Here is a 518,025-nt window from a genome sequence, read left to right as displayed (position 1 = left end):
GTCATTTTTCTGCTCTTGGAAAAAAAGAGCAATTTTGAAGTACCCAGTTGTGACAAATCTGAAAGTACAGAGACTAATGCGAAATAATTGTGCCACCTTAGGCTCATTATATGAAACAGATGCCTTTTGCAGCTTGAAAATGTGAATTATAAGGCACATTTTTAAACATTCTATCGGACAAAAAAAGGTAATAAATTGCATAGTGTTCAAAGCAGTCAAACTACAAGTTTCTGACATTTCTACAGTACATTTATCCACTTTTCAAATGGTTAGGTCATTACTATTAAAAAAAAAGTTATTACTTTAAAAAGGGGGAAATAACAGGTTGTCATCAGCTATTCATTGTTAAAGTTGTAACAGACACACTTTTTGAGGACATAAAGCAAGTTGTGGATGTCCAGGAGCACCAGAAGCATTTTATTGTTTCATTGCCTATACTGAAAACACCCAGTAGATTACACAGCTTAAGGCGTATGACCTGTAGACAGATGTTAGGCATAAAAGCTTCCTCATTCATCAGTGTAAGAGGTTTCTCCCTTTTCTTTCTATTCCTCCCTGGTTGAGGGTGTAATTCACTCCTCTACAGCTAGTGAAACTGTAAATTGATCCTGATTGTTTACTACACACAAGGAAAGGGGATGAACATTTTGTAAAGTAGTCTACATTATTACACTGGTTACAGCAGTGAAACGACATGCTAGCACTTTTCATATGGTGCAAATTGTACATTGCTCTTGCTGTAGCTGGATAATTTATTTAGCTTCGCTGATAGGCCTCACTCAGGTCATTAGAAAGCTATTTCCATTTTGCTTTTTGGCCCATTAGTGGCCAGTGGAACACAAGGCCAGTGTAATAGCCTGTACGCAATGCAAAATGATCTACATTACATTTACACTGATATACCAGTACAATAAGAGTGCTAATGTCCGATTAAAATTATATATAATAGTGTGGGGCGTGATATACTGAAAACAGTTGTCTGCCAAGTTCACCTCCTAGTCTCGCCTATTTCCAGTTGAACTCTTGACATTGCTGTGATTTGCTGTCATTACGGTGTTTATTGGACTTTGTGTGCCCTTCTCCTCACATCTTAATAGATGGAAATAGGAGTGTGCACGCTCCACTGAGCTTCTACCAAGTGACTTTCAGCTACCTTGCAGAAGGTGGGCAAACCAGTGGGGAGTGGGCCATTATGGCAATGTTGTGGTTCATTTAAGTGGCGCGCACTGAGAGAAAAACATGATCTCTCTAAGTAGCCAGGGAATTCTGAGTAGTGGGGTCACCGGGGAGGAGTCGCCCGTAAATTACAACTAATTACTGCTTCTTTTGAGTCTAGTTCGGCACAACCCTGCCATCACCACACAGACGTGGGAGTGACATTGCACTCCAGCTTCCCTGTGTTGCCTCTCTACAGGCGTGCTGGGAGAATGCAATGGGTACTAGATACTGTGATATTCTCGTTCACCTTCAGAGCCAAGATGTGAGAGAAAGGTGCAATAACATATGGACTAGTGTTCTAAGAATAAAGTGGTGACAAAATGGAGAAGGTGATCCATTGCACTCATATAACAGAATATATGTTTGGAAATGATGCGAAGCCGACGGGATAGCAGGTGTGGTATTATAATGCTATACAATTAGTAGCTTCAATAGGCAATTCACAGTATACACTACACGTTTTTATTTTTTTATTTTTTACATGATCAGAAAGAGGAATGAATGTTTGCCTCATACCTAGGTACATCACAACCCGCAAAGCACATGCAACTCATTTGTTTCTCTAGTAGAACCAGTATGCAGTTTAAAAAAAATACAAAAATTGAATATTTTAGTAACTCCTGATCAAACTCTGACAGTTATTTGCATATATTCCAGTGGCAACTGAATTTACACACACAGTTTACTGTCAAAAAATTGCCTCACAAAGTCAATTCAGTTTCCCAGCATTATGTACACATTAAATAAAATAACTTGTATAAATTAAGTAATTATTTTGTCTTGTGGAACATATATATTCATACAAAATCAATACTTAATTTAAAATATGATATGCATGATATGCATCTTACAGATATATTCTACTGTATAACTGCAGTGTGTATAATTAATCCCAATATAAATGATAAACTTTCATGGCAGTATTGATTTTCTAAAGTCAGCTCATTTTTTATAAAAAAAACTGCCACATATCCTTATTGAGGTAAAGGTCATTTCTTGAATGATTAACCACAATTTTCTGTAACGTGTGTAAGAAATGCCGTCCAGTTATGCCGTCAATGTTGTAGCCACAGTGTTTTATCTTACAAAAAAGTAGAACAGTGTTGCATTGACCAGCATGAAATGAAAGTAAACACAGCCATGGACACCCACCAAAGTGTCTCTGGTGTTATGTTGTAAGTCTGCTGCAACTCCCCTATCCCCACTTTCAACTATGAAAACCAAAAAAAAACAAAAAAACAAAAAAATCAGCGTCCATAAAGGGCAGAAGCATCAAAATAAAAGAGAAACCACAAAATAGAAACATCCTGTACAAAAGCCTGTGCATCTTCCTAGAGCAGAAAATCCCTCTCCTCCTTGTGTTCCTCATGGATGATTCCCAGCTTCACATTTCTACAAAATAATGTATCATACTCGAAAGACAACTGCATAAGGGGAGGGAACTTTTGAGAAGTGTTTACATGCTGCAGAAAAGAGAAAACCCACAAGCTATAGGCAGCGGATCAGAGAGCAAAGAGGGAGCTGTGAAAACACTGAGAGAGACTGAGAGTGAGGACACGAAGTTCAGGAAAAATAGCCGGTGCGTTTGAATGTGTGACAGCTTTGTAGGTGTCACAGTAAATATATATGAACGATGGTGGAAAAGGAAACATCAAAATTTGCACCAGCAGCCTAGTCTGAAGCATATTGTGATTTTCCAACAGTGTTGAGGAAGCTTGAAACTGTAGCTTGCCAAGTTACAAGCTAATAACAATTTAACAACAGTCAAACTATCTTTTTGAAAATGTTGTTAGCTACCAACAAGTAGCAGGTAATTAAACTCATGCCATTTAATGAGACACAATTGCATTTATCTAAATATTTCGATTTAACAAAAGAAAAAACAGGGACTTAAGGGAAACCTACTGTATAATGCAATTTTTCTTTTTTTTTCTTCTTTTTTTTTAACCTCTAGTGTGTAATATAGGTGTTTGTGCATATAAACGATCAGCATAGTTATAAAGCAGACGTCAAAGGGAGTTAAGTTCTCCAACAGAAAACAGTTATTTGTAGTCCTGCCATTATTTACGTGACTTTGCTTACCATGTTTCAAATTTGCATAATGCCCGTCTACTGGTGGCTTTGGCCCATCATCAAAGAACAGTTGGGTGATTCCGCTATGTCAAGGAAACACGGGCATAGACACAGTTACCATAGATATAACACTGTTTACAGCTGTTCATGAAGCCTGATTATGGTAAGGCCTGTTACATTTCGGACACATGTTCTAAGCGGCTGACCAGTCACAATAGAATGGGCCAGCTGACCAGTCAGAGCAGACTGGGCTTTTTGGAATGGCAGACCTTAAAGAGACAAGAACTAAACAGAACTAAACTCACTTGAAAATGAGCATTATATATTTCATGAATTAATTGAATCATTAACAAGAACTATCCGAAAGAACCGATTCACTAAGACAAATCCCTAATGCTACATATGAGAGAATGAACTGTTTAGAGCGAATTAGATTACTGCCTCAGCTTGCTTTGCTGTAAAGCTGCGGGTGCAATGAAATGTGTAAATAAAGTGATTATTTAGCATTATTAAGGAGCATTTTGTAACAAAAGTAGTAGGTTGTTATTGGAAAAGCTACACTATTTTTTAAAATGGCTGAAAAACTAAATGTAATTAAGGTCTTAGCTTCATGCCAATACTGCTCTCCGCCAGTTTCTTCTGTCTGAGCACGTCTCTGTATAGCACTTCACAAAGCCATTTTCAACTGAGCCCAGCGCTGCCCTGTTCTCCAGCAGAGGTCAACAGCCACACCCACCTGTATCTCAGCATCACATCTCAGCCTGCAGCTCTGTCCTTCTCTAAAATACACAGCAGCCCTCAGGCTTTCGCTCTCTGTCCGTCTCTATTTTCTTACTCTTTGCATTTCCCTCAGAGAGATGCTAAATGTGTCAGGAAACATCCAGTATACAAATAAAGCAGAGACTGAAATATAGAAACAGGACAACATGGTAACAGAAAATGCAGGAGATCAAGAGAAACAGGGGTGGGGAAGATTGAATGAGAAATGGGACTGATGTGCAGGTGGAAAAGAGGGATAATAGAAGAGAGATGGGCATGGGGGAGTGGAGGCCAGAGCTGATATCCTCCAGCGCAGTCAGCAAGCAAACAGACAGGACAGACATTAACACCTGGTAGGCTGCAGCTTTACTAAAGCCTCTTAGCAGAGCGTGTGTTTAGCTTCCAGAGAATTTCAACGAAAAACTGCTGCAAACCCACCCTGCCAAGGTGAGGCAGGCCTGCAGCCAGGCTGTGTCATTACAGTCTGCTAAGTGTTAGTTTGGTGGAGAAAGCGGGTAATTATCTCATTGCCACACTACCGCTGCCTAGAACAAAGAAAACACACACTGTGGTCTATATATTGTAGACCACAGTGTTTGGTAGTGAGCCAGTGAGCCAGTGTTTCATACACAGCAGGCAACACATGAAAAACACATAGACTGTTGGGACTAAGTTTTGAGGAGGTTTTTGACTGGGATGTAGAGGTTTAAAGTCAGCTAATATTGGAGTAATTGGCATTCAATTTCTCGGTAAACTATTAGCAAGATTTTTGAAGGTTTGACTTTCACTGTTCCCTTCAGTCAAAAATATTGTGTTTGCATTACTTTTCCCAGCTGTGTGGCATAAGTGACATCATCTGAAAAGAAAAATATGTCTTTAAAATTCTGTAAAATACATTTTAGAATTCTGTAAATTATTAGATTTTAATGAAAGATAACAAAGTCTTTGCAAATGTTCTTATATTGAATAAGTAAGGGATAATGTACGTCCAGCCGGTTGTTATAGCAGAATAAACCCCGACAGTGTGATCAGGATCAGCCTGAAGTGGTTTATTCTGCGATAACAGCCGGCTGGATGGACATTATCCCGCTTATTACACGGCTACTTGCCTTATAAGTAATTAATTGGACATGAAATATTGATCTGAGTCAAAATATTTTATTAGCTCTTTAAACGCAAAGCTTCCGCGGAGAGAGCAGTTGCTGGCAAGTTGCAAGTTCAAACATACTGTAGACGGACATTTAAGAGATATGGAACAGTCATACCACGTACTACACAGTATTTCACCACATAAATAATTATGGGTATAAGAGATATTGAGAGATCTGAGAGGAAACTGTTTTAAAATAGTGCTACTTTGTTGGTTATCTTCTAATCCATTACAGTGTACAAAACAATGGTCGCAAAATGGCAGCAGCTGCGTTTGAATGAAACAAGAGATTAGCTCACCAAACGCAAAACTTCCACAAGGAAAAAAACATTCCTATCAAGCGTGTTATGTGTTTTTAGCAATTGTTCGGGGAATAACATACCGCTGGATGGCGTGATTGACCAATCAGAATCAAGCATTCCACAGAGCCGTGTAATAATAAGCTATAATATACATGGTGCACAATGAGACCATGTTTTAAGAAAGCAAGCAGGGTCCATTTTGATTTCCTGCAGAAAAACATGCTCACATCTCAGAGGAAAAAAAAATCAAGAAGGCCACATCAAATCAGTATGCAAACCGGAGGAAATCTTGTTTTAACTATTAAAAAGCCTAAAAGGTCAAAATTAAAATTAAACTCAAGATAAAAAAAAGGAAGTTATTCTTTAAAAAAAAAGAATCTGTAATATAGTTTCCTTATCAACTCAATTTGTAAACTGCTTTCACAACACAACAATAAGACCATGAATGTATATTAAGATAATAAACATTTTGATTTCAAGTTGACTTTTTAGCTTTTCAAACAAACAAACAAACAAATATGTATGCATGTAAAATACAAATCCTCACATAAGAAGGGCCAGAGGTGAAATATCTAGAGGGCCACAAGTTTTCTTGCACATCAAAAGGGGGTAGATAAACCCTACCTGCCATCCGTGGAGAAATTCATCTCTGACATCAAATCAGTATGCAAAACAGAAGAAGATAAATTCAAAACAAACTTCTAAGTTAATCTAAATGTCTGATAAAGAGATTAGCTCCAATAAACCATGTACTAGGTTGTAATTTCATCACTGAATAATAAAAGTTTCACTCACTTACAAAAACTTTACAATACATACACACACACACACACACACACACAGATGCACGTGCACACACACACACACACACACACACACACACACACACACACACACACACACACACACACACACACACACACACACACACACACACACACACACACACACACACATTATTCATACTGTGACAAATAGCTCTGTGTATTTCTTCACAAGTCTTTGGTCTGTTTTTCTCCCTCCCTTTTTTAAAGAAAAGAGAAAGGCATCAAAGGACAGCAAGCAGTCGACTCCAGCATGGAGGAGCTCAGACTGGCGGCCACAGATACAGCCAAGGTTGATAGATTGTGGATTTACCAAAATGAAAAGAATATCATATTTACAGGCTACAGCTGTTTGCCCAGCGCTCAACAAAGGTCTAAATGGTCATGTCGCCGCTGTGCCAACAGTGTTCAAAACACAGTGTGTGTGCGAGAGGTAGGGGGTGATGAGGCAGACACATCTGTGAATGGGTGACCGTGCAGAGCGGGGCACATAAATAGCCTATATTAAAGACTCCAGAGGGAGAGGCTTTCCCGGTCTTCAGCAGAAAGCTAAAAATGATCATTACAATCATTAAAGTGAATTGACAGGCAGCCACAGAGAGAGGCAGGCTCTGAATTCCATCCAGCATCTCTGGGATTAGACTGGCACAGAGTCCTTGTCAGTAATTCTTCAAGACAAATAGCATGGCTCCCCAGACACCGCCCCCTGCAAGTCGCCAGGCAGGCAGCACTAATTAGCAGGGGAGGTGTGAAGGAGAAATCATTACTTTATCCACACAGAGCTCACCCCGCAGTCCCTCCTTCAACACAGCAGCAGGGGAACGAACGGACAAGCACGAGGGAGCGGAGAAGGTGAGAGCGGGAAGTCAAAATGGGGGTAAATTGCACTACAAGACACTCAACGGAAGGGTGGGGCAAGAGGAAGGCTGGTGGAGCATGACAGAAAATGGTGCAGCTTAGCACCTAGTAATTGCAGATTGATGCTTAATTGCTTGAAGACTGCAGGATGTGCCAAAACTGGCATTCAATTTCTGGGGTTAACGGTTAGCAAGACTTTTTGAAGGATAGACATTACCATAACCTTCAGTCACCTAAAATAATATCCAAACAGCTATTTGCTCATTGATTACTTTGCCCAGCTATGTAGCCTAAGTGACATCATCCGAACCGGAAAATCATCTTATTAGATTTTAATGAAATATTACAAAGACTTTAAATATATATATATATTATCTTGAATACTGGGCACTAATGAATCGTGCACAATAAGACCAGAAGTGTACATTATGAAAGCAATGAAAGCATGAAATCAAAATAGACCCTTTTTGATTTCACGCTGGCTTTAAGATCTTCATAAAACACCCCCAAAACTCAGAGGGATCAGAGGGGGGGAAATTAAGAAGGCCACATTAAATCAGCTTGCAAAGCGGAGGAAATCTCGTTTTGTTAGGGTAGTTTCACTACAGTGGTTCAGGCTGCAGGACTGCCAATGACTAAAGAAACATTATCAGCATGATGGTGTAAAACTGAACATTTCTTGTCTATTAACACCCACCGCTACTTATTCCAATGACAGAAATAAGCACAGTTAGAATAGCAAAATATGTGGGAGAGCATTGCTACAATGTAACAATTCTGTACCGCAGTAGGTAGCACTTCAACATTAATACTGAATCAAAACTAGTTAGCACAACATTTACAATTGAAAGGGTTAAATAACAGTATTTCGTAAAACATGATAAACCAGCATGTATGAAGAATGTTACTTGAGAGAGTTACTAGAGAGAGAGAGAGAGAGAGATGTCGTTGAGGCCTTAAGTCTGGCCTATGGCTTTTAACCCAGTTGTCCAGGAGTGCAGGTAGAGAGCAAAGCCCCAAGAAAAAGAGCCAAATAAAAGAGCCAGAGCAACAGTTATAATCTTCTTTTATCCTTTCCTTGACCATCAGACTAAAAACAAAATGTAAGACATTCAAACTGACCAATCAGCAGAATACAGCTTCCCCCACTGTACTAAAGGTGCGGGGTTGTATTAGTAAAGCACATGTTTATTTTTATTTTCATCCCTGTTTTAACTATTAAAAAGTCAGCTAATAAATATATGAATGAATGTCAAGAGTACTCTATTAAAAAATCTTTTATTTTCAAAATGGAGAAGTCAAAATGGAGGGTAAAAGCTCCTAGAAGACGCTTGGCTGAAGGGCAGGGCGAGAGAAAGGCTGGTGGAGGGCGAGAGAATGGCTGGTGGAGGGTGACCGAAGATGGTGTAGCAGCTTAGTGCCTAGTAATTGTAGATTGATGGCGGAAGCCTGCAGGACGTGCCAGGCACTTTTTTGCATAACTGAGTCCTCTCTCTCTCTCTCTCTCTCCCCCAGAGGCTTTGTCCCCAGCAGTGTGATTCATGAGACTGTTGCTTTTCTCCTGACCCTGGCAGCCCTGCAGCACAAGGTACATCAGGTATAACTCAAAACAGTTGCACCCTTCAAGATTAATGAGCGAACCCAGTACAGGGCGGAGATGTGGTGCTCTGGCTCTCTCTCCTCCGCTATCACATACAAACACACTCCCTCCCTCTCTCTTCAAAGCCCGCTTTCATCTTTAAGTGAGAGAGGCCAACCATGCAACCCACACAAGCTCATCAGGGTCATAGCTTTATGCAGCAAGACACTGATCAACAAGAAAGAGACAAAAAAGAGGAGGTGGAGGAGAGCGGGGAAAAATGTGTTGGTGTTGATTTACCTAAAAACTTGCCATTCATGTCTGGACACAAATCCCTGCAGGCATACATGGAGATCCTACATGCAAACCAAACAGGATTTAGCCTCGATGCTCTCGCTGAGTAGAGACGATCTCCGGGCTTCGTGCACCTCAACTGCCACAGCTCTCAGAGTGTGCTAAATATTTCAGTGAAGCTCAGATTGCGTGCAGGGTTTTAAATGTGTGATCTTTATTTCATGGGGACAGAATGCCTTAAAACCCCTACCAGCAGCCCTGTTGCATTCCCGCCATTTCTGTACTGCACTTTGGCTAAGCGGCACTTAAGAACACAACACGTTTGAGCTGCATGGCCCTGCAGCTGTGCCATCTACCTTTACTTATCTCGAAAAGCTACACAGGACGACAACAAAATGAGGATTGCAGAATGGAGAGGTTAACCTCATAATTAGTCTTGAGAACAGCTGGTCTTAAAGAGCGATATGATACATAAACACAAAACCACAGGTGAACAACAACATATTACACCTTGTCATTATTTATTAAACAAAAATAAAGCCAAAATGGAAAAGCCATCTGTGACAAACGAAGTACACCCTTACTGCTTCCATAGGAATTAGGGGGCAAGTAGCAGTCAGGGACTGCTAATCAAATACCTTTGATTAATTGATCATCAGCAAGTGTGATCTCCTAAAAGCAAAAGTTTTGGCAGTTGGCTGGTTTGGAGCTTTCAGATGTGTGTTAACACAATGCCAAGCAGGAAAGACATCAGCAATGATCTTAGAGAAGCAATTGTTGCTTCCTGTAATGTAGGAAGGGTTACAAGGCCATTTCCAAACACCATTTCTACAGTGAGGAAGATTATTCACAAGTGGAAAACATTCAAGATAGTTGCCAATCTTCCCCAGGAGTGGACATCCCAGGAAATTTACCCCAAGGTCAGACCATGCAATGCTCAGAGAAACTGCAAAAAACCCCAAGAACTACATATCAGACTCTACAGACCTAAGTTAGCAGAACTTTCCACTCTCCCACACTCTAAAAAGTTGAACTATGATTTACTAAATTTTTTTGGTGAAACATTTTTACACGCCAAAAAAAATTGTAAATTTTAAAGTTGTGAAATCAATGAAATATACTGTATGAATTGAGTAAATGCAAGAAAAAAAAGTAAATCTGAGTAATTGCATCTGGTACATTAACAAATACAATTGAGCAGAAATAATTTAACATTTAAACATTTAAAAAAAAACAATATTTATGAGTAATATTAACTTTTTTTTATTATTTCCTTTAAACCTTTGTAAAATAGTATTCCATACAACCACCAGTATAAATGACATTGGCCTTTATTGTTGATGAGAACAGCAATACAGCATTTTTTACACTGTTTTAACATGTATACAATATTGCCTGCACTTAAACTCATTTAACAAACATTTTAGAAGTAAAAATGAAACATTCAGGTAGCCTAATTCAAGTGTAGTCAACCAGTCTGTTATCCAATATCCACCGGATCAGCGCTGGTTCTCGTGCCAGAGAAGGACTCGTGCTCTGCGGGTGAACTTCTAACTTCAGACCGCCGTTCTGTGTTTCACTCATAGTCAAAAGATACTGCGAGCGACTGACTCCATAACCTGTCAATAAACAAACAGTGCACAGTTCTGATGACATTTTATCATCCAAATTAATTATATTCATTATCATTAGGAATAAAGTTGTGTGTTTTATGCAAGGCGTTTCAATCATGAAAAGACATAAACATCTCGTTTAGGTGTCACATTACGCCTCTGTATGTTGTTTTGCATTAAATAAAATTATTTAAAGCACAGTAATGATTTTATAGATAAAATAAAACATACACAAACCTGAATTTCACAGAGGAAATGCACCAATTCTGCGACGCTGAGAAGAGAGAACTGTTCTGGACTGGAGAGAATTCAAACAGCCTGCACTCACTCAACCGTAGAGTTGTCGTCACGTCAGAGGGCAGGGGAGGGGTGCATTGTTTTAATTGAGTAAACTTACTCAATTTCTTAAGAGTGTGTTAAATATACTAATAATATTAATACTACTAATAATAATATTAAAACAAGTTTCTTGAAACAGGTCAGTTTAATTCTCCATTCTCAAATATTTTGATAGAAATTTCACAAATATATTAAGTGTATTATAAATAAATAATTAGTGAAAAAAAACTTAAATATAACTGTACATTTTAGATAAAATTAACTGTTGGATTTTTAGTCAATTATTTTGGTATGTTTAACTCAAACAATCAAGTAAATGATATTCAGAGATTTTATTAAGTTAATACAATTAAATATTACTGTAATATTTACTAAGCCACAGAATTATTTTTTAGAGTGCATCAGCGTTTTTTTTTTTTTTTTTTTTGGAATTGCGTTCTCACACTAATTTGCCCTGTTTAGTAAATCTGGCCCTTAGTTTGTCACACAGGGCTTCTCCATTTTGGCTTTATTTTTTGATAAATAAATAATGACATGGTGTAATATGTCATGTGTCGATGTTCATCTGAGGTTGTATTTACCTCATTTTAAGACCTGCTAAAGACCAGGGGCCCTATCTTGCACCCAGCGCAATTGACTTTGTACACCGACGCATGTATCATTCCTATTTTGCACCCGCGCACAGCGGACTTTTCCCTCCACAGACGCACGTCGGTAAACTAGCAAATGCATTTGCGCTCCCGGGGGCGGTTCAGCGCAAAGAGGAGGCGTGTTCCGGTGCAAACGTTCCCTGGTGCTATTTTGCAGGTTTAGAAAACAATTCCGCCACTGACCAGGAAAAACCTAGTCTAAAGTCAGTGGCGCGTTGCGCATGTTATTCATATGGTATTTTAAGGGCGCATGCTTGGCCATAATCAATGTAGCGTGTGCACAACGCGCATACACTTTGCTTATCTCATCTACACACAGACGCAGCAGTTAATATTTTTCCTTGTAATAATGTATAGTTTTCTAAAAATGGGAACTGCTGTGTCTGTGTGTAGATGAGATAAGCAAAGTGTATGCGCGTTGTGCACACGCTACATTGATCAGTGGCGGAATTGTTTTCTAAACCTGCAAAATAGCACCAGGGAACGTTTGCGCCGGAACGCGCCGGAGCTTCATTATTCATAGGTGTGGTTTGGGCATAAATCTAGCTTACACATTTACCCATATTATTATACACCTGTTTAACCGAAGCTAATTTGGGTGGGTTTCTCCATCCCCAATGTCACTTCTCTGTCTTTTACGTCTCTGAAGAGAACGTCAGTCTCCTCGGCTGTGAACCGCTCCTGGCGTGCGCCTGGCAAATCCGCAGTTATAATGGCAATCCGCCATAGAACAAGCACGCCTGCTCTTAAAGGGAATGTGAGATGTCGCTCTGATTGGTTTATTTCACGTTACGCCCAAACCACACCTATGAATAATGAAGCTACTTCAGACCAACCCATTTTAGATTTGCGTCAGGCGCAAGAGTCATTTATCCCGCCGGTATAATAGCAACAGCGACAAAGTTACTTGCGTTTCGCACTTGATACTTGCGTTTCAGATCGTTAAAATACTGTAGGGCCCCAGATGTTTTTTTTTTTTTTTTATAATATCCTGATATGTAAAATTATAGAATTCAAAAGGGTGTACTTTCTTTTTCACATGATTTTTCACACACTGATAGCAGCATGGACCACACACAGAACTCCACCATACTGGCCTGAGTTTGGCAGCTGTATGCACAGGAGAGCACAGTGTGTTATCTGTCCAAAAAGAGGCCTTTCAACATGTATTCATAAAGGTTCTGTAATGGCATCCTCTGGGAGAACTATTCTCTCCATAGAGTCAGAGAATGAAAAGAGAGGAAAGAAGAGAGGGAAGAGGGAGCGATGACTTCATCATGAGCAGAATAGAAATGATGCCCCATTGGGGTCTATTAGGGAGTCTTTACATACAATAGAGGACACTGGGACTGTGAGGTAGGAGATGCAGTAAAGCCCAGACTTAGTGTTACTAGGGGATCAGTAATGAGAAGCATCCCACATGCAAGTCTGATATCTGGATCTATCTATTGTTACAGCAGTAATCACCTAAAACAAAAACAGTAAACATTTGGTTTCCCCTAATTTGGCTTTAAAAAGACTCCTAGCACAATGAATGCAAGGAAAATAATAAAATGATGCAAAACATACCAAAGTGATGCAATGTAAACTAAGTGTAACTCAACTGTGAGTGTTTAAGGAGGAGGTCCTGAACTATTAAAAAGCTACTAAAAACTATTAACAAGTAAGCTTGAAAGAGAAGAAAGTCCATTGCAGTGATCAGGGGTGTTTTCTATGAAGAGGTAAGAGAGGCAAAAAAATGTATTAGTAAGGTATACTGTAATATAAATCATACATTTTCATGCTCACCGGCCATTTTATTAGCTACACCTTGCTAGTACAGAGTTAGACCACCTTTTGCCATCAGACCTGCCTTAATTCTCCATGGCATAGATTCAACAAGGTGCTGGAAACATTTCTCAGAGATTTTGGTTCATATTGACATGACAACATCACGCAGTTGCTGCAGATTTGTCGGCTGCACATCCATGATGCGAATCTCTCGTTCCACCACATCCAAAAGGTGCTCTATTGGGTTGAGATCTGGTGACTTTGGAGGCCATTTGGGTATAGTGAACTCATTGTCATGTTCAAGAAACCAGTTTGAGATGATTTGAGCTTTGTGACATGGTGTGTTATCCTGCTGAAAGCCGTCATCAGAAGATGGGTAAATTGTAATCATAAAGGGATGGACAGGGTCAGCAAAAAAAAAAAGAAAAAAAAAAAAAAAAAAAAAAAAATCAGCTGTGGTGTTTAAACGATGCTCAATTGGTACAAAGGGGCCCAAAGTGTGCCAAGAAAATATCCCCACACCATTACACCACCACCAAAAGCCTGAACTGTTGATACAAGGCAGAATGGATCGCAGCAGAAACTGAGACTCATCAGACCAGGCACCGTTTTTCCAATCCAATTTTAGCGAGCCCGTGTTAATTGTAGCCTCAGTTGTTCTGTTCTTAGCTGAGGAGAAGAGACTCCACCAAACACCACTGAAGGCATGGCATTTAACACACTCACAATCTTCATTAAACATTCACACCTTACACTCGCTCCAGATTCAGTCATCATCATCTTTGAGGTGAAGGAAATCTCTTATCTCCATGCTGCTCATTAAAACTAGATTGAAATGGTGCCAATTTCACTTATTGGCTTAATTGTCTGCTTATGTAGCTGGGCCAGATGACAGCGAGGGTGTCAGAGCCAAAGGACATATTCTGTCCATTCAGACTATTGCCAGATCTCATCACTTATCCTACGTGATTCATATACAGCATGCTGAGCTGGCCTACAGACAGCTTCAATGAGCTTTCTCATCAGTTATGAGGAGTGAGGTCATAAATCAGTGCCACATTAATCATCAATCAGTGCCTGCACCCTGAACGGAACTTGAGGAACACTGGTCTGTCTTTTATGTTTAGTCATGTGCTCAACCACGCTCATTCGTGTCTCATGAGAGAGAGACGAGGACAAGATAACTCCAGATACCTGCCTCTGGGCCCTCAAAGAGATAAAACAGCTTCAGATCATCTGGAGTGCCGTCAAGGGCATCATGCACCCCCTGCTTTGAGTGGCGGTCCTGACTCGCTTGGTGTCCTAGTGGAGATAAAACAATAGTACTTAGTGACTTTGTCCATCTTTATATAGGTGTAAAAAAGGACAGTCAAGTGGTACATTTCTTATTTAGCCTGAAAGGAGATAATAATATCTACTACAATAATACCGAAAACTTTACCTGCAGTATTTGTGAGACTTAATTTTCATAGATACAAAATGATCTGTTCTGGAAATTGCATTTAGATTCTACTTGACTCACACCATTCAGTTTGAATAGTCATGATACTTCTGATTACCATGTGTGAGTACATTCACTCCCTTGTGGTAAATGTTTGCGTATGTGTTGCTGTTTGTGTACATGTTTGTCGGCGAGAGATAGACTGCCTGGGTGTCAGTGCCTTCACGAGTAGGTGTTCTGGTTGTCCCTGGTCCAACTCACTGCATGGTGTTTATATTTGCCTGTGTGGTCGGCATCTGTGTGTTCCATTTTGTATGTGTTACTAAAAGATACATACCAGAGCATGTGTCCTTTTCTGTGGATCACTGTCTTCTTCATCTCAAGGTCTGTTTGATTCGAGCACTACGTGTAGGAGTTCCCATTCATTCTTCATTTATTTCTGCCAGAGAAAAATGGTTTATTCAGTTCATCACCTAACATTTTTTTGGTACAGAAAACTACCCATTAAAACATTTTCCTTTTAGTACATTCTCCATATTTGCTGCAATATTTGCATTGATTTATTTTTTAAGAGAAAGATACTATAAGCTAGGTCTGACTAAATGAAAGCAGTTAAGCAAACAACCACTCTAATGCCTCCATGAATAGAATGAGCACAAGTCTAAATATGAAATATACATATAAATCAATTCAAGTGCTTGCCAGTGCAAACTGATTATAAAACAAACATGTGGATTATACAGCTATCACTCTGATCTAGAAATATATATATATATATTAACAGAATAAACATAAAATGACCTTTAACAGGTAGGCTACCTTTGAAAATAAAGATGCTTAATGAATTTTTTGAGTATATTTGGTCTTAAACACTTAGCATAGTCTAAGAGATTGGAATAATACATATTATCTAAGGTAGGATTGTAACATTTTAAAAACACTGTCACTTGAAATTAAACTAACTTTAAATTAAATTAAATATATAAACTACATAGACTTGTTAAAAACGATCTAAACTGACAAAAACACACAACAAAATGACTAAATATGATTACATTTTACAGTACCTAATGATCATAAAATAACACTTATGAACCACAGACCTACAGTGAGAACATTCCCAATGATTGTGTCTTTGAGTGTTTTTATAAATGTTTTACTCCCTAAAAAATGCAAACAAATATACATATATATAAAAGAGTATAACATTTGTTCAAAACAAATAAAAAATAAAACTTTCACGCAATCACTGGACATTATTCTCACTGTGGGTCTGTGGTTTATAAATAGAAAATCATATACTTCAATAGAAAGCAAATACTCATCAATGTAATAATTTATTCAAATAGTCACCTGCCCACAACTTTCCACCATGTACCTTCAGACCAGCACTGTAGGAATAAAACAGCTAGCTGGGCATCCCTTGTCGGGATCAGTTGAACAGCTGGACTGTGGAGTGTTTGGCTGGCAGAGAGAAGGGCACAGCTGGCTTTTAAGAGGAAGAGCTCCTCTTGAGCCTGTGGGAGGTCACAGCCTGCTAGGCCGCAAAGCGCTGCGGTGCAGGAGACGTGTGTTAATGCAGAAGGCCTGCACACTGTGTGCAGATGTTGTTCTTCCTCAGTGGCTGCCTCCTTGCACCTCTCTCTCTCCCCCCTCATTTTTGTCCTGTATAGAGTTCTACTAAAGATGTACCCCTAGCCTGCATCCTCATGGCAACAGCAATCGTATAATACCGGCTTCACGGTTTGGCTTAAATAGGTATAGACCACTGAAAACTCTACAAGGTCACAGCGTCCTTAGTAATGCTTGTTTGCTACCTTTTTGAATGTGCCAAACAGAGCCTTTTCAAAACCATCAATTTAGTGGCGCTCTAATGACAAATAGCTTTTGACCTTTACTGCTAAGCAAATTATGTGCAGTCACTCAATCTATTTCATTTCACAGAATTTAAAACAAACTTTGATTCAAATGGCACAAAAAACGTCCTTGAGGTCACCCTTACATCCACTCATTTATCGACCGTGGCATGCCACACGAGTATGGCACTGGCGGGTCTCCATTGTGGTGATGAGTCTCTGGAGTAATGAGAATAATGAGACCGTATACAGACCCTTGTGCTTGTGACGTGACACCTGAGGAGCCAACAGAAGTCATCAAACAGCGTTGTCAGCAGTGACCTGACAGAGATGAATTGCATGAGTGAGAGTTGAGTGACAGGCCACGCAGTGGGGAAGAGGAGGTGGTTCTGAAATCTCCCACTGTTGGGTGCCAGCGAGTGTGCCACACGACAACCTCCACAGCTCTGCTTGATGTGCCACAGCTGCCAGAGGAGAAGACACCTTTCATTGACAGATTAACAAAGTAGGTTAGATATGAGAAACATTATTAAAGCAAGTCGAACAGGTAACTGAACTATTTTAGCATCTCTTCTTAAAGGGATAGATCACCCAAAAATGAAATGATGTCATAATTTGCCCTTCTAAACCTGTAGAACCTACTTTCTGCTGTGGAACATAAAAGCTGTTTTGAAGAATGCACTATTTTTTTCAGATTCATTATATATCAAAATAAATTAATTTATTAATTAATTAAAGCACAAAGAAGGCAGGATAAGTCATGCCAACATGGTTGGGAGCATCAGACCAACAGCAAAATTGAGCAATTAAAGACATAATAAGGTCATTTTAGGAAAAAAGGCTGAAAAATCATAAAAACAGTAATTTGCAAAGTTTGGTGTCAATATGCCAAAGCATTGCAGAGATACAGCCTCAGTCATTTTGGCATCATGCAATCAAATTTGTTGATGCGGTACACGGATATGGTTTCATCTATTGAGACGAAATATATAATATTTTGCCAGCATGGTCTAAAGATGTTCTGACTCGAATTTGGTGAAAATCGGACAAACAGTCTAGGAAGAGTTTCGAAAAAGTAGGTTCTTAAAGAAAATCAAAATGGCGGACAGGAAGTTTGGCCAACTATGGCAAAATTGGTATATATGTTCTCGACATGACCCAAGGAATCCGTTAGGACCATTACAATAGGTTAATTTAATCAAACCAAATTAACCAATTTCTTTGGGAGATTTCATTATAACTTTTGACCACAAGATGGCGAAACTATTGCGAAACTATTTGAGCTCTATCACAACATGGTGCTGAAGACACATACCGAGTTTCATAATGATACGCCAATGCATTCATAAAATTTGACAAAATTCAAAATGTCTGACGCCCAAAATGGCCGACATGGGAAAATTTGGTATCGTTCAACTCGGCATGCTGCACAGAGTCTAAAGAGACCAGTTTTCAGATTTTTGGCCCAAATCGTTGAACCTGTGCAGGTAGCCTCAGGTCATGGTTGTCATCATACACACCAAGTTTGGTCAGAATATGCTAAAGCATTGTGGAGATATAGCCTCACGTACATTTTGGCGTACTCTTCGTCAAAGAGCACTTAGATTCCATAACTTTTTTTTCTTGCCATGCTCTGAAGATGATCTAGTTCGATTTTCGTGAAAATCGGAGCAATGGCCTATAGGAGTTCGAAAAAGTAGGTTTTTCTGAAAAATTTAAAATGCCAGAAAATGATGATACAATCTAATCGTCTTGAGACAAGAAATCAAAGGACAAAAATAAATTTGTATCTAGCCCTTACAGCTCAAAAGTTATAAACATGAGTGCAAATTTGGACAGTTGGTGGCGCTAAAGGGATTGAGTTAGATACTCAAAAATTGCTGTGGTTAAAGTTCTCTATCTGTGTGCCAAATTACATAACTTTCCAGCATGTGGTTCTAAGGGCTGCCATAGACTTCCAGAGCGGAATAATAATAATAAGAAGAACACCAAAGATTACAATATATTAGGTTGCTTGGCCCCTAATTATGCTGTATGCAGCAAAATCCTCAGAGATCACAACATTCACATGATTCGCTGAGCAGAACAGAGGTCCACGCATGGTTTTCTGATTAAGATGAGGTTGTGTTCCATATAGCTGGACTTTATTCACTGCGTGAAGTGATTTATAAAGCAAACTGCTCATTATTTTTGACACTCATTGAGCCAAACAATTCCCGGATATTGCAAACAATCAAAATCGACCCGAGAGGTAGGCTACGCTTTCCTTGTAAGCTTCTCTTTCTATTTGTCAGTCACAAATATGTTTTGTTTGCAAAACAATTTTTGCTTAAATAATTAATCAAAAGCAAGAAATATGATCATTCAGGATCTACAACACTTTTTGACACTTTGAGGCAGGGATCAGGTCCTCATTCTGACAATACATGTAGACCTCTGGCCTTTCAGATGCATTATTTAAACATATTCTATTGAGCTTCCTTAACATGGACACAGGAGCTAATACATAACACTGATGGCACTGACCCCAGACGCTCTGGCACTGAGAATAAACAGAAGCAGATGACTTTGAGTGATGGTCATCCTCAGACGTGAGTAAGCACACATTCAGCTCAGTCCTCTTTTAACCTTCAAAGTCGCAGACTAAGAACGTGAAAACAATAAAACAGCAAGGCTGACGATAAATCACCTCAGCGTTTCGTTACACAGGTTCATTGAGCATCTTACGAGATATCATCTATAATTCAGAGTAAAAAGGTTTCAATTGTGTTTGGTGATGAAGTTAGAGTTACATGTGAAAACAGAATAAAACTGAACGACAGATCTGACATAGAAACAAAGAGGTACTAAACAAATGAAAGCATGGAAGTGTCTGAAGTTCACGTAGCGCAGCACAGAGTCTACAAAAGCACCCTTTTATCTGTGTGATTTTCAACAATTCTTAAATCCCCAGGAGGCTTTGACAACTAGGGGATCACTTGTCCCAAAGCCTGCTACTGTTAAATGGCATTAGAGGAGGTGCGTCAAACACATGGCCAGAGGATGAGGAACTGAGGTTCAAGGATGATTTGAGGGAGAACAATTTTTTTTCTAAAAACATATGCATTTATTCTGTCTATCCATCCATCCATCCATTCTCTAAACCGCTCATTCTCTGTAAGGAAGCTTGGATGCTGGAGTCTATTATGATATAGCTTGTTCATTCATAATATTCTATTTTTAGCTACAACACAACAGATAAACATTATAATATAATATAGGTATAATATAATATAATATATCTGAAGGCCTCTAAATTCAAACTATTAAAATGAATCTATTCTTCTACCCCAATACTGGTTATTAAAGCTTTATTAATTCTAGGAGAGTATGAAATATGCAGGTGCTTATATGGTATAGCCAATATTTGAAAAAGCTGTGTTTCCACAAACACATAATAATAATCTGTCTATAATCAGATTTATGAAAAATCTTCATGTAGCCTACCTGTAAACACCTCAATCGATCCAAGTAAGCTTGATTTCAATTTCAATTTCAATTTCAATCAGAATGAAAGGGATGTTTTAGACATGGAATAACAGGGAAAAAAATAAGCATGTAAACTATTTTCTAAATCAGATTCAAAGATACTTGGCGAACATGTGCAGTGCGGTGATGTGCGTATTTACATACTTTTGACGTCTCTCGTCTTCCAAACTGATCAGCGGAGGAGCACGTATTTGCAACAACATTTTTTAAATAATAATATTAATTCTCTTGAAAAACTCAGAAAACTGTCCCTTTTTTAGGATACTGTAATTAAATATAATGTTGTAAAATGAAAATCCAAATTAGTTTAACAGATCTTTATCGGAAAGGGTTTAAACAATGTAGGCTATAGCCTACATGCTTGTTCGATTAATCATAAACAATCTGAAATCCTATGCTGTGAGACTCATTGAAGTCTCTGCTGTGAAACTTCAATGTAAATGCCCACTGCTATGATTGGATAACATCTTTGCAAATGAAATAAGTATTACATGTGAAACTCACTTAAAATATTTTACTACCTTTTTACTATTACAGCTGTCGAGATTAACCTTTTAAACACATACCTTAAGTCTAGTAACCCAGGACGTCATTCACTACCCTTCTCCTCATTCATTTTTTAAAGTTAGACATCAACATTCTTACTATTCCTGCATTAGACAATTAAGGTCATAGTTTTTTGTTCAAACAAATGTTCATTATTTGCTGAAAAAAAAAAAAAAAAGTTGAAAGTGAGAGGATATTTCTTTTTTTTTTTTCACGTTCACGCCATGTTATAATTACCGCAATTAAGTGATTTCAACTTGTAAAAAGCATTCATGTCCTCGTAGAGCTCGTAATACAGCTTGTAAGATGGGAATTGTCTGAGAGCTCCTACTTGAACCACGTGACTGCTGTACCACCTGACCACTGCAGATTAATTTAGGCGTTCATAGTGATGCCATAGAAATGCATAATTCCCAGTCCGAGGACGTGAACAGCTCCGAATACAGCGTCAAGTGTTGTCATCTCGAGACTGCGGTAATTACACCATGGCATGAATTCAGCATTACTTTCAGCTTTCTCCAAAACTCTCCAGTTTTGAACGCGGTGACTGGGCACTGCGAATGTGCATACATAAACACATGCAGTGAACATGTAAACAGATGGAAATCGGATTGGAACGTTTAGGGTTCTTATAAACTGAAATGTCTAAATCTGAAATAGGATTGGATTCATTCTGACTGACAAAAATTAATGCCTGCAAACATACCTCATGTCTCATAGCAAATAGTGGTCCTTGCCAGTGTTGTGACTTTATAATTCAACCCGTCTCCAACCCAGAAAAGCTAAATTATTCCATGTTTGTTGTTAGAAGCAACAAGGGCACAGACAGGGTGGCCGCGACCTCAACCAGACGGAACATCCCAGCCTTATTGACTACTCTGTCACCCGTTCAGCCCGCTTCTGATTTGACATTCCATTAACGGCTCCCGTGGGCTGCAGGTTGACGGCAGAGGAGAAAGCTGGGGGCGTCGGGACAGGATTTACGAAGGTGCCGAGATCACCTCGCTGCTGACCGCACAAACGCACAGGTCATATCCGCATACTGATGTGCGACGTGCCCTGGTGACTACGGTGGAGGCTGAGTGAGGGTCATATTTCATTCTATACAAATACCCATAAACAGAGAACTGAAAGGATTTGAAGAGTGAAAACAATAGGCTAAATTTTGTGATACGTACAGTCAGCTGGTCAAGACCACAAGATATAGGCTACTGGCTTGGCTTTTCGGAGATGGAGAGAACTGGGGGCATCTTCAGCTAGTCAGCATGATATCCTTCCCATGTAAACTGGTTATATTTGTGTAGCTGTGTAGTAGTGAATGTTTTATGAGCTGTAGAATTATCGTTCTCTCTTTAGCTATGAGAAAGAGCGTTTCGGTCATGCAGAGCCGAAACACAACCAAAACAATATTGTTTTTAAATGTTGTTTGGAAGTGCCAGTTTTTTCTTCATTATTACAGTCAAATCTGGACACAGATCAAGCATTTTGTTACTCACACTAGCTACATATAATAGCTTACACAAAAGTAATCATTAACTCAATAGCATATAATATTCTATAATTGAGTGTTAACCTACCATGAACAGAGACGTGGCCTGTGGTCGAGCCGTGTCTGTCCTGTTTGAAAAACTGAGATTTAAGTATAGATTTATGTAATAATATGTACATAAATATACTAACATTAATAATGAACAATGCATTTGTAACAATATTTATACATTTTTATCAAATTTAGTAGAATACAACTTGTAATTGATTGTTGATGTTAGCAGGTTTATTGCATAATATTAACATATTTTGATTTTAATAATGTATGAGTATAATACATATTTTTCATTTAGAAGTTCTTGTTGACTAATGAAGTTAAATAATTTAGTTAAAGGAGAAGTTCACTTTTAAAATGAAAATTCTGTCATCATATACTCACCCTCATGTTGTTTCAAAGCTGTATGAATTTCTTTCTTCTGCTGAACAGAAAGGAAGATATTTAGAAGAATATCAGTAACCAGACAGTTTTTGGGTCCCAATGACTTCCATAGTAGGAAAAAAATATACTATGGAAGTCATTGGGACCCAAAAACTGTCTGGTTACTGATATTCTTCTAAATATCTTCCTTTCTGTTCAGCAGAAGAAAGAAATTCATACAGCTTTGAAACAACATGAGGGTGAGTATATGATGACAGAATTTTCATTTTAAAAGTGAACTTCTCCTTTAACTAATGTTAACAAATGGTACCTTATTATTAAGCGTTACAGATGTTTTTACTACAGTCGCCCATGTCAACTATTCTAACTTGTGTTGATATTAAAAAAGAGAAACTGCAGAGAAACTTGATACAAGTGACATGAAAGTAGCATCTGTTGCCACAGAGAAATATAATATAAAAATCAAGTATAAATATACAAAAATAAATTAAAATAAAGTTTTATATGTATAATAATAATTATAATAAAATATAAAAAAGTAAAATCAAATATCTATGTCAAAACTGACCAATTAGGATAAAGTATTCAGGAAAGCAATGCAATAATAATAGTACTAACGGGAGTAGGAAGAACCTTCATCCTCTTTTCTATTAGAAGTAGATGCTATTTCAACAAAACGGTGAATTAGGGTTTGACAGACTGTAGAGCCAGCAGGCATTAGCTTATCCTGCCCAGTGTACCATACTGCCACATGAATAGAGCATTCTGGAAACACACTACAGGGATGGTGCAGCCATCATGATATAAATGTGTTTTATTACAACACAGCTGGTGGGAAAGCTGGAGAGACTTTTTTTTAACATTTCTTTGGCCAGAGTATCTTGGCCATCTGGCCTTTGCGAACACGCGGTGGCTGGTTTCTTTACACGCCTTCCTTCATACTGTTAAGGCTAGCGTTTGCATAGGAAGCCCTCAAACACACACACACACAAATAACTTCTTCTCACATTGCTCTCTGAGGAGACCCATCTACCTCAAACAGATCTCTGGTTTTTGTGGCGACAAAGCAGTGGGAAGCTAAGCTGCCTGGTTTACGTAGCCACGGACGGCTCTCCCTCCATCTCGCTGCCTTTCCCCCTCACTTCCTCCCATAATGGGCCTGTGTCATCCCTTGACATCTTTGTTTGCCTAAGCTCCAGGATGCCGGTCGTTTACCACACTTACACACACACACCACCAGCTGTGTTCTAACAGTCATGCCACATCACCTGTCCAGATTGGCTGAGGCTGCCATGCATGTAAAAACGTACGAGTGAATGTGGAGCAGCGTGTCCCCAGACATTCCTGCTTCTGATCGATAGAAGTGTGTAACAGTGTGTTTTAGGAGCATGGATGGTGTTTATGGGGAGGGAGTTTAGCTCTGTTTGACTCTCCACTGGAAACAACAAGGCACAATCACATTGGGCGGCTGAATAATAAGCGGGTTTATGGAACGTGGCGAAAACAGTCTACAGCTCTACATGAAACAGCCATCAGGGCGCCGGCCTGCAGTCACCTTGTGATGCTTGAAACTAGAGAAGGGCAGAGAAAGAGTGAAAGTCAGATACAGTTGCCCAAAAAGTATCTACATTTTGGTCATATTTAATGCATGAATGTCATTGCATTTGATCAAAACATTTCAAAATCAATGAAATCAGGGTATGTCCAAATCACCCAACATCCTCTGAACGGACTTCAGAGGATATTCAAGAATTTTAAGCATACACTCATATATATATATCATACAGAGTTCATACAGCAGTTGTGATTAACTGGATAAAGATTAAGGATAAGGAAATACTTGAATTTTTATTTGTATTAGCTTATTTTAACGGTTTTTATGTTAAATGAATTTAAAGGAACACGCAACTTTTTGGGACTTTAGCTTATTCACCGCATCCCCCAGAGTCAGATAAGTCCATACATACCTTTTTCATCTCTGTGCGTGCTGTAACTGTCTGACGCACCCACCGCTAGCCTAGCTTAGCACAAAGACTGGAGGTAAATGGCTCCAGCTAGCATACTGCTCCCAATAAGTGACAAAATAATGCCAACATTTTCCTATTTACATGTTGTGATTTGTATAGTCTCAGCGTGTACAAATAACAAGTTCACATGAGACACAGCCGTCTTCTAACCGTATACATACTGGGAACTATATTCTCAGAAGGCGAAGCACTGCTACTTGAGACTTTATAAAAAGAGCAGAGAAAAATCATAAGTGTGGTTCACAGTTCTGCACTTTATGCAGTCTAATTCACCTCAGGTGTGGTTTCTTTGGAGTTGTTTATAAATATGAATTGCACAAAATCATCATCACAATATCATTATCATGAGCACATTCAACCTGATCTCACGGGAAAACGTACATATTTTACGAATTGCCCAATTCGTATGAATTCATACGAATGACCTACCCCTGACCCCGCCCCTAAACCTACACATCACGTGGGTTTAGACAAATCGTACAAATTCGTACGAGTGAGGTCGTACGAATTAGCCACCTTTTTAGCATTCGTACAAATTCGTATGAATTGGTCGTGAGATAGTGTTGGCACATCGGTCACAAAATTTAAGACACATACATACTATAAAATAGCCAAATCACAATTATTTCATATTAAATATCACAACTTTTTTCATATTATAGGTTTAATTGTAACATTTAGACACACAAATATATTACTTCATCATACCCGATACTGCTAATATGAATCTGTAGAATCAACTGGTGTGCAGCTTCTGTTCCACTCACGTTCACGGAGGCGTGTAGCAGAGTAACCACAGATGTAGTTCACCGCAATAACAATGAACATTAGTATATTAAAGTATTTTATTGTTAAAATAGCTTTTGTACTTATAAACTGTGTTTGTTACATCATATTTTAAATAAATGCATTCAAACAAAGGTATATTACAATTATAAATGAAAATATCAAGTTAAATCAAATTAAATAAAAAATGATTAACAAAGGCAATAACATTCGCTTGAATGTCCAAATACATTTAAAGCTCACTGCATGCCTGCCTGTTACATCATGATGTCTGTTTTCAAAGCCCCACAATGCCTCTACAGGACAGCAGCGAGTGGTCAGAGCTTGTCACCACACATTGGCTGTATGCAGGGGGATCAGGCCTGGCATTTACACCAGTAATGTTGACATGCTTGAGCGTGTGTTTGCCAAAGCACAGGCAGTCTCGTGGTGAGTCAATCAGACAGTCTGTGACTCATCTGTTCCTCACTTCCATGGCTGACTCCACAGATTTTAAGCCATTTGCAATCCTCACATTCATAACATCCTTGTAAATCCATCCATCGCTGGGTCCCATCCAAAGACATCTGTCCATCAGGACATGCAAAGTCCTTCTTTGATCTGAATTTATACCGATGTTATGGGGCTATTTTTGAGTCAATGACAGCAATATTGACAGCAATATTTAAAGTTTGTTTTAAAGAAAAAGGAGCCATGTAAAATAAAATGTGCTTAGACTTTTATGCATTTAAAAAAAAAAAACTCTGGCCAACTGCTTTACAGGTCAGGCTTTGCTTAACGACTACAAGATAAAACGCTTCTTTGGCTGCGCTGTTTGTTTGTATGCTTGCACGCTCTGATCTCGTAAGTGCAAACTAAGTTTTGTTTCCTCGCAGCTGAAGCATTATTAATGACCCAGGGTTTAGGTGAAGGGTTTTAGAGTGATAGCAAGTCGGCCTGAATGGAACACCTGCGTTATTTTTTCATGAACGCAGATGTGAATGCGTATGTGTTTGTGTTTTTCGGGGTGAAAAAGAGTACAGACAGAGTGTGCGTCCCCGCTTGAGTGGTCAACACTTTTATTCTAGTAGGTTAGCGCTGTGTGTGTCTGTGTTTGTGATCCATTGGGAGTACTTCAGCTGAGGGCAAGAGAAGCGAGAAACTTTGAGGAGGCTTTTATGTACTTTTGAGTGAAACGATCCACAGAAAAGCTTTTATAAAAAGTCATTTTATTCTGGTATCCACTTCCAGGGGAGCACTAACTCAATTATGAGAGTCTTTCCTTTTTCATTTTTGCCTATATCGGTGTGGCTTAACCATTTAGCTTAAATGGAAGATGAGTTGAGTCGAGCTAAACTTTTCATATACCGTTATCTTAAAGGAATGTTTCAGGTTCAAGTTTAGCTCTATCGACAGACCTTGGAGATTAATGGTGATTACCACAGAAAATTATTTGGACTAAACTCTTCTAGATAAAAAAAAAAAAAAAAGAAAACTTGCAGTTGCAGCAATGGAAGTTCACTGGGCAAAGCGAGTGTTAAAGGTCCCGTTTTTCGTGTGTTTTTGAAGCTTTGATTGTGTTTACAGTGTGCAATATAACATGTGTTCATGTTTCGCGTGTAAAAAAAAACAGTATTTTTCACACAATTTACTTATCTGTATACCGCTGTTTTCACTGTCCTAAGAACAGGCTGATGACTTCCTTGTTCTATGAAGTCCCTCCTTCAGAAATACGTAACGAGTTCTGATTGTGCCAGCGGTTCCTGTGTTGTGATTCGACAGCAGCTTAGCGCACGCAGAGCCGTTGAAAAACTCTCTATGGCTCTGAGCGCACGTTGCCCGGAAAGGTCACGCCTCTTACCATAACGTGGAGATGCATGCGCTCAGTGTTATTGTAAACATGTCTTTAATATTACCCTATCAATTTGAAGGCCAAACAAAGGTGATTGGACTCCGGGATGAAAATAACAGCGTCTCGACGACATGGCAACAAACACACTCTACAAACGCAACTCTTCCTCTTCTCCGTGGGAACGCAACAAGACCACGCCCCCTTTTTTTGTGTATTCCTGTGGGTGGAGGTTAGTCAAAAAACTGTTCTAGTGACGTCATTAAAGAAGGAAGTAGAGGGATGTAGTCCAAACCGGCCGTTCGATGTATAGGCGACTTCTGTTAAATAAAATATCTCGCTTGGCATTGGACTTTGAGCTTTATAATTTTACAGATATTATTTATACTCTTACAACAACATTACACACTAACTAAAGTTTGAAACATGGGATCACGAAGAACGGGACCTTTAAAATACACTTTTAAAAGTAGATTTATACATTGTGGCCAGGATTCACAGACAGGGCTTAGATTAAGCCAGGATTAGGCCTTAGTTTGATTAGGACATGTTAGTAGCGTTTATTAATGTGCCTTAGAAAAAAAAACTGGTGCGCATATTGAGAAAAAAACAAAACAATGACACTGACATGTTTTAAGATTTGTCAGTGCAAGTTGCTTTCAGTTAAAACAGCTCAAAAAGGCATTTTAGTCTGGGACTAGGCTTAAGCCTGTCTGTGAAACCGGGGGTGAGTGTGATCATTAGACTAGTGTGACAGAATCATTTGTCTTATAGTTATATACAATCTTTTAACTAAAAAAATCTGAAAAGCTAGTAACTCTTCAGGGATACCAGTGACAGATGCAAAACTCATTAGCAATAAAATATTATTGCTAATGCATAACTTAGAAAAGTATTTCTATCTCAAAAAGAACGGTTTAGATCACTTTAACACTGAAATAATAAACAGATTTTAACTGAAAAAAAAAAATTATTAGCTGCTTCAACAAAAAAGCAAGCTCCACATTTTGGCTTTTAAAACCACCTGAATGCTTTACTTCCATTGTAAAATTAGTTACATGAATGACTTCTTTAAAATAACAAATTATTTCAATTAGCGAACTGAAATTATTTTTAAAGGTCATCAAAATTATGCAAAAAAAATTCTGTTGCATATACTGAACCTGGAATATTTCTTCAAAAATTGATTTAAATAAGGTCTCTTCAAGCCGCACTAACTTATATGAGAACACACTATTCTTATATCATATAATCAATGAACTAAAGCTATAGGAGATAGCTCTGTATCGTGTCTGTGACAAAGTCACTTCTGTCCGCCTCCACATGCAGGTCAGTGATGCTGTGGCCTTGCCGAGAACGATGCAGGGGGTCTAACACAGAAAACAGTGATCGCACTGACAGATAGCTCTTCTTTATAAAGACCTGTCCACACACAGGATGAGCCCTCCGGCCTTGAAATGCTCTCTGGGTGACCAGCTTGCCTCTGGGAAAGCCTCAGAACACAGACAGGATGTCACAGAGCTCTGAATCACATTGAACGAGAATGATGGCTTCAAAAGGAAAGGAGCGACTGGATGGACAGACGACAGAGAACGGACAGGAGGCAGCAGCACTTTCAGATTGGTGGATGTTACACACACAAACGCACGCACGCAGTTTTCATGTTGTAAAGGGACTTTCCATAGACATAATGCTTTTTATACTGTACAAACTGTATATTCAATCCCCTAAACCTACCCATCACAGAAAACTTGTTATATTTTTTGATTTTTAACAATATAAGTCTGTCCCACAAAAATTTCCCCACTTGGACATTTTGTCCCCATAATGTAGGATTTACCAGGACCACACACCCTCACTCACACACACACACACACACACACACACACGCACACACGCACACACGCACACACACACACACTGTGTTGCCATGTTCTATGGGGACTTTCCATATGACATAATGGTTTTTATACTGTACAATACTGTATATTCTATCCCCTTACACTAACCCTACCTCTAAACCTATCACTGAAAACTTGCATTTTTACATTTTCAAAAACATCACTTAGTATGATTTATAAGCTGCTTCCCTCATGGAGACCAAAACATTTCCCCACAAGGACAAAGATTTCCGATATTGCAATCTTTGTGGGGTTTCTAATGTAGTTTTTCTTTTTTCTTTTTACTTTTCTCAATTCAATAAAAAAATGTTTACAGTGCAGAGCACAAAAATAGGCTAGGGCACTCAAGAGTGCACTCTCACACAGATACACACAATGACAGACAGACGCTTGCACAGGGCTGGGGAGATGGATGTATCAGCAATATGATTATGAAATGATTCAGATCTAGAACACTTGTGCTTCAAGCCAACATGGTGCACTGCAACGATTCATAAAAATGAACACACACACCCACACACACACACACACACACACAAAGTTAAGAGCAGTGGCAGACAGAATGGGCACAGACAACCAACTCTGTATTTCATCTTAGTTTCCGTACTTCAGGATGCAAAATTCATCATTATTATGTTGTATTCCCGTTGAAGGCCAATCCATCAGAGTGTAAATTGGTGTGGGTGGCTGTACACACGCCCTGGGTTTACAGAGAAATGGAGCACGGTGTGAGAGCGAAAACACATGAAGTGTGTGTATGTGTGTGTGGTCTCGGTTCATCTTTCAGATCTCCGACAGGGCTACTTATGTGAGTGGGAAATAATAAGGAGGATATATTACGCACACAAAAAATTAAATAAATAAAAAATAATCAGCCCGTGCTCTCATTATGTTCCATGATTCCAATATACAGCCCTCTCTTTCAACACAAAGCCTTCCAAGCTTCAGGTCAGGCCCCCATCCTTCACCTCGAGGAATTAGGGAATGAGCATTTGCGCCAGAAAACGCAACAGGACAACTGATAATTTGACTTCAACAGGGCCCTGGCATCTAATGAGCTTTCAAAGCCGAGGAGACTGAGAAACGAGCCCGGCGCCTTGTAAAATTAGCCTCTCTTCAGTGACCGGCTCACTACAAATGCATCAGTGCTCAAAACAGGAAACACTACTGTGCCAGACCACTTGTCGGCCAATGCATCTTATTTTAGTTTTTTTTTTTTTTTTTAAGCCTCCATCTGTGTCAGTGATTTAGCGAGCAGACACTGAACAGAAGCATCCATGATCACTTACTCGAACAAACAAAATGCGCACGGCGTGGTCTGCCAGTAAGAATGTGGCTGTGTCCTAACGTATCTCCCTGCAAATGCACAGATGTAAAGATGAACGGACAGAAACATGCATGCACGCCTGCACACGTGCCACGCACTCAGGGGGCTGCAGGGTAGAAAGGACAGCAAGAGAGAGGTAAGGACAGGAACATTTCAACCATTCCATTTCAGTGGACGGCTCCCCAGTGGCAGACGTACACTCAGAACACGGCCAGAGACGCTCACAGTTCAGAATATGAAAAAACAAAAGTGTCTTTCTATTCTTTAAAAGACAGACTGACAGAGAGACAGTGAGGATTGGTGACAGAGAGATGGAGATATAACAAAGGGGAATCATTGCCTTCTCCATCTCTAACCACAGTGGAACCAAATGTCAGCCGTCAAAAGAACAATGAAAATAATGCAGCAGATTGTAAAGCAGTTTATATTTAGCTTTGTAAACGATGATTTTCAGCATAATTCAGTCAGATTCAAGCGGCAAAATAACATGCGTGCGCTTACTGTGAAGAGAAGGAAAGACAGAGAGCAAACAATACAATAGAGAACTTCAAACAAACGACACAGTGCTGTTATCTCCTTCTGACAGTAGTTTTACTTCACAAAACCCATCAATTCAGTAACTGAATAAATGCTATTCATATGACAAAAAGAAAATAAAACAAGTTCCTGTTTGTGTCCTGAGTGTAATTTACATCAAAGTACCACTGAATTATTACAGAATAATAGAGATAACGCAGAGCTGGTGTTTTTTTTTACAGGTATTTCTAATGTTATTTGTAACCAAACCTGCTGGAGATCAGTCTAGTCTACACTAGCGAATAGCGTCAAAATAGTTAACGTTACAAAATGAATATGCTGCACGGTGTGATCACAGTTGGTCAGGACATATTTATGTTTAATATACATGTATACATTGACACATTTTGCACAGAATCAATTATTGATAAAATGTCAAAATCCATGTAAAGGCGGCTACAGTTTTCACCTGAGTTAATAGACTAAAATGTTAGTGCAGTACCTCTAATGTCATTTTAATGTATATGAATAATGTGTGAATGGCCAAAAACTCAATATGATCTATTTATAGAGCATATGATTTTAATACATCTTTGAAATCATTTATTCAACAAAAAAAAAAAAATGGATGGAAACCGATGTGGAAGGAAACGGTAGGTACATTGTATTACTGTCTAGTTTAATATTAATCTTTATGCTAAAGCAGCTACATTTCAAATGCATGCACTTCACTGGCAACGAAGAATACCCACTTGCTTAAGTATTTTTTTATTCCACTATGAGAAGTGAAAATTACTCCTTACTGACTCCTCATCTGACTGCAGTTGCCCACTCTCCTCTACAAGAGCACAGAAATCATCTGACTGACTGAATGAATGTCCTGATGTTTGCCATGGTGAGTTCAGTTAGGTCAAAGCCATTCAGATTTCCATGGAGGAGAAGGCATTTAGTGCTTTAGGGGCTGGTTAGGACACAGCGTGAGTCTGCATCAGGAGAAGACATAATTCATAAGTCATTATGGAAATAACACTCAAAAAAAGAGACACTTAATTCTTTTCTTTTTTTTGAGAAAGTGGTTATTATTTAGTATGATATTCTGTTACATACTTGGGTACAGTGTACATAACCATTTTCACCTTTTTTTTTGTCACAGATAAAAATAAACTTAAAGATGTTACAAATATAAATTGTTTATAAGACAATAAAACAATATCAAGGAAAAAAAAGGCGGCAGGGCTATGGAGTCTTATAATACCTAAAAGATAAAACAATGTCCTGAGACAGTTGCAGTTGTTCTTACCCATTTAACTTTGATCTTGTTCCAAGTGCCAATTACAATGAGCGGGAATGAGAGAGAACTGGGGGAAACTTCTGAGAGAATGGAGATTGAATCACTTGTCAGGAATAGTTACCACGCATGCAAGCAGTCTACTTTGGCAATGATATGTAAAGAAATCACAAATTAAAAGATCGCTCCAGGTCTATATTTAACAAGTTAAAGTGCACCATCATACAGTCTGAGCTGAGAATATCGAACAAATGTGGATAAATGAGACAGCAGAGTACCCAAATTGGCAGTAGTGACTTCATATTTTCTTGCTTCTTTCTGGTCTCTGCCTAACATCCAATTAAAGTATTGGATCTGACTTAAAATGTTACACTGTCAGTCACTTGCAGACTCTAACCTGCATTAGGATATATTCTCTATCAAATACACATGACACATTTATATCAGCCTATAGAAAAGCACAAGTCTAACACCAATATCACAGACGGAGGGGAAGATCACTGGTATAAAACAACATTTTCTTAAGAAAGAGACAAAAAAACCAAAGCAAAAAATCTATAAATTACACATAATTTTGAAGTATCTTTCATAGACATAGACATTTGACATTAGCGTTGTGGAATTATGACATCCCTAAGCCCTAACTGAATGGCTGCATTGCTGCTAGATTCGGTCTTGTATAAGATGACACTTTACTGTCATCATACAGAAAACATTAATGTGATGTGAACAAAATCATCTTCCATTAATTATCATAATCATAGGATCAAATCTCAGTCTAGTAACTTTTACGTCGTGAAAGTTTGGCACATTTATCAAAACTAAAAAATGTTTTTGCCCGGAAAGATTAAGAATGATCTGGTGCCAGTGACATAACATATGTAACTGGAGTCTGACTGGGAAATAACAATGTATGTCGGAGGTGTCTGAACTGACAGTGTGTGGATGCTGTAATTACCAGGAACATGAGTTTAAAATAACCAACAGTGAGAGTCATGAGAGCTGAGTGCAGCTGTTCTTGCGTGGTGCTGGAAACCATTCAAAGGGCAGTTTTAATTAGAAAAGCAAATCAATGGATTGCGATTTGCTGCATCTCAACCTTTCCCCTCTCATAAAGAGAGTTTATGACAAACAGTGTGAGGAGAAAGCTTGACTAACAGTGGTTTGTCTAACTGTAAGATGTTCTTCACCACACTACAGTTGTACTGTATATACTTGCATTGGGTGTGCAAACTCAACACGTTGCCTTAATTTACAAAAGCAGATGATTTCTGTGTGGCATGTACCAGTATGTGAGTCAGCATGGCTCCAGTCACCCATAAGATACTGTTTAACATACCGTTGCCTGCGGTGTCATGGACATGGGGGGCAGAAAACATTATAGAAAATGACTACTCAACAAGCAACGAGGGGAGGTGGTGGAGAGATTTCACTAATGGTTTTCATATGACAACAAGCCACCATGTTGTGAACATCACCTCACTGTCACTGTGTACAGCTGTACATCCTCATATCCAAGAGAACTCCTCACTGGAATCGGGTTAATGTTCACATATCAAAGGCTTCGGGCAAAATCTGGCAAACTGTGAATAAATACATATTTTACAAATTATAAAAGACGAACTTTGAGTACTAAATCTGATAAACACTCCTCCTGTTTCGGACAGTTTTCAAACATCAGATAGAGCTTAGTTGGCGAGGTAAATGTGGTAGGTCAGTAAGGGAAAGCTCTTAAAGATGACCACTGGATCTTAAAAAACCTAAGCTACAGTTCACTAAAATACTCTTCTACAAGAGGGCTAAAAGCTAAAAGCACAGTGACTTAGAAAGAAATCACGAAGAAAACCTGTGACATGTTTGAAAACTGAAATGAATGGCATCTCTTTGATTTGTATTTGCTTCGCATACCTGCAGATTCACTTAAAACCTTTGACTCTGCAAGAGAAACATCTATGAACGTTTGAAGTGTTTACTGTAGATAAAGAGCAATATCTTTCAACCACCTAGGTTACCTTGTGGCACTGGCAGCTCTTAAACAGCACAAGTATGTACAGACGGTAGCACTGAAGCCAATTTCAGCAGCTTTCTCATGTCTCTACATACATAGGATTTGTAATATATGAAACAAGGTGGTGATCAGAGATTATACGACTGATGGTGGGTATTACAGACTGGAAATCTAAATTGATCTGTCAAGAAAAACAAAAGGGGCAGGCAGAATCAGTCAATTCAAGGTTTTGTTCAACCAATACAGCAAATAAAGTCCCTTTGCTGATATGCATACAGAATCATGCAGTCCTTTCTGGTGCTTTTGGCCTTTTGTCAACAAGAGCGTGTTGGTGTGTTGAAAAATCCAATAGCGAGAGATCAAACAGTAGCCAATCATTGATTGTTTGCAGAAAGCGAGGTGGAAATGAGATAGATCGGGGAGTTAGCATCGAAAGATATAAACAGAGCAGGCGTAATCGTGGAAATAACAAACAAACACAGCCACATTGAACAGACCCAATACACCAAGAATAAGGCTTCAGAGAGAAATGAGTGTTGTGTGATCCTGCATTGCCGTGTCTGGAGCTGTGGAGCACATCTTGAAGTTTGTTCTGTGTTCTGTATGCAAGTGTGTGTGTATGTATGTGAATGTCGAGGGGCTCTCTCTCCATCCTTGTTCAGCCCTCCTCAGCATTGTCCCCACTCTTGGGTCTTTGGCACTTGGCAAACGTCCTTAGCCGGCAAGCAATCATCGGACCATAGGGTTTGCATTGTGGCGTGAACGAGATCTTTCCAAACCAGTGCGACGGTTGTCTGTTCAAAGAGAGAACAAGGAAGAGGGATAGTCAGGTGTATTCACAACAGCAGCAGACAAATATAAGACAGTATGCAGGGGAGAAACAGGAATGAAAGCTAATAGTTAAAAAGAAAACAGGAAACAATATCAGACACAATACAATCTAACTGATAAAGAAGAAAGCAACATAAGATGGTCTGGAGTCAGGTACTTCTTGTCTGGTGTCATAGTAACACCATTGAGTTTCTGATCCAGTCTCATGGTTGAGAGATTCTCCACCTTTAACAATAAAGCCTGGAGAAGAAACACTTAATAGCACTCATACACAAGTACAAAACAGTGCATACACACACTTATCTAAAAACCCAAAGCTTTGGGTGACGTTTAAATGCATAGTTCACTCAAAAACTAAATTCTGTCTTCATTTACTCACTCTCATGTTGTTCAACAAAGTCAATGAGGTCAAGTGTTTTCAAACCTTAATTTTCATCATATTACAGGTTTGGAATAAGGGATGATAAATGATAACAGAATTTAAATTTTTTTGTGAACTATCCCTTTCAATGTAAAAAAAAAAAAACTCAGTTAAAAGCTGATTTTTGTAAAAACAGGCCAGTAGGGATATGATGGAGGCAAGTACTAAATGTGCTAGCTGAACTTGGCAATCAAGACCAGCCCATTATGGGATCACACAAAGGCTCTCTCCACTCCAAACATGGTGTAGTGAGGGGCTGGTTGGGGGCCATGTGGCAGGTGGAGTGGACAACCTTCCTCTTTCCCCTGCAGATTCGAGAGCCAACTTGCTTAAGCCACCATACCTTTCCTACCTAGCCTGGCAGGTCTGCCCATGCAACTGCCATTACTCAGTGCCAGGTGTCCATGCCACCATGGGCTGGGCATAGTTTTATGGAACAGGCCCCATTCATCATGTCAGGTAATGAGTTAGGAGCAAGTGGGCACCACAGTAAAGGTTGATTCATACTTCAAACGAAGTTGAAGTCCAGCTCGTTTGCCAAGGTCAGTGGCGGGGGCCAATGAGAAAACAAGCTAGAAATCATTTCGAAAAGGCTGTTTTATGGCTTTGTCTGGGCAAAGCATTTTTTATTTATTTTTTGCAACAAGACAAAGGTGAAATAAAACAGTCACAGTGACCAGTTTTTTATTTATTTATTTATTTATTACAACCCTTACAGTGCAGTTGAAAGCTCAGTGTTGGTAGATTATAAGAGCATGTGCTTTGTGCTAACAAATCCACTTTTTGAGTTTGCCTAGAGCCTTTTAATTCAAGCTTCAGTAGATATATAAATCTGTCCTAACAAGGATACTCACCACAGGGGAGGGACAATGATAATAACAAGAGGGTAATACAAAGAGATGGAAGAGATGTGGTTAAGGTAGAGGGAGGAACAGATACATGAAAAACTAAGAGCACAAATAGAGAGAGGAATCCACATTTCTCTGCAGGAGAACTTCATCTGGCATAGGTGAAAGTTGAGGATGCTGAACTTTAAACTCTGCATGAGAACCACAATGTGAGTTGAAATGACGGCGGAGTCTTTCATCCACTTCCACTTCAAAAAGCCAAGCGCCTGAAGGCCTCCAGTTTCTTTCTCTCTGAACTGAATGGGCATTGCACAATGACAACAGTGATAAAAACAAAGAACTTTCTAGAACTTGTCAGAGCACAGGCTGTTCGGATTTTATTTACAATTTCTTCAAAGAGGTCTATTTAGCAGGGCTCAACAATAAGCATCGTCACATATTGATAAATGAACTAATAGCATGAGTAAAAAAAAAAAAGCCTCATTGTTGAGCCGCCATTCATTCAATTAAAAAATATTGTTTAGATAATATTGTTCCTTATGTCATGACTATACACTCAATGTGACACTATGTAGGATGAAGAAGGGGAAAAACAATATTAAACAGAAGAAGAACCCACATTAACAGCGAGGGAGTGGATGACAGAATAGATGTTAAACAAAGGCCTAGTCCAAACTCTACTATTGTTTTGCCAATTGCTTCCAAGATGCCCGTTTTGTCTTGTCGGGATCTGGGAGGACTAGCGGCACTTCCTCAAGTTTGTGGTCCAAATTGAAAATGGACGAAAGCATCATTGCTTGTTTGAGAGGGAAACATATATGGTTTGGAGCATTTGGCAAGACAGGGAAAATAATGTCTAGAGAGCAATACATGAGATAATTGCTTGAGCTCAACAGATTGAAGATAAGATTTAGGTGGGGGAAAAAAGTTTCAACCAAATGGGCAGAAAATACAAACCAACCAACAAAACAGACCTTCCTACTTCTCTTAATTTGGACTGAAAATCTCTCAAAGTTTCTGATCACAGGCGCTTCAGTCTAAAATACAGCAACAATCACAACAACTAGAAGCAATTTCTATTTGGGCACACACAATGAAGCTATTCTCCGAAGGGTGAGCATTCACTTCCACAATAAAAATACACCACTAGACAATTTCAGGAGAACTGTGCCACTGATCACAAATCTGTCAAGTGCTTTCGGGTTTGATGGCTTTTTTACCTGCTTTTCCCGGAGGCAGCGTCTTTAGGTTGGATGCACAAAGAAAAAGGATGGGAGTGAAAAAGATTGACGAAAAAATAAGAACATTTGGTTTTACACTAGAGAAAAGTCTGTATTCCAGGACTTAATTAAATTATGCTATTGTTCCTCTGCATTTAGAGAGGGTTGATGGGGGAGGGGGAATCAAACGTGATCAAAACGTCATAATGCGTTGCAGAGGGGGATCATGGGATTAGTCTAGGGTCGTAGATTGGATAAAAGCACATTACTAAAAAGCGAATAAGCACACAAACACTCACAAAGGACTAAGAGGGATTCACAGGCTTGAATGCGACACTTTCACTGTATGATTGAGTGATAGGCCCCAGATGGCCCCTAGTGCATTCTTCTAAAGAGATTAAACGACATAATGGATTTTGCATTACTGTCATCTGCCTGTAATTACATGAAGTTACATCATCAGGAGAGTCCTTTGGCACAAGTTTTTCTCCATGAATAACAAATTAGCTTCAATCAACAGTTGAGTAGTAACTGTGAATAAACACAGGTAATTACAAGAGTAAACAATTTACATGTTTGATGCAATTCAAATATTCAATATGTATGCAATAATATTAAATGTGCAGAGGCAAATATTTTCAAATAAACACTTTTTGGTTATGTATTTTTGGATAGACCTTCACACCAAGAAAATAAGCACACGCACACAAGCACATAACGTAATGTGCAAACTTGTATCACTTCATTTTTTTTTTCTTCTCAGGGACAAAATGTAATAAAGGTGATTAAATCTGTGAGGGCCATATGTCAACACACAATGTTTACCGCTTATGGGCTGTAGAGGGAGGTGAGGCAGAGAGAGAGAGAGAGAGAGAGAGAGAGAGAGAGAGAGAGAGAGAGAGAGAGAGAGAGAGAGAGAGAGAGAGAGAGAGAGAGAGAGAGAGAGAGAGAGAGAGAGAGAGAGAGTGTGTGTGTAAGCTGCAGCAGTAGCAGCTATCTGTTCTTCTCATCTTCAGCATGCCTCTGCCAGACTCAAGCTCCATGGGTAATGGAGCACCAGAAACAGGAAATATTAAGAGGATGTGATGGTGTAGGAGAGAGTTATTTCTTCAGCTGTAAGTTAAGAGGTCAAAGAGGTGCCTAACTCTGAGACAGCTGAAAAGTGTAATTTCAAGCCTTGCGACCTTGATTTGTGTCAAGAAGGTAAAAACTAAAACATAAGTGGGCATATGTGTTATGGCAAAAATAAAAAAAGTGAGGTAGGACATATGGATTTGTTTCAAATCATCTGGATGAAACATTTTTTACAAACCTCTAAATAACCAGCAGAATAAATATGGCACATAACTGGGTCTAATATGAGGTTGTTTGTCACATCAAGCTATGTTAAAATAGTGTGTTTGAAAAAAGCAGCTGTATCTCAATCAAATGCAGAACTCTGGGCATGAGTCATTCCAGTGAGAAAATAAAAATGCAGGAAATAGCAGGAAAGTATAATTAATTGACACTGAAAAATGGTTTGTAAAAAAGGGTAAAAGAAAAAAAAAGATCTTTGTAGTGCAAGAGTGAGTAACCCTTTGAAAAGCTACTAATCTCCAAAGTAACAACAATATGAGACCAAACCCTTATGACCTTCTTTCTGAAGAGTCCCTAGCTTTTTTCATATATAATAAAAGCAAATGAGGACTGGGACAGTCAGTCTTTAATAAATCAAAAAAGCATAAATATGGTTCAAAGGATTTGTGCACTATATTTCCTCTTCTGAAGTACTACAGTAGCTTTGTGAGAAGAAAACACTGACAATTTAAATCAATGCTCACTGATAATCTTGACAAACTTGGCATGTTCATAAGAGAAGTCATGATGCCTGATTTGCAAATAAATCATTCTTGAGTGTTATCTTTTTAATAAATTGGTTGATTCAGTAAAAAAAAAAAAACAATCTGAACAATTTATTGCAATTTATAACAAGTTGGACTGATCCGATTCTCCAGTTTAACTCACAGATTCTGTCGCACAATGGATGTATCACTATCAGTAATTATTAACATAAATTTTGTGTTATTTACACAAAGCTATTGTAGACATGAAAAACAACAACCAACTCAGTGGCGCAAAAAGTGGATATGCGCTTTATGTGGCGCACAGGGGCGGCAAAGTGATGGTAAAAAAAACAAAAAACTATATATATATATATATATATATTTTTGTATTTTCTATATGTAGCTGCTGTTGTACGTTTCTAAATAATTTCTGCATTTTCCTCAGTGTTATATAACATTTTAGAGGACTAACAGGCGAGAGTAGGCGCCCTCATAAGATTCCATCATAAAAAAAATTGACATGGGGGGGGGGGGGGGGGGTCGAATCAAAAAAGATGGATAAAGCAAAAAAGCTGTCGGGGGCTAAAAATAGAAAAAGAAAGAGGGAAAAGGAGATGGCATGTCAAGGGATGCGACAGCAGCTAAAATAAGTGGATGGTGAAAGGCAACAGGTAGGATTTAAAGTGTGACGTCTGTGTGTGCTTGGAGGCTTGCAAATATTCATGTTAACAGACTAGCTAGTGTTAGCTAACACTGGGAATGTAGCAGCCAAATGGGGGTTTAAATTACGGCTAGCTTAGAATATGCAAAACCGAGGTTGCTGAGCCGGAAACTGGAAAATATTTGCTTGTTTTTTTATAAAATATTTGCCAAAATTGTTGCTGCATACCCCTCTGACACTGGGTAGTTGCGCCCCTGGACCAACTGCATTGTTCAAAAAATGACAATGCTGAGAGAATTTTCATTTTGGGATGAACTAATCCTTTAAGTACTGGCTGATATCCTGGTTCGTTTTCCACATTGAGATGTGAGCTCTTAAGTGCATTCTCTGCCCTAACTAAAGCAAGAGAGATACCAGAAACACAAGCGAGACAAGACTCTGAAATCCTGCTTTAAGTAACCATGCTCTGCTGAAATTACGGATGTTTAGAGTGAGTGTGGGGCATTTGTCAAACACACAAGCCACCGCAGATCCACTAAAGGAGAGCTCAAACATGAGCTTTCCTCATCAAACTAAGATGGATGAGAGCTCAGATAAGCTGGAGGTCTGGTCTGCATTCTCCCTAAATCTCTCTCGGAGCCATTTCTAAACAAAGATGGGAGATGTGTAACGTCTAATCTGACAGTTTGTTAAGACCCAGACTAATGAAAATAATGAAGTAAGGCAGCAATTAAAATGTGTCAAAACTGGTCAGCCTTTCATCAAATACGGCTTTCAATCAAAGCCAGGCTCCATTTAGATACTCGCTGTACCTTGAATAGGTGACCCAGATAGTCGATATCCGCACTGCCCTTCACTTTCCACAGTTTCTACTTTAAAGAATGCATTAAAGTTTCAAGCTCTCGATAAAGGAGGTGGTTCACAGACGTAGTAAAAAGGCAACATCTTAGCAGATTTCTGCGAAGGCTCGCTAGCCTGTTGCCCCCCAGCACTCTGCATTGTCCTGCTCGGCTGCACTCTCTCTGAGCTCCTCAGAGCTGAAAGGAGAGCCAGGCCTTAGAGTAATGTTTCTTGACAGCTCGGCACACAATACGGCACAGGAGAGCTGGAAATCACTACACATGTCGATAAACAAATGCTTATTTTTAGAGGAGAGAGCGAGGCACTAGTTTATCTCTGCACCAGGAAGGCCCTGACAGATCTGTTCCCGGGACAAACAAGGGAAGGGATGAGAAACTACGGCTGGCGTCCAGTGCCGGGAGGCCCAGTGTCTTTCCTTTTTACCCGCACACAGTAGGACCCTGTTTGATGGGATATCAAAATGGCTGTCGGTCACATTTGCCAAGATTTTTCATTGGGATCCTCAAGACGGACAAGATAGTCTCTGAGTTGTGAACCAGGATGGTTTTCAAAAGAGATGGCAGAATATAAGATCTGAAACAAAAAGAAACTCAAAAGAAGGGAACAGAGAAGCAAAGGCACACACATGCATCAAACCGTCAGATGAAAAATATTTTCCAATAGATCGCAGCCCGAGGCTAATCTACAGTGTTAATCATCACCACTGCAGCTACATAGAGAGGCAAACTTCAGTAGTAATACAGGAATGTGCCTGTGCAGTAACAGAAATACGGATTGCGCTCTCAAGCACTGCAGGCGAGAACTAGCCTATCATCCTTTTACAAAAAAACAAACAAACAAACAAAAAAACACTTGGATTGTATACTTTATGTAGAAGATATTGGTGTCTATTAGCTCTTATTCAAGCTATTAAAAGAAGGTCAAGTGAGAACTTACATAAATTTGTTGTTTCCAATTTCTTTGCTGAATTTGTGGGATTCTTAATCTGTGGGATTGACTGGAATTGATTTTCGAAATGAAAACCCAATGCTAATTAAAATACTAAACCTAAATGAACACACACACATTTTTTTAGGAGGGACAATGCATAGATGCAATGGTTTTTATAATGTTCAACAAACTGTATATACTAACCCTACCCTAAACCTACCCATCACAGAAAACTGTCTGCATCTTAGATTTTCAAAAAAGATCATTCTGTATGATTTTTAAGCTTGTTTCCTATTGGGGACCAAAAAAATAAATGTCCCAATAAGATCAAAATTTACTGGTATTACTATACTTCTGTGGACCTTTCGTAGATTTAATCCTGAATGTGCATCTTTGCAGACCATCTTACAACATCTAGTTTTACTATGCATCTCCTCATCTGCATATAATTTCCATATGCATATTCCCATCCATGTGATACCATGTTTAATGGTACAAGACATTAGGAAAATATGAAATACAGACTATAAATGATTTGTGCAGTCACATTACATTGCTAAAAGTCATTTAGTATCCTTGTCTTGTTTCAGAATAAATATATAAAAATATCCGTAAAAGTAATATTGTATAAAATACTCCTAGTCTCCTACTTTTCAGAGAAAGTTGTCAGAGAAGAGTTATTCTCATTCTTTTTCACTGACCAAATAGTATTTTTTTTAAACAAATAAAATGTATGCAATTTTGCCAATAAGGTAAACATATGTTTTAGAATGTTTATATATTTTTATTGGAAACAGATTTATATATTTTATATTTATATTTTATTTTGCAGTGTAAATACAATTGTCTGACTCAGCATGTCATTGACAAAACATTTTAAAAATACAACTTAGTTTCCTTCAAATTCTATCCTTCAAATGCAATTGCCATTTTCATAATGTTGGGAAGATCACAAGAGTTATCATTACTGTCTGCCTGCACACAACATCAACAGCACACCTTGCAGCAGTGGTTGTACAGTATTGTCATCGGACCTATTCAAACCGGCCAATGGACCGTTCTACCACTGAACGAAAGTGTGCATCATTGATCATTATTCTCGAGAGAAATATTTTCTTGAACATGAGTTCAGATAGCACAAGGCCTAGCACTCCTCACTGTCGTTAAACGTAGCATGCCACCTTAGCATGCCACATGTGTACAAATGTGTACAAATTCATATAGTTTTAGTTTAACATCAGGATAATGACTTTTAAGTAATCTGAGTTTTAATCTAAATGTGTATCAAAATGAAAACAGTTTAAAATAATTATGTTTACTTCATTACTTGCATAAACACATTTACACTGTTTCATTTTTACAAATCCCGATATGTGCGTGGAAAATTGTGTACACACATATCAACGCCTTTTTTGAGCGATATTTTTACATTAAGCCACAGGGCTGAACAGTTGAATTTCACATATCGCACATGCTATGAAAAAATCGGGTCTGTGCTATGAATAAATGTATCACAATATCACATGTGCGATACAGTTTTGCATGTGTGCAAGACAGAGCCGCTTGTTTATGTGAAGTGAGAGTTTGTTGTGCGCATGTGGTTTATCTAGGGCCGCACTATTAACCGAAATTTAGTCCCATAAGTTTTCAACCAATTTTGTCTCCACAATGTAGGGAATAGCTGAACACCGCACACGCACACGCACACACACACACACACACACACACACACACACACACACACACACACACACACACACACACACACACACACACACACTGTGTGCGTATATATATGAAAAAGTGTATAAGTTATGATAAATAAATTAATGCACATCTAATTAGGGCCCGAGCACCGATGGTGTGAGGACCCTCTTGGAATTGCTCTGTTTATTATTATTATTATTATTATTATTCTTCTTCTCCGCATTGAATTGCATTTTTGAGGGCCTAAACATGCGCGAAAACTCACGAAACTTTGCACACGCGTCAGAACTGGCGAAAATTTACATCTGATATAGGTTTCAGAATTGGACGGGGCAAAACGGCTCGATAGCGCCACCTATAAAAGTTCAACGGAGTGCGCCTCCCGCAACGTTCCACGTACGTGCACGAAATTCGGTACATACATGTAATGACCTAATACCTACAAAAAAGTCTCTTGGAGCATAGCCCTAAACACAACAGGAAGTCAGCCATTTTGAACTTCCTCTCAGATTTTTGTGCAGTTTTTGCCATTTTCAGGCCTCGTACTTTAACGAACTCCTCCTACAGTTTTAATCTGATCATCTTCAAATTTGGTGAGTGTAATCTTAAGGCCTTTGCGACGTTAAATTGCGAAGATCTTGAGTTTTCGTCAAAGGGCGGGTCCTCGGCGGCCTGACAAATTTCGATGTTTCGCCATGAAACAGGAAGTTGCTGTAACTCAGGCATGGAATGTCCAATCTGCCCCAAACTTCACACTTTTGATAAGCGTTCTGTCCTGAACACATGACCATGCTCATATTCAGTTACAGTCATAGCGCCACCTGCTGGCAACAGGAAGTGACATGTTTAACACTGTTATGGACTCCTAATAACATATAAAAAAGTGCCAGCAAGTGCTAAACATGCTAACAACATAATAGAAGCATGCTAAAACATGCTTGCAAACTCTTAGCTAAGTGCTAAAGCATGCTATTATTGCAATTAAATAGGAATTTGCTGTAACTCAGGCATGGAATGTCCAATCTGCCCCAAACTTCACACTTTTGATAAGCGTTCTGTCCTGAACACATCTACATGAGAAAATTCAGGTATAGTAATAGCGCCACCTACTGGTAACAGGAAGTGTCATGTTTAACACGTTGATGCCATTCTAGCAACATGTTAAAAATGCCATTGACTTCTAAACATGCTAGAAACATGTTAAAACATGCTAGCAATACTTAGCTAAGTGCTAAAGCATGCTAATTCAATGAAACAGGATGTTGTTGTTACTCAAGAAGGCAATGTCCAATCTGCGCCAAACTTCACACATTTGATAAGAGTTATCTCTTGAACACATGTCCATGCTCATATTTAGTTATAGTCATAGCGCCACCTGCTGGCAACAGGAAGTGACGTTTAACACTGTTATGGACTCCTAATAACATATAAAAAAGTGCCAGCAAGTGTTAAACATGCTAACAACATACTAGAAACATGTTAAAACATGCTAGCAAACACTTAGCTAAGTGCTAAAGCATGCTATTGCTGCAATTAAATAGGAATTTGCTGTAACACAGGCATGGAATGTCCAATCTGCCTCAAACTTCACACGTTTGATAAGAGTCATGGCCTGAACACATCTACATGAGAATATTCAGTTATAGTAATAGCGCCACCTGCTGTCAACAGGAAGTGACATGTTTAACACTGTTGTGGTCTCCTAATAACATATAAAAAAGAGCCAGCAAGTGCTAAACAGGTTAGCAACATACTAGAAACATGCTAGCAAACACTTAGCTAAGTGCTAAAGCATGCTATCACTGCAATTAAATAGGAATTTGCTGTAACCCAGGCATGGAATGTCCAATCTGCCCCAAACTTCACACGTTTGATAAGAATCATGGCCTGAACACATGTCTATGCTCAAATTCAGTTATAGTAATAGCACCACCTACTGGCAACAGGAAGTGACATGTTTAACACGTTGATGCCGTTCTAGCAACATGTTAAAAATGCCATTGACTTCTAAACATGCTAGAAACATGTTAAAACATGCTAGCAATACTTAGCTAAGTGCTAAAGCATGCTAATTCAATGAAACAGGACTTTGTTGTTACTCAAGAAGGCAATGTACAATCTACCCCAAACTTCACACGTTTGATAAGAGTTATCTCTTGAACACATGTCCATGCTCATATTTAGTTATAGTCATAGCGCCACCTGCTGGCAACAGGAAGTGACGTTTAACACTGTTCTTGACTCCTAATAACATATAAAAAAAAAGGCCAGTAGGTGCTAAACATCCTACCAACATACTAGAGACATGCTAAAACATACTAGCAAACACTTAGCTAAGTGCTAAAGAATTATATTACTGCAATTAAATATGAATTTGCTGTAACTCAGGCATGGAATGTCCAATCTGCCCCAAACTTCACACTTTTGATAAGCGTTCTGTCCTGAACACATGACCATGCTCATATTCAGTTACAGTCATAGCGCCACCTGCTGGCAACAGGAAGTGACATGTTTAACACTGTTATGGACTCTAATAACATATAAAAAAGTGCCAGCAAGTGCTAAACATGCTAACAACATACTAGAAGCATGCTAAAACATGCTAGCAAACTCTTAGCTAAGTGCTAAAGCATGCTATTATTGCAATTAAATAGGAATTTGCTGTAACTCAGGCATGGAATGTCCAATCTGCCCCAAACTTCACACTTTTGATAAGCGTTCTGTCCTGAACACATCTACATGAGAACATTCAGTTATAGTAATAGCGCCACCTACTGGTAACAGGAAGTGTCATGTTTAACACGTTGATGCCATTCTAGCAACATGTTAAAAATGCCATTGACTTCTAAACATGCTAGAAACATGTTAAAACATGCTAGCAATACTTAGCTAAGTGCTAAAGCATGCTAATTCAATGAAACAGGATGTTGTTGTTACTCAAGAAGGCAATGTCCAATCTGCGCCAAACTTCACACTTTTAATAAACGTTCTGTCCTGAACACATGACCATGCTCATATTCAGTTACAGTCATAGTGCCACCTGCTGGCAACAGGAAGTGACATGTTAAACACTGTTGTGGACATAAAAACATATAAAAAAGTGCCAGCAAGTGCTAAACATGCTAACAACATACTAGAAAAATGCTAAAACATGCTAGCAAACACTTAGCTAAGTGCTAAAGCATGCTATTGCTGCAATTAAATAGGAATTTGCTGTAACACAGGCATGGAATGTCCAATCTGCCTCAAACTTCACACGTTTGATAAGAGTCATGGCCTGAACACATCTACATGAGAATATTCAGTTATAGTAATAGCGCCACCTGCTGTCAACAGGAAGTGACATGTTTAACACTGTTGTGGTCTCCTAATAACATATAAAAAAGAGCCAGCAAGTGCTAAACAGGTTAGCAACATACTAGAAACATGCTAGCAAACACTTAGCTAAGTGCTAAAGCATGCTATCACTGCAATTAAATAGGAATTTGCTGTAACCCAGGCATGGAATGTCCAATCTGCCCCAAACTTCACACGTTTGATAAGAATCATGGCCTGAACACATGTCTATGCTCAAATTCAGTTATAGTAATAGCGCCACCTACTGGCAACAGGAAGTGACATGTTTAACACGTTGATGCCGTTCTAGCAACATGTTAAAAATGCCATTGAGTTCTAAACATGTTAGAAACATATTAAAACATGCTAGCAATACTTAGCTAAGTGCTAAAGCATGCTAATTCAATGAAACAGGACTTTGTTGTTACTCAAGAAGGCAATGTACAATCTACCCCAAACTTCACACGTTTGATAAGAGTTATCTCTTGAACACATGTCCATGCTCATATTTAGTTATAGTCATAGCGCCACCTGCTGGCAACAGGAAGTGATGTTTAACACTGTTCTTGACTCCTAATAACATATAAAAAAAATGCCAGTAGGTGCTAAACATCCTACCAACATACTAGAGACATGCTAAAACATACTAGCAAACACTTAGCTAAGTGCTAAAGAATGATATTACTGCAATTAAATATGAATTTGCTGTAACTCAGGCATGGAATGTCCAATCTGCCCCAAACTTCACACTTTTGATAAGCGTTCTGTCCTGAACACATGACCATGCTTATATTCAGTTACAGACATAGCGCCACCTGCTGGCAACAGGAAGTGACATGTTTAACACTGTTATGGACTCCTAATAACATATAAAAAAGTGCCAGCAAGTGTTAAACATGCTAACAACATATTATAAACATGCTAAAACATGCTAGCAAACTCTTAGCTAAGTGCTAAAGCATGCTATTATTGCAATTAAATAGGAATTTGCTGTAACTCTGGCATGGAATGTCCAATCTGCCCCAAACTTCACACTTTTGATAAGAGTCATGGCCTGAATACATCTACATGAGAATGTTCATTTATAGTAATAGCGCCACCTACTGGCAACAGGAAGTGACATGTTTAACACGTTGATGCCGTTCTAGCAACATGTTAAAAATGCCATTGAGTTCTAAACATGCTAGAAACATGTTAAAACATGCTAACAATGCTTAGCTAAGTGCTAAAGAATGCTAATTCAATGAAACATGACTTTTTTGTTACTCAAGAAGGCAATTTCCAATTTGCACCAAACTTCACACGTTTGATAAGAGTTCTGTCCTGAACACACATCCATGCTCATATTCAGCAATAGTCATAACGCCACCTACTGGCAACAGAAACTGACATGGTTAACACAGTAATACAGTACTAACCACATAATTATTGTGTACTAAGCATGCTAGAAACAGACTAAACATGCTAGCAACACTTAGCTGAGTCATGAAGCATGCTATTATCACCATTATACAAAACATTTTGTTACTAACTTTGACATACTCTTACTATATATACCTCCTTAAATGTACATTTCCCAACCATGCTCTGTCTTCCTAAAGCCACCGAGTGTTGATGGCACGGGTGCGAGGGCCCTGTCATCGCTGCTTGCAGCTTTAATTATATTAGTTATTGAATAATAATAATAATAAAAAAAAAAAACATGAACCATCTGCACCAAATCTGTGACCCAAAGAACTATTTGGAATTTTTTACTTCAAAACAAATACAATATTTTTACTATAAAAACAAACAAACAAATGAATGACTGTCTCCAGCATTATCCACTATTAACAAGCAGACTAAATATCAAATATAAATCAATACAATACAAAATATAAAATCAACAGATCACTATTATCTTGAAATTGGAAGTGCATGTAACGCATTAATAAATTGTGACATAAAAACTGTCGCTCTTGATGCATTGTGTTATCATCATGGCTAAAAACACAGGGTGCAGATGGGGCCTCTGGCAGGGACAGTGCCCCCTAAGTTCAACTCAGGAAAGGTGAGTGGCTAATCCATTAGGATCATGTGCGCTAGGCCCCAAATCACCATACTGATCCTTCAAGACTGATAGTGACCCAGCAGAGATCTGGCTTGCCAGTGGAATAAGCATTTGGATGGGCTCCTATTAAAGGCAGGCAGGGCTGGGTTTCCTGAACAGCGACCCATGTCTCCACATACATTTTATGCACAAAGGAAAATATCACATATCCATAACACGCAAATATGAACAACAATGAAGTATCAGCTATGATTATGCATGTACTTGGAAGTGGCCGGATAAATCAGGAGTCTGCTAAGACAAGTTTAAGCAGACCAATGCTATTTCCAAGCTGAAGAAAACGGCATAGTTAGGGAGAAGCTTAGATTGACAGTGGGGTGAGTAGACAGTGAAGAGTTAGACAAATAGATACCACAATATTGTTTGACAGACAGATGGAAGCGTAAATGGATGGTTTGGCAGCATGATAAGGTAAATAGACTGATGGATAACTAAACAAATAAAGGAAGAAAATGGCTGGTTCTATGATGGGGGAACCAGATAGTAAGATAAACAGATGGATAGTGTTGATATGACATAGATCGATAGATTCTTCAATCCTATTGCTTCGTTCAAATGTAATTGTATTTTGGATGAATCAGGAATAGGTGAGTGAGAAAAGGCATGTTGACCGGAGGGGACATGAGTGAACAGACATTCCTCTGTCTTCTTGTCCAATAAATCTGATGTCACATCAGCACAGAGGGGGGAGAGCTCTATAAATTCACATGATAAATATCACACTGAATATATGCTGAGCAAACAAACAGACACACGCACACATAAGTAAACACAAGATGGAGGCTGTGCAGTAAATAAGATGTGGGTAAGATTGTCATGGAATGTGAAATGAGGGTGATGGAGTAGTGATGGGTGGTGAGGTGGAAGGATGTGAAAATGAATGGATGGAAATGATAAAGCTGCTTTCTGGCAACAAGGTCTCAAGATGACATTTGTACAACTTAATTACTCTTGGTGGAGTGGCAACAGCAGAATTGTTAGATAGTGGAATCTGTGTCAAACACTAAATCAGAAAAAAAAAAAAAAAAAATTTAATTGACATTACCTTTAAGGGTTATTTAATTAAAAAATGAAAATTCTGTTATAATTTACACTCAAGTTGTTGCAAACCTTTTTGACTTTGTTGCCTTAAAAGGAACACAAAAGAAGAAACAGACAATGAATGCGGACAGATGCTTTCAAGTTTCAAAAAATAAGCAAAACACTATAAAGTATCATACAACTCATGCACTATACTTCAAATCTTCTGAAACAATGAACTTAAGTTATTCTCCTTGGCGTGTTCATAAGAGTTTATCAGTGAAGTATCAATGTTAATTCATGAGCAAATGATTCTTTTGAGTCAGATCTTTCAAATGAATCAGTTAAATCAGTCATATTCAAAATGACTTTTTCTTTTGGGTCGGTAGATAACAACTCTCATTTGCATGATAAAAGTCATATGGTCTAATTCTATTCTATTTTTTATAAGGATTTTGACTGATTTTTGAAACTTGAAATCCTCAGTCCTCAGGGGGACTAAGGAGCAATCAGAACAATTCTTTAATGTCTTCTACAAAAGATAAAGTCTGACAGGTTTGGAACAACATCAGTGTGAGTATGATGATAGAATCATAATTTGTGGAAATGGTGACAGAATCTTAATTTGGGGGTAAACTATCCCTCCAATGGCAAACTGACTGAGGTGAGAAAGCGTATCACCTGGAGCTCTCATGAGGTCACGCTGAAACTGTGGTCTGTTTACTAATCCCATCCTCACGTCGTTGAGATAAAAAAGAAAGCATGTGCAAGCAAACAATCAGAATTTCAAATCACACTCATACAGGTGACCCATCAACCCAAGTAGGCACACACTAAAAACAGTTACAGCGAATCCATTAGAGTAAAATCTTTCCAAGCAACCAAACATAAGTCGCCCTCTCTTAATCCTGTGCCTAGGATTGCTCATGCCTCACTCCGTCTGAGAATACACAATGCAGACCTTCACTTAAATAAAACATGCTGCTCGCTCTATCTTTATTTACTTACTTATCTTTCTGTAGATGTCTTCGCTCACAAAGAGCGTAAAGATCATGGAGGGCCATTTTCACAGAGAAGCCCTGACCCATTTGGCGAAGAGTCTGGACTGAGTAATGTTTTAGGAATGGAATTTACTTGAAATATTCATCTGGAAGAACTTGCTTGTGTAGAGCAAATTCATCCACTGATGGTCAGTGTTCTTCGCTTTCCTCTCCTATTCTTGTCTTGTATAGCTTGTCTACGCCTCAGTTGCCATCTTGAGCACCCTAACATACTTCTTGACTTCTAATCTGGTCACTTCCTTCCACTTCCTTTTTTGACTCTCCTCCGTTTGCGTTTCCTCGTTTCACCTCTCTGTCTCTTGTTGCATTTCTTGCTATTTATTGCTCCCTTCCCCAAAAGGCATAAAAGTACACGCTCTTTACTCACTAACCAGAGGGTTTAAACTTTTCTTGTGTGTTAGTCTCCTAGCCATAAGTTATTGCACATGAAATGTGACAAGTGCGGCACTAAATCGGTTTGATTGCTCTTCTGATGGAATTGTGAAGGTAAAATAAAACTCAGTAAGATGTCATATGACTACAAGTCTTTTTACAATTTTGGCCATACTATTCGTCAGAACCATAGATGCGAGCGCTGAGCTAATTATGGGGATTGCAACAGCGTTTCTTTCAGAATGCCAACGAAGAGGGATTGGTTGACCTGGGGGGGAGGTTGTTTTGCTGTGTGCGTGGAGCGACGACACATCCCCGTAGACCTGCGGGCGACAATGGATTTCATGTGAATGAAATATTCATCAATGCTGACTTATTTATCGGGAAGAAGATTTCTGCAGGGGGCCCTCAAGAGATCACACTCACATGCCATCCTGTCGCCACTTTACCCGCAAGCTTTTCAATAAAACAAGCAAACAACACGATTCCAACACCTATAAATAAGTCAGCATTTCAGAATAAAGTGCGGTACACAGGGTCTCTCAAAGGCTCTACATCACTCTTTTATTGAGCTGCATGGGCCTGAGCATGCTCAAACAGGACAACAACTGCGCTAGCATGAATACGGCCATGATGCTATGGAAGATGCAACATAGCTCTGTGCTGTAGCTATTCTGTACATATGTGGCATCTTAACAGCATAGTTCACCAAAAAAAAGAAAACCCTGTCATTATTTACTCACCCTAATGTTCGTCCAAACCCTAATAACTTACTTTCTGCCATGGAACACAACATTAGACATTTTCAAAAATGTAGTTGGCCCATCTTATCCATGCAAATACAGTGAACTGTAGCTTTTAAACTTCAAAAACTATACATAAGCACCATAAGAAGACCATACAAGTGGTTCACACACCTCATGTTATACTCAAGTCATATTATAGCTTTGTGCAATAAACTGACCAAAATTTAAGTTGTTATTCTATACAACCAGATCTTTTGAGACTGATCTCTAGATCGGATTGATTCGTGAATAAATCATTCAGAGTAGTTTTGTGAATTGAATCATCCGATTCATTAAAAAAAGATCTGACTCAAAAGCATTGGACATAGTTACTTCTCTCATGGACGGGCCAAGGATGGGCCTAATTCACTTTCATACAAAAATTCTGTGAAATTAAATAAGGGTGAGTAAATAATCCAACATTTTCATTCATATTTCTTCAAGCACTAAAATAGACCCTATAGTGTTATCCCCAGTGTCTTCCTGTCCCTATTTTTCCTCAGTGAATGGCACTAGTTCCAACGAGCAGTGCCATCACACTCCACCTTTTTGCTTTCCTGTTCCCCGGGTGACCGAGAGAACTTGATTAAGCGGGCAGACGGGGTTGCTGGGGCACTGTGAATATTTGCAGAGCATTATGCACCAGCTGCCTGGACGTCTGTCAGTGTGAGCTATTGTTAGTGAGTTTGATTAAGTCTCCTGGTAATAACGTTGTTACATGAAATGTGCTGCAGGAAGCGGGTAAGATAAAACATGAGACTCACACCTGCCAGCAATAAGCGCATAAGTCCCGTCAGCTCAAAACACGTGTACCTACAGAAAAAAAATCTGCTGGCCACATTCAAATCCTGCAATGTCCGTTTTTTTTTTTTTTTTTGCCATTTGATTTCAAAGCAAAATGACCTGTTTGTTACAAAATATTTTTTTGCGGGAACCACTGGTGCCTATTAAGGGTCTACAATTCAATCGTTTCGACATAAAAACAGATCTTCTGATCTTGCTGCTTGCCCCATCTCCCCTGCCTTCTTGCGCAGCCATGCCTTGCGGCTACACACCTGTGTCAATAAGCCTTCCATGGGATCAGTTAGTTTTCAAGTTTTACCAACAGTCATCCCTCCATCTTTGCCCACAATAAAAACTGACATTATACGATGCAGCCATCTTGAATCATCATATTTGACTCACCAATGGAAATTCCTCAAGATCAAATTCTGCCAACTAGACAATCCATTTGAGACTTGATCACATTGGGATTGGCCTTCACAAGAGGACTCTGCAGTGAACAGATCTTTCCTGTCAGCTTAGGACACGAGGGTGCTTCATTCCCCCTTCTCACCATTCCACAAGGCTATCACAGCCAGTTCCAGCCTGAGGACAGTGCATGTACTGGGCGTACCTGTGTTGGCTCTTCCCCATCTCCTGACAGTACCCTTCGCATCACAGCATGGGTCGAGTCATGAGATCTGACAGATGCCCTCCATACAACATCTCCCCTTCCCCTACTTTCACAGCCCCCTTTCCCCGCTGCCTGGCAACACCGCCTGACAGCTATCAATATGGATTCCAGCAGAGCTGCAGAGGGACGGCTGAATAAACAGAGGGAAGGAGACAAAAATAAAGAAAATCAAAGGCTGCACAAGGTAGCCTATTATCCACAAGAACAGGAAATAATTTACCGGCAATTCGTACCTCATTTTGGTTTCTATTGTGGAGGGGAGCTATTTGTGTTCCAAAAAGACTGGGGAGAGGGCTCTTCACATATATTATAAAAGTCATACGAATGTGTCAAAATGCTCTGAACTGGTTTGATAATCAACACCTTTTCCCCCCTCCTGATGTCTTCTTTGTCTGTTCAAACATTTCAGATTCTTTATTATGCTGTACAAAAAGAATTGGTTTACTTTTTACATATGTCTGAACGATTGATGGCCCATGAAGAGAATTTTTTGTTCCGAATAAACTGCGGTAACTGCGTGTTATAAATAAAAAAACTATTTACAAAAATAAAGGAAATTCTCTCTCCTTATAGTGAACAAGCTGTAATTTGGATTATTTATTAGGAATAGAAAAAAAAAAAAACTGAGCCAGAATATTTTAGCATTGTAAGATGAAAGTTATTATTTTTTACTACAATATGCAGCATTATAATTGCTTTAAATCTTCACAACCTCATTGCAATTGTCGCACTCTGATTCCCATGTTAATCATACAATTTTTTTCCAGCAATTTGCATGATATTTAGTCTTTTCTCATGCTTGCCTCATAAATCAATCAGGGATCAGTGAAGCTTACCCTCAGTTACATGTTAGAATGGGCATCAACAAATTCTCACATAATCATAGGTGTTTTTTTTATGTTTAAAAGAGATAAAAAAGATAAATTAATAAAACAAAATAAAAAAAAAACTTCCAAGACAGTTATACTGTGACTGTGTACAAATATTATTCACTCTCTTTGTCTATGAGCTTGTTTTTGCATTGCAATGTCAGGTTGATAATGACTTTAATGACAAAGTCATCAAATAATAATAATATTACTGTAGGAAAAATGAACTCTTCACAAAAGTTTGCAAAGATTAAGAAACACCCCTGTTGCCATTCACAACATGTCAAAAATGTATCTGAAAAGAAAATGTGACCCTTTGGAGAGGTAGATACAGTAAAACAATAGCTGGACAGTGATCATTCAGATCTGAGAGGTTCAGGACTGAAAAGAGGACAAAGCAAACCTCCAGTGCAGAAGGTCTAGAGCAGAGAGCAGGTAAGAGACCAAAGGTCCCTCTGTGACAAGTCCACCGAGGGAGGGAACATCTGGTGGACCGGCTGCTCCTCTGGTTAACACGCTACCCCAAGCGGCCAATACACACACACACACCCACACAACAATGCATCTAGGTAGAAGGGTTTCTTTGTATTATAGAAAGCTACTCGTGCCAGTGCATTGTTGCTTTTAAGGATCCAAGTTTGACTCAAAAAAATTGTGACACATAATACTATAACACTGTCTTCTATGTGGTATAAAATAAGATACGAAAGTGCAACCTCATCCAATGTGAAACAGATGCTCTATATAGAGACAAAGGAAAATGCCAATGTTGTCAGAGATTGCTGCTTCTCCACTTCCTCCACCGGTCTCTCATGCGGGATAATTCCCATGCCTTTCCTGCCATTGGTTGCAGAGATGGAGAAAGTAGATCTGAATCCACCTCACGGCCCTAATGAATAAGTTGAGAATGTGAGCCATGTTCGCCCTGTCAACACGAAAGTAATTTACTGCTTTAGCAAGGCTGATCCTTAACAACCTGCATGTTCGGCTGATAAAACACTAGCGATGGGTCTCTCGGCTCAAAGCTAAAGACACAAACAAACGCATGGTCTGATATAGCTGTGCAGGAACCCTGAGTGAACTCTGAGACACAAGAGCTTCATTAATGTTGATGTCTTGCCAACGGAAGGCATGCAAGTGAGAGGGAGAAAAAAAAACAAAAAAAAAAACGAGACACAGGCTGTGAGAAGGTGGAAGGGTCAGTACAACAAGCCTGTTGCCCAGCACCACAAACTCACTCATCACATGCTGTCGACCTGGGCTGACCTTGTGAGCCAGGGTGAGAGCCTGGCCGTGGTTGTGTTAAGCAAGGCTCATCCTCCCTTAGCATCTGTAAAGATGGAGCTAATGATCGCTGCCGCTGCTGTAGGCGCAGCCTGGACCAAGTTAGTGTAATCGCAGGGGATCTGCACAAGACCTGCCGATGATGTCACGGCCGCCAGGCTCAGTCCAGTAAGAGCACGGTAACATTTCTGTAAGTTTCAGTAGGCACTCTCGTAGCAAGAGAAGAAGAAAAAAAACAACATTGATCTTCTTTATCAGAGAATAAAAATGAAAGAAAAAAAAACACCAATAAGAGTGGTTGTCTCAATGAATACAATGAGAGGTGCAGGTGAACATGGAAAGCCTTTCATGTTCCTGAAAGAACAGGCTGAAAAGGGAGGGAAAAAAACTGCTGGAAACGCATTGATTTTTCTCATCTTGAAGCGCTAAACTAGCGGCTAAGTGCCAGCGAAGTGAGCTGCTCACCAAGTGAGCACACCAGCTGCACTCCAATCTAAATTGATAAATTTCATGATGCTTTTTCACACTTTATCCTTACTTTATCAATAATTTCCTTCTTGCTATAGGCCCCTGAAGAGTGTTTTTAGCATATAGGAGCACACATGAGGAAAAAAAATGGGAGGAGAGAGAGAGAGAGAGAGAGAGAGAGAGCTGTGGTGTGATTAAAAATAGAAATTGCACACCAGATTAAATGAAAAATAAATAAATGAATAAAACCTATACCCATCCAAGTGACTGTAGCTAATGTGATAGGGATCCTCTCTGACAGAAATCAACTTTTAATGAAGAGCCATGTGCTGGGAGAAATTAGCCATTACCCACAGGAGCTAATATTAAAAGTTTATAAATGACAGTAGTGTTGCCCGTGATTGCTGAGGAAGGGGTGAGTCAGGGGAGCATGGCAGAGGAATACTGCTTTATGGCCCACGCTCTGATCTGTTTACACACTGGTGTGCCAGCGGGCTGTACAGCAGGCACCCACACGCTCCTGACGAGTTAAATTGTGAGCGTCTGCCCAGCGAAGGCATGCCACGGGAGCGTGCGACAAACATGGCAGAACAAACACACTGTGACGCCTGGACCCCTTCATCACTGCTCTGATCAAATACACCAGGACGTTCAGCCATATGGGACCTGGAGATTATTCATACAATCACAGGCCTACATATGGGCTGGAGGGAGGCTGGACTCCTGAGGTTTACTCGTGTCACTAGAAATGACAGTGGAAGGAATGAGTCGTGTAGAAACATGGCCGGAAATGAGCTTTCCTCTAAAGAGCCCAGCAATAAGGCTGAGTAGGCCATAAATATGAAGCATTTTAGCAGGAAAGCAGGTACTCAAAAGAGGAGACTCCAATAAGGCAAACCGCATTAAATAGAAAATATGAAGGCCACATGATTTTAAATATCTTTAAACATTTTCTTCACAGATAAGCCATTTTCCAAGAGGAAACAAATACTGACAAATGCACCTTTGAACATTTACCCTAAGCCCAAAATGATTAAACAAGTCAAATGTTTCTATCATTTCACAATAATGTGCCTCTTTATTAACAGCATACCTTTGTCTATTCTCCAGCTGCCACATGGAAAATGCTATAATAAAAGAATTAAATAAAGGCTTGAAAATCTAAAAATGGTGATCAGCCTCTCTGCTGGCCTCTAGTTAAATGAAGATTAAGGCTAAGCTGCAGAGGTGAAGGGCCTGGCGAATTGAGCCCCTGCAAATGGAACATTGCACAGAAATAGACGTAATCTCACAAAGCCATATTTTCCATGAGAACGGAATGTGTCAACCACGAGGCACTGTAAACTCTTTTTGAGCTATCCACTTGGCCCTGAGCAGAACCAATTAGCTTTATTTTGGCAACACACATTCTTAAAAAGCTAGGCTCTTGACGAATGGCGCAGGAAGGAGCTGTTAAGTTTTCATGTAACTTGATTTTTTTCTCTTTCTCTTTTGATCTCTGCTCGAGAGATCAACCCGTCAACATCATGTAAATTAGTACTTTAGGATTATATATTTTTAATCAAACAGAGATGTCATTCAAAAGATAGGCAACTAATACCATTTTTTTTAACATGAGTCCACCCCTTGATGCTACTGTATGATAGGTAGTTGATACACAATTTGGGTATGCGTGTACGAACAATTTCAAACTAAAGCAAAGCAATCTTGTTCTTATTTATTTTTAGCTGGCATCTTACCCATGAAAAAAAGATGTCCCCCCCCTTAAGCAGTGAAAATGGCATATTTAGTCAGCAGACTGCACATATATATATTTATTCATATCATTATTTAGGGTCTGTTAGACATGGAGGGGAGGCACAGGGAAAGCGATTTTTCTGAACGGCTTCATCTTTCAGACAAAGATTAATATATGCCGAAATTATCCACTGTAACCAGGGCCGAGGGAGAAAGAATAAACATTATGGCATCGTATAATATATCATCATTTATACGATACCCGACTCCTCCATATCTGGGTGTTGAGCTACTCGACTGAATAAGGAGGTGAGACTGTGGACACCAGCCTGCTGTAAACTTTACAGGGCATTATAAATTCCTGTCGAGATGAAATCAGAAACCATGAGGGACTAGAGAGAGTGAGAAAACAGACATTACCTGCGAGAACACAACAGCCTCTCCCCAGAGCTTTCTATTAGCATTTAATTGACAAGGCTTCTTATTCAAACACTCCAGTTGCTCTCCTCCTCCTCCCCTTCCTGCCCTCTGCCACAGGCTCTGCTCTATTCTTAGCTCTCTGTGAAAAACTGCTCCACTCATTTATACACACCAAATTCCTTACATTCACAGTAGGATGCTGATTATCACAAATGCTGTGACATTTAAAGGAAAGACTAAACACACAGGAAAGACCTATAATACTGGAAGTAAGGCTCAATGAAGAAGATGCCAGGATCATATGGATGGATTTCAGTGGCTGTCAGATAAACTCATCGGCTTACGATGAGGCTCAAGAGTATGTTTAACTCAGGGTTGTCTTAAGAGGGGGATAGCCTACCCATTGGGCCAGGTTGACGGTGCCCACTCATCATTTTTAGCATTTAACATTCAAGCAATGTGATCTTTATTTATTTATTTGGGCAGCATTCAAATTGAACTGGGATTGCCTTTTATATTCTAATCCAAGTTGAATTGAATTTGAATTGAGGTAGCAAATGATGTATAAATGCAATTTATTTAAAATTTAAATGCAAAATTCCAATGTAAGGAAGTCAACTAAATTGCATTTATTAAATGTTTCTTAACTATAGGAAATCAATATATCTTTCTTTGAATTGCATCCAGTAAATGATTCGTCTGCACAGTGTCAACATTGCTACCAACACAAAGGTTGCAGGTTCCGTTTTAAGTGGACGACATCACAAGCCTGTGCGCTTGAAAAGGTACTATATCCCAGGCTGCTTCATCTTAGATGAGGGGGCGACTAAAACAGAGGGTAAATCTTCTCAACCTTGCTTGGCTAAAAGCCTCACAAATATCCTTATAAAAGATGTGAGTGTGGATAAAAATCAACTTAAACGATGCCCATTATTAAGAACGGATTGCTTCGCCATTGGCAGAAACTTCACTTTCTGTTTACTCTTGAGTGACAACTGTACCTAATAATTGTGTGCTCTCTGGGTTGAGGTTAGAGGAAGTGACAACCACATGACAGGAAGGAGTGACCTTGCATTGCCACACTATCTAATTGAGAGAGGGTCAGGACATCATCAAGTTGCGCTGGGGTTTCTTTGATTAATGCTGGCATTAATAAAAGACTATCCCTGTCCAATAAAATGGCTTCAGATAATATATGTTGCCATTCTAAGCCAATAATAGTGTCTATAATGGAATCAGCCGAGCTGAAAAAGGCGGACTTTCATTTCCTCTTGTGGGCCGTATGTTTTGAACACCCTATTGTTCATCAGCTCCTGCAGCAGATAACCACTGAATTTGCATGTGAATCATGAATGCTTCATAACCTGTCCTAAACACTGGCTATGCAAATGAAATGACCCAGAAAAGGACAAGCATCTTCAATAAGTCAAAGTTTCTCACATTTTCAGATGCACCAAAGGTGCAACACGGTAGGAACAGTGTCATGCTGAGCCATTGCAGTCGCCTTATCAGCTTTTGCCAAAAACAACAGGCTGTCAGCCATGAAAAAAAAAAAAAAAAAAAAAAAAAAACCTAGTATCAACAGTTTGTTCTCTCCAGGGCTGAAAAAAAGGGTTGGCTGGTATGCCCAATTTGTGTAACACAGGCTTCAAGGTGAATGTGAGGAAGAACTATAGATACTAGAGCTATATTTCGAGTCATGATGACAGTTTGAACGCCACCTCACAGACAGTGCTAAAATATAATGCTGGAGGACCCGGTGTCTGTCAGCTGTGTTCGAAAATGCCCCAATGTAACTGGTGGTGGGTGATATTTATCATATAGCCAAAGAAACATTTGCTGATTCAAAGTGAAACAAATACAAGAAGGTTAATGTTGAAGATGGATCCCCCTCTGGTTGAAAGTGGTCCAATCCACATGCTGGAGTTTAATCAGTGAACATGAGGCACGCATGTGTGAAATCACTCATTTGAGGTGTTACAACAAAACAAAACAAAATAAAGAAAAAAGACATGAATAAATAAATACAGGAGATGTATCCACCTAGGGCTTGTGCCACAAAATAACCTACAAAAACAGCAGCAGCATGAGGTGTAGAAAGGGAGGTCCATCTCTCTCCTTGGTCTCTCTAAACCTCAGCCATGGGCAGTAAATAAGCTTGCAGTGAAGAGAGAAGGTGCGATGACAATGATGTATGGTCTCGAGTACTCTACAGCCATTCAGCTCGCTCGCTCACTCTCTCTATCTTGGTCTCTCTCACTTTCTCTGAATCATGGACAACATCCTACATTAGCAAGGCCAGGTTAAGTCTGCTCTAATTCCAATTTATTCCATTCACTGCTCAACAGAGGCAGGCATTAAAACTCTTCTGGGCTGGACACATTAGGAAGCTCTGACCTTCATCACATGACACATACACAAAAAAATGAATTTATTAATTCCTCACAGCCCTCAGGCTCTACGCTATAAAAAAAGGTTAGTTATAAAAAAATAAAAAGAATATTGGAGTATGTTTTACAATAAAATCCTATTTCATCTTTCTACTTCAAAATTTCACATTTAATTTGATGGCTGCATCTGAGATCAGATACTTCCACATATTATGAGACAAAAGAAGTATGTCTGAATTCACAGTACTCATAAATAGGCAAAAAGTTCCCGAATGACTTACAACTTTTGTCAAGATTCTGAAGTGTGCATATGATGGACACTTTACAATCCCATTAGGCCACAGGAGATGATTTATAAATGGCAATGCAACTGACGCTGGTAGATCACATGATAATGACAACATGGCGAATGTAGTACGTCCAGATTACATTCATACTACAAACATTCATAATATGAAAGAACATACTTTTTCAGTGGTTGCGAAGTAATTACTTATTCAATAAAGTACCTACTCAAGAGAGTATTTCAGAAGCATTCTTTGTAAATGTGAAATTTATTAGCAATTTCTGAGTGAAAATTGTTTCTACACCTACTTTTATTTCTTAGTGTATTACGGTGCAACCCGAAGAAGGCAAAGTAACACAATTCTCCTTTGAGATTACGGTTATGAGACGACCACAATGCCGTACAGAAGCGGCAAAATAAATCATGCGAGACAACAACAGATGTGGTTTTGTTTTAACCCCATAACGCTCCTCACTCTCACTCCGGTCGTGGGACTGGAACAGTCAGTCCAGGAGAAGTGTGTCAGCGGGATGTCATGGGGATCGTCTGCTCAGCTAACTAGCATGGAGTGATGTCGTATCACAGGAAAGAGGAGAAAAGGGCTGAATTATGGAGGAGAAAGTTAATTATAAATGGAGAGAGGCAAAGGCTCCGACGCTTACCTGAGACACATGGCTGCTTCAGCGTCTGGAGACACAGCTTGTCCTTTGCCTGGAGTTGCGGAGCTGCCTTAATTGAGCATCTGCATGCTAAATCAGATTTTTTTTGGAAAGCTGCGACATGGCTACACTTGTTAGCTGTTTTCTTAACAAAGAATGACAGTGCAAACTAAGTCTGTATACAAGATGAGACAGAATTATGATGCAAAAAGATATGATCACACCTCACCCTTAAGGGCGTATCTGTAATTGACAGCTGAGACAGATGCTGCACCGATTAGTCAAAAGAGGAAATGAGCCTTGTGTACTGATGAAGAAGGGCCCTGAGAGTGATAAAGCTCTTCATAAGTGTTTTAACATTTCTTTGGTGGCAATCGATAATGATGTGGACATGGTTTTTATTACCGATGTCAGTGTTATAGAATAACTTTCTCAAAAATAAAAGAAAAAATGAGTGCAACAATTGACCCTTCGCAGGGAGCTTGATTGACAGGCGATCTAACCAATCATAATCCGCCATCCGCCATTTTGTCTGACAAAGCAGTCAGGAGAGATAGCAGATTAACATGGGAGGATTTGAACTTGAAAAACGGAATGTACTGATGCCTTTCCGCGGTTTAAAACAACATTCCTTCTTATGTTCATTCATGTATATTTGATGTTATAAATGAACTAGAAGGAAGAGATGATAGGTTCACGAGCAGCTTTAACTGATGCTCTACAGCAATCTGTCAGACACATTTAAGAGCCACAAAACGGTGGGGGGCTAAGGGGGGCGGGTCTTTGCGAAGGGTCAATTGGGATCTAAAAATACAAATCGCATTAATTTTCTCCATAGGGGAATTGATTTTGAATAATAATCTATAAATCATTATACATTATACCGAAATCATCAGACCCACTTCTACGTCTAAATAATTATGTTCAACAGTGGAATTCCTGGTGAAAATCTAGCAAAGAATACCCATGATTCTGCAGAGAAATCTCCACCAATCAGAAAATTGCGGCAAGCAAATAACACCAAAAAATATCAATTTACAACCTACCTACTCCCATGAAGCACTGACTCATGACTCCTACACTCTCAACTACTTAAATATTTGTATGTATAATATGCATATTTTGTAAGAAACATAGTTTCTATACGTGTAATCAACATCTTTGAATCGATAGTTTTAAATTTTGTACTGTCTTGTACCTTTGTGTTTTCTGAATTTCTGAATGCATTTCCCCCCCAATTCGTCACGTTGGAATGATGGAGAGAAAAAAACAAAAAAAACAAAAAAAAAAAAAACACTGACAAATGTATTTAGATGAAAAAACAAGACTAAAAGATGTCTGAAAAATGACAAAATGTATACAAAATTATATTAAGATAAGATTTTTATAAGATAAAAAACCCTGAAAAATGTAAAGATGTAATTTTTTTTTAAAGAATAATAAAATCATAATTAAAGAATAATGATAGATGCAAATTGGCATTTGTCATAAGTTAATGAGTGAAGAGAAAAATCAAAAATACCTCTCATTTAGCTTGCTTATGACGAAATAGACTTGTGCCAACTTCCAATTCCCTATCATTTTCTGTGGCAGCATGGGAATGATAAAATGCATACAGTAAAACAATTACACACTTTGTGCGCATCATTTGCTTTTTATAATGCTGTATTAGTGGTAAAGAAACTACCTGTCTTTGCCAGGAAGAGAAAAACAGAAAAGAAAAAGAAAAACAGCTGAATGTGTTATTGTTAGTGCTATAAAGAAAATTGGTGCACAACTTGCAATATAAACAATGCATGTAAACAATGTCAAAGGGATAAATACTATTCAACAGCAAACACAACACTTACTTAACCGAAAGTTGACATTACTTTTACATAGAAACTATAATATGTTACTTTTTATTTTTAGTAACACAAACGCAAAGTAACACACTCCAGCACTATTATACATTTCCTACAGTCAGTTTCACTTCAATTAACTGACTTTTTTACATTTGTATGACCTGTTGATTTCATTTCCTCTCAAAAAGGCTGGACACAGACAGCATCTGCACTTTCAAAGAATTGTAACAGACTGTCAGTTGGCCTGGGGGAGGGGGGAGTAAAAAAGTAAAACAGTCAGCATTGGAGTGGGGGCTGGAACTAAAGAGAGGCGTGCCTGTCATCATCCCAGATCTTGGGAAACAATTCTGCCCATGGGAAGTCAAGTCATTCTGGATGACATTTGCACGCTGTGCCGGAGGCTGAGGGAGGCGGCATTGTGTGGTGCTGTGGATTGATGATGCCATGCACACTGAACCCAGCAGCTGTAATTAAGAGGTCATGTGTGAAACCTTTATAGAGTTTGCCCTATGCACCGGCATCCCGCCACAATGTGAAAACACCTCCGCCTACTTTGAACAAAGCCCCTCAGTTCCCTAAATCTCTAAACTAATACTATTCTTAGATGCAACACTATTTGATTATGGTCCAATGTGATAGTTTTACATTTTCACAAGAACACTGTAAATTGTTCATGCCCATGCATATCTCACTGCCACAAAATTAGGTTGTAGTATAAAAAATATTAAATACGCATTAAAATATAAAATGGAATAGGTATTACATAAACATAAAATATTACTTTTTATATACTAGAAAAAAACTGTTTTGGATGAGAATACAGGGTTATTGTTAAATGCACAATTTACGCAGTGTCCTTTGTGACAACCCCTTTCACTTGAGATTGGGCACTGAAGTTACAAAATGGACATCAGCATCAATCCATCTTAGTCCTATCCCAGGGGTATCTTAATGGCCCAGGCCTAATCCTGGACTAAGGCCTAGCAGCAGGGCCTTTGGCAAAGTTTAGACTGAAACATTCACTAGTCCCCCTTTCACAAGCCTAAAAACATTCAAAGCCTTCTATTTAGAGAGAGCAACTTTTGTTAGCGCACAAAGAGCCAACCAGAGGTTCTTCTATAAAGCGAGCCCGTTCAAAATCAGATTATTTCCACTCAAATCCCCCTTTCTTCATCTGTCAGTTAACTATGTAGTGTCTTTTGTCTCTTTGTGAATAACCCATTTCACTACGATGGCCGGTGGATGTGTATTGCTGCATTTATTGCTACATTTATTCCTAAAGCAAAGAAAGAAGCATATTTCCCCCCTACTCTATTTTTTTTTTTTTTTCTTTGAAGAAATCTGGGACACATGCCCCTAAGGAACGCAAAGTGCTTTAATTTATTCCCACCTTTTCTCTCTGGCTGCCATCTCCAAGGCCTCTTTCTATGCCCAGAAGTGATTTGTTCAGGCTGGACCATCAAAGCAATTATTGTAGAGGCCCGCTTTCCTATTATGAGGGGAGATGACTGACAACAGCGGGACGGTTGAGGGTGGAGGGCACTTGGCTCCAATTTATTAGATCTGAAAGCTCTTTCCTCATTGGCAGCTCTGCAAATAGTGATATATAAACAAAACGCATGCAGTAAAACACCGGTGCTTTTCAATTACGATATCAGTCATTGTCAGCTCCTTGTTCGTCCATGGTCTGGGTGACTGATTGGGCCATTTAAATAGGTCAGGGCACGGCAGACATGCTAAGTGAACGTTTGGGTCAGATGTCAGATCTTGATATAATTAATGTAACACACAAGAGAGATGGAGCAGATCCTTCTCTAATAAGGATCTGCTCCATTGCACAGCCAGAAAGTGTGGCGATAGATAGAGTGAACCACAAAAATCTTCTCTCTTTAAAGAGACAAAGGCCAACAGCCAACTTAAGGAATGATGTAAGTGTACGAACATGGGACCGGACGAAAGACAAATTAGTGTGAGTGTCGAGAGTGAACTTGAATGAACACAGGAAGCGCCACTGGGCTGAAAGGCATGGCATGAAGCTATACCTCTCATGGCTTTGTGCTCCAATGGCATCGGATTCAATAAAAGCCCTCTTCCACCGACTGTTTCCTTTCTTCAATTATTTAGGATTTATAAGCACAAACCATCTATTCGGTTACTAAAAGATCCCGTAAAAAATGAATAACCGCCCCATCAGCCTTATCGACAGTCATAAAAGTTTTACAATAGGCATAAGAAAAATCCATCCTTCCGACAGCAAGTTAGTACCACTGTAAACATATTAATGAAAATATCTAAGGAGGAATAAGATATGCCTGTAAAACTCAACATGCAGCTACAGAGATTTTTTACACGCTTTTAAGCTAATCAAAACGTATGCGAAGTGCAAATGAGTATTACTGTGAGTGTCAGTATGCGTGTTTATACCTGTCACAGAATAAACGGAGGCCATGAGTTCAATTAATAGCATTTTTCCTAAGTGCAGCCACCTCCAGGTTGCCACGTCACATACAGAGATGGTTATGCCCTATTAAACAGCACGCACACATGCCTCATTCCTCAGCCATTGTGCAGTACTGTGGGGAAAAAGGTGACCTGACCCAATGAAGAAAGTGCATCTGCTGGGAAAAGAGCTCTGTAGTTGAGGTAATGTAGTGCATCGCTTCATCCTGCAGTTATTTTTCCCACCGGGGCAGAGAGGTTACTTAGCCACACCGATTCTGACTGATTCACTGTCCGCGAACCCCCTGCCTTGTGTTTCTGCTGCACAAAGGCCTCACGCTCGCATCCATGCTGCCTTTTCCAAATCCGTCGTTTCATGAGAATGGGTTTGTTCAAGCCCACTGTCTATTTTTAAACCCACACATTAGTCATCTCTTATGGGGGAGCCACACAACATTGTAATTTATGGAATTCATGAATACCAAAGGTGTCTCTTGGAGGTTTGCTGCATTTGTTATTTTTCTTGTTTATGCCCCTTTGAATTTTAGAACAAACGAGACAGCGTTCTGTTCATGGTTTATGCTGTTCAAAAGCCTGGATATCAAACCATCGGATTGGTTTAATGTAGTGCCTATATTCTATTTAATACAAACAAATAGTAGTTTGGTACTCCAAACATTCAACTAGTCATTTATCAAGTACTCTACATCAAGTCATTGAGTTCAGCGAGCCAAAAAAACAAGGCACAACGATAAACACTGGCTGAAACATGTAACCTTTGATTACTGAGAATATTCACCCATAGCTATGTATTTAGCACATGTCCAGCTCAGGGCTCTGAGATCACTTACCGGGGTGGGGGGGGGGGGGGGGGGGGGGTTGAAACGATGCCAGCTTGTATCCTCTTACTAACCTCCGTGGCCTGTTAAACAAATTCAGACTACTTAGTGGGAACCTCTTGACCTACTTGAAAACGTCATGGTCTGCAAGAACATTAATAAAATTGAATTTGAATAAAATAAAAGCTCATTTGCAATTCCAGAGAGCACTTGGACGCCCCCGTTAGAGTGGAACTTCTCTTGATCAATTACCGTGTCTGCAGTTCACTGATACTTATGCTCTTAAACATTTACTCTCAAACAGAATATGGCAGATAAACGGTACATGTGCATTTATCCCTTGCTGGGGAGTAATCTGAATCTGTTTTCTTTGCTCTCAACTAGGGGCAAATGTAGCTGAAACATTTCTCCATTATAATTTTGCATAGTGTTTATGCATGAGTTTCACTTTAGAGCAAACCCGGTGTAAACACAGTTAATGTCAACACTGCTTGGGTCGGGAAACACATCACAATATAACCCTTAGCATCGCACTATAGATTCAAGCAAGGAAAACACAACAACCTGCACACAGCTTTTGGAACAGATTATATAATAATAATAAAAAGGTTAAGAAATATATAAAGCCTGGACTACTCTATAACAAGACTGGGGACATTGTCATAAAAGTCAGCATATTTAGACTATCTCATTTGTTTATGTCTGTATTTGACAGACTTATGCACAGAAAAATATTCCCTATTTAGTGGTATTTTGAACTTACACCCGAATAACATAAGTAACTTCAGGTTAATTGCCACTGAACATCGAGTATAAATGCGTCTAATGTGTCTAGAAAAAACGCTCAAGATACATTTCACAGGCTCTTGGTGCTTGGTAAAAAGCGTGGAGGTGTCATTTCATTTGCTCTTTAAGCGCTCCAGTACGATTGCCTGAAGACTAATATAGCGTGGGTGAGCTTTCTTTCTAAGGAGAGTAAATCTGGATGATGTGAAAATGAAAAACAATTACAATGTGACACATGTTGCACACACATTGCATCACTGTAGAGATGAGGAAAACCTAGATATGAGTAGCTCTAGGGAGGTAATAGAGAGCATAAGATATCTCCATGATCATTGACTCTGGTTTGATGTACTTTTAAGCACATATTAAACTTTTAAAGGTGATGTGTGTGATTTTTCAATGTTAAAATACCCTTCTATTCCAAATTTGTATGCATAGATTGTAAGTGAGCCATTTGTACGTTGATTCCCCTGCACTTTGCAGCACTATCAAAAAACTGTTGTATTTGTTTGAGCAACAATGGCTCAACCAATGCTGTGAATTTAGGGCGGGACTATGTGGTTGACCAACCAATGAGCTGGGTGATGCAAAATTACACACTTCACCTGTAAGAGCATGTTAAACAAAAATGTTACAATTTTTTTATTTTTTTTTAGCTATTCAGGTAAAGATGACAAGAACACACAGTGAAATATCTCAAATTCCTTGAGCCAGAATATCAGGAAAGAGAAGAGCACTGGAGCAATTAAACCAGTGGGATTAGAGCTAAGTAACTAAATGGGCCATATCACTTCTCCATTACCAGAGAGGAATAGATATTTGGTTGGCTGAAATCTAAATGAAAAGGTGGAGCACGGCTTAAGCGAGGCTGTCCATTCAAGTGTAAATGTTGCACACTGTTCATTTTCTTTTTTAGCAAATGGAAATTTGCCGTCACATCTTTGAGCTCCATCAATAAATAAACCAGACGCAAATAAACAGATAAATAAATAAATATGAGACGAGTCGCAAATGGGCATCCGTCAGCATTAGTGATAGAGCGATGTCAGCCAGGATCACGCTTCACTTGATGGGGAGTGCCAGTGCGAGGGAAGATTCCTGCTGATTGCATACACACACGCATACGCACGCACAATTCCCCCTGAGATCAGCTTTTGACCAGACACACAAGCCTCTTCTGCTTTATTCAAGCTCTGTCTGTATCTATCTTTCTCTCTCTCTCCATTTCTTACATGTCTCCTCCCTCTCACTAGGCATCCAGATTTTGCCCTCTCAGTGCTCTTGGCTGTGGTCTGCCACTCTCCTTACATTATCTTTTGTCTTTCACAGACTCTCTCCCTCTTTCTTTCTTTCTCTCTCTCTCTCTATTTCTCTCTCTCTCAACAGTGGTGGTGTTAGTGGAGCTGTGTGTCTTTGTGCTGTGTCAGTGCTTTAAAAGCCACCAGTCTGATGGAATTTCTGGTGTGTCCCCACAGTTATGTACCATCATCAGCTTCTGCCCCATTCAGCACATCTCTGAACCGTCTAGTCCCTCAGGCAACACAAGCAAAAACAACTAAAGCTAACACTAGCATTACCTATTAGCAACATTAGTAAAAAAATCTAGAAACATTGTTTGTGGTAGTTTATATGATGCTATTTGCATTTGATTATGTTCAAAATTGGGAAAACTCAAAACGTAATACAAAACAAAATGGAATAAAAAGGCAGTGACGTGCCCAGGAAGGAGGTTAAAACACACTGGGATTAAACTGAATGACCCTACTATGATATGGTCATCCTACTAATAATAACAGTACCAACCCTGTTTTAAAGTCATTCATATGATATTAAATCACTTCAAAATAAGGCTAATGATACACTCTAAAAAAATATGGTTCTTTAAAGGTTCTTTACACGTAGTAACAGTGCTATTCAGTACCGTATCGTCCTAAAGAACCCTTTATATGCTGAAATGGTTCTTTGTGTTAGAGTTTAGGGTTCTTTATTCCCACCTTTTTGTTTTTCAAATCTGTAACTGTGAACGAGCCAGAAAGAAATGCACATTTCTTACGGATTACATTGAGTAGTCTGTTTTCTTTCATTTTGAATTGTTTGTTTAAAAGTACACATTTCAATATAGATATATTTTTCAGGTCTGTGAGGCAAGTAGACTACCTTATACGCTGAGTTTCGGTTAATTTATGAGACGAGCTCCAGTTCATGCGCCGGCGCCTCTCTCTCTTATTTATTAAATCCAGGCAATTGGTTGATGAAACATTTATTAAAATTAAAATACAAATTAATGCAAAACGAAATTCACTTTAAAGAAAGGCTTTGTGCTTTCTGTTTGAAGTCTCTGTGTCTCTGCTCCGATCAATTTAAATGCGGGTTTGTTACACTTCAGGAGTAATTACTCACCTATCATACATGCAATAATCCACTGTTTTCGTCCGGTAGTATAATATTGACGACCAGCGGCGACCCAAGCCATCAGACGCCTCTTTGTGATTTCAGCCACCAAGACTCCTTGTGTTTTTTCCAAGTAGGAAAATGGTGAAAACTAATATGATTTATGAGGCGTTTGCCCTGTCGATCGTGAGACCGATTACAGCAGTTCACAAAACAGCAAAACTGAACCATTTTCCTTAAAATAACCTAAATTAAACCTAATATTATCAAATGACCAACGTTACAATTTTAATTACCTACTACAATACATCTACTTCCATATCGTGATTCCCACAATGCATTGCGACGTGACGTAACGATCCCGAACTCTATACAACTACAGTTACTACACAGACTGTCAACAGGAAAATTATTTCTTTCTTAAAATGTCTATAAATTATAACTTTCAAAATTGTAACAATCATTTCCAAACAATCATGTCATTTTCTCGTTTAGTTTAACAGAACATTTAGTGTGAGCAGCTCTGTTCAGTTAAGGATACTTAACTTCTCTTCACCACAAAGTAAGTGACAAATCTTCTCTTCTCCACAAAGTAAGTAACAGAGATATGGAAGTTATGTTCCATATTGTTTTTTTTGTTGTTTTTTTTTACTATGACTTTATGCCTTAATATACCCATTCACAAATAAAACATTAAAGCTATAGCATACCATGATGTTATATCACTTTTTCCTTTTAACATGGTCTACAATCTGCCATGTCAATAAAAATAAAAGTACATGAACAAGAACATGCTGTTTTTAAAAAAAAAAAGTAAAACCCAAATAGAGGCAACAAGATATAAGACCAGGCAGATAGAGGGCTAAAAACTATAAATATATAATATATTTATATATATAATATATAAATAATATGAAGATAATATACTAATACTGTAGTAATGAAAATAAATATTGTTGAAAAGGTTATTTATAACACCATTAAGGTTCTATATAGCACTTTAAAAATATTTAAATATGGCTGGGGAGGATGCAGAATCTCAATAAATCCATCACTGCTCGTTCTCAAATAACTGCAGCACACTAATGTCTCAAATAATAGTGCAATACACACTAGAAGTCATCAGAGGCAGCATGGAGCTCAGACAGTGCTTTAACTATGCAAGACTGCAGTGTAAATGCACAAGGCCTTTCCAGCAGGACAGTTACCAGAGTTTTACTCTACACTCAGCTGTGACAGGTCACATTCGATCAGATGAGACAAAGTCTCGGGAATATCTTCATATGTAGTGTTTCACAGTGCTGAGCTGTTTAAGTTAATGATCTATTTCCATGATACTGTGTCTCCCCAACATTTGAGCTTCAGAAAGTATATTTTACCCTCCATTAGGCTACATCATCTTGAATAAATATATTCCTCACACAAAGCAAAATAGAAATGTTTCTATACTTCAGTGAGAGGGAAAATAAAGCACACTGTTCAGTGCTTTGACTATTTGACAGTAATTCAGTCAAATTGGAATTGGAATTCTCTGCCTGTGGCATGTACATGCTATTGAATTCATCAAACACAAACTTGTGTGTTCTGGTAGCATGTTTCAGTCAAACCCCATAGAGACATGGGGACATGAAATGAGACTAGCTGCACTACCTGCTCCCACAATTCTCCATACCTACTTATTACATGCATCCACATCTGCAAATGGAGAGGTAAAATATTCATTTCTATTGCAGAGCCTAACAGATCCCAGAGAGTAAGGACACACAAATGCAGACACTCTTCATCTGCTATTTGTCTGTGGTAATAGACAGCTCACACTGGGAAATTGTGGGGTGTGCCACCAAAAATGGCATTAAAAGCAAGCATTGTCCTTTATTATCCTCTAGCAGAAACAAATTCCTGCTGAACGCTGCTTTATTTAGGCCTACGCTGATCGTTATTGGAACGCTCCCTCTCCAATTCATCACGACCATGGCTTAATTCACTTTGCTGGGGTTTTCGACTGTGGATGTCCCTTCAGAGTATAATCAAACCAATATTTTAAGAATGGGAGAAGTGGGGGCTGTGTTTAAAAAGCTCATTGGGTCTGATCTGAGAGATACATCCTTCACTTTTTCCCGATGTGAGTTATGGCTATATTAAGAACGTCTCATGCTGGGAGTGAAATCAATTCCGCAGTGAAAATATGCAGGGCTAAAATCAGATCAAACTCTCAATTATGCACTCCTGAGGAATATTTGCCCTGGCAAATTGATCCAGTATTGACAATTAGCACTTAAGGTGACCTTTCATAGGGGCCATTTGTTTACGCTTTATGTAAGTGACTGAGCAAAAAAAAAAAACGAAAAAACACCAAGTAACACCAGAATACTTTTTCTGGCCTTGGTTTCAGTATTCGGACTCTACACACATCAATTGGAGCTCCCCTCATGCTGTTGGAGAAGGCAGTGGACAAAAGCAGCTGAGTCTGAGGATCTTTATGGTGCTGTGCAATTGACTTCCTCCTGAAAGGGCTGTCGCCGGGAGCCGACCTGGCCTTCTCGGCACACATCCACAGACGGTGCTGTGCGCTCAGTGTGAGGGTAAAAAGCAGTCGCCTGTTTCTTTTTAGCAGACTTTAGAGGTCGAAAGGCTCTTGCTGGAAATCAAATGGCTCAGGCCGTCGCGCATCGACAAACGGTGAAAGGAGCCACTCAGGACCATAGAGTTTTACCAAGATCTGATTTATTCTTTAAAAATGGATGTGTCACACGGTCAGCTTGTTTAAGTGCCTCGATAAAACCTCCAAACAGATATACACACTGTGGCCGTTCAAACACTACATAAAATCCTCATCTTTATCTCTATCATGGTTCCTCACCTGTACCGATAGATGACCATCACATGGTCCTCCGATCCTCTCTATCCATCTAAACTTCGACATAACACATCTTTACTTTTGGATTTAAACTTTTTTTCATCATTTCTCCATGGCCTCTCAGCCTCTCATCCCCGTTCCATGCGACTCCACCCTTTCTTCTGAAGAAAAATATCCTTATCTATCCCGAGCAGGTGATAAGTCTCGAGAAAGCGTCACTGTGCAGCACTTCTCCTTATTGATATCTGGGATCTACCAAGTCATCCACGCCATTACCGAGTGCACTACCCTCTGGTCCCTTCAGCCCTGAGCAAATCACGTTAGCCCTTCTTCCTGCAGGAGTGCCCTAAGGTGAGCTACATGAATAACATCTATCAACACCCTGAAGTGGAATGCTTGAGGTTTGGGGAAGTGGGGATCTTAGCTGTCAGGCGAAAAGTGTTACAGGCAACACTAATATCTAACGGATGTGGGTGTGAGAGTGAAGATAAAGTGTGTAGGTGGCTGGTTTGGTGCATGTAAAAAGGAAGTGGAGGGATCAGGGTTTAATTGCTAAGGGATTTGCAATCACAATTTTGGGTTTGTAACATGATAGCACTGATTAATAATTGCGGTAACAAAGGATGTGTTTCTGTCAATATTGCAAGAGAGCAAAATGAAAAGCAAAAACAATGGGGAAAAAGAAAAGGATGAAGTACAAAAATGGTCTTGCTTCATTAAGAGGCAGAGGTAGGGAACAAATTATGGAGAGATCATTTACTATGTGACAGGGGAAGGGAAGAAGGAAGAAAAAAAACCTTAATCTTTGTCCGGCTTTCGTATTCTCTACCGTCTTCCTCCTGTCTTTCTCATTTGCTACTTCACAGATTCATCCCTTTTCTGCTTTTAAAATTTCATGACTGAAAATAGGTAATTTAATCTTCATTAAACATACAAGGCTCACTTTCTCCTCTGCCTGGGTGAATTAACTAGTAGACCAGGGGCAGAATAGACACTGGGGTTCAAATTCCATAAACCTGGCATGCATTATATTGCCGCATCTGTTTTTAATAAACCATTTCTCCACAAATCAAAGTCGAACAGGAATCCCTCAACCCAAGGAAACTTTTGATGGACGAAAGAATGAAGGTGAAAGCTCAAGAAGGGAAGGTTAGATGTTTTAATGACTTGGAAAGGCAGTAAATAAATAAAATTGTCTTCCTCAAAAATCTGATTGATGTCCCTTTTGGGATGCCCCATATGAAAGAGCTACTCAGCCTGTGGCTTTCATCTGCGACCAGAGAAATCGATGCCAAGGATGTATGAGCAGCTACCTGTCTCTATCCAACAATCTCCTAGAGTACCCTTGGCATTCAAACAGAAGATTTTTAGTGCAGAGTGGCCCAGGCTTCATCACAAAATGCCACTTTCAAGGTTACCTCTGAGATCAGTGCAAAGCTTTAACACAAGCAAAAATACTAATATAAAAATCCACCATCAAAAGTTGCTAAATATACTAGTGACTAGGAAAATCAGATAAATATATTTGCCATCTTAATACATAAAGAATTGCATCAAACGTGTTTCTTGGAACAAACCAAGAAGATAAACCAGCTTGAGTTTCCAACAAGAAAACATGCACTCGAAGACATCAATCAAAGCACATCCACATCAAAGCAACAACTGAAGACCATTAAACTGCAGAAAAGTCAGCGAGAAACAGTGTGATATGAGTCAATTCATGCTTTTGTGTAAGCACTGCATCTTTGTTATACTATTGGTGAGCAGAGCTAAGAATACTGACAGTATTTACAAAACTCAACACCAAAATATAGGTCAGATCTGACCAGGTATCCTGCATTAAATCGGTCTTGCAGACATCTTTTTCTTCCCCTGAGTTTTGAATTCACAACACTATTTAAAATGAATTACCCATTTACCATATCTGTACTGACACAGTGCTTGCCTTGGGTCTAAGATTGAACTGAAATGGCTGCATGCTCATGGTTGTTACTATGTTACCTAAGTAAAAAGGCAGTCTGCTGCCCTAAGGCTGTAGCACATTGACCTACATCAATGCACCATTGCTTTAGAGTCTAATTAGTAGAACTTGAATGCCTAGTGTTTGCCATGTTTGGCTGGTTTCTTTACTGTTACATGAATGATTAATGCAACTGTACTTTAAATGCTAAATGACTAAACCATTTGACTGGAGATGATGATCATCCTATTTCGTTTAAGGATTTTGCTTATCTAAAGCAGGATTTTAAAGTAAAATTCTGTCATCATTTACTCACACTCATGTTGTGTCAAACCTGTATTTTCTTCTGCGGAAACAACATTGTACCCCCTTAACTGTTATTGTATGAGCAAAAAAAAAAACATTGAGACATTTCTCTGAATATCTTCGATATTCCACAGAAGAAAGTCATACAGGTCTTGGATGACATGAGGGTGATTAAGTAATTAGAAAGTTTTCACTTTTGGGTGAAGTATTAATTTAACTTCAAATCATGAGTAGCTTCTAAATTGCCAAGCTACAGTTTCAAAGTAGCTTCAACACAGCTTTACACAAAGGAGATAACTGTCCTCAAACAGATACTTTTTTAGAAAGGCACATCCAAAAATGCCCTAAAGTAAAGGTGTCTCAGATCATTAACCCCCAGTTTCACAGACAAGGATTAAGCCTGGTCCCAGACTAAAATGCATGTTTGAGCTGTCTTAACTGAAAGCAACTTGCACTGGCATATCTTAAAATATGTGTCAGTGCCAATTGTCTCAAGATGCATACCAATAATGTTTTTTGTTTTTTTTTCTAAGGAACATTTATAAAATCTACTTAAATGCCTTGATTGAACTAAGGCCTAATTCCTGGCTTAATCTGAGCCCTGTCTGTGAAACTGGTCTTAAATATACTCTTGCAAAAACACTTAATTGTGACATTCATAATTTTAATGTCACTCTCTACTCACACAGTGCCTAAAGGTTCAACCCTGTACACTGTAAATCACTCACATAGCAGAAAGCAGAAGCCACTGCCAGATGGTTCCTTTAATAGTGAGAGTGAAACAAATGCACAAGTGGTAATTAAATCCGTTAGCACTTACCCATCACATCCAGCGTGAGTAGCTTGATTGACTAATGTTTATTAAAAGATTGGTTAACCTTTTAAATGACATCACATATGAACGTATAAAGCTGTGTATCTTCGTAAAAAATTTAGTGAGGAGGATAGTCTGGCGAGTAAACAAAAAAAAAGTACTAGCCAAGGTCTAATGCCAATGTGTGTGTATGAGGGTTGAGGTTATAGGCCTCTTAAAAGCTTAGACAAATTCTGATTCTTACAAAAGGCCTTCAAGCTCCGCTCAGGATCAGGTCACTGAATCTGGAGCCCAAGAGCATAATAACATGCATGAACCCTGCTGATCCAGACATTGAATTCATACTGATATATTCTGAATGGTTCATGCAGCATATCAGTAATACAGCAGAAAGCTACAAGATAAAACATATTCACTGACATCATAAATAATGTACATATTCACCAATGGGTTCAGTGTGGTACTGTTTTTCACAGGCATTTCTGTAGCGGTGCCATTCACAGGCGTGCAAAGCATAAAAGTGAGGGGATTCGGTGTCGTGCACACATTAACAAATCATTTCAGGCAAATAGAATACACCCCCCCCCCCACACACACACACGTACACTATTGCATGAGACTGTGTGCAATAAAGCTCTGTCATAGCGGTTCTAAAGTAGGCCAAGGCAGAAAAAGACTAGAATCTAAGAAGTGAGCATTTTTGGTGCTCTGTGCATGGGATGGCACTCAAAAAGAATGGCAAGCTTTACAGGAAAAAAAAAAAAAAAAAACCATCAATGGGAATTAAGGAAAGCAATGACCCTTCAGACAGATCATTTCTATTCGCCTTCCACAGGCGTGGACGTGCTGCCATGCTTCATCACTGTAAGGGTGCATAGTTAGGTAATCTACTATAGGATGGCTAGAAAGAGGAAATACTAGCCTGAGCTCCAACTACTGGAGAGGATACAAAGCAGCCAGCACTCCTAGATCAGAAGATTATTTACACTAAATTAATCTTACCTAATAAATATGAACCAATCACAATCTCTTAGATAATATTCAGTGAATGAACTGATGAAATCATGTTGAGAGTCAAATATTTCAAGGGCTTTGTTCACACTACACTCAAATATACCCCCTCTAGTTTTCTAGTTATATATTTTGTCACAAAGAAATTGAGAGTTAAAAAAAAAAACCTTATCCTTCATCTTTATCCATTAAATCACAAACAACTGGAAAAGTCATGGGCCTTTGAATATTGTTGTGGAAAATGGGGGGCCTTGGATTCAAAAAGGTTGAGAATCAGTAATCTATACACTATTATGTAATTTGTACTGTGATAGTTACAGTACATGCTATTTGTACCTGTTTTAATGTACACTGCACCTTCTCTATTTATATTATTTATTCACATTTAGTGGTCCATCTGCACCACTTAAGACTCGCACTATGACCCTCACTTTTTGAAATATTATTATATTACTTTTTACAAATTTGGTTTTATGATAACTGTGTTTCATTGGTACTGTGCTGAGAGTCACTGACTAAAATTAATTTAAACCAAATCTATATCTGCCTTAGTTCCTCTGTCTGAATCATTTTAAGATTTTTCATATTAATATTTTGGATCGAGTTTGTAAAAATCTGATTTTGATATTCAGTTACAAGCAATTAAATTATATTTGAGCTGAAAATGATAAAAAAAAAAATAAAAAAAATAAAAAAAAGATTTCTGGCAGCCTGTCTGAACAAAGCCCAAGAGAGAAGCTATTTTCTACCCTACACATCCAGTTTTAGAGCTCAGTATAGATTGTTTAGAGTTCAACCCATTTTTTTTAGTCTGGGCAATAAGCAAGTGTTATTGGGAGAAGAGCAGGGCAAGGGGGTAAACATAGGTTCATTTTGTTACCATGGTTAGCACCCGGCCACCGAGGTGCAGAACAGGAAGGGCTTTGATCACCTGCAACAATGACGAAGTAGAAATTGACAGACAGAAAAGAGAGAGAGAGAGAGAGAGAGAGAGCGAGAGAGAGAGAGAGAGAGAGAGAGAGAGAGAGAGTGAGAGTGAGAGAGAGTGAGAGTGAGAGAGAGAGAGAGAGAGAGAGAGAGAGAGAGAGAGAGAGAGAGAGAGAGAGAGAGAAAGAGGGAGACACGTCAAACAAGAGGTATTTCAGGAGTTCGTAACCAATTATCCACTCTGAAACTCTCAGTGTTGTCAAACCTCAGCCCACACACTCATCAGAAAAAGAAAGGGAAAGGCTGAAAGAGAAAGAGAGAGAGGACGAGCGACACCGAGCACAAGAAAGCAAGCGATGAGAAAGAAACGGAGTATGAGACAGAAGAGAGAGAAAGAGCACTGGTGAGGTTTAATCTACACACTCTCTTCTCTCCTAAATGTCAGTCTTATTCAAACAGATGTCAGGGAGACTGGGCCACAGCGCTGGATGGAGTAGGTGAGCTCTGAGCATGGATGGCTGGCAGGCTCTGTCAGGGGGCAGCACTTGGGGGCTGAGTGGGAGACAGGTTTGATACAGCATGACACCTTACTTATTCATGCCCTCTTATTAGACCTCAACACTGACACAAGGGATCATGGGAAGAACTTTTTTTGTGAGACAAGATAAAGTAAAGCCAGAAAAATAGTGCAGGGACAAATCAGTGCTGCTGAGCATGCTGATATATACTGTATGGAGATTAGGTACATTTGATATGGCGATCTAAAGTTCCCCCTCATGCATTTCCTCCTCAGAGTAGTGATGTCTTTTGGCATGTTTTTCTTATCTGGCTTTTCTAATGATGCTGAGTTTTTTTTTTTTTTTTTTTTGTCAGTCTGTTCACAACATATATCTCACTACATCCCAGGAGAATTTCTAATGACACAAGCGGGTTTATGCACCGTAAGCATGCATGGACAAGGACTTTGGGAAAAGAGTGACTGATTGGGGTCATCATACGAGGCTGTTCTGGAAAGCTACAGCAGTTATAGACACTTGTCTGCCCGTCCTTGGCATTTCAATTCAATGTAGCACCTACAGCAGGTGGTCCGCTTCTCCTCCCCTGGGTCAGTGCTATTCATCATGGCAGGATGGAATATGTTAACATTAAGATTATGTTAAACCATCCTCTAAGGACTCAGAGGCTACAATCAATTTCAGTAATCAGTGACTTATAAATGGTAATGTGGCAATGAATCCATTATAAAAACAGTTTCGGAGTGGAGACCTACAATTTTACATCGTTAAAAGGATACAGTATAGTTCACCCAAAAACAGAACATTTCCTCTTCCTCACTCTGAAGAATGTACACTGCTGTTCGAAAATATATATATATATATTTTTATTAATACTTTTATTCAGCAAGGATGCATTAAATTAATAATAATAAAAAAAAAAAGTGTTTCTTGAGCAGCAAATAAGCATATTAGAATGATTTCTGAAGGATCGTGTGACTTTTATGTTGTTGTGCCCTTTTTAAAGCAAAACAGCTCTAGTGCACATTCAAAATGTCTCCTTTTGCATTCCATGCCAGAAAGGTTATACAGGTTTTGTAACAATATGAGGGTGAGTAAATGACAGAAATTTCATTTGTGGGTGAACTTTACATTTAAAGGCATCAAATGTAAGGCATAAGAAGGTGGAGCAGTCTTACCGTTGCGTGGGGTTCGTTTCCTGCGGTCACGGAAGGCTGCTCCAGACTGCAAGGCCTCCATCAGGCTGTCCATCACACCCGTCTCGTCACCTTCTGTAGAGAGGACAGAGTTGCCTGTCAGAGCTCAATTTCATGTAGAACACATTCACATACAGTATACTCCAACTCGCACATACCACGCAGTGTTGTCAGGCTACAAAAAAACGAGTATGGGAGTAAAAGGAAAAGCAAAAACAGAACAGCAAAAAAGTAAGGCAAATGGGGCAGAGGGCAAAGAGAACCAAAGAGAACAACGTGTCTCCCTAAATGCACAGACGCTTCGAGGCGGTGGCTAACATATGGAGAGGAGCCAGAGGATGGAAGTGTTCACTGATGGCCATTGACAGGTATTAGCTCTGCGGCTTGCACAGGGGAGCTAAGTGCTCTTTACCAAGATTTAGTGTGGAGCCGGTCAATACTGGGGCTTTTTATCATTGTTCGATGACAGTGGGATGTGCCTCGAAAACGGTCATGCCACCAGAGTGCAACGCATCTCCCGTCAAATGGGCCTTGACTTCTAAAAGACAATGAGATGAGCGGCTCACTCAGTGAAAGGATAAATCCCGAAATCAAATTTTGGATTTATTACATTTTTTGTAGAATATGGAGAAATAAGAGACCTCTTAACTGTCTAACATTTTAATGACGACATCCCTGGAATAAGATGATCCTCTTTCTTAAAATATAAAGGCTGATTTATACAGTTTGAGAAAAATAGCAAGTGTGATATTATAAAGACAAAATGTAATTAGGATGCTATATCAATTAACAAAGTAAAAAAAAAATTAAGATAATTTCTAAAATATTTAACATATTATCATATTATCATAATTAATACTACATTAATACATATTTTCTATGAAATTAATGACACAATTTAATACATACACTTTCAGAAAATAAGGTACAAAAGCTATGTACCCTTTCAAAAGGCACTAATATGCACCCTTAGGGTACTGGTACTGCCCCACTGACAGCTTTTGTACCTTCTGATAGTGTACTGTATTTCTTTTACTTCCACTTGCAAAGTTTTAATGCATTTTCTTTTTTCTTTGCATGGGCATATGGCACAGAACATCCAAAGCATCGGTCAACGGTGGGGTTCAGAAATAATCTTTTGGTCTTTTATCTGGGTCATCTATCTTTACCCAGCATTAATGAGACCGAGGGTCCCCACTATATCATAGTGGTCCAGCAGAGGCATTATTTTAAACTAGAATCATTACTGTGACTTATTGTTGCGTGTGGGATCGTTTCATCAATTCTTTTGTGTACATGATCGAGTCGTTCTCTGGAAATATTTAGTGAATGGGTTGGGATTTCAACGTCTGCCTTGGCAGAGAGAAAGCGTCTGTGGCAGAGATGCCGGTAGCTTTAGGCAGCAGTTTCAGGCGTGTTAATCAATCTTTTGTTTCCTCGCACAGTCAAAGTAGATGACAGTCAGCAAATTGAATTTATAAAGAGGAAGAAAGTTGACACGGCTACATAATTAATTTCAGAAAATGCCACACACTCGCTACACTGAGGCAGAACTGCACGAGTGCATTTTCCATTGGAAGCAGCAGGAGCACAAGCACTTATACATGATACAACTGTACACATTAGACAAAGCCAAAACGTGGTGAAAATGAAGAAACAAACAGCAGCAGTGGGATAAAATAAAATAAATAATACTGGAAAATCAAAGAAGAGGTTCACTGTGTTTAAGAGCCACTCAGATTAAATCAAGCTAATTAAACTAACTGTTCCAGAACAAACCAGAGCAGAACAAGCATGGCTTATCTCTAATTGCTCTTCAACACCTTGGCTGATAGCTTTGCTCATTGGTTTAAACCAGGACATGCATCTCGCTGGCTCTTTCCACCGAGTGTGCCATCGTCCTCTGGAAGCAATGACAGTTCCTAAAGTAGCTGCATCCCAAAGTTTGCGTCCCCAAAACACGTCTACATCCATCTGATGTCCAATCTGGGTGTTCAGGGGGCAGGTAAACATTTATTAGAGGCACCGTGATTCCGGAAACTTCTCGACAGCTCCCTCATTTCCTTCGTTTTGGAGACCTAGACATCACAAGGGGCACCTGACACTTTGATCAATTTGTCCTACTTCTTGCTTGCTTAACTGTAACACAATTCATCATCTGCAATGGCCAGGACAGGAGAGCTGGGAAGGCTGGGTTCAGAGGATCTCAGACACAAGAAAGCAAAATTACTAAAATGGGAAACACACTCCCAAGCGACCCCTGGCTGCTCCATTAACAATGTCCTTTTGGGCCATGCTTCTACGAGAACCAGCTGGGCTCATGATCTCTCCACATGGACCTGTGAGGAATTGCCAGAGCATGTGGTCTACATTATTTTTCGGTCTCATCAGTACGGGATGTATTAAAGATGTATTATGCATGAAACAGAAGTTTTTCTTCCATATTACGTTTTCCGAGTGAAACGACTTCTCAAACAAGAAAACAAATTATGGCTGGACTTGATTTTGTCCATCAGGAATTGACTGGATGGTTGTTGTTCGCTATTGCTGTGATCTCTTGTGAGTGACAGGTTGTCTCGCCCTCGCGCTACTAAACAGAGAAGAGAAGAGAAGAGAAGAGAAGAGAAGAGAAGAGAAGAGAAGAGAAGAGAAGAGAAGAGAAGAGAAGAGAAGTGAAGTTGTTGCAAGACGCAGGGGAAGTTATTTTGATTAAAGACTGAGGGCACATGAGTAAAAATAAATAAATAAATAAATAAATAGATAAATTAAAAATGATGTGCACGTAGAAATCATTTACAAAAAAAAAACAAGAATATTTCATAAAAAAAATTGACAATTTTGATTTCATGGTAATTTTAAAAGCAGAGAATCTATTAAAAGATCCAAACCACTGGAAAAGCGAAGATGTCTAATGCAATATTTTTCAAGTAACACATATTTAATATTAGATAATTCAACATCATTGTGCCCAATTTAGTTTTGTGTCATTTTCAGAGCAAACAGTCTTGAAGTAAACAAAACAAACAAACATATAAATAAATGAATACACACCCTTTATATACAGACGATACATCATGACTGAAAAAGTGATATTGCTTTCAAAACAACTGTTCAATAAACAGGAAGTTAATAATGAGACCATATTTTTACAATATTTCCAGTTATTTTTTGTATTTTACCACAACATAAACTTCTGCTGTGCATCTCTGAGCAACACAGTGTTGTTTAGTTTCTGAATGAATCAGTGTTTATGAACAAATTGAAAGAGAATGATTCAACAATTCACTCATAAAAAAAAAAAAAAAGTTACTTTTGAATGAATCAGTGTGTTAGCACGAATATATAAAATACATGTAGTTAAGTATTTCTGCTTATTGTCTTGAGACGTTTACGGGAAAGTTATGAAATTTGGCACACATATAGAGGACAAACCCTCTAGCGCCACCAACTGTCCAAATTTGCACTCACATTTCTGTTAATAACTTTTGAACTAAGGGCTAGAAACAAAATTCTATTTTCCTTGATTCAGTGGCTCGTGAACATTTTCAGAAAAAATTAAAAACATACTTTTTCAAACACCATTACTCACATTTTCACGAAAATTTAACCAGATATTTAAGGAATTCGAGTCGATTCGTCAAATCGTTCTCGAATAACGCGCAAACAAATTTGACAAAGAGCACATCAAAATGGACGTGAGGCTATATCTTAGCAACGCTTTACCGTATTCAGACCAAACTTGGTTTGTGTTATGATATCCATGATCTGAGGGTACATGCACAGTTTCAGCACAGTGCCACTTAGTGGCCAGGAGATATGAAAAAAATATCTCTTATTATAAGATTATAACTTCTGAACAGTTTGGCCAAAAAACACAAACCACTGGTCTCTTTAGATTCGGTGCAGCATTCCCAACCAAATGATAACCAATTAGGAATTTTGTCGTAAAGTGCTATATTTTACAAACGCATTGGCGTATCTTTATGACCTCGGTAAGTGTCATCGGCACCTTGCAAAAAGTTTAGAGACAGTACCACCTTGTGGTCAAAAGTTATAATGAAATTTCTAAAAATGCTGATAGCACGTGATTAGTTTTGACTTTTTTCCTGAGACTCTTAATAGATTCCTTAGGTAATGCTGAGATTTAGAAAACCTACTTTTTCAAAATCCTCCTAGACATTTTGTCCGGTTTTCACCTAATTTGAGCCATGTCGGCAAAAAGTTATATATTTCGTGTCGATAGATGAAACCATTTTGGTATACTGCATCAATTAATTTTGATGGCATAATGCCAAACTGCATCTGATGCTGTATCTCTGCAAAGCTTTGATATATTGACCCCAAACTTTATGTGTGTCATTTTTACCTTACATTGACCACACCGCATCAATTTGGTAACAGCGCCACTTATTGATAAAAAAAATAACAAACCATTAAATTGTATTACTAGTGATTGTATTTATGATTTTTTAGCCATTTTGGGTAAAATCATCTTAAAATGTCTTTAATTACTCATTGTTGCAGTTGGTCTGACACTTCCAGCCATGCTGGCATGACTTAAAGGGATGGTTCGGAGTAAAATCAACCTAGGGTCCTTTGCACCATGACCTCAAGCCAAACACCCCCCCAGAAGCCTTTTTTCCCTTGGTCGAACATTATTAAAGTTAGAGCTTATTTAGAGAAATCAGTCGGATGGCTTAGTGCAGTCGCTAATGGATCCTACGATGTATCTCGTAAATTACCCCACTAATAATGCCCAGAATGGTACAAAACTTATACAGTAGTACAAATAGGTTCTGTACTCATAAAACGAGGCATTGGAAAGTTTGTAAGTACATCAAGAGTTTAATTAAAAAACCCTTGCCTGACGGCTCATTCTACTGCTAACCCGGTTATCAAGATCACTTCAGTGATTTGGGAAAAGCACGTAAAAGTCCTGGCAGAAAGCGATGCATAAGGATGTAGTGTAATGACAAATTATTATTTTTTCCGAAGTGTTGACAACTTAGTGTTAACTAATAATTGTTGCAAACTGGTACTACCAACAAAATATTAGTGCATTCCTGGAACTGGGCATCATTACACTACATCCTTATGCATCGCTTTCTGAAAGGACTTTTACATGCTTTTCCCAAACCACTGAAGTGACGTCGACGTCCGGGTTAGCGGTAGCATGAGCCGTCAGGCAAGTGTTATTTAAATAAACTCCTGATGTACTTACAAACTTTCCAATGCCTCGTTTTATGAGTACAGAACCTATTTGTACTACTGTATAAGTTTGGTACCATTCTGGGCATTATTAGTGGGGTAATTTACGAGATACATTGTAGGATCCATTAGCGACTGCACTAAGCCATCCGACTGATTTCTCTAAATAAGCTCTAACTTTAATAATGTTCAACCAAGGAAAAAAAGGCTTCTGGGGGGTGTTTGGCTCGAGGTCATGGTGTAAAGGACCCTAGGTTGATTTTACTCCGAACCATCCCTTTAATGTGCCTTCTTTGTGCTTGGCCCCTTAATTGCTGCTTGCAGCTATATTTAATATTTATTGCTGCATTGGTGCATATACAATATTACATATAATTTTTCCTTGAGTGAAAAAAAAAAAAAAAAAAAACCTTTGGAAAACACGTTTTGATTATTTAACTAGATTTTGCTTCTGGATAAAGTTATGCTAAATCTCACTCTTAAGGCTATATCAGAGAAAATATATAATTATTGAGAAATACACTATTACTATGAGATTTAAAAATGTTCAGCCATATCAGCCAGCTTTATTTTGCAAAGAAATGTTTCAGACAACGAACTTCAGGAGCATAAAGTGAAACTCTTCAAACAGCTAGTCTTGTATCTGTATCTCCTCTGTTGTCTGTCTTTTTCTGCCACCTGTCTCTTTACTGTCAGGGTATCAGGTGGTTCTTTGCCCCCTCAGGCTCCTGCCAAATGAACCAGAATGCCCTGAGGCCTTCTTCAGTCTCTCCAATATATTTATGGGTGCACTATCACATTTTTAATTAGGGGATAACAAGTACAGCCCTCTGCCGGATTTGTGAACTTCACACATCAGATTAGCTTCCCAAACAAGCACCCTGGCAGAGGGTAGGAGCTTATCTTCCACGGCACAGGGGAGAGAAATGGGGGAGGAGAGAAACAAAGTGAAGTGTCACAACGACTAAGTAGAAGCAGTGGGGGAGATGGGTTAGTGTGTTAATGCCCAGGCTTGTGTAGCTCGCAGTGTGTGCGAGTGTGGCATCACAACATCTGGAGGACTGAGTCATGGAGAAGGACTGCCGAAGTGAGACTGTGCAGGTCGTAAAACCCCGTGAGACACTCAACAGAGCGGACGGGCTGACATTTAATTATTTCTACAATGTATGCACGTGCACGCTTGGACTCGCACTCTCGCTCCCTTCCTTTCTCATGGCTGATATTGACACCAAGCATCTAATACTGCCTGTGTGCCACTGTATATGCAACTGAGCTTTGCTAGAACACTGACTTTGCAGCAAATCACCAGGATTAAGAGATTATGGTGTATATGAAATCGCCCCGCACACCACAGTGTTAAAAGAAGCAGAAACAGTTTTTTTTCTGCAGTGTCACATCGGCAAAACCTGAGATCAGTCTGTTCAAGACAGAGGTGGGCTGAGGATAAAAGGTTACGGTGATGTATTCATCATACATTAACACCAGTTAAACAGAGGCACTTGAAAAGCCAGATGTCTTTCGTGTCACTAAACTGCCTATCAAATGCCAAAACATGCTTTGAAAAAACATACATTCCTATAAATAAACAAAATGTAGCAATTTAACTACAGAAATACTGCATTAGCTATGCAATATAAATAGAAATACATAGATTAGCTATGTTTTCATTCAAGACGCTAATTTTATTTTATAAGAAAATTCTGAATAAAGCAAAACAACAAAATAGAAATAAGTATATAATAATAATAATAATAATAATTAAAGCAGAACTCGGCAACTCTAGTCACTTCTTCGCTGATTTTCCCTTTTGTTGTCGCATGTTTTCCCCACGAGCTCCCCCTACAGCTGTGGGGCGTATATTTCACAACACTCACTGTCGTAATAAAACTCACTTGCGGCAGCCTCCTCCCCCTCTCTATCGCTGCTCATGTGCGTTTGTTATGATCGGAGCAAGCCAACTGTATCGTGTGGAGCTATGTCTACCGAGGTGGGTAATACATCATACATGCGTGTGGTGTGTGTTTATGTCGAATTGCCGTAAAGCAATTCGTGTTTCGCGCTCGCTCTCGCTCTCGTTCTCGCTTCTCACGAGACTTCCAATTTCTATCTTGCCGGGATGGTAGTCCCTAAGTTGCAAGGTTGGTTTTCCGCCTGGGAACGCTGGGGGGAGCGGGGAAAGTCACCAATATCACCAGAACAGGTTGTTTAACCATCCAAATGATTTCTAGATAGTTTTATTAAGTTAAAAAAGTTACCAAGTTCTGCTTTAAATAACAAACAAACAAAACTAAATAAATAAAGCATGCAGTGTGTCCAACCCATGTATTCAATAAATCAAAATAATCGTTTCTGGGGAAAATGGAAAAAGTTGTTGCCGCTGTGAAAAAAAAAAAAAAGTCATGTTTGAAAGTGATTGTTGGCAGACCATTTGAGAGAAATAGTCATATGACTTGAGGCAAAGTTGATTTTTATGCACAATGTGGAATTTATTCTGTAAATGTTTCCATGATAGTTTAAGTGCATGTCTTGTGGAATTTTCTTTAAGCAACTACCTCAATTGAGCATATTTTGCGCATATTTTGTTTGCATCTAATTTAATGCCCTAACATTTTTATGAAAATATGTGGATGAAACCCAGCTAGTGACACCAAGAATCCACAAGATCTATATACTGTGTGAATACATCTTTACATATATGTATATAGAACTACTGATACACAAGAAATATATTCTCAAAATTGTACTACATCTGTATTGTACACCATACCTCATTTCTACATTTCAAACTGAGCCATTACAACAATAATGCAGCAGCTCATAAATTCAAGCCCGGTTCATAAATTCAACCTGCTATCGGTCCACGGTGATGAAAAACAAAAACTAAAAACAAAGAGGATTGACTGAGAACTCAATTTATGTTGGTGCTCCTGAAGACGATTGCTCCAGGGAGGCTAAAACACACACAACTTTTGCCTCTAAAATCCAAACAACAAAGATCCGTCCAGAGGACATTATATCTATTACTGTGTCCTCCCAGTGACCGGCCTACAGCCACAGACCCCCAGCTCTCATTTCCACATTAATAGAAGCTAAAAAGCATCTTGCAGCTCCCTGCTTGAGTATACGAGTAGCATCCACCGTCTTTGTCCCTTCTTGTCCTTCAATTTTTTGTGAAAAACATGTTAATCTATCTGTCACCCTGGAGAAAGGCACCTGTGCAATTAACCTTGCGCATATGTGGCGAACAAAGCCCTGCGTCGAGGAGCCAGGTGCATTTTGGACTTGTTTCCCGCCTGCCACTCTTTGTCTGAGAGATTCCTTTTCACCGCAGCTGCAGAAAGTGCATTAGCAGTAAGAGTTCAACAGTCCTGCCGGTTCCAGCCTCGCACCTGTTATGAGGTGCTGTCTCTCTGGAGGATCTGACACGAGATATGACACTGTGACCTGTCAGCTGGCCTGCTGGAGTGAGAGCTCCAAAGCACTCTGAGAGAATGAGCCCGGACTCAGGAGTAATGAAGAAGATGGATGTGGCACCAGACCGGCATTTTGGAGCATTTTGCTGGAACAGCTTGATGTGAAAACCCACTTATGTCTGTGTGTAATTTAATTAGGGATGCTCACACATCCCCTCCTTGAGCGGGGCACTCCCTCTTTGAGTTCACATAGGCGCCAGGGGGTCTAGGCCTTAGACAATGAGAAGCAGAATAGGGGACCAATGAGACTGGCGTTTAGAGATGGCCAGAGCAGATAATTACTCCACCCAGGTTAGGTCTGTCCCTCGTTCATGCCGTTTGATTGGTCGGCTGGGAGGAGATGGAAGTGGATTAGAGGGTGATGCTATTTCACAACCAGCAAAGAGACAGAAACTCCTGCGTCCATGAACCGGATAGCTGTATGCATGAATAATTAAAGAAACAAAAACAAAGAGTGGACGGATGCTGTACGGCTCTGCATTAGAGGATGTCAGAGATGTTTGGTTTGGAAGGAGGAAAATTACAGAGCAGAAGGAAAAGGTAAAGTGAAAACTCCAGGAATAGGTCTGGCTTTTAAGAGGCCGAGCCATTTGCATATTCAGCTCACAAGGAGAAATAAAAGATAGCTGAGATCTGTTGTACGTGCTACACATTTTTCTTGCCATCTTTCTGTATGCTAATGAATCACCACAGTGGTTTATCAGGTTGGTGATGCTTAGCGATTGTTCCCTGCTCTCCCTGCCATCTGCTTGCCGAGATCACAGACCACATGAGCCAGGCTTATCTGAGAATACACTTCATAAATCATTGCACGAGTCCGACACTTACTGTATCTCATAAGGAATTAGACAAAGAGATCACTGTCTTTCTCGCTATAATGTAATCCCTATGTATGACAAACAAAACACCTGTGTTTGAAGAACTGTTGTTGTCCTGTCAAAAACCATCATTCATTTTCTTCTCTGAAGATTTAGGCTTTGAAAATGCGATGCCCGGGCTCTGAGCAGCGAGCTTAATTATTTTTGAGTGACTGCAGAGTGGCTCTCCAGGTCCGAACTCTTGACGAGAAATTATCAGAATGTAGAACACCCATGGCTGTAAATTAATGACACGCAACAGCGCGAATGCGTGCTCGGAGAGCGGGAGGGTACTGGCGGTGGAGGGATTCTCAGATGTATCCTCTCATTTCTGCTATGACCTGAGGGAGAGTGGGCTAAATTAAGTTAAAGAGGCTTAAAGTGATTAGGACATTTAGTGCTACCCTAATTAGGGTTGGCTGCACAAAACAGCATTACAAAAAGGAAAAAAAGTTTCTTATTTAAGGGGAAAAAATGACATATATTTGAAGATGGAAATATTCTCTAAAGGAAAATCGGGGAGATGAAAATGAACATTATCATGGGATAATCACAGCCTCTATATCTCTTCATTTCAGAATGTGGAGTGGGACGGGTGATATTAATGGAAACATGTTGGGTTTTCTGGATGTCACCATGACTTATACAGATGCTTATCTTGATAAATCAGTGACTTTGCTACTCGCACGTTAGATATTTAGAGACGGCTAACGCATCTCTGGCAAGACTGATGGCGAAATTCGCCATGCTATCATCGCCTTAAGGCACAGGGGCATCCGGCTGCTGATACGGCACAAGCTAATATGCAGTTATTTATTAGAATTGATGCACTACAGCAGATAAGCTTGGCGCCCTTGTTGGCGTATTTCAAGGTAATGACAAAAAAATTCACAATGCCAGCAGTCGCACACTCCAAGATTTCCTGAGTGGAATTTGCTTATGCTTGGGATCCAGCGGGCTTTGGAATTTAACGTGGCATTCTTCAAAGGAGGATTGAGCTCCCTGACAGTGGGTGTAAATAACACTGAAGAGCTGATGGGGAACGCTGATATGCATATAGGACAGACACTCATTTCTCGGCACCGACACTGAATCCTGCAGACAGCCCAGATTTAATATGATAGTTAAAATACAGATAATGACATGCCATAGTCGGCTCAGCATTATGCAACGGTACTTATCTGGTTGACTTATTCATAATGACCAATGAGGTAGATGGAATATCTCAATGACTAATTAAAAATGGGAATGATAATTAGAGGAGAGACAGTGGAGTGTGTGGCTTCTCGTGGTTTTCTGTTTGCACCACAAAGATTAACATATTCTAAAGTCACGACCTTTAGCAGAATTACCTTTGCCAGGAGATCTGCACACAGTCACCTGCTGGACTGACGCATGTGTGTGTTGTCATATATGTGTGTATGTGTGCTTTTTATAACTATCTTCATTTGAGAGGGTTTTTTTTTTCAGCATACACTACGTTTGGAGTCAATAGTTTTTTGTTTTTGTTTTCCTTTAAAAAAGTCTGCATTTATTCGATTTAATGTGTTTGTGCTGAAAAATAATATATTTCTAAACAACAATAACAACAAAACTTACCAACCTCAATATATACAGTCCACTTAAATAAATGACTGCTTTGTATCAGTTTGGTTCAATGAATAATTGTGACTCACTTATAAAAATAGTCACTTGTTTCATTCCTGAATGAATCAGCATTTTAGAACAAATCAATCTATTTGAGTATATGATTAAACTAACTAGAGACAGTCACTTGCATGAATCAGTGTTTTTGAACGAATTGATCAAATGTATTAGTTAATGACTCGTCAATGTAACCTGCAGAAAGTCTCACTGAAACATCTCCACCCCAATTGCACAGACTAATAAATATTTTTAGAAATTGTTTGCGTGACCCAACTGGCGCAACATTGCCTGAACCAATGGCGTGAGATTGTGGCAAGGCTATAATAGCCTGATCTTTTGTGACGTGTTTGAGTGTTTCAAATGTCTGAAAACCTTCTTACAATTCTGTCCGGTGCCATTGTTGTTGGAGAAATTACACTTCACATTTAAAGACTACATAAAGATGCTTAAAAAAAATGTAAGTGCACACAAATCGCTCTACACACAGAATGAATTACACTGGACCTATTGACTGCCTGTCTGGGACTGAGGGTGCCGAATGAATGGTAATGGGTTATAGAAATTATTCAGACATAAAGAGCAGTATTCATTCTAAAACGCACTGGCAGACAGACCTTAAAAAACTTAGCTCAACCACACTGATAATGACAGCTATCATCACATAAAAAAAATAAAATAAATAAATAAATAAATATATATATATATATATATATATATATATATATATATATATATATATATATATATATATTCTGAAGACTACACTAATCTTCCTTTTAGCCCTTTAATTCTAAACCTTTAAAGGGATCATTTGCACTGTCAGACAGGAAAGTGAAGCTACTTTCTTCCTGACTATGGCAGATGTGTGCCAGTCTTATTTAATTTATTGTACCATCTGGTTTTTATATGCCACATGAAAGATGTTATTCACTATGACTCAGCAAGTGACCACAAACAAGAACAATATTCTCAGTTTTCTAACTGACCTATAGATTAGAAACACCAGCAATGGAAAAAAGACAACACAGCAAAAGCACGAGTTGAACTTGCACAACTATCTCAAAACAATGCCTGTAATCGAACAGAAGGAGTGGACAGATTTTTAAATTCACCTATGTTGTGTTTGTTACTGAATTGGCTTGGATGAATAGAAATATTGGACAGGGTTACGTCTCTCTTTGCCCTCAGTCAAAACATGTCTCCTGAGCCAAATATGTTACATTATATCTGTATAAAAACACAACAACGGCTGGGTAAATGTTGGAGGGTAAGCACTCACATCCAAACACAACAGGGGTTTGTCCAAGAATAGGAAGGGACAAAGCCACACAGGGGACGTGGGATCTACAGAAATTACACTTCACCTAAAATATGGCAAGAGTGATTCCTCTGTTTCATGAAAGCCTTTATGCCATGCCCCATACAGCTCAAAGGCAACATGTGGGCATAAACACTTGTAGTGACCCTCAACTGTGACCCTGAAACAGCCAGCAGGCTGAGAAACAGTGTAGACAGGCACACAGGAAATCCTATCATTCCTCAGTGATGTTTCACAATGAGTAGGCCACCCTATAAACAACATAGTTTCATATCCTTTGGCAAAATGGCTGGCCCACTAGGACAAAACATATTTTCCTAATAAAGACAGAAGGATTAGGTGGATTTAGGCCTATTTTACATCATTCCCCATTTACTTTCAGCGGGTTAAGCAATTTGGTGAATGCTGAACATCTGGTCATTCTAAGAGAATATGGAAATCCACTTAGAGGAAATTAAAACAAATGGGGGGCCGGGTAATGATTTCATGAGCAATTTCCCATATTAGGATTTCTAATAGTTCACAAGAAAAACAGATTTTATCCCGCTCGCAATGCATATCAATCACATGGCACTCAAAATTGCTTGTGAAACCTTGCAAGGACACATTTCCAGGTACCGTCTGTGTGACTTTAAAAACACTTTTTAAAAAATGAAAACGGTACAGATATTCATTCGCCCAGCTCCACCATCCCGTCAAACACATCCTCTTAACCCTAAATGAATTAAACTCTCATTAAATATGTATCCCATTGTTAATCATGCGCATGTGAAGGGCATTAGATATCAATTTGGAAAATGACTTCAAAAATCTCTTTATAGAAATAGTCCTTTGAAAAGGCCTTAAAAAGTATAATTAATCAAAAGGCCGTTAGACATGGGTTCTAATGAAAGAGGGTCGTGTGCCAAAAAAGAAGATATATGTGGATCAAATGAGCAAATGAATACAATAGTACTGCCCTATTTACAAAAATAATAATAATAAATCAATAAAAAGGTACATACTCACTTTAGCTAAACTTCCGCATTCCGCAATTATAATGATATTATTGTTTCCTCTGTCTAATAAAGCACGCACACACACACACACACACACACACACACACACATACAGTATATATATATATATATATATATATATATATATATATATATATATATATATATATATATATATATATATATATATATACACATTCACCTAAAGGATTATTAGGAACACCATACTAATACTGTGTTTGACCCCCTTTCGCCTTCAGAACTGCCTTAATTCTAAGTGGCATTGATTCAACAAGGTGCTGAAAGCATTCTTTAGAAATGTTGGCCCATATTGATAGGATAGCATCTTGCAGTTGATGGAGATTTGTGGGATGCACATCCAGGGCACGAAGCTCCCGTTCCACCACATCCCAAAGATGCTCTATTGGGTTGAGATCTGGTGACTGTGGGGGCCATTTTAGTACAGTGAACTCATTGTCATGTTCAAGAAACCAATTTGAAATGATTCGAGCTTTGTGACATGGTGCATTATCCTGCTGGAAGTAGCCATCAGAGGATGGGTACATGGTGGTCATAAAGGGATGGACATGGTCAGAAACAATGCTCAGGTAGGCCGTGGCATTTAAACGATGCCCAATTGGCACTAAAGGGCCTAAAGTGTGCCAAGAAAACATCCCCCACATCATTACACCACCACCACCAGCCTGCACAGTGGTAACAAGGCATGATGGATCCATGCTCTCATTCTGTTTACGCCAAATTCTGACTCTACCATCTGAATGTCTCAACAGAAATCGAGACTCATCAGACCAGGCAACATTTTTCCAGTCTTCAACTGTCCAATTTTGGTGAGCTCGTGCAAATTGTAGCCTCTTTTTCCTATTTGTAGTGGAGATGAGTGGTACCCGGTGGGGTCTTCTGCTGTTGTAGCCCATCCGCCTCAAGGTTGTGCATGTTGTGGCTTCACAAATGCTTTGCTGCATACCTCGGTTGTAACGAGTGGTTATTTCAGTCAAAGTTGCTCTTCTATCAGCTTGAATCAGTCGGCCCATTCTCCTCTGACCTCTAGCATCAACAAGGCATTTTCGCCTACAGGACTGCCGCACACTGGATGTTTTTCCCTTTTCACACCATTCTTTGTAAACCCTAGAAATGGTTGTGCGTGAAAATCCCAGTAACTAAGCAGATTGTGAAATACTCAGACCGGCCCGTCTGGCACCAACAACTATGCCACGCTCAAAATTGCTTAAATCACCTTTCTTTCCCATTCTGACATTCAGTTTGGAGTTCAGGAGATTGTCTTGACCAGGACCACACCCCTAAATGCATTGAAGCAACTGCCATGTGATTGGTTGATTAGATAATTGCATTAATGAGAAATTGAACAGGTGTTTCTAATAATCCTTTAGGTGAGTGTATATATATATATATATATATATATTTTTTTTTTTTTGCTCACACACAAACAATCATTAAAGCTAAACTTAATTTAATTAGATTTCTTTTTTTAAATGATGCAAATTATATTTTGCCCTTGTAAGGGAATAAAATGTTTACTGAAAAAGTTTTTTTTTTTCAAAGAACTGCATTTTTGTGCTGTAAATAATTCCAGACTTCTTTTAAAAGTAGTAGTAGTTTCATATTCATATTTGAATGCAAATGAATGTCTGATCTGTTAAGCATTATTTAATGCATATATGGAGCCAAATGTACAACAGAACTCACTCACATTCTCTCACTTTATATCTAGTGGTGACTACAGCAGTTCAATGATAAAAGCCTTTTTTATGGGCTTTGACGCAGTGAAAGCGATAACTAAAAATAAGGTATTCTTGACTGGACTAGAGGGTTTGTTATCCACTGTCTTTCCATCCGCATTATTACAGGCTCAGCATTCAATGCGGTCACTCCTTATGAAACTAGCATGCATCAGTCATCCTGTGGAAACACACAGAGCTGAAGTTCTACATGTCATTTTCTCAAATGCAAGGCTCAAATATAATGCTGTGAAGTGCTGGGCTCAGTGTGACATTTTAAGTTGGAGCACTTGTGAAAAAGCTTTGGCCAGAGGCAGGAATTTCTGTCTCATTGTAAGGATCAGAATTGTGCAGTGCAGTGAGTACTTCATATCTCTCATGGCAAGAATTTGCCCTGAATTTGCATGCTGCGTGAGACATCTTGGTCAGCCTCCCCCATTTTCTATCTTTACTTTTTAAACCGAACCACACATTTCTTTTCAGAACACAACATTTTGGAGGGTTTATATGCACAAAGGACAATATGTACTTCATATCCAATCGGGTTTTCTGTAATCCAAACTGAATTAAGCTATTGTCAACGCGGCCTCTTTCCATTTCTGAAATAAACTGAGCAAGCTTACAAAAACTTAATAGTTGACTCTCAACTCCATTTACTAGGCCACAGGCAATCTGCCAATCCATTATCTGTCTGCTCTACAAAAGCAGTGAACCTAGGATGCTTATCTTTACATGTGACCTACATCTTCTCTGGCACGGCCCTGTCAGCAGCACAGCCCCATATTGCTGCTGGGTTGCTCCACACCCTCATGTAGCAATGCCACAAATGCTCCATTTAATAAAACACATAACAAATAGTCTATTTATTTATTACTTGTACTGAGTAACAGCTGTAGCAGATATCGCTGCTGAAATCCCTTCGGTTCCGACTGGATTTCACACTGGTGTGTGCATGGCTTTGTAATTAATATTATTGTCGTCAACATTTACTTGACAGATGTCTTCAAATATACTGACACTGCTTTCTTAAACGGTGAAAGTTACTAAATAAAGATTTTTCAGTGAAACATTCTCAATGACGTCTATTCTGCCTGTAGATTTAGTGCGAAGGAACAGGCAGTGAACAGTGTGATTTTTCACAGAGGAAGTATGGCCCTGTTCCTCATCACCACCCCCACCCCTGCAGTGCTTAGCATCATGTGAAATCGTGAGCCGGGCTGCAGTCGGGCCCCGGAGGGCCAATAGTGCCGTACCTTTGTTCATGTCAATCAACTGCTTCTTCTTCTGCTGTCGTTCGAGTTTCTCTCGCTCAGCCTTTTCCTTTGCTAGCTTGGCTCTCTTGATCTTCTCCTCCATCTCCCTCTTCTTGTGGTTCTCCCGCACAGCATCCTGAATTGTCAGAGAGAAATAAAGACAATGAAATTAGAGGGTAAATGAGATGACTGTGGAAGAGAAGGGAAAGAAAGAAAATTCCAATTCTACTACTGAAGAAACACTATAGACAGCACTTTATAATGTGGAGTGACATACTCTAGTAACAATGGTAAGTCCATAAACACTAAGGATATTGCTTATCTGCAGGCCCACACTGACTATGCCTGCAGAACTCCACATAATTCAGTCACCCATAAAAGGGAAAAAAACTTGTGTGCACAATGTGCATATTCACTTGTTAAGTTATGACGCAAGGAACACTGTTTCCGGGTCCAAGCCTCTACTTGTTTCAATCGAGAATACCATCTCATCTCAGTTCAGGATGTCAATATAGACATAATTTGATTTCAAAAAAATAAATCTGTACACATTTTTTAGTATAACAAAAATACTGTCATTAATTTGAAAAATACTGCATACTGTATTTAAAATTATGCATCTCATCAATTTAGTTCACTCACTTGCAAACATAGTCAAAACATGTTTTACGCTTATTATTATTATTATTAAATGTTAAAAAAAAAGAAAATTTTTATTTTTATGGAATTGTTATTGTAAACAATACAACTACTACAACACGCCCTTGAGGTACTTTGCTCAATTTCAATTTACACAAGAGCCTACACACACGCGCACGCACACTTTTCACTCAACATTTCCCACATTTTACCATGTTTTAATCCCTTCCTAAATTCCAAAATCAGCACAAAACATGTAAAGACAGTTCACAGATTTCATCTGAGCCTGCTTATCTGCTCTTGAAATAAAGGAACACAGTTGCAGCCTTTCTGCTTACAATGAATGAAACAATGAGTGTTGAGAAGAGGAAGCAGACAGAGATTGTCTAATTGAACATCAAGATGGCTCCTGATACTGCCGTTGTCCCCACTGAGCTACAGTCTCCATGAGCATTAATGTGAAAGCAGATAACACAGTGTCCATCCTGGATATTTCCAGTGTCTGAATGCTGGCGGGGTACCAGCGAGTGGGAGAGAGGCCTGTATACAGAGACGCGGAGATATCGTCCTCCTCCTCTCTTCTTCTTTAAATGCCAAGGAGGTGTCAGGCGTTATGAAGACGGCAAGAGGGCTAGACGGAGACGCTCAGAGGGCACAGAAACACAGCAGAGGAGAGAAAATAAGCCACTTCTACATAACCTTTCCAGCACAGCAAAGGTCTCTTCACCCCAGGCCTGCACAACTAACCTGACAGGCCTTGCCTTACAGGGAGGAATGAGTGTTTTGTGTACACGTATATGTGTGTGTCTTGTTCTTTCTTGGTACGATATAATGATTGTCGACAGTCTGGCCCTTTCAGACTCCCTTAGGGTTTCCGACATGCGTGTCGTTTTCGGAACGGAGACAAAAGGATCATGGGTACAGTGTGGGAGGAGAAAAGTGCAGCTCATCATGGTGGTCAATCGCGGAGTGGCCGTCAAGCTCAGGAACAGGAGCTCACTGTCTTTTCATGAAATGACAAGGACAAGGATGAACATGAGTGAGAGAGATGCAATTGCTCCAGATTTGCATTTTGCTGCAAAACTATAAGTCAGCAAGGAATAAACAAAATACTTGTTCTAATAAAAGTAATTGAGTCAGCATGCATAAGGCTGTCCAAAGAGTGCGAAAAGGAATTCTATATTCATCTATTCATGCCACAGAGTGACAACAAAAATTAGCATAAACAATTCTTCCTGTTATTGTGATTTTGCATTTTCAAATAGATTATCATGAAGTCACAGGATTGTGGGTCTCCAAAACTGACAGTTCAATCTCATTCTTGTAATTGGAGATAGCATCAAGCTCATTGTCAAGTGTTAGATTCTTAATTGAAAAATCATTTATTCATAGCAACAAAAATAATTCCTGCTGGCAAAAGTTTTTATAAACAAACAAACAATTCTGACTGCAAACACGATTAAACAACATAACTATCTCACCCTCATCAAACATGCAAAAACCCTAATTACCATGGCAACAAACATGTTTTCAACCCTTTGCCTGATGCCAATTAGCCTGGGGCAGTGTTTATGATTTTATCAATTTTCTTAATTGTGTTTTAGGTATTAGGAAGCTTTACATGAGATAAAAAACACCCAGAGGGAGTGCTTTTGAATATCACTCTCATAGCGCAAAACGTCTGTGCTATTGACTACAAAGGACAGAATCGCATTAGCATAAAGCAAAAACGATGGTGGGCTTTTTTGCTGTTTCTACATGTAACATGTACGTCTGCTTAGGAGAATCAAATGCACAATTTAGACCATGATCATGTTCTTGCTCACGAACGGCCCGAAGAGCATTCATCTGAGCTGCACGGTCTCACGGAAATTTGTTTCTCGTGGTCACAGTGCCTCTGACTGTTGCAAATTCAAATCGCATCCCCATCGGTCCTCCTTGCCAGGGAAAGCTGATATCTCACGGCAGCAGATACGCTCTATGCAAACGAAAGGTAAAGGTTAGTTAAAAAAAAGAAGAAGACAGAAATAAACAGGAAGGATTGAAATCCACGGGAAGTCCTGTGGTTGTCAGCGGTGGCCACCAATCAATATGTTAAGGCAAATTAGGCCGGCTAATTGTGTTTGCACACTAAATAATCCAAAGTCATTAGGAAAGCTGATTACAGGGGGAAAAGTCTTCCTTAAAACTGTTTTGGTTAATTAGAGTACTCAGAAAGGGTTATTTAAAAGTGAGAGAGATAGCGCTCTATCCGTCTGTCTTTGAAAGGACGATGCAGTAAAAACAATTTTTAAACCTGTATGACTTGGAGCCAAAAAATAAGATACTTCGCCCACCACTGACTTTCATGGTTCTTCTTTTCTGGTCAGCAGAAGAAAAAAAGTCATACAGGTTTGGAATGACATGAGTAACTGGTAACAGAATTTGAATTTTTAGTTAGTAGAAGGATGAATATTAATACAATCTGACACACACTAAATATCAACAATGAATAAACATCCATCTTGAATGAAGAAAATGTGGGAGGATTTGATAACATTTTCAGTTGGATGAATTTGATCTGCTTACAGGAAAGACGTTTACTTCTAACACCAATCAACACATCAAACCCACCTGGGAAAAGCACATTTTATGTAAAAACGCAGCGTGTTGTGCGATCTCTAGATTGGTAAGGCGACGTTCGGTGGGATTTTGTCCACAGTTCTGTTTGCATTACTCTAGGAGAGGGATTGCTGCAGAACTGAATTTGCCAATATGGACTCCATCTACCCCGAGTGTGTTTATGCATGCTGGCAAGCACAGGATAGGACGCTGTCCTTCCAGGCAGCCACTGAGGACTAGATGTCTTTGTAAATATATTCGCTGGGTACATGTTCAGCAGAGTGACACTAAGGAAGTGCGCTCCTGCTGCAATCCTCCGTTGTGGAGAAGACTTTGTAGTTCCTCCTGTTTGCCCAGCCTTAGAATAGAATATTTGAATAGCCTTGTGTTACGCACAAGACAAAAAAAGGGTGCAGGGGCTCTATAATTCATTGTTATGTTTTTTGGGGTTGTCCATCATATATGTATTGCCCTACACGCAATGTATACACACTTGGCTATTCAAGGAACACTTCCGGGAAAGGGGACAAAAAGAGAGCGAGAGAAACGGAGGACAAAAAATCCACACCACAGATGGGCCTATTTGGCCAAAACAAAATGTACACTAACTGAACAAATTTGATGATATTTGAGTTATTTATTTATTTATTGGATCATATCCCCCCATTAGTTTTCAGCAGGCTGTGAGAGGCCAACAAAATTGCCAAGAGTGAAAAGTGGCCGATGTTGTGCGTGTTGACTCAAATATTAGACCAATCTGAAGGGACACTCCATTGGGTTTAATTGCGATCACTCACATTAGCTGTGTGGTGAAAATGAAAAACAGGCAGTGATGACACCACACTACATCACAATTTCTATTATTAGTATCATCATTATCATTATTCTCAGGGACGACATAATACATTAAGCCAAAGGCCCTCGATAACTGTATGAGCAGGCATATATGTATTGGCACAAATATGCACGTTCACTAACACACACACTTGCATTCTATTGATTAGCTGAGTCATGCTTGTTGTGCACCATCACTGTGGCTCAAACTCTGCTGACCTTTTTGGTGTAACCAGTGGCTCACTCCATTAACATGTGAGATTGTTAGTTCATCACCATCTGCTGCACTTTGATAAGACATTAATATACTGATATTCATCCACAGCCGCTAGTCAGGATTGCATACAGAAGACAAAGACACAGTGGGATCTGCGCACTGGATACATTGATGGGACGATCTGAAACAAACTTCATGTGCTGAAATCAAATTTCATTTCTATTGACCCTGAGAAAAAATATACCTAATGGGTTCTCTTATCTGAGTGTGCGCGCTTTTTGAGAACGGGTAGGCAGGGCTTTTTTTTTTGTCCTACCAAATGGATGTGTCACTCAGGCAATTTAACATACAGCAATGTGGGCTATTTCTGAGGATAAATGTTGATAAAACTATGAGGTGCCATAAATATGCTATGGTGAAACGTATATTATGTGGAGGGCTCTATCATGAATACAAATTTCTTTCATAACCTTTGCCTGCCAAAGATTCACAAAGTACATTTGCAAATATGTGGCCAAAATCTGGTCGTAACTGGACGTGATGTGACAAGCAAATTACTGTATCTGGCCAATTTAAGATTTAATGTTCAGTTATGAGTAGTAGGATTTTGGACCAATGGGACTAAAAGTGGGCGGGTCTATCCAGGAAAACCAAGCGACCGATAGCATGTTCTGTCCTGGCTGGTTAGGGCCAACAACTTGTATCGCATTTAAATTTATCACATTACTTCTGGGTATGTAAGGGATAATCCATGGCTAGTTGTGCATTAAACGATTTTAATGCATGACGTGGAGGCAAAGAACCGTCGTTGCAAATAAATATAGTGATTCAGTAGCGAAGCTATTTTATAACTAAAAGTTGCAAGGCAGCGTTGATTAGTTTCTGTGCTCCTGAATGTTTGTGTGTGTGCGCAAGCGCAGCGTGCTGTGTGCGAGTGATGTATGTGTATGTGCACAAACAGCACATTAATATAAAACGGTGATAAAACTGACTTGGAACTACCTGTGCATTAAACGCTTTTATTGGACACCTTCCAGCCAATCAGAATTGAGTATTCAGACAGACCATGGTATAAGACACAATATCACATTCCCAGCAGCTCTCAGCTGTTATAAATGCATTTGACTGGGAATACATGCTTGGACATGTAAATACATGCTTTTTTTTTACACACACACAAAAAAAAAAAAAAAAAAAAAAAAAAAAAAAAGACAAAAAAGAAGAAAGAAAACAAGTAAAATTTACACATGCAGGAGTAAAAGGCCACAAATGGAATATTCGTGATGCCATTGGACATCCAGCCATGTGTTCTCTACCAGCTCTGCTCTTTTTTTTTTATTGAAGTCTAAATCACTGATAACTTATTTATAAAGAGCTATTCGCTTGAGAGAATAATTTATTTTCATAGATGCCCATTTTACAGGCATTCAGCGCTATATCGAGGGAGCGCCGTGTCATGTGTTGCTAGACTTTGATCAGAGCGTATGAAAGTTGGTTTTTAGATTTGGTTGTGAGACAGGGGTGAGAGAAAAGAGAGAAAAAGGAGACCTTGTCATTCACTGTAATGTTTTTTCAAGACTTTGCGCATACCTTCTGGACATTGTGTTATCACTTTTTCTTCTGGAAGGGAGATGAAACATAGGAAAAAGCAGGAGTAGGCTACTTAAATATACGTGTAAAAAAAAATCTCTAGAGACTCCTTTGTGTGGAGGCATTCTGCCCTCCTCCTCAAGTCCATATTGAGGTTCCATTTTAAATCAAAATGATCCTAATCCATGATGCTCTCACCACAGTGAAGCTAAAAACTTCTCACAGCGTTAAAGGGATAGTTCACCCAAAAATGAAAATGCTGTCATCATTTACTCACCCTCATGTTGTTCCAAACCTGTATGATTTCCTTTCTTCTGCTGAACACAAAAGAAGATATTTTAAAGAAGGTTGGTAATTAAACAGTTGCTGGTCCCTATTGACTTCCATAGTATATTTTTTTTCCTACTATGGAAGTCAATGGGGTCCATCAGTCGTTTGGTTACCGACTTTCTTCAAAATATCTTTTTTTGTGTTCAGCAGAAGAAAGAAAGTCATACAGGTTTGGAACAACATGAGGGTGAGTAAATGATGACAGCATTTTCATTTTTGGGTGAACTATCCCTTTAATGTTCTTTGAACTCAACTGCAAAAGGAGTTTCATGAAATGTTCTCCATTCCAATAGAAATGCTTAGCATGTACCTGTAGGTGTCATCATGTTCAGTAGTTCAGTTTATTAAAAAATAGATATTAAAAAAAAAAAAACATACAAATTAATTAATTTAAATTATTATTAAAATACTTATAATACATTTATTATTATAAAATGTGTATATTAAAATTTATATTTTACATACAAGTTTTCACAAGTTATCACAAAGTTCAATTCAACACTCTTTAAAAATGTACAAATTTTTATGCGAAATATATGTATTATATAACATTTCTTTATATAATCCCTAAGCCCCATTTAGGTTTTACTAAGCAAATACAAGTCAGACTTTAAGAACCTAAAAAAAAAAAAAAATATCAATTAACTGGAAATCTCATATCTTCTTTGTACAGTGAGATGTACTTGAAACGCCTCCCCTGGTTTCGCTCTCAGTCTGGATAAATCCCATCCTATCAGCAATAACCTAGTCCTACCTGCCTAAATCCCAGGTAGGGATTTTTTTTTTGTATGTGACAGGGAGGAGGCGTTGCCTTGATACTCACCAAATACAGAAGCTAACGAAACTCTGAAAGGATAAGCTTCTGAGACTCTTTTTATCTGCATGGGAGCCACACGTTTGGTAATACATTATACATTCCATTCTCAGCACAGTTTATGTATGCTTTAATCTGCCCAATAAGCCTGTCCTTCCATCTCTTCACCACTGTGAGGATAATGTCTTTATCAAATATGATAAAACAAGCTAAATCACCACATGCACTTAAGACAAGGCCAGCAGCTTTAGTTTTGAGTGGCGTGCTATTACTTAAAACTATGCACTGATAAAAAGGTATATATATATATATATATATATATATATATATATATATATATATATAAAAAGTTAGAAAGAGAATTGGGCTCTCACATTCCAAGTGAAAGAAGCTGTCAAAGCAATCCTAAACTTAATCATACTGCTATCCAGCAACCCTGACCTGTGCCATCTAGCTGTGGAGAGGGCATCGGAAGTATTAATTAGAATATTATCTCCACCTTCTCTCAAAGACTCTTCCAGAAAGCCAGATTTATATACATTAGAGAAAGAAAAAAGAAAAACATAAAATCTCTTCAACCTTGAGGAGCGCAAAGATCAGACGATAGAAGCCCTCTACTGAGGCAGAACAGGTAACAGTGCTTCTGTACTCACCATGAAGAGGTTGCGGAAGTTAGCCAGGTCTCCGAAGAAGTCCTCGACGCTGACTGTGTGGGGGTCGAAGGCGAAGTAGCTCCCCAGGCTCTCGTAGAGCTTCTGCATATTCTTGTGCATGGTGGAGAGCTTCTCGTACTGCTCTCGCGAATGCTTGGAGAAGCCGTGAGAAAGATACAGTTAAGGAAGGATAAGAAGGGTATTGTACAGTGATGGAAAGACATCGACAAACAAAGCAACCTGCTGCCCTCCAAATCCTTTCCGCAATCCTTCAACAAAAGAGGTCACCTGTGGAAAATTGTGCAAAGCCACCGCTTCTCGGCAGAGGTCAAGCGAGACAAACAGAGGCATTCAATAACCTCTCCATCTAACTTTGGAGTCATTGGAACACTGAGCTATTAACGCCGGCGCAGGAGTGATAGAGGAAAGTTTCATTGTCTGGGGGTCTAACACAAATGCTGGAGGGAACAGCTGATTGCAGTCATTGCTTCTCCCAAAAGAGCATGCCGAACCCCCATGAGACATGCGCTCTGCAATTTAAAGAGCAGATAAAGGCAGGTTCTCTCACTGAATGGCTATTGACAGCTCATGTCAGGGACGTGCAGTCTCACAGATCACGAGGCGCACGTGGACCGCCCCTGGCCTCGTAAACCGCACACTCATACGTAAACAAACAGGTAGCCCTTGCCAATAGAGCCTCGCTTTCTTTATGCCAATAGAGCCTCGCTTTCTTTATGCCGCATGCTAATAAAGCCGCATGCCATACATAGACCGTGATTTAGCTGCACATATTCAGCCTTCATTTCCAGGTGATTGTGGTTCCTGGATTCAAAGCGGTGTGGATGGGCCGAGATTGCCCTTTTGAAGGAACAGAGAGGATATATCAAATCCACGTCTGGCATTTTATTCAAGCTATTCATCTCAACTTCTCAGATGTGAGTCAGATTGTTTAACAGCCATTATAGGATGCGAGTGCTGTCCTGAAAACTTTTCTTTGCAACAAGTTGAATGGAACCATCTAACAAATAAACAAATATTATGATTTCTGATGAGAAATTGAATTGAGAGGAATTTTTCCCCTGAACATTAAAGCTGAAGTGTCATTTCTTCAGTGTTATAATACTATCTCTTATCGCACTTTAAAATGTAAAGTCAACTATGCCAATTGTAGCTTGATTTTCCTAATAAAGCTGGGCACACACTACAAGATATTCGGGGTGATTTTGGGCCGATTTCTCCCCTTCCGAAAATCCTAGGTAAAGTCTGATTATCTTGATCGTTCTACAGATTGTCTTATCCGATTTTCCTGTGGTGTGATGTGTGTTAAGAGTGACTGAATCTGCTCGGAAGAACGTCGGAGCCACCCCAATCTCTAATCGTAAATATTCAACCCCGAAGCCAAACCCGCGCACGCTCGGGAGATTATCACGTGAAACGAAACAATACCCAATCTGAAAACGAGTTGACGGAACACTCACCTCCAGCTCGCGCTGTAACATGTAAAGTCAATGTTCACACCGTCTCCATGACATCTAAACATGTCTCTTTTTTTTCGCCACAGATTTTCTGTAAAAAGCAGTCCATACACTATAAGTGCTATTTCTTCTTGCCGGTCGTCCGTCATGTTTGTTTACTTAGATTTTGCGAGATTTCCCGTGTTCACAGGCAGGACTCTGGTGGTTTGTGAATGGAATCTGTTAGTGTGTGGTGTGCTTTCCTGGTCACATGGCGGAACTCCCCACATTAGAGGAACAAAACGGTTAAATCTATGATTTCATGTATGTGGTCTCTCACATTTTAAAAATCTTTTAGTGTGGCTCAAGCTTAAAGCGTAAACACTGTGGCTCTTGGAGGCTGTCAAAATACTGTTCTGTTTGTTTTGATTATGGCAACCATGCCGAAACAGAAACACTGGGTTTTGGGACGGATTATCTGTTTGTCCAACTAATAGCAGATGGGCAGATTGTTCAAGAAACCAGCTTGACAATTTTCATTATTCAATTTGACCAAACTAGACAGGCAAAAATAACATTTCAACTTGAAGATAACTAAATTATGGAGGTTTCGTCATGAGCAGTAAACAAAGGTTGATTTTTTGTTCAAATTGCATATATAATGTTACCAAAACCTGTATGCAAAATATTAAGGGGTTTCATAGAAAATTTCAAATGTAACAGTGATTTTGCAATAAAAATGTAAACCTAAATATAAATAAATAAATAGATATAGTAAAAAAATAAAATATAAATAACTTAATTTCGCATTAACACAGAAACACCAATTTCAAAATGTAAAAAAATTGAGGACCTTCATAGAAAAATAAAAACACAAAAAGTTGATTGCCGGGAAAATGATCATTGTCACCTCATTAAGCCATTTTATCATTCCATTCCATCCACCAACACTGAAAGAGTATTACATTTTTTTAGTCTATGTGTATAGTATGTGTCTGGGGTGGTGTAGACAGGCCTTGTAAAGTAAGTAAAGAGTTCAATAATATAGAGAAAAAGAAAAATATAAGGGTTCACACAAACGCTCTACTCTCAGTTTAATTCATCCACTGGAGGAGTCCTAAAAGCATGCATGTTTTGCAATGTTTTCAACCCCACATACTTTCATATCTTGAATTTGAACAAGCTCTATTTATGACAGAGAATGTAGATATAGCAAAATCAAAACAACAGAGCTTTAAGGTTTGTTCTCGATTGAATACAATGCCAAAAATACTGCCTGTGCCTAAGCCAAAGTGATCGAGAATTTGTGGGTGTGTTTGACAACAGCTCATCATAGTCACACGTAGTTCCACTGGACTGGGCCAAGCCCTCACCAGCTATTATTTCCACATCAAAGATTTGTCACATTGACAACACCTGACATGTACGGTCCAATATCAGTCCCGGCTTCTTCAACAAAAGCAATTCCTTCAACTCTTTTTCTTGCTTGTTCTTTGCCTCAATCTCTCTCTCTTTTCTGTTACCTCTGTAAGAACCTTCAAAGTACACTCTTCACGCTTCTTTGTCACCCGTGTCACCTCTGCTTCACATGCTGGGGTGGAGAGAAGATTCTAAAAACATTATGTGCACTACCTTCTCCAAAGCAACCGCCGTCTGTTGGTTCTCTCTCTGTCTCCCTCTCCAGCTGTCCTCAAAGGAGAGAGTGAACACAAGTTTCCAAAGAACATACCATATTTCACTATAAAAGACAGTGTTAGAAAAATAGTAAAAATTCCCTAATTACTTTACAAAAACTACTTTAACAAAATTCCAACAAACAAGCCCACAGAAGAGAATTCTGCACATCATCAATTCAGTACATGATAAATGATTAAAAGTCCTTGAGACGGTGCGAAAAAAAACAATTGTCTTACCCTAAAAAACACCTAGAAAGTGAATTCCAAACAACGCCACATGTGAAGCCTGCCATAAATTACCTTGTTTGTTTACCTGTGTGCTTGTATGAGTGAATAAAATGGTGCATGGCTCCCTTAGGCAAGGCCAAACTGCCTCCTTAATAAATCTCCACTAACCCACTTCCATTAATGTTTATTTAATGCTTTCCTACAGTATGTGCCTCCTGGCTCTATGCTAGGAGGCAGATAGCAACTAAGCTTTTAGTGTGGATTGACTTCCCCCCTCAAGCCCCTCCGCTGAACTGTCTACATCCCACCTCAGTTTGGAGCGGAAGGTGGCCACACTCTCACCAGGAAACCAACAGAAAACATATTCATGGCTTTAGAGCACTCATCCAGGCAGAATTGGGTGGAAAAGCATCTTTTTGTTGTTGTTGTTGTTGTTGTGAAATAGCACAGACAGAGAGTGAGCTTGCATTGTATGAATGGGTCTCTGTTTGCCAGATGTATTGATCCATTGAAAGTGGAAAGCGCTGTTCTCTATATCCTAAAAGGATAGTTCACCCAAAATGAAAATTCTGTCACCATTTACTCGCCCTCACATAGTCCCAAACCTTTATTCTTTACAGTATATTAACACAAAAGATATTTTGAAGGATGTTGGGTTCAAAACAACATTGGGCTACTTTGATTTTCTATGTATGGACAAAAAATGCATTTTGTGTTCAGATGAAAGAAAGTTTATGATAGCGTAAAGTGAGGAAGAGAGACCCACATTTGGAATAATATGACAGTGAATAAATAATGAGGGAATTTTAATTTTTTGGGTGAACTATCCCCTTAAATCATCAACTGGCACTTACTGTGTACTTGCATCATTCGTGACAATGACAATGAACAGTGCTTCACTGACTGAAGGACAAGGTGTTCAGTAGATTACGCAGTATACAATATAAAGGGCTTCCTCATTAACATTCATCTCCACGAAACAATCCCGAGTGCCAAATAATGACACTTACCTTCAGGCAAACATGAATAAAAATAATAGAAGCCCATACCTCATGAACTCAAAGAAGAGCTTTATCTGTAGCATGACAATATTGGAGGAGAAGAACAAAAAAAAAAGTTTGGTTCACTGTAAACCATGAAAATAATTTGAATTGTACAAAATTGAACGTCACAGTTCTCTAATTTCTTTGAGGTTTTCTGGACGGCATCCAAAGTAATTAACACAACACTTTGGATGGGAATCAACACAGACAGGCTTTCCAGCATGCTACCATCCACACGCTACAGTCCTATCTGCTCTTAAACAGCCTACACAGCCACAACTGTTAGATAGTATCTCTGCCACCTTTCCCACGTGTAATTATGCCGTATTGTGCATCTGTACAAGCAATCAAGCGTCTGAACTCATTTAAAAACTTTGCTCAGACCCTGTTAGGGTACCTCTGGAAAATTTGGAGAGCATGTTACTGATTAATTAGTATTGACAAAAATTCAAGCCTAGCAAGCTGTGATTTGAACAGTAATGAGAACATCCATGGCTGAATCTAATTTTTTTTAAAATGGAAAAGTAGGTAATTGCTCAAGCAGTAATGAAGCTGATGAGCGATTTTGATGACTCGTTTTGTGTAGCTGTGGAATGTTTGAAGTGTGAAGAAATAGAATGGGTCACATTTCTGCTGATTCACCCTTTCTGAATTGTACACAAGATAGGGAAGCACACTGATTATTCTCTCTGAAACTGAAATGAAAAAGAGGTCTCTGCTTTACAGTGTAGACAGATGATTGCTTGTCTAAGATTGTCGCATTCACTTCATGGTCATGTTAAGAAGCATTATGAGTTGTGCTGGGCACGCTTTTAGATTTATCTGACAAAAACAATATCACATGGAAAATGGATTTCAAACTTTTGGATAAAAAGGATCCCCAAACATGGTAATCTACTATTAAAATGCCCCACTATGCTTTTTCCAACACAGGCTCATTGGAAAAACATATCTGTGGCAACATTTTTGCAAAACGCAAAATACGTACCAATACGTACATATCACTGCAGTTTCCAACAGAAATGAACACTTGAGGCAGTAAAACAGCAAGCACTTTTAATCGTTTTCACAGACACTTATGATTACAGGGGCAGATTTTGATTAATAAAGACTTATTTTCACGTTGGACCATTATGGTATGACCTCAAAACACTTTTTACCATAGTGCATGATATGTAAACAAATATATTTTGGAGTTTGCATCATTAACCAGCTCCAAATGTTTGGTTTTACTGACATATCAAGCTTGCTTGGTAGCTCAGCTGGTACATAATTGTACTTGTGATGCGGTGAGCTCGGGTACGAATCCTGTGAAAGATGAGTCACGATAAAAGAGTTCAAAGACAAAAGTTCAAAAACAAGATAAAATGCCATGGTTACAATTGCATTTTTATGTCACATTTGCTTTTGTTAACACTATCGAGTAGGTTATGGGTTTAGTACAGGAGTTAAGCTTTAACGGATATTTCAATATAGAACTGCGGTGATGCGTACAAACTCCAATGTAATAAAGCGTTGCCATATTCACGTTAATCTGTTCCGGAAAAAAATAAACACGCTTTTAGCGCCACTCACTGGACATTTCACATTGAAACTGTCGCGAAATGTGCACGACGCAACGCATTTTGCATTTTGAATATTACCTTTCGTGTAGTGTGTAATATAGCTGTTTGTGAATGTAAAAGGTCTGCAATGTTTTAAAGATCAAAGTGCACAATCATTAAAGTTATTGTCTCCTAAAATAATTGATTTGAACTGCCGAAATGAGTACTTAACTGAAATGAATACTTAGCAATGTAACACATTTGCATAATGCCAGCCTATGGTCTTCATTGGCTGCCTGTGAACAACGTCTACCTTGACCCGCCTTCAAACACTGTAGTTGTAGCTGAGGCTGGAAGAGTTTGGTTCGTTTTGTCGACAGGCCTAAAAATACATTCTGTAAAATCTTTCTTGTCTATCAATGTTCTGCAGCCACCTCAGTCTGAAAGCCTAAGACATAGTTCACACAGCCAGTTCTAGAATACTTTAAAAGAATGTGAATGTATTCTGCATGGTAGTACACACCTACACACAGACATGCATCAACAGGCACACACAAACTAACACGAAACAAATGGAAATGAGGTATTTTAACATCCACACCTTTATTGCCACTCAGACTCTCAATTCTCTTATCAGTGAGTACAGCTGACAGCTGAGAGTGAATACTGCATGCAGATCAGATGTGTTGCATCAGTGCTAGTCTCCTCCTGCAGGCTGTGTGTTCTACACTCCCACATTAACCTAGAATGCTGGGGGTCTAATTTCACCTTCGCACACAGGCTAGTAATTAAAGCCTCGGCCCCTGGCAATAATCGGGATGTGATGTGTCGATGGTAACGGTGAGGCGGCGGATAAGTGAATTCCTTCCTCCCCTTTCCCCGCCAGTGAGATCGGGACCTCTTGTCACATCACGCTCCCTGTCACATCAGCACGGAGAGGCCCTCTCTTCCTCTTCATTTGAAAAATTAAAAGCGGGATTCAGAGTCAATTTCACTGTCAATTTATTCTGCATCTCTGCAAATGAAATATTTATGGATCTGTGAGATGGGTATCCGATGCCTTTCGCGCCAGTATCCAGCAGAATGTGAAGTGGTGCTTGTGGAAAGTTATCCAAACAATCATCCAAACTGCAGTACAGAGTATAAATAAATAAATAAATAAATACATAAATTTATTTATTATTTATTTAATTTATAAATGTGTATATATATATATATATATATATATATATATATATATATATATGTATATGTAGCTGCCTCCTTCTCAGTGTATCTCTGAGCGCGCCTTCACCTGCTTGTAATTAAGTTTATCACTCCTAACAAACTGCTCAGTGATTACACGAATTACACAATTGGTTTCAGCGATTGCTATCATACAACTGCTGAAATGAGAACAATTGCAGGCTTCTTCATTTTAATTGAAAACCACATCAGCATACAGCAGGTTGTTCTGAGAGTATGTGTGAGAGAGAGAGAGAGAGAGAGAGAGAGAGAGAGAGAGAGAGAGAGAGAGAGACTTTAAAACCCTTTATTTAAACATAAAATACAATATACTCTACAATGCAAAACTAAACAATGTTCTCCAAAATAATAATAAAAATCTCTAAATCATAATAAATGTTTCAAATCACCAATTCAAATCACCAATCCAAATCACCATTCACACAACATTTGAACTCAAATTCCTTGTGATTTGATAGAATTTATATTCCACTCTGATTCTAGATCTATTCTAGAATATGCAGTACATTTGTTTTGCCCCTCAGCATTCTACAGGTCTTCCAAATGGCTAATTTAGCTTGTCCAACTGTAACATTTGCCAAAGTACACTGTTCTCTGTGGGTTTTCGAATACATAAAATACAAAAAGTGAATAAAAAGTATCTTTTTAAAACCAAAACCCAAATTTCCAAGTAATCGTTCCAATAAAGTAAACAATGGTATTAACTTGGAACATTCAGCAAAAACATGAACACCAGTCTCCGTTATGGTGCACAACATACAAGATGATAAAATATTTGTACTGAACTTAGAAACAAATGTATTTGTAGGTGACGCACAATCTAATATTCTCACTGCAAGTCTTCAGATCGTTTTGAAAAGGGACCTTTATGCAAGGGCCTCCAAGGAGCAAGTTCATCAGGAAGCATGATATATTCCCTCTATTTTATATCACATCTATGATTGATATCTTCATAATAATCAGTCTTTAAACATATCTGATAAAGCTTGCTATTTCCGACTGCCTGAAAATCAAGCACTTACAGCCCCTTAAATGTCAACCACTTCCCTTCTTGATCACCTTCTGTACAAACTATTGGCGACACAAACAACTTTGGGAAAGAACATTGTGTAGAGCCACCAGACAAACTGGAAGAGTTGAGAAGGAAAAGCAGCTTTCAAACTGTATTTGAGCTGCTCTACCATCCTCACAGATCTAATTCCTACCTGATCACAAATTTCCATTGGTTATCTCAATTTTCTGGAAGTATTATCAATCAAATATACAACTTTGGTCAATTCCTTCTATGTTTTAATAATAGTGTTAGATGTACAGACGTTATCACCAAGAAAGGAATTATAAAACAGTGGCTCATTCAGGCCAAAATGGTAATTATCGCACCTAAATGCCTAAAAAATAGTCCAGGAACATACAACTGAAACAGAATTTTACATCAGATACAAAATTTCCACAATACAAGGACATCAAAAACAATTGCTTATCAAGGGAAAACCCACCAAAATTTCTGAGCAGTTATACCCATGACGCATGTTCCTTTAGAGAGTGAGTGTTTGTGTGTGTGTGTGTGTAAGAGAGAGAGAGTGAGAGAGAGTGAGAGTGAGAGAGAGAGAGCGCGCGAGAGAAATAATAATGTGAGAAATCACTTGAACAGAAAAAAAAATACAGAAGAAGAGGGGATGTGTGGGTTTAAACGTTTTAATGGCAACACAAGCTTGCCTATCTGGTTAAAAGCAATAGTCTAATAAGGTATACCCCCATTTTACCTTTCCATCAGTGATGGTGGTTCAAATGAGCGTGAGAGTGGTTCTCAGGAGGGTGGTTAATATATTTCCTGAACATGCCTGTAATCAAGACTAGTAGGATTGTTCTGATGGAGTCCCTGCTGAGCTGACTTTGAAGTACGCCCCCAGACGACTAAGTGTTTTAAATGTCAATAGAATTGGAGGTTGTCTTTTTTTTGGACATATAAAAATTCTGTACAAATAGCTGGTCTAAGCACTTAAATGCTTTTAGCTCTGTACAAATTGGATCGATGGTGAGCACTTTTGCTGCAAAGCGAACCTTTCTCCTTTTTGTTTTCTATTTTATTTCATTTAATTCCATTCTTTATCTTGTGGTCGTTATTACTCTAATAAGAGTCTATTTATTTATTCCAAAGAAATCAATTCCGACACTTTCAAATGAACAACTATTTGGATAGGCTGAGCAAATCATCCTTAGGATGTTTGCCAGCTTCTGTGAGATTGTTATAGTACATGTGCACACACCCAGAAAAAGAGAGAGAGAGAGAGAGAGAGAGAGAGAGAGAGAGAGAGAGAGAGAGAGAGAGAGAGAGAGAGAGAGAGAATGAGAAAGAGAGTATTGATCAGTCTCTTCCTGTTGAAGCATCAGGGTGCTGTGATAGGCAACAGCTCCATTCAATATCCTTATCATTCTCCCAGTCTTCGGCCTAACAGCAGGTCACGCCAGTGCTGAAGAGCTGAAGGAACATTTTGATTCCTTAAGCCAATGAATTCCATTAAAAGACCACTAACACATGTCTTTGTTCATAGGAACTCAAGCTTAATGAAGTGTCCAGAGAGAAAAAAAAAAAAATACTAAGGAAATACTGGACCTTGAAATGTATCAGTCAGACCAATAAACTTGGGCTGATATTTAGCCATTATGATTGTCTGCAGATGCACATTGGTTATTCCAAATACTGACATATGTATATTATTTTATATATTAAAATGTAGCATATATATGAAATGCAGTAGTTACATTTCATGACATATATTAATATTTGTAATCAGTCACTCTGCACTCTAGATGGATCTCTCCATGTGAATTTTAATAGCAAAACATGATGACAATAACAAAATGGATCATGAGCAGATGTTGCACTGAATCCGTACAGTGTGTTAAAGGATGTTGCAATAAAGGATGTTGCAATCTATAAAGGCTCATGTTCACAGCTGGTCCAATGAGTAATAATCAGCAAATTTAAGTATCGAGTGCCGCATGCACCCTGCTGGCTATAAAAGGAACATTTTTCTTGTGTGCTGTCTCTCTATGATTAGATTAAGTGCAGACATGATACAAATGAAAATCATATTTACGGTACACCATCATACATCTACTGCCGACCCGTGTCAAGTCTGAGAGCGTGCTGAAATAATGGTTTAACAGTCTCCAGTGGAGACAAGAAGGCACAGCCACTATTTTTGGCAAATTAATTTAAGGCTCTGAATAATTAACTGATAATTATCTGGCAATCAAGTGGAAGATAAAATGATCTCTCACAATTTCTCCAGCAAAAGCTGGGGAGCTTTATGGGGATGCTGAACTGACAAGGAGAATGAGACGCGTATCCTGAAGGCAAGTGGATTTGCGAATCATTAATGTCTAATGAGTGACAGGAAACTGACACCCACACAATGTTTGTTTGTGACATAACAGAGGGGATGTGAAAAAGCTGTCTGCTCCAGCCGGGGCTGATCAGAAACATGTCAAAGCACTGACGATCCTTCACACAAACACCTTTAGAGAGTGTGAATATCCCTCCAGCATAGAGGCATTTTACAACGGACAGAGTTACGTGAAATGTTTTAAAGTGCTGCTGTATGCTGGACGGTTATGCCGGTGGTGAAAGCGGTCCTTTCATTTGTCCTTTTCTATTCAGCAACTAACAAGAAATGCATCCTCAAATAGCCAAGATTCTCAAGGCCAAAACATTTTTAGTTTTAATGTAACTGAAGACATTGCATGAGCATTGATGACAGCACATGAACCGCACATGGCACTGGCCTTTGCTCATTTTATAATGGCCTCTATGCAAATAATGTTGTGAGAGAGTGAAGAGAAATAAAAATGATTTCACAAAGTTGAGGATATGCAAGGATATAATGCTGTTTTCATATTCCAAGGCTGTTGGGCCTCTATTAAATGAAAGATGCAAAAAACCCTGAAGCGCTGCTTATGAAAAAGTCCAAGAGCTTCTTGACAATGTGAATTGGCCCTTCAGTAGAGAACAGGGCCTTGAACACTGAAGTCTATAAAACCATTTAGTCAAGAGGTGAATAACTTTCTGAAAAACTTCAGGTCGTCACACTAAATAATGTATATATATATATATATATATATATATATATATATATATATATATAGTATTAAAAAAATAATAATAATAACCATTCCTGCGTGCATATTTTATACTTTACATATACTATTATACATCCATTATTAGACTATTAACATTTTAGTGTAGAAAAATTTGAGTATGAATACAAGTTCAACAACATAATATTACACATATTGATATAATATTGCAATAATTATACTGAATATATTTGAATATAATTCAACAAATAAAGTGTTTTTGGGGGACACCGTCGAGAAGGTCAAAATTGAACAAAATTGTAGGGAAGTTGGTGGGGTTACAGGCATTTAATGTGTTTAAATCTAGTTAGTTCTCATGCTAGGTGCATTTTATTAAACATCACACTTCTTACAAAAAACATGACATTTGTGGCTCTAATGCTTTACAAATATGTATTTTTCAATCAATGTAAAGTGCCTACTGTGATGATGTGGCAACATGGTGGACAATTAGTTTAGTTTTTTTCCCTGCTGGCTTTGTGTACGTTAAGTGAAGTGAAAGAAAGAGGGAAAGCGAGGGCCTTTATGCCCTAGATAACTGCACACAAGCCGGCTGGGCACTGACAGCTGATGAATCGCCCAAAGCTATGTGTTTGTGCTTCAATGTGTGAATATCAAAGTGTCTTACAACCAGTTCCTCATAATTCCCTCTAGCCTCTACCTGCCCGTTCCTCTCACTCATCCATCCATCCATCGCTCCTCTCCTCCACTTCCACCTTTTCGAAGCTCTCTTTAAACATTGTTCCACCAGCATATTCATGTAGAACCATCTGTCAAGCTAACTATATCAACCCGTCAATCCACCGATCTTACTGTCACTTTATTTTTTTCCTCCCCCATTTCTAGTCCAGCACTGTGGAGGCTGATATCTAATTTCAAAACACTGTACCTTCTCAGCGCCACAGAGCTGCAGAGAGACACAAGTACAAATGGAAATGTGGATTGTGCCCAGGCATCATCTGTCTGAAAGCTGCTTTCAACATCAAAAAACAAGCCTTTCACGAGCCACATAGTTTACACACAAATAGCAACTCCTTTTTAATACAAGACGGAGAGAGAAAAAAAAGCATATTTTCTGTAGTAAAAATGCTTCAGATGATGGATATGCAACTGGCTGGACGCACTTGACTACTGTGTCCTTCACAATAACTAAACGTCTAGGGAAGCTCAATTACTTTGAATCTTGAGATGTGCATGGCGAGAAGGTAGGTTGACAGACTACCTACTTCCCACTGTGCAACCTTTTATAAAATCGATGCCACAGCTAAATGTGGCTTCCCTCCTAACTGTAGCCTGTGTCAACCGAACAGAGAAAAACACCCACAAACAGATAAATCTATCCACTTACCATAACTGTATTCCCCACCACCGACCGACAGCAGTAGTATCAGCTACATAAGACATTTTCTCCCTGAATTAAAAACTAAAAGAGCCATGGGCGTCTTGGCGCTAACGAATCGTCTCTCATTACGCTTAAACCTCGCTCTGACAAGGCGGTGTCTCAGCGGTGAAAAGGTTTGACACAACCTTGACATGTTCAGTGCCTGCACTTTGATTAAGGCCAGGGAAAAGAGTGAAAAATCCATAAATATATCATCAAGTCTCTGCTGGGAGAGTCATGGAGCACGCCGACAAGCCTGATGCCTGTCCAGTAAACAGATATTTGAAAAGTCCTGTCTTCATCCTGCACAAAAGAACACTCAAATCTATTCTCCAAACACACATCTCAGAGAGCCGCTTCAAGCATTTTCAAAGAATCGAAAATGATAGCAGCAGTCCACAAACACCCAGACATTCACCACATTTATTTATATAACTAGCAGAGGTCTGCATGCCACGTGAATACTGAGGGTTTTAAAAGAAGAGACACAAAGAGATATGAAAGTCGACACGTTTTGTCCGCAGATATCATTGGGAATAAGTGAGATTGATTGGACGTGAAGACTGGAGCTACTTTGGGTTGTTTACACAGGAAGAGCCGGTCCAGATGCCACCAGCATGGGAGCCGCATTAATCTAAATGGAGCCAGGTACCTTCTGCAGGTGCTGGCGACAGAAATGAGCTGTAAAAAAGAAAAAGAAAAAGAAAAAGCGAACTCCATTTCCATTTGGAGGCGGCCATTTTGTGCACTAGGTGACATTCATTTGCGCAATGAGGGATCTTAGAGTCTCTCCGGCTCCTCTCATTAACATTAACCGCAGCAATTCAGAGCCAAAGCGCATTAACCCACTTACTTTCCTAATTACCTTTCCTCTGCTTTTTATTATCTACTTTCCATCTGACCTGAGAGAGGTTACTTAGAGAGCCTTCCATTCATTACACGGATGCTCTATGCTCCATGAAAGACGAGAAAAATGCTAAAAATGTATTTATGAGTAAACTCTTCCACACATGCTTTAAGAGATGAATGGATTCATTTGAATGTTTTAGCAAAGAAGCATCTCAGTAATGAATCACTTACAGGTTCAGCATCTTCAATACAAAAGAAGCATTCGTAATCAGATGTGATACAAACCTGTATCCAAATTAGGTGCTTATTTAATTCATAACAGGAACTAGTCTTCTATCTTGAATAGAGAGTTGGGGGGTGAATAGATAAATAGTATTTGCATTTTTAATACTGTCTATATATATAGTTCCTTACAGCAGACTGCATTAACTTCATCAAATCCATGTGAATGCCAAAGCACTCGTTCATTCAGCCTGTGTCATTTACTATGGCAAAATAAGAGAAGATATGAACTGAGGAAAAAGCTTTGCTCTTTAACTAATTGTAATTAGGTGCTTAATTGCCTACATCACATGCATTATCTTGGTTGTGACTAGTAAACATACAAAGAAAACTGCTTCTTTCCATGAATAAATCAGCCTGAGCAAGAGACTGCAGTTTAACAGTTTCTGCTGACAGTAATTAAATAAAACATTCTGCTCACATCTCAATGCATTGATAAATAATAATAATAAAAATAATAGTACACACAAAAAAGTGAAAATGCTAGAAATAAAGCCGCACATATTTTCATTTCATTTACACATCTATGCTGGTATTGCAAAAATAAGTGAGAAGAGCCCTTAACTTATTAATATTAGCGATAATTAAATCGAATTAATAAAAGAAAAAGTAGGGGGTAAATTACATCAACATTTGAAAAAACAATCGGTGTGGCCAGTGTTGCAATATAACTATCTGCCATGGTGAAATAATGTAAAAGTCATTTATTACACTATCAGAAGAGAAAAAAAGTGCAACAATTGTTCCTTTAGAGGCAAAACAGCTTGCACTGGGGAAGTACTACTCTTAAAATGACACAACTGTACCTTATTTACTCCTAAAAGTTTAATAGTAGTACATTAATGGTACATATTACTACTTTAAGATACTAACACATACCATTTAGGGCTAAATAAGATGCAAAGTCCCTTTAAATGTCACTGCCCCAGTGACAAGTCGTCGTACCCAAAAAGGGTACTTTTTTTTTTACAGTGTGTACTGTATATCACCTCAAAAGTAACACACACACACACACACACACACACAAAAACGATTTAATATAAATACAAAATTAAGTTAAATATTAAATTGAATAATATCTGAAATAATTTAATTAGTATTTAATATGCAGCAGTTCTATGTTTTTGATGTGTAATTTTCTTTTAGTTTCAATAGCAATATGGTCCTATAAATACACATTCATTTTCACCTTTAATTAGATTTCCGGGCGAAGTGAGGTGGAACACCAGAGAACCATCGGATAGAAACGATCCCACAAGGAACTGATAATGCCTCATCAGCCAGTGTGTGTGCACACGTGCACAGGCCTGCTTGATTAGCTCATATATATCCTCACCAGGAGGATCCCGAGCCAGGCCTCACACTGCCACGCGAGATTAGCCATAACCGCTGTTTTATGTCTGCTCTTCAATTTTCAAAATCCAATTTAAAAAAAAGGGAGGGGAGCTGTGGGGGACTCAAACGATCGCACGCCCCAATATGAGGCCTATATTTGGAACAATCATTTGGAATTAGTACCGACAATGATTGGGAGCTTTATCAAATAATACTGACCGGGAACTTTGATGCTGTTTTAGTTCTTTGCATTCCTTATTCGTATGCAAATTGCGACACTTACCATTGTGTCTTTTATTGTTAGCTCGCAAAGCAGCTCACGTGTTATAATTGCTACAATGTTTCATGAAGTAAATTTGGAAAATGAAAGTGTTGTTGAAATCCCAGGAGAGCAGTAGCTGAACCTGTGGCACCGCAGCAGTTGAAAGCGTCCCTTTGTGAATGCTCACCGTCTCTACTTTCTCTTTTACTCTGAAGCGTAAGAAATAGTTAACAATCCACTTTAAGACATAGTCAAAGTGAATAAGGGAATTAGAGGAAGAGAAAATCTTATCTCCTTACATCCCCTCTGTCTCGATAAAAAGCTAGGCACTAGACAGATATGGTGTTAGAGCAAATCTCTGAGATATACTTTTAGTGCAAATTGTAACTTGGAACTGACAAGCTTCTTCCTGTGATCTCCCTGAACTGCTGTGAGTGGCAAGTATGTGGCAGATGCCGCATGGACCTTTATTCTCTGAATACTGAAGCAGCGTCATTCAGATACGCTGACTTGCGCAATGCAGAGATATTAACTTTAAACTAAAGGAGCATAAAGGAATTATATCAGCAAAATGTATATGAAATTAATATTTGTGTGTTTTAATCAAGTGCCATGTTTTAAAAAAGCTACCAATCCAAAGAGAAATTAAATCCTCAAACATGAGAAAGCAAAGGCATTTAAATATCCCCACAAGAGAGAGAGAAAAAAGAGACCATCACATTACCATTCACTGATTGTGAAGGGATTGAGTTATCAGAGAGAATCAAGCTGGTTGATAAGTAAGATTCCTGGCAAATACGATTGAAAGAGAGACACAATAGCATTGTTACCATTGTGCAGATATCACACACACAAGCTCACATGCGGCTTCTGCTAGAGCTAAGAATTCATGCAAGCAACACATTGCTGTGCCATGCAACGCAACACCCTTATTAGACGCTATATGGAGACCAGCTGGTGATCTGAATTCTGAAGTACCTCTGAGCAGGTCAGTCCTTTTCCCTATGAGATGAACCAAACAGCGCTGAAACAGATGCTCAACCTGTACACAGACTAATGTAATTTATAATTGGAGAAGTGACATAGAAATGAACAACAGAGGAAGAAAAAAAGAGAGAAAAAAACACTTTGGAGTGTGTGAGAGGCAAACAGGCTCTGACAGAGCAGCATGTGTGGCAATTACAACTCAGTGGTAGATGAGACCGGATGGAGCGATTTCCTACAGCACTGTGGCATCCACAAAGTTGTCATTAGAGGCTCTGCTGGGGTACTCTGTCTTCTGTTATTACTGTCTCACTAGAGTAAATCTACCTCTCTATCATTAAGAACAAAACAAGAAATCTGTGCATCCAACCATTAAAAGCCAGAAGTGTAAACCAGTCAATGTCCAGGTCACATCGCACCCCAAAATCAAAAACTTTAAAATGATATTTTGCAGAAATGGAGAAAGAAACTAAGGATAATTATTTTCACGACAATTACACACATTCCATCCAAATTAGCATTTCTGTAATGCAAAAATAAAATGCTTTTTTTTTTTTAAGTCGCAATGAAATGGAAGTCGTGATAGATATTTTCTACATTTAAGTGGATTATCAAAAAAAAAAAAAAAAAAAAAAAAATGCCTTGGTTCTATCCATTGTTTTATAGCTCATTGCTCATTGTATTTTGCACTAAAAATAATTATCTTGAAATAAAGGCAGTGAAATAAATAATACAATACAACAGTACTTTACAAATATATGTAACCCCCCCCCCCTTTTTTTACAAACTATACTTTATACATGGATTTATTTATTTGTATTGCATTACAGTAATGAGAATGATATATTTATTTTTTTTTTTATTTTTTTTTTTTATTATAATATTGGGATGAAATATGATTTAGGCATTTCTTGAGTTTCTTCTGTTTTTGTGAGATTCATTCCAACATGCTGTTAAATCTCCACGGTCTATATTATACTAAAGAGTGCAACAGAGTTGTTGCAATGCATGAACACAATTAAACAAGGCATTTGATTCTGTATTATTAAAACATTTTATTCCCTGCTCACCTACAACTGTAAATTATACAATCACATGACCACATACACACAGAGAAGCTCATTAAAAACACAGATACAATATTTAATAGATAACAGCTTGGCTGTAAACGATGTATGTGGGGTCACACAGAGAGTAAGCAGATGAAACTCAGGGTCAGGCTTAAAATATAACAGGTCATGGCTGTAGGTTAATTACCACAGTGGCAGGGTAACAGGGGCAGGAATGGATGTATGAAGACACTCTAGAGGAGAGAGGGATGATCTGTCTGATGGTTAAGTGCATGGCTGGAATTAAAGATTAGTCAGTCGGATCTGTGGACTGAGGAGAGGAATGTGGTGTCATTTATTAAAACGCTCTCTATGTCCAGCCTTAAGAGGGTTTTTGCCATCTGCTCACCAAATTTTGGCAGAATTTGGCACTATCATCTTACTTCTATATTTAAACAACATATTCTTACTCTCAAAGTTGCTCACTGATGGTCTGTGTAATTAAACAGTGAGGGAAAATGCACAGACATACTGTGAAAGATACTTAAGTTACAATTAAAGATTAATTTGACCAATATGTCTGTGGTTTGGCTTTCTTTAAAATATATGCCATTTGATTTGACATTTTGTTATCTCAAGCAATGACATTCATTCATTTTAAAGAGTGGCCTAAGTGTCCAAATTCTTTTTGAGGCCACTTTGAGAGACATTTTAGGAGCACACGAGGACAGATATAGGAAAAACAGACTGGTTAAAGTGTGTCCCTTGCTGTGCTGCTTCAAGCAGAGATGAAAAACTCATCAAGGGTTTCAGTGAGAACCGTGGCTAAGTGGGCCCTTACAAGAACAAGTGGAGTCGGACCAGTGACTTCCTGTTGTTGGCTGACAAGGGGATGAAATGGAGAGGTGATGTAACGACATAGATGATGTCAACATTGATGGCATACACAGTTAGCCTACCACAGCCACCCCTGTGTCACACTACAAAAAAGTAATTATAGGAAAGCCTTTGAGCTCAGAACACAATTAAAATGATTAAAGGCCAGATTTCACATCACAAACTAGATGGTAATGGATTATTAGTCACCAGCAGGAGCATAAAGAAATTGTAAATAGCAAGGAAAAGGAAGCAAAAAAATAAATATCCTTCTCAGGGTCTCCATTGCATTCAGGAAGGTCAGATGGTGTCTCAGGAAAAACAGCCTGAAACTTTTCTTGTCTTTTTCACAAACAGTCAAAAGAGCAGCACCCCTGTGGGCAACGTTCTCCTGCTTTCCTCTTTCTCACTCTACATGCCAGTCCCATTTCACAGCCCTCTCTAGATCTGCCCAGCATCTCACACACACACACACCCTACCGTCCCCCATCACCTTGCTCTGAGATGAATGAGATCGCCACTGTCCTCAATCATTTTAATCACTACATTGGAAAATGCCTTGTTCACGGTTATCATTTTTGGGCTGCCTTCTGGCAGCTCTCCCTGCATCTCCGTGTGACAGACTCACTCTCGCAAACGCACATACGCGAATGGCCAAGTTATAAGAGTCACAGCTAACAGATGGTGGAAGATTGAGGGGAAGATACCTAATTTTGACTCTTCTGCCCTTTTAGAGGGGGCCTAGTTTGAGAATGTAGGTTCAGCATCTGCTTCCTGCAGTACAGGGGCGATGTGCTGAACGCTAGCAGCCTCTCCAGCGCGATGATGCAAGCGCGGGCCAACAGCACAGCCACCTGAGACGCCAGGACTGCACCGCTCTCAATTAAATTAATCATTTATACGGAACAAAAGAGCTTCTTTTGTTCCACATTATCACATAAAGATCCGAATGTTTGGATGAATGAGAGTGCGTGTGGGGACAGCATGTCTACATTCATTCATGTTATTATATATACAGTAATATGAATTTCTATTTCTATATATCCAAGCCAGAACTAATTGGAAATTATAATAAAATAAATAAATTGATAATTGATTTAAATTTAAATATTACCTTTTTCACAGATGTTTCTCCAAACAACAGAAACAAATGAGTGCTGAATGAATGAATGAATGAATGAATGAATGAACGAACGAACGGAAAAGTAGGTCTGCATAACATCTAAAAAAGAAACAGGTGTCCATCAACTAAAGTTGTGGCATAATGTAACATGGCCCACTGGGTGATTGTCATGTACACACTTGTAATGCCAATAATATTAGTAATCAACCTGTGCCAGGTTGCATGCATCCTGTGTAGACATGGTGTGAAAACCAGAGACAGAGTGTGATAGCAGTCACACTGATGAGTACAAGAGAATAAAGATCATTGCTCACACATCTGAGACGTCAAACACTTTCCACTTTCTGTCTTTCAGTATCCCCCCCTAAAAAACAATCCTTCCTGATGGCCTACCTGAGTCCTAACCAATGGCAAAGGAAGGGTAGCTGAAATCTAGGGGATCAACTGTAAGTCTTCATCACTAGGAGTCAATCCAAGGTCGGGCTCGGCTCAGGTAGCTGGAGTGTGTCTGTCTACCGAGCTCGGCTTAAATGACAAATCTTACCGTACCTGTGCGAATGTCAGTTTCAATTCAAGATGGCCTGCTGCGAATTCAGCCGTGCACTGAAATATCATCAGCCTCCATGAAATATGTGGTCCAGTGCTACAGTAAGCACATTATACAAGTCTTATGGCTATAATTAAGGTCCTATTATCTGCTGTTGTTTGGATTTGTGAGGAGATTATACTGTTGTTTTGACAGAACCTCACAACCATGGTGCTTACAACGCCGAGAGAGAGTAAGATTAAATGTGCAGTGTTGCTACAGAATGCTATTATTGTTATGCTATTATAACTCTGCTGTTTAAGTGGTATACAATTGTGTGAATCTTTAATGTGCACGAGTAAATGAGCCTTGCAGATCAGACGGTGTAACTATTAGGCTACCAAATCAAGCCTACACACACAGCGAGATGAGGCGGGCGCTGCGATCTGGTAAAGCTGACTGAGTGGAGGCTGAAACTGGAAAGGTCCACTGATCATAGCTATCAGTGATGCGCGGGTCAATGTATAAACAAACCGCACCCGACCGACGTTTTCAACTAACCCGCCCGCAACTCGGACCGCAAAAAACGAAAAAGAAAATATTGTACCCGACCCGCTTCCTGACCCGCATTTTTTTTAAAGTAGCTATAATGCTCATCGTAGCGTCTTAATATAACTTAATATTCTAATTTTGTCAAGAATTATAAAAAATCGTCAATATAAGCTCATAATTTGTACTAAAATAGTCTAAATGTTTAGTTTTAAAAACAATTTTAAAAAGCTGGCTATGACTATTTTGATGTTTCTGCGCAAGTTCAGCAGACAGTGGTTCGGGTTTGTTCCGATCAGAGCTCGTGAGCGGAGAGCGCATTTCTGAATATTCCGCTCCGCTCATGGTCGCTCGCCCAACCCAGATGGCCTGCTGGTTCGAAAATATGTGGAATAAGGGCTGCCTCCGACTATTTTTTTTTTCTTGTCGACTAGTTGTTCATTTAAGCCATTCGTGGACAAATCGCCCCTTTATATTAAATTAATTACTTAAAGGCTAGCCTACAGGAATAAGCGTAATGACCGCACGCTTAAAGCTTGCCACAAAGAACCGGTTGAAGTAATGATTATGAATGTGTCTAAATTAGCAAGGAGACATTTAATTGTTTAGTAATAAACTGGTGTTTTCTGTGTCGCTGCAAAGATGAAGTTGACAATGCGGAGATTGCGGACTCGCCATGAACGCCAGAGAGAAATGCACATTTCATATGGATTAGCCTACATAATCAGAGAGTATAGCCTATTTATTTTGGTTTGAATATTTTCGTTTAAAAGTAGACATTTCAAGCTTTCTGTAATATATAGCCTATATTTATCAAATCTGTGAGGCACAAGTTGAGTTTCGGCGCCCTCCAGTTCACATGCAGTGATCGCGTACCGGCGCCTTATTTTGTCTGCTATATATTTGCTTCTTATTTAATAAATACGGGCAATTGATTGATAAAACATTGATCAAAATTAAGATACAATTTATACAAAACGAAAATCTTTTAAAAAGTTTTCTATAAAACAAAACTTAATGAAGTCGTCAAAATCATGTTTTACCAAAAACAGCGCCGTTGCTAGGAGGGCGCCAGCGCCTCTGCCTCTCAGCGCCTCTGCCTCGCGAGTGGATGATAGCCCTGAAGACGCCTAGCAATGATATACCTTTAGTGGTAGTATACCTTTAGTTAAGTTATCGCAGCGCGCTAAGAGACAATGTTATCGGAAAATGCAGCCCAGGTATATGCATAATGGAGATTCCAAAGCTCTCTTCTTTGGTCAGAACCATGGAGAGCGATCGCGGATTTACTTTTACAATGCAACACAATATTTAAAGAGCATCAAGCTATTAAAATCTATATTATGTATACGCACAGATAATATAACAGTAGGCTATATTAGTCAATTTTTTTTATTAGGTTAAGCACTGATTGGATAACGTTTTTTTATTTTATTTTTATTTAACGTTTTTAATTTAAGGCCCACCCACAATTGGTCTGGCTTATCCAAAACTGGAATCCTGGCGTCGTGCCTGGTTGGTCGTGCCAGTTTTGTGGTTATCAAATGTGTAAATAGCATCGCAAGAAGTAGCCTACACATGACAAAGCCAGCACTTTGGTCATCATCTTTCATTATTTCGGCAAATGTCTCCCACACTTTGCTCTTTCTATTTGTGTATTTGCGGAGCTTCCACTCCCCAGTCTTCACCTTTTCTCTTGCCGCCTCCATCTCTACCTGCAGACTGAGCTCGTGCGTCATCTTCGCGCCAGTTATTCAGCCAATAAAGTGTAAATTAAATTTAAAACGTATTCATAGAAAATTGTGTCTAGAACTATACCAATTACAAAGGTTTAATTGGCATCTTTATTTCAAACGACCCGACCGACCGCGACCCGAATATCATTAAAAATATTTTTGGATGACTCGTAACCGCGGGTAACCGCGGGTGACCGCGGGCACCCGCTCATTTCGGATCAACCCGCGCATCACTGATAGCTATCAGTGGAGCAGTACATCTAGAAATTTACTGAAAACAGTGAGAACAGACAGCCAAGCACTAAGGAACATGTTTTGCTCAGTTATTCGTTTGGAGTTCTTATATATTATACTTATTAATTACCAAACATCTTTCGTAAACAGTATGAGAAAATGAAATATATAAAAAATGTAGTTTAAATTAAGACTTCAGTAACTGACAATCATCTGAAACTCTAGGAGGCACATATGATTACTGGGCTCTTTTTCCCATGAGAAAAATCGGAGACGCAGAAGACTTGCAAAATTCTCCATTTGTTTTAGACTTAATCTTAGTACGGTTCAGAGAAAGAGAAAGAGAGAAAAAAAACCAACAAAAAAACAGAGGTGGTAAAGAGATCTCACTCAACTGATATCCTTATGATAAGATTGACCATTAAAAGCACAGTTAAAGTGCAGAGCACAACATACAGTACCATTTGATGAGCATAAGGCGAGAGTGCAGAGTGACAGAGACACACTTGCCACCACAGATTTTTGAGCCAAATGGATTTAAATGCTGCTTCCAAAAGACAAAAAGATAATTAACCCTTTGAAGCGTACAATCACACCAGTGTGATTATGTTCAGTGGGTCACAACTGCCAAAATCAAATCTACGTTCCCTCTTTGGCTGGCGCTGAGACAGAGACGGACACGGACATGCTCAGTGCTTGTCATATATCAAATGTTACGTTTTTTCAACCATATAAAGTTTATGTTATGTTTCTGACATTTAAATACAGATTAGTACTAGCAAAAACACTTATAGTTTGTAAAATATACACGGATGTGGAAACAGCAATAATACTTTAAAATATTATTTGACAATGTGTTTTATTGATATCCGATATTCTACACATTGCTTAGGTAACAAAAGTTTACTCTAATTTCAGAATATTTAGTTACGGAATAAAAGCACCCAAAGTTGTTGTCTTTTGGTTAATTTCTTAGTTTTGAAGCTAAAATATGTAACACAGCCTATAGGCGATTCTTTCAGATCATCGAGTTTTCGAGTGCGGGCGGTTGGGGGAAATCCTTCCAAATTGTTAGAATTTTTTTTAGCCGTCTATTAAAATGACTTTTACTGATAGACCAAACTCAGTGTACGCTAGGCAATGGATGACTTTAGGTTTGCAGGACATCAAAGAACAGCCTCTGAATCAGAAAATGCACAGAGATAAGGTGCAGTTTGCCTTGCGGTATCAGTGCTTATATGTTTTAAATTAGTTTGTTTCTATAGCATAAGCTACAAAATAAGCTGAAGACTTAAAAAAGAAGAAGACTTATAGACCTAATATGCTTAATAGTGACAGTAAATGCATTAATCATGTATGTTCTCGCTTCGATAATTCAAAAGTATAATTAGATCATTGCAGTAATTATTAAAGTGAAAGCTAAAGTAAAGTTTTATTATAAATAATAGTAGTTATTTTTATTTAGGGGTTCGTTTTTTTCCACATAAAACACAAACAGTTATATATCGAGAACCACAGCATTAACTATTTCCCCCAGATTTAGAAAAATGTGTGAGAAAGCACTCATGAGGATGCTGTTTGAATCTGGTTACGTCTACAGGGTCTGGACTATAAATAGTATGCTAAACAGTGTGAAAGACGCCTAAGAAGTCAACTGTGCTGAACGCTCAGGGAGGGCTGTGTGTATTTCTTATTATGCACTCACTTTTCACTGAGGGCAATTTGTTGTGTTGGGGTTTATTTTTAATGAGACAAAAAAGGCCTCACAGATTCTTGGGTGTAAACACCTGATAAAAGCATTTCAAGAACATAACACAAATGTTGAACAGAGAGGTTTTTTTTGGTTTGTTTCTGTATTCACTAAACACAAAGCTTGGTTTTGCAATATCATGGCATCATCAGGAAGCAAAACATGACTCATTTCTCAGAGATTTCAGGACACATCGGCAGAGACAGTGTGTCTGGTGTGTGCGTGCATCTGTCTGTCGTCCAGAGGCGGTATCGTGCTGCTCGTCCTGTGGAAGCATGCGGTGACAAGACACAGCAGCTCTGAACAACCCCACCGCCCCCCTCTGCGTGATTGATGAGGCTAATTTTGTCAATTAATGAAGAAACCCCTGTTGATTAACATCAGATTGCAGTTTGTAACTGTTAGTGCACCAGTCTGTCAGAAATTCATTTTAATTACAAATCACCACACTGTACTCTTCTATCAGCTACCAGATCTGCTGATCCACATCAGGACATGACTAAGAACAGATAGCAGTTCCATCGAAACACTTCATTTAACCTATTAGATTCTAACCGCTGAGATTCGAGAGTGCCCACCTGGGTTGGACTTCCTGCTAATGCTGGCATTATACATCATAATTAATTTGAATGCACAAGATAATTAGCAGGCTGAATTTACAGAATGAACCCGCTAATTGGTTCATAACAGGCGAATACAGTTGATACATCCGGTTGATGGCATGTCTGAGTTCACATATGAACGGACAGGGAGATGGACTGAAATGCTACGGGCCTATGAAGACAAATCTGATAAAGGACAAATAGAGATGTATGCCAAATTGTTTGCTGTTCCTTCAAGGCAGTCATTAAGCATTAGGTTGAAATGTTTAGAGATTAAAGACTCCAGGAAATTGTTTGATGAGAGTGGTGTTGACATGATTGCATATTGAAACAGGGAATTTGGCCAAGACATTTTTCAAAAGCTCATTTTACTTCTTTTTTTCCAATAGCCAAAAGGGCTCAATTATATCCCAGCCATGAAGCATGACTTTCTCCTTGCTAATTGGTTGCACATGGTATAGTAGGATGGACATTCTCATCCAAGTGAGCATCTGATTGGACAGGAATCTAGTGCAACACCATTCCTCAAAATATTTTTGCCAGGAGAAAGTACATGAGTACATATGAGTATATGAGTACACCAGCATACTGTTCAAAAGTTTGAAGTTAGTAAAACATTTTATAGATTAATAATTTTATTCAGCAAGGACGCATTAAATTGATCAAAAGTGACAGTAAAAGCATTTATCAGGGTTCCCACACCTTGGTTAACTTCAAATTCAAGGACCTTTCAATGACTTTCCAGGTCCAATACCCTCAAATTCAAGGACTTAATGTGGGGACACATTTAAAGTGAGAGCAAGGTTACATCGTGTTACCTTGTAAGATACATTGTTACAGTTTTCATGTGTCAAACTAGCCTGGGTGCCAGCCCGAACCCCGCCCACAACATTTTTTGGTCGGGAAGTTCGGTCTGGACTCGCTCCGTTGAGGAGCTATTATGCCCGAACAAAAATTGTTCGGACCAATCAAATTGCCAGGGCGGGCTTTAATCGATGATGGACAGATGATCTGCGGTTACGTAATCACCCACGTCACAAAAGAGCGCTTGATTTGAATTAGTTTACAACAAAGACGACTGCAGCTGGAGAATTGAGATTTCACGAGTTCACATTTACAAATAAGTCAGATAGAATAAATGCGTATATGACGTGCTGCCCGAGGAGAGGGCTGTGGGCTCGGTAGCCATACTCCCCCCATACTCGTATTCCTGGTTGTGAGAGAACAAGACAAGAGTGAGGATTCGGGGTGGTGGAGGGATGCTGAAAAACTGTCAAGGAGTGTTAGGTAAGTTGACAGAGTGAATATGCTTCCTCGGTAACGTTAGACATGGTATTGTTTGATGACAAGTTGATATTGGATTGATTATTTGTACGTGCTCCTCCTGAACTTTGTTTATGAAACATCATGTGTAGATTCCGCCATCGCGTCTGTTATAGAAGATATCCACAGCGCATTCATTTTAAAAGAGGAACAGAGAGCCGCGACATTTTGTTGGTTGAAAACATGAATGAAGAACTTGCGTCATTTACTCCGTTGCTCTGATTGGTTGTAGGTCTATTCAATTGAGTGCAGAGTTTTTTTTTTTCCTGGTTCGGTTGAGACACGCCCCGTAATCAAATCTCTATGGAGCAGTCTCAGACTCACATTCTGACTAGAATATGAGTATGACGAAGTCAGGCTAGTGTCAAACAACTATGCAAAAACATTTTTTTTTTGCTTTTATTTTTGGCCATATGACAGATCTGATATTCTATTTGTCGTATTTCTGTTTTGCATAAAACTGAAGAATATTCAGTACATCCTATAAAAAAACTTTGAACTGATTATTTCAACATGACTTGACAGCTCAATAATAAACCATGAGAAAACATGTGAAAACATGTGAAAAGTATGTGAACTTGCAACAGAACACATATTTTATATTTGATTATTGTATTTATTTCTACATAACTCTTCAGTATATGTTGGTGTGCCTTAAGCAGTCATTCTGAACCAGTAATCATGTTTTTTGACAATTCTGCAGGGATGGGATAATTTTTTCCATTTTTAATGTATTTTCTACTTAAATTATGACTACATTATTTGTCCCATTTTTCAATAGGCCTATACCTTTAAAAGCACGGATTCGTCTGTCACGTCATACTGCTTTAACTCAGAAGTCCTCAGAAGTGAGCAAATTAAACTGTGCAGTTCGCCTTACATTCATCATTAGTTACTGGACAGACCCATTGATACCTTTTTTCATATCAGGAGAGGACGTGAATTCGACATGGTTTTAAAAAAACACGCATTATGCCTGTTTATGGCACATGTTCTCTAGACTCCGTCGCTATGGAAACAAAGATGCTAACATGTACTCACCTGCAAATGAATGTGTGGGTCTATGTGAAATACGGGACAAAAAGCGTCCCGTATTGATTTGATACGGGACACATAATTTTAAATACAGGGCGATTCTGTATTTTACGGGAATGGTGGCAACACTACAAGCCATTCTTTGTAATCATCTTTGGTGAGCCAAATATCTTGAAACTTGCATTCTCCAGGCATCACATTTCAGCTGTTTCAGCCTATTTTTGCAATGTTTCACAGTGTGTGTCTGTGAAATGTTGAGGCACCATCGTAGTAGTTTTGTGCACGCGTAAACGTCATGGCAACGCACAACACAAAGTACCTCACACCGGGACACACTTAACGTAACGCGTAACTAATGTGAATCAAGCAAGCTAGTATGCATAGGCCACAAAGTGTTGGTGAAATAACACATTAGCGGACCGGAGAGAATAATATGGATTTTTTTTCCCAGAAAACTCCTTGCACAAGAATATATTCAAGCACTTTCAAGGACCTGTATCTATCTATATTTATTTCCAAAAACTCTCCAGGGCTTTGAATTATTATTATTATTATTTATTTATTTTTTCAGATTCACAAACTTTCAAGGATTTCAAGGACCCCATGGGACCCCTGATTTATGTTACGTAAGATTTCCTTTTCAAATAAACGTTTTTTTTTTTTTTTTTTTTTTTAACCTTCTATTCATAAAACAATTCTGAAAATCAGTTTTCAATAAAAATACATCAGTTTTGACTTTTTAATTTATATTTATTTATATTTTGATAATGATAAGAAAGCCTTGGTGAGCATTACAGACATAAAAATTACGTTTGATCAGTGGTGTTAATGGCCTCAAAGCAAACAAAATGACTAAAAGCCACATTTTGCTTCCATGGGGTCTTTAATTTGATTTATAATTTGGTCCAACTCTGATCTAATGGGACCGTAAGTTCACTAATGTTACTGTAGGCTTTTTCATCAGTCTGCACCCCTAGGTGCTTTATATTCAGTCACAGACTTCTTAATGCCACTAAAAAACAATAAATACTGTAGTAGCAGTAGTGAAAATTTCACACCATGGAGTGGAACAATAATTGGCAAATGTCCAACCACGTATATCTTTAGTGTGGACTAAGTACACTTCAACTTTCCATTTAAGAAATCACTGAGGAATCAGTTGTTATATAAGTGTCTTACAGTCATTTCTGCTGAGATATGTTGATAACACTCATTACGGCAGATGAAAATAAAGAGAAGTTTGCACAGCGGAGGCTCTCCAAGGCTGTGTTTATCATTTCTTTATCGTTTATGGAAACATGATACTTCCATAAAGCACACCCAATGCACAGCTCTGATTCTCCTGCGTACCGCATTGTCTTAAAACAAATACACATGCGAGCGGATGTCGCTTTTGAAGCGACAGTAACGATTAACACTAAAGTCTGCCACCCCCCCCCCCCCCCCCCCCCCCCCCCAGTTGATAAAGTAATTTGGTGACAATGGTGCAATTCAGCGGAGAGGGGCTAGGATTTCCATTAAAACATCAAATGAAAGTGAAATTACGAGCCATGACGGCGGGTGAGTTGGAAAAGCGCAGAAGAGCGAGTCGGTGTCTACAGTGGGATTAACAAGGAGCAACAAGTGCTGAGTGCTTTGCATCAAACCCACGGGCCCATGACAAATGAGTAGGAGAAGCTCTGCGTCTATTACCCGGCTTTAAGCCAGAGTCTTCAGGGGTTATAATGAAGTACTGACTGGAGCAAAAGCAGAAAGTTCCAGAGGATGAGTGCTCTCTGTGGATCCTCGCCAAAACCCTCAAGACAACAGGGACGCGCTCTCTGTCTCTATCTCTCTCTTTGTCTGTCTCCCTCTCAAAATGAGTGCATTCAAGTATGCTAACTAGATGTGCTATTTTTCCCTCTCTCTGTGATGAAAGTCCAGGGTGGTGGTGTACCGCTCTAGGACTATTTCTTTGTTCCCCAGGGAGAACAGGGAAACCTAATGTCCCTACAAAGCAGAGACAGGACGAGGAGACGGGACAAACTGAACAGGAAGAAAATGAAATTTTTTACAGTCCCAAAAAAAAAAAAAAAGAACAATATTTAAAAAAAAAAAAAAACACGATGGCTGACAAATTAACTTCAAATCCAACTCATCAATGGAAAGGGAGGCAATTTTTCAATTCTTAATTTCGCCCAACTCTGGCACAGAGAACTGGCTTGCATATGTGCTATATTTACTCCGTTACATTTACTTAAGTAAACTTTTGGAAAATATGTACTTTTAAGTGTACATTTAAAGGTGGATACCTTCACTGTTACTCAAGTACATTTTTAATGACATAAATGTTACACTGGGGACACTACTTTATTCTTTACTTTTATACTTTATGCAAATGTTAAGAAATGCGTAGTTTATTCCAAGTGTGCCACCTCTTTTAACTGGGGAATGAGCGAGGCACCATTGGTGAATGAATCACTCTTTTCGTTTCAAAGTTCACTGCACTCACTGCATTGTCTGAAGCAGTCACAGTCGTAAACAGGAAACTTAAGAACATCAAAAAGCATTAGATGGCGTATATACTGTATGAACCAACAATCTAATGAAATCAAATGAGAACATGCATCATAATGTTTGTCTTCAGCAACGAAGAAGATCTTTATTCAATGAACATCTGCGTGTGCAGCCTGGGAACGATTTTACAACTAAAAGATTATTAAAAACTAAAAGTATACAAAACCACTTAAGTAGGGCTGGAGCAACTCAACCCAAGTCGATTTGTGTGGAATTCATTGATTCGCCTTGCTGTTTATGATCCCCAATGATGGCAGCTCCCATGCAAAGATTCATCCGTCTAATAATGTATAGAATAGTATTTTTTTTATTGTCAGATTAACTACTAACAAAGAGATGGCATTTTAATTTGTTTATTTAAAAATTTTTTTTTTAAAAGTCCAGCAAGATTTGACACACCATCTCTAATGCTTTGACGAAATGGGGAGAAAACATCCCTATTGTAATACATGCATCACTGACTTCCTAATCATCATCTTGCTTGCTCTAAATCTCGCAACTTGAGTAGTCTTTTTATTAAGTACTTTTTTACTCTTACTCATGTAATTATCAACATTATTAATTGTATTTCTACTTGAGTAATAATTCCTATAAATACCTTTACTTGAGTAAATATTTTGGTTTCTCTACCCACCTCTGACAAGAATTGCTGCAAAAACACAATATGAAAACGCAACAATGATAGCAAGAAATATAGAGTCGGTTGTACATTAGGTGTGTGTTACTCATTTACTGAGGCATTTAACTTGCCATTTAACTGGTATTAGAGGACTAATAAGAGAAATGAGAACAGAACCAAATGATCCAGATAGAATGCTATAAAGGACACATTTTTATATAAAACATGACTGCCATTAGACTGTGTCGTTAGAAACTAATGCAATTGCTCAGATTCCTTTTTTGATGACTGAAGTAATACTGGCATCAGGCTAAAATGTGTTTTTTGATTAATCATGTTCCAGTAGGTCTAATTTTTGACACTGGGAATGCAGCAGTTAAAGTACAATTCAAAAACCGATGGACTGGAAGAAGATACAGTGGCAAATCCTGTCATTTATGGCGACCACACACCACTTTGAGAGCCCTTCAGTGGGATTGGCCCTTAAACTTTTCTCAACATCTTTCTGTACACCTAATATGCCAAGCATGAAATGGAATGTAACTTAATACAGATCACAACCTTTCGGATGGAATTGGACGAATGCAAATCTACACAGACCTCCTACTTCCTATTTTCTGGAGATGAAGAGTTACATACAGCAGAAGAAATGGTAGAGAGAGTTGGCTGAAGGCTTTCACCTCCACCCTGGGAGTAGTATGCCTGTCAGCCTCAGTTTTAGTGGCCGTGTCAGCCCTGAGCTCTGGGTTAATGGACCTGCCAAATCAGCCCCAGTTTTCCCCCCTTCTAACGAGACACTGATTGAGGAATTTCCAGAGAATTCGCACACATAATGATAACTCGCATAGAGACGTTTCCATGACTGACTGAGACCGAAAAACTACAAAATATCAGGTCAGGCAATCACGAAAATTTGATTTATGAAATACGATAGCAGAAATATGCTCGATCTCTTTCAAAGTGTCATTTTCATTAGAGGAGACTGCAGAGCTGATATGCGTCTCTGGAGGGTGAGGCCCAGCAGAACACTTGTGTATAACGACAGCCAAAGCACGGAGCAGATGATTTCAACTGTTTGGCTGTGCTTTAGGGATTGTAATATGATCCAGGCAGAATTATCTTAGGGTCTGATGAAGATGGGGTCGCAGTGTGAGTAAACTATGCTGTCATTTTCTAAAGGAGAACCATACTCAGCCAGTGTTAGAAGCCTGTTGGCTTACAAATAATATGCAAGACTAATATATAAAAGGGGCAACTGGGAGATATAGCTAGTCAACACCAAAACATGTATTTCTCCCTCTGTCCTGCTAGCAAAATTGAATCATTGACAGTTTATTGCTATTCTTATTATTATTCCACCCCCACCTAATGGTTTCAGTTTCCGCTACAGTTATCCTTATAAAACAGACTCCCAAATGTCAATTCAATCAATTAAACACGGCAATAATACCACAAATGGCCAAAGCAAAACAGCACTTTAACAATCAGCATCATTCTGCATCAGTGGCACTGATGTTCCATTAAATACCCTTCTAATCATGGCTTTACAAACACAGCCTCCTCCCTAAAGCGCGAAGGGCCGCACTGAATGGCGGAAGCTTTGAGGATGGGATTTGAAGAAGCAGTAATCGAGCCTCTCTCGTTCGTGCTGAGACTACCCCACCCAGCCACACATCAAAGCAATCAAGTGCATTAGCATATGCAAAATCCTATCACACAAAACACATGGTTTGGATGCCATTTCCCAATAAACAAGAATCTGTGCACGCCGGCAATATAATCACAGATGCGAGCGCCAAGTCAGTTTTGTGCTCAGACTTCGGCCTTTGCTTTCTTTAGGACCATCATTACTGGAATTGCAATTATTATTTGAGCTCGCTTTTGTTTGTTCTGTTCAGGACCAATTAGAATTTGTTAATTAAAATCTTAATGTCTCCTGTGACACGCAGTGAATTAAAGTTAACCATTGTTATCGAACAATGACCCGGAATAAACAAAAAGCCAACAGAAAGGAAGTCAAAGATATGGCCTGAATCAATCATCCTTTTCATGTTTACTTTGGTCCAGCTCTATATCCAGAAATTAAAGAACTGAGATGCAAATTGCGATTCATTCGCTCTATTATTTTCAAGCAAATTACTTTAAAACTAGATGCAGACGCTGAGTTATTGGGAGGTAAACATCACCAGCGCAGGATGCCACCACATTCCCGTGACCTAATTCCATAATTAACAGAGGTTTGAGACTAAGCAGAGGCATATACACAGAGAGGAGCTGGAAACACTGTGCAGACTGCTGCAAACACATCTTCATTAATTCATTAGAGACTTTGTACCCAAAGGTAAAATAATGATCACCGTTGATCATCCCTCACCTCGATTTGCATGATCTTCAGGAGCATCTGTAATGCTCAGATGTGCAGAAAGTCGCACAAGCCAAGCTTTCTAAGAAACCCTATCTGACTTGTGATTTACATCAGGCAGATGAAATGTTCTCCTGCAGCACAGTGTATTTCTGCTCCTCTCAAACCATCAAACATCGGCGCCAAAAGCTACTGCATTTCCACAGCAGGTATTAAAACACACAGCGAGAATGTGTGCCATAATACAATGTGTAAAAGGTACTATGCTGGAAATCAAGTGTTATGCTGCCCTGCTGAGCACTGGCCAACACTCTAAAACTAGGATGGAAACCACAGCCTTTCAACAAGAATTACACAGTGCACAATAGAACAATTGCCCCTAATATTTTCTCTCTCTTGAAGCATGTTTGTTTATGCTGCGGAGTTCAGGTCAGCTAAATGCATGTTCCAGTGAAAGAAAAGTTTAAGAAAACAAGCAAATCACACATTTCCTATAGAATGACCAGCCTGACTGCTCTAGCACTTCCCTCAGTGGGGGATTTCCTCTGTCTAACGAGGCATTGTATTCTGCAGCTATTGATGATATTTAGACGATTTGTTTATAGGCATTTTAAAGAGAGCCACAATAAAGTGCAAAGCTTTAGGGAGTCTTTAAAGAAACTGCGCCCTCTCATATGAATGGTATGTTTATGGCTTGGCAGGTGAAAAGGAAAGTCGTGGATTTTATACACATAATCATTTGGTTAATATGAAACAACCAGCTTTATATATAACCAGCCATTATCCTAACTGAAGGCTGAAAGAATATGTGGTCACAGGTGTGCATTTATCAGCATTTAACTGCTGCTCACAGCTCATCTAATCAGAATTTAGAGTTGAAGCTATCCATTTTAAAAAGACTTCCCTTCACAAGTCACTGTATTAACTTTTCTGATCCTGCATGTGCTGTGTCATTACAGGGAGAAATTGGCCAGCTGATTGGCGTTTTTCTGTCCCTAGAGAGAGAACAAAGGTTAAGTTAAATACTAGCACACCGAATTATAGCAGAGCGAGATCTATTAGACAGGCCCCCACATCCGTCAATACTCAGTATGGACGCCGAATTCTACTGCAAGCCTTCCGCTCTCCATTAAGTTCCCAGTACGCCCGGTCCCCAGGCAGGCCACAGCTAACACTGTCCCTCCGCTGAGTTACAACTCTCATGGGGCCGCTAGTTCATTTGAAAGCCTTTGTGGGGTGCCATTAATTCTGATAGATAGATATCACTAAATTGCTGAACAAACATCCTACTCAGTCATTTGCATACATTACAATAATGGTGGAAAAAAGAAAATATTCCAACCAATACGTGTTGTGTGTCTGAGCTACACTGCCAGCATTTTTCCAGTTATTGAGATCCGTTTAAAGCAGAGGACTGTATAACTACGGTTTTAATGTATGCTGCTGTATCTTGTATGTGAAATGCATTTATGTAATGAAAAACTCCCCATCCTGCCTGGGAATACCTTTATGAGGATATTCCAGGAATATAAACAACACATAATATCCTCCAAAGCATGTGGAAATGCATCAAATAAAAAAAAGAAAAAAAAAAGAAGAAGAAATAAAAGATGATGTAGAAAAAAAACATTAATGTGAATTGATGCACAGAGATCTTTAGTACTAATGACGGTTTAAATAATGTATATGAGTCAGTGGGAGTCTATTTCATTTGTCCAAATACTCATAATGCATCTGCAACTAGTCTACCATAGCTGACCTAATACTTTAGACAAACATACTCTCGCATGTTCATATTGCAAGAGGGAGTATTGAGCAGTCGGTAATAAAAGTAAATTCCTTTATTTGACTCTAAAAACTAACCCTTATGCATATCAAGAGTTTATTTCTCTCTTGCAACAGCACGCTCAGTGCATTTTCAAACCGGCCGTGATTTGATGCCACAATCATTTCTATTTAATGGATCAATATATCAACAGTGCATCGCCATGTAAGCTAATAAATGCATATTTGTTCCAGAGTCTTAAGCACCTTAATGTGAATCTAATATGATATTCCCATATTTGGTGAGATTTTTTAATATTGCGAAATGTCACCTCCACATTTTCAGAAGGGTGTGAAATGTGTACCGCTATTATTGCATTCAAAAAAAGCGGACTCCTACCTAGGCAAAATTCCTTTCCTGTTCTCTCTAGTTAAAGTCGTTTTATCTCATAAAATTTAGTACATACTAGTTCATCTTCGCTGGAAGGGCTCTAAACCTGCAGTTTGAGCTGTCATGAAACCTAAAAAAAAAAAAAAAAAATGTTCTGCATAGGAAATGCCACAATCGTATTGTGTTGGGTCTCCCTGGAGCAGAAGAGAATAAAACAAAAAGAATAGTGATTTCAGGGTAGATTAAATCACATGGAAAAAAAGGAAGAAATCTGAAGATTCAGACAGTGCCCTCCTGGAGTAGTGTGATTTGGACGAGTATCTACAAACAACAAAAACACTGTTAACAAGGTAACATCTTTTTCCTTTTTCACACAAATTTCCTTTTCCCACACCGTTTAAACAAGCCCTAAAGCTAAATTGTCAAGCTAAAAAGTGAATGTTTTAAAAACACTTCCTGCGCTGCAACTCTAAAATAGCATATTCACACTGTAGTCATTTGTCAAAAGGTCACGTTGAGGTCAAACTCATAAAGAGGGGGACAAGAAGCCAGTTGCTATGGCGAGCAATGGAGTGCACCGAGCAGAAAGCGCGCACACACACACACACCTCCAGCGTTCTTAAATTCAATCACTAAACCTCTATAGCATCTAGCCTGCTGTCCACAATGGCTGAGTGAAACAGCTTTCGGCCTCCTTTAGCTCTGTCACAATGTCTGCCCTGTCATCCGCAAAAGAGCTGGCGCAGCTGTTTGAACGCGCTGTCAGTCAGCATCTCTGCAGCCGGGCTCCGAGACCTCTGAAAACGAGTTGCGACTGGTGCACAATGAGGGTGGAGCCGTTCCCTTTCAGCCGTTTCTCACTCACTTTTCTTTCTCTGCTGGTAAAAAAACCCACTCAAATCATCAAACGGACGGGACTGTATTCAGCCAAGGCTGCGCGCCGGCTCTGATGACAGATCAGGTGAGACAGGGACGACATGCGTCTACGTTTGCACTCGGGGCCTGGTCGGCTTTTACAAGCCTCTGGGGACGCCTCGAGGCCCCCGACGCTGCCGCAGTGTATCCGCGCCTCTCCATTTCCCCTCACTCAAGTTCCAATCCTCCCCGAGTCCTGCTAATCAATGCTTTCGCTAAGGCCACAGAGGTATTCTGGCTTGTTTTTTGTGCCACACTGCAGGCTAAAGAAGCTCATTGTTCTTAAATCATACAAACCTAAGCAGCCCTCTTCGACTCGGAGCAGATTTTTAATGCGTGCCGGGGCTATTACTCTTATGCCACCCAAAGTGCAGCGTAAGCCCCCCATAAATCTCAACATTGAGCTCGTGAACAAAGAGCTAAAATAAGGTTAACTGCTGTCTTTCCTGTGCTTGGGAAACATATGGGAAGACTCTCAGACTTGATAAGTCATTGATTAATGGTCCTTACACGTAGTTAATAACACCGCTGAGGAACGGCAGAAGTCGCAGTGGGGAAATAAAAGTCAAGCAGTCGCTCAGAACGAGCGCAAAAAGTCAAATTTAAAGCACGATTTCGTGTCAGCTCTGTTTTGGCACGCATAAACATTCACATATCAGAAAGGAAAAGTCAAACAAGTGTCTAACTTCCTCACTCCTTAGAGTCTGAGAAGTGTTGTGGAATCTAATTCAATTTGAGGCTAGTGAGCACTTGCGTTCCTGTTATCGAAATGGGAGAGGTGCTTTGAGAGCTGATAGCCCTCAGAAAGTCAGAGAGAAGGAGCCTGTGGTTGGTCAGCAGATGAAATCAGCATAGGGTTATAAGTATAGAAGGCTAAGAAGCCCTCCATTAGAGTCTGTGGGGAGAAAGTTGTGCAGTATAAATAGCTCCCAGCCTGAACTCCCTTTGGAAAGCTTGAGAGACGAGGAGAATGTGGATAAACATCTCACTTTGAGACAGCCTATCCAAGCATATACAGTATTTTTGTCTTGCTTTCCATACTTAAACATTAAACATCTTTAAAAACAAGATACATTTAATTGAGAAGCCAAATTGCATAAAAAAGCACGTTTTCAGGGAATACATTTTTTTTTTTATTCTATTCGCATATTTAGTTTTTCTCCTGTTGTATTCATGCTTAAAAATAAATCAAGACATAAGGAGGAAATTAATCACATACTAAATTGATAATGTTATAAGTTCTCCATTTCAAAATAAATGCTGTTCTTTTGAACTTTCTATTCATCAAATAATTCAGAAAAAAGTATAATAACAAAAAATATCAAGCAGCACAACTGTTTTCAACATTGATAATAATCATAAATGCTTCTGGGTTGCTGCACACTTTTTAAAGTCACATTTAAGGCTTTTTAAGACCTTTTAAGACTTGAAGAAATCAAAATGAATACCGTACATTAGGAGTGCGCAATATTGACAAAAATATATCTTGATATTTTCAAAGCTGTTGATAATAATTAGATGATATTTTAATAATTGTGTTTTTGTACTGGTACCATGGCTGGTTTAGGCCTGCTGTTGACAGCAGACTCACGAAGATATTCATATTTTTCATATTCTATGCGGTTGTCAGTTCACAGCAGTGACAGAATTTTTTTATTTTTTTATTAAGGGGTAATATTTGCCACCTTAAATTGATTCCAGGGTAATTTTCACCAATATAAGGACATTTTTTCTAAATTTATTTAGAGCTAGGCATCACCTTTTATATCACATTCTAACACTCCAATTAAATTCTATTAGAATAATAACACAGTGCCACTGTTACCAGTCAAATTAAATCATTAAATCAAAATCCATCTTTGCAGTGCAGAGGTGACACAGAAGCGGCATCAGAACTGACATTAATATATTTAAACTCCATTTACAATTGCATAAATAAAGCTATGAGATTCGTTTTTTTATTCAATATTTAAATATGACATTATTTCTAATTTTAACATTTTAATTAAAGGGTAGTTACTTTAAATATGAAACTAAAACCGCCAGTAGGTGGCGGCAATAAGTCTTAATAAGTGAGTTGAGGGAGTCATTCATTCAACCGATTTGTTCAAACGGCTGATTCATTCAGGAGCAAGTGATTGGTCATTGAATCGTTAAAATGATTCGTTCAAAACGCAGATTTCAGTCAAAAAATCATCGCTGTCTGTTGCATTGAGACTCTGCTACGGTTTCATTTAGAAATTCTCGTCGGCGAAATAAAGGGAAAACAAACAATATTGACAATATTGTGTCTAAAAAGTAACTCACAATGTTACCTTGTTAATTTAACTGTTGTATAAAACAAATATCACATTTGCAATTGTGCACAGGAAAACGGCACTCTTGCTCATGTGATATTCTAATATAACAACATAATATGACATAAATATAAGACAAAAAACTAATTTGGGAACATAACTGCACTGACACATCACGCAGTGAAAGCAAAGCACGAGAGACAAATGCGATGTCAGCTCACAGTGCCTCGTACATAGTTAAAACAATGAGTAAAATATCATCGTAGGCGATAAATATCGCACATAAAGAATAAACTTACATTTACCAACTTTCTTCTCCCTCTCTCTCCTCCTTTCGCATGCAGGAGACAGACGTAGGCTAATATGCTGCCGCGAATGACGCAAATTGTCACGTGAACAAGCAAATCCACAAAGATATAAAAATAAAAAGTATGTACACTAATTAGTTTTAATTTGGATAGCATTTAGATGCATCTAAGTCAAAGTGTCATCAAAAATTTAAGACCTTTCATAAGTAAAACATTTTTAAGACTTTTTATGGCCTTACATTTTTTACATTGAATTTAAGAGTTTTTAAGAGTTTTTAAGGATGCGCGGGAAGCCTGTTCTTGAGTGGCAATTCAGCGTATTAGAATGATTTCTGAAGGATCGTGTGACATTGAAGACTGGAGTAACGGCTGCTGAAAAAATTCAGCTTTATCATCACAGGAATAAATTGTGTAGAAACACTAATTATTGTAATAATTTCATTTTTTTCTCTCCTTTAAATAAATGTAGCCTTGGTGAGCATAAAAGACATATTTCAAAAACACTGAAAAATCTTACCGACTCCAAACTTTTGTATTAACGGGAAAAGAAGAATTAACAGTGTACTGATCATAGCTTATTGGCAAAGGGACCTCGAGCCTCATTCCTGCACAGGAGCCTATGTTAAACTTTCTATCATGGAAGACAGTAGAAGTAGTAAATGCACTCAAAGGATATCGACATTTTTTCAACAAACTTATCCTGCATGTCATCAGTCTTGGGGAAGTTCTGGATGTCGTTCTCCAGCCTCTGAATATGCCGCTCCATTGTGTCCAGACTGGCTTTCAGGATCTGGGCAGATACTGCAAAAGGAAGATAGGGAAAAAAACAAAACAATGGGTTATGGGTATTCTGCTTAGTTTGTGGTCACAGAAAGAATTTTAATTTGATCCAAGACAAAAAACTACTTTTCATTTATTTACAAAACTCAAGTCTATGCATGTATGCCTAATTGTACTGAGCCACAGTGAACAGTTGGGCTTTATTATGCTATTTAATTTATTTTTTAAGTGTTTCAGATTTTTCTCCTATACTGTGTAGGCGGTAGTTGTCAGCCTACTTCATACTGTTTGATGAACTCCAGTGCTCTTATTTAAATTTCAACATCTTGACAAGCAACATATTAAGTCCAGCATCTGATTCAGCCACCAGATATCTTTTTATATAAAGTCAAATAAACACTGCACTGAAGCTACTGCCATAGGGTCTGAAGACTTTGATCAGAGACATTATTACTCAAGGTAAAGAATGCAACATTTAATATTGATAAATAATCAGGCATGGAGCATATAGGAATGGTGATTCAGGCAACTGTTGTTTGATTGATCACTTATTTGAAGCACTGATACATTTGTTAAATTGAAAAAGAAGGAATATTAAATAAATAAATAAATAAATAAATAAATAAATAGTCACTGAGAATAACATTTCATGCTATTGGCTGAAGAAAAGGCCTAAAAATCTTAGTTAGCCAAACAGAATCCATCAACTAATAACATAAGAAAGTTTGCCACAAGGAAAAAGCAGTATGTACACAAAATTATCCATGTTTGTTTAGATCTAATATGTATTCAATATTTAAAAAAAACTAAAAGTATTTAAAACACTCTTGGAACTATGAACTAATATTATATTAAATCAAATGATATATTAATATAATATCAATATAAAACATTAAAATAAAAAAAAAATATATTCATGAAGCACATACCATGCATTTTCATTTCAGTGACACGATCGATCCATCCAATTCAGAATTTGAATATGCAGCTGATTCACAATTAAAGGGGTGGTATATTGCCCTTTTTACAAGATGTAAAATAAGTCTTTGATGTCCCCAGAGTGTGTATGTGAAGTTTTAGCTCAAAATACCCCACAGATATTTTAATATGGCATGTTAAAATTGTCACTTTTTGAGGGTAAGCAAAAACGCACCGTTTTTGTGTGTGTCTCTTTAAATGCAAATGAGCTGCTGCTCCCGACACAGAGGGTGGAGCTTCAACAGCTTTTAGCCTTTTATGTTCAAACCGGAGTCAGACAAAGATAGAGACTCAAGAAGAAGTGTCAACATGTAGACAACATTTCTGAATGGTTAGTTGACGAATGTATGTAGCTTATGTGTAGTTATCTTCTAGTCATTGATAAGCATATTCTGTCTTGATAATCTATAAATCGTGTTTCGGGGGCGGGGTTTTTGCAAATTTTAGGGTTTGTGATGTCACTAACCCGGAAGGAATGTTGTGTAGTCCCTACCAGCCGTTTGTTGTAGTCCTTAAAAAGTGATTTCTTTAAAAGAAAATAACTCCCTTTGCTTTGAACTTTGAGCGTTGTAACTTTGCAGATGTTGTTTATGCTCAAACAGCAACATTACACATTAACTAAAGTTAGAAAAGTGAAATCATAATCAACCACCCCTTTAACTAATAACTAAACAATTTAGGTTTGACTAATAGGTTCTCCATTTCTAATTTGTCAAATGGACCTTCTATGTTGTTTTTCTTATCACCCTGTACTGGAGTATATTGGCTGGTTGGTGGTGTAAATCTTGCAGGTGTGCTCAGGTGGACAGGTGTACTGAAGTGATGCTGAAGTTTGCTGACTGCGGCTGCTGTCCTGAAGCTGAGTGGTGTCAGCATGGGTTCAGCTTCATTAATCTCTACATAATCACTGTTTACGGCTCTCCATCTCCCTCTGGACTCACTGTAGTCCTTTCAAGTCTGGACTTCAAAGCGCCAGCAGTGTCTTAGGGGGATCAGTAGGGATGCGGATGCAGTTGTGGCGCCGTATTGTGATTGGTGTATGGCTTTAGCTTTATTGATACACACAGTACCAATGATCATGGCACAAGAAGGCCTGTCTGAGAGGGTCAAAGCTCTGACTCATCAGAGACAAGAGAGGCTTTGTATGGGTCTTAGAGTGGACAAACACTCTTCAATAGGGTTGCCATGAGTAAGCAACCAAGGTGCATATTTCAATTAATTAATAATATCTAATATAGGTATGTCAAAAGTAAAAAGCATAGGGTTAGTTTAAAAAAAAAGGTGGGGGAGGGAGGCAGGAATGCAGATAATATATATGATACACTATATACACTATATATGATACAAACACTGTTGATATGCTACAAAAGTTTGGGGTCAGTAATATTTTAATAAAAAAATATTACTGACCCCAAACTTTTGTAGCATATTATTTTATTCAGAAAGGATGCATTATATTGGTCAAAAGTGACAGTAAATACATGCATAATGTTCTAAAATATTTATTGTCAAATAAATACTGATCTTTTGAACTTTCTATTCATAAAATAATCCTGAAAACGGTTTCCACGAAAATTTTAAGCAGCAACTGTTTTCAACATTGACAGTAATGAGAAATGTTTCTTAAGCAGCAAATCAACATTATTAGATTATATTAGATTTCGGAAGGATCATGTGACACTGAAAGACAAAAAATTTCATTTTTAAATATTACTGTTTTTAATGTATTTTTCATCAATTACTTAAAATGCAGCCTTAGTGAGCATAAGAGACAAAACTTTTTTTTTATTTTTTTTTTTTATCTTACTGACCCCAAACTTTTGGATGGTACTATTTAGTGACTTACAAAAGTCTGGTTAGCCTATAGCTGCAGGATTCAATCTCTGTTGTTTCCCGAGGTCAGGGCTAATAACATCTGCTTTAACTTTTCCAACTCGACAATAAAGCCCAAATAGGAGGACAGCGTGAAGCAGCTACAAATCTACTCAAAGCACTAGTACCAACAATATAAAGGGTAGACACCGTGTCATTAGTAGCATGCTGGAGGAAACCCACAACTGGGGATTTACTGTCCCCTAATCAAGGCTTACAAAGCCGAGGTTAACATTCTGTCTGAGGACAGGCCTTGAGAGAGAACAGAAGCAAAAGTGAGAGAGAAAATCAAGTGAGGGCACAAGTTTAAGCTTTTTCAGTGATGCTGTCAGGCCGATTCTAAAAGCTAAAACACTGTTGGTTTAAAATACTCTGATGACATGTTGCAATGATTTTTATAGGGGGAAAGAGAGAAAATTGTGGGCAGACAGATGATGGAGATGTATAGGAAAGATAGCGTGGTGTGTGCCTCTCAGGACCTGGTGCTGGGGGAATATCGAGAGTGAGAAAAAGCCAGCTCTGAGTTCAACTAATAACATCACCGACTCACTCATTTCACAGGCCTCGCCACTGATGAAACACAAACACCAGGGACCAAATGAAGAAATCTCAGCAGTGTTCCAAAACCTAGGAAGCATCCTTCTGAGGTAACATGGAATAGACTGGATAAAATCATAGAAGGCTGTTCTAAAAACTAGGCATCAAAATGTAACTTTTTCTATTTTATTTTTTTAAAGAAATTAATACTTTATGAAAATGAAGACATTTAGAATGTTAAAAAAAAGATTTCTATTTCAAATAAATGCTGTTCTTTAAACTTTCTATTCAACAAAAAATCCTGGGGGAAAAAAATCAGCGTTTCAACAAAAATATTAAGCAGCACACCTGTTTTCAAAATGTATAATGAGATAACAAGAAATGTTACTTGAGCATCAAATCAGCATTTTATAATGATTTCTGAAGGATCATGTGACACTGAAGACTGGAGTAATGATGCTGACAATTACACTTTTACATCACAGGAATTTTTACATTTTAAAATGTATTAAAATAGAAAACAGCAACTTACACAATACACCTGTTTACATACATACACCTGTATGTATGGATCAAATAAATGCTGCTACACTGAGGACAAGATACTTTCAACAACCTTGAAAAAAAGAAAATCTTAGACAACAAAATGTTTTAACACTATTTAATACAATACATTTGTTTCTTTGTTTGTATGTTTAACACCATGCCAGCTACCTCGGCTACATTCATGGCGAGAAAGAGATTAAAAAGGAACAATTTAAATAGGTTTTAAAATGTTTTTAAAAATTCTAAAACGAGATCTGGTCTTACTTCATTAAAAATCTTTTCATAAGAGTCAACTGAAAAAAATTAATTCTAACAGAGTTCAAACTTATCACAGCCCATCAAAATATGCTTCAGTAATAATGGATTCTGGCATGAGGGACATAAAGGAGGATCTTCACCCCTTAACAGAAACATATGAGTTAGTCTGGAGTGCCCTATTCAACAGTGTTTATATGTAATATGATCCCAGCGATTTTCAAAATATATTATTAATATTATATTTCAAAAACGTTTTACACCAACCACAGGATTGATTTCGTAAGTTTGTTTGTTATACACCGATCCCATTCAGCTTGAATACAATAAATATACTTGTAATTCAATCAATACTAAATAATATACTGTATAAAATTGAATCAATACCAAAAGTTATCATTATTATATATATATATATATGTTTTAATTACTGTAAATGAAAACTATTTTACGTAATATTTCTCTGCTAGGCATTTGAAGCCTATTAGGGTGCCTGACAGGCTGATTGTTAGCTAAGCAACATGCTAATGCAAAACTCTATTGGAATCAACTGAGTGAGTGAAATCAAGCGGACATAATCAATCCCTTCTGAGGTTCCATCTCTGTTATGATACTGACTTAGAAAGTAGCTGCATGTAAGAAGTCAGCAGCAAGACATTTCTGGAGCAGACCCCTTGTTTACCACAAAATAAAGTGATTTAGGAACACATGGCCTAGAGAATCTATAAATAGATACTTTATTTCCCAATGTGAGCACTTAAGAAATTAATTGCTTAGTTTAATTACTACAATAAATAGGATAATGCCACGGTGTCCAGTACAATCAGGATTTTGACTGTTAATATAGCTATAAAAAAGTTAGAGTGGTAACAGTGTGGGGTACTGCATATGAAAATTAAAATGTTAATATTTCTTTTGATGTTCCTCTGAAAGTACAGGCTCGTTATGGGTCAGTTTCAGCTTTTCAGCAATAAATTTGTTTGTCTCAGAAGCAGTTTCCCTCTTCTTAATAGAGAGCCCTGCTGGAAGCCCAAGCAGAATAAAAAAAAATATATCCTTTTGGGATATCATTAGTAAGATTAACAACAAAATAACACTGTTTACAGGGGACCAGTTCTTGCGCATTAATAACTTGAACATGCCCATTTCACATGATCTGGAGGGAGGAGGGAAAAGAAAAGAAAAAGATAACCCTGAAAAAAAATCCCTGTCCTATTCACAGCAAATGGGCTGTGGCAATTTAAACTAATGTCTACTGTCTGTGTGGTTCCATAACGCCAACAGCGTGTGCTTGAACATTCTTCACCTCCGTAGGTTAACAAATATTTTGGCTACTGGCTAGTTCCCATTACCAAAGATTCAAACTCACAAAATGTTCACTTTATTGCACTTTGTTAGGGCACGTTCACAGAAAGCATTTTTTTCTTCTTTTTTTTCTTAAGTCTATGTATAATCTTTTCAAGGCCAGTCAGTTCACAACTAAAATGGTATTTTAAAAAAATGGTGTTTCTTTATCTTAAATCACTTTTTTTTTTTTTTTTTATGGTTGCTGTAGCTATGTAGAGCTGAGATTTGAGTGAATTTAAAAATCAATGACTTCGTCGGCATTAGTGCCCATTGTGACGGCACTACACAATAGGACAAACTCCTTGCTGGTTGGCTTCTTAAAGATTTACAGTCAGGGTTTAGTGTCTGTGAGCCCTGCCCTTCTGTTCTGGCTTGCTCTGTGCGATATTCATTCTCAGAGCCAGGGGACAAAAGAGGACTATTTCATTAAGCCCCTTTCCATCTCCTCTCGCCATAAACAGCCATGAAGTAACGTCGCTTGTCATAAAAAAAGAAAGAAGATGCGCTTTGCAAAATACCAAATCATCAGCTGTAATGCCAAGGTGTCAGCGTTACTGTCAGCCATTTGTTGGAGGGCACCATTTCCATGTGAGATTTATAGGTAAGGCGTATCAATATTTCATTGCTGTAGCTGTGATGCTCGGATGATACAATGTGAATTGAGATTTATTTCGGAGCAGGATGCCCTGGTGTAGCATAAGGCATTTGTGATTCAAATAATCTCCACCAACAAAAGAAAACAAAGCATATAATAAAATACAAGGTCACCATGAACAATCATTAAGTGGTTTACAATCAAATGATTGCTTCTTTATCTCCCTGCATGTGAGGATTTGAATTACACAAGAGAGTTCATGCATGAATGAACGGACAGTATGTATGCATTCATAAAAAGGTTTTGTGTGAAAGTGTATGAATAGGACACAGGGGAAGAGTGTGTGAGCGAGAAAAATAAAGAGAGATGAGGAGGTACCTAAAGAGGTTTATGCATGAAAGCTATGGTCCATCACTTGACATATGTACACCGATAATTGGCAGGAAAGTGGGAAACTTTCATTAAACTCCAATTAGACTAGTTCATTGCATTCATCCTGTACCCAAAAAAAAAAAAAAAAAAAAATTGCTGGGGAGAAGGAAGCAGAACAGGGTATAGCCAGATTACGTCTTTTAATTTGGTATGTAATGAGTTTGAGGCTCAAGAGACCCTTAAAATAAAGACGTTACAGATACCGACACTATCCCCTCTCCAATTCTACCTTATTAACTTTAGAAGGTAAAATGTAGTTCTTCCAATAATGTCTCTTCACAATGAAAAAATGCCTGTCATTGGACAACCATGAATAGATGAGAAACTTCAATCTTTAAAACATATACTAAAAACACTACGTCCTCATTGAAGCAAATCTGAGGATTATTGATCTCAACATACAGTAATGGCATATACTTGGCATATTTACTTTAACAGTACAAAAAGACAAAAGCATATCTACATATCTAAAGAACAAAAGAGCTCAGATCACACTGCATAAAGATGACATGCTTGTGGTGACAAAGCAATGCAATTGCTATCTAATGACTATTTATGCTGTGCTAAATGCTGAAATAGTGGGTTATTTTAGTTAGAAAAGAAAATATGTATTATTAGTAATTAAATTATTTAAATACTTGATGACGTTTAACACCACTGTGCAGTCCAAGAAGAGTTACGCAAACTACACAAGATATATATAATACTAATAAAGTTAAAAATGTGCAGTTTTACAGACATTTATCCTTTAATAATAATAACAATAATGATAATAACTGAGAAGCACGGTTTAGAAAACCGACTAATAATACTTATTGACTGTTCAGTAATAATAAAAATAACTATTAAATATTAATTTCACTAGAAACAGAAAACAACCAGTAGCCTACATAGTTTGTGCCCAAATCAATTAACTCCTGTGCAAAAACAGTGTAAATCCACAATACATTTTGTGCAGAGCATAATTACTAGTCACCATCAATGGGTTGCTAATCGGATGGAGGGGAAACAAGGCAACAAATCCTTTTACATTCGCTCCATTTATTATTTTAATATGTGTTTTCATGAAATCCCTCACTTTTTAATTCATAATTAAGGATTTATTGACTGATTTGATCATCTGAGAGCTTTTGTATTTAAAAACCTTAAGGTTGAAATATGATTCAAAACGATCTGCTAGCCACAGGAGATTTCAGCTGATGAAATAAAAATATTTCTGGATCGTTAAGAGTAAATAAAACTGGATAAAATGAAGACAACAAGGGGTCCGTGAGGAGGGGCACTCTAATACCACTCAATCCATTGTTAGTGAAATATAAACAATCCCACACCACATGATTCACTGTAAACTACTTACAACATCTGAAATTTAAAAGAAAAAGGATCAAACAACATAACTCTAAAACCATAAGCAAATCCCATTTCCCCTCTGAATGAGATGAGCAACTCTAGATTACCCATTCACATTCACGTCACATCAATACAAATACTGGCTCTGTCTACGCTGGCCACTGGCCATCAAGCGTGTGATTGGGAATCGTCAGCCTCTGTCCGCTCTTCTTAACGGACACCCATTTTGGAGGAGAGGATTTGCCATACAGGAGCAGTGAGGCTGGAAATAAAAGTGTTCTTTCCCTCCTCAGCTTCCCTTAGGATCCTGTAAACAGCGCTGGCTTGGCGATAATGCCACTCTATTGTGAAAAGCTCATTGGTTCAATGACATCCCTTCACAACTGAGGCTCTAAAAGGACCTGGGTTGGATGCAATTACTTAGCTCAAACTGCCGATAGAGATGACAGATAAACTGTGGAAAGAAAAATAAATAAATATAAAACTCTTTCTGTGACCTAAAAGAACGATTATTTAAAAAAAAGAAGGCATCAAACATCTGTATCGAACACATGAAATTGCATTCATACACTTTGGAAAACATACTGCCTTTGGCAGCCATAGTGACAACAGATAGCTGATGCACCTTCTCAGAGGGACACATAAATGGAGCCAATTATAACACATTTTGATATATGAGAGAGTTTAGACATCAACCCAAGGTGCTGGCAATTCCCTGGGAGTACAATTCCCTGGGAGTGGAGAAGAAATCAGACTCGCAGAGGGAGAAAGGGAAAGATGCATGGAGGGTGAGCAGTAAAGCATGGTGCATTGACCTATCGATCTTTGCCCTCTAGTAAAGAAAAGACCGAAAGATTTTCAAGTTACACACATGCGTGACTTGTAGTTCTTTTACAACACACCACTGGGCAGAATCACTAAACTGTCTAACGAGCAGTGAGTGATACCAGTCACATCGGTCGCCCAGCTCTTTATACCAAGTAAACCCGAGTAGCTCGAAAGGGATGACCCACTGAGAGAGGAATACACATTGAACAGGTACTGTCAAGCTAGCGGCCTCAGGCGCTCTGGGGAAAGTCTGGGCTGTGCAGGTGCAGGGGGTAGAGGGTGTGGGTGGGCCATGTTTATGTGTTATGAATACTGGTGAACAGATTGTGGAGCTGGGGGATATTTATAGGAAACACACACCTTTGTCCTCCACTGCTTCACTACCTACATGCCCTTGGGTGATTGTGCCCCTATTGGGAGCTCTGAGAAAGCCTCGGACAGTGTAGGATCCATTTAGAAAGTGCCAAGTTGTGAAGTTAATCATGCAAAAAAAATCAATATATTTTAAAATAAGAATGAAGCAGCATTTCTATTTCATATGTTCAAGTGAACAACAATAGTGTGTCATACAGTTCTGGGGGGTCATAGTATAATTTAGTTACATGACAGGTAAAAATTACGACTTTTTTGATGCCCTTCTAGGAACATTGTTATTAAATATTTAGTAGTTTATGATTTATTATCGAATAAATATATAAATACATAGAAGGAAGAAAGAAATGAAGGAAGGAAGGAAGGATGGATGGATGGATCTAATGTACATGTACATGAGAAATAACATCTTTGAGTCATAAAGGGGGGTAGGTTTATAGCATAGTATCCCAGAGAGATTTTAAAAATGTTGCAGGATTTCTGAAGTGGGAGTTAGCTGCTTATTACTGCTTATTTACTGCATAGACAAGCTTATTTGAGGAAAATTGTGGATCAGTATTCATAAAGTCTGATACAGACAGAGCAGGAAGGGCAGACACATCCATAAAAGTTTTAACATCAGCTTTCTGTTTAATATCACATCTCTAAACTCAGGCTAACGAATACCACAGCATGAGCGTCTATCTTGTAAGGGAATACTTTCATTTTAGAGAAGGATTTCAATGACTGGTATTTCTGAGATAATACTGCAAACTGCCTCTCAAGAGTGAAGTGCACTGGGATAAATGAGAAAGAACCAGAGGCTAATTGAAATGGTGCTAGGTGAGAGAATGACAGTGTACGGAAGAGCACATTCCAGGGCCCAGTTTTATGATAGGGTCCCTCTCAACAGTGGAGAAAGGTTTGCTACATTTCGATTAGATCTTGGTAGACTAGCACAAATACATGTCCAAATCCATCAGAAAAGGATGCTAGTACAACTGACAGACAGGGCAGGACTTCTCATTGGTCCACAGGCAGTTTCTGCCCTACACCCATGTTGAGACTGAAACAAAGGGAGGCCACAATGATCCATCCAAACCATTCATAACACTGACAGCTATTTGTAGTGCAGAATCTTACACAAATTCAGCCGGTAATGTACCATTGACTACATACATGACAGGTCAAACTTTTCCCATCTTGTTTGGACTCTATTTGTTTAGAACATTGACAGAGGTATTCTAGTGGTTGCTTGGAAATTGGGGAATACATTAGTAAAACGTTAAAGACACTTTAAAGACTTTTAACTGTGTGCTTTATGCAAATCCATTCCACAGAGGAAAGAACGGTGTGCCACACTGTTTGTGCCCCCTCTGATGCTAGCAGCCAATCACAGCACTGGAATTGAGAAGCACTAAATTGCAATCTCCTCCTCATCAGAAAGGGATACATGTACCCTTTCAACAGACACTCCTTGTTCTGAGTCTCCAGATCATCCAGTGAGACATTAACAGATACTCCCATGTCCTGAGTCTCTCACCTGGTGAGACAATAGCTGATATACCGTTCCGACTCTCCCATCTAGAGAGACTGCAACAGATGTGCCGTCCTGAGCCTTCAGTCTGTGAGGAAACAGACATTAACAAATACAGTACTATGTTCCGAGTCTTTGTCCAGCGAGACATACCAGAGAGACAAAAGTGGATTGGTCAAGTTTTGAGTGTTTGGCCCAGAGGCAGAAGACATACAGACACATTTGCAACAAGGATAAGCTCAGGAGAGCAAACCCTCACTTCAAGGTACCTTCTTCTGTGTGTTCCAGAATGTTAAGGACCTTCTGCTTCTTTTAGGACACCTTTTGAGACTCCAGGAGAACAGCATCCCACATAGTTTCATGTTCAAGGCTGTTTACACAGATTCCGGCTCCTTTCCTCACTGCATTGTATCTGCACTGCACAACCAGTGAAAGACGTCACCGCCATCGGACTGCTTACTCGACCACGTGGAATGTAAATGTCACTTAACCAAACCTCTTTCCAGAGACCTTGGCATTGTTACATATTACCAGTACATGATTTTCTAATTTACATTAGAAGTAATATAACTGATGCTAGTTAATAACAAATAATCGTTCATTTATTTTTTGATGCATAACACGGTTGTTTACCTTATTTGTTTCAGAGAAACAACAATTTATCTTTCCATAAGATAACATAACTCTGCCATGGCCATACCCAATTAATTCACTTGCATTTTATCCATCTTATGCACTTTATTCCTTTATCCCTGATTCCTTTATTCCTTTAGTTGTGTTGATTTACTCTTTTTTTATCTTTTTGTTAATAAAATCTATTTTATTACACTTGTGTCTTCCTTGTGTTGATAATATAGAAGAGCATCTACAAGTTAGCTGATATCTAACAAATCCTTCAGATTGATCAGATGACAAACTTCCTTCAATCTACATCATTTTTTATTTATTCAACAATCTTTGATTGTTCTTTTATTTCATGGTGAAATTCCTGGATGGTGCCACATAATCTGAGAAGGAATTATCTGACATTTTCACACTCACCTTAAGTGATGTGAGCAAAACTCACAATATCATTTGGTGCCCAAATAGACCAAATCATATGGTCAAAAAACTTGGTGAATTGGTGAAAAAACTATTTACGGTGCCCATTTTAAGCAAAAATCATTAGTGAGGTTGACTTATGTCTTCAAACTCATTCATGGCTTCAAAGTCATATGCTATAACATGGTCCACAAAACAGACCTTAAAGGGATAGCTCACCCAAAAATGAAAATTCTGTCAGTAATTACTCACCCTCATGTTGTTCCAACCCCGTAAGACTTCGTTCATCTTCGGAACACAAATTAAGATATTTTTTTATTAAATCTGAGAGTTGTCTAACTCCTCCATAGGCTTCTAAGGGACTGAAACTTGCTGGCCCAGAAAATGTATTAAAGACATCGTTAATATAGTCCAAGTGATGACTATTGGCCGACGCTGGTCATGTGTGATACGTGGTGACGTGCAACACAGACGCGCTACACTTAAACACTACGTGAAAAGACCCGAGGCCCAGAGAGAAGGAAATGAAAAGTGGAATAAAGTCCTTAAGATCGAGCCACTGGAGTCACTTGGACTATATTAACGATGTCTTTAATACATTTTTTTGGCCAGCAAGTTTCAGTCCCTTAGAAGCCTATGGAGTATTTAGACAACTCTCAGATTTAATCAAAAATATCTTAATTTGTGTTCCGAAGATGAACGAATGTCTTGGAATGGGTTGGAACAACATGAGGGTGAGTAATTACTGACAGAATTTTCATTTTTGGGTGAACTATCCCTTTAAAGGGGCACAGTCCACCAGCTGAACCTAGTGAAACACCTCAGGATTCTGAAAAAAAATGTTAATAATTGCCAGAATCAGTGAGAAGAAGAAGAAGAAGAAGAAGAAGAAGAAGAAGAAGAAGAAGAAGAAGAAGAAGAAGAAGAAGAAGAAGGTTTTATTTATATAGCGCCTTTCCGTAGCTCAAGGTCACTTTACATTGTACATTACAATACATTTACACACCCGCACACACATTACAATCACATAAGGACACATACAGTATAGTCACATTATCCAAAAATAAATGTAATTAGATATGTTTTTAGCTGAGTCTTGAATGTAGCCACATATGAGATATTACGAAGTGTAAGGGGTAGTGAATTCCATAATTTAGGAGAATTAACACTAAATGACCTTCCACCTACAGTAGACAACCGAAAACGAGGGATGGGCAATAAACCAAGTTCATCTGATCTAAGGGCAGGGCAGTAAGAGTAAAGTAGATCAGACAGATATGGAGGTGCAAAACCATTTAATGCCTTAAAAGTTAGAAGTAATACCTTAAAGTGAATATGTGATGCCATGGGTAGCCAGTGAAGGTCTTGAAGCAGAGGAGTAATGTGAGCAGAATGCCTGGTGGAGGAGAGAACTATTGCTGCTGAGTTTTGAACATACTGTAATCTTGCTATAGGTTTTTTGGGCAGACCAAGAAATAGAGCATTGCAATAATCCAGACGTGATGTGATTAATGCATGAATTAAGGTTTCAGCATCAGCTAAAGTGAGAGAAGATCGAAGACGTGCAATATTACGAAGATGGAAAAAAAGAGAAGAAATTGTTTTTAACAAGAGAAGAAATATGAGAGCCAAAAGATAGAGTTGAGTCGATTAAGACACCAAGGTTACGAACAGATGATGAAAGCTTAACATGAACTCCATCAATATCAAAAGACAGGTCCATCCTTTTGACTGAGGCAGCAGAGCCAATCACCAATATCTCATTTTTTTTATTATTTAATTTGAGAAAATTCAGGGACATCCAATGCTTGATGTCCCTGATACATGCAGTGAGTGAGTCAGGCAGGGATGGCCTATCAGAGCTGGTGGTAAGATAAATTTGAATGTCATCAGCATAGCAATGAAATTGAAGTCCATGCCTGCGTATTATGTCACCAAGTGGATATATATAGATGATAAACACTAGTGGGCCAAGAACTGAACCTTGAGGAACACCCTGTGTAAGCGAAGCAGTGGCAGATATATACCATTGTATGGTGATATAGTACTTTCTGTTGCTGATGTAAGAAATGAGCCAGGAAAGAGCGGAACCAGTGATGCCGATATCAGAAAGCCAAGAGATCAGTATTTCATGGTAGACTATGTCAAATGCAGCGCTTAGATCGAGAAGCATTAAGATGTTTATTAACCCTGAATTCACGGACAAAAGAATGTTGTTAACCACCCGAAGAAGAGCAGTTTCAGTGCTATGAGATGGGCAAAATCCTGACTGAAATGGACCATTAATAAAAGAGGATTTTGCTTAAGAATGTTAAATTAGATATTGGCATGTAATTGTCCATGTTTAGATGGTCAAGGTCTGTTTTTTTTTAAGAATGGGAGTCACCACAGCCATTTTTAATTCTGCTGGGACAATGGCAGAAGCCAAACTACAGTTTATCATATGTGTTATGAAGGGTGCAACCTCGAGGACACACATCTTAAGCAAAACAGTAGGTGAAGGATCAAGCCGGCAGGATGTGGAATTAGACTTCACAATTAGATCACTTATGGCAACAGGAGTAGTCAGAGTAAAAGCAGAGAGAGAGAGTTTGTTGAGTGAGCTGAATCAGATAACATCAAATTAACATTTGTGTCACTTGTATGAGGGGTGTCTTTGGTGATGGATTCATAGCAAAGAGTGATTTGGGCCTGCACGTGGAATTCCTAATGGTAGAGGAGAAATAAGAGGATCTTGCATCGTTGAGGGCTGTATGGTAGTTGAACAAATGTTTTTTTTAAAAGCCAGAGAGTGCACAATGAGTCCAGTTTTCCTGTATAGTCTCCCTCAGTTTTCATCGTTCGAAGTTCAGGAGTGAACCAGGGTGAGGCACGAGTAGATGGAACCAGTCTAGTTTTAACAGGAGCATGCCTCTCAAGTATTTGAGAAAAAGCATTATTGTAAATACAGCAGATTTCTGACGGACAGTTAGATAGTAAACATTCTGACAAAGTTGAAGCCCTTATTGAAACAGAGAAAGAAGATGGATTCACAGAATTGATTTTACGAAAGGTGAGCATTTTCTTCAGTGGTGATATAGATATTGGAAAACTAAAACGTATAGAAGTTTATGAGTTTGTGATCTGAGAAAGCAAAATCAGAGCCAATAACAAGCATATTATATAAGCTAGATGTACATATGAGATCCAGTATATGACCCCTGAAGTGAGTAGCAGAAGTTACATGTTGAGTTAAGTTGAAACAGTCCAGCACAGACATCAATTCTTTGCATTGTGCAGTGTTTTCATGTATATTAAAATCACCAAGCAAAATAACAGATGAATGACTACCACAGACAAGAGTAAGTAACTCACTAATCTCAGAGAAAAAGTCAGAGGGAAATTTTGGAGGTCAGTAAATTAAGATTACAGCCAGTGAAGTTTGGCCAGTCATTTTCAGCACTAGGTATTCAAATGCTGCAACATCATGAAACTCGATCTTGGATATTTTAATAGTCTCACGGCAAACTACAGCCAGCCCTCCACCTCTACGATGACAACGAGGTTGAGAGAAATAGATGTACCCAGGTGGTGTTAAAAGGTTCAAGTTGAAAAGGTCATTAGGCACCTGCCAGGTTTTTGTCAAAAGTAGCATGTCCAGGTTTGTGTCAATGATTATGTTATTCAACACTGATGCTTTATCAGTTAAAGAGCAAGTGTTCATCAGTGCACATTGCAAGTCTGAAGATGCGTGTCTACAGGTTCCGAGGTCGGGATCAAAACGGAATGATCTTAGATTTCCAAAGTTGATAAGTCCATTTTCCTGCTGTGTTTTACCCGAAGCATGGGTGTTGGTACAGACAACCGGAATATTATTTAAAGACAAGCAGTGATAAATCCGAAGTTTCTTCCGCGAACGGTGTATGTAGCGAGGTTGGTGTAAAACTCCAAGTTGTTCACACCATTTATAAGTGTCCGGGGCCAAGCAGAAAGATCCTTTTAATGTTCTGAGTTGAGCAGCAGAAAATTGTAAAGCCATCTCGGGAAAAGTAATTTGATTAACGTCATCCAAAAACAGCACAAAAAGACCAAAAAACAAAACCTGCAAGTGGATACGCAACGACATGACCAGTGATGACCAATGTGACCCACACAACATTTTATCGGTTTAACTGCGTTAGCCAGAACCGTATCGGATCCATAATCCACACAATCCACAAAAGGGAAGGCTACCCAACCATACCAAGGACTGACACCACAAAAAGATAAAGAGAGTGAGACTCACTGTATCAGATGTCGAGAGGGATATAAGGATAGGAATGGAGAGGGCTCGCAGCCAATCTGTGTGACAGGATCACGGAGACTGCCGGGTCAGTTATCCAAAACTTTTTGAGTGAGTAAAGTAGTCCAGGAAATAATCCAAGAATGTCGATTCCCAGAAAAAACATATCCAAAAACAAACGTAACAGTCAACAATAGCAGACAGACAGATACCAGCGTGAAGCGGCAGCACAAGTGCGCCTAGCGTTCTCATTTCTTGAGAAAAAAATTCAGTGAGACAATATTTGTCTATAGTGATACAAATAATATTTTAGCATTTGCACAAAGATGTAGCTCTTATTTAGATTGTATTTTCATCAATGAATTAACAAATGAAGACAATAATATGGAGGAATGGCATACAATGTTTCAAACAGCCATTTGGTTAAGAAATATAATTTTCATGCTTCCTTATGTGCATATATTGTGAATGTCTTATTGTGCATGATTATCACCAGCAATTTCATCACTGCTCTCATTTCTAGCTCAAGAGCTCCCTCTGTGAGAAACATCATGACGTGAGAGAGAACGTCTGCACTTATTTTAGCTCATTTCATAGGAAGTTAAAAGTGTTAATTTTTGGATTGAAGGGGAAAAAACAATTGTTTATATATGAATCAATTGAAAACAAGTGTACAATCTAATCAGCTTCAGGAAACAAACAAGCAAACAAACAAAAAGGCTTGGAGGTATAGATGTGCACAACTGATCTGAGCCGTTCCATGGATCGCTCATTATGTGAAACAATACACTGTAAGGGCACACCTGACTTCATTGACCATTTCCTAGCTCTGATTAAAGGCTGAATAAAGCCTCACTTCATCATTGACACAGTTATTTCAAATAAATGAGAGGCATTGAAAACATGCAGCCTCCAGTGTCAGGGTTCTCTGCTCTCGCAGCATAAATGTCCACCATAGATAATCAATGAGGCTTTGTAATGAAGACTTTTGTTCATTGGGGAAGAGGCTTTTAGATGATTGGTCACACTAGCTTTGTTCTGGAAACAGGGCTGGGGTAAAACCCAAGAGTTATTTTTAGACACATGCAACAGCCCAGAAAAACATGAAAGTGAATGCAGCAGTGTAATTTACCACATTACAACTTTATGACTATTATTAAAAAAGGAACTCTGTATATTATTAGACGGCTCCAGTCGTGGCAAAATACACAAACAAATGATCTAGATACTGTGTATATAACTGTGCAGCATCCATAGAGGCCAGCTATTATCCATACAGTACTGAAAGATGGATGGATGGATGGATGGATGGATAGATGGATAGATAGATAAGCTCTTTTTGGTTGTGAAATGACGCCATATGCTGCCTCTGATCATTCATCCTCTTTGTGGGGCGCTTTGAGGTTCGCGGGCGTAGAGGTACAGAGGAGAGAAATTACAGCCGTGCCTTTGCTCTTTGTGTGTCTATTCCCTATCCAGTCGCAATGTATCTCCACGCGGTGCCACATGTGCAGCATTCTGGCCCGCGCTCTGGCCTGCTGATTGCTGCGACTCTAGCTTGATTAATGGTGGATTTGAAATGAAAATGATCTATTCATCGGAGGTGTGAGGCAGTCTGCAGTCTTGATTGACTGTCAGCACAGGCCAAAGAGTCATGCTGGAGACCTGGAGAGGTGTGCCATTAGAGGAGTTTGCCAAGGAGCGGATATCTCTCCACGCACAACAGCTCGTGCGCAAAAGCAAAAGAGCTGCGGTGGAAGTGCAATTTAAGGCATAAGAAGCTTCAAGGACATTAGCGGACCCCGTTCAGACTGCCTGCTTTTGGGGGTGAGTGGGGCGTCTGACTCTAATCTGAAATTAAACAGAGAGCGCAGTCATTTCTGTCCTCTTTGTGGTCTGAATGCTGCTACTTATCGACATGCTGCTGATTCACAGCCCCCCTGCTGCTCACGCTGATGATAAGCCAATGTGAATCACAGCCAGTATCCTCACTCACTGTCTTGTCATCTTAAAACACCAGTAAAACAGGTACTTAATGAAATGATTTAAAGGAGCATTTCATCCGTGGGAACATTAATCTTTATTGAAAGTAGGTCATATATGTAGACAAAATGTAACATAAATGTCAAATTTGGTGCCTTCTTGACCGAGAAAAGACTTTAGGGAGCATTTGTATGGAAGACAACAACTCCCACAATGCACCATATTGCACAGCTCTGTAAGCCACTCCCACTAATCCAGAAACTAGGATGGTTCATAACACACACGTCCGTGTCCTTGTCTGATTCAGAGATTTCGTCCAGGAGAAATTGGCATCGTTGAAATTCTTTGCAGCAAACGAACTCTATCTCTGTGTCCGTAGGCGCACAGTGAGAGCACAGGCACCACCAGTCCGCCCCAGCTCGAGCCAGTCCGGGCTCCTTGTCTGCGACAGGCAGGTCTTCTGCCTCGGCTGCAGAAGCCGAAGCAGCCACCTCCTGTTCCTCCATCAGCCTCAGCTGTTCTTCGCTATATTGCAGCTCGTAAAGGTAGCCACAAACATCTGATTCAAGCATTAGACTTTCAAAATCCTCTTCTTCCATATCATATTGAGTACCTTCCGCCATTGTCGTAACTTCACATTTGGCTCCACAGCGCCTGTTAGCTTAGCTTCCAAACAAGATGGCGAATATTGCTTTTAGTTTCTGCAAGTGGAGTCCCACCGACTGATCTGTAATAGGTCTGTAGCGTGAGTGGGTCCCACCCCCTGGAAAAATGAGGAACGATTGCTTGTAGTCTCAAACCCGCTACAAATATATGGGACCTCCTGCTTAGAATGACGTAAAATGACGTCTTTTTTACGATTTTTACATCATTATAAGCAGGAACTGCAACTCTGAAATCCATATTTCTCCCGTCTCAGGGGAAAATGAGGGAATAATGCAAGACCATTCAAAAATATGAATGGGTTTCTAACGATACAAAGCTTAATGCAAATGGGTGAAGTGCTCCTTTAAGCATCTCTGTGAGAGTTCTTCTGGCCATGGGATGGAGGGTCTTTGAGAAATGAAGGCAAGATGGAACTAGAAGATCATTAAAGTTGCTTGTTTTAAATCTGAAGCAGAAAAAACATGTTAAATCTGACTGATCTGGAGGAAATCCATTTGCATCTAGTGGCACAAGTCTATTTTTATTGAGTGCTCGGTATCTACGGTGAGCAAAGCTTTTGAGTCTTCCAAGGAATTCGAGCAAGTTGAAGAGGCCTCTCCAACCACAAATTCATAGTGAAGCACCAGGCTGCAAACAGCTCTTTTAGATCAATTCTTTGCTGTCAGCCATGTGTGTTTAAATCAGCACGGGGGAAACGGTACGCACACTGTTCTAGGCCATGCTGCCAACACCAGTGTCTATTAAAATAGATTGTTCTCACAGTGCGTGACCTTCTGCTTGTATTGGTACTGAAGCCCAACATTACTACTGAAATTAAGATACCCTGTGTCCCCTCTTAACAGCGTAATAAAGTCCATACAATATGATTTATATCCCTCCACCAATGATAAAGGTCAGATCAATTCCCACACCTGAAAGCTCTGTCTTCATTTAAAGCGGTGGCGTGCAGGCGTCATGGACCGTGGCATTTGCACGGGAAACACATGTATAAGTAAGTGTATATTCATGATGTGTTTAAAAGGGAAAGTGCCTGGTATTGATTGTAGATTGGATTGCCCATTTGCTTTTTGTTTTGCACCCAGCAGATGCACAGCCTCGGGCATTAGATTGCAGAGCTATAAAGAAGACTCTGTCGCTCACTCGTTCTCTCTCTACCTCAGGCAATCCTTAAACTCATCAGCGTTTTAATGAGACTTTCAAGCAGGGAGATGAATTAACTGCCTGCTTCTTTTTTTTTTCTGACTGGCAGAATCCCTACAGACGACACAAGAAAACAGAGACGTCAGACCATGCATTATTTCACATTTTATATGATATTCGCAGTAGTCTTACAATCAAATATAAGAGTGGGATATCCTCCACCATGACGGTGATGGCTTATTACCTTGTCCTCTCTAATTTCACAGATTTTCCTATATATAAGGTGATTGTCCATTTATCCAGGTATGAAACATTCGCTGTTGGCAATACAAGGGATGCAGACATGCAATAATCTTAAAATCTAAAGGCTGAAATAGCATAGGGAAGTCACAACATTAATGTTTTTAGGATTATTGCACTCTGAAACAACAACAACATAAGCATTTTATGGCACATTTTAGATTCCTTTGATACAAACATCTCAGGTTACAAAAGTAACCATGTTCCCTGAAAGGGGAACGAGATGCTGCATCCAATGACGACACTATGGGGAACACCTCTGCTTGACTGCGTATGAAGCATGTGTGCAACTAGTCCAATCTTGATTGGTGCTGCGTAACCTTGTGATGTGTGAGGTGTACCGTGGACGCTACAAAAGGGAAGCTGGCAACACAGCAGTGCCAGCTTCTGATAGGCTAAAGCGAGCCGCTCCCCGGCATGCAAGAAGTATGGCAAGGGGACATAGCGTCTCGTTTCCCTCTCAGGGAACATGGTAACAGTCGTAACCTGAGACGTTCCGTGTCCAATTCAATCACTACGGGGAATGAAATACCCACTTCGCCATACTGACAAATGCCTGTCCTGGTGTCTAAGGACGAGAGTACTTGAGTCCCTGGTGTAACTGACAGGTCCAGACTATAAAACCTTATAAATGTGTCCGGGGAGGACCACCCCGCCACATAATATACCACTTGGAGGGATGCCCCCGACAACAAGGCTTTTGGGGGATGCCATACTTCTTGTGGAATGAGCTCTTACTGGCAGAGATGAAGGTAGACCGTGCACCTCGTAAGCCATAGAAATTGCCTCTACACTTCACCTGCTGATTGTCTGTTTGGTCACCAGACAGCCCATTTTAGGGTGCCCGAAGCATATCAACAGTTGGTCAGTCTTCTCCACTGAGCATTCTTACGAATGTATAACTCAAGGGCCCTAACAGGGCAGAATAAGTGTAGCTTCTCTTGGTCCGCAAACACATGAGGAGGAGGATGAAGGACCTGAAGGACTAACGACCGGACCACATTGGTGGGTGCCTACGGTATATAACCCGGCCTTGGGTGGAGTTTGCCCACCCGGGGTAAACTCTAGACAGGAGGAGGCATTTTTCCGCAGTTTTTTCCGAGTTCAAAAGCTCGAAGAGTGCCAGGGACAACCCTTACAAAACCACGGCTATGTCCGGTTGTAGAACCCGGCTGTAGAACCCTTGGCAGCAGCCCCCGAGGACTGAGGGCGGTGAGGAATGAACCTCTGGAAATCTGCCGATTGTTTGTTCTCTTTGAGCACTGTAGCTAGCGGGTGAGAGCTGAGAAAGGGCCTCAGCCAAGTCACTGGGCTACCTTGGCAGCCGTGGGAGCCGGACCGCAGGAAAAGCAAGCCTGGCTGGTCTCACTATCAAACATGGCCAGGTGGGAACGGAGGGTCCTGATAGGAAGCTGTTAAAAATATGCACCGTGCATGCTCCACTCCCAAGCAGCTAACCCAAAGATTCTGTGAGTCCCTTAATTACTTGTCACTCGCCATTATAATATATAGGGCTGTCAAAATTAACGTGTTAACGCATGCGATTTTTCTTTCTTTCAGTTTAACGTGTTAAAAATATTTAACGCAATTAACACAACATCCATTTTTTACGTAATCCTTTGGCTAGCGCTACATTATATGATCATACTCTAATTCATGCAAATGATTTAGGGCTGCAACAACTACAGCACCAATGTGCGTCAGACACAGTCACGCAGAGGCGTTCCCCATAATGTCATCATTGGACGCAGGGCAAGTTCCCTCAAAAGGGAACAGCACAACACTAAAATAATAACAATACTGGAGTGAAATGCTGGATTGGTCTATAGACGTTTTAAACAATATGAAGTAACCCTGAGCTGATTTTTTTTTTTTTTTTATGTAAAATGCTATTTAACAAGCACATACATGAGATGGGCTAATGATCATGGGTTTTTTTCTTTAGCATAACAATGGAACATCCAAATGAACCTCTTGTAATATGGACCTGAATTGGATGGTATAATTGTTAATATGCTATAAAATTTAACAGAGTGGCTTTCTGAGAATCCACATAATAAGATCCAAACAAAATCCCAACCTTCATTTCACTAGGTAAAATTTCCTTCAGTGGTATGACCCAACCATTGTGATCCTTCATCCTCACATCAATCAACTTTCATTGATGTATGCTCACATTCTACATCTGTCAATGCTAACACTGATTCAAAGGCCTTTACACAACAGCCTCTTGAACACACAAATGTGCATTATCACCAAAAATGAAGAGACTGATATTGCAGAATGAGGTCTCATTTTCTTAATGGAAATATCTGATTAATTGAAAACGCAATGAACCTATGAGCTTTTAGAAGTTGACAGCAACACCAATTCCAAGTCTTCTCAGCCGAATGGCTGTGGGGTGGAGTAGTGTTTGCCTTTCTTAAGTCTTCGTGTCTCTAGGCAGCTTCTATGCCTCGACTCAATTTAATAGCCATTACCTAAGGAGCTCTGTGACTCTTGGCATAACCGGATAACTAACAGCCACAAGCTGCGTGCCCATAAGGCTTTCTTCTTGCATACCCCATCTTTAAAGCTTATAGTACCCTAACGCTAAGTAGAGAAGATAAGAATTAGAGGGAGAGGCGAGTGAACAGACAGTGTTATTAGCTTGCTGCCTCTTAACGCATCAATAAGTCATGAAATGATGTCTGCACTTTCTGGCTGTTGTTTCTTCAAAGAGAGACAATCAATAAATAAGCTGTATGTGACTCATTAGGGGACTTCACATGCAATTATTTAAAAGAAAGGTTAAGATAGGTGCATTGCGATTTGTTAATGCCGTTTATGAAACAATTGGATTTAGGCTCACTAAACCTTATGAACATATCTTGTAGCGTGTGAAGAGAGAAAACTGCGGATTATTTCACAGTCTAGTGGACCTCTGAAAACGTTAAACAAATAATTCACCCAGAGATGAAAATCTGTAATAATAATCTGTAACAGTGACCACATCTGCTAAGTACCTCCCTCCCCAACCCCCCCATTAATGGTTTTTGTTGCCCTTTTTGGAGATTTGCGGTCTTTATCACTATGAACGGAATACTCAATAAATGAGGTAACACTTTATTTTGATAGTCCATTTTAGACATTCTACTAACTATAAGTAACTTCACAACTAAATGTTGCGAACAAAACAAAACATGAGGGTAAGTAAATAATGACATTTTATTCCAGGCTGAAATACACCTTTAAAAAGGGAAGGACATGGAATTCTTTGCTCTCAGATCTGTTTACTTGAAGAGTGATGGCTGACCTCCACATGACAGAAGCTCATCCCACTCCTTTGCTTTGACACACTGGCCTTAGGTGACTGAAGAGAGAAAAGAGTCTGAAAAGAGAGAGCAGAGCAGGAGGAGGGGGTAGATGGGAGCAGAGCCATAGCAGCAACAACACCTAATCCCCACCTCTTGAGATTTTATTGGCAGCTCTAGCAGAGAATGGCAGACACCCATTATAACTTAACACATCAAAATGGCAATGTGGCACACATAGAAAAGGCCACCTGAAGACAAACACAGCGGCCCTCGCTTTATCTGCTGTGAGCTCGCAGACAAACGCTGCATCAATTTGGCCAGCAACAATCGATTCTATCTCTCTTTCTTCCTCTTGCTCTCTCTATCTGTCTCTGTTCTCTTAACTTTGAAAAGACAAGGCTTCACATGACAATGCAATTAAAATTTCATAGCAGAACTTACATTCCTGATATTTCTGATTATAGCATTCCACCCGTTGCTCGGTGACACATATCAAAGTCACGAAGTGACGCCTCGCTGCGTATCGCACAAAACCGTGCCATTGTCACCATTTTACTGCCCTTTCCCCCTTCATTTGCAAAGTGGAACAAGGTTTCCCACTGAGCCAGGCCCTCCCCTTCCTTATCAGCATGCACAGGACCAGGCTTTGAACCCCAGTTCTGTTTCTTAATTTCATATGCAAACACACTTCTCATTTTAATATATTTGAATATGGATAACACTGCGCCACTTCATATCACAGAACAAAACAAGGAGGAAAATAAAATGCAAATCACCTAGATGTAAAGGAAAGGTCACATCTAAAAAATAGTTCGACAGAAGCAACGTAAACATGTCCCAGTGCTTAATAAGTTGGCAAATCATGTACATAATTTGTAAAAAAAAAAAAAGTCTGCTTCAAAGGTAGGAGAGAGTGGGGTATATATGTCAATATATGAGCTGTCCTAGAAATCATGATCATGTGGCCATATATTTAGAAAGAGACAATTACATACTGCTGTGTGTAATTGACAGATGTGCGAGAAAAGTGATGGCAGAAAAAAAATGTCAAAGCAAATCTATTCAAATATATTATCAAATATATATTTCACACATTTTTAGAATTGCTATGTATAACACCATGCAAATTGTTTTACTAAATATTAGACTACATGTATGTATATATATATATATATATATATGTGTGTGTATGTATGCATGTATGTATATATATATATATATATATATATATATATATATATATATATATATATATATATATATATATGGCACGTTGTCACTGGACCACTTATGTATTTAGTCTCTCTCTTTGGCACTAAGTTAATGACGCTATCTTCAAAATACTTTCAATATCAGTAATCCTAAAATATTATTAGAAGCATTAGTTTTACCGCTATCTCATTTCTCCTTGCCTAGAGGACAACTTAAGTAAAAATGACACAGCTTACCTCACTCTCCCATGGCAAACTATAAATATAATGGAGCTCAAGATGTTGACTTCCCTGATGGTGTCCTTAAGGTCTGTCTCACAAAATCTAATGGATTCTCACAGCTGGCTGATGAGTGGTGTGATTCCTTTCACCTCCTATCAAGGTAGACCGTTTCACACGTTTCAACGTAAAAAAAAAAAAAAAAAAAAAAAAAAAAAAATTACGGCATGCCGACTGTATCAAGGCATGCCGTGGCAGCTCACCACTGCTAAAAATGTATCAACGGCCTTGCTAACGTGCATTACCACTTTATCAAACCTGTCCCAAGGGTTCTGGGATGAATAAATAAATAAATACATACAATAAAATAATAATAAATAAACTTACAACTTTAACAAAAAATATTACCTTTTTTCAGTCACGGATCAGATCATTTTTCGTATCAGCAAATACATGATTTTTGTACACCAGGGGGGTTATGTACATTTGCTTTAAATTGATTTCTTAAAGCCCACTTTAAGCACTAAGCATTATTAAATACAAGTGAGCAGTCAATAATAAATTAACAAAAACTAAATAATTACAAGAATAGATTAATACAATTTAACAAAAAAAATAAATAAAAAAATAAGGTATAACAATGGAATTCAGGTACATAAATATGACCATTACATTATAGTGTTCATGGTGTAAATTAAATATAGATTAATCTTTGTTAAAGCTGTGTTTTGTTGTTTCATTAACATTAATGACATAGGCTGCTGTCACTTTAAGACCTAATGCAAAGATCCAATATAATGATATACATCCGACTTCTTTCTCAAATATTTACGTTCACTTCAGACATAACTGACCGTGTTTATGAGAATACTAGAAGGGTATACCCTTCGCCAAGAAGGGTATTTTAACATAATTTTGTGTGTACAGTATGTGTCCGTTCAAGCACAAGGAGATGCGAAAGAGGAATCAATTCTGTTTGCTATCTGAAACGCGCCTCTCTGTGTGTACGCGCTTCGGGTGTGTGCGACTGTGCATGAAGAAAGCAGCGCACGAGTACAGAGTTCTCTTTTGCCTCTTCTTGTGCTTCAATGGTTTAAAATCAATGTGAATTGATTGAATGTAAATAGGCAAGAAAAAACATGTGCAAATGCTAAACTTTCACTCTATGATGGTTAAAGTTAGCAATTAATCCGCAAATCACATGTCTGCCGAACCATGGGGCCTGGTCCGTACGGATCAGTGATCAACTACAATCCATTGCACCCCTTATTATTATTATTATTATAAAAAAAAAAAAAACGATGCAATCTCGGAAATACATATTGGCACAACAACCAATAATAAAATATGACCCAATTTACCCATTTCAATTCATAAGGGGACTAGCTGACATGAAAGGAACAGCTTAAATTGTCATTGTGGCATTTCAGTCTGCAATGCAGCAACTCAATATGAGTGCACAAATATAGACAGAAACAACGAATGAAAAAATAAAAAATAAAGAACCCAGCTGCCGAAGTGTGACTGGACCTCCTTCAACTTGGTAAATGATTCAAGCTTACAGGATCAACAACAGCCCTTGTGTGTTGTGTGATCCCTACAGGAGATGATTTGATTTGTGTGTGTAGGGTGTGGGGGAATACACTAAGTCATGATTGACAGCCTTGATAAGGACCTTTCTCTCCCTATCCTGTGATTTGAAAAATGTCACACGCCTGATCTCAATTTTGCAGATGACATGGGCCACCAGCCACAAAGGTCAGAGCAGGTTTGGGGACTGCCGTCTTATTGATATCCGCAGCAAACATGAAAAATGGGATTTGAAATGATCAGCCATCTGTTTTAACTAGCGCAAGCTGCTACTTACATCATAAGATAATTACAGTATAAAAAAAAGGCTGATCTGTGAAGCAGGGCTCCGCTGGAGCGCAGTGCAGTAGGTAAGGTAGGGTCTAAGGCAAGCTGGCTGGCTGAATGAGGGAGAGGAAAGGCAGACATGATATGTAGGAGCATGTACCTTTGCCTTCTTCGGATGTCCACCACGTTGTCCTACAGGCTTTCAGTGATATGAACAGGGTTTAACAATAAGGATAGGGCCAGTATGTCAGATTTCTACTGGCTCTGCCTATCTTTTCACTGGCATTTATCATTTTAAATCTCCTAAAGTAACTGTCCTTAAACAACAACAACAACAGAAATATCTGTAGCCATTTGAAATTAGAAGTAACTGCGTTTTAATCACAATCCAAAGATGCTATACACATATACCATGACCAGTTATTTTTTATTTAAATTAAATTGCATATTTTCAAGATTTAAAGTAAAAATAGAATGGTCTGTCTTTAGCTTTGTTAAATTATGCCAAATTAAACATACATGCGCAAAACAAAAATAGCAGACGGACTAAATGAAAATGAAAATTCCCTTTCTGACAGTAGGTGGCGCTTATTGAACAGCAGTGATATTGCATTTTCTTAGTTATCGCTGTACACAAAGCGGCGCTACGCTTATAAACACTACTATAATAGGCATTAAACTGAGGTAAGAGGAAAAGAAAATGCTTTTAAAAGTTTTCTGAAGACAGTCAGTTCCCTTCAGAGATACATTCATATAAACCCCCAATTCAATACATCTGAATTCAATTCAATCTGCTGGTGTATCTGTTTAGTAATATTTCAACACAAATGGCATTTTGGGAAATGACTGCAATGCAGAGATCGGCCAAAAAAAACTTTCAACGGAGGCAAGATATTTTACTAACTACTTTGGTGGTCATAAACATGCACTTAGCCCAATCCATATCCAATCCACTGATCACTACAGGACACATAAGAGCCTTATTTGGAAGATCAAACAGAGGTCAACAGAATATATGGCATATATTGTTAACAAGCCTCTATTATCTTTGGTATTAAGACACACCATGTCAAAACATCTCCCGTGATCCTGCTGCGCAATACAGCAAGGATCCAACCACTTCTCTAAAAACCTTCAGACTCACGTGTTCTCAGTGACTCCCATGTTCAACAGACAACACAGTTACTGCTAAATCACAGTGGCTAAAATTACATAAACAGTATTTAGCTGGTAAGGCTGTAATCATTGAAGTAATTGCTGAAGAAGGGCTGCATTTGAGGTGAGTGGGTGCATCATGAGCTTGGGAAATCTGTTGGGGACAGCTGATTTTACATATAAAGTGTATATTACTTCATTAGATTCTTTTTTTTTTTTTTTTATCATTATTTGGAACTTTTATTTGCCCATTTAATTGAGTTCAAAGTGACTTCTTTGGATGTGGTTAATCATGGCTCGGTTAAGGTCTGTTTCTCATTGAAACAGCAGCCGAGTGCTGCACTGTGGGATGTTATTGGGAAACTACAGTGCTAAACAAAGGTGGCTTGCAATACATTTCCCCCACACAGAGCGAGATTTTAATAACTCTACCAATGTGGAGACGAATATTGCTGTGAGATAAGACGCTGCAGGTGGTTAGATACCATGTTTATCACTGACACTTAATGAGCACACAACAAATAACAACAGTAAAAATGATATTGCTCATTAAAGGATCATTTTTCAAAACATTAAAAAAAGTATCATGGATGTTTCTGCGAAGCCATTAAAATAAAGGGCAAGCGGAGGCATCATGCGGTTCACAGAAACTTCGAAACATTTTAGGAAAAACGTAAATTGTGAAGTCTAGCAGTAAAGAAAAATAAGCAGGGGACAAAATAAGATGGAATTGGGCCTGTAAATGCTTTTGTTAGCGGCCGATAGAAAGCACTCAAGCACAGACAAGCTATAATTCGGTTTCCTTTCACAGCTCGAGCCAAATCCAGGTCATCTCCTGTATGAGGTATGCTTTTCTTTGGCTGTCTCTCACCTCTGCTTGTCTGCAAACAACAGACAGCCTGCAAATTGCCAACATCCACTTTTATCTAGCTGTTCTCATGGAAATGAGTGACAGAACATAAAACAGTTGGGATTAAAAGGGGCCAAGACATCTATGATGAGTCTAAATTGTGATGTTTTGCATGGCCAATGCCACTGCGGTTCATCCAAAAAAGAGGCATCTTTATGTCTTGTTTCTTCTGAGAGACTTCTCTTTTTATATTGGATGGAAGTGGTTTTTGAAAAAGTAATTACTATTGAGGAGTAAATATATATATATATATACATATATATTGATTGAGTATATATTAAGTACTCATTCATTCATATGTGATTGTTTTTCTCCCTTTATTTAAAACTTCTGGAAAAATGTTTGATTAAGAATGTAGAAATATAAAATATGAATGAAATATAAAACAGTTTTCAAAAACAAATGATTACAGGCCCAACATAAAATATTGATATATAAAATGCCAAATGTAAACATTGTACTTTCAAGTTTAAAATGTAGCAACAATCAGGGCACCGAATCTGTTCAATGAACAAAAACAAACGAATGAAATTTTGACAGGAACATAACCAGAAATCACATCAAATTGTCCTGAACAGACACACTTATTTGAAATGGCCATTAACCGGTTATTAACGTTATTTTATCATTCTGTTTAATATTTTAATTTGGCAGTCAACCAATCACGAATTAAAATAGTACAGACTGCAAATGTGATACTGACGCATAGCCAATATCAACGTGAGTTAAATGCCCGCGCTCAGTCAGCGGTCAAGTCATCATAGGTAAGTCGCAATGGCAATGCTCTGGTGTTAGTTTTGCCGAGGATATACTGTATATGTCACCAAATGTCGAACAATTAGGCCTACATTTAATAAAACTAAATGTATAAAATTAATATATAGGCCTATACGCAAAATATAGGCTATTTCACTTAAATAATTAGGCTACAGATTAACAAAACGAAAGGAAAAATTTTGCTGACCTCGAAAAAATTCACGGAAAGGAAACCGAGACGGCAGAAAAGAGCATCGTGCTTGTTTTCTCTATTTTACAAAAGCTTTACAGTTTTTTTGTTTGCTTCTATCCATATGACCATAAATTACGGAGTAACAGGTTCCTCAGAAGGACAAAAAATTATGTGATCGTGCCGACGCCTCACACGCGCAGCATTGCTAACGTCGCAGCATGTTAATTATCAAAATAAAATAGTCAACCATATAGAAAGTTAACCAAACCATGTCCATGCTACAGAGGTAGCCCCTCTTTTAGGAATGAGCTCCTTTGTCTTGGCTGGTCCTTCTCCTGCTCGGAGCCACCCGGTTCTGTCTCTTGACCCGCCATGTTATTCACGTTTCTGCCTGTATCCCCATGGTTGATGTGTAAGATTGCAGTCATCCAAATGATGAAAAAGTTTTGTCTTAAACAAATTTTTTTTCCGACACCACAATATAAACGATAAAGCATAATATGAAACAAGAGACTTTTTATATTGTCCATACCCTATATATTATCATATCACACAGCCCTAGTGCATATGTAAACAAATACTGTGTCAACATGTTGTTCAGGCCATATCAATAATATTCTGCCTTTTCCAATATATCCCAATGGCTCAATTTGAAGCCATATGGCCTGAATCAACCTCTGTTCAAAAGAAAAAAAAAAGAAAAAAAGAAAAAAAAAACTACCACAATAAATTAATGATTTTAGTAACAATGCATGTTTAAAAAAAAACTAAGTCTGTACACACTTGACTGCTTTGATGTGCTCTATGTGCTGCAGTACTGCAAGTCTGGCCCAATGAATGCATTCATTATTGTATTCTATTTATTCCAAAAGAAATGGGTCACCATCAACAATAGCAAACATGTGCTTTCATGGACCACTAATATTAAATTGGAGCACCACCAAAGTTCTCATGTCAAAACCAGTTTCACCTTTAATATTTATTATATTTAATAATATCAGAAATTATATCATTATGATTGAAACAGGGGTTTCAGTGAGATTAAAAGCTTGCTATTAATCAATTGTGAAAAGTGTCTCTAAATGACGTGGTTAAAACAAATAAGTTAACTTGATGATGTCATCCAAAAAGGAATGTTGTTTCAGAGGCAGGTCAAGTTTTGATTTTGATTGAAGATTTTATTTTTAAATATTGTACAACATTGTACATCGATGAAGTGCATTTTAAGTGAAAATAAAACAGCACATAAGCCAATTACTTCCATAATCTGACGTACTGAGTGTAACAGTTTATTCAAAAACAGAAAACCGAGGATTAGGTAGGATTTGGATTTGGTTGAAGGTTAATTGCATGTAATTATGCATCATTTACTGTTATTACTATGGTAAGTACATGTAACATATGTAAAAAAGACACTGTAAAATAAAGTGTTACCACATCCTCCTGTACATCACCACAATCGTCTTTACCTAGATTGCAATCCTCATCCATCAAAACTTTACTAGTGAGATGCTGGTTTGCCTTATCCAGGCACGAAACGTAGTTTGTGTATCATCTGGCCATACAGTGGTGGGATGTTTTGACGTACTGTTCACAGCGCAATGCGTGAGGGGTCATGCTCTTCTGTAACAATCACAGAATAAGTCTATATTCTCTCTGCTATCTCTGATGCAATCAGCCTGTTTTTTTTGTTTGTTTGTTTTTTGACTGCCGCTGGAGAATTGAGATTTCACGAGTTCACACTTACAAATAAGTCAGATAGAATAAATGCGTATTTGGCGTGCTGTCCGAGGAGAGGGCTCCGGGCTCGGTATTCGGCCCGAACCCAAAGTACTCCCCCCGTATTCCTGGCTGTGGAAGAACAAGCCAGAGTGAGGAGTCGGGTGGTGGAGGGATGCTGAAAACTGTCAAGGAATGTTAGGTGAGTTGAAAGAGTGAATATATATATATGCTTCTTCTTATGCTTATGGGGTAGACATGGATTGATTATTTGAACGTGCTCCTCCCAAACTTAGTTTATAAAACATTGTGTGTAGATTCCGCCATCTGTTGTAGAAGATATCGACAGCGCATTCATTTTAAAAGAGGAACAGAGAACCGCGATCAAGGCATTTGTCGATCGGAAAGATGAATGAAGAACATGCGTCAGTTACTCTGTTGCTCTGATTGGTTGTAGGTCCATCCAATTGAGTGCAGAGGCATTTTCTTTCCTGGTTCGTTTGAAACGCGCCCCTTAATCACAACCCAATGGAGCAGTATCAGACTCATATTCTGACTAGAATCTGAGTATGATGACGTCAGGCTATCATGGGATTGAAAACTTTCCTGGAATTTAGTGGCTTAAAAGTATCTGATCGCAAACAGAAGCGAAATCGGTTTATAGAAATTTCTAAAACGCATTAAGGATTTTGAACTCATCGCAGGCGTTAATGCATTGACATTGACAGCCCCAATTTTAATATTCAGTTGAATGTGTAATAAGTGTGTTGCAGGTCTGTATTTTATTGGTTATTGTCTCGCCTTTTCTCACCCTCTACGCTCCCACTTTTCCACAGCTTTACATGCCCATTTATTGAGTCTTTTCGAATCTGAGCTGAACGACAAGTGAAAAAACAGGGTGGTTTCATTACGCTTTAAATTACTGCATTAACTTGGCAAGATTTTTTGAATACATTACCTACAACAGTAGCCTAAAACAATGCCAAAACAGCTAGTATATTTTTTATTAATAAATTATATAAATAATACATGTATTAGATATTATTCATAAATTAAATTGAATTAAAAATTATTCAATGGGGAGTAGTAATCAATCTATGTGTCACACGATGAAGATAAGGATGAAGACGAAGGTACACAGGATCTAATATGAAGTGATTTTAATAATATAATAAACTCAGGAACTGACAGAAAGTGTTACAGAGCGTGCGTGAAACAAATGTTAACACACACAACACGCAAACACTGACCGACAACTGAGGGTGCACATGGAGGAACTTAAATACATGATGGTGATGAACTGAATGATGAGCAGCTGTGATGATGATTAGTGTCCATGGCTACTGATGAGCGGTGGGAAAATTAAACTAAGGAACACATGTGATGAATCAAAACTAACTGAAAGTCCAAGTGAAACTAAAAATGAATGAGTCCAGATAACCGTGACACTATAACTGTTTTTATAGTTCAATTAAGAACAAGTAGCAAACCTGTCGAGTCAGCTAAGATGAGAAGTAAAAGTTATGAAAGGAAAGTGAGGCCACATTTCTCACACCACACTATTACTGTAAGCTATTTACAGAGCATTGCTGAAAGTTTGTCAGGTTGTTTTGTCTTGCAAATAACCTCCAAGGAAAAGGTTTGACGTTGGTACGGTTTGGTACATGCATGTCATCTGAAGAGCTAAAGCATTATCTTTGTATTCATCAATTCATTTTTGTTTCCCTATTGTTTTGCCTCCAGATGCCTCTCTGAGATTTGACACATCTGTTAAACACTCTAATTCAACACTAATTGTTTGTTCACTGCAGCATTCAGATAGATTCAGGGAAAAAGAAACATTATAGAAGGATATTCCGAGTTGTTTCAAACCTATTTGATTCTGACAGCTTATGACAGGTCGGACTCAAAAGCTCTATCAGGCTACCAGGTGGAAATAGAAATGGTAAGATGAAGGTGGAAGGTGCAGCGCGATGTAGGGCCAATAATGAGACACGCTCCTTTACACACATGGAGAGCTCTGCGAGGGTAGAACAGCCACATTAAAGTGTTTTCAAGAAGAAAAAAAAACACTGGCATCAACCTGTCCAACAATCTCAGCATGCCGAGAGGTTGACAGTGACAGGACGTATTTCTTGCCTGGCAAACAGCATTATTTTCATTTTCTACTGCATTGTCGACTTTCATCCAGGTGTGCTGTCAGTATTTCTAAGCCGGGCAGTCAGCCTCTCTGCACGTGTCCATCCATGTCTGCGTACCTGCACCGCCGGACAGAGAACGAAGGAGGGAGGGGAGATAGGGGGCTGACACATCTCCCCGATATTCTAGCAGGCAAAAAAGGGAAGCCGCATAAAAGGAACGTTTCATAAAAGCCATCACTCATAAAGGGACAGCTGGGGCAGACAGGCCTGCTTCCTACCCCTGATATGCCCTCTGACAGACTGTCTACTCTCCCAGCCTGCCTGTTGTGTATAGCGGATTGGACATGCTGCCCTAAAGAGTCAGTTTCACCTCACCTCACCAGTCTCACCTTTGCAAAACAAATACAAGAAGAATAGCCCTCTTCACTAGACAATAAGCGGTCATCACATCATAAGTGGGCTGCCAGAGTCAGACACCATGGAGGTTGGGCAATGTCTAATGCAACACAATGAAATGGTGAAAAGTCTTGGTTTGAAACAACAGGACTATGGGTAAAAAAATAAAATAAATAATAATAATAATTATATTACCCAAGCACAGTACAGCCTATTCATACATTTATCGTCTATGTGAGCCACGCGAACCTGTAAACACCCCCATCACCTAAATAAACAAAGCTTTAAGCTTCATCATTCCTCTGCTTTTCATATAGTTTGGAAGATGTGCTGTGAGGAATAAGCCTTGAATTTACCTCAGAAGAAGGACACGACTGATCCAAAGGAGAATATAATTTCTAATGAAGTAAGTTTATTCTCACTTACATTAGTTAATGTGTTATTGTTACATAAACTTGTACACATTTTACTAGTAGAACTATTTCCAGACTAAATGTGTGAAATCGACAGAAACATATTGAAATATGAAATATCCAGGAAGGTAGGTAACCTTTCAATGCTATTTTTTTTTTTTTTTAATAAAGCTAAATGTTGTACGACACAAGGATGTTTTTATTTTCTATAATATAAAACGGAGTACGATATAAAAGTTGTATAAGTGCTTACACTGTAACATGATGTAACATTTGGGATCTGAAGTGGCTCTTATGAAAGAATGAGGCAGACAGTGTATTATTTTGTAGTATGCTATACTGTAATTAATGCTATGCTGATTAGTATTGAATTATAAATATACTTTATTCAGTGAAAATACCCAAGATGGCTTGAAGAGCACAGATAAACCATATAATGTCACAGTCGTGTGTTTATTGTCTTCAGATTTAATAAGTCAAAGCGCTATCTTCTTTTTATTCAGCTACAATATCATCTCATTGCTGGATGCCTTTGTCCATATTAGGGATTTCCTGGAAAGTCATTAGTTATATTACTTCTGTGAGGCATATTTGGACTTTCTGCGTGAGGGTGCCCCCCGGCTTCTGGTTTGAATGAAACAAACATAACATGTTTACAGTGCTCAATAATGCTCACTGTTTCTTAAGCAGATTTCTGAATGATCATGTGACACTGACAACAGGAGTAATGGTTGCTGAAAAATCTGCTTTAATACGGCTATAAATCGTATAATGGGCTGTGGTTGGATCTTCCCATCAGGACAATGATCCAAAACAAACATCAAAATCAACAAAAAATAAAATAAAATGGGTCTCTGAGCACAAAAGTAAGTTTCTGCCATGGCCATTCCAGTCCCCTGACCTAAATCCTATAGAAAAGTGAAGTGTCTGATCTCTCGTAACTTGTTCTCCAACCTCATCAGGCATTATAGGAGAAGACAAAATGTGGTTGCAAAATGTATTGAATAAAAGGGTGCCATTAATTGCGGCCAATGTGTATTAGAGAAAAACATTTATTTCATAACGAGATTTCCCTCCATTTTCAATAATTTTACTTCAATGAAAGGATTACAAAGGTCAAAAGGATTACAAATGCAGATTTATTTTGGCTTCTTTGTTCATATTTACAAAGGGTGCCAATAATTCTGACAAGATTTGTAGATAGATAGATAAAAATAAATGATATATTTTCGCAAACCAAACATCACAGCATAATGTCTTCCTAAAATCCCACTTTCTTAAACCACTGGCACTACTCTTGTGATCTTCTGAGGTCCTCCAGGAGAAGTGGATCTGCACAGATTCTGTAAATGGTAAAACTCTCTCTCTGGATTTTTATTTATTTTTCTTCAAATGTTCACTTTGCTTCTAATCTAAAGTGCCAGAATCAGTGTGTGTGTGTGTGTGTGTGTGTGTGTGTGTGTGTGTGTGTGTGGTATGTGTGAGAGTGCGGCCCTCAGCATCTTAATCCAGACATGTTTCGCATGCATGTATGTGTGGTGCAGATAAGGCCAGCATTTTTTGGAGAGCTGAGCCACAGCGGAAATGTAGGGCACATCTCCATGGATTGATCTGCAGGGGGAATATATTCGGTAGGTTTGACAGAAGAAAAAAAAAAAAAATAGAAAAGAAGAATTATAGTAAAAGGGGCACACTTCATTAAATTGTGAAACAGAGAGTTGTAGAAGACTACAGACTTTGTGTACTAACGATGAATAATACTTTGAGTATTTATTAGTATAGACTAATGTTAATATCTACATATAAATTAACATTGTATGAATTAACATTAATTTATTGTGATCAAACATGAATTAACAATTAAAATATTATATTATGCACATATTATATACATAATATAATATTTTAATTGTTAATTCATGTTTGATCACAATAAATATTATATCATTAGTATTAACCTACATTAATAAATTCTGTGAAAAAAAGTTCATTGCTAGTTCATGATACCCAATACATTTACTAAATGTTAACAAATTAAATATTACTTAATACTAGTTGGTTTTTCATTACACTAGTTGTTTATGAGTTTATGAGCATCTTTATGAGTGAGTTGAATCATTCACTCAACCGAATTGCTCAAAATCACTAATTCTTGCATGAACTATGGCCACGTCCGTATACTTCCCTACTTCATAAAAGTCTGAATTCACAGTACTCATAAAAGAGTAGGCAAAAAGTACATGTGTACACTACTTCTGGTAAGATTCAGAAGTGTGCATACGATGGACACTTTACTATCCCATGAAACCATGGGAGAGGATTTGTGAATGGCAGTGAAATGACACAACTGACGCTGGTACGTCACATGATAATGATAATATGGCAAATGTAGTACGTCCGGATTACATTCATCCTAAACTCATTCATATACAACATACTGTTTTAACGCTCAAAAAGGGAGTACTTATTCAAAATAAATACCTACTCAAGAGAGTATAAAGCGATTTCGGACGCAGCCTATGAGTTCCTGAATCAATTATTCCAATGATTCATTCAGTAACGAAACTGAACTACTGTGTGCTGCTGGACCCAATGATTATTTTTGCTGGCTTTGTTAAAAAAAAAAAAAAAAAAATCTTAGTTTGTCCATAACCTGGGTGTGCTCTCATATTACAAACATGTGTTCTTGAAAAATGGCATTATAACAACATAAAAAAAAAAAGAAAAAATAATACAAAACTGTTTTCTACTCCATGTGAAGAAGGTTTTTTTTTAATATGCAATGCAGCCATTATATACACAGTAATGAGCTTATCATCTAGAAACAGTGCTTTGAAACTCCCCAGTCCCACAGGAATACATGTGGATAATAGATACATTCACCATTACATTAATATCCTACAAGTTCAAATGTCCCCCCTTCCACTTCCATTTCTTTCTTCACCCCTTCACCCCGACTCTAAACTATTTTGCCCATGGCTGTGCCATATACTAAATCGATTTATTAGCACATATGTGTCATTTTTTCCCCATGGATTGTCAGACTGCCTTGGCATAGTCACAATGGGGGCTCGAGGCAGAAAGTTGGTGGACCCTACTTTAGAGGGGTGCTGAGTGTGGGTTTAACAAGGCATATTGCTCAATAACAGGCACTCCAGGCTTTTCCAGCTTTATTAGCAAAAGTCAGAGGTGCAAAAATACCAACGTCAAGAAGAACCCATTCTCGATCACAATGGAATCATCATTGCGCGTGGAAGGGACCGCATTAAGCAGGAAATTGTGAGGCAATATCTACGCCGTGGATGGGTTGATGCGGCCATCTCAGTTCATCCACAATATAAGCTTTATGTCTATAAACAGGAGCTGCCTTTATTGACACAAACACAATTTAACGGCACTATTCGGCGAGATGACAGGATAAATCAAGGCCACTTTTATATATGTCAGTCAGGTAATGAGAGCTATCAGCTGAACGAGAGGTGAGTATTCCTCTCACTGAGACTCACTCATCCCACATCAGTCAGGGAACAGAGAGCGCCCAAAGCAACATTCAACCTGACCCCATTTAAGGCTTAACTAACAGCAGATATATTTTCGGTGCGCTCCCCCTCGCCGAGACATGCGGCTGAACTTCTGATCCCTGCTTGTTCTTTCTATCCCTTGGGAAATTAGCAATCTTTAATTATCCAGACCCAGCACCAAGCAACGGGGTGGGGAACCATGGTGGCAGAGATGATATTCCCACAACAGACCATTTAGCACTGACGGGCAGATAAAATATTGGGCATATAGAGATACACTCGCATACTTGCATTCGCAAGTTTGTAGGGTGTCCTTGAACTTAAGCAAAATTCAGGTTTTTTTTTTTTTTTTTTTTTTTAAGTATCTACTTATTTTCTATAGATGGATTTGAGGATGTGCAGTTGAACGTGACCTTGTGAAGTGAAGGTTCAGGTGAACTTGATGTAGGAATTTCTGTGCTGCACTTGTTTAAATCTAAAGAAAGGGTTTAAAATGGCTCAAGTTGAGTTTTTGTCATGTTCAGCACTCAAAAAAAAGAAGAAAAAAAAAAGAAACATGGTTTTTACAGCTTAAGGGATAATGCACATCAACCAATTATTATCTCAAAAAGGAGGAGATTTCTTGTATCATCCAGAAAGGCTTTATTATACACTATTTACCAAATAAATTGATATACTGTAACAGAAAGCTGACAAAATTGTTCCAATCCTATTTCCTCTCTATCACACTAGCTTTCCAGCCTACTATATACTTTCATGTATCAACAAAAAACAAAAATACTAAATAAACGAAATAATAAATAATAGCATACTTGATTAGTACTATTAATAATACTAATAATAATCATTACTATTATAAATTATTAAATTAAATTAAATTAAATTAAATTTGTGGTGGTCACAATTGGCCACACATACTTCTTTGAACTGAGTGAATGCCCCCATTGTTTCAACAGTAACTGGTATAAAGAAATAAAAAAAGAAATAAAAGTACTTCATAGATTCCTTTCTGAAGAATGAAAAGAATGAAAAGTTTTCTTCAGGCTTAACATTGACAAGCTACAGACAATCAAACTAAAGGGATAACAGGCCTTTTAAAGCATTACTCTTGCATACTGAATTTTTTGTTGACATACAGCTTGCACTTCACAAAACAAGGTCTTGACCACAATCATCAAAACGCATGCTTTATGACCACTGTGCTCCAGTTCACTCTAGGATGAAGAACAACCGATACAGAACGGCAGCTGATTCATGTGGCAGCTCAACACCAGGACACCTTCTCTGCTCTTCTAATTTCCCTTCTCCTCCTCTTGTCCTAGCTTCTGTTTCCATGAATTACAAGCACACAAAGTTACTAAACCAGACACAGCCATTTACATTACAGACAATACAAATATAGATAGAAAAAGGGGCAGCATCTGAACAACACTGCTTAATTTTCCATGTGCAGGGCATGATATTTTTATAATAACACGTTATGAGGCGAGGAATACATACTGCATAAAGGGGGAGCCATGCATTTACATACTGCACCAACACCATTTTTTTATTTTTTTTATTTTTTTTATTTCAGAGCTCTTTGCTTGAGCTAGGGTGTTGTTGCTACGGTGTTTTGGGAAGTTGCTTAGGAAAGACCCCTTCCTCAAAAACCAACTCAGATGCAATCAGAGCCCTGCTGAAATAGAGCCATAGCCACAACTGCGAGTGTGATATTGCTTTTATACAACAGTTCAACGGCACAAGTGTGTAAGTAAATAAGAAACAACAACGGAGTGTTTTTAAAAACCCTCTTTTGTGTGGACTACTTCCTTCAGCTACAGGTTCAAATCTTAAGTTGACAGTTTAACAAATGAGCCCAAGTCTCTGTATATAATTCTAAAATGTCAAAAAAATATATAAAAAATAAAATAATACAAAAATCTAGACCTAGAAATTGAAGCTTATTGTATTATGTAGAGCAGAATATTATGAGAAGGAGGGATCAACTAAGCAAGTGTATTACCTACATCTGATATAGAATTTATTCTTCAATTCAATCTTATATTCATGAAAAAAAAAAAAAAAAGTCCGCTGAGGAAAGCTATATCTTTGTCTTAGTATCCTTTTTGACAGTTAAGGGGATTTCCCATGATAGCGCTAGTCGATGCATTTGGCGGTTGCGTCTTAAAAGGTGTTGTTTTCAACCTTGTTTTAGTCCCTTTCAATATAAAATGCTTTGCTACTGACTCACTCATAAAGACAGTCTTTGCTGCCATCTAACGGAATAATAATGTAACTTTCACTGAAGTCGAAATCACAATCACTAACAGACATTTTCTATACATGAAATAAGGCATATTATTGACATAAAACACAATATTATGTATAGAACAATAATATTTAAATGAACAATAATAGACGTTTGAACTAAATAAACAAGCAATTAATCCAGTCAAAAGTACAAAAGTGCTCTATAGTTAGTACATGATTTAAGTTAAATAAAAATATAAACTTATGAAACTTAACTTTGCCCTAAGCTAAATCAATTTGCTCTGGAACAAGTAATAGATTAATAAGACCAAAGATTTCACATTTGATATACCCAAACCAATTATATCTCATCTTTAACCACTATCTACATAAGAGCCAGCGGGAAATTCCCAAAGGACTGGGCGAGATAAAGCTGTTCTCAACGGGTAAATGAGCACTCAACTGCCTGGAGCTCACATGTCCAAAAATGTCGAAACAAATTTTCAAATAGGCACTGTTTATATATAAATTGCACATCTGAGGTCTGAACAACTACATTATAGCCTAAATAAATAAATAAAAAACACTTCTTAAAACTACATTTTAATGACACAATAACAGTGTTTTTTGTAAAATGATAGGGTTTGCGCTCCTCCGCCATTGACATTCTCTGTGAAAAATGCTGCCAGTTTAGATCCGGCAGAAACAAGCGGAGTGATACAAATTATGAAATGGTTTCTGTGTGTTATTAGTAGAATACGGCATGGCTGGAAAAGGTTCTCAGCCAATCAGATTTGAAAACCAAAACTACCTGTTGTATAAAGATATATAATCCTCTTAAATCCCTAATGCTAAGTATAAGCAATAATATAAACAAATATTTATCTTTCATCCTTTGATTGTAAATACATGGATTTTGAACCATCTTCAGGTTTGTGATGTAATATAACAGGAAGAAGTGCTATAAGCATCCATCTACTGCTTTTTTTGTGGGCAGGGAGGTGTAACAGAGCAGCCCAGGAGGAATAAAGTTCATGAATAAGTAAAGGGAAAAACACAATGCCACTCTGATTTCATGGTTGCTCCCCATGTCCCATTTCTTCCTTGAGACTCAGCACATTTCTGCCTATCCTCCCAGGATGATCAAAACACATTCTAATTAGCACCGCCCTTGATGGAGGTGGATGGTAATGGATGAGACAGGAAAGTTGAGAGCTCCTCTGCCCAGAGGGAAGCTCGGCCTGGGGAGGTAGGCCACGACCGCTTCTGACCTTTACCTGGCCAACATATTTTTTACAGGCTGACTAGCACAGATGTATTAAGGGATGCAATCATGTGTGTCAGGAAGCAGTGGCCAGTCAACATGGGATTGCTAGCACATATCTCCTATCCAAACTGACTTTCTTCAAGCGAAAACCTGGATTATGTTGCTGAGGTGCATAAAATATTGAACACATTATAAACAAAACCCCTTACGTGGCTCTGCACTGCCAGAAGAGATGCATAATTGTCGTCATGATTATCTTGAAGGAAAATGTCAGGTCAAATTAAAATTGACATTCTACAACACTCCTTGAGCAATGGATAGATTACGAACAGTGAGAACGGACTGGGCATAAACGACTGGAGGGGGAGAAAATAAATAAATGCAGATGGAGATAGTGAAAGCATGTAAGACAAACATCCTTCTGAATCACATTAACAGAATCAAGAAAATGCCAAATTGTGACTCAAGCTTAAATTATACACGAGATGATACAAGTATCATTGATCAGCAAAGAGTTGCAGTTTCAGTTGAAATTTGTCAAGACAGTATTCGGAATTGGCATTAGGAATACAATGATACAATAAAGGGTGGTTAGCTTTGGACAAAAGGTAAAGTATTGTGTAATGTGATTAAAGCTGAGGTCAGATCAGAAGGGCTCACAAATAAGGGTGGCCTGCTGGCCCATAGCCTGTTGACAGAACACATGCTATATTTGGCCAGTGCATTGCTCTAGTCTACATCATGCATTAGGTAAACAGTAAATATTTTCTCTGATATACTGAACATTGCCGCTGCCAATTGTGTGATTTAAACTTGTCAACAAGGTAATGTTACCAAGCTGGCAAACATAATTAGGTTTTGTTGAAATGGCAATAATGGCTTGTGACAGTTATCCTCAGAATGCGTATGGTAGAATGCATTGACGATTATAACACAATCAGTAATGTTTTGCATTCTCATCATTCTCATCATCATCAGCAGCTACAAAATAATTGTAATTATTCGTTTAAAAAAATGCATTTCAAAGAAATCAAAACTCATACATATACATTTATATATGTATATACATAAAATCGTAATGTAACAGATTAACATATTCTTTGAGTCTTTTCTTCTACTTTAATACAAGTTATAGCATTAAAAAACACTCATTACCATAAAAAGTATGTTTAAAAATACAGTGCAACGTACTGAAATGTATCATGTATCATGTCAATAAAACGTGTGAACAATATGTCACTTGAGGTTGCATTCACCTGAGGAAAGTTATCCAATGTTCACAGTTTGTTAATTAGCTATACAAAAACACTAGATATGAGCTTATTTAAAGCGAGTCCACTTTCAGCTATTATGCCACCCACAGCTGGAACCAGCTTCCAGAAGAGATCAGATGTCCCAGAAAGAAGCCACATTTAAATCCAGACTCAAAGCACATTTTACACTGTTTAGCTGTGCATTTACTGAATAATTGCTACTGAATGATTGCACTTTATTTGATCTATGTCCGCTTTTTATTCTTTTTTATAACTGTTTTAATACATTTTAAATCAGTTTTAATAAATGCCTTACTACTGTATGCACTCGCTGACAGGAAAGCACTACAGCGAGTGGTGAAAACTGCACAAAAAAATCATTGGCACATCACTCCCTGCCATTACTGATCTACATCACTCACGGTGTTTGCGACATGCTCACAATATCATCAAGGACCACACACACCCCAGTCTAGGACTGTTCTCCATTCTCCCATCTGGGAGACGCTACAGGAGCCTTAGAAGTCGCACCAGCAGGCTCAGAAACAGTTTTTTTCCCTACACCATAACGCTGCTCAACATCAAGCCCCAACACTAGCCCCTGTTTCTGTGCTGCTCCTCCATTTCTTTCCTTTGTTTATTTCTTGCACTCAGATTATAGATTGTCTGACTACCTCTGATCACTATGCACTTTACCAATACATCTAATTTATTATGCACTATATGAAATTTCTACTTATATGGCCTATGGACCGTTTGAACTCAATGCATCACATTTGTAAAATATATTTTTAAATAATCATACTGCATTCTGTATTTTTATACATATATATATATATATATATATATATTTATTTATTTTAAGCATTGCTATAAAAACCACTTTGATGATTAATTAACTGGTTAGATGTAAAACTGCATTTCGTTGTACAGGTTGTACTTGTGCAATGACAATAAAGTTGAATCTTTGAATCTGAATCTTGTGTTTATTTTATGATTCTTTTTTAATCCTTTTTATGTAAAGCACTTTGAATTACCATTGTGTATGAAACATGCTATTATTTAAATAACCTTGCTTTTCCTTGCATTGCCTATTTACTGTTAATTACAGTATGTATGTTTGAATAAGTTTGCCATGAAGAAAGCGTTTATGAAAACCACCTTATGTGCAACTGAGTTTTACAAACATTTCAGTTTTTATTTTTTATTTTAGTGCAATTATTATATTTGAAAATAAATAGCAGTATTGGCAGAGAAATTTAGTATCGGTGCATCTGTAGAATCTGATGGCTTGGCTAATGGTAATGTTAACATGGCAAATAAAAATCTGTCAGCAGAAAGAAAGAAAGAAAGAAAGAAAGAAAGAAAGAGAAAGAAAGAAAGAAAGAAAGAAAGAAAGAAAGAAAGAAAGAAAGAAAGAAAGAAAGAAAGAAAGAAAGAAAGAAAGAAAGAAAGAAAGAAAGAAAGAAAGAAAGAAAGAAAGAAAGAAACTTACTGTTGAGTCCTCCCTGATTCCACAAAATAATCTGACTTCCTTTATCTCAGACTCTTTCTCTTTCTTGTCCACTATCTTTGTGGAGATTTAAAGGTTTGGGACTGAGAGAGAGGTATTCTGCAGTCACCAATCAAGGCAGAACTGAAAGGAGAGACAATAACTTTCTCAAGCAAATCAGGCAGAACTGATTGCTCTTTTCAATCAAGTATATTAAGAGTGCCAGTTCCAACATTTGTAGATGGATATGTGATTACTAAATGTGTGTGCGCACTGCACATCCTTTTGGAACAAATCTTGATGTAACAGGAAGAAATCACCTGATTTGGTCTTCACTCATGTGCGTTGGGGCAAAGTGCACTACCTGAGAGCAGAGATCCTGCAAGAGCATGGGACATGTGATGGGAAGCTTAGCAGAAGACTATGAGAAGATCCTGGTGTATGATCAGAGCGTCTGGGCTTTGCACAAAGCTCAAACAGCAGAGTTCAGCAGGGTGTAGAGCCATGCTCCTGTGGGCACAGGCAGATTGGGACAGCATAGGGTTTGCAGTGCACCAGTGCTCTTGTGTTCTAGTGTGTAACTCTGCCTGCCTAAAAAGCCGCTTTGACGGGGAAAAGGGATAAGGTGGAGGAAGTAGTATTCTTAAGAGACAACAAATATACTGTTCTTTGTGAGAAATATAGAGTGAGAGACGAAAAAAAAAAAAAAAAAGACAGATAGTCCAAAGGTTAACTGAGCAGCAGAGAGGAGGGTGGAGAAGAAAAGCAAGAACTTAAGAATAGAGAGGCAGCAGGAATTACAGAGAATGAGAGGTTGGTGTCTAAATGTGGGTTAAGGTGAGCTGTGCTACTATGTTAAAAGAAGAAACGGATTCATGTTCTCTCACCACTTTGACATGAACAGAAAGGTCTCAAAAAAGATCAGTAGCCAAAGCTGAATTACTTATTCATGACTGCTTCAACACTTAACCAGGTGGGACATCTGTATGCGTTACATGTACGATAGCAATCGGAGGCCTAATAAATAGCCTTCAGAAAAAGAAATTAAATTAAATATGATACAAATATATCATATTTAATATGCCATTTAGCATAATTGGCTTTGATGTACAGTAATAGTCAGAATTTATTATTTACGCTATATAAATTAATTATACGTATAGTGAAGTTAATTGAAATATAATGAATACAATCAATTAACAAATTAATTAATAACACATATAAGCAGGGTGACATTTCTCATCACTCTAATGAACTAAATCAGAGCCAGGAACTGCTTAACTGTCATTGGACAAAGAACTGATTCTCTTTGAAATGTCTCTCTAAAAATCATTAGGTTTGTGCATTCTTTCAGCCATCTACCTTGACATAGATACCGCTGGTCTATTCAACAGTGGCCGCATCCTTCACAACAAACCACTGAATTTGTTTTATTAGATTAGATAAGCAATTAGGTAACTAACAAAGTAAATAAAGCTCAAGGGCTTCAACCAAACAGTTCCAAATGGAATTAAAGACAAATTAGCTTATTGACAGGAGAAATTACGCCACTGCCGGGACACGCATGCCTGTATTTCTCCCCTGACGGAGACGAACAGAGACAGACATTTCATGTGGCAATAATACAGAAGATTATAGCATTCACTGAGGGTCTTCATTTCCAAATCTGTTTGAAATGAATGAGAGTTAAGAAACCAGATATTTAAATTCACTGAAATCTCTCTCAGCATAGTGGGAAGCACTAAAGCTCTTAATCACTGCAAGCCATAATAAGAATCCATTCCACAATGTCAGAACGGCTGTGTGAGACTACGCCACCATCCCTGCTAAGCTACCTCCCCATTTGGACTCTTAACCTTTCCTGTCGGCCATACTGTGGAGCATATGGGCCCCTTGCGCTTCATTATAGTTCCTTCATCAACCCTCAGAACTGCTCTACACCATTCTAATGAAACTTGTCTATTCATAGTAATGGAAAAAGCTGGATTTACACATAGCAAAAGGATTAAGAAAGGCTCTTTGGCCATTAACTAGTTTTATTTCATTCTCTGCAAAAGCTCTAATTATAGTCCACGGGGCCAATTGTGTCCGGTCTCCTGTGTTGATCTCTGTAACATTAGTTCATCTAATTCAAGCCATAAAAAGCCTCAAAGCTCAAGGCTTAAAATAAGACCACAGGAGAAAACCAATAAAGGATTTGACGAACACCATAAAGCAGCGTGATTTAGATAGATGGAGTGAGGTATATATTGTATATGAGGGTAAATATCTCAAGGTCACACCAACAGAGCCCCATATTTTTCCCAAGGACCTACAGTAGCTGATATCTGCCGATCAGGGGTGATAATGTCTTCACAACCCAAAGCTGGTTGTTCAATTAGCCAGGCTTAACACATTTAAAGGGAAATCTGTTGGATTGAACACGATAACAGCTTATGGGAGGGAAGAAATAAAAGGATAGACTTCTGGATCAAAATAAAGCGCATCTTTATCTAGCCTGAAACAATCATGCAGCTAAACCGAATTACATGGCATTATTGCAGAGTCTTCCAAACTGACACTAATAACGCATCACAAACATGCCAGAAAACTGAGTCATTTTACAGATGTGCTTTACCAGCAAACGGACTGAATAGGTACAATGAATTATAAAATCTAAATAAAAATAACTTTTTTTCTAACAACAATAACTCTCTGTATTCAGCTTAAGTACAGCTATTGTAGTGGCTACTATGAACTTAAAGAACACTGGATCACCAATAATAATACACTGACTGGTATGCATTTTTGTAGAGAGGGAAAACAATTCACCATCTCATATGATTAATTTTCATTATGTCAAGCACTGCAACTGTATCAGTGTCCTTTTTGGACCAGTGTGTTTTTTATTAGTCTTGTAATATACTACAAAATACTGCTAAGACCATAAATGCAAATGCATTCAGACAAAGCATAATTATTATTATAAACAATTATTTTGTGCTCCACTTGATCATTTATACTGCCACATGAATGACTTCAAAATAAATCACAATTGACATTTAAAATAATAATAACTATTTACCCTTGCTGGCACTTTCAACATGCTGAAGCTCATCAGGGAACTTCAGGATCTCAGCATACTTTTCTTCACATTTCTCGGCCAGGAAATGCAGAAGAGTTGTATTCTGCTCCGTTGACTTTGTGTCACGAAGCTACGGAGAAAAGATTGACATGAGTTATGAAATTGCATTGAGTTGCACAGTTAATATATACATTTTGTCATAGTAAGATGAAACATTTAAAAGTAAACCAAAACTTTGAACAAACTCTTCATGCATGTAATCAGACACATATTCATTCAGCTGATTCACATACACAAGATGGAACACAGCATAGATAGATAGAACGATAGATAGATAGATAGAAAAAGGAGGAGTGCATGATATATGCATGTGTCGATAGCACTTTACGATGTTTGCACATACATTTGACAAATAGGTGTGTCAATAAAGTTTAAATTGGCTGTAGCAGAGTGCACAGAGGCATATTTTCCCCTGTTCACTTATTTACCAAGTTTAATTTGAAAAGGAGCTTTCTCCCCCAAACCACAACCATTCTTTGTACAGGATTATGGTGACATGAACAAAATGAAATATTTAGATCAATACACACTGCTAACACTCTTGCTACGGGCTGCTGTAGTGTATGCAAAAAAATAAATAAAAAATAAAAAATGTATCAATCCATATCAAGGATCAGATAAACAGGACCAGAGTAACCAAACCTACATTAACCAAGTTAGTTAAACAAAATTAAACCGCACTACAGACAATTGTGATTAGAATATCACAGCTTAAAATTAAAAAAGAATCCAAAGCTAAAACACTCCTAACCCTGCAGAAACCGATTCCCACAAAAAAAGGCACATGATGTTTTTAAACAGAAAGAACCGAGTTCCCTTGGTGACATAAATCTATTGCTTGAGAACTAGAAATGATAAACCAAACATGTAGCCATGTTGCTCTTTCTCTCCCTCTCCCCTCCATTTGGAGGGCCATGGCTGCAGGCCCACATTAAGCAGTGCACTGGGGCTGGGTGACCTCTTCACCCTCTCAGACTCAAACAGATTGTTTGCTGTCAAGCCTAGACTCCAGGAAGGCTGCTTTCGCACAGAAGATGGCTGCTGAGTCCCGCAGCAGGGCCGGGGAAGGCAGAATGAATCCTCAAGCTGGACTGCACAGCAGATGTGATATTAACCTTTACACAAACTGATGGCAAACTTACGACAGCTGGCACACTTCCCCGCTACACATAATGTCTCCCATAGATTTTCTCTTCCAAAATGTCTCTGCGGATACAGGGTTGAGGAATTGGTTTTCTGCTAGAAAAATGTGGCAGGTGAAAAGAGGTAAATTAATAAATGGATGCAGTCTTTTGCCTCTTTTCTCTTCATAAACTGTAATCGGCGTGTTTGTCTTAAACAAATGAGACAGGAGCATCAGACCAAATGTAATAAAAAAAGTCAAAAGAAAACAAATATCAGGCATTACAACACCACCGATTGCATGTGGATTATTTAAAGGTGATGAGGTGGAAAACAGGAATGGCATTCTCTTTTGAAACAGAGGAGTTTTCATAATGTAAAGTTTGCCCAGTCTATACAAACCACTCATGTGGAAACTGTAAAAATGACTTATTTACAAACTTTTAATACATATTTTATATGCATAGTTATCAGCTTATTAAATATACTGTTTAATAACACAAACAGTAATATAAACTGTACAATATATGAAATATAAAATATAATAAAACAAAGTCGTGGTAGCTTCTCAAAAAATAAAAATAATAATAATAAAAATAATAATTAAAAAAAAGGTAGTTTCTTAGACCTCTAGAAAATGTGTATAGAGTATAGAAATGCTTATAGACCACTATCAGAAATTGTGTCTATCAAAAAGTAACAATCTGCCCATCCAAAGGTAAAAATTCCCTTACTCCATCTCGTAGGTCATCTAAGAGCTTACCAGATTGAGAAAGTGCTTACAGTTTTGCTTGTAAAGGTGAGGGTGGAAAACGGTCATGTACATCTAAACTGTTTTTGGCACAATAACATTTAACTAACACCTACACACCTGACCATAAGGCTGCCAAAGTTGACAGAATCCCTGACTGACCAGCTGCCCGGTCGTGAGTAAATGCTGATGTTTCATTTAATAGCAGGCAGAGATGAGATAAGCCTTCTTTGCTGAACAGCTGACAGGAGTCTCTCTCCCCTGCTGAATTCCATTACGGCCCATCCTATGTACGTGGCCGTCTTCCTTAATGATCTAGGATTACTTAAATGATATGCACACTAAAATACTTCATTTATCATTTTGAGATGCAAACAAAGGCAATATATTAATCTAAGCACACCGTGACGTATAATTACCTATTCAATGGGGTCTAGAGATCAATAAAGCTTTTAGCCCTGCAAGGCCTTTGTATCCTTTTCAAAGTGAGAAAGCCTTCCAGAGATTAAAAAGCAATTGTTTCCAGGTAGGATGAATTGCTGTGAGCTCAGACTGGAGAAGTCACAATTGATTAGTCCATTAGGAAAGCATAATTTAGCCTCTTGCTTTACAGCCCGTTTAGTGGTATTTATCTATTTATCAGGGAGTGCGATTGCACACTTAACTGTATCGTCCACACTAGAGGAATCCTAGCAAAAAGTCCAGCAAATAATCTGTGAATTATTATTGGAATTTCCTGTGGAGTGTTTTCATTCGAAAATGCCACTGTGTTCCAGCATCCATTAGATAAATCACTTCCAATTTCTCCCTGAGAGATTGGCAATAAATGAGAGCAGACACAGAAACATGCCTCAGCTGCAATCTCCAATATAATACAACACACGCAGCACCTTACAGAGTCTCGCTGCTAAAGATGAGGAAAGAAAGAAAAAAACAAAAAAAAACCTAAACCCAGATCCTAAACGCTGGTTTATTTTCTTCCAAAATGACCCTTTCTTCTACGCAGCTGGCTGTCTAAAATCAATATTGGTTTACAAGGATTGGAACAAAAAACAGCACGGAAAAACAACAAGAAATCTAAGCAAACAAAAACAGGTCTTTTTTTTTTCTCACTTTAACCGAGACAGAACTCACACCGCGCTTGCACATTCTTCATAAGGAGTACAACATTTGCTGTCGTTACTGTGGAAGCTGTTGCTTCACATTCCAGAGTAAATACATGCTGAATTTAAAGTAAATGTCTTTGTAAATTATCTCCAGTTGGATCTATACCATTGCTTTCCTGCGTGTGAATTAAAACGCACGTACAATAGTTAAGGTAGAAGTAATTGTGAAAGCTCCGGTGCAGATATCAAAACAGGGGCAGTTGCTTTTGCACTGCCGACACTGCATCCGAATCCTAATGTTGTTTTCTTTATTTAAACAGAATTAAGTTTTGCACCCGCTCAGCCACGGGGTGTTTACCAATCAGCCCGCACTGAGCCGCTAACACGCAGAACAGCGGCAGAGCAGGCGGAGAGATAATGCACTTTAAAGGCTTTGCCATCCGACGCTGACGACCTCAGCATGCGCACTGCATGCCTGCCTCCTCTGATTTACACAGCTATCACAGGAAACAAGCACAGTCTATGTCTTTTAAGAGAGGGAAAACAACCTCAACCTTAGAAAATTTCCTTCCTGCACGTTAACTAACTTCATGCTACTTTTCTTTGATTTATATTTGAAGTTTTAAATTATAGCATAATGATACCAAACTATTAATGTCTTCATGATGCCACAACCAGGTTGACTGAATTTTGGTATTGATGAGTCTGATCTGGACTCTATAATTGGGAGTAAATAATAAATAATCAGTAGTGCCTTAAACAGTTCATAAATTAAAATCATCTTGTCTTTATTTTTGTCACCTTATTTATTTTATTATTCGCTGTCAATCATAATGAAAATCACAAGAAACTCTTAACAAGAATACATTTCTCAAACACCCACATCAACAGTTGATAAACTACATGTTGCTTATAACTGCAGTATTTAAATGCAAAGAAACCTGGTCAGAATAGGTTATTTTTACTACATCAAAACAAATGCAAATGTGTGAAACAAATGAAAAACATTTTCAGAATTTAAAAAAAAAATGTATTTCACTTGTTTCACACATATACATATGACATATGACTTTGCAGAGAAATTGATTTTGGAATTGCATTAGTTATTTATATCTCAGATCATTAAAGCATATTACTGAACTATTTGGTGCTCACTGCTTCAATCTATATGAAGCTGTTTTGCACCTTGAAACTGTGTGCAATATGACTGTCCTCCAGTGATGTTGAAAGATTTAAGTGGCAGTTATTATTGCCAGACTTTCAGTGCTAATCACATCAGCGTAATGGCCAGTGAAGGGAATACCAAATGAGGGCGAATATGTAATGACTGCCGCAAAATCCAAGGCCGAAATAATTGACATGGACATGTGAGGAACATTATATTGGTCTCATTTTCAATGGACATGTAATAACAAGGTTCATTTCACGAGAGCCTGCATAATGCCCTGAAAATTGCAGGCAATCCAGCCACAAGGGTTTTCGTGAAAGGTATGTTCAATTGATGCTCAATCTTTTTGTGAATAACATATTTAAAGATTATATTTCTAAAAGATATTTATTGGCTACAGCCGGACTTCTCACCTTGAGAGGGAAAATAATGTGACAATAAAGACACCTTGATTGCACTTGTTGCTATGGACAATGGCTATTATGCCTCCTGTAGTGCAGAAGAGCTCACTGTGGATTATAACAAGTTTGGCAGGAGTAAAATCTACTAACCGCCGCCACTCTCCATATGACAAGTACAACAAAACAAGAAACACACCGGAATGAATGACAGGGGCATGTTAAATCAATCTCATGTGAATAATTACCAAGGGATGGGTGGGTTGGAACGGGAATAGAGAGGGAGGGCAAACGCGAGCGTCTGCCGGTGTCTCCACGTCAGTGCGCCGGCAACTTGTTCCGTAATCATTCCCCACTGTGACCGCACTGCTGCTGGAGACGCATGCTGTGAGAGCTAATTAGCACGGCCCTCCACACTGTGTCCGTTCCCTCTCACACACCCCGCAGCCAAGCTTCCCCACATCCCTTTCACACGTGTGGGGATGCAACACGCTCACACTTTCATTAGATGGGGATCAATCATCTGCTCACATTGGGTAATCACAATTTAATTTCATGCATTTCAAATTTTAATTTGTTTATTATTATGCCCCAAACTGTCATTACATAAAGCCGCTACTGTGCAAGTTTGTTTTCATCTGCCACGTAAGATCAGCACGATGCAGAGAGAAAAAGTTTAAATAAAGGCGATCTGGGTACAGTTTCCATGCAATGAAGAAGCAGAAGTCTGAGGTCTAAGGTTTGCATGATTCAGCTCATTGAAAATTACAAACAAATGCTCTGTGCCAAAACATGGTGAGCTGCCTACAGAAGTGGTATTTTAAGGCACAATCGGAGAAACACTCCTGGCGCAAAGTGACTCAAAAGTTATAGGCAACTTAATTATACTGTCTAGTAATATACTTTTTGACTAAACATATATCCCAGAATGCATTGTGACACATATTATACTATTACAAAAACATTTAATAGATTTCAACGATATTACTCTGTGTAGCTAATTATCTTCATATATATACGCTGTAGGTGTGGACTTCCCTATTACCACATAATTAGAATGCTTATTACAACGTTATAGTTAGTTACTTTTATAGTTGACATCCTTGGGTTGAATGGCCCTATAAAATGTAGCTTCCAAGGAATGTAGCTCTTAAGGTTCTGAAAAAAGCTATTGTGTCTTTATTTATACCCTGTAAAAGTGAGAGGGTAAATAAGAGATAAATAGAGGGCAAAACATGACCCTGTAAGAGGTGAAATACAGAGGTTTTAGGTGATTAACCAGTCTTTAATTTTATCTGACAAAACTGTGAGCTGATTAGCACAGTGAGGTGAAACCTATTGACATAATAGAAACAGTGCACAGGGTGGGCAGATATGCAGCCAATAAGTCTGTGATTAGTGGACAACACAGTATGGAGCCCTGCTGAGAGAGAAAAAGAAAGAGAAATAGGGAGAAAGAGAAAGAGAAGAAGAAAGAGAAATAGATTTCTATCAAATTAGTGAGGCAGATATACTTTGGCACATCAGTTATGTCAGCTTCTCTGGCAATCTTGTTTGAAATTGAATAATCTAATTTACTTTAAGTTATGATGTTCCACTAATTTTCCAGTCAAGGCACTTCCATTTTATTACTTCCATGCCTCCATTCTCTTGTTCTTCTATGCCTGTGTGATAACGCTGATGTTCGTTAAGTTCCCAGGCATAGATGAATCAGGGATTTCTCTCAACAATACTGGTTCTTTTCAGAGGAGTGGCAAGGGAAAACACATAGTGAGTAAAATTGAGACACATTAGAGAGGCTACAATATTTGAGAAAAGGACTAATTAAAAAAAATACAAAAGCATCTAAGGGGGGAATGGGAATATAATAATAATAATAATAATAATAATAATTTAATTAATTGAAGCTCGTTGTGGTAGCTCTTGGCCATCCAATGCTGTCATGAGTCTGGACTTGGGCTCCCAATAGGAAAGCCTAGGCAACCGATTTAAAAAAAAAGAAAAAAAAAAAGGCCATTTACAAACGTAACCCACACTGTTGTCAGGATAAGTACGATGAGTCATTGCATTCAAAATATTAATTGTGCTAAAGCTATACATTCCTAATTGAATTGCCCCATCACTGTGATAATATAAATGGGCTTTTCTGTACCGATTCTATAATTTGTATTCAGCCAACATTTCAGAAGAATCTTTTTATGAGGATATTGTCAAAGTTAATGTGTTAAAGTTAACAATTTTTGTTAATGTGCAAAATTGTTTCTTTTTCTATAAAGGTACAATGTCTGTGTGTCTGAAGGTGCTCAGTCATTTAAAACTGTATTCATAAAAATATAAAGAGGGAAAATGATAGAGAAATAGAGAAAGATAGCCTGTCCAGTTCATATACTTGAATGCGCCCAATCCGCCCATTTCAATATTCGTTGAAGTATGTTGAAGAGTTCCACAGAATAACAATCAACCTCCATCGAGACATCCGAAAGATATAAATCCTCAAGAACAATTAGCTAATAACAGACATGAGAGGCAAAGGGGACCAAGAAATCTCAGACCACCTAAAGGACTGTCATCTCTGATTGCTCAATTACACATTTTGCCAAAGGACCTTCAGATTACAGGCATTGATTGTGCATAGATCTTCACAGCAGTAGTTTGTGTTTTTATTTAGTCAAGGAAACTATGGGAAAGTCACACTCCAACACACAACAGCTGAGGGGCATGGAAGAAGAAAGAGATACCAAGATGCTGATGGCGACTGGCGTATTTTGCCTACCAATGGCAGACAGCCTGGACTAGAATGGTAGCCAATAGACTAATCTAAAAGCTCAGAGCCTGCCATGAGGCAAGTTTACTTAGTAAGAATGACAAGTGAAAATCAGAAGGCCTCAGGCTACACCTCTGGCAGTTTTGGGGTGGGGAGTGAGGTAGCTCAGGGAGTTCATTTGTCCATGAGCTCACTATCCATGCCATCTGTGAGAAAGACAACCGGCACTGAGAGAATCTCTAAAAAGCTGAGAAATGACGCAAAGATACTGTGAACATATATGAGGGAGAATACTCTACCTATTTCTCTTTCTTCTTTTCAATTTACAAGTTGCCAATATAAACATTGAAATTATTAAACGGTGACAGCTGAACACATTTGATCTGTTTAACAAAGAGGAAACATCGTAAAAGACTTAAAAAAAAGCCAAAATAAAGGTTCAATCTTCATAAACTCTTCTGACATCTCTACTGGAAAGTATCATGCTTAAACAACCCCAAAAGCAGAGAGCAAATCCAGATTTAATGAATATTATCTGTAATTTAATACCTTTTCATGCTTGTAGCTTTGAAAGGGGCTTTGCTGTGGAGTAAGCCTTTTCCCACATGGTTGATTTCATTTGAAGTTGCCATAATCTTTGTGTGCATTCCTCTGAGTCTACCTTTCCTGAAAAATGTCAAATGTTCGCTACAGAAGTTACTTTTTTGAAAAGTATATGACAAGGAGTCAAGAATCCACAACAGAAGGTTACTTTCTACGCTCACACATACTGTAAGATTAAAGTTAACTGAAGCTTAAAAGAGCCGAGATACTTTGTGTGTCTCTGAGAGATGATGGTCAAAGGTACTGGATCTCCATAGATGAAAACACACTTCATACATGCCCCACAAAATCCAGACATGGCTCAGGCTCTGTTCAAATTTTCTTTTGATATATAGGCTAAAAAAAAGTGCATGCAACCACATATTCAGGATTTAGGCAGACCAAATGTTTAAGAGAAGTAATTTTAAAACGGCCATTTAGCTTGATCAGGAAGGCAAGTCCCCCTTAATATTTATAGTGGTTGTGGCCCAGAATTAAATAAAACCAAATAAATTCATATTTTTTTCTCTGTAAAACATGTTCTCTGCTGTTTAAAAATGTATTGAAATGTAATACAAATAAAGTTAACTGCTTTACAAAACAATGGGTTTAGATATAGTGCAGTCTACACATTTGAACCACTCTGGCACTGAACATATTTTATACATGTCTGAATGGACTGACTTCTGTGTTTAGAACTGCAGGAATCAGAGTTGACTGTTTGCCACTGCCTAAACATTGACATAGCAGTGTTTGTCTAATAAGGAGAGAGAAAAGCTAGATTCTTAATTTACACACGGCAAACTGCTATACTCACTGATATTGGTAACTATAGTCGGCTGTTTCTTTTATAACACCAGATGTTTAAAGAAAAGCAGAAGGACTTAAACACGGGAACATTTTTTTTTTTTTAAAGCAGTTCTGAGCTAACAGCAATGTTAACCAGTAAAAAGCTTCTGGAATATGCAAATGAGATCTACAGATGGTACCAAGTGTGACTGCGAGACTCACGGGTCAGCCCACGACCGGCCCTCCCTGATGAGCTCGTTAGCAAGCTGAGATCTGCCACGTAGGGGGCCATTTACTTGACTGAACTGATTGAGAATGTGGGCATTTCCCTTTGTCCATCAATAACTGCCCAATCAGTGCTCAAGCGAAAAGCTGTCCGCACTGCAGGCACTTCACTAATGTTCTGTAAATGTGAGTCTGACCAATATGAATGCAATTTTCCTGAATCATTTGACAGCTCATATTTAAAAAAAAAAAAAAAAAAAAAGGGTGAAAGAAAGCAAAAGACTTAAAGGAGGAAGAAGGAAGGGAAAAAGGTAGGCGTGCAATTCTGAATCATTAGACCGCTCAAATATAGAAATAAAACTAAGGGTTAATGAAATAAAAAAAGGAAGGAAGGAAGGAAGGAAGGAAGGAAGGAAGGAAGGAAGGAAGGAAGGAAGGAAGGAAGGAAGGAAGGAAGGAAGGAAGGAAGGAAGGAAGGAAGGAAGAAAACCAAAAACTAAGGAACAATACAACTGAACTAGAAGGAAGGAATTAAAATGAGGACGAAAACAAAGGGGAAAGGTATGCAATACCACTGAACCATGAATAAAGAAAGAAAGAAAGAAAGAAAGAAAGAAAGAAAGAAAGAAAGAAAGAAAGAAAGAAAGAAAGAAAGAAAGAAAGAAAGAAAGAAAAAGAAAGAAAGAAAGAAAGAAAGAAAGAAAGAAAGAAAGAAAGAAAGAAAGACACTGAATACAGTACATCAGGGAGGGGGCAAGGACTCAACATGTCTATGAAAGGCAGTGTATAGACACTGTCATTTTAGTTCATGTGTTTAAAAACGTATTATTGGGCATAACACAGAGTCAGAGAACAGCCGATGGGAGCTATAGAGAGGTCTGATGACAGTGTGTTAGTCCGCTACTGCGAGACCCAAGGTCAGGTTTTATGACGAGGTCAGAGAAAATACCGCCGAGCGACGAGCTCAGATGACCATTGGATCCTCTCCGCTCAACTGCCCATGCTCAGGGCAGGGTCACCCATCAGGGGTGTCCTCCCTCTGGGCCATAACACCATCCAACACAGAGATGAGAAAAAAAAACTAAAAACAATCCATGTCACCTCCAAAGCCACCATACACAATGAGAAAACATTTTTTGTTTGGCATTGAGCTCATTCAAATGCTAACCAAGAACCAGACATACACTGAAATGAATTAGGTGCATAAGTGCAGTGATTAACACAAATATAACCAAGGAGCTGACAGAAGAGGTGAAGGACTTCCTTATGAAAAGTGTGTGTGCATGCAGTTTTTGAGTAAGTAAACTTGCACCCTCATTTTTAATCAAATACCAATTTGCATGCAGACACACTTTAAGAGAAAGTGAGATGGTCATCAAGGACTCAGATGTTTACGAGCACGAGTGTGTGGTGGTACTGGAGTGTTTTAGAGAGTTGTGTAAAAGCGAACGTTCATTAAAGCTCAAACTATAAAACTGTTCAATGAAACTGCCGCATCTTTTTCAAAAATTACTAGTGTTAAACTGTAATTCAGTGGTCTTTGGAAACACAGTTTGTCTGTGCTTAAAAGTAAATAACTGAAAATTGGGAAAAGTGAGAATAACCATTCAGCTATGCCACAACTGGCTCCAGCTTAAACCCCTGTGGTTGGGACACCTGTGTCCCAGCAGCATCTGGGACACCTCCGAATAGATGACAAGGCCAGCAAAAAGATGTAACTAAGAGTGACGGTGTAGTTCTGGCTGCATGGGAACACCGGCAGGGGGGTGGCTGTCTTTCATAGCGGGACCAAATGGCTTCGCTATCCAAATCAGCTTGTGAAACACACAGCCAGATGTCCATCTTACATACACAACAAAAGCAGTTACAGCTTTCATACACATTCAGGTAACAGTTAAAATGATCTCAGTAGGGAGGCATACCTGCCAGCTCTACAAATAACCTGTGAAACACAACTAACAGTACTAGAGTAGATCATATTCTGAAGAATAGCATACTGTCATTTGGTGTAGAATAGTCAAGTTTGTCAATAACTGTCAATAATCACTAAACCCAAGACAGCTATTGCACCTAACAGGCATTTCATGACGATTTCAGCTTCAGGTAAAAACAGCTACTGTACTACTTAAACATGTTACTATTTTACCACTTGTTATTTAGCACATGCTTTCATCCTGAGGTTAAGCATGCACAAGCCTTGCTCAATAGCTCTGGACTGGTACCCAGAAGGTTGAAGGTTCAAATCCCACACGGGATGATGCATCATCACCATTGTGCTTAAGCTTGAGCAAGGCACTTAAGGAGCAATGTGCCTGTAAGAGGAGTGTTCCAAGTTGCTTTGGATAAAAGTATCTGCTAAATACCAAGTTGTGTAGTAGAAGCTTTCTGGTCTGGTTCCCGACAGATTGTAGATTCAAACCCCTTGCGATCCATGAGCTATTATCATTTCCACTAAGTTCTCTATAATCTTATTTTGAATGCAGTGTAGAACTTGGCTGTTTCTTAATTATAAGAACGGAAAGAACGGCCTTGAATTCTCTTGGAGCCCAGTCTTGCCAAGTTACCTTGAAAGAACAAACTTGGAAGGATACGAGGACACAGAATGCATCTTTGTGAGAATTGAGATGTGCTGTGATATTGTTGCTCAACTGATCGTTCAGCACATATTAGGCAGTCGGACAGCACCATCCAATGCACAATAAATAACACACAACATCACAGGCCTAATAAAATATTTACTTACATTATTGTTATTATTTGATATCTTTTTATTTTACATGAGTATTTGTGTAAATTAATATGTATATTTAATGTTACGCTTTGTCAACGTTAAGATTCTTTTAAATACGCCAATTAAAAAATATTGCAGGATTTCTCCAGGTATTAGAACTTTATAAAAATTATGTCAAACAAAATGACAAATGTTTACTTTTATGAGCCGTCACATATTTGTAGAAATCTCTTAAGTGAGAAGAGATTTTTTTTTAAAGCTTACAGGCTTCCATACATCCTCCGCCCACAATGACTTCTGGGATTTTTTTAGAGTTTGATTCTCTTAAGTCTGCACTCGATTCATCCTTGATAACAAGAACACATCCAGGTACTATCATGCGTTCTCTGTACTTGCGTTCTTGACTATTGGAATGGGATTTTGACGATTAAAGATGGCCTAGTACGAGAACACAAGGATACAAGAAACGACCCTTGTGATTGTAATTTAAGCACATATGGCATAGTGTCAGGAAAATATTAAAAGGATTCCATTTGGTTTTGTACCTTGCAGAGGAAGCTGATGTTGAAGCCGAATGTTTGAGCATTTCTGGAGCCAGCGTTCATGTAATTCCCGACCAGTAGCACCATCTCCAAGAGCATGCTGAAACCTTCGCTCTTCTTTACCTCCTCGCAGGCGAAAGTCACGTTCATGATATCTGGACGGATGTTGTTCACCTGCTCCTCAAACGTCAGCTTGAACAGGATCCCGTTCAGTCGAGGACGCAACATCTTGACTGAGCTCATCTGAAATGGAGAAAAAACAACTTAAACTTACACATCCTCAGTTATCACAACACATAAACAAGTATTACTTCTGGAATATGAAATATTTCAGAATGAAACCAGTTTTTTCTATCTGTTTTAGGACTAAATAGTTATTTAGCTATTGGTTAGCATTTTCAAAAGGACTGAATGGCCTAAAGTGGAAAAGGAACAGCACATTTAGAGTAAAGATTACTAAACCTCTTTTTTCCCCTTAGAATACAGCACACTTGATGAATCATTCACAACAAAACCATAAAGAAGTTTAAATGTATCTGAGCCATGGCACAGTGGCAAAAAAGACCATAAATAAAATGAAGTATTTACCAGCACAATTGTGTTAACGCTGTAAACAGAAATTTTGTAACAAATCTTGTACAAATAAATGTCAGATTTTGCCGTTCACCTATAATTACATTTAACCATAATAACAGCAACAATATAATTGTTTCTGGTGCTGGAGTGAGATGACATTTCAGTTAAAAGACAGCAAAGAGGAGGAGGGGGAGAGGAAGGAACAAGGAGACAAAAACAACAACATGAATCCTACAGGAGCTGCTCGTTGAGGAGGGCGACCTCAGACACTCTTGCTCCAGATTTCTGCATAATCTGATGCTCGCAGGCAGCCCAGAGATGCAGTCAGGATGTACCATTACCGCTCACATTTATTCATCTTTATGAGCAAGTTGCCGATCAAAAAAACCCAGAATCGGCCTCACGCTCCCGTGCACCACCCCACCCCACCTCCTCCCTGCACATCCAGATTTGATTTCTCTGTATAAGAGGAAATCACAATAAAAGAGGGTGAGTTGGTGACAGCTCTGGAGGGAGACGAGCTGAGAGTGACTTATTTCCCAAAGGAGCAGTGCAAGGTGGTGTTGATGAGGTGCTTCCACAGGCTGCCTGTATATTACCTGCCTTGAGCGCAGTCACAGGAGGAGACTGTCACAACGTGCTTCATTACGCTCTCCAAAGACACAGGTAGTGAAAGACAAAACACAGAGCGAGAGCTAGAAGGTTGTTCTGTTACCCTGCTCTGAATTGATTCCTATGTGAATCTGCTGTCACCAGCAGGTTTGTCAGAAGCGCCATAATATCAGTGAAGGAATGCATATGCATCAACCTAGATAGATCTGTGCATGACAGGACTACATCTAACTACAACTGTAAGGAAGAGTTGCTATGTAAAAGAAAAATGATTTGGAGTGCTTAAAGGAATCGTTCACCCAAAAAATGGAAATTCTATCATCATTTGTTCACCCTCATGTTATTCCAAACACATCTGATGAAAAAAAAGAGAGAGATGTTAGGCAGAGTGCTCGTCTATACAAAGTAAGAAAATAAGAGGCTGCATCAGCACCAAATACATAAACTTAGCTGAACACAAAAATGCTGATTTATTAGTTTTATTTTATTACATTTGTTTACAGCTCACGGAAAACAAAATGGGCACCAGATGTCATGACAACGACAAAGTTTATGCTAGCCGCTTTTGATTACTGATTTAAATAAATAGTTGTATTTATATAGCACCTTTCTTAAAGTCACAGTCACTTAAAGACAATCCATTGATTAAGCTGTCAGTATATACTGGAATTGACAAGCAAAGAACTGACAAAAAAAGTTAACTTTTTCTCTTTTTGCATCTTATGGAAGAAAGAAAGCCATAGGGGGTTTTAACCACATAGGGTGATTAAATGATGGCAGAATTTTTCACTTTTGGGTGAACTATTCCTTTAATCCAGGTGCGAGTCTCATCAAGTGAAGGCCTGTGCGCTGGGCAGAACTAACCGATGTAGAGAGAAGCTTAAATATTTGAGACAAAGTCAAGACAAAGGCCAATTTTAATGGGATCTGGTCAATATAGGAATAGATGAAGTCTAAAAGCCTTTCCAGTTTAAGAACTCGGGACCTAATCATGATCTGTAGTAAAATAAAGCTCTGGCTCACTCTTTATTATTCATCAAAATCATAGCTTCTGTCAGTCACAACCAGGCTACCAAATTTGACTTGTCATAAAAAATGCCCTTTATATTCTTGGCCTTTTAATTATACATTACTCAGTCTCTTTATATATTGAATAGCGCTGATCCTGCATGGAGCCTGAAGGCATTCTTTCTCCTGCTCTCTCCGTCTATGCCTAATTTCCCGATGCCCCCCATTCTGCTTTTCAGTTCAAAATCCTTCACACGGAAGTAGAGAGCTATAGGTGTGAACAGGAACAGAGAGAGAGAGGGAGTGGAGGAAACAAACAGGCGGAAGTGGAACAGAGACGTGTGAAGGGTTATGCACTGGAGTGTGACGAAAGTAGAGGAGAAATAGTGAACCAGAGCCAAAAGAGAGAGAACGAATTAGAGGGGAAGAAAAGACTAAGAAAATGAGATCGATAAAATCGATAGGCAGCTGGAATGTTTTTTAGTGTGAGATAACCCCCCTTTTTTAACAAATTATTGGTGCGGGTGCCAGGCCCAGTGTTTTGTACCACGTTTTGTTTGGCTTCTGATGTTGTTATTTCTTCAATTGAAAAGTGTACGGAATGATTCCAAGCTCCGGGTATGGCACCTGCACAGTGTCTCTGGAAAAGGCTGCACTCCAGACTCAAACATTGACCAACATTGAAACATTTAGGAATCAAATTACTTTAAGTCGTTAAATTACAAAATTACTCAAAACAGATGGTTGATCATGGTGTTTGATGATCAGAAAGGGTATGGAACAGATGCAGTAGATATAGTTGTAATACTATGCATGTCTACTGTCCATAAACATGCCCTACATATGCACTGCAGTTCATTGGGTGCATTTTTTAAACCAGCAGTCACTAAAAGTACATGCTGATTGGCTGAGTCGATACACAGGAGTGTTTCTATTTTTTTAAATAGATTGAATATAAAATTGACTATTGCTCTTGAGTGTTTTTCACTCAAATCATTTTGTGTTCTAATTTCAAGTTCCTCTAATTATCCAGAACAGTATTTGTGCCACATAGATATATCACTTTGTAACAGTATTTCTGCCTTTTAGGGGAGAACAAAAGTCGAGCGAAACATTGACTTGATTATGGTTCAAACAAAACACCCACCTTATTGCTTCCCCCAACACAAAGATCTTGCTTAGAATCGATTTCACCTTACAACTGGAATACTATTCATTGCATCACAGCTCTGCTGTGAATGTTTATCATTAACAACTCTGTCATATGAACAACCAGTTTCAAAAACATAAACGAACAGCACTGATTCTTAATAGATTTTAAGCCTTACATGACAGAAAATCTATCATAAATGCAACTGATACTTAGAAAAAAAGAAGAAAAATAAAGAAAGAAAAGGTTTGTCTTATTTGTAAACACTTTAGTCTGGGAACTGATACAAACATTTAGTCTAATACAAATAATAATACATATTTTGAATATTCATATTTTACATTTTGTCTCATTTGTAAACATTTAGCCTGGAGCCCTGAAATGTGTAAAAGTCTCCTGGAGCTATTCTAGTGATTTTAGGAACAATCTCAGTACTCACCACAATTCCAAACTGTTCTGATTCACAAAGCTCCTCATATTCGTTTTTCAGCTCTGCCAGATTGCTCAGCTCCTTCTGCTCAGGAAGGTTTTTGATCAGGTTCTGCAAAAAAAAAAAAAAAAAAAAAAAAAATACAAACAGACCCATCAGTACCACAGGAGAAAACACCTGCTGCCAGCTAATTTGGTGAACTAATCGCAGGGATGTGAGAGATGGTAGACGGTGGAGTATGGTTTAAATGAGGCCATAGCTTTATATGCTATTGTGCCTTATGCTGGCGGTCTGAAACACACTTGCGATTCACATAGAGACTCCCTAATGTTCACATCTTTCCCTATTCCTGCACACTGCCAATCTCAGATTGGGCTTTAAAAATCTATAGAAGCTCAATTCAAGGGGAAATATTAATGCTGATCTTGACTCCATCTTGTTTTCTTCAGCTTCTTAACAAGTTGGGACTAGATAGAGCCAACACTCTCCAAAGAAAATCTGCCATGCATTACTCTTGGAGCTCAGCCGAGGTCAAAGTTTTACAGTGCTGAGCAAATGACGTTCAAGGTGACTGAGAAATAAGGGAATAAATACCACCCCGATGCCCACATAATTTAAGATGTCACTGAAATGTCCCTGATATTTATGGCTTTCTTTTCTTTTCAGACAATTCGGGATGGAGGGCATCTTTGAGCCAATTTTGCCTCTAAAAATTTGCCACTTTACCGATGTCAGGAACTCTATTGCATTCCTTTACTCCCCAAAACATTTTCATATTGCTCATACAACTTCGCAATTACCTCTAAGACTAAAAGCACGCTGTAGGTGATGTGGGCGAATGAAACCTTCATTTTCTCTAAATGCTAATTGTGCTCATAAAGGTCAGCTGAGTAAATGAAAAGAAGCATGGCAACTTTTTTTCACCAAAGAAGAGGTGCCCTTTTCATTGGTAGACTTCCTCTCTCATTATGTCTTCTAATTTGGTTGGCATAATCACACATAGCCAATCCTGCTGAGTTGCCAGCATATTACAAGCTCCAGCTGATGTGAGGGCTGGCATGTGTGTCATATCTTCAATATACTGTAAGTACATAACTGAAATATTAACAATAACTGCCTTTCTTGTCCTCCCTGTTGGAAGCATGGCCTAATCCTAATTAAATGCTTTTATGTGGTCTCTCTCTGAAATAACTTCAAATGTCGTGCTGACAATAATAAGCCTGACGCAACACAAAGCCAATGCACTGACACCTGGATATTGAACAAAATAAAGTGTATCTAGTGCTGAGGGATTTTGATGAACTTTACTCAAATAAATAATGGATAAGAATCTTTCACGTACAAAGGAATGTTTAGAAAGCAGTAAAATAAAGAAAAATGTGATATTACTATAAACTAGGCCTTTAAACTCCAGTGAGTTTGGTACTATTCTCAATAGTAAACACAGACAGCATTGTAGAGATTTTTTTCTCCTTTTCTCCGTAAGACATGTGCTTGCTTTTGATGAGATAATCATTAGCTTTGTTCTTTCTGGAATAGATGAATATATGCATAAGCACCGCTCTTTTTTAAGGATGCCTAACACATCCACTTTCCCAAGTTCAAAGCAAACCTAGACTAAAATAAAAATGTGTCAGAAGCCTATAATTGTCTGGACAATGAGATAAAACTGACAGTTGACTCCATCATCTCAGATGTTAAATTAAATAAATGTGCTGAGAGGCTTTGAGATGTTTCAGAAAAAGCCTGCAATCGAGCAGCAAAGACCGGCCACGTTAGGGGGAGGGATTACGGTAAAACGGCCTTTCTCTTGTCTGAAAGAGTCTGAGGAACATTAGCCCGGCGGTTCGGCTAAGGAACAAAGCTCCCCTAAACAATGTATCATTGATTTTGAATGAAGCACAACAACACAGCAGCACACCATTCAACCACAGCAATCATCATTGCTAATGTGCCGCCAAATCTCATTATTGGAGTTGTATTTCTCCATCGCCACTCGCAGAGACGAGACAAGCGATTAGGGTTCGCCGCTACCTCCTTTCCAAAGGCATCTATAGGACAACCCGCCAAATGGAGCAGAGACGGAGGGAAGATGAAATAAATGGGGATAAAGTGACAGGAGAGAAAACGCTGTTAATTGCTAATACGCTCGTCTATGGTTTACATAATTATCGGAGTCCCGCATCTTGAGCAAATGACACGCAAGCAGAGCCATATGGGAGGGTTGGTAAGAGGCAGTTGAACTCTGAATGAATCAGTCTGCTCTCTCCAGGCCTACAGACTCAATCTGCATCTGGGAGGGGGGTTAGCAGAGCATGGGCCCTAGCAGACAAAACATGCTATGCTAATAATCCAGCCATTTGGACTCTCACTGCAGGACCAGATAAATGCATGCTGTCACGCTTCATTCTTCAAGACACTGCTCATCTCAATGTCATTTCAGACTTCATGACCTTATTTACTTCCTTAATTCATGTTCCTGGTCTTAGTTTAAGAGACTCATTCATGCAGGTTATTCCTAAGGTTTAAAAAAAAAAAAAAGTTTGGTTTTGTAATCTTTAATCTAAATGCAAACTTTTCTTCCTCTAAAACAATGTCCTTTTCCAATGATCTTTTCACATAGGATAATGTAGCTACACAGCTTTTAAGCTATTATTTTAAATTAATTATTTAACCTGTTAAGCTGCAACCCCACTTTTGAAAAATCCCCAGAAATGACATACCCAAACTGAAACAGATACAGTTCATGAACCCTTTGCACTAAAAGCACAAGTATGATCTCATTTGAAAGCTGACACCTGGTAGTTTATTGTAAATGTAGAATTAATTATTGTCATAATGATTTTTTTTTTTAAATAGCTTCAAAGTTTTGTAAAGTTATTAGAATTTTTTTTTTTATGAAACATATTAATGAAAATAAAATTGAAGTTGGCACTGGAGCAATCTAGAAATGCACTACAGCTAAAGCCACATGTCTGACCATGTTATATTTAAAATATGAAGATAATAAGTCTAAAACTCTGTATTTAGTTAAATGTTTTTCAAGATCATGTCATGACTTTATTTTGATTAGGCTACTCTAAAAATGCTACTGATGTTTAGTCGTCTTCTAAGCATCCATTCAGTCTTTTGTCTCTATTGTTTTGTGGTGCAAACGAGCCCCATTCAGTCTCAGTCTCCCCCTGCACACATTCACACCTCTCCAGCCTGGTTATGGCTCGAAATATGCATTTCTTTTGTCTGCATTATAGTTACTAACGACTGGCTATTCACAGGCTATTCATAGGGTTTCAATCCCTAATTTCTTTTATCAAAGTTCTCACTTCACATTTGAAGTGCACTAAATAGTGGTCAAATGCACTAAAACATATCAGTAAGCATTCTTATTTAGAACAAAATTCATAAAAGAATAACCCCTGGTGGCAGGTGCACCTGGGCTAGCTAGCATGTTAGCTTAGCACACCATCAATACACGACCATTTATGAGATTAAAACCATGTTTGTGCTCCAAACTTACTTCATAACGCAATAGAGTGTTTTAAATAATCTTCTCTGATCTAATTTGGCTTCAGATTAAAAAAAAATCAGACAGAAAACATTATTTATAGTTTTATGCACGATGATAAAGTCTATATCGATTAGCATTACATTATAAATATAATCTATTATTATGAAAATACCTGGCATGGCTTGAAGAACACAGGCAAATCAAATATCATAGCAAACATGTTTATTGTCTTCAAAACATCTTTTATCTGCATATTACAGCGGGATCTCTTGTTAGCTTTGTGTGTATCAGTGATGTCCTGGAATGTCACATGATCATGGCTCTTCTTCATGTTCCATATATGGATTATTTTTTGTGCATATAGCGCCCTCACGCTATTGGTATGAATTGAAAACACTGCACATCTCAGTAAGAAGCGCTCACAATGATTACATCGACACATTTGGGTATAAATTCAATAAATATTATTCCTGTCTTTAGAAATATGACGTGAATCTATGAGAATATATCAATGTTTCTCCAAGTTTGCACATTTTTGAGCTAAAAGCCCTGAAGGACGTTGTTTTGTGTATCGCTGTCATGATGACAGCACGGGAGTTTTTTATGAATGGGAGCGGCTGACGCGCATAATTCATATTAAAGGTATCGACTCATTTTTTCATTTCATAACTCCTGACACAAATTAAGACATAACTGTCACTATAAGTTTCTCAGAATACAATAGTGGTCAAATACTGAAACTTGAGTATTATATCTTTTTAATGATGTATAGTTTGTCAAGGTATAACATTAAATCTGATAGTAACTTTGAACTATATAAATAAAAAAACGCTTCAGTGCGCCCACGCACTGGTGAAGCTTAACAGGTTAAATGCTTTTATTATAAAAATAATACAATTATTTTAACTCATATTTAATATGCATTCCTTCTGTTATGCAACATGCAGGATGGATGGATGGATGGATGGATGGATAGAGTATCAATTATGAGTAGATTTGGTGTGTTGTACCACTGTTATGCGGATGAGACCCAACTCTACATACCTATAAAACATAAAGATAACTCTACATATAAGAGATTACAAGACTGTCTTCACGAACTCAAGCTGTGAACAAACAAATCAATGCCACAGTCAGCGCCAGTTTTTACCACCTATGCCGGATAGACAAAGTCAAACAATTTTTAAACAGGGATAGCTTTGAAACAGTTATGCACGCTTTTATTTCAACACGACTCGTCTACTGTAACTTCTTATATGTCGGGTTACCTCTCTCTTCTATCTCTCGTCTCCAAATTGTCCAAAACACGGCTGCCCGTCTGCTCAGTGGCAGCCGAAAACGAGATCACATCCCCCCAATCCTACGTTATCTGCATTGGTTACCAGTCCGATACAGAATTTATTTTAAAATTCTATTATATGTTTATAAATCTCTCAGCAACCAAGTCCCCAAATACCTTTCTGACTTAAATGTCACTCACAATCCATCCAGATCACTTAGATCACATGTGTCAAACTCCAGTCCTGGAGGGCCACTGTCCTGCAGAGTTTATCTCCAACCAGCTCCAAAAACACCTGCCTGGAAGTTTCTAGTAATCCTGAAGACCTTGATTAGCTGGATCAGGTGTGTTTAATTAGGGTTGAAGCTAAACTCTGCAGGGTTGTGGCCGTCCAGGAACTGAGTTTGACACCCCTTACTTAGATCAAGAGATCAACATCTCGTCTGTCCAACGATCTTGCTTAAAATGCAGGGGTGATCGGGCTTTCGCAGTGGTCGGCCCTAAGCTGTGGAACAAACTACCACTACATGTTAAAGCAGCTTCCACATTAGCTGAATTTAAATCCTTGATGAAAACACTTTTTTTCCCTTGTGCTTTTAATCTACAGTAACTTTTATGTTTCTTGCTCTGTTTTGTTTTTTCTCTTACTTTCTTGTACAGCATTTTGGCCAACCAAGGTTGATTTTAAATGTGCTTTATAAATAAAATTTGGATGGATGGATGGATGGATGGATGGATGGATGGATGGATGGATGGATGGATGGATGGATGGATGGATGGATGGATGGATGGATGGATGGATGGATGGATGGATGGATGGATGGATGGATGGATGGATGGATGGATGGATGGATGGACAGAATTTGCACTGACTGAGCACTGCTATTGTGCCTGGGAAGACTGCAATTTCAATGTTGAGTGAAACACCGGAATTAAGGTGCAATTACTTCTGCTTTGGTACGTTTCCATGTAACTGTTAAAACGAGGAGAGTCTGTAAGTGTAATGACTGCCAAGTTCTTAAATGATACAGGAATTAATCCAGTGTTGGAAGAGGATAGAGAGAAGGAAAGCAGGACAGAGAAGGCTCAGAATAAGAAAACATTTAGACTGAATGAACATATCTGAGGTTTCCAGCAGTATACTTTGATCTCTGATGTTGACATTTTTCGATCACACACTCAACCTATGCCAAGTTAATAATTTTAAGTCTTCAGTCAGAACAGAGACTCTGGATATGTTCAGATTAGCATACTTCCACACTAGTCTTACTAGTTCTGCCGTATAGAGTATAGTATGAATACTATATGAATGCTTAAATTACCCTGAAGACATTTGCATAAATCAGCAATGCACTGCATGGAACACTTTGTCTCACAATGCTACCTTCCATTTCCAATGTGATAAATGAACACCCTTTTTTTTTTTTTTTTTTTTTGAAAAATGTTCCTGCCAAAATTTAAGACATGTTTTCTACAAAGTTGAAAAAAATACTATATATATATATATATATATATATATATATATATAATAATAGGAATGCACCAATATCTAAACTTAGCAATAAGCTAATAATTATTGTGATGTCATGGACAATAAACAATAAATATAATATTAACATTATTTCTCACAATATTATTGGAGGTATGAAAGATATATTTTTAATTTCACAATATGCAAAATATTTCAGTGTTGTTGGTATGTTAGTTATTTAAGAGTGTTTTTTTTTTATTTTTTAAACTGAACATTAGATGATGGCAAATGTAGTTTAAATGTAAAAATAGGGGAAATTAGCATACACCATTTCATATTCAATATTAAACAACACAATTAAATGAAAATGTTGTGTGCCTACTGTTCCACTTAATGAAAATAAACAAACTAACAATAAATTAAATAATAAACAAACATATACATTTTAATGTACAGTGTTCTGTAAGTAGCAATCTAGTATTCCATTTCAAACACAGCCTCTAAGTCTAAGGAGTGTTTTTACACTTATCTGATTATCCATCAGCAGAGGGTTTGTTAACCCAATAAGTGAGACAGCATGCACAATACAGGCTAAGGGAAAAAGAACAGCCATTACAACAGGCGCACCATGCTTGGGTAGATGGAAATAAATTACTCCCACGGACGTCTCTCCCCGGCTCAGCAAAGCATATGCCCAACGGTAAAGTCAGAAACGAGGGAAGATCAACAAATCTCAAATTACCCTCCCAGGGACAGCACAATCAATAAAAATGTTCTACCAGCAATAAACTCTTTATTAAACTGAAAGAATTCACAAAAGGAGGGGTGCATGGGGGGCTGTAACCTTGCCTGTATGTGATGCCAAACACAGAACTCCTCGTCTGAACCAGTCAGGTCTGTTGTGGATAGGGCTGACAGATGTGATAACAGAGTCTGTTCGCCCTCCTTTTTTTCTTCTAATTGATCTGTTCTTCATTTTTTGGGATGCATTGTCGCATGCAGCTCAGGCTCTCTCTTGGCCAAGCACACATGAAACATTATACAGTCGCCTTCCTGCCGTGCCGTCTCAGCAGGTCTCGGCACAGCTTTCGGTAAATCGTTTCAGGGACCTCTGCTTAAATCAATACTGGAGAACTCTGTAACATACCCAGACAGACATTTTAAAAATATTACTTCATGAGGGCTATATTTGTGCGTTTCAGTAAATATTTTACTCGTGCACATAATGACTTTATTTTGAAGAGAATACTTTGATCTCTGTAAAGAAAGCTTATGTATCATGCAACAAAAATGTCACAATGTGATGCCTCTAAGAGAAATAAATGGCTCAGATTAGAGTAAATCTGTTCTTCCATGTAATGTAGAGCGCATGATTCAGCCCGACATCAGAGTTGAACAACCTGTTTGATGAGTTAGTCACCTTATCTCTCAGAAACCTAATGCACATGCAGTCCTTATCAAACTTACTTATTCTAATAAATAAGCAGGGTAATTATCATGACACCGTCAATGCAAACAGCTTCTATCCAATTAGGGTGCAATACAGCATTGGTCTTACAAAATTAGGTCACAATTTTATCACAGCTGTGTCTCATGATTTAATAACACAGCACTCCACTTGCAAGTGTAATCACACACTTCCCAGGAACTTGCACCAAAACATGGCAGACTATTTTAAGAACATGTACAGTGGCTTGCGAAAGTTTTCAAACCCTGTAACTTAGCTGCTAAATAAACTTTTTTTTCCACATACACTCTATACTATAATAAAATAATAATAATAAAAGAAAAAAGATTTGTGATAACTGCAAATTTATTAAAAATAAACAACTAAAATAATTACATTGCATAAGTATTCATACCTTTTTCTGGGACACTTGAAATGTATATTGTAGGTGTTACTACACTTCGAGTGGTGATAACCTGGGGCAAATTCAATTGAATAGGTATGATCTGGAAAGGCACACACTTCTCAATAAAAGATCTAACAGCTGAAAATGTATATCAGAGCAAAAACAAAGCCATAAGGTCAAAATAACTGCCTGTAGAGCTACAAGTTAGTGGAGAGCCCTTTTTGCCACCCATTGATGGATTGGGGGTTAGGTGCCTTGCTCAATGGGTAATCAGTCATGGGTATTGAGGGTGGAAGATTTTTCCTGCTGGTATTGAGAAACGAACCGTCAACCTTTGGGTTACAAGTCTGAGTCGCTAACCATTAGGCCATGACTGCCCCCAAAATCGGTAAAGGCCACAGTTTTAATAAAACATGCATTTAAAGGAATAACAACAACGGCTGCTTTAAGTAAGATGTGACACCTAAATAGTGGTGGTCTTACAAACAGACAGAGAATACACAGATACACAGTCACTCAGGAGGCTAATTTTCCTCAATGGGCACAACATGCGACACATTAGAGGGTTGTGCAGTTGGCATTAAACTAATCTACAGAGTCGCACTCTGACAGATTAGAAAGGGATCTCTACTCCGCTAAATCAACACCTCAGACTGTCACAGTCACTAGCCACAGTTGGCGACTGACAGGCGACAAACCTGAGATGACAGATTCCAAAATCGCATTAAACTAAATGAGAAAAAAAAAAGAAAAAAAAAAAAAAAGGATTATTTGGGTCGTTGAGCAATAGAACTGGCAAAGCTGACATACCTACCATGACATTAATTTTGTCTTTCTAAAGAATTTTTTTCAGAATATGGGGGAAATGAACACCTGAGCAGTCTGTTACATTTTGTGTGTGTGTGTGTGTGTTTGTGTGTGTGTGTGTGCCTGCATGTGCGCGTACTTGTAAAACTATCTTTGTGAGGACCGGTTTGAGTTTTAGACAATCGGAGTGAGGACAAAGAGAGTAAAGTGAGGACATTTTGGCCGGTCCTCACTTTCACCCCTTTAACCCTCTGGGGACGGTGGTCGCACCGGCGTGACCAGCTCGTGACCAGCTACGCCGGAGCCTCTATGCTGTAGAAAACACGTTGGTTTTAATTTATACTTTTGCGTCGTTGTCCGCGTTGACGCACAATTACTCATGCAGAGGGAGCATGTGTAACCCGAGGGAACGGTTCTAGCAGACCAATCACAGCGCTTGCGTCTGCGCAGAATTGATGCGTTGTTACTTTTTTGGAGAGGTGCAAGTCAGGGTACGCCGAAGGGTATGCGTGCAACACACAACCTACGACGTAGCTACGGCAGGAGTTCGACGCAGAAGTATAAATTGGGCTTAACCCTCTGGGGTCGGCAAACGCGCCGGCAATCAATTTTAATAATTTTTTTTACTTTATATATATATATTTATAACCATGCATAAACTTTATTCTCTCAAAGATACAAACATGTACATGCATGTTTCTCACATATTATGGTAGCCCTGTTTGTGCTGAATAGAGTGTAAGGACACCTTTGCCATTAATATGTTTAAACGCAACTAAAAAAATCACAAATGTCATGGCATGTCAAAACATCTCAAGGACCCCAAAAACACCTTAGACCCCAGAGGGTAATGTTAAAGTATGAACTTTACATTGTAGCAACTAGTCAAACTGGTGCCAGACTAAAATGTATGTTATGAAATGAGATTGGAGTAAAAATATGAAGCCTAATGTCGTACATTTGAACTATAGAAAGGTAGGCAATGTTGAAATGTGAACTATAGATAGGTAGGCAACATTTCAATGCTAAATTTATATACATGTACGACACAAGGATGTTTTTATGTTCGATAATAAACCACAGCATGATATAAAAGTAGGCTAGTATGAGTGTTTACTCTAATATGGGGAATATTATAATGTTTAGACCCGTGTTTACTGTTAAATACTGTGTTTGTGGATATCTGCTCAAACGTAGATATGTACAATGTGGTAACTATAATGTTTCATAGTTTGGAGCGGCTCGATCGCTTCAGTAAATGTTCTCTGCATGCGCTGTGAGTTTGAGTCACTTGCACTGTGCGTCTGAAAAGCAAAACGCGCCAAACATTAGGCTTCATGTTTTTACTGCAATCTCATTTCATAACGTCATAACGAATGGAAACATTTGAAGTAACATGATAATCCATATATTTTTCTCTAGTGTAGTGTTACTGAAGTGTTCCTTTTTAACGCCCTACACGCATATGCCTACAAGACACAACAAACCTGGTGTTCATTATGTATATAGGCCTATATATGTTGTAAATTTTAAATCACAATTTTAAAGAAATTAATACTTTATTCAGCAAGGGTGCATTAAAAATGTTACAAAAAGAATTCAATTAAAATTAAATGTTCTTTTGAACTTTTTCATCAAAGAACCCTAAAAAATTGGATCACACTTTCCACAAAAATATTAACCAGCATAACAGCTTTCAACATAATAAGAAATAATAATTAGAAAATTAGAATGATCTCCGAAAGATCATGCGACGCTGAAGACTGGACTAATGGCTGCTGAAAATTCAGCTTTAACATTACAGGAATAAATTACATTGTACATTTTATTAAAAAAAGAAAATAATTGTTTTAAAATGTCATTGTGCTATTGAATAAGCATCTCATGCAGAGGAGCCTACCAGCTCTGTGCCAAAACCAAGCTTCAATTAAACTCAAGGGGATGAGCAGTTTTTTCTGCTTATGTAATAATCTGGAAGCTTGGCGCACCTCTGTCCTTCTCGTCCTGTCCTGAACGTACTTTTCTCAATATGCAAAGGACAGGTAACAATACACAGGCTGCTCGTCACCTGTTGTAAGTCTCGAGAACAAAAGCTGGCACCATCGCCATGCCCTGCAACCAACCTTTGAGCCAGGTAATGAGGGCTCATGAATATGTATGAAGGCAATGTCGAAATAGCAGACGATCCGGGTGATTGACAAACAAGATACACAATAATAACAAGCAAGGGCAAACACGAAACCCCTAACAGGCACAGCCATCCACAAGCATGCTGAGAAAGCCATAGCAGAGCTGAAGTGAGGCGCAGCGGGAGGGAGCGCTGACAGGGCATACGTCAGGATGGACAACTGGCTTCTCAGAAAATGTTAAGAAGATTTCAGTCAAGGACGCTCCCTTACATCACCCTAATAAGCTATTAATGTGATGCCAGATTCCTAAAAACTCAAGAATGCAGTACTGTCATCTCTAATGCTGTGGTACTGTATCACACAGGACAGAGAGTGTGGTTATTTGTCATCGTTACACATTATGCATTGGGCTACATACTTTATTAGCTGCCATTATGGTGCTTTGAGTGTAGCAAAAAGAGATTTCAAGGACAGACGATTGAATAATCAGACTCTGTTTTCTTTTCATTTTGTTATTTCTGTGCCTGTAAAAAAAATCAAGCTTTTAAAAATCAAATGCTATGTAATGACTTGTTGCACTTTTTGTACATGCCAAAACATACACAAATCAAGGATAAGATAAAGTTGTTTAAACGGAGAGTTCACCCCCCCAAAAAAAATAAAAATAAATAAATAATAATAATAATAATAATCATTGTCTCACCCTCATGTTATACTAAAAATTACTTTTGACTTTTTATGACATTTTTACGGAGCCCCTGAGGGGACCTTTGCAAAAAAAATAATAATACGGACTTTTGCGCGCGCACAAGAAACTTTCGCATGCTCACGCGTTACAATTTCCGGTTTGGTTATACTATAGTGTCATTACTACAAATGTGGGAAAAGGGATGAGATGAGAGTGTGCTTGCCTCCAGAGATTTGTCTTATTATAGGGAGTTTGCATTTGAGATTGTTTGTGGACTGTGCTTTACTGTAAGAAGAAAAAGCATGAATGTCACATAAATGAATATCAGGTCCCACATCATGGATTACATAATCAGAGATTAACCTATTTCTTTTCGTTTTCCCACATTTGTAGTAATGACACTATAACCAAACCGTAAATTGTAACGCGTGAGCACGCAAAACTTTCTCGTGCGCACGCGAAAGTTTCTCGTGCGCACGCCATCGTTTCTCGTGCATACGCGATAGTTTCTCGTGCGTACGCGATAGTTTCTCGTGCGCACGCGAAAGTCCGTATTATTTTATTTTTTGCAAAGGTCACCTCAGGGGCTCCGTACATTTTACCCTCCTGACTTTCAATGTATGGGCAAAAAAACATTGAGACATTTTTCAAAATCTTTGTTGTGTGTTCCACAGAAGAAAGCAAGTGATTAAGTTCTAAAACAACATGAGGGTGAGTAAAGAATTTTTAATTTTGAGGGTGAACAATCCCTTAACATGTAAGAAAAGTCATCTGTAAATATTCTTAAGTCTTCAATGATATGACATTAGCATCACAAATCATACAATAGCAATACTATTTTTGCATGATTTACTTTTTATTAATATTAGTACTGAATGCAAGCGAGCCTTAAAAAAGGGTCAGCATAGGTGTAAGAATGAAATATCTGCAGTTTGAAAAGTATTCTGACCAAAGGGACTCTAATAATAATTCACAAGGAAGGAGTGAAACAGGATTGAGCGTTGCACATTTCCAACTGATCAACTCAGGGATCAAAAATACATGAGGTGCTAAAATGAGAAAAATGGGAAGTATGGAGTTCCTTTGAATACTGAATTGCACAAAGGTACATGTAACATTAGTACATTTTCTTTGCAGTAGTCTAGCAGTCAGTGGGGATGAATACTAAGGAATGACTGGCATAATTCATAACAACGAGAAGGTACTGCAGGGGCATACTAATGTGGCAAGCAAATGCTCAAAATTGAACAGTTTTTTTTTTTTTCCCATTCATAATGCATCTACTCTCTCAGGAAATAGCCTATGAACACAGGGGTGACACCGATCTGTGGTAAAAGTCGAAGGAATGACACATCGTAAGTGATGATGTCACTGGGCTCTGGGGAGAACCTGTTTGTTAAATTGACAGTCTGTGTGGCGTGGTCCTGTAGTTCCTGCAAAAGTAGTTTGACCTGTCTCCTCCCACCTCACACAATGATAAACATAACACAGTCATGCTATAGACTATCGTCTATGATTGAAAACATATTCTTTTTTTTTCTGTAAATTCAATCAATTCTGACTGATTTGTAGAAATATTTTCATTTCATGATCAGTTTTTCTGTTAATCAGTATCAAAAAGTCCTCTGTGAGTTAAAATAAAATGATATGTATATATATTTATTTTATTTATTTTTTTGTGTCTTATTTACAAACATTTTAGTCTTTGAAAAAGTTTAGTTTGGGGACTGAAGGACTAAATTAATGGCTGAATTAAATATATAGTCTCTGATAATACTTAAAAAAAGATGATTAGAGGACAATATAGTTTGCAGTAGTTAATATATTAATATATATATATAAAATACTAAATTGTTTATCTTCATTCTAGTTATGTATAGATTTCTAATGCACACCAAGGTGTGCAAAATCAAAACTGCATGTATATGAATCTGCTTCCAACATGCAGCATGCATGAATCGAGTTAGGTTTACACAGATATCTGTGAATCTAATGAGAGAAGAAACCTGGATAGCAATTAACACCACTTTATTGGGCCATGACTTAATAAATTGGCCAATAATAGATATGATGATATTTTAGTTTAGTTTAAAGCAAAAGAGGAAAGATCACTCGAAATCACAGCAGAAGTATCAAAGCCCACGGTACTATTTCCTGTGAATAACTGGCTATCATTGAACGCATTAACTGAGCTGAGCAGAGCTTAGCCCTGCTGTAATGAAAGAATGTGAGGTTATAAGAGAAACGTGCAGTGGGTCATTTTCAAATGAAAGCTATTAGTGTTCATTACACAGCTCCCTGTTGATAGCGCTATACAAAGAGTACAAAGGTTGAGTCCATCTTGAATATGATGTAGATAGAAAAGCTTATTAGAATTCCAAGATAAAGTTTTGCTCCAGGCCAGCACAGTGCCCAAGTACAACACTCGTATGGAGAGTGAGTGAGTAAGAATAAGAAACATTCATCCATGAGAATGTAGCGATTGGGCGGTGAGATTGTTCTCTAAAACTCTTCTGCCGAGAAAACTGCTGACAAAATCCTTGTTTATCCCTCACCATTCTCTTCTTTTATCAGGGCTAACCTGTTACTTTGTCATCATATTGCATTACATTGAAGTGTGGTGTTTTGTCATATTCTCAGCACACTATAATGCCACTAGTGCATTATTTCAGAGAGGGCCAGAGCCTTTGAGAGCTTATTAATGATATCTGCATTGTTCTGGCTTTTGGCTTTACTGTGCTTTTGGCATCAGCGGTACAAGGGCATTGAACCAAAAACCACTATCCCAGCATTAAAGTCTTCCCAGAGGGTTGCGGGAGGGTTCTTTGAGAGATTAAGGCACCACTGGAGAACACAAACTTAAGATACTGCCTTCCTAGCAGCAAATTAGAAATCCTGGTGTGTGTTTCTCTAATTATCGTCTAAATTGATTACAGAGATTTAGCAGAATCACACAAGATTTTCTGTAAAAAAAAAAAAAAAAGAAAACCTTCAGGCTTATCATCACACATTTCATATGGGGTCAGGAGGGTGTAGCTGCTGAACTCAGTTGTGCGTGAGAGAAATGGATGTGTATTAATATAAAAGCATGATGCCGAGTGAAGGGGATTAGTCAGAGTGCAAGATTTAAGGCTGTGGCTTCATTGGTGGCTTGAAAAAAGCAGAGCTGAGCATGGCTTCTTGGGGCGAAAACAAGGGGTGCAAACACAATGCCGGCGTATGGACCTTGGTCTCTTATGCACATGCCCAGTCTTCAATCTCTTTCTCTTCTATGTCACACCTCTACAATGGGGCAGAGAGTCTCTGTCAGCATGTACGCCTTTTTCATGCAGACCTTTGCCTGGACCAGTGACTACAATAAATGCTTTTTATCTGATTGTTTTGCAGGCTCTTTGTTGTCACTGGGATGACGGTTCTTTGCTTGTGTGATAGGAAAATGTGGAATGACATCAACAAAGCAAGAAGAACTTAAAAAATGGAAAAGAGGGACAGAGTCAAAAATAAAAGCAAAAGAGAGAGGCTAAGCCACATTCCTGTCAGAGAGAGACAGAAAGAAAGAAAGCGAGAGAGAACGACTGAGTGAGGCATTGCATTTTTCTCCAGACAATGAAAAGTAAGTGTCTGAGTGCTTGGCTGTGCAGGCAAGCGTTAGATGAGAGGCTTCACACGCCTACTGTATGGATGCTACACCCCGCCAAGCCTGCTGGGGTTTACAGATATGTGCATCGCTCGCATGATCAGATAAAGCTAGAGGAGTATTGTAAGTGTAGTATGGAGTACACTGAACCAATCAGCTCCAAAGCATCTGTAGGTGACTGTTTAGCAAAACTGCCCACACTAAGACATCACTTACATTACAAATCAAATCCAGAAAAATCCAGAACTTTCTTCTCTTCATGGCACCTACACATAAGATTATGCTGTGTCACAGGATGCTGTGAATCTTTTGATTATCCATTGACTATGCACCTCGAGGATGTATGGGTAGAATACAAGGTGTAAATTGAAAGTGACACTCTGTTATGTGACCACAGCCTGAGAAGAACTCTGATATTGCCACCAATCTGAATTCAAATAATATTTTTTTTTTTCCGGAAAAAATAAATAAATAAATAAAATAATATATATATATATATATATATATATATATATATATATATATATATATATATATATATATATATATATGAAATACTTTGACAATAGAACAGAATTAACATTCATTTAGAAGTAATATATAGAACATTACTCGCTCATCCATGATATGCTAATTTCTTCTAACAGCCAGTCTGAATCATGAGTGTGACCACTGGGAAATTTACACTCATCTGGCCATCGTTCCTATTTTGAGACATGACATTTCTTTGATGCAGTGTGAATGATGTCAAGGTAGACCAGCAACCACCATGAACTTACCCTAGGAGAAAGAAAAATGAAAAATAACAATACTCAGAACTCTCTCTATCCATATTGCTTGAGTGGTTCAGAGGCCAACTGTCTGTGGCTTCAAGCCTACCAACAAACCTCTGCCAACATCCCGTCGGCACGACTGAGGCATTACTGTCATTCCAGAGAGCCACTAAAAAGCATATACCATTACTGTGTAAGGACATAAAACTGGACCTGTGCATTACCTCCCCCACAAGGATGAGGATCTCATGCCATGGCTATTTAAGTTCCAGGGATGACGATGGGGCGATGAAGGTGATAAATGTGAGGGGGTGGGTTTGGGCGAGGGCGAGTGAGAGTGAGAGTGAGAGTAAGTGTGAGTGTGAGTGTGAGTGTGAGTGTGAGTGAGAGAAGTGAATTTGAATTTGAATTTGAATTTGAGAGAGAGAGAGAGAGAGAGAGAGGCATAGCTTAAAAGAATGATGAAACTGAGAATAGAGAAAAGGGAAGGAGGTGTGCAAACCTGACAGATGAATCTCCTCTATAAAGCGCAGCTGAATGTGAGAAAAGGTCATCAGTTTAGCTCTTCTGCTTCTGTAAAGAGCGACAGGGCTGTCACCTCAGTTCAGGCTTCCACACACCCTGCCCAAACCACCTGGCAATTAAAGGTCATCTCTGCTCCCAGTAACAGCCAAGAAGGGCCAATGTGGACCAGGACATCTAAATATTCCTTATCTCCTCCACCTTTCTCCAGCTTTCAAAGAAGAGCAAGGAGAAAAAAATACAGACCGAAAACAAAACAAAAAAAACTCATCTACTGTATATAGAACAAAAACACCAAGAGACCGTACAGATGAATTCAGGCACTTGGACATTGAGAAGCAAACAGCTAAAATAAAAGTCGCAATTCCCCCTAGTGGTCTCTGAGATAGACGGAAGGCTGTCAAATGTGAAACTGAGTTGACTCATTCAAATCCAACTAATTCACAGTGGTCAAAAAGCCACAAGAGGCTTTGAGGGTTAGAGGTAAAGGGTGGTCTAATGTAAATGAGATCAACTCTTTCATAGACAGCTGAGGTATCTTTAGTTCAGGAAACACATGCCATTTGCAATTACCACGTTTAAGATTAACAAAAACCACTGAGACAGTCAGGGCGTGAAGAGCTTCCTGAAGGATCATCAATCTTGCCTGTAAGACAAAGGACAGTGGGAGGGAGGGTGGAGCGGCAGGAGTTTTTGCCAAGTCCTGTCCCAAAGCAGCTATTATGAAAGAGTGAAAGTGGAGCTTCTATTGGCCTAGTGAATGAGAGCAGACAGAGTATTGTACACGAAGCACTGCCTGGCATCAAATACATCTCTTTAATGAAGCCTTTCAAATGCACACTCATCTGTAGGCATGACAAATCTCTGAGCAAAGACAAACGTAGGACATTTTTACAAATGCTATTCAGAAATGTCCCATGAATGTCTGGCTTTCACAAAATAGATTTATCTGCGTAGCGGTTTGGAATGTTTCTATGTGTCAAAAGACACACACACACACAAAATGTAACAGACTGCTCAGGTGTGACTGCTCACACACACTCTGGAATATCCAAAATATTTGTCATTAATGAAAACTAAATATTTTGCATACATGTATAGATGGATGGATGGATGGATGACTTTTATGACTCCAAACTAAGATAATATAACATTGCAAAATGTATTTTTATTTTTTAATCTGTTGTATATTATAAATCCCACCTTTAAAAATAAAACATCAATAAATAGCAATAATAAAAGACTTTCTTTTACATAAAGAAATTTTATTTGTTAAACAATGTTATATATATATATATTGTGTGTGTGTGTGTGTGTGTGTGTGTGTGTGTGTGTGTGTGTGTGTGTGTGTGTGTGTCTGTGTGTGTAATAAGTGTGAACTATGGCTATTTATGTTTAAATTTTGTTTATGCAGGACCTGGACTGGATTTTGGCCAGAATGTTTTTACAGTACATTTCACACATTGCCCTGTGAGCGGATAAAGGTTTCAAAGGCTGCATTATATGAAAGTGCCTATGCACACACAACTCACCTGGATTAATGCTTCACTTAGCCTCTCCTCATCCACCTGCAGCACGATATCCCGGATCTCTTCATAAGGCAGCCGGAATGATCCCAGGAAAATTGCTGTTTGGAGAGAAAAAAAAGAAAGAAGAAAAAAGATGAGAGTCATTTTCTGGCCCTCTAGATTAGAGTGTAAGAGTTCAACAGGTGCCCCCTTTTAGAAATGACCATGGGACAATGTCAACTTCTCAGGTGGATGGTAAAACACTGATAGAGTGTTTGTTCCACTTTGGGGCAATTGGTGGTGAAAGAAAAACATTTTCTTATCACCGTATTATGGGCCTTATCACATGATAACAACCCAACATCTTAAACTATCACCAAGGATGAAATGCAGAGAACCACAGGTGCAATTTACCCAACGTTGAATTTGATAACCTCCACCACTCCTGAGGAAAGAATAGTCTGTAATTACAGCATATAGCTCATAGTGTGCAGTTTAAAGCGCATCAGTGGGGGACCAAACATAATTGTACATTTATGTCTGAAGTAGTTACTGCATTGAGGTTCAAATTACCTGAACATTCACATAGATTAAAACAGTCAAGAGTTTTCCAGTGGTGTCTGGAAACAATGTTGAGTAGAACCTGATTTTGTTCTGGCAAATGATTATAGCACAGAAACATTCAAGGGGTCACTCTTGTTTTGTACCACCTACCTCTGAGCTATTTTAGCAAATTTGATGGAAATGCAGGGCTGAGTGGATATACTGAAGATTATATGTGAGTGTCTGTTCTCGGAAATATGTTTTTGTTTGGTTAGATTCCTCCATTGCTCTCTGAATTGCACCAGCCAATGAATGCAAGGGCCCTTCTGCCTCATCCAGCTCTCTGGTGTGCAGGTGAAACAGGTCCAACTTCTGATGATCAGTGATTTAATAAACTACCATTCCCACCAGCTGATTGACTGGGTCTCTGTGAAACTATGCTCTATTTTCTGCAATTCATTAGTTGGCCATCTGCGTGTGACAATATGTGAGTTTCTTCAGAGAAAAGAGAGTTCTATTTTTTTTCTTATTTTATATATATATATAAAAAAAAAACATTATTTGGGAGATGAAGGTAGAGCAAACACAGTGGCATTTCAAAGCAGGGGGCTCATCTGGACACAATGGCCTAGGAATAAATTATTATTGTAGGTTCGACAAGCCAGCAAGGTTTTAAAACCAGCCTTACAATGCAATACAGCCTGGCTATAGGGATATGTTAATGAACAAACCATCAGTAGCATGATGAGCCAATCATCAAGAATATCACATGCCAATAAACAAACACATGGCTAGTCACTGAATGTGGTGGGTTTAACAACCTCCAGTCAGAACTTATCACATTTCTGCAAAAAATTTAATTGGATGACAAATGCTTTCGCTTCATCTGTTGATTCATTAGCATAATTTACATATTCACATTATCCTGACTTTTTCTTCTAACAAGTTTGTCCATGACAGATGCATCCCATAATTCATTTCCGTTCATATCCACTACTCATCAGCCTGGGGATTTAGTTTTTTTCATTTTTCAACAAAGAAAACACTGCAAGTCCACCAAATTGCAAGCATTAAAGCAAAATGCTTTAATGCAAAAATTCCACCCCATATATAAAACGCTTTCTATACTAAACCATCTCCACACACTGGCATAATTTATAGCAACTCACACTTTGTTTTAAATGCAGCCCGCTATATTTGTAAAAAGGAATGTTGACCGAGGGCCTATGTGACTCCTCTGGAGCTAGACCAGGGATAGGAATGCTGGGATTGTTAAACATGCTTATGGACCACAGAGCTCTGCTGGGTATCTCTGTGTTAATAGAGGAGCATGACTTCATGTAGTGGTTGCCTGCTTTGCTCAGTTCCTCCTGCACTCATGAGATTCACAACCTCTTCATCTCATCTGGAATATTGTTTCAGCTGAGCACGGAGCCCCACCCGGGCCCCGGGTCCAAAGTAGCATATACTATACAGCTTCTCTTTACACTCACAATGATGTGTGGGATCATGTGTGTGTCTGTGTAAGATTGTTCATAGGTCCCCAGGACCAATGAACTCAGCAAGTTTTCCTAACCAGAGAATTTCATGGCCAAACAAAGAAAGTGTGGGTTTTGTCCAGTCAGCCCACAGACTGTACTCTCAGCACGAGGGGGAGACAGAAATGGATACCTGGGGGTATGAGTAACTCTCAATGTCCCACATGTACTTTGGGTCATTTCCACAACCCTGGAACAACCCTGTCTTGTTTGTGAAGCCCCTATCCTAAATAAAAATATAAATAACAAAACATTTAATGCCCCACAGAAATGTACATTGGCCTTTCAAATAGTGCCTTATACGATGCTTTTACACTCTCTCTTTCTGTTTTCCTGTCCCACCTCCCTTTTCCTTTCTCTGTGAAAGATGACAGATTTGTGGCTGAAGTGAATGTGTAACAGCACTCCCACTCGTGTGCTGGCATTAGTTACTCTAAAGCCTGAAGTGGTGTGTGAGTGTGTGTGTGTGTGTGTGTGTGTGTGTTGTGCATCAAAGGCTGGGTAAATAACTAGCGGAAATGAGACAGAGCACAAGAGAATGAGAATGTGAAAATAAGAGAAAGTGAGTGAATGAGGGGAAGAGAGAAATGTCAGTGGAATTTTTGCTGTTAAGGCTATCTTCATATGCTCCAGTTCTAATAGAAGAAGAAAAAAAGAAAAGAAAATGAAAAAAAAAAACAAGCACACACACACAAAACCTGACCCTGATGTCCTTCAGACACACTAACTGAGCATGTTATATGAATAATGAAAATGGTATGTCTTTTGTTGTACTTTTAGTGTTGACTGACATAAGCATCTCTATTATTATTGCCCATAGCTAAGCAATGAGAGTATACTGTATAAGACCATTTCAATGTCTACCAGACTATAGATAGACAGACAAACAGACAGACAGACAGATGGGCAATCACACATAACACCCTAGAATCATTACAGAAAGCTTTGCAACAGTAAGCGCTGAAAATGTAAATATATGTAAATAAATGTCATATATCTATCATCTCTGTTAAACGAACATTCGGATAATGTGGCTTAATATATATTCTTCAAGAGCAGAACTGTAGCCAGACTCAGAGCTTCATTTTGTTCTTTTCACACATTCAAATTGCATTGATGTATTCAATTGGAATCCAAGTACTCTTCCGGGTAGGATGAAAACAAGCATGGTAGGACACATACTCAGGTGGCTGGTTATTTTAGCATTTGCTATGAATATTTCATTAAGTGTGATATTGTATATCTAAGGTGTTCTCCTCTCCCAGACAAAGAAGCCAACATTTCCAAAGAAGAATAAAATTGCATTCTCATACTGCTTTCATCAATCAGAGTCTAAAGAGTCACAGGCACTCCTGAGAACACAATGAATTCTCTCTCTCACACACACACACACACACACACACACACACACACACACACACACACACACACACACACACACACACTCTCTCTCTCTCTCTCTCACTCTCTCTCCTTGAAGATTCAAGAGGGGGGAAACAGGGTGGCGGTTTAAGAGAGACAGAGAGTTGCTAAATGGCACAAGGTAGGCTGATCAATATGGGCCACAAAGCAACCTGTGACATAAACAGGTGGTTCCTGTTGTCGAGTATAGGGTTAAACTAGTTTCAGTGCTATGGGGTATAGACAAACAAGACAGAGGTGAATTAATTAAGGTTGATTAATTAATTAATTAATTTACTGATCACTGGTGATTTACGTGTGGGGAAAGAACAAACAACAAAACAAAACAAATCAGACTTTAGTCCCTTAATCGCATAAAGGTTTTAGGGGACTATTTGGCTTCACGTGTGGATAGGATGAGGCAGACACAAACAAAATGATTTGTTCTTTTTATTTCTGTTATCCTCCTATGTGTTTACAGTACAACTGATATCAGAGGAATCGGGTTGAATCCATTATCAAAAAACAGCATCCTCAAAAACCTGTTGCAGGAAGAGCAAATACTGCTGAATGCTGCTTGACAATACAAGGGGATAAGAGGAATTTTAAAGTTGACATGATATGTAGGAGCAAGAAAACAAACAAACAGAAAAGAACAGATGAAAAGTGTCAGTCAAAGCCTGAAAACATTGTGGCTATAGATTCAGCAGCCTTAACTGCTTTTAGTAGAGAGAAAGTCTAGTATGGAGCAAAAATACCTAGGATGATAATTATTATAATAATAATAAATAATAATAAAAAACAATTATTTAGAGACAAATGTAACTTTGGAAGGAAGAACAAAAAAAACAGATCTGGGTGGGTCTGGGTGGGTGTTAGGGGACACAGATGATATGGAATGCTGATAACTTACACAGATTCTGAGCTGTCTTGGCATCCAGAATTCGCAGCTCTTTTGCTTTTTTCTTGAATTGTGTCATCCTGTCATCTGTTTCTTCCACGTCCTTTTTCACTGAAAGCAAAGAGACACAACCAGAGGGAACTATTAATTATCAAAACCAGTAAAGGCATCTGCTCAATTTTTAAGGAAAAATAGAAAATGAGTAGATGTTCAGATGTTCAGTTTACCAAATTTCATAAACAGAATGACTGCACATTGTTATAGGTATTCTGGGTGGTTCATAGTTGCTTGCTTAAAGGTTCACGATAAATAAATAAATAAATAATATTTATGTGATTAGAGATGTATATTCAAGCCATTTCACACTACTTTTTATGTTTTGGACCCCTGTTGACTGTTGTATGGACAAAACAGCTGAAACATTCTTCAGAATATTATTTGTGTTACACAAAGAAAGTCATACGAGTTTGGAATGACATGTGGGTGAGTAAAAGATAACAGAATTCACAGATTAAATACTTACAAGCCTTAAGTAAGAGGAAAAGTGGTAGTAGTGGCCGCCTTAGCAAGTGCCACTAATAAAAAGTAACAAGACCTAAACAAACATTGTTTCAGATTAAATGGATTATTTTATATTAGATACGGTCTTGTCATACGGCTAACCAAAATGAATGACTCCTGTGCTTTAGACCACACTTTATATGAGCTCCTGTTATAGCAATAAAAATTACATATGCTCCTCTCTATAGGGTAATTATACATATGGCACCCCGATAACAGATCCTGGATGGAAAGCATAAGGACACAGAAACTCTAGATCATGGCAGATGTGTCACAATTAAACCGAGATACTGATGCATGCCAGACTTCCCTTTTATAGCATGACATAAAATAAAAAAAACTGAAAGGAATAGAGAGAGACAGGTGAGATAGAAAAACAGAGAGAGAGAGAGAGAGAGAGAAAGAGAGACGTCTAGAGTTGATGTGCTTAAAGAGACCATCAGCGCGTGACTGAGGCACCACTCGGTATACTGAAGGGAGATTTTGTGGGCCTGCTATTGACAAACACAGGGCCTGCTCTGTCAACGGCTCAGAGCCATGGAGATAATTGTGTAATATCTGTAATCCTAAGGAGCAGCAGGAACGGCAGCTTTGAACAGCCCCAAACCAACGTTGATTCTTTATGTGTGTGCCTGGTATTCCAGGGACTGGATTCCTTAGAGCTCTGCTTGAAGAGAACCTATCCCTGAGTGACATAACATGTCAGCAAATTCCTCGGCCAAACCATTGTCACAGTCAACTACCAACTAACTAAATTAGAGAGCAATTAAGGCCGTAGCTCTGGGACCCACCCGGGGGAGGGAGGGAGGGAGAGAGAGAGAGAGAGAGAGAGAGAGAGAGAGAGAGAGAGAGAGAGAGAGAGAGAGAGAGATTCTGGGAAAAACTCAGGTGAAAACAAAGACAGAAGTCTAGGTTTGGCAGATTGCTTGTGGGAGTAGGAGCGCACCTCAGCACTAATCATCACAACTCCGCTATTTATTTAAGCCCAAGATGGAAGTCTCCCAGGAAATCGCATACAAACAAGCCTCTCCCAAGAAATCTGCATACTGTATGTGAAGGAGCTATCAAAGCAAGAGCATCTCCGAAGCAGGTGGATTTCCTGCTGGCTACAGGCCCTCTGCTGTGTCAATAGCACTGTGGTACTGATGTCGGTTTTGGATTAAAAGTGATGGTGACTCTACAGAGCATGTTAACAGAGTTTGATCTTATAAACGTTTAACTTATTTCTTTATTTGTTTATTGTTGGTGCTAAAAGCTCAGGCATGCTTAGACTGAATAGATAGTAATTCATTTGTACGAGCATCATATCGCCTTAACAGGTGACAGGACAGGACAGGACAGTTCCAAAAAGTTATTAATTGTATATATAATTAAATACATTTCACAAGCTGATCACAGCACTACGGATTTATGGTCTACTTGAGAAAAGGGAAGTTTTAACGTGACTTTTAATATAACCTTTCTCTGCTCAATATATCAAATATGTCTCAAATATGTCTCAACTATGTCTCAACTATGTCTCAACTATGTCTCACAATGATGACAGCATGGGTCCACAACATTGATTATGTATGTATGTATGTATGGATGTATGGATGTATGGATGGATGTATGTATGTATGTATGTATGTATGTATGTATGTATGTATGTATGTATGGATGGATGGATGGATGGATGGATGGATGGATGGATGGATGGATGGATGGATGGATGGATGGATGGATGGATGGATGGATGGATGGATGGATGGATGGATGGATGGATGGATGGATGGATGGATGGATGGATGGATGGATGGATGGATGGATGGTCCATAATGGAGTGGCAGGTAGCTTTCAACTCAAGAGAGTCAGCAGTGCACTCTGTGTGTGTTTCACTAAAACAGCTTAAATCTGAGAAACCTGAAGACCAGAGAAAAAAAGATATCAGAAAACAGGGCTCCCGAAGGATCTTAATTTTTTTAGGGGAGGGGCTGCAGGTGAGGGAACAGCCTTCAGCCATATTGTGGAGCTTAAGATACCCCCACCACCCCCTCAGGCGCATTGTCACACCCTTCCACCAGATGGCTCTTCCACCTGGGTAGCCCACGCTCTCAGCAGGATGTTCTCAACACATCCTCAGGCTCTTCAGCTGTTAGAGATCCGAAGCCCGCCAGGCCTGCGGCTTCTCAGTCCAATGCTGGATTAATGGGAAACAGACACAGCTCAGCCCATTGCTACTTCTGCTTTAGGTGGAAAAGGTGGGCAGTTTGGGAGGCTTTGTTTTGTATCTACAGTAGGCCAACTGATTCAATTACACTCCTCCCTTTATAGTGTTCATCTGCTGGCTTGCACTATCCTGCAGTTTTACAGGAAGTGAGAACTTGATGAACCGGATGACTAGACAAGAGCAGAATGCATCACTGTTTCTAACAGAAATATTTAGTGCACAATGAGCTACAGTTCCACCCTCTATCCATCACTGATGATGGGAACACGATTTTGCCACCCCTCCAAGAGACTAAAACTGCTCCTTCACTTTTTGAGCGTTGTTTTTTTTTTTTTTTTGGTGCAAATGCAAATCACCACCACAGATGAATATCAAAAAACAAAGATCTTAGCTGCTTTCCTTAAACACCATAATGAAGTGCTGGAGTGCTTTTTTGGGGTAATGTTAGTTTTGTGTTAAATACAGTAAAACAATAAAATAAAATAAAAAAGTAAGCTTGCCTTGAAGCATTACAAAAATACAGGCAGTGTCTGTGCATAATGAAAACACATTTAAACAAATAAATGAAAGATGATCCAAAACATGTTGCGTGCATATAGGACATAAATAACATGAATTAATACAGGATAATGTAATCAATAATTGAATAATGGGCCAGCCATTGATGAATAAGCCTTTTTTTTTTTCTTATAAACTGACTGTGAAGGACTGATTATGTTCAGGATGTTTCAACGCAATTCAAACAGCAGTGATGCTTCACTAATGTGATCCATTAGAAGGAAAACACAAAGTCGAGAGGTATTCAGGGGGAAGGTGGTTTCAAAATGTTAGTAAAACATTAGTAGTACATGATTACTCCTGCCGATGTAATCACATACATGTGTGTTGGGTCCACAGACATTGTTATATGTAGGGATGAGAGAATAGCTCTTGGAGGCAACGAGGGGTGAAACGCAATAGCAATAATTTAGCTTACAATAAGAAAAGCAATAAAAAAAAAAAGGCAACAGAAAAAACACACTCAAGTTCACACAAGCCCTTTCTGTGATTTTTGGACAGAGGGCAGCCCATGGGAGCTCCTCATTTCCAAAGTTCTTCACATTTGGGCGTAGAGATTGTTTACTGGACTCGAATCATTCTGCTGGGAGCCGTCCATGTGATATCTCCCCCCAGGCAGCCAAAGCCTTGAGCATTAGCAAGCTAAACACTACCACATGTTCGCTTCCGGACCGAAATGATTCACACAAGAGCAGTCATGGAGACATAAAGCTAGAGATGTTGAACGGAGGACTGAAAACACTGATGACAGGTCCTCTTAAAATGTGTTCAATGTCCCTGCAACGAATCAGATGAAGCAGACAATGTGGAGTCTGACTGTCTGGGCTGGGAAGTGCATTGTCGGAATGAACAATCTGACTGGAATAATATGACTCATCTACCTCCGCAAAACTGACTGTCCAAACTTGAACAATGCCAATCAATATGAGACGATTCCTTTCAGGAATTAAGTCAAGCCTGAGTGAAAAAATACTTCAACAATTAGAGTAGAGTATGGTAAAAAGGAAAGGTTCACACAATAATGAACATTTTGTCATCATTTACTCACGCCCACGCTGTTCTAAAACCAGGAGTTAGGCTAAGATGTTTTAAACTATTTTTGCCCATGCAATGGATGTCAGTGCGGTCAAAAAGTAAAATTGGACTTGTATTGTTTGGACAAAAACAGATCTGTTTTTTAATATATTGCTCACATAAGAAAATCAGTCATACGAGTCTTCGAGTGTAAAAGAAAGATTTTGATTTTGTAATTTCTTCACATCCTCAGCCAGATCTACAAGACATCCCAAACACACAATAGAGGTTTGAAAATACTATTCTAATGGAGAATTACAGCTGTGACTATTTCTGCCAGTGACTAAGGCTAAAGAGTGGTCTCTTTCTCAACCCTGCAACCAATTTATTGCCTGGATACAAGCCCGACATGCCGTTCCCACAGTCTAGCCTCTTGAATGCATGCTCACACTCTCAAAAAAAGAAATCCTTCAGGAACAAACCTGAAATGGTTTCTTTTTCTTTCATCCAAGTGAACCTGCATTGATCGGATAAGGGCGATCAATAAGGAAAATACGCACACAAATTGAATCTGAGAGCAGCATAACGAAGATTCTGGCATCGAGTGTTTTACGTATGCTTTAAATTAGGGGTTTTGATGATGCAGTTTGAAAAATTAGCATCTGAAGCTATTCGTTTTTATTAGTGAAGCGATTTGAGCTGTTCAAACTCAAGTATCCGTGATATTGTTGATGTCAAACAGGTCTGTGGGCAATAAATACAAAGGAAGCTGTCTGAATGAGTATAATTCAATCTCTCTCTGACAGCTTTCTGATGTCAGGTTATTAGGAGGTATCTTTCCTATAATGACTTACCCCTTTCCTCAGTCTTGACCTTCACAGTGCTGGGGAGCTCAGGCAAAGCTGTCTCGCCTCAAGGTGAATAGCACAGAAAAAAAAAAAAAAAACAGCTGGGGGAGAGGGCTGCGCTCTCCCATCCATGCAATTATCATCATCTTTAACGATAACAAGGGAAAAGGGTGAGGTTAGCGCTGATGATAATTGTGATGGGGCGGTAGGTAAAGCTTGATTCCCTCTGAGGGCGATGTGATATGCCTGAGAGACTTTCAAAGCAAGACCAGGTGCAGGGGTCACTAATACACTCCCGATTCTCACCCTGGGTTCTCCTGGTAGCCTATGGAGACTAAGTGGAGAAGAGGCTAGAAAGGTCACAGCCTGACCCAAATAACAACTCGCTCTCTAACAGTTTCATTATGAGTGAGAGACACACTGAGACTGAGAAACTAACAGCTGGACTTGGATAAAAGCTCAGGAGGATAGTCAAGCCCTGTTCCTCCTCCTCATGTCAGAAAACTTTTGTTTAGTAACCTCTGTGGTTGTGGGAAACACAAAGTGCAGCAATCTGTGAGCAAACATACTCACACCATGAAGCATCTGATGGATTTAGGCCAAATGACAAAGCAATGCTATAACCTCCACTTAATTATAGCAAGTGATTTTTTGTGGCATTCTAAGAGGGACTTGCTCAAGCATGGCTTCTTTTTTTTGGTTTGGAGCTCACTTAGCACGCACATTCATACGGTAATCTAGCAGAGCAGCACTAACAGCTCTCTCCTGTAGCATGGAGCAGCAGCGTGCGAAGCTGATAATAGGTTATCTCTCGTATTAAATTTGCACAATCACATTTGTGTGAAATGAAAACAGGGTTCTATGAAAGACGATGGATCGTACTGACATTACACCTTATCGCAAGGTCATTTGTGAGAATGCATATCACCTGGATTTAACAAAGAGGAAGTGCTGAAATAATGAGGGAGGGGAATACATCATGTCTTAGAGATGATCTGGGTGGTGTGAATGTGAATGGGTTGTGGTTCTAAGCAGCAGTATTAGTACCAAGACCCAAAAATGTCTTTAATTTCTGGCTAGGCAGCTCAAAAGCGCAAAGAGTGTGGGAAGAGTCACTGTTAACTGGCCGCTAAAGGCTTTACAGCCATATCCTTTGGATTCAGGCCCTCGTCCAATGAGCTACGAGAAGAGATGGTTGGTTTAATGGTTAGTTTGACCAATTACATTTAACTGACTTTCATTCTGTATTGAAAGCACATCCCGAGGCATATGGCCAACAAATTGTTTATTTCAAGTGTCTAGTAAAGTCTATTACCTAACACAACAACAGTCCATCTTGTTGTAGTGTGTTTTTTTTTTGCATAAAACTCTCACTGACCTTTCCCAGAGTACACCTCTAAAGAAAATAATAAATTATTTAGTATCACATTAAAATGAAGCTCAGTTTGTTAGCATTAGTATAATCATATCACAAATATCACGAACTAACAAACTATTTTTACAGCATTTATTAATTTAGATTAATGTTAATACATACACTATGCTCATTGGAAATTAATGTATATTTATAAAACATTGACTACCAGTAATTTATACTAATATATTGTTTACATTTTAAATTAAATATGCAAAAGTGAACAGCAACCTAAATTAATAAATGCTGTAAAGTATTGTTCTTTGAAGCTTCATACAGCATCTACAGGCAACATAAAATGGCATAGAACCTCACTGTAAACAGAGAAAAATCTTTAAATGCCTTACATGTCCTGAATGTTGTTCACAATTAAGGGTTAGGGTTAAGTCTGTTAAACAGTTTTTTAAACAGTAACATTGTGAAATATTACTGCAATTTAAAATAACTGTTTTATAACTTAATATATTTTATTTATTATATAAAAGTTATTTATTCCTGTGATGGCAAATCTGAATTTTCAGCAGTCATTACTCCAGTCGTCAGTGTCACACGCTCCATCAGAAATTATTATAATATGCTGATTTGGTGCTCAGGAAATATTTCTTATAATTGTCAATGTTGAAAACAGTTATAACAGCTAATTATTGTGAAAACAGTGATACATTGTTTTGTTTTTTCAGGATTCTTTGATTAATAGAAAGTTAAAAATAACATATTTCAAATAGAAATCCTTTGTAACATTATAATGCATTCTTGATTATTAATTTTAATTTCTTTTAAAAACAATTATTATGGACCCCAAACTTTTTAATTGTAATTTGAACAGTGACATATTACATAAATTGTAACATTGCATAACATGTTTACTGTGCCTGGCCCCCTCTGTGTCAAGCTGAGCTATAGTTAGTAATACAGAACCTCATGAACAGGACCACTGCTGGACACATGGTCTCTGATGACTCCATGTGGTCAGGGACTGGGTGTTGAGGCTGTGTGGTTGTGTTTGTCTTCTCTGAAGGAGATCTGTGGCCTTGAGATCAACCACTATGCTGTGTTGGTAGTTGTAAGTATAGCTGGTAAGGCTTTCAAAGAATAGTTTGATCATTTGAAGGGTGGGAGGGGGGTGAAGAGTCAATGCATTAAATAAGAACCTGTTGAGAACAGTTTTTTTTTTTTCTTCTTTTTTTTTTTTTTCTTGGTTTTATTTTACTTTTACTTGCTTTATTCAACATGTGGCTGGGTATTATTCTTCCTATCTTGAAGGTTAACCAATTTGATACAATTTGTCTGCCATGTGTGAAGAGGAGTTTGGAAATACTTCACGTGTTGTGCATGCAAATGTCAAAGTTTGCCTGTGGGGTAACAATAAAAATAAGTTAAATAAAATGACTTTTTCATCAAGGCAGCCTGGAATTATGCTTGTTAGTGTGAGACAGTGCTATCTGTCGGAATCAAATCCACAGCAGGTACGAACAGTGTAATTGTAAGTCTCCACAATCCCACCAAAAGCAGTTGCAGTAGAAATTCATGCATTGCCGCTCTTCACAGACATACGGATTCACTTGTCAAGAGTAAACAATTCCTGACAGGCATTGAACGCTTGTGTGTGGTTTCATAAAGGTTTTCATAGTTCCCTCCACGTCACTATTCCTCAGTCAGCTCACGTCCAACATGAACAGGTGACACACCAAAGCAGACGCAGACTGATTAAAAAACTACACCACAGAAAGACAAGTCCCTAGTCATGAATTGCATCCAAATACACCCTCTGTACTCATTTCACCTCATTGAGAGAAACCAGGTTGATTATGAGTGTCTGTGCTCATCTGTTTCATTATACGCAGTTGATCAAAGAGCCGGGACAGTTGCATGGTGATCAGAGGAGGGGAAGTGGAGGATGAGGGCAGGAGGAACAGAACCCACTATAAAAACAGTTTCATGTGAGGAAGAGCCAGGGATAGCAGCCCTAAGAATTCAGGAGAGCAGATTGTTGTTTTTGAAAGCCCTCCATTGGCTCGGGCTCACGCTACATGAGATGCCCCGGTCCAGATGCTCAGGGTGGTCAGAGGTGCAGCAGGCTTGAGCCAAACCCTGAGTCCTTCCTTTCATAACAAAACTTCTTCTGGTTGCACGATAACCCTTCCCTGTGATGGAAAATTCTAGAAAAGAACAATTTGTGTGGATACAGAAGCAGAAATTATGGTAAACAGGAAGGCCCTATACAGATAAAGTGTCTATAAGCACAGCTTTTGAGAAAGCGCCTTTTCCCTAACAGCCAATTATTTCTGATCTGCCTTCCTAAAAAGCCGGACCCCTCTGTTACATCCTTTAGACTCCATCTTTGATTACAACCTTCAATGTTTGCTTTAATGACAAAAGCTAGTCAAGCATAATGAGGTATAATGATAGAGCATGGGGTGAGCATACATTCTGGTAGCAGCTTTGTGTGCCATCTCAGGTTTGACTCAGATAGTGATTACTGGGCTGACAGGACTTTAAAGTGTAAGCTGTGACCTGCTTCACTTTGGAATTAGTGTGTCCACGCATACAGCGTCCAAACCGTGCGCTCAAATGCTTCCCCGGCAGGCTGGATTATGAGATGTTTATTGGACCTGCTGTTACCCGCTGTCTGGATTACTCAGGGATTGGATTGTGTATAAACTATGCCAGTAAATGTAGTTATGAGGCTTTACACTCATAACTTCCTGCACTTGTTTGTTTTGTAAAAGAGTAGCTTGAGAGCACAGTGAGATAGACAGGTATTTTTACAGTATTCATGAAAGATAAGCCCTTCAGCAGACAATGGCAGTTTTTTAATCAAACTTATAATACTGGGTTTAATAGCTATATCTATATATATATATGTTGTTACAGTAAACTAAAACTAATTAAACTATCAAAAATAAATGAACAGTAATTCAAAATATTAATACTATAATAGTATATAAATAATACAAAAACAACACTAATGTCCACAGCGTCTTTCATTATGCTATGGTGTTGCCATTTCCAATTGGTTGCTAGCATGCTTTGGGTAGATGCTAGAATGTTTCTTAGTAGCCTAGACAAAATAAACTTTTTTTACTTATTTTAGTCCCCCAGACAAAAAACAAAAACAAAAAAAAAAACAGCATCTGATCACTCATCTGATCACTCAAGAGTGTCATTATACTTAATGATTTGAAGTATTCATGTCATGTAAACAGTGCAGGACAAGTTATTCCCAAAAGTATAGTTCATAGAGTTATTTTTTCTCTCTCTTCCACTATTTTCTTGTCATCCTTTTTCACCAATCTAACGTTAAGAAATCATATTGCATAAAAGCACAAAAATGTTTTTGTAGTGCCTGGTGATGGTGGCTTTGTAGATCCAAGAGAGGAGCACATACTGAGGCAAACAAATCTATAAACAACATCAAATTACAGCCGGACCTTTACGAGCAAGCCTTAGGGTCACTTGGTTCCAGGAGAGGAAATGTAGCTATTGACTCCGCTCAGGAAACAATTCAACCCAAACAGATTTATATATTCGAGATCTCCCCAGCATTCCGGTAGAGAAAAGGAGAAGTAGTGCACTTTGAAGGCCCAAGTAATATGATCACGGAATCACACAGAATTCTTTGAAGGCAGTCAGGATCAATAGAGGATAAGAGTGGCCATGGTTAAGAAGCGATGCTGTAAGTCGCCGCTCTGTGATCTAACCGGATCTCTGCTCTCCATCAAAGCCAGACTAAATTAAACGTGAATTACAGAGGTGAAAGCCCAGGAATGAAAAGACACCATTTATCATCAGATGTGTGATGTGTGGTTATCTCTTATTCAGACTCTTTTCCTTTGGCCCCACACAATGACACTTCCTTCTAAGGTTCACATCAAATGGTTATTAAAGGTATAGTTCACCCCAAAATGAAAATGGGGGGGGGGGTGAACTATCCCTTTAAATCCATTTGTGATGTCAGAATAGCCATACATATATATATATATAGATAGAGATAGATATATATATAGATAGAGATAGATAGATAGATATAGATATAGATATATTTGCTTTTCATACATGTAAAATTAAATATGTTTACTTAGACCATGGCTCACACCTGCCAAATGTGCTTATTAGAGAAACTTATCTCAACAGCATAGATCATGAGGAAGGACAAATCATGTGGTCCAGGTCTGACCCAAGACTCAAGCTCAATGTGCTGTTTGTAGCTTTTGGTTTCACGTTTTCATCAACTTCACAGGGCTGAAGTAAGGCTGGCAGTGAGGTAGACGATGTGTATCCACACACAAACAGACACACAAACTATCTTTGCTTTATTTACTAAGCCTGTCAAGCTCTACAGCAGGTTAATGATCCTCTCTGGGTCTTGGCTGATTCTTAAACTATTCAATAGAGTCTAGCCTGGATCTGTCTTTAACATAGAGATCAACGCATTCTCTCTCTGCACGCACAATTCATTTCATTCATACGCTGAGCTTTCAGGGTAAAATGGGAGAGAATTCAACAGACGTCCACTTGAAAAAGAAGTAATGTGCCCTTGACTGGCATACACTTTGTGGATCTCAGCAAGGTGTGCAGTATTTGAGGAAGAAGAAAAAAATAGGAACAAATAACCATAATTTTATTCCAGGGTGATATGGAAGTTGATGGCTGTCTTAGTTCACTTATACAGGAATAAACAGAGGAACACTAAAGCAGGGAGAGAGAGAGAGAGAAAGAGAGAAGGAAAACCAGAAAAACTAGAGAAGAAAAAAATAGAGAGAAATTGAAAGAGGCATCATTCAAAAGAAAGTGCAAAGTCTCATTTGAAAGTGAGGTTTGAAAACAGACTGCTTAATGTAGCTTAATGCAGCGTGCTAGCAAACAAATCATTCCATATAAAAAGACAGGCAAGAGATGATGATGATGATGATGATGATGATATGCTTTCACCAAGCAATTGTGTTAAAACACTGTGGCCAGAATATGGCCATTACGAGCCATAAAGAGCTGAAGAAATGCAATCCCACACCATAGCTCCAACATGTAAGCACAACATTTTCCAGCACTTTACCACTTAAATGCTTACAGCTGCCATCTCTTTAAAGGCTGCTCGCAGCTTTGATCTCCTTTTTGTTTCAACTTGTGTTAACTGCTCACTGTGAAGCCTCTTAAACTGCACACTAATACACAGGCGCTGATTGTAGCCAATCTGACTTTGAATAAACACAAGTACACTGTAGACTCTTTCAAATTACAAGAATTTGTGTCCCGCCCCACACACTTGAATGAACCATGAATGACCAAATCTACAGTGGGTTCCAAAAGTCTGAGATCATTAGCATTAGTTAGCATTTTGATTTCTTATTTAATGTTGTGAAATACTATTTGTTCACTGAATAAATCAAATATAGGTTCACCTTTGTTAAAGTTGTTTTTTTTTTTTTATAATTTTTTTTTACGTTAAAGGAGTGGTTTACATCAGAATTAAAATTCCCTGATAATTTACTCTATCCCATGTCATCCAAGATGATCATGTCTTTCTTTCTTCAGTTGGAAAATAAATTAAGGTTTTTGAGGAAAACATTCCAGGATTTTTCTCCATATAGTGGACTTCAACGGGAACCAACGGGTTAAATGTCCAAATTGCTGTTTCAATGCAGCTTCAAAGGGCTCTATATGATCCCAGCCGAGGAATAAGGGTCTTATCTAGCGAACCTATCGTAAAAAAAAAAAAAAAAAAAAAAATATATATATATATATATATATATATATATATATATGTATACTTTTTAACCACAAATGCTCGTCTTTCACATCCACGACTTCACGCATTACGGAATCACGTTGGAAACCTGACGTAGGCGGAAAATGTAGGGTAGGGGCGAAAAACTCATTTTCTCCTCCAGCTTCAAAAATTGTCAGACATCATTGTTTCATCTTTTATTTATTGATTTTTTTTTTTTTTTTTTGTAAAGGGCATTTGACTTAGTCTTTACATGTTTGCTTTGTAAACACTATTCTTACGCCTACATCACACGTGACCTTTCAACGTGATTACGTAATGTGTGCTGCATCACAGCTAATGCAAGACGAACATTTGTGGTTAAAAAGTATATAAATGTTTTTTTTTTTTAGAAAATGACCGTTCGTTTCGCTAGATAAGACCCTTATTCCTCGGCTGGGATCGTGTAGAGCCTTTTGAAGCTGCATGGACCTTCAACCCACAAGCAAACATGGAAGAGGAATGAATTCGGTGTTGAAATTGAGAATCAGAGAAGAGTTGTCTGGTTTGCGGACAGTGTTCAGAGCTGCAAGTTTGGTCGATATTTTGCTGGTTGTATCGCACCCAGTCAGCGCATGTAGTGCTGGAAGACACTGTGTGAGATCGTCTCCCAGTGCTATGCAGATATCATGAAGTGGTAATATTGATCTTTTCAGTCCTGAGTTGCGGATGAGCCAGAGCTCTTGGAGGCCAAGATTTCTCAAATTGACTGTTATGTGGTATAATAGGCACACAAAGACATCTGTGTCACCTGATGACAGTGTCAGTGATGTAGATCCTGTACGGTGACTTAAAATGTCCTGCACACGGAACATCATCCTGTCATCAGCTTCCTTGTGTGTGCAGTTGAGCCGAGGGAATGGAGTAGCACTCGCAGCTGACACAATCCATGCCTGTGGTGATATACCAAGGTATAGTGGTTTGGTGCCTTTGTAATTGGTGGTCAGCCACTCAATATAGAATGCCTGAAAAGCAGTTTGCTAATGGAAGATGACCAAAAGTTCTCTAATACCACTCGAACATTTTGGTTTGGTGATATCGCATCAAGGACAACCATGTTTTTTTTGTTTTGTTTTTTTATTTTCCTCTTCTCTCCCTCTCTCCATGTTTGATGCTGTCCTCTTTGTAAGTGTCGAAAATGATATGGATCTCATCACAGTTGCCTCCAGCTTTGGTGACCATAAATGTCAAAGCAATAGCAAAGTCGTGGAATGTCTTGACGGATGGATAAAGTTTCTTTAAGGAAACCTTTCTCACCAATGCCATGAAGTCAATAAAGTTGGAGGTGATGACGTGATGACAGCAATATTTAGAACAGGTAGGAAATGTAAGCTTTTAAAGTTTAGGTTAATAAATAACTGGCAATTCCTGTATGTTGCTAGTTGTATATAATAGGTTGACTGTTTTTTTTAGCCATTTTCTTGATATCAAATCAGAATGCTTACACTCTTCTATGACCTTATAATCATGGTCATTGTGAACATTGTGATCACCTCAGAAGAACTGTAGCCTCAAGGATTTATATGTACGCATATGAGATATTGCCTCATTTGCATCGTTTATTTTATTTTTTAGACAAAGTGTAATACAAAAATTATTTCTCTTTACATGAAGATTAATCTGGTAGAAATGTATGAGGATATCTATAAAGGGAAGAAAAACACATTTCAGGTATAGATGATGTTAAAGGGTTAGTTCACCCAAAAATGAAAATTCTGTCAGTAATTACTCACCCTCATGTTGTTCCAACCGCGTAAGACCTTCGTTCATCTTCAGAACACAAATTAAGATATTTTTGATGAAATCTGAGCCATATCTGAATCCTCCATAGGCTTCTATGTGACCGAAACTTGCTGGCCCAGAAAAGTTATTAAAGAGATCGTTAATATAGTCCAAGTGACTACAGTGGCTCAATCTTAAGTTTATCAAGCGACGAGAATACTTTTTGTGCGCAAAAACAAACAAAAATAACGACTTTATTCCACTATTCATTTCCTTCTCTCTGGACCTCTTGGTTCGCGTAGTGTTTTTGCGTAGCGCGTCCGTGTTACACGTCACCACGTAGGCTCACTATTGGCCGACGCCAGTCATGTGTGTGCTGCGTGATGACGTGGAACACAGACGCGCTGCGCAAAAACACTACGAGGCCCAGAGAGAAGGAAATGAATAGTGGAATAAAGTCGTTATTTTTGTTTGTTTTTGCGTACAAAAAGTATTCTCGTCGCTTGATATACTTAAGATTGAGCCACTGGAGTCACTTGGACTATATTAACGATCTCTTTAATAACTTTTCTGGGCCAGCAAGTTTCGGTCACATAGAAGCCTATGGAGGATTCAGAAATGGCTCAGATTTCATCAAAAATATCTTAATTTGTGTTCCGAAGATGAACGAAGGTCTTACGCGGTTGGAACAACATGAGGGTGAGTAATTACTGACAGAATTTTCATTTTTGGGTGAACTAACCCTTTAAAAGAGTAAATGGACAACCAATACTGTTCCCTTCCATTATTAATGACAATCAGTACAGAGCAAGTCAGCTCTAGTCCAACTGTCTGGAAGTGAAGTTTCATACCAGCCTTCACGCCCTCCTGGGTCTTATCTGGACCTGCAGCTCTGGATGTGTGGGCGACTCGCCCTGAAGATGCTGTGTGCAGAACTATAGGAGCAAAGTGGTAATGATATTTGTCAGAAAAGGCCTAAACGAACAAAAACACCATGGCAACATCAAACAGAGCCAAAACAGAAGGAGTCTTTAATCTCCATCACCCAGTTCTGGCAAATCCTTGCACTAGCTCACATGAGCACTTCATGGGGCTTGAAAGACAGCTTATGTTGAAACAGAATCGGTAATGGAATACAGTGCAAATTCTTACTTTAACCCCACTCCCACTGTTAATTCTTGAAAAAAGTAACAGTGTGTGTGAAGTTTAAAGAGACGAAGAGAGAAATTTGTGGAAATCTTAACTGCTTATATATAAATAAAATAAAGTGATCATTTCAAGTGAAAATTGTACAGAAGCTCAAATAGCAGCCAGCTTCAAACCTGAGAGATCAGCTAGTCTTCATTTTCACAAGGTAAGTAATTTCACACAGCATTTATTGAGATTTATCCAGGTTAGGTGTCTGTGAAGGACTCTTGCCTTCCCTCTTGCCCACAATCATGCGCTCCTACTGGAACTTCAAACACTCTCTATGCCCCTCCCTGATCTTTAAAAAAAAAATCAGGGACCAGGGCAAACTGTTAGCATTCCACTCAATATGCCAATGTGCCAACTTGCCATATTGCATTTTGCAGATATCCACACATATTAAGTACTGTACTGGCTTTCCATTTTCCAATGTTTAAGTATTACAATTTCAAAGTAGGCCATCAGTATTAGACAGAACTCTTTTTCTGGCTGTCAATTTCCATATGACAGGAGGGACGAGCATCAGTTGACCTTTCCCTGACGCTTCAGGCTGAGGTCTACATCATGACACGCGGAGTTTAAGCAGATGTCATTTCTGAATGTTCCCTGTTCATATCCAAATCTCAACCCAAATTAGCCATGTGACCCTTCTAGACTGTGCTCGAGTCGTATGATTTATGTTTAGCCTCTGTGTTATAGAGCTAATTCAATACCTGAGCTGCCAATTGTACTATGCATTTCTCCTTTGTCTTTTTTCCCCAGTGCATTCAAGGTTTCAGGCTGTAACCTTCCTATGGAGACTCAATTGTTACCAATATCAGGGTTAGTGTGACTTGGGGCTCTCATTTAATGTGTTTCCCAGTAAACTTAAAAGAAACAAAAGGAAAGGAAAAAAAACAGACACCTTGCTTTCTCCTCATTACAGTCAAGGACAAGGTACGAGATGCCACAAAATGTCTGCAGGCATTTCCTTGAACATTAATAACTAAATCTAGTCATACAAACTATATACAGCAAGACCAAATTAGGTGTCAAGATGAAGCGACAACGACTGACTGTCTATGATACTGTACTATGGAATAATTACTTATTTATATGGCACATTTCAAGTGCTCTAGAATTGATGAGATTATGATAATGCACCATGCCATGATCAGTGAAGGATTTAGTCTGAGCTGAATTGCATGAGAAGAGAAGGGTTTCGTTAGGCTTGTGTTCCCGAAGTAAATTCTCTTTCCTATACGCACTGATAATCTGATCAGCAGTGGCATACAATTTTGCGTCCATTATGAAAGTGTCCCTTTGGTATTGCATGCAAACTTATAAACAGACCTGCAAAGAGTTAAAAGAGGTCACTTGTTTCTGAATAAAATAGCTAGCTGAAGGGGGGTTGCCATTCTCCACTTGAAGAAAGTTGTTGTGATTTTAACACAAAGGATCATGGTGCACTCTGACAAGAAAATAAAGGGAAAATACATTTGCTTCAAGTAAAAAAAAAAAAAAATATATTTTTTTTTAAATGACAATGACAATAAGGCTGGGCACTGACAAAAAACTCACAATTCGATTCAATTACGGTTCATAAGCTTGCAATTTGATTTGATTTTGATTTAATTAATTTTGATTTGATATCAATTATTTGGGGTCTAGAAGGTGCAGTACAGGGCAAATTTCCTCAAAGAAAAAAAAAATATCTTAACTGATTTGTAGGGTACTTACATTTAAATGACAAATAAGGAAGTTTTTTTAAATAATGTTATACTCAATTCTTAATGACAATTATGTTTCTACTCATTTGTTTATATAAACATTTAAATGGTGGCTGTCATAAAACAGATTTATTCAAACATACATTAAATATTGAAGAACAGGTTAAGTAAAAATACAATGAATATGCAATATAGTGCATATATTTAGCAAAACGCTCCTCTCCAAGCCAATTTATTTAGCTGACTAACAAGTTTTTGGACATTAAAAGGCTTTTCTGAGGTAAATGTAACATTGCATGACATTATTTACAAGCTGTTATATTGTCGTCTTTCCACGGTTTAAATACTGATTTAGCGATTACATGTGACATGATACAGATTTCGATAAGTTGTACTGTATCTTTCAACATACCTTCTGATGTTCTTTCATGTTTATGTTGTGCTGTAAGTAGTAAAGCGGAAAAGATGATTGGTTCATCTGCCACTTCGTTTGAACTAAGGCGCTAAAAAGATGTCACGTCACATTAAACAGCGCCAAAAAAGATTGCAACAGATCGAGAGATGTCTGTGGACTTAATACAGTCTATGGGAAACTAGCCCATTTCTGATTCTTGTGAGGTTTATTGTGCTTGCAATTTCAACCCCACCCCTAAAGAAAAGAAAAGAAAAAAAAAAAAAAAAAACCTGGATCTACATGTTTCACATAAATTAAATTTTTATTTAAAGGAACACTCCACCGTTTTTTCATATTAAACTATGTTATTCCCTTAACTAAGACGAGTTGATACATACCTGTCTCGTCTCAGTGCGTGCACTCAATCGCTCTGGTGCGCGGCGACACTTTGATAGCACTTAGCTTTTCTGTGCGCTTTTCTAAGCGGGTAAAAAGGATAACTATAATGTATGGCGGAATAGCACTTGGGACTGGGGAGCACTTCGACTCGGCGCAGTAAAAAGTCACGTTGGTTCTAATGACAGAAGTGAGAGGGAGAGGGGGAGAGGATTTTTCAGGCGTGACTTTTTACTGCGCCAAGTCGAAGTGTAGTTTGCAGGTATGTATAAAGGGCGTAGCACTAATAGGAACAAATGAAAGAGCAATACACTTTCACAAAAAAATGCCATTATTTTCTTAAGGGTCACTGACTGCAGAGGAAGACTGTCCAGATATCCCTGCCGAATACATTTTTCTACATTTCCTCCCAAAAGGAACATCATCCTAAACTGATTACTTAAAGGTCTCAAAATCTACGTAATATTTCACACTCAAAAGTTCACACAGAACATCTCACACTAATGAAAGTAGTTCACAGTTTTGCTGAGGAACATCTACTCAATGTGCTGTTAACAGGGATGAATTTTTCAAAGCGAGTCTGCCTCATTTCACCAGCCATGGCAATATGTTTGGCACTATGAGGCATGTTACACAGAGGAGGGAAAAAAATGCAACAGCAATGCAATTGTGAGTTAATAGGAATTAACATAGGCACAGTTTCAGTCCAAGTCCACTTTAGATTATGCAGTTAAAGCACAGTAATTACAAACACTGGGCACAGTAGCAGCTGTTGTCTACTCCCCCAGGAAAGAGGATAACACGGTTCCTTAAAGCACCATCCTGAGGTCCACACAAACATGTTTCATAACTTACAATCCCCCCTTGTCACGCTGAATAAATCTGTGCGGTTTTGGGAAGCACTGCAGTAAAACATCAGAATGCTGGCTAACTAAGGAGTGACACTTTCCGACACCCTGAAGAAAGCAAAATTCATGCACAACAGGAGAATGTTGTGAATGCTTGCTGCTTATACAGAGCAAAAAGCATCTATTTAAACGGTAGAATCTTCCTCATGTCAATCCAACTTAAGCTATTACAATGTTGTAGCACTGCAGCCCCACAGTTAAGATCATTGTAAATTTCTTCAACACTCTCTTTACTCCCGTGCCTACCTGTCTCTGTCTCCTTTCCGTTCATCTTACAAACGCCAACCACTTTCCATTTCGAATATCAGAGTAATGGCACATGGTTGTCGACATATGCACTGTGTACATCTTAGGATGGGCCACCAAATGCCACCTCCTGATGGCTTGGAAATAAAAAGACATAATGACTATGGAGAGACTGAAGAAGCAAACACATATTTCTGTTTATGTGCCTGGACTCTAGAAATGAAAATATCGAGCACTTTACAGAAATGACAACAAATCACCCCCTCATCCCAGTGCAATGCACCATCTCTCGATGGAAGATGACACGATGTTTAGAGATCCAGAGGACGCTCAGCTGCTTACTCGCATTACTTGAGATGTAATCAGCGCTCAAGATGAATGAAAACGTTTGCAAACCCCAGGGTGTCTTTGACAATTTTCCCAAAAGTAGGAGAACAACACAGATCTCACAGTGTCTCATTTCATTTCAAAACTCCTGCAAAGGACTGTGAAATTTCAAAGGAATTTGGAGTCATACTGTAAAATAATTTTACAAAATCTTAAAGGAATAATATACACTCACCTAAAGGATTATTAGGAACACCTGTTCAATTTCTCATTAATGCAATTATCTAATCAACCAATAACATGGCAGTTGCTTCAATGCATTTAAGGGTGTGGTCCTGGTCAAGACAATCTCCTGAACTCCAAACTGAATGTCAGAATGGGAAAGAAAGGTGATTTAAGCAATTTTGAGCGTGGCATGGTTGTTGGTGCCAGACGGGCCGGTCTGAGTATTTCACAATCTGCTCAGTTACTGCAAAGCATTTGTGAAGCCACAACACGCACAACCTTGAGGCGGATGGGCTACAACAGCAGAAGACCCCACCGGGTACCACTCATCTCCACTACAAATAGGAAAAAGAGGCTACAATTTGCACGAGCTCACCAAAATTGGACAGTTGAAGACTGGAAAAATGTTGCCTGGTCTGATGAGTCTCGATTTCTGTTGAGACATTCAGATGGTAGAGTCAGAATTTGGCGTAAACAGAATGAGAGCATGGATCCATCATGCCTTTTTACCACTGTGCAGGCTGGTGGTGGTGGTGTAATGGTGTGGGGGATGTTTTCTTGGCACACTTTAGGCCCCTTAGTGCCAATTGGGCATCGTTTAAATGCCATGGCCTACCTGAGCATTGTTTCTGACCATGTCCATCCCTTTATGACCACCATGTACCCATCCTCTGATGGCTACTTCCAGCAGGATAATGCACCATGTCACAAAGCTTGAATCATTTCAAATTGGTTTCTTGAACATGACAATGAGTTCACTGTACTAAAATGGCCCCCACAGTCACCAGATCTCAACCCAATAGAGCATCTTTGGGATGTGGTGGAACGGGAGCTTCGTGCCCTGGATGTGCATCCCACAAATCTCCATCAACTGCAAGATGCTATCCTATCAATATGGGCCAACATTTCTAAAGAATGCTTTCAGCACCTTGTTGAATCAATGCCACGTAGAATTAAGGCAGTTCTGAAGGCGAAAGGGGGTCAAACACAGTATTAGTATGGTGTTCCTAATAATCCTTTAGGTGAGTGTGTATATATATATATATATATATATATATATATATATTAGGGCTGTCAAAGTTAGCGCGTTAATAACGCGTTAACGCAAAATCATATTAACGGCACTAATTTTTTTTAACGCGCGATTAACGCAGCGAGTATTTTCTGTTTGACCCGTGGCCCAACCCCAGTTGGAGAAATGGAGATACAGTGTTGCCAACTTAGCGACATTGCAGACCCCTTTAGCGATTTTTTCCCTTCAACAAAGCGTTATTTAGAACGCTTATTTAGTTTAGTTTCTGAGTAAAAAACTAAACCTTATTTAGTTTCTGAGAATCGCCGGTAGGCTGCTCTTCCAGCACGTGCGCGCACCTCTCGCTCTCTCTCGCTCGCGCGCTCTCTCTCTCTCTCTCTCTCTCTCTCTCTCTCTCTCTCTCTCTCTGCGTCTCGCGCGGAGGAGCAGCGCTTTATTCAGTTAAGCACAGATATTATGTTGCTTCTCTAATTTTACAAGTATAGCCGAAATCAGAGCACAGATATAGTCTTTATCTTATGTGAATTTGATTTCACCAGTCGACGGCTCGATTATCAGAATTTTTGTGCAGATTAACTTAACATTTTGGAAGGGAGAGCTGGTTATGTTTATTGGGTCGCGTTTCAGTCACCATTTCAAATTCATTCCGTTGTTTGACAACAGAAACAGTAAAATATACCAATGAAAACAGTTTTATTGAGAATTTAGCTTCATCAAAATTGGCACAGAGAGAGACAAACTATGTAATAGGCTAATAAATAACAAATGTACATTTAGCATTTTCAGAAGAGCTGCCCTGTCATGCAAAAATCTAAACATGTTTGTGTTAGTAAATTGCTCAGTGCAAAGAAAGAGAAGTAATGGTAACCTGGCATTTTTTTTTGTTCTTTCTACGTGTCTAATAGACATGAACGAGTTCTTTGAAAAACATCTATGACCTTTGAAACATGTCTCGTCTTTATGCTCTATATTGACTATGTTTTCAATAATAAACATAGGCTACATTTGCATAAAGCATCTATATGTATCCATGCCCACGTTGATTAGAGTATTACAAACTTGAAAAGTATTAATTTAAGGTACATTTAAAACAAATAAAAAAATGTGCGATTAAATGCGATTAATCGCGAGTTAACTCATGACAATATGCGATTAATCGCGATTAAAAAATTTAATCGATTGACAGCCCTAATATATATATATATTATAACAGTTACATTATATGGTATATTTCAGTCAATTTTGAAGGTCTAGTTCCCATTCATTGTAATTGCATAAAAATAAAAAATAAATCATATTGGCTGATACCTTTCAGTGAACAGTTCTTAAAAGAACCATTTTTTTCTTGTGTGAATAACTTTTTTTTTATAAATCTAAAAAAACATTTTTCAAATCAATTTGAAAGATTTCATGGATTTCAAAGGTTCTTCATGGAGCCATGGTTGCCAATAAAGAATCTTTATGTTTAAGAGTGTCAGCAGGCAGGAGAGTGATGGAATAATGGAAAGAGATTCAAAGTGAACGCATCACTCTTGCCTTCTCACTCACTTTCTCGAGCCCACGAAAACCAACCTCACTGCATTACAGACGCTACTGTTCTCTAAGGACCAGCCAGACACAGGATGACATCAGTCTGTTCCTAAAAATATCACTGTGTCTGGCCAGATACAAATTCTTATTCATACGACATGCTCACAAAAACTACAAATCCACTTACCTCTACGCCAGAGCCTCTGCTTCCATCACCGCTTTGGCTCAAGTTTTACTGCTAATTATAAGATTCTGGTCTGATGAAGGTCTAAACTATGCTCTTACGCTGCGGGATGAGACTATTTGTGAGGGCAAAATTGTTCACTTGAAAGCTTCAATTAGGCGAGGGGAAGGAAAGGCGAATGCAGTGGTCAGGGGCAGAAGGGGGAGTTGGCAGTCAGTGGAAGACAACAGTAAAATTGGCTATTAGACGATGAACTTAATCTACTCCAAATCAGAGCATGGCATCTGCCTCCAGCATAGAAATGCCCAGATTAGCAGTGGAGGATAATAAGCTCTTAACTGTATGCATGAGCTCCACTTTAGATTTCCTGTAAACTTGGCATTTGGGAGCTATGCAGATGTAATTCTGATGCGAAACTTTTCTTCTCTTTCCTTCCTACTCCACAGGAAAAAAAAATAAGCACCAGAGGAGCTGTCTAAGGAAGGCTAGGGTGGAGTTTAAATAACTATTAAGGATGCGTTGTCCTGAAAAGACCAACAGCAAACCTCTGGCTTTTTGGACAGAGGTACGACGTCAATAATAGTTTTAGAGCAAATGTCAACGTTCCTTCTGAAGAGACGTCAGCAAGAGGGCAGGAAGCCATTCCCCTATATGAAAATCTCACAGCTCAGAACTGACGTTTTTACAATACAGCCTGTTAGTTTCAGGATCAAGCCAGGGGGGTGCAAAGCAATTTTCAGGAGCAGATTTCATTTCCCTTTTTTGTGGGGTAAAGGGGACACCGTCTTTATTAGACGTGTGCTTTTGGGTTAACAATGGTTCCCTTCAGGAAAAAAACAAGCAGCAAGCGATACTACCTTTAAAGCTCATCCCACACTCTCTCTGTTGGATTGAAAGATCCTAATAGTCCCTAATTATACAAACTCATTTCTTTTTCTCAATGCCTCTGCATTTCTATTGCTTTTTCACGACGCTGTAAACACTGTTTCGGGACCAAATTTAATAAGCTAGCCTAGTGAGAGCCCTCTTTAATGGGAGCCGAGCTTGTTTGATAAGTCTCCATTTCATCACTCACTTTATTAATTAATTATATAAACTTAAAGCAATTTGCCTCCTTAATGGCTTATTTTAGGGGGAGATTTGTGGTCAATTAATTGATGTTGCTGCAGCACAAGTGCCGCTTTGTTTTGTGGTGCACAGCCATAGAGAAAGAGGTAATCGTCTCGTCTATCTTTCAAAGATTACAAAATATAACCTCATGTGAGAAATAATACTATTGTATACATCAAGAGAGTTTTAAATTCATTCAAATCTTAATTTACTAAATCATACCATATAATACTAAAAACAAGATTTATGTGTAAACTATCTAAAATATGTATTATACTTAATTGTAATAATATAATAATAATAAAAAAAACTAAGTAATATAACAATGAAAAGATGAAAAGATAAAGAATCGGCCTGCTTGTTAATGTCTAAAGGAACTGGTGCAGACGATGGACCAATAAAGATGGACTGAAAGCCTTTACAAAGTGAGAGTACTGTCAATAAGACACAGATGTTTAATGGTGTCACATTTCAATGATGCCTTGGTTAAGTACGGACAGCTCAAAAAGACCATCAGAAAGATAATCTAAGAGTATTACTTCTTACTGATCTTACAACAGCAACAACAAGAAAAACCTTTTCAAAAAATGTAAACTTACACGAACAGTAAGATAAATAGTTACACAAACAGATGCAAGTCTTTTGTGACAGTAGGGAAAAAAAAGATTCTTTGGTGTCATGCCACAGTAGAGAAATAGATATCACTGAATATCAATGAAAAAAAGTACAAAAATGGCAACTAGCTGCAGTAGGTTTGCATATTCCTGCTTTTTAAGGAGGGTGAATTAGATAAGGAATAGTTAACCCAATAATGAAAATGATCCCATTATATACCTACCCTCAAATTGCTCCAAAGCCATGAGACAAAAAAAACATAACAGTACAATAAAAGAAATTTGTATAATATGTGCACTATATTTAAAGTCTACTGAAGCCATTTAATAGCTTGTGGGGAACAGATATAAAAAAAGAAAATAAAAAAAAGAAAAGAGAAACAACTAAAAAAAAATAATTAAAAAAAATAGATAAAGGAACAAAAACATGTAATGAAATGAAATAAAATCAAATTTTGGAATGACATGAGAGTGAGTTTAACTATTCATTTAAGGAAAGGAAACGCATCTCTCTCCTTTACAAAACTTTCTACAAGCTACTTTTCTCTGTGACACAGTATGTCGGGAAGATTAACACATTTCAGGTTACCCCAGTCATATTAATTCATCTCTCTTCCTTCAGCAAGCCTAATGTCAACATTTTTTTTTAACGTTTCAGGATGTTTCCTACTGTACAAAGGCATGTTAGGCTTTGATAAGGTGGGTCTCTTCATCAAACACTGATCTGCTCTTGTCAGCACAGGTCAGATAATGTTCTGAGGTCAAGAAGAATTTCAGATAAAAGTAGACCTTCAAGACTCTAAAGTAATGCGCATTTATTGAGATATAAAAACAGCAAAAAAAAAAAAAAAACTAATTTAATTTAATTTGATTTAATTTGAACTAAATCATTTGGCCTCTAGCTCATCACTTCCATTTACTTCATGTTGTCCAGAAACCATAAAACATTCTTTCTTCCGTGAAACATAAACAATGTTGTTAGCAGAATGTTAGGGACTGATAGCCTCAGTTGCCATTCTGCCTTCAGTCCTAGTATTTCAAGAAAAAAAAAAAAAAAAAACATTCAAGTTTGAAACAAGATGAGGGTGAGTATTTTCATTATTGGGATTCTTGGGAACATCAAACATTAACCACTGCTGCACTCAATATCTTTGAAAAGTTTGCTTCTCTGTTCGAATTGGCAAAACAAATCCGAAAGTTCTTAATCCTACTTCCTCAGTGTCTCCACATTTTGTTTTATTTGGCTTTTTCAGCTACCTTAACCCTCTAGAAAACAGCTGATGCTGCAAGGGAAATGGATATGGATGTGAAAGCAAGAATTAACAGGATTTAAAGTTGGTGAAGAGGGACAAACGAGCACATGAATTAATGCGAGTGTGGACGAGACAGTGAAAGGGACGCTTGACTTAATCCCATTCACAGCATTCTCCAGTGCGGCTGGGGAACTTAAATATGTTAATGAGGGAGAAGAGCCGACCCTGAGGTGGGGGTTTATATGGTTGCTGTGTCCTGAGCACTGACTAGATAGTCCAGTAATCTCATGCTGCTTTTGCAACTTAGGGCCCCATGTAAACAGTGGTAGACCCTGTGGCCGGTAAACCCCTCCTGTGTTTACCCACGGCATGGGCGGTAGAGACAGGCTGGGTGCTACTGGAATGTGGCCCCATTGTGTGGCTGCTTTTCTTTTGTGAAGTGAGAAATGAAGAGACTATCAATAGGCCGGCGGAGGGGAGGAGGAGCTCGTCATGGCAGCAGGTGCAAGGGATAGCCAATATTTGCACAGCGGTTTCTGTGACACATACTAACTGCAAAATAAAAGGGGGCAACTGTTTTTATTGGCGCTTCACAACACCCAGATAAATCCTGAAGCGGTTACACTCCCAGCACCCAGATAAATCCTGAAGCGGTTACACTCCCCCATCTCTGCCGATCCCACCAGTGCCAAATCATTTTATGTGCTACAATTGCCTAGACACATCTTGACACATTACTGAATGTCATTTCAGAGGTCAAGAGTGCACCCCGATGCAGTCTTCCTTTGTTTTCTTTTATCCGTTGTCGACACAAAACTACCTAAAATGGTCACAAACAAAGACAATAATCTCCCAACATTAATGCATTGGCCATTAACCTGTTAAGCTTCACCAGTGCGTCGGCGCACTGAAGCGTTTTTTATTTATTTAATTCAAAATTACTATCAGATTTAATGTTATACCTTGACAAACTATACATCATTAAAAAGATATAAGACTCAAGTTTCAGTATTTGACCACTATTGTATTCTGAGAAACTCATAGTGACAGTTATGTCTTAATTTGTGTCAGGAGTTATGAAATGAAAAAATGAGTCGATACCTTTAATATGAATTATGCGCGTCAGTCGCTTCCATTCATAAAAAACTTCCGTGCTGTCGTCATGACAGCGATACACAAAACAACGTCCCTCAGGGCTTTAGCTCAAAAATGTGCAGATTTGGAGAAATATTGATAGATTCTTTTAGATTTACATCATATTTCTATAGACAGGAATAATATTTATTGAATTTATACCCAAATGCGTCAATGTAATCTTTATGAGCGTTTGGTATTCTAATTCACAGTGTTTTCAAGTCATACCAATAGCCTGAGGGCGCTATATGCACAGTAATATAGTCCATATATGAAACATGAAGAAGAGCCATGATCATGTGACATTCCAGGAAGCCTCGAACACACACAAAGCTACAGAATTCGCGCTGTAAAATGCAGATACAGATGTTTTGAAGACAATAAACATGATTGCAATGATATCTGATTTGCCTGTGTTCTTCAAGCCATGCCAGGTATTTTCATAATAATAGTTTATATTTATAATGTAATGCTAATCTATATAGACTTCATCATTGTGCATAATACTATCAAATAATATATTTTCTGTCTGATTTTTTTATCTGAAGCTAAATTAGATCACAGAAGATTATTTAAAACATTCGGCTTGAGTTATAAAGTACGTTTTGAGCATAAACATGGTTTTAATCTCATATATTGTCGTGTATTGATGGTGTGCTAAGCTAACATGCTAGCTAGCCCTAACTGTTAGTCACATGACATGGTCTTGAAAAACATTTAACTAAATACAGAGTTTTGGGCTTATTATCTTCAGATTTTAAACATAAAATGTTTAGACATGTGGCTTTAGCTGTAGTGCATTTCTAGATTGCTCCAGTGCCAACTTCAATTTTATTTTCATGAGGATGTTTCATAAAAAATAATTTCTAATAACTTTACAAAACTTTGAAGCTATTTATAACAATTTTTGTCATTACGACAATAATTAATTCTACATTTACAATAAACTGCCAGGTGTCAGCTTTCAAACGAGATCATACTTGTGCTTTTAGTACAAAGGGTTCATGAACTGTATCTGTTTCAGTTTGGGTATGTCATTTCTGGGGATTTTTCAAAAGTGGCTTTGCAGCTTAACAGGTTAAACATGATACAACTGCATCAGCACAACATCTTAATTACTCAGTCAAGGGAAGTTTTTTTTTTTCTTGTACCTTGTAAATAAGGTAAGAAAATAAAAAAAGAATTATATGTATATATTTATAAGAAATAAAAGGGTTCTTTCACATGCCTTTTTCTGCGGCTGCAGGTGACAATCATACTACAATACAGCGTTTCCAGCGTTTCCAAAAATCCTAATGAATATACTGTACACACATACAGCAATCCAATCATTTATTAATAATTAATCTAATGAATTGATACTTAATTGATCAAAAACACTTTGTGACACGTGTAGTCTCACTCATGAACATATAGAAACATACTATACAGCTCACAATTTACTGTGCTATATTGTAACTGTTCTGAGACTTAAAACATTATAGTTACCAACTGGATGCTCATATGATGTGTAGTTCAAGTTACACATTCTGAGTATTATCAGTAGTATTTTACAAAAATAAATGAATGACTAAAAGTGTTTTGTTTGTTTAGCATTGTTAAATATAATGTGTAAAGTCATTAAAATGTTTGTAAGACCAAGAACAGTTCGAAATTCATCAAATTATATACACTCTTAAAACAAATTCTCACATCAGCTTAGTTGCTATTTATTAAATTCATGAATCTTATTCAGTGTAACAAAACTGGAGAGCCCTCTCAGGAGGACAATAAAGATTTACTTCTAATCTCTATCTGTCTGGAGGGCCAAAAGTTTGAGAAGAGCTGAGGCTTTGTGTAAGGATGCCAGAGCATCGACTTGAGCTCAATCCACTTCCTCAATTCACTGTGTCTCACTCCACAAAGCTTCCAATTCTTACTGCAGCAGCTGCCCACCACGCAGAGCACTAAACCAATAACCCAGGCTAAATGGTTTCACTGGAAATAAGAAATCAGCTTTTAATATGTAAAGTTACGGATCTCGATGCCTTGGAAAAGCAAACAAGCAAAATATCTGCCAAAGCCTGACAACCTACCATTCTCGTCAATGTCACGCCTGTCACAATAGATTTAGCAAATATTTCTTGAAACTGCGAGGTCTCAGAAACAAGGTTTTTGTTGTTGTCCGTGAATAAAATCTATGTGGATCTGTGTTGTCTTCTCTCTGCGTTTGCATCTGCATAAGGAGTGAAAGGAGATTGAAAGAATTGAAGAGCTAGGGTCTGTTGAAAAGCTAGTACCAGTATAACTTGCAGCAAAAGTAATGAGCAGCAATAAAAATCTCAAGGAGAATAAGAGTGAAAGCATACATGTCTGAAAGTAATGGTAGACTGAGATTGATTGACAGGTAACTAATTGTGAGTGCACAAAGGCTTTCTTTCTTTTTCTCTCTCTCGCCCACACTCTTTTCTCTTTCAATCTCCCCAGTTAAGTCCATAGTAGGACATACAAAATGAAAGCTTAATCCGTTTCGATGGAAAATCTATCATAGGAGCCCGGCCTGTGTATGAGGATTAATACGCTGATGGTGCATATCCTTCAGCGGGTCAGGCCTGTTGTTACATCACTGGCTGCAGTGACAACAATGAATACCATCCCATAAATGCATATAGCCCAAAATTGGTTTGGACTTCCATGACAATCCAGTGTATGGATACAGAACATGAATAAAATATCAGGGGGCAGCTAATTAAATCAAGTGGGAACGGGTGTCCCACAATCTGCTTGGGCAAGCAGGGTCAGGGTCCGGGCAGAATGAATCGCAGCCCTGTCACATCAACACAGTACACTGTAAAAAGATTAAAGTGAGCTCTTCTATAGGTCAACTTACGGGTTTATTCAACAGGATATTCACTTTGATCCCTCTATCTCTCTGTAACCTGTATTGATACTGATTTATAATGCATATAAGATTCCGGATATAGCAGTGCATGTACTAGTGGAAGATGAGGAAGGTACTCCCCCATAACTCTTTCCCCTCCAGCATTTTTAAAAACAAGTTGCCAGTTGGCACCATCATTTTTGATAGTTTTCATAAAACTTTCATGGCCTCCAGAATATTTTGTTGTATGAATATCTGAACATACAATGCAATAAAAGAAAGGACAGAGCCTCTGCTTTTAAACAAAAATTTGTTCTTGATTTATGCATTTTTTTTTTTATGAACACTTGCCAAAGTTTCATTAAAAAAACAAAACAAAACAGAATGATGATCAAAATATAATGTAGAACGAGACCATTAACATCCACAAAGCTTGCACAGTCCTACAGTATAACTCTTAGTGGGTTTGACATTTCTTTCTGTAAGGTTAGGCTATTTTGATTTATATGCTGTTTAATGTTTGATCATCGTGTTAGCTTACATGTGCATAAGCAATGCTTCTATTGCTTGTTTCTGCTGCTGCTTCACTTATTTTTGGATCTGGAGAATCTTTACTATTTTAGAAAATGTGTAATATCTCTCCCTACCGTATAACAGTGAAAACATGGATTGTCGGAAAATTCCATCAACAGGGTGGAAGCGCTTTATCATAAATGACAGTCAGTCAATGGCAGGGAATAAGTTAAAGCAAGCATGCATTGGTAAATTATAACATATTTCAAAACAAAGTTAGCCGCATACAGTATGATGATACTATTTAAAATAAGGAAACCAAATAAACAAATGTGAACATTTGGTAATTAAGGTTTTACAGCAGAAAATGGATATATACATAATATATACAATATATTGTTTTGAGAAATACATAAAATGATAGATGCAATTTGTTTAAATCAAATTTCCCATCAACAAATAGACAAAAACGTTTAATATCCAAACAAAAAAGAAAAGTTCAGACCACTATAATCCAATGACTAAAAAATATAAATTTGTTTAACCTAAAGACTATTGTAAGAAATATCACATATGCTGAGGGTCAGATGATAAGCTAATCAGAGTTATTCAATAAATATGTTATGATGAGATGTAGTGCTCACGAATAAAAATAAAGACAAGGGGAGACATCTCACCTCAATTTACCCTAAATGCATCAATTCTGGGCCCTGCAGAAAGTCAGCAAAAATGCTGTAGCCTGAAGTAAACCTTGATATGCTTGGCCGGTTAGGGAACACCAAAGGTAAGAGGTCAGAATGACTCTCCAGTACACACCAAGAAACATTGGGTGGCACATTAGTACAAACATGAATTCTCTCACAAACATGTTGGACATTTGCATCTGCGCCTGGCTTGACCGTTTCCAGGGAGAGCTCCAGCAGGGTGTGAAGAAGAGGAGGATAGTGGTTCTGGAAGGCATGGTCAATGAGCTTTGGACTTGTCCTGAGGCAACACAGTCTATTTTACCAGGGGAGAAGACCGTGGGACCTAGTGCTCTGTTCCACACTGTCCATCAAAACCTGCCCTGCTGATTTAGACAGTGTGGTAGATTGGTATTCCCTCCAACGTCTCCCTATAGCAAAGCCCATCAGTAGACACTGACACTCTCTGGTCTCGCCTCAGGCTACAGAGGAAGAACAGCATGCTGGGATACACAGGCCATCTCTCTCCTTACATTGTGGCTTATGATAAATCATCTACAGAAAAGCCATGTGAAAGAGTCAGTGGATACTGAGGGAAGAATAAAAGCAGTCGGATACCGCACTGATAGCGAATAATCTTTATAGATATAATAGTGTGCATTAGCTTGAGGCCCTAATGCCCTAATCATGAAAACAAAATTAAAACCTTTCCAGCTGTGAATGATTTGGGCTTAATATATATCAGAAAAGAGAGAAAATAAAGAGTCCTCAGATTTTTACTCTGGGCTTCAGGGGATGAATGGATCATTTCACAAGTTTAGACATTAGACAGATCTCTAACAGAGCATCAACCGGCTCTCCGATGAGACGACCCCTGAGATACTCCACAAAACCATTTTTTTTCTCTTTTGCTGAAATTAATTTCTACTGTCACTATAGGATATGATGAAAATCCAAAAAGCATCCTCTAGAAAAGATCATTAGCTGCTCTGTAGATGGATTGTGCCATTTCAACTGCACTGCTAATTGATGAGTTTTCATTTTCAAATCTTAGTTTAGAGACACTAAACAATAAAAACATTAAATAATGAAAATAAACGGGAGGAGAGATTGTGTTCATATAATTCATATACTTAACCAAACAATTACTTCAGTACTAACATAGTATGCAAAGATTTAGTGAAAATGTCTTTAAAAAAAAAAAAAGAAAAAAAACACTGCTGTTTATCATTTTTTGAAATGGAAAACAACTTAAATGTCATCGCCAGCAGTGCGGATGTTCTAAGTATATGTTGTATCACACTGATGTCCTCACTCTATACTTACTGCATACAATGGTTTGTATCAGCCCAAAACCAGTTTAACTACAACCTTTACATACACCAAAAACATGCCCAGCTCATATTCCTCAGTAAAGTCAACAAATAAATAAGAAATTATATAATTTTTTTAGAAATGTTGTTTTATGTATAAATACTGTTTGCATTGTTACATTCTTTCAATGATAATTAAAACAATTTTCTTATAAAAAACAGTATTTAATTAAAATGTTTACACAACTGATTCCAATCTTAATAAATTAAATAATTATTAATAATCAATAATAACAAATTGATAATTGCTTATATATGTGTGTGTGTATGTGTAATTTATAAATATACTATACTACAAGTATAAATATCCCCCCATGAATTTGGAGTGATGTAGATATTCACCCACCAATAAATGTGTATTTTCCTGTGTCTCTCAATTTATTTATTTAAAGTGGTTATAGCTTGGATGTTTCTTTTTTCCGTCTGACAAAGCTGTTGACTCATATTGGGCCTGACTTTGAAAATGGGGATGTCACTTCATGCCTCTCAAATGCGTTAAGAGGCTGGCACAGACCTTGTTTCTGCAGCTATTTTGGAGGAAGCAATGCTAAGCACGTTAGCATAAGTAAGACGATTTTGATGGGAAAAGTCACTCGGGGGAACTAAGTCAGATCATGTTACTAGAAGCGATTTAGACCATGTTTGAGTTGTACAATGATGCTTGGATCACAGCAGAGCACAGCAGATATGACTCTCTCTCTCTCACACACTCATATAGCGAGGAGACAGACCCTTGGCACCCCTATTCACAGGATTAAAAGCAGTCAGAGGAAGTACTCAAACCCCAACAGCCTGAGCCTTAACTATTACTCTTTTATTGGTCCTCAGAGGATTCTTCATCATACGGGCTCCAGCATGTCATGGTTCATACAAACTGAGACCGATGTTTATCTGCCACCATATTTCAGCTTAGCATAGGTCCAACAAGCTCACATGCACATAAACAAGGATAATACATAGAGCTCTGGTAAGAAATCCCAGCAGTCATACCTGCCAAGATGCAATATGAAAACGACTGGTACAAGACCCATAATGTCTAAGTACGGTACTGCTCTATTTGATCAGATACATGTTTGTATTCTAGTATTTACTCAGAAATGAAATGATACGTTCCTGATCCAGCACAGGGGAACAGGAGCATCTGTGGTGTTTAAGCCCTGGGCTTCAATGCACAACATGGTGGTCCTAATGCAATCCCTCCCTCTGGGTTCGTTAATGGCCCTGCAAAGGGTTTTGGGAGATTCCTATACTCCGACAGAGCTGCCCAATAGGACGCACCAATAAAAACCTAGCTAAAATAAGGCACAGGCTTTTTGTCTCTTTTTATGTGTGCTGTTAAGCATAAGCACGTGTATCCACATAGCCTGCAGAAATTAGGACCGTTTCCCCATTACAGACTGTGCCTTTATATAAAAACATCCTGAGAGACTGAATGCATTAGCTTTGGCTTTTTTTTATGGGTCATTTGGTTTAAAGCAGTGCATAAAGATAGCTCTGCTCTAAGATGCAAACAAAGAGCTCAAAGTGAGGCCTCATGCTGATTATGGAGAAGACAAGCACTAACATCATCAAAGCTTCCATCATTCATACATGCCATTGTCAGAATGTATATAAGAGAGATGCAACCTACTCTATCTTCAATAACAGAGGCCTGTAGACAGTGAGCTACTAACCCAAAAAAGACCTTGTCTTTCACATCCATATGTAAATGGATGCAATCAATATGTAAGCTTTCATCCAAAAACTTGTAGATTGGAAAATGCTGGAACAGACAAGTAAACAGTCTTGCAAAACATACTGATCAAGAAATCTCTGGAAAAGGTTAAGAAAGTGAGAGAGATGCATGTAAAGAAATATGCATGCATAGATGCACAGAAAGAAATACAGTTGGATCGAGGAGATGTAATGCTGCCCGTTTATCTAAGCCTGAGAATATGTAATGAAACAAATTCATGATGATAAAAAAACAAAAACAAAACAAACAACAACAACAAAAAAACTGAAGACTGCTGGTAGCTCTTTCTAATGCAATTACAACTGTTTTTAAGTTTCAAAACTGACCCAAGTCCACACCTCAATGGAGCTGTTAGCGATCGAATCGTTGGGTCAGTAAGTTTAACTAAAAAAAAAAAAAAATCAGATTCCTGAAACAATTGATTAAAAAGCTACCTCTAAAAATAATTAAATCAGGAATCACTACTTGTCTCACACACAAAGGTCAGTAACAAAGTTGTAATTATTTTAAGTTTTTTTTTTTTTTTAGTTAAGCTTAAATTTGCTGGGGGGAGGGGGTTTCCACACAAAGCTCTTGTATTGCTTCATAAGACTTAACTATACAGTGCACGTGTCATATGGACCACTTTTATGATTTTATGTATTTTTTGATGGTGTTTTTGGATAATTTTTGATGCTTGAAAGCTCCAGTCCCTGATCACTGTAACTGCATGGAAAGAGCATGAAATTATTCCTTCAAGCATAATTTCAGTTGAATATACTTACCATGCACTTCATAAAATGTAATCTTTTTTTCTTTGTATATTTGGAAAACTAGTAAATAAAATCTCATGACTGTCGTTTACAGAAACACTAAAATTCAGAGTATGTGAGTGTGTGTTGATCCATATGTTTGCTAGCAATCTGCATCTGAATGCAATCTTTGATTGATCAAGCGAGCAAAGAAAGAAAAGAGAAAAAAAAAAAACAGTAATTGAATTTCCCATCAGCTCTGCAGTCTTGTAAATTGGGTTATTTTCTTTTCATGTGTGAATTGCCTACAAATCAGTTTTAGGGAAGTTTACAGAGATCATGGGATGACTCCACTCTCTTTTGCTTGAACATAAAGGGGCATTTTGTTGAGTAAATACAGCACACCTGGAGCCGATGACTGCACAACTATTCCTGAGCATTTGCACAAGAACTTTTAGCAGGCTATAAACCTTTCCCTGGGATATTACTCTGACTCCAACTTCAATAAAGAAGGAGATTAATGTAGTTGCAAGCAGTTTATTTCTGTATCAGCCCCTGTCCCCAGGCCCTGAGGGTGGAAAACAGGAAGGAGAGCAGTGAGAAGTGAAACCTGAGCACAATGCACCCCAAGTTCAGGCCGATCAAGCACAGTAATAAACGTCAAGGACTGGATAGGTAAAACTAAACTTAATGCATTCTGTCTGGTAAAAGATGATGATGTATGTGTGAGAGATTGAGGGCATGTCCAATAGTGTGTGTGATGGTAGTGTTAACATCTTTAGTAAGTTTGAGCATTACTGCATGCATGAGAAAGGAAAAATGCACAAAGTGCTGCCACAACTTGAGGCAAATTGGGACTGACAGGAATTCGAGAGATGGCAAACAAAGACATCTGACTTGAGCGCCATGTAGGTTTCTATTCAGGGCTTAAAAGTGCTGCATGTCAACATCTTGCATCTGTGTTTCTCCCTGCCACAGTTTGAACAGGTCCTAAGAACGCAAGCTATCATGGGATGAAGTTTGGGCTTCAGAAAACTCGATGAGAATGCTTTAAGCCAAAGCCATATAAAAACTCCAACCACGCTTATGTCAAAGAAAGAAAATTCACACAAACAAATGGCATATTCCCCTGCCGCTTCAAGTGGTTCCAGACATGAAGGATTATGTTAACACCTATCCATCATGCCCTCACTTCACAACGGCCATGCTTTGATAATTATGCAAAATAATTATAAACATGCCTATGAATTTTGAATAGAGGATCTATGATCCCCCAGCACATCTTAAGTGACACGTCATCATCATGCACGACCGGTCCTTTGGTGGCTCTCGTGTGTCTTCACTTTAATCATGCCCATGTTCTGTCACAGGCAGAGGCCACATAGTCCATCTCAGTCTGTCGCCCTGCTTCTCTCTGGCCAGAGATCTGTGGCAGATGGGCAGACGGGGCCTTGGAACTGCCCCGGGGTAAGAGCACAGCTCCCTGTCACCTAAGTTCACCATGGCACTGTGCATGCTGAAATCAAGCCATGTCCTCTCTCCAAATGAGGCAATACATCAAGTGCCGAATAAATGAGTGATGAAATCTTGACAGATTAAAGTGAAAGAAAAAAAGAGTCTCAGAGGCCATCTGCCCGACCAGACTGGACTGTCCTGGCAGTGCTGATGGGGAGTGAAAGAGTAGCAAAACACAAGAGTGGAGAGGGAAGAGAGGCATCTCATTCAGATACTCAACTAAAGATACTTATTCTGATCTTAAGAGGAAATATGGATATGAGCAAATACTTAATGACAAGATACACAGATCTGAAATGTACATGGGTGCTAATAATAATTTGGACACTTTCTGACAAGTTTTGTCAGTAATTGCATTGCATTAGAAACAAATTAAGTGGTCTTTTCTCAGAACTATTGTCACTTTTATGAACCATTTTTGCAATGACTTTTAACTGTTGGGAAGGTGAATTTTAATGGATATACAAAGTCAGACCTCTCAGGTTCACAAAAGTATGCAAGCAGAGTAACAGGTGCAGTTCATCACTATATGAACATGTTCCACTTGTGTTTCACAACCGGAAAGTCTCCAAATACTCTGACCCAAATGTCTCAATATTGGCGGCTAAAAAAACACTGCGGGATCGGGAGGTAGCCTAGCGACATGATGGAGATAATGGCACTTCTCCACTACACAGCACCAGCTCGCCTCGACTCGGCTCGGATCGACTCGACTCGCCTCTGTTTGGTTTTCCACTGTGTAAAAGTTGTAACTGTATCTGCTTCCAGGTAGCCTACTTTTTTTCGTACCACCTCCGGCGAGGTTCTGAACGAGCTGAGGCGATACTAAAATGTGACGTGAAAACACGGCAGACTGCTGATCAGAGAGAATCATCACTATTCACTGCGTCATCATTGCACGCGCCAGACGGAGTATCCTGAATAAAAACAGCAAAAACAAAAAAACATCCAAAAAAAGCATACACTTGATTTCCTCCATTGTCCTGTGTGTATGTGTCCAGAATACATGCCGGCCAGGGAAACGAAACAAACAACCCCATGAATCTCTTTAATAATAGCAATACAAATACATGTTTTTTCCTGCAGGACGGGAGAAGACACAAAATCAATGCATCTCTATTATTGTGCGGGAATAAATTCTCAGAGTTTTGCAGGTGCGGGCGGGAGTGGACATACATATTGCGGGAGCGGGCGGGAGTGTAACACATACGTTGCGGGAGCGGGCGGTAATGGTCAGAAATTCGGTGGGTGCGGGCGGGAGCGGGATGAAGAAAACAGTCCCGCGCAGGGCTCTAGACTGCAGTACCCATTTCAACCACTAGCTGACAATATTATATACAGCACCTTTAAAAGTGGTTATATTTGTAAAGCCTATTAAATGTTATAATTGATAGCTTTCAATTATACTGTAATGTTGAATGTCTATAATTAATGGCTAAAATTGAGGGGGGGAAATCCATTAAATAGAGACATCAGTGATACTGACCTTCATTCATAGTGCTTAGTAAAAAATGCAATTAAACAAATGTTTAAATATACCATCTTTATGTTGTTTCTAGATTTATGTGGAGATTCAATGTGAAAGTATTACCAAAAAAAAAAATATATATATATAAATATATATACACATATATATATATATATATATATATATATATATATATATATATATATATATATATTTTTTTTTTTTTTTTTTACTTGAAAAGAAAGGATTAACAATACATACAGTACATGATTGTATCAGCATGGAGATATTTAAAACGCTTACCAGCCAAGCCAAATCTAGATTTTAGCAAAAAACCCATTACTGACTGATCCATGCTTCACTGAAGTAGATTGATTATCATGTTCCACAGCACCACAGAGGGTGTGTCTCAAAAGCAATAAACATTTCTGAGCTTGTTTGCTGATATGGTAGAATATCTTGTTCCTGTAACACAACACTCTTATATAGCACATATGTTTAAATAGCTAGCTTGAGTCTGCTTCTGGAACAGGCAGCCCATGTCAGAGCTCTAAGAAAGAGTAAAGGATACAGAGCCATGGGGAGAGGAACACTGAGGAACACCATTTGTGCAAACTTCAGAGCATGCAACTTCCCACCAGTAGTTTGCTTGAGCGCATGTAAGACACAGAAACTGGCCCACTTTTGCCAGGCAGACTCCCACAACTCAGCACATCTCTAAAGTTGGAAAAGGCAAGTTGGTTTTTGCAGTCGGTAGAGTAGAACCCGGTGCCTCCCTCAGACACCTTTTCAAGAAGCAGTGCAAGAGAAGAAAAAAAGAAAAGAAAAGCGTAGAATCAAATGCTTTGCAGGCAACAAATTAGAGCTGAGCAGAGTGCTCCTTTTCAAAAGGCCCTTTACTTTGACCTTGCTTCATGTTAAATTCAATTACAGCACTTTTCTCCAAAGAGGATATTCAGAGCGGCATCGCCTCTGAGATTGCGGCAGCAACATCTGAGGGCTGTATTTCAAAAACATGCTCTTTAATATACCGACTCGCATACCTCGACACAAACAGCGGCTCTTGCTCTGTCACTGTAGATCAGTGCTGGCGCTGCTATTCCATGTACTTTCAAGGGGTAAATTACCCTGCACTCACGATCTGTACACCTCAGTATGATGAAAACACAACAGTACTCAAGGCTGTCATGAAATCAGTGAGTGGAATCTTACAGTACAGAGCAAACAAAATATGCGAGAAAAGTCAAGGAGCACTGCGCTCCTAATTGGTCGTCGGCGACTGCCTGGGTGGGAGTTCCAGTCGCCAAGGTGATAACCAAAGCGGCAGTCGAGATATTTGAAAAGAATATATATCTCCAGAGCAGTGATTCCCAAAGCAGGTTCTGGGTCTGGGGTACTTGGAAATGTTTCGAATTATTTACAAATGACAGTGTATTCTTTTGTGGGTAATATGTCATTCTTGTTGAGCTTTTGTTGAACTCGAATTTCATCATATGAAGAATGCAAATCAATATTGTTTTTATTTAATTTTTTGTTATGGACTTTTGTTAGCCATTTTATCCGAATAAAGCTGCCTTTATTACAGTGATTCACTTTCAAACTGTTTGAGAAAAAGAGACTCATCAATTAGTTCCTCTCTTTTTATTAATAAGCTTCCCCTCTTGGTATTAAAATGATCTTGTTTTTTCTTGCTTTGACAGTTCTGGGAGCAGTAACAGAAACTTTCAGAGAACAACCTAAATTAGTTACATATTAATATAAATATAAAATGAATAGTATATAAATTATGAGCCAAAAGCAACCCATTTCTACTTCAGCCTAACCAATGGGGGGGTGGAGGTACATCAGACAAAAAGGTTGGGGAAAAGCTGCTGTAGTGTGTGTGTGTGTGTGTGTGTGTGTGTGTGTGTGTGTGTGTGTGTGTGTGTGTGTGTGTGTGTGTGTGTGCGCACGCTTTAGCACCTGTGAAATCATTCAAAATAATGACTAGCAGGCACAGAAAGAAGTTTGTTCAGTATTGTATGTAATGTTGGGAAGTAGACCGGCTTCCTGCTGGCCCTCGCACAGATGCAGCAATGGCACTTGGCTTTTCCGCCAATCTGCAGAACAACATTTCAGCCAAAGCTGTGGGCTAACATCTGTCCTGCCAAAGCAAGACGACCTTTTTTATTTGTGAAGGTAAAACATTTTCACAGTACAAGTAGTGAGGGACAACACAGTCCCACCAGAATTAAGAGGAATTGCTCCAACAGTGCATCACACCTTGCCACTGGCCTAGCCTACTGCTGTTCTTGTCGCTTCAGGCCTAGCATGACCGTACCATATTCCTGCATCCATTGCTTTGGGATCGATTGGGAGTAGCTAGTGTAATTGCCTTGAAAGCAATGTAGCATCATTAGAGGCTAGTCAGAGACGGAATTTGCAGGAATGAAAGGGCAAAGCTAACAGCTTCTCTGCAGCGGTAAAGGTTATCTTTAATCACCAATGAGGAATCCTGGCTTTCCCCATTCTTCAGGACCAATCTTATTCTTCTCTATTTTGCCTCACTGTCACTCTTTCCACCATCAACCAACTAGTCCTTACTAGACAGGGGCAACAGACTGGAACTTTATTAATTACACAATGATTTGTTAGTGGCGGTCAAAGTGGGTCAGCCTTCGACCCAAGAAGAGCGCTGAGCACAGAGGGTGTACAGTAATTAGAATGGGAGCACTTTTGTATCTTCTGAAGCTTTAAGAATTATGGCTGTGGTCAAGTAGACCCCTAATGATCAAGAAGCCAAAAGCAAGAACAACAACAAATAACCTCAACAAAAAAAAGCAAATGCCAGTAAGTCTCCGTTTGTTAATTGGAAGGAAAACAGTGAGAGAAGGTAAAAAAAAAACTGTTCAAATGCATTACTTTTGTCTGAATTTTTGCAGGATCATTTGTATAAGTAATAATTGTAATTTTATAATGGTTACTTATTATTATTTGCTATATTTGTATTATTTAAAAACAAACAAACAAAGAAAAGGTCAAATGTTTTTGTTTTTTTCCTTAAATTGACCTTGATCTAATAGAAACAATTCAGATGGATATAGACTTCGCAAAATAGTCAGATTAAACCAATAGTTTAGTTATTATCTTGTCAACATGAAAATATCTGTGTTCATTGTGTATACTGGGCTGTGATATGACTGTCAAAGGAAGGCAGTTTTTTAACAAAAATAATAATAAATAAAAATAAATAAACAAATAAATAACAAAATAATCACAGATTGAATGTCCCTATAAAACTGGGTTTTAAGTGTACAAAACAAATGATCCTGCAAAAAGAAAAAAAGATCCCTACTTGCATGTCTCTCTCTAAAAGAAACTAAAGAAATGTTTGGATTTATCAATAGTTTTCTTTCCACAACCCCCACTGTTTACCTTTAAAAAAAAAAAAAAAGAGCAATGGAGGAAAAACAAAATCAAAAATACAAGACATGAGCTTTTGTTCACATAGTGTCTCTCTCTCGTATCCACTCCATCAATCGAAGCCGTTTCCTCAGCTGACAGCAGAAAGACTGACATATATCACACCTGCACGCACCTACACACGAACACACTTGCGCGCACACATAAATGCGCTGCGTTTCAAAACCGAATCTAGGTCAGAGACATTAAAATTTCAACAAAGTCCTTCTGACTTTGGAAGGAAGGTGTGGAGAAAAATCAGACAGAAGGCCTGCTGTCGCTGTGCTGCCGTGAGGTCATGCCATATCCAGGCCACAGTGGCTAGGCCTGATGGATTCTATGACATCAAAGAGAGTGGAAGAAGGTTAGATTATGTGACACCAGACACACCAAACCCAGACTGAACCGGACTGTGAGTTTCAGTACTCAAAGTGCTCAGTCATCATACCAGAAGAAATCTAACTGTAAGCAGGCATTACAGAGATACTTCACCATACCATCTGGAGGAAAAGGCCTAAATATCTAGTTTGAAAAAAAACTAGCATTTTTAGCACTCTTTCATCTTATAGAGCTCTATCTGAAAATTAATGATCCGGAACTCCAGGACATTTTTATTTGTCCCCTAACACCTACCTCACTGTCCGGTGAATGGCAGGGTTTGGGATGATGAAATATTCGTGGCTGTAAAGTGCGATTGATCGCTTTACTCTGGCAGATGGCCTGTTTGTATGCTAGTTGGAACAGCAAAGGCAAAGACAAATTATTTCTAGAAGTTAAAGAACCCACTACATCAAAATTTCCAGTCTATTTCTTTAAGGGAAAAAAATGATATAATTTGTGTGTGTATATATATATGTACACACACACACACACACATACACACTTTATATCCTCTGACTAGCACAGTAATTAACAAACTATATAAGTGTCTATTGTGATGTTACCACACTATGATATATTTGCATAAACATATCAAGAATGGCAGTCTAGGGTCTGAGGACCTAGTGTGTGAAGAAACATCGCCATTGGCCAAACGCAAACATCATAGCAAACTCAATCCCAGCTTGCTTCAGCTGGTAAGAGAAAAGCTGTTTGGGTTGCACCACACACTGTAAATCCTTCCTTTGAGCAAACATTCTCAGGGCTTACCACTGCTCCAACAGCTCGAACACAAACACAAAGCGAAAAGTGCACAAGAAGCTACAGACACACACGACTAATGGCTTGTACATGTTTACAGTTATGAGCAGCTAATGTACTTGCCACTATGTATGTAATGCATAGAAGTGAATCATACAGTACTTATCCACGGTAAATATCACTGAAGAGTTCAGTTCTCCCACACACTACGACTCGGTTTTTTTTTTTAGGCAGGAAAGGTATTTAAAAAAAAAAAGTCTTTGCTACACTCAGCACCATCGGGTCACGGTGTGGCCTGTCCATACCGAAACCACATTGTTTCCCTATTAATTAACTCATTGAATCATTTAAATATTCATGCCATTTCACAGGAATCCATTACACAAGTACACAGGCATCACTGTAATACCAGAGCGAGACGGACACAATGACACAAAATAAATAATGAATAGCATTCATTTCAAATCACACCACTCGCTTGTGACATTTGAAAATGGTGTCAAATTATGAGCACGATTTTCACTGGGGAACAGAGGGGGTACTAATTAAATGCAGGCTCATTGTTTTAGAGATACACTAACCTGTTTTTCAGCCTGCAAACAAAGGCCTTTGGTACACCTGAGACATTAGGCATATGCCACGCTACATCTTTCTCACTTCAGAGTAGTACAATGTGCAGACACCCGCAAAACATGTTTTATAGTGTGTACAGACAAAAAAAAGAAGCATAAAGCACTTACTAGCGTGCCAACAAATGAAAACACACACAAAGCGCTCTCAAACCCGCTCTCCTTTTTGATGTGCTGGTAGCGAAGTGAGGAATCCCATGCAGTGCCACATCTCCTAAGGCAAGGTCTGTTTTCTTTTTCTTTATTTGGCATGGGTTCTATGTACATGTGCCTATCACCCCCAGCAGCTCTGGAGCACACCCATATCTCCCTCCACAGACACTGCCATCATACCTGCTCAAGAAAACACACATGGCACATGTATGAAACAATGCCCACCCTGACTTTATCAGGATCTGGAGTAATAGAGGCCTTTATTAGACAGAGAAAATGAAAATGAGACTCTTTCCTGATGGTCTGAGGTCACACGTATTGTCTTTCTGCCATCGATACCAATTACGAAGCATCAATGGAGGAGGAAAAGGCATAAATATATTTTCTCCCCGTTTGATAACTGTTTTCTAAATCCTTTTCTATGCCCTCTTCACATTGTAATTGGGTTTGTGAGATAATGAAGGTCACGTAAGCCGAGCGGTGCATTGTGGTCTATACGTCTGTTACCACACAGAAAGGGACGCTGCATCCCTCATTATCCAAGGATCTTCTGTGGTCCATGCGTCATTTCGGATGAAAACCAACAATGCTAACTATAGAAAAGTCCCTCATCATCTGCAGTGCGAGATGGGGCCTGCCTGCAGAGTACATCACAATGAGGAACCTGCATTAATGAATTTGTCATTAAACGACCTGCCTTCCTTGCTAATAATAATAAAAATAAATAAAAAACATAGCAGGAATATTGGTAGTACATCATATAAAGGGTGACTGTTATTTCAAGTGGCCTGATAAATCCATAGGGTCTTTTCATTGTGGTGTTGTGCTTGTTAGTCATCTGAGTAGATAGCAGATTGTGTCTTAATTGGAAATCCCACCAGAAGCCTTTAGAAACATACTATAAAATTATCAGCACCTTCGGCTGCTGCTATTTCATTATAGAGATGTTAGCATAACTGTAGGTGAGAAACTTAAAAAAACAACAGGGCAACCAGTGTTAATTTTTACACAGTTGTTTGTTTCGGTTATAGTTTTTGTCATTAAGAAATAGCACGTAACTCATTTTAACTTGTGCATATCAAGAATCAAATACAGCAGGCTATTCAAATTCCATTATTTATTTAAGCATTACTTATTTTAAGGCATTGTACTCCACCATTCAAAGGTTTTGGTGTCGGTAAGATTTTGAATATTTTTTTAAAGTCGTCACATATATTACCAAGGCTGTATTTATTTAATCAGAAACAAAGTAAAAACTATAATATTCTGAAATATTATTACATTTTAAATAATGTTTCCTATTTTAATAGATTTTAAATAGTGTAATATATTCCTGTGATGCCAAATCTTCAGATGTCATTCTAATACGCTAACCCGCTGCATTTCTTTCAGGATTTTGATTAATAGACATTTCAAAAGAACGGCATTTATTTCAAATAGAATTTTTCTGTAACAATATACAAATCTTTACTGTCAAATTTGATCCATTAAATGTGTCCCTGAAATGTAGCCTATACAAAAACACACATACTGATTTTATGAAGGTTACACGTGAAATAATACATTAAATGGCTCACTGTAGCAGTTTAACTTTTCAAATACAGACTGGGAAAGATATTTCACATGCAACCTTTATAAAGTCAGTGGGATGTCCAGCACGTTCCTCTGAAAATCTGTTTCAAGTTTTCCTGAGAGGATGCTATAATCCTGTCTGAGGCAATGTTGGACAGGTTTGCATTTTCCTTTACAGGTTATTGACGTCTCATCTGTGTGTATGTGTGTGTGTGTGTTTATGTGCGTGTCCTCTTGAGAAAAACCTCAGTGAAGACAAGCTGAGGAGAACAATTTCTCCCTACATCAACAAGACACAGAGCAAACTCTCACCCTCCCTCAGCTAGATCACATTTAAGAACATTATAATTTCCAATAAAGACATCATGGAACAATGTTCATCCTCTGCTATAATGGATTGGTGTGTTTTCGTTGCGTATATTCTGTTAATTCTGAGGGCAGAAGTGGCTAAACATGACAGCATTCCCTCTCTTCAAATATCCAGACACATCGCAGACGTGTGAGAGGGGAGGAGAGGAGAGGAGAGGTGAGAGTCTAGGAGGAGGATGTTATGACAGGGTGATGTGGGCTTGGTCTTCAGCCACCCACAGCGTTCAGTGTGTTAGACAGCCAAAAGCTATGCAAGCCGCAGCTACAGACACGACTGAGCTCTTAATAACCCCAAACAATGGAATCGATAGCTCAAACGGGCACAAGATAAATGAGGAATTTGGGCACGATGAAAGGAAGATGCATAAGACAAAGAAGGCAATAAATGATGATGCATAGAAGATCTTCAAAAATTAGGTTAAGGTTTGAGGGAGAGAAAATGAAAATCTAGAAATGAATGAGTCTCTTCTCAGATGTCAATCAAAGCAGCCTGGTAAACTAATTGAAATGAGTGGCGTGTTCTACTTACAATACAGCACTCTATCAGATTGCTCTACAATGATACATCCAATGCTAATGTGATTCTGTCTTGGATGTTTTTAATATGTGTGCATCAGCTAGATGAAACACAATATTTGACAAACTCACTGCTGTATAACATGCAGTGAAAACCTATTTAATAATAATGCATTGAATAATACATACTTTTGTCCACTAGACTGTTTACTATGTTAACTCTTTCCCCACCATCGAAGCAAATTTCCATCATTTATGAGACAAAGCTTCCCCGCCATCGACGGAAATTTCTGGCTTTCCGATCTGGATGTATTTTAGCTTTTTGCTCAAAATGTTGCATTTTTATTTAACTTACCCACATTAAAATGTTCATTTTTATTTTTATTTTTAAGAATGCATTGATCTAGAATAAAACAGGTATTTTTTGTTGTTATTGAAAAGCAGATGTTCTGTTCTTTTTTATTTATTATTATTATGTATTGCATGTTCAGATATTCATTCAACAAAATATTCTGGGGGCAATGAACATTTTGTGAAAAATGCAACGTTAATATGTGAATTAATAACTTATTTTTATAAACCAGTGCTCCTTTGTTTATATCTAGGGGTTTGGAAAAGTCATAATTGTCATAATATGTTTGCTTATATTGCATTTTTGTGTATTAAATGATAATGATTCTTGTTTTAGAATATCAGTCACTGTTTACCTACATTTTCTCATTGTCAGACTGAGACTGAAATTACAGGAATGGGATTTGAAAGAATGCTGCTGACCTTTCCTCCACGGCTTGTTTGTGAACAGTCCCTCTACATAAAGAAACTGGCGAAAATCCATTGGCAAACTCATTTAATCTTCTGAATGACATCTAACGTTACATGACGGCGAGGCAGTGCGCACTCCTGGGAAAATGTTAAAGCAGCCCTGACAGACACCATTACCAGCCAAAGACCACATCGCCCCTGGTATTGAAATACATACTCTCCCAAGGGGACATCAATGTGTGAAAATTAATACTTTGGCATAAGGCCAAAAAAAAAAAGGAACTAAAAACGACACGTAATTGATTCTCAATCTAACAGTTCACTTGTCGTTTAGAAGCATTTGTGGCTGTCGTCACCTATAAATTACTCTCTCGGTGATGTTTACATTCCCGGGAAGGAGGGGGTAATATTAAATAGAGTCTTGTGTGAGTACGGCTGGTGCAACATGCAGAAGACTCACAAAGGAAGTGCACTCATCCCCCCCACCCCAAACCATGAGCACAGAAATGTTACTTAGGTCTGAGTGCCCCCTACTGTCTAAACATATAAGAGGTCACACCTGGAGTCCTTATGACACTGAAAATCAACCGAATAAATCTCATAAGGAGTGAAATATACATTGTGATGCAAATATATTCTTAGCCGTGTAGTTTAATGTGGCGTCTGGTGGTTTAAATGGTTGCAATGGTTTCTTTGGTTTCTGCTGTGTTACTCAGAAACACAAAGTACATGTCTGTAACAGCATCATTTATGTATGCTTTATATATATACACTGTGCCATGGGATCCCAAAAAGGCATATGTGGATATAAATACACTCACACACACGGAAAAGCATGAGCACTGCAGTAGCATAAGATAGCTCTCAGGCACGGATCAATAAGGTAGAGTCAAATAGGCTGGCTGTGCTGTGTGACGGCCAAAAACCCTCATCAGCGCATAGTCTGAGAGAGCTCTCCAATACACACTGACTGACAAGCTATCGCCTCACAGGATCAGACACAATATACTATCTCTCCCTCCCTCTCCAATGAGACTCAGACAGACCTTACGATAGAGGACAAGTCTGGGGTGAGTTATGAACACAGTGTACCACCCGGCTATAAAGCGCTGACACTCCTGCGGTAACATTAAGTCCAGTTCATTATGACGCTAATGATGGCCATTTATCAATCATTAATCATATGCTCTGAAGCAGAATGTATGTGCAGACAATCAACGAGAGAGAGGAGAGACAGAGAAAGGTTTCAAATGTAAGTGCTGCTGCAGGAAGGCAGTTATGCATCTGTTGCAGTAAAATGACTTTAATCAACATATACATTAGTTGTCTGGATATATTTGTACAACAGAATATTGAATACACAATAATTCTGTATGTGTGTTGTGCTGGCTGTACTTTAGATGGACCCATTCCTAGTGAACTTTCCTCTCAAAAGAACTACTGATGTCTTTTCTTTTTTTATGAGGACAGAAATATATTTGATGTTCATTATGGTTTTATATAATTTTATTTATTTTACTTTTTTGTGCTATTGTTTTAATTAGTAGAGAGAAGAAGGAAGAAGAGGAGAAGAAGGAAGAGGAGAAGGAAAAGGAGAAGACGAAGGAGGAGGAGAAGGAAAAGGATAAGGAAAAGAAGAAGAAGAAGAAGAAGAAGAAGAAGAAGAAGAAGAAGAAGAAGAAGAAGAAGAAGAAGAAGAAGAAGAAGAAGAAGAAGAAGAAGAAGAAGAAGAAGAAGAAGAAGAAGAAGAAGAAGAAGAAGAAGAAGAAGGAGGAGGAAAAGGAGAAGAAGGAGAAGAAGAAGAAGAAGAAGAAGAAGAAGTACTGTAGTACAGCGGGGGGAAATACAAACAGAACAAAGAGTGTGACAAAGAAAAAAGAGAAAACAGATATGTGTTATGTCATACTATGTGATGTGAGGTCAGAGGTTAGTGAGAGGTCATGACCCCAGAGGTGTTTTTTTTTGTTTTTTTGTTTTTTTGGTCTGAATCTAGGGGAGTGGGGCACCTGTTACACACAAACACATTATTACACAACCCCCTTCAAACATTTGTACCTACATGCTCAAAAAACACACTTGACTTGCTCCGCCCTTTCTTCAGCTCAAGACAGGAACAAACACACCCGTCGACTAAAAGCTGTCCCACAGCGGCGGTCCTAAAAGGAATCATTCTATCAAGTGTGTCACTAGAGCTTAAAAACTGGGCCATTCGCACTGTCACCTACACAACATCAGGGACAAGCCGCTGCATCCCGGGGAAACACTGAGTGCAGTGTACCGACAACATTTGACTACCGGGAGAAAGTGTTAATGCAGACAAGACACCCTCCCCATGCTCTGTATGGAAAACTAAAGTCTAAAAGAAGTCATCATCTCCATGTTCAGGCACCTTTAAAGACAGTGAAAGTATGGTCACGTCCAGCTATCTCTCCTTCACTTAACCTGCCACTATCAATCTGCCGCCATCACAGACAGTCACAGCTGAATTGTATAACAGCTGACAAGGAACTATTCACATTTCTGATAATGCACTCAATTAATTTGGCCCAATTAGTAAGAGAGTAGATTTGTTCAAGCCACAAAAGCTTGAAATCAAGCCTTATTCCCATTATTGCCACAGCCCCGTCCAGCCACGCTGCTCTCGCGCCTCACCATAGGGCTTCCTTAATTATAATAGACAGAATAATGAGAGCGGGACCTGGCAGATGACCAGAGCAAATGCAGCCACACAGGTGTGTATGTGCATCCCGAGCTCAAGTTCTCAGTCTGTGGCACTATCAAAACCCCTGCCCCTGTTTAAGAGCGCCACCAACTGGAGCCACTGAAAACAACCACCTGCAGGGTGTAGAAATGCACAAGTCAAAGCAGAAAGTCGTTTGGGTTAGGTGCTGTGTTAATTTTGTCATTCAATACTGTATTCCTGTTAGGGATGTGCAATACTTTTCAAAATTGATAAGTCAGTGGGTTGTTTGGACAACTAGTTGGCCTTAAGGAAGCCATGTGTAATTAGGCTATTTTCGGGCTAATTAGGCTAATAAGAGATTTATAGTCACTCAGTGAAGCACTTAAACAGGGTTAACTTCAACAACAACAAAAAACGAAACATTTGTATTGCGCAAACTTCCATCTCATATTTCATATATCTTAAAATATCTTTAAATATGTCTTTAAAATATATTTAAATTCCTAAAATTGGTGGATATGTATGCCATATAAGCAAATACATTTAAATTATAGCAAACAACATGTACATTTATATTTTGAAATGGCTCTAACAATGATGCTCATAAGTGCTTGTATATATGTTTGTATATATGTATATATGTGTGTATATATATGTGTGTGTGTGTGTGTGTGTGTGTGTGTGTGTGTGTGTGTGTGTGTGTGTGTGTGTGTGTGTGTGTGTGTGTGTGTGTGTGTGTGTGTATACATACATATACATATAAAGTAAATGCAGTCTTGGTGAACATAAGACACGTCTTTCAAAAACATTTAAAAATCATATTTTTCAAAACTTTTTACCAGTAGTTTAAATGTAAGGGATAATATACATACAGCTGGTTGTTATCGCAGAATAAATCCCGACAGGGTGATCAGGGAAGCAAAGCAGAGTGAGTGGTCTTGCATCAGCCTGAAGGGGTTTATTCTGAGGTAACAGGCTGGATGTACATTATTCCGCTTATTACAAGGCTACTTGCCACATAAGTAAATAATTAGACAATAAATATTGTTCTGAGTCTAAATATTTTATTAGCTATTTATCCACAAAGCTTCCGCAAAGAAAGCAGTTGTTAGCAAGCAGCAAATTCAAACTAGACAGACATTTAAGGGATACGGTACAGTCATACCACTTATTACACAGTATTTCACCACAGAAATAATTATTGGGATAAGAGATATTGATTTGAGATGAAACCGCTCTAAAATCGTACCTCTTTGTTATCTTATAATCCATTACAGTAAACAATTGTCGCAAAATGGCAGCAGCTGCATTTGTTTGAAACAAGAGAGAGTCCGCTATACCGGATGACAATTAAATAACTGCATACAAAATATTGATTTGAGTTTAAATATCTTATAAGCTCACCAAACGCAAAACTTTCACGAGGAAAAAACGTTCCTAGCAAGCGTAAAGCACCGACTTCAGAGCCTGTGTTATCAGTTTTTACCAGTTGTTATCGGGTGATAACATAATGCTAGATGGCGTGATTGACCAATCAGAATCAAGTATTCTACAGAGCCATGTAATAAATACACATATAATATAAATGTAAATAATCATGATTTATTATTTATGTACAATATAGACCCCTTTTGCGCCGACGACACAGTTACGTCACGGCGCTAGCTAGAGGCAAAACAAACGGAAAACTGGAGGCGGCCAATACAAACCAGCACAGATTCGGCTACATAATAAGGAGCTTAAAGTATTATTTTTATTACTAAATGTCATCTTTTTGTGTTGTTGGGTGCTAGAATCGATGAAAAATGAGTATGATGTATCTGGAATTTTTATTTCTAGAAAATATTCATATCATTAAAATTGCACAAGTCTTTACATAACCATTCAGCACATAGTTATAGGCATCTAAATTATATATATGCCCTCAGTTTCTCTTTACCCTCGGTTTATCTATCGGGTAGGTGTAGAAGTCAGGCCACTCAACCAGAGGTAGCGTTAACGTTAATCCTGTCAGATCGTCCATTGACTGAGCGTGTACGGTCATCTGGTTCCGTCCGTTAAAATTAACTTTTGCAAATAACAATCGCGGTCCTGGACAGTGGTGACCTTGCACATTAAGACAAAATCGGATTTTCTACAGTCATTGTTAAAAAACAAGCTAACAAAACTTGCAAACTAGCGTTAGTGAAGCGGCCAGAGGGATCTTTCTGCCTCCAGCTAAGCCCCGCCCACACAAATACATCACCATGTTTACCAACTGTAAAAGGGTCTATAAACTATTTATATTTAGATATAATTTGCACATCATAAAATAAAAAGTCTAAATCTAAATAAACTTAGCAATATTTATTCATCACAACTTTTTGTAAAAAGGTATTCTGTGAATCAATGCCTCAGAAAAAGTCAATATGTTATTTAAATAATCATACTTCATTTAAAGAGTACTTATGTTTCATATGCATGTCTATTAATATGCAACATATATCTATTATTACAAATTCACTTTACATTTGTGTTAAAAACCGCCTTCTACACCCCTTCGACAGCGCAACAAGCGCTAACACACACACACACACACACACACACACACACACATTTGTGGCATTCAGTTTAAGCTCAAAGACTAGTAAAGACTGGTTGCCATGGGGACAGGTGCATGCAGAGCTCTGGATGCGTGTGTCATTGCGCGAGTGGAATGGTGTGTGTTAGTGGAGCGTGTCACACAGTTCACACTCATGACAAACAAGTGTCGAAGAACAGCGGACAACGTGAATACTCTCATACTGCAGCCTGAATGGATATTCACAGGGCAGCCCGCAGGAAAAGGGGTTAACGTGTGGTCAAGCCTGAAGGTACAGTGAGTGACTTTGAGACTTTTCTTTGTCTGTCCATCTTTCACACATTCACAATAAAGTTGGCCTAACCCCTCCTATTCGGTCTAGCATATCAAGGTGATTCATTCATTTAAATACAACAGAGAAAATATAGCTGTCAGCTGCACCCTAATAACCATGTGGAAAAAACCTCCACAGTCTCCCACACACAAGAGAGATTTTGTGTAAGGTATAATGATAGCTTTACAAAAAACACATACCAAAAAGGCACAACTCATAATAACAGTTTGCCTGTAGCGTGACCCTCCTTTAGCACTTACTCTTACAAAAGTGTTCCATTGTCCTTACTGAAATAACAATGACACTAACTAGGTTCATTTCTTTTCTAATGTCAACGAATTAATATAGAATAGATGAATAAAACAAATACAAAAAAAAAGAAAAAAAAGAATTCAAGATTAAATTGTCAGGTATTTTCCTATTTTCCACTATTTCCTTGAACAAATGTGATAAACAGCACAAGTTATTACATCACACAGCATCGTATGTCTATTCGAGCTAGTCTCGAACAACATTGTGAATCTGTTGCTAATATTTTTGTTTTGGTTTGAGGAATGTTCCACATAAGAATACTATATCCCATATTCCACAAAATCAATATCCTAGATAAACTGATGGTAAACAGCGTCCTCTTAGCATCTATATATCCCTAAGAGATATATCTGACATATATATCGAGATATATCGGACATATGTGACCCTGGATCACAAAACCAGTCATAAGTCGCACTGGTATATTTGTGGCAATAGCCAACAATACATTGTGTGGGTCAAAATAATTTTTCTTTTATGCCAAAAATCATTAGGATATTAAGTAAAGATCATGTTTCGTGAAGATATTTAGTAAATTTCCTACCGTAAATATATAAAACATTTATTTTTGTGAGTGAATGCAGCACAATCGCGAACATAAATGGACAACTTTAAAGGCAATTTTCTCAATGTTTCGATTTTTTTGCACCCTCCAGATTTTCAAATAGTTGTATCTCGGCCAAATATTGTCCTATCCTAACAAACCATACATCAACGAAAGGCTTATTTATTCAGCTTTCAGAAGTATGTATAAATCTCAATTTCAAAAGATTGCCCCATGTGACTGGTTTTGTGGTCCAGGGTCACATATCTCATACAAACTAGTCATTTACACAAACCCATAGTGGCATACTGATGGGGAGGAGGGGTGCTATTATTTCACACATCTATAAAAGGAACAGTGTCAATGCACTGAACCTCTCTAGTAATCGTATCAGCATCAGCCACACAAAGACTCCACTCTAAATGCATTTACAATAAGCCTTACAAGAGAAATGTAAGATTATTTGCCAAAATCTTGGTGTTATTAATTAACAATTTAATCTGCCAGAGCGAGATTGTTTCTGGGTATTATGATTTTGTTTTGTCCCATAATGCATACGAGGTATGGCCACCAGCCCATGTTGGAACCAATCAAAGCAGCATGTGTTTGTGAGTGTTAAACCATGATATGATGGCCAACTGGACCAGAGGGGTGGAGAAGAGAGGCAGACAGGCAGCTATCAGTGCTACACGGGTGCGGAGTAATCTGAATGGACAGCGGCAAGACCCAGGAAGTCCCGGGAGCTGGGGCGGCATTATTCTCTACTCTCCCGGGTTGCATTGTGTCTCATGCATTCAGTGTTAATCTCACCCTTCGGGGACATTTGCTGTTGCGTTAATTACACACCGCCAGGAGCATTCATTAACACAAACACACACACGCAAACAGACATGCAGAAGTTCATTGACACATGTTATAATACATGGATATGCACAACACATGCACAAATTTAGAAGGAGCCTAGTGCGTAGATCCAAGGAAAAATAATTTATGACTTAAATGTAACACAGTTTAAGCATAAACACAGACGTGCACACTAGAAACAGCATCCACAACATACAACATGATATACAGTGAGGAAAATAAGTATTTGAACACCCTGCTATTTTGCAAGTTCTCCCACTTGGAAATCATGGAGGGGTCTGAAATTGTCATCGTAGGTGCATATCCACTGTGAGAGACATAATCTAAAAAAAAAAAATCCAGAAATCACAATATATGATTTTTTAACAATTTAATTGTATGATACAGCTGCAAATAAGTATTTGAACACCTGTCTATCAGCTAGAATTCTGACCCTCAAAGACCTGTTAGTCTGCCTTTAAAATGTCCACCTCCACTCCATTTATTATCCTAAATTAGATGCACCTGTTTGAGGTCATTAGCTGCATAAAGACACCTGTCCACCCCATACAATCAGTAAGAATCCAACTACTAACATGGCCAAGACCAAAGAGCTGTCCAAAGACACTAGAGACAAAATTGTACACCTCCACAAGGCTGGAAAGGGCTACGGGGAAATTGCCAAGAAGCTTGGTGAAAAAAGGTCCACTGTTGGAGCAATCATTAGAAAATGGAAGAAGCTAAACATGACTGTCAATCTCCCTCGGACTGGGGCTCCATGCAAGATCTCACCTTGTGGGGTCTCAATGATCCTAAGAAAGGTGAGAAATCAGCCCAGAACTACACGGGAGGAGCTGGTCAATGACCTGAAAAGAGCTGGGACCACCGTTTCCAAGGTTACTGTTGGTAATACGTCATGGTTTGAAATCATGCATGGCACGGAAGGTTCCCCTGCTTAAACCAGCACATGCCAAGGCCCGTCTTAAGTTTGGTCAGATGAGACCAAAATAGAACTTTTTGGTCATAATTCCACTAAACGTGTTTGGAGGAAGAAGAATGATGAGTACCATCCCAAGAACACCATCCCTACTGTGAAGCATGGGGGTGGTAGGATCATGCTTTGGGGGTGTTTTTCTGCACATGGGACAGGGCGACTGCACTGTATTAAGGAGAGGATGACCGGGGCCATGTATTGCGAGATTTTGGGGAACAACCTCCTTCCCTCAGTTAGAGCATTGAAGATGGGTCGAGGCTAGGTCTTCCAACATGACAATGACCCAAAGCACACAGCCAGGATAACCAAGGAGTGGCTCTGTAAGAAAGTGGGAGAACTTGCAAAATAGCAGGGTGTTCAAATACTTATTTTCCTCACTGTAGGTGTAATGCATCATATTTTGATCGCAACTGGTGGAACAGTAAAAAAAGAAAAATGATATAGTGTTTATTAATAATTATATATTATTTCAGGATAGAAGAACACAGGTTTTCAATTTCAATTATGATCCATCACAATTATATGGAGTATATAAATCAGATCTATCCGTCTTTTCAAACATTTTTTTTTTGCAAGCCAACATTTATTTAACAAGGATGCATTATATATTTGTAATAATATTTATAATAATAAGAAATGGGTTTTTTTGCAAAAAATCAGCACATTAGATGATTTTTAAAGGACATGTGACACTGAAGACTGGAGTAGTGGCTGCTGAAAAATCTATTTCACCATTAGATTAATACATTTAGATACATTTTAAAATTGTTTAACTTTTTTTTTTTTTTTATAAATGCAGCCTTGCAAAAAAAATTTTTACAAATCTTGTATACACAAACAAATAAGTAAATATTTTTAAATGGAGACAAACTCTATATCAAACTGATATACTGATATACTGTATGATTGTATCAGTACAGCCCCCCAGTCACACCCACAACAACATAAAGGCTATCTAATCTACTTAACACTTTAAATACACACACAGCATGTGTATAATCACACCATGCCTTCACCAGTGGCACAGTTTGGCTCATCCACATCCAAAACAACCACCACATTAACAGTATTCAGTGCCAACATAGCCAGACGGGGCTGCAGCTAATGTTCACACAATTAACTCCAGAGCTCTTGGTCTCTTCCCCTCACCCTCTGATAACCCCTTCCTCCCTGCCTCACCCAGCCCTCATTACTAGCCTGCCATCCGCTGACCTCTCACCATGGAAACCCAGTCACACAGCTCACACACACCTGGGGTTAGAGCCACAAGCAAATTCTCTTTCCAATCTACGATGGTGGAAGGGCCATGGGGAAGGGCCGAGTATATTGCTCCGTCGTGGCAGTCAGCTTGGTTTCTGGACCAGAGTGATGGGCTGGCAGGTGACCCTCTCCACTAGCAGCTGGGCCCAGCCCCAGACGCAGGCTCTTTAATTGTGCCGCAGGGGAGCTTCAACTCTCTCCCCCTTCGCTCAATTACGGCACTAGTCAGTTTAGACAAGATGGAGAACACATGAGATAGAGACAGTGAAAGGGAGAGAGATGCGTTTTGACTGGATTTTAGACAGAGTGAATGGGTTTAAATAGCCATGTGGGCTGAGAGACCCTCTATCACTGCTGAGCACCTGCGTGATAGTTATGTATCGGTCGACTAATGGACTCTGGCATTATGGGAGAGTTAAACATGCTTCAGTAGCCGCAGCATTGGAAGAAGGGGAAAAGGCGTCAAACATTCTCTCTGACATGACATAGACCATTAGCACTGCCATCAGCACGGCAAACATGCATTATAGGATGCCGATGATGCACGTCAGTGAAAAAACAGCATTGCGGAGCATGCAGGCAAATCAATCCAGCTCGATTGTTATTATAGAGGGAGGAGGGTTGGTGCACCTTAAGGCCTCGTCCATATAATGTCACACAACACATACTAACGATCAGAGGGTAAACTTCACATACGATAAAACAGGGGCTGGTGAGTTTAAGTGGACAGTGGTTTGACTCTGGCGTGTCGTACCGATGTCTCTAATCAAATATCAGAGGACTGATGAGAACATGTAATACAAGGTGGTGTTAGCTGAAGAACACGAGTGCTCTGACGTTGATGGTGTGAAATGTGATTAAAATTGAATCAAGGCATATCAATCGTGTGAGGTTAATTTGTATTAACATGCCGTGCCAAAAGTGTGCTTTCAATCCCTGAGATGCCCATGGCTTCAGAAAGGTTAATAAGTTGCCTCACCTCGGCCGAGACGGCGGAGGAAGGAGAGAAGAGGCAGAGCGTGCTCGTTTAATGCAAATTCACAAGAGCATATACAGCAATGGTCACATCTATTCAGAACATCCGCTCTTTTGGCCTCATCTTTAGAACCGTTAAGACGATAATCCTCATACTGTGGCCGCAATTTTTTTTTTTAACCATTTTGGACACTTAAAACGCACTTAAAAATGTATGAATGTCATTGCATGAGGACAAACAAACATAAAACAAAGCAGCATTTGAAATCTAGAGCTTTCAGCACTCAGCAGTCAAGATTATTTTAGTGAATGTATGATGTGAGCAGTGTTGTTATCGTTAATTTACACAAACTATTAATTATTAATTGAAATAAAGCTGAAATTAAATAAAATATAAATATTAGATGACAAAGGTAAACATTTGAAATATTGCATTGGAAACTAATAAAAATAAAATAAGTTGAAGTACTAAAACTGCTAAAACAAACTGAGATTAAAAGCTAAACAGAAATAACAACAAAAAATAGGTTAGACATATTTAGATCAACACCTTAGATAATTGGGGGGGGGGGGAGAGATGAGGACCAGAGGGTCAGATTCTAAAATTTAATTAAAAATAATAATTATATATTATAAATAATACTAAAATAACACTGGAACAGAGTTCTCCAGATTAACTCAGGTGCCTTAGCTAAGTAACCATACTATAGAATGCCACTGGATTTGATAACTTGTTATATAATCCTGTAAACACATCCATGCATTTTGAAGTTTACTTCTTGGAGCCACTATATTCTCTCTCTGCATTTGCTCTGCTGTAAAGTTGACAATTAGCTGCAGAATCAAAGTTTAGAGTCAATCCCATTCACAGTCACAATTGATGAAATGCTTCCTATATTGCACCCTGTGGCTGTCTGCAAATAGATTTAGTGACAAGACGAAGGGAAAGAAATGTGCCAGGAAGGAGACTTGTATCAGCATCTAAACAGCACACCACAGACACAACACTCTCGACCTGTCCACTGCCCAGGGCTGACCAACACCTTGGAAATTTGAGGAGGAAATTTGTGAGGAAGAAAGAGGCAGATAGAGAGAATGCATAAATAGCTATCTACTGTTCTGCTGACTTGAGTCTAAAGCTCTATTTGGACAGTAACTGTTTCTTATGTGGACGTCCCTAAAAATAAATCTGCATGGCACCTCAGTGATAAAACTCATGCATTCGGATGGCGATTTATTCACGGTGAAGGGGCGAGTTTTGTGAACCCTGGAACATGCTGCTCAAATGGTCATAATAGGAAAATAATGCCCTAATTATTATTTAATTATTTAAATATCTGTTTAAAAAAATAGGAATATATAGATGCATTTTAGTAAAAATGGTTGTCTGTCTTGTATTATATCTCAAAATGATGGATGGAATTGAAAAAATGTGGAAATTAGAGGAAATAAGTTAATACAGCCTCTTATTTACATGAGGTAAACATGATGCTTGGTTATTTTAATTTATATAATTGGTGCCGTAATAACGGCCCATTTCAAATGTTTACAGTGTACATGCTTTTCAACTCTTTCTATTTTGAGCGGTGATGAAATATTGTTCTTGTAAATACTTTCCATCATTTTAGTAACAAAAGTGTAGGCTAGATCTTTAAAATTCATCCAGATTACAGCAAAGTGCAACAGTTATCATAAGGTGCTCCGCAGTGGTCAAAAATATTTTAAACAGTGAATTTTTAAGTGATCTCTTCTTGAAAACTCAAGAGATATGGATCCAAACGGCAATTAAATTACCACACGACCTTGGTGTTTGTCAAAAAAACAGTAGGTAATTCGGCCCGGGGATTTTTACGCAGGTGGTGGTAGAAAAACGGACGGCAATAAAATCACAGACTAGCCCCTGTAAATGTTGAAAATACCTTACAACCCCATGGGAAACAATTACCATACGAATAGGGCTTAAGTGAAGCATAGCGTACACAAAACATAAAAGAGTGACAAGCTTTTTTACCTTAAAGACTGCAGCCAATTCGCAGTGTGTGCCCATCATCATCTAGTGTGAGGACTTGTGAGAGACTTAGAATTGTCATAGATGCTACGACACATTTAAAACTAGTTTGAAATCCAACATTGCCATTTGTCAGGCATGCACAAAATAAGACCACTGCATCCTCATACTCCCAAGAATTACAAATGAACTTTATTAAACTAATGGCTGTCAATGTTAAGTATTTACAAATTTGTAGCTCAGGGCTCAGAAAACTAGCACTCAAGTGTACATAGAACATATATTTTAATAAAACATATTCAAAATCCAGAGGGAAAGGTTAACAAATAAACAGTGAACGTTCCAATTTATATAGAATGCTTCCTTAAAGGTACACTGTGTAGGAATTTCTCCCATCTAGCGGTGAAATTGTATTTTGCATTCAAACGAAGAGTGCTCTCTAATGCCTCGCTTTTTTAAATGCGTGTTGCAACTACGGTAGCTGTTGTGTACCAAGAAGATATGAAAACATGTCTTTCAATAGCACTTCATCGAGTTTAACTATATATGTTCTACTGTTATGCTGCCTATATAATGAATTACACAACCAAGCAATGAAAAAAAGCTTGTAATTTGGACCGTAACATTGACTTACCTGTCGAGAATAAAGCAGGCAATTGCAGCGTCCCTATCAAAGTCTTTCTCCTTCATTAGCTCTTTCCACCTAGGAAAAGCTATCCCGATATTTACCCTTATTTTTTTTTTAATTTGCCGGTCACGTTTCCTTTTAATTTACATGTTTTGCTATTTTGGCGTCGACGATTCCTTCTCCTGTGACTCGGCATAAGTATAATCCTGCATTATGAAGTACCGTGCAGTGCAGCCTTTCAAATTTGCCGGGGCAGTGACAATCTCCTTGTCCGTTTCAGCTGGTTTCAGTCACGTGACGCTGGCTCTGAACAGAAACATTGCGGAAACGCTTTGAGGTAGGCTAGTGCTTTTTATCCCTCTCTACTATTATAGTTTTTCAAAATGGCGGAACGACATGGAAGCCTCCTTAGACTTACCCGTCCAATGTAAATAAAGATAAGAAATTATTCGCTTACGAGGATAAGTCAGATCATTGGCAGAGGTAATTTTGCACCAATGAGGACATATTTATGAATAAAGACATTGATTTTAGCTAATAAAATACTTAAAAACTACACAGTGTACCTTTAAGGCAGTGTTGCTTTATGTTGAAAATAAACAGACCTGTCTTCTTTCATTCTTTGCTTCCTTTTAAATGAGCAGTGTTTAGAGTTGGTCAAGATAAACATGAGGTCAAAGATCAAGAGAGCAGAAACAAATAAGATACAAAATGTCAGAGAAAGGGTCAATCTGTCAGACCATATGGCTCTCATACATCAAGTAAAGACCTCAAAAGCTGATCTTTGCTGGTGGGAGGTCAAGAAAACTCTCACAAGCATTCAAATAGGAGGACTGAAGTGATGATTGAAAAAAACAGGGAGAGGTAAAAAGGGACAAAGCTTGAGCAAGAAGGATCCACAGCAATCAGGCCTTGAAGACAGACTTTTAAAGGCAACAAGAAATCAAAATTGACAATCCTCATATTTTATATTAATATTGCAGTATTTATAATAAATTTATAATTAATCAAAAACATTTAACGTTCCCAAACCTTTGCATCTACCCCCATACTGACAATTAGCAAATACCAACAATTCAATGATCTTATCTATTCCCGATAGGCAAAATCAAGTCCCGCTCATTTTACTCAGATATACTGTACATCACAATAGGGAAGAAAAGTTGGTCAAAAGCTGGAAAGGTTTCTGGTTCATACTGACTTCAGAAACAGTCAACATGCACATTTCCAAAACAAGCTGAATGTTCAAAATTAAAATTCAGTCTTGACCTGCCCTAATGTCATTGCTTTCCTTTTCTATAAAGAATTACAATTACAGTTACATACAATTACAATGGATGGGCACAGAAAAAATAAAATAAAAATACTATACCATAAAAGTGACATAAAAGTGGTTCATACAACCTGTGCAGTACAGTCAAAATTTTCTAAACCTGTTCAATAGCTCTTTTTGTTCACGGGTTGGGGTGTAACGATACATCGTTATATTGTGATATTGCGATATAAAATTGCAACGATATACACTCACCTAAAGGATTATTAGGAACACCATACTAATACTGTGTTTGACCCCCTTTCGCCTTCAGAACTGCCTTAATTCTACGTGGCATTGATTCAACAAGGTGCTAAAAGCATTCTTTAGAAATGTTGGCTCATATTGATAGGATAGCATCTTGCAGTTGATGGAGATTTGTGGGATGCACATCCAGGGCACGAAGCTCCCATTCCACCACATCCCAAAGATGCTCTATTGGGTTGAGATCTGGTGACTGTGGGGGCCATTTTAGTACAGTGAACTCATTGTCATGTTCAAGAAACCAATTTGAAATGATTCGAGCTTTGTGACATGGTGCATTATCCTGCTGGAAGTAGCCATCAGAGGATGGGTACATGGTGGTCATAAAGGGATGGACATGGTCAGAAACAATGCTCAGGTAGGCCGTGGCATTTAAACGATGCCCAATTGGCACTAAGGGGCCTAAAGTGTGCCAAGAAAACATCCCCCACACCATTACACCACCACCACCAGCCTGCACAGTGGTAACAAGGCATGATGGATCCATGTTCTCATTCTGGTTACGCCAAATTCTGACTCTACCATCTGAATGTCTCAACAGAAATCGAGACTCATCAGACCAGGCAACATTTTTCCAGTCTTCAACTGTCCAATTTTGGTGAGCTCGTGCAAATTGTAGCCTCTTTTTTTCTATTTGTAGTGGAGATGAGTGGTACCCGGTGGGGTTTTCTGCTGTTGTAGCCCATCCGCCTCAAGGTTGTGCGTGTTGTGGCTTCACAAATGCTTTGCTGCATACCTCGGTTGTAACGAGTGGTTATTTCAGTCAAAGTTGCTCTTCTATCAGCTTGAATCAGTCGGTCCATTCTCCTCTGACCTCTAGCATCAACAAGGCATTTTCGCCCACAGGACTGCCGCATACTGGATGTTTTTTCCCTTTTCACACCATTCTTTGTAAACCCTAGAGATGTTTGTGCGTGAAAATCCCAGTAACTGAGCAGACTGTGAAATACTCAGACCGGCCCGTCTGGCACCAACAACCATGCCACGCTCAAAATTTCTTAAAATCACCTTTCTTTCCCATTCTGACATTCAGTTTGGAGCTCAGGAGATTGTCTTGACCAGGACCACACCCCTAAATGCATTGAAGCAACTGCCATGTGATTGGTTGATTAGATAATTGCATTAATGAGAAATTGAACAAGTGTTCCTAATAATCCTTTAGGTGAGTGTATATCGTTGATGTAAACGATATAACTCGAGATACAGAGTTAGTTTTATCCAAAATTCAGCTTACTGTATGTATAAAGTATAATTTACCAAAAAATATGTAAATTTTGTCATCATGTAATCACTCTAGTGTCATTTCAAACCTTTAAGACTTTCATTCATCTTCCAAATTTCCAAATATTTTTATGAAATATGAGAGATTTATGTCCCTTAAAAGGGATTTATGTAACTTAAAAGATCTAAAAATGTCATAAAGGCATCATAAAATTAAGCAATCAAGCGGTCTAATCCAAATCCAGAATCATGACAATGAGTGAACTTATGGGTGAATTATGACTTCAGTTAGAGTATCACACAAAGCTATTTTATGATTTCTGAAGATTTGGAATATAACACACAAGTTGAATGGACCATCTTATGATAAGCTTATGCTTCTTTTGTACCCTCTTTTATGTTTGAACACTTCAGTCCCTATTCATTGTGTGTTTAAAAAAACCTTTTGCATTAGATGGAAGAAAGTCATATAGTTTGGAACGACATGACATGAGTAAATTATAACATGAATGATGACAATTCTCATTTATGGATGAAATATCCATTTAAATCTCACTACACTACCTTCCATCCTAAGTTGATTTCAATGTTTCTTTCCTTGACCTCTGCCCTCTTTGCTGTGCAGCCCCCTCCCTTACTCTTTTCAATACCCTTCACAAACTTACTCTATTTTTTCTCTCTTTTCCCCAAACTGTCTTTGTAACGCCGGTCTCCAATCAGGACGAGGGCTGTTGTGCGGTTGTCTGGGCTCTCAGCTCAGCTTTCCACGAAGAAGAGGCTTTTCACACCGCGGAGTGTGTTGTTGATATTCAGCGAGGCTCCATCTTGAGCATGCAGCACCGGGATTGTTTATCCGAAAGGAGGGCGAGGGGAGGTGATGGGGGGAGCAGCGAGATCATCGTTCCCTCTACTCTTCAGACCTCTCTCCACACTCTCTCGCCACCCTGAACCAATTCCACCTCAGAGTCTCGGGGACAAATTAAACATGATAAGACGTCACCACACAGGCCTGGAGAGCAGGGGGAGAGGATCACACGGAGATGTAGCCTCTGCACCATTTTTGATTTGTATGGAAATTAGAAGTCAAACTACTCGAACAGCCAATAAAGTTGCAGTCTGGGAAATGTAACATTTAGATAAGAGACTATAGCGGCAATTACCACTGATAACATGACCAGAAAAAAGAAAACAAAGCGAGCGGAAAGTAAATAAAACATAAATGCATTTGGATGATGCTGAGACGATAGAGGAAGTCTATAATACTTTTTTTAAACAGTTGTGTTGACTATATTTTAATACATTTAAATACATTCTCTCTCACATCTTTACAGTTTAATTACAATCAAAATGACACTAAACCAAGTTAAAGGTTGTATCAGCGATTTCAGGCCCAAACATAAATGATCACATTCATCTAAGCTTTCCTAACGATCCGCTAGCTGCCCGCCCCATAAGCATGCCGTCAAAAAAATGCGTCTCTGTAGGCAGCCTAGGCTCTGAGATCTGCACGCAAAAACAGTTGGTTTCACCACCACTCAAAATAAATAGTGTTCCAACCAATCACCGACAGGGATCGGTGTTGTGAGGTTTTGCGCTTGTGCGCGGCGGGCTGCCTATGACAGCTGCACGCGAAAACCTCACAACACCGATCCCTGTCGGTGATTGGTTGGAACACTATTTATTTTTGAGTGGTGGTGAAACCAACTGTTTTTGTGTGCAGATCTCAGAGCCTAGGCTGCCTACAGAGACGCGTTTTTTTGACGCCATGCTTATGGGGCGGGCAGCTAGCGGATCGTTAGGAAAGATTAGATGAATGTGATCATTTATGTTTGGGCCTGAAATCGCTGATACAACCTTTAATGTACTGTAATTTCAATCAAACACAGTGGATGATAATAACTTTTTAAAACATGTGTTGTGCTAATCTATATAGACACAACATATTTAAGTATGAAACTACACGCAACCTTGTGATCTACAGAACAAATTGATTTAGAAATATTTGCAGATACAGTATTACTGCATTCAGGATTTCAGGTACTCTGTCATTTGTCAGTTTCTAGCACGAGAAACACTGAGGAAGTAGCTCTATTAACATATGCAGACATGAATATCTCTAAACCTCAGCAGCGATAGAAACACGCCCATCACCACGCCAAGAGCGGGGCGGATCTTTCTGGGGTACACAGAGTTCCCATGCCCATGTTTGGGATGCCTTATTGTGGAAGTAGATTTGATGCAGTTGTGTTCACTTCCTTATTTCAGTCTTGTTTTTACTCCCTCTGTCACTATTTTGAAAAGCTGTTGATTATTCATGTATCTCATACTGACAAGAGAACTATACCTGATCAGGTGATGCAGGGCCTATTCATCTCAGTCTTAGCTCGTCCAATCATGTCACACTACTGTACCGAACATAAGATCATCAGCAAATGCAAAACTAGAATTGTGACACAGCGATTAAGCCTATGAATATGAATGTTCTTTCTTTGAACAAATCAGAATGTCTCAACTAATGTCTACTTTTCTCTTTCCTGGGAAATTAAACCAGAATACTTGTCTTATAGTGAGTACTTGTTAAGATAATACGACTTGTTTAGCTGAAAGATATTCCGCCGGAAAACTTTCATTAATCTCAGGCTTAACAGCTTGAGAAGTAGCATTATATATTTAAAAGCTATTCCATGTATAAAACATAATTATCGGATTTTCATAGCGCTCTTTAGACTTCAAACCAGATTTGGACATCATGTTGCAGTAGCGTACAACAATGTCGTCTTTTAACTTTCTCAGGGGAAATCAAGTTGAGAAAAAGAAACAACTTCCACTGCCTACTCAAAAGTCCATGATATAAGCAGCAAGCAAAACCTTGCACCAAAACATGCCCCCAAATGAGGAGTTATGAGGCAAAGACAAAGTTTTAGAGTTTCTTCGAGACAGGTACCACGGCATGGTGGTATTTTCAAATGGGTTGTAAAGTGCAGTGGTTGCCCAAATTGCTCCCCTCTGAGATGAGATGATTAAAGTCAGTGGGACATCCAAGTATAGCGATAAGAGCCAGGAACAGTGGGGTATCTTTCTCAAAATGCACCGACTTCTGTATCCAGGTCACCCCCTGTGGCCTCTCTAATGCACAATAAACTCATTACAACCCATTAATATTTAACTATCTAATTTTCCTGCATATGTGATTTATTAGAGAATGGCAAAAATGAGCGAGACTGTGGGCCTAGGCTGAGGCTGAGCACAGTGGGCAAACAAAGAAAAATTAGCACGGGCCACATTGGCTTTATTGAGACAAATTGGCTCTGTGCATGAGAGCAATTAGAGAAATCACTTTCTTTTCAAACGCATGCCACCAGAAAGCAACTCTATTTTGGAATTAGCACTGCAGATTTGATAAAGTCCTCTGCTTTCAGTGGAGAAGAATTAAAAGAGAGCAAAAATCTACAGCAGAGCTTCAAGGTCACAAGGGTACACGGGTATCACTTTAAGGCAAGCTGGTTCGTTGCTGGTCCAGACTGAAGAATAACCGTTTCGATAACATTTCAAATAAGCAATACAATCTGACAATGACTGCATCATGAATTTATGATTTCCGATAGTGGTATGTCTCCACTTCCAATACTGTCATATACACAAGCTGAGAAAAAAGCTGTGATTTTATAAAAGTGCAGGTGCCAAAACCAGTAGAGATCTGATGATAGAAAGAGCATGCCATCAAACATGTGTGTTGAGAGAAATAGTGTGTGCACTTGAGTTTTTAGTACAAGACTGGGTAGCCTTGGGTCCAGATGGATATGTTGACGTCTGAGGATGAGTGATTTTCTGGAGTTATGAAAGAGAAAGAGAGAGAGGAGGGAGAGGGCCAGAGTCATGTGGACAGAGCTGCACTGGCAGATGCTTCCATTCGCAATAAACAGCATCAGCAATAAACAGCTCTGTCCTTAGGGGAGACAAGTGGAATGATCTAACCCTGTTCAAAGCGCTTTAGCATGCTGCTTATCAAAAGCCTCCTTTATTATTTTACTGTGGCATTAAGACCAAGCTGTTAATATGAGCCAGGCTGGAGAACAATTCCATTGCGTCCCACATTCATCTGCCGCAGGGCATAACAGGATTGGCTGGTATGGAAATAAACATAATTTTAATCAGGTGGTGGTCCTATGTTGCAAAGCCCAGTATGGAAACCTCAAGGAGCTTCCTTTGATACTGGGATCTGTTGTGTTACATACAATACATTAGTGTCTGTTCATGGTAATGCCTATATGTCCTTTTTCAAAGACATAACACTGCTGTCATAACAGATTACAGGCTTGGAACTGACAACAAGGCAATAAAAAAATATATAAAAAAAACTCTTAGGGGGTCTTGCTTCTGTTTTATATCTAACAGTCTGTGTAAGGATTTGAGCAAGCGTTTATGATATGCAGGAAAATAAAAACCCTGGCGTAAGAGCTCTTGGTATAGAAACAAAGTAGTGGGCAGCATATCTGAGGCCTTTGCTCACAAACTGGTTAGGTCTGATTCCATCATAAAGTGTCAAGGTCATTTCAGATATCAGATTATAGGGATGCACCGATACCACTTTTTCCAGAATGAGTCCGATACCGATACTTTCATTTTTGGTACTTGCCGATACCGTGTACTGATACCGGCACCTGTATTTTCACTGCATTTGTAATTTTTAAATGAATTGGGTAGAGAAACCAAAATAATATAAATCATATTAGTCGGCACACAGTTTGTGTTAATTTGTCCGTACAAGTGCAAGACATGAAAGATATTAAATTCAGTATTCGCACGCTGTCTGAGACACGGGGTTTCGGGCCACACGCTTCTGATGTTTACTTTCATGAAACTTCTTGACTTGCAAACGTCCTGTAATAATAGGGAACCCTTCGTTATACATAATACAGATAACAGTTCATGTTTTAATTACATATACGATTTAGTTTTAATCCAAATGACGTGTACTGAGTGAACGATCAGCAATCAAGAGCATGCAACAGGAGTCTCTCTCTCTCTCTCTTTCTCTCTCTCTCTCACTCGTCAGTTAAAGTTAATAATAAGCTACATGCCTCGTTTTACTTTCTTTGCCATTGACATCCGACTGAACTACAAACTCTCCACTGATGTCTATGAAGAAGGGATGCGCTCGACCAGCTCGCACGTCTGTGCCGCTGCACACTTAAACCACTGCATGTTTTTCGCTTATCAACTTGCACACCACAGCTATATAGGCGTTTCTATATTTAATTTAATATTCAAATAATTAGATACAATTACTTCATGGACAGCCTTCTTTTGTATCCCCATTATACTCTCTGTTGTCAACAGAGTTGTTGTTTTTAGTAGTTGCTGTTGTTTTCTTTGTCTGGACACAAGCACTGCCTGGTATCGGTTGTTGGTATCGGAGCATTTTTTTGAGTATGAGTACAAGTATACAAACGCAGTATCGGTGCATCCCTATCAGATTTAACCCTCCATAACACAAGGATTAAGCCTTGGCGGGGGCACACAATGTCAGGGAGAAGGGAGGAGTGGAGTCAGTTGTTCAGAGAGAATTTGATGACATTTTGGCTGATGAAGGGGGACCATGCAGGCTCCTTGTGGGGGAGCTGAGGTCCTGAGTCACAGCCATGTTTTTAAAAGGGAAATCTGACATTGATGCCTTAGCTGGCAGACAATCTAAAAAAACAGAAAAGTGAACGTTCATATAAGCACTGAACATGAATAGGTGGTGGGGAAAAAAAATATCACAATTCTTCTATACATAAAATCAACACATAGAGAATGTGCATTCTGCTTCATTTGACACTGTGACATCTGCTCAATATTAAATAAAATTTGCAGAATGGAAGAAAAAAAAAAAACAGAAAAAAATTATTTATGGCAATATAGGGCTGTCAATTTAATATTTTAATGTGATTTGTTTCTATGTGATTGAAAATAAAATAATAATATAACACTAAATAATAATTTTCAATAAAAAAATCAAATTTAATTAAATTATCCAAATGTATTACAATGAAAAAAATAAGAACAATTAGGCCTAGTCATGGCCCGATAACTCTTACTTATACCAAGAAATGTATAAGAAATGCCACAATTCACAATGTATCCTTTAAATACCACTCTTACGCTTTTGTAAGTCTTCGGTAAGTGCAACTCCTTTTAATTCGACAGGCAATGCACCTCGACAAAGCCACACTGAAAAACAGTGTGACATATTGCAATGGCCTAAGATTTTACATAGACCAACAAATTAAACAACAGCATAGACAAAATTCGAAAATGCAACCTGTGTGAACAGTCCCTTATTCTCTAAAAAAAGATTGACAAACTCGATTGCACAATGGATAAAAAACAAACAATATTTTGACTTCTAAAGCCACTTTTAACTGCCTATCCAACGCTTTTTACATCTGTCACAATTTTGTGATGTGTTCAATTATTTTACTTGGGTTTTTAGTACTTATATATGCAAATAACTGCAATTATTTTTGATTTTGAACAAATGTGATAATTTAGCATATAATGCAATTAACTCGATTAAAATGTTTAGTTGTTTGACAGCTGTCATTATTTCATTTTCTGCTGTATTGTCATGCAGGGCACTGCTTTAAAATTAACTACTGATCATGTGAGAGATATATGGAACTCCACAACTTGACCCCAAATTGCTTTTCATTGCTTTTTCTCTATCTTTCTTTCTCATCATAGGCTCACTGGTCATTAAGAGACAAAAATGATGGTAGCTCTCCTTTTAGAGGTCAAGTGCTGCCCTGGGCTCCTCCTTCTCCATGAATTACTTCAGCATTGACACCAATTATTAAAATACATCTTCATTAGATCTCGCTTCAGAGCTCCATCTGTGGAGCAGCCAGGAGCGTTCTTCACCATCCTATCACACCTAATTTACCCAGATCAGATCAAACTCATCTATTGCCTGAGCCACTCAAAGCACAGACAAGAGTGGGGCTGAGCAGTGCCTCCCCAAAAAAACTCATTCATTTCAGGTTTCTGTTGATAGTAACTGTTCTATGTATGTGACAGAAAAAAAAGCTACCATATGACTTCATTCAACATCAATTTGCACTTCAAACCGATGCAAAAAAAACACAGCTTTCCTCACCAAGCAGGAAAAAGGAGGAGTATGTGCTTTCAGAGAGAATATCAGTGAAGTGTTCAGGTGCTGCTGTGAGTTCAAATTTCAGTAAGAATTCATATGATGCACCATTTAAAGAGGACGGTGGTGCTAATGTGGTTTATATTTCAAAAGCAACAAGCAATGCATGTCATCACCGTGCCTGAAAGTCAGACTTCTATTTTCTTGAGAGGATATGTCAGTGGTGAAGAAAACCTATTAGGGCAAGAGGAGGAGCAAGTTTTGCCAGCATCCATCTTATTTCAGCGGCACATAAAAGCGGAGGCGTTGAATTGCTTTTCAAATGCACTAGGCCATGCCACACACTCAATCCACCAGTGTATCTGATTTGATCCCCCAAGCAGAAACACAAGCAGAACCATTGATTGATACCACCAAGCGAAGGGTGTCTGGGGGAAATAGGGAATAAGAGTGCCAGATAGAGGGGGTGGAAAGGCCAAGCAACTGTGGCAACAAGGAAAACAACATTACAATAAAACCGGAATCTGGCAAAGAAGAGGATTTAAACGAGGTCTAAACTGCATTTCTGAAAAGGCTCAGGTTGTTTCTGAAGCATATTGAACAAGTGGCGACTGTGGACAGTCATGCTAATCTACGAGACTATAATTTGGGATGAAAGGGCACAGAACACTTGAGTTTAAAAAAAAAAGATCAAGCCCTGAGCATGTTTGCAGAGGATAGACCATTGATTAAACAAGTAGTGAGTATTTTCTTTGTATCAATCATTCTCAAACTGTGGTTAAACAGTGGTAAGCCAAACTGCCCCCAGATGGCATGAAGCATAACTCTGGAAATGTAAATAATTAATAATACATTTTATTCAAATTGTGCTATTCAAATTATTTTTTTCCCCATGTTTTGGGTCTATAAGAATCAGACATATTCCAGATTTTAACTAGGCAACACAAATAGGTAATATTCTCTTTAAGTTGCATGTTAGTGTTCTTAAATTTTAGTCCACGCTCAAAAAAAGAAAGAACCAAAAGAGTTTGCATTAGCATTTAGATGTTTGATTTCAAAATGTCATCAATAATTTAACCAGTTCCATGTACACTTTCTACACTGATGAGAGAAATTCAGAAAAACTACATAGCCTCCAAAACTTCCAAAAAATTGTGTTTGAAATAGATTGAAACATTTGAAATAGGTTGCAAAATAATGTGTTAAGCGGGGGGAAAACAGAGGCTTGTTTTGTATACTTTACAGAGGGAAAGTCTCTACACTTTACCTGGCAGTCTCCAGACAGATGTTTTAGCTATAAGCAAGTCATCTAGAATGCTTTCCCTAGCACTGTTAGTCTGCAGACCACACTCACCAATACATAAATAAAGCGGTAGTTGCGCAGACAATTGAAGCAAATCTTGACCAATGACTGCCCTGCCAGCTCTGCTATGAAGATTTATAGTGTGCGGCCAAACCAAGCATCTGTGAGGCCTTATAAAGTAATTCATCCCTGGAGACTGCCAGCTGCACAAAGTCTCAAAAAATGCTGGAGACAGGGTAGGGACACCACCTACCACCCCCTCCAACTGGTGGCGTGAAAGTATATTTTAGAGATTGGCAGTACACTGAGACTCACTCATCAGATGGCAGACAGTTCAAAGTCAGTAGGATTACCAGTGGTATAATATCATCCTCTTTTGCCTTTCAGTCTTTTTTTTTAGCAGTGAGGTTTACCATTGGTTAATAATCGTTCCTTTTTACATATAAATAATACATTTGTAGTCTATATAAAGCGGAACTGCAATGCTTGGGTCTGAATTCCTCATTATTATAGCTCCACAGGCCCCTTTTCTACCCCTTTTCTGATGTGCGTCTGAGAGCAACTCGTTTTGGTGCGGTCTCTTTAAATACAATTGAGACACTTCATACCCCGCCCCCTCTCCAGGATGCAGAGGTGACACTCGGTTCAACTCCACCCCGTTCGGCCATTTTTGTAGTTTGATAGCAGAGATACAATTATCTAGCGGCACAGAAACTTTTTATTCACACGTTATTAACAAAATGTCAACAACGGAAGACTTGTCCAGCCAGCCTTACATGTTCGAGCCAGAGTCGGAGCCGGAGCGAGATGAAAATGAAGACGACGAACCTGCAGAACAACGTCTTCATATGGATGTATCGGAATGGTGTGTTACTGTATTTACACATGAAACTTTGGTCTTCCGAGCTTTTACCACCGTGTCGATTTGTTTTGATTAATATGTGCGAGGGAGAGAGAGCAAGACAGCGTCTAGTTTGGAGACGGTGTCTTGTTTACACTTTCGCCTGGCTCCGAAGAGAGAGAGAGTGCGTGCGCGCGACCGGGTCTCTCTCTCTCTGCTCGTTCTTTCAGTTAAACATGTGCCCTGTCACAAGCGCGGCAGTTCATCTACATTAGACGGTGTAATGAAGCGTGTGGGTTACTACATCCAACAACCGAACATTTTAACTTACCCTCTCGTAACTTCTGCATCTTTTAGCTTGGACTACAAAATTGCAGCGAGAAATAAAAATGGCGGATTCCTCGAAGTGTTGGGCTGGAAGTCAATGTCCTTATTTGGCAGTTCCGCTGCAAATACTGTGACGTGATAGTTCACAAAACGTCATAGATAACAGAAAAATCGGAACAGGTTGAAAAATAAGGCCAAAACAGAATATAAAGATATCAACGAAGCACCTGAAGAGAATAATTTCAACTTTTCTGTACTTCTAAACACTCCAAATATACAACAAAATGCATTTAAGGGTTAAAAAAGTGGATTTAGCATGATATGTCCCCTTTAATTAAAAGTGGTATGAGGAAGTAAGGTTCTACTCGTTGTGTGAAAGTTTCCAGAATGGGTCCAAATTGCATCTTACACACTTCAAAGCTGGATTTTCAGAGTTCTAGCTTCATCTTAAAAGTGCAGCTACAACTATCAAACACAGAAAAGCATATTTAATTCATGAAGACGTGCAGTTAGGGTTCAGAAACAGACCTGGGGAGAGACAAGTCAGTGGGTACGCTCCAGGCGTAATTGATAGGAACTGAGCCAAAGATGGGTCCCAGAGGAACTCCTCAACTCTTACTTATAAAACCTACACCTTTTAGGAAAACTAGTTTAGAAAAACTAAAGAAACAATACAAAGTGTAGAAGAATGAAACCTAAACACAATTATATCTAAAAAAAGGTATTCGGCTTCACAGGAACAGATTGTGTTTTTGTCACTATCTCAGAAGAGAAAGCACAAACCCCAGTAGCAACCAGCAACGGTTATATTCAAGAGTCATATAGGCATTTCTGCACACCTTAAACCACCACATTATGCTTAAAGTGTTGCTGGATGGAGTTTAACAGACTGATATAATGTCAATACTGAAGAATAAGAGGAGTTATTGTTATCTGGAGCTGTGCCAGTGGGTTAACGCTAGCAAACTCCACACACTGTGGCCAATCTGCTCTCAGATCAGTTCACTTCAATGACTGATCATCTGACCACCGCTGCACACATGAGCAGACTCTTCAATTGTGCTCAATGTCTGACAGGCCCTCTGCAATGCCCCTTTATGAAACAGGCATTAAAATCTACTGAGGCCATTCACTGTCAAAGGTTCAACTTGCTGGCTTGCCGAAGGAAACATCCACTTTATCCTTCTACAGCAGTGTGAATAAACGGGGGAAGCAAACAAAGAAACAAACTGCCCAAAACAAAAGTACAACTCTCTGTACTGTAACTTTCTTTCTGCGTTCTTTCTTCTTCACTGTCTCTCGGGGGGCTTCCAGTGAAGCGGAAAGGCAGCCAAGCTAACCAAGCATGTCTGTCCTCTGCTCCTATCGAAACCCACAGCCGCTTAGAGTACGGATCCCGTGAAGGAAGAGGGATGCTTTGTAAACTGACTGTGCTGACATGTACTGTAAAGTACACTTCCAACTCTGCAGCTCTGCTAATTGGCACATAGCTAAACACTTCCTTAATCTGATTGTAGACACCCCCGCCCACCCCCCAAAAAAGGGAAGTTATGGAGAAACCAAAACAGCTTTATAAAGATAATTAAGATTTCACAGAGATGACTGGTTTCCCGAAAGTTTGAAAGGAATAAAAGCAGCCATCAGAGTAACAGAAACGACTATGTGTTCCTATGTGATTAGGAGGAGAGGCAAAGCAGGTTGTCCTTACCTCTAGATTTAGAAGAGAAGGACATTGAAAGCTGGCCCAACATGTCCGCACTCTCAAACCGCTCCTCTTTGACTTTGAGCCAAAAGCAATTTTCCGCCATCTCCTGAGGCACTATCTGCAAGCACAGAAAAACTCCATCAAACACCAGCAGGAATACAGCAAGCGAGCACCAATGCACACATAAGCACACACATACAGCAGCATGAATATACACCACTGAATATGATCAAACATTTTGAACTCTATTTGCAGTTTACAGTGTATGTTTGTGTATATGTTTGTCATGATAGACAACATCAATTAGTCAGTCATCAATTATAGTGCATACACGTGTGATACAACTGATCAGTCAACCAGTCATTCAGACAACTCACCAACTAGACTGTGAAAATATGTTGTTCTTATTGTAGAAAATATGTGCCCATTCCTTGTGTGTGTGTCTGTTTATGTGTGGGATTGAAATAAGGATCAAAGTGATGTAAACTAGCAGAGAGAGGTGGCAGTTTAAACTACGTACTTTCTCCTTTACGGTTTACATATAGTAACCTCCTCCCCCTCATCATCTCTGGCTAATTCTCTCCGCTTCATTAAGACACTAGCAAAGGAGAATTCAACTGTGCTACTCGTCATGTCAAAGCCAACATGTGTGTACGCAATAAATTAGGTGTTGGCAGAATTTAAAGCCTAAGACTTTAAAGCTACTGTATTTTGCTGAAGGAAAATTGAAAGAGCCCTCCATACATATAAAACAGCCTCCAGTTTAGTGCACTGACATCTTTAGTAAAGGGTCTCCAAAGCTCAGCAGCACCAGGACAGCAGAAAGATGTATGTAGAGTAAAACTACATATTTTTAAGATGGATATTGTTGCTTTTAAAAAACAGCTGAAATACAGAATGATAAAATGATAGGATGAACGATGGATGGATGGATGGATGGATGGAGTCTGCATATGGGTGGATTGATGGATAGATGAAATCTGCATATGGAATAGATCGATTTTATCACCTGTCATCCTCTTACCGTCAATATCAAACCTCAATGTCTATCACCATAAGGTGTTTCAATCAGAAACTTTCATGCTAAGATTTTTTTTTTCATTTGTTCTTTTGCTCTGCAATCAACACATCACACATCAAACCCGAAAGAAAAGGAAATGAGAGGTTACGTTTGGCATGAAATGACACCTTTGCAAAGACATTTCTTTCTTAATCGCAGCACACATTGTCGTTGTTACCTGTATAATTGCACCCCAACAACTAGAAAAATATACCCAACAGCATATACATACATACTACTATTTCCAAGAATTCTGTGGGATATAATTAGAATATGGAAACAATAGCCAGAGGAACTGTCAGAATCACAAGGAGTTACTAGATTTATGGATAAACACAATTTGTATCCTCTTTTCATTATAAACGAGAGCTGTTCATTTCCTCAACTGCAATTTAAGCTTTAAAGAAAATGATATAGTTCAGTTTGTGTCACGTCACAGAAGAGAACCGGAGCAGAACACAGGAAGTGTTCCATATGCCTCTCAATTACACACTCAGCTTATTCTTGTATTTTTATAAATAAATCTGTAAATTAATTGTGAAACTATTTGCTTTGTGCAACATCGCCACCCCCTCTAAATTCAGCTGTTATCTGTCTGCAACACAGAAATGTAAGTGTGTCTGAAGTCAGAATTTAAAAAAAAAAAGGTCTTAGCTAGCAAAAAATTGGAGTAAGTCTGTTTAGCAGGTCAAGTTAATCAGTTTACAAAATAAAATGTGCCCCAATCTTAAATTAAATCTAATTATTTTAGAGATATATTTCTTTATGACATTTGCTAATTTTATAGAGTTGTGCAAATGCATGTCTAACAATGTGAAACATTCTGAATCTCCAGATGGTAAAGGTACTCATTCAACAGGTATCAGATCGCATTTACAATCTCACTAAATCCAAGTGGAATAGTGGAGATACAGAGAGACTGACAGAGTGAGAAATGAGCAGTCTCATTAGTGTGCTACCTTCATAAGGGCACTTGTGAAAAAAAAAAAAAAAAAAAAAACATGACTCTTCCAAACATAGTAATTAACACAGGGCTCAGCAAGGGTGACCTTGTTCATGCTCAAGCAGCAGAGAGAAATACTGTAGCTTCCTCTCGCCTTGGGCGGCTACACCCATCTCTGGGCAGAAAGCGAGCAGCTCCAAATGGTCTTAGCCGCAGATGCAAGCAATCATTTACTTTTCCATAAAGGAGTGCGGCTCCCCTGTGTGGGTGTTCTAACGGTTAGAGAAATTACATTACAGCACCTCCAGGCAGCAATCTCCAATGTGGCTATTTGGAAGTCCGTTACATGCTTTAGGGAAAAATCGTGAGGAGTGCAGAGGCTGGAGTGTTTCCCGACTTTACTGCTGCCGGCTGCTTTTACTGACTGGCTGTTATCTTCCTCTGTTGTGAGAAATGGAGGGGTCTCCGGTGGGTGATTTAAAATAGCAAGATACAAACTGATTAGCATTCTCATTTTCATCCTCTCACTCTCTCCATTACCAATCACCGACACATCAGCATAATGCCACCTGAGAGATCTCAGCGTTACCATGCATGGTAACATCACTTTGACAGGTCAATAAACGATAGGCAAATACTTAAATCTCTAATATTTTACTATATTAATGAATCAGTGTTTTTAGCTCCAGTATTACAAAATGTGAAGCACTGCGCTGATGCCAAACTCATTTATTCATTTGTTAATAATAATATTTTTTTGCAAATAAAAATTAGCAAATAATAAAATGAAATAAAACAAAATGAAAATAATCAAATGTGCTAATAAAATGACTAATTCATGTGTAACGTATTTAATTTACTAATTATATATGTGCACACTCACTACCATTTAAAAGTTTGGGGTCAGTAAGTTTTCTTTTGTGTTTGTTTGTTTATAAATGCATATTTTTATACAGCAAAAATACAATCGTTTGATCAAAAGTGACAGTAAAAATGTTTTGATTTAATAAAAAATAAATTCAAATGCAAATAAATAATATTCTATTCGTTCTATTCTTGGGGGAAGGGGACATTGCAGTTTCTACAAAAAAACATAAGCAGCACAAACTTTTACAACTGTGATAATAATGAAATGTTTTTAGAGCACCAAATCAGCATATTAGAATGATTTCACAAGGATTTACTTTGCCATCACGGGAAAAAATTACATTTTAAAATAAATTAAAATAGAAAACAGCTATTTTAAGACTGTAATAATATTTCACAATATTACTGTTTTATTGTATTTTTTGATCAAACAAATGCAAGTATTTTATTCAATACAGAATATATACAATATAAAACTCGCTGTAATTTGCTCATACTGCAAACCACACAAAGTCAAACTCATTAATATAAAATAATTATCACAAAAATAAGGAGTGTTGGCCTTGGGGCTAAATGGATCCTGCTTTGTAGCTCTTGAGCTTTTCAGAGATGAGTAGCCCTGATTTATATTATGTACTGAATGCATGATTGCTAATTGAGTTTCTTACTGTGAGTTCTTTATTTTTATTTTTATTTTTTTATAGGACTCTGCTTCTTGTGGAGGCTTCTATCCTCTCAGCACTGATGCATAAAAGAGTTAAAGACAAGGTCGAGCATAAGCATGAAAAAGTACCATAACAAATTATCATTTTTCAGACTGTTAAAGTTCCCAAGGCGATGGGTAAATTAATGATTGAGAGTTAAAAGTAAAAAGACGACATGAAGTGGTTGACCCATAGAAATCGCATTTAAAGCAATGGAGGATTACTCAATATTGTTTTATGTATTTTTGTTTTGTTTTGTTTTAACTCAAAAGTGTATTCAATTACTGCCAGAATATGCATGCAAGGAAACTTGAGCTAATAAAATAGTTTACGGCCGGATATCTTGAAAGGGAGGCAGAGTGAGCCATGGGACAATTACTTGTCCCATGGCTCAACGCTTTTTTTAATAAGCTGCATGTACTCGTAGGCTTTGGACCATCAACTCCCACTGAAAAAGTCAAACTCTCTTTTACATCATTTCTTCTCATTTTCCTCTTACACGCTGAGAAGGCTAAATTACACCCACTATTTGCAATTTATTGCTGACCTTGGAGTGTGTTTTTCGGTTCTCAAAACTCATGTTTTTTTTAAACCGCTCAAGGTTCAATAGTGTCTTTGTCTTTCTTACCTTGGACCAGTTAACCCTCTTCATGACGCTCTCAGGTTTGTAGATCTTCTTGGGCAACAGCCCGTAAGGCAGCTGGACAACGAGCGGAGGAGGAGCCAAAGGCATACCCGGAGGTGGGGGCGGGCCTCCTCCAGGAGGTGGAGGCGGAGGTGGAGGTCCGAAGCCGGGTGGAGGTGGAGGAGGAGGAGGTCCCAGAGATGCAGGTAGAGGAGGTGGTGGAGGAGGTGGTATACCACCACATGGGGGCGGTGGAGGGGGCGGAGGAGGAGGAGGTGGTGCAATGCCCCCTGCTGGAGGTGGTGGAGGAATGGCACCGGCTGCTCCAGCTCCTGTTGCAACCTGCAAAGGGATTACAAAGAGTGAGAGACAAGAAAAGGGCATCTGAGACCTCTGTGAGCCAAACATACACCTCAACCACTCCCGTTCAGCCTCTATTCCCAAAGGCCCAAGCTTTTATCACCATTACATGTTTTATCCCATCAGAACTAGCGAGTGAGACAAGGGCAAAGGAGAGTGGAGGATAAAAGACAGTGTTTACAGAAGCAGACTTTTAAATTTTAGGAGAGTGCATTACAACAAGTCTTAAAATCACAAAGACAGAGAGAGAGAGAGAGAGAGAGAGAGAGAAGGGGTGGGGGGGGGGGGGGGTGGGAGGGACTTCTCACATGCATTAAATAAGAGTTGATAAAAGCAGATGGATGATTTGGGGCTGCCGTGGCCTTCCCTCCGGGCACCTGTTCCCTCAGCAGCACTGAGCATCTGCCCATCTAGCGCACAGAGCCCCGCCTCCTGAGAGCCAAGCAGGGGCCAGCGCTCAGAGGAGCGTGAGCCCACCGTCTGATTCTCTTGCTGGGGAAACTGGGACACAGCAATTCCTGAGGGGCAGGCAGTCACATTGAATATGTAAATAAATAAATGGCAGGTCGGTCGATGTGACCGATAGATTCTTCTGGAATGTACACACCTGTCAAGTGACTGGGATCTCAGAGGAGCAATTTGACAAGTGTTGAACAAGCGGTGAAGTGTCTAAGTGTGTATGTGATGGTAGGATTTTCTGGTGGACACTGGAGTGTTGTTTCATCCATGGTCCAAAGTGAACAGTGAACACTAAGCCAAACTTGAGTAGAAATGGGATTTGGTGAGCAATTAAAATTACTTGTCTGATGTGAGATTCAAATAAAGTAAAAAAAACAAAACAAAATCACATACAAACTATCTACTAAAGAAAACATGTCACAACTTAATGTTTTAGCATACAAACATCTACTAAATTATTGATTTATCATGGAAAGACTATCTAGGATATTTTTATCTAGAACTCCATGTGAATGCATAAATGACTGCACAGGTTAATTGTGGACCCTACTGTAGCAAATGTTCAATGTAAATAGAAAAAAAGAAAGAAAAAAAAACATTGAGCTAAAGAAGGTGAGTTAAAGCTTAACTCTGTGTAAAATCAGGTATTATACAGCAGCATAATATAACCAACTTCTATGGGTCTTGTAAGATTCCTGTAAGCTTGACTGACTTCCACACACACACATAATTTAAAAGCCATTTTAGATTCAGATTAGCAGTACAAAATGAAAAACCGCCTGACACTGAGGGCATAACTCAAAAAGAAACAAACATGGTGAAGTTTATTATGATCATCTGTTATTGTTTTTAAGAGATAATGACATAAGCATTCATTCGTTCCGTATGGAACATACTTAACTGTGATTACACTGAATGACAAGATGACAGTATCGATATTTGTTTGTGGATGAAATATGGAAAGCACTTTGTGTAGACTGATTCATCTCGTTTAATCATAAAGCATAACAGATGAGAGTAAACCATTAGACTTGATTAACATGTAAATTGCCTCTGTAATTTGCTAATAGATTGAGCGTATGAATGGGATGCAGCCACCTGAACCTTTAGCAGTAATGAGAAGAGTAATCGGGCTTGAACACTCATGCAACTGGTGGCGGCAGCCAGTCGACCTCTCTGCTCCACCCTCTAGATCCTTAACCTTGAGCCACAATCCATAGAGTTTTCAACCAAATGTGCATTTCTTTTTCTGTATTGGTCTTTTTTTTTTTTTCTCTCTCTCCTGGTAAGATAACTGAAGTTTACGAGATGGTCTCCAGGAAGAGAAGCCATTATGGAGGAGTCAGTCACTCAATTCATCCAGTAACTGATAAGACTAAGGGCAGTAAATGTCTTGACAAATCAGCCCTGCTCTGCTCGCAACAGAATAAACAGGTATTTTGAACCACTGATAAAAGGTGGGCCAGTCTCTTTAGCAACAAATGATGTGCAAATGCTTCAATTAGAAGTCCCAATAGCCCAGATATGACTTGACCTTTGGATGATTACAAACCAATTTTTTCGCTCTCTTTTTTTTCCTCATCCTTCTCAAAACTTACTTTGTGCCTCATTCTAATCACTGCTTAGTGAAAAAGTTTCTCATTTTCTAAAGCAATTCTCCTCTCTGCACTCCAGCCTCAGTTCAGTTGATTAGGAGTATGATATGCGTCGAGTCACATTTTTATATGCATTACCGAGTGTTTGATTACACAATGCAGGCAGTGGATTGTTTATTAGAAGGGAAATTAAAAAGGTGTAGAAGCATCATGCAGGAAACTGAGGTCCCTTGACGAGTACCCTGTCCCATGATTATGCGTCTGTCAATCTCTGGCCTGTTGTGACCCATTTTCTCTCTCAAGTTTAATACAAGAAAATGGCAAGCAAATTAGCTGCTAAATTAGACCACCGTCATTTCCGCATCACTTTGGCCCTCTGTGGCAGCTTGTGGTGCGATGCAGACCCTCCAGCCACAGTTCTGGAATGCTAATCAGCCTCTGGCACACAATTTTCTCAAGACATTCAATGCCTCATTCAATTTTACAACAAAAACATTTTATACAGGAATTTTTTTTCATTTAAAGCTCATTTCCCCCTATGGCTTCCTTTCGCTTTTTGTCTTGTTTTAAAAAAGCAATTTACTTCCAAAAAGTCTGGATTGTTAAAGGTCTAAGCTGGCCACTGACCTGGACTTGCTCGCCGTCTCTCATACGTTTAGTTGCACTAATTAGCAGTCGGTGTGTCTGAAACTATGTGTTCTATATGGACAGGAGAATATCAAGAGGACAAGCATCCATTTACACTCTCAACGGGTGGGAGGGCACTCTTGGTAGAAACAGTCACAGTTTGGGTAATTAACTAGGACTAACACACAATTAAGCCATCCCAATCTCATCTCTGATGAGCAAGAGGAAAATTAAATTAGATTTGGTAACTACTGAGGGTTACAATGCACTTGTTAAATGGAAGGATGGGTTTCATTTTTCCCTTTAAGCTTGAACTGGTTCTGGTAGCCTGTTCCATCATGTTCCTGTAGCTTAAGTGGAAGAGAACGGTGCTAGCAACCCCAAAGTAAGTGTTTGATTCCCAGGGAACAAACAAACTGCTTGCTTCATATACTTTCTAGTGTCTGTGGTAATATTCTAGTTCACAGTATAGAGATTATATTTGGCAGGATCCACCATCACAAGCTGTTTATATGCTGGATATGTTGAAAGGATTATGCCCTAATTGTGTAGCATGCATTTGTAATGGATGATTGAACAGCATCTGTTGAGAGTCTTGAGACAATACAGAAAATCAAGGCTCTGCCTGATCACTGAGGGGTAACAGCTTTGATCAACCTGTTAGAAGGTAAAAAAAAATGCAGCTTTTCAAAGATGCAGGCAGGTGGCTGCTTTGAGCATGCTGGGAAGGGAAGGGGAGGTTGGGAGAACACCCACCTTGCTGTTTCTTTCACTGATGCTTTTCTCTGCCTCTCTTAGCTTGTCTCTCTCACTAGTCAACTGGACAGGTGAGGGACAGACAGACACATACACAGACAGACAGATAGAGCAACAGTAAGGCAAAGACCATAGCTGGAAAAGGAGAATGGTAAAGAAAAAGTCAACTGCCAACTTTGCTGAAGGTCACATGGCAATAACACTTGATGACAACAAGAAATTGGATGCAAGCAGCCTACTTGAACATTATCAAAACACAGTGTTTGCCTACTAATAAAGTAATACAGTGTTTCATTAGTGGTTGCTGTGAGATTCTCACTCCAGAAAAGTTTTTGAAAAGAGTGAATTCACAAATTAAGAACATCATTAACCATCATTAATTCTAGTTCCAGACAAATCAGAGCAAAACAGTGCCCACCCACTTTTTTAGCTTTATTGGATGATTTAAGAAAAAAAGTATTTGTTAAAAAGTTAAAAGCCATGACCAACCCACCTGCTATGTACAAATCAAACTTGATTTGCAATCAAAAAAGTATTTAAAAATTGGATAAAAAGACAAAGGTACAAGATTTATGTACAATCCCATGAAGGGATTTTTTTTTTTTTTTTTTTTTTTTACTTCTGGAACCTGTCACTTTCTTGGCTCCAGTAATTTCCATGATGCTTTTGTTTCAATAATGTCCATTTCTAAGGAAAGTTCAAGGAGCAACAGACGGCAATGCAGTAAATTGGTTGTTGTGCAATCAATGCAGCTTTGCATCTTTTAGAGTTGCTTCTGGAATCCTGTTCTTTCAAGTCTTTCCCATTACTTTACTGCCAATGAATTTTGCGCAAACACTTAGAATCAGCAATGCTTCGCTCCCAACTTTGAACTCGCTATGAGGATGACAAAAAGAAAAAGGGAAAAATAAGATCTTGACAGCCTCTTTTCATTCAGAGGAAGCATACTCCACTGCCTATGAAATACACTTATATGGTGCAATTACCCCATATTGCATGTAGGACGGAATCAAATATTAAAGACATGTAATGGAAAAGAAGATGGATACTTCCATGGTGAAGACTGCTGAAAAACAACAACCTTTGATCATATTTGAAATGCTGTCCTTGCTTGTAGTGTTAAGTAAGCTTTGTTTTTTTTTATAACCCTCTACAACGCGAGTAAATCACTCACATATGCGAACAAATTACAAGAGAGGCAACAAAAAAAGGCTTTAATTACCCAATGGCTAGTAAATTGTATGATTACAGTCGCCTATAATTGAGTTAGAGGCAAAACCTCTAAGGTTTGTTGAGAGAACGAGAGATCACATGCAGGGCTCGTTGACAGAACTTTAGGACCAGTGCTGCGTCATCATGAAAGTTTATCATTTGTACGCCTTTTTAAGTCTTGCCTATTTAAACATTCAAGAGCAAGAAGAAGCAAGAAATTACTTCTGTGCGCTGTGCGCAAACTGCACATCCGATGCACGTGCCCAGAAAACCATGTCTGACAGCACGTAAATAACTGAATTGAGCTCACTTTCACGTCTTGCCGATTATCCGAGTAAACATAGTTGGTTATGCCTTAAATGAACGTAAACAGTCAAGAGAGAAAACACGTGTAACAGTATCAGTATTTTGGATCCATGCATTATATTTTAAAGTGATAGCAGCCTAGTATTCCTCAATAAAACAACAGACTTGTCAAAATGCTTTTGACTGAATACATTGTGTAATTTTAATAAGGATCCATTCATATTTAATTTATACAGTGAAGACTATGCAGTGTTATTTTACATTTGATTACTTAATTCAATTTCTGCAACTAATCTGGATCTAACAACTGTTAGATCTACCTGAAAACCTGAAAGCATTTATTTAATTTGCATCTTTGTTATATTGTTTATTTGCACTATTGCTTGTTGTTTGATTTTTTTGATTTTTTATTATTACTTGACTTTAATAGTGTTTGACATTTATATTTTATATTATATGTATGTGTAACTTGATTGAACATTTGAATTGTTCTTGCATTCCATGCAAAAAATCTGGCTAGTAAAATAAAAAATTTGCTGGCCAATGGCAACTCAAGCTTCAGTGTGTCCGTAGAGGGTTGTTTTATCTTTATTTATTTATTTTTGAAGATGGGAAGGGCAGAACATCAGCCAACACACTGAACATTGTCAAGAAGAACAGCAGCATCTTTATATTCCGTGTGATAGTTTCCTTAAAGAGAAAGAGAGGGGGATGGCACACGCTGCATCTTAAATGAATCAGCCTGTAAAGGTGAATGGCAAAGCTTTGTCCCCTGATTCTGACCATGGCAACAACGAAGAGCACATGGCAACCAACTCCATGATTCAAGTGTAGTGCCGTCCTTATCGGCATAATTACCGACATACTCTTCCAGATCCAGCCCAGCAGCAGCAATAAGACACAGGACCAGCTCTGCAATGTTACGAGTCCCATGTTGGTACAGACAGCTGACCGCAGATCTTTCTGAAACCTATCAGGGTGCTGTAAAAGATTATTCTCCCAGTATCGCTTGAGTTCTGAATAATTTAGATACTGTTCGATTCCTCACCTCTGACTCTATTCCCTTTTATTGAATGGCCAAGAGAGAGGTTTGGGGGCGGTGGGGTTGAGGAAGAGAACCCTGCATAAATGTTGCACTCTGTTGGCATTAACATGACTGAAGAAAATATCAATCCACCACAACATGAAAAGATAGAATATGGTTACAAGTTTATTTAAAACTGGGCTTGGCAGAACAACTGAGCAGAAGGCCTAATAATGCATGCAGTCTCATTAACTCTTAAAAATACATGAATTAAAAGTGCGAAGCTATTTTATTCTTTTATTCTTTCTATTTCATATTCAGTCTGTCCGAAATTTTCCATACGGCGGCTTTGATGAGATCAGATGACTATTATTTTCACATGAGCTATTGTGCTGCTTGCTCTGAATAATGGCTCTCTTCAATTATGTGTTAAAGTAAATCTGTTGATAAGCATGTTTTTGCTGTCATCTCTTTGTTGTCCTTGAACCTAGGTCACCCAAATGGCAAAATTATTATGTTAAAAATTGTAACATTCATGCTTGTCAGCTCAAAACTCTTAAAATGTACATTATAATGTAACCTACTGAGGCTTATTACAGAAATAGAGAGGTACAATATTGAGCATTTGAAGAGGTGACCTTTGAATCATTAATTCAAATGAGAGGTTTCATTGATTGGTTGTAGTTTTGTGTTTTTGCTATTGGAAATAAAATTAAATAAAATTAAATAAAAATTTTTTTTAAAAAAGATAACTTTATATAAAAATATATAAAAATATTATTATAAAATATGTTTAGAAACCAAATTCTACTTCCCATCTGTACCAGACCATCAAAGAATAAGAAGTAGGCATGTGGGCTGAAGTGTGGGTGAACGTAGTCAGTTTTCACGGTGATGTGTTGTGCACCGACAAGCTGACAACATTGTGAAACTGCAGAAGGAGAAGAGTTCTACATCGGCTGTCTAATAAAGGATACAATTTGTCAGCTTTGCGTATGACAACCTATGAGTTTATATCCCTTTCAGATGTGCCAAAACACCCACGGGATGAGTGCAACACTTTAATGCTAATATCCTGGTGCTTCCTTAGCGAGCGCATTACATGTTTTCCACCAGAAGCACCAAAAGTCTGTTGATGCGAGAATGTTATGGAGCCAAAGCTTTGAACGTGCCTTCAGAGCGCACGCTTGGAAAGAGTATGCGTCTCCAGGGCTCTGCTTCGCTTCTCTACCTGTTAATGTGCTGGAGATGACTGAGCTTCAAAGAGAATGAGATCGCCATGGGGTAAGACTGGAGGACACCCAGGGGAAAAACAACAGCCGAATGACACTGTGGTCCAGGAAAGCAAAGCAGAAGAGAGCAGGTGAGCAGTCATTAACAGGGTTTCAGTGTCTGCATTGGGTGCATGCAATATGGCTCGGTATGAATGAGTGTAGTAAAGGAGGGATGATGGTGACTGATGAGGAGTTGAGCGCAGAGAGGCCTGGGCTCATGAATATGTGTAGGAGTTGAGAAAGTGATGGACGAGGCAGATGGAGGGAAGGAGAGAGACAGAGTGGTTAACGTGCAGTGATTCGGCTCTCGGGGCAGACGAAGTGCAGGGGTGAGGACTGCCCACAAATGAAGTGCCGGGCTCTGAGAAGCTCTGCTTTGCATTGGGAGGAACCTGTTCCAGCCCCGCCTCCACTAATGTGCCCATTTGGTAAATCTGTGAGAATGAATGGTGGTCCAAGCTGCCAGGGTCCTTAATGACAGCAACTCATCTCGGTTTAGAGGTGGGGAGATGCTTGTTGGGGGAAGATGGGGGCAATAGGGCTTGGAGATGTTGAGAGGTAAGTAAACAGAAAGACGAAGTGCTGGCTTTTCCGACTGCAATATATTTGGTTTCTGGAAAACTATTTACGCCATGGATGGCTCTTCACAAATGGTGTTTTTTCCCCTCCTATTAAACTCCATAAGCTAGCAAGCAAGCTACTTCTTTTGTCCCAAGGCACCACTAAAATCTAAAATGTTTAAAATTGGGTTTAGTAGGAAATAGCAGTCATTTTGCGGGTAAAGTACTGAGGGTTTTTCTTGACAGAAACGATGATGTGAAAGGCAAAGACGTAACGCAATCCCTCACAGCGTTGATACAATATCTAGGAACAGCCTGCGATGGAGCAATTGAGAAAAATCAAATCCAACAATTTAAGGGGGATATTGGCCCTTTATTAAATCATACAATCCCTCAAGTCTTAAAATACCCACTTAGAGCACCACTGCATTCACGATAAAAGATAAAAAGGTTTCAATTTGACCAAATTAGCAGAGTCTCTCCCTTCGCCGCCACATTAGCAGTTGCATTACCATTTGAAGCAGACAGAGAAAAACTGCTTCATATGACCTCACAACACACAAAATAAGTACTAGTGATCCTAATGTGCTTGTATAGCTCTTTTCCAGGGCATTTGATGAGCCAAGGCACTGAGCGTCAAGAAGGTTTCGTGATGGAGACAAATAATTTAATGCCTGGTAGTTTAATAGCCATTGGAGAATATTTGTGAGGTGAAGAAAGGCAGTCTGGAAACCAGAAAAGTAGGCTTGGTGCTTCATGGATCTGTAGTATAAAAGGCTCTTCTAAGAAAAGATTGAAACCACCAAGCTCTCATGACGGAAGATAAAATAAATCTCAGAGGATTTATAAGCCTCTGAGAATACAACAAAGAACAGATCGGTTATGTGGTATAATCAGAGCCAATGGAAGGGTAGATTATGCATGTTAAAGGTGAACACATGGGCCACGGCATCAGTGGTAGCTTCCATTAGCGTTAACCTGTGTTCAATACCCTTGGGTTGAGATCGCAGAGCAGCTGAATGGGTCATACCTGGGTCATACTGTTCGTGAACCAGAAGTGGTGATAAGGAAGAGAAGAGTTTGTACATTAGGTTATGGTCCAAGTGTTACCTGGGCCTGCAGGGTATTGATCTGCGTCTCTAGCACTTTGATTTTCTCCTCCTGCTTCTGCAGCTCGGCCTGTGCCTCCTGCCGTGCACTAAACTCCTCGTCGAACTGAAAGACAACAACATGCATACAACAACGCATTGAACTCTGCAAATACCATAGGATACATCAACATCTTCCCCATTTCTCTCCACCTTCACTATCATCGTCATTTTGATCCAGGGCTAAGTTTATAATGGCTGCAACTAACACCTGGGTCTCATTCACTCATAAAGTAATCTAACATATGTGGAAAGAGTTTTTGCTATACTTTTTGATCATACAATACATGTAGCCTCAGTGAGTATAAGAGACTACTTTCAAAACAATCTGATCATCCCAATCTTTTGAACAGATGACAGAGTGTATATAAATATTACATACATCATACTATTAAATATATACTATACTATTAATATTTCCAAAAATATACTAAATGTATTGCAAAATTACACAAACACAAAATGTGCAAACACAAAAAAGAATAATATTCCTGAAAGCACTGGTACACACACAAACACAAGCATGCATAGTGAAAGAGACTCAATGCTTTCAGCCGTCCAGTAGTATTTGTGTTACTTTGCCATTAAACTGCAGGTGATGATACACAGGGCAACTTTTTGAGCAATGTTGCTGGGCAATCTTGCCGAGCGTTTGTTGCTTGGGCACTTTCCCATTGAAAATGGGCAATAAATTTCAATCTGGATAATTTAGATCGGTCGTGGGCCCTGTGTCTAATCTGGTTGCCCGTTGACGGCAACATTGCCCAGCAATATTGCTCAAAAAGTTGCCCTGTGTATCATCACCTTCAAGATGTCTGGCTGACATTTGGCAGAGTTGGGCAGGAAGATGAGCAAGAGCATGGATACACTCTCTGTTCCCTCAAGCATCATGGGATACAGCTCTTGGCTTCACTGACAACACCAGCAAGTGTTAGCTCAGCATCCTTATGAACCTCCAGAGAAAACTTTTCAAGTATTAGAAAAAAATGACAAAATTGTACGTTGGGACCTTTAACACTATTTGAAATGGTGCCTGTAAATAGTGTTCCCAGTATGGCACAAACAAGCTTGCAGATTGGAGCATCAGCATTGATTCTGCTTGCACTGATACAGATCATGTTGCTCTGTTGCCAGCTATTGATCAGGTGAGAGCAATCGATGCACTGCCTCATCGCTCATGGGAGAAAAGTTTGGTGACAGCAGCCTGGTTGCATACCAATAGTGGCACACAGGGTGATTAATAAACTCACCTTTTTGGAGAATTCCGCTGCTCTCTGATCACTCTCTTCTACCTTGGCTTTATCCACGCACTGATCTGTCATACACAAATAGCCGGGTACATGAAAACACACAAAACATAAGTATATGCAAATTCCATGGTGCATTGTTAACACGATGGATAAGATTCCATATCAGACACCGAATGAAGACAACTAAAAGAAAAAAAAGGGCGAACGGAATAAAATGAACCTGTCAGTGTCTCATTCCCCCCTCCCCTCTGGAGATTTGTATTGTGTTCTGGGGGTTTGAGATGTACATTTAAAAAACGGTGCCCCGCAAAATCTGTTTTCAACTCATTAAAGTAAGGGAAGAAGTGAGAAAATCTTTAAAAAAAAAAAAAAAAATCTGCAGATTGGTTTGGAAACTTTTAATGAGCATTTGCTGGCAAGTTACTTAAGTGTTAGTGACAAAACACAAAAGGGGGGGGTAAAAAAAAAAAAAAAAAAAAAAGAGAAGGCTACAAATGTACATCACCCTTATTATATTAATTCCTTTGGTGTCCATGAACTGGGTGATATAACCATTGGCAATGAATGCTTATTTCCCCACCAACATTTAATCATAAAAACAAATGAAAAAGTCCAGGACTGCAAATATAATCGGTCGTGTTGCGTTTATAAGACATGACATGCCAGCCAGGTTTAGCAGATAATGTTTTATTTATGCATAATGAGTGTAGCTTATCTTATGTGTCAGGTGAGTGCAGGTGTTTCAGACAGGGCTCTCGTGGGGACCGGGGAATAATAATTAGATCTACTCCAGGAAATTGCAAACTCAAACTCAAACTAGCATGATTTCACAGTTATGTTAAGACAGACTGTAGTGTGAATCTGTGCAGGACTGTTGTAATAATACTGTAGACATCCCATTAAGCCCACAAAAAGTATTTCTAACAGATTTGATTGAATTGATTTAACTCAATATCGCTCTCTCGCTTTTACCTAAAGCTGGTTACCGAAACCTGAAACTCTTTTTATTCATTCTGAAATGTTCTGGCCACTTTATCACATGACCATACAGTTCAAGACAGAATGTAATAGTCTGGAAACTGAGTTGTACTAATGAATAATAACTTAAGCGGAAGTGCATAAAGGTTTAGTGTGGTGCTCATAACATAAAGACGTTTTCTACAAGACACAGGAGACCTAATCTCAGACTTGCCGATGAGATGACTGAAGTCCACATCCAGTCTCTCCCTGTAGGCAAAATCAGGGTCCATCCCACTGCGGTGGAGGACAATCTGGGACACACACTCCTCGATCACCTTGTAATACTGAGGCCTGTAATAAAAAGAAGGAGTACTGCGAGAGTGAGGGGGCAGAATATGACAAGAGACAAAGCCGTTAACTTCATATAAAATACCGCCTTGTGCATTCCGGTGAGGACAGTTCTTCATAAATCATCCGGTAAGACATATCTTTTAATGGTATTTCACGACATTGAATTAAGGTTTCCTTTGGTACATAATGAAATCACTAACGGCAAAGCATGCAGCCGTTGGGTGAGCAGTTGGGTGACTTTGTCCATTCAAGGTGAAGACAAACTGACATCCAGGCCTCCGTGCTTCCCTCTCTAATTTGCAATCATCTTTGGCAATTAAGGGCGGTAATAAAACCTGCAGACGCAAATCTAATCAGTGTAATCTGTGTAATTAGTCACACAATGGCAGGGAAAACACGGCCTTGTGTTTGGAGGGGTGACAATGACGGGACGGGGAGTAAATGGGTCTGGGACTAGATACTGCCATGGCGCTTAGCGAGTGACCTTTTCCAAGTTATATTACCAATTTTAATTGCGAGTGACATTTAACAAATACAATGTCGACTTAAGCCGAGCTCCGTAGTGGCAAACAATTATGTTCCAAGCATGACCTTGAATGTCTCTTGTAGGTATTCAATTTTCCTCCCAGAAATGTGTCATCCCCTTCTCTCGGCTTCTCGACACAAAACAAGCTTTCAAATTCTAATGAACAAGCATGACTTTAAAAATGTCCCTGTACTAAATAATTGCACCACAACTCTTAGGTAAAGCCACTTAATTCTAGAGCATTAGATTTTTTTTTATCTCCAAACATTCTTGTTTGATAAACAATATTTGCAGGGGGATATAGATAAGCTAATGGATGAATGACAGTTTGTTGACCCAAGTAAATGAATAACGCAACAACAGGAGTGTTCTTTTGCTCATCATAAAATCTATATTCCATGAAAGGCTGCTTATGGAACATTTACTTATTTTGATCACAAGACCTCAGTGTGCTCGAAGGTGCCTCTAAATAACAACAAGCAAGCTTTCAGGTGCTCTCTGATCAGTGTTGTAATTGCTAACTAAAACTATTAAAAATAGTTTCCATTAATTGAAATAAAGCTCAAATAAAATTAAATAACTAAACATAAATTAAAAGTGTTACTTTGGTAACTAACTGAAATTAAGTATTAAAGCCACTAAAACTAAAACAGATAAAAAAGTAATAACTTATAGCTAAATAGAAATTCAGACACAAACGCCTTACTGAAACTTAAATTAAAACTGAAAAATAAAAATAAAAATAAAAACAAATTCAAAATATTAATAAATACTACAAAAGTATATAAAAAATACTAAAACACTGTCTCTGATCAGAATATTCCCCTTTAATGTACTGCAAAATGCTAAAATACATATTTATTAAAAAGAAAAGAGCAGAATTACAGCATCAAAAAGGACTGCATCTCTTGTTCTAACATTTAAACATATGAACATGTTTTGATTAAAACCAGCTATTAAGACATTAACTATAATTGGATGTCTCTCCAATCTCAATGACAAATAACATATTTAAATAACCAAACAAATAATCATATTTGCACAATTTGCCAATTCAAGGCCTTGTTGTAAGAAACACGGCAGCGATGTGTAATAAGCGTGCAGAGGGGGCGGACGTGGTGGCTGGAACTGATAGGGCTGAGAGTGTCACCGAGCCTGGCTTAGTGGCAAGGCCCGAAGCTTATGCCTGTCACTGATGTACACCATATCATTATCTCAATAAGCCGCCCTATTTTCTCAACATCCTGGCTACCACCACTGCCGCATGCTGGATAGAACCGGGAAGGAGACGACTGACCCAGAACTGTCAGACCCCAACAGAGGAGACAGCATATGTCCCACTCAACGGAGCCGCTCTTTCCTTCTCTCTCTCAGTCTGGCACCTTCACTGTCTGCCTCTCATCTCCCATCCAACCCCTGCTCCACACTGCCCATCTAATCTTTACATCAGTCACGGCCAAAAGTAGAAGATGTGCTCCATATACCCTCCCTATGATCTACCTTCTGTTACAGAGTCTTAGAGAGTTATTGCCAACATCTTCCACTGCTCCAAAAAGCAGTAAAAAGAAAGGCTGAAGGACATTGGTAACTTATTAAATTGTTCAGTTTATTTTATTTCATTTGAAAAAAAAAGGTTATTAAACAAATTGAGGGAAAACTTTCCATACAAATAACCAAGGACGGAGTTGAGGGCACAGAGTTAACTGAGGATAAGGGTGTCTGGTTGAAATGGCTTTAAAGAATAGCTTTAAATCAAACGATGCAATCTATTGGCACGGACAGCTCTCCTTTATGGCTGGCTTTGATCACCAGAGTACCTCCCAACACCTATGAACAAGAGCGACGCTGTCGACTGATGCGGACTGAAGTAGAGAGATGCCACCAGCCTATTCGTCCCGCCCTCTCCTTGGAGACTCCACCATCAAAGCACTGATCTCAAGGGATCCCTTTAATCTAAAATTATAGCCATAGAATTTCTCAACCAGCCAATCCAATCTACATAAAACGTCGCACCAGGTTCAAAAGCATCCAAAGACATGAGTGATGAGATCTTTATAGAGTGACCATGTAATACAGATGCATACTGTATATATGCATATACATATATGAAAACACAGCTGCATATCCATCTTTAGATGCTAAGCTTGGGAAATATATACGTTTTGAAGCAAATAAAAGTGTCATTGCTCAAACTTCGCTCTTTTATAGTTCAGGATTTCTTAGCTATGTTTTATGTACTTTGTATCACAATATTTGTGGGATTCCTAGGGTCTATTTCTCAGAAGAAAAATGTGAATCTGAGAGGCAGGAGAGTTCATTTTCTCTTCATTTAATCTCATTGGTGACAAAAAGAAACAATTGGAGACATTAAAGAGATTGTTTGTGTTGTTTTTCTGTAGTCTTTAATAAGTGCATACATTTTTAATCAGCATTTGTAGTGATCCTGTTTTCTGCTGTCAGAGTTACAGACACAGGGGCGGGAGGGATGGCATTGAACAAGAATCTGCCATACTACTTGCTTAATGTGTTTTCTATTTCTCGCTTTTTCCAACAAGCCAGGCAATACATTATTCATAGCTCAAAGTGAGCAGCAACATGTCCATGGTAAATTTCCTCCCTTTCATCGCTTTGCTCTTCCCTTTTTATTAAATATTTTACCTCGGCAACAGGTCTGATGCAACAGTGAACTGAAATGCTCAGTATCATTTCTTCACTTTCTGACAGACACACATACTCTTGAGTGCGGCTGAACATGCAAAATAACTCTCATTTTTAAAATAAATTCTGATTCAAGACCTCGTTAATGAGTGGTATGACTCAAATATTTTATCATGATATGAGATGAAAATTTTATATTATTAACATGGTAAATGTATTACATTTTTTACTTTCAATTATTTTGTCTATTCATTTAGTTTCATTTATTTCCATTTATTCTCAATTACAATCTAGGAATTATCATACTCAAGTATGTTTGTCAAGTCAATAGAAACTGAGAAAAGTGTTAATGAACAGGTAGGTGCAAGTCTTATAATCTCACATTTATGGAATGGATATTAAACATAAGATATGACAGCACTCACCTGATATAATAATCATTCCTGATGAGCAGCAGGTGCTGGAGAATGGATAGGAAGTAAGATTCTGAGCCTGTGTCTTTCACCATGTTGGACAGGAGATGGTACACCTCACCCATATCAGTGCATGGACTGTTAAGGACACAACTGTACATCCTGTTTGTTATGTAGTAAAACAAAGTTGATCTAAACATGACATTTATATATATGTATGCTTATAAGACTGTTTATAAAATATACACTAGAGTGACAGGAATGATTAAAAGTGCAGTGGTATAGTTCTAAAATGAGAAAGAACAATAAAGTGTGTGCAAATATAACTAAAGGTGCATGGCCATCACTCACTGGAAATAACTTGCTTCCTTTAATTCAGATAGGATGAGTCAAAGGTTGAGTATAACCAGAACTGAAGCTATCTGTCTGCATTCTAAAGTGTCTTTAGGGATCTAATTTGCTAACATGAGTAAACACAAGGATTGAATAAAAGTGACAGAAGAAATATCTCTTCTGCCAGTTCATACGCTGGCCCTGGACATGAATTAACTGAACATTCTTTCAGTTTGATTATTTAAAACCATAAAACATGGATCAGTCACGACTGACATCCCAACCCTCCCAGTTATGTCCAGTTGAGTAAAATGAATGACTGAATCTATTTTCAATGGTGGCAAGCTAAAGCATGTGATGATTAAATGTAGCACTCGGTAATGGTCCTAGGATGGAGTTAATAGAACAACACTGACCAAAAAAAACAAAAACAAAACCTTATTATATAAAAAAAAAAAATATATATATATATATATATATATATAGGCATAAATTGTGTGTACAGTTGCATGCTGGCTGCATGGTGATGCACTGCCTAGACTGGAACATACTTTCTTGAGCCACCATATACGCTCCTTCCATTCCACTGTGATAGAAAACAAAGCTGTGGAGGCTCAATATGTAAAGGAAAAACTAAAAAGTAAAGCGAGTCTGTCTCCATTTAATAAAAAACTGCCTCAGGAAAGAGTACTATATATTCTAAAAACAGAGACAAAAACCTTGATATTTTATTATATAACTCTATATTTATGGAATAATAATAAAATGGAAAGATAAGAATTCAAGCCCCTGAACGTCACTTTAAAAACTGCCCTTGCAGCAAACCAATCTGCCCCACTAATGCTGAACATTTTCTAATTAGCTCATATCATTTCAGTTATTCATAGAGTTGTGAGTGTATCCCATGTTCTGTCAACTCGATATGAGAATACAGGCATCTTCAGAGCATTATTGCTGATAACACAGGTGATCTGCTTAAGTGAATTATTTTCTCCACACTTCAAAACCAGCAAAACACAATGGAAAGTCATTCTATCTATTAAGCAGGGCCATGAGTGTGAACACAGACACACCGTCTGTGCATATTTGTATTTAGGGCATGTTTGCAGTAATATACTGGTGGGGAAGGTGATGCATAAACATGAGCTGTATCAGCATGAGGCTGAGCAATACAAAAGACAGAGAGCGAGGGTCAATCAATCACGCTACCCAACTTTTAACAATTAATATTCAACAGCTTCCTGAAGTCACTAAAGTGGCCAGAACTAAACTGGACCAGAAGTGCTATATTCTTAATAATAATAATACTAATAATAATAAATATAGCTGCAAGCATTAAAACTTTTTGAGTACCTTCAGGGCATGGTGTCGAAGAAACATACTGAGTTTCGTAACGATATGTCAATGCGTTTGTAAACAATAATATGCAAAAACATTGCAGTTACAGCTTTGGATCTTTTTTTTGTCATTTTGTAATTAAAATGACAGCCATGTTTTTCAAGGTACACCAATGCCATAATGGACTATGATATCAACTGAGACAAAGACACTGCGTGTCAATTTTGAAGTAAATCAGATCAACAGTACTGTAGTTAGAGCCAATTTCATGTTTTGTTCAATTATAGCGCAACCAAGTGGTGCAATCCCACCACTTGTTTTGTGTGTGTCAAATTTGGTGAAAATATCTAATTTCGCTTTGGTGTTACAGACATTTATATTTATGAGCACATAGAAAATGACCCACACCGGACTTTAATTGTATTTGTTTGCCACTTACTATCAAATGTTTGACATTTGGCATTTAAATTAATTTCAACGACCTATGTTTCCGATTTTCCTACGGTGGTTTCGTCTCGATCGCCCAACGGTTTAGAAGATATTCACGAAAGTTGTTTAAATGCTAAATCACAACGGTGCACAAACCATAAGGCGAAACCTAGCATGTTCGGTATCATTGGACTTGGCAAGGATTCAGGAATCTCAGGAACTCCCGTGAGAATAAGTCAACCAAATCCAAAGTTATAAGCATGGAAATATTTGATTTTACCAGTAGGTGGCACTGGCTCTAAACTTCTCAGGCTCCTTCAAGCCATTGTACCGATGACCCATACCGAGTAAATAGATAGACAGACAGACAGAATCGCTATTTGTAAATATTCAGGGTGGGATTGGAAAAACGTTTGGTGTTTTGAGTAAGAAGAAGGGAAATGAAGGACTGAGAAAGACAGAGACCGTTGCTTAGACACGCATATTACACAAGGCACTTACAGATCAATGCCAAATTGTCCTTAGAGACGAATGTTGTGTCTCCTGCATAGTTGACTGCTCACGAAAATCATTAGTCCAGACAGCCTGAACTAAAACTCTAGATTCTCCATCATTTCAGCGACGCTTTATGCTTTACTCGTTTTTCGAATTCAGTGAATGGCTTCAAGTTACTTTATAAAAGGTACAACAAGGATACACACACAAATCCAGAAGCTACTGCATATGGTTGCCACGTACGCAGCTGTGGCCTGAAGGGTCAGATGCAGATGTAGAAACAGGGAGAAAATAAGTGTGAACGGATTTCCATAGTTGCGTAGCATAGTCTATCTGCAGATTTGAGGGGAATTAAACAGAGGAGAGGTGAGCGTAGAGGTTGCTCTCTGTGTCTCTGGAATGTCAGTATAATGAGCTCAGGGCCAGAGGATGCTGGGATATGTGTGCGGTGCATGCATGTGTTGATGTGAAGAGGTTTGTTTACCACCAGAGTTGCCAGAGGCTGGACTGGAATTGAAAAAAAAACCCTGATTCTCAAATCCGTTCTGAATGAACTGGAGGTCTTGGCTTTAGACCCACGAGCTGCACCGGGCGCCCTCACGGCTGCACGCATGGCCGAGGCAGCAGTAAAAAGGATATTCCATCTCTGCACGGATGTCATCTAGTCGGTGAGACAGTTCGATGGAATCCTCCTCCTTATTTTCATTAAACACCTTCAGCTGAATATCCAGCTCCTCCGTCTCCTTCAGCTCCTGTGATTACAGAGGGTGATATGAGAGGAATGAGTGACTGATTCATCATATAACACTGGTGATAAAAGAGGAAGATCGAGAAAATGTCTGCTTTTTGAACAGCTAGAAAACACCTCTTTGTACATAACCCACTTAAAGGCCTCTTAAGAAATCATAATGTTTTGTGGCATTTAGACCATGTCTGTGAGTTAAGGCCATGTTAGTATACCCCTAAATGTTCAGAAGTTCACTTTTAGCAGACATACAGTCTCGGTCAAGGGTTTGGAAACATTAAAGTTTTTTAATGTTTTTGAACGTAGTCTCTTAATCTCACCAAGGCTGCATTTATTTGATCAGATATACAGTAAAAAAGATCATATGACACTGAAGACTGAAGTAATGGCAGTTGAAACTTCATCTTTGCCATCACAGGAATAAATACAAATTTTAAAATATATTACAACAGAAACCAGTTCATTTAAATTGTAATAATATTACACAGTATTAATGTTTTTACAGTATTTTTGATCAAATAAGTGCAGCCATGGTGAGATTAAGAGATTACTTTCAAAAACCTTAAAAAAACCTTAATGTTTCCAAACTTTTGACCGGTGGTTTATATGCATTCAAAATTGATAGTTTACAGGTTTCAAAATCCACAAAACAGCAAGTGCAAATGGAAAGGAAATAAAAAGTATGTATATCTTCCCATAATAATAATAACATTTCTGAGAAAACTGTGCTCATCAAGCAATTTAAAACTCTGGTGTCAATTAAAACCACAAGTATGATTAGTGTTGTATTGAACTAAGAGTCAATCTGTTTTTCTATGGTACACAGATTGTCTTGCTTTGTATACCTGCAACATATGCGACAGATATAACGGGTTAAGACAAGAGAGGGAGGGAGATAAAGAAAGAGAGGATAAAAAAGGTGTGATAAAAACTCCACTATGAATCACTGCTGGTGTAGTTTATGGACGGTGAAAAGCCAAATGTAACCCAATTTCTGTAGTTATCAATCAGTGGACAATACTTCAGGCATGCCATCTGTCTTAAAGAAACAGCCAATCCGAGAGAAAGAGTACTCGTTATGCAGCAGTAGGAGGCAGGACCAAATTTCTCTCGCTCTCTCGCACACACACACACACACACCCACACCCACACCCATCTCCAGAAATTTGTATTTTCATTTCATCAGACACCATTTTCTATCTCTCCTTGAGGATTTAGTGCATCTCATTTGTCTTTCACTTTGTTTCTTTCCCTTTGCACTTGCCATTTTGAGGATACTAAAACCTGAAAACTCATTATTCACAATTAGAGAACAATGTCATATTTAATTGTCCTATTAAACTTTCAAATACATTATTCATAAATTACGATAAGCTCATCATATGCGGGGGTAGACTGAGATAATTATAATAATTGTAGCAATAATATTGGGAGCAGTCAAAATGACTTATTAAGAGTAAGGAAATGCCCACATAAATGAGATGGTGAGTGATGTGCTGGCCTGGTCACGGGGTTTGTGGCAGTGTGGAGCAGAGATCTGCACGCTGATTGATAATGATGTGTGAAGGGAACGGCCTTTATGAAACAAAGCTGTGCCATTAGGGACGAAGACAGCAAAGCACCGGCACATTTCAGCAGTTTTTTATTGTTTTGTTAAGTTGTTCAAAAGTTTTCGATTGTTCTGTAAAGCAATAATAAAAAAAAAAGCTTTTACTGATGTCATTTTAAAACCCAAACGCTGTATCTGTCATTTGATAAAGTACAGATGTATAACAGCATTTTTTCTATGTACTTACCAACTTACCTTTACCACATGAGGAAAACTAATGAGCATATATCCTACCACTATTTTTTTTTTTTTTTTTAAATCAAGCATTCAAAAAATGTAAGAAAAATGAATGCAGAAATTAAAAGTAACAAAAATAAAAAAAAACAGAAATACAAAAGGAAAAAGGATAAAGCAAAATATATACTCACTGGTAGTATCTTCTTGAGGCCACAACGCAGAAACTCATTTCGTAAGTGTATCCTGAAGTCTAAATCATCCGGGGAGGTAACGAGGGCATTGATCAGCTGCATGCAAGCCACCTGTATTCATTCACACACGCACACACACACACAACCATCATTTAATGCAAGCAAATTCTTAGAATAATCCCTTTGGCAGTAAATGATTAAAATGTAGTACTCTGCAACAGCCTCTTAGTCACACTGCTCTCGTCTCTCATCTTAATGAAAAAAATCAATACATCACATTACTTAAAATAAAATGAAATCATCAGGATGGAACAAGGCAGTTGGCACTTTGAAGAACTGTAAAGGAAAACAGGGTAAAAGTGAAGGGAAAAGATGCTGGTGGATTTGTAAAGCTGTCCAGAGGAAGGAGGGATGGAAGGAGGGAGCAGGCCTGGCTGAACAGATGTGTATTTTTAATTGATTTATCGGATCAGGGCAGTGGGCAGGGAGGAGTGCTGATGGTTCTTAACAGGTTATAAGGTGGCTCCAGGGAGCCCGCCGGGATGAGAAGGAATGGTCTTTGCTTGGGTGATCGATGCAGAGTGGAAAAATCACACTTGATGGACATGTGAAGAGTCTTCGTATACCTTCACCAGCCTCAACCTGGACTTTTAGAGTTGTTGTGGGTCTGCATGTTTTATTGTCCTGCATGATTTTATTAGTCAAGAGAAGCTACATCATTCTGAATCACGCTTTTTTTCCTCCAAAAAGGGGCCAAAAAGAAAAAAAGAAAAAAAGAAACCTGACTTAAGCCAAGGGGAAGACACTGTTTGACACAACATTTGGGAAATTATATCATCTGGAGGAAAGGCATAGGTTTGATCCAGTTAGATAGTTAAATACTTATATTAGAATGTAGAGTGTATAGAAGAATGTCTAATGTGGACTAAAGAAATAAAGTGCTGGTTCTAATTCAGAGATGCCATGATGACATTTGGCCTGTCATGCCCTATCACAGGAGAGAGGGAAAAAAAAGAAGAAAAAAATGAGCATTTGATTGTTTATTTATTTTAATAGCCTATAATATAATAATATAGATGGATATAATGTAACATTTACTTTAAGCCCATGGCCCTCAATCTTGTTCACTTTTTTGTCCCTTTGTTGTAAAAAATGTGGGCATCACTGTTTAACTGGAGAAAATAATAATAATAATAATAATAATAGCAATAATAATAATAATGTAACTGGGAAAAACTCAACTAAATATGTTCATGACTCAAAATAAAAATACAATAAAAATATCAATAATACTAGCCTAGAAATCTAGACGCACCCTAGCGGCAGCAAAATGTATTTTGCAGTCAGGGCAGTCTAGCAACTCTCCATTGACTTTCGAGCTGCAAAAACCTAAATTGGGTCAGGCCAATCACGTCGTGTATAGAGTAGGCTTAACATAATGACGACAGAGTTGCGATGGTCCCCTGCTAACGTTACTTGAAAACAAAGAATGGACTGCTGCTGGAGAACAGTGTTTCGAATCGGCTTTGGCCGAGGACTTGGAGTTTTTCTTTGAGAAAAGAGCAAAGAACGGCACTTAAGTCATTCTTAAAAAAAGGAAGATGTGTTCGTAGTTTTGCCGGCCAGATTCAAAAGTTGAATCTATCAACTAACGTCAGCTCCGCTGTTGGGAAAACGCTCTGGTTGGTTGAAGCGCTGTCCTATTGCGTGCAGAGGGAATTTGAAAGACAGCCGTTTATCCCGCCCCTCAGATTGAGCCGTGTCTATGGTGAGTTGCCAGACCTAACATCTTGATGTAGGTCTGGCTTGCCAGGCTACAATAATACTAGGGGATGCACCCAAATTTCAGCCGAAAATGGCATTTTCTGTCTTTGGCCCAAAGAGAAAAAAGCCGAAAATATGCCGCCCCGCCACTCCGTGCTCAGCGATCAGGTTTCACTCTGGCTCGGCATGTTTTGTTACTTTGCGAGCAGCTCTGCATCCGAAGATGAACAACTTTGAAGCGCATTCCACTCTGTGTGTGTGTGTGTGTGTGTGTGTGTGTGTGTGTGTGTGTGTGTGTGTGTGTGTGCCTGTGCGCTGTGCTCTCCGCTCCGTCTTCGCATAGCGTTCTGCTCAATGTTCCGCTGCAACCTCCGTGTGTGTGTGTGTGTGTGTGTGTGTGTGTTGCGTGCTCTACTCAGTCGCTCACGGCCCAAACGCATGTATTGTTCACGCTCACCAGGAAGGCAAAGTCCGCTAAAAACGTGCCGACATGAAATATCTCTGGACTTGTTTCTGTTTGCAATAGCCCTACTGTTCTGTAATATGGTGTGAATAGCCGTGCTGGGCAACACTGGTAAAATGACGCTCTTGTTCACTAATCCTCGCCCTGCTATCTGCTCACATGCTCTGATAATAATAGCTTTGTAGGACTACTAAATCTGATTCTGCTGCATTAAACTGAATGAAGAAGAATATTGATATATTGATATTTAATATAGGCCTATTTTCTATTAAATTTTTGTGTTACTTATAAAAGTGTGGTTATTTTATTTTATTGGCCTGAATTATATATATATATATTTTTTTTTTTTTTTATTCAGATTCATTAAATTATTGAATTTGATTAAAAAAAGTTTAATAACAATACAATTATAAAAAAAAAAAACTAATATATATATATTATTTTATTTTTATTTTTTTTTTATATATATTTTTATTTTTTATTATTATTATTTTCTGTTTCGGTTTTCGGCCAAGTCCATCCAGAATTTTCGGTTTTCGGCCAAGTCCATCCAGAATTTTCGGTTTTCGGCCAAGTCCATCCAGAATTTTCGGTTTTGGAAAAAAAATGTCCTTTCGATGCATCCCTAAATAATACTAGACTGTGCTTAAATTGCTAATATGAACTAAAGCGAACAAAAAAGGGAGTAAAACTAACCAAAACTAAACTTGAAAAGAAAAATTATATAAAACAGAAATAAAAATAAATTTGAATAGCAGGACTCTTGCAAACCAATGAAGCACATTTTGCTGAGGCTCCCATCATACAACATTATGCCTCCACATCACCAAAGTTCTTACATCTTCTCGTATTCCCATTTGAGCAATTATTTCCATCATTGAAGAGTCTCACTGAGTGAATCGAGATCATTCTTCGAGTTCTCCATAGGCGTTTTGGCATTTTTATCAGCAGCTTTATCGGCACACCAGCCTGTTTGGAATGATGTTGCAGATAGGGTTTTGGTCCAGGTTGAGGGGCTTATTTTCCTTTATGGGTTGAGTGTACAATGATGAGCTTCTGCAGCACAGTGCCAGAGGTGGATTCCAGCAGATTAATTAAAAAACGGCACTGCTGGGACGGTTTGAAGTTTGCGTGCTTGCGTCACTGAGATGGCGTGACGGCAAAACACATTTTAATCACGTTTAAAAAGTCAAGCTCTGCAGCCTATTGCAGGTTTTAAAAGTGTTAATTTCTTTTAACCACCAGTGTTGGTGAGGTGTTTTAATTTACTTGACAATTAGTGGTGGTTCTTTTCATTTAAAGCCTTTTTTTTTCCAAGGAGGAAAACAAGGCACAAAATCAAAAGAGATTCACACCTCCTTTCTCCTAGTGCTCCTCTATATCGTTGTCTTCTTTGCTCTCTCAACAGCAACACAAAGATTAGGGATTTGGTTAATGAATGTGTGAGAGTGGCTTGTTGTGATTGGTCACAGATCACTGCAGGTTGTGGAGAAGCAGAGAATGATAAATACAGTTGTGGTGCTGCATTCTTGCCCTTTTGATTCAGTTCCTCTGAGACCAGATTGGAGAATGCAGAGGAAAAAGTAAGAAGGGAAGATGATAAAGTAACCCCCTCTCAAGGAGGTTTTTTTTTTTTTTTTTTGGTTTGTTTGTTATTTGCTAGTTTCCAGAGCTCCAGGTTCTTTGTGTGACCTGGTTGGGGCTGATTAGGGTTTATAATACACCTCCCGTTCCATTAAAATAGCCAGCAGCTAGCTTCCATCTTGTGGTGTAGGTGGCTGGGTTGACAGAAGACCACAAAACACAGTGAGGAGAGGGATAGGGGGACTTTGTTTACATGTCAAGCTGAGCAGAGGTGCAAAAGAGCTTTGAGTGACAGATGTGCCAATTTCTACCTGGCTCCAGCATCAAACAGAGCTTTCGGAGTGTAGAGGCCTCACGCACTGACTGACACTAAACAGCAGATCTATATCTGCTGCCCTGGGCAAGTTAGAATTCTACTAACTATTTGAAATAAGTGAAATAAAACATGAGGGCATATCAAATTTAGAAAACATATGATGTGTATGTGTGTTCCACTTGAATATTCTGTGCTCTTTCAAGAGAATAACTTTAGCATACCCATATAATTTATATTTACAACATATGAAGCAGCCTCTATGGAAGACACTAGCACGCATTTCAGACGTGAATCATGGCAGAGTCGACGAAGAAAACAAAGAAAGCACGGTCGGAAGAGTGCAGAGACGGCTCTGCGTGAGTGGTATTTATGACAGTAAAGTTAAATACAAGCACTCCACAGCGACTCTAGGGGTCGCTGTTTGAGAAAAACGGAAACTGCATAGTGTGCCTTTAATTTAGAACTAAATTTATAACTTTATAAGAAATTACATTTAAAATTTAAAACAAAACAAAATGATAAGTTGAAATGCTGCTGTATTTTCATTCTATCAGAGCAAACAAAAAGGTATCTATGAAAATTTTGTCTAAAATAAGGTGGAGTGGCAGGTGGGGAAGTACAGCTCTCTGACTCCCTGTTTCTTGGAAAGGGCAGCACACTGACCTGTAGCTGCTGGGCTTCGTGGTTCTCCAGCCCCTCCACTATCGGAGCAAACCTCTCCTTATTATTCCTTTCTGCTGCAATGGTCATGGCTGCCAGGATCTTATCCAGACTAAAGGAAAACAAGACGACAGAAAACAAGGTGTTTATGTAAACATGCTTTTTATCAAGCAACGACCGTGACATTAGTTCAGAATTGCAACACAAGTTGGTCTAAGCTCGCAATCTCAGTCTCGGACGTTCATGCAGGGGACCTGAAATAATATCACAGATTTTATGTAGATTTTGTAGCCCATTGTGGGTGAGCAAAATCAAAGCAAGCCTAATGTTATCCATAGTAATAAGAGGGACCCTTTATTCTACAGTATGTGACGCTGTGTAAAAAGCAGCAACATAAGAGAACTGAAGCAATGTGTTTGGACAGAAGTACAAAGTGTTGGTGGGAAAGCAAATTAAGGACTTCATAAGGTCCCATGTCTGTTTTGCTGACTCAAGAACTGGTGGATTGCAGTTCATGGCTGAGGGAAAGAAATAACAGAATGCATCATAGACAAAATAATAACAGCAGAACAAACTAGCGCTTGTGTAAAAATAGCCTATTGAGTAAAGAAACACACAGTCTTAACTGTGGAGCTTGCCATCATGATCATGTCATTGATCCTGCTCTCATCAGATTAGTACCGGGGGGGGGGGGGGGGGGGGGGGGGGGGGCACCTCACTGGAAACTGACAGTTACCTTAACTTAAAGATACAGTAGTTCACCCAAAAATGTACTGTAAATAGAAAAGAAGATTGTGATTCAATTCAGTTCTAATTTTGATACCCATTCAGGTATTTAAAACTCTCAAATAATGTTATAGCACATTACTATAACATTAAAGTTTAAAATGAACATTATGCAGGTTTTTTTAATAATAATAATAACATTATAATAATAATGTTATAATAAATTCTTCAGAACTCAGAATAACAATTTATTACAATTATTTGATCTTACTCCGTTTAATATGTCTGAAAACGCCACTGATTGGTAGCAATACAATGCGGTAAATATTTGATCTTTGAGAATTTGACTGACAAACTCATCATGAAAGGTACACCCTAGGACAGTGTTTCCCGACCAAGAGGCAGTGTTGCAGATTGTGCGGGTTCTAATGTGGTTACTTTTGATTGGGCTGGGCGGGAGAAATATGCTTTGGGCAGGTGGAGAAAATTTGGCCGTCTTTTTAAAATGACTGGAGCCTTTTTGTGTAGTAATGTGATTTTAATAAATTCGAATATAAAAAGTATCACAGAAAAGTAATCTATTGTGTACTGTAGACATCTACATATTTTTTCCTTGACATGACCCTTATTGGTTCAGTTCAAAACCAGGGTCGGGTAAGGGAGACCTGTCGATCAATTTGTCGTCTTTTTATGTGGGTGAGAGGTGATAACTCATTTGAGCGTGATAAGGGAACAGATTTTGAAAGTGAAGCCATGTATTCAAGTGATCCCAGTGTCAAAGTTGCAGGGTAAAGAGAGGGAGAGTGACTCTCAAAACGTGAATTACACATGTGTTGGGAGATGACTCGACGGCTCTTAGTAGATATAATTGTAACTCTGAAATCAGAGCACAGATGAATGACTTCACAATGAATCAAATTGAATATGGGACTATACTACTCCTGTTCAGCGTCATGTGTGCACTGGCCTTACCAGGATATCAGCCTCTTTTAAAAAGAAGATATTTTGAAGAATGCCGGAAACCAAACAGTTGACAACAGCCATTGACTTCCATAGTATGGGGAAAAAAATACTATGGCAGTCAATAGCTACCGTCAACTGTTTGATTACCTTCTTTTGTGAAAAGTAATTATGAAAGAAACTCGTACAGGTTTGGAACAACTTTAGGGTGAGAAAATGACAGAAATTTCATTTATGGGTGAACTATCCCTTTAAGTTCACTTTTTACATGTCTCGTTACCACAAATCGGTTTACCTTGCTCTGTCGTGGAAGAAACTGCAGAGAGAAGTTTTGTCGAACAACTAGGTGTAAGATCCGCATTTTGTGATCCAGGTGATTAAGTTGTAGTCGTGAGTGGGCTGTACACAGTCTTTCATGCTGATTCAAACATGGCTTCAGAATAAGCTACACCTGCTCAACTCCTAAAGAGGGCTTTGATGTGACAGCACCAAACATAAGCCAGTGTCACTGCACAGCATTTGAGGGGGAAGGAGCAAGTTTCGGCACTAAGTGGGGTATCAACGTTTTTACAGCTGTCACACAGATCTGCACACCCTCTGATCACCTACACACCCATAAAAACACTAATCTATTCACCTACCCCACACCGATTCACCCAACCTGCACTTAGCATGTGTGCATGAAACTGTCTGCGAGTGTTTGCCGATACAGATTCTAGGGCTAAAGGTGCTGATCGGCAAATAAAAATGGTCGGCTGCACCAAACACAGTTTCTTGATTATTCAACAACAAAACTAAAAAAGCATCCATCGTCAGGTCGCCATTACGCTTAGCCAGAGGCTTTTCTAGCAGACTAATTTGAGAAGGAAAAAGTAACGTGTACTAGTGTACTATTACTGAACTGCAATGGACGCTCACTAAGATTCAGTATATCAGAGTTTCTGGTCAATGACGTAACTGCAAGGCGACTGAATGTTTATTTTTTTTATAACAATATCAAAATGTTTTATATAAAAGAAATTATAATCTATTTCTTAAATCAGATATATTTTTACTATATCTGATTTTGATACCATAAAACTATAAGTACATTTTGGCATATGTCATATGTCACAAAATGGGATTAAGATGATGATCTTACATGTTCTCCTCTCCGATGATACAAACAGCTGACAAAATCTTGACAATTTCGGTCATCATATTAGTCTGTTTGGGATCAATTGCCCTTGCGAGGAGGAGAAGGCTTCGCTCGTCCCCCAAAATCCTTTGGAGGCCATACTGAAAACAAAAAGACATCTCATTTTATTGCACATTTTAAATGGAAACATTTTGCAATGGATAATGCCTTTAAGCTTTAAGCAAACATAATGAACCCCTTGTGTATGGACAGATTCAGGCTTTTTTTCTCAGAAAGAGAGACAATTAAGCGGGTGTAGATATATTATAATCATATTCCTGGGGGGGGGAATAAATAAAATAAATAAATTAAATTGATTTATTAAAAAAATATTACGGAAGTGTTTGGAATAAAATAACACTCATTTAACATGGCTGAGGTATAAATTAAATAATATCAATACCATTTAAGCATGAAAGCAGCTTTAAAAGATTAAATCTGATGATTATCTGGAGTTGAATGAGCTTCATTTGTGTTTGCTACTGTTTAATAAAGCAGCAGCATTTCAATCAGAAATGTATTCTTTCTCAAGGACAAGGAGTTGGCATGATTTCATATAATTTTAGATCCTTTTTTTCTTTTACACTTGGCAAGTGTGGGACACAAAATGATATAAACTACTCGTGGTGGAGCTTTCAAATTCTAAACACACCTTATTGTTCATGAAGGCCTTGAGGCACTGAATGAGTTTGTGCTGGTTCTTCTTGTCAATGTTCTCTTGCCTGAGGAAAAGAAAATCCATGAGTAAAGAGAAAGAGTGTGTGAATGAGCAATCCATAAGCACTGAAGAAAGAGAATTTCTTAAGATGACATTAGAAAATCCAGCATAACTTACAGTTTCTTGTCAAGAAGCCTTTCCAGCACATCCAAAAGCAGTCCGAGACCCTCATGGCCAAAGTTATTCACCCAGCTAAAGACAGAAAATGACAGGCAAAGGACTCTGTTAGAATACATAAAACCCGAACAAGTTCATTAAAGGTTTACTAAAGTTTGGTTTGAAGATAAACTGGGTTACAACACAACTCTGGAAAAAGTGGAACTTTTTTCTGTTTATTTTCCCATCCTTAATATTGACAAATAGCACAGGTCATTGTGGCACCTGCAACAACACATGCGAGATGAGTCAGACTCTGTTCCCTCGGTAAAATGCTACCTGTGACAAGAACATGAAGAAATATAGAGAATTTTCCACATATGTGTGACCACATGAAACTCCAGAGGAAAGAACAACATATTTAAAACAGGTTCATCTAAAAACAGCACATTGCAAATTAAGTGAAGACGAATGCAAATGAGAGAATTCTTTGTGTGTGGCGCCTTCAGGCAACTTGTGTAGGCCATGCACTCCAACAGGAAGATAAAGCAATGCATGAGAGATAACAGTAAAACCAATAATGGATTGTGTAAGATAATTGGCTATAAAACACAATGTATCTGGAGACATTAAAAGACCTGGGGGAGGATAAGAATAGAGAGAGGGAGAGAGAGAGAGAGAGAGAGAGAGAGATACGGAGTATGTGAATGCATTTAGAGTATGCTATTAACCCCTTTCGCGGCAAAGATCGCAGACGACCCCAGATTATTGTTGTTCACTACCCGTTAAAACATCACGCTCTTACTTGATCTGGACAAACTGAGCATCATTAGAAAGATTTAAGACTCCAGCTTCGATATTTGACCACTGTTTATGATCTTTAATTATTAATTTCTTAATTTATGACAGGAGTGCAAAATTATTAATCTGTAATTATCAATATTTTGAATAGGATTCATCACTCATAATTCATTCAATCACGTTTTCTCCGGTTTATTTATGTTCACATACATGCAAAATACAGCATCCGTCAGGGCTCTTAGTCCAATGGTGCGCATATTTGGAGAAATAATGATTTGTCATCACGTGTTTGTAAAATATGTCATCATCCAGAATAACATTTCTATTCATTTTCTACTGAATTAGGCTATGCGATCTGAAGAGCTCAAACAGTGAACACAGCGAGCTCTGTCTCTCCTCTTCCTGATTTGTGTCAGTTATGATCTCAGCGCTCTCTCATTCGCTGTACAGCTGTCAGTCATCTCACATGATTCAACGTGACAATAATCCTGCCCTTCTGAGGTCCTGTACACTTCCTCATTCTGACCTCTGTGACAAACAAAACTAAAGACACATCTCTTCATCTGAAACAAGAAGCTAATAAATGCACGATTTCAAGTATATGTGGTTTGTGTGTGATTTTTCATGTGATTTGGGGTACTTTCATATGAATAAAGAATGTTTACAGTATACATACTAAGCAAGGTGTAGCCATTAGCTGCATATAAAATGCTAAATATAACATATTTCAATATCTTTTTTTGACTTAAAACCATTTTAAACCGCGACCGGAATATGATACAAATACTCGATGGTGTTTTAAAGTGAGCTTTAAGTAAAAGTGTAACATGTGTCATGTAGATTGACGCTACTTGTTGCTCTAATCCACCTGTGCTGCAGGAGCTTTTCTATTCCATAATCTAATTTGTTAAAATAATTCATATAAGGTCCCAAGAATATTATTTTTTTGTTTTCTAACAAGACTTAAGATAATAGGTGGATTATTCATGTATAGTGGGATGAAAGAGGTGTAGATGGCCAAGCCATAACGCCAGAATAACGGCTATAACGGCTGAATTCAAACAAAAGAATAAGGATAAAAGAATAATGAAGATTAAGTCTCATCACGGCAAAGGTGTGAAAGGTTCGTCAATTGATGACAATAAGTATGAATGGGCCAGTTCTCCTGCCAGACATTAGTCAAAGACTGTAAATGGGTGTTTACAAGACATCTTTTATCATGGTTTACATATCTTGTTCTTAGATCCAGATTGTCAATAAACCCAAATACACAGGGCCATTTGTTGCTTTAAAGGGGGAACTATTATGCAAAATTCACAGTCCACAGTGTAATAGCCAGCCTGTAATGGTACAAATTCACCTACTCCTCTTTTTTTTTTATAATCCCCATAATTCAGAAACAGAGTCTGAAAATACGATATTCCAGATTTCCCCCTATTGTGACGTCACAGTAGGGGCAAGCCCCGCCCATGAATGGTGTTGATCTAACCTATTAGCAAAGACCCTGCCATGAGTGCCGCACACAGTCCGCCATGTTTATATCCTCGCTTTAACACCTATTAATATAATGTCTGCACCACAAACATGACAAATGTTTAGTTTTTTGTATAGGTCCCCTTCAAAGGACCATAAGTCAAAGAGTTACTACTTTCTTTTTGACAATCATAGTGTGCAATGCAACAAGCATATTAAAGTCATTTGTATGAACATATATGGTCACACAAGACCATTAATTAGCGATGATGTCTGTAGCCTAAGGCAGTTTCAGAAGGCTAAAATGCACTTTTTCACAGATTTGCAATTAAATTCGTCTAAAATTAAAAAGACAGGGGCTCACCATGCCATTATTCAAAATTCATTACCGACCCACCAAACTCAATTTGAAACATATTACCATTTGCTGTACAGTACATTATAATGGCCTGATTTGTTAATAAAACATAACAGTATAATGTGCAAAATTTATAATCATCTGTTTACAGGGGGGCTTCTCGTTTATTGTTTCCAATTTTGCCTCATCACTTTTCAGCTGTTTGTTGAAAGAAAAACACAGTTTGAGGCCGATAATGAAAAATGAGATCTTCGGGAGCAACCTTACCTAGCCTTGGAGTATAAAAGCAGTGCTGCTGTGGAGGTGAGTGGAAATGAGGGGTGCAAGCATATCTTATTCACTTACAACAACAGTGTGGGTTATGGTGTCAGTCTGCAGTAGATGAGTGTTGAAAACATGAGGCTAACATCTGAGGTAGTGTGGTGAGACCTAATGAAACCTTAGCCAGCACTGACATTGTGCCGCTGTGGTCATGTCACTCAACAAGAGCAACAAAACTCTAACCGCATTCAAACCAAATTACCAAGCAAACAAGATTTTACAGAGAGATGAGACAACAGCTCACGGTCAAAGTTTTACATTGCAGTAGTCAACACTGCATTTGTAGGACAGCCTAAAAAGGACAATTCACCACAGGTTCCCTTTAGAAAATTTCTAATGGGTTTATTGAACAACAGTTTTTGATTTATTAGTGAAAAAAGGTCTATGATTATCATTAGGATGCAGAAATAGTAGAATTATTTTGAATAATATTTTTCATATAAAAAAATCTAATAAAATTAATATTTTTAACTATATATATATATATATATATATATATATATATATATATATATATATATATATATATATATATATATAGTAGAACAAATCATGAAAGTCTCTTCAAGTTATGTTAAGAAAACGAAAATCAAAAAAAACATATATATACTGTATATATATATCTTAAATTCTCGAGAGAACCCATGGTTCCAAAACGCTGATTCTCTTCCAGGTTTTAGAACTACAAATTGAACAGTTCTAGAAACTTGTAGGGCAAATTATTTACATTTAAATTAAGAAATCACATACAGCTAAGCTCGCAACACTAACAAGCATGAAAATGAGAGGAAATCGCTCTTTCAAAGATAACCACGTCAGTCAGACATGATTGAATTTAAGACACCAGAATGGAGTACTCTCAATGGCTTTTTATCACTCTTATAGCATCTTCTCTCAGTGGATAGAGGCATCATGCATCAGTTCAACACATTTAAGATTAACGCAAGATTACTCATTAAGCAGGATAAAAAAATCCTTACCTGTCTTTCTGTCTGTCCATGAGTCTATGTCTTAGATTGCCTGCCAGCTTTTCATTGAAACCCCTGAGTAAACATCGCATCATTTCCTGTCAAATCAGCTCATCAGTGACCTACCCACACTCTGTGGCGTGGATCCAACGATTTGATTTAGACTTATTCATGAAATATTGATTGAGATAATCCTGGAGTTAAGCGGCAGAAAAGCCAGCAGAGTTACTTGACATGAGCACAAATATTTTCTGGGTTAAATGAAATGTGCATGGCCTGTTAAAGAATGCATATATTTATAATAGCATTTGTTACATACACATGCTACTAAATATAATCAATAAACTGGCAATTCTTTAACATTCCAGAGCATAACACTTAACAAAATAATAAACACTGTTTCTCCACTTCTTTCTATGATGGTGAAATATTCATGTTTACAGTAGCAATGACAAAATATTATGAAGCCAATCAAATCAAATCAAATAAAAATAAAAAAACGGCAACAGTTGTGACAATACGAGTTGTAGTGCAATCGTAATTATGTTTGACATTTAATTTGAACATCACATAGTAAACTGCAAATGCATGTGAAAAATCATTAATGACCATCAGCAGGAGTGTATTGTATAACCCCACTTGACGCTCTAAAAGTCGGTTAACAGCCTTACAATAACGGCAGGTTATTCGTCTGACCTCTTGCCTTTATTTTCTGAACCTTCTAATGTCAACCAAAAGCCTGGCTGTTGAGTCTGACATTGTTATTGCACTTGAAGAAGATCTAGAGTGTTGTGTCATTGAGAACACTCCATGAGAGCAATGCCTTTCAAATTGTATTAGGGCTAAGCCATGGATGGTCTCATTCGGCTGCCCGTGGCCTATTCAGCACTGCTCTATTCCACTCGAGGCCCTCTGCTCCTAGCAACAAATTGCTCTCAACATTTCAACCCTCCACTGAGCACCAGAACAGTTAGTCACTGACTAAATATTGCAACTGAGGCCCTTCTGCTGTTCATGACAATGTCCATGACTCTGAGCGATGCTGAAATCACAGGGAGGCCCAAGGCAAGGCTGAGAAGAGATTGAGTACAGTATTTATGTAATATCAGGACAATTGATAAATAAATAGATAGATAAATAAATAAATAAATCCAACCGGGAAAAAATAGGCTACTTATTATAATGTGACACATTCTTCCTTCGAGAATAATTCCAACAAAGCCTTTCAACCCATTCTTAACCTGTCTTCATGTTAACTGTAAAATCTAACATGGATACGGCACATTCGTGCTTAAAGGCCATGATATACTTGTGGAAAACAGAAAAAAAGACATAAAGAGTCAAAGGAAGATTGGACTGGCAAGAAAGCATTATAGTCAAAAACAGGACAAAGGGTCCTCAAGTATAAGCTACCAACTTAGTAACTTCAAATTAATCATATATTTGAAACGTTTCCAGTCAGTTCTTCATTCTGCTCTAATGAAGACATTATTTTCTGCCCTGCTGTTTATCCCATGGCTGTTATTTTGATGACAAGGCAAAAGTTTGCTTATCACTCCCCTCCCTCCATCCTTCTCTTTGGGTGAACATGCAGGAGAAAAGTCGTAATTATCTGAGGGTACTAGTGAGTGATGGGGGGGTAAAAAGGGAATGAAAAAATGCTTGGCTGATTTCATCACAATTGTGAAGTGGACAGACACGGGCGGCCTGTCTTTTCACTGAGCTTTTTGCAGACGCGTGACAGACACTGGGTTCTGATGCGTTAAACGGGGACTGAACCCAGTGACACGCTCAAAGAACAATATCCCTGGTGTCAGCGTTCTGTGATGTGTCTGCCACACACTTTAGAAGGAAGGCACTAGGGCAAGAACCTGCTCTGTTTAAAAGAGCCGCTGTTCCATCTAATGGCATTTGGATCCCAGCAGGGGTCTCAATACAGCCACATTGACTGCAAATCAAACCACATCAATGCCAGCTCCACTTCTCTCTGGGATTGTAGGCTGTGAATATAGGGTCATGATAACAAAGAAATAGCAGAATGTGGCAAAAGTGTGGGTGGTTGTGTGTGTGTGTGTGTGTGTGCGTGTGTGTGTGTGTGTGCGTGTGCGTGTGTGTGTGTGTGTGTGAGGAGTGTTTAAAATGGCTGGGATTTTAACATATGACTGATCAACTGCATTAAGCAAATACAAGTTTTGGAATGTCTTCATTAATAGTGGGTTTCCAGAGGGTAGAACAAGCAAAGCAAAGTAAAACAAAACAAACCAAACACAAAAAGACTCTTGAAAGTTAGAAATGGACTTTTTCCGTCTGCTGCCTTTGACATCACAGCTCAGAATAGTCGCTAATGCAAACAGATGGCTTTCTCCCGATATTAGAATCCTCCTTGTCCATGTCTCCCGGTCTTTCTTCAACACTTTCTCAGGTTAATGTGCAATCATTTTAATGATAATTTTAATCATTCTTGTGTTAGTGCGAATCAAATCAGAGTTTAATTTCCTGTGCGTTAAAAAGTTTGCTTGAGCTATGAGGGAGCTGACCCGATCTGAGTCAAGTGGGACAGTTTAACTTAATACACCAGAGGCCATAAATATTTTAGACTTAAATTCAAACATCTGGTATTATTGATCTGGTGGTGAAGTATGTCAGAGAGCAGGCAGACAGAGACAAGGGAATCAGTCATGACAGTCACCTCGCATGCTAATGGATTAGCGATTCCCCTGTTCAGAAGTCAATGGTGGCATGTGTGTGCTCACTACGGCTTTTCACGCTGCCAAAGGACTGATGTGGGCTGTCACTCAGAAACATGTAGGTCACCTGCTCCTCAATCTCCTGACCCAAATAACTCGAGTCAAAAACATCAGATACACAGCGTGCTAGAGGAAAAATAAACCTATAAATACTCTAATATGGAGCACTGACATATAATCTATCTATATCACACTTCCTTGCAATGCTTGTCATGGAATTACGGAATTGTAATACTCCCACCGAAAATAAAAAACACGCACACAAAAAATCCATATTAGACAGATCGGTCTACCACAGTATGTAATTTCAGCATGTGAGACACCACCAAAAACCTCCCTAAAAGGTGAGAAGGCTTGACAAAACAATTAATAACAAGAGAGGATGTGGTGAAAATCACAGACAGCCCAAAGATATTGAATTTAGCACAGCAGAATACTAATTTTCCCCCATGTACCTGTGCAATACCATTTCTCACTTAAATCAATATGGAATTCAAATCAGATATCTGAATTATGTATGCCTTGCTGCAGGGCTCCGCAGATACGGCTAGCTTTGAGGTTAACAGATGGTGGCATAAAATGAAATGGGCATCCCGCTTAAAATATACCCAGTCACGAAGGACATTAGGATTGGTGGGTTCCTTTACTGCCTCGGAAAAAGCTCTTCAGTAGTGGCAGATGTGACCACTGCTTCTATTTAGACCCACTATAACACAGTCTTGCACATATACAAAAGGCTTGACAGGGCATGCAGGGCTATGACGGCTAAATGTGTTATCAATAATCTTCACAAAACAAATACAGTGTCTATTTTTACAGACAGCTTAGCCACAGTGTCAGGGTACCAAATAAGAACACGTCCAATCAAACCTCAGGTCTAACGGTAGTGATAAACAAAGTAATTAGTAAGTAACACGTATTTACACAAATTAAAGCCAAAAAAAACTTAACTTAGGAACTTATTATTAGCATAAAAACGCTGCAGAAAACAGTTGTTAAAAACTGTTACTTTCTTCATATGGCCATTAGGAGTAAAAAAACACTGCAATCTCATGTAGCTGTACAAGTATGAATTGATAATTTGTCCAACTTCAGTCCTTTATTTCTCCTTGGCGCTAGCTGGATCAGGGGAGCTGATCCAGAGCCTGAGGGCCAGAACCAGGTTTCTAATAACATTTGGAGTCGAAAGAGAGAGAGAGAGAGAGAGCGCAGAAACTAGCCACACAGCATGGGAAAAATGACCCTAGCAGAGCGCCGCAAACTTGGCCACACTCTGCCGCCACGCCAATGCAGACAATTTATTTCACGGACCAACAGGTGAAGTTCTGATAACTTTCTTCGGGATAACAACATACAGTAACTATAAATATGTTCGAAGTTTTACCTTAAAATACCCGGAAAGACTGTAGCTAGTCTGCTTCCACACTCCTGACCTTGACGGTGAGAAAACGGTCTAATACAACCCAGGCACACAAAGGAAAACAGGATCAACAGACAACACCCAGACAGCTAATTCCCAATACTTATACACTATTAATTAAAGCAGTCTTTTGAGAAAGAATTGTGCAATAATTTAAAATGTATTCTATAAAATAATAAACGTTCACTTCACAAATATCAATTTTAGCATTGCGAGTGTACTGTCTTTCCTTCATACCTGTCATCAGGATTTAGCTGGAGAAAATATATCGAGAAATGTCAAAATCAATTTATAAAATCAATTATGTATGATGGACAAGGGTGTCTAGTCAGGTGTGTGAAATAAATAAAAGTTTAAATGGCAGGCTTGCATTATAAACAATGTCTGACAACTTCCATTGCCATCTCTATGTCTCCTGACATTATTCATTGTGACAGTTTGGCTGCTATATTATATTATATTAATACAATTCCTTTAAGTAGCCTTTGTGAAACATATGCCATGCCCACAAACACATACAAACCCAGAGCATTCAATATGGATAAGTTATAGCATTTTGCCTTGTTTTCAAGTACTAATACTTAGATATTGTATTAAGCTCTGTTCCAAAACATAGTGAGATTTGCTAACTACTGCTTACATCCTAACTAGGGCTGGGTATCGAGTTCAACACTTTTTAGGCACTGACCAAACTGCCTCAAAACTATAGAGTATCATAAAATGTCTTGTCGGTCAGTACCAAATTTCGATACCTAAGGGGTTAATCTCACCAACTTCAGTGAGCCAATAAACATGCAGTATGATTGGCTGTGGCCAGAGCTGTTGCGAGGCATCAAGGAAAAACACTACGCTGGTTACACCCAGAGACGTGGCTCACACGTGAGGCTGTAGTGTGTAAGTGTCCTTATCCTCATAGATGTAAAAGATCAAAAGTGTGGCTACATTTCACCAGGCTCGATGCCAACAGTACGTGATACAATATTTGCAACAAGATAATTGCTGCCAAGACAAATCTGATGAAGTACTTGACAGTGCACAGAATAAACTTTAGAGCAGAAAGTGGCTCCATCTTCGACTGAACTGAAGCTCGCCTCATAAATGAACCGAAACTCAGCATATAGGCTACCTGCCTCACAGACATGAGAAATAGGCATATAGAAAACTTTAAATGTCTACTTTTAAAAGAACCAATTTGAAAACAAACACTATCTGATTATGTAATCCAAATGAAAGGAGCATTTCTCTCTATAGACGCGTGCGTTCACCATACTGCGGAGATGACTAGTCAGCAACGTTAACTTCATCTTTCATCTTTGCAGCCAACACTGACTCAGAAAACACTATTTTATTAATAAACAATTAAAATGTCTTCTTGATATTTTTTCCTGACACATTCATAATCATTAAGCTACTTTTGCAAGTACTTTGCGGCAAGCTTTATGTGTGCGCTTGAGCGCGAGGCCCCCAGTGGCCTATATGAGTCTTTAAGTCTGTAAACAAAAGTCAATAAACTGAAAAAATAAAAACAACTTTTTTTTTTTTTTTAGGTAATGTGTAATGTAACCTTGTTAAATCGGATTTCATAAAATTGGTATTGAAAAAAGTATCGTTCAGGACCAGTATCGAAGTCAAGGTATCAGTATCAAAAAATTTTGAATGATACCTAGCCCTAATCCTAACCATCCTAGAACCTCAAAAGTGACTTTACACTTTTTGATACGAGAGTCTCAACTCAGTATCGATAACTATTTTTAAATCATTAATTTTGCTATTGAATAAAATAAAATTGGTCAGAGCTATGGTGCAGTGGTCTCTCGTCCAACAGAAAAAAAGAATACATTTGCTTACAGTGCCCTCCAAAAGTTTAAAGTGCCCTAGGCAAAATGAGGTTTTGGACAACAAAATTCTTATTTTTTTTGGTGCAATTGCATTAAAGTAACTTGCGATTGAGACCAGTAATAATGTTCCCTTAGACATGTTCCCTTAGCAAATAACTGGAATAAAATAACTAAGTTGAAGCAATATAAACTAAAACTGCTATAACTGCAATAACAACTAAAACTGAAAGAAATAGCAATTAAAAACAAACAAAAAATGACAAAAGCACATACTGTAAGAGTAAAACTGAAACTAAAATTAAAATGAAAACTGAAAATATAAAAAATTCTACAGCCAAAATATTAATAAATACTACAAAAGGATATAAATAATACTAAAATAGCAATAACTGAAAGCTAATTAATTAAGGTTAGTGCACAACAGACCAATTAGAACAGTTTAGTGTTGGTTTCAAATCTTTTTTTTATTTCTATTATTATTTAATAAAATATGTTTGCATTTGTGTTGTCCCTTGTCAATGCAGTCATCACAACATAGTAAAGATTCATGCTGATATTGCCCAAAACCCCACTTTGCCTAGGGCATTTCCAAACTTTAGTCAGGCATTACTGTATATATGTTGCCGCAGTGTATTATGGCAGAGCATAATAAGGACAGATGTGTGACCGATGAAGCAATACAGATGGATGTGCACTTCTAAGTAGACTGTTGCTTAAAAGAACACACTTTGCGACACCTGGACTGTGATTGTTTCATAGTCTACCGTTCAAAGCCTTGAGTAGGGCTATAGCCTTCAGGATCTGAGGCTGAACGGATTCCTGTTAAGGAGTATCAAATCTTCAAAGGCACTAATAAGCCCATTACCTCCCGCACATGTGTCCACGGGTGCTCGGCAAAGGATGGCCGCATAGGCAGAATGATGGATTCTCAGGCTCTACGGGGCGGCTGGTAGAGTCAGCACATCTTCACTCCAATACACATCTCTGCTTCCTCAGGCTCATGTCCCACACTGCTAACTACAACACACGGCTAGCTTACATTCAAACCCTACACAGCCAAATAAATAAATAAGTGCTACTTCTAAAAGAACCCTCTGGGGAAAAAGCATCCAGCTCCACCATGAAGATTTGGACATAATGAAAAGTTGGAGCCAAGTTCAGGTTTGTCTGATTTTCTCCTCCACATATCTTTGAGCCTGCAGATTCAATATGGAAGTCACAGCAAGGATTTAAAGTGGAGTGTAAAAGCAGAGTGTAAAACCGAGGGCTTAGCACCAGAAAGTGAAAAGTGAAGCCCTTCAGACATTCAGAAGAGGGCAATGGGGCCATGTCGCAGGCGAAACGTGAATTCCTATTGGTAGTGCATTGATGAAGAATCAGCGCAGTCGGTACGCCACTGGAGATCTCTCACTGCTCGTCTATGTGCGGAAGCGTACGAGCCATCCGAGCTGTTGAAATGGATGACAAAGCTGGAGGGTTTTATGCATGAGTGGGTGTTAAGAAAGTTCTGGATTACTTCTTGCATTGTATTATTGTTTCTGCACTACATTGCACGCCCGTGGGACTGTTTGTACAGCTGCATCAGAAAGAAATAAAAACAGAGAACGAAAGCATGAGAGAAGCAAGAGAAAATGGCTGCCATTAGTTACAGTGCATATTAACTCTCCATAAATGAGGAAATAAGACCCAATGATTATCTGTTAGTCTGCATTTTGGCAAGTTCGAGAATTCAGAGTTAATGAAACAAGACTCCAAGTGTGAGAGAATGATGGATATATAGTGAGAAAAAGCCAGAAGATGAAGAAGTGATTTTAGTCTACCAAAATGAGCAGAGAAAAAAAAAAATAGGCAAGGGGAAGAAAGCGTGAAATGTTGAAGGAAGACGCTGTATCCGCCCCAAGCGCAGCCATCTGTGTATGGATGTGTGAGGCTGGGAGCTCCACACCTGTGAGGGACTACTGGGAAACGGGACTCTTCTCCAGCCCAGAAGCCACCTGGGCAGCAAAACAGGTGCTCAGCCCAGACAATTAAACTATTACATAAACACAGGTTAACCAATCATAGGAGATTAAGAAACAATGACAGTAGCTCAACTCTTCTTACTCACTTATTTACTGATTGTGCAAAATAGAAAAAATATATATTTTCTGAATGTACAAAACATCCTTGACTAAACTGTCTAAAATTAAGCGTTATTGGAAAAGAATATTCTAGGTTCAGTACAAATTAGGCTGAGTTGACAGGATCTGTAATAAGGCTGATTAAATCATTTTGGCTTTTACTTTTTAGATGATTTAAAAGCAGAAACGTGAAGCTTAAAATAAACGTTGAATCGGCACCGGGCCGTCGGTGAAAGAGGGAACTCTGATTGGCTGTTCAGCTTAGCGAGAATAATAGCAAAACAGTGAGCAATGAAGTCAAAATGGTACAGATAGAAGTCTATTCTGATGTTACGTCATTTTACCTGAGTGTTCCTTGGCGAATATTTCAATATTAACATGAGCGGAGTGGAATAAAGAAAGTGCTTAGCAGGATTGATATTCAAAACGGTAAGCACGCACTGCTTTGTTTACGGTTGTGTATCTGCAGCCTGTAGCGTCGGTTTCCCTTTTTGAATGACGAATATAGATGAATATATCTGCAGAAATGGACAGTTGTCTCATTTACACGCAGGCGCAGAATGCACATTCTAGCTGACATTCGGCTGTAGTTCTCTCGGTGTGTTCAAGTGCAGCTTTTGCTTTTTCCCCCGACGCAAGCGACGCGACAACACAGTCGGCTTTCATCAGTGCTAGTTCTTTGGCGTTGGTTTGAAGTGTCCCAGGCTTAAGTCACACAAGAATGCATATTGTCTTGTGGCTATAATAAAGAAACAGAGTATTGCAATGTTAACAAATTTGGTCCCATTCATTTCCATTGTAAGTGCCTCACTGTAACCCAGGTTTTTTTTATTTTATTTTTTTTATTTTTTAAGAAAGGGTATTTTTAAATAACTGTATGCCAAAAATGTTGATTTTAACTTGTATTGAACCCAGAATGTTCTAATAGTCAATGATTAGACTGGGTAAACCCAGCCCGATCTGCCGGCGATTTGATTTCGCCCTGCAGCTCAGGCTGGAAAACCTGTACATTTTTTCTATCCTGCTTCCATTACAAATCTGCGGGAATCTGCTTATCCACCTGGCGCGCTATTGGCGGGTTTAACAGGATGATGTCTCTCGCACCACCGTCAATCCAATTCCTTTTAACCTCTTGACGATGCTCAATGGCATCTTTAGTTTAGCAAACAAATCGCTCGAGTGGGTGTAAATACCACTTCACTTTCATGTTTTTTGTTTTGCACAACCTGCAAAAATCGCTCGATGCCATTGCTGTTTCTGCAAAACGCTGATCAATGCTCCAAACCAACACGTTTGTTGACACGTTTCCTGTCTGGAGTTTTCGTGTCACTCTGCAAAGTATGTCACCCGGATCGTTGGTCTAATTGGTTGAAGGACTATCCAATTGCGTACAGAGTCATTTGAACTATGCCCGTTGATCATGCCTCTTGTGCAGTAGAAAATACAGAGCAGACTCCCCAGACTAATGTTCAATCTTAAAAAATTGAGCTTGGTCTGGTGATAGACTAGTCAATGATAGAAAGGTCAAAGAATTTTGAGAGATAACAGCTATTCAATACAATTGCAAAGCAACAGACGTACATGTAAAACTCATTTAAATAAACGTGTGAAAAGCCTACCCTTTTACATCCATGAGTAAACCGTTATCAGCCCAGTTTCTGCACCCTGAGTGCACTGTTTGATTATTATAGAACAGAACATGCTCCAGGAATCATGACTTAAAAGGAATTCATACTCTTGCATATTTCTTGCAAACATATTTCTTGCAAAGGACAGAAATTTGATTCATGAGTAATTGCACCATGGCAAAGTGAAGGAACTTGGGGTCATTTTCATCCCATTAATTTCTCATTCAGCATGTACTTTGGCTTTATGTCCAAACATTTCAAACTTCCACATAGTCCAGTTCGAAGGAAAAAAAAGACCAGTGGTTTCGGAAGAAATTAGTTTGGTCTCAAAGGAATTAAACTTCAAGCAGACACCTAAACTTTCTCTCATCTGTGTGGGATGAAACAAGTCTAACCATTCTTTGATTTCTTCATCCAAAGAAAATACTTTTACAGTTTGTAACACACTACCTAAAATCTTCTTTAGATGTCTCTTGCAAATCGAATAATAAAACTGCACACGAAACTGTCCACTTATACAAACAACGGTGCATTATGTCCCTGTCCTGTCTACATAAACCCAGAAAACTGTAAAGGTTACATTACCATGCTATATTCATCACACGGGTGGATATTGTATTTGTGATCCGAAATAATTAGCTCGACTCATAATAACTATAACACAAGCAAGCCGGTGAGAAGCTTGAGTATTCCCTCAGTGTTGCTAAAAAAAAAATAAAAAAAATGGATTGACTGAGGTAAAAGGAGAACGACATCAGTAAGGTGAGCATCTTCATGCAGCACGTCACCCCAGGGTGCTTTACTCTGAGCAAGACCTGACCTTCAGTGGGTGGGTGAGACACCGCTCTGTGCCCCTTTCTGACTGGGAACTCACAGGTTCAGGCATTTGCAAATGCCCGGAGGGTGGTTCTGGCCTCGGTGGCCCCTCAGCGCAAACTGCCCTTTTACCAAGAGGATGTGCTGACGCCACTCGTCTTCAGCCAGCAAGTCTGATCTTTACAAACAACCTGTCCTCATGGGGGGGACGAAGTGTGGGCTTCTCAAAGAACAACGCTCTGTATCCGTTTCCCATGATTAATGACTAAAGGCGGAGTAAATAATTGGATGCACGGGCCCCGGTGCCGCACTGTGATGATCTGATAAAGACAACAGAACGAGCTGCCATCCCTTCATTTAATTAGGGCAATAACAAGAGATTAGCTTGAGGCACTGTGTTCTACAACTCACATTCTAGATTATGTGTTCTGTGACAGGAAAACAATAGCAAAACCATTCCAGTGTTTGTGTTTCTTTGACTCACTGCACTGTACTGCCACCTGGGGAGAGGGGCAGGGGCATCTATTAATTGCTTTCCAGTGCAAAACCCATCTGTTGAGAAGAGCCGCGGTGGGTAATGCCATCGGATCAAATGGCGGTTCCACTCGAGTCCTTCTCCCACTGCGCAACAGTGGACCTAAAGAGATCGTCTGCCTGCCAATTGTGTGATGACCACTTTATATGCTGCACTCATTGATTCACATTAAGAGCCATCTCTCAGACAGTGCTCTGGTAAATAATTGAGAGAGTCTGCTGTCACATAGTGTTCCTCTGCGCTACTGGGACCAAATTAAATTTGAAAATCCCATCCACGAGAGGGGAGGTGAGACTTTGTGGAAAAAGTAGGCTGGGGTAACCGAGACGGGCCTTATAATGAGTGAATGAAAGAGGCTAATAATTTTTTTTTTTTTTTTTTTTTATCAAATTAAATTAAATAAAAGCTTCACAGAAATAGATAATGGGAGGCTGAGAGAAACAAAAATTATTTTAAGAACGACATTAGGCATGATCAGAGCAGATTAAAAACACGCAGGCAACGTCAAAATACGCACTTTGGTGGAGGGACTTGAAAGCAAAGGCGTCTGGTCTTGTAGTGGTGGTTGGTGTGCTTATTAACGTTTCAGAGAATGGCTGGCTGTCTGAAGTGTTAAAAAAAGGATTTCCTATCTATTAGAGCTTAATAGACAGAGAGGAGGAGATGACAAGGCCAAGCTCAAAGTGACTGGTGGATACACTCATTTAGCCGGCTATGCTATCGGCTATGCTCATTTAACCAGAATTGGGGATCCATACGAACCGAAGGTTAAAAGACTCATTGACAGATTTCCAATTAGCATCCTCAAAGAAATCCTCCAAGATTGCTACATGCAGACAGGAAAATTAGGTTTAACTTTTCATTTCACAGTGAGAGAGTGGTCGGAGGAGGCTAAAATGAGTGTTGATGTGTCAGGTTCCTCATCAGAATCGGGATGAGGAAGGAGAGACTGGAATGTTAGTGTGGGAGGAATGGCTGACTGACCTGACTGGGTTGCTGGTCAAGGACACACGCAGGGACTCCAGGCAGTTGAGCAGTTTGTCTTCGGAGATGCCCGAGCGCAGCTCATGCACGTACTCTTGTGACGATAGCGTAGACTCGTGCTTGCTGTTCCTCAGTCCACCCTGTGGGAACGAGACACATTAAGGGATCAGCCACTGCACCGCTGCGCTTTACACCCTGTTAGGCCTGTCACACGTTAATTACAACATCTGTATTAGACTTGATCACTGGAGTTCATGAGCTTACTAAGAACGAACGATCTCTCTGCTTCTACTAGCAATCTTTGACTTATAAAAGAGAAAAAAAATAATATTTATACTGACAGTAAATGAGCAAAAGCACAGGAATTTTTCTGAAGAAGTTTCAAGTGAGTCCATTCTCATCATCTGACAACAGGCAGAAAATAGTAGGAGGAGGAAGTAGTTACCAACACCTGATTTGTGGATGAGGCTGCACCCCTGTGCTGCCAGCTGTATCCCAGTCTCCAGCAGGTGAGAATGATTACTAACAATCCATAACTGCAGACTCACTTCCTCCCTAAATCAGCAGACTGCCCACCCACAGCACTGACTGACACAGAGCTACCAGCTAGACTAGTCAGCAGGAGCTGCCTCATGCTAATTCTACAGTAGACAGAGTAATGGGAAAAGCTCCCACACACACAAAAAAAAACAACAGCATAAAAGTGCTTATTAAAATATTATATTTTGGAGCTGATATAGAGAGAAACCTTTTGTTGAGCTTCAGGCGTTCAATGACTATGTTCACACAGTTGCAGCAGAATACAGCTGTCGGTCATGTTGGGGAACTAAATATGGTTCACTTCATATACGTTCATACACAGTTCTTTTAGAATAATACTATAAACTAGCCTTATAAAACGTCCCATAATAATTAACCGGAATTAACTGCATTTGTGAAATGTGCTCATAACATGGTAAAAATGGACCAGTGGATATAATTTGCAGATAGGCTAAATGAATTGTGACACTGCAAGGCATTTTTTGATTATATTTTGATTAAGAGATTTAAAACTGCAGACGCTGTGAATCAGAATCCAATCAAACATTAAGCACAGAAGAAAAGCCTAATTTGAAAATGATTACAAGTGATATTATTAGTGTAAGTGAACACAACTGTTCCTAAATATCCAAAGCATTCCTTATAGTACTGTGACCTCTTTAATTGCTATTCACATTACAATAACCTGAATCAATATGTAAATGAAACTAAAGTAATTGGGTAACATTAAAACAAAAACATTAAGTTAAAAATAAAATTAAAACAAATAATTATAAAATTATTTAAACAATAAAATAAAATAATTTTGATAATTATTATATTTATTATGTAGTTGACATTACTCAAAATTATTATGAGAAGAGAATGACTGGTTATTCTTACCAAAAAGGTTATTCTCGTATTTGATCCACTCATCATGTATGTTGCTGTATTGACAGGTAAACAAACTCTCTCATTCACTGCAGTAATACATGCTCTACCCACAATCCCTTACTTATGAGAGGTATACAGACAGTAAACATACACATGCTACTTTTTTTTTTTTTTACATCCTTTAATTTGTGATTAAACTGTTTGCTTTACACAGAAAAGAGCCTTTAAGCAAACACAGGTGTATAAAATAAAACATTATGAACAGGTAACAGATCAAATACTAAAAACAAATCAATTTAGTGACAGATGGGAAGTCTTGCCATCCCGTATATAACCAGGCCTAGGTGGATTTATTTATGATGTCCGTGCATACAAAAATCTATTTCTGAGCAAGCTGCCAAGCTCATGGTTTTTTGTGACTACTTTCTTTACTCTCATGTGTTAGACAGACAGAGTGAAGATTGTCAATCTGTTACCTGCACTGCACCCCTTGGGCAAAAGAATTGAAAGCGTGCCACACTACTGCTTTCCACTTTTTTATATAGCACATCATTCTTATTCTTGTCATTTTACTTAGGTTTATATTATTTTTATTTTTTCACAGTTGTGTTCTCTCTTATCTAAGTCATCCATGTGTTTCTTTTTCTTTTGAAGCTGATGTTTTCCATCTGTATGTTCTGAAAACAACAACCTGCCAAACGAGGCAGAGGAAAAAGAAGAGGGCGACGGAGCGCAGGGTGGGCTGTCAAAGTCACCCGTGTAGACGGAGGGATGAATTAATGCAGACAGAGTATGTAGGGTAGTATGGAGCGAGTATTAGCAGTTTCTTCCCTGGTACGAATGCGCTTTAATGTCGTCGTCCCAGGATGTGGCTTCCCCAGCAGGCAAGCTGCACTAATAGGCAGTCTTGGAGGAATAAACAGGGCATCTATGTGAAGAGTCCCATTTCTGCTCTGTTGAGGCGCAGTGAAGAAACTTCGACACGGGCAGCAGCGCTGGTTTATATAGCAACAGGAAAATAAATGAGCTATTACTGTAGGCAAGTAGGGGGTTGCGATAGGGAGACAATGTAAGTGTTGAGTCTGCAGAACGTGTAAACATGGCAGACAGCGCAGTGATTTACTCAGCTGCGATCAGCAGGTGTTAGTATTAGGTTTTTAAAGCAGTTGCTTAAACGTGGGCGGTGGTTTAGAACGACATGACGGGTTGTTGCAATAAAAGTGACCTTGATGTTGACTGGCAGCTGTGAATCTGCACTGACCTTCAGTGTATTCTGGTACCATCATTTGTGTGAATAAGATGTTCAATAAGAAGCGCTATGCTGCAGAATGCTTGCATGCCTTTTTAAAAGAAGTGAGATCTAACTCACTAACTCACTAAACTGATGCGAATTCAGTCCATTTTTTCGCTCTCTTTCTCTCCATCAGAGGATAAGAATGACTCTTTTTTTCCCCAAACACATCTGAGACACTCAGGTTGAAGCGATTCCGCTTTCTTCTCAGGCAGGTCCTCATGCTTGAATTTGTCTTGATCTGGATCCAACTAAAGATCACTCAGTTCATCTGCCTCTATAGTTCAGATGAGGGAAACCGAGAGACCAGATATGACTGGTGTGCTTATACCTGCCTGATAGAAGTAATGGGGTGTGTGTGCGAGAGAGGTTATTACTTCCCTCATTACTGCCTACTAGTAACTGTACTTGCCCCTGGCTCTTTCCAGACCTGCTGCAGACAGCTACCTCAAATTCACTAAACCACAGGCAGAGCCGATCTCTGTCTCACTATGAGAGGAACCAAATGACGACGGTGCGACTATGACTATCTTTATATATTCAGAATGTAAAGTTGGAAAAGTAAAAGATATCTGTAACTTTCTATTCTGCAAAGCATGTAGAATGATTTGTGCAAATCCATAACAAATAGTAATATACTTTGGTATATTACTCATTCCGGGATGCAACATTTATTTTTATTTTTTTATTCTGGCAGGTTTGTTTGTTTTACATCTTATGACTGATAACAAATAAATGACCAACATTTGTATTCTATACTATTTTGTGTTAATAACTGAAAAAACGACTAAAAAACTAAAATAAATCAATCTAAATACAAGTGAATTTAAATAAATGTATATTTATTTTGTGAATTGCCAAAGAGTATATTTAACTGTTTGTTTGTTGTTGTTTTTTTAAGGATTTCCTTCACGTGAGCATGAGATGATGGCAAAGGTAAATGTAACAGGCTTGAACTGAGAAGTTTAATAGACCTTTTATATATTAAAAAATATTATACATTTTATAATTAATATAATAAAATAAATATAATATAATACATGTATATTGTATATAATATTGTATAAGTAGAATTCACACAAAATCGTTCATTCATATATCTGATGTGGCTGCCTGATCAAAATGAGTGCTTTCCCCTTTAATTGTTGTGATGTCACGAGCCAACATAACTTCCTGTTCTGTCTGCTCCTCTTCCATTTTGCATTGTGATCTCATGGGAGAGGTAGGTTTCTTTTGACTTCCTGATAATCTTATTTATGTTTATTGTAATAATTGCTTTTATTTCTATATTTTCACTCCAATTCATGTGTATAATGTTATTTCACTTACCCATGTGATTATTTTTGTCATTTTTACTTTTTTCCCCATTTTCCCCATTTTCAATCAAAAGAAAACACTCAACGCAGACAACAACCAGTTACATATGCACAATTAAATATCTAACCAATCTGTAATATTGGCCTAAAATAACCTAAAATAGTACCATTATATCATGCATATGATAAAAAAAACTTGACACATCATAGCAGTGGCCTAAACACCACCCAGAACACCTTAGGAAGCACATGGCATTGGCAACAGCTATCGGCATCCACAACACCCTACAGCATCATAGCAGCAAGTTTACTTGGACAAACACAACTCTAATATTTAATGTGAATATGCTGAAACAAGCTGAATCTCAAGCATTCTGAGTATTGTGAACAGATCAAGTTTGCTACAAACAATAAATAATGAAAAGCAGGGGCGAAAGTGCTTTCTGGATTTCTTTCCTTCCCAAAAACAGGCAGAACCTTCAATCTAACCCACTCAAGAAAGAGTTTCTGGTTTCACTATCCATTGACCTTTACCACTGGAAACCAAAGACAGGACATAATATGCTGCTTAATGACCCTGGCCAGCTCAATCCGTTGGGATGATATCAACATTACACCAGACCACACTAATCATGCAGACAGCCACATCTACTGGTTCACTGTAATTGGGTTTCAGCTGTTGGCTAGAAAGAACATGGGGGAATGGTCTATGTGCGGGTCTAAAGAAACTCTTGAGGAAAAGCACACAGTGGGGAAGAAGAAAGGACATAGAAAGGGGAGAGACCAAAAAAAAGAGAGAGAGAAAGAGATAAGGAGGAGAGACCAACCAGCAGATGGATTGAGTGCTGAAGAGATAAAGAGAAGAAAAAGATATAGACTTGGAAAGAGTGGACAGAGAATCTCAATGAAAAGGGCTCAGTGAAAATACCAATACAGTCCTTTGACCAAGCTCAAAGTGTTCATCTCCGAGTCTTATTGAATCCTTATTTGTCAATAACAGCATTTCCTGCCAGAAACAATAGTGCAGGGAACAATTACTCCAGTGAGTCTGTCAATTTCACTTTGGTACAGGGACACAGACTGGCTATATATGTGTCTGTGTTTTTGTTTTTTTTGTTTTCCCTGACTGTAATGGGCCATGGCTCGATCTGATGTGAGAGAGTGCAACTATCGCAAGGGGAGGAGATGGGCCCGCTGCATTTCTCTGCACCTCCGCATCCTACATTAATAATGAGACAGCAGCAAACTGACAGGCGGCATGGGGACCAGCCACTGGGTGCCACACATGTTGTCACAAACAACTGTTGACAATGAAGGTAGGGACACACCAAACCGACGCCAAAGAACTCGCAACGGAAAAAAGTCAAAGGAAAAAATATGTTCTTGAACACACCGAAAGGACTAAACGACTGTCAACTAGCACACTCGTTCTGCGCCCGCGCGTAAAGGAGATAACTGTCTAAGCAGATATATTCGTCTATAATATTCATCATTCAAAAAGGTAAAGCAAAACCTAGACTGCAGGTATACAAACCATAAACAAAGAGGCGCTTGTTTACCGTTTTGAATAATCAATCATGCTGATGTTCTTTATTCTCATGTTATGATGAAAATATTTGCACAGTGGAATGCCTAGGTAAGATTACGTAAAATAAGAACAGCCTACTGTCTGTGCCGTCATGACTTCTTTGCTTGCATTCATCACTTCTGCTCGTATTCTCGTGCACTGAATCGTTTGCTAAACAGAACAGCCTCACCGACAGCGATTCTATATGCTGAATCGGCCTAAAAAAGCAGATGGCGTCCGACTAGAGCCAACGGTGCGGAACACACCGAAAAAACTGGTCCAAAAATGGATTGGTCCATTCGGTCCATCCCTTTTAGAGTTTAATTTAATTTAATTTAATTTAATTTAATTTAATTTAATTTAATTTAAAATGTACACAGTCAGCATTTATTTGATCAAAAATGCTGTAAAAAACATTTTAAAATGTAATTTATTAAATTACTTTTCAGTTAATAAAGTATTAATTTATATAATTAATACTTATGAACAGATTTCTAATAATTTCTAAATTATTAATAATAGTATTTTTTTTTTACTAACATTTGAATTATTATATAATGGAATGGAATGGAATAATCATATAGGCTTTTGCTCAACAGTATTTCACGCAAACTGTTAATCTACCGCTCTTTCCTATTTCTATGGAAACAGCCCTTCTCTGCAATGGCTTCCTGAATTATGTCATTATCTAGCCCTGAACTCACCGGATGCTCCAGAGTAATCTAGGTCCAGATCTGAATCTAGATCGGCAGATGCACGTCTGTTTGCAGTCAGATATGTGTGGAAAGAGCATGATTACGAGCTGATGGAGGAGAGTGATAGCATGCGTCGCACATTGTGGATGTAATTTATCTCCATGTGAGGTCACCGCACCGGAATAATTCTGTTAAATTACGGTTCGCAAGTGAGTGTCACTTTAATAAGGAGTAAACCGATAACATGCTGCCGATACCCCCATGACTCTATCTCTTCCACACTTTGCGTGACCTTGTCGAATATCTCAGTGACAGCAGTAAGGAACCATCAAAGCAAAAGAAGCGGTTATCGCCAGCGTGCACCAATGAACATGACCACCAGGCGCACACACATAACAGGATGTGAAACAGCAAAAAACGACTACAGCAAAATTCCATGGAGAGAGCAGATATGCATGCTATGAAACAGCGGGACCTTGAAATAATCTTTTGTGCATTCAATGTCTTGTGTGAATTAAATTATATTAATATTCGGATCCCACCATAAACACCCAAAATGATTGGTGATAATGGGGTTTTTAATTACCTCTTCTTTGTACATGATTAATGAAAATTACTGGAGTGCCCCACTGATCTTTTTGAAAAATAATACAGATATAATTGTTGCAATTAGTGCACATGAAGCCATATCAAAGCCAAGTGGTTGCAAATGTTTTATTCCATAATTTACTACTCATTAGAGCTTGATTGACAGCCTTATAGAGGGGGAACCAGCAACATATCTATAGGAAAACAACCAAAGCCACAAAACAGAAGCTCACAGGGAAAACACAAGTTAACAAAAAACTCGCTCGTCTGAAAGGTCAGCTGAAAGGTCAGCTGAAAGCATCAGTTGAGATGCATGGACAACAGCACCCACAGAAAGATCCTGAGGACATCCTCTGCTTCTCAGTGATACATACGTCTTTTGAAGTGTCCAGGGAGCTGCACTCACTGGGTTATTTCCCATAAAGACATGCAGCGTTTCACTTTCTCTCTTCTTAAAAACACATAGGAGTGGCGTCCCACAAGTAACACGGTCTACGTTGTCAAAATAGAAGAGCCACCCTCTTAACAGAATAGCTAACTAGTCATTTAACACCTCAGGAAACGTGGGCAGATGTTGAGATATTTTATGGGAATGTTTTGTCTTCAAAACAAATTAACCACTATAGTAGCATCTGCAACATCCTTCATTTGTGCAGCAAATGTTTTTGACTTACCCCAAAGACAAATGTGTGACATTTTTATAAAACAAATATGTATTTTAACTACAATAAATACGAGATATATGAACAACCTCTCTGTACTAGTAACTATGTACTAAAAGAAAGAGTTTATAATAGTCATTTGTTTATGAATTGGACTATGCTGGTTGTGATGCAAGTTTGTTTCACCAAAAAGAACAGGCCATTTAATCATGAATAGGAGTACGCTGGTCATGCTGTATGTTTTTGAATAATGAAAAAGAAATAGTTCATAATAGTTCAATAGTTCATAGTCATGAATCGGACTATGCTGATCTCACTGTATACTTCTGATTCGCTAAAAAGAGCCGTTTCCATTTGGTTCATAAAAGTCTTCTGACCATGAATCAGACTACGTTGGTCATGCTGCATGTTTTTGATTTAAAAAGTTCATAACAGTCATTGTAATATACTTATATTGGAAGTCTATGAAACGAGGCATTGCTCTGGAATAAAGGATCAAATACACAATAACAAGACATTATATATAAATTAAAAGATATGAGCTATACAGTTCTGTTTTTAAATCCTCTGGAATACCACAGACTTCCATTGTAAGTGCATTACAGTGAATGTGATTTGGTTATATAAACTACAAAAAAAACAGGATTTCTATTGAACCTGTAACATTCCTTTAAATGCATCTGCTTCTCAGCTCCAGTTAATGTGTCGTTTCACCCGGTCACAACCACTTAGCTGACTCAACACTACCAGTGTGCTGTGTCACTATAAAATGGAACCTATCCAAAAGCAAATCACTTCACATTCTCCACCTGCACATTAAAGTGCTGATGTTCACTTCGTTGAAAGCATAACAGCAGTCCCGTAGAACATGGGCAGGTGAGTGAGACCTAGATAAAAAACAATGCAAAAGCATATTACTTATAAAACTATCTGAATCACAGTTCTCTGTTCATGGTGGTCTCTGGCATGAAGCCAAGTCATCTGAGGATGGCAAACAAAGTGATGGCTTTGTGTTGATTAAAGAAGGATCCCTAAAAGGCTTCGTACAACAGCAGGTGGCACAGCATGATGGGATTACAGCATTAAAAGCTATTCTTCTGTCATTCCATCGCAAACACTGAGTGTAATACCCTATACATTAAGTTTAATAGCCCCATATTCGCAAAGGCCTCAGGGACTGAGAGGGGAAGAACACCGAACACCGGTAGGTCAAACAGGGACGGTCATCGCCACACTGCACAAGGGTCAGCAAAGGTCTGGTCGGAAAAAAGCAAAGATTTATTATTGACTGGTACTTCATGAACTTGTAATTTAGTCAAATTGTTCTCTATGAGATTCTATGGAATGACCGTGGACTTTTTCAAATAGTAGAAGGCAATTAAATACAGGGAAATAATTGGCAAAAGATTATAATGTTTCAGAGGTCAGAGCATGCATTAACCTCTGGTACTGTAGGTCCTCAATAAACTGATTTAACATACTCACGATTTGTGTAAAAGCTTTTTTTTCTCCTTTCTATTGACCTAGTGGGCAAACGAATGCTTTTCAAAGCAAAAGAGCTGAGGCCAAAAGGACATTGTTGGCTTGTTTTTTTTATATTTATAGATAAAAGCTGAAATGTCCAAATACAATGTCCACTGCTGAAGACTCCACTGCTGTCAAGAGCAAAACCTTCAAGTGCACATCAGCACAACACACTTTTATTTTACATACAAGAGGAAAAGGCCCTTGACAGCTTGTGGTTGCTCACTTTAGCAGGACTTTAACAACACACAATTGTCGTCTAGTTTGATCCTGACAGACAGGACCACAATTGCACACACACACAAAACACATTAACCTCTCAGATACATGCCATATAACTGCACATACAAAGGCATTTTTTCATCTGTTTGCTCAGAGTAGCACGCAATAGTCTATATTTCCCAGGGCTTCAAACTAACTTTATATACACAATAACCAGTTAGTTTTCTTCTGAGAATCACAACAATTACTCAGGAAGTTCATTTCAGTAACATAGGAATGTAAAACGAACTAACTAAATAAATGAATAAATAAAAATGTATCAATCAGTCAGCAGCCATCGTCGGGCCATCAGTGAGCATCTGACGGTCTAGATTTTGTGGTGTGTTTCACACGTAGGCGAGACTTTGCCGGATTCAGCAGGTTGAATCGCCGTTGGGCCATCGGTGAGAGATTGGCTATTCAGTTTAGATTACGAGTACACGAGAATTTACGTTATCTTACATGAGCGTTCCAATATGCAAATATTTACATAACACCATGAGCCGCCTGGAATAAAGAAAGTGAACTTTGATATTTAAAATGGTAGGCAAGTGTTGCTTTGTTTACGGCTTGTATATCTGCAGTCCTAGTTTTGGTTTCACCTTTTGAATGACGAATATAGACTGTTGATACTTGCTGATAGCCTATAGACAGTTATTTGCTTACATGCAGGTACAGAAAGCATGTGCTAGTTGACAGCAAGCTGTGGTCTTTGTGTTGTGTTCAAGCACAGCTTTTTGGCCCAGACACACAACAACACAATTGGCTTTGTTGCCGTTAGTTCTTTGATGTCGGCTTGGTGTGTCACGGCCTTTAAAGATCTGATTGTATGAGACATCTGCAATGCATCTTGTTGATAATTTCCATTTGGAGACATGTCAAAAATAGGCTAGCATGCAACAAGTAGAAAGAAGAGTGGGCCTTGAGTGCTTTATTATCAGTTTAGGCAGCAGATTATTGAAGGAGATGCCCTTCACTGTAGGTTAAGGAACTTTTGGAAGTCATGTGTGAACAAAGTCATGCTGGTGTTTGTAGATGAAATTAGGCCATTCCCAACCTCTCTCTTAAGATGAGGCAGAGGACGAGGAGGAGGAAATAAAGTTAAAAACATTTAATCCAATGCAAAATGGATTCTGAATAGAGAAAAAACTTTCTCTTTTTTTATACAAAAAAATATGAAAATATCAATAAAACATAAGTGGAGCCAGAGATATCTAAACACCTCTCAGTGCAACTCTGAAATTCATGGAAAGATGAGAGGACAAAACCAACCTGTTCCAAACAACTTGAGGCTGTTTACTGATAAATAAAATAAAATTCCGGAGATGAGGGCTGCCTCAATAAGCATGGCAAATGAATACATTAATAAAATATTTGAGCATCAAAGACAGCTCTCCAAAAATTTAAATGTAAATGTAAAAAAAAAAGTATTTGCTTTAAACACATTACGTTGGAAGGGAAATAAATATTGTCAAACTGTACAGAGGTTTTAAGACAATAGCTTAAAAGGAAAGGATTGCTTTATCTCACGCAAAGAGTTGAATTTTTTTTTTTTATTACATTTCTAAATGTTCTATTTTTGCAGTGAAAAACAAGCATTTATGGCAGTTAGCTGCGGTTGAGTGAATCTGAGACAGGGAGTAAAACTTCCGTCTTCAGTAATCGTGTCCAGCTCTCAGTGGCTCAGCAGTGCTGTGAATGCTTTAAGCTCATAAACAAGCTTTCTTCCATTTTAATCAACCTTTTCAATTAAGAACTAATTAATACCTAACAGGAGGGAGACCTGTCACTTTGAGGATAAGAGAGACTCTACAAGTCACTGTCTCACCGTGTTACGACCTGCGTGTCTTGTATTTGTTCTACTGTATTGCTCTGTGTTCTCTTTCTCCCTGTTCCTTCTTGTTCTGTCTGATTTTTGATAGGTTGTCCAGCGATGGTGTGTATGATCGTCATTGGTTGTCCAGTTGAGGTGTGCACAATATAGGGACGCTGCCGGCACTTGACTGGGAGCTCGTTGTTTCGGTCGCGATCGGGTTGAGAGCACTTACAGTAGATCCCTCCTCCGGCCGATGATCAAATTTGTCAAGTGCAAGTGAACGTTATAACAATAACATCTGATCATGTTTCCTTATGTCTAACAATATGTTCCAAGATCGCGGGGCGTAGGGCTAATTAATTTGAAATCCATTGTTGCTTTTACAGCTACAAAGCTGGGAGCACTAAATGATATTCAAAGTCACATTGCATGCTTTTAACATTAAATAAAGCACATAAACAGGACCTGAGATTATCATTGCCACACTTTGTGTTTGTTGTTCCAGCCGCGACGTCGCAGAAAAATAGAAACCGTTTCTAAAATAGAATCGTCGCATGTCGCCGTCGCGGCTGGTTAGGACAAAAACTCTGATTAACGTGGAAAAGATAACTTTTATCGCGCATCGCATGAAGTTAGGACACGGTGTAAGACACGTACCGAAAATTAGCAGGACGAATACATGTAACGTATAACACCCCTAATTACTATTTAATCAAATGTCAAAGAAGAAAAAATTATTTTTATGATGTAAGGTAAAGTGGTCAACCTCAACAATGGGCCAGGGCTGTGCTGGGGCAGGTGGGGGCAGTTGGGGGCCAGTTCTACGCTATGAGAGAACCGCAGTAATTTTAATTGTTTACAAAAGCAATTCACAGAATTGCAGTATCTAGTATCTCTGAAGTACTTTTAAGCATTTAACTATATGCCTCTTTGGAAGCCAACATTTCCTTATAAGTAAAATAAAAGTACAGTTCCACAGTACACTCCACCAACTTTCTTTGTGCAGACAAAAAAAAAAAAAAAAAAAACCTTACATTTTTCAAAATTTGCAGACCTTTGTTCTGAGGAAAGTCATAAGTTTAAAACAACATGGGGTGAATAAATGCTGCGGGAATTTTTATTTTTGAGTTAGATATCCCTTCAAATGATTTTAATTTTAATTAAACCTTTGGCAAAAAAAATCACAAGAAAAAAAAAATACATTAACAATATATATGATTGTTTCAAATAAAACAATCATGTTGAAATGGCACACTTAAGCTGCTTGAGCCCAAATATATATGTACACACAACATAAAAATATGATCTGTATCATATATAAACTTGTATCCGCACAAAACTATGTGATTGCACAAGTGGACTTTAAGTTACATGCTAGACAGAATTTGTAAGTCACATTGTAAATACGCTCTTTCCATAATGCACTAAATCATGTCTAAACGTGGATGATGCATACCTAAAGGGCAAAGATTTCCCAAGTTCTCACATTTTAAAATCAATTTATAAAAAGTGTGAATATTTGGTTTCATTTTTAGGGCTGGACCCGAATATTAGAATATTCGTTCTGTGGGTTGGTATTCGATTAAAAAATGTGACATTCGAATATTCGTTGTTGTTTTTGTTTTTTTTTGCACACCTGGGATCCCCCGCGAAACTGTTCTCATTCGCGCTTGAATAAGGCCGGCGACACACTGGCTGCGTGGCGTGAGCGTCTCTGCTGCGTGGCGTGTCCGTTTTTATTTCGGCTCCCATGTTAACAGGTTGGAGTTTGCACACTGCCTGCGAGAGACACGCGTCTCAGGAGCGGCTCGAGCCACGCGGAAAACGCGTGCATGCTAGAAATAGAACCGACGCCTAAGTGTTCCAGCAACGGGAGTATTCTCTGGCTAGAGCGCAGAACAGCGGAGTTTGTATGGACAGAAGTGCATGCCTGAGCTTGTGTTTTGGGTTAAGCTGCTGCTTTGACATTGTGGAAAATAGAATAATAGAAACAAAATGTATTAGCCTTTTTACCCGTTATTATCAATCTAAAATAATCTCGTTTTTAATTTAACTTAATTTCGTTTTTCTTTATTTAAATTTCGTTTTTCTTTATTTAAATTTTGTTTTTCCTTTATATAAATTTCATTTTCCTTTATTTAAATTTCGTTTTTCTTTATTTAAATCTACCCTTTACTGTGTCAGTAATTTGTTAGTCAGAAAAATATTAGACTACCTTAAAAGTATTGCTTAAGTTAACAGACCTGTGTGTGTGTGTGTGTGTTTTATATCACTAGTGCAGTGTCAGTTCTCGGAGCATATAAGCCCTGCCCATCTATATTGCACCAAATGCACACTGCACTCCCTTGTGAAGTCGATTGGATGAACGGTTCTCGAAATAATCAAAATGCAAACGGACAGACAGACACATAGAGAATACTGCCTTTATTAGAGAGAAGAATATGTTCAGCACCCTCTCTCCGAAGCTTCGAATATTCGATGTTCATTACTACCGAAGCTTCAAAGCTCAAAAAATGGTATTCGGACCAGCATATTCATTTTGCAAATCAACTAAAATGCAGTTTTCGTCTACTAAAATCAGATGTAATTTTAAAAGAAATTGTCTAAACTGAATATAAAAAAAATACTTTTTTTTTTTTTAAATCGCAACACACTGACTAAATTTAAGAGACAAAAGCTACGACCAAAACAAAAAAAACAAAAATTAAATGTAGATGTTGAAATTCATTGTAAGCTAAGAGTATACAAACATAACAGCACAGACACAAAGACACCGGAGAAAACCGCCCAAACTAGGCTGAAAGTCTGCATTAGACCACAAAAGGCTGGAATAAACGTTTCTATTACTGCTGAATTTATCATCCATATAAATGTGGCTGCCTGAATGTAAGGTAGAGAAGAAGGGGCTTTCAAGGTGATCTGCTGCACTGCGGAGCGGAGTGTTTATTTCATCCTTTGGTCAATCAATTGCAAAGGGCAGTCAATCGAGCTCATAGTCTTAAAAGGTTTGTGTGGACTTCCCTTTTCAATAAGCGTGAAAGAGAATATAAGCAAGTTGACTCAGGTAACTTCGGTAGCACCTTGAAGGACACCAGAGCCCAATCAAGCAGAGCTGCATTTTTTTAGTATATTCACACAAGCAAGAGGCCCATTTAAAAGGTAAATCACAGCGGATCTCATTTGGGCTCAGCCGGAGTCTCCGCTGAATTGATTGTAGCATATGGGTCTAATGAACTGGCTCTTTTGTAGACAGTGGAGGGGTAGCACCACCCAAACAGCCTTACTGGGCAGAAAGATGAGAGTTTAGAAATAAATGTGTCTTGCTGTCTGATGTAATTTTCTCCATCTCTCCCTCACCCTTTATTCTTTTTCTCCTCCTGAGGATAAAACAAGTGTAATCTACACTTAATAAATGGACTGGCTGATCCAAGTCCTCATGTTTTGGTTACCGCAAATGAGTTGATGCTTCAGATGGGAAGTATGATGGAAGAAGATGAACTCCACCTAGAACTTTAACTTAGTTTAGAGTCCATCACTGAAAAATTGACAGCAGAGGGGCCAGAGTGCCTGAGAGAACTGGTGCAGAGATGGAGGAAAGACAGAAAGAGATAAAGGGAGACAGTGAAGAAACAGAAAGAAACCATGAATAACAAAGAACAGAAGAGAAAAGGGCAGTAGTGATAGTGAACTTGGGGAACTTTTAGTGAGGGCTAAACAGGACCCCTTGAGTTAGTTGCTAACTGCTGAGGTGATATTCCTGCTGAGATGAGATGTGTGTGTCATGCAGACCCAGACACTGACCTGACTTTTGGCTGTTGAACTGCTCAGGGAATACAACTGCAGTGATTAATGAAACCACAGCTGAGCAGGTGATGCTTCAGTCTCCAACTGAAAGACCCACATCACACAGCAGTGGCACATTATGGCTCAAGACATATAAAAATAAAAATGTATTTATATATAACTGGCTCCGAACCGGTTCAAGGAATGAAAACAAAAACTGGAAACAAACTAAATTTAAACAAGAACATGAACAAAAACAAAATCAAGTTTAAACGTTCTGAACAAAAAGTTAAAGGAGAACTCCGGTCAATTTTAACATTGAGCTAATTTTTTTGTCAATTTGGAGTGCTGTCAATACAGAGAACAACGACAAAAATCGGTGTTGCCTACACAGTGTTATCCTCTTTTTAAAATTTGCACCCTGTTGACTTCAATGGGGCAATATTTAAACCTGCTTTTAGCCTCTTTACATCCTTGATGTGTCATTACAAGTGCACAGGTCATGTGAGTGATTCCTTCAGAGTGAACACGAGTGTAACATCATTTTTATACATATTTTTCACATCTACTGCAGTCAGGTTCACTCGTGTTCACTCTGAAGGAATCACTCACATGACCTGTGCACTTGTAATGACACATCAAGGATGTAAAGAGGCTAAAAGCAGGTTTAAATATTGCCCCATTGAAGTCAACAGGGTGCAAATTTTAAAAAGAGGATAACACGGTGTAGGCAACACCGATTTTTGTCGTTGTTCTCTGTATTGACAGCACTCCAAATTGACAAAAAAATTAGCTCAATGTTAAAATTGACCGGAGTTCTCCTTTAATAAGTTGGACTTATTGTCAAAGTTAGTATTGTGGCTCTATGTATGGTCAGACACTAGTGTGTGTCACCATTTTTTTTTTTTTTTTCCAAAATCAAGCTTAATTGGAGTTACAAGGTTTTTCATCAGCGAATGTCGGAGATTTGTGTCTTGCCCGCCATTAACGGCCGTATCTGAGGCAGTAAGTGAATCGCATTAAGATCTTATCAACTTACAGGTTATAAAGGTTATTGTAGCTATGTGGCCGGTCAGTTTTTACTGTCGTTTAATATATTTGGCAAAAATATTGTGTTATAAAAGACGAAGTGTTACGCACAGGCTGTATTGGCTATGACTAGACGGTAAATACCAGACTAAGTACGCTTCTTCACTCCTAAAATACATCATAAAACATCAGCCTTTACAAACATTGTTTTTTGAATAAAGAAAATGCTGAACTTATTCAAAGAACCAGTTTTTTATTTTATTTACCCTTGCACTGCAAACAAGCAGATACAGTTAAATGCATTTAGGACTTTATTCATGATTGAGGCGGGTGGAGCTACATATGAGGTATTGCAGACAGTTTGAGGATCCACTCGTTACAAGGTTAAGTCAAAAGCTCAAAGCATTGGTATTTTTTGTAATCAAAACAAAAATGTTACAGAAGGATCTCATGAACAGAACGTTATATAAACGACCCTATATATATATATATATATATACACACACACTATTTTTTTTCTTTTATCAAATTTTTGGTGAGTATTAGAGACCCTTTTAAAAACAAAAGAATCTTACAGACCCCAAACTTTTAAATAGTAATGTATATATCAATTTTCATTGATAAGTAATTTAAAATAAAATAAAATGAAAATATAAAGTATATATTTTATTTATATATATTTTTTTCCCAATTCAAAATAGTATGTATGCATGTAAATGTTTATATATAATTAAAGTTTGACAATGTAAAGATGTACTAAAGCTACATGAACCTGCACCTGAATCCACAATGCTTTGCTATTTTTCTCTCATACAAAAATTCAAACTATGTTTACAGCCTTTGTGCAAACAACTTATATTACCGCACACACAAACCAGTGGCACACAAAATCTTTAAAGCCTACCTTAATTATGTTGGGGAGATGATACTATTTATCTCGCATATCCAAAGAGGGTCATGTTTGTTTGGTCTCACTGCTGTTTTCCACAGGGAGGAATCAATTTAAAATGTTAAATAGGTGTCAAGTTAGAAGAAACGCAACAGCTATTAAAGAGCAGATATTCATCATCACCTCCGAGGCTCCTCAGCGGACAATTTGACAATGTGAGCTGCACAGGCAGCAATCAACAGCAAGCTAAGAGGTGGCTTTCTGTGACTCTCCGAAGGCCCAGTGTCCTAATCAGCGTTATTGGCTTCATCCAGCCAGAGATCTGGGAAAACACAAGCGGTTTCTCACAACCGAAACATTAAAATCGCTTCCACCTCATTTCTCTGTCTATTCAATAGCAGTAGAAACACCTATTCATCATAGCCAATATTCCCGCTCCCACCTAATAGCAAACGCTGAGATCTTTAACTGCCCATAAACGAAGCCTCCAAACTTCAGAAGGCCTGCATCAGCAGCCTTGCCTGGGGAGGTTCTGGCATGACTACTCTTACAAAGCAAGATTAATTAGCCTGTTGAATGGAGACTTGTCTCAGCTGTGGCAATTTGCTTGTGCTGCAGCCGGCGCGGGGCGGCCTTGGGACCTCCCGTGGATTTGCAGCAGGGTTGGGGAGTTCCAGCGGGGGCTCTCGCGTCGCTCTTGGCTCAGCTCGGTTCCTCAAGTAGGACACGCCGAAATAAGATGGAGGTGCTCTTTCAGAGAGGCTGAGCCGCCTGGATAAGTGAAAGCAGGTGAGGCAATTACTCTTTGTTAAGGCGCTGGGCGATTTGTTAACGAATGAGACGAGGGATGCGAACAAGCCGTCCTCCACATCAAATCTGCAAATTGCTGTTAATTTACCAGTGCTTTAAATAGAACGTCCACTTTAGTTGGCTAAGTAAAAGTATGTCAGGGCTGGATGGAAAATTGTGTTTTTAACATTTTGCACACATTTATCTACTAAAAGATAGCAAATAAAGTTTTGTTGCTGAGTGGGAGGGCAAATATCACATCTTTCTTCAGTAGTACAGCTCCATGGGGAGAGAATTTGTGTGTTTAGGTATGTGTGCGTAGGTTTAGGCTCTTTTTACATCGATGAGACAAGAGTGTCATAGTCTTTCATGTGGTGGCCTGCAGGTGATTTTCCACTCAGCTTCTAAGAAATGACAGGTGTGACCTTTCAACAGCCAGCACGTCTTTCCTCACCTCAAGACCATCTCCCTTTGCACCCCGAGATACTCATCGTCTCATCGTCCGTGCGGACATCAGATGTAGGGAAATGCACTAGCACACGGGACCCCACAGGACCCCACGCCACCCCAAGCTACATGGTGCGACTAAAGGACTCGCATGAAAAATAGATCACCTAATGCCTTCAGATAGAATCATTCATCAAGGATAGAGGGAAAGATCCTTGCCAGCGAGTAGCTTGCTGTGCTATGTATCGTGCAAAATATCTGATACACACAAAAACCATGCCAAATCTGAGGGCCACAAACCCTCTCCCACTGGTACATCGTTTACTGGCTTTTTGTTTTCAACTCTATCCCAAGTCGGGCAGGATCAAGAGCGGGCTTGTCTTTTAACACAAAGCAATTGTGGCTCATGGGGACCGAGAGCAGGATGAAAGCCACTACCCCTGGAGACGGTAGCCATGCCAACTGGAGTTGAGCAACTAAAACCAGTTAACCTCAGTGGCGGCAGTCCAGGCCCACAGGTACGCTAGGTAATGGTCTGTCCCCATTTATCCCACCCTCTGCTGATTCTGAACCGCCACAGAGGAATTAGCTTGAGTGAGAGGGCAAAAGTTATCTGCACTGGAGCACTATGTGCAAGATGACTTTCTTAGCATTTGTTTCTCTCTACCACAATGTCTACACTGAAAGCGGCAAAGCTGCACATCACTTCTGCCTTTTCTCTGACAATCTAGGGGTTGCATCAATATTAAAACTCTGACCGATAACATGAAAAGCCGATAATTATTTACGTTACAACCAATAACCAAGAAATGGCATGTAATAAAGTGGCTTGTAATAAAACACTATTTAGTGAAAATAAATAAAAAATAAAATAAAATAAAAATCAATCTTTTTAATAGCTATAGTGAAATTAAGCATTACAATATTATAATGTATAGTATGAAATATCTATACTGATTTTAAGATTTTAAAGATTAAGTGATTGAGGATGGCAAAGGTAAACCATATACAGTATAAAATATAACTTTATAAATAAGGTTAATATAGAGTACACAGTATATCCCTAGCGAATTATATCGTATATACTTTTATTTGCAATAGAGCTGGCTTAAAAAAAATGTCAGGTATTATTTTTATAACAAACAAAATAATTTACATTTACAACTAGAGATGTCAAAAAGTATCAACTTCGGTACCAAGTGTTAAAAATGTGACGATACCAGCATTTTCCTCTAACATTTTGAGCGCTGTTGAACGGATTCTTAAATACCTCTGATTGGCCATTGTGTTGACGCGCTCAACATACTGTATATGTCTGTGATTGGCTACAATGATCAACGCTTCAAAAACATTTTTAAAATCATAGTTTAAAAGCAGGTGTCTATCAGCGGATCCCTAATATATCCGCTGATAGACGGATCCGCTGATATACGCCACTTTCAAAAGCTCCCAAGTGTATATAAGCGCTTGATGAAGATCAATCATCAAAAACAACATGTTTTGAAACGTTGATGGCCAATGGGCAATGAGAGACATATATATAGACATATATGGCCAATGAGAGACATACATGTTGAGTGAAAGGGAAATGCTAGAGGGAAATGCTGGTAGCGTGACAACTATTCACAACCAACCAAATCTGTGGTGTTTGTAAATAAATAAAAAATCATGACATTTTCAAATCAAAATCAATAGGAAAAACAAAGCATTTCATCTGTTTTTCTGTCAATCTATCATGCACTGATTTAAAAAAAAATAATAATTATTATTCAGATAGAAAATTAGGAGAAATTTCAAAGCCTGAAGGCTCACTATAGCTGATTTGGTGCCTGAAAACATGCTAATGAGGGATATCCAGGAACAAGCAAAGTCTGCCAGCGGAGACGTAGTGGGTGGAAAACACAACACTTCAGAGGCTCCAATACAAACAAAACGGAGACAACTTCAGTTTTTGCCTAGACGGCTCTAATTGCCCCCCTACACAAACTGACTCAAGCTGTATGTTACCAGAGATTCATAAACCTTTGACAACACTATTGACAGTAGGGATTCATTGATCCCACTGGGCTTTGTTTTCTCTTCTTTGAGATTCAGTGTGGAATTTCAATTGTGTTTGTGCTATAACAATGTAAAAAAGAAAACAACAAATAGGAACAATAGATAGTGTGCCAAGGGGAGGGGGGAAGTATCTGAAATATACACTACATGTTCCTCTCTATCATAAGTTGAGCTGAAGATACCCCGAGGGCCCTCTCCTCTCTTCAAATTTACTTCATCAAACCCTGAGTTCTTACAGTTTTTGCTAGTCACATTCTTTTCTGTGTATTTCTCTAGGTTTTTGAGGCTATAAAAGATCGGTCCAGATTTGTGCTAAAATGATATCCTTCACTACCATCAAAAAGAGGGACAAAAAGAAACAACAAAAATGTAATTGTTAACGAGTCAAACAGCAATGCTTGGTTAGCTGTGATTCTCTGAGGCGCAGCACACCGTCGATCTGTCTGTTTTGTCTCCTCCCGTTGGCATGTTTGAATTGGTTAAGCCGAGGCCGGGGGCCCAGTAGTTGCAGGGGGGAAAACACTCTGTGAGAATTGTGATTTTGTTTCAAACAGGCGGCTCTGGGAACAGAAGCTTCAAAGTAGAATCTGACCTGACTGCTCCTCCTGTGTCCTGGCATTTTTTTGTGCAGTGGAATGGGAGATGTTATGTTTGAAGGATGCTCATTTAGAGGATGCTCTCTTTTGGCAGGCAGGTCCACTGAGATTTTCAGAGCATCTAGAGATCCAGCACAGCTTGATTCAGATCCGGAGACAATGGAGAGACACAGAAACGGCAGAGGACAAGAGGGAATACACAAGCATGTTCCTTTGTACAAGCAAATGAGGGCTGGCATTATTGTTGCTGATCTGTTTATCATTCAATTGTCCTTTTTCGCTCAAACTCGCCACCCAAAATACAACCAGAGAGAAAGAGCGGAGGACAGAAAGTAGGATGCTCAAAATGTATGACAGGAAGTTGGCTGTAATGAAGTGAGAGCAGATGTTTCAGGGTTTCAGCAGCAGGTAAGTTTCTTTATGACAGCATGTAATACAGATGCACTATATGACCACATCAAAAAACAGTGTAACGGCTATAAATAATTCATCTTCAACAGGTCTGTACATGGAAACGATCTTGAAGAGAAGAAAACAGATGTTTTATGCCATTACATTTACAAACAAAACACGCCGAAGCTAAAGGACAGGACTTTACAGGTCTTGCATCCCATTCAACATTAAACCGTACTGAAGTGATGACAAAAAAGCTATGCCTTCATCTGACCCACTAAATTATAATTTCATTATTCATTATCAACTGCCTTAGTGATTATGTATTCATTACATATATCTTTAGTCAGTTAGATTTTATTTGAAGAAATTAATACTTTTCTTTGGCAAGAACACATTCAATTGATCACAAGTGACAGTAAAGAGATCAAAGATTTAGGAGTGCAACAATACATCGATATGGATCGATGCATCGATCAAACGTCTAAAGACACGATGCATCGATGCCACAGGTAAAATATTGATATTCGGTCCCTTTATTTTGTCACTCTCCACATCCTCACATAACGTCCATCTAGGGGTGGGCGGTATGACCAAAATTCTGTTTCACGGTATGACTAATTTTATTTCACGGTAACGATATATTTCACGATATAGTTATATGTAGTTATTCTCGAAAAATCTGCAAAAATGGCTTTGTATAATAAATAAACCCAAATACTTTAGAAATGAAAAGTACTTCACCTTGTTTGATTTTTCTTTTTCTTTTATTTGGTGAATTATTTCTTTGGTAACTATTTTGATAGCTAAATATAGTAAACAAAACACACTCATCAACTTTTAGATGAATTGCCCCCACTTTAAATAAAGTGTTGCTGATGTTATTGCTCTACTTCTTCAATCAGTTTATAGGCCTAATATCTGATTTTTTTATATTGAACTATTCTATTCATAATAAATTAGTTACTTCCTTTTAATTTTGTAGGATATTAGTAATACTAGTTATGTTTAAATGTGTTCCCCGGTAAATTTTTGCTATGTCTGCTGCTGCTTATACTGCGTTTTTAGGGGGCTTGTTTTGCTCTTTTTGTGATATCTGGCAACCCGTCACCTGGAGCTTTAATCAAGAGAAGTTCAGAAGTGTCAAGTTCATCAAGTTCAGAAGTGACTAGAAGGAGAGCAGCAGTCTGAAAACCGAACAGCAGCTACTTTTAGTGTTGACTAAGTAGTGTAAATTAAACACACCTTGTAACTGCGTCATTATTTTACCATAGCCCGTGGACACTGACATGTCTCCCTCTCAGTGTGTGTGCACGCGCGCGTCTTTTGCATCAGTAAAATGCGATCGGTTAATTTGAGTGTCAAGTTGTAATCACGTATCGAATCAAAGGAAGATTTTATCAGCTGGTTCAGTGGCCAATTGTTTGGAGTTAGAAATATATAACTCGCGCTGCATATTTAGTAATTTTGCCTCAGATACAGGATTATACATTCGCTTCAACAAGCAGGTTGTTCATTACCAACCGCTTGTGTCATGCTGAATGCGATGTTCGTGTTTAAAAAATAACTATACATAAGAGACGGAAAGATGCATTATTTAAGGTTATTTCTATTCGTTACGATATTTATATATGAACAGTTGTTGTCAAGTAAGCTTCATGCTTTCCCCGTTGCGAACGTGCACTCCTCTGTAGCCTACGGGTGCCGCACTGCTGCGCCTTTTTTCCCGAAAATATCACGTTAACAACAACCCTTTAGAAAACGTAATTCCTTTGTGGATCCTCTTGATCAGCTTTCTCCATGTTTCTTTGACAAATCTCAATGTCTCAGTCTCACGCACGCTGCATGTGAGTTAACCACGGCCACTTATTTACATGTCACGGTATACACGGAATAAAAAAATATGTTACGATTGACATTTTCTACCGCAGTAACGATATATACCGTCATACCGCCCAGCCCTACGTCCATCTATACATTTCCGCCAAATCGTGCGCTTTCATTTACTCACCATACTGTCTGCCGGTGTGTCTTTATTACGTTATTTTTCACAGCTGAAATAAGACGCCTTAGATTGACTGAACCCTAAACACGTTTTGTCACAAAAGCCGGTATTGTCCACTGTCAAGGCATCGCAAGTTCATGTTTCACAGAAGAAACCGACAAGCACCCTTGTTGTTGGTGAACACAACCTGATAAGTCCATTTTAGCGAATCAGTGCGCAGTATTTAGGTCAAGGATGCTAGTCACTTCGAAAAGACGTGCTAGCTTAGAGGAGTTTCGTCAAAGCTCGTCATTATGCCGAGTTCACACTGAATGATTTTAGGCCCGATTTTCACTCGTCGACAGGTTTTGCGAGATTGCAGACAAATGCCCGAAATCACAGGCAAATCGGTGCTCATTCATGCGAGTGACAATCACGCAGTGTGAATGATCAAAGACACGATCTGAGAGATTCGCCGAAGCGTTGTCGACTCCCGTGAGACCTGAAAACTACATCGGCAATGAGCCTACAGCCAATGAAAGAGCAAGATACAGGGCAGCGGGATGTTCGAGGAGTTGTTATAGACCAGAATATCAGTATTTTAATAGATCTCTTTACAATTATATCAAACAGAAACAAAGCAAAAACATTTGCTTGACCAGCAGCACATAACAAAATTACTAATTTACCCTCGACTCTCTTTGCAAAACACACAATCCTTGCTCCCCTCGTCTCCCCAACCATTTTCTCCTGCATAATCTGATTTTCTTTTTCTCCTTTTCGCTGCAAATCAGCACACACAGACAATTTGGATCGCAATCATTTTTAATAACAATTTGGTCTCACGCACGCGTGATCTTGCGTTATTTCCTTATCACTTCTCGCGTGTTTAGTTGTGAAATGTAGTTTGTGGACCAGACAGAAGTTGTTGGCGATTCTTCCTATTGTAGAGTCATGTAGTGTGAAACCCCCTGTCGTTGATCCATCGTGCAGTGTGCACACAGCAGCAACTGAATGATACCCCAGATAGTCGTGCAGTGTGAAAAGAACAATGACCTGACTATTTTGAAAATCGTGCAGTGTGAACTTGGCATAAAAGTGATCGAGGATGGATAATTTCAACGAACTTGATGAGCCTGTGATATCTTCTTCGGGGCGTAAAAGGAAAATAAAAGCTGAAACTTTTTCACGGAACCTTGCTAAAGCAGCACGTTACAGTGGTGAGGGAAAAGCTCCCTGCTTGTAAGCGTGTAATCACAACAAAGTTTGTCAGCCGTCTATGTTATCTGAGGAGATTAAGGTTACGAAGATTAACTGAGTGTTTTATTATGTATCATAGCCATTACTTGGTTTTGTTTAACTCTGAAACATGAAATGTGGAGTTATCTGCTTTTGCCACACAAAAAAAACGACTGTTGGAGTTATCTGCTTTTGCTACAAAAAAAGTAAAAAAAAAAAAATATATATATTTACTTTCAATGAACTTTAATTTTGTAAGTTACCTGTATTTTTTTTTTTTTTTTTTTTTTTTGTTGTTGTTGTTGTTAATATTACTTAAAAAAAAAAAACTTAAAAAAACAGCTGCAGTTTGATTGATATTACTTGGAATGCACAATAAAAAGACCCGTGATTTATGAAAATGAACGAGAACGGAGTTATCGGTTTTTGCAAATTAACTCTGTAGTAAATGTCCTAATTTGGAGAGGGTGTGCAATTATCAGAGTTTAATTAAACGTTCATGTTATATATTTTGTTTGCATTTGTGAGGTAATACGTAACTGGTTGTGTAAACTTGGCACATAATATCTAAATATCGATAAATCAATCGATATAGCCCTGAATCGAATCGAATCGTAAAGCAACATTTTTTGAGGTATCTGCAAATATCGTATCGCTGGCTGAGAGAATCAATATCATATTGTATCGTGATGAACTGTCCGATTTACACCCCTACAAAGAATGATGATTTCCACAAATATATTGAGCAGTACAACTATTTAAAATATTGATAAAAATAGTTTCTTAGGCACCCCATCAGCAAATTAGAATGATTTCTGAAGGATCATGTGGCATTTCTTTTGTAATAATGTGCACTGATCATGTATAAAAAATAAAAAATAAAATCATGTTGACTTTAAATTTAAATTTGAGAATTATGTCTCTACAGCCTTCTCCTGACAGGGACGGGCGTTTTATGGCTTTACTGTACAGACTGTGCTCATGTACACCAAGACTGACAAGGGTAAAGTGAAATGCAGGAGCTACCCAATGCCAACCATAAAGCCCTTTGAGCTAGAGAGCTTTACAGCTCCAGGCCCACACCCAAGGAGAAAAATATGAAAAAAAAAAAAAAACGGATTTATAGTGGTCTCTACTTGCCTTTTACCCCCAATATTTGCAAAGATGAAACCGGATGAGGAAATTATATTACGGAGACCATCAATCAATAGCCACAAATATTAATACTAGTTTCCCCCTGTCCCAATATCTCATCAGCTCTGTGGTACCGTCTGGCAAAATGCCACCCCTCTCATTCGTTGTGCTCACCGACCCTGTTCCCAACTCTCCAATAACCATAAACACTTCCACACACACATAAAACACACGTACCACCCCCAGCCACCAGCAGGAGAGCAGGGAGCAGTGTTTACGGGGCGAAGCGTCACTAGTGAACGGCAGGGATGATCACGGTAACCTCCGCTGTGACAGGCCAAGCGGGAGACAGCTTTTACTAAAGACATTGACGGGGACTCTTCTGCCATCGCAGATGCTAAAACCTTTTTCGGAAGGAATGTGGAGGCAGAGGAGGTATCAGAGATGGCATGACACGCACACGTCTCATTCTACTTATTAACGTCACCTGGATTATTTAATCTGTATTGACACTGACATGTTTGAAAAAAAAAAAAAAAGCCTGTTGCGTCACGTTTTCTTTATTTTTCATCAAGACTTGAAAAAAAGCCCATTGTCTAGGGTGATTTCAGTTATGTTTAAACTTTTATTTAATTTAATTTAATTTTATTTATTACTTTATTTTATTTTATTTTTTAATCCAGTGAGATGCTGGATCATTATTATTATTATTGTCAAAAATAATGCAAAATGTGTTGCAGTGAATAAATTAACTTTGACCCTTGTAACAACACTAATAAACAAATTGAAATGAATGAAAATAACCAAAACTAGCGAAAATATTAATACTGATATTATTCACTCAGATATAATATTATTATACTTTAAGAAAAGCTTTTTGTGGAGCTTTTAGGCATGTTTTTGACACCAATCTCAAAAACTGAAAACCAATCCAGTCTGCAATGAAGTCATCTTCACATCTTTTCCAAACATGCAAGCAACCTTGAATATGAAATCTGACAACTCTTACAGAAAATTACCAGTCTTTGTGTTAAATCCGGTTACGCCGTTCATACTTCTCCCTTAAGTGCTGGTAAAATGATCTCCGTGCCTCTTTGTATTTGTGCCAAATCAGATTGTGCCTTTGTACACTAAAGCAGAGCTCTGAGATTAACACGCAGAAAGGTTTGTCTGCTTGCTATGCACCAGTGACGAAAATGATGTCCCTCTCTCGGTGGACACAAATTCCCTGGAATTTAATCACCTGAACACAAAGAGCAGTGGAGGAATTCAGCCCTTTCAAAGGAGGACTAACATTATCTCATTCAGGGTAAGACAAGCATCACACACTTATCCAACAATGGGCCAAGCAGAACAGTAAATTGTGCTGTATAAGTCCATAAAATATTTTAGAGAAGTAAAGCTGGTTAGTGTCCAGGCAAAAAGAGTTTTTCGAATAGTAAATTGTCTATTTAGTGAATTAAAAAAAGTCACTGGTGCACAAAGGTAAAAATATCTCCTTTGCATGAACAAGGAGCTCAAATAAAGTAATACTAAATATAACAAATAAAAGAGAGGCAGGAAGAGATAAATGAGAAGAAAATGTATGCGTGTTGTCAGGAGAGAAAGAAAGAGAAATAAATTAGGTAATTAAAGTAGTGAGAATTAAGGAAACAGAGTGAAAGAATTAAAAAGTCCTTTAAAATTTGCAAACTCATTTCTCAAATGTCTCTGCTTGACTTCTTCACTGATGCCATTAATCTTCTAATGCAGATTTCCACCAATTTCCCTTCATCTAGGTGAGTATTGCCGTAGATTTCCCTCGATGGCCACGCACTCCAGTGCCAGTGCAGTCTGAGCTCCCACCTAGTCCGGCAGACACATCCTGGTTCCCTAATGAAGACGGTGCATCCAAAACAATGAAATAATTGACAAGCCCCACAGAGCTTTCTGGAAAGGCCCCCAGTTGAATATTCCATTCAAATGTTCTGCCAAAAACATGAAGATGAAGTAGTGAAAGAAATAACCAAACTAATACAGTAGAAAATAAACACACTCCTTGAATATTAAATTCTGGCTTATCTGTATCCCTGACTTGAGAATATTACCAAAAAGCAATTAATTAAAGACAGGGACTTGACCTTCAATGCGCACAACAACACACCCCTTTGCTGATGGAGACTGGAACACATTAGCTGATGTGAGATTAGAAAGGAAAGAATGAATTAATCAGCTCTAAGTGTGGGATGAGAGGAAGGGTGGAGGATTAGGACAAGCTCTGTATTTGTAGACTTTGGAGCAACTAGACCGAGGAGGAGTCTGTCTGCTCCACATTCAAACCTAAAACTCTTTAGCCAACATACTTAAATTCCAGTTTAAAAGTTTGGGGTCTTTCTTATTTCTGTGAAGTAAGTCTCTTATGCTCATCACCAAGGCTGCATTTATTTATGTAGTAAAAACAGTAATATTGTGAAATATTAATACAATTTAAAATAACCATTTTCTATTTTAATATATTTTAAAGTTTAATTTATTCCTGTGATGGCAAAGCTGAATTTTCAGCAGTCATTACTCCAGTCTTCAGTGTCAAATGATCCTTCAGAAATCATTCAAATATGCTAATTGGGGATCATAATATTTTGTGGAAATTGTGACGATGTGTTTCAGGATACTTTAATGAATAGAAAGTTCGAAAGAACAGCATTTATTTTAAACAAAAATGTGTTGCAACATTATAAATGTTTTTTTACAGTCATTTTTGATCAACTGAATGTGTCCTGTCTGAATAAAAGTAGTATTTTTTTTATTTATTTTTTGTCTTACTGATCCCATACTTTTGAATGGTGGTGTAAATACAACTTTGTGCCAGCAGAATAAATAAACATTTCACACAAAGTGCTGGCTGGGGAAGACTTTTTCAATAATATCTCAAAATCTGTCATGCTTCAGAGGTTTACGAGTGATTGGCACCCTGACACCCACCCACCCACATCAAAGTTTATTACAGTTCATCACCTTGCCACCAGCAGAGTAATGACATTTAGTCAATCCTATAAAACCCTGGCAAACCTGCTGGTATAAATCAATGCTCCTCCACCTGCGCTTCACATCCGTAACTCAGGCCACATTCCAGATCATGTTAGATACCAGTCTTTCAGAGCGCAAGCATGTGTTTTTGAGCGAAAACATCCCCGCCACCCCCTCCGCCCCCCTGCAGCTGTGAAAAACAGGATCAATGTGCATCTGTGCTGACAAGCAGTTAATAATAAATCCCATTAGTACAAGCCAGAAATCATTTATTGTGCTTTTTCACTTCCTGATCCACCAGCTCCCTTATCCTGTACTCTTGCGATAGACACATAGACTTCAACTGCCCCCGGAGTCTCAGGGCAAGGACTCAGGTCCGCTAGCTGCCACAGCTTGTTATTTCCTCATCAGATATAGCATAGTTTATAAAACAATCCAAAATGCATAGCTCTCCAATGCAGCACAGCAACTGGTGTGAAGAGCTCACGGTCAAGCGCAGTCACGGATTGCCCTCTGCAGGACACTGACGTGAACTGCGGGTGGAGAAGTTGAGAGAGAGAGAGAGAGAGAGAGAGAGAGAGAGAGAGAGAGAGAGAGAGAGAGAGAGAGAGAGAGAGAGAGAGAGAGAGAGGGAGAGAGGGAGAGAAATCAAGATAAAGAACAGAACTAAAAATGAAAGTGAGAAAAATAGCAAAAGGACAGTTCAGGGTGACCATTTATATCAAAATATCTCAAACGCAAGACTGCGGTGCTCCTCATCCTGTTATGGTCTCCGCTCGATGGATAGGAGGACTGGATTAATCCCGGCACTACAGAAAGGTCAGAGAAAAAGGCTGCAAATGTCAGTGCAGTTGCAAGGACAACCTCTCCAGTGACTGTTGCCACGGCCACCATCAAACCGGAAACCTTTGTTTGTGTCCGGTTTGGTGACATCACCAATCACCACCACAAAATCAACGATATTGAAGAGCAGTCAATAAGCACCATCGCTGAGAACCGTTCCTGTGCAGTCGTGATCAAACGCAAGTGGAGAGAAAGATACTTCCTCAGTTTCCTGTTTAATAAAAAACTTCAAATTATATTTAAATGCAGCATGTTGACGTGCCGGAGAAACGACTGAATTCATTTTCTGATGGCCAAACAAACTGAAATTCATCAAGACAAACGTCTGCAGAGTGATATGTTTATTTCATTTATTTTTAAATTCCCTGACTTGTAATAGCTAAAATAAACAGAGAAATGGATAAAAAAAAAAAATGTCCTTGCCTGCAGGTGTTTGTGACAGGAACCTCATAACCAAACATGATGAACGCTAACATGATGAACGCATTGACGCAAAAATTGAGTTTGTCTATCAATACAGAAGAACTTTTTTTTTTTTGCTATAACACCAATGATGTTTATTTCATTTTGGAAAAGCCATATCCATTTCATAAGCTTAAATGACAGCCAATTTAGACATTTTCCATGCTGTCGGTTAATATGCAAAACATAATCAGAGCCATTTCCTTGGTCCCTCAGTGGTGTGCGCCGTGGCACGCTGGGATAACTCTCGTCATGTTGCGTTTCCCTAAACTATCAGCATTATTTACTGTTCTCGACAGGTTGGAGCGAGGGGAAAGGCGAGGAACATCAACACCCTCTCGATTGCATTACAAATGTGATTGACAGGCTTATATTGGCTGGGAAAGCTTGCCACTGCATCCTAATTTGCAAAGTCAGTACAAACTCTGAGAACATCATCTGCTGAGGAGAACAGGACTGGGAAAACAAACTAATGAAGGAGTCTTTTTCCGCATGATTTTCCTTCAAATTTCACCCACTTTGCACTAGTTCGCTCTGTTTATCTTTTTCGGCATTACAGTCGGCTGCCACCCCCTTAACACCAGCTTCCCGGTTCTCCATTAATATGGAAGTGAAGCATCTGTTATGGTCTCACTCAACAATTAAAGAGTGCATTCTCCTTATTAAAACAGAGCTCTAGAGGAGCGCAGGGAAGAGACCGCCTCCTGCTATCATACCACCGTGTTTTCGCACTTAATAAACTACCGTGCTGATACCAACTTAACCCATTTCTCTGCATCTGAGACCATGAATGGAAAACAGCATGTTTTAGCGAGGCTGACCTTAAAGCTTCTGGCTATATCTGCCATTCAAGACTGCTTGAGCAATACGCTATACGTTCCCTTCCTTTGAATGAGGATCAATGAAATGAAAAGTGAAGTAATATAAAAATGCATGTATGCTTGCTTTCTTTCTTTAATGATTATTCCTCAGGCAACTATTTGCAGCCGCAGTGTTGCAAGATAAACACATTTTTTATATGGACGAACTCACGAAGGTTTCAAGCAAACTAATCCTGCGTGTAAACAACAGTAAATCAATCAAAGTGAAGTTGAAGAGGCGACAGTGGCGATCTTAGGGGGTTTTGCGATCGTGCAATGGCGTTTCAAAGACAATAGGGGAGAGACTAAAAAAATATTTTCTGAGCACTGCTTTTAACAGACTGATTGCTTTGCTAAAAAAATTACTTCTGGCATAGCCTGCAGTGTTTGATTAGAAACAACTCCCTTGTCATCACAAGTGTATGATTATGGCATTAGGCTGGATTCTTTGACATCAGGATTTGCAATCAAGAAATTGGCTGAGCGGATCGATGACGACACCTCATCTAAAAGGAGCCTAAGAATCAATTAACCAGTGGCACACACGTTCAGACATAACTTTTAATCTTCTAATGCACCGCTGGAATATCCGGCCCCTTAAGAGAAAGCATCGATCCCGCACACTTCTAATGCTCACTCACTTGAAACGTTTCAGAAACCTTCAAATGTGATGGCAGTCAAAAAAAAAAAGATAAAAAAAGCCACTCGGCTCTATTATATATATATAGATATATAGATATATATATATATTAGCTATTCAAAACAGATAAACTGGAATCATTTCTTGCACAAATAAAATCTGTGTAACTATTGCAACAGAGCGGAGAAACCAGGTGTGACAAATGGGCCTCATGTTTCATGTGCTACTCCTTTTAAGCGTGTAGAGAAAACTGAAGCTGTAATTGTCCAGGGAGTAGACGAATCAATGAGAAAGACATATCAATAAACATCAGAGCAGTTGCTCAAGCAGACAACAGTACCTTAGAAAAAACACCGCTGGGACTACAGACTTCCACAAGCATCCTATTAAGTGTCTATGGGCGCTGGTAGTGATTTGCAAGCTATGATACTGAACTATAACTATAATGTACATCTGACCAGATAATTCAAGTTTCCCTCATTGAATCAGAATACGTGCATACCTTTTAAAACTTAAAGGTTTTTAAAACTTAAAAGTCATTTATTTTTATTTTTTATTATTATTATTACTTTTATTTAGCAAGGATACATTAGATTGATCAACAGTTTTAAAATAAAAATGCTGTTTGTTTGTCTTTTACTTTATATTCTAAGACATTGAATATTTCCACAAACATTAAGTAGCACAACTGGTTTCAACATTAATAATACTAAGAAATGTTTAAATTGTATTCATATTTTACAATATTTTTAATCAAATGAAAAAAGACTTCTATCAAAAACATAAAAAACCTTAGAGCCCAAACTTTTGAATAGTAGTATATGCACATACATAATATTCTATGATTTATACATATGCTAAATATTTCACCACAAAGGACATTAAGACCTAACACTCAATTTGTTTAGAAGAACCTGCTCTGTATGAATTCAAGCAGTGCACAAATTACATGAAAATTAAAAAGTCTGTGGAATGTTCACACTCAAGCATGACAAAGGACACACAAACCTTTTGACAGCAAGGTATAGTGCAAGGGCAACCAGTGTGACTCGAGTAAAGAAATTACAACTCAATTCACCGCTAAAGAAATCTCTTATGGTGAGGATGTTGTGGCACAAGAAGTGGGGAATTGAGTTGAGCCTTTCGCGTGTTGTGCATCAGGGCTGTGTGTGCGGTTCATTCAAGCAGGAGCCCATCTTTTCTTAATCAGCTCTGCAGTGACAGGAAGGAGCGAGAGGAGGGAACCCATTCTGACATTGCCGTTTCAAATGCGCAGTGGCATCCATCTAACCAAGCAATTCCAAAAAGTGTCCCTGATCCGATCACAGTCTTACTTCCTCTGTACACTCCGTAACACATATTTCTGTGGTTAGGTACCATCCTTGCATCAGAACTAAATGATGAGAGAAAGAGAAGGTAGGAAAATGAGAATGAAGAAAGAAGGCAGACCCAAAGTTCAAAATGGAGAGTAAAAATTGTTTTGGCATGTTACAAATATAATAATAAGATAAAAATATGTACTTTTATTTTATTATTAATGTAAAAAAAAAAAAAAACATGGCGGTAAAAAAATAAATATTTTTGGCCAGTATATACATTTTTTAATCCACTCCCAATTTGGACAATTAATGACTATGTTATGAGGCTGTTTGCTTGGTATGATTTTTTATTTATTTTTTAAATAAAAAATGAATTAATAAAATAATAAAATTAAATAAAATAAATAATAATAAAATTAAATAATGTATAATTGAAAGAGAAAATTATTTAAAAAAAATTATTTAAAAAAAAAATATTTCAAAAAAGTAGTTGTTCACATGCACACATGCATGAGCCAAAAACAAGCCACTGGCCTTAAGGAAAGGAACATCGCTTTCTCAATTACTAGAAAGGAAGAAGAAGAAAAGAAAGAAAAAAAAAATCAATCTTCCCACATAGGAGGGGAATAAATAAAGCAATAACTGTGTTATGTTTTTTAGATTAAAGGCAAGTGGGTGGATCAAGAGCAAAAAGATGGAGAAGGGTTGAAGCGAAACCCTTCCTCAAACAAAAAGAGCATGTCTCTTCATCTCTAAAGCAGTCAAAACTGTGTCTGAGTTGCAGATTTCTCAAGCCATCTTATCCACCACAAAGCACTATGCCGCCAGCAAACAAAACTTTTCTTTGTAACAACAATACGGCTTTGCATGTCAGTCATACACTCATTGCAGAAAAACAAAGAAAAGGAAGATGATTCACTTTTCTGCAAGACAAAGGCAAAAGCACAATAATCTCCACCAAAGGCATGGCTCTGTCCGCCTAAAGTTCTGTTTTATTTCAGATCCTCCAAAGAGATTCTGATGGACTACTGTGCAAAGTCTGGCCCAGTTAGGCTCAAGATGGCACGACTCTTGAGAGCGTGAGAAAAGATTACACCGAGGCTCAGAGAGCAACCCAATTACAAGTGACAGTTCTCTTAATTTCACCACAGAGGGAGTGTGGTGGAACCTCGGAACCACAGTCGAACTCCATTACCACCCGGCCTAGCCCCATTTCCATTAATAAGTGTTGCTTGAGAGAGTTGCACGGGTTATTTTAAGGGAAGAAGGTGTTGTGGGAGAGCATGGTGCTGTTTGGAGCGTGCTGAGACTAAAGATATGGGTCTGGCACTATGCAGCACTCACATCTGGGAGAAACACTCTAACAGGCTGGAAACGGGAGCCCCTCGGGCCCCACGCCTTCTAATCTCAGATGGGCTGTCCTAATTAAAACCGGACTGAAGCTGGACAGAGCTGTCCGTCACGCTGGGGAAAAAGAAAGTCACAAGCCTTTGGCCATCCAGCAGACAAGCGCAGGCACAGCAGCTCAAACACCATGCAAATTTATATATCACCCAGGCCTGGAAAACAGGACATAATTCTAACTGGTGGTTTCAAATTCAAACTTCAGGACAGTCTACAGCATTGCGGGAATGAGGTTGTCACTTACAACAAAGTAGAAGAATATTAGTACATCCCGATTAGTTCAAAGATTAATATTTGTTACACGTAGGAAGTGTTTTCAGTTTCAGAATATTGTTGAGAATAGCTAGTGTATAAAATAATAAATTCAATTATAAATGATACATTTATTTACATATACACTACAGTTCAAAAGTTTAGGGTCAGAAAGATATTTTTTGTGTTTGTTGTTAAAAGAAATGTAGACCTTTATTTGGCAAGGACACATTAAATTGATCAGAAATGTTTATAAATGTTACAAAAGATTTTTTTTTTTTTTCAAATACTTAAAATATAAGATTTCTGAAGGATCTTGTGACACTGAGACAGCCATCACAGAAATAAATGACATTTTACAGAAAACTGTTATATTATATGTTTGATCAAATAAATGCAGCCTTGTTGAGCAAAAGAGACTTAACAACATTACAAAAAAACGGTAGAGTATATATAGAAAATATTACATACATAAATGTTAAAAATATATAATTTATAAATGCATTTTTTAACTGAAGTTTATAAAATTAAAATGCTTTTATTTATTAATATATAAAGCACACATTTTAATTTTAACTCCTAGATTAGTCTCAAATAAACACACTGAGTGTTTATTCCAGAGGTTCAAATGAAGCACCACAAGCTCATTTGAGAATGTTTTGAGCACCTACATAATAAAAGCAGCTGACTGTGACCTGGAATGTGTTAATAGAGATACTTTTGCAAATTCTCCTATTTGTATTTCTAGGTTACAGCCTCACAAAATGTTTTGCCTGAGCGTGTGTGTTATTAGGAGAATGTGCGGTGGAAATATGGCAGTGAAAAGACTTCATTGAGTAGCAAACATCTCTTTAGTTTTGCATGAGATGTTCTCATTAGCTCCTTTAAACCTGTTTGGTAGATTATTCTCTTATTTTGGAGCAATAACATCTCTCTTCCCATCCCACTCTCTCCCAATCTCTCTTTTTTGCCTTGTTTTTTGGGCTTTCTTATCATCATCTGTGGAGCATAGCCTCATTATTTAGTTTTTTAAAGCTAGTGAAACAGACAAGACACAAATAAGCTTCATAGGCAACGTCTTTGTGGGCTACAGCTTTGTAATGCCCGCTCTCTTTATAAATACGCTAAAGATGTGCTTGTGATGTGAAAGTTAGCATGACTTACAATAACTACAAGGATTTGAAAAGAATCAATGCGATACAGTCGTGTCTAATAACTTGGCGGCAACATAATCAATGACGAACACGATTACGAAGAAGGTACAGCATAGAGTCTGTGTGGACAAGGCAGAGTCTGAAGTTCTAGGAAAAAGACTAAAATTTCATTTGCACCCGAACAGACACTGTTCAAGTACTAGAACGGGCGAATCAATGGAGGCGTAAAGCAAAGATGGAAAGATGAAAAAAAGATCATTTCAATGAATAGCATTAGTCTTTTCGATTTCCTAAGGAAGAAAAAAAAAAATCAATGGTCATCCTGCCCTATAATGACAGAGATCACCTTCGCTTTACCGCCCAGTCCTTAGCCCTACAGCTGAATCTTCCTCTACGAGTTCAGGCTGGCTGTGCAAGTAATAGGCACTCATCTCAAAAATGCCTTTGGTCTCACTTTCTAAGGCCAAAAACTCACTCCAGCAGAGGCAGAGCCGGCTCTCTCGCTGTTATCCAACTCTGTCATTTCATGCTTAATTCTCTTACTATTGAACTGGATAAAAAGTTCCTCTCACCTCCCTGCCTCTGCTTCTTAGCTCGGCGATGGAGAGGCATGCATTCAGAGGACATGACAGAGAGAAGAACACACCTTTCAAATGCACGATTGCACGCCCAACTTAACTGCGTGCCATTCTGTATTAGGGTTTGGTGGAGAAGTAATCTGTCTACGACATGCACACACACACACACACATATGACAGGCCAGCCTCTGAGACGTACACACACACACAGCCCACTTCTCGTGTTACCGAGAGAAGGAGGGAGGGTTCGGTATAATGAGCTTGTTCCATCACGACTCAGTGCCAGAGTCTCTCAGTGGCGCTGTCTGAGGGAAAGCAATGTGTGCCGCGCTAACAGATGTGGACTTTCAGCACGCACAAACACAGACACACACTCCGGCACGCTTTCCCATGCATGAAGAGCAGCCCCTGGGACCTGACCGGACAGCACACATACACTGTTCCGTCCACCCATGTCCATTCCACTCACACTCAAGAGCACCAAGAAACACAAACACACTCACATGCACAACTACACACACATACGGTGCAGTAATGAAGGCGGCAACTAGCTGGCATGTTTGTCTGCACAGAGAAAAGCCTCAGTGATGTGCATGCTTGTGTACTCATAGTATAGGAGGCTGCGGATGTATGGGCTAAATCATCAGCCCCCTACGAGCGCTAAATATCTAAATGAGGAAGGGGTGAACGGGGCCATATCGATGTGGGGAGTCCATGTGCTGTTGCCATGGGGACCCAGAGTGTCACTCAGCATTCAGAGTCCTTGAATTCTATGAGCTAATTCTACAAAATCCATGGACCACTAATTACTTATATGAGACTGCAGAGAGGAAAAGGGCACACAAAAATTAAAATTCTGTCGTCATATGAGTTTAGAACAACATGAGGGTGTGTCTTTCTATGTTGTGTAAAGCACAATTTTTTTTGTTTTTATTACTTAAAAAGAAAACTATATTACATCACAATACTTACAACAAATGGTTTGGAGTAGAAACATTCTTTCATTAGAAAGCTGGTACATTATTTTTTCTTTAAAATTCTTAATGGCTTTCTAGGTCGAAATGATTTAAAATGATGGAGCTGGTCGCAAATGATGACAGTTTTCATTTTGGGGTAAACCATTCCTTTATGACCTGTGGTAATTTAAAAAAAAAAAAAAAAAAAAGCATTTACACATTGTAATTTGCACCTTGCCTTTCTTTCCAGTTTACAATATGCCATGGTGTCTCATTCGGGACATTATACCCTCCGGTGCCACTCTGTTTACCTCCCTTACGCCCAATAAACAAATGTTATCCTGCCCACGCAATCATCTCCAAAGTAATGCAACCACTAAATTATTAATTCTGAGTTCCAGTGGCCTCACCTTATCCAATCACATAAATGCAATATATAATTCAGCACGAACTGCTGCATTTCTCTTATTATGACTTGCGGTATTATTTCATGCCTGTTTCTGCAATGTTTCCCAATAGTCATCTGGGTACATTAATACAACTTCTTTGACAGTGAGATGTATTCATTACCGGTGGACGAGACAACAGGAGGATGCTGGTAGTAGCCAGTTATTTGAGAGGTAAAGTCAGCCGCTCTCCAAACACCGGCCCTCATTAAGAGAGACACACATGTGCTGATGCAAAACAGCGCTCTACAAAGAAATCTGGTTGAGCCAGATTATTATTGTGCTCATAATTAGTCACACAAAAAGCAGCCAGTTCATCAGAAAGCTAGTGTTAAAAGACTTTGCTTTGCTGTAGCACACAGACACAAATTGACACACTTAAGTCGCATTCCTCTCTAGATGTCTTAAGCATAGAGTCAACAACACATTGCAGTTAGGAGAGTTCACACATTTCAGAAAGCCCATTACCAAGCGCTGTACTTATTTCCATTCCTCTTACAACACGGTTCACTGCATCTCCTGTGCTTGATTTACTTCATGTTTAGCGGCAGTAGCCAAGAAGGCAGAGGAGTGAGAACTACCGAGAAGGTCATTGGTTCAATCCCCTGAGCTGGCAGTGCGCAAATCAGCTGACCTACCCAGGAGCCATTCCGTCATTGTTCCATAGTACTACTGGCCTCATGTTGACCCCTCTCTCTTTGAGCAGGCATGAATGTGTACTGTGCTTAGATCAAGCTCAGCATAAAAGCTTGTGAATTATGGGTTTTGGACATGGAAGAAAAACAAATCAATGCAACTGTCTTTTTTAGGTCTATTTAACTGCACCATCGTGAAATATCTCAAATGCAATCACTCGAATTGTGATGGTGCGCAGTTTGCTTGAAAACACACTACAACAAACTGTGCACCAGGCAGTGTTCTTGCCTGAAAGTCCTTTGTTCAATAATTTAACAAAGAAATTGATGGAGGGACAGATGGAAAGAGTGGAGCAAGTGACCAGCACAGACTCTTAGTGTGTCCGTAGGGATAGCAGTACATTAGGAAAGCTTTTCTGGAGACAGCTGACAGGTCTCAACCGTAGACGTTGCAGATAGGGTAAAGAAGCTGAACTTAAATCCTTCTGACTCCTTTCTGCCTGCTCTTGATGCACAACTATCAGCAAGAAGGTGGTCTCTCTCTCTCTCTCTCTCTCTCTTTCTCTCTCGACACAGAGAGTACCCCTTTTTGTGGGGTACAGGAAACAGTTCTCTCTCTCTCTCTCTCTCTCTCTCTCTCTCTCTCTCTCTCTCTCTCTCTCTCTCTCTCTCTCTCTCTCTCTCTCTCTCTCTCTCTCTCTCTCTCTCTCTCTCTCTCTCTCTCTCGACACAGAGAGTACCCCTTTTTGTGGGGTACAGGAAACAGTTCTCCATTTGTTTTTCAATTGTGTGAGATTGCAGATACTATTTTCTGAATTAGAGAATTGGTGCCAAACGTTGGGCATCGTTTTTACCCCAAAGGTTTTTATTTATGGGCCAAAATATATTAGAAGTAAAGAGGAAGTACTTATTTTACTAAATGTCTTATTTGGACAGACAAAAATGGCAATATGGTTGTCACGTAAAGGAAAATTTAATGACACTGGTTCAGCTGATGTTTTATCAATTTTAAAAGGATTGATAAAAACACGTGTTAAAATAGAGTATGCTTATTATAAGCTAGTTGATAATCTTGAGACTTGTGTCTAATCTAAATGTAAATGGGAAGTAAATCAATGTGTGTGTGAAGTTGATATTGATGGTAATCTATATATAAATTTCTAAATTATATTAAACATATATTTGTATTTTTATTACCTATGGTATATTGTTATATTTATGTCTATGGTATATTGTTTTTCTGGTTTAAAAAAATATTTTTAATGTAAACTTTTTAATTGAAAGGAAGAAAAAAAAAGGGAAAAAAATATATATGAAGGAAAATATTTTTTGTAAAATAAAAGAGACCTTAAAAGTCAAAGTCTGTCTGTCTGGCTCTCTCTCATTGTGCTTCTAGCCTCCATATTTGCTTTTCCTTTAACGTTCCCCCACCCTTCTTTCTCACTCTCTCTAGGGAGCCAACAGCATGCCACCAGGCTCAGGTCCTTGCCAATGGAGTGATGGTGTAACACAAGCTGGGCATGTGGGACGTAGGCCTCTAAGCAGCACTTGTCTAGTGTACAAAGCTCACCTATCTCCAATCTCACCAATCCTCTCCCCTCCCCTCCCCTCCACCCCACCCCTGCATGGACACTGGGAGAAGTGCCGCCACATCACCTTACAGTGCTTTTCATCACTCGGTGACAGCGTGTCAACTCCACTCCCCGTCACCAGCACACCATACATACTGATGTTCGGCATCCTCGGCTGTGCTCCGCTTCAAAACCCTGCTATGTGACATCTGGATAACTTCACCTTGTGCATTCTGTGCTGATTTCCTACGACACACACATATCCATATGCCGAACCCCTGTCCTCAAAACTGGTCACGGCACCAGGGTGCGATAATGAATGGGTTACAGTGGGTTGGGTGATGGGCTGAAGCGTAGAGGGTGGTGTGTGTGTGTGTGTGTGTGTGTGTGTGTGTGTGTGTGTGTGTGTGTGTGTGTGTGTGTGTGTGTGTGTGTGTGTGTGTGTGTGTGTGTGTGTGTGTGTGTGTGTGTGTGTGTGTGTGTGTGTGTGTGTGTGTGTTTGTGAGATCTCCAAATCCTCCACAGACCACCTGTCAACAGCAGCCTACATGTATGAGTGACTGGCTGTCAGTGTCAGGCCAGCATACCTGCCTCAAAAACAACCTCACCCTCTCCCACAATTACTGCTCCACATTATTCAGCCACTCAAATCACTGACATGCACAACAAGGAAAGAAAAACACTCTCTCTTTCCCTACTCTATCACTGTATCTCACTTTCTTCCTTTTTCTCATGGAGTTTTAAAAACTCCATGGTGCAATTTAACCAATTTAAAGCAGTAATTCATCATTCAGTACTTTTCCAACTTTTCCAAAAAGACAACACAGCATTTTGATCTGTAAATGGCAATATCTCTTTTTGTAAAATGTATTAACTTCATTACTATTCTCAAGGAACAATTAAAGACTTTAAAAATGCAATTTAATCTAAATTGTAGATGGACTATGCACAGAAGCAAAATGAAAAATTGGGCTTATGTTTAATACCATCACAAATACTAAAGTTTTCTTCAAAGACAACATGTGGGGCATTTTTAAATAGATGAGTCATTTCATTCTGCATCCCGTCTATCAGCGAGGATCAAAAATGACAGTAAAATCCATTTATGAAGTAACAAAAGATTTCAATTTCAAATTTTCACAAAAATATTCAGCAGCAAAACTGTTTATAACATTGAAGCATTGGTAATAATAAGAACAGTTTCTTGAACACCAATGCAGCAATATTAGAATAATTTGTAAAGAATCATGTGACACTTAAAACTGGAGTAACAGCTGTTGAAAATTTGGGGCAAAAAAATAACATTACATGAAATAAATGATTTTAAATATATTAAAATTGTAAATAGTTCATTTAAATTGTAATACAATTGTAATCTATAGAAAAATACAAGTATTTGAAATTGTATTAAGCTTTAATGTATATTGTTAATAATATTTATTATTTAACAATAATTTTTATCATTTTTATTTTTTATTGTTTTATAACAATAATAACAACAAGTCTACGGTATGTCCTCATTAGATGATATCTAAGTAAACATATGTTTGTGTAGGTGAAGGGACAGTGAGGAGATGCTTTCTGCAGAGAGCAATTAAATGGTGTTGCTGTCTCGTGGAACGCAATCAGGGAAATCGAATCTACAGGTAACCTCAGTGGAAAGAATGGTATAAATGCACAGGGCTGGCTGGGCATTGCATGTCTGCTCTGGCGGCCGGGAGTGAGCTTGTTAAAGTTGATTTATTAGGTCTTGGTTTACACAAGCTTTCCCTGGCAATGCAAGGTCAACTGTAATGGCCCTCTGAATGTGAATAAATCTACAGCTAAGCTAAACCACCGTCCTCTCTCTTTGTTTGCCTCTCTTGGGTACATCTGCCTGCTAGGACATAACTTCAAGCTGATCGATCTCTCAGTACGCAAGCTTTTTATTTACATTATCATCCTACATTATGATATTGAGAGAGATATCTGAGAGAGAGAGAGAGAGAGAGAATAAGGAGTAAGAAAAGGTTTCTTGTGTTGAACAATGGTCGGTTTGAGGAGGCCACATTAACACACTTAGCAGATCACATTACCATGGCGAAAAGGAGGAACACAGCCAAAACAAAAAAACTCACATCATCATATGCCACACTGACAGTTTATTCTCACATTTCAAATGAGAAAATCTCTACAAACAACAACAGGAGAAAACAGTCCCCAAATCAGTGTTTTTTTTTTTTCTTTTCCTTTGTCACTTGCTCTATTACATATTGTGCATATCAAACATTCCCTATGAGGCACAAGGGATCAAATTTATTTGTTTTTGAATGTGAGGCATATACAGGGGGGAAATCATATCTTTCTTGTCGGCAGAAGTTGTTGATTCTGTTTTGACGCCGCTCCATCACGCCTGCCTGCCCGCTCATGACATCCACGTACACAAACGGCAGATCATACAGAAGGGGATGTCAGGAGACAAGCATGATAACAGATACCACACTCTCCACCATCACACTTTCTCACAACAAACGCGACAGCTGCGGACAAGCACGCTGTAGTCACAGCTTTTTAGTCACGGCCCTTTCTACGAAAGATTCCAGCTCAACCACTTTTGTTTCTGCTTCTAACAAATGTCCTGTCTGCTTTGCAGCTTTTGTCTTCTCTCTGTGCTCCACTGACTTTTTTCTTATGTTCGCTAGGGACTGTGCTATTTCAGGGTCTTTCAACATTCCCAAAGCGTGAAATCTGTGCAAAAGTATGATAAATCTTTCAATGCCCCGTAGGCCGACACAAACACGACTGTCAATAAGACAGAAAAGTTGTAGAGGCTGTTAACAACCATAAGAACCCAGAGTTTAGGCGGGCCGTCAGACTGAGGTGGATGGGTGATGACTGCTGTCCACCCCGCTGTGTGGAGTGACCAGTGGAGGGGCCAGTGTCAGGCCGAGCCCTGAGGTTCAGCTTCACTGCCTTCGGCAAGTTAATGCTGCCTGGAGCCTCGACTGACTGCAAAAGCACCAACCCCATCCGCTCTCACCAAACCTTAGTGCTCTGCATTGGCCATCTCATTCTATACTCAGAAAGGAAAGGCACAGTCTCTCACTTCTGCCCACATAAGACCTGAAAGACACATCCTCTATAAGAAGACACAAACATACCAACAAACATCTGATCATGAAAACGTACGTGCGTGCGTATACTGCGCTGGGCATGTTGCCGTCCAAGGCCATTCCCACCAGTCTTCTATGGATACGCTTAATTTGCTTAAGTAGGAAGTACTTCTTCCAACTTTTAGTCAGTATGGTGTCAAGGTGTATCAAGAATTCAAAGAGTAAACATTTAGAAGCAGTAAGTTACTTTCAGTTTGCATTGAAGGATTCAGCGTATCATACATTGGCTAAAGGCTGCAAAGAATCATAAATGCAGACAGAACGTTGCAACAGAAAATCTGATAAACCTCTGTGTTTACAATTTTCAGTGATAAACCTACCCTTACAATAACGGTTCTGTTAATAACCCTCTGTCGAACTCACTGTCTGTGGGCGGGGATACAAAAATGCGGAAGTATAATCTGTCATTTTCATCTTTTTGCTGACAAATAAATTTAAATTTCTAGGTCTTACATTAAGTTAGTCTTCCTTAAAAACAACTAGTCATTAAATCCCTGGCCAGGGATACCAAAAAACAAGTTTGTAACTTTTTCACTCTCTCCTCCTCCCTACACACAGACACACACTTAAAAAAAACAGGTCAATACCCTCCAAAAACACCAAAAACTACACCATTCCACCTGCCTCAGGTATTGAGTAAAAGTTTCCTTACAATCCTAAAAACAATAAAAAAGCCATAAAAGGTCAAATTCATCCACAGAAAGGTATCCCTTTCAGATATCCCAGCTAAGGTCAAAAATTTTTGTGCTTTTTACACACACACACACACACACACACACACAACACCAGTGCAAAGTCAGAGTCCAAAAGCTTCACACCAACATCGATCTGTAAGATTGTCAATTAGGATAAACACGAAGTTGAACAAACAGCCTTGGCATTCCCCAAAAGAGCCTCTGCAGTGTCTGTTCGACACAGTCGAGGTGTTAATAACAGCCAGGCCAACCTTGACATACCACCTGTCTCTGAGCATTTACTCCCCGGCCACAAGAATTATATCAATGTGACGCTGCCTAGACCTACCAGTCAGATTAGCATTAATCTTTCAGCTAATATGGTAAGTTTAATTTTAGGAAATTAACTTTTGCCTACAAGACTCCTCAGAGCCTAAATGAATTACATGTCAAGCTATAGCCGCCGGTCGTACCTAACTCTGTGGCAAAGCTATCCAGAAGCTCATTGTGTATGTAAATTCCTCTAATTGGAGCTAGCAAGTGAGTGTAACGACGCAATTTTTGTAATGATTTCAGTTTCCTCTTGTGGAACATTTAACATAAAAAGACAAATGCATAAAGCCACATTCAATACAAAAGAATTGACTAAATAGAGACATAAATTGCTACTTCTAAATTACAACCTGTTGAATTTAAAAATAAAATAAATAAATAAAAATCAATGTACTGGATTCACTGCGTAATTTTGTTGAAAGGAAAACCGGAGTCAGAATAGATGCTTTTGTCAGACAAGCAATCTATGATGAAACCCAATACCTTCCTGTTACAGTAAATGGCTATAAGAAATCGTATCCCTGTGTTAATAACAGTTGGGTGCCAAGAGGTGCATAAACCAGACTGGAGATGGGTGATATTTCTGACCTAATGCAATTAATAAAAAATACTTTCAGCGATGAGGTCATTAACACAAGTTACTGGACTGTTCCCTGCTCTTGTCAGAAGATCAGGCGAGTACACACTGTTTCACTGAACACTTAATTATCAGGATTGCAAGGCTTCCTCGCAACTCAGCGGTAACTTTTCCGGCAGTTTTCCCAGCTGATTACCCACTCTCCCATTCTCATTCAACCCCAGTCATTTTTAACATGAACACAACCAATTTCTTTCTTACATCTGCAATTAAATGTGAAGTATTTTACTGATGAGGCAATGTGGGATTCAGCAAGCATCACAAAGTGCGATTAGTATGTGTGCCTCAAGGGTTTAATTCCGAAGATAAATGCTTTAAAGGACCATAAGACGAATGCAGTCTATTGCAGTGATTAGGTCCGACTTTGTCTGAGCGATCAAAATGTATTAATTGTGGACAATGGTTGAAACAGTGAATTATTTTATAATGCTGAAATGTCCAGGAAACTATCTGACAACACTACAAATGCTAAGAATTATGAAACAGAAGCAGCAAAAGGAAACCCTTACTTTTTTCAAAGAGTGCCAGCTAAAATTCTATTCAGACTGTAGAAACTACTGATGCTACCTTAAAGGTAGGGTAGGAAATGGTTTCAAAAACATTTTTAGAAATAGAAACTCTATTCACATCCTAATAGCAATCAATAATAGAAGTGGTCTAAATATATAAAAAAAAAAAAAAACACTTACATATATCTTCTGTTGAAGTCTCAGGACCAGAAAATGTTTGTCCAATCATTGCTTTAGGTCCAATTTAATTTATAGGATGTCTTACCTGCCTCCTCACACCCTGCTCACACAGACATCACACATCTTCCGCGTGTTTCATGAGGCTATGCAGAGTTGTAGACAGACGAGTCACCGAGCGCCACAAACATACAGCAGCCGCCTTTTACAGTTCATCCAAAACCAAAACAATAAGCTTATGCTGCGTTCACATCATGTCGTAATTACCGTAATTAAGAGATGGCAACACATGACGTATTACTCAGAGCTGTTCACGTCCTCGGACTCTGAATTACGCGTTTCTATGGCAAAACTTTCAACGCTAAAATGAATCTGCAGCAGTCAGGTGGTACAAGTCAGGGCTCCAAGTTGTTTACGTTCATTATTATTGTAATATTATGTGATTTGAGACGTAAGGGAAATTTATTGCTGTCTCTCGTGACACTCTTAATGCTGTCTCTCAGGGGCGTGGTTTTGGAGAGCGTTCTGAAGGGAGGGTGGGATCCTTTGCTTTTAAAGCTATTGCTAGCCTTTACGAAGTTGCCCACCCTACCTTTAGCATTGTTCAGAGGTTAAGGGCTGGTGAGTGGAGGCTCAAAGGTCCACCCTGATCAATGTGCAAGTGGCAGAATGTTATGAGAGACCAGACAATGGGGATGCTGGCCACTCAAAGCAAGGGGCATTGTAACATGATTTAGAAATTGTCTGATGCCACAAGGTCCCCATCATTTCCTGTTTCCACTGCACATCCCTAAGGCCTCATTCTGCAACACAACAGAAAATAAATATTGATTCAACAGGCCTCAATGACAAAGTAAAACCAAATGAGAACATGTGAGAGAGGAAAAGGAGGGAATAGAAGAACAACAGATAAACACAGAAATGAGGAAGACTGGAAGGTTCAAGCCAAAGAATCGACGTGGAGACAAATTAAGAAATTAAGTACCATTTCACTGAAGGTACAGCTAAAGAAAGGAACAACTAACTTGGCTCATTTATTAAAGCAGACATGCCAGTATTAAAATCTCACTTAATCAGCTTTTCAGCGACAATGTGTTGGGGATCTGTGAACAATGTTTCAAACAGCTTTGCACCAATGGGAGCAGCTGTAATTTTCTGCACCCCTTTGCTAACTTACAAGTAATGGGTTTATCTATGCAGACTGCCTGTGATTGATACAAGCTCCCCAAATCTCCTTAGTTCCTTCTGACGGAGTCTAATAAATACAGGTCAGACGTTCTTCATATTCCTTTTTTGCCGTTAATTCTCTGACACTTGTCTAATAGGATTTATGCGCTGCTCATTTTAATTGTATCGGCGCACAAATGTTTAAACCCTTCTGTTTATCTCAGGCAGAGTTCTCACATTCAAACCCCATTCACATCAGCTCCACCTGAAAGAACAGGTACCAGTGCATTGCTGTGGGCTGCAAAGAGGCTAAAGAAGATGATAAAGAATAGTTCAATAGAAATCAACAGAAAAAGGCCACAGAAACAGATCCAAGGTAGTGCTTTGAGGGTGACCTTCTACAAGAATGCTGAAATAGTTGCAAGAAATGTACACAGTAGCTTGACAATGAACAAATCATGTCATGTTGTTACGATCGTAGTTGTTATTAATGCTAGTGTGTTGCATGAATCTTGCTTGCTAAACCCTTATAAAAAACTTTCGGAGCATATGTAAAACAAACAAATAAATGATAAAGTAAAAGAATATATTAGGTATTATGTATAAATATATACACACACATTATATATACACGTGTGTGTGTAAAACACAAAGTTTGTCTTTGCTCTATTAGTGACTAAATAAAAAAAATAAAATAAAAAAAATCACCTTTTGAAGTGACAGATAAGACCTGATCGCCTCGATGTTCAGTAAAACCGCAGCCCTGTTCGAGTATCAAGTTAATTGGTGTCAGTAGCCTCAAAAATGGCTCTGTCAATCCAGAAATATCCAAGAGGGAGTCTTCTCTTCCTGTTCTTTAGTTATTACAAAAAAACAAAAAACAAAACTTTTAGAGGACAATTCCCACATGTAACTGAAGGCGCACACAATTTTCGATTTCCAGCAGTGCTCTTTCTGATTTGCCTTTAATTTGGGATGTAAGTGTCAAACTTTACCACTCTGGGGAACAGAATGAAACATGGTTGGTGATACATTCTCATCATCACAAACCATTGACAAATGCCTACTTCAATAAAAGGTGCCATAAATCAGTTCTCTTAAATCAGTCTTGGACAAGACAGATATGATGCGAGTGTGAAGGAACAGACCACTTTTAACTAACCACTAGCCATTTACTGCTCTCTTGAAAGTTGCAAACAAGTTTAGTTTCTGAGATTGAGAGTAGCTAGTTTTAGGATCTGCCATTAAAATGAAAACCAATTTGGATCTTAATACCATCAAGACATAATGCATTTAGTGGAGGGAAAAAAAAGATAAAAAGAGATGTGATTCTTATTATCTAATTAATCCTAGCATGGCCCAAGGTTATTTAATTTGTTGAAAGATCATTAACAAGTCCTCATCCGGCAAATAAAATAATCAGGATCTTAATTTGCTCAAATTCAGGAAAGGATTCCAATAAACAAAGGCGGGCGATATTGAAGGCTGGAGATGGCCGTGAAGCTGACGGAATTAGGGGAGCACTAATAACAGAGAACAGTGGGCAACTTAATAGCTCCAACAACAGTGACAATCATTTACACATTGTGCCCACATGACGCCCCATAAACAGGGAACAAAACATTAAGTTGTCAGGATGAAATGATGGGTATTTAAGTGACTGAATCATGGTGTGAGGAAATTGTTTTTTTGCCTGGGCGCTTTATGTTTGTCTATCAATGCAAACAAACACCCCAAAAAAGACAACTGTAATTCATCAAACCAAAATTAAAAACAAAAAAGAAAATTAAAGTGGAGAAACTGTTTAATGATTATCAGCTGTAAGATAGGGTGATGATCTGGGAAGCACAGACGAAAATTAACCTGTAAGTGTCCTACAAGAGAAAAACACAGTTTCAGGGAACATATAGTCAAAATATGTTTTATGTAACACGAGCTGTGAAGTTCAGAAAACAAATATCCACCCGTTGTCAGCTCATGTTCAAATGTAGAAGTAAATGATGCTTTCATTTGCACCTTCTCTTTCTATCCATAATGCCTTGATTACAGGGAGGAATGCATAAATCATTCCGACAGATCCTGTCTAAGCTGCCGTGGACGTTTCCGGTGCTCTGACCACTATATCCTTAACATCCATCAAATGCAGCCATTAAAAAACCAGCACATACAAAATCTGCTACTTAAAAAAAAATCAATCTGTCCCTGCGATCGATTTCTTATGTTCCCGAAACCAGCACAGAATCGATAGGTTGGCGGGGCCGCTTGAAGGATGTTACGGCTATCGCTATGGTAATTCTAAATCTTAAAGTCTACTTTATCTGCAGAACCAACGACATCTGCAACACCTGTCATCTGTATTCCGCAGACCTTGAGACAAGATTCATGCTTTCTCATAAAGTCCTGCATCTCCCACGCACGCTTCCTCCTGGATAATGATACAACACAAAGATCACTTTATTAAGGGAGAAGGTTGAAAAATAGAAATAGGTACCTTATTATTGCACACAGAGTGAAATGAAAGGAATAGGCTTAGTCCCACAATGAGTGTTAAAAAGACAAAGAAAAGATCTCAAAGGATATAGGTTGTTTACTAAGAAGTAAAATGTTCCCAACTGTTTTGTCGTCCAATTTAAATGGTCAACGGGTCCAATTTAAATGGTGACCAGTATATAAAAAAAAAATGTCTCATTTAAAGTCAGCATAACTCCAGAGAATATTAAATTCACTTTCTGATAATGAAGTAAAGTTTCCTTAGAATCTAAGTCACACATACAGATTTCAATATGGTAAACTCTGCATACAGAAATAATCCCCGAAAGGACAGAAGTCAGAACTAATAAAATAATATAGACTTGCTCTCTGTCCAAGATTAAATCTCAAAAAGATCCAAAGTTTTTCAACATCAAAAACACTTTTACACAAAAGAAATGAATTGCACTTTTGACAGGAATGATTTCAATGATGTTCAATCAGATAAGATGAAGCCAAATATTACCGCCATCACATGACCAGCTGAATACTACTATTAACCCCAATTATTTGTCATGCAAAATAGATCAGCTCAATCATGGGTGACAAATAAGCCGCTTGAAAAGGTTATTTCCACAACGCAATCTGGTTACCAAAAAAAGTATCATAAAAAGTCCAAATGCAAAACCTAACTGAACATGTCTGTCCTTACCTTTAATTATTCTCACAACCCAGATATACAAAGGTCAAATGCATGACCTGAATGGCAGCCTAGAAGAGAGTCAAGTTTCCAAAATTTCTAAAACTCCTATCACATTGGAAAAATATAATAATAATTTAACATTTAAAATGTAAAGCACTTAAACTATGTATCCTATTAATTATATTTTTCAGTTACACTTCTGTCTTCAGTTGGTATGATTTTATTCTGTTTATTCTGACAAAACCTATCAGTGTCTTTATACTTTTTTGGTTATTCTTAAATGTTATATGTCTTACTATATATGCTACTATAAAAGCTATTTCTGATTCTGACTTAACATGTAGATTTCAGCTATTTTTAAAATATAGCTTAAATACAAAAATAAGAGTGTACATGTTTATGCATGTGTCAGTGTTGATCAGTGCCATACCTACTTCAAACAAACTATACTCCAGACAATTATCTTCCTATTTGACACACTATTTATGCACAGCAAAAAAACACAAAGACTTCAAAATAACTCTCAAACTGATATGAGGCTAATACAAGCACATTTGCACTTTATACATGTATTACACAAGACTGTGTTAGTCTCTCACTGCCTGTGTAATGCATAGGGCAGAAATGTGCATTTATTCAATCTGTTCAAAAACGAGAAGCACTCTTTATTACTATCCAAGAGGCCTATCACTTTTAGGAAAATTTTAAATGCAAAAATGCATTTTTTTTTTATTATTACAGCACACAATGTGCATGCATAGCTAGTAAATACAAATGTAAAATTAAAACAAGTTTCTGTGAGTGTCTCCTCACACATTATATCGAGCAGGTGTGACATTTGTAACTATTCACCTGAAAAACAAGAAATGTAATTTGATTATATCATTTTTCGATCAGAGCATCCCTATCTTAAACACAAACCTGAGATTTGACAGTGTAATCAGAAAATTAAAAAGTCAACAGGTCCCAGTGTGAGTTTCACAGAAGAGCTAGTGCTGGCACAACCATCCTCCATAGCCCACCTTGGCTGGAGCATTCGGGTTCCAGGTGTGTGTGTGTAGTGTGTGTAGTGTGTGTAGTGTGTGTGTGTGTGTGTGTGTGTGTTGGTAACGAGGTGTGTTTTATTCCAGTGCTGGAGGAATCCCATGCCGCAGCCAGACCTCTCTCTCTCTCTCTCTCTCTCTCTCTCTCTCAGGCTGCCAGGGTAAACAAGCGAGGCCGTGTAAATACCACATCGCCTTATGATGGCTCAGACACGGGAGACGGAGGATCCCCCCGCTGCGGCAGCCAAGCTGACAGTCAGCCAGATGTGGAGGAGCTGCCCAGATAATACAGCACCACACACAGGATGTTCAGGCAGGGCTTTCATTGGATCCCTCGCCAATTCACACGTCGTTCAAACACACAAATACATGTGCATGCAGATGAGCATCTGAACCAACAGAATGGGTTCACTCACTCACTTACAGAACTGTCATAAATCCACAAACATCCAAGAACAAACACGGAAGAAACTTGTTCCTTGTTCCTATACTGTGTATGTTTTCCCTTTGAGCAGGTTCCAAACCATCCCACACTGAGTTTGTCTGTGAGTGTGGGAGTACGCACACTCACGAAAGCACATGGAGGCCCCAGGCACCCAGGCCCACATACATTGCTACACAGCTCAGCAATCACACCACTGCTCCTTACATGATGCAATTAAAGCAGAGCCCTTGCAGGACTGAACATGTTTACCCAGTGCTTCTCTGCTTTGCTGGTGTAAAAATTGCACAATTATTATTTATTTTTTACATTGTTTTTCTGAGCCTAAAGCTGTATATGTGAAAAAATATGCTGCTTTATGACATGCACATTTCTCTTTTTTTAAATATATATACAGTGGGCTTCAACAGTCTGAGACCACACTGAAAATTTGGGATTCAAGATCCTGGAAATTAAACCTGGAAATTACAAAAAAGGGGGTACAAACAATGGTTATGGCATTTATGAATCAGAAATAGAGATAACATTCTGTACTATAAATAATGAAATTTGTGACAGTTATTGCATCCCAACATGCTTTTTGGAAAATCAAATAACTAAAATATTCTGCAATCGTTGTACCTTCGATTTGACTTAAAACTAAATGTGCTTGTATACTGTAATTAATACAATTAATATTATTTATAACTTTAATAAAAAATTTAAGTTTACTATTTTATATTATTAGTAGTAATGGTAGTAATAGTAACTGAACATTTTTCAGTTCTCTTACATATTTTTTTTTAAATAGTCCACAATCTTATATATTTCTTCTTTATTTTATACCAAAATCATACATCATAAACATACTTTAAATGTGGTCTTACGCCACTGTGTATAAAAGTGAAATCATCTAATACAGTGGTTCCCAACTGGTTTGGCCATGGGTCCCACATTTCCCCATGGTCATTAAGCCACGACCTACTTAAGGAATTATATATATTATAATAAATTAGTTTTATTTTAAAAACAAGCAAATTTATTTCACATAAATTGTTCACACACACACACAAGAACAGTCCCACTTTACACATATATTGTAAGAATATGACTAATACTGATGAATCAAGAGTAGGCTTTAAGTAAGGCTATTAAATAGCAGTCCCAAACTAGTTTTTGTTAATACAATAAAGTTGGTAAGTTGGTATGAGCCACCACATTCATTTAAAAATATACAAAATAACACAAAGTTAAAATAATGTGGCATTTTGGAGTTATGGAAACAACAGTCCCCATGGTGAATACACAATACTAACATGAACTGTTAATGAAACATGGAAACTGCTCCTGCTGAATAGAATAAACATCATACCTGCATGCAAATCCTTCCCAACTAACACACAACGTGCCAGTTAAGTGATTTATTGGAACTTTACTTTTATTTCATGACTACGACGCTGCATGATCGTAGTTTCTTTTACGCTTTATATATAGTGAAGAAATATACAGTGCGCGCCGCATTTGCTGTGCAATTGAAGAGTGTGTGCTACAAGCACAGTATAACGGCTAACAGGACAGGAAAGTTTGTTTTTCTGAGGTGAGAGACTAAATAACGTTACAATAGTGACACTGACATACAGCCTGACAACATCTAATCTGACCGTAGTTACTAAATCGGGAAAATATGTTTTTCTCAGGCACTCTTTACTTAAACTGTGTCTGACAGAAGAGTCAGTGGCTGCATCCGAAAACTTAAGCAGCCGACTTGTTGCCTCACTGCCTTATAGGCAATGATTTTGCAGGCAGCGTTTGTCTACGAAGGCACCTCACAAAACTGATTTCGGACAGACTTCTGAGGCAGTGTAACATTTTAATGATCCACAGAAATATAGCACAAACTTTGGTGATAAATAAGCAAATATGTAATTACTATGATAGTAATTTCTCACTAGAAATGACATCTGAAGTGGAAAACGTTGGCCAAAAACATACATTTACGCACAAACTGACCAGCAACCGCAACTTTCAGATACCATCTTTCTTTTTCTAGCTTAACTGTCACAGAATAGAAAGCACAGGATTGTGGGATATCAAAGGCAGCAAAGGATATATCTATGCTTATTTCAAAAATCGATCAGAGAAAGGTATCTTAGGAGACAGGAAATTATGCTAACTAGGGCTGAATGATTTTGGAAAATAATCTAATTGTGATTTTTTTTAACCAATATTGAGATTATTTTTGAAGCGCTTTATCTTCAATATTATTCAACAAAGACAAGCAATAAATCATTGTATAGTAGGGGTGGGAATCTTTAGTCAGCTCATGATCCGATCCGATTCCAATTCTGGGATTCACGATCCAATTCCAAAACGATTTATGATCTACTTTTTTTCTTATTAATTAATCGTATTATGTAATGACATATGTATTATATGTACTTTTAAAAGAATTACACTTTAAAACATTTATTAAAACAATTGCATGTTAAGAATTTTAAATAGCCTAAGCCTTTATAAACTAATATAGCTTCAAAGCATAAAAGCTAGTAAATAATAAAGAGGAACAAAAAACATATTACAAGCAATAAACAAAGACTGCTTTCAGTGTGTAAGAGTCTATCTGAACGTTTTCCTTTCAAGAGCTGGGAGTGATTTTTCTTTCTCGTCTTTATTGTTGTTTTATTATTACTGATGACATCATAGACAGACATCATAGATCCGATAAACTGCATTCACACCAATGCACAGATCTCTTGTGAAATATAAGATGTGGTTTGTCCTGCTTCTTTAATCCCTTAAGACATAACTGACTGTGTTTACATTAATTTCGCGTCATAAAAGCATTTTTAGATGCAAGTAGGGCTGTGCGATATAGCTAAAAAAAATGATCAGGATACAATGTTTCATATTGTTCGTTATCGATAATTATTGACATTTTTTAAATTAAAAGACAAGTAGAAAAGTTTGAATTTAAACCACTGGTTTTTTATTTATTTATCCGCATTATTAAGGCAAACAATAAATTATATTAGTTTTAGCAGTCAAAAACAAAATAAAATGTAAACAAAAATATCTTCTTTATGTCTTATATTAAGATTAAAAAGTAAGTGTTAAAGAAACTCTTGAACTTAAATAAAATGTTACAAAATGTGTGCAATGTAAAAGTGTAAACGTAGAACAATCAAGGCAAACTTTGAGGTATCAACATCTGAAATGTAGGGGTGTAATGGTTCACTAAATTTACGGTTTGGTTCGATATGACACGACAGTGGTGTCACGGTTGGGTACGTTTTCGATAGAGCAAAAAGAAAGAAATGCCAAAGAAATTTCCTTGATTTAAAGAACAAATATAAAATGTATTAAAAGAAAAAATATTTTTAAATAAGTGTGAGTTTTCCTACATATTGAAACTTTATTTTTATAAATGGGGGTAATCTTTGAAGGATGAACAAATAAAGTTTTGGTCATCACATTAAAAAATAACATTTAAATATGATAATATTTGAGTTTTGAAGTGCTGGAAAAGATGTGTGACATATTTGAAAGCATTTTACTATTCGTGCCAAACTTCCATGGTTACAGTTAGTGTTACTACATTAAATCCATGGTGAATGTTGCTGATCTATGGATTTAAAGCCTATAACTAGTTAATGACACAATGTTTCTCCTGGTTTCCACGTCAGCGCTGTTTGATCCGTTAATAGCTGAGAAATTTGAATGTTTCTCACTAGATCTCGCAGTGATGTTATTACTTCAGTGGTGAATTCAAATGCTTTCTTTACTGGATCTCTTAGCGCTGTGTAGTAACAGTGTCACTTGATCAAGATCGGCTCGCGCTGCACAGACAATGGTCCAAACTGAGTGTGAAGCACAAAATAATGAGTAGGCTAGCGCAGTTTTCATTCCGCTTTCATTACGTTTGCCATTTGATGTTGGGCAACGTTGTGGTGGTCACACCATCTTTAACTTCGCGGTCCACTTACGAATCACAGTCGAATGGAACGCACCTTCAGTCAACATGATGTGGAGAGCGCAGTTCATGGTTGCATAGCAACGACAGACGCCACGGGAGCACAAGCACTTTGGAAAGGAGGAGACAGCAGCACAGCCGCACTTTCCACGCATTTTTAGAACGGCCCCTAAGATCTACAGGTTTTAATGAAAATATTAAAGGAGACATATCATGCTTTTAAATCGTTCCTTTTTACATATAAATCATACATTTGTAGTCTATATAAAGCGGAACTGCAATGCTTGGGTCTGAATTCCTCATTATTATAGCTCCACAGGACCCTTTTCTACCCCTTTTCTGATGTGCGTCTGAGAGCAACTCGTTTTGGTGCGGTCTCTTTAAATACAATTGAGACACTTCATACCCCACCCCCTCTCCAGGTGACACTCGGTTCAACTCCACCCCGTTCGGCCATTTTTGTAGTTTGATAGCAGAGATACGATTATCTAGCCGCACAGAAACTTTTTATTCACACGTTATTAACAAAATGTCAACAACGGAAGACTTGTCCAGCCAGCCTTACATGTTCGAGCCAGAGTCGGAGCCGGAGCGAGATGAAAATGAAGACGACGAACCTGCAGAACAACGTCTTCATATGGATGTATCGCAATGGTGTGTTACTGTATTTACACATGAAACTTTGGTCTTCCGAGCTTTTACCACCGTGTCGATTTGTTTTGATTAATATGTGCGAGGGAGAGAGAGCAAGACAGCGTCTAGTTTGGAGACGGTGTCTTGTTTACACTTTCGCCTGGCTCCGAAGAGAGAGAGAGTGCGTGCGCGCGACCGGGTCTCTCTATCTCTGCTCGTTCTTTCAGTTAAACATGCGCGGCAGTTCATCTACATTAGACGGTGTAATGAAGCGTGGGTTACTACATCCAACAACCGAACATTTTAACTTACCCTCTCGTAACTTCTGCATCTTTTAGCTTGGACTACAAAATTGCAGCGAGAAATAAAAATGGCGGATTGCTCGAAGTGTTGGGCTGGAAGTCAATGTCCTTATTTGGCAGTTCCGCTGCAAATACTGTGACGTAATAGTTCACAAAACGTCATAGATAACAGAAAAATCGGAACAGGTTGAAAAATAAGGCCAAAACTGAAGATATCAACGAAGCACCTGAAGAGAATAATTTCAACTTTTCTGTACTTCTAAACACTCCAAATATACAACAAAATGCATTTAAGGGCTAAAAAAGTGGATTTAGCATGATATGTCCCCTTTAAGCACTATATCAGACATTTTTTATATCGTTACCGACAATGGTGTTCCGTCGATAAATACCGATACCGTTTTATCGCCCAGCCCTAGATGCAAGTACATTAACCTGTTAAGCTTCACCAGTGCGTCGGCGCACTGAAGCGTTTTTTATTTATTTAATTCAAAATTACTATCAGATTTAATGTTATACCTTGACAAACTATACATCATTAAAAAGATATAAGACTCAAGTTTCAGTATTTGACCACTATTGTATTCTGAGAAACTCATAGTGACAGTTATGTCTTAATTAGTGTCAGGAGTTATGAAATGAAAAAATGAGTCGATACCTTTAATATGAATTATGCGCGTCAGCCGCTCCCATTCATAAAAAACTCTGTGCTGTCGTCATGACAGCGATACACAAAACAACGTCCCTCAGGGCTTTAGCTCAAAAATGTGCAGATTTGGAGAAATATTGATAGATTCTTTTAGATTCACATCATATTTCTATAGACAGGAATAATATTTATTGAATTTATACCCAAATGCGTCAATGTAATCTTTATGAGCGTTTGGTATTCTAATTCACAGTGTTTTCAATTCATACCAATAGCCTGAGGGCGCTATATGCACAGTAATATAGTCCATATATGGCACATGAAGAAGAGCCATGATCATGTGACATTCCAGGAAGCCTCGAACACACACACAGCTAACAGAGATCGGCTGTAATCATGCAGATAAAAGATGTTTTGAAGACAATAAACATGATTGCAATGATATCTGATTTGCCTGTGTTCTTCAAGCCATGCCAGGTATTTTTATAATAATAGATTATATTTATAATGTAATGCTAATCTATATAGACTTCATCATTGTGCATAATACTATCAAATAATATATTTTCTGTCTGATTTTTTTATCTGAAGCTAAATTAGATCACAGAAGATTATTTAAAACATTCGGCTTGAGTTATAAAGTACGTTTTGAGCATAAATATGGTTTTAATCTCATATATTGTCGTGTATTGATGGTGTGCTAAGCTAACATGCTAGCTAGCCCTAACTGTTAGTCACATGACATGGTCTTGAAAAACATTTAACTAAATACAGAGTTTTGGGCTTATTATCTTCAGATTTTAAACATAAAATGTTTAGACATGTGGCTTTAGCTGTAGTGCATTTCTAGATTGCTCCAGTGCCAATTTCAATTTTATTTTCATGAGGATGTTTCATAAAAAATAATTTCTAATAACTTTACAAAACTTTGAAGCTATTTATAACAATTTTTGTCATTACGACAATAATTAATTCTACATTTACAATAAACTGCCAGGTGTCAGCTTTCAAACGAGATCATACTTGTGCTTTTAGTACAAAGGGTTCATGAACTGTATCTGTTTTAGTTTGGGTATGTCATTTCTGGGGATTTTTCAAAAGTGGCGTTGCAGCTTAACAGGTTAAACCACTTACACGGAGCCGGTCAGTGAGTTTCCTTTTTTAATATATAAGCCCACTGTATTCCAAAAGACTTAAATTATGCTTTCGTAGAGCAGTAAGGAAAATACCGGTGGGCGAGACCCCACACTGCAAGCATAACATCAAGCAAAGTGCAATGAAGACCGCGAATGTCTTTGTAATTCACTTCAGCCTTTACAAACTTTATGAAAGATTATTTTACGGAAGGTTCGAGTGGTGTGTGAGGAATTGGAAGCAAGCAGAAAACGGTTTCTAAAACACACGCAGCATAACAAAAATCGTGTTGAAAAAAAATGCAATCAATCGTTCAGCCCTAATGCTAACTTTGGATTCAGATGTGCCTTGATGCCTGCCTACCCTTTTTCATTTTATGGATGCAGCCAATAGCTTTCACGCACATCTTTCAAAATAAAAGTCTTGCATCAGAAAAACATTTAGAATTACATTTTTTGTTGCTGATGTTGTTTCTTGCACACTCCACGAAACACTGATCTAATATCTTGTAAAAGGCCAGGTACTGCTCTTCAGGATTGGCCTTTAAATAAGCCACAGCAGCACAGATGGAAGAGGAAAAACAAGTTGTTTGTACTGCTTTGTAAATGTCTAAAGACTGTGTCATGTATATGCATTGCACAAAGTCTTTGCAAATTTATGGTTTGCATAAAAAAAAAAACTGCTAATCAAAACCTCGCTCTTATGTGTGAAGTCTCACTCCTCAACAGAACAAAGAGGGCAGAACAAAGACATCTGTGAGAGGGCCAGCGACAAGAGAGAAATTATGCAGTAGCATCTCTAGGACACCATCTCCTCATGTGTTCTTCAATGCCTGAATGAAGACAGCACTGCAGGAGAAAGCTCATTTGTGATTCTGCTTGCCTGTTTCTGTAGAGAATCAGAACAAAGACGCTGACGAGGTTTTGTGGGCGAAACGTCCTGTATTTCAAACTCTGCCCTCCAATGCATCAACAGACAGGAGTTTCACTACTCATCTCTAAACTGTGCACTGAAAAGTCTCTTCACTCAATACCACTTACTGTCTTAAAGGTGGTGAAAGAGAGACACATTTCCTCTACAAAGAGCATAAGTCTGTGACGGAGCTCCAGCGGGCACGGGGAAGCAAGCATTAAGAGATGACAGGTATGTAAAGTGAACCTCTGAAGTGTCAGAAGATCCGAGCGCTGATGAGAAGACCAGCGACTCTGACAGCACATCTGAGACTTTAAAATCTGAACATCACACAATTGCTGTAACCGAGTTTAATGTACTCTTGCGCTGCTGTTAACATGTGTACAGCTTGTGTACCTGTGCGCATTTATCTGACTGCAACGTGAAGATGTGGCATGATGCATGTTTAGGGACAATAAAGGGAGCGTGTGAAATGAGCAGGTATAGTGCACAAAGGTAATGGTAAGAGGGGAAAAAGCATAACCAATATGCCAGTTCAAATTAATTATGTATCGTCGTCTTAATCACCTTTTGCTCTTGACAAAGTGCCATGGGAATAATGATTAGCAGTAATATAAATGACTTCCATCCCTGAAGTTGGATGGTGAAATCAATGGCAGGCACAGAAACTACTGCAAAACAATCAATCACCTTAACTTTTCTGAATCCACTTGCAACCCTTCCTCACCTAGCAGCCCAGGGGGACTTACGGGAAGAAGAGACAAAGGCATGTCAATAGGGCCTGGTTTTCCATCAAATGTACTCCTTAATCACACACCCTTTAATGCTGTATGGTGTCTGACTTTCCTCTCCAAACCAATAGCCAGTTAGCTTGAGAAAGCACACATCTACCTACTCGCTGCTTTGAATGAGCCCCCATCTATCTCTGCCAAAAGCTTGGATCTCCATTAAAGACTGTGTGGAGAGGTAGGGGAATGTTTACTCTTTATTGATGCTGTTGTCTCCATTGTCCTTGGTTAGGCTTGAAAAAGCTCCAGTCATTACCTTCTCTTCACCCTCCTTCTCACTCCAGTCACTGCTCATCGCAAGTCATTGTTCAAACAATTACCTCGATAAGACAAAGTGAGGGTTCAAAAGAATGTTACGGAGAAATTGAGAGCAAGCACCTTCAGCTGCTCGTCTCATTCTATAAAGTGTTACACCAAATTAATTCGAGAAAACAAAGAAGACCACAACTTCAGACACTCTTTTCAAAGTGTTTCACAAAGAAATTGTGATAAAGCTTTTCTTTTCCACAATAAAAAAGCATCAAACCAGCCAACTTAGGGTGTGAAGACACTGCACTTCTGAAATGTGTCACTTTCTGGGGCAATTAAACATGTTGAGCAGGACAATAAAGCTGGGAAACCGGCATAAGGAAGTTTATGAATAAAAATAAAGCCAAATTGTCATGACAATAACAAACCGGCGCCTACATCCCGTTTAAGATGACATGAAGGATATCCATCTTAATTGTTGTAATTACTGGACCCCCAGCAGTGGAGGTCTCTGAGTGTGGCAAACACACCCACGGGAGAACATCTTGTCTTCTGTCACTTCTGGTAAATGGCTCTTCTCTCTGACGAGCTCATCTCGTCGCCTCTCCCCGTCTCCCACTCACACATTCAGCTTGATAGCAATTATTTTTGAGGCCATCTCTGGCAAAGCACATTATTTAGATTTTCACTTACAATCGAGTTAGCTCGCAAGTCTCCACCCTTCAGTGAGAAAACGAATCGCTTCATAAGGAGGGAAACAAATGATGTTTTCCGAGGTATTCGCCCAGATTTCTGCCATTTGTATTCTAAGTGCTTGTTTATGGGAACAGGGATCCAGGGCATATCCTTGGGAAAATGAGCTACTTTATACCATTTAAATATATTACAGCCAGAGGCTCTGCACATTTGAGGAGACATCCACGCAGTCAGCAGTTAAAAGATATGGGATGAGATGAATACCCAATGAGTGTGATGGAACAATGCAATTCTGAAAGAAAGGTCAACAAAGGGTCACTACTTCAAGCAGACTGCGCCCCGTATCTCTCCAATGAAAAACCGTGTCATCTTCTATATTCTGAGAAAAGAATGTAAAAGTTCTATTTTAAACTCCCCTGAAGCAGCATGTTTGCATCAAATCCTAAAGCTCGCTCCAGAAATGTCTACGAATGCTGTAGTGGCATCTCCAGTTGTTTGAGGTGAGGGGGGATGATCAGATCTTTGGGCTGCCAAGACTTGATGTTCCACGCATCTCATTTGCTTTCTTTTTGGGAGCGGATTCAAAGGAGCTCCGTCGAGCCATCATTTAGCCCTGCACCTGTCACTCAGTGGGTGAATGCTGGTTTAAAGTCTCACTGGTTGATGCTCTCTGACTCTGGGTGACAGCTGCAAGGCGAATATTGAAGTTTCTCTGTTGGTCTTTGATGGAGTGTGTGAGTAAGCATCTGATTTCCCCCCGCACCTCAAGTCTAGAAATTGAATCAGACACACTCCAGCAGACACCCCCCATACATGCGCTAAATCATACTATAAATATACATAATACACTACAAATGCATGTGGTGCTCGACTGATATCGGCGTTCAACTTAAAAGAGGACTTAATTCTTGCCGATTAGACAAACATCAAAAAACAAAATGACAGGGAGAACATCTTTGATATAGTGCATCATTTTGAAGAGTGTTTAAAATTAAAACTGCGCACTCAGAAATAGATCTCTTAAGTAATAGCTTAATGCTTTCATAACATGGAAAACTCATACGTATATACATCAAAAGTAAAAGGAAGGTGTGTGTGTGTGTGTGTGTGTGTGTGTGTGTGTGTGTGTGTGTGTGTGTGTGTGTGTGTGTGTGTGTGTGTGTGTACACTGCACAGGGAGGTGGGGCTAAGGGTAATGCGTGTCAAGACACATTAGACTTTAACGCTAATGTTTCAGATGGATGGAAGGATGAATAGAAGGATGGATAGGCAAGTTGACAGTAGAGAGACACTAGCAAAGGAGGATGATGTGGTGAGGAAAATTACCCCCAGGAATGGTAGCATGGAGAGAGGTGTGTTCTCTATTTATAGAGGTGGGACTGGAGAGATGCTCGTGACAGCCATCCAATACCAAACCCACAGCCTAACTAAACCCCACAGAGCACAGGAGCAGAAACAAGAGCTGCTCACTGCAGGTCAGTTAGAGATGATCACAACTTCAATAAATCATAATCACCATCATGCCAGTTTCCTCTTATAAGGCCCTCCGGGCAAACTCCTTTAGGGTCCTCCTGTTTACAGGAAAGTCATAATGTTTTAGAGCCATGCAGCTGGATAGCCCAAGGTGAATTGTCTGACCTGAAACAAGTAGACATGTGGCCATGTGATCAAGGAGCCAAATATACAGCAATTATGGAGGCATATGAGGAAGAAAAGCCCCAAGTTTTTGTTTTGTCCATTGCAAGGTCAAATACATACATTTATAAACTCATAAATGTTCATATTTCCATATTGCATGAAAAAATAGTAGTGTACAATAACCAGTAACTACACTGATAATTATAATTTACTTACATAAGAAAGAAAATGTCCGATATAATATGAGTTGAATACACAGGCTTAATATTCAAGGAGAAATAATATTTAATCATTTGTCTGAGTGTTATCTAATGTTCCCATGTAACCATGAGATATTACAATTTCAAAAAAAGACAGGTAATGTATTCTCAGTGGGTAGAAGAAAAAAAACGCTGAAAAGTTGTTGCTCTCACACTGAAAGCAGCCACTCAGATATACCAACACGAAAGGCCAGTGAAATGACTGACATGTATTTAACTGTTTTATATCATCCTACAGTAGGTATAGTGTATGCTCAGCTATAATGTTCAGTGGAATTTGCAAAAAAGACAGCAAATATGGCAAGAGTTACATGCTGTTACATTTAGAGTTGTAAAATATCTCGTAATGCTTGGATATATAACATGCTTGTCAATCACGCTGCAGATGCATAAAGAAGTCATCTCGCCTAATTTAACTTCAGTCAACTTGTGGCCGATAGCCAAGCATGAACAGTGCCGGAGCCGACAGTAGCCCAGGGTCCTAATTATGAAAAGTAAAAGAATGATTAAGTTGAGTGCTGTTTAATGACTTTTAACACATTCATTTTGAAGACGCTGTGGGCGTACACTGGCTGACTGCAGATTTTAGTGCTAATTCACTCCCACATTTGCACAGACCTGTAATCCATGTGCAGGTACGATTATCAGTAGAGAAACACACACAAGCAAACAGACATGCAAAATATTCTGAATTATTCATATACAGCAGAAGCACCCTACAAACATACAGTACTAACCAGAACGTGATATATTTTAAATGGATGTCATGCTGGCATAAGCACATTCACTGAGCTGTTTGCAAGAAATTATTAATTTGTTCTTTTTAATTTGGTTGAATTATGAGGTGCCTAAACAAATTTTTAAGAGCTTTAGGGTCCAAGGCATTTCTTTTAATATTGCTGGATAGTTCACTGCCAATGCCACTGGCCCCAAGAGTGGAACTGGGGCTGTTTCACATTCAGTTCACACCAATGGAAAAATAATCATTACTGCTTCAGTCAATAATGAGGCAAGGACATGGCAGACAGAAACAGGACAAAAGGAGACGGTTGTCTGTATTAAAAGATGTGCACACAGTAATGGCAGAGCTCATCTAGAACTAAACAGGGTGAAAGACGTGAGAGAGCAAGAAAGTTTTAAAGATTGACAGTTGAAAGAGGGTGTAGGCTACAGTGTTCTGTATCATTCTACCGGAGTGCTACCGCAAACCTTCAGCACAGGCTGAGCTCATGCTGGAAGCTGTTCACTGGCATTGGTGCTGAATACTCATTGACATTTCCTGTTTTTAAACTTAATACTAAATGCTTTTTAAAAATCACCAAAGCAATAACCAAAGGAAAACCAACCAAATAAAGAAATGACTAGTGATCGACCGATGTATCGGTTTACCGATATTTTCCCCGATATTTAAGCATTTTCCCATAATCGGGTATCGGTTTTATAATATCGGATTTGCCGATAAACGGCGCCATCTTGTGGCCGTTTTGAGAATTCCGCCATTGCAGTGCGCATCTGAGGAGATCAGTCAACAACAACTCTGTGCACAGGTAAAACATATGTTCTGCTTGCTTTGCTTTAATTATTCAACTTTATTTAACATAACAGACATGCAGAAATGAGATTTGAGACGTAAATGCCTGATATAGTTTATTTATGCAGCTTGGCTCTAAAAAATTGTGACGAACTCGTGGAGTCACGTAGCGTAATCCGTCATGTCCTGCCCCAATAAAGACGTAACTTTACATGAATTAAATAAAACAGACATGAATGAGTGCATGTTGAAAATAAAAGCGCTGAATTTAATTCTCTATCTGTTGTATTTGATCACCATTAGTCTCGGAAAAAAAAGTTCGTTCATACTGAGCACTCACTGGGTTGAGGAATGCTCAAGCACGGCCACTGAATGAAACTTTTGACAAGATTATCTCGTTTAAACACCCTAAATTATATTATCATTTACTACATAACCATTATTTCGCTAATACAAATCTAAATAAATACCGCTCTGTGGAAATTAATTATTTATTATCTCCACGCGCGATCGCGGTTGAGTAGCCTAAGTTATAGTTCTGTGTAAACGCATAGATAAAAAGCACTTTGTCAGAAAGGATTTCATGATCTAGACCGACAAAAACATTATTAATAATTAATAACATACTAGTTGGAAAATGCAAATATGCTGTTTTGTTTGTTACTTTCCTGACAATGTTATATTCCAGCTAATATTATTCAGTGAATTAATATTACCCAGTGAATTATTCCTCATTCTTTAAACCTATTAAACGGCACATAAACCTTCTAAAACTGTTTAAAATGAATTACATTTCAATACAAAATACAATACAAAAAATACCTCCAACATGTGGAACCACTTAAAAATACATCACTCAACTATCTTTGAATATATGTTAGAATAATTTTTGTGCTTTATTTTTTACCTCATCAAAGCTTTTATTTTTAAACAAAGACACTTAGTAACAGTGCACTTTATTTTTTGGACTCAGACCCCTCTATTTATTTGTGTATAAATATAACGTTTTTTTATGCAAGGAGGGAGTGATTGTTATAAATAAAATGGTTTGTTCAGTTCATTTGTGTTGTAATAATTGTGTCAAAAACAGAAGTATAACAGTAAATAAATATCGGTTTTGCATATCGGTAATCGGGCACATAAACATGCAAATAATCGGTATCGGTAATAAAAAATCAATATCGGTCGATCACTAGAAATGACTGGTTGCTACATTTAGATTAAGCCTATTTTGGGGACCATTATGATTTGCAAACACTGCTTTTTCTCATTAGTGTAATGCATCCAAACATTGTACCTTTGAGTAGTTTTGTAATTGCCATTAGTCGCTATGTCAAGATTTTCATTATATTTATAGTAAAACATTACTGTAATATGATTTTTCTTTTTAAATTTAAATCAGCATAAAAGAATGATGAATGTACTGCTTTTTGCAATAAGTAAAGGCAAGAATGAATACGAATGAAAAAATATCAAAAAATATCATTATTTCTTTCTTTTTTTTTTTTAGAAAGGTAGGCATTCTGACTGTTGTCCTTCCATTACCTTTTTTAATAAAGGTATACAGATATCAACATGGAACTTCTGATGTGGGTTTAAAGCTTTGTTGGTCAAAATTACTCGCAACATCAAAGTAGAGTGTTGCAAGCTCCCTTTGGCAGCTCAGGAATCACAGACACAGCAGCACAGCTCATAACACACCTGGATTTACAGGTGTCTGACTGTCGCTGATGTCAGTCTACAAGCATACAAGCACTGGGGACATGAGACCATCGAAAAGCAGTCTGTGACTGGTGGAGTGATGTGAGGAGATTAGAAACAGCAAGAACCACCTGCAAACTCCCATCTCTCTCTCTCTCTGCCCAGTTTACATTTTTTTCTTCTACAGCTGTATAAATTGCCCAGCTCAACTAATTACAGATGATTTAGTCTGCTGTGGTGGGTTTAAACCCCATGCAGATGCTGGTGGGACCCTAGACAGTGTGAATTGGGCATTGCTCTACACGAGAGAGGCATTAAGAGAAAGATAATTCCCATGACACAAACAGAATTAACTAACTGTGTAGTGTAGACTTAAGGCAAAAACTGCTCTGTATGTTAAATTACAAATGTTTAAGACACTGTGCTGCAGATGAAACAAACAAACAGCACATTTGTAATAAGATCTGTATCTATCTCTGGTCTGCAACCCTGTTTTTCAATATAAACAAGCATCCTTTTATAGATAAAAGAATTTGATGGCACTGACTGATAAAAGTGCACTTACCACATCAAAAATATCTGACTGTTCACCCAGCCATTAAGCGTTAAAGATTCTCCACACTTCTGTGCCCCTCAAACACAGTTAATAAATAACTGCCCTTATAATTCATTTACTGTCTCTGCAAAAAGAGAGAGGTTCATTTTCATTAATGAAATTCAGAATAAAGGGGGGTGGAAAAAAAACAGATGATTATCTTTTTTTCCAAGCCGAGCTTCTTCCTGTCTGTAATGGCTTACTGTGTCTCTTGTGTTGGAGAAACCTGTGTGCGCTTTCAACTGAAAATGAAGCCGGATATTCTACAGTGTGGCAGAGTTTTGAAGATGCGTGAAACAACTTGAGGCCATCAGCAGTTTTCGAACCGTGAGGGTCAGCAGAAAACCTCCCAGATTCTCTAACCTCCCCCTTCTGCAAAGCCAAAATCTTTAGACAGACCAATAGCATCTGTTTGTAATTAAGATCACTGTGTCTAAGCCAGACCCACCTATTCAGAAGAAGGAAAAAACAGGGATCTTTTAAGGCCTTGAATGCATGAATAAGACGAAGCTGCAATTATCCAAATTTTGTCCCCTTAATTACATTTCAGAGAAACTTTTCCTAGAACTTTGCTAATGCAAATGTACATTTCAGCACAGGAGAATTCAAACAATGTGCTAAATTTACTTTGCGACAACATTAACATGAGAAATAGCAGAGGTTAAAATGTAATTATTGACTTTACAGAATATATGTTGCTGCGTACATTGTTTATGGTAGCATGAATTATTCAGTAGATTATCTGCTCATAATATTCACGTGAATTATGTATATTTAGCTACAGAAGGAAATCTGAAAATATGTATGCCATTTATTAAGACTGCATTAAAGTTCAGTGCTGCACATGCAAAAAACTTCACACGCCAATTTGTCTAACAGCAACATCCACAAGAAAAATAACCGCTACTGCTTTTCAGTTCATCCCTCTTTTGTGTAGCCCCTAACACTACATGTTGCAGTCTGAGAATTGTATTCTGGCTCCAGCAAAAATATTTCATTTAAGTCAGATCTGTATGAGGGTGTCTTTGAGAGAAAACATGACAGCATTTTCATGTTTGGGGAAACGACAGATTTCAGCTCCAGAAGAAGTCCTTGAAACTCGAACAGCAACAGTGCATGATAATGGGCTTATCTAAATTCAGAGGCCCATTTGCCTGACTAATTATTATTTCATTGACAAAGAAAGACAACACCTTGGTTGTCCTCTTTCATCCTCAATGGTGTGCTAAAATGTTTGAGCAAATATTTGGGCAGTTATCATCATGTAGTGAAAAAGACAGAATACTCAGCACAAAAATCAAAAAGTAATGTGTTAACCATGCTCTCACAAACCGATTAATTTACTGATTCGCATTCAAAATGATGGATCAGCTCCTCCATCCATAAAATGCAATAAACCCACACCATTGTTCGGTGGATAAAAGCCAATGTCGGTCTCCACATCATTATGTTCCTTTGATATCCTGTTATAATTGTTTCAAAGAGAAGAGACTCACAACTGCCAAACTCAGTGGGTTCAAGCTGTGGGCAACCATATCAAGGAGCCAAAAAGATCAACAATCAAAGCAGTGAAAGTTCTCGAAAATTAGCCACTCCCTGCACTCCTGCAATCAAACAGACATATGCTGCAGACTTCAAGACATCTACTGAATCAGAACCATTATATCAAGCATCCATTTGACATCAGCTGATCAAGAACAATGGCGTAATAGTTCCAAAAACAAGGTAAATTCATCATCTTGGGCAAAGCCAAGTGCTTTTAAACAAGAATCACACAGAGAGGTCCACCTATAAACAATTACCTCATCCACTTCACATTTGAGCCCACAAATCCCTTTGTTTTCCCTCTCTCATGCAGAAAATTATTTGTGGGTTGGAGGAGTTGGACTGAATGAGCTGCTGGTTTAATTCACTGACTTTCATTTCAAGAAGATTTTCCTCTCCCTGCCGGGGAACAAACAACTCCCATCCATCAAGGAGAATAAAACTTTAAACTTTAAATAGCTCTTTCTAAACAGAGGGCTTAAGATAGACAAATGTTAATAACAGGCTGATGAAAAATTAATCAGCCCAGAATAACACAATTCACCCAAATACCAGCCAATACACTATAATTAAAATAATGCCATGAATGTGAAAGACAAGTTTTGGTGAACAAAATCAAATTAAGATGACTGCAGGGTCCAGCAATTAATAAATCCCATACTTTTCCAGGAAGGAGGAATGGGTGATGATGATAAAAATTTGCTCAATTATTATTGATGTTGATTTATATATTATATTATATTATATTATATTATATTATATTATATTATATTATATTATATTATATTATATTATATTATATTATAATTATAAGAGCTATATATATAATATAAATGTAATAGTTACAAATAATATAACTAGAGCACAAATAAAATACATAAATACATACACATTCATGTATATAGAACACAATCATACACATTTGTGTGTTTTAGATAAATAAATAAAAATGTAAACCTCAGTTGTTGACCATCATGACCAGTGCATAGACAATTATATTGAAGCATATTCAAAAGACTAGTTTATTTTTTTTTTAAATTAGCAGCCTAAAACATGTGAATTAAATGCCGAGTAACAGGAAGTGTAAGGTATAGGAATAGAACATGCACTCTGGGCCAATGCAGCACATTACTATGCAGCAGGTCGCTCTGTACAGTAGTGGCCGGGAATCACCCCTATGAGGATTAAATTCAGTGAGCTGAGAGAAAGGGAAAGGTAGTGGTTGTGAAATAAGACAGTCCAGTGCTCTCTCTGTCCTGTTCTCTGCCTCCCTCTCTCTCTTTTTTCCATCTCAGAGTGAATAGGCAGAGGACGCCTCGTTGATTTTACTGCACGCCATCAGAAGCTCCACAAAATCCGGCAGAGGTCTGGAGGCCAGGCAGAAAAATAAAGCTAGGCATGAAAAACTCAAGAGTGGTTGAGTTCTCGAGGAGGGGAGGGAGTGGACGGGCGAGGCAGGCAGACAGACAGGAGAGCAGGGCATTTCTCTTCCCATCTGTAGGCCCGAAGGCAGGAAGCAGGGGCATGGGATATGGCTCATTACACCCGGCCTTCTCTTATCACTGCCACTCTCCATGGAGTCATACCCAAACACAGCTAGTAGGGCACTTTCAATTCCCTCTCTACTTCTCACACACACATACACATGTCCGTTTTCATTGCCACAGATGCTTGGTATCAGAATACTGCACATCATTATGCCATAACATATTTTGAGCAATCCATGGCTAAAGGACGTTCTCTTTTGAACACATAGCAAATAAAAGAGCCATTTGGTTATATTCTTAAGAGGCAGCGACAATTCAGGTTCTATATCAGAGAGATCCACGGACATAAAGATTGGGCACAGTGACACACTCATTCACTTCCATTTCTGCTCTGAAGCACAAACATTACAGAGAAATTGCTTCAATTGCGTCTCGTAACCTTTGTCATTCCACTAGCATATATCGTATTACATTGCATGCATGCATACAGTTTACCATAGAGACCATTTCTCAGAAAGAACAATGGCAGCATTATGAGGCCCAGTCGTGACAGCCAATCACCTTTCAGAAGCCATTATGATGATCAAGTCCATTATAATGACAACATCTGGAACAAAAAGACCTCTAATAGCCCACAGCTGCCGGGTGGAATGACAGCAATTAGCGAGCAATTGACACAACACTCTCTCTCTGCTGAAGTGGACAGTATAATTTAATCCTAGCTTCTATAACTTTTTTCAATTAATTATTAATCAATCAAATTAGTGAATTATTCTTATTAATCGCAATATGAAAAATACATTTTCATGTATCTTCAGAGTCCTCACTGAATTCTTTATTCTTTACTTTTTTTCTAATGAAGTAACTCATTCTTAACGGAAATTCTAACCTTTGTAACAATGCATACAATCCATGAAATATAGTAAATTACAAAGCTGAGGACCCTTAATCACAAACAGGAACAACAACATCTGGCTGCGGCCTTTATAAACATAGCAACAATGTACAAAAGAGTTCAGACAGGACTTCGCTCTAGAGCCACTAACAGTCAGTAAAGCACCTGTTTGATCCGACTGACTAAAGTTAGAGGCAAGACGGTGGAAATTGGGCATCACCAGCTTGTATTGATTTGTGGGAGACTGGAAGAGACAGTAGTGACTAGCGGATGGAGGTCTACTGAAAAGCCTGAGGCAGACTTTGAAAGTGTCAGTGTTCTGTGTAAGCAGCTTGTTGAGGACGAGACTAAATTTGAAGATTATGGAATATTACATTAAGAGTATCTTCTAACAACAATCCCAACTTCTTCTTATATTATGGAATATTACATCAAGAGAATCTTCTAACAACCACCCCAACTTCTTCATATACTGTGTATATAAATGCAAAACAGAGTCATTTTAATCTAGGATTCTGTCCACCTTGCCTTTCATTAAGCACAACTAATTAAGAAACTAAATGAATGCATGTTCAAGAAAAGATGTAAGGAACTACTTTTTGTAATAATCCATCTCCTAATGCCTTCCTACAAAACATCTAGGACAATTAAACATGAATGAAAAAATGGAGACAGAAAAGCATGGTTATTAACTGCCTTTGTTGGTCATTGGTGATCATTAATAAACATAATTACACCGAACAAAGAAGTCCAATGGTGTAACATCAGCAACAGACAAAGACCCAATTTTATTATCAGGAGCCATTAATTACATCTAATGAAAGAAGATATAAGGATGGGGGAAACCTAAACCCTGTTTCCTTTGTTTTCTTCTCTTCCTAGCAAATCCTTTATTCGGCACAAAAGGGGAATATATTTACTCACTCACACATTCAGTCACAGATGTGACATTTTATTTTATGCCCTCACTTTAATATAACAGTTGATAGCAGTGAAAGTCTTTAGTTGTAAATGTCGTAAAAAGTCTTTCAAATATTAGCATTTCTAATATATATATTTATACTTCGAGTTTGTTCTGGTTCTCGATTCTGATTGGCTGAGAACCTTTCCAGCCATGCTATAGACTACCAGTGTCACCACAGTACCTTACAGCATTTCGGACGCGCAAACCACCATCATTTTACAAATACTACTGTTGTTGTATCACAGAGTATTTTAGAAGAGAACATAGTTATTTAGACCTCAAAAATGCGACTTAAATATAAATATAGTGCATACTTTACAATTTGTTTAGACGCTTTCGGAGATGCGAGCTCCAGGCTGATAGCGGCCACTCAACCCTCATGTACCCCCTGAGAACAGCTTTATCTCAGCCAGTCCATATATCATTATATTAGCAGATTCTTCCTATTTTTCTTCATAAGGTTCTTCATTTAAATAAGCGTAATACTAAATATAAAGTGTTTTTTCGAATAATTTGTATATATGCCAACCTGACAAACAAAAATCCTAAAAATTCCAGGTGAGAGAAAAAAAAAGTTATGGTAATGCCAAAAGAATAGCATTAGCATGCTGGGTTTTGGGAATAGCTAAAAAAGAATCCAGATCATCTGTATTCGACACTCCAGCAGCCCTATTCCACAGAGACAGTGACAAAGAGTGTAAAAAGCCCAACTACTGTAATTGGTTTTAAAATGGTGGAATTCATTACCATTGTACTGCATGTTCAGAAATGCAAACAGGAAAGAAAAAACATTCACTGGAGGCTTGAACTGATCTGCTTAAATAAAAGCCATAGGGAGATGAAAGGCATAATTCAAATGACAATTTTAGCAGCCTTAGCTTATTTATAACAGAAAGTTGAAAATCTTATGAGTGTAATTGGCATATGATTATCAGATCTTTTCTACTATTGCCTTCTCTTTTGTTCTACAGGCAGACTTGGATATAGACTGTTAGAATGGCCAACATCCAAAAATAGATGAAGAAAAGTACACCTGAAGTCTTTCCGGAGTAAAACAGGCACCAGGCAAAACACAAACAGGTGTAAAAGTTGATTTACAGCAATACCCAAGTAACGCAAGTCATCTGTTCACCTTTGAAAACCGCATAGTAACAGCTCACCGGATGCTCTATTTTATAGCCACCATTACTTTTATACCTAAATGGAGTGCAGAATAATGCCGGGGACACACTTAACATCTAGCTGAAACATTCTAAGATTGAACTGAACACACTTACAGACTGTTTCCAATGACTGGAGCAGATTTTAAATACCGACTGTGAACATGCAACTGTCTCTAACTCGTAAGTCGTAAGTATCAAATTACATTCATAATCGGCCTTACAGTGTTTAAGTGTGTCCTCGGCTTAACCTGACAAACAGTGTTTCATGTTTTCATTTAAAATCGCATCTCACCACAAGTGGTCAATCTATTGATCTGATCTGTGTGAGGAAAAATTTGTATTTGGATTTGTAGTAAGACTTTATATCTGTCCTGATTTAATTCAGGAGCATTTGGCAGAGCCACCCAAAGAAAGAAGCGATAGCATATGACTAAGTTTAAAAATTAATGTGCAGTGTTAGAAAGAGCACCTGAAACAGGGAAAGGTGGAGGGGCAGCATATGTGGATGAGAGAGAATAAAACAAACACCTCTACCACAAAATGACTGACGAGGAAAAATTCACAAAATATATGCCAAGAGACGAGATGAGAACAGAAGAGAAGAGACCTGCAAACAGTACAGTTAGACTTTGCGTGAACATGTGTTACTTCAAGAAGAGCTAGTTGAATGGAATTAGCTTGACAATGTGTTGTCAGCAGCATGTTTTATGACATGATGAGAGCAGAGGAGGCAGTATAAATTATTCAGATGTGATTGCATAAGCAGGATGTCGATGAGGGGCGAGGCAGCTCGAGCCACCAAACGTCCATCTCCAACACCAGGTCGCTAGAGGGGGAAAAAACAGCAGCCTATCTACACCCATCAGCTTAGGAAATTTTAACGCACAAAAAAGTAAACTTGATTTTACTTGATCAAGTAAAATGATCAATCTAGCCAATGTCCATCTGAATAGTGTTGGTAGGTTTAACAGTTACTTCCCCTCTTTAAATACCAAACCTCTAACAAATGGCATTGTAGTAAAAAAAAAAAAAAAAAACAGTGCTGTGCAGGTCTGAGAGAAACCCATTAGGTCAATTCCATGGCAACAATGTGTGTTTTTTTTCTCGATCTCTCACACACTAAAACTGCTGTGGAACTTTGATTTAAAGATACTTACTGCCATCTAGTGGCTGTTGGGATTTTCTCAAGGAATGTACTGCACCATCTCAGTCTTATCCAACTTCTAGTCTCTCAGGCAATGGACAGTTAATCATATGGATTTATACACATGCATAACAAGACAAACTGAAAACGTGCAAACGGCGTGTCCACTATAAATACACTGAACAAAGCAAGAGGAAACAATCAGGAGAAGCTGACATTCCAGGAACACGATCATGAACAAATAAAACTAAAACGCAGCCATTTTGAAGGGTCTATTTCTCCAGAGCCCCCTTGAGAAAAAGTGCAAGGCAGACTAAACGGTTTGTGACCCATCCTTGATCAAACCACGAATTGTTAGGCTTGGCCATTTGGGGAAGTGCTTAAAGTGTGTTTGATGAGCAGATAATGACGGCTCACTGCTGAGCGTCCAAGGATGACGACCATAAAATGTGCAGCCACAAGACAAACGCCACACCTTATTAGTGCTGTGATTTGCCGACGGGGCCACAGGGAGTCTCGGAGGGAGATGTCGGGGATTTAAGCGAGGGAAAATCTTATCAATGGAATCAACCAAGTAAAATGGTAGGGTCTCTTTTACTACTACCAAATAAGCTAATGAAATAGCTTCTTATTAGTTCAAGGCTGAAATAAAGGCAGAAAAATAAAATGAAGAGGAACGTCGTGAGCATTCGAAATACATTGTTCCCCAAGAGCTGTCTGCGTGTGACATTAACGGCCCTATTTTAACAATCTGAAGCGCAAGTATCAAACGCAAATAAGGGTGTCACGATTCTCCAAATCCTCGATTCGATTACATTTTCGATTCTAAAGTCACGGTTCGATTCGATTCTCGATTTGTTTGATTGTAAAAAAAAATTGCATCACAATAAGTGTATTAACATTTTAGTAACTAAACTGAATTTTATTAGGTTTAGTGACAACATGTTACAATGTTTACATGGTACAATTTCTGGTAAGCTACGCTTTTTTATTATTTCAATTCAATTATTGTGATTTGATTTAATATTGACTGCTAGGTAGGCTACACAAGATAGGCGTTAATTTGTCTCAAGAAAAAAAACAACTCACCTAATGCTGTAAACATACAGAGAGCCCCATCAGCTGGTAGTAGGCTATTATTTAAGGTTAAAAATAATTAAATATAATGCATTTTTTTATTATAATAACAACTTTATTTAATGATATAAGTAAAAAATATAATAAATATGTAAGATAGAATACATATTTAGCAAAATACTCTCTATAGCTATTTTTTTCTTGCCAACTACGTGCTATAGCCTATATTATGGTCATTAAATGGCTTTCCTGAGGTAAATGTGACATAATTGTTCTCCAGCTATGTTACTGACCTCTTCACGCTGATGAAAAACACTGATTGATCAATATTATGTATGAGGAATATACATTTCGGTAAGTTGTACTGTATCTTTCAACAGTGTTCGTGTTTTTTTTACTATTAGCTAGTAGAGATGATCGGTTCACGTGCCGCTAGGGATCTGTCACGTAACATTTACAAGCGCCAAAGCGGTATTTATTGTTTGAATTTCGTGATAAAATTGACAGAATCTGAGAGCTGAAAATTTTTTTATATCATAAAGTAACCTGCTCTAGTCTGTCGGTCTCCGTGTCCTCTTTGCTTCGCGATTTTTCTGTGCGTGAGAAAATGGATGTGTGGCGTGAGAGCGTGTGAAAAGTGTTGCGTGTGTCTCACGGTGAATGCGTGAGAGTTGACAGCACTTCAACCATAGACTGTAAAAAAATAGACTTCAACACGTGTGTTTTTTTTTTGTTTGTTTTTTTCGCTTGGCGAGCCTTGCTGACGTGACATGGGGGCGTGGCAGCATCGACGATTCCATTTTTTGATTCGATAATCGAGATTGAGCATTAATTTCGATCGATTTCGATTAGACACCCTTAAATGCAAAACATCTCACATTCCCTTTAAAAGCAGGCGCGCTTGCCGAGGTTCACAGCCGAGGAGACCGACGTTCTCGTGAGGGCCGTAAAAGACAGAAAAGTGACAGTGTATGGGGATGGGAGAAACCCACAAAAATTAATAATATTTATATATAATAATATATATATAATATAATAATATCCTGAATAATTTGGGTAAATGTGTAAGCTAGATTTATGCCTATTTTTTCACATCTTCATGGACACCACAATGATCTCCCTCGCGTGGTAATATTTTTTCCTTGTAATTACACGGTTTGCAAAAATGGGAACTGCTGCGTCTGTGTAGATGAGAGAAGCAAAGTGTATGCACGTTGTGCACACGCTACATTGTGGCCAAGCATGCGCCCTTAAAATAGCATCTGAATAACGCGCCACTGACTTTAGACTAGATTTTTCCTGGTCTGTGGCGGAATTGTTTTCTGAAACTGCAAAATAGCACCAGAGAACGTTTGCGCCAGAACACGCCTCCTCTTTTCGCCGAACCACCCCCGGGAGCGCAAGTTCATTCCCTAAATTACGTCTGTTGAGCGTCTGTTGAGGGAAAAGTCCGCTGTGCGTCGGGTGCAAAATAGGAATGATACATGCGTTGGTGTACAAAGTCAATGGCGCTGGGTGCAAGATAGGGCCCTAAATGCGGATATTTCTGTGTTCATTGCTTTATGGTTCAAATGAAACTATCTAGTAGACTACCCTAATTGTAAGAAAAGAGCTGTCCAGAAACCACGGAGCAAGTGCCAGACCTAAACACACGAAGTTAATGAAGTAACTTTGAGAAAGAAAAACATAAGACCACAATGCTCCAACTTTCATTAAGCCAAAAAAGCAGCAGGACTTGTACAGCTAAAGTGATGACGCTGATGTCTTCGGTAAAGCTGTAGTAAAAAAATATGCTATGTACTATAAATACATCACATTTAAGGCTGGAAAAAGGGCAAGAATGTGAGGTAGCGGTAGGGCTGGGCGATATATATCGCATGACATTGTTAGGCGCATCTCGTCAGTAAAGCCGGTTCCTTGATTAGTAGTAAATCGCCATCACCTGCTTTCAGATGGAGCGGCATTCACTACAAAGAGCCGTAGTTAACTGACAAGCTGAGCCATATCGCATTAATTATCGCAGGCGATACGTCCTAGGTAGTGGCATTGAAAGGTGGTCAAGGAGAGTGATGGGACAAGCCATTACCAGATCTCCTGACCTCATAACCGGAGCTAAGAGCAGTACGAAGGGAAGTAATAATATCTAGGTGGACGGAGGGACAGCTGGAATTTAAAAAAAGAAAGATAGACAGGACTTATATTGCTCAAGTCGCAGCGTGAACATCAAATGGGCTCCTCTCATACAGAAGTCGCGTACAATCACGAGAATGCTCGTTGCACACACACACCTACACACAAACAGAGCCCATCTCTTTTCCCTTTAATACGAGAACACCATGTCCACTCTTGGCTCCCTTTCATCTTCTCTTCATCATAATGAGATCCCGCTCCCCTCTTTTGAAGGCTGGAGTGCCGATTGTTTGTTTCCCATTGAAAAGAAGGCCACGTGGCATAATGCAGCAGCAGTCAGCCAGCAAAGAGACCTTTTGTGTCACCGGTGGGAGCTGATATTGACATATGCCGCCAGTCTATCAGGTTACAATTCTTTACACACTTTCTAGACTGCGTGTCCTATATGACAAGACATTTGTCTTTCTGGTGTGGTCAGCCATGACTTACAAAACACTTCTGAGAGCTTGTGTGCAATATAACATTGTACGAAGAGAGAGAGCACGTCAAACTGTCTGAATGATGTTAGAAACTGCATTTATTAGTGTCGGCTATCCTGAAAAATGTAGGACTGCTTTATATTCAGGATAGATAAAATAACCGCTACCTTTATGTCTTGCCATTTCCCATATGAAATCAACAAACCTAGACTCTGTCTGGGTCTGTGAAATGCAAATAATTCCAGCCCCAGAAAGGACTGGAAATGGTATTAAAGCTAAATCAATCGCATTGTACTTGACATTTATATATTAACACTTGACTGAATGGAATTAAAATTGTATGCAAGGTTGTGGTTGTACCAAACAAGCACTGAAGCATCAGTCGAGACCCCACAGGAGATGAGGTAGGTTAGGTGTCGCAGTGAATATTGCGCTAGTGTCAATCTGATCTCAACCCAGAGAAACTTCAATATACCTGAGCTTGGAGACGCAAACAAAACTGAAACTCACAGGTCTCAGAATTGATCACTGGGATGCAGTGACAGGACCAACTCAGTATCCCAGATCTGATCAGCTTATGAAACCAAGCAAAAGGGGCAAAAATTAAAGACCTTCCTATAGTGTGGGAATGTGTTCTATTAAAACATGGCTCAACCATATAGGTGAATTACTAACATCTATGCTACATTTCTATTAACTCGCATTAAAGGATTAGTCCAAGTTAAATACAAGTTAAGCTCTATCAACAGCATCTGTGGCATGTTGTCAATTACTGCAGAAAATTATTGGGACTCCTACCTCAGTTTTCACTGCAAACTAATTAATACCAACACATTATTAGTGGTGTTTTCTTAGGTAAGAAAAACCTTTTCTATTCTATTGCTAAGTATTAAACTTCATAACTCGTCCCCACCATTTGTGCTACAGGCATAAATCATGCCTCAATTGTATAGCTCATTAAGGAGAGGTGTGCTATTACTTTTCTAAGAAATCAGACTTACAATTTCACCTGAAGGAGAAGAAAGAAAAAAAAAAAAAAAAAAAAAAAAAAAAATCACAGACTTGCACAAAAGGAGGGAACACAAAGGTATATCTACAGACTAGAATATTATTGAGGATTAGGCTCTTGTCTAACTTGGGCTTTATTATGCAACCACCTAAAAACCACCCAGAAGCAACCGCTTAGCAATGCATTAACTACCATTCAGCAAACACATAGCAAAACCCTGGCAAACACTCAAAACTCCCAAGTATTGTGTATTTTACACTGGCCATTCTCATTTGCTTAGAAAAAGGTTTAAAAATTATAGAACTAGTACTAAAATTACTAAAGAAAATTACTTTACAAAAAATAAAATTACAAAAAAGAAGTGACAAAAACCATTAAATTACTAAAAATAAAAACTACATTTAAATTTAATTTATTCGTTTAGCAGACGCTTTTATCCAAAAAGCGACTTACAAACGAGAACAATAGAAGCAGTTAAACTAACAGTAGGACAACAATATGCAAGTGCTATGACCCTTCTCAGTTTAATCTAACGCAGTAAATGTTAATTTTTATTATTATTTTTTTTAATATAACAATAGAATAGAATAGAAGAGAAAGTTAGTATTACTAGATCAAGTGCTGTCGAAAAAGAAGTGTCTTCAGCCGTTTCTTGAAAGAGGCTATGGACTCAGCAGCTCTGGTTGAGTCAGAGCGCAAGTTTCTGGATGGTACATAATTCCGAAGTAATGAGTTTAAGTAAAAGGGAGCAGAACCAGTGGTTGTTCTGTAGGCAAACGTCAGTGACTTAAATTTGATGCGAGCGGCAACTGGCAATTTTGTGAGGAGAGGAGTGACATGTGCTCTCTTCGGCTCGTTAAAAAATAAATAAATAAATAAATAAATAATAAAAATCAACAGACACAACCATCACGTAGAACAAGTGCAATTCCTTCAACCTAATTCAAATGAATCTATAAAAAGGATGAAAAGGAACAAAGGGGGGAAAAGGTTATTGGATTTATTTTTTCCTTAGGAAGTCTTTTAAAGCACCAAGGACATGCTCCCAATCAAATCAGTTCACACTCCAGTACACAATTATCATTAATGGTCAAAGTGAAATAAGAGACCTTTTCAGACTGAGGCATAGGTAGGGATTTGGCTGTCCTTGATTTTATTCAAACTTAGCTTAGTTTAAAAAAGGGCCCTCTCCACAGACGCTTGCCAGTGCCAGCGAGGAGCAGAGCGAGTGAAAGAGGACGCAGTGCACCATCACTGCAGAAAAGCCTTTAAACAGGCGCTTACAATGAGCCTGTACAGCTGTACAGTATAGATGGGCCTTGGAAAAGGAGTATGTTGGGTAAAAGTCTACCGATGATACAAGTGGTGCACACACACAAATGCCAAGGTTATTCATTACCTTGGGAATACAAATTCTGGAGTATATAGAAGCGAAGGGGAGACAAAAAAGCAAGGGTAGGGAAGGTAATTGGAGAGGAAGAGAAGTCAGTCAAAATGTGAACTGTTCTGCCTCCAAATTTTCAACAACAAAAGCCTGTATAGGATATAAATAGAAGAGCCTTTATATGATACTCAACATAACCATAATGCAGTGCACAGCAAAGATAATAGAAAGAAGCATAAATTAAGAAATAATTAGAAGGCAAGTGATATACTCACAACAAACAAGAAGCTTTTTAGGACATTTTAGAGGCACTGAGGTAAATCATCAGCAGACAATGTAATTGAAAAACATCATTTGGAGGATACATTTCATTGTTTAGTGCATTCAAGTCCAGGGTATAAGTTTGGATTTAACAGTTATGACGTCAGGTGCATTCAGGTCACTTTGGACTTTGGTCGGAGCAAGATGGTGATGTACCTTTTCCACAAAAAGATTTTTTAACTCTACTTCTATTTGCTTTTTGTTTTTTAATTATTGAAGGTGTTGTGTAAATTTAATTGTTATATATCATGTCATAATTGTACAATACTATTGTATTACGTGACCTATCTAGTTTTATTGTAAATGGGGGGGGGGGGGTTTCATTTACTTCAACACATTTACAAAAAAAATTCTATTGTGTCTGCCATTTTTTCTCACTGAAAAGGCCCTAACACTGAAAGATTGTTCAAAACAATCTTTCCAGCATGACTTGAATGCATCAGCAATGCATATAAGCATAAGCATCATATCAGACTGTACAAAAATCCTGGATAATAATGGGCAAACTGTTGTTTTGTGCAAAATATTAATAAAAAAAATAAGGACTGGCCAAATGTCAAATTTCTTCACCACTGTTTTGCTCTTTTTCACATATGATTTTCAAGGCCCTTTGGTTTCAAAGAGAGTATTTAAGTGTTATACCCTTTAACATAACGAAAAGATACATGTCATATCACCTAAGAAAGGGCCAGGAAAGGTCTTTGTCCCATGTGAAAAGAAGCTAAATCATTTCTAAAATACAAGCTTTGTCCATTATTTTCTCACCGACAATACCAGGGATTCTCAGAGAGCAGCTGCACTCTAACAGCCCTAGCAGACTCCTGTCCCTGAAGTCTCAGCGGCTCCTCTCTCTCTCTCTACCCACAACTCTGAGCATGTCGCCATGTTTCCGTGGAAACAGGCAGTCTCTCCTAACTGCTGGGCTGACTGTGTGATTACTGATCTCCTCCAGAGGTCTAGAGAGGCTTTGCAGGTCAACTCATGTGACCTTAACAGGTAACAGTGGAACCGACTTCAGGGCCAAACACGATTGGCTGTTGTGTGCTGGTTGTTTTTTATTTAAGCACGGGGAGACGTGGTCTTCCAATCCCTCACAGAGGGGTTCATCAATTCCATGCCGATAAAACGTGGGCATTTCGACAGACAATCTATCATTCTTAGCCTGACAATCAAAGCAACAACATTCCTGATCAATCAGACGCCGCGGAGGGGCGGCATGCACGCCCCCTCAAGTCACCATCATCATCATCATCACCAGCAGGCTGCGCTGATACAAACTGCCGAGGCGCATGTGACTCAGCAGCATGCGGACACGCTGACCAGCGAATTTGAGCCCTGCGAGAGAGCGTGCTGGAGAGATTTCATCCCTGAGGGAGACGCGGCTCAGGCAGGTCGGTCTACCTCCAAACCACATTGACAGCGTGAAAATCGCAATCTGCCCAGCAAGAGGGCATCATCTTGGTTACAATGAACCTACCTTCCACAATAAAACCCAATAAAGGTGGGATATTGGGAACGAGAGAAACAGAAACAAGGTGAATAAAAGAGCTGACAGCTTCCCTGCAAACCCTCACACTCCCCCATCCACAGGAAGTGCACAGAGAAGTCAGACGGAATGGCAGGAAGTTCAGCAACCTCTGAACTGCGAGAAACTTCAAAAAGGAATGGACTTGTTTGGGGTGCACACTGTCAGACAGTTCTTCAATAAAGCCGATCCCAAAGTAACTTTCCTGCTCTGCCCTGAGAAATGATGCAACATTCAAAACATACTTCCATGCTCATCAAATCAAGCAGGTTTTATTGCTGACAGGTTATAGAAATTTCACTCGACACAATTCTAGGCCAAGCGGCATGAAAGCATTGAATGAACGGGCCATCTCGCTGCAAATAAATGGGTCTATTGCGGCAGCTTATTGCTGTATTGTAAATAACATTTACCTGTGCTTCCTTATCTTCAAGCTTCCTCACGTACATCTACAGGCCTTTCTCATAGCTCCGGCAACACAATAAAACAGCATTTTAAATGACAAGTGACACTTGCGGAGGCAATAACGGAGCCCCTCTAAATAAATAAAATAAAACAAATAACAAGCAGCCTCATATGGGCTATGCTACCGCACTACGTGAGAAATAGTAAAAGCCAGTGTGCAATTACCGCATTACAGAGCTGTGAAATGAGGAAACATTGCCATCTCCCAGACAGTATATATTTATAAAGATTATTACCATCATTTTTGAGAAAGTGGGGGCGAGGGGCGAAAGTAAGTGACAATAAACAACATGAGCAGCTATGAACATTTCAGAAACAATAGTGACATGCTGTAATGTTACTGGGACAAAGACATGGCTTTGCAAATGGGTTGTGCTGAACGTCCCACTGCAAAATGGAACGTATTTATAGGATGGGGGTAGGGGGGCGCACTCAATATTTATTTTCCACTGTTCAATCACGGAACGTGTGTGTGTGTGTGGGAAAATCTAATTAAGTGATACATTCTCAGTATGCTGTCTGGGGGGAAGAATGAACACAATGAAACCCATTTAGATACAGAACATTAGAATAAACAGATTAGATTACAGATTATGATTATTTGCCTAAAAACTATTGCTCATCCTTGGTGTTACAATATTTAAATGCTAATATGTGTTAGGCAGTGATCCATTTCAAAGAAAAACTGCTTAAACTGACAAAAAAAGGTTCTAGTTTATTCTTGGAGAGCACAATTGAGAAATCACTCATTTCCAAATGTGCAATTTACATGCAGGGATTGGGAGGGGGGGAGAGTAGAACTTTCAAATTATAGCCTATAAACTACACTAATGCTGAAAATAAAATAAAAATCTAAAGCCATAGAAATTACTTTTCTAGATATTTACAACAAAAAAAGGAGGGAAGAGAGAGAAAGACAAATAATTTTTTTACTTACCGCAACTTTGCTCCCAGTTATCTGCATGCAGCGGTCAGCGGAGGGATGTTAATGTGCAAAAAGACACAAACAGCACAATCATTAGTAGGCCAGAATCTCTGCTGTACTATCCTGCTAAAGTATTAGAGCTTATGCTTAAATCACTATCACACTGGCCCTCTCTGCTACGCTGCTTTAGTCAGCTGAGAATTACACACTTAACAAGGTGGAGAGAGAGAGGGTTTAGACGGACACTAAAGACAATGTCTGCCATTTTGATGACTGCTTGGAACTTAAGGATCATGATGAATTGATCTCCGATTGAGTTTTTAAAAGCATCTCTCTGTTTGCTCATTGGTTTTGAAGACTGTGGAGGGGAAAAAAAAGGCTGGTGAAATGATTGATGTGTGAAACGACTGATGTGAAAATGTCATGTTTTAAAGTAAATAAAATAAAAACTCTGTCTCAATAATCTTTTGTTTTCAATCCGCAAATCATTACTTCGGGACAATCAAGCAGTTTCTATATTAAGGGCATTTTTGACAGTCAATACAAAAATCCAGAGGGGATCGGCACTCAATGACATTCTGTATGAATCTAGTAGATTTTTACTAAATTAACCCCAACATGGTATTTTATTCATGAGCAGATGGCCTCCTAAAATGCCTCCATAGGCCAAAAATCAATCAAATGTCACTGGTAGTTTCTATCAAGTGTCAAATTATACATAGCTCAAAGCTCGATGAAGTCAGCATGTTTTTTTTTTCTTGGCCAAGCCGTAATGACAATTACTAGGCTCAATATCTAGGGTAAGGTTTTCTTCTGGGAGCATGATTTGTTCTACAACTGAAAGGGATTTTACTGAAATGAGCACTATTCTCACTTCAATAATACAAAACTGGAGGTGGTAGTTTTTAAATCTGATCTGCTCTCTTTCTTTTAACATAGATGTCCTTTGTTTTAACAAACTCCCACAATCCCATTTTTAGGTTAAGGTTTATGACAACAATAAAGTCAATTTTAACAGTGCAACCTTTTGATCGAGAGTGCTACTTTTGAGTCCAATGTTGTGCATCTCTGGAAAATATGCTCAAATCATTAAGGGTTTGGGTCTTGACCCTAAACAAAAAGTCACCTGCTTGTGCTTTCACCAGACATGCTGGGTGACTGCCAAGTATTGTTAGCACCATTTTGGCTGGGTTTGATGAATGTTGTATTTTTATTGCAGCCTGATCAAAAGAACAGACATTATCTTGAAACCACATAAATAACTGTCAGGGAGGAGCCTGAGGGGAAAAGCTGCTGCTAACATCAATTTACACAAATTTCACAAAACAACACCTCATTGTCACTTTACTGTGGTATTAATGCTGTCAATTCCTGAGGAGCATGAAGAGCAGAAAAAAATGAAAACTTAAACCAGATGATGGTAATTGTTGTAATGCAGAATTAGGCAGTCATGTAATATGCTAATTATAAAGGAGCTCTATTATGAAGTAGCTCCTGTAAACAAACTTCAGAAGAAATGTCATCTTATCAAGGGATGGGTATTTATATCCTCGTTCCTGCTCTTCTCATGACCATCAAATGCTCCATGATACAAATCTATTCATTTAATTATTTATTATTAGCTCCTGCATTCTAGACAGGATCATATCATCTCTCAGGAACTGTCATAAACTATTACAAGAACTTGTGCTGTAATTTAGTTTCCATGTCTCTGTAATACCACAATATTGACAATGTTCATGTGAATATCTTGGGTACCACATTGTTTCCTTCCCCCTCAAAGACCCCGCCTAGAAGATTTCTGTTCCTTACATGAATCATTTCATTTAAGTGCGAAAGAGTAAAGCAAAGTCAAAGCTTTTCATAACACTGGCAGAGCAAGAGAGAAATGACTAGTTAAAGACATGCTTTGGCACTCATGAGGACAATGACACCTGTCAGAGACTGAAAAAGCGAGAAAGCATTTCATGAAAAGTTAATGGCCAAGGATATCTGCAGAGCAGCGAGGCAACATTGGTTTTCACTGTATGTGGCTGTATGTTATGGTCAGGTTACCTATCCACTGCAAAATTAAGATGTTTAGTATTTAAAATGAGGTAAAATCTTCTTTTTTTTTAAATGACAAATATTTTTATTAACATCTGTTGTTATTATTTTTAAAAGATTCAATTTTTTGCGAGTAGTATGTATATACTTAAGAGGGCTGTATATTTAAATGTAAAGGCGCTTTCTCTTAATAAGACATTATAGTGGCGAAGGCAGTCATTTAAAAGCCTCATACTGAGACCCCCTGGAAAGTGTGGTAAGAGCTCTTAGCTGTGCATGCTGAAGGACTCAAGCGGGTGCCTCCAAGAAGAAAATGCTTGGATCTCAAATAAATAAATAAATAAATAAATAAACAAACAACTAAATAAAAAACACATGCAAAGTGCACATGCTTAATAAATATAATAAATATGCATTTTATACATTACTTTTCTTTGGCAAATAGCTGTTAAAAAATGTTCAGTGTGAACAAACAAAAAAAAAAGGTGTGACCATATAATATAATGAAAGCATGCATAAATGTGTTGCAAGGGAAAAGGTGTTGGCTGTAAATAATAAAAGGAACTGTGAACCATGGGAGCTATAACTTTCTGTCACACAAGCAATAATATCTGAGCTATCAAAGAGGACAGACATCGCTGGTGTGAAACTTCTCTATTCTTCCGTCTTTCTTTTATTTCATCGCTCTGCCCTCCTGCCAGGCAGGAGCTGTGGGAGTCTGCCGCACACAGGCAGGCAGGCAGGCTGCGACAGGAGTGGATCGGATGGGTTTGTTTTCCCACTAATATTTGCTCTGTAAAGCTGTGTGCTGAAACACAATCTACTGTAGGCAGATCGGCACACTCGGGGAGATAGCAAGCAGATTAAGTGGGATGGATGGACTCCACTATCCCTTCCTTTATTTAGACGGGTTTGGGTTATTAATGCGGAGGTGTGCAGAGGCCGTCTCCGTGCGGTCTGCTCTTGGCCTCGCTCACCCCTGCTAAATTACACCTGCAGCGGCTCAAGCGGAGACCACAGGCCTCCTCTACCGTCAGACCACCACTTAATTACTCCCACTCGCCAACCAAAGAGAGGACATTGACCCAGTGCTAGACAGAGACAGACAGCACAGCAGAGACTTTCTCTGGACATGTGTCAGTGTGTGCGTGTCAGCATTAGTCCAAGCAACTCACAACTCAAAAACACCCTTAGTAGCTATTCAACATACAAATAAAATTCATTCGAACAATGATTCCGAGAGTGAACAGAATGTGCAGGTTTTAGGTACAAATTAGTCAAATGATGCAAAAAATTCCTGCCATCTCATGCTAAATGTAAAATTTTAGAACATTGTGGAAGTCAACATGGAATCAAAATCGAGGGCATTTATGACCAATGAAACTAGAAAATTTTACTACAGAAATGAATATAATTCATTATATTTGCATGACTGCAGGAATATGAATAACAATTCTCAAATTTAATTATTAAAAAATTTCAATCCCTCCCCTCAATCCTACAGTCTTTTTTTTCTATTTCACCAGGAAAATTAAATGGACGAATATACCGCTTTTCTACTGTCGGGCCAAAACGTTCTCTTTGCTTAACCGTTCCATTATGTGCCGATCCAGCCCGGGTCAATTATCCCATCTACAATTTGTGCAAAATGCTGCGGCCATACTTTAGACTCGTACAAAGAAGAGAGAGAGAATTACCCCAGTTGTGGTTTCTTTACACTGGCTGCCTGTAAAATTCAGAACCCAGACAGCAACATTGTGTCGGCCCAGATCCGGGCCACATCTGAATGTGGATTCCACGCTTACCGGATGGGCCGGATCTGGGCCGACACTATGTTGCTGTCTGGGAATTGAGTTTAAGGTTTTGTTGATGATTTTTAAAGCGTTGCATGGTATTGGCCCAAAATAAATTGTTGACCTTTTGATACCTTATCAAAACACAAGTAGTATGAGATCGTGTTCCTAAAACTAGATTCAAATCAAAGGGTGATAGGGCTTTCTCTGTGGCAGCTCCACGCTTATGGAACCCTCTTCCAATGCACATTAAATCTTTCCCATCTGTGGATGCTTTTAAGTCTAGTTTGAAGTCGTATCTTTTTACTATGGCTTTTAGAACTGATTGAGAGAACAGGATTTAATTTTGTTTGTGTGACTGTATGTGATTGCCAGCTACAGTGAAACTGGTAGCCAGGCAACAGACAAGTGACCAATCCTGAGTGGCGACGTCACTATGCGCATTCTACCAGCCTACGGTTAACTAATAGTGCTGAGAATTCCGAGCTGAGAACGGTTTGTAATCGTGCCGTGCCGAACCAGGCTGAAGTGGAAACATAACTGGAACCGTTCCTTAACGTTCTTAGAACCGTTCGACCCGACGGTGGAAAAGCGGCTATATTCTGTTTCATGTTGACTTTAATAGTTTGTCAGCAGAAAGACACATAAACGCTTTTTGACAAATAGGAAAATATCCATAAACAACAAGGGCACTTTTTAAAAAAAAACTTTTTTTAAGACTTTTTAAAATAATTCTTTCAGTGGCTTAATTAAGTTATATTAATTGTGTCATATAATTCAACAATATAAAATAAAAAAAACAGCAGTATCATTTGTACAAGGCTGAATATTTGTGCTACTCCCACATAATCAGCAGTATGCAGATATGGTATGCAGCTTGGTTAGTAGCTTGAGCTGAATGTTTAAAAGAGGAGGAGTAGGAGGAGATCTCTGGGTGCTAAAGTTGAGCATTACAGGGAAAAGTGTGTTGTGCCTGTGTTAAACATCTCTTATCACATAAAAGCACATCTCTTCCCTAGAATGGAGAGCACACGTTCCCAACCTCCTCCTTGCTAGTCAGAGCGCTGTGTTCTGCCTCCACAGTGACATGCTGCTGGTGAGTGCCTCTGGTAGTGCTGAGGGGGCTACAGGGGTACACAGAGACAGGAACCCCCTCCACCCTTCCTACTTTGAGACTACAATACTAATATGTGTGGCTCACTGCTGCAGAATTCAATCATCTCTGATTATCATCATTATTAATAATGCTGGTTAATTATCATGGCCGAGAGGAAAGCTAATGAAAACGGACGCTGAAGGCTGGCCAGAGGAGCCGCCCACAGAGCGGGTGAGGGGAACATTGGTGTTTACGTGGAGTCTAACCTCTGCAGGACCTACTTCATAAAGGGAATGAAGAGAATTCGCCCCAAAAGCCTTGGATTACCCCGCGAGGCGGTGGCGTTCCAGCCTTTATTCATCTACGGTGATGAAAGAGCCATGTTTCAGCTTACCGAGCAGAGACAGTGATGCGTACCAAATTCTAATGAAAACTTGATCCCCGGCAATATGAAGCTTTTGGAAAGTGCAATACAACAAAAGCAGCCTGATGAGCACCCAGGAAAAAAAAAGGTGAGAGGGGAAAAAATACAAAATAAATAAATCAGAATAAATAATAAATAAAAGAGCTAAAGGAGGCGGCAATCAAAGATTTGGGGCTTTAGCAAGAGAGGCAGAAAGCAGATCAGGTTAAGCTCATTATTCCGTAGTGTCTCGTCATGTGGTTCATCCCCACTCTCTCCTCTGTCTGTTTCTCTCTCTTTCTAAGACCGACCGCCCCAGTGTCGCGGTGCACTTACAGATTTAGCCGTGGCAGATATGTACTGGACCACCATCTCCCGTTTGGTGCTCAGGTCCTTTCCTCGCAGAGGGGCCTTACGCTCTTCATTCAGGTTCATGTCCTCCTGTAGACACAAAAAAAAAAAAAAAAAAAAAATTTTTTAATAATATCTATATATATATATATAATATTATAATACACTTTAAATATATTAATAAATAAAAAACATGAATGTAATTTTTTTTAAATCATTCAAATCTGCTATTTGTCCTCACAGCACATTCATGATCACACTAAGGACACTGTCCTATAGAACCAAGGTTATAGTGAGTCATAAAGCCTTTATATATGTTTATCAATTCCATGACAAGTCAAGGAGATGTCGTATGTGCAACAAAGAGCCTCTCTCCGAAGATACACCCAGGATGCATTTCTATGGAGCCTTGCTGCCCTCTGGTGAAGGAAAAAGGGACTGTGTTCTTTGCTTTCAAATGAGACCCATGAATGTGTGGGTGTCCGCAAAGAAGAAAAAAATGACAGACAAATGAAAATACTCAAGGAGGAAAGGGTGAGGGTTGTTGATTTCAAAGCTACGTGTACATCTTTTCATCAAGATTTATTTATTTATTTTATTTTTTTAATTGAATGTAACATTTTTAGAGAGAGAGGGAGAGAGAAAGAGATGGAGAGGGAGAGAGAGAGAGAGAGAGAGAGAGAGAGAGAGACATGCCAATTTTGAAAACTGTGACTCTTGGTGTTTTTACCACATGTTCCTAAAAGCACATGTGTTAAATTAGTGATAAAGTGAAGGACATCATTTCAAAGAGGAAAATTTCAACAGTTTTATATCAAACCACTGTCTCTCTCTCTCCTTTCCCCTCACGTGAAACAAGGCCTTTAATCAATTAGTGAGCCCTGTTGATGTGGCATCTTAAAGGTGCTCTGAGCAATGTTGGGTGGCGTCACTTCTTGTTGACATTCAAAGTATTGTCAAACCAAACGAAGGCTAGCTCGACCCTCCCTCCTCCTCATCCCATCCCGTTGTTGCCTTTTGTGGAGCCTGGGCTGTCTACAGAGACCGCGTTTTTTACAGTGTGTTCAGGGGACAGGCAGCTAGCGGATAGTGAGGAAATGTTTACTGTATGTGACAAAAAATGTTTCAGCCTAAAAACGCATGACATCGCTTAGAGCACCTTTAATTGGCTCTTTAATCCAGTTCCCGCTCTACAGCATGATTTACCCATCATGATTAATTATGTCCTCAAAGCTTGGAATTATTAAATCAAAGGCCAGGGTTGGCATAACTGAATAATTTTACGGAAGCAGTTGGATCCACTAATGCAAAGATATAAATAAGTACCTTTTTTTCCTCTTCAGCTGCAATGTGAGACCAGTTTCATTCATACTCTTAACTTGAAGCTCTATTAATCTCAGTGCTCGGGAAACTTCATAAAGTCATCCACAGGAACAATGCAGTTACAAATACAGACCATTAAAACTAAAAGAACACAGTGTGCACAGAATGCGAGTCTGATCAACCAAGGGCACGAGAAGGGGTTCCAGGAAAATGGAAATCAGTAGATTTGTCTCTCACTTTAAATTGTTGTGGAGAGTGGCCAAGTTTCCTGGAGGAACAAAGGCATAATTTTTCATGTTTGATCTAAGTCAATTGGGTTATTTTGCAGTGAGATTCTGAGGATTTCTCCAAAATCGAAGCAATCCGCTTAGGAATGTAAGGACAGCCGGAAGAACACTTATTAGTTAAAGTGCCATTCATCAAAATAAGCCAAATGTACTTTTGACGATCCAGCGAAGTTCAAGGAGAAGCTATTTCTCCTTCAATCTGGAAGAAAGGGAACAGGATTGACACAATTATGCTGCCACTGATATTTAAGTTCATCTGGCCACATTTACTAAATAACTAAAGTACACGCAACAGAAGGCAAAAGTACGTTGGACGTCCCCCAAGACTACTAGACACTGAAGAAGAATGGAGAAATAGCAACCGAGTGAGCTGACAGAACGCTGCCAGAGTATAGTTTGGAGAGAGAGGATGTAGAGTAGTTAGGGGGGTGATTGCATCTGCAGGGGTAACGATCTGACCTCATCAATCCCAGAGTCCTTCTTCGGACTAGGCGCTCTCTCTGTCTTAATGTTAATGGTGCTGGAGGAATAGCAGTGGTTGACTGAATGATGATGCAAACCGGAGGAGCTGGCATGTCACATCCTGCCAGTGCTGTTTCTCAGCAGGAGAGGCGCGTTAAGAGCCCTCACCCGTGTCTTAACATGCCGTCACCCGGCTCATGAAAGGATTTACCGCTGTGCATATTTATCAGACCTTGGGTCCAGCTGCGTGCATGCACGCACAATAGCATGGAAGGGCGACAGTGGCTCTATCTCTCTCGTTGTGCACACATTAAGGCAAGGATATCATATGCTTAGTGCCATGGCCACTAACCCTGTTCATCAAAGGGCTGGGGCTTTCATTTGTCGAAGAGCTACTCTGTTTACAAGAGCCCTTTGATGACTGACCACATTAGTGTACCCTTATTTTTCTTCCACGAGCCATGCACTGCACTGCAATCTCGGAGATCTGCCCACCGGCATTAAAGTGTGTGTGTGTGTGTGTGCGTGCGTGGGGGGGGGGGGGGGGGGGGGTATGTATTATTTGCATTTGGTCAATACTTTCAAGTTTATATATTGAAGAACAACCTGAAATTTAGCCTGAACACTGATGATGTGAATCGATATCTGTGTGTGCCTTGAGTATGAAGGAGGGAAACGTGAGTATGAAAGATCTCCCAGTTTCATATATTACAGGGTTTCTCAAACTCGGTCCTGGAGGGCCACTGTCCTGCACAGTTTAGCTCCAACCCTGATCAAACACACCTAGCTGTGAGTTTCTAGTGATCCTGAAGACATTGATTAGCTTGCTCAGGTGTGTTTGATCAGGGTTGGAGCTAAACTCTGAAGGACAGTGGCCCTCCAGGACCGAGTTTGAGAAACCCTGATATATTAGATTGGATGTGCTTTTATTTTGTGGCTCATGAATCTTTCCTATATGGAGACCAACAGACCAACTGATCTATAATCTCAATGACAATGGCAGCAAATCCTTTGTCCCTCAATTGTTTAGTTATGATTATTATGCCTTCAATACAAAAAGCCAATTCCAGTCTGTGCAACATGTTTTAGGCCTGTACAACTGCCTGGCTTGTCAAGCAGCAAATTGAAGCCTAGGTTTAATGTTCCGCTATTTGGAGAACAAAAACAGCAATTGATTGACAGGCAGTTACTAAAGCAGTGAGGAAATATGGAGGGCCAAGAGTCTCTGACGGGTGAAAGATTGGCGCAAACATTTGAAACAAATGAACAAATCAAACTGATTATAGCCCACCATGTCAGAGAATGCAAGACGATTACAGTCAATGTGCTGCATGACTCAGTTCTACATATGACCAGGCCACCTGGTTACTTCCACAATACTTTTGAAAAAAGGAGGAAGACAGGCATAGGTATAACATGTTAAAGCTCGAAGAAAGACACCATATCCTCCTAAGTTCAATAACATCAACGGAAATTAAGAGTGAATGCAAAATTGTACAGTTGGGGATGCTGTTTAGCTATATGTTCTGCTGTCACATTAAAATAATTGTACTCACTCTGCAAGTCCATGAATTGATTCCTTCTAGACAACAATTCAGATATAAATACCATGTTTGATGTCAAATATTTTTTGCCCCAAGAAACAATAGGCTAGAACCCATGTTTGATGTCTAGCCTGATGCAATGTGTCAAAATGTGCAATATTTTATTTGAAAGCTACAGCACAAGATTTTTTTTTAATGATGACCTAAATTTAGTCTATTTATCACTTTAAAAAGGGCAAAAAATACTTATTTTTATTATTTACAAAAATACTTATTAAAAAAACATTAATTTCATTTTCTGTTCCACAAAGAAAGAAAAAACTACAGTATACACGTGTGTTCAAAAGTTTAGAAAAGTTTTTAATTGAAAACTTTTATTCAGCAAGAAAGCATTTGACGCGATTGATCAAGTGACAAAAATTCGTACATTTTCAAAACAAAAAAATGATCTATTTCAAATTAAAGCTGTTCTTTTAAACTTTCTATTCATCAAAGGAATCTTGAAAAAATGTATCAAGGTTTCCAAAAAAATATTAAGCTGCACAACTGTTTTCAACATTGATAATAAGAAATGTTACTTTAGCTTTGAAGCTTTGCCATCACAGGAACAGATTACATTTTAAAATAAATAATACAAAATTTAATTTGTAATAATATTCCACAATATTAGTGTTTTTATTATATTTTGACCAAAAAAATCCAGCCTTGTTGAGCATTAAAGACTTCTTCCGCCCAAAAAAATCTAACTAACCCCAAACTTTTGAATGATACCGTACGGAAGTTTGTTTTTTGTTACATTCACTATTACTAAATGTTTACAAAAAAAAAGTCACATTATCAATTATCAAACTCAGCAAACCATACTATATCAAGTATCTGTAATTTAACTTTGGCTGTCTCTGTTATACCAACTAGAAAGCAAATATAACAATGGAATGCCACTGCAAGCATCACACAGAACAAAACTGAGCTGTTGATCATGTGGCGAGCAGGACGAGGTCGAGGGCCGTGAGAGAATGGCATGAGGCCGGTGGCGTGATAACTGATGACGAGCGACACCTGCGCGACGCACCGGTCTCGTATCTCTCACGGCCCTCGACCTCGTCCTGCTCGCCACAGATCACCATACATATTAAGCAGTCCATTTCCCCACATAAATGTGCCTCTTTTGAAAAATCAAAGAATGTTAGAGGTGGGGAGTCCAGTAATATTTTGCCTTTTGAAGCAAGTACAGGTCAATTATTAATGTGGTGTCTACCTAACGAGGTGTGTACAATTCACTGCTGAGCCAAGAAGGCAGTTTAGAGCACATAAAATGAGCACTGGAAAGCTGTTCTGCTCAGGTGCTGCAAAATTGGCAGAGTTTCCCATCTACAGACAACAAATCCACAGAAACATCAAAAACAGAATCTGCTGTGACAGGCACAGGTTGGGGAGAGCTCTAACCCCTCCACCCCTAAAAAAAAACCCTCATACAACGCATTCATTTTCCTTGTCTGGGAAATAATCCTTCCATTGTTCTGCAGCCAGATTTTGTTATTTGACTTGTCTTGGCCAAAACAAGCGCAAGTTCAGTTGAGGCCTGTGTATGCAGCGGCCCTGTCGGTTTTGTTGTCTTGGGGACTGTGTGACTGTACAGATAAACAGCAGGAACTTCACAGATAGGGTGAAGACTGCATTCAGACCTCACCATGAGTTAAATAAAACTGTTTCCCCCCCATCCGTAACAGTAGCTTGTTCTATCCTATGTAGCAGATGCTCTATTGACAGCTGTCAACATATCACACTTCATGACAGAATTAGCAAGAAGAGTCATGCATATAAAAGCATGGTAGCTAATGTATATTCTCCTCCCAGAGGGCAAAATGAACAAGTGTCAAGCCATGCCAACGCTCAGTTAATGCATCCTGTCGGCAGAGAGCGCAAACCTCTCAAGTCCCATTCTCCACTCATGATTGACAGGAGAAGAGAGATGAAGAAAGATAAGGTCTCTTTGACTATCCATGAATTGTAAACGTGGCTACTACAGAAACAATTGAAGAAACAAATGGCTACGCTGAGTCGCTGAGTAACCACCGATTTTTGATTTCAATTCCAGTTAGGAAACAGACCATTATACGAAATACTTAAAATAAGTACACTTTAGCACACTTTTTAAAAGAGTACTTATTACAATGAACACAACTGCATGTAAACTAAAGTTTAGCTAATTGCAATTAATATAAGTTCTTTTTTGAACCACTTAAAGGCCCACTGAAGAACATTTTCAGAATCTGACTCAGAATCGATCTGATATGGTAAAACCGACAACATTATTAACAGTGTTTACAATTGCTAAAGTCTTAGAAGCTAAAGCTCACGATTGTGGTGGCGTTACATTTCCGAAACACGCTTGAGGTGTTCACAATCACAATGCACTGGGTCTGCTAGCAAATCAGAGCACTATGAGCTTTTCGGAAGGAGGATCTTTGTAGAAACCAGCGTGTTTCAGATAGATTGGGAAAAGAGGAACTGCAATAATGTACAGCATGTGAAAAAGAATGTGCTTTTGAACATTAAAGCATATTAACCTATTCTATTACACCTGATGAACTTAAAATAGCATCATGACCCCTTTAATGTCTTTCAACAGAAACTTACATGCCATGTATTTATTTAAACTTTAAAAGTAACACTGAATAAAACAATCAACACAATAATTATGTACTTTCCGTGTGCTTTAGTATGCAAGTCAGCACATCAAAATAAGTGTACTTCAAGGCAGTAGGCAAAAGATTAATAAAACATGATGATTTAAAATGTACTATGAAGTAAAACTTTAAATTTGCCATTATTACAAAGTGCACATGTAGTATTACAAGTGTACTATCCCCCGAACTGACCCTTTAAGTGTGTTAAGAAACACAGTTATGAAAGTGTACTCTTTTCAAGTACACTGAAGTGGCCTTGTATTTAATCAATATTATATTATCTGCAAGTACTGCAGATATTATAATGAATGAAGTGACAAAAAATAATTAAAAAAGCAACTAAAAAGTTGATTTGAACAACTTACTTACAACCTAGTTTTAAACTTAAGCTAAATCCTTGCTAAACTCATTTTATGTTGCTGGTAAAGTGTGTAAGCGGTATGTCGTCACAGAGAAAACTGGTTTTGATGGCCTAATTGACACCCTTAACATGAGCTCCACACTTTGATATGCATCAGTGATAAAGGGCGTCTGAGGTCATACAGTGCCTGGGGCGCAGTGCAGATCACAGGATGAGAAAACAAACTCACCATCATCTTCTCAAACAAGTCGATGATCTCTTTCTCTGACAGGTTCATGGAGCGCTCGTCAAAAAAAGGCTGGGGCACAGGCAGCTCGGTCTGGGTGGAGATGGGGTCTGTGGGGTGCTGGATAAGAGGCTTCTCCTTCTTCGTGCCTTGCTTTCGAAAACTGGTGATTCTGTCACGCTGGAGAGACAAATAACTAAGTAAATAACTGGTGCATATGTCAGATCAAATAAATAAAAAAATAAACAGCACATATATCTGACAGTGGAAATGCCTTCTGAATTTTCAGGTTTATGACCATGTGAAATCCCCTGAGTGCAGTTTTCTGCCCTCTGTTGGTGTACTTCCCTAGAAGGGAAGTTTTAGGAGAGGCATATCAATGGGTGTGTCCGTTTAAAAAAAAAAAAAAAAACAGCTAGTAGGCTTTACCTATGAAGATTTTGAATTTGAATTGCATATACATTTAAATTTGAAATGCATATATGCTACTGTTAAAAAATTTATTAAAAAAATAATAATTCAGAAAGAACGCATTAAATTGATCAAAAGTGACAGTAAAAACATTGTGAAGTATTTCTATTTCAAAGAAATTATGTTCTTTTGAATCTTCTATTCAAAAATCCTGTAAAAAGTATCATGGTTTCCACAAGACTACAACTTTCCTGTTGCTCAGGAATTTCCTGAGCAGCAAATCAGCATATAAGAATGATTTCAGTGACACTGAAGACTGGAGTAACAATGCTGAAAATTCCGGAAATAATAATAAATTGTAATATTTCACTATATTACTGTTTTTACTGTATTGTTGATTTTAAAAAAAAAAGTCAACACTAGCAAATAAATGGCCTTAAAGCTACTAAACAGACTAAAAAAATAAATAAAAAAAATAAAAACTCTCCTTTTGATTTCATAGGGTTCTTTTTTTAAGTTAATACAAAATTGATTGGTTAATTATTAGAAAGTTTTAAAATATGGTTCGAGGTTTCATGTTTGACTCACCTGCTCTCCTGCTACTTCACTTTTTAAAGCACAGGGCTGATATTACCTGTATCATCTTTCCACTTGTTCATGTTCACATTACATTCATAATGAATAAAAAGACAATGTCACAGACAGCTTTATGGACTACATTAGATGGCAAGACGTGACTATAGTGTGTTTTAGGTTTCTAGCTAATTTGAAAGAGATATGAGCGGCTTCTGCCAGCGTTCCAGTCATGGGTTACTGGCTCAGAGAGAGTAAAATCAAACCATGCACAAGTCACTGTTAGTCTGTCATTGAAAACATGGAGGAAACATGCATATATGGATGAAATCCAAATGAATGAAATAAAAGAATCAAACACACTCTGTAGTAAAATGCAAGTGTTCAAGGAGAGACCAAAGTCAAACTGAAGACAAGAGTCTGGCAAATTATCATGAATGATTACATCAAGTTGCCATGTGTCTGCTTGAACTCCAGCTTGCTGATCTGGAGTGAACTTTAGACTGATTGATTATGACAGACCTGATGACAGGGTGATAAAAAAAAACAGTTTTTCTTTGCTTTTTTGTCTTTGATCTCTCTCTGTCGATCACTTCACTTTAACAACACGGAGTCATGGCGAAGATGAGAAAAAGAACAAAAACATAAGAGAAAAAGAAAGACACGCAAAATAAAAGAAACAGACACCTTACCATGTCATCAGCCAATGTTTTTATGTGTATGTTCTGTTGAAGGGAAGGGACAATAAGTGAGGGCAAATGAAAACACTGCTGTGTCTTTGAGCAAGTGAGAACCCATAACCACATGCATTAAATGACAGATTTATGCACAAAAAAAACAAATAAAAAAGCTTATGAGATCATAAGCAAACAACCAACTGCAGGCAGCATGAGAAGTCAAGCCCGCTGCTGGTACAAGTCTGCACGAGTAACTTAAATAATTTAAAGTAACAAACATAAACTAAACTCTGTTACATGTATTGGAGTCTGTTCTTTTGTATCACAAACAAGTCTGTGTTTATATGACAGCAGACTTATGAAGATGAATTATTTTAAACATATCACTTCACATCAACCAGTCTTCCAAAAGTAAAATAGCAGAAATAAAGCTTTAATGAGCAAGACAAACTATAAACAGACACATTCTGCCCTGTGTCACAGCAGAGACAATACAGGAAAAGGAGATGGACAACTCCAGTGTTTCCCCATTGTTTTAGGGGCGGGGCTTTTTGATTATTTTTAGTGCTTTTTGATTACTAAAAATGTTACACCACGTATCCATAACACACCCGTTCCCTGACACTAGTAGTTTCGGGGTGTCTACCACCCCACCTGAAAAAAATCCTAGGGGAAACACTGAACTCAGACAAAAATTATTAGAGGAAATAGCAAAAGCTTGCCAAGGATCTTTGGTCTTAGTCCCCCTCCTTTCAGCTCCATGTGTTCTTTCCTCAGGATGGAACAGTCTGACTGAATGAATGACTGACTACATTTGGGTCAATGACAAATAAAATAGTATTTTTTGGAAAAAATCTTTTCATAATTGATGTAATGCACATTTTTGAGTCAGGAACAATGCTTTAAGGTTTAGATTGTTAAATAACATTTCAAAGTGTTTAAATTAATTTTTTGACTTTTTTTGTGTCAGGTGGTACAACCAAATATTTGCAAATATGTATTCCTAATTTTATTTAGTGAAGTCTTAGAAAATGAACCCTTAGAGTAACCCATTCTATCTTTAACATCCGATTTTACTTTTAAAGACAGAAAAAAATTAATCATACAAGTATAGCAGTAAATTAATTTAATACAATTACTAGTTTTCAGCCATTTGTTCACTTTTACCTAATATTTGTTGGATTAAATCAAGAGATTACATTGTTGCACCATCTGATGAATATCAGTTGTGCCACCTGACAACATTAATAATGACAGGGAATATGCTGAATACTGGATTTTTATTTTTTACTTATCATTTAAATTACATATAAAAAATAAAAACAAATAAGAGTGTTTTAGTCAACAGTCTCTATTGAAGTAAGAGTAGTAAATTGATCAAAATCAGAATAAATCACATCATCACATTCAGAATGTAGGAACTGGAATGGTCTACAGTGCAATAGATTGGTCAGATACACTATAATGAATCGTCATTGAATTACAACAAAGTCATGTTTTCCATTTATACAAAAAAAAAAGTTCAGTAGTTGACGATGTCACTTTGTAAAGAAACACAATATAATATACTGTACATGCACATGATCTCACCGTTTCACAAATTTGCATCTTTGTTGTTTAACCAGACATGGCAACGGTATCTTTTTCAAAAACGAACAAACGAACGAGCTAGTGCAGAGTTAAAAAGAGAATAGTAGAGGACCACTGTGGCTTTTCTGGTAAAGATGGTGGACCAAAGTAGTCTTGCTGGTTGAGCTAGTCCATCAACATTATAGTGACACCAAAACATTGGCATCCCATGCTGGTTATGAGCATTCAAAACCCAACTCATGCTGGTCTATGCAGGGAGTGCTGAATCTCACCGTGAGTTCTGCTCTTAATGAAGCAACCCATTAGATACATCTTTAAACCTGATCAGTTTGACTATACTGACCTCAAACACAACTTCTCCTCTCCGCCTTCACTCACTGCCTAACAGATGTGCTTTATCTTTTTGGCTACAGCAGTGATAGCCGTTTATGAGATGGAGCACACAGGGGGAGAGATGGGTCTCCATATGCCGTGCAGAGCCGGATGAGTGTTAACGAGCAGAGCTCTGTGGAGAAGCTGCCATAAAGCAGAACTTCCCGCAGGTTTCCTAACTCTACTGTTAATCTCTCAGCCCCCCGGTCCTGCGTTTACCCAGACATTATAGCACTGCCCCAGGGTTGCAGGCTGTACACAGCTTTTGCGACAGTTGTGATGGAATGGTAGGTTTGATGTGAATGGAGGTGTGTCAAGGACTCAAGGGGGTGAATCATCTATTACAATACACTAACCTTTATTAACAAAGAAAGTTTAATGCTTTAAAAGGGTCATAAAGAGTTCGGTTTAAAGCCCAAACCAAACTTGCCAACAAAGACTTTCATGGAAAGATATTGTTAAAATAATAATGACTGTGTAGGGATTATTGTATTACAGATCCAACAGCCCGAAGTGGCTTCATAGTGTAAGGCCCTGTATAACATGGATGTGCATTTGTTATTGAAAGTAATTAAAATCTTAAAATCTAATTAAAAACCATTTAACAACTTTGCATAATTGTGTTTTGACTCTAGGGCTGGTCATTAATATTGCAGCTCGACAACACATCAGACAGTCAACAGGGCCAAATATTGCATTATGATTTAACGACACTCCTTCAGGGCAACAGAACTTTATTAAATTCTTTATCAAAATAAAGCTTTATTCATTACAGAAAACTCCCAAACCCCCACAATAGCGAAATGAATGCAGCCCCCAGCACCTCCATAAACAGCGACATAAATTACAGTTGCACAGGCCTAAGTAGTTCTGTAATGTGTTGACCTAAGTAAACTCTTAAGTTAGCTAATTGGAAACACTTGAGAGGAGAGAACAGCCTTGTTTTGGTTAGAGAGCACTAAATATAAGGATTACTTGACAGTAGAAGTGCAAATGGTGCTTATACGTGTTCCTCCACTAGGTGGCACACACCAATCAAAACATACAGTTGGTCAATCAATGTTTTACAAAAGCCAATAGAGGCATTGAATGGACTTTGAAACATGTCCAAAAACTGAAAGTAGTTTCTAGCTGACACCATCTGCTTTGTTGGCCATTCTTACATTGGGAAAACAACCAGAGGACGAGGATAGCAACAAAAAGCTGTTGCAAATGCTTTCTGGGAAATCGGGTTATTTTAATTGGTCTTAATTGTACTCAAACAATGGATCGCTTGAAACTAACAGTTCTTGGCAATTTGCAGTCACTTCGTCTCAAGAACGGAGCATTCAGTGGCCAACAGCTCGTCTCGTTCACACTGTTCACACACAGGGATGTTTTAATTAAATACAGAGCTGGAAAGAGTGCGTCAAACCCTCTAATAGACATACACAACTATCAGGATAGAATTCACACAACCAGAATGGAGATATTAAAAAGAATGAGTTACTAACTGGTCATAAACCTTAGTAATGCAGATAATCCTGCAGTACAGTAAAGCCCAGAAAATTCTTGATTAAATATCAGCACTGTTCTTGTACCGAGTGCTCACAAAAGCTTTGACCAATACCCTGCTAGAATCAACACTGATTGTTGGTTGTATTTGCCCAGAGAGTGAGACCACAGGCCAACAGGATGCCAAACAATAGCCTGATGTGAAGAGAGACAATGGTAATCGCACAAAGGGGTGGTTATGGTACATGCCACCCCTCAGGATCAGGAACATGGCACAAATACTGTTGAATCGTTTTGTAAATAAACGCATAACGATTTAAGGATTGGTGACTATTTAAAAACATAACATACAAACTTGTGCCAAAACTACACCAATCAACCTGTTGAAAGGACTGTGCATCTACCCCTGACGAGATAATTTAATTCATTTCAAATTAAATATGCCATCTGACAATTATAAATGAAAAATTGAATTATTTACTAAACATTAGTGTCTATCAAATTGCTGTTGCCACTAAGAACACCACCATACCTGTGATGTGCACAACATATCGCTATCACATGAGTTAGCCTATCAGCTATTTTCAGCTATGAAATTTGTATTCTCAAAATAATTATGCATTTTTCATACAGTAAATTATAATGTTGTGATGCCTAGATTCACTTGTAGGATTTAAAGCTATTGATTTTAATTTTGTTCTAGTTTTATTTTTCAATTATTTGAATAATATGAAGTATAAATTGTACACATAATATACAATCTATAAAAAAAATATTGGTCATCGGCTTATTGCCACCCACACCCCCAAAATTGTATAATACACAATTTGTATAATACACTTGTATAATACACAGGCTTACTACTTCCATACACCTTGAAAAAAAAGGCTTTCAAGTCTAAGCATTTATTCAGTCATTTACATTATACGCACAACTAAGACTGATGTGTACTAATGTGTAATATACCTGTACTGAGAGCTCACTTAAGTGAAAATGGCCACGGAAAACAACTGTAATTCAATCCCCCTTGCTTTAAACAATGACATTAACATGCTGAAATGCACATTCAGCTGTGATGTTATCTGCAACTCATATTAGCCTATATCAAACTGACAAACGGCCATCAATTTTCCATGGGAAAACAGCATAACACATAGTTTGCAGAAGCTGGCGCTGCGATAGCCCTGCTGGAGAGTCTGGGATGATGCCAGACGTGCCTGTTTGCCATTTCTGCAGAGATACTGCAGCAGGCCTCAAATATCTGTGTATGCAACTGTAAAGTACATCATCATTTTTGCAATGAGGCAAAGTGGGAACATTCAGTAGAAGGGGTGGCCGACTCTTTGACTTCATTTTCAATCCATGGCTTATCTGAGTGTAGCCAGATAAGGCAGGGCCTGCAGATGTAATCTGTCTAATGATATACAGACTTAAGCTCTTTCCGGTGTTTGGCTTTCTGTGGTTCTCCCCCAAACAGAGATGGAGCCTGTGTCAACTCGCTCTTTCACTTCAGGAGAAGAAACGGTGATGTCATCGGTGTTCAACTCACATGTGAAATAATTTTTTGCACTCAGCCACCCTCAAGTCACTTTCACTTTTAGGTTTCCTCCCCGTTTTCCCTCAATCTTTGTCCATGTCTTATTCTATCCTATATCTCAGACTTGACAATTCACTTAGCATGTAATCCAGTAATTCAAATCCATAGTTTAATCAATCAGACCATAATCATACAGTGAGTGACCCAGTTCTAAATAGGGATGCCCCGATCCAATCCACGTCATCGGTATCGTGCCGATACTGGCCCTGAACGCTAGATCGGAGATCGGAGATCAGAGTGGGGAGAAAAAAAATATGATTAGGGGTGGAACGGTACATGTATTCGTATTGAACCGAAACGGTACGTGCGTCACGGTTCGGTGCATGGATTTACACGGAGAATACACGGTATAAAAATAAATAAAACTCGCGTGCACATTAATTAATGTAATACGGAACTACTGTTAGATACGCACATAGACGTGTGTGTGTGTGTGTGTGTGTGTGTGTGTGTGTGTGTGTGTGTGTGTGTGTGTGTGTGTGTGTGTGTGTGTGTGTGTGTGTGTGTGTGTGTGTGTGTGTGTGTGTGTGTGAGAGAGAGAGAGAGAGAGAGAGAGAGAGAGAGAGAGAGAGAGAGAGAGAGGGCACGGGCGCGATCGAAACATAAAAACATACTCCGTCATTTTGTTCATACAGGACATCATTAAAACTGCTAAGTGTTTAGCCTACTTATATTTGTGTAAAACACAACATTGTGTTTTTGTCAAACTGTAAACTCTTGTCAAACTGTAACCTACAACTGTCACCAAACCAAAATCACACACACACGCTTTTTAAAAGCAAAAATTATCTCATCTTTTGGGCATTCATCATATTGCATTGGTTTTCATTTCTTGTCCTAAAACAGAGCACTAATCTGCTTATTTTTTAAGTTACACATTCTACATTGATTAAAAAAGAAAATCAAATGAGTTTTTAATAGTAGTGTTATTTTATACAGAAATAAATTATTTATAATTCAGATGAGAATAAAGTTTAAGTTAATTAAAATTATAAGGAAACAAATATATTGATCTGAAATATAGCAAATTAATTTTAAATTCATTCAGGTACAATTACCAAACATATCTCAAGGTATTTTGAATAAAGGGTGGCAGTCTTTCATTATCAACTGTTGTTGTGGAATACTGGAGAAGTATTTGTTCTCCATTTGTTTTTATGTGGCTAATTGAGCAAAGTGCTTCCATATATTTTATTAGTATTAGTTCAAGAATAAAATAAAAATATCGGATGGATATCGGTATCGGCAAATAGCCAAAGCTGCGGCATCGGTATCGGAATCGGAAGTGAAAAAGTGGTATCGGGACATCCCTAGTTCTAAACTGCTCACCACTGGTCAGAGAAGAAAAGGGGAAACTCAATGAATAACCAATCAGGGCTCCAGACTGCGACCAAATGGTCGCATTTTGCGACCAAAATTTGAGAGTGTGCGACTAAATTTTACATCCAGTCGCACATGTGCGACCAGTAAATTTCATCTCGTTCATAGTGGGCGACAACCGACGTCGCGTCTGCGATGCTTTGTTTACGACATCACGACAAGAAGACTAGCATGTTTAATTTTTTAACGGTCCACCATGAAGGGTTCCGAGTGAATGAGTGTGTGCGCGCGAGTGAATGAGTGTGTGTGCGCGAGTGAATGAGTGTGTGTGTGTGTGTGTGTGTGTGTGCGCCCGCGCGCGAGTGAGCGAGCGAGCGAGAGAGAGTGAGAGAGTGTGTGCGCGAGTGAGTGAGTGAGTGTGTGCGTGCGTTAGTCTATGTGCGTGTATGTGAGTGAGTGCGTGTGTACATGTGCGAGTGAATATGTGTGTGAGACGGCTCGAGATGACTGGTCGTAAAGCAATGTGTAGTCTGACAATGTTTCTTGTCCAGGACATGACAAGATTTTTAGGAGTCGAAATCGTGTAATCTGATACATTGACTATAGTAACAGACAAAAAAATTGCGTATTCTGAACCAGGCATAACTATAACTATGGTATACTGTGGTTATGAAAGTAGCCTACACATCTTTTTACAGCACTTCAAAACTATATCCTATTAAAATGTTTGTTTTTTTAATGTGTCGACCAAAACATTTTTGTTCATCCTTTAAAGATTGTCTCTATTTATAAAACTGAAAGTTTCAAGAAGTAGGAAAACTCACACTTATTTTTTTTAAAAAAGAAGACTAAATTACCATTGTAAACAGCTGCTGAGGGTGCTTATTGGCTATTTTCACTCCCTAATATCTATTTTGTCACTCATTTTGCTTTTGAAATAATATTAAGACATTATGAAGGATAATAATTCAATTTAACTTTATCTATACACCTCAAATTTAGCTCAGTGCTTTGTCATCCCACAGTGCTACCAAATACTTTCTGTAGAACTTAGAGCCGCGGCCCTCAGATGTTAGTCTGGAGCCCTGTGATCTTAAAATAAAACTGCACCATAATTTCTGTACGTTAAATCTATTTATTATCAAAGCATTTGTCTGTAATAGTTATTTAGGGGGAAAATGTGAAGGTGTGCCCCTAAATTTTCTGCTTGCGCTCCTAAAATTTTAAGTCAGGGGCTACAGCGCTCCTAATAAAAAAAGTTAGTCTGGAGCCCTGCCAATATTCATTAAGTTTCTATGCATGATAATATCATGCATCCATAGTCAAGATAAGCAGTTTTAGGTCTACACTCATACACTGTAAGTCAAAAGTTTGGGCACACTTGGACTGAATTAATTTCTCAAGATCTAAAAAATTGTGTGATATGAAAGTTTAAAAGATTAATATTAATATTATTAATATTGATACAAATGCACTAATATAGTCCACTTGAAGGAGGGAATGATAACGAGTGAGTAAATTTGGAACACTGAGTGCACCGGAAGGGCTGCCAGCCACTTTGGCATAGTTTGTGCTTGCTGTATAATAATCATTTGAAACTTAGCAAACTGGCAGCTCCAGCAGTAAGATGAAAAGATTTATCTTGAACTCCGTCATGAAAACTAGCATGTATAAAACTTAGTTAAACAATTTAATAATCAAGTAAAAAGGAATTTATACCTGTATGATATTACACTGTAGCCACATTGGACCAGCGGTTTGGAAAATAGATGGATGGATGGATGGATGGTTCAGCTGTGGGCACTATCTTCTGGCGAGACATGGGAATTCATTCGGCGCGACCGTCACAGTGCATTATGGGTATTCTCCAGCCATTGAGCATAGGGTTGTACACTCGTTATTGCAGTCCATTGTGGGATTGAATGAGTACACTCTATAACGTCCACTATGGTTTAAGACACCACTTCAAATGGCAGTCCCTTCAAATAGTGCCCTATTTAAGGGTATAGGGCAGTGTTACTCATTGCGCGGCTCGCGAGCCTCATGCGGCTCGCCAAGCTTTAATTTGTGGCTCGCATGGCGGTAAATATAATACGTTGATATGATAATGCATTCACTAGAGATATTTCATAAAACCATTAATAACAAGTAGGGCTTTAACATAACCCTTTAAAAACTAAAAGTGTTAGCTCTATTACAAATAATTTCGATCGGATTGAAAGGGGTGGTTTATCGAGAGAACGTGAAAAAATGATCGACTGAAAACCGAAACTGAAAGGACGACGTATATGACGCGCCGAACGAGCTGTTCTCCTGATGAATAAAGTGTCATATAAATGAGTGTCCTGTCATTCTATAATTCTCCTTTCACTCAGCATCTGTGAAGTGAAGCAGGACAACGGGTCACCAGTCCTTGTTTCAGATTATCATACAGACGACTGGTTTTGGGCATTTTTACTGCGTGATAAATACAAACAGCACGGCACAACGGTTCATATGTTCATATTCCGATTTGAATCTTTTGACTTATAAACACGCACATCAACCCGATCATGCATCACATCACGATGTTTAGCGTTCATGCAAACTACAATACATTCAGATTCATCAATCGGAATGAATTCAGTCCGACTGAAACAAAAGTTGTGCATGTAAATATCCAGTCTCTGCAGAGATGCCAGTTATATGGCGGTCTTTCCAGCTCTTAACGCTGCATGTGCTCTTGGTTGGTTAGATAGGCCTACAAGATGGGCTAATGTAGAAAAAAATAATAACTTAAGGTCATTCTGGGATGAATATTTTCTGGAAATCCCTTTTTTTTGTTTTCTTTTTTTTTCATTAAAGGAAATCATCTTGTCTCAGTTACAAATTTGACTGATAAATCATAAATAATGTGTTTTTTTTTCACCCTTTTGTATTTATTGCATTGCATATTGTATTGTTCAGGGGTGACAGATTTATAGGCAGACATGGTATTTATGACTGGATGTAACTTTTTATACTTTGCGGTAAAATGGCTCTCCTACTGACTTTGTCCTATCAGTGCGGCTCGCATGAAAAATATAGTGAAGACCACTGGTATAGGGGGTGATTTTCGACACAGCCTTGGGGTGGGCGATATACTGGTAGACACGATAAAACCGGTAGAAATTTGTCAGCTAAGAGATTTTGGACTATGGTCTCTATCGTGGTTCCGTTCACGTGAAGTTGCTGAGTCACGAAAGCGTATCATTTGCATGTGTTTTTAAGTATTTGTGGTTCAAAAACAAGTGATTTTAAACCGTTGAAGCAAAGTAAGCAGCGAAAGACAACTCATTTCGCTATATGCACAATTGCACATGCTGTCAGAGAAACTGTTTCTCAGCACCATTAATAAACTCAGCGCTGAGTTTCTGGTGTGCCTTGTGGCTTGAGCTGAGTTTTAATTTAGAAATGTGCAGAGTGACTAAAGCTGAATAGACTCTAGAGATGATGAATGATAATTTTGCTGCTAAAACAAAGACTTTATTACATGCCAAGCTGTCCTTTCACCACATCACACGATCAACCCGAGGTCACTCTTTTTGTGTCACAAGAACTTGTCAACAACTTTTGTGCAAATCACTAACTATTGCAAAGTATGTAGTACAATGAACCTTTTAAATCAAGCAACAAATCTTATAAGACAGAGAGACGCAGACATTTTAACCTCAAACACACATTGGGTGGGGGGGGGGGTAATTAAAAAATATATATATCACACTGCTGCTTTGGGAAGTCCACACAATAACAAAACCTACCATTAACCTAGGGCAAGTGCAGTTTGATGAATGCACAAATTATTATGCATGTGGGAGGAAGGTCATCATATTGGGTGTTAATATAATACCATTAAATGAACAATAATCCTTTTAGTCTACAGTAAATTATTGACAGAAAACAGCAAGTTAAACAGAGGTATTTGATCTTTCCTCTTGACCAAGAAGAGTGAGCTTGAGTTCAGCTAGCTTAAATGGACTGATCAGAGTTTCAAGATGGTAAATGTATTCTTTAACCTCAAAAAATTGTCAGCTTCCTTCAGCATTCAGACACACGCTTCTTGCGCGAATTTAGGAGATTTGTGTTTTGTCAGTCATTAATGGCCAAATCTTTAGCAATTTTAATACATTTGGCCAAAATCTTGTGTTATAAAAGATAAAGTGCTATGCACAGGATGTGTTGGCTATGATTAGAGGGCAAATACCAGACTGACACTCTTCTCGGCTCCTCAAATACATAAAATATTAGCCTTTACACGCATTGTGTTTTTTCATCATCAAAATATATCCATTACAATAGCGTGCAACAGTGAATCACTCATAGTATAACCAAGAATATGCATTAACAAAATAAATAGCCAAACTTGCTTTCACGATTTAAACCCGAACAGACTAATTGTATACCAAGAACTGGTTGCTTTGTCTTTACCACCCGTCTTATTTTAGCTCACAACCATCATTGAGGAATAAATCTGTACATGCTTCTAGATGCCCTTGACTTAATGAACAGACCCTTTCTTTATTTATTCATCTGCCCAAACAAAGCTGCACTGTTCTCAACATGCAAACAGACTCATTTGAATGAAGAACATGCTAGCATCTAAAATAATAAATATTATATTATTATTTAAATATTTTAAAATTATAATATTTAGCATAAAAAAGATATTATAAACCAGAACCCAATTTTCAGGGGATTTGTCTTTGTACAGCACAATGCAGGGATGACTGATGACTTCAAAATACTGGAGGGGACCTCATTAAACAACCCATTCCAAGAGCTCTATTGCCTTAACATGGGAAAAATCTTTGGTGTGTTGGTTATTTCAGGAAAACTGAGCCAATGTTTATGTTTCTCTGAAACATGTTGGTGTGAAGAGCTTTCCTTGGACAGTCATCCCATGTGATTGATTCAAGACAGAGAGCCCCCTAAGAAATGACAATATTAAGTATTCTGAGCTCCAATTCAACTGATAGGGCCACCTCATGTTATGTGACAATGTGAGCATTATGAAGAAAGTGAATTGGAAACTTGCCAGAAACATCTGTTTGAAAGGGTGATGTCAGAATCATCCCCCAGTGTAACTAAAGCACTTCCCTTCTTCACTTCCTGTGAGCACTGAGACACTCAACATGTGTTCCATTTCCTGTTGGTTCTCCTTTTCTCTGAGATGCCCCATGAGTTTGTCTGCAGCTGGCCATTTTAAACTCAAAGAGGGGGTCTCTGAGTTTAAAATGGCCAGCTACAGACAAACTCAAACCATTTATTTCAAAAGTGAGACCACATTGAAAATTCTGGGATTCTAATTTAAACCTGTAAGTTTATATATTTATTTATTTTTAATAAATTAAACATGTTGACTTCTTTAACTGAAATAAAATAATTTTAAGTACTAAAAATGCAATAAAAAGTAAAAGTAAACAAAAATTAATCTTAATAATTAAAAAAATAATAATAAAATGACAAAAGCAGCAAAGCACCTAAAATTACTAAAACTGAAAATATAAAAGCCAATTCAAAATATCAATAAATACTATACTACTATATGTAATATAATTAAATAATTAAATTAAGAAAAATAAACCAAATACTAAGACATTCCAAAATGCATGTTAATTATTCACTCAAATCTTTCAGATAAAATAGCCTAATGTGTGAATAAAAGAAAATAAAAAATATAATCATTTTCTCAGACTTTTGAACCCCATTGTATGTGCTTGTACAATGCTAAGTTTCACAAGAGGGATCAGACCTACAAACAAACAAAACCAAAATGTATTGTTCAGTGTGGCTGATAATATTAACCTGATGTTCCAGCCACAATGTCTATGTTTGACACTGCGCAGTGCCCCTGTGTATCTCAAGACCATTCATCTGTATAAGCCACAAAAGCAGATCTACCTCAGTGAACTTCTCACTTACAGTAAGCTGACTTATGCTTAACTGCATGTGACAACATTTAAGATGACCATTATTTGCATGCTAATATACAAAATATCCCATACTACAACAGGAATATCTGTATAAATTATATAGAAATAGAATATTAGAGTAGCAGTAACAACAGTGCTTCAAATGGACATAACAGCTTGACAGCATGGGAATAAAAGTGCCCAAGTTCAAAGATATATTGTTTGTTTAGAGCTGTACATATACAGATTGTCATTCATTATATGATCATTAATGATGAATTTAAAAAACCTTGACAAGTCACGGCTAAACAAACTCTACAGTCAATATTTTTAACTTGTCCTGGGAGAACAGACTGGCCAAAAACCTTCAAAGTCCCAACAGAGAGTTGTTATATTTGTTCTAGGAAAACTAACAACAGCTGACTCAGATACGTTTTTTTCTCACGAGAAAAAAGCTAAGGTTATTTGAACAATGAGTACTTCTACAACACATCCAAGCTGATCAAAACTGTCTTACACTGAGAGTAGAGTCAAATCCACCCAACTGCAGCACACCACTGATTTTTTCACGTCTTCGTGTGAACAAAACAGCAGTTCTGAGGAATGATTAAAGTCTGTTTCACAGATTTAATCTGCCCATTCACACCTCTGTTTTGAATAATGATGAACAGCCAAGGCCTCCACACCGCCTCCCGTCCAATTCACCTCTTCCTTTATTAAAACACAGGTAGATAATCTAAGTTTTCAGGGTCAGTGGCTTTCACAACAAACACAGTGTACGTCACTTACAGCACGACTACGAGGACATGCTGTACAAATTGTCTGCACTAATCTGTGCTCCGTTATGGTATGTTACATAACAGCATCCAGGCTTATATTCTATTTTCGGAGTTTCATTCATTTGCAATGGAATTTAATGGAGGTAAACTTCCATTCAGTCTGTACTCCGGAATGCCTTTTGAGGAAAAGCGCTGGCTAGAATTCCACTTCCATGACTTCATAAGACTCAGTTAGAAGACAAGTGAGGAATTCATTCCATAAATGCAAAATCTGCGTTCTTTCACACTGAAAGTCGAGTGCATAAAAAGAACCGCCTAACAAAATAACAAACTTTGGTGTGTCTGCATCGCATAAGAAAACTGTGTTTGTCTTTATTTGTGCCATCAACAGAAGCTCCATGATGTAATTCCCTCTCTAAATGCTGTAAAAAATGTAAAAAAAAAAAAAAAAAATTATATATATAATTTATATATATATAAACTTCCTCTTGCCTCTTTTCTCTCCCCATGGGTCTGATCCTGGGGCAAACTGTAAAGATTAGCCCCAGTGCATTACAGAAATCTAACGCTGGGTGATAATGCTTAGCATGCTCAAGGGGTTATAACCTTCTCTAATCCAGCTAAGGACAGATTTATCATAAGACCAGAGATGGCTCTCATTCAAAAGAATATACATGCATATTCAATGCTGGAATCTTTTGGCAACACATACGTTTTCCATAAAATGTGTCCACCCCCATGGTTAAGCCCGTTTAAAATAAGGTCAAAGATCTGTTGGTCGCTAAGTCGACTCATTCCCTAAAGCTATTGGTGGTTGGCTTCCTAACTGGTCACAGCTTTATACAATCTTTAAATGTATTGACACAGTTTAAAAAAATTTAATAAACTGTCATTCTATTTTGACAGAAAGAGCAGTGCATATATATATATATATATATATATATATATATATATATATATATATATATATATATATATATATATATATATATATATATATATATATATATATTACAAAACCTTTACTAAAATAATGTAACTCATCTATAATTTAAAATAATAATAATTTGCTAAAAAAATAAGGCTGTGAAAAAAAGTTGTTTTTCCAATTTCAGAAACAGTGTAAAAAACAATAAAAAGGATGTAACTGTAACCAACAGTACACTTAAAGGGTTAGTTCACCCAAAAATGAAAATTCTGTCATTAATTACTCATCCTCATGTTGCTCCAAACCCGTAAAACCTTCGTTCATCTTCGGAACACAAATTAAGATATTTATTTTTGATGAAATCCGAGCAACCCCATAGTTTGCAAATTTATTACCACTTTGAAGGCCCAGAAAGGAAGTAAAGACATCGTTAAAATACTCAATGTGACTACAGTGGTTAAACCATTATGTTATGAAGCCACGAGAATACTTTTGGTGCGCAAAAAAAAAAAAATACTAACCCTTTAAGCTGCGTTTCCACCGTCGGGCCAAATGGTTCGAAGAACGGTAAGGAACGGTTCCAGTTATGTTTCCACTTAAGCCTGGTTTGGCACGGCACGATGGCAAACCTTTCTCGGCCCGGTATTCTCAGAATGGTTAGCTAACCGTGTCGAACTGAGCTCGTAGAATGTGTGTAGTGACGTTGCCACTCAGGATTGGTCACTTGTCTGTTGCCTGGCTACCAGTTTCTCTGTAGCTGACTAATCGTGCTATTTGAGCGGTGTTAAACACAAATTAATATTTATACATTAATAATGAAATTAAAATAAACATCTGATCATCCTCCATAACACGGTTGCTATTTACATCTCCGATTATGAATGTAATTTGATACCTACGACTGATCATACCTAGGGCCCTATGAAATCCGTTTTATTTTTTCTCAAATTCCGTTTTTTTGGATTTATTTTTAGCCCTTTCGGATTTTTCGGATTTGCTTGTTTTCTTTTCACTTCTAAGCAGTATTGACCTTTAAAAATTCAGTTACACAAACTCACAATTCAGCTTTTTTATTTAAACTGTTAATATATTCAGCAAAGCACATTCAAAATTCTCCAAAATTCAGCCAAACCTTCAACAAATCTCTGGCCAAAAATAACAGTAACATATTAAAGGTAGCTAACAGTTACAAGGTAGGATTGATGAATATTAAATTAAAGATTAAATTAGCCTTTAAATCATTTTTATAAAAAGAATGAGTCAAACAAGATAAATTACTGACATTTATAAATGCAATGCATATTAGCTTATCTTTTATTATTATTAGTAAAATTCGGTCCGATTTTCCCGTGGCGTCTGTCGTTGCTATGCAACCATGCACTGCGCTCTCCACAACGACAAAGAAGTTTTAGTAGCTAATAGATTTCCACCACCAAAAAACGCTTGCTGTAGCTCTGCTACGAGATTTATTTACGGAGAAGAGAAAAACACCCGTAGTGTTTGTGGTGTACCCCCATCCTTCATGTTGACTGAGCTTTCAATGTTGTTACGGAAAGGGTGAAGCTGATATGTTGGTTCTTGTCACATGACCTGCGGTGCGCTTGCGGCATTCTGAAGAGTTGAGGTGTTTTCATCTCGCTGCGCTTGGAAAAAACGAGCGCGTCGCTTCAATTATGAGTGCGCTTGCCGTGCGCCTACATTTGAAATAACGAACTTGAGCGCGCAAAAGACACGACATGTGAACGGCCCCTTGACGAGCTAGTTACCTCCAATCAGGCCACGGAGACTCCTGCCATAGACAGTAAAAGATACGCAGCAAGAAGAAACACTAGTGGTTCACGCTCGCGCGCATACTGAAAAGCGTGCTGTTTGCATCCCTATATATCCCTGTATATTAACTGTATTGACAGATGTCTCTCTATATTGCTCTGGGTTTAGGTAGAGACCTTTCTACGTTTGTTGTTTTAAACTGAAAAAATGAGAACGAAGTAAAAAAAAGTAGTTTATTTAATATGTCAACAAAATATATGCAAATTCCGTGCGATTCCGCGCGTATAAGAGAATTCCGTTTTCATGTGTAAATTCCGTGATTCCGTCCGCGTTTTCCGCATCACGGAAATCATGGGGCCCTACATACCCTGATGGTCCTCACTGCAGAACACGAAATCCAGGGGGAGGAGTTGGATCTGGATCCAACTCCGCCCCCTGGATCTCGTGTACTGCAGTGAGGTGCTACTGCCCAAATGCGCCGAGTTGCGTTCAGTCGGTGTTTAAAATCTGCTGCAGTCAATGGAAACAGTCTGTAAACTTGTGTTCAGTCAGTCTTAGAATGTTTCAGCTAGACGTTAAGTGTGTCCCCGGCATAGAGACAGAGCGCATTTAGGCCACGCCCACACAGCTTGTTTGCTGTACACCTTGCCACATAGCAGCTTTTAGACATTTTTTGTTTTTTGTTTTAAGTCAGAAATAAGGAGGCAGCTTCTCGCAATGCAAAATCAGTGGAGACGGTTGGATTGAAAGACAAAAACAGAAGTTAAAAGACAATATTCTAAAGATGGCGGCGCCCTCGTTTCTCTGGCGCATAAGGTCTATAAATCGTTGCGTTATCAAGGCAACGAATGATGCATTTGTATTTAATTCCAAAGAGTGGCCCTTATCAGCCCCACAGTGGAAAATTAAATCATATCTGTACTGCATATGAAATCATATCCATTCTTCTAAGCCGGATTGGCAAGGAACGGAATGGTTAAACAAAGAGAATGGTTTAGCCCAATGGTGGAAAAGTGGCTTTAGTAATCTGGTAAACTAGTAATCTGTGCACTATGAATCAAATTTTCTCAAATCAAGCCCAGGTAATGGCAATTTTACATAATAGTAGTACACAAGTAATATTAAATAAATATGACATAGCGACCAACTGGTTATAGCACAATAGTTTGAAACCAAGGATTTAAAATTGCCCACTCAGGAGTGTCCACTGACGGCAGCACTGTCCTTCTGTCTGCATCAAATTCACACAACTTGGACATGACAGTACTGTATATGAAAAAAGTATAAGTATAAAGCATTTGCCTTTCAATTATTAGACAGAACTGTTAAAGAATGTCCATAAACCAATGAAGATAGAGAAGAGGATCTCCTGTGCATCTGTGCTCAGGTGCTGGGGGTCCACATAAAACTCCCACTTACGACATAACTTATCTGTGATACCAATCATTTAAAAAATGTCAAATAAAACTACAGATAAACATACCACTTAGAGCTGCACAATTAAGCGTTAAAATATTGCAATCTCGATTAAAACACATCCCCACAATCTCATTCTTAAACGACAATGATTCAGGTATGTCTAAGCTACGATCACAGCAGAACATTCAAATCTGTGTTTGAGTTGACGCTGACCCAGAGAGAGCAGTTGTCATCATGTGGCCTAAAGGAATGAAACAGCTCCACTAACTCTGGGGTCTTTTCAACCTGACAGTATCATCATTTCTAGGGCTGCCACTGCATTCACAATCCAAACAAAGACGCTAAAAGCATGTAGCATAATCAGTTTTTTTTTTTTTTTTTAAATTAGATAGAAGTAAAATTTCAAGATTTAGAGCAGAATGGTCTGACTTCAGCTTTAAAAATATTTTTCTATATTTTTTTATATTTTCTCTGCCGGCACGTCTCTGTTCTCCTCTTTACATCTGTCTTCAGCATCTCAGATGTAAGAATCTTCAAAAGAATATCCATGCATATTCAATGTCAAATTCATTGTCCCTATTAAATATATAAACAAATAAACAAGCGACTGTTAATTTTTTAATTCAATCATTCAAGAGATTTGTTCAAAAACACTGATAAATCCAGAAAGCAAAAAAAGTGAAGTCTTTATAAGAGAGTCATTGAATCGTTCATTCAAACCAATTAAAAAAAAAATTTAATTCATAATTAATTCAATATTTTTGTAAATAGAGTGCAGCAATTAAGATTTTGTCAGAATCTCTAGTAGACTACATGTTATTTTGTTTAGTTGTCTATTCAGAATTGGTTTTTTTACCGGGACTCTCAATTTATCCATTATCGTGCAGCTCTATACAACTACTGATATTAACATTATGCAGCATTTATAATATAGCCACACAAATCATACAAAACAGTGAAATCCTTTCTTATCTTATTTTAGTGTAGAATGAGTAAAGCTGTTTGTTGTTAGGATGACAAAAAAGATTTAGAAGTAAAAAAATTAAAGGCTGATAAAAAAAATTAGGCTGCTCTGCCTCAGAAGTATAAATGCGCTCGTCAATGTCAAAATGATCGAGATGGCCAATCAAATCGAAGAAGGCGGGTCTTACTGTTCAGCGACCGACAAGAATAGCCTATGATGCAAACCACCTTTTATGAATCTTCACAGTTTTGAATTGCAAATATGCTATCGTGATTCATGTAATTCATAACTGAAGGTGACGAGACAAACTTTTGCTTTTTCGGCATATTCAAATTAATAAGAGTGAATGTGAGTACATTTTAAAATAAAATATTATTTGCAAATAGTTTAAATTGATTACTTCATTAGACCTAGAACATCTTTTACCATTCCCCCCAACCAAATATGCCTACATTACTGTTATACATCTGCTGACAAACTAATTTATTACCTGCCATATACCATAATGGGTGCTATAGAGACAAACTTGTTGCAGAGAGAAAGCTAAAAAGACTAGATTCAAACTTCACCACTCTTTAGTGCATGAGTTCCTTAATTTTGCCGAAAGCTGTATTGCGTAATAGCAGAAGTTCTGGACGTCTTATGTGCGCAGAAAAGTTAGGCAACAGAGAACATGCCTGGCACCAAAACAGTAACAGGATGTGCAATAGTGAGATCATTAGTGTAAGAGAGAGTGACATCAGTGTTAAGGCCTGGCTCAAAAAGGCTGGGTCATGTGTGATTGTGTGGAAGCCTCAATATCCACTAGTACAGCGATTATTGTTTCTTATTTATTATTTTCCGATTTATTATTCTCCGCAAATAGCAAATTCTCAGCAACGTTGCAACTAGGGCTGTGTTTTGGCAAGAATCTGGCGATACGATACGCATCACGATACATGGGCCACGATTCAATATATTGCAATACATTTCGATACTGTGCATAAGGCGATATATTGGGATTTTTTTAAAAGTAGGACTATAATTTTAGAAAAAGTAATATTTAAAAAAAGACATGTGTATAAAAGTCAAAGAAGTTTACTTTAGGTAAACAATTCAGTACACAGAAAATCAAACTGCCAGTTTGGGATTGTGGTTCACATGTTCTTAGGCCAGCGACACAGTGGCTGCGTGGCGTTTCTGTTGCGTGGCGTTTGCATGGCTTTTTCCATGTCTTTGCACACCAGAAACGTGTCTGACGCAGCGCTGCTGCTGCTAGGTGACATGATAAGCCTCATTGGTGAGATATTTGACATTTGGGGAGAGAGTTGTGGAAGGCCTATACTTCATGTTAAACATAAATATATAGCAGCAAAGACAATGTCGGCAGTGTTGACGGCAAAATAGGCTATAGAATATTTAGTTCTGTATTGACAGGTGCAGTATTTGAAAATCGATAATATTTTTTTAAATTACATTTATATTTGCATTTATGTCAAAACCTAGAGACTTTCAAACATCAAAATGACATTTATTAATATGTATTCGTGTCAAAATGGCATATAAACATCTTTTCCTATTCTATTTTGCCTGGAAACGCTTCCAACACGCTTGCGTGTCGCGTGAAAAATAGGCGTCGGTTGTATTTCTAGCATGCACGCGTTTTCCGCGCGTCTCCTCACGCAGGCAGTGTGCAAGCTCTAACCTGTTAACATGGGAGCCGAAATAAAAACGGACACACCACGCAGCCAGTGTGTCACCGGCCTTAGTGAGCAAATGTTATATGCTCAAGTAGGCCATAATAAAAGAAAATACATATAGCCCCTGTCACAATACATAACACATTATGTGCAATCAAATTCGTGGTATTACCAGAGTACTTGATTTTTCCCAGACACAATTTACAAACTGCATGGTTCCTGTCGATATCGGTAGTGCCCTCTTTACTCTGGAAACCAAAATGATTCCACACTTCAGCACGGAATGCAGCGGGAGCCGGTCTTACACGGGGTTCAGCCATAGCTACGTTGTTAGCGTCTAGCAAAAAGTTAGACACTGTTAGGCGAGGACACTAGTGGTGCGTCTCAGCATAGCCATCTAGTGGTAAGGATTTAAACACAACATAAACGTGAACCACTGTCTTACCCATAGACTGTGGTCTTACCATGAATATTTTTGCACGTAACAAAAAAAAAACAAAAAAACAAATCGATATTGCGTTTTTGAAAATCGATACAGTATTGCAAAATAAAATATCGCGATACTCAAGTGTATCGATTTTTTCTTACACCCCTAGATGCAACAATTTAGTTCTTGTAGAGATTTACATAATAAATATTTACACTACCATTTAGAGTTTAGGGACCCCATCAGAATGATGGGCAAAAAATGACTGATGAGTTTAATGAAGTTTATTGTACATCACACAAAAGATAAAGCGTCATTTTTACTCCAGAAAATCACAGCAAGAGCTGAATAAACACCGTATAAGAAGTGCGCATCTCATCCATAAACTCTCAGCAAATTAAACAGAAACACTCGTTGCAACTAACGGTAAACAAATAGCCTATATACACAGCTTTTCAGAGAGTGCTTAATAAACTGGTAAACTTTATATCCATAAAACGACTCAGATGAACTGTAATAAAGCAGTTTATGCCGTGATCAGTAACGTTAGGCCTATCGCTCCGGAGACTGTAAGCTGGATCACGAACAGTTGGTACAGATCCATCCTCGAGTAACAAGAGTAAATGAAGACTCCTATGTTCATTCTTACATCTTATAACAAAACACCTCAATCGCTTAGGAGACATTCTTGTCTACAGCTGCTCCAAAGTTGAAACAATGGCAGACAATGTACAGCTCACTCAGGGCGGGTCTACACTAATACGTTTTGCTTAAACTGCAGTGTCAGTCAACAGTTGTGGGCGGGTCCTGTGCAAAAGTACGTCACATTGCCCCGAATCTGAGAAAGGGTTGTTCTGAGACAGTGTTAATTATTTATGGGGATATGGGGAAAAAAAGCACTGGATAGATTTTTATCATTATAGGGTGGTTGTGTACACACACTGCCAACACACATTTATGTTCAAACACCATGTAAAAGTGAATTTTGCATAATAGGTGCCCTTTAACTTGGCATGCTACGCTGACTAGGGATGTTAACCGATGACCGTTTGACCGATGGTTGACCGTATCAACGTTAACCGATCAAATTTGTCGGTAGTCGGTTAAAAAAAAAAAAGTGATCTCTAAATTAGGCTATTATCAGTGCTTAATTTGTAAAGTGGGAGGTCCCGGAGCGCAGCGGGGGGGGTGGATCCGGCGACTCAAAACGGGGGTTGGAGGTAAAGGAACAAAAAAAAATTACACTGCCTACGTAGCTTCTCTGCAGGCGTGGCGCCAGAGAATTTTTAACGCATGTGCTGAGGGGGTGCTAGATCATTGACAGGGGGAGCTGCGCAAAACTTGGCCACTAAATATTTAATATTAAATTATTTTAATGATAATAATTAAAGTTTTAATTTTATTAAATTGAACAAGCATTCAGCATTCAATCAAATATTCTAAAAGATGTAGGCTATTATTAATAATAATGTTATTATTTCAACATAATATCTCTTTATTTCGACATAATATGTGTGCGTGCAACAAGCAAGATGTGCATTTGTAAATCCGGTGACGCGTGCATTGATTTTTATTAATAAACTAGTGTTTTCTGACTGTGTCGACTGCAAAGATGAAGTTGACGATCGCCATCTCCATAGTGAACGCGCCCATATAGAGAAATGCTCATAATGGATTACATAATCAGAGAGTAGACTTTCTTTTTTCATTTTGAATTATTTTGTTTAAAAAAAATTTCAAGCTTTGTGTATTTGATGTATTTCTCATGTCTGTGTGAGGCATACACTGAGTTTCGTTAAGTTAGGATGAGATGCGCTCCAGTTAACGTGCAATGCAAGTGCGCGCGGGCGCCACCATGATTATCTGTTATATATGCTTCTTATTCATTACATCCAGGCAATTGGTTGATGAAAATTTGATTAAAATTAAGATACAATTTATACAAAACGAAATTCACTTTAAAGAAAGGCTTTCTACTAAACAAAACATAATGAAGTGGTCAAAATCATGTCTGACCCACTCCATGTCTCATTGCACATCCTATCTTACTCGTGCTGTTCACTTTTCATGAATCAACATAAATGGAAAAAAAAATAACATAATATTTTAACAAATATGAAACTAAATGCGCTTATTTAATGCTTATTCAAAACGCATCGAAAATGCAAACACGAGATTTTTGTAGAACTTCAATGGGGAATAAAGACTAACCAGACAAATAACAACATTGAGCACTACACAAACAGTAATTTAATTTTTTTCATTTAGGCAATTAATTTTCCATAGTGACACAGAAGCTGCCGGATCCAATAAAAAAGGTTCCGTCGGAGGTGACGGAACATGTTCCGGCTCAAATTAAGCCCTGGCTATTATAGACAGTGGACTAAACGCTACAGTTAGCCATCTCATTCCAAGATATTTTTGTGTGAAGTGAACAAATCCCTCACACTCAATTTTTCATAACTCGCCTGTTTGTACTTCATAAACCAATAAAAACATTTGGCGCAAGGTCACAGCGTTTGGGTTCGCGCGCTCACATCTACATTTCAGTAGTAACAGATAAGGTGATGATGATCATCATCTTTCTTTATTATTGTTAGCACTACCTCAAACTAAAGCGGCGTCTCTTCGGAGCTGTCATTTTCTTAAATGAGCCGCGACAATGTTTCATGAGCTTCTAACGCTAGACAAACACCTTTATTTTCAACGCGATCACCTTGTAACCAAACCATTTCGAAACTAAGGAGCCATTTGTCCTCCGATTACATAAAGTTCCTTGGCGCCGCGTTTGCGGGACTCATGTTTCGCGCTGTAGAGGATTTTAAAAAAGTGACGTGAGTGGCAGTGTGTGTGTGAGCGGGAGGCAGAGAGATGCGACAGAGTTGCGAAATTGCAGGTGCGGCTCGAAATGGCTGTTATTTCAAATGGCATAGCATAATTTAAACTAGTCGGTTAACCGGTTTCAACCGGTTAATGAGGCTCGGTGGTCGGTCAAGAAATTTTTTCGTTTTCGCCATCCCTAACGCTGACATATAGCCTAGGCCTGGCCTGCAGGAAAGAACATCTTATGTTGAATCTATCTAATATTGTGTTGGTCATACTATACATACAATGATTTATTGTTTGACTGTTGAATAATACAGACGATAAAGAGCTTAATAAAATAATTGCATATTAAATCACAATATTGGTTGAAAAAAAGAAATTAGGCCTATACATTGCAATTAGATTATTTTCCAAAATCATTCAGCCCTAATGGCAACATCCTAAATGTACAACATCACTACTGGTATTTATGAACAACAACAGCAAAGATATCTTTCTGATTAAGACGCACCCAAAATGTGGGGTGTTTTCAATTTCACAAGCCACACCCGCTCCACTCATGGAGGCTTCCTAGCCGTTCCCTGGGAACAAGAGGATAAACTAACTAATCATAAACAAGTATTACAACACACCCATATGCCTCATAATTTGAACATGACACACAAAAATAAAAGTTTGTGGTAATACCCCTACCACACTACTTTCAGCACACTGTTCAACTACACACTGGCTATTAGAATGTCTCCATCTGACTCCCAAAGGTTTACATTCCACAAATTAAATGGGGCTCATAAAGGGATGGATTCCTGCAGCTCCCAAAAAAGTGCTGTCATTATGAAGCTGGTACAGGACACGCTCATTTGACCAGACACAAACTGTTAAGCAAAGTTACAATGCGTATGCGGATTACACAGACTTAGACACTCATTCACCTCGCTTGATCTGAAACCCTACTGTGACAATAATAAGCTCTGTCCGAGACCTTACAAGATGACTAAATGATCCTCAGACTGCTTTGTGAAGTCTACAGTCAAGGCCACAACTTTTGGGAAGTGAGGCAGTCTTGTAAAGTAATTAATACATTCATGAGGAGGCAACTTGAAATAGACTGTCCTACATCCAGTAGGCAGCATTACATATTTAGAATTAAAAGTCAAAGCAAATGAATCCCAGGTCATTAAAAGAGCCATATGAAATAGGAGAAGGCTGTACACGAGCGATTAAGTAATAAGTTCTACTTCCACACAGGTATGACATACGGTAATACTAAAATACTTGGCTCTGAATCAAACAGTTACCTAAATACCACAGTTAACACACTTTACTAACCAACACCACACTACTCCGTTACTACTGACACCTTTAGTTAGCTGTTAGTTTTTTTTTTTAAATCACAAGATGGCAATGATAAGCCTGATACTAGAAAAGTAACAGTACACATTCACAACATACAAATAACTTCATTATGTATCACATGGCCTTTCTTTACCCTGAGGTCAGTAAGTCAGCAAACTTTGTCCACTTTATAAAACTTTCAAAAAGGCAGCCAGCATGAACTGAAACAAACAGTTCCAGTTTCACTACTAAGGCTTCATGATAAATGTAGCCTAGCTAGCAATCCATGAAGGTGCACAGCTATCCCAAACACTACTTTAGACCCCACTGACACGCACAGAGTGTTTTGACAGCACATTATCACGAGTCCTGTGAAGTAATACACTGATAGGTTCAACGGCTGACTGAGACCGGAGAGTGCTGACTGAGCCTGTAAAATCTTTGCAGTGAAAACATGCTACAAGTTTGAGAGAAACTTTGTTGACAGATATAACAAAAATAATCAAATCCTTCACTGCTACAGCTGTCTGGATGGATACTAGATGTAGAAAACCCAAATAATGTCTGAAAAAAAACTGTGACTGGGTCAATTGCACTGGGTCATTGCACAAAAAGGGTACATTTTGTGTCCATCATGAACATGTGTAAACAATAGCTTTAACAATAACAAGCTGACTCCAACTTCTATGGTGTTGTTATAGGCAATTCTCGTATAACATCAGCAAAAATAAAGAAACTTTATTTTTATTTAGTGTACCTTCGTCCATATTAGTATGAGAAAACCTGATAAAAACCTGGAAGAAAAAAAAAACCTGATGGTGGCATCCATGTTGTGGAATGACCTCTCTAAAGACAAAATCTCACACACTTTGTGTGACAAAACTAAGAAATAACAACAACAAACTGAATTCTGAAGACATACCAGTTTTTTGTTTTTGCTCTCATCCTCATTGGATTTCTTTTTGGAGGGTTTATTGGGGTCTTCCCCTCCAGCTGCCTGCTGATCCATCTTTGGAATGAAACTTCACTTGAAAAAGTAACTTCGCTTAGTTTGTCCCACAAGTTTGCAAACACTTATGAAAAATCACGTTTCTTCAAAAGCCATGCCATCCATGAGGAAAAACACAAAAATATGAGTTGGACCCAGAACTATTCCAAGCACCTATCCGCTGGATTATGATAACATCTGTGTATGAAGTTGTCCCAAAAAGAAGGTGAGATGATATCCAGCCCAAATCAGCTCCTCAGAGTCTGTCAAAAACCGATTAACATGTTATAAATTACATTTCGGAGTTGTTTTATACTATAAAATGCATAAAAGCACATGGAATAACTGCAATAACAAGAAATGCAGAGCTGTATAAACGCTGTCAGTTCACAGCTTGTGAACTTTTGTCGACTTTAATACATCAATGTAACGTTACCATTAAAACAGTCATCTGACGAGACACTATTGACATTTTAACAATGCGTTTAATAAATGTACGTAATTTCACATTCAAGGAATTATATAGTATGCCTATTACAATATAAATAAATTTCAGCGTCTCGTAAAAAAATATTAAAGGAGGTCTGGGATTTGTATGCAATATGACATGATATTTTATAAAATGAACACAACTGATTTTATTCAAAGGAGAAATGACCGCTGCTATCCAGGCGGTTACTTTCACACAGGAAACTGTTATTCCAGCGCTATGAGGCTTAAAGAAAAAGTGTACAATAAAGACATGGGCTCTAAACGTCAAGTCTGCTTATATTAACATAGCGAATTAGTATTAAACAGCAAAATAGTCACACAATGATAAATAAAACTCACAAAATCTCACCCCAGGCTTACCTACACAACCAAACGCACGAGCCAGGCCCACTATTGTCCCCGCCTATCGACGCTTCCCAACTGCTCACAAATGATCACGTGGTAGAAAGATTCCAGCTCTGATTGGGCAATTGAACTGTACATCTGGATTTTCTCTACTACAACTGACTGCCGTGTATATGGATTGGCCTCAGTCAGTGGATGATTAATATTGTTTGCATAGCAGTGCAAATCAGTGTATTTGTGAAAAGCAATTATTCTTATAAAAAAAGAATTAATTTGTATTAATCTTTGCAATTAATCTCATTTAGTCTCTATACAACTGTGTAATGCATTTAATTAATGCATGATATTCATATGATGTTGTTTCACATATCTTTTCGTCATGTACTTAATACCTTTGTTGTTGTTTTTCTTTTGTTGCACAATATATGTAAAATGTATGTCTATGAAATATTCTCTAATTTTCACAAAAGAAACTACACTGAAGACATTCCTTAAAAGGATAGTTCACCCCAAAATGAACATTTTGTCATCATTTACTCACTCTCAAGTTGTTCCAAATCTGCATTTTATTTTATTTTATTTTAATTTTTTAATTTTTTTTAAATTCTGCTGAACACAAAAGAAGATAATTTGAAGAATGTGGGTAACCAGTCGACGGTAGCCATTGACTTGTAAAGTAGGAAAATAAATACCATGGAAGTTAATGGTCATCTGTTTGGTTACCCACATTCTTCAAAATATCTTCTTTTGTGTTCAACAGAAGAAATAAACTCACACAGGTTTGGAACAACTTGAGGGTGAGGAAATGATGACAGAATTGTAATTTTTGGGTGAACTGCCACTTTAAAAATGTTGTTGCGCTATAGTATGTTGCACACCCAACAGCCCAACAACAAAATAACCACACACAGTAACATGCCCACCATCTCAGGACATGAGAACTGTAATAGACCAATCACAGAAGTGCATCTTGTGTAATTCCAAGTGCTTATCAACTTCAGTGTTGTCCAACAGCAGATTTTTTCTTATTATGTAACTTTGAAAGATGTTTTACGTCTGGACACTGTGCACATTTTCCTCTGCTTGTTTGCAACATGATGTGTGTTTACATATTCAGGTACTGAATATTACTGCTTATGTAACTGCCGTACATGTATATTTGCAAAAGCATTAATTTACCATCAATAATTCACATTTACTTTATATAAAACATACTTGAACATCCATGTCTAGTTCCAACACAGAACTTAGAAAAAATAACATTAGCCACAAATCAAGAACTAAATGCATTGTAAATAATTTTACCAAGAAGACGAACACTTTCATTCTTCATTTATGCTATGCTTGTACTTAAAGGCATAATGTCATTGAGAAAAAGAAAAAGTCCAAATCTCATCTCTCTCTCTCTCTCTCCATTCTCACACAACACACAAGTTTACAGCATGGTGTTGTGTCACTAAGTAAGACTTATATTCAGTTGTTTTCACAGCTGCTGACCTCTGGTGTGAATGCAGATAATATATAAATGACACATAATGCAATAATAAGAGGGCAAACATAAAAGTCACAGTCGAGATATGGGTCAAAATCACTTTAGCTCTCATCTGAAAAGTAGCTGAATAGCACTAAATTGGAATAAAATACAAATAGTACTTAATGTTTATTTGGTCACAAAAAGAGTGTAATGAAGCAATGAGAATTTGGGAGGTCTAGCGCAACAGCAGGGAGCATAAGCTTCACACATTGTGTGCCCGCCCCATCACAGCTCACAGTATGGGAAGAACTGAAGGGTGTGCTTTTATTTCAGCCACTCACTTTATCTTTGATCTCCCAGACGGGAAACGCCACTTTAACTGCCTTTCAAATACTCTGGGCCTTGCATTAGGTACATAATGGACAATAAATGATAAGGTCAGAACCATTAAAAGAGTATACATTCAAATAGCCTACATTATAAATGTGCTTGTTCAGCTAATGATATACTGCAGTTACATATCAGTGATTGTAGACATGATATATTGTGTTTTATTTATTCATTTGTTTGAATAATCGTTTTATTTGTTGCTTGTTGGTTTTAATTTATCTTTCAGTTTTAACTGTTATCCTTGTCAATTTTTTTCTCTCTCAGAATTTCATAGTGCGGTTGCAGGGTGTAACCACAGTAGGCATAAACTTGACAGTCTGGTTATCACCTGCGGCACCAGCCAACACTATGCTACTTCCTGTGTGCTTCTTCAACAGAAGTCAACATCAATGAATATGCTTAAAAAATATATACATATAAAAAAATCTAATTAAATCAAATTAAATTAAATTAAAATTAAAATCTTGCAGAAAAAAAGAGAGGACAAACATCCACCAAAAGAGATTTCTTCATTGTATAGAGGATTTACTGTATAAAACGATGTAATCAATTTGTGTTAAAGATATACTGTAGTGTAAAGAGATATATTCTGCTCTATTTGTTCACATGAGTGGTTTATAAATGCAGCATTCTCATGCCAGGTCTATAATTAGAAACCACAGCCACTTTTCCATTATGCACAGTGATTTCCCATGGTTCGCTCCTGCCATTTAACTCAGTTCTGCCCATTTGAGACTGTCGCTTTCAGTGTTTATTCCTGTTCACTAGGCCCTGACGAGTTATTCCTAGTGTCAAAGGGCAAGACAATGAATTGTAAATGACATCCATTTACAAAAGATGAACAGTAAGCCTGACTCGTGACTTATAATCATAGGAAAGTCTACTCTGATTACTGAAAAGTGGAGATAACCTTCTGTAGTGTGATGGAATTTTGTTGCTCTGGACCAGTTCCTCACATTATTTCATCCTTGAAAGTACTAGAACACAAAACATTTTGGCATTTCTAAAAATATAATTCCTAACTTCTTAGTCCAAATGAGGAAATAAATTTACACAATACACCCTTTTCACAGTCTGCGTTTCCACAGTTATCAACATCGCAAATCTAGTAAAGATTTTAATTTTTTAAGATGGTGTACGCACCATCTTACACGGCTGAGGGAGTGATGGCAGATTTGATATATTCTCTCTTCTGACTGCTGTAATCAATCTCTCTATATTTTTCCCTCTTTTGGAAAGTCATGGAAATGCTATCACAGATTTATTTTTCTTGTGCTTTTAGAGCAAATGCAAATACAAATAAAATGTATTTGCTGTCATTTCCCGTTCACCATTATAGAAGTTTACCCAACTATGACGACTTCTGCTTCTGAGAACCCATGAAATCGGTCATCGGTCCAGAAATATACTAGCACACAACTTACAGTGCCAGAAACTTCCAGTCGTCCACTGGCGTTCACCTCTGTTAGGGTTATAGACATGTTCAGCTGCTTCAGGCCTTGTTGTAAGCTTAACGTTTAGATCTGGGAGATAGAAAGAAATATGTGCTACATTATTTATTGCCTTTCTATCACACTTCATAAAAGACCCACTTACTCAAATGGCCAACACTCTGGAAGAACCTGAACCTCTTGCAACATTTGCAGTGAGCAGACATTGCAAACTTTTTAGTGTTTCACCTTTCCGAGGAGATGCCTCAGAAACACTTAACCCTTCACTCTGAGAAGAGCCCACTTTCTGAGCATGGAGAGACTGGAGGTATCTCAATACACTGAGTTAAGAGAAGTTACTGTAGGTGCTCTTTCATAAATGACTTGTCACTTCAGTTGTTGAAAGTACTATAACTGCTGAAACACCACCTCCTGAGCCTTAGGAATTAGCTTTGTGTTTGAAAAAAGAGGTGTGGATTTGACAAAGGTTTGGGAGTGTTACTATTTGGGCATTTGTTCATTAAAGGCAGGGGAGGCAGGATTTTTCTAAAAAACTTTTTCCCAAATTTGTTTAAACTGTCTTTATATACCAATACATAATTAAAATGTAAGTACTCTGAAAAAGAGAGTATAAAAATCGAGTGTCTGTAGTCCTCTCAGGGCTGCAACAAACACAGCTACTTATTCCATTCACTCCCACCCCACTCAATGCCGCATATATATATATATATATATATATATGAGGATGATTAGGAGGCCATGATGGACAGAGGCCACTGGGCAAATTTGGCCAGGATGCCGGGGTTACACCCCTACTCTTTCGAAAGACATCCTGGGATTTTTTTGTGACCACAGAGAGTCAGGACCTTAAGTCTACTTGTGTATTAGAACTCATATCAGCTCATTGTTATATATGAAGAACGCGATCATCGGATCTCACATACCATCTCACTTATGACTAAACAACATCAGCTTTCTCAGCTTAAAAAACACCTTATAAGGTCATAATCAACTGCCCACAGACACTTGTGTGCTTTACCTCGGTAAGGATCAGGTCTACGGGTTGCCATGGCAGCCGACTTGAGGATTCTGCTCTAGGCCACTTTTCCTGTTGTACGTGTGACCAAGAAGAGAGATTTGAAAAGTTGATTTCCATTTACAGCTGACCACTAAACTATAAATTATTCTACTCTTTCTACTGGCAACAAGAGTCATTACAGCAAATATGCTTGAATTATTTTGATCACATAATCCTTTCATGTGTTAGGATGACATTTCCATTTACTTTAGCAGTCAAAATGCCTGCTCACTATTGTACTTAACAAAGGAAACTCCTCTTGAGCGGTGTTAATCATCTCATGTCAACGGTACTATTCATAATTTCTGATAACAACACATCTTGAGCCTTGGGAATAAGTTTCAGGGTCAAAGAAAGTGGTGGTGATGACAAGAGTTTGGGAGTGTTGCAACAGTTTTACGTTTGTGTTATGTTGTTTAGACACCACAGATGATCAAAATATAGTTCCTTAGAGAACTTAAAGTGGGAAACTACTCTATGGGAGTTGAGTTTCCTTCCATGTTGCATAAATCACAAAAAAGAAAAACAATTGTCATCTGAAAACTGTATCCTGTCTATATTTTAAAGGGGCCCTATTGTTTAGGTTGGTTTCAGTTTATAATCAGGTAATCAGTTTAAGCAGGACATACTTTTAACACAACAAAGTTTGGCAAACTATACAGACACACCTCACACAATTCCCTCAGTTGACGAGTCACTACTGTGCTTAAGATTGCATTTTCTTGAGAAGGAAAGCTTGCAAATAGGACTTATGGCAACTTTGTATAATTCAGTCATATCATGAGACAGTGTGCAGGGGAAAAGCTTCAGCTGTTGTTTCTAATTTGTGAAATTTCCCCATGATTGGTATGGAAGTCATTAGTCTCTGTGTTGTGGGGAGCTTATACAGAGGAAAGGCCACACTGCTGCATTTATTTACAAGTACAACTGAGGAAAATACTCAAACTGTATTTTCCTGGGCAAAAACTGCACCAGTGCACCTCTTAATTAGAAATCACTTAATGCTTGACATGACTGCAATCAAAAAGCTTTAATTAAAATGCAAATTTAAGGTCTGTATAATTGTTGCTAAGAAAGTTTCTGTTTCACTAGAGGATGATTTTCATTTATGGACATTCTCCAGAAATATATGCTCCATGCACTCTTCGTAGTTCACACTGTATTGCCACAGTGTGGAAGAACGGGCCCAAGTGGATTATTAAAAGCTTTTGTCTCAAAGACAGACAAAAGCAAATTGCTTCAGGGTTCTATGAGTATATTGTCTCTGCATTGTCTGTATGCATGCAAAACAAACATATCAACACAACCTCGCAGCTACTGCCATACTAACAGAGGAATCGGAAGAAAATGCACATGGTGGATGGATGGATGGATGGATGGATGGATGGATGGATGGATGGATGGATGGATGGATGGATGGATGGATGGATGGATGGATGGATGGATGGATGGATGGATGGATGGATGGATGGATGGATGGATGGATGGATGGATGGATGGATGGCACTCATGGAAATTGTTTCTACACCAAATTATTTTCAGTGTAGACAGATTTCAAAGGACACATCAGTGCAGAATAAGAATTAGTCTGTTTTATCTCAAATGTCTGATCAAGATCACAGAAGGACAAAGACCTTTATTTGACATTAGCTAAAATCAGAAAACCCTGAATGAAAGAGACAGTTCCCACGGTGTGACAAATGTTTCAAAAAGACCCATTAACTTCTCTACTACTCTGATCTCTGAATGAATTGATTCTGACAATGTACAGAAGTTGCTTCTTTTTTTTTTTCAATGAATGGAGGTCTGCTAGACTGCCAGTGTATGAGTGAAGGTGTAATTTGAGGCAAATCATACACATCACATACTGTAATATAATGATAAACACGTGTTGATAAGCATATGGTTCTCACACTACATACAGTATGTTCAAAACACAAAAGGAAACAGCTGTTTTTTCCCCTATAGCAATTTCCTGCTATACAGATTTCAGAGAGCACATACTGTATGTGTTTAAATATTTACTATAAAACTGTGTCTAGTTGAACCACTCCATGCATCCATTTGAGGTAAGTTACATATAGGAAAAGATACATAAAGTCAGAAAAAAAGAAAGATTTATTTTTGGCAGATATCCTGCAGAGAAATGGACATATCCTCAATAAACAGTTACATTTCACCAAAACTCCTTTCTAAAGTTTCATAAAGAAGCAGAAGGCAGAAAATACAAAATATGTTTTAGTATAGCTTTGGTAATCTTTTAATCTAGAGATTTCAAACTTTGTTTATCTTTGAAGGTGTGCAACCTTTCCCATTGGGATGAAGTGAAAGAGGACATTAACAGGAGAAGGTTTCTTGGTTTAAGAGAAGTTTTTGTACTTCTCAGGTTGTAATTCATCCATGGCTCCATAACGTCATACCTTTTGTCTGGGGTTCATTATTAATGAGCATTTGAAAGTGGATCTAATAGCCTTGCAGGAAATTACTGTTGGTAATCAGACTGAATACATTTGATTGCATTAGTGATCTACTTTAATTTTGTGCAATAACAAGATAATGAGACTCTGTCAAATTGCTCTGTAGAGTGCTCCGATGTGTACCTGAAGATTTTGATTTAATTTCATGTAACGAGCATCCAAATTAATGCTCTAAATGGTCTTCTAATTGGTAGACTGCTAATCAAAGAAAAGAAAATTTTAGCAGAAGAAATCTTTAGAAGTGGTTTAAGTTTTACCAAGTAACTATATGTTCAGTTTTCTTATTTGGAAGAATATATATATAAAAAAAAAAAAATCCATGAAAAACACAATGGTAAATTCATTAATACATTTCACACTAACCATATAACTGTTATAGTTAGGATAGACACATTTATACAGTGAATGCAGCATGCTTTTATATACAATGTAAATAAAGGAAGACACAAAGAGTGTCCAAAAGATCCCCTTCAAAAGATGGAGGAAAGAAGCAGCACGTGTGATCATGCTTTTACACAACAGTTCAATTAACAATATTTGCACATTGATTACACAACATTGAAATGTAAACATAGAAATTAATGACGTGATTACTGAAAAATCCCCACCACTAATGCATAGGTAATAATATCAATAATATACGGCTCATAGCACGGCTGGCTACGCAATACTCGTTCCCTACTCTCAGGGAACCGAGGTTATGTTAGTAACCGAGTACGTACCCTTTCGAGAACGTTCACTTCGTATTGCGTAGCTATACGCAGTGGGAACCCGTTTTAAAACGCTGTGCTATAAACTGAAGACTTCGCTCTGAACCATTGCCTGGGCTATGTGGCCCCAGGCTCATAGTAGAACTAAATTCAGAGTCCAACGGGGACCAGACAGATTCCTGCGAATGGGATACCAGAGGCTTGAGACCCACAGGGGCCAAGTCCATGAAGAAGCCATGCCCCTTGTGAAATGAGCTCTAACACCTATGGGACATTGCAGGCTTTGATGCGGCCACCGAAGCATACAAAGAGCTGTTCTGACTGTCTGAATGAGGCAGAGCGCTCTAAATAAATTCTGAGAGCCCTAACAGGGCAGAGTACACTCAATACTTGATCATCTTCCAGTGAGGGAAGCGCCGATTGTGAGATGACCTGGGCTCTGAACGGAGTTGAGAGCACCTTGGGTACATAACCATGTCTTGGTCTGAGGATGACTTTGGAGTCATTAGGCCCGAACTCGAGACAGGAAGCGTTCATAGAGAGCGCTTGCAAGTTGCCCACTTGTGACTCTCTGGGAACTGGAAGCGCTTGGCAGACTGTGAGCGCCGGTGAGTTTCAGCCGCTGGGCGGGGCTGAGACGCTGGCAGTGCTGGTTTAGCTGGCTGTGGGATTGGCATTTTCTTAGGGCGACCTGACGCTGAGCTTGATTGCTTCGGCAGGAAGTGCCGCATAGCCTGCAACGACTTCGGAGCCTCCGTGAAGCGCTCGGAGAACCCCTTTACCGCGGGGCCGAATAGACCAGCGCTCGAGATTTGCGAGTCCAGAAAAGCAGCCTTGTCTACGTCTTTGATCTCTGTCAAGGTGAGCCAAAGATGATTGCCATGCTTCTCCCGATCGCCTGGGCCATGGTCTTTGTAGCACGCAGGGCTAGACTGGTGGCGCTGCGCAGATTCCTGAAGGCTGTGGGGTCTGGGTCAGACTCGTCCATGTTTGGCTTGGAACACCTGGAGGACTGCCATGGTGTGCAAGGCTGAAGCAGCTTGTCCGGCAGAGGTATAAGCCCGGCCGGCAAGAGCTGAGATGGTCCTGCAGGGCTTCAATGGGTGAACCACCTTGGCTCTCCACCCAACGGCAGTGGGCGGGCAAAGGTGCGCCACTGCGGCCTGACTGAGATGGGAGGCGGGGTCCGTGACAGAGCCTCTGACACTCCTCGCTCTCTGACACAGCCAAAAAAAGACTGTCGCTGTGGTCCACTTCTGACTTGCCGAATGAGACAAGGCCTGCCGCTTCGAGGGAGGGGCGTTGGTCCATCTTAGTGAACAAGACGGGCTCTTTCTCCGTGGCTCGAGGAGAGTGGGAAACGGGAGGGCGCGAGGGGCGTTATCGCTCTCCGAAGTAAGGAGAGCTAGCCGCGAGCGCAGTGAGGCAAGTGACTTGCTCTAGCAGTGAGAGCAGCCGCCTTGCTTGAGTGCTGTTTCCACGTGTCCAAGACCCAGGCAGGAAACGCACTCATCATGGCCATCTGAGGGATGCATTTGTGACATTTGTAACAAAGCCACGAGAGAAAATTTGCTCTTTTACAAGCGCTGCCACAGCGAGCACTTGAAGGCTTGCAAATGATATCGTTCGCCGGATGGCCGCAGGGAAACGGCGAATCTGGAGAGCGGCACCGAGTTGCTGAAAGCAGGAGGCGAAGGCTTCAGGGTATCAGCGAAGACGTAGTCGGTCGCTGAAGGAAATTAAATCTGATTTCTATGGCGAAATGGCCTGTTATATAGGCTGTAGCCACGCCCATTCTGGCACGCTTCGGCGCGAAGCGCCCTGATAGGTTTGCGTATCCTATCTGCTTCGCCATAGGTTCGTGCAGTTCCCGCAGCCCAGCCAATCAGCACACTAGTCAGCTCTGCATTGTGCTGGCTGTGCAGCTGCACTGCATTAAAAAAAAAAGGCTTCAATATTCTCGAGAAAAGGAGTTTTCCCACTGCGTATAGCTACGCAATACAAAGCGAACGTTCTCGAAAGGGAACTATTGTATAAAAATATAAATAATAATCAGATTTTAGGTTAATTTTGTGTTGTGCAGTGAATTATTGCCTGTTGAAAGCATTAAACCAAAAAGGGGCATTTAAAAACAAAAATTATTTTCCTACAAGTCTATGTCATATTAATAATATATAATTGTGTTCGGACTCTGCAATGTTGGTGTTGGGACACCACTTGATGTCCAATGCAAAATCAGGATCCTGAAGTAAAATCACTGCTCTAAAAGGCCAGCCCCCACAGATACAGTAGTCACCTGCTTTTCCCCTATCGCTCTCATTCTCTGTGGGTCTCTCGCCCCCTCTCTCTTTCACTCTTTTCCCATCAGAACAGTGCTGTCTCTCTCTGACTGGCCCTTCCAATGACCTCCCACCTACATTCATGATGCTTCCTGCATTCACAATGCAGTGAATAAAACTTTCTTAGAAGCTGGACAAAGTTAGCTTCCAGTAGTCCACAGATGGCTTGGGAGTTAATCTGATAACATATACCATCACCAGTGTTGGTATTGATTTGCAGATACTGATATTATGCTATGCGTTCATTCTTTTACAGCCTTGGCTCTAGTGGTCTGAGAAAGTCACAGAAAGCTCATGAGCTTTGCATAACCGATTCTGCCGTGGGCTTTTTGTTTTGTACAGGGGAAATATGTGTCAGTGCTTATGTCATTTGCATTCTTTTGCAAATGTTTTTTGTTCCCCCAAGAAACTTTGCGTTTGCTCGCAAAACTTTTGTGTTCTTTGCGAATGAATGCAACATTTCTTGGGGGAACGCAAAAGTGTTGCGAGCGAATGCAAAGTTTCTCGGGGGAACGCAAAACGTTTGTGAGAATGCAAAAGCATTGAAATATTATTTTTTTCCTCCCATCTCATTTTTTTACCCATCACCATGTCCAATTAGGGGCTCCATAGTTTTGTGGAGTGTTACAACAACAAAACCACAAACATATGCTTGGCCCAATGGCCTCTACTGGATCTGAGAAAGTGTGTGTTAGCTGTGTATGAACTGGTGAAAGTGATTTCACCAAGTACAACATGTTCCTGGATCAACATATTTTGTTGTTCCTGAGACAACATTCCAATCAACCAATCAGATTTGAGGGACAAGTTTACAGTTTAGGCTTACAACAAGTGCTAAGGGCTTCATCATTCTTATTCACTCATCATTTTCCACTGATTTTAGGGATAAGTTATGGGTAGGGTTAAGTTTAGGTGTTGGGATAAGGTTTGGACTAAATCTTCAGACAGGAATGTTGTTCCAGGATCAACAAAATAATGCTGATCCAAGAATATGTCTTATACTTGGCAAAATCACAGTGACCGAATGAATTACAGCATATAAGGTGGTATTCAGCTGTGATCTCAATATGGCCAACATCCTGAGCCAAATAGCTATTTTGGTATTGTTTAAGCAAACTCACGCTCAGACTCCATTCTGGTATGAAACACCCATCAAAATCAATTATTTCATTCGGAAATACATCAGATTACGGAAGTAAAATGGGTTGCAAAGAGCAATTCATATTGCTGTTAATAAAGAACAGCACTTTTAAAAGTATACATGGTTAATAGGTTGTGCAAATTGTGTCTCAGAAGGCTTCGGAGAGAGGGGTGTCTGGCTGCATGAGTGCTGGTAGAAGACAATTTATCACAGGACCATTACAGACTTTAGACTTTCCTCCTACACTGCTACCCTTGCACACCTATTCCAACCGGTCACAGATAGGAGAATTTATTGATCATGACATTGATCTCTGTCTGTATAATTCAATGTAAGTGTCTTACTACAAGACAGAGGGGGAAAACTATTCTCTCTTCACTGTAAAGCCATTTTGTGAGTGATGCAACCCATAAAACACACCAAGTGAAAAAAGAAAACTATCCTAATTGAGGGTATAAGTGTGAAAAACCACAATTCATAAGACGATGAGTGTTAAGTTTTCGATGTAATGTGAAATTCATGCACATGACAGTATATTATCACAGTTTATTTCACAGGCTTCAATATTTGTGGAAAAAACAATAACAGCAGGGAGAGCATTAACTCCATGCTGATTTCATATACTTTGCCAAGTTCATATTGTCAAAACCAGATTTATTGGCAACACAAACAGTGGACTAATATCAATTAGCATTTATTGTTTTTTTCTTATCAGTTGGTGTGAGAAGAAACATACTATGCAACTAAATAGTGAATTACAGAAAAACATTATTATAATAATGCACAAGGAACCATTTAGGTCTTTAGCTGTTTAAAATATTGAATATGTTATGTTACAGCGCCACTGAGAGGACAAAATTGAAATTACACCTTGTCTACACCAAAATAAAATCCAGAAAACAAAAATAAAACTAATATATATATATATATATATATATATATATATATATATATATATATATATATATATATAGTACAATTAAACTTGCAATTTAATTTCTAAAATAATACCCTGATTTATTTGCTTTCAGGCTATTTCTGTGCCAATGCACTCATCTGGCAGTGTAACAGGGGAGATTTGGCCATGGAACATATGATTCTATAAACCCATTAACTGTGCAGTCTCAACCCACCCACTTAGTCACACACTACAATAAAGCACCGATCAGTGGCCTTCTCTCCCAGGCTAGAAATAATACACCAACCAACTACATGAGCCATATCCAGCCAAATGACAACCATTCGACTGCAAATTACAGCGTTTAACCTTCGCGAGGTCAAGAGTCTCTTCTAAGACTGGCCAAACTTTTTTATAAGAAAACCTTTAGGCATTACGTGTGCATTGCCATGTAAGACAACACAAGGCTTATGGGATGACTTGAAGCCATAATAATAAGTCAATTCCCCCTTGCATTAGATCTATGACAATGTAGTTTAATATCTTATGCCTTCATTGCCCTCTAGGGGTAACTAACAAGCAGGCAAAACAAAGCTTTATAGCAGTGTTTTAATACTATTAGCTGCTCTCATTGATTTTAAAGTGCTTGAGATGTGACAGAGCAGGTCCTTTAGGAGAGCTTGTGTCTGGTTTCTGTCAAGGTCAGGAGTTATCAGTATTGGGCCGTGGCTCCTGTTAGTTGGTCCGGGTGGGAGCTCTAGCCCATTTAATGTTTACTTTCTTTTACGATATTAGAGGAGTTCAGAATCTGTGCTGGTCCATTAGGATTAGATCTCTCACTCTCTATCTCCTTTTTTTCAATCTTTTCCTATTTCCTTTTTTTCAATCTTTTCCTATTTCCTTTCTCCTTGCACCTGTCAGCAGTTTCTACATGGGACGGCTAATCCCAGCCTCAGAGAAACTGTCACTAATGGCGTCAGGTACCACGACCAGGGTCCAAATAGAGCTAAGACCTCACAACCATTCACACGTACACATAAACCCCTTTAGCTATATTCTTTAATCTCCCCTCTTGGAACAAACCCCCATCTTCATCGCCATTCACTCCCATACGCTAGCCCGTCTTGATGGTTACGGCCTCGGGTCTCTGTGGAGAATGGAAGTGCAATCACAGCCATTCTGAAGGTTATTACCCAGACCTCACAGGCTTTTCATGGCCCCTCGGACGCGGGTTGGGAAATGACAATGGTCAGCTCTGCCGAGTCAGAGAAATGGTTGCGGTAGAACACACGCTTCACGAGTGGAGAGGCCAGAATGGCAGGGCAATAAAGGAGGGAGATGGCTCTTTCCCTCGTTTCAGAGCTGTATCGGTGCATCTGCCAGCACATCTTGGATAGAACACAACAAACACGGATGAGGAGAATGTGTCAAGCCAGGGCTTGAAGAACTGTGATGGAGTGCTTTCCTTAAGACGCAGAGGAGACAAATTCAGCACGACCTGTGAGATAAACAGGGATGTTTTCCTCACCTAATGGCTGACGACACAACAATTTAAAGTTCATAAGACAGCTGAAATGGCCTAAATAAGGGGTTTTCAAACTAAAATATAAAAGCTAAAATTTTCTTATATTAAAGACAGTGTTAATCGTATATAATGACTATTAAAATAGATACAGGTGATAAATGATATGTATTGTATTATATCACTTGACGTTTCAAATGTAATTGAAGGGTGCCTTTTACACTAAATATGATTCCAAATCATTTACACAGCTAATTCTGACAGCACTAAACTATATGCTTTATTATTTAATTTTAGAAATATACAGTTAATACACTAGCCTACTGCTACAATATGCTCATCAAATCATTAATTTGATATTTGAATACATATATTGTGAAATATTAACATAACTGTTATTTAATACAGACTATATTTTAAAATGTAATTTATTCCTGTGATGGCAAAGCTGAATTTCCAGAGGTCATTACTCTAGTCTTCAGTGTGTACATAGAAATTCTACATTTTTGACAGCACAGCACCTTAGGGTCCCCTTATCCTGGTTTGCCCTTGTCTTTAACTACACCATAATAATGCTAACTATTACATACTATTTTGGATTTAAGAAGCAAAAACTCTTTTGCTACCATTATGGACCCACACAGCAGACCAGGGGAAATGGTCCTTCAGTGGGCCAGACATAATATAGCTGATCTAAATGTTTTTTTTGCCCAGCATTTCTGCCATTGTACCATGCAGTGAAGTAAATGAATGATAATAGCAGCAGCAGCAGCAGCAGAGAAAGGATGCTGACTGCTACCCCTGGCTCAGAGCATCGAGGCAATAACTCAACCTAAATTTACATACCCTAAAAAAAATCTTACCAGGCACTTAGAACTGAAGCCAAGCAGCTCCCCGTTTCACAGCCTCCACCAAACATCAATTATTACATTTTTGTTTGGATCAAGTTTTCAAAAGCCACCTAGATGAGAGGAAACAGCAAAGGGAGGGGGGACTGATTCAGTCCAACCCAACTACACATTACTTTTATCCGACAAAAAGCGCAGGCGATCAACGTTTCACATCCAACTGAAGCGGGGGGGGGGGGGGGGGGGGGTAAATCAATATTTGACGTATGGGGGGGGGGGGGGGGGTTAAAACGATCCTCCAACCAACCAGTGTTTGTTTGTGAGCCTAATGCATAAACACAAGAGACGACGAGCGAGTAGAGGGGGAGCCCCTGCCGAGCTTCTGACATCTGCAAACTTAGAAGTGAGAATCTGTGCTGAATTATAAATAAAGGCTGCAGGCAGTAAACATGGGATTATGAGGTAAAATACACGGAAAAGAAATTATGGCTGAGATATTGGAAGCAAACCAAAGTGCAACCAGAGCTCTTGATGCATGCCTTACTAGATAATTAACATTTCTAAATGACTTCTTCCATTGACGGCTGGATGCTTTTGTTATTACGCAGATGAGAATTTTGTGCCCCAGACTTGTAATAATCCTGTGGAGATGTCTGAACTGAGAAATCTAGCTTTGATTAATATATATGACCAAAATCATCGCCGGCTATTGATTTGTGTTCCCTTATCCAATTAATGCCTTCATGAGCAGCTCAGAAGGGGGAAATTCAGCTCCGACACATGAGAAAGCAATAACACGAGAGCAGAAGAGATAGAGGAAAGAGCAAGAGAGAGCTGACAGGGGCCATAATGGAGCAGCTGCCTACCCATAAATTCACCTTTGAACACAACATATGACTTGCAGCTTATTTGCTAGAAAGATTAATTTTATCAAACACAATAACCTGGCAAATAAATGGAAATGAATTCACCCCTATTATTGTGCTTGTCATATCAGCACCTGTGAAATATGTAATCGCCGGTTCCACTAGTCAGTCTTTTAGAAAACAAACAAACAAAGAAAATAATGTCACCTTTGCAGAACAAGTTTGCATAGATTTATTTAGATGAACTAAAGAGGTGTGACACACGCTTAACAGGTTGATGTGATGAATCGTATGCATTTCTTGAAATAAAGTCAAATAAAATATGAAATTATATTAAATTATATTAAATATCAAATATTTATTTTAATATATTTTATTATATATGTACTTCTAAAAGACTGCATTTAAAATATGCACTCTGAAATATGTCATTTTAAGGAATGAATTAGAATTAGAATTTATGGAGCTCCTTAAAATCAAGGTCATCTCGGCTGTTCAACAGTTCTCTTTATTTGTGAAAATCTATATCATCTCTTTCATAGTCCCTTAAAAACCTAAGAGGACAACCTCTTCGATGAGTGTGAAATGATGTATTTGCACCTCTGTTTTCACAGTTAATCTGCTATGTACTGTGAATAGGGCCTTGTCCTTGTGCAGCAACACACCAGAGACCTCTCATACAAAGGCTGAATTTAATCAAAAGCAAGATAAATTAAAGCTGCAAGCAGCATTTATCGGGGTTCAAGCGGTTTAAGGCCTTTAAGCACATGCATACAAATATATTATGTTTTATTTAGCAAGTATGTAAACACATAAAACTTAGGAAACCAAAAGTAATTTATAAAAGATCATTTAAGAGATTGAGTCGAGATTCATTTTGTACAGACCTAAATAATGTATGTTGGATTGAAGTTTATAAGGAAGTTCATCCTGATAATGCATTGTCAGCATTTGAAAGATTATTTTACCCTTTGGTGGACAAACATGCACCTATGAAAAAATGTTCAATGAATAATGTTAGGGCATCATGGATTGTTAATGAGTTGAAAAACATTATGTTTGAGAGAAATGTGGCAAAGGGTACAGCAAACAGAACTGGAAACAAGGAGGATTGGGATGTCTATTGCAAGTTAAGAAATCAAGTAACTAAAATTAATAGGAAAAAGAAAAGAATGTTTCACAAAATTAAAAAAGGTGAATGTAAATATGATTGTAAAAAAAAAAGTACACTCAATGAAATAATGGATAGGAAAAAATCAAGTCAAATTCCTTCTTTTATTGACAGGTGACTCATTTTTAACTATTTTTAAACCATATTATATTGGAAATTATTTTAATGATTTTTTTCATAAATAAAGTTGATAAATTAAGAGAAAGAAATGTTGTTTGGCAGAACCAATTTGCCACATCTTTAATATCAGTATTGAAAAAGGCATTTTTCCTTTAGCTTGGAAAGATGCAAAGGCTATTCATCTACAGAAAAATGATATCTCTTTCCGTTCACAAGTTACAGCCATTTTAGTAAAAGAGGCCCCGGTCACATCGAACATTTTGGTTCCCCTTAGCGACCGTGAATTGAAATTTAGATTTTTTTATTTTATGATTATTGATAGTCACTCTCCAGAGAATATTTCTGTAGTGGTTTGGTTCCGATCAGGCCAAAAACCTAGGAGTAGTTCGCAAAAGTAGGTTTTTCAAAAAACCTCAATTTACTTGAAAATGGCGCCCGAAGGAAGGGCATGCATTTTGTCTGCCTTGATGGAGAATGCTGCATCATGGGAAAATTAACAGTAACAATAGGGTTTCAGCGCTACGCACTTGAACCTCTAATAAAAAGGGCCTAAAAAAAACTCTAGGGTCTCAGCACTTGACGCTTGAAGCCTTTTAACATGTACCTCAGAGAGGAAAAAGGTTGCTTTTTGCATTTTCAGCTCATTTATCATGAAAATGTGGTGTTTTTTGGTGTGTGTTTTTTTACCTTTTAAACAGTAATACTTCTACTGATGACCCGATCTCCGTAAAAGTTTGCACGCTTCTTTAGAATAATATGGCGCATATGCTCAGCTAATTTGGTGAAGTTCTGCGCAGAGCAGAACATTTTTCAGTCATTTAAATGCCGTTTACATTTAATGACATTTGACAGCTTCTTTAGGATCACGTGACGTATGCGCACGTCCGATTTTGTGAAGTTGTATGCAAATCAGGCAGGAAAAGGGCCGCTTTCAGCCATTTCATGGTTTTTGCCATAGAAATACATAATTTTGACACCTTTTTAACAGTTACAGCGCCACCAAGTGGCAATCGCCGTGTCCTTTTTTAAGCAACCACAGAATGAACTCTTACATAGGTGTGCTGAGTTTGGTGAAATTGCCTCGTTCTGTTCACTAGTTATAGCCAATTTAGTAAAAGTGGCTCCTCCCACAGTCCCACTTCTAACGTTTTGGCGGCCCTTAGGAACCGTGAACCGAAATTTCCACTCTTTTTTATAACTATTGACAATCAGACTCCAGAGAATCTTGCTGCACTAGTTAGGTTCTGGTCGGGCCAAAAACCTAGGAGGACTAATTCGCAAAAGTAGGTTTTTGGAAAAACCTAAAAAAAAAAAAAAATGTTCCCAGGGTTACAAGCAAATCCGAGGCATGCATTTTGTCCGCTTTGAGCCTAACGGTTTAGGAGTTATGAGCCATTTCGTACTTCTGACCTCTGTAGCGCCCCCGTCAGGCCATTCGGGGCGGGCCTTGGTGACGTTGTAGGCGGTGTGAGTACTACCAGCCCTCAAAGTTTAAAGTCTCTACGACTTATGCTGGGTACACACCAAAAGATAATCGGGCTGATTTTGGGCCGATTTCCCCCCTTCCGACAATCCTAGCTATGTCCCGATTATCTTGATGGTTCAACAGATTATCTTATCAGATTTTCCCTTGGTGTGAGGTGTGTTAAGAGTGTCCGAACCTGCTCGGAAGAACGTCGGAGCCGCCCCGATCGCGAATCGTAAATATTAAACATGTTTAATATTTACGATCAGAAATCCTGATGTGTGGGGGGAACCCATGGGGGAACCCCGAGGACAAACGTGCGAACGTTCTGGAGATTATCACGTGAAGCGAAACAATATCCAATCAGAAAGTGAGATGATGGAAGACGGCCATTCTCACACACACACACACACGCACACACGCAGGAAGCTGAGTGTTATAGGCTAAGGGTTCAGTGAGGGATTAAATAGGCTAACTTTTTCTAAAGAGAAAATAAATACAATAAAGAATAAATTAAGACAATAAAGAATGAATATATTTCTGTATAAAAGGTTATATATAATGGTGGGTACAATGTTTTTTTTTTTTTTTTTTTTTTTTTTTTTTTTTTTTTTTATGTGAATTTTCTGTGAAAATCATTCATCAAACACTATCATCATAATTTCTTCCTGCATATCATCCGACATGCTTATTCTGAAGTCTCGCGAGCTTTTGTGAGATTTCCTGTGTTCACAGTCGAGAATCTGGTTGAAAATCTGTTTGTGTGTGGTGTGCTGTCTTTGTCACATCATGGCACACCACACACTATAGGAGCAAAATGCTTAAATCTAGGATTTTTTGTCCTCATGTTTGTGGTCTATCACATTTTGAAAATCTTATAAGATGTAAAAAATCTTTTGGTGTGTACCCAGCATTACGGTTCAGTCTGCCCGATCAGTTTTAGCTGGAGAATGCAACATCATGGGAAAATTAACAACGATCAGTTTTAGATGGAGAATGCTGCATCATGGGAAAATGCGCTTGAACTCCTAATCATTTTCTTGATGTGTGAAGGTTTTCTGATTTGCATGTCTTCAATTTAGAGATAAGGAGAAAGTTTTGCATGCATTTTGAAAGCACTTTCCATGAATAGTGTGCATTAAACTCTTACAAAATTTGTATTTTTAAAAACAAACAGTCAATGAAAGGAGCTGCTTAAGATTCATATTATAATTGTCAAATTGAATAGCTCAAACTAAATATTATAGAAGTTTTATTTTCATTTTCATTTTATATGGGGTTTGTTAATTTTGGAACATTGTTTCCAACATCTTGGAACATATTTTTTATAACAATAATAATAATAATAATAATAATAATAAACTATATCATAATTCCTGTAGCTCAACTGTTAGAGAATGTTGCTTACCTGTATATCATCATTTAAACTTATACAGCCAAATAAATTGAATTTATTAAAATGAAGTAGCAGGGTGCATACAAAATGTGGGACATTTTAATATTCAACAGATTATGTTAAGACAAAGTATTATATTCAAGACATATTATATATTCAATAGATTATGTTAAAATTAAGACATTATATGATTTTAATTGCTGGATACAGCCAGTCAATATTTCTGATGGGGCATGGAAAAAAAACATCGGATTTGTGCCTCTAATGAGACTCTAATAAGTATACCGTTTTATGGTATGTGCCAGTTTTACTAATTTTATTTATTTATCAAGCCCTAATTAGCAGTGCTTTTCTGACAGGTTCTGTACAATTATAGAGAATATTTATTTTATTGCTGTCCTGTCTGTGGAAAGTAGCGATACACAAGCTAAATGGCATTTATGGTATATTAGAAAAGAGAACTAAAGTTTACTTAGTGATTGTATAAGGCTGGTGCACAAACACACGCAAAAGTCTTCTAATATCTTATCCAGCTCTCAAAACAAAGTGGACAGAGAGAAGTTGGGGGGAGGTTGGGGGGAGAATCCAAATAAGGCTGCTTTCTGTGTCACAGTGCCATCTAGTGGTTTTCTGACAAAACATTGAGGCCGTTTTCACATGTAGCCTACTTCAAATCCTTCAATATTTCTGTAGTTCAGGTTTACTCCAAGTCCACTAGATCTATCCACTAGATGGCAGACTTTCTATTATTATCACACAGAATGAGAACTCAGGAATAACAAAGGATAGTGGTATATCAATGTGATATAATGTGACACATACACACAAAAGAAATATAGAATCTAATATCATATAATATATCATTTCTGTAGGCAATATTTGAGGTAATTGCATATAGATGTAGTCTACAGCATTTTTGTAGCTATTAGCAACACTTTGGTCTGGCAATGGATGTTAAATGCCAACAGTGCAGTGGTGCCAGACTCAACACATGGGATGTAATCACAACAAAGCAAATGTACGAAACAGGGCTCTGATTCAAATCAACACTGCTTATTTTAAAAAAAACAAAAAAAAAACAAAAAAAAAACATTTTTTGGTTAGATTCATATTTGTAACTGTTTAAAGTGGCACATATGAAGCATTAATCAATGATTGATGGTCTGGCAGGACATGAGCATCTCTGTTGTTTCACATGGGCTGAGACAACTGGCTCTGTTATACTGGGAAGCTCTAACATCCATCTGTCCTATTTTCTGCATATGAATGCCAGAGACATGCTCTTGAGATTCCAGACAGGAGAAGCCAGTTCCACACACCTGCCATCGCATCCTCTGTGCCAGCAAACATCAGAGACAGCCACTGTGCAAACCCCATCCACGCTCACCCACTCCAAAACACCTCAAATGAGTACATAAAACAGTTTAAATTAACAATGATAATGTACAAATCCTTTCCTTTGCACATATGGCACACAGAAGAAAAGAGATGGTATGTGCACATCTAACACAGTGAATAAATCATTTAAGAGATCTGGGACATATATTCTTGTCACAGAGAGCTTGGAACAATCACAAAAGACACAAATGGTCTTTAAAGCACACTTTCATTTAGCCTGGCCTATTTTCCTGTGAAGGGACTTTACATGACTATGAGTCACATCATGGTTCAATTCCTTTCTATGACACAGTGGCCGCCTAGCATGTCCCCCACTTCCACATCCTCGTTTGTTATAACAGATGCCTCTGTTTATGTTTTTCAGTTGGGCAGAGGATGGGGCAAAAGTCATTCAAAAGTCTTCTATTGTGAGGCACTAATGAGACAATAACAAAGCACCTGTGTAAGACTGCAAACAAGTGTTTCCAGGCTGATTAAAATAGATGTTTTACAAGCTCCTCTAGAAACGTTTTGTCGTACCTTATACATTTTCGCTGGTGGGGGGTTGAGGGACACGATACAGCCCAAGTGCCGGGCTTTCATGGCTGGCTGAACCGAGACAGTTCGATTTGATCATTATAGAAAAGCCTAATGTACAATACTCACATTAAGCAGCACACAGTCCTAGAATATTGATTTCCTTCACTGCAGAGAGCAACTTTAAAATGATTACAATTCATCATATGATTTTACATCACCACAGTCATCTAGAATTTCTTTCTAATAATTTGCTTTATTGTTTGAGGCATAAATGATTCCTTGCCTCCATCAGCACAGCATTAGAATGAGATTGCTACAGATTGGCCTCAACACACGTAGATACAGTAAAACATAGATACATGCTTTACACATTCAAAGCAATTCAATAAATAACTTATTCAGTGGCTATTATTACTGAAAACGTATATTTGAGTGTCAATTTAGGAAAGCCTTGGATTGCATTTCTGATTGGTGGAGGCACATAATTCTCACAGATGGTCATTATATCTACTTCATCTCCTCTGCAATAATGTAGCCTCTAGGAGTATAAAGTAGTGGGGAGGGTTACAGTTTGCTGGTTATTAGGCAGTTGCTGGCCCACATCTTTAACAATGAGAGGTGAAAGATATAGGGTTTAGACTTGAGACTAGCTAGCCAGCTGAGGTCATACATTTGTTTGCCTGTAGAGGGCTCAGCTGTACCACTGGCTCAGCTGCATTAAAAAATGTAACTGTGGATTTTCTCTCTGCTGTTCACTCCAGGACTAGCCATTCAGCTTCATATGCATTTGCTCCATAAGATGTGCATGCTATTTACCACTACTAATTGATATTAATACACATTAACTCTGTAATGAGGAGGCTAGTACAGCCTATATATCATTGCCCTAACAGTTATCATCCGATATTAGAGTTTTTTTATTTTTTATTGATCTTTTATATTTTTAATTGCTTTTAATAGCTTTGCCTTAATAACATTCACTTTAATTCATATCCATTTTTCTTACTATAGGCTACTTAATAAAGCTGAACTGCCTTTAAGGAATACACGTCAACAATGAACTAAACAAGAAAAAGATTGTCCTTTGGATTTTTCTCGTACATGGCGACAATGTTGTCAAAACGATCCCCATTTACACGGATCCGTCCAGGCCAGAAGTTGCGATGTCACTTTGTAAAGTTACACTACGCGCCTATAGACTGAACACATAGGCTACACAAGCGCATATGGCGTCAGAGTTTTCACAAATTCGCATTTTTGTTGTTTACACGGAGACTTTAATGGTATCGTATTAAAAAAAATTGCACTTGAAACCCGTTTTCAAAAGATTGCGTTTTCTGACCCCCAAAATGCTGTTGTTAAAGGAGAACTCCGGTCAATTTTAACATTGAGCTGATTTTTTTGTAAATTTGGAGTGCTGTCAGTACAGAGAACAACGACAAAAATCGGTGTTGCCTACACCGTGTTATCCTCTTTTTAAAATTTGCACCCTGTTGACTTCAATGGGGCAAGTTTTAAACCTGCTTTTAGTCTCTTAACATGATGTGTCATTACAAGTGCACAGCCATGTGAGTGATTCCTTCAGAGTCAACACGCGGTGAGTCTGACTGCAGTAGATGTGCAAGATATGAATAAAAATGATGTTATTTCAGCCAGCGCACATACCTGTATTTACATCCTGTTTTCGGCTGAAGTCCACAGTAGTCGATTGTCGAGTTCGGGCGCATGATCGTACGTACTAAACCTATGCGCGTGAACTCGACAATCGACTACTGTGGACTTCAGCCGAAAAAAACAGGATGTAAATACAGGTATGTGCGCTGGCTGAAATAACATCACTTTAAATCATATCTTTCACATCTACTGCAGTCAGATTCACCCGCGTTCACTCTAAAGGAATCACTCACATGGCTGGGCACTTGTAATGACACATCAAGAATGTTAAGAGGCTAAAAGCAGGTTTAAAACTTGCCCCATTGAAGTCAACAGGGTGCAAATTTTAAAAAGAGGATAACACGGTGTAGGCAACACCGATTTTTGTCGTTGTTCTCTGTACTGACAGCACTCCAAATTTACAAAAAAATGAGCTCAATGTTAAAATTGACCGGAGTTCTCCTTAATGGTCAAAACGCATAAAAAAGTTTTCTGTTTTAAGTAGAAAATGGTGTCGTGTAAACGCGGCCCCTAAAATGTTATTTCAGCATTTAAATTGATTTTAGTTTTAAGCATTTTGTTTGAATTTGATAAATATTCTCTCTCTCTCTCTCTATATATATATATATATATATATATATATATATATATATATCTGCAATTTACAGGTTATCGGCCATAAAATAATTGTCTGTTTATCAGCCATGGTGTATCCCTAAATTTAAGAATGTTTCATACTCATAGTAATTTTAGAATTTCATAGTAATTTTATTTAGTTTTTAGGACTTTATTTTAATATTTTTATACAAAATATTTTTTATAGAATCTCCAATTTATCAGTTATTGGGCATTACCTGAAAATAATTATCGGCTTATCTGTATTAGCCACACTTTTAATATTGGTGCATTTGCTAATTATAGGAATGTTTAAAATTGTATAATATTTTTTACAAGGAAAGAAAGAAAGTCTTACCCTATTGTCTCCATCCCATAAATCGAATGGCAGGCATATTGTATAGAAACAGCAGTCCCCATGGGGGTATCTTTGAATGTTTCTTCGCTGTACACTTATCTGGAAGAGGGCCTGCCTCTCAGTTGCCAGTGTTTGCATCCCATGTGCCTTCCTGGCCTGGTAAAGGTTACACAACAAACAGCACTTGCTTTCTCTGCATATAAATGGGCAAAATGAGCTGGAGACTTCCCAAAGTCACATTTGGAGAATCAAAACTGTGTGTCAAAACACATTTTCTCAACACATCCCACTGCAGATTATTCATTCACAATGCATTTCCACAAACATCTGATGAGATAAAAAACACTATGTGAAATGTGAAAAGGCCACAGTGAAACGGACCACCATGTATGGCAAGCCCTTTTAGCTTAAATTATTCTCAGCGTCACTCGTCATAATTGCATTTTTACTAGTAAGAATTCAATTAGAGAGCTCTACGATACAAGTCTTAGTAACAGTTTAGAACTTTCTAATTATAATTGTTACTAGTAAGAATTGAATTGTAGAGCTCTCTAATTTAATTCTTGTAAAAATGTAATTACGATGAGTAACACTGGGAACAGCTAAAACGGTTTGCGAAACACCATGAAAGTAATAATAAAAAAGAGAGTTGAAGGACTCTGCTGGTCTATACAAAGTACATTTGAGAGACATATAGGCAGTATGACAGTCTGTCTTCGGTTTAGCTAAAACTCTGTAGCAGAAACAACTAAAACACTGCAAGTTAACTCACTACATTGTTACAGAGCAAAACAAGTGTTGTCAAAACTCATGTGATGATTGATTTTCCTTTCTCAGGTTCTCCCATCTCCCCTATATTGTTTGTGCAGAGATCAATATCTCGACCCTTTTTTTTCTTTATCTGTCTCTTTGTTGCCTCTGTGTACTCTTTAAAGGCCAACATGGGACCCCCGCTCTTCAACCCTGGTTCCTCCCCAATTATGAAGGGCGCTTTAATGAGAATATTTTTTTTATCTCCAGGGGCTGGTCATGGTAAAGAGCTGAGCTGAAGCTTTTGGTCCAGGGGTTTTTGTTGCCATGTCTCTGATGTATTCCAAGGAGAGTGTCGACTACACTGTTTTACACATTTTACTCATCTTAACCTTGACAATGACACTGGCACAGGTACACTGCAAGGACTCAATTGATCACTTACACTTTTATAATGCCTGTCCACAACAAGATTAAATATTCATAGTGAATGTTCATTGCAAACAATATATTCCTATGGACCTATTCACATCAGACACGAAAATATGTCGACAGATTGATACGAGCTTTTGGTCACGTTTTACTGCATGTAACCCCAGTGTGAGCGCAGTCTGATATAATGTGTTGCCATGGATAACAGCAATTATTCTGAAATATCCTTATAATAAGTAGTCATATTCAAGACATTTCAATTAAAGCATTTCTGACAGTACATTGTTTGTTTACGTGTCTATTTAATTAGGTTTATTTATATTGTGTAATTTCCAGGTAAAAGGTTAATGAACAATAACACTGCATTTGCATGTCAGTTTGATAATGTGCGCATGTATACGTCTTCATTCTTAGCGTTCCTTCAGTTATCTAGTGGTTTAGGCTTTTGTTAACAGGAGATGAGACCCTAAAGACCAGAAACCCTGAGGCCTCTGTGTGTTTGTCTAACAGCAGGGATAAATCCATCATATTCCTCTGTACAAAAACAAGTCAAACTCAGGAAGTCTGCCCTGCAGGCCTTGTCATAAGCAGCATCAGAAAAAAACAGTGAGAAGTAGAGAGAGATAGAAATATATATTTTTTTTTTTAAATCCTCACATAGTTGACTAGCTTCTACAGTAGTAAAAAAGTGGAATATGGTCATAGTGAATCATAACATAGCTCAAATACATTTTTATCAAAGCAAGAAATCAACTGTGAAGGTTTCCTAACTGTCCATTTTATATGGTTCACTATATAATCATAACAACTCTAATCCTCTTACAAATGATACAATACTTGCTGCTCATGCATTTATGAATGCAAGACTCACCAGCGGCTATTCATGTTAGCTAGGAACATACAAATAACATATATAACAATTAACCAGTGTCTGTATTTGGCCCACTTCCTCTATTGAGGAATGAGGGAGATTTTTTGCATTATGAAAGATTATTTACAGTCGCTGCCATCAGAAAGCAATAAATATAGTGAATGAGTCATTTTAGGCACACAATAACAGCTCCATTATAATCCACTAACTGCTGTCTGAAGGAACAATTTAGCTGTGATACATACAGTAAATCTCCGCAGGACAAATGCATTCAGGTTGGACATGATGTGTTTACGCTGAAAGCTGCTGGAAAGCAGCTCGTGTGTAGGCAAATGTGGCTTATTATACATATCACTATTGATCTCCTGAGTCAAAATTAGACTAGGAATGGGAAGTGGTTAAAAACTGTGTTTTGATTTTGATCAAGGCTCTACCATGCAGAGGCAATTATTTAAATTGAAGCTGCAGAGCCAATGACACAATTGTCGTTTGTAGCTTATAGTAATGATGTAGCGTCACATTGTATAAAGTAAGTTGGCGGACATGCGATAGAAAGAATGAACAAAGAGGACATATGTAGCGTATTTAAAATCCTAGTGTTTAGTCCATTAATGGTGGAGAAATTAAATCAAATGCATTTGCAGGAGAGTGTTCAATTGGCAGTAAATTTAAATCTGAATTTATGTTAGATAGTGGAGGTGGGGGACCCTAAACTCTGGAGGTGATACTGAGCAAAATATAACATAATTATGCATCCTCAAAACAATGACCTATTTTGAACCACATTTTGTACAGTACTATATGTAAAAACTATTAAAAAAAGACATCAGGAAAAAATATGTATGTACAGTGTGACGAGTCTCTTTACTCTCCCTCACTGTAAAAAATCCAACTTACGTTTTGTATGACAAACTCAGTTTTTAAAGTGTATTCAACTATTTAACATGAAAAAAGTTGAGATAACTCAAACACGTAAGTTGAGAAAACTCAAAAATGTCCTGCAGCTGGTTGCCTTAAACTTTTAAGTTTTCTCAACTTTTTTTTTTTTTTTACAGTGCTGCTACTTCCTGCTATTTTTCTATTTATGTTAATAAATGTTTATTTTTGCAAACCAATTCACTATGTCCTCAATTTCATTTGCCACGGCTTTGAGCCGGTCGTGGCGACAGACAGACAGACAGACTCAGAGTATTCAAGTTGAAATTGCGTGTTCTACGACAACAGCTTTTTGGAAGTCAGGATCTCGTAATTATGGCAATTCCAACATGCCGTGAATGCACCTATATTGTCATTCCTGGTCATTTTGCTCCTATTTAACCCTGATTCATTTTATTTGCTGCACAACATGAAAGGAGAAAATGTCCAGTATTTCTGCAAGCATTAGTAACAGATATGAAAAAAGAGGAGGTCACAAAACCAAATCAATGAAGGGAAAAGGAAAATCAGCTGTAATTGGCTTTTAAGGAGAGCTGTGAATCACATTAGGTCTAGTGTCAGCTCCCACCAGGCTGTTGCTGATAACAGCTGAAGGACTTCATTGCTCTAAGCTTCTCTGATTACTCTAACACCCAGAGTATTTACCATTCAGACCTATCAAGCCTTTCCTCATGCGCAAGACAGAGAGAGACACAGGAGAAAGAGACGAGGCATGTGACAGAAGAGGACTTCTTCCTCCAGTCCTTAAGCAAAGAGGGTCAAGACAAACAGAACAGCATGCTAAGAGAAAGGGCAATCCCTTATGACCGCAGCCAACCATGTTTATACCAATATAAGCATTAAAGACGCTGCATGCTCGCATTTTCAAGTCCCAAAAAACACGATTTCAATTTTTCAAGTCCCTATAGTGCAGCAGAGCAGTTGTGTTCCACCACTACAGAACACTGAGCTCATGAATTGCATTTGAATTTGTAAGGAATTGTGTGTGTGTGTGTGTGTGTGTGTGTGTGTGTGCTGTTAAGATTATGTTAAATGACAAGAGCAACACTGATGAGGTTACTCCCCATATGCTGAATAACTACAATAATCAATCATGCAGTGGAGCCAAATGAATCTGACTATTTACAAACCTCTGGACTCTGGGCACATCTGGTGCAGAGCAGCAAAAAAGAACACCTGACTCACTCACATGAATGTACCTGTCAAAAAAAGAAAGAAAACCCTTATCAGAACAGCACTACGTAAAGGCAGAAAGATGGACGCTTCTGGTCATGATCATAACACAACCATAAAAAGACTAATCAAACTATGTTACAGTCTGAAAAACATGTGGTTGACAATTTGCGAAATCCCAAGCAAACAGAGATATCGTCTGTAAGCGGCACCGTTCTGCTATGCATAAGTCTTGCAGTAATGCTGTGCAGATATTAACATAATTAAATGTTTTTAAACTGTTGTGGTATGGAGAACTCTGGCAAAATATTGTGCCTTTTACAGTGGATTCTTTCATCTAAAAATAGTAGCAGTTTCCAATTAAGTGTGTTTATTCCTAACAAAGTCAGGACTTGCTGAACCACTGCTGCACTCTCATGAGATATGTCAGTACTGTTTTGTATAAGATATTATTTTAACATTACTTATTTATAATCGTGTTCATTTAAATATTCATGAACTCTATGATAGTAAAAGAAAAAGAAAAATGATTTCTCTGAAGTAATCCTTCTGGAAGTAATGAAATACTTCTAAAAAAAAAACCCATCAACAACACTATAGCAAAATAACACAATGTCCATCTCAAAGGTTTGGTACCTAATTCTAACCCTGCACCAAAACAAAATGATTACAAATCAGAAAATAACTGATTACTTAAAATTAGACATGTGAGAGTTACATTTGATTATAAAACAAATGTTTCCAGGGTATTGGGCTACAGCCCAGACTGAATATTCATGCCGTTATTCTCTGTGATATGGTCCAGTGCTGATTGCCAGCAAATGTGTAAATTTGCAATTATGTATTTAAATCCCTTTGCTAATCCTGACCATTAATGCTGTTCCCTTGGGATATGAAGCCCATTAGTGGGGTTCAGTTTTAAAAAAAATACTTTCTTTTCTCATTTACCTGATACATAAAAATTATGAACCTCAATAAATTGATGGTCTAAGTAAAAAAAAAAAAAAAAAAAAATCACTTTATATACTGTACTTCGGTTTTACTTAAAAGTAGTTTCCTTAAACCGTTACATCTCACTGACCTATTCTCCACTTGTCATTCTTCACCTGCTCACAGTGTCTTTGCTCAACCAATTTGATTTGCTCAACAGTGTGGAAATAAGAAACGAAGGGCCCTAATAAGAGTCCAGCCTCAAAGCAGCCGTTTCATCCGGCATCTTTTACATGCACACTGGCTATTCATAGTTGATGAACATGGTGGATTAACAAGGATCCCCAGAGTCCAGTTGGAAGAAATTACTTTTAGGGTTTTGGGCAGGTCCAATAATCCATTTTAATGTCCACAGCCCAGCTGAGCAGCAGGGCTGGGTTTAACGTTGTTAACGCTGACTATATATAGACAGATACCATCTGATCGTGATTTTTGACTAAGAAAATATAGAAGCAGACAGTAAAATCAGCAAGATGGAGTCCAGGTCTGGATACTCGATTCTGTGGTTGATGGATTGTATTGTGTTAGGTCTGACAGCGCCTATTGCATCAGCAATGACTGATAGTGCATTGTCTGGTGTAATACCTGCTTCAGTATTGCATGAAATTGCACAGCAGTCCCTGAGACTGCTTTTAAGCATTCCAGGACAGTGTAAGTCTGGAGAATTAGCTGGAAGCGCTCGGAGCAGAGGGCAACCCTGATGTTTTAGGCAGCTCAGAGCCCTCATCATTAGCCCTGGTGACTGTATCTCTGGCATGATCCCATGGTTGAAGTTTTATTTACTTTTTTATTTTTCCTTTGTAATATCTAAAGAGAATACTAGTTAGTCATTGAACTGGGAAGCTATACATAATATAATATAATAGTCATGTTCTGTTTCACTGACTTATTTAGTTTCTAGTCTTCATGTTGCCTTGTTGTTCATGACTCATTCGTGAGTTGTTAGTTTCTAATTAGTTCTCACCTGTTCCCTGTTCTGTTGATCATCATCATCCTCCTGAGTTTATTGTCTTATTAACGTTATGTGTATTGTGTTGTAATCTTATTCTGTGTTTATTAAAGTCATCCTTGGATTTTACTATATCCCTGAGAATAATATAACTCTGCATTCAACCATATAAGTGCACTGGGTCAAGAGCAACAAAAAGAGAATGTGAACAGTGTAAGATAAATTGCAGGCTATCTGTCAAATATTTATAAATTATTTTATTAATATAACACAGTGTTGCACATCTCCTAGCAACTGTGAGTGGTGTTTAATGATTCAAAATGTACAGTATTGTTGAACAAATCATTCACTCATAAAATGAGTTGAAATCGCTTACTCTTATGTTTGTGTCATACTCTCTGGCTGCATCCAAAATCGCATACTTCCCTACTATAGGCGAAAAAGACAAAAGAAGTATGTCCGAAATCACAGCAAAAATATACTTCTTCCGGCGAGTTTCTGAAGTGTGCATACGATGGACTATCCCATGAGGCCACGGGAGAGGATTTATGAATGGCAGTGAAGTGACATAACTGACGCTGGTAGATCACATGATAATGCCAACATGGCGAATGCAGTACATCCAGATTACATTCATACTACACACATTCAAACTAGAATATAGCGGTCGTGAAGTAATTACTTATTCAAAATAAGTACAGGACCTAGTCTACTCAAGAGAGTATGTGATTTCGGATGCAGCTCATGTCATATTTTGATTAAGTACTTACTTTGCGAGCACTAAAAAAGTATATTCTATTATGTATGAATGTGTATATTTAAATAAAATGATGATGTACTACATTCACCATTTTGTCATTATCATGTGACCCACCAGCGCCAGTTGTGTTGCTTCACTACCACTCACAATTCCTCTCCCATGGCCGCATGGCATTGTAGTGTTCATCGTATATGCACACTTCAGAATCTCGTCGGAAGTAGTAGGTCATCCGGGTATTTTTTGCCTATACCTTTGTTGAGTATACTGTGAACTGGGACATACTTCTTTTGTCACATACTGTTCCCTAAATAGCAGGGAAATATGCGATTTCTGCCACCCACTTGTTTCCTTACTGAATAAATCAGTGCTGTTGAATGAATCAGTTGAATAAATGATTAAATGACTCACTCATAAATAGAGTCACTTGTCGCCACCTACTGGCGAAATGATGTTACACAGGAATGAGTTAACAAAGACCAGCAAAGTAATACTAACAGTGAAATTTCCCAATATTGTATGTGTCCTCAAAGTTTTTGTATTGGTCGAGCAGCGTTCCAAGATATACAGTCCAACAATACTGGGAAATATCTAAATATTTAAGTCTTATTGACCACTGACCTTTTGTTAAACAGAATTAGCACGGCCAGTGGTCAATAAGACTTAAATATTTATTTTCTTTTAAATATGGTGTGTGTGTATATATATATATATATATATATATATATATATATATATATATATATATATATATATATGTATATATATATATATATATACAGTATATATTTCTAGACTTCCTCTTTGTGGACAGGTTATGCTGCCCTTGTGTTTTGTCCTTTCACTTGAGAGGATACAGTGACCAGCCATGCAAAACAGTCCATTCGCATCCAGGGACTGAGGTGATATTTTATATTTATCAGCAATTCACTGAAGATGCTGGGCTTGCTATACAGTCATGGCCTAGGGCAAAACACTAAGAGCTCTCTGGAAAGACTACTTTTACAAACAAGACTTTAAAGGTCAGTTTTTGAGTATAAACATTACATTTATTTACCAACAGATATTTAACCATTCGGACCAATATCCGAGGGGAAAACATTCAATACCAAACCTCTAACATATATCAGACAGAAATCCCAGAAATCATTACAGAGAGTAGAACATAAACAAACAAAAAAAGTAATGAAAAATGAAGACACCACTCTCCGCAAACAAACAAAGAAAAACCGAGTCGAAAAGGTTGAATGCAAATCCAGTGCATGAATCAATGTAATTCTGTGCAGCAAAGAATGCACTTTTAGTATTTATATGCTGTGTATAGTGGAATCACCATTATGCAAGGACAGGCATACACCTTGAAATATAGACTTGCAATTCCCATCCGTCCCTGTTGGGATCAGTATGTCTGGAATCTGATCTGTAATAAGCTGCTGGTGGGACCAAAGGGGCAAAAAGAACAATGTTCAAAGGCAAGTATGTGAACATTAGCCTGTAGTAGGAGTGTAACATCACGCTTTGTCTCCAGAGACCGTTCTTCTGAAGGGACGCTCAGGCAGCATGAAAAGCAGAGCCCTTCTCTCTCAGTGCTTAAGCAATCACCTCTTTCATCTCATTGTCTTTGGATCGTACCCCATGCTTCTGGCATTGTTTCAATTAGCTCTAAAAGGGCATCCCTTTGAGGAGTACATCGGGTCACATGCTGCCACCTCCGTTTCAATGTTTAATGGTGACTGGCGAAGCGCAAGGTCGAAGCAAAAGCCATGAGAAAGTTCAGACAGCTATTAAGATTATTTCCCCATGTCATTTTCTCTCATACAGCAGTCTCCCCCCTCCCTTCTGCTTAAAAAATGTCTTCATTTTGTTACCGCTTCCTCCTCAATCCATCTTTTCAGAGCAGCAGATTAACAAGGCAGAGCCGAATCTGCTGGCTGTGTGCCTTTTCTTTGATTACAGGGGTAGAGAGTCCTTGTTGTGGTTCTTTGCACTGTGTTTATACACATTTCAAGCTGTTCCTCCATGCGTGAGCCGCATAACTATGGAGACATAAAATATGCAGCAAAATGTGGCTTCAGGTACAGGAACTTTTAGAAACACATTGATTATTCAGGTCTGATGTCTACAGGATGCATTGCAAAGCTCTAATGATGTGTACTGTACCTCAGAGATACTACATCATGGGTTCTGAATGGAAATAATGAAGCGAGAGGTCAATATTTCTTTGGTTAGCGGGGTCCAGTTAGACCCTGCTGGTAGATACTACATCATGTTTTCTCATGTATTCTGACTAGAGATCGCGTTAATCAAATATTTTCCGGAAAAATCTAAAGGCTGTCCATCATTCTGACAGATTACACAGAGGGTGATCTATTGTAACTTGTGACTCTAATTCCCACCTTTGGCAGCAGAGCGCAGGTTCAGCCTCCTGACCAAAATTAAAACTGCCATGAGAAGTCGTCTGTCTGAGGCAAATGCACGGAATCTGAAGACAATTGCCACTGCATCAGTCTTCCTTTATGTGTTTGATTACGCTCAGGCAAGCATCCAGTTTAAGTCAATGCGGACCAGGGAATTTGATTTGAGTATTGGTATTTTGTTATATATTGCGTTCTTTATATTTGCTTGTTCAGGCACAAAAGCTTGTGTTTTAGTGACCCCTCCGCTGTCACTGCGGCAAAAAAGAAAAACATTCATCTGCTTTGTGTGGTGTTGAACATGAAAAGTAACACTGTCTATGTAGATCTGTTGTCTTCATAAATAAATAAATGCATAGCCTAATATAGCTTATATGCTTTTGCTATCCATTTATTGCTGTCACAAATCCATCTAATCCCTCAGTGTTAGACTCCTCAGGTCTTCCCATGCGTTCCCAATCCCCAGAATTCTGCTCACTTCCACCTGTTCACTCATCAAGGATTGCCATATAAACCACCTTCTCACAAACACTCATTGTCTGGTCTCGTTGCTCATACGACGACTTACCTGCACTCCTGTTCCCCAAAGGTCTTTTATTCGGCAGTCCTAGGATCTGTATCAGAAAGAGACATTGCTATTATCAAGCGATAATTTAAAAAATTTAAAAAATAAAAAAAACCTTAATCATGAAATGTGCATTTTTAAGCTGTATCCTAGTCTGCTTTTACTTTTAAGCAAGATTTCTGAGATTAGACATTAGAAATATGCATTAGACAGTTCAATTAAATGTTCTGTTCTCATTAAATGCAGCATGAAAATCGTCATGCATGGTCAAAAACAGCATTGCATGTCTGAACAGATTTGATATAGCTCACTGGACCACTGTTCACTTTGGTTTTACATTGCTGCACCAAAACAAAAATGATTACGGTATAAAACATGCATTGAGCAACAATATCTCACACCATACTCAAACCACAATACTTGGGAGCCACAAACAACAGAACTGCAATGTGTGCCATATTGTGACCACCATACTGATGAAATTGCTCTGCAAAACCACTATCCAAAGTACTGAAGCAAGAAACTTCTCTCTCCTTCACATATGTAAATACGGAGGCAAATAAGGCAGTCCATTGGCCTGGTTCTCACTGTGTTCAATTCACTCCTCCCTGGAGCTATTTGCTGCATAGAAGGAAAGGGGCCTTCAATGCTGTAAAATGTAATTTCTTTACCAGCCCGCCAGCAGCGCGCACAGGAACACATTTCAATTTAGAAAGGCCTAAACAGCTTCATCAATTACACATTGATACAGGTAACTCAGAGCAAGCAAGGGCATCATTTAAATAGTCAGAAAAACAATTCAAAATGAAAATATATATCTTATTTTTTTTCCATAAAGCAAAGGTTTCACAAAGAACAATATGTACAATGATTTTGGGAATGTCTAAGTTTCAGAGTGTTAGGTAGTTATTCCTCAAAGGAACAAACTGAGCTGCGTATTGTAATACTGAAGGTGTCTTCGTTGTTTAAGGCCATTTATTAGAGTTAATCCCTAAAAATTAAATTGTTATAATTTACTCACCTTTTAGTTGATTCAAAACCTTCCGTGGAACAAAAAAGGAAAAAGTCAGCCATGCAGTTTGCAATGAATGATGACTATAGCTTGAAAATTTAGCTTGAAAAAGTACAATTAAAGTATCATAAAAGTGGTCAGTATATCATATTTCAAGCCCTTTCAAGTATGAAAAAGAGACTGAAAATTCATGAGAGAAGCAGTTATGTCCGATTTGTGAAGAAATCATTCATTTGAGTGGGAGATTTTCAATCAATCAGCAAAATCAGCTAAAAAAACGTTTTTAGTTTAAACTCACTGACTCGACAATGCAGTCGCATGACTGTGAGTAAACTCCTTTTTTTTTGGGTGACCTATTCCTTTACGCTTTTATTCTCCAAACCATCATATTCATCTGCCACACGTGAAATGTCAATATGCCAGAAATACAGGCATTAGTTGATTTATCTAGCTCATTATTCATTCTTATACAGCATAAAGAGAATATGGCAAAAACATAATGATGATTTCATACTGTAGGCAAAAGTACACACCTCTTTCTTCTTTCTTTCCAGCCCATATAATTTCCAAATGGTTGTATCAATACAATGTTTATCATTTATTGTTCATCATGCATTGTGGAATATTGAGTGCCAGCATCTCTTCATATAAGATGCTAATGAAATACAGTCATTAGGTAGTCAATTTCCACCTTGATGTAAAAACCGGGCCCAATTTTAAACTCAATCAATAAGTTCATAGTGCTGTGAGATGTTGTGTCTTAATGTGGATGTAGGACATTTCCACTTGGATGAACACAATGCCCAGTGCGACGGCTTTCTCAGTCAATTGGTTCACAGCACCGTAAAAAGACCAAATCAATGTCCACAGACTTGGGCTGAAGTGCATTTTATCGAGATACAGATGCAGTGGTGTGTCTGTTTACTGCCATTTTTGGGGGCTAATTTACCAGTTTGCTTTTATACCTGGATCAAGGCTTTGCTAATGTAGTGATAAGAATGATGTCACTGCTAAACTGTTCTTTCAACTCTAGTTGCATCATTATGGGGCACATTTTGCAGTAAGCTGCTCTCCTCCAGTCTCGCCCTCTTTTAAATAGGTTTTACAAAGTTTGCAGACAGGTACAAACTTTTGGCTGCTTTATTAACTGTATGTGTTTCAACACTTATGGACGACCTCATTACATATATGCAGCATCATCAGCACAGATGTTTGAGTCTTGATTAATGAGGTAAGGTATTGTCTAATAGTTATCTCCTCTCTGTCCCATTGCTCTCATTTTGGTAGCTTGTCTGTAAGCTGATTAGTAAAACAGTGATGACTTGGGTTAATAGAATAATGTGACACAGGGAGTAGCAGCCTGAAAAAACATTATGCAAATATTTACCTTTTCACTTCAACAGAGCAAGGCAGAGGAAATCTGCATCACATTTACATCACAATGCCCTGAGTTCAGGAGCAACTGTGTCAAGCCAATAACATAAAGTGCAAATTAATATTTAAATAAACAATGCTGTTTTTTTGCAGTTAAGCCAACACTAAACATTTAATTAAAATAAAATACAAAATACAGGGATTAGCCATCCAGAGTACTGAATTATTTCAAAGTCACCTTGCAATGATTTAAGTTTCTAGGTTCAGGACTCACTAACTGTTCATAGTTCAACACACATTATATTATTGATGTATAGTGTATTCATCAGATACATTTTATGCCATTATTAACTCTCGAGACAGAAGCATCATGCCAAATGATTGAATTCAACTTTCTCAAATGTATGTACAGACCCTTTCCAAAAAATTAGAATATCAAGGAAAAGTTGATTTATTTCCATAATTCCATTCAAAACGTTAAACTTCCATAGATTATAGATTCGGGGCCCACAATTTAAACGATTTCAAGTATTTAGTTGTTTATTTGTACATAATTTGGGCTTCCAGCTCATAAAACCCACGAAAACACACAGTAATTACACAGTGATACCATGGTCATTGAACCAGGTTTTGGTTCTTTTGGCAGTGTGAGCAGGTGCAAATCCTGCTGGAAAATGAAGGAAGCATGAAGTGCTCTGAAAATGTCTTGGTAGACGACTGCGTTGACTCTGGATTTAATAAAGCACAGTGGACCAAAGTCCTCTTTTCTGATGAGAGCAAATTTTGCATCTCATTTGGAAACCAAGGTCCCAGAGTCTGGAGGAAGAATGGAGAGGCACACAATCCAAGATGCTTGAAGTCCAGTGTGAAGTTTCCACAGTCTGTGTTGGTTTGGGGACCCATGTCATCGGCTGGTGTTGGTCCACTGTGCTGTCCACTCAACGCAGCCGTCTACCAGGACATTTTCAGAGCACTTCACGCTTCCTTCATTTTCCAGCAGGATTTGCACCTGCCCACACTACCAAAATAACCAAAACCTGGTTCAATGACCATGGTATCACTGTGTAATTACTGTGTGATTTCATGTAATATTCTAATTTTTGGAAATCCTGTTTTCGTGGGTTTTATGAGCTGGAAGCCCAAATTATGTACAAATAAACAACTAAATACTTGAAATCGTTTAAGTTGTGGGCCCCGAATCTATAATCTATGGAAGTTTAACGTTTTGAATGGAATTATGGAAATAAATAAACTTTTCCATGATATTCTAATTTTTTGGAAAGGGTCTGTATATATTATGGGGTTGGTAAGATTTTGAAATGTGATGTTTTAAGACATTTCTTACGCTCAACAAGGCTGCATTTATTTGATCAAAAATAAAATAACAGTATATTGTGAAATATTATATGTTAATAACTAATTTATTCCTGTGATGTCAAAGCTGAATTTTCAGCTGCCATTACTCCAGTCTTGCTGATTTGGTGCTCAACTAATATTTATTTTATACATATATATTTTATATATTTAAAAATAATAATTTATATTTAGCTAAAGAACCAAGACATTTAAATAAAAAAAGTATTAAAAAAAAATGTTCAATGACACAAGGTTTCTTCCTCACATAGGCACTAGTCTTTGCAAACATTATTTATAGTGATAAGTTACATACATATAAATTGAATTGAAATGAAATTGAATTGAAAACCTTTAGGGAAGGATTCCTCAAGGCTGACACAGCCTGTCTAACCTTTATTGACATGCACCACTAGTCTATTGCTGTGGCGTTTCTCCACTCAATGTCACTTTGAATCAAATTAGAATTCGTATGGAATGTCAATAAATGACCCTTGTTTAGGGCCAAATAAAATAAATATCATGCCATTAAGAGGCAGAAAGGCCGGGTGAGGACGAGGTGCTTTTAGAGGCTTGTGCATTACCTCATCCTCATACAAATTACTATGATTTTTTTCACTCACTTTTCTTCCTCTTTGTGTACTTTGAAAAGGACTTGAGACCATTTGAGACTAGCTCCCTATGATTTTTCATTTTCGTGGGGGAAAAAAATATGCTGTTCGTCGCTCCACAGTCTGCTGAGGATCCATTGATATGGAAAGTCATTTGTTAAACTTCTAGTGGGGAAGCTTAATGAACTCTCTCAGCGGCCTGTCAGATGAGTTTCGAGACATCTGCATTTCTGAAGTATACAGGAGCCATCAACTCCAACAATAATAAACCTGGTCCATCTTTTATCAGCGATTCAAAATGAAAAATGAACTGATGATGTGACACATCGAGCTATTTGAATACAAACACATATGCAGAGGGGGTTCTCAATCTACAAAACACCTGCAATGTTTTCTTGTCTAAATTTGCTTATGCAAACTTTTATCATCTCCTTCCTGTCACGTTATGCCTCACTTTTCTTTGATGAAACCTAAAATGATGATTTGGCTCATGAAAATGACTAGCTTGCCAGAAAAAAGTATTGGGTGTTGGATGCGAGGCATTTGTTGTTTTTTTGACCTCCTTTTGTGAAAGCTTTCAAGTACCCGCAGGAAATTTCTACATGTCTGCAGATCAAACGGAAAGGGCAGAAAATGCTGTTCACCTGGCCTTTATAATACAAAGCTTCAGGCCATGATGTACGTAATCACCCCTGCTCATTCACTTTGATCAGAGAGAGATCTATGTTACTCAGACACTGCAGAAGAGAGAAAGAGCAAAGAAAGAAAAAGTGCTGAGAAATTGCATCAAAGATGATCGCAGTCTACGGCACACCCAGAGGTAAGAATCACATGACCAACACACAAACTTTAAGCATTTTCGTAAAGTACATTCAACTTATTATACAGTATTATCAATAATACCTTCCATCCCTCAGCGATATTCTTAAGCTATGCGAGGAACGATCAAGCTTTGAAGTGTAAAAATATGTAAGGAAAATATGTAAATAATTTTTTACCTTTAGTCACAGCTATCCTACTAAACTCTTCACCCTAGCCTCTTGTCGCCAGACATTTGTTTTGTGCATAAAATATGGGTATCACAGAAGCTTATTCTGGCTGTTTACATAGAGCACGTCTTACTGAGATGTAAAGCGTCTAAAGCCAATTTGTTGTGTTTTTTATACCGTTTCGGGTTGGGTTTATCTGAAATAGATAAAACCAAAAAAGTCTGTAAATACCTGGAGAAAGCTATCTGTTAGAATTCCTATTCATCTCAATGGCAGTTTCTTGGCTGATAAAGTGAATCCGGAAATATGTGATTTCAGCTAGTGCTTGCCATTTTGGTGGGCAATATGGATTATATGGTCAGCGCATTCATATGAAAATCAAAAAACATCATGAATGGAGAGGAGACTCATTTTAATGTATAAATGTAGAAGTATAAAAAAAGTGTTTTTATTTGAGATGCGTTTACCAGTAGAACCAAAGTCAGTGTAGTAACCTCTTGCACTTCTCACCAGCATTAGCAGCTTGCTTCCACCATTTTCCAGTCTACATTTATAACTTCTCCTCACACACAGTTATTAATATGAACAGGTTAAACTAGTGTTGACCTAGTCTATTTCCAAGTGAGTATGTCACTTATGTCACCCCTAACATGCTCACTGTGGTACATTCCACATAAAGGTGTACGTAAAGCTCATATATCACTGAAATGGGAGACTATGAAATATGACTATTGATTGCTGAGGGGTGACAGCAGTCTCGAAGGCCTTATTAATCCTCAGAGAGCATTCAGTCAAGCAGGGCTTTTGTAACCCTGAGAAATGGGTCGTCATTACCGCTCAATTACCCTGAAGTACAATTTAGCATGTAATTACTAAAAGGGTTCATTTAACGTTGATAATATACATTTTAAAACAAAGGCATGTGCTGGCGATTAAACAAATATATCAAATTAGAGATAATTTCTGGAAGGTAAAAGTATGTGTTAAACTATTAGTATAAACTACCAGTAATTCTTACACATTTATCAGAGTACTGCATTAAACACATTTTGTTCAACACCTTCCTCATATGAGATTATATAAAGCCACATTGTGTGATGTAAAGTCAGAAATGTAAGATATAGTCACATTGAGAACATAATTGTTAGATATAGTCCAAATTTAATTGTGAGATTTAAAGCCACATTGTGAGATTTAAAGTTACGTGATACTTAGACACATTCCGAGATTGGGAAATTGTGAAATAAAGTCAAAATTATATTACAATTGGCTTTCTCAAATTGTGACTTTAAATATCACAATATGACTTTAAATGTCAATGTCACGCTGAGATATAAAGTCACAACTGTGATATAAAAAGTAACACTGTGAGAGTAGTCAAATTTGTGACATACTGTATAAAGCCAGATTGTGAGATATAGTCACAATTTTAAGATATAAAGTCACATTGTGAGATATAAAGTCTCATTGTGAGATTTAAGGGATAATTAGTCACAAATCTGAGACAGTCACATTGTTGCATAAAAAACTGATTGTAATGTTAAAGGTTAAAATAATAATAAGTGTCCACACAGCAGAGGAAACGCAACCATAGGGACCACCTGACAGCTTTCTAACCCAAATGATATATGTGACATTAGGATCCATGTTGGATCATACCAGAAAGGCAGAAGCCATCAGACCCACCACATTACACCTTATCATCAATGTTTGTGAAAAAGAGAACGGATAAGACCTTGACACTCACATTCCCTACAATGTTTCATCCTCACCCACATATACATGTATTCACACATAAACTGCCGCTTATCTCACACAAGAGACCTGCTACCTGTCTGAGTCTCCTGGGGATCCGGCGTTGATTAATGACACAATCGACTCACTAATTAACACCTACACTCTGAGTTTCTAAAATAAGCCAAAAGAAGAGCGGAGAGCCAGGTTATCGATTTCCTCTCCCTCAGCGCAGCCAGAAACACCTCCAAAGTTGATTCCAGGCAAGACAGCAGGGATGTAATTATTGCACTCTTTTACAATCACAGGTCTGTTGTCGTTCTAATGTAGCATTCATCTCTGTGCTCTCTCTATCCTGGTGGAATCGGTCGACCAGAGCACATTGATAAATGATGCTATACCTGTTAAATATGAGACATGCAGCAGACAACCACAATCTGTCGTACTATACAGTATCACTCCACTGTTGCAATTCAGAGACCTGAACTGGCTCTTTAAAAGATACCAAAATGTTGAAGAAAGTGTCAACTGTCTAGGTACAGTATATGCCACGCAATCTATAATGAGTCTTATTAACAAATTAAAGGAGGCACTGAAAAAATATGTTAGCATTCACTAGTAATTGCGGATTATTTCGTATTTGTACGCACAGGATAACTTCTCACGCCTTATTCACAACACGTTTGTTGTGTTGTCATTAATTTGTTCTTAACATTGTTCTGGTGAATATTGTGAGTATTCAAAATGAGCGGTCGCGTGCACAAGGTTAGTAATTTGCATAAAACATGCATAAAACATCCCCATCTCCATATAAGGGCTTTCCTTACAGCTTTTTGTCACTCTCGTCAAACTTGCCTCAAACTTGCCACTGTTTGCAGACGTGCTCTCGCCCGATTCTCGAGAATTTGTCCCTCAGTCTTGTTCTCATTAGTCCAACAGGTAAACAGCCATTAATGTTCTGATTGACATCATTGAGAGATGCATACAAAGCGTGTGTGTAAACAACAGAAAACCGTTGTTTAGAGATCTATTAGCATTAATGTAAAGGCAGAGCAGACTTATTCATCATACTGTCACAGGTATAGATCATGGGTCAGAGTTCCTCCTCTCTCTTATAAACCTCATCCCCTCAACTCCCTGGGGAGAGAATCTCCTCCATTCCTTCGTAATGAGATTGAGAACGAGGGCCGAGGGACACAGTCTCCAGTAATCCTGTATCATATGTTCGCTTTGCTCTGGAGCAAGGATATAAAAAGTCAAAAAAAAAAAAAAAAGGTGGGCAGATTTGAAGGAATCCGAGAGGAAATGATCAGATTAAGGATCTGCAATGTACAGTACAATATTACACATTATGCTAAATGCATAATATGAAATGGGAACGATTTTTTAAGTAGCATTTCAATCTACTGTAGTGAGAAGGTCTTTGCAAACAACATTAAAGGGATTGTTCACCCAAAAATAAGAATTCTGTCATCATTTTAGTTTATTGTGCATAAAATGGAATGTTAAATGGGTCCAAAACAGTGGTTCTTGAGTTTTGACTCGAAGACCCTCCATTTACCAAAACTAACTCCATTTATTTACATTCATTTTGTGAGTCCAAAAGTTTCATAAACTATGTTCTTGAATAAAAACAATTGTTTATTGTTTAATTGAATTTACATCTTGATTTGTGTTTTTAGCAATTAAATTAGTCTAATATAAATGAAAACAACATTGGACACCATTTATTTAAAAAACAAATTGTGTTGTACAGAAAGTAAGTGATACAGGTTTGGAACGACAAAAGGGTTAGTAAATAATGACAGAATTTTCTTTTTTTTTTCTGAAGTATTCCTTTAAGGGCATTGAAAGGATTTGTCAGTTGCTAAATATGTACATCATAAGAACATTTAATAAGGTACGAAAGCTTACGAAAAGGATCTATAGTATGAAGTATAAAGAAAAAAAGGTATTTATTTATATCATAGTCACTAAGAAACATACTGTACTGATCTAAAACAAAGCCTTAAACAAGACATCAAACTCGAAATATAAGAGGGTCTTTTGCAGCTCTGTGCAACTGAGGAATTGCCTAATTAAAAAGTGAAAGACATTACATTTCCAACACTCAGCAAAGCAAAAGAGAAGCGTTTGATATACAAAAAGCAGAGCTGCCAAGGGGATTTTCAAGAGCTGCAACAAACACAGAGCTGATGATTAAAACATTTCAAACGATGTCCTTTTTTTAATCCTATTTTCCCAGCACTTAAGGGCCGTTTTATAAAAAATTATACCAGTGAGATGTCAAACAGCTTCAAACATGCAGGGACAGTCAAGCTTTGAACGTTTGATTAATTCATTTCGATTATGGAAACCGTGAGATGTCGCAACAAGTACGGCACATAAGAGTCTTGCTCAACGTCTTCTGGCCTCAGACAAACTAATCAAACACCTTCCTTCCGTCCCCTGACCTAATATGCTCTCAGTCCTACAGCTGACATTAGTTTGTGCTTCTAAAGCAGATGGGTGGCAGAGGACCAAGATATAATTAAACTTAATTAACGTCAGCCTCTCCGCTCTTCGGTTTTGTTAGTGACTTTATTACCAGGGGCACACATTGAAGAACTCAGTGAAGCTTGTAAAGACAGAAATAGGCCAAACGTGGACTTACTCTACTTTTTGTTAACTGCACTGCCCACAAAACAATACAGGCTGTGAAAATTTGCTGCCCTCTCCTCATAGATGAAGTTACAAGCCCTCATTCGAGCAACTAAAAATAACCCAGCATCAAACCAATGACTTTGCATTGCAACAAATGCCATTTTCTTAATTAGCTTTTTTGTCATGTTTTCCAG

At 38.5% G+C, this 518,025-nt stretch overlaps 1 protein-coding gene across 8 annotated transcripts; it reads right to left on the bottom strand.

The window, feature by feature from the left end:
* Positions 1 to 32,507: 32,507 nt before the first annotated feature.
* On the bottom strand, positions 32,508 to 474,466 carry diaph2 (diaphanous-related formin 2). Of its 8 annotated transcripts, none has more exons than XM_079893459.1 (31): positions 474,415 to 474,466; positions 473,508 to 473,836; positions 448,171 to 448,203; positions 446,498 to 446,674; positions 439,587 to 439,691; positions 433,925 to 433,945; positions 351,457 to 351,596; positions 335,469 to 335,543; positions 335,286 to 335,355; positions 334,598 to 334,734; positions 331,774 to 331,882; positions 326,984 to 327,094; positions 324,901 to 325,013; positions 321,679 to 321,795; positions 317,951 to 318,069; positions 316,759 to 316,823; positions 315,471 to 315,575; positions 309,985 to 310,047; positions 306,191 to 306,529; positions 301,992 to 302,106; positions 228,954 to 229,052; positions 224,583 to 224,677; positions 206,393 to 206,494; positions 202,611 to 202,850; positions 190,370 to 190,499; positions 143,152 to 143,276; positions 104,038 to 104,202; positions 96,360 to 96,495; positions 79,831 to 79,923; positions 78,091 to 78,141; positions 32,508 to 35,202 (listed from the first exon to the last, which is right to left on the bottom strand). In XM_079893459.1, the coding sequence occupies exons 2-31, from the start codon at positions 473,592 to 473,594 to the stop codon at positions 35,138 to 35,140; spliced, it is 3,402 nt and encodes a 1,133-aa protein (XP_079749585.1). In that variant the 5' UTR covers positions 473,595 to 473,836; positions 474,415 to 474,466; the 3' UTR covers positions 32,508 to 35,137. The 8 variants fall into 8 exon arrangements, with proteins under 8 accessions (XP_079749585.1, XP_079749584.1, XP_079749589.1 ...); XM_079893458.1 differs by having other exon boundaries at positions 474,426 to 474,466; XM_079893463.1 differs by lacking the exon at positions 309,985 to 310,047.
* Between the last annotated feature and the right edge of the window lie 43,559 nt (positions 474,467 to 518,025).

The sequence above is a fragment of the Squalius cephalus genome (genome assembly GCF_949319135.1).
Source record: "Squalius cephalus genome assembly, chromosome: 14".
Lineage (NCBI taxonomy): Eukaryota > Metazoa > Chordata > Actinopteri > Cypriniformes > Leuciscidae > Squalius > Squalius cephalus.
The sequence above is the reverse complement of the archived record's forward strand: the minus strand, read 5'-3'. Positions and strand labels throughout refer to the sequence as shown.

What these genes read in the sequence shown, in the direction of transcription:
- diaph2 (XM_079893459.1), bottom strand. Translation starts at nt 473,594, where the DNA reads ATGGATCAGCAGGCAGCTGGAGGGGAAGACCCCAATAAACCCTCCAAA. An exon ending in ATCATCGGAGAGGAGAACAT is followed by an intron (nt 331,883 to 334,597) that starts GTAAGATCATCA and finishes GTTTTCCTTTAG; the next exon opens with TCTGGATAAGATCCTGGCAG. An exon ending in GGACTTCAGTCATCTCATCG is followed by an intron (nt 316,824 to 317,950) that starts GCAAGTCTGAGA and finishes TGTGTATGACAG; the next exon opens with ATCAGTGCGTGGATAAAGCC.